The sequence below is a fragment of the Macrotis lagotis genome, chromosome 4 (assembly GCF_037893015.1).
Source record: "Macrotis lagotis isolate mMagLag1 chromosome 4, bilby.v1.9.chrom.fasta, whole genome shotgun sequence".
Lineage (NCBI taxonomy): Eukaryota > Metazoa > Chordata > Mammalia > Peramelemorphia > Peramelidae > Macrotis > Macrotis lagotis.
In genome coordinates, this window is record NC_133661.1 from 264,448,613 (window position 1) to 265,025,328 (window position 576,716).

At 35.6% G+C, this 576,716-nt stretch overlaps 3 protein-coding genes, 1 long non-coding RNA gene and 3 pseudogenes across 5 annotated transcripts in view; 5 read left to right on the top strand and 2 right to left on the bottom strand.

The window, feature by feature from the left end:
• Positions 1-13,956, top strand: part of LOC141522480 (uncharacterized) — a 114,221-nt gene extending 100,265 nt beyond the window's left edge. For both annotated transcript variants that reach the window (XR_012478220.1, XR_012478221.1), the window contains one exon: positions 13,857-13,956. This is a non-coding gene — a long non-coding RNA (uncharacterized LOC141522480). The remainder of the gene's footprint in view (positions 1-13,856) is intronic.
• LOC141522477 (E3 ubiquitin-protein ligase RNF34 pseudogene) lies at positions 3,495-4,701 on the bottom strand (annotated as a pseudogene).
• A 13,742-nt stretch (positions 13,957-27,698) lies between the features above and the next one.
• PRKCH (protein kinase C eta) lies at positions 27,699-304,938 on the top strand. The gene is made up of 14 exons (XM_074235954.1): positions 27,699-28,073; positions 102,272-102,335; positions 171,855-172,005; positions 178,220-178,254; positions 180,895-180,980; positions 182,786-182,915; positions 186,224-186,351; positions 192,303-192,446; positions 192,747-192,920; positions 222,205-222,359; positions 267,259-267,397; positions 270,707-270,895; positions 302,031-302,174; positions 303,731-304,938. The coding sequence occupies exons 1-14, from the start codon at positions 27,714-27,716 to the stop codon at positions 303,875-303,877; spliced, it is 2,046 nt and encodes a 681-aa protein (XP_074092055.1). The 5' UTR covers positions 27,699-27,713; the 3' UTR covers positions 303,878-304,938.
• Positions 304,939-388,484: 83,546 nt separating this feature from the next.
• On the top strand, positions 388,485-407,195 carry LOC141522903 (nucleoporin Nup43 pseudogene; annotated as a pseudogene).
• An 84,721-nt stretch (positions 407,196-491,916) lies between these two features.
• On the top strand, positions 491,917-539,171 carry HIF1A (hypoxia inducible factor 1 subunit alpha). Its single transcript, XM_074235956.1, has 15 exons — positions 491,917-492,256; positions 515,013-515,203; positions 516,531-516,676; positions 516,767-516,851; positions 519,480-519,592; positions 521,542-521,744; positions 525,289-525,395; positions 526,241-526,388; positions 528,836-529,056; positions 529,613-529,890; positions 531,783-531,905; positions 532,170-532,570; positions 535,846-535,954; positions 536,403-536,529; positions 537,092-539,171. The coding sequence occupies exons 1-15, from the start codon at positions 492,222-492,224 to the stop codon at positions 537,241-537,243; spliced, it is 2,439 nt and encodes an 812-aa protein (XP_074092057.1). The 5' UTR covers positions 491,917-492,221; the 3' UTR covers positions 537,244-539,171.
• A 12,256-nt stretch (positions 539,172-551,427) lies between these two features.
• Positions 551,428-557,837, bottom strand: LOC141522483 (WD repeat-containing protein 5 pseudogene; annotated as a pseudogene).
• A 5,807-nt stretch (positions 557,838-563,644) lies between these two features.
• The window catches only part of SNAPC1 (small nuclear RNA activating complex polypeptide 1), a 13,749-nt gene continuing 677 nt past the window's right edge, over positions 563,645-576,716 (top strand). The window contains 7 exon segments of the mRNA XM_074236279.1: positions 563,645-563,899; positions 571,357-571,423; positions 571,425-571,517; positions 571,683-571,823; positions 575,404-575,508; positions 576,475-576,601; positions 576,604-576,632. Coding sequence (XP_074092380.1) covers positions 563,772-563,899; positions 571,357-571,423; positions 571,425-571,517; positions 571,683-571,823; positions 575,404-575,508; positions 576,475-576,601; positions 576,604-576,632 — 690 coding nt within the window. The 5' untranslated portion in view covers positions 563,645-563,771.

Sequence of the window (576,716 nt, forward strand, 5' to 3'; positions counted from 1 at the left end):
TCATTGATTGAAAGGAAAACCTGACTAGACTTCATTTTGTCAGTTTTGTGGTGGATGACTGAATGGGGAGGGCCTTTGGAAAAACTCAAGGAAATGGGTAATAAGGGTCAGAAGTAGGGCAGTTACTGTATTGTGCAGATAATTTATAATTACATAAACATACAAGCTAGGTGCTAGACTTTTTAAAAAAACAATAGAGTAGGGGGAGGCTAGGTGGTGGCTAGGTGGCTAATGGATAAAGCACGGCCTTGGAGTCAGGAGTACCTGGGTTCAAATCTGGTCTCAGACACTTAATAATTACCTAGCTGTGTGGCTCTGGGCAAGCCACTTAACCCCGTTTGCCTTGCAAAAACCTAAAAAAAAACCTAATACAGTATGTGTTCAAAAATTTGGACCATTATTTAATTATATTATGTGACATTTATATAATGTGAATTGTTTTGAAATCCCTCAATCATTGAACACATAATTTGTTTCCAGTCTTTTTTCAGTATAATATTGTTTTGAATATTTTCATTCATTTGCTTAATATTCCTGTCACCAGTCACTTTGGAGTATAAATCTGATAGTGACACGGCTAGAGCTAAGGGTTTTAGCTTTTAAATAATTTTCTTCTATGGTTTTGTTCAAGGGAGTTTCTTAACCAGTTTGAACTTACTTATAAAGCTTTAATATCTTTTCACCCTATAGAGGGTGGAAAGATGCCCACTGTTACTTTGTTGAGGGGATTTTATGAAGTCTTGGTGTTTAGGAACATCTTCCAAGTTTGGTGACAACCCTTGGTAATTCCTAGAGGATGAGTTTTACTGATAGGAGCTATCCCCAAGAGAAATTATTGTCTTGGACAATTAGGACAGACTCTTGTGAGTGGATCCACCACAACTGCTACAATACAAACCAGAATCAAGGCTTTGGATTTTAATTTTTTTAATAATGTTTTTTAAAATAATTCTTTTCCCTTTTCCTTTTTTTCTGGATTGCTCCTGAGAGGGCAGTAATTGAGTATGAGTTCCTTCTGCCAAAGAGCCATTGGCATAGGCAGACATTTGTTCATAGAGCCCAAGAAAACTGGTGAGTGTCATTCTTAAATCTTAATCAACTAGTTGGAGAAGGAAGTTTTTCCTAGGCAGTGCTAGCTTTGGAGATTGTCTTATGGGTAATCCTAAATTTGAGAGTTTGGAAGTCTAACTTCTTATCATTTAGGATATTAGCTGGAAGGCATGATAGGCTCTAGTTAATTTTTAAAAAATAAGTATCAATGGAATTTCTTAACCAATTCAATGTTTTGCAAGAGAAGAGGATCACCATTTGCAACTAGGAAGTGTAATGTCAAACTATAAAACAGAAGATCAAGGGTCTTGAACATTCTGCTGTTATTATGTTGAGTTATACAAACATTGAAGATCCAGTGGGAATGAGGTCACTTGATCCCCAACCTCAAATACATTAACCTTGCAGCAACCCTTAGAGGATTTCGTGTCTGTGTGTGTGTGTGTGTGTGTGTGTGTGTGTGTGTGTGTGTGTGTGTGTATGTATGTAGGTGGGAGAGAATAAAAGACCTTACCAGTATTTTGATAATATATTCTATCTAGCAGTCCCAAATGTGCTTCCCTTTTGGTAGGGTACCACAGAGTGGTACCATCTACTATGCAGGTGAGGGTGAAAACTTTATTGGAATATTGAGGTTAGGAGGGTGTCCTGCTGGCAACTTCAAGATCAGCTTTCTGCCAAGCATATTCCAAACTGAAGGATGAATGCCTTGAGGACAGTAAAATTGTACTGTCTCCAAGAGAAGGAAGGAAATTGTGTTGATTGGGAATACTTTATGTACTCATGGATTTCTGTTAATCCTCTGAAACTTCAGCCTTATCTTTGAAGGTGAAATTTATACTGTTCGGTACTTGATAAAAGGGTCTATTACCATGAATGCATATAAAGAAACTTGATTCCTTTTACCTATGTCTTTACTTACATAAACTTAGATACTATATTGAGAGTTTTTATTAGAATAAACTCTGTATAGAGATAAAATGAGTTATAATTATTTTGGGGGTAGTAATAAGGTAATTTCCAGTATGCAAAATATAAAATATAAAATATAAAATATAAATCTAATTCATATAAGTCTGGGGAGTCTTGAACCTTGAGTTACATTCAAGTAATTAATTATTTTCTGGAACAATGGGACCAAGCCATTTGGCTATCGAAGCAGTAGCTCAGAAATCCAATTTTCATTTTTAGATAGTTTGGCTAGTAATCTGTTCACTTCTCAAATCTGCTTGCACCTTCTGAATCTCCTCTCTTCCACTGATAGAAGTGATGAAAACACCCCAAATTTTCAATAATTTCTTGGTCAAGACTTCGTGGTCTTTAGCAATGATTTTTAGGTTCCTTTTGGAGGGCAAACTTAAACCCTTGTGAATCACAAGGAGTTAGGACTGATCATCAGGTTTAACAAGTTTTGGGAGCTGTACTACATGTCCTGGATAAACTCAGTAGAAGAAATCAAATCTCTCTATTGTTTATTTCACACTGACAAATAGCTACCGTGGCAGCCCTCATTGAGGACAGTCACCATTATTCATCTCCTGATGCTCTTTCACCAAATGGAATCTGGGATGGATTTGCTTTGTCTTTTGATGGTTCAAGTCCCTCTTCTATAGGAAGATCTTCATAATTATTTAGTGCCAAATTTTCAGGTGCCTGTCTTTTTTTTTCTTTGTATCACATTCTTCTATCCATCAATCCTAATGGGAATTCACCTCTGAATTTTCATATCCTTTTTTCTCCGTTTCCTCTTTGAAAGACATTTCTACCCTTTTACTTCTCCCCTCCCCCAATTCTTTTTTGTTGTTGTTGTTTAAAATTTGTAAATTTATTCCTAAACTTGAAATGAGTTAGCAGGAAAGCACTGAGAGCAAAACAAAAACATCTTCACTATACAAAGAATGTAAAATGATGTTACAGGCTTTAAAAAAAAAGAAAAAGAAAAATGTCCTTAGCACACAAACTTCTGTAATGACTTCTTGATGCAGCCATTGGTAAGAAATGCTTAATCAACATAAATTGACATATTTATTCTAAGGCGCTGGCAGTTTTCTACGGAGACTCTCCGATTATATTGAATTTAAACACTAGAAGAGCAACAATGTGGAAACTTCAGTTAGCGTTTTCAACTCACTTGACTAAAAGGGTAAATAATCTGCCTGACCACTGTGTGCTCTACTTGCTGCCCCCTTTAAAAATTATGTTGAGGCAATGAAGGGGGAGGAGGGGCAGTATTCTTAAGAGAGCAACAGGCAAGCTCCTTTTAACGGTTTGAGAACAAAACTTGTCAATGGGAAGGGTCCTGGGAACCTTCTACCACCCCTAAACTTCCTCCCAGATTGCCAAAGGAAATGTCAGAAAGTGTTTCCACATCAAACTGAGCAAAATGAACTCTTCTTTCCACTATTCAAAATGAAAAAAAAAAAAAGTCCAGTCTCTGAACAATAATGGTTTCAAATTCTGTCTGCTTATTGAAATGCTTTTCAAATAAAATTCTGGGGTTGAGACTTTCTATGATTTAAAGACATGCACAGCTCGAACCACGTACTGCCAGCAAATGGGACATTCGCTCATAAGTTTGCCACATTTGGTGCAAGTGACCATGTGGCCACACTCCAGAAGAACACAATCAATGACTGCGTCCATGCAGATCCGGCAGAGGTTGTCGCCTATATCATCATTGAGCTGCATCTTATCTCCATATGACTTTTGATTTTCCTCATTTTCTTTTTATAGTCTGTTCACTCTTTCTACCAGCTCCCACTTTTCACAACAGCCAGAATAGTTGACAAAATTCCGAGCATGGATTTCCTTCAATTGTCTGACACTCATCCCTTCAACATCTTCAAGACTTGACAGATCAGATAATGAAGCTCTCATCCACTTTCTGGAGAGTCCAGGGATCTCTCCGGCATTTTCTTCATCATCTTCTGTGTTTGTTGAGGGTGTTTCACCTTGTCCCTGTGAAAGTGCAGGGCCCGAGAATCCTCTTTGACTTGTGAGGTCTCCCTGCAATGAAGACGCTGTTGAAGAAGGGACTAGATATGTCGAAAAAAATGGATGTGTAAAAAAGCTGGAAGTCTGTGACCTCGAAGAATTCAGGCTGTGTGTGTCCATGTCTTCCTCAGAGCCCAATCCATGATGGCACAGTACAAGATCAACCAAGTCTGCTTTCTCTCGGCAAGTGTCTATCGGTATATTTCGAAGAATGAGATACTGCCTCAGATCTTTGACTTTAAGTCGCATTAACTGAGGGCGCTGAAAGGCAGTTTCTTGTAACAAGTGACAAGTACATCTTCTGAAATTTTCTTGTATGACTGAACAGACAGAACAAAAATCCTTCTTGCAGTCACAACATACATGCTTTTTCCTAAAAACTGAAAATGAAAGTCCACAGGCTTTGCAAACTATATTAGCTCCTCCTGTAGCTGCTGGTGGGTATGTGGAGAAATCTGTGTTTGGTGCAAGTCTGAATGGGCCAGTACCTCCCCCAAATCCAGATTGTTGACCTCTTACCGCTCCAGTCCCCATGACTTCATTCAGCAACCCACAGCATGAAGCCCACATAGATGTGGCACCCGCCTTCATGGCCGCAGCCACCTCTCCGGGGTCGGCTCTCCCGGAGCGCTCAGCACCATAGCAGCCCCGGGCCGGTCACCGCCGTCCCGGCCTCCCGGGACCGCCGAGGCGCCTCCGGACCGCGAGCCCCCCGGGCGCCTATCCCCTCCCCCAATTCTTTCAAGAAACTCTTTATTCTCCCTTAGGATCTGCAAAGTAGAGATTGTTCCATTTGTGCTTTTTTTTAATGTTCTCTTTTAAGGAGTAATTTATTTTGTTCTTTATACATGACCAAGTTTTAATGAGTATTACAGAAACACAAATATAACACATTTTCTTCTGATCAGTCAATAAGCATTTATTAATCACCTACTCTGAGGCAGACAGTGTTATTCACTGTGAATCTAAAAAAGGTAAAAGTCAGATCCTGACTTCAAGGAGCTTACATTCTAATGGGGAAGGCAATATTCAAAACAATTAAGTACAAACAACAGAATAAATAAGAAATAATTCATAGAGGAAAGACACTAGAATTTAAGTGGGGTTGGCATCCACTTCTTGAGGAAGTTAGAATTTTAGCTGGGACTAGAAGAAAACCTACTGAGCAGAGAGCCAGGTCTGGAGTCAGGAAGATTTGAGTTTAAATTCAGTTTCAGACACATATTCTCTGTGTGATCCTATTTTCCTCAGTTTCTTCATCTGTAAACTGAGCTGGAGAAGAAGAAATAGAAAACCACTCCAGTATTTTTGTTAAGACAACTTCAAAATGGGGCCACAGAGTCAGACACAATTGGAACCACCAAATAAAACAACAAAAAGGAAAAGGAAGGAAGTCAAGTATCCGAGATGACGAGATGACGAGATGGCCTGAAGCTTTTGCCCTTTTCTTTTTTTAGGAGCTCTCTTGGCTGAACCTTGTGTCCGTGTGTTTTTCTATATTGTTCATGGACTCTTATAAGTTCACTCTATCTTCTACATTACTTTTTCTGGTAGAATAAGACTCTCTCGATTGTCAACTTGGATGCCTATTTCCTACACCTGTTCCTTATTCTGAAAAAGTCAGTTTTTGGAGAAAATCCACAATAGAAGTGTGAACAAAGCACTTTGTGAAACTTGAGGTGGGGAAAAGACTTTTTCTTAAAGGATGGATCAGGGCAAAGACTCCCTTTAGGTGGTGATCTTTGAGCTCAACTTTAAAGGGTGGATAGAAACTTAACAGGAGTTGTAGCATAGTACAGAAAACTATGAACAAAGACACAGAAAGATAGCAATATGCTAAGGGTGTATGAGGGAAAGCAAGTGATCTGGAGCATAGAAACGAATCATGTGAAACCAGGTTGAAGGAATAAGTAGGATAGTGTCAGATTGTAGAAGACCTTGAACATTAGACTTTACTTAGTAGGAAATAAGGAGCAGAAAGGGACAATTATACAATTTTGGTGAGCTCTAACCTTAAAGAATCAATAAGAAAATAAAAACTTATGAAGTAGACTGAGTAAAGAAGATTTGGTGTAGTAAGAGATAAATCAGGAAAAGGTGCAATAATGAGAAATTAAAGAAAGAAAATTAAAGTAACACTCAGAAGGAGGCTATGTTCCACCAGAATTTGAGTTCCTTGAAGGTCAGGAAGGGACTAGTCTTTCTCTGGGGTTCTATTTTCAGCTTCCAGCAGAGTGCTTTATGTATAGTAGGTGTTTAGTGAATACCTAAGAGCAGTCGAGTTCACATCTGGTCCCAAACACTTACTAGTTGTGTGATCCTGGGCAAACCACCTAACCCAGTTTGCCTCACTTTCCTCATCTATAAAATGAGCCCAAGCAGGAAATGCTAAACCACTACATTGAACATTCATTGTCCTGTTCGGTAGTTCCAGTTTTCTCCAACTCTTTGGGACCACTTTTGGGTCATGAAGGTGAGGGAAAGTAACCAAACCGTTATTTCAAATAATTGTAAAGAGACCAATGAACATGAAGACTAACAAACATTTATTATTTAAAAAGAAATTTTGACCTTAGCAAACATTTTCATTCATATTTTTAGAGGTTCAGGTTGAAGAAAGAGTAGGTGGTAAAGTGGAGATATCAGTTATAGATTCTGTTCTGCCTCACCCCTTCAAAATATCAAGAGTGAAAAGTAAGATAGAGATGGAGCCATAGTCGGATGATGCATAAGGACTAAGGGGAAGTTTTTTTCCAGAGTAAAGATCTTAATATATCTGTAGGCAAATGGGAAGGGATTAAGAGAGAGGACTAGATGATACATGACAAGAAGGACATGGCCATTGTCCAAGGTCCTGGAAGGATGAGGAAGGGACACAGCTGGAAAAAAAATAGGCTAGGATTATTTCTTCCTTTGAGATACTAGTACTTGTCAAGATATTTGGCTTGGTGGGGTGGGGAAAGGAATGTATGGAAACTTTCAGGAGAAGAGTTGTTGAGAAGCTCAAGTCAGATAACCTCAATCTAAATGAAGTAGGTAAGAAGGATTTGCTATGACAGTACGGAAGGGGGTCTGACTGAGGAAAGCAATACAATAGTTACTAAGGAGAGTGAACTAGGTAAATCAATAGAACTCGAACAGGATTGCCAAGCCCTGGGGAGCAGTCAGGTGACTTTATTGAAATGGGTTTGTTTTTATGAGTTTCCCTCAGTCCATTTTTGAGTCAAGGAACAGGATAAAAGGACCTGAGGTTTAAGAATGAACAGTTTGGAAGAGTGATTTGGAAGAGTGAAGGGATTACAAGATTATGAATCATTCCTGTGGCAGAACATGAGGTAAAGTTTAGGAATGAGGATGAGGCCAACAAGAAGGAGACTGACTGCAGATAAAAGAAGGGATTGAAACTAGAAGTCATAATGAAGATGATGAATACATTCAGCAAGAAGGATGGAGAGGAAGCAGAAGAATAATAGCTAGTGTTTCTGATGTGCTTTAAGATTCACAAATGGCTTTTTAAATACGATCTCATTTTATCCTCAGACAAAGCCTGAAAAAACTGTTCCCATTTCATAACTGAGTCACATATCTAGTGACTTAAGTTCAGCTTTGATATCAGGTGCTTACTGTATGACCTGGCTTAGACCTTTCTCAAAGCAAGTCTGCTGAGCTACCTCATTTAATTGCCCTCATCTGACTTTTCAGGGAAACTGCTTAATTATGTCAACAAGCAGACCTTTTCGAACCATTTATTCATTCATTTCTTAAATATGTACAATGTATAGTCCTAGGTAAAATAAGACTTCATGTCTCTTTTGCTGAATTCAGAAAATCCTAGATTTAGAACTGGAAAGAACATCAGAGGACTTCTAGTTTAACTACCTTATTTTTACACATGACATAATATTGTCCCAGAAAGATCAAGGATATGATTGGGACCTAGAACCCAAGTCCTTAGCTTCTGAATCTTATGCTCATTTCACAGTAATTTTTTCCTCCCAAAGGTGACATTTTTTTCTCCATAAGCATTTCAATTCTTTACTTTTCACTCTCATTATTAATAAACCTCTTGTCTCATCCAGTTTAGACTTAGTGCCCTGTTTTCTTTTTTGAATTATAAAGATTTTATTTATTTTGAGTTTTACAATATTTTCTCCTAATCTTACTTCCTTCCCCTCACCCCCCACAGAAGGCAATTTGCCAGTCTTTACATTGTGTCCATGATATACATTGATCCAAATTGAATGTGATGAAAGAGAAATCATATCCTTAAGGAAGAAACATAAAGTATAAGAGATAGCAAGATCAGACAATAAGATACCACGTTTTCCCCCCTAAATTAAAGGTAATAGTCCTTGGTTTTTGTTCAAATTCCACAGTTCTTTCTCTGGATACAGATGGTATTTTCCATTGCAGACAGCCCCAAATTGTCCCTGATTGTTGCACTGATGGAATGAGCAAATCCATCAAGGATGATCATCACCCCCATGTTGCTGTTTGGGTGTACAATGTTTTTCTGGTTCTGCACTCAGCATTAGTTCATGCAAATCCCTCCAGGCTTCCCTGAATTCCCATCCTTCCTGGTTTCTAATAGAAAAATAGTGTTCCATGACATACATATACCACAGTTTGCTAAGCCATTCCCCAATTGAAGGACATTTACTTAATTTCCAATTCTTTCTCACCACAAACAGGGCTGCTATGAATATTTTTGTACAAGTGATGTTTTTACCCTGTTTCATCCCTTCAGAGCATAGACCCAGTAGTGGTACTGCTGGATCAGAGGTTATGTACATTTTTGTTGCCCTTTGGGAGTAATTCCAAATTGCTCTCCAGAAATGTTTGAGTTCACAGCCCCACCAACAATGTATTACCCAGATTTCCCCACAACCTTTCCAACAATGATCATTGTCCTTTCTGGTCATATTGGCCAGTCTGAGAGGTGTGAGGTGGTACCTCAGAGAAGTTTTAATTTGCATTATTCTAATAGGTAATGATTTAGAGCAATTTTTCATATGACTATGGATTGCTTTGATCTCCTCATCTGTAAATTGCCTTTTGCATAGCCTTTGATCATTTGTCAATTGGGGAATGGCTTTTTAAAAAAAAAATTTGATTCAGTTCTCTGTATATTTTAGAAGAGTCTTTTGTCAGAAACATTAGTTGCAAAGATTGTTTCCCAATTTACTACATTTCTTTTGATCTTGGTTACAGTGGTTTTGTCTGTGCAAAAGCTTTTTAATTTAATGTAATCAAAATCATCTAGTTCATTTTTAGTGATGTTTTTCATCTCTTCCTTAGTCATAAACTGCTTCCCTTTCCATAGATCTGACAGGTAAACTACTCCTTGATCTTCTAGTTTGCTTATAATATTGTTTTTTTTAGTCTAAATCCTGTATCCATTTTGATTTTATCTTGATATAGGGTGTGAGGTGTTGATCTAATCTAAGTTTCTTCCATTCTAACTTCCAATTTTCCCAGCAGTTTTTATCGAAGAGAGAGTTTTTATCCCAATAGCTGGACTCTTTGGGTTTATCAAACTATAATTATTTACTATATTATTACTATATTATATTATTATATTATATTATATATATTACTATAACTATATTATATTATATTACTATAATCATTTCCTGCTATTGCACCTAGTCTATTCCACTGGGCCACCACTCTATTTCTTAGCCAATATCAGACAGTTTTGATGACTGATGCTTTATAATGTCATTTTAGATCAGGTATGGCTAAGCCACCTTCTTTTGCACTTTGTAAAATTGAATCCCTGGAAATTCTTGATTTTTTTTATTTTTCCATATGAATTTACTTGCAACTTTTTCTAACTCATTAAAGTAATTTTTTTGGAATTTTGATTGGTAGAGCACTAAATAGGTAGTTTAATTTTGGTAGAATTGCCATTTTTATTATATTAGCTTGACTTATCTACAAGCAGTTGGTGTTTGCCTAGTTATTTAAATCTGATTTTATTTGTGTGAGAAGTGTTTTGTAATTTTTTTCAAAAAGTTTCTGAGTCTGCCTTGGCAAATAGACTCCTAGGTATTTTATATTTTCTAAGGTTACTTTGAATAGGATTTCTCTTTCTAATTCTTCCTGCTGTATCTTGCTAGTCATATAAAGAAAAGTTGAGCATTTATGAGGATTTATTTTATATCCTGCAACTTTGCTAAAATTGCTCATTGTTTCCAGTAGTTTTTTGGACTATTTCCTGGGATTCTCTAGGCATACCATCATGTCATTTGCAAAGAGTGAGAATTTTGTCTCTTCCTTCCCAATTCTACTTCCTTGAATTTCTTTTTCTTCTCTTATTGATGAAGCTAACATTTCTAATACAATATTGAATAGTAGTGGTGATAATAGACATCCTTGTTTCACCCCTGATCTTATTGGGAATGCTTCTAGCCTCTCCCCATTGAATATAATGTTTGTTGATGGTTTCAGAAAGATACTGCTTATTATTCCAAGGAACAGTCCATCTATTCCTATATTCTCTAGTGTTTTTAGTAGGAATGGGTGCTGTATTTTGTCAAAAGCTTTTTCAGCATTTATTGATATAATCATATAATTTCTGATATGTTTGGTGTTGATATAATTAATTATACTAACAATTTTCCTAATATTGAACCAACCCTGAATTCCTGGGATAAATCCTACTTGGTCATAACATATTAGCCTAGTGATAACTTGTAATTGTTTTGCTAAGATTTTATTTAAGATTTTTGCATCTATATTCATCAGGGAGATAGATCTACAATTTTCTTTCTCTGTTTTAACTCTTCCTGGTTTAGGTATCAGCACCATATTGGTGTCATAGAAAGAGTTAGACAGAGTTCCATCTTCACCTATTTTTCCAAAGAGTTTATCTAGGATTAGAACCAATTGTTCCTTAAATGTTTGATAGAATTTATTTGTGAATCCATCAGGCCCTGGAGATTTTTTTCTAAGTGAGTTCAACAATGGCTTGTTGAATTTCTTTTTCTGAGATAGGGTAGCTTAGGTATTTAATATCCTCTTCATTTTACCTGGGCAATTTATTTTTGTAAGTATTCATCCATTTCACTTAGATTGTCAAATTTATTGGCATAGAATTGGGCAAAATAATTCCAAATTATTACTTTAATTTTCACCTCATTGGTAGTGAGTCACCTTTTTCATTTATGATACTAGCAATTTGGTTTTCTTTCTTTTTTTAATCAAATTGACCAGAGGTTTATCAATTTTATTGTTTTTCTCATAAAACCAACTCTTGGATTTATTTATTAATTAAATAGGTTTTTTGCTTTTACTTTTATTAATTTCTTCTTTAATTTTTAGAATTTCTAATTTGGTATTTAATTGGGGGTTTTTAATCTGTTTTTTCTCTAATTTTTTTAGTTGCATATTTAGTTCATTAATTTCCTCTTTCTCTAATTTATTCATATAAGCATTTAAAGATATATATTCCCTGACAGCTGCTTTGAGTGAATCCCATAGGTTTTGGTATGTTGTTTCATTATTGTCATTATCTAGGATAAAATAATTAATTCTTTCTATAATTTGTTGTTTAATCCACTCATTCTTTAAAATTAAGTTATTCAGTTTCCAATTAGTTCTGGGTCTATATCTCCCTGGCTCAATATTTCATATGATTTTTATTGCATTATGATCTGAGAAAGATATATTCACTACTTCTGCCTTTCTGCAATTTATTATTAGTTTTTATGCCCTATTACATGGTCAATTTTTGTATAACTGCCATATATTGCAGAGAAAATGGTATATATTCCTTTCTATCCCCATTCAGTTTCCTCCATAAGTCTATCATATCTAGGTTTTGTAAAAATCTATTTACCTCCTTAACTTCTTTCTTGTTTATTTTATGATTTGATTTATCTAAATCTGAGAGCAGGAGGTTGAGGTCTCCCACTAGTAGAGTTTTGCTGTCTATATTTTCCTGTAGTTTTTTCAGCTTCTCTAAGAATTTGGATGCTATCCCATACATGGGTATCAATCAGCACCATATTGGTGTCATAGAAAGAGTTAGGCAGAATTCCATCTTCATCTATTTTTCCAAAGTCCTCCTGACTCCCAGGCTGGTGAACCACCCCAGAAATCTTCGTCTAATGGGATGATTTTAGTACCAATTTGCTGAGTCAAAAATGGCTTCACAGTTTTGACTTTGGTGGGAGAATAATGTTGTTGTACTATATGAAGTTCTAAGAAAACTGGACACTGGACTTCCAGCTAAGATGGCATACATATTCAGTATTGAAATCAATTTATTGTCTATGGTACCATTTAGGAGGATATAGTTCCCTTCCTTATCTCTTTTTGCAGCTGCTTTGTCTGAGATAAGGATTGCTACCCCTGCTTTTTTTTCCACTTCAGCTGAAGCAAAATATATTAATCTCCAATCTTTTTTACCTTTACTCTATATGTATCTCTTTGCTTCAAATGAGTTTCTTGTAAGCAGCATATTGTAGGATTCTGGTTTTTAATCCACTCTGCTATTCACTTACATTTTAAGGGAAAGTTCATCCCATTCATATTCAAAGTTATAATTACTAATTCTTTATTGCCCTCCATGCTATCTTTCCTCGTTTTGTATTTTTTCCCTTTTTCCCCTTCATCCATATTCTCCAATATTTTGTTTCTGAATACCACCCCCTTTAGTGTTTGCCCTCCTATATCCACCCCCTCCCCTTTCTTTCCCCTTTCCCTTTTTCCCCTTTTCCCTTCCTTTCCCTCTGTTGGTTATCTTTTTTCTCCCACTCCCTGTCTCTGTCCCCCCCTCCCCTTTTCCCCTTTTAATACTTGAAAGGTAAGATTTTTTTAAGTTAACTGAGTGTATGTGTAAGTTAACTTTAAGCCAACTCTGATGAGAAGAAGATTCAGGTGTTTCTCATCTCCTCCCTTCTTCCCCTCTATTACCATAGGTCTTTTGTACCTCTTAATGTAATGAGATTTCTGTTAAGATGTTTGTTTCATATATAGGGGAAGATCAGGAGATTTTAGAACTGTTCCTGTCTTCTCTCTGCCATCTTGACTGGAAATCCAGTGCCCAGTTTTCTTAGAACATCATATAGTACAGCAACATCATTCTTCTGCCAAAGTCAAACCTGTGAGGCCATTTTTGACTTGGCAAATTGGTACTAAAATCATCCCATTAGAAGAAGACTTCTGGGGTGGTTTATCAGCCTAGGAGTCAGGAGGACCTGAGTTCAAATCTGAACTCAGGCTTAATAGTTACTAGCTGTATGACCTTGGGCAAGTCATTTTCCTCAAAAACAAAAACAAAAAAAGGAAGAGGATCTTTGATCTATAATGTATATAATTAGAAGTTCCATTTGCCAAGTTAAAGATTGCAGCTCATATATAAATTTCAATCTTAAAATTCATTCTGGGCACTGAGAACTTAAATTAATGAATCAAGATCACACAAAAAGAATGTGTTAGAGTCAGCATGTGAAGCCAAGTCTTCTTTATTCAAAGTTCAGCAATATGTCTTTTATACCAGAGGAGTCAAAATCTTCATTCATGGAGTGCATCCTGAATTAAATTAAATATATATATATTTCAGCAATGTATAACAAAATAAAAAAATGAAAAACAACAAAAAAATTAAATTATCTCTTTCAGCTGTCTTTTCCTATTTTTGTAATCACAGATTTAGTCTCACTCTTGCCTCTGTTACAATCCTTTCCTCTCTGGACTTTGTCCAATATTATTTGATATTAATCCATTGATTTTTAAAGGTGTTGCTTGAACTGATTTTTTTCTTTAAACAAAAAATTTGTATTGATGTCTTTTATTTCTGCCAGCCATTTCTTTAATATATTACTCCTGGTCCAAGAAAAGAGTTTACACAAAACAAACTGACCCAGAAGCCTGTTACTCTAGATTACATTTGGCATCAATTGTCCTCTCTTCTCAGTGGAAAGGTAGGTTTCATTTTCTGTATTTTGACACCACTATTGATCATTTCATATAATTGTTTTTCTTGCTCTATTTAGGGTTTAATAATTATATAAATTTAAGAATAAATAACAAATAAACATTCATTTTGTCCCATGAATTTTAAATTGGCTTTTATTATAAAATTTTTAACCATTATCAAAACAAAATAATTGAACACATGAAATAAGGAGGCAGCTAGGTGTTTGTTATTTTTTCCTTTTTAAAAAGTATTCAACTTGTATACATTTTAACATTTTATATAAGCTATTCCATATTTCCTTTTATGTTTCATATTATAGTTTCATGATATCCATTCATATTGTAGTTTCATGATATCCATTTGTATTAGTACTATAATTTATTCAGTCCTTCAATTAAACTATTAATCTTTTTGCTTTTGTGACTGTAAAGAATGGTAGCTTTTAAAGACAAGCTTTTTATTCCTTTTCATGATATTTTTAGTATGAAATCTCAACATTGGATGTAAAGGTATGATCAGTTTTGTGACACTAATAGTATCTTGATATATTGTTCTCCAAAATTTTCAGAACAGTCTACAATTGCTAGAATATTTATTTTCACTAGTGCCCTGCCAATATTAGCAAATATACATACATACATACACACATACACACATATACACACACATATGTTTACATACTGGTAGACATTGTTCTGATTTGCATATCTTACTAGGTAATTTGAGGCTCTTGTGATTTTTAACAATTTGTGTTTACTCAGAAAAATGTTTGTGTTGTTTTAAACTTCTTAATATATAACTAGTGCTTATTTACATGCTTGTAAGATTAAGTTGAAGTGTATATTTTTAGATTACTATGTCAATTTTTAATAGATTCTTGATCTTGCTCTGAATATTCTATCTTTCTATAATAAGCCCACTTATTTAACTTCAATATATTTTAAAACTGGATTCTTATTGATATCTTCTGCTTTTATTTATTTATTTTTATTTATTTATTTTTAGGTTTTTGCAAGGCAAACAGGGTTAAGTGGCTTGCCCAAGGCCACACAGCTGGTAATTATTAAAGTGCCTGAGACTGGATTTGAACCCAGGTACTCCTGACTCCAGGGCCAGTGCTTTATCCACTACGCCACCTAGCCGCCCCTATCTTCTGCTTTTAAATCACCTTCCTTTTCTCTGACTTATTTCTTTCTTTTGGTTTCATGCAAACTTGTACTCTGGGCTTTTACCATAATTACTTAATTTAGATATTTATAATAATCAAAATGGTTTAGTCACTCAAAGTTGCTCTTAACACATTGTTTTAAGAACTACTCCTGGGGTGGCTAGGTGGCACAGTGGACAGAGAACCGGCCCTGGAGTCAGGAGTACCTGAATTCAAATCTGACCTCAGACACTTAATTACCTAGCTGTGTGACCTTGGGCAAGCCACTTAACCCCATTGCCTTGCAAAAAAAAAAAAAAGAACCACTCCCACTTTTTATGTCTCAGCCTGCACCCTCTTCTGGAATGCTCTCCTCAACCAATTTACCTAATTCCCCTTTGTCATTAACAAGCTTCCTGTGGTCTCATTTTCTCTGACAATTTTTAGTGGTAGTGAGGGATTCAATCGATCAGCAAATCAATCAAACATTAACTGTTCCTCTCACATAGAGAAATACTAAGTTGTCATACTTCTTTAGAGTTTCTCATTTGAGACAGAAAGTGGTAGCCTGAAGACTTATAAGGAAAGTTTAGTGCATCTGCATATTAGTATGTATACTATTACTTGCACCTTATGTATATGTGTATACACACACACACACACACACACACACACACACACATATGTTAAAGATTAATGTTTGTTGTTGTTTGTCCTTCATCCTTGAAACTCTTCAGGGAGGTGATGCCATAACAACAAGTGAACTGGATTTGAGTGAGGGGATGCTGTGCAAAGTAATCAGCCTCATTTTCTCTTCTTGAACCATCTGGGTCCAGTGGCCAAGACATGGATCAGGACAATTGGAAATGGCCCTGGAAACAGTGAGAAACCTTGACCTTTTTAAGCTAAGGTCTTTAATAGGTCTCAGACAAAGAAAAGGCCTGTTCAATGACTAGGCTAGGTAAGAAAGAAAGAAGCAAAAAATGACCTTTTTTTGCCAAGTCAAAAAAAATCAATATGGGAAGGGAAGACCCTCAGGGTTTCTGGCCCAAACAGAAATAATTGCTATTTATGTTCATTCTGAACCAATGAGGGCACAAACAATAGCCAAGTGGGGCCTAGGTCAATTGTTGGCCAAAGATAGAAAGATAGACTGAGCTATTTGTGTTTTAGTTTCCTTGATGACATGATCCTCTTCAAGAAGGGAGAACAGAACAAGTTTTCCAAGTAATATGAGCTGCTGCTATTTCCTCCCTCCCTCCCTTCCTTTCCTCCCTCCCTTCCTTTCCTCCCTCCCTTCCTTTCCTTCCTCCCTTCCTCCCTCCTTCCTTTCCTTCCTCCCTTCCTTTCCCTTCCTCTTTCCTCCCTCCCTTCCTTCTTTTTCCTCCCTCCCTTCCTTCTTTTTCCTTCCTCCCTCCTTTGTCCTTTTTCCTTTCCTTCATTTTCCTTCCCCCTTCCTTCCTTCCTTCCAGGTCATACATTCAGCCAGGGTTTCATAACTTTTTTTGATGTTATAAGCCTAAACGTTTGTTGGTAAATATACTTAATAATTGTCTAATGTATGTGTGTGTGTGGGGGGGATTATCCCATTTGTGACACACCTTTAAATTTAATATGTATTATTAATATTTTCTTCATTATTTTCTTAAATCTATATAATTAATAAAACAATAAATCAAGTCTTGATCTGTAGTGTTTGCCAGTTTCTGAAGCATAACTGCTCACTCTGACCATTTAATTGGAATAAGCTAATTGCACCTGGCATCAGCATATTTCTGCCCTTATTCTCTGTTTTAGCCAAACTACTTTACTTGCTAGTCCAAGTCCAAACTGGCTCCAGCACCTCCTTATACAGACCTTTTTGGTGGAAAATTATAGACCCTTTTGCAAAATAATGTTTTGAAATGATTGAAGAAAATGCTAAATTTTACTTAGAGGTTAGCGAAAATGTAAATATAAATGTAAAAAGTTCCCCCTGTAAGTTTATGGATTCTAGGTTGAGAACCCCTGAACTAGGCAAAAAGAAAGGATGCCTTTAGAGAACTTGCTCGTTGATTGGTCAACAATAGGTCCTAGGCTCACTCCATTTTAGTCATTGTTTGGACCCTGATTGACCCAAACAATTTTTTTCTGTTTTGGTCAGAAACTCTGAAGGTCTTCCCTTCTCCTATTATTATTATATTTTTTGACTAGGCAAAAGAGGTCATTCTTTGTTTCTTTTTTTTTCTTACCTAGCCTAATCACTGAATGGGCCTTGCCTGGTCTAACTGAGACCTTAGCTTAAAAAGGCCAAGCTCTCTCATTGCTTCCAGTCCCATCTCCAGTCATTCTAATCTATATTTGGCCACTGGGACTCAGATAGATGACTCAGGAGCCATAGCCCTCCTTCATTTAAATCCAATTCACTTGCATGTCATGACTTCAACTCCTTGATGTTATGGTCCTCTTTGAGAAGCAAGAACAAACAACAAAAATCCAGAAAGGTTCTGCACTTTCCCTCAATTTCCCTCTCTACTAACCCCCAGAGTCCCTTCACTTTCATTTCCAATCAAACCATATCTGTATCACAACCCACTGTTCTAGGAGATAGCCACATGTAAGACAATAACTATAGAAGACATTGGAAAGAGTACCCAAGAGTACCCAAACCCCAAGTTTCAGTCACAGTTCAAACTAATGCCAATTGTGGTTTTTGCCTTAATTTCTTCAAGTTTAAAATGAGAAGTTTAGATGATTCCTCTAAGTTCCCTATGCTGTCCTATAATAATTTACTTGGTACTAAAGTTTTAATATAATATATTCTACCCAGGATATATATGTACACACACACACACACACACACACACACACACACACACACACGGATGGATGTATAATTTATCCTCCCCAGGTAACCCTTATTTTTTTTAAATTTTATTTATTTAAGGCAATGGGTTAAGTAACTTGCCCAACGTCCCACAGCTAAGCAATTATTAGGTATCTGAGGTCAAATTTGAACCTAGGTCCTCCTGACTCCAAGATCGGTGCTCTAAGCACTGCATCACCTAGCTGCCCTAGAACTTTTGTTTTACCAGAATTTATGACTTAACAACTTCATCTAAATCTAAATGTCTAATTCCAATATTCAATTTCAGAAATTATGGAAGGATCATGGACTGGATAATTTGAAGTATGTAGACCCAACAATGTTCTTGCTGTTTCCTAATGGTGCTGCCCAAATCCTTTCATGGTACCTTTTCCTGTAATTTTTCCTTATGGCCAGAAATATGTAGACAACCTAATTACCAACATCAGATCTTCCAGGAACATGGTACCCTTTCCTCTTAGGATATAAAAGCCAGAAAGGAGTAGCTAATGGTTACTTACTGCTCACCCATATTCCCTTATGGGTCCTTATGTGCCCTTTTAAGACAGCTTACTCCACATATAGGAATTGATTTTAATTCAACATTTATTGAGCACTTTATGTGCAAGTCCCATTGCTAAGGATTGGGTGAAGTTTTGGATCATAACTACATAGTCAATCAAATATTATTTCTCCCTTTTTTTACAGATAAGGAAACTGAGGTACAGATAAGTTAAGTGGTTTTCCAGGATATGATATAGTCAGATCTTTGTTTTAGGAATACCTATATAACTTTGAAACTGCCCTCACTGATATTACCTATGCGTTTAAAATTTTTTTTTATTTTTAATTTATGGAATAAAAAATTATTTTTATAAAGTACAATAAAAAAGACAATTGTATAAATTGCAAATCTATTATGCACAACTTCTTATTCCTTTCAAAAATACAACAAAATTATCATATAATATCAAAATTTTTTTCTTTCCTCCCCCTCCTTTCCCTACCTTAGACATGGTTACCCTTAGATAAAAATAGTGCATATATTCTATACAATTTATCTTTCTCTAGTGGCAAATGGCATTTTTTCATATATCCTTTATAATTTAATTTGGTTATTTCTTTTTTTTTTAAAGATTTTATTTGAGTTTTACAATTTTTCCTCAAAACTTACTTCCCTCCCCCACCCCACCCCCCACAGAAACCAATTTGTCAGTCTTTGCTTTGTTTTCATGTTGTACATTGATCCATAATTTGGTTATTTATAAGAGACAAATCACTCAAAGTTATTCTTAAAACAATATTGTTGTTTGCTGTATACATTGTTCTCTTGGCTCTGCTCATTTTGTTCATGCAAGTCTTTCCATGTTTTTCTCATGATCTTTTTATAAAAAAATATTTATTATTTGTTTTGAAAATTCTTTTAAAATTTTGACTTCTACATTCTCTTCCTTCTTTCCACTCCTCCCTCACCCACTGGGAAGGCAAACAATATGATCTCAATTATACATGTAAAATAATGTAAAACATATTTCCATATTAGTCATATCATCAAAAAACAAAAAATAAACTGAGACAATTATACTTCAGTTTATACTGAAGTTTATCAGTTTTCTTTCTGGAGATGGAGAACTCTTTTTTTCATCATGAGTTCTTTTTCTTGGATTACTGTATTGATCAGAATATCCAAGTTTTTCACACAATCATCATTACCACATAGCTGTTACTAACTATACTTAATGATATTCTGGTTCTTCTCTTCATTTTACATCAGTTCATTTAGGTCTTGCCATGTTTCTTCTGAATCCACTCCTCCAGTTATTTCTTCTAGCATAAGATATATACTAATCATACTTTACAATTTGTTCAGTTTTTCCTCAATTCATAAGTAGTTCCCCAGTTTCCAAATCTTTGACACCACAAAAGAAATGCTATAAATATTTTTATATATAGATCATTTTTCTTCACTCTCTTTGAAGTGACTGATTAGTGCTATTGCTAGATCAAAGTTATTATACAGATTTTTAACCCTTTGGATATAGTTCTAGATGGGTCTCCAGAATGGTTCCAGCATATGTCCCTTCTGATAGGAGTGAAGTGGTGCCTCAGAATTGTTTTAATTTCCCTTTCTCTAATCAACAGTGATTTAGAACATATGACTATAAATAGGTTTGATTTCTTCATCTGAAAACTCATATCCTTTTATATTTTTTGATTATCTCTTTCAGGTAAGACTAATTTTGTCTTTGCTTTGTATGAGTTTTTGGTTGCCACTCCTCAACTTCAATTGAAATATAATAGACTCTGCTGCAGTTCTTCACTTCAGCTATGCTTTTCTGTCCCACATGGGTCCCTTGTATGCACCATATTGGTTGCTAATCCATTCTGCTATCCATTTCTCTTCTATAGGTTGGCTCATCCCATTCACATTCACAATTATGATTGGTAACTTCTCAAAAGTCTAACTTCGGATGCTTGTAACTGCCTCTTCCAACTCATTTTCCTGATTTTCTTTCCCCCTCTTTCCATTTCCCCCCCTTCTCCTCCTATCTCCCTTACTAAGTAAGATATATTTCACTATCTGTATGTATGTGTATGAGTGTGTGTGTGTGTTGAACCAATTCTGATGACAGTGAGATTCAAGCATTGTCCATTATGCTCCCCATTTCCCCCCTTCACTATAAAAGTTCTTTCCTATATATAAGAAAATTTGGTTTATTTTACTTCTGCCCTACTCCTTCCTATACATCCTTCTTTCTCACCCTATATTGTTTTGAGATCATTCTAAAACTGCCCCTATAATGGTAAAGTTCTTAGGAGTTACAAGTATCATCTTCTTATATTGGAATATAAAAGTTTAACTCCATTGAGTTCCTAATGATTATTCTTTCAAGTTTATTGTTTTATACTTCTCTTGTTTTCTTATTGAATGTCAAATTTTCTTTTCAGCTCTGATCTTCTCATTAGAAATGTTTGAAAGTCCTCTAGTCCATAAAATATCTATTATTATTATTTTTTACTCTGAAGGATTATACTCAGTTTTGCTTGGTAGTTTATTCTTGGTTGCAATCCTAACTTCTTTGCCCTCCAGAATAGATTTCCCAAGTCCTCTATTTCTCTAATATGGAAGCTGCTCAGTCTTGTGTGATCCTGACTATGGCTCCAGGATATGTGAATTATTTCTTTCTGTCTGCTTGCAATATTCTCTACTTAATCTAAGAGCTCTGCAATTTGAATATACTCCTGCGAGGTCTCATTTTGTTATCTCTTTCAGGAGGTGATTGGTACATTCTTTCAATTTCTACTTTACCTTTTTGGATCTAAGAAAGTGAGGCAGTTTTCCTTGATAAACCTTTCCTATATATTCCTAGTTTCCTATATACTCTTAGGCTGGAAAATGTCTCCCTCTGACCTTTTTTTGGTTCTGTTGTTCCAAAATTTAATTTGAGATGCTATTTTAAAGCTATTTGGAGGGGAATGTTGGTAGAGTTCAGTTATTCTCTGCCATTTTGGCTCCTCCTTACCCATGATATCTTAATGGCAAGCATAATAGCCTTTTCTAGTCCTCATTCTTCTTAAACTTTTCTACAACACTGTTGTAGACACTGTTGACCATCCTTTCCTTTCAGATATTCTCTTTACTCATTTTTCATGACATGACTTTCTCCTACCTACCTGTTCACTTCTTTTGGGTTTCCTTTGCTGGATTTTTATTCATGTCCCAGCCCCTTTTGGGGGGGGGGGAATCTCCATTCTGTGTTACTTTTTACTTTACCCTCCCTCAGTGATTTCATAAGTTTCTATGTGTTCAGCTATCATTTCCACACTGAAAACACTCCCAGATGTATATATCCAACTCCAATCTCTCTCATAAACTCCAGTCACATGTTTCCAAATGCCTACTAGACACTGGTTGCTCCATATCACACTTAACATATCCAACACAGAATGTCTTCCCCCCAAATATTACCTCCTTAATTTTCTTAATTCTCCTTTCTTAATTTTCCTGTTTTGGTGGAAGCCACTACCATTCATCTATTCTAATTATTCATGTTTGTAACTTCAGTTATTCTCAATGCTTTTTTCTTTCCTTCATTCTTCATATTGAATCAATTGCCACATCTTGCCAAATTATCTCCACAATATATTTTGTATCGATCTACTTTTCCTTACTTCTTGTTGTTCAGTTGTTTCAGTTATGTCTGACTCTTTATGATCCCATTTGGGGTTTGTCATTTCCTTCTCCAGGTCATTTTATAGATGAGTAACCTGAGGTAAACAGGGTTATGTGAATTTCACAGCTAGTATCTGAGGACAGATTTGAACTCAGGTCTTTCTGACTCTATCCATTGTGCTACCTTTCCTTCCTCTACAGCCACTAATATTGAGTAAACTCTAGACTATTTCATTATGCTACTAGTTAGTTTCTCTACCTCTATTGCTCCCCTTTCTAACCCATATATTGTTTGTTAATTTTAAAAACACTTAAGTACTTTTGTATATGCTGAGTTTGAGATGCCTGTGAGATAACCAGGTGGAGATGTCAATTAGGCAGTTGGAAAAGAAGGCCTGGATTTCAGGAGACAGAAGCTAAAAATGTAGATATGGGAGTTGTATGAATAAAGAATATATTTGAGTGCATGAGAACTGATGAGTTCACCAAGAAAATAAAGAGAGAGAAGGCCCAGGGCAAAGTCCCTAGGTACATCTATGCATGAGTGAGGGGTAATAGTCTTATAAAGGAGATCAAGAAAGATGAGACTAACAGTAAGGAAAAGAAATATAACAGAGGAATGTCACAAAAACCCGGGGAGGGGGGGAGTTTCCAGAAGAGGAGGTTTATTACAACATGACTAATATGGAAATATGTTTAACATGATTGTGCATGTATAACCTATATCAGACTGCTTGATGTCTTGGGGAGGGAAGGGAGAGAGAATATTTTACAAAAATGAATGTTAGGGTGGCTAGGTGGCGTAGTGGATAAAGCACCGGCCTTGGAGTCAGGAGTACCTGGGTTCAATCCGGTCTCAGACACTTAATAACAATTACCTAGCTGTGTGGCCTTGGGCAAGCCACTTAACCCCATTTGCCTTGCAAAAAAAAAAAAACCTTAAAAAAATGAATGTTGAAAACTATTTTTATGTATAAATGGGAGAAAAATTAAAAATAACCTAAAATAAAACAAAAAAGAAGGGGTTTGTTTAACAGTATCAGACTCTATGGATAGGGCAAGAAGGATTAGAATTGAGAAGAAGCTATTGAATTTGTCAGTAAGAGATCATGGATGATTTTGGAGAGGGAAATTTCAGCCAGTGATGGGTATAGAAATCAAATGGCAAGGAACTGAGAAAAACAACAAGTCTTATTTGCTGTGATAAAATAATGAAGGTATCATATAGGAAAGTATCACTAATTAAGGATACCTTTATATGATTCCTTCATTATTAAAGTAAGGTACTGCCTATTAAGGAATGGGGGAAGCTAAGTGGAGCAGTAGATAGTGCACTGGCCTTAGAGTCAGGAGGATAGGAGTTCAAATCCAGTCTCAGATACTTAACTCTTGCTAGCTGTATGACCTTGGGTAAGTCACTCAACCCTACTTGCCTCACATCCAGGACTATCCAGTTGTCCTGATTCATTTCTGGCCATTGGATTCAGATGGCCCTGGAGGTGAAAGTGAGGCTTATGACCTAGAATAGCACTCACTCACTCAAATCCAATTCATGTGCTTGTCATGGCATCACATCCATGATGTGGTCTTCTTTCAAAATGAAGGACAAATATTATTACCTATTAGGGAATATTACTTACACTTTTGGTAGTGAGACAAGTGATACATTATTGGAGTTTATGAGGGAGAGGAAGGCTTGAAACTTGAAGGTAATAGGGTGCCACTGGAGTTTACTGAGTATATTGGGATTAGGGAACATGGATAAACCTATACTTTATGTTGTGGAGAAAGAAATGAGAAAATCTGGCAACCAATTGGATATATGGGATGAGTAAGTGAATTGATAATTATATCAAGGTTTGAAACTGGATGCCTGAAAGGACAACAGTGCTTGCTCCTTGGAGCATGTGTGGGGCTACCCAATGAAGAATGAGTGCATAATATCCAATGGAGAATTCAATCCTCTGCTCTGGGCATTTCTAGCAAGACACATACATTGTTTCCTTGTACAACCAGAGGTTGTACCAGTGACTGGGTCACTCTATACTGTCTACATCTGAGATGCTACATCTAAGGAATATTTATTGGCCACTGAACAGAAAGAGCTGATCACCACTTGACTTATTGGTGTCCATAGAGGAGTGACAATTTCTGCTCATCTTCAATTCTGAACATGTGGAATTCTGACTGATCTTCCTTCACCTTCCCATGAGTGGGGGTGTCTTGCCTCCCTCACTGGTAGCTATGGTGACTACTCTGTAGCAGTGGGTACATATTCTTATCTAGAGGTATCTGGGCCTAAATCTTAAGTGTGTGGTTGCTTCTTTCTCTCAACACAAATGACAGATGTTCCTGAGATGAATGTTCTTAATATTTTGGACTCATTATATTTTCTCCCAAAACTTCTCCTCCTTTTAACATCACTATCACTGTTTGGCATCATTATCATCCTCCCAGTTATCCAGGTTCAAAATCTTGCAACTCCTCACCCACTCATCCCATATATTTAACTGGTTGCCAAATCTTATTTCTTTCTTCACAACATAAAGTGTAGGTTTGCCTATATCCACACCCCTCTCCCCACCACACTCATTAAACTTTACTGGCTCCCTGTTTCCTTCAGAATCTAACAATAAGGTTCTGCACAGCTTAACCCTCTTCCTACTTACGTAGTCTTCTTATATATTATACCCACTCCACACTCTCTTATGGTTCAATATTGGCTATTCTAATGTTTCTGACATGTGATGCCCCATTTTCTCTCTCCATTACTTTGTACTGGATATTCTACATAGTTTAAATATTTTTCTTCCTCACCTTTGCCTGGCATGTTGATACTAAATGCTTGATGAAAGATCAATTGTTTGGTGGGAACAACATGAAGTCAAGAGGTTGAGAGGTTTTGAGTCTGGGTGCTTATTGCCTGGCTGGAAATAATATTTGAAGCAACTTCTCAGAGAAGACCACTTTCTAGAAAGGGCAGTTGTTCAGAGAGTGCTCAGCTGAAGAGAAACTCAAACACTACATCAGGAATTCCATAATGTTTTATGTCTTAATGTTTATTGTCAGTCTCTGGGTTACTGTTTGTGTTTTAAGTTTTTGTCAATGAGGGCTTATGTATCTCTTGTGCTTTAAGCATTTCTTTTGAGGTGGAGGAAATGCTATCCTTTGCTTGATTTCTACTTTGTACATCAGTTACATTTTTGGGAATTCCCCAAAACATTTTCTCTAGACATGAGTCAAATCTAAGCTTTGAAAGATTTTTCCTAGGGTTACAAGATGAAAAGGGTAAAGAGCCAGAGTCATGCCATCCTCCTCCTCCCAGGATTGAACAAAGTAGAACACAGAACTAGGATCCTCTGTGGGAGAGTCACCTCTGCCCCAGTGTGTGTCTGCTTAATGACAAAAGGAACAGACAAGTTGAGATAAAGATATAGGGCTAAAACTGAGGTCATAGATTTAGAGATAGAAGGGACATCAGATGCCATTTAGCACAAACCCCTTATTTTACTTATACAAAATGAAGTCTAGAGAGGTGAACTGATTTGCCCAATGTCATATTGGCACTAAATAGCAGAACCAGTCTTTAAACCTATGCCTTCTGATTACAAATCTAATGTTCTTTTGCCTGTATCAGGGTCTTCTTGGGTAGAAGGAGGGTAGCAGGTGTCAAGGAATAGCGGGTGGATATTAAACTAGTATGGAACAATGGTCACACTTGGACCTAGCTCATTGGGCACAGAAAAGGTGACAAGAGTTCTGGGTGGAAGGCTAATTAAAAAAATCAACAGGACCAAGTGATCACCTGTTATGACTCTAGAGTGAGAAGGAAAATAGGGACTGATCATTGTCTGTGCTTCAAGTCTTCATGACATTGTAGTTGGGCTTGTTCCACTTCTGCTTGATGCCTAACTGTCTAACCTACACCTGATCCATATTGAAGATCACATGGGGCGGGGCAGAGATCGTCTTCTAGGGTCCAAAAGCAGAGGTTCAGTGTCAGAAGCCCGAATTTTGAAGTCAGAGGACCCAAGTTTGAATCTTTATTCTTTTACTACTTTGACCCTGGGTGAGTTATTGAGTTTCTCTGGACCTCAGTTTTCTCATCTGTAAAATGTGGCTGGACTGTATGATTTCAAAAGTCTCACCTAGTTCTAAATTTACAGTTCCAGTATTCTCTTATCTATTGTGTCTGTAGGTTAGACCAAGACAGGAAGGAAGGGTGTATTCTCAAGAAGAGCTGTTTGCAGTGGATGGGTGTATCATGTACCACCAGGCAGAGAAAAAGGTCTATTAAGTCATTGCCTTGTCTCCAGAAGAACCAACCTTTCCTGCTTTTCATAGATCCAAAAAAAAAAAAAAAACCGCACTGGAGAGAACACACCTCTTTGAGGAAATGGCCAGACACTGTTCCTATCCTTACAACAACCCTATTTAAGAAAGTCAGATGTAATTACCTGCTGCAGGAAATACACACAAACAGGATGTGCCAGGGCTGAACCAGAGGATGATACATCCCTATAATGATTAGGAAAAAAAAAAACCTCTTCGCCAACCCCGCTGCCAGCATGACTGACTGGAGGCTAGTGGCTCCGGGGTGAGAAGAGAGATGTGCCAGCAGTCCCAAGGAAGGGGGCGTTCCCCGGCGCACTGCAAAGCCTGGCAGTGCAGCTTCCAAGCCGGCTCGCTCCTCCTCCCTCTTTCCCCTTTGCTCTCCTCCTCCCCTACGTTCCCTGGGCCTGTGTCACATCAGCCTCAGGTGTCTTGGAGACCGTAGGCAATTTGGATTCTCCCCCCGCAGCTGGAGCCGCATCTGCCAGGAGAGGCGAGGCGAGGCGCCCCGGAGAGAGCGCTCTGCTCCCCACCCGACCCCTCCCCAGCCCGGCAGCCCGGGCTCGAGCCGCAGGGCTCAGCGGCGCCGCAGCCCCCCGCGCCCCCGCGCCCCCGCGGCTCCGGGGAGCCCCCAAGGCCGCGAAGGGTCGCCCCGAGAGCGGCGGTGGTGGGAGTCCCAGGCCAAGGGCTGCGGCTGCTTCCTGGTTTGAAGAGCGAAGAGGAGGAGGAGAAGGAGGAGGAGGAGGAGGGAGGGCGCCAGACGGAGGAGGCGGGGGCAGGGGGGGCAGAGGGAGGAAGAAATGCATCGTGCCGGAGCCTGAACCGGACGGGCAGCTCCGGCTCTAGGGCTCTCGGGGTTCCACGGGAGCAGCGTTTCCCCAGCCGGGGAGAGGAGAGGGGCCCGGGGCCGGCGGGGGAGCTGCGAGGCAGCTCCGCCGCCCTCTCCGGGGACCCGTCTCCGCTGCCCGGGCGGGACGCCCTCGCGGCTCTAGCTGGCGGAGGGGCTCCGCCGCCTCGGCTCCCCTCCTTTCCATCCTGGGAGGGAGGGGAGGGGAGGGGACGCGTCCCGGGGCAGGGGAAGCATGAGCGGGCGCGGGCCCCCGGGCCCCCAGCGAGGCTCCTCTCCGGAACCGCGGCTGCCTCGGCCCCTGCCGCTCCCGGCGGTCTGAGCCCAGGCGCGCCCTCTCCGCGGCTCTCCCCGACTCCGGGGCCCGCGCGGGGCCCCCGGGGCTGCGGCGGCGGCATGTCCGCCACCATGAAGTTCAACGGCTACGTGAGGGTGCGGATCGGCGAGGCTGTGGGGCTGCAGCCCACCCGCTGGTCCTTGCGGCACTCCCTCTTCAAGAAGGGCTACCAGCTGCTGGACCCTTACCTGACCGTGAGCGTGGACCAGGTGCGCGTCGGCCAAACCAGCACCAAGCAGAAGACCAACAAGCCCACCTACAACGAGGAGTTCTGTACTAATGTCACGGACGGCGGCCACATGGAGCTGGCCGTCTTCCACGAGACCCCCCTGGGCTATGACCACTTCGTGGCCAATTGTACTTTGCATTTCCAAGAACTGCTGCGCACTGCGGGCGCCTCCGACACCTTTGAGGGCTGGGTAAGTAAGGACCCCTCACCTACCCTACGGACCCCCGCGGCCAGTCCCTCACCCAACTCTCTCCTCCTAGGCTCCTTGTCTTTGAGTCTGCGGAAACTCGATCCAAACTTGGATTCCCCGCCTCAGGTGACCGTGGCACCGGTGACACAAGCTGGTGGGTTTGTGCCAGTGCAGGTCTGTTGATGTGTGAAGTTTGCTCGGGCATCCACATACTAGGTAGGCTAGCGGAAAGTAGCTCCGGGGAAGCTTGGAGGCTAGCTTCAGAAGGTGGACAAAGGGCCTCATTTCCTCCTTAAGGGCAGAGTAGTATCCTGGACAGAGGAGAATAAATGATCCTTTCCAACAATTTCTTTGAACTCGTGGTACGGCACTCCATAAGGCATTGTTCCTCGGCTTTATGAATACACGTTGGCGCACCTGTACAGACATGCACGTGCATTACATATAATGGCCACACACAGTACACTAGGTTCAAGATAGCATCTTGCCTGTATATGCACGAACCCTCAAGTCTGCACCCTTGCAAAGTGTTCTTATTGAGCCGTTTTCTAAGGAGATGGAATTTACAAGTGTTTTCTTGTAGTTTCAAGTTCGTCCTCATCAGAACTGCAGGGAGATTTAAGGTGTTGTATCTTTTGCTACTGGGCATGAGGATTCATTGAAAGCCCAAAAGCAGTCTATGCTGTCCAAAACAAATCCGTATTAATGATATTTGTGGAATTGACAGCTTTCCGATTGTGTTTTTCTAATGAGTTACCTTCTCTGTTGCTATTTATCAGAGTAATACAAAGAGGTTAGGAAAAGAACAATCAGCTGTATAAAGAAATTAAATGATTTAAATTATGTAGTGGAAAAAAATCTTTAAAACCAGAGATCTAAACAGTTTTGAAGTCACATCCTTAGATCAGACTGACATTAAGGAAGTCCAGTTGCTAGAATGGAAATTTGGAATTTGAGAGTCAGAAGACTTGAATTGGTTGTTCATACATGATCTTATATGGCTATAAACATAACACTTAAGCTTCTTTTTAAAAAAAAAAGTAAATTGGGGTGGCTAGGTGGGGTAGTGGATAGAGCACCGGTCCTGGAGTCAGGAGTACCTGAGTTCAAATCCCTCAGACACTTAATGATTACCTAGTTGTGTGGCCTTGGGCAAGCCACTTAACTCCATTTGCCTTGCAAAAAAAAAAACAACTAAAAAATAAAATTATTTATTTTTCAAACTACATGCAAAGATAGTAGTTTTCATCATTAATTTTTTTAAGGTTTTGAGTTCCACATTTTTCTCCTTCCTTCACTTCCCACTCCTCTCCCCTTGACAGTAAGTAATCTAATAAAGGTCATACATGTATAACTCTGTTAAACACATTTCCATGTTAATCATGTTGTGAAAAAATAATTAGAATAAAAGGGGGGAAAACCCTAGGAAAGGGGGAAAAATTAAACATGAAACAAATTTTAAAAATTGAAAAAGTATATTTTGGTATGTATTCAGACTCCATAGTTCCTTCTCTGGATGTGGATGATATTTCCCATCACAAGTCCTTTAGAATTGTCTTTGATCATTGTACTACTGAGAAGAGCTAAGTCTATTGTGGTTGATCATCACACAATGCTGCCCTTGATGTGTACAGTATCTTTCTGGTTCTGTTCACTTCACTTAGCATCAGTTAATGCAAGTTAATGCAAATCACTTAAGTTTCTGAGCCTCAGTTTCCTCATTTATAAAATTGGGATAATAATGGCCCTATTACCTCTCTGAGAGTAATGAGCCAACAAAATAAAATATTTTTATTAATGTCAGTGGGAACTTAGTGTTTACATGTAGAAACTACCTCACCAAAATCACTGATGGTTGATGAACCTATTACTCTATTTAAAAAGCAAAATTGCCGTTTTTTTTATCATGAATTTTATCTGTTCTAGTACAATACCTGGCACATGGTAGGCATTTAAGAAATACTTATTGAAGGGAATCATCATTAGTTAATGATCAGTGATTTGGGTCTATAGGTATTGTGACATTGGATACATTTTTTGTTGGTGAAAGGTCCAAATAAATGAAGTAGTGTAAGATTTACAGGCTGATGGTATCAAGATGAAAAGGAAGAATAGAATGGAAAACTGCAAGTGTAAGAAAGCTAGGATAAACAAAGAGAGGCATCAAAGACCATGGGTTGTCTGTACTAGAATTAAAAACAGAAATGTAAAAGTGTCTGGAAATTTTAAAATGTGGAAAAAATTTAAAGGAAAAAATTATTTCCCAAAATAGGCAGTAAATTCTAGGAAGATTTGAAATATTCAAGGGAACTTTAAAAAATTCATTCTTTTTTATTAGATTAGGAAAATATTGTCCAAAATTCGATTATTTCATGAAATGAATATATTTAAATTATTCACAAGATGTATGATATATAGCACATAGTATTATATATTAGTTATGTATATTATATAGTTTATATATAAGATTAGTTTATTCATCACAGCAATTATAGATTTACTAGCTGACCTTATTTAAAATATTTTCTATTGTTTCAAAAATGGAGCTACAAGGTTGAACTTTCATCAATTTGTCATCTTGTTTTTTTGCCAGGTTACATAAAGAAAACAAAAGTTAAGAATAGAAGAAATGATCAATTGCAATAAAACAAAGGTTGTTATAGTTTTCTGGGGCTAGTGTACTCTGTAGTGTGATCAGTGACTGGAAAAGTATTCTTTTACAGAAGATTAAAAAATCAAACCAATTGAATACAATTTATGACACAATCTCATTTTCTTAATTGTGCTCAGAAGTTTCTCCTTCTGCAACTGGTAAACTTCTGAAAACTGAAGTTTTGCCCAGTAAAGACAAGCTTTCTTTGTTTTTTATTGTTTTGTTTTATTTTTAATTTCTTGTTAGTGGTTTCAAAGATTAACCATTTTCTTTCCCAAGTTGCAGGCAACAGAGGGAATCAGAGTTTATGCCTTATAAAAGATTGCCGCCATGTTGTAGGGATGTACATGTGCCTCCTTGTGATTTCTGGTCCTCAACCCAAGTGCCTTTATAAAAATCAAATCCTAAGAGCCAGTACTGTGACTTCCTTTATAACCCAGTCAAATGTGGGAGCCGGGTTATCATCACTCATATTTCTGTTGCCTTTGAATCTTGAATTCATGAAATGAACCCATAACATAAATTACCTGATGATAAAATTCTTCCTTTTTAAAAAAACTTTTAAATTATTTTTACATTCTTATATGTGGAAATACAGATTAAGTCTCACAGAAAAATGTACTCTCAGATGTCAGTAAGCTTTGAATACTCACGTATGACTTCTTTTAGTGGACAAAACTAGTAATGTTCTCTGATATTGTAGATAATTTTCCATAATGATTTTCAAAATACATGATTTTAAGAAAGCATTTTGACAGTACAATCAAATAAATTTAAAATAAGAATTTTTCTTAACCATTTTAATCATTGTACAGAAAAAAATTAAAAATGACTATGGGAGGACTGACTAGAATTATGTTGCTTATTGTTATTTGGTTTATCAGTATTTGGTAAAAAGGCAGACATAATTCATTTTAATACTCTTTAAGAGACAGAATGATAAAATGGAATTGGCATTGGATTCCATCAAGTTATTTCTCACAGAAGGTATCAATTGAAATCAGTTTTTGTAGCTGGATTTTAAATCTTACCTTCCTCTATACTTGCTATGTGACCTCAGGCATGTCACTTGACTTATGTAACCTCAGTTTCTTCTTTTGTAAAAGGAGGTGGAGACAAGCAAAATAATCTATAACATTCCTTCTAACTCAAGTTCACTACAAACATGGTGTTGAGACTGAGAGGTTTGAATATAGAAAATTCCTTGTTCGGATGTGGAAAAAAATTATAGTCACACAAGGCTCTAATGTTTAAAACAAATAATATATTTGTTGTTCAATCATGTACAATTCATTGTGACCACTTTTTGGTTTTTCTTGGAAACCTCCCAGAGTAATTTGCTATATCCATCTCCAGTTCATTTTACATATGAGGAACAGAGGCACAAAGGTTAAGTGACTTACCCAAGGTCAGAAAACTAGCAAGTTTCTGAAGCTGGATTTGAATTGAGGTCTTCCTGACTCCAGACCCCAGGTTCTTTCCACTTCACCACCCAGCTGCTCAATATGGAGTAGCAGATGAGCAGCAGAAGTAACTAAGAAGGAGAACTGGGAACCTAGGAAACCTTACTTAAAATCTGGAGGACAATGGAGACTACTCAGTAAAAACTGGAACTGGTTTTATTCTTTAACATTTTATTCTAATGTGAAAGACAAATTTAATAGTAATTAGTAGAAATGTTTAAAGGAAAATCTAGCCTACCATGGTGGTATGTAATTACTTGGAAGAGAATTATGATTTCCCTTCTAATTCTATAAAAATTTGACTCAAAATGCCAAGGGCAGAGATATATTTTGTTCTTGTTTGCAACACAGTGATGAAGTATAGATGAAGCCAATTTCATACAAGCAAAGAGCAGTGAATTTGAATTCAGATAATCTATGGTCAAGTACTGGCTATAAGATTGATTAGCCTCTTTCTTCCTTGTCTGTAAAATGGGGATAACTAATGTTGCATTATTGTGGTGATCAATGGAGATAATGTATAGAAAAATACATTGTAATCTTAAACTATTAGATAACTATAAGCTAAGCTGTTGCTGGCTTGATCTTTTTTCATATAGTTAAATCCTCTTAAAAAGTGAGTATAGAGGTGGCTAGGTGGTGCAGTGGATAGAGCACCCACCCTGGAGTCAGGAGTATCTGAGTTCAAATCCGACCTCAGACACTTAACAATTACCTAGCTGTGTGGCCTTGGGCAAGCCACTTAATGCCATTGGCTTGCCAAAAAAAAACTAAAAAAAAAAAGTGAGTATGGTAATTCTATGAAGAGGGAAAAACACTGATACTGAGTTAATAAAAGGAGTTGAGTCTCAACCTTGTGATTTAACATCTTTGTAACTTTGGGCAAGACATAATATTTTAGCCTCAGTCTCTTCTCATGTGAAATGAGGATGATGATACCTGGGCTACTATTTACTTCACCAGCAGGGTGGTTATGAGGAAAATTTATCTCACTTAAAGTGAAATATTACTTGGATAATTCACTGTTACTCAGAAAAGAGGCCAGGGTAAGTGTGTGTGCAATGCATTGATGTAAATCTATCTCTTCTCTTGTATCATACCTTCAGAGTGAATTGGTCCTATGAAAATTTCAAAGCCTTTCAGAAATGTGGAAAGCCTTAGTTTTAAAGTACTTATATGAATCTGGCATAGTGGTTACATCTCATGTGGCTTGATAGAATCCATTTCTGATCAGAAGGAGAAAATAGAATTCTGAAAAGTTTCTCTATATGGCCATCAGAGTTAAAATCTTTTGATCATTTGTATAGTATTCATGATCAATCTGAATTTAAATTAAACAAATTCTAAATATGTTCAGGAGGATTTAAGAAAGTCATTAAATACTATAATGAAGTACTTTCTTCATTTGGAAAGGAAAGAGGAAAACTTCAGCCCAGTCTAGGATGATAGAATAGATTCGTAGATAAGGAGGGAATATTAGCAGTCTTTTTGGGAAAGGAGACCGAAAATCAGAGAAATGAATAACTTGTCCTGATAACAAAATGAATCAGTTGCAGAGGTAGACTTTTAATAATAAACCAAAATCTTTTGTACCAGAATTTCTAGCAAAGACAATTTTCTAAAAATTCAAATGCTTAATTTTTTTGGAAAATTATTTTATTAACCAGTCAGTTTTATCTCTTTGGATTTTAAGAAACAACTTTAAGCATTCATTATAATGAAGAAGACGGAGTCCTTTTGGAGCTACCTCTTAAGTCCAGATCTATTCTAGGCAATTTATACATTTGGCCTTTGGAATTGTTTTTTTTTAGTTTTGAAAAAAAGTGAAAAAGGATGATTTCTTAACAAGGGTCATGACCCCAAATCTCATGGGGATGAATTAACTCATTTGTGATTTGTACAACTTTCATATTAAACCTTCTTTCTTTAATATATTCTTAGTGTGAGGCAGGCCACACACAGCCCTGTGCATTTTTTTAGGTTTCTTTTTCAAGGCAAACAGGGTTAAGTGGCTTGCCCAAGGCCACACAGCTAGGTAATTATTAAGTGTCTGAGCCTGGATTTGAACCCAGGTACTCCTGACTCCAGGGCCGGGGCTTTATCCACTACGCCACCTAGCCGCCCCTGTGCATTTCTTAACATGAATGTTCAACAGTTTGTAAGTTATGTCCCTATTAGCTGTATCATAAGGAGGAACTGGATATTGCACTGCTTGTTTGCTTATTTATACCAGGGGACCATTCCCTCTGGCATAGTAATTAATGTCAGAGTTCTGATGTGTCTGTAGTTACCAATCTACATCCACCCTAGGTGATGATCGAATAATGACAAGATTCTATAAATTACTTATAGGTCAGACATTTTAATTAAATGGATGATTGATTTCAGCAGTCCAGGATATGTTAATGTTTATTTATTTTAATGCTATAATGAAGGATTTTGTGAGACTAGACATTTCTGGTGAGACATAATACTGTCAGAAGGGAAATTTATCAATAATGCTATGGTATTGTGTTTCTGTGTGTACTATAAATTTCAGCAGTAATTGCCAAGATACACAGAATTCCTAGATTAGAAATGCCACTAACTTATGAATACACTAGTAGGTTTTTTTAAAATATAATCAACTTTTTCAACCAGAATTTCTCTTTAGCTTTACTGATTTTACTTTATTTTAATTAATTAATTAATTTTACTTTAGCTTTACTGGGCTTGAATCTTTACTTTGTCACTTTCTATCTGTGGAACTTTAGGCAAGTCACTTAACTTCTCTAGACCTTGTTTTCCTCATCAGTTAAATAAGCATTTGTTCATTTCCAGGTTTCCAACTATGATTCTATGATTCTTAGGTCATATCTGGCCTGACTTCACTCCTTTGGAGAAAAGATAGGCAGTGGCATAAACATCCCAAAACTGCTAGCAAAAAAGACCCCACTGTTCCCTTTGTAAAGAGTAACGTCACTGTTGATAGAGTGGTTTCCTTCTCACCCTAATAAAATATAATTTACTGAGTATCAGAATGTACAGGATTCTCTGATAGAAACCATAAAAGGATTAATTGCAATCATTGCTCTTGCCCTCTAGACTTGGTACTCTGCCCACATAAAATAAAAACCTCTCTATTGTTTCCATTTTCACAAAATAGAAAATTTGGTTCCAATTGGCTCATTCTCCCTGGAGTTGAAGCTAGTTGCTCCAAGAGATTGGTAGTTAATCCCCCATAGAACATTCAGTTCTTGTGGGATACTGGTACTAAGTTCAGGGGGCCCAGAGGCAAGGCCATACAAAACAGGGAAGGATTTCAGTTATGGACATATAGAGAAAAAGGGAAAGAGACATGACAGTTTCTCAAACAACTGTGTAGTCACCACACAGAACAGAGAGAATAAATTTTAGGACTATATGAAGGTCAAAGAAAACCAGTTACTAGGCAGATCAATGGAACAGTTTAGGAGAGAGCTGGCACAATTTGTCATGCTCATTGAGCTGAGCAGGGTTGTGTACTTTTAAGTGAGGATCTGTGGGGGCAACAACAGAATACTAACTATTGGACTGGTTTAAAGCAGACTGCAACACATTTTTGATGTTGTACATTTTCATTTAGTGATTTATATCTTTTATTTTTTAACTTAGAAATTTGCAAGCAGCCTCTAGATTAATTGGAATGATGGAGTGAGTTTAGTAAGATCAGGTATATGTTGTAGTCAGAGCTAAGTGTTCTTGTTGTTTATCCACATCAGAAATGGATATGGTTTTATCAGTGGAAATGATAATAAAGATGATACATGATGCATTATCTTCCTTGCAAACCCCCCTTGGCGTTTCCATCTGCCTTTCATTTGATTCCTTCTATCTATGTTGTTTCCCACTATTTGAATGTGGTCCTTGCAAATGGGGACTATATCAACTTTCTATATGTTTCCCCAGAATTTTGTACATAAAAAGAACCAAATAAATACTTTTTCGATCATCTAACAATTCAAGTTTCCATCTTCTATCCGTCCATCAAACCATCTACACTATTTGTTTTGGAATTTTTATGAACTTATTTGTTTAGTTCTTGTGCCAGAGACATTGATGTAAGTATTTAGACTTGGTTAAAAGGTCACTTTTTTTATAAACATAGCTATTATATGAAGCATATAGATTTTTTTTATTGTAAGTTAGGTACCCATAAAATACTTCCTTAGTGCTGAGATATTAGAATTGGATTTTTTCAACAGCATGAAGATGAACCTTCAAGGTCTAACAGGCCTTGGATCTTGCCACTGTGCAAAAACCTTATGAAGATATATAGCTGTTGTTTTTTTTTCTCTTGACATAAGTATGAGGAAGGTTTTTGCACATGTCCTTTTTCTAGATTAGCTACCATGGTTTGAAATCTGTGGTTATAAAAATCCCCTTCTTGTGATAAAATTCATATATTCTTTTACAAAATGTGTGTATGTGGGGGGGGAGACAGAGAGAAAAAGAGAACTACAGAGAGAGAGCTACAGAGAGAGAGAGAGAGAGAGGGAGAGAGAGAGAGAGAGAGAGAGAGAGAGAGAGAGAGAGAGAGAGAGAGAGAGAGAGAGGGAGGAGAGGAATTTTTGAAAGACTGATATTGGAAAATGGTTTTTGTATGTAATAGGACAACATAGCTGTTACCTGGATTGGGAGAAATCAGCCAACATGAGTTTGCCAGGAATCACACCACAACCCACACTGAAATACTCAGAAGAGAGGATGCCACAGCAGAGCAGGAAGCAGTGTGGCCCTTGGCCACAGATGGCTACTGGCCTTGGTTCCCATGGGGGGAACCCCTTGAAATCCCATGGAGTGGATGGGCCAATGAACAACTGAGAAGGAAAACTTCAGGAAGAAAGAGACCATAAATGGCTGCTTTTCTCGCCACCCCCCCCCCCCCATAACTCCCTCAGGCTGCCCTTCAGAAAAGAGACTCCTGGTAGAAGAGGTCTAACTGAGCACTGGAATGCTAACAATTCCCCTTGTTCTAGTGACTTTAAGTTGCTTTAACAAAGGATGCTAGGGAAAGCATTCATTTTATAATTCTGTGAGTGCTTTAACCTGTATCTTCAGGGAAGAGAAGAGACCAAAGACTGCAGAGGACATTTTTACTTGCTTAAACTAAGAATGAATAGTTTGGGGGGACATGAATGTGGTACTAATCAAAAGAAAAGTGTTGGGACAGATTTATGGGCTCATTCTATAGCTTACTGGTTTTAAGGTAATAAACTGTTCTGGTACATTATCTCATTTGATTCACAAGAAGCTAACTCATGAAAATATCCATTTGACTGATGAGAAGGTCAAACATCTAAGTAAGTTCCTTGAAATCTGGATTCCAGTTTTCTCTATTCTAAATCCAGTATTTCCTCCACTAAGTCACATTCTTGTTGCTGTTTTCCAAGTGTTAAAAAAAAGCAAAAAAACTTTAAAAATAGCTCTGAGGTTTACAATAAATCGTAAGATTTTGTTAGCAGTTAATTAAGACATTTAGTATAGTCCTTATGCCTCAGTTAGGAGAGTTAGGTTCAAATTATAATCTCTAGTTGAGTCATCATAAGCACGTCATTTAAGCTTTTGAGCATCAATTTCCTCATCCATAAAATGGTAATAATAATGCTTGTAGCTACCTTACAAGATGTTTGTGAGACTCAAATGAGATCAGGTATGTAAGTTGCTTTGAAGGCCTTTAAAGCATATAAAAATGTCAGCTGTAAGAGAGGTCATCTTATTTCAGTTTTAGGCTTTTGGGACACCCTATATTGTCCTTTATACAGGTTGTCCCCTATCTCTGGAATGATCTTTATTCTCACTTCTATCTCTTAGAATACCTAGTACTTCAAAACTCAGCTCAAACCACTTCCAAATGAAGCCTTTCTGGTGTCGCTCCCCTTCAGCTTTTATTACCTTCTACTTCCCTCCAAATTATCTTGTACTTATCTTGTATTATTTATTTATGTATATATGATCAGAATCATAGGTCTAGACCTGAATAAAACTCCAGACATAGTCTTATCCCTCCATTTTACAAATGAGGAAATTAAGACTCGAGAGATGTATTGATTTTTCTGGGGTCACCTAGATAGTGAATGTTAGGCAACACTGTCTCATTTAATTTAGAGTCAGAGGACCAGGGTTCAGGTCCTAGGGTCTACTATTGACTACTTATTTGACTTTGGACAAGTCAGTTAACTTCTCTATGTCTCTTCTTTTTCCTTAACCTTTACCTTCAATGGAGCATAAGTTCCTTGAGGGCAGGGACTATGTAATCAGTCTATGCAACAGTTCTAAGGGCATAAGAAATGCCTAATATTTTTTTGATTTTTTTTTCCTGGGCCAGTATCCCTCTCAAGGAATAAACACTTCCCACTGAGGTAGGTGTTAATGACTGATATAGCTTATTAATTTGCATTTTAGCAGGGGGCTTCTTAAAATAATATTATATATGTTAGACATCTTATCAGATCTTTCTAGAAGATGTTTTTAGCCTGGGGACAGTAGATTTCAGATTCATATTGGGAGCATGTTCTCTGTTCTCTTTGATACAGTGTTTTAAAACCTAGGGGATTTTTCAAGAAGTATTCTAAGTTTTAGGACTTCGGAATTACACTTAAAAATATCTTTAGACTCACAATGACTTAATGAAAAAAATTAATTTTGTCAAGAAGATAACATTCAGATTCATCTTTTACTGATCAGATTTTTGCCTATCCTTTGAAAATAATATTTATGTTAAGATAAAATCATTGAAAGAGCAAAAAAGCTTTTGTAAAATTGAAATAAAAGTGACAAAATACAAGAATGGATTGTGGCAACTCGGAGGTGGATATAGCACCAGTCTTGGAGTCAGAAGAATCTGAGTTCATGCTAAGCACTTACTAGTTGTGTAACCCTGGGCAAGTCACTTAACCCCAGTTGCCTTAGGGGAAAAAAAGAAAAGAAAAAGGAATGAATAATTAGAATTCCAATACAGCAAAAATAAAAAGGAAATAAAATGCCTCAACTTTTGGGAAAATAAAAAACAAAAGTACAAAAGCACAGTTATATATTATGTATGCTCTTCCTTTTTTATGGCTTTCCTCTGGTATTTTAAAACCTAGTTTGGCTTTTCCTTGTCATAGAGCATGATTTTGAACCCTCTCCACAAGAGAGAGCTCTTGTGTTCTCCAAGAAGGCATGCTCCTTAATATAAGCATATTATTATAAAATTGTATGCAAACATACCCTGCTTTGAGGCTATTCAGTGAGTGTATGTGAAAACAAAGTTTTATTGCATAGGTGGTACAGTAGATAGACTCCATGAAGACCTGAGTTTGAATCTTCTTTCAGATATTTGCTAACTGTGTGACCCTGGGCAAGTCATTTGACTTCTGCTTGCTTCAGTTTCTTCTTTATCTGTAAAATAAAGATAATAGCAACCACCTACCATAAGGATAAAATGCAATAATATTTATAAAATTCTTTGTAAACTTAATGTACTATATAAATGCTAGTCATTATTTATTGTTATCATCATATAATTTTTTTAGTGGAGAAGGAAATGGCAAGGAAATGACAATTCAGTATTTCTGCCAAGAAAACCTTAAATGGGATCACGGCTGAAAATGACTAAACAACAAATAACAGTTTTTTAAATTTACAAAAGGATTTATTCACTCCTTTCAAATGAAAAATTCTTTCCTCAGGACTATTTAAAATATAAATAAATTTTAAAACATTGATTTACTTGAGTCACATGAAAATAATTTGAGAGGATCTTGTATTGTGAATCACCTAGTTGCATTATTTCTCCCTTCCATAATTTTGGATAATTCAGAATTTGACACATTCTTGAATATTCTGTTCTAGTTTTGAGTGACCTTTACTTAATTACTTTAGAATTTAAAATGTGTGTCCAGTTTGTCTCAGCAATGCTAATATAGCATTAGGAGTTATAAGCAAGGACTTTCTGAAGTTAGATTGTAAGATACAGAGACACTCCTTTCTTGTTTTAGTTCTTCCTTTTTCTTCCAGTTTAGTGGGTTGTTTGTATATAAATTAATAGACATATTCAGTAATGGTTATTGTTGTAAGTGAGAATTATTTTCTCCCTGAGGGCAGGTGGAATTTAAGCTAGAAAGTTACCTTCTCCACCAAGTCTGGGCAGTTGTTTTTAGGTGTTAATCACAGGGTAGGAAAAGAGAATGAGAGAATTATCACAGAAATAGGAAAGATATAAGATAATATAAGGGGATGATCATTTTCAGAGGTTGAAATTCCAGCTCTAAAAAACTATTCAGACTATATATATATATATATATATATATATATATATATATATATATATATATATATATATATATATATAATATCTGGTGGTAGTGAGTGGTGCAAAGACAAATCAGGAAAGATTTTAGCTGCATAATTTAATGGTTAGCTGATAGTATTATGATTTATTGGATGCTTTGAAAAATTGAAATGAGTGCTGTTGAGGAAATTACAGTATCAAAAGATGGAACTGATGGAACCTAGTGATTATCTTGTCCAACCCTTGTATTTTAAAGGTAAGGAAAGAGACATAGAGAAGTTAACTGACTTGTCCAAAGTCAAATAAATAGTCAATAGTAGACCCTAGAACCTGAACCCTGGTCCTCTGACTCTAAATTAAATGTCCTTTTTAATTTCACCACTTATTGAAATAATTTAGTATTTAAAAAAACTGGTATAAAGAATTCTATTCCCTGTCAAGAGAATTCTGTCTTTATAAGAGAATGGAGATAATCCATTCTCCCTACATTTGAGGAGAAAATGAATATTGGATTAAAAAATGATTAAACCCAAAGAGTTTAATTAATGGTTCAATGTCAGTTTGGGAGAAAATCCCTAATTAGTTTCTCAGAGATCTGTCCTTACATCTGTACCGTACATGCTTATATTTTTTTCATCAGTGATATGGTTGAAGCCACAAATGGCATACTTATCAAGTTTGCTGATGAAAACCTCTGAGTAGGATAGTTAATATGAAGGATGTCAGTCCTGATCCCAGAAGATCGCTACTGAATGGATGATTGATCTGAATTTAATATGAATAAATTGAATAAGAATAAATGTAAAGGTGTGCATTGAAGGAGAGGGACATAATGTAACTAATTTTAAGAGTGCAAGATGTTAAGAGGCAAGGCTACAGCACTTCCTGTGAAAAAATCAGGGGGTTTTTGTGCATGCTGAAGGCTCACTATGATTCAAGAGTATGATAAGGTTGCTCTTTAAAAAAAAAAGAAAGAAAGAAACCTTGTGATGTTTGGTTGTGTTGATAAGTTAGGGAAATGACAATTCTGTCATATTCTGACTTGGTCAGATTCCATCTGGCTAAGTGGTGCAGTAGGTAAGCATGCCAGACCTAGAATCAGAAAAACTAATCTATGCAAGTTCAAATCTAGCCTCAGACACAACTATGTGACCCTGGGCAAGCCTTTTGACCCTTTTGTCTCAGTTTCCTCATATGTAAGAAGAGCTGGAGAAGGAAATGGCAAATTCCTCCAGTATCTTTGCCAAGAAGACCCCAAATGGAGTCATGAAGAGTCAGACATGACTGAAATGACTGATACTAAATTTAAGAAAGTTATAGTTTAAATTTAAGAATATCCAAAAATGGGCAACAAAAGAGGGGAAGAAGCTTAATACCTGTTGAAGAAATTTAAAGGAACTTTGAGAAGAAGACATTGGTAGGACATTTATCTTTAAGTGTTTAAGGGACTGTTTAGTGGAAAAAGGATGAGATGTTATGACTGCTCTCCAGAAAACTGAACTAGATAGAACTATTACAGAGAAAAAGTTAGCTTCAATTCAAAGTAATTGTTAAAAATGAGTGTTATCTAAACATGAAATGTTGTTGGTAGGTGGTGGTATGAACCTCCTTCCTTGAAGTCAGCTCAATGACTATTTGTTGGGATTTTGTAAACAGCATTACTTTGGACTAAATTAGTAATCTCCAGGGTCTCTTCCATCTCTCGGATTTTGTGAGTATCTCCAGTGCTTCACTTTTGATTCTCTCTTGTCAGCAGTTGGGTGGGTTTGACATTATTCCCTCCATTCCCCTAATCCTATTCTATTCCAAGCCCTGTTGTTTACAAACAAGGAGAGACAAGTGAAAAAGACACACATTGGTCATGTCTGAAAACATAGGGCTCATTCTGATTCTGTAGTTCAGCACTTTCTTAAGGGTTGGGAAGTATGTTTGGAATTGTGTTTGGCTATTTCATTGCTCAGAGCTCTTAAGTCTTTCAAGTTGTTTTGCTTTACAATGTTGCAGTCATTGTAGAAAATGTTTTCAAGTGTGTTCACTTGACTCTACATCAATTCATAAAATTCATTCAGGTGTTTTTTATGACACAATATTATTCCATTATGGCACAATATTATTTCATATGTCATATTATGGTCAACTTTTCCCCAATTGATGATACTTCTAAAATTTCCAGTTCTTTGTTACAATAAAAGGTGCCATTATGAATATTTTTGCATATGCATTTATTTGCTCTTTTATGTATATTCCTAACATAGTTGTGATATTTAGATTATTTCTAAATTGCATTGCTACCTTCACCAATAGCAAAGGAGTAAATTATTGTCTGTTGTTTTCCTTATTTTGTCATCTTTGCTAATCTGATGTATATAAGATGAAACTTCAGTATTTTTAAAATTTAAATTTCTTGTTTATTTATCTTTTCCAGTCATGGCTCTTTTTCTTATTAATTTTAATCAATCAGAAAACATTTATTAAGGTGTTAAACACTGGATACAAGTACAAAGAAGTAGAAAATCCCTACTTTCAATGAGTTTGTATTCTTATGGAGGAGTTAAATACATACAAAACTATACACAGCATAAATATAATGTGATTAAATACAAATATATACATTATATAAATTATATATATATACAAATATGTACTTTATGTATATTTATATTGTTATTTATATTTTATTACACACACACACACATATACATTACTTTCTTTGCATCCTCAGAGTTAGCTTGGCCCCTAAAGAGTAAACTCTTTATGAATGCTTATTGATTGATTGCCTAATGAGGTAGTTCGAGTGGGGGGAGTTTGCACTAGCAATGTGATCCAGAAAAGTTTCATGCAGAAGATATGCTTGAGCTGAATCTTAAATTAGAAAGGAAGGAATTCTATGAAGTAGAGGTAGAGAGAAAGTGTATTCCAGAAATGGGGGGGGGGATTATGACCAGTGCAAAGGTATGGCAGGAGATACATTGTGATGTATAAGGAATAGAGAGAGGACCAGTTTAACTCAGTGAGGAAGAGGGAATAATGTCCAATGAAGTTGGAAAGAGAGGCTTGGGGTCATGTTGTTTAGGGCTTTAAAATTTGAGTCAGTCCCATTCATATTTTGTATGAACCATAGTCAGAGAAAATTGCTACAAAATTATTTCCTGGTAAACTACCTTGCCTTGATTCTGGTTGTACTTTTTCATTTATAAATTCAAAATTGTTTATTTTTTTTTCTTCTCCACCCCCTTGTGTGGTCAAGACCTTTTCTATCCATAGTGGTCAATGATATCTCTTTTCCTGTTCCTCTGATTTGTTTATTATGTAGCCTGTGATGTGGTATATTGTGTAAGATATTGGTCTAAACTTTATTTCTGCCAAGATCACTTTTCCGTTTTCCCAGGAGATTTTGTCAAATACTGAGTCCTCACCCCAGAAATTAAAGTTTTGAGGTTCATTAAACACTGTGTTCATTTGTTTCTGGATCTTGTGTACTTAATCTATACCTCTTATCAGGGTTTTTGATTTTTTTAACTTAGTACCAAATAACTTTCTTGATGTCTGCTTTGCAGTTTTGTTTGAGATTTGGTAAAACTATACCCCCTGCCTTCATACTTTTTTCATTATTTCCTTTGTGATTTTTAATCTTTTGTTCATTCAGATGAATTTTATTGATTTTAACATCTATAAAACAACCCTTTGGCAGTTTGATATGGCACTATAAATTTATTTTATTATAATTTCCTTATTATTGATGTGCAATCATTTATTATTGATGAGCAAGTATTAAAGATGAACAATTAATATCTCTCTAATTAGACAGACCTGTTTTCATTTACATAAAGAATATTTTGTATTTGTATTTCTAAAATTAATGTTTCATTTTATGTTATGATTTTTTATTGCTTATTATTTGAACAGAATTATGTTTTGTTACAAATATACAGAAAGACTGATTTTTTTGTAATTTATTGATTTTATTGCTATTTGCTGAAGTTATTTCTTTCTTTCAGTTTCTCATGTTTGAAGTTTTGGTGCTGTCCTTGATTTCTCTACTTTTCTTTTCATTTCTTATATATAATCAGTTAACAGATATTGGAATTGAGTTATTTTTTGTTTATTTGTTTTTTGGCATTCATTTTTTGAGGGGGGAAAGGGTCAAATCTTTTTAATTTTACCTCTGCAACATCTCTGTCCCCTCTTATTTATATCCACTGCCACTTCCCATCAATTTAAGACAGATCATCATTGCCACTTGCCTGCACTATTGCTGTAGTCTTTTAAAAGGACTTTGCAACTTTTGCCTTTAGTCCCTCCATCCCTAACATAGTTTTCAGACTGATTTTTCTAATGCAAAGATCTGATTACAGAATCAAACAATCTCAGAGTTGGATGGGACGTAAGAAGTCATCTTTTCTGACCATAACTCTCTATAACATCACTGAGGATTAGTCATTGGCTAGATAGCATACCACCAGCTGAAACTGTCCTTTCTATTTGTGGAAATTTCATTGTTTCATATTTCTATTTTCTAGGGTAAATAGAACTTCTTCATATTTAATATGCCTTTAATATCTTTAACTGCCTTTCAAATATTTGAAAACTATTTTTATGTTTCTATGACTCTTTAAATCATTTTCTTAATTGGTTCTCTAGTCATTTTACTATCTTGGACACTGTCTAAGTGGTAAGTGCCTTGCCTGAAATGGGAGTCCAGAAAATTCACACAATTATTAATATTATGTGCAGATGTGGTTCACCATGTTGGAACATGGCTCAATTATTATTTCTGTCATTATGTAACCAAATATAGTCTTGGCTACAGTAACTTTGGAAAAAATGATAAATTTTGTTTTACAACCCCTTTATTTCTGAATATATCCCTCTCCCCCTTCCTTACCCAATAAGATACCCCTGTAAGAAAGAATAGAATATAAAGGAAGGCAAAAGGAGAAGTCTAACAAAAGTAATCAACACATTAATTGAATCTGACTATATATAGAGAGAGAGCATTCAACAATAAAACCCCACCAGCTTTGTAAAGAAGAGAGGAAGTATCTTTTTTTCCCAAATCTTCTCCAGGACCGAATATCTTGTTCTTTATAATTATACAATGTTCAGTTTTGTCTTCTTGGGTGTTTTCCCAATTCCATTGAGATCATTGTATTCTTTTCCTGGTTCTCATATTTTCCTCTGCATCAGGTCAAATAGTTCTTATCATCATTCTCTGTCAGCTTATTTTTCTATAACATATCATACCATTGACTCCTTGAGTTTCTAATCCATATCTCTTTCAAAGGAACTATTATCCAGCTATGCCTCTTCCATCTTCTGCTTTTGAAAGTTTGTAAATGCTATTAAGTTTCATCTTCTTTAATTTAGGTTATTATCTCAGATTGCAGAAATATTTTTAATAAATTTATTCATTTATTTATTTTCCCAGCTACATGTAAAGATAATTTTCAAAAGTCATTTTTTGGGTAAATCTTCTAACTCCTTTCCTTCCTTCCTTCCTCCCCCTGACAGTGAACAATCTAATATAGGTTATACATGAATAAACTTTGCTAAACATATTTCCATATTAATCATGTCATGAAAGAAGAATCAGAACAAAAAGGAAAAAACCACAAGTGAGAAAAAACACAAAACATAAAACATTTTAAAAATTGAAAATAGTAAACTCTGGTCTACAATCAGACCTCATAGCTCCTTCTCTAAATATGAATGGTATTTCCCATCACAAGTACTTTAGTATTGTCTTTGATTATTGTACTACTGAGAAGAGTAAGTCCATCATAATTGATCTTCTCACAATGTTGCTGTTAATATGTATAATTTTCTTCTGATTCTGCTCATTTCACTCAGCACCAGCAAGTCTTTCCAGGCTTTTTTGAAGTCTTACTGCTCATGATTTTTTACAGAACAACAATATTCCATCACATTTATATACTACAATTTGTTCAACCCTTGCCTAATTGATGATCATCCCATCAATTTCCAATTCTTTTCCACTACAAAAGTAGCTGCTTTAAATATTCTTGTACATGTGAATTTTCCCCCCTGGATCAAAGGTGTAGTTGCTGAAATATTTTTTGTCCAGTATCCTGTCTTGGCCATCTGAACTGTTAAGTATCCCTACTGACTTAGTGTCATCTGCAAATTTGATGTCAAATTTCTTATTATGGTTTCATCAAAATAGCTGATAATTTTTTTTAAATGACCATGTTATTTCTCTCCCTATTTAGCAAAGTAGAAACTCTTCAGCTTGGCATTTAATGCCATCCACAATCTGCTACCACCCAACATTTCTACCTTTAAATTCATACTATTACTATCAATACTCTTGAAATTCTAATCAATCTAAACTACTTAATTTTTCCAGTTCATATCTTCCTTTACCTTCCTCGATCCATGAGTGTTCAAATTCTCCCTGATGCCTGGAATTTTCTCTCTTCTTCCTGCCACATCCAGCCTATGGAATTCCAAAGAATCTTTTAAAGTTTAACTCAAAAGCCACCTGCTGGAAGTCTTTCCTGATTCATTTCCTTCCCACTCTCCCCAAGTAGAATCACTGATGGCTTTAGTCCCTTACTTAACCTAACACTTACATTTATTTGAGCTTATCATGAAGTGTTTTATGTTATAGCTATTGGTATTTTATGTTATATTTTAAGCTATTTTATGTTATAGCTATTGTCTCCAATATTGTCTCCCCCACCAAAAAAAGCAGAATTAATCCCCCCCCCCAATTTAAAAAGCACTTTCTGGAGATCCTATCTAAACTTTGTCACCCATACATAACACACAATTCGACATATATTAGATGCTTAATTGAATAGAATAGTTTCACTTCTTTAAAAATGAACTTGTTAGAGATTTGAATATTTAGAACATAGAAGATAGAGCACTGGGCCTGGAATCACCAAGATCTGAATTTAAATCCAACCTCAGATATTAGCTATGTGACCTGGACAAGTCATTTAACCTCTATTTTCCAGTTTCTTCAACTATAATTTGGGGATTGTAATAGTAGCTACCTCTCAAGATGATAATCTATTACTGTGGCACATAAAAACATATATGTGTGTGTGTGTGTAGCTATGTACATATATACTAGGAGCTTATATATTCATACATCTATGCATATATGTGTACAAATATACATATATATATATATATATAAAAACTTCTGTTCCCTTCCTAGTTTTCAAATTGTATAGAATAAATTTTTTCCTTTATCTGGTGTACATTGTATTTGTATTATAGTGATATTGATTTTCCTGAAATCTCTATGTAAAAAAGGACCTGGGTCCAATGTTTCTGGCCTCCATTGTTTCCAGGTGTGAAATCTGATCCAAGATTCCAAGAACAAGCCCTCTTAGCTGTAATTAAGAGCTATTGTAATTATACATGAATGACTCATTGCTCAGCAACTACTAATCCCAGGCCATGCCTTTAGAAACAATCTCAGGAGAGAACTGCATCTGTTCAAGCAGTTTTTTTCTTCAGTTTTTTGTCTTTTAAGAAGAGCTTAGTTCTGAAGTCATCTAAAGAAACAAAATAATTATTTGTTTAAAAGAGATTTTAAAACTGCAAATGCTTATAAGCATGAAATATTTCTGTCACATAAAATGCCAAGAGTATAGGGATGCATTATCTTCAGCCTTCTCTTGGCCAGGAGAAAAGTTATGATCTTGACACCTTAAATTCAACATTTATAAATCAATGCAGAGTATTGTCTAGGAGGTTCGTCTGTGAACTGCAAAGTTAGATATTTTTTCTTCTTTGCTACTTCTTATCTCTTAAAAACAATTTCACTAGTATTTTCTTGCAACATAAATTAGCCACTCCAGAATTGGTTATAAAAATACAAAATGTTGCAATTACATTTTTTTTCAAATTTTGTTTTTTTATTTATGGTACTGTGATTCAGTAATAGCAAAAGTACTTTTACATAGAATACTTGTGAAAAATAAGCATGATGCTTCTGGAAAGTCATATTCACTATGACATTGAATATTTTCTCACTAATATATTTGAAATCAAGACTATTGGTTCCTTTTCTTTCCTAGCTCAGTTTTTGTTTTAAAAGGCCTAAGGAATAGGTTCCTTTTCAGATGGCATGAAAGATGGAAAAGTAGAGTGGGGGAAAAAAGAATTGGAACCATTGAGTAGGAAGAAATTGTAGAGATCATTATTCTAGGGGTTCTTAACCTGGAGACTGTGACCTTGTTTAAAAATTTTTTATAATTATATTCAATATATAATTTCATATATATATTCAGTTTCAATATTCTTTGTTTCTTTTGTAATCTTGTGTAAATATGTTATGCAGTTTAAAAAAACCTTATTTTGATAAGGGGGTTAATAGGCTTCATCAGATTGTCAGTGGCCTCAAAATAAGGCTTAAAACTCTTGAATTAATCCAGCCCTTTCATTTGACAGAATAGGAAGTCAAGGCCCAGAGAGTTCACATACATGTGTATATATACATGTATGTATTGTGTATATGTGTGGGTTGTTTTCCCATAGATTGGAAGTTCTTCAAAAGCAAGAATTGTGTCCAGTGTTGGGTTTTTTTTTTTACCTTTTCCCCAGGTGCCTGCCACTTAAAGGTTCCTTGTATTGATTGATTGTACAAGGTTACACAGCTGCTTAGTATGTCACCAGATCTCTTGATTTTTTTATATTATGTTCATTCTTGCACACCAAACTAATTCTTAATTAAGTAGGGTATATTTCTTAACAGGGAAAATAGTTCAATGTCATCCCTTTCTTTAATTCTGTTCTCTTTCCTAAGGAGCCAATCACACATAAATTTTGAGAGACTCTTGTCCTAGACAATTGGTTTTCTGAAAAATATAATAGCCTGTTTGGCAGCCTGACTTCTCTATAGATGAAAAAGTGCTTTTAGAGAGAAAGATTCTTGGCAGACAGTTGTCCAATTTTACTTTATGAATTTGTCAGGTTTATTGTCAAATGAGAGATTTCCCCCCCCATCTACTGGTATTTGAAGAAGGTGGGACAGCACTATTCCTTCTTTAGAACATAATAAACCTAATTTATTTAACTTCAAGAACTAACCGAAATTTATTTTTTGTATGTAAATATATAGCCTATTGAAGAACTTTTCATAGTCCCAAAATATCAAGAGTTACATGTTCTAAGAAATCTAAAAGATTAAATCTGAAAATCATGATAGCATAAAATATGGAAAGAGACTATGTGTATATATTATAGTATGAAATTAGAGCATTTAAAAATCACTCTGTGTGTGTGTATGTGAGCTGTGTTCTCATAATTTTTTAACCAGAAGCATCAGTGTTTCCACAGGAACTGTGCTCTCAAACAATTGACGTTATTGTGTCAGTTTTGCCAAACCCACAGTGTCCTGACATACCTAGGGGGTGTAAGGGTGTATAATAATCTTTGTTGAATGTGCAACAAATCTTTCCATTTTTTAATTGTGAATTTTTAAGGCCATTTAGTGTGCTTTCCAACCAAAGTTAATGATACTGCATAAAAAGAAACTATAAGCTCTTTGAGGGCAAGGACTGTCTCTGCCTCTCTGTATCATCAGTGCTTAGCTTAGTGCCTAAAACATAGTGAACCTTTTTAAAAAAAGCTGATTGATGGACTAGGTAATTATCATCTCTCTAAGTTGCAGAACGGTTGCCCATCTGTACTGGTAGAGTCTGTTTTTTTTTTTAATTTTATTTTTAATTTGAGTTTTCTTCTCTAACTGGTTTACTCATGGACCAGATCCTACTACTGATTGACCTGGGAGCCTTGATCTGTTTCATTTCCAATCTGTGCCATATGCCTCTTCTCGATAGCCTTGCTTCTGGGTCCCTATCCTCTTTATTTCAGACTTAGTACAGCCCAAATGATAAACTAACTGTAGCCTTCTAGAGCCTTCTCAGGCCAGCAGACAGAATTGATCATGACTGAACCAGGTCTTGAAAACAAAAATCATTCACTGAATAACCTGGTCATTAGAGACTTTTCATAAATGTTCATTAACATATGAGAGGTAGGTGATTTTTTACTAAGATTATAATTTTTTTTGTTTGGAGGCAAAATAGTAAGATAATAGTAAGATGACCAATTTAGAGGAGACTAGAAGATAGAAGACAGAAGACTTGATTTGGTTTTGTTTTTTCTTTCTTTTTTTTTGGAGTTAATCATGGTCAAGTGACTTGCCCAGGGACATACAGCTAGTAAGTGGAATTTGAAATCAAGTTCTCCTGATTTCAAGGATAGTGTTCTATCCATTGTACCCCCTAGTTCCCAAAACTTTGGTTTTAATCTTGCTCTGTGAAATCTTTAGTGAAATCTTTAAAAGAAGAATAGGTACTCATCCTTCTGAAAAGGTCGTATATTTTTGCCTAAAGGCAGGGTGATGGACTAGATAAACTTTGCCATGCCCTTCTATTCCTAGTAATTTTGATGTCATTGGAATCTGATATAAGTCTTACCATTTCATGAAACTGAATGGTAGAAAAAACAGGAAATGCAGGAGCACTTGGTCAATTGAAACTACAATAATGCTGCTAGCAAAGGAAAATATTTTTAACAATCCCTCCCAGCACATTCACAGTCACAGCTATTGAAGGTATTTGCATCATAGACAACTTTAGTAGCATTGTATATCAGATATTTTTCATTACAATACTGATTCAATACTTGTGATGGACTTAGAAAAAAGTATCTAAGTATGTATTCTACTCTGAATTCTCTTCTGATCTGTATTAATCTATTGTCATATATTTTAGCATGTTATACATGCCTATCTTCTTTTTTATCTTCCTTCCTTTCTTTTTTTCTTTCATTGTATTCCTTCCTTTGTTCCTTCATTTCTTTCTATGTTCCTTTTTCTCTTTCCCCTCTCTTTCTTTCTCTCTTTTTCACTTTCTCCTTTTTTCTTCTTTCATTGAGAGACAGCCTGGCATATTATCATTGGACTTGGAGTTTAGGAAGACCTGGGTTTAAATTCTCAAGAGTCACTTACTATCTCTGTGATCTTAGACAATTCACTTTATTTCTGGGAATGTCAGGATTTTCATATCCCAAAGTTTACATCTCTCAGAGTTATTTATTTTAAAGATTAATCATTGTGCTGTATATAGTATTTTATAATTCTTAACTCTTATATCATTGCAAGCCTTTTTTATTATTCTCTTGAGTATCACCCTTCACTTACTGATGACTGCATATACTTTGTTCATAGGATGATCTTCCTCCTCAACTTTAATGATCCTTGAATGTTGTCAATAATACTAAAGGCCACTAAATACTATTAAATAATACTGAAGCTCACTAAAGCTAGGGGCTTCAGTTTTGGCTATGACTATACATAGGATGCTAGTGCCTGAGTCCACATCTAGCAAGACTTGTTCTTGGAGACTTGCTGGTATTGGCTAAAAACAAAGTTTTAGTAGGTGAATATCCTAATCTCCTTTTCCATGGACTGAAAAATGACTATAATAGTCTTGGGTGCCATGTTTTTGGGCTTATTATTCTCAAATTAGCTCTTCAGTGATGAACAGTTTGTTCTCAGTCAGTACTATCATCTTCTTCCATCATTCCCTTTGTCTTCTCTTTTCAAAAGATTGCAAGATTCTGTTGAACTATTTATACACTAATTATTTGGTTTAGAATAACTTACCCAAATTTTTAGAGAGGAAATGAGGTCCTTGTCAAGAATCAAACATTGAATTCAGTAAGTCATGAATTTGAATCTCTCTGTTGCCACCTTCTAGTATCTGGCTATTACATCCCTCTAGTTTCCTTATCAATAAAATGGGTATAGTAATTATGAGGATTAAATGAAATAAAATTAAAACTTTAAAATACTCTATAAATGTAAATTTTGGCAAGGTTTTCAAATTTCATTTTCAGTAATCTCATCAAATATGTTAAAATTATTCGTTTTCTGCTCCTATGGTATCTATAGCCTGCCAAATTTTCCTCTTAGTTTCTTTTTCCTAGTAAATCATATTTCTTCCTACCTGTTATTTCAGGGATATATACTTTATCAAAAGATCTGAAATATTTTCCTAGAACTCAATTTTACAATCTTTTCTCTGAGCACTGGTAAGTAGCATTTTTTTGGAGGACTAACAAACTACAGGATTTGGCGGTCTTTTCCTAATGTTCCTCTAAACCTGGAATGAGAAAGATGATTCTTAGTGTACTAATTAAAAGGACTTGATTTCTTTTGCATTACCTTTGACATTAATCTCAAATATTATTTGAAACATAAAGTAAAAATATATATTCTGTATATAGCCTATGAAGATACAAAAACATAGAATTTACTTGCCACTCCTTCCAGTGACAAACTTTCATTTTTCAAGAATTCTAGGGGTGGCTAGGTGGCTCAGTGGATAAAGCACCAGCCCTGGAGTCAGGAGTACTTGGGTTCATATCCAGCCTCAGACACTTAATAATTACTTAGCTGTGTGGCCTTGGATGAGCCACTTAACCCCATTGCCTATCAAAAACATTAAAAAAAGAATCCTAATGAACTTTTTTTTTCAAGAAAGGCTATGAAAAAGTTTTAGGGTATCATGAAGGAATAAAAAACATTTATGTTTAATGTTGGTGATATAAATGGAAAGCTCTCAAGGAGCATATTCTAAGAGAAGAAGATGGAGTATGGTGGTAGTGCAGATGACAAGGTCCAGCAATACTTTGGGAGTAGTTACAAGGCAAATAATGTTATAAATATTTTTGTACATATAGTTTCTTTGATATCTTTGGGTATAGATCTAATAGTGCTATTGCTAGTTCAAAGGTTATCAAAGGTTGGTAATATTTTTTAGCATAATTCCAAATTGTTCTCCATTTGGTCACATTTCCAGAAGGCTTGCTCCATTGGATGATGACTGCTAGATTGAGCTGGAAGTAGGGTCAGTAGCCTAGGAGATATTATAATTCCCTGTGCTCAGTCTTGTGCTACTTTCACTGGTTTCTAAGAAGTGGTGATAGAGCTTTGGAACATCTTTCTTTCCCTAGAGAGGCCTTATTGATTCATCTAGGCTGGCTTACTTATCCTTTACAGTACTTGGTCTGTGATTGGCATTGGTGATGGCAGGGATGGTAGGCTCATCTCCATTTGTATCTCTTGCCTATGGTGTTCAGATCAGCAGAGTTCCAGTCATTTGGAAAATGGCAGGAATAGAAAAAGATAGTGAGATAAGATGTCAGACTCCTCTATGGCCTATGTCCTCTTTTTTTTTTTGTAAGTCAATGGGGTGAAGTGACTTGCCCAGGTCACATGGCTAAGTATTAAGTATCTGAAGCCAGATTTGAACAAAGGTCCTTCTGACCCCAGGACTGGTGCTCTATTCACTGCACCATCTACCTGCCCTCCTATGTCTTCTTGTATTCATTTATTCTATTCTTTAAGCTATGCTGACATTAAAAGTTAAAAGGAAGAATTTGGAGCAATAGAGTTCTGAGGACTGTGAGGACCAAAGTAAGAAACACTGTCAATCATTTGCTTTTTAAAGTTGTCAGCTAATTCTCGTGGGATATCCAAGAGAAGTCATCTATTTACCAGTATAATGCACATTATTAGTTTAAAGGTTCTGTGGCTGAGTATTGTAATTTACAACTCCTCTTTTAACTATACCTCAGTGGAAGGCTTTCATACTTTAAAATTTCAGTCAATAGAGTCTAGAACCTAAGGACTTCACATTCTCTGAGTTGGTCATAAAGAAACATCATGGAAACAGCAATGATTTCCCCCATCTTTTAAATCTAAATCAAATGCTCACATTAAACATTTACACCCACAAATATGTTGTAAATTCTGTACTTTTTGGTTTGATGACATCCTAGGGGATTTACCAAGAATGTACTTACCTGTTATTAATATAACTTCTCCACCCTCACTCTACCACCCTCAGATTTGGTCTTTCTCTTTTTTTTTTTTTTTGTCAAAAAAAAAAAAAAAGAACACGGGCTTAAGAATGATTCACTTCATCTTATATAAAAAGTTGAGTTCACAGAATGCTAGATGAGGTGACAGATGTCCTGTGTTTGCTAATAGTTACTAACTATTCCTAGGTTTCTTTCTTATATGTCTTTAAAAAAAAGACTACCAGAAGTTCTAGTTTGTTCTCGTGTCTCTCTGTCTCTCCCTCTGACTCTGTCTTTCTCTGTCTGTTACCCACACACACACACACATAAGTAATCATTAATTTTCTAACAGATCCTTTTTAGAATGATAAAGATTTTTAGATTTCATTGATTTAAAGTGTATTGTAAAGCAAATTCCAGGAATTTCACTTGTGGAAACATGAATAAAGAGATTTTCACTTTGTTTTATTGAATAACCTCTGTCAGGTGGGCAATTTGTTTTTGAATTTGCTGATTGTTCTCCCCCCCTCCATGGCATATTAACCCTGTTCCATAAACCTAATTGATTATTACTGGGATTGGTATATTTGTGACAGCTGCTCTTTGATCTTCAGGGTATCTAGTGAGGTTGTTCAGGTATGTTCAAGTGTGCCTTGACCTGAAATTTTCCCTAGACATTGGTCACTAAATATTTTCCATAGTCAAGGGGACTATTATGAAAGAGGAAAACTTGGTAGATAAAATAAGGCTAGATTTGGAGTCAGAAAACTTGGATTCAGATTTGCTATCTGACCATATGACGATGGGCAAGTCATTTAAACTCTTCAAGTCTCAGAATTCTTAAATATAAAGTCAAATATTAGTTACCTGCCTCACAAAATTGTTGTAAAAATTAAATGAGATTATACAAAGTGTTTTGGAGACTATATTCATGTCAGTTATTATTCATACTGAATTATCTAATACTTCCTTAGATTTGTCTAATGTTCATTTCTGAGGCATTTTATTTTTTTCCTTTTAAAAAATATTTCATTGGTACTTTTGTTCTTGTTTCAATCTTATTTATAGTGCCTGCTCCCAAATTTGAACCCTCCTTTGTAATGAAGAAAAAGCAGTTAAAGAAACACAACTAATACAGTGACTATACATGACAATGTAGGCAATATTTTTCCTTTGTTCTCCCTTGCCTCTCAGCTGAGAGGAGAAATATATATTTCGTTATCTGTTCATTGGGATCAATGTTGATTTTACATTTACTTAAAAGTTTGACTTTCTTTTAACAATCTTTTCATTTATGTTGTTTTCATCAGTGTGTATATTGTTTTTCTGTCTCTGCTTATTTCATGCTGAATCAGTTCATGTAAAGTCTTTCCATACTATTTTGACCTCCTAATTTGTCATTTCTTTCTATAAATATCATTCCATTTTAGTCACATACTTCAATTTGTTTAACTGTTCTCCACTGTGTTTTCAGGTTTTTTTAATTACCTTAAAAGAACTGAAATAAAAATTTGGCATAAATTGGGCCTTTCTGTTCTTGAATTCTTTGTGGAATATGCTCAGTCGTGTGATGTCTTGCTCAAATCATTTTCTTACATAATTTCAAGTTATTTTGCAGAATAGTTTCTGGGAACAATGTATAGCTTTACAGTCATTAGATTGTGAGCTGCTTGAGGGTAGGGCCTGTCTTTTAACTTTTTTGTATCCCTAGAATTTAATACAATGCCTAATAAGTGCTTGGTTGTTTAGTGACTGAGTTTTTGTGACCCCTTTTGAGGTTTTCTTAGTAAAAGATACTGGTATAGTTTGCCATTTATTTATCTAGCAAACAATGTTAAGTGTCTTACCCAAGTTCACACAACTAGCAAGTGTCCAAGGTCAGATTTGAACTAAAGTTTTCCTGACTCCATTGCATCACCAAGCTGCCTAACACTAAACATTTAATAATGCTTATTGACTGTATCAAAAGGATATGTGTGCCTGTCTTCACTCAGCCCCCGCCCCAAAAGTCTACATTTTTTTTACCTTTTTTGACAATTTGTTGAATGTAGAAGTTGACACATTTCAGATTTTAAAATATTCAAGCTGTTTTAGTTTTTTTTTTTTTCTGGTACCTTCCTTTTTCGCTGTAACATTGTCATTTCTGGGGATGACAGTGCCTTATCCAACACAAAGGGATAAAAGAATTGAAGCAAGATTTTCATGAAGAGGGGTTTAAATAGCATGTTATCGTTCTAGGAAGGAAGCTAATAGGCACTATTGTATTTGGTAAATTGTGCACTGTCTTCTATAATTTCAAGCTACTCCCTGAATCTGTCATATATTATCAGTTTAATACATACTTTGTATTTGAATTTTTTTTAACACTATTCTCCTAAAGTAAGTCAAAGTTTGAGTCCTTAAGAGACTCAAAATTGCGGGTGCCCCAAAGAGCAATGGGAAAATGTAGTCATTGTAAACTGATTTGAGAAGAAGAAGATAGATGGTTTTCCTTGCTAGGGATATCCCTTGTTCCCATTGCTTCACCTTACTTCTTTTGACCTGGTTCTGCTGATCATCCTTCTCTTTCAAGGCCAGCTTCCATCTCAGCTCTTCAACTAAATCAGCTTTTCCCTAAGGTCATTAATGACTCTTGTCCCCATATTCTTGTCCTTTATTTTTTCTTCTATTTTTAATATTTCTTGACTTCTGTGCCATATTTTATACTGTGTGTGTGTGTGTGTGTGTGTGTGTGTGTGTGTGTGTGTGTGTGTGTGATTCCTTCCTTCTGGATACTTTCTCCTCCACTGACTTCCATGACATCACAATTTTTCCAATTTTCTGAACTCTCCTTTCTTCTTTGTCATGCTTTTCTTCCTCCATCCCCCAAGGTTCTGTTCAATGACCCTTTTTACTCTATACTCTTTCCCTTGATTTTATGTATTATGAAATTAATTATTACCTCTTTACAGATGTATAAATTTATTATTTATACTAAATTTATTATTAAATATCCCCCTCCAACTCTTTGCAGAGAACCAGGGCCACATTTCCAATTACTATCACTTCTCACACATCAAATTCATCATCCTTAAAGCAACTCATCATTGCTCCTTTCCCCTAATGTCTTTGTTTCTGTTAATAACTGGACCAAATCCTTTCTGTCCCCCAAGCTTGTAAACTTGCAATGAAATCATTTTGACATACACCTTTTCTTTGTACTGATATTTCTGCCTCCTTGATATTTCTTAAAATTAACCCATACCTTCCATTCCCAAAATCTACTCCTTCTCTAATCCATTCTTCATTCTGCTGCCTAAGTAATATGTCTTATAAATTGTAATGATTAGGAGGAAGTTGGGCCAACTGATTTTTAAGGTCCCTTCCAGATTTAAATCTTTTAGTGACTCCCCATTGCCTACTAAAAATAGTTTAAACTCCTGAACTTAACATTCTAGACTTCCCATAGTCTTACTCTAATCTTCCTGTTCATTTTGTCAATGGAGTTAGCAACACCTAAATTTAAATCCTGACTCAGACATTTACTGTGTGAATTTGGATAACCTCTGCCTCAGTTTCCTCATTAGTAAAAATTCTGAGGATCAAATGAGATAATGTTTATAAAGCACTTAGCACGATACCTAGAACAATGTGCTAACTTAATAAATGCTTATTTTTTCTTTCCTTTTTTCTTTTTTTCCTCTCCCCTTTTTCTTCTTTTTCTCCCTCCCTTCCTTATCTTCTCTTACTATTCTAATTTTTATAATGTGTGCTCTAGCAAAAATAAATTGTTCCTGCTTTTACTGTTGTTTTACTCCTTTCTCTCTAAAAATGAACTTTTCTTCAAAATTATTGTAGTATTTTTTTCTGATCCCTTTTGCCCTGATAGAACTTACTTTGTGTATCTAGCACAGTGTAGTAGACACCTGACAAGCATTTATTTGAATCTAATATTTACTTGGGTTCAAGAAGTATAAAATTATAATAAAGGAAATGTATGACCTGGCCAGTGTAAAGTGTATATATATAAAGTGTATATATATATATATATATATATATATATATATATATATATATATGTATATATCCAGAATAAATAGGTGGACAGCCTGAGTTCTGTAGTGATATTCCTAGTAATATAATTGAGGGGAAGGTCCTCTGCCTACTATGAAGATTTATGGAAGGACATGAAAAAGAGTTGCAAAGCATAAGATGGCAGTAGAGAACTGGGTTTTTCAATAGTGAGAAGAGTAATTATCCAGATATCTGCTGAAATCCTCTCTTTGTCAAAAGCACAGTATCTAATAAGTTATTGACTAGATTTAATGATTATTTCTTCCTTCCAAAGATTTAAGAACCAGCGAAGAGAAATTCTATTCTGGATCTGATTCTCATTAATAGGGAAAGACTGAGATAGAAATGGGGAAATGATCACTACCTCCTAGTGTTTTTGATGGACAAAGAAAAGAAATTTGAGCTGAAGCTGGTGCTTTCTAAATTTTGAGAGAGTAGAATTTAGAGGAAGGATGAGAGATGCTTAAGAATTAGACAAAAGGGGGAGGCTAGGTGGTGCAGTGGATAGAGCACTGGCCCTGAAGTCAGTAGTACCTGAGTTCAAATCCAGCTTCAGACACTTAATAATTACCTAGCTGTGTGGCCTTGAGCAAGCCACTTAACCTCATTGCTTTGCAAAAACAAAAAGAATCAGACAAAAGGAAAAGAAACTCTAGGGAAGAGGAAAGATGAGATTTGTCTGAACAGATCAATGTGGATAGACATGCAATTTACCAATCAACTTAGGAAAAGATGTGGGTATTTTAGTTCAGTATGAGGCTATAGGGCTGCTCAAACCCTTGTTTCAACTTTTTTCATAAGATATTGATGGAGAGTCCTTTCTCATAGGGGTGGTAACAAATAGTAACTGACCTTCCTTCTATATTTAAATGTCTTTGATTTTGGGATTCTTTGATACACACTCCAGTGAAATCATATCATGGTGCCATGCAGGAAGGAAATCAGTTGCATTGAACTGATTCACTATGGACAACCAGTTAGTCACAAATTCTCCAGTTCATTTGCCTCCCTTTTTCTACAGTGGTTTTTGCTTGTCAATAAAATTATTGTTCAGCTGTATATAGATTACTTGCTTTAGATTCCACCCTGTCTTTAGCTCCTACAATACTCTGATAGACCATGGTTTTGGTTTTGATTTGTGGGTATTTTTAAGTTGTATTTGCAACAAGAAAGGGAATTTAGTGCAGGAGATTGGTTGTCAGGCTTTGGAGTCTATCATCCTATTTCAAGAAGAAACTTGAAGGAAATTGAGATCAGTAGAGGGAGTAGATTTGGAGCCTAGATGGAAAGAACTATTTAGAAAATCTGGAGGATGGAAGGAGAAATAAAGATTTGATAAATTAGATGAAATAAAATTAGCCATGGAGAATAGTAAAAACCATCTACTTGTTCACCTTCTGAGTTACATCCATCTATAAGCACAGTGATGCTGCTGGAATATGGGTCTGGTTGCTTTTATGTTGGGTTTTGATTTAGGGAAATTTCTCTTGAGTTCAATAAAAGATCAGGTCATTTATTATTTTTATTTTTAATTTGAAGGGTTTAGAGACCCCATCTTGTCATGCAGTTGACATTTTTCTCTTTCTCCTGGGCTGTCATAGATAGCATGTATCACTTTTTGCAATTCCCAGGTGACCTCTGGAATTCTCCTACTGAAATTGTGATTGAGATTAAATATTGTCAGTCTGAGAGATGTGCTGACAAGATATATACCAACTGGGGCCAAATTTTTTTTAGGTTTTTTTTTTTGCAAGGCAAACGGGGTTAAGTGGCTTGCTCAAGGCCACACAGCTCGGTAATTATTAAGTGTCTGAGACCGGATTTGAACTCAGGTACTCCTGACTCCAGGGCTAGTGCTTTATCCACTATGCCACCTAGCCGCCCCTGGGGCCAAATTAAAAAAAAATTATGATTTTTTTAAGAAAATTTTATATCAACCAAATTTCTCTCTGTATGTTAGATAGACCATTACATTAGTAATTAAATAGAAAATAACAATCAGCAAAACCAATCAATACACAGAAAAATATATGAAAACATATACAGTTTACATTTGCAAGGATTTTCTCTTCCTACCTCTTCAAAGTAGGGGTAGGTATCTTCTCATTTCTCTTCCTTAGAACTTTGCTTGTTTTTTGTTTCTTTGCTTTTATTTTTAACATTTTTCCAAAAGATTTTAAATTTTCATTTTTATTTAAGGCAATAGGGTTAAGTAACTTGCCCAAGGTCACACAGCTGGGCAATTATTAAGTGTCTGAGGTCAGATATGAACTCAGGTCCTCCTGACTCCAGGGCCGGTGCTCTATCCACTGTGCCACCTAGCTGCCCCCCAACTTTTGATTATTTTGGGGTAAACTAGAGCTAAATTGATGAAACCTGGTTGGATCTAAAACAAAAAGGAGCTTTGATAATTGTTTTATATCCAAAGCAATAATCCAAAATTCAGATATTATAAAAATGTTCAGATTGGTTGATATTGTATATAACTATACCTTAATAACAAGTGGATGAATTCTTGGGTTTATACAAGAATAGCCACTATGGGCAAGGATGAGGTCAGTTAAAGTAACTGCAGAAGAATGGTGGTGAACCAAGTTAGGAATCTTGTTTGAAAAGGAAACATGTCTTGTCATACTGGGGCAGTATGGATGATCCATGTTTTAGTATTTCTGTAGAATTTAAAGGAATCTGAGTTAGGGAAGATTAATAGAGAATCTTACAGGAGAAACATTTGGATTTGTACAGAAATTGAAGGCTAATAAGCCTGGACCAATGTGATGGATAAGTCAGTTTGCAAAGAAGAAAAAGGTAATATGGTGGAGGTTAAACACTTCAGCAATTAATACCACATTCACAAAATTTACATGGCTTCAGAGAGGGTCCTTGGCTTCCCATAGAAGTTTCCTTGAAGTGTCAACAAGGCTGTCAAGATTGAATTGTTCCAGATTACAATTTTCCCAGTCTTCTTACCTTCTATCCTTGCTTTATTTAAAAAGATGTGTGTGTACACACATACACACACACACACGAAAAAGTAAGAGTCATGTTGCTCCTAAAAGTCCTTCTTAGTACATAGATATAAAGCAATTCATAAGAATTTGTACATTTTGGGATTTTTTTACATAAATAAGAGAAGTATAGAGACATGTAATGAAAAAAAATAATTTGGCGTTAGAGTGCTCAGGACTCTAGATCCATTATTCTTTGTCTGAATCATGCTACCTTCTAAAGCTTAAACTAGAAGATCACAGAAGTCCCTTCCTACTCTGAAATTCTATGATTCTCTTGTATTTTTAGTCAATTATTTTCCTGTGACCTGATCTTTCTTTCAAAGCTTCTATTTTGTACAATTTACTTCTTTATGTACTGAGGAAAATTGCTTTGATTCTCACACCAATTTCTGAAATGCAAACTAGAAACAACAGTCATCCTCTTGATTCTTTATTTCCTCACAGGTGATAGTTAAAAGATTCCACAGCTCTTTGAAGATAGAAAAGGATGACCCCACTGTTCAGTGAGAGGATAATAATAATACCTTGTGTTTGTTTATACAGAGGAACTCAAAGCACTTTATAGTGTGATCTCATTATTCCTCACAGCATTCCAGCGAGGTAGGGAAGGAGTTTTGATATATATGGATGGTAAAATTTAGACACATAAATGATATCAGAAGTTTCAAAAATCTTATTAGTTTTTAAAAAATATTAACATTCATTTCTGTCAGACAAATAATCAAAACAAAAGAGCCTGAAACTAGGAAAGTAGAACTGTTCATAATAACTATTTGATTTGATTAGTTTTAGATTTGTATTGCAATTGGTATAGTGACTTGTAGTTTTCAAAAGTCTTTTCTGATACATTCATTTTTTCCTGTATATTATTTCATTTAATTCTGGCAGCTAATATCACTTAATTGTGACAGCTCAGTGGTCCAGTGGATAGTGTGTTGGACCTGCAGTCAGGTAAACCTGAGTTCAAATCTGGTCCCAGGTATATATTGAGGGAGTGACCCTGGACAAATCATTTAACATGCTTGCCTCAGTTTCCTCAATTGTAAAATGGGGATAATTACAACCCTAATAACTATTTCCTTCCTTTACCCCCACTTCTCACAGCAGCCATGTAACATAGGCAAGATAAATGATCTTTGATTTATTATAAACTCATATCATTGCTTTTGAAGCTATAAAATTCCTTGGGCATCATCTAATCTTACACTTCATTTTACAGATGAGGAAACAGCCCAGGGTGAAGTTATGCTATTATGCCCAATTCAACAAATATTTTATGTCTTCACTATGTGCATGTATAATAATGTTGTCCTTCATTTTTGAAGAAGACCATGACATCAGGGAAGTGATATCATGACAAGTATGTGAATTGGATTTGAGTGAGAGGGTGCTATGCTAAGTCATCAGCCTCACTTTCTCCTCCAAAGCCATCTGGGTCCAGTGACCAGATATGAATTAGGATGACTGAACATGGTTTGGATACAAGGTAATTAGGTTTAAGTGACTTGCCCAAGGTCATAGAGTTAATAAAAGTCAAGTGTCTTAGGTCAGATTTGAACTCCTGTCCTCCCTACTCCAAGAACAGTGCTCTATCTGCCCTATGTACATGTATGAAGAAACACAATTGGTCCTTTCTACTTCCACATTTACAATCCAGGAGGACTAAGTGCTAAAATTTCTTTATCATTAGAAGGGACTTTTAAGATTATATGGTCTAACCCTTTATTTCAAGGATGAGACAGTGAGACCCAAGGAGGTAGAGTGATTTGTGTTATGTAAGTAATAAACATCAGAAGTGTGATTTGAACTCAGATCTTCTGATCTCAGAATAAGTGTTTTCTGTTATACCCTGCTTCTTCCATATTTAACATATTAGGAAATAGATACCCAGAGAAATTGAGAGGTATCCTAAATCCCAAATAATTAGGATATGTGAATCCCTAATTCATATGGCCTAGCATAGCAGAAACAAAGCTAGAACCTAAGTTTTCTGCCTTTATGCCCATTTGTCTTAGCAAATGACTGACAATGTTTTACTTTTTAAAGGAGAATTCTGACATTTTTTTTATCAAGTCTGTTTATGGGACCCAAGAAGATAATGATAATGTAGTTCACACCTTTTTGGTTGAACATATATTCATTTGAGCTTTGAATGTGTATTTTGTAATTTTAAAATAATGATCTTTTCTGTTTTTTTCAGTGATAAAGTCTTTGCCAATAGTTGATCATTTTATGAGAATTATCTTTAAGTTTTAAACTGAAAGCACAACAATTTTTAATATTATATGCAAAGGATATATATATATATATACATATATATGCTTTTGGAATTTGATTAACAGGTCAAATTACTGTTTACTCAATTTTAAATGTTCTGTGGGATTTTGTGAGTTTGGCATATGCTGTAGTGGAAGGAACTCTGGACTTGGAGTTAGAGGATATGTGTTCTGCCCTTACCACTTGATAGCTGTAGGATGGTGAACACCCTTAAATTCTCTGAGCCTCAGTTTCCTCATCTGTCAGATAGACATAATAATACTATGCATGCATCAGATGATTCTTAAGAGGAAAACATTCTGTAAGCACTATAATTGTGAGTTCCTCATGTGTAAAGGGGAGCTAATATTATTACCTACTGTCTGACATTGTGAGAATAATGAGAAGATATTTGAAAAGCACTTTAAAAACCTTGAAGTGCTAAATAAATGTGAATTATTATCATTATTATTATTATTCCCATATTCTGTACTATTTTCTTTCATGTTTATTTGTGCCACATAAACAATGTGGTTTAAAAATAATAACAGTAGTAGTAATAATTGATAATAATAGCCATCAATACTTATATTGTTAATGCAAGGTTTGACAAAATTCTTTGTAAATATCATTTGATTCTCACACTTACCCTGAGAGCAGGTGCTATTATTTTCCCCATTTTCCCATTTATCCAATAGTATAGAGGAAAGACAAAACATTGTTTTTTATTTTAAGACAAAACATTTGGTCTTAATTTGGATGTATCACTTATATTGCCAGGACTTGGTGTATCATAGGCCATGTTAGGGCTTTATTTTTCTCAACCTTAAAATAAAGGGGGGGAAGAAGGAACCTACATGATCTCTTAGTCCCTTTTGGATCTCTATGTACTAACCTACTAGATTGTAAATTTCACAGCACAGGAGCCTTATCCTATTTAATATTTCTGTTTCTGTTTTTGTCAAGTAGGGGCTTGTTAAACATCTGTTGAACTGCTGATACAACTATTTTAATAAAAGCATAATTATCAACAAATTTGTCTACTGTACCTATTGTGTTTAGAAAGGTCAATTTTCTTTCATCTTTGGGAGAAGAACATTGTGTAAATCTTTACCCTCCTAGATAGCTGTCACATTTAAGATTTTGCAGAGTGGAATTCTGTCACTCCTCCTGAGCAAGAAAATGCTGACTTAAAAAGGGATGAAGATGGCTATGCATAGACAGACAATATCTGTTCTTACATTGTTCTCCTCAATATGTCAGTAATCTCATTATTATCCAGCTGAGAGTCTTGAGGTTCTCAGCTTTCCTGCCATCAGAGCTTAAAAATCAGGTCAATATGAATAATTTGAAATATGACTTGCACAAAAGTGATTCTTCTGTAGGGAAATATATTGCTTGATGGGGGAAGCTTCAAGGTGGAGGAATAAGGCATAGACCATCCACATTTGGTGCCAAAACAAGGACACAAAGCAAAGATAAATGTCTACCCTTTGTAACTTTGTCAGGTAAAGAACCATTCTCGATTCATGTAGCCAGAAATTAGTGAAGTTGTGACTTAGTTCTCCTTTCTAAGAGCAGAAAATTCAACATGTTATTTATGAAAATAAATTTAGGACAAGTTGTAATTTGTCATATTGTGGCTAATATCTTTTAGCTCCAGAGCAAATATGAAGTCTTCTGTGTGATTTAAGATTCCTCAATAGCTAACTCTTTCCTACTTTTCTAGTCTTTTTCCACTTTATTTTACTCCATTTATTCTATGAACTGGCAATTCTCCAACCCCATCTTCATGGCTTTGCACTAACTCTTCCCCATGCCTGAGAAATACACACTCCTCATCTCCACTATTTGGCATTCCTTTCAAGATAGTTCAGATGCCACCTTCTGCAATAGTTCATTTAAGTCCTCCTAGCCACTTGAACTTTCCCCTCTGAGAATACCTTTCTTCTATTCTGTATACATCTTGTAAGTACCAATTTATTTACATATTGTATCTCTCTTTAATTGTATCTCTTTTATTTAATATTGTATCCCTTCTTTTTTAGGGAAGTTTTGTGTCTTTGTCTCTGTAGCCCTTGGTGTTTGGTACATAATACATATGTGCTTAATTATACGTATACATTTAGAAAAAGGCTTCTAATTTCTCTCCACTTCTTCAAGATTATAAAATTGTCTGTGATGACATTTGGATGCCTTTGTTGTGGAGCAGAATATCAACCATGCACATTTGATTCTAATTACATTTACACTGAGGAATTAGTTTTGAATTTGCAACAAGTCCCAAACAAGCTGATTCATGCTGTTCTTTTCCAGGTAACACAAATACTGTCCTACCCAGTTAATGTCAAACCTCGGACAGAAAGAGATGTAGTGGAAAAAGTACTTGACTGCAGTCAAGTTTTAGTTCCAGCTTTGATATTTCTCTGCTGATTGTGAGCAGTTTTTATTATGAAGGGGAATAGAACAAAATTTTTTTTTCAGAAGAAAAGGCTCCAAAGATCCTATCCATTGGAGTTTTACAACAGAGAGTTTATCATTCATGAGAAATCAAGAACTGGTATGGACATAATGGTCTCTAGTCCCCTTGTTCTTATTCTCCAGTTCCTGCCAGATTGAAGACCTAATGACCTATTTCAATTTTTCCTGGACCCAAGACCTCATAGTCTATTTCATTGTAAAACTGAGACTTTTTTGCAAACTATTGCATGCCTTTACCATTGATAATCTTTGTTACCTCATTCCTCTGCTTCCTATTTTGGGACACTTTCCATCAGTTCATTTGTAAACTTAAATTTGTCTCTTTTAGTCCAGTTCCTTAATCTTTCTAAGAAGTTATAGTTTCATTCTGTCTTCATGTGATAAAATATTTAAATTTTGAAGCATTCAGTTCCTTTTGCCTCCAAAGCCTTCTCCAAAAATATTGTGTAATACACATTAAATTCTATCTTTCATCTGTTTTACAACTCCCCCCCTTTAATGACAAAGCAACTGGAGTGGGCCATATTCTTGATCCCATAATGATCAACTTTTTACATTCCAGTATTTTTTTATGTTGGCTTCAGCTCCAACTATTCATTAGAAATGGTTTCAGGAAATCATTGATAGGATTATAAATTTAGGAGAAAAATAAACTTTTGTAGCAACTTATCTTTTTACCAAATCCAATCATATACTCTATGAGGTAAACCTGCTGATATCTTCTTCACCAACAGTTGTCATGTTCTCCTAAATTCACTTTGGTCCTAGAGTATCCTAGTTCTTATCTTGCCTTTGTGACTAGACCACTACTTTTTATATAGGATCTCCAGTTCCTCAAATCTATTACATGCCTTTTTGGTCAAATGAAAAGTTTCTTGAGAGTAGGGAAAGTATAAGCATTTCATTGTGAACATATACAGACAATATCAAGCAGAAAGTGAGTATTAATAAACATTTGTTGATAATGGTAGGATATAGTAATTTGAAGGATCATTCTACTTATATCAAATGTGTTTGTTATTATGTTTAACTGAAGACAATTCAGTACCCTGTTAATAGTTCTTCCACTAGCTTGTCTACTAACTACATGTATTCATAACTAATATTAATAAATATTAACAGGAATTGTGACTGATTACTGTTATTCTGGTTTATTGATTATTTCTTTCATGGTTCCAATTCACCAAACATTTCTATAACTTCTTTTAAATGTTTACAATTAAAATCAATCTCCTTGAATCAAAGATCACACATTATAGATTAGGATTTTACTTTTTTAATAGTTCCCAAGCTAGCAGAATTGTAATGTAGAAAACTTTTACATAATCATATTGGTTATCCATTCTAGTTGAGAAGCATCTTTTAGAAGAGAGACCAGTTCAGAGAGACTGAAATGGAGGCTTCTTTAATCACAGATCTTCATATACATAATAGAAACTGGTTGCATGTGACTCACCAGAGGCAGGAGTCTGAAAAACAACCTCCCAAGGAGGGTAATCTTTATGGTAATACATCACCACCCTCATGAAGCATCCAGTGAACTTGAAGAGCAGGAAATGCCAGTCAGACAGACTAAGAGTTTGGCATTCTTTCATGGAAAGTCTAGTCATCCAGAATAAAAGAGGAAGAGGAAGGGCAGCTGGGAAGAGAGGAACATATGAAAGGAAGGGGAACCTGAAATTTTAATTGTTTTGAGGTCTATCAGTGTTTAGATACAAATGTCCTATAGAAACCTAGGCATTCTGACTGCAATCAAAGATGTCATGTGAAGTCATTGTATGGGTTTAAACCTTAAAGGGACTTTAAACGTCTTCTGCTTCAACCTTATTATTTTATAGATGAGGAAAATGGTGAAGAGATTTGTCCAAGGTCACACAGACAGGAAGCACCTGCACTGGGGCACAAACTCAGGTCTTCTACTCCAAATCCAAAATGTTTGACACTATACCCTACTGTCTCCCATACAATGCTATGCATCAATATTCACTTATATCAGAACACCATTTAATTTGAGTTGGCATTCTGATTTTATTCTAGTGGCTGCTGAATGCTCCAGTTTTTCTCCATTATTCCTTTTTTAGCCTATCTCTGAGGATTATGGTATGATTTCATGAATGAATATCTTCCCTTGCTGTCCTGGATATTGCAACTCCGGGGGAGTGGTAGAAACCACATACAGTTGGCACATTTCTTCTTGCCACTGATACTCTCCAGTGAAGATATAGTACTATCACATCCTATATGTAATTAACCATTTGTACTCAAATTCAACTAAATGTCCTCTAGAGGAGTTATGTTCCCTTGCCCAATCATTGGTGAGTCCTCATCTTCCTCATCCCACTGCTGAGTCCAGGCTAGCTAGCTTATATTGTGAATTTCTCTCCTGGAACCTTGCCTATCCATGAAAGTTTCCTGACCTCTGGTCTCATAATCTTTGTTTTTCTTATATTCTTCACTTCTCTGGGTATGCTTGCACTACACTCCCAGAGAGAAACACCACAAGATGGGGACAAGAACATAGTGATTGTAGGGGTGGCAAGGTGGTTCAGTGGATAGAGCAGTGGTCCTGGAGTCAGAAGGACCTGAGTTCAAATACAGCCTCATACATTTAATACCTAGGTGACCTTGGGCAAGTCATTTAAGCCATTGCCTTGCAAAAAACAAACAAACAAAAAGAACAAGGTAGTTATCTCCTGACTGAAGCCCTGGGTTGGAATTTTTGTAATAGTAAAGGAATGCCCAAAGCCTCTGCTGGTGAAGCAGGCACCCCCACTAGCTCCTCCACTTTGGAAATAAACTTATTCTCCAGGTTAACCTTTTGGTCAGTTCTTTAGCCTTTGAAGTTTGACTGTTGTGAGTCAGGTACCATTTGAATAAGAAAATCAGGATATTTTAATTTAAAATATTGAAGGCATTAGTGAAGTCTGAAAAGGCATTAAAAGTATGACTGGAAGATGTGAATGTAAACATGTGTTAATCAATAAGTGTTTATTAATTTAAGTGCTGGGGTTACAACTACAAAGAAATAATTCTTACTTGTGATGAGCTGACATTATAATAGGGGAGACAAGTTTGTATCAAATTTTATACAAAACAAATAGAAAATTAATATAATTACATGCAAAGTTAAATACAAAATAGTTTAGGTGGGCATTGATGATCTGAGGAGGAGTATCAGAAAAGGTTTCATGAAAAAGCTGACACCTAAACTTCATCTTAAAAGAAAAGGAATCTGCAATCCAAGCATGGGGAGAAAGATAACTAGTGCAAAGAAACAGATAATAGAGATGTGAAATGGAATGTCATGAGGGAAGGACAATGAAAAGGCAGTACAGGAGGAAGTCCTTTCAGTTTCTAGTTAGCTGGAAGCATAAATTGAAACTATGTTTTATAGAGTTTTAAAAGCTAAAAAAAAATAGATTTTTTTTTTAAATGAAGAGGCAAAGTTCTGATCTGTGCTGCTTAAAGAAAATTACTTTTGCATCAGTATGAACTGGAGTGGTGAGAGACTTGAAATAGGGAAGCTAAATAGGAAAATTTTTGCAATAATCTGAGGACAGGTGATTAGAACCTGAACTAAGAAGACAAGCTGTGTGAATGGGTAGAGCTGTCTTGAGTGTTGGGTAGGTAGAGATTTGAGAACGCCTTGGATATGTGAGGTGAGGGAGAGTGAGGAATGACTAGATTATGAACCTGAGACACTCAGAGGAGAGTGGTATCTTTAAGAGAAATAAGCATGTTTGAAAGAGAGGAGGATTTAGGGGGAAAGATGAATTCATTTTGAACTGTCCAATTGCCAATTGTTAATCTAGAATTGAAAAGGTACTTAACTTTGACAGGCTTCTCAAACTTTCCTCAGGAGAGGATCAGACTTTTTATAAGAGAGAATTAAAGATCAGTCAATATGAGATTTTCAAAAGTAATTTTGATTACATATAATTTTTGCTTATTGTAGTAATACTTTCAAGTACAAAATTATGATACAATAAATTATTTTCCACAGTGGGAAATTTATTCCCCTGGTGGAGTGTGAGTCTTTGGGAGATTATTCTCTATTAATATATGGAGTAAGGGGAAGGGCAAGAATGATTCCTGTTCTGTTTTTTCCCTTGATATTTTCAATTAAATTTTGGTATCTAAAAAAAATTAATGCAACTTTACCTCTTCTTATTCTTCTGAAGGGAATTCAAGCCAAATGGGTGGACTCTGATGCTTTATTTCTGGCCTCCCACTGATCTACTTTATGACTGTAATGATTTTGCCTGTATGAACTTAGTAGAAATATTGATAACTTGTCTACAATAAAGAGAAGAGTAATTAAAATAAAAAGTCTTGAGGAGGTCTTCTTAAAGAAGTAAAGGTGCCTTAATTGATAATTGATCTGTACTGAATATAGCAGCCTCTCATAATATGAGATTGAAGGATTAAGTGAGGTATAGATAGGAGAGAGGAAAAATTAAAGGCAGAGGGAGACAGAGGAGATTGTCTTTTGTGTAGATAAGAAGTTTAGAGTTAGTAAATTTCTAGAAGTGTAAGACCATGGTCTGGTTCATCATACTTAAAGTGTTACATATCTGCACTCAAATTCCTGGCTTAAATTTTAGGATTAAATCCAGGATTAAATCTTAGTCTGGATTTCAGAAAGACGTCTTCAATTTATAATTTTCTGAGTGAAAACTGGATGTGGTGGTTAGATGTAAGTCTATATGAAGAACAAAGTTTAACATTACCAATTAGCAACTTCTTAGAATTTAAAAACCATGAAAAATGTATGCACTTCAGGCACAGTATTTTATACATTTAAGGTTAAAATTTTTAAAACCTAGTTTTTCTGCCACTGAGGTACTTTAAACTCTTCCTTTGTAGACATAATTATGTAACCATTAAGGATCACTTGTATAATATGAAAATATTACCTAATGGGCAGCCTAATTTTTAATTTATCCTGTTTATATCTGTACATAGTTACTGACCTATTGCCTTTTCACTTAGGCTGTGAGTTCATGGAGAGCAAGGACTATCTTTTGCCTTTCTTTGCATTCCTGCGCTTAACCCAACTTTGTACATACATGGGCTTAATATATATATATTTATTGACTGACAACGTAAAGCAATTAATTACTGTATTGCATTTAGCTGGTTTATTTGCAGCTACAGTTTCCATTTTTAATGTTGATGACTGGACATTGGAAAGTTTATAATATTTTAGAACAATGGAAGAGGTGAGATATAGAACATTACATGGTTTCATATGATACGTCCTCATTCTCATGATAGAAAGACTTTTATGCAGCGTGGAAACTATAGTTCTTATCACAGGACACTAATTATATGAGTATAATCACCTGGTTGAGTGAGTGCAACTTCCTGTATTCTGTGGGTATCACATTCAGATGGTAGAGTTTTGCATTACCTTGGGGAATGTGTTGGGTTTTTTTTTTTTTAACAATTCAAATAGAGAAAAAGAATTCAGATAAGTAAATGGAGTATGTTTCTTGATTTTATTTTCCATTTTACTTTCATGCTATATGTAGATCCTAGAACAACATCTTCCTGAATTTTAAAAAGAAAGATGTCTGTGTTTTCTTTGGTTATTTGGGGAGGAAAAATTACCTTTTTTGAGAAGGCTGTTTTATATTCTAAAATTTTAAAAATATTTAAATGGTAATAATCTCTCTTTCCCTCTGCTTATCTTTCTGTCTCTTTCTTCTACCTGCTCTGTCTCTTTGTCAGTCTCTCTCTGTTTGGCTGTCTCTGTCTTATACATACATACATACACACACACATACACACATACACAGAAGTGAACAGAATTTACTTTTTCAGCATACAATCTCATTTCTTGCTACTATATCCACACCTCCCTGTAAATACAATGGGTTGGAGTGCCCTGAGGGAATAAGGAATAATTCCTGTGTGTATACATATATGTGCATATATATGTGTTTAATATAAATATAAAAATATATATAAATATATATCTTTGTCTTCACTCATATTATTCCTGGAAACCACTCAATCTAGAGTGGAGAAAAATTAAAATATTATGGTTCAAAAAATGTTTATCAAGTGGCTCTAATATTCAAAGCATTGTGTGTGAGGTCCATGAGAGATACAAATGCGTGCAGCGGCCTTCAAGGAACCCTAGTGAAATAAATCTACAATGTTCTACAGAACATTCACTTTTGATGAATGGTACTTGTGACACATAGTTAATCAAGTTGTCAAGAAACAACAACCAGAAAAACCCTGTATATTCATCAATCTAATACAAAAGAAATAATTGCTCAGTTTTTATCTACTATTGCCATACAAAAGAGAATGATGTTGGTTGCTTTTCTAAGGCCCTATAATCTTATCTCCAAATTTTCATTGTTAGGAGACTTGAACCGCCTGAAGACCATGGATGAGTATGGACCCTGAACCCTAAGTCAGAGAAGGAAGCTACTAAGATAGAATAAAAGACAAAATACCCTTGTCCTAGGAAAAAACACATTAATTATTGTGGGAAGATATTTTTTTCTAGATTCCTGACTTGTGATCCATCCTATAACTTTTAATTTAAGGGAAGATTAAGAATGACTTTTATCACAAGAGACTCCTTTTGAAAACACATGGAATTTTAGAAAGCTTTCAAAAAATATTTTATTCTTTCTCATTAAAAAGAAAATTAGAGCTGTTATTTCCCCAATTGACTACCACCCTTTCCCAAAGAAACTTGCTTTTTTTTAAAAAGAAGTAAACAAACCATATGAGTATATTGGCCATGTCTGATCATACACACACACACACACACACACACACCAAAAAGATCTGTTATGACATCCCACCTTTGACATATTATGGTTGTGTGATCATTGGCAAATCATTTAACTTCTAAGTTGCTCTGGGTGACCCTCTGAAGACTAGGTTGCAGAAAAACTTTTCCCTAATATTTGACACTTTGCAGCTTCTACCTATTACCTCTAGTCCTGACTTCTAGAGTTAAGCACAAGTCCTTCTACTCTTCATTGTTTTTATACATATCTTCCCTCTCTTGTGCTTGTAAAGTTTATTTTTTAATTTTTGAAATAAAAAATTGAATATATTTTATATTTTTAACTTTATGCATATAATTTATTTATACCTTTTTAAATTTCATTTTATTAAATATAGAACAGAACTCTAACTCTTCAAGGTTTTTTTGAACACCAAAGTCAACTGATCTATGAGGTATAGTTTTGAATCACCTACAAATCTGATAACTGTGCTATCTATCTAATCTTTTATCCAAGTTAATGATAAACATGTTAGATAATGGAGGGCCCAGCACAGATCCTTGTAGTACTCAATTGGAGATCTTCCAAACTGATATTAATAACCAAATCTGAATGTTTGTAACTGTACTTATCAATTTTGTACACTCCTCTTCATCTTTTCCACATGAATAGGATGAAACCTTTTGTCAAATGTTTTGCTAAAAATGGAAGTATCTTTTATCTTGGTAGTTTTGTAGCAGTGTTCTGTACAAAATAGGTGCTTAGTACATATTAAATATTGTAACAATGATCAATCTTGAAAGACTTACTTTGATTAATACAGATAGTTCCATGATAAAAAATGATATCCATCTCCAGAGAGAGAACTGATTAGCTCTGAATACAAGTAGGAGTGTACTTTTTTCACTTTATGGTTCTTGCTTTTGCTTATTTTTTTCTTTTTGAAGTATGGCTAACATGGAAATATGTTTTTCATGAATTCATATATATTAAAACTGAAAGTTATAGATTAAGAAATTTAAAAAGATAGAGAGAATATAGACAATTTGAGGACTCTTTCTCATTCTATCTTCTATCTCCTAACCTAAGTTCTTGCATTGTCAGCACATTTGTTAAATATATTTAAATTGTGAAATAAACACATTCAAATCAATGACCTATGCAGCACTGAGTACATGTACATGTACAAATCACTTTATGTTTCATTTCCCTCAGAAAACTTTCTAAGATTATAAATTACACAGAAATCCCTGATCTGCAGTGTTGGAAGAAATTTCTACATCAAGTTTTTTCCCATAGGATAAAATCATAGGATGGTTTCAACATATCTTCCCCTTCTTGTTGTTAGTATCATAATACCCACTAGAGTGTGAATTCACCAAGGGCTTACCTAAGCCTAGCAGACTATTCTGCAAATATTATGTGACTTAATATGTTTGTTAAACTGAAATGTGTGTTAGGATTTTTTGATTTGAAAAATATATGGTCAAAGTTAAGGTCTAGGATCAATGGTAGTATGAGTGTGGTAGGCTGAGGTAATAGCTCCCTTTCTTGATTAGTGGGTAAAACAGGCTGAGGAAGGTCTGTGGGGAGTTCTATTGTTTGTGTGATACTTTTTTTAAACAAGGTAATGAGGTTAAGAGACTTGCCCAAAGTCACATAACTAGGTATTATTAAGTTTCTGAGGTCGGATTTGAACTTGGGTTCTCCTGACTCCAGGGCCAGTACTCAATCCATTGTGCCACCTAAGCTATCCCTGTTTGTGTGATTCTTTTAACATGTATTTTAAGTTACAAGGAAGGTCTGAGTCTATAAATCTCATTTTAAAAAAGGAAAATGTTAATAATAGTGTTTTATATTTGTATACTTTAAAACTTTTAATTTACCTTTAGTTTTATAAATTCTTGTTTAATTCATTTTATTGTCTTGATTTAATCATATTTTTTATCACATTTCAAGCTACCCCTTTCCCCTCCCATTTCCTCATCTTAAAAAATTGGATCTTGTCCTTAATTATTGAAGAAGACCAAAATGACATTACTATGTTTGAGACAAATGACAGTGTGCCCTACGGTGGCTGCTCAGACCTATATAATCTTGGCATGCTGTACACAAGTTGGGCAAAAATAGCCCACGTGAACAGCTGGGGCAGGTTCTCTAAATTTACAGATGCCATTTTTCCTATGAGCTGCTTCAATTCTGCCTTCCTCATAGAATGCAGCACCCTGACTGTTGAGGGCACACCATGCTGGACAGTCCTGTGCCAGCATCTCCCATGTCATACAGTCAGTTCTAAAGTTCTTCAATGAGACCTTCAGAGTGACTCAGTACTGCTTCTTCTGACCCTTGTGAGTGCTTGCCTTGTGTGAGTTCTCCATAAAATGGGTTTTTGGCAAGTATATATCTGGCATTCTAATAACATGTCTAGCCCATCCTAGTTGCACTGTCTACAGTAATGGTGGAATGCTAGACAGTTTAGCTTGAGAAGGACCTCAGTATCTGGTATCTTTTCCTGACAGGTGATCTTCAGAATCTTCTTGATACAATTTAAATGGAAGCTATTCAGTTTCCTGACATGGTGCTGATAGAATGTCCAGGTTTCACATATAGCAATAAGGTCAGCACAATGGCTCTGTAGACCTTCAGTTTGGTAGTCACTTTAATACCTCTTCTCTCCCATACTTTCTTTTGGGACCTCCCTAATACTGAGCTAGCTCTGGCAACATGAGTGCCAACCTCATTGTCAATGTGTACCTCCTTGAAAAGGACACTATCAAGGAGAGTGAACTTGTCCAGAGTACTCAAAACTTCTCCTTTTGCTGTAATCAATGGTTTCACATATGGATGGTGTGGTGCTGGTGGTTGGAACACCTGTGTTTTCTTGGTGTTAATTTAGACCAAAATGCACAAATATCAGAGAATTGATCCATACTCTGTTGCATCTCAGCTTCAGAGGCTACATTCAATGCACAATCATCTGCAAACAGAAGATCATGCACCAGCACTCTTTCCATTTTGGTCTTGGCTTGTAGACTTTTTAAGTTGAAGAATTTGCCATCAGTGTGGTAGCTGACCTTGAGGCCATGTTCATCCTCTTTGAAGGCATTTGATAACTTGGCTGAAAACATCATCCTAAAAAAGTATGGGAACAAGGACACATCCTTGTTTTACTCCATTGGTGAATGAGAAATCTCAAGAGCATCATCCACTAATCAGAACTTAGGCATGCACGCCATCATAAAATTGACATAAAATACTGATGAACTTCTCCAGGCAACCAAGTTTTGACACTTTCCATAAACCCTTACAAATGATGGTATCAAAGGTCCTAGTCATAGCAAACATTGGGATCTATTAGACTTTGTGATTGTAAGGAGAAGAGACAGAGAGGATGTGAGAGTGACAAAGGCAATGTGTGGTGCAGAGTGCTGGACTGATTACAAACTCATCCTCTCTAAGCTACATATTCATATACAACCAAAGTGGATGCCCCAAGGCAAAATGAATACTAGAAGAATTATGTCAAGGGATTAAAGTGTTTTTCTGAGCAGGAACAATTTGTCACTAACTTGGAGGGAAAACTGAGCCAACACACAATTGGCAACAGTGGAACAGAAAAGAAGTGGGCAGCTTTCAGAGATCCTGTGTATAGTACTGCATTTGCTCATCTGGGCCAGAACACTAGCAAACACCAAGACAGGTTTTATGAAAATGAAGGGGAAATACAGAAGCTGCTAAATGAAAAACAAGAACTTCACTGGGTTTACCAAGCAGGATAGTCCATCAGTTTCTAAGAAGGCAGCATTTAATTCCATCAAAAGCAAAGTCCAAGTGAAACTTAGAGCTCAGTAAGAAGGCAGATGAAATTCAATTTTATGTAGACAGTAACAAAATGAAATGTTTTTATGATGCCCTGAAGGCTACTTATGGGCCAAAGACATATGGTACATCTTAACTACTCAGTGCTGATGGATCCACATTGATAGGCACATAATCCTAGAGAGATGGGCTGAATACTTCCATAGTGTTCTTAACAGACCATCATCAATCAATGCAGAAATCATTGACTATGTATCTCAAGTTAAAGTCGATCAGTCCCTAGCTGAAGTTTCAATTGAAGAAGAGTTTGGAATGTTTGGAATGTCATTAGACTCCTTTCAAATGGCAAATCACCTGATGCTGATTCTATTCCAGCTGAAATCTGGGGGGGGGGGGGGGTCCAGCCAAAAACTGGCTGAAATTTTCCAGGTTATATGGCATGAAGAGGTTATCCCCCAAGAATTCAAAGATGCCTCCATCATCTACATCATCTATCTCTGTAAAGTTAAAGGGAATAGGTTGTCCTATGACAATCACAGGGTTATTTCTCTTTTAGTAATTGCTGATAAGGTTCTTGCCAGAGTCCTTCTCAATTGGTTGATCCTTCACCTGGAAGTTGGTCACCTCTCTGAGAGCCAGGGTGACTTCAAAAAGGGTAGAGAAAAGTTGATATTGTGTTTGCTGCCTGACAATTCCAGGGAAAATGCCAGGAACAGAACAGAGGTCTGCATATAACACATTAAAAAGTAAAGGAAAAACAAAAATATTATACCATTTTCAGCAGAAAGCAAAGAAAAATTCCTGAATTGGCCATTTCTACCTGAATCTGTCACTTCTCTATCAGGAGATGGGTAGCATGTTTCATTAGTCTTATGGAATTATGGTTGATTATTGCATTGTTAGAATTTCTTTCAAAGTTATTTGTCTTTGGGTATTGTTATTTTATAAAGTGTACTCCTGATTCTCTTAATTTCATTAAGCAATAGTTCATACAGGTCTCCCAGGAATCTTATTTCTTACCCTGAAATACTATTCCATTATATACACACATACACACACACACACATACATATATAAAATGTGTATGTATGTATGTATGTATGTATGTACAGTTCATTCATTTACTCTTCAACTGATTACTATCCCCTAGTATTCAGTTCTTTACCACCACAAAAAGAGCTCCTAAAAATATTTTTGTTTATTAAGGTCTTTTTTCCTTCTTCCATCTATTTGGCCTAATAGTGTTATCACTACAGGGTCAAAATTTTGAAACTTTTTAAGCACTGTTCCAATCTGATTTTCAGAATGGCTGGACCAATTCATAGTTCCACCAACAGAACACTAATATATCTGTTTTCCCATAGCAACCTGGATATATTTGTAAAAGGCCATGCTCCTTGTCAAGAATGAATACTAATGTATAGCAGAGAAAGCTCATTCCTTTTTTCTTTTATTCATTTAGTAAGAGGATGGACTTAATAATATACTTAAACCAATATGATGAATGAACTGTCTTGCTTTGTTGTGTGGGAATGTGAGTTAGAAAGTACAGGTCATGACTTGCCCATGGTTACAGAGAAAATGTCAGAAGGTTTTCTGATTCCCAATCTAATGCCTAAAATGTTGTACTATATAGAATAACTATCAATGAAGTACAGTTACCAAAAGTTGACAGTTAGACATAGATGTGATAGGGATTATGAGCCAACCAAATGAAATCAATGAATATATATAAGGTATAGGAGGAAGCTTGTTATAGTAGATAGTCTTGGAGTCAGGAGACGGGTTCAAATTCATCTCAGATATTTATGCTATCATGTTTAAGTTACAGATCTCAGAGCCTGTTTCCTCATATATATAAGGTGCTGGGAGGATTGGAGATAAAATTAAAGCATGATATATGATCCATGCCCCCAAAGAGTTCATGACTTAGTTGAGAAGACAAGGTACAAATACTTTTAAAGCTAGGTAAAAGTTTAAGTAATATTTTAAGATAGCAATGGATCAGATGTCAGAAGACAGTCTGTGGTTAGTTGAAAAATTAATCAGGAGTCTATAGACTGTAGAAATTCAGAGGAAGAAAAGAATATTGAAGGGAAAAGAGAGGGGAATTGGGGAGAGAAAGAGAGAGAATCATTTCCATAGACAAAGTAGATCCAAAAGAGAAGGATATGTGGAATTTCTGTTATTTTCTTTTTATTAAAGATTGCATTAAACACTTTTCTGAAAAAAAGCTGTCCTACTTCTGTTCCTTCTGTACATTTTAAAAGATACTTCCATGACCCTTTTATATTTTTGCAGGAGATGTAGAGCAGGGCAAGAGGATAACTCCCTTATCACCTCAATGTTCTCTCCAATAAAATAATTCTTTAATTCACAAGCCATTTGTTCATCCATACATTAATTGCTGACCACCTTGTTTCCAGATCTTTGTTATTTAAAAAGGAGTAGCTATAAAAATCTGTGTACATATGAATGTTTTCCTTCTTTCTCTGATTTCTTTGCACAGAGTATGTACAATTTAATGACTTTTGGTTTCAGTTTCACATTTCTTTACCTAATAATTGGACTGGAATTCTTAATTCCCAATAATTGGACTGGAATTCATAAGTCACCTTATTTTCTTGTCATCTTTGCTAATTTGATAGTTGTGAGGTGGACCTCAGGATTATTTGACTGAATTTCTCTAATTATTAATGATTTGGAGCATTTGTTCTTTCTTTGAGAACTCCCTGTTCAAATATATTGGGGATTGATATTAAAGTTTTATTTTTTTAAAGAGAAAAAGGAAAGGATAGTGTAAAGGGGCTAAGACTGAGATTTAAATGTGATTTTGCTCTGAAATTTTCATTTAACCTCTGACTCAGTTTCTCAATGGATAAAAGGGAGATGAAAAGTATGACTCAGTTATCTCTTGTGGCTGTTGAAAGATTAACTGATTACAAAATTTTTTTGTCAACTTATGTAAATAAGTAGATAATACTGACAAAAGGGATCTTCATTTCAATTTATTAATTTTTAGTTAATAAAGACAATTTTTAATTGAATAATTTGAGAGGAAGCTTGTTATAGTAGACAGTCTTGGAGTCAGGAGACAGGTTCAAATTCATCTCGGATATTTATATGATCATGTTTAAGTTGTAGTATCTCAGAGCCTGTTTCCTCATCTGTAAAACAAGAGATAATAATATCTATCTAGCTTGCTTCACATATTTGTTGGGAGGAAAATACTTTATAAACCTAAAACATTGTATAAGTGGTAGTTATTAGGAAGCCAGTGTTCTATATCTGCATATAAATATAAGAGGCAGCCATACTTTTTTGCCTTAAAGGTAGAAGTGTGGTTGTTCAGTTCTCAGTCTTATCTGACTCTTTGTGACCCTGTTTGGGGCTTTCTTGACAAAAATACTAGAACTGTTTGTCATTTCCTTTCTCCAACTCATTTTACAGATGAGGATTAAGTGATTTTCCCAGGGTCTAGTACTTACAGCTAATAAGTGTCTGAGGTTAGATTTGAACTCAGGAAGATGAGTCTTCCTGATTCCAGGCCTGGCATGCTATCTACTATATCAAGGTGCTAGAGAAACACTAAAAAAAAGATATGCAGGTTAGTACTTTGGGAAATTTATATAAAAGGCAAATTTGGTATTTTTTGCTTTCTTTAGGATTGGCATTAGATCTAAATTTGAATCTTCTGTTAATGTATGGATTGTGTGACACAGCTAAGTAATTTAAATTCCATGGCACTAGTTTCTTCATCTGTAAAAGGGGGGATACTGCTCTGTGTTTTTTATATCGCTGGGATGTTATGTAAACTATGACATGTAATTTAGTTGTGAATTGTTATTATTACTTATGAAGTCCTAAGGTAATAATTAATAAACCTGATAAGTAGTGAGAAGAAACAAAACAGGAGAGGAGTAACAAAAAAAAAGTGTATTTGTAAAAAAATTATAAAATGGGGGGGCGGAGCCAAGATGGCGACAAGAGAGCAACATCTCTTAGAAGCTCTCTCATAAAACTTCGAAACTAAGGACTTTAACTAAACTTTCGAGAGACAGAACCCACAGAAGGACCCAGGGAGGCAGTTCTCCTACTCAAGGTAACCTAGAAAAGAGCAGAAAGGCTCAGCTCCCTGGGGTTGGAGGGGGGGCCTGCCAGAGGGGTAGCCCACCAGAGTGAGGAGCTTCAGCTTCCTGGAAGCAGCCCCAGGGCGCTGGGAGGCGTGGAGCCATGGGGGAGTTTCCTGACCTATGCCCCAAGGAACACCTGGCACAAAGTGGGGGAACAGCAGGGGGCCTCTACCAAAGCAAGCACGTGGAGCCCAGCCCTCAGGGTACACAGCGAGCAATGTGGTCTTTCGGCAGCCCAGATCCAGAAAACAGAAGCAGGCCCAGCAGGTAAGGAGGATCCCCCAGGGCATGAGAGCATTGAACCTAGGGAGGGGAGTGAAGAGAGAGAGACTGCTGAGCTCTACCCCTGGAACAGGACTCTGGGGCTCTGAACACATTCAGATCCTTATCTCAGTCTGGGCCCCCCCACAGAACAGCAGGCCCCCCCATCTCAGCCCCGTGGAAGAGGGGGATGCTTATGGTCATTCACAGACCAGGAGGGAGGACAGAGCCTCACACACTGAGATCCTTGTGGGAGTGCCCCAAAAACTCAGGAACCACCCCAAAAGCAGGCTCAGGCTGGGAAAATGAGCAAGCAGAGAAACAAGAGGAAGACCATTGAGAAATATTTTGCATATGAACCCAAGAAGGATCAAAATACTCAGTCTGAAGATGAGGAAGCACAAACTCCTGCATCTAAAGACTCCAAGAAAAAAAAGAAATTGGGCTTAGGCTATGACAGAGCTCAAAAAAGACTTTGAAAATAAATGAGGGAGTTAGAAGAAAAACTGGGAAAAGAAAGGAGAGAGATACAGGAAAAACATGAAAGTGAAGTCAGCAGCCTAGTCAAAGAAATCCAAAAAATGCTGAAGAAAATAGCATGCTAAAAACCAGCTTAGGTCAAATGGATAAAAGAGTTCAAAAAGTTATTGAGGAGAAGAATGCTTTAAAAAGCAAAATTGGCCAGATATAAAAAGAGATAAGAAAACTCTCTGAGGAAAAAAATACTTCAGACAAAGAATGGAACTCAGGGAGATTGATGAATTTACAAGAAACCAGGATTCATTACTTCAAAACCAAAAAAACGAAAAATTAGAAGAAAATGTGAAACATCTCATTGAAAAAAACAACTGATATGGAAAGCAGACTTAGGAAAGATAATTTAAAAATTATTGGAATACATGAAAGTCATGATCCAGAAAAGAGCTTTGACATTATTTTCAAAGAATTACTACAGGAAAATTGCCCTGATATTCTAGAAGCAGAGGGCAAAATAGAAAGGGAGAGAATCCACTGATCCCCCAGAGAAAGAGATCCCAAAAAACCAGCCCCTAGGAATATTATAGCCAAGTTCCAGAACTCCCAAGTCAAAGAGGAAATATTACAAGCAGCCAGAAGGATACAGTTCAAATATCGTGGAGCTGCAGTCAGGATCATACAGGACTTAGCAGCAACTACATTAAAAGCTCGTAGGGCTTGGAATGTAATGTACCAGAAGGCAAAAGAGCTTAGAATGCAGCCAAGAATCAACTACCCAGTAAGGCTGAATGTCCTCTTACAGGGAAAAAAGATGGACTTTCAATGAACCAGGGCAATTTCAAATGTTCCTGTTGGAATGGCCAGAGCTGAACAGAAGGTTTGATCTTCAGATACAGGACTCAGGTGAAGCATGGAGATTGAAGGGGGGGGGGGGATATGAGGGACTTAATGATGATGAACTGCATGTATTCCTGCATAGAAAAATGACACTGATAATACTCATATGAACCTTCTCAGTTAATAGAGCAGATAGAGGGAGCTTTTATAGTTGAAGCACAGGAGAAAGCTGAATTTGAAGATAAAATATGGTGTAAAAATGGAGTCAATATGAAAAAAAAGGGAAATGTGATGGGAGAAAGAATAAGGAGAGGGGGAATAGGCCAAGATATCTCATATAATAAGTTTTTTCTTTATTACAATGAGTTATTGCAATGATATGGAAGGGGGGAAGGCAAGGGGGAATGAAGGAATCTTTGCTCTCATCAGAGGTGGCTAGGAGAGGAAACAGCATATGTACTCAATAGGGTATAGACATTCAGAGTAAGAAGAAAAGGGGGGACAGGGGGAAGGGGGGGATGTGAGTGATGGACCATGGGGGGAGAGTGGTCAGATATAACACATTTTCCTTTTTACTTCTTGCAAGGGGCTGGGATTGGATGACCTGTCTGGGACCATAGGGCCAGGTGGATGCTGGGCCTAAGGGGCGGTAGGGGGACTTGGGGCCTCTTGGCCCCAGGACCAGGGATCTGTCTGCTGTGCCATTCAGCGACCCTACAGTAGAGTCAGAGTGAAAGGAGAGAGAAAATATAGTACATGGTAGTGGAGAAATAAGAAAGGAGGTAGTTGCGATCAGCAATGGCAATGGTGGGAAAAATATGGAAGTAACTTTTGTGATGGACTTATCATAAAGAATGTGATCCACCCGCAACAGAGTTGTTGGTGTTGGAACAAAGACTGAAGCACATTTATTATTATTATTATTATTATTATTATTATTTGGGGGGGGGGGTACAGGGCAAATGGGGCTGGGTGACCTGCCTGGAGCCACATAGCAGGGTGATCTTTGGGTATCTAAGGCCAGATTTGGACCTGGGTGCTCCTGGCTCAAGAGCCAATGCTCTGTCTGCCACCCAGCCACCCCTGCTATTATTACTATTTTATTTTATTTTGGGTCTTTTTTTCTTTTTTTTTTTTTTGGCTTTTGCAGGGCAGTGGGATTGGGGTGGCTTGCATGTCACATGACTGGGTGATTGTTGGGTGTATGGGGCTAGATATGGGCTCAGGTGCTCCTGGCTCCAGGGCTGGGGCTCCATACATTGTACCACCTGACCATACCTACAATTATTACTATTATTTTTTTTAATTTTAATTTTTTTCTTTCCCCTTTATCACTCAAGTGAGTGTATATTTTATGGGGGGAGGGGGTATTCTGTTTACTTTTAAACAAGAATAGTTTATTAATGTATAAAAATATATTTGTACAAAAAATTATAAAATAATTTTTACTTTGCTGTCTGACTTTTGATCTCATCAATCAAAAGAAACTACTTTGTCCAAAGTTACCAACTATAGTAAACTGAACCCAATCCAAAGCAATCCTCCAGTAGTTTGCTATTAGAATGAGACATTTATAGGTCATCCAATAGTTAACAAAAGAAGGTTCACTAATGCTTATATAGGAAAGATATTCAATAAGGATATAGCATTCAGATTGAGTGGGATAGAGGGAATATCTCTTCCATTGGGAAACTGGTCAGTCAGGCAGGGGGTGGTCTGGGGACAGCCTGAATTACCTAAATTCTACTTGGGTCACCTTATAGTGACCAAAAAGTTATGTCACCCATCCTGAGACCAACTTCCTCAATAGTTAAGTAGATTAACTCTCTGGGCTAATCAATTATTCCTTTTAGGAAAAACACCAACCTAATCTATATGGGAAAGGGAATCTTGAATATTATTCATTTCACACTATCTCTTAATTGCTATATCAGATGACTTCTTAACCTTCACACTCTGGACTCTGCAGCATTGAATTCTATCAGTCAGTTTCTTTTTTTTTTTTTAGGTTTTTTTTTTTGCAAGGCAAATGGGGTTAAGTGGACTGCCCAAGGCCACACAGCTAGATAATTATTAAGTGTCTGAGATTGGATTTGAACCCAGGTACTCCTGACTCCAGGGCCGGTGCTTTATCCACTACACCACCTAGCTGCCCCTATCAGTCAGTTTCACTTGGGATTTCTTATCACTACTCCTTCTTGGTTCATCACCTACATAGCAGACCATTCCTTCTTCATTTCTGTCCCGATGACCACTTAGTCTTTCCTTTTAGGATTGGCTTCATCTCTATAGAACTGACTTGTAGATTTAGATATTCAGCCCAAAACTATCTTCTTCTGAGTTCCAGACCTGGATATTTTGAACTAGATGTTCTATAGGTATTTCAAATTCTGAAGGTCCCAAACAGAATTTTAATTTTTTCCCTTCAAATCTCCCTTAAGTCTTTGGAAGTCACCATCATCTATGTTCTGTGTTAGCAACTTCAAAGTCATCCTTGAGTTCTCATTATCCTTCACGTAAGTAATTATTTTCATAATACTTCTCACAGCTGTATCCTCTCTACTCACATGGTCTTTATAGTTCAAGTCCTGATTATTGTTCAAATGGTTATTTGCAACATCACCTCTTTTTTAAAATTTAATTTATTTATTTATTTTGAATTTTACAAATTTTCCCTAATCTCACTTTCCCCCACTCCCCACAGAAGGCAATTTGCCATTCTATACATTGTTTCCATGGCATACCTTGATCTAAGTTTAATGAGTTTAATGTCATGAGAAATCACATCCTTAAGGAAAAAAATAAAGCACTATCACCTCTTAATTATTCTTCCTTCCTTAAGTCTCTCCCTTCTCCAGTCTGCCAAAATAATTATTCCTGAGGCACAGATGTGAACTTGTCACTACTCAACTTAATAAACTCCAGTGGCTACAAATTAGTCCTAGGATTAATTATATGGAAACCTTTTTAAATGAAATGTTTCTTGATCTTTTAGCTACTAGTATCTACCCTCACCAAAATAATCTTACATTTATTTTATTTTGTATGTTCTTATATGTTGACTCATTCAAAGAATTTAAACTTCTTGAAGAAGGCAGGGACTTACATTTTGTTTTTGTATACTTGACTCTTAACAAGTGTCTGTCCATTTTATGTAATTAAATTCTTGTTAGTTGATTTGTAATAGAAAAGAAATTCCTCCGTGTTATATAACTTTGCTTCTTTGGAGAAGGCCAGTTAGATTTGTGAGGTAGTTAAGCATCATCTTTGATGATTTCAACTGGTTTTCCAATACTACTGGGAGATGAATTTTTCAGTTAAAGATTTCAGATATGATATGGCAGATGTCAGTTGTTTGTACCTTATGTTGCTCCCATATCAAATGTACCTAGTTAGCTTGTCCAGTTGTATTGAAATATGAGAATTTAAATGGTCAATAATATTTAAGATTACACAGTTGGCAGTTCCTAGGTATGCAATCTAAGATTCTTCTTTGATTTTTGTATTAGAAATTGCATTAGGTTATGACAGGCATATAGTAGTCATGATTGGTCAACTACTAAGATTATTTTTTTTTAAAAAGAAAAAATCTAGCAAGTCTAGCTTTTTAATTTTTTGGTGGAAGGGAAGAGATTATTCCAGTCTATATAGTGAAGTTTTTATTCTTTTCTTCCTGGAAGGTCTGATACCTTATAGGTAACCTTTAACCTTAAACCATTTTGTGTTTTGAACCCTTTTGGCAAGCTGATAAAACCTATGAGACCCATCTTAGAATAATGATTTTTATATGGAAAAATAAAGTAAAATACATACTACCACAATGGAACTCACTTATATTAGAATATAGTTGTTAAGATATTTTTAAATGACATTCATGGACCCTGGGTTAAGAACCTTTACTCTAGGGTGGCAGTATTATGTCTAAATTTCCACTGGAAAAATCCATATTTCTTCAATTGGGTGGGGGTAATATAGGAAGAAGGAAGGAAGGAAGGAAGGAAGGAAGGAAGGAAGGAAGGAAGGAAGGAAGGAAGGAAGGAAGGATGGACAGACATTTTTATAATGTATGCTATTTGTCAGACATTGTCTTAAGCACTTTACAAATATTACCCTTTTTAATCTTACATTAACCCTGTGATATAGGTGCTGTTATTATCCCTGTTTTATAGTTGGTTTTTGAGGGGTTTTTTAAATGACTTCTGCAAGGCCACATAGCAAGTAAATGTCCATGATTGGATTTGAACTTCAAGTCTTCCTGATTCCAGATCCAACCTTCTAGCCACTCGATCACCAAGCTGAAATATGAAGTTTTTTCTTGAGTAACTTGTGTTCTAGACCTGGGATTGGCATCTTTTTTTGGCCCTAAATGTCACAAACAGAATCAGGCAAAGTTCATTGGTACCACTGGCTAGCATAGGTCCTAGAAATGGAAATGGGGAGATATGGAAAAATAAAAAACTAAAAGGTAAATATAAGAGAAGCAAAGAGGAAAGGAAAATAAAATGAAGTATAAAAGAGATTAGAATGGGAATGAAATAATTTGAATAATAGTTGCCACTCAGTGACATCATTGCCATGAGATGCCTGCTTCTTCTTGAAACTAAATCTTGAAAATCTTTAATGGAAAGGTGCTTCTACAACCTCATAGTAAAGTAGTAAGCTACTCAAGTTCACCTGTTCCATTTTCCTATACACTACTTTTCAAGTTATGGTTGAACTTTGACACTGAACAGTCAATGAGTTGATTATTATTGAATTTTATCACCTCGGCAGGTACATACGGCATTATCCACACAACTCCTGGCCATCTGTAGAGGTCTGGTGGTAAGAAATTTATCCCTAAAGAATGAAAATATTATTGGATTTGCCACAATTTTAATTATTTTAGAACATAGTTAATCTGTTGATTTAGGGAAGGATGAAGCAAGTCAATTCTTGGAATTTGATTACTTGGTGACTTACAATATTATGCTCTCCCATGTTTCTGTAACTTATGAATAATTCTTGACTTATATGAGTCATTTACAAATGTCCAGTGTAATTTTCAGGAGTGGTTTATAGCCACAGAAAATCTTAATTTATTTTGTTGAATTGCTTCAGATTTTCTAGATGATCTAGTTTAGAGTCTACAATGGCAAGACTGACTATTAAGTGAGGGAAGGAATGGAACAAAGGAGCAGAAACACTGTAGCTTTCTCTCTCTTTTATCCACTGCCATTGATGGCTCCTTCAGAGCCAATTGCTGGTCCCAATAATAGTTTCTCCAGTCACTATCACGTCTCCTCTTGTTCCCAACTAGACACTTGAACCTAATTCTTCATCTCAAAAACCATTAAGCCACTACTTATTTGGAAATGGCTATGATAGCCATAGCCTGATTTTTCTTTGAATTGGGTCTTAATTAAGTACTTTATGTACAAAGATCCACTATTAGCACCCAATATGAAATATTGTCTTTCTATATAGGACTTAAATGAAAAAGAAAAAGAGGGCATATGTGAAACTTTGTTTTATTTTTAATTTTTTTTACTGATCTTTCATTTTCATATTATATCCATTTCCCAATATGTCCTTCCTCCTCCCAGAGGGCCATTCCTTATAATTAAGAATAAAGTCAGATTGGAAAAAAAGGAAGCCATCAAAAATCAACCAATATGTCAACTATAAATACCTATGTATTGTTTTATAGTGCATTAGGTAGTCTCACAGAAAGCCCAGGATTGGAATCAGACTAGTAATAGCATTGTAGCCAAGGGGAAGTTAGTTAACCTTTGTGAGCCTCAGTTTCTTTATTGAGACAATAATAGTATCTATCTCAAAGTTTTTATGAAGATCAAATGATTTAACATACTTTTCATATTTTATATTGCTAAGTTCAAATCCCCTATCATGGTCATATTATATTTGAATTCACACTATTCAAAGTTATAGTTATATAATATACTTTTGGTTCCAGTTCAGTGGAAATATGCAGTGTGAATTTAAATAATGTAACCACTCTAGAACATTCATTATTCATGTAAATCTGGACCTAGTATAAATGCTAGTCACTTTTTTATTCTTTTAGGTTTTTGCAAGGCAAATGGGGTTAAATGGCTTGCCCAAGGCCACACAGCTAGGTAATTATTAAGTGTCTGAGACCAGATTTGAACCCAGGTACTCCTCACTGCAGGGCCAGTGCTTTATCCACTGCGCCACCTAGCCGCCCCAACTAGTCACTGTTTTAAACCTATTGTAGAGCCTGTCTTCTTCAAAGGATAGAGATACAGATCTCTTCTTTGAGTCCAAACTTGCTCATAACAATTACATAATATTGTATTTTGTTTATATTGTTTTCCCATTTACATCATTGTCTTTATTGTGTATATTGTTTATCTAATTCTATTAACTTTGTATCATTTCATATAATAGACCTTCTAGTTCTGCAGGGAGACTTTTAACATTCTATTTTCCATCTCTTGTAATAGCAAAAGTCCTCCAAAAAATGAAAACAAAACTCCTAAAACATTATGTGCTTACATCAGAGATAGGAGATAAAACTTATGAAACTTCCTTCTGTTCTTAAATATACAGGAAAGGAGAGGGAAATCCTGGTCAGAGGTTATAGATAATAGCAGTAGAAAAGTAGGTGGGTCAATCCTCTGACACATGGCAGGAAAAGGGGTGAAACTGGAAGCTGGTTGGGATGTAAAAATTCCTTTGGGATGTATATTTATAGCAAGATGGTCTTTCCCTACAACTCCTTACCACTCAACATAAAGTTACATTATTTTATTTATCAACATCTGTACCACTGCTCTTTACAATCCCTTCTTCAGATGAATTGGTAGAATATTGTATCTAGAATGAGGGAGGTTATAGTTCCACTATATTTCCCCTTGGTTAGACTCTGTAGAGTATATTTTATCCAATTCTGGGAACCATATCTTAGAAGAAATATTCACATAATGAAGTAGCTAGGCTGATGAGGGAACTTCAAGTTTTCTTATGAGTATTTGGCTGTAGGGTTTGGTTGAAGAGACATATAATGAAATAGGTAAGGAAGTCCCTGAAGATGTTGACTTGAAAGGGTCAACATTTTTAGAAGGTCATTAAATGGAGGTGGGATAAGTGCTTATCTGGGATGTTATAGAGGGTATTCATGATAATTTATTTGAACTGTCTACTGAGTCCTACAACTTACCTATATTAAGTAGACTTTGATTAAAAGCCCCTTTGAGATTACTTCAGTTTCTAAAATTCTATGGATTATATAGGATTGTTTGTATAAGGAGTGTCAGATTGTGGACAGAAAATGATGTAGCTTAAGACTATTATTTATTATTATTTGCCTAGGGGAAAAGTCACTTCAAGTTCCAAACAACTCACTTAAAAATGCTTTTCTGCAAAATAATTTTATGTTAATGAAACATTTTATTAATAGTCTTTTAAAATATAATATAAAATCATAACATTTTCATTTTATTCTATAATGTACAGCCCTTAAATGATTAATAAAACAATATAAAAAGATGATAACTAAAAGCACACATGAACTCATATTTTTATCCATTAATTTAAAAAATGGTGCTTAATAAGTTGGTACTACTATTGAACATCTGAATTTTATTGTTAAGATTGTTTTAATTTAGATAATTGTAGTAATTGTATGTGTGTGTGGAGAGAGAGAAATGAGTAGCATGTGATGTTTGGTTTTATTCACTTACACAACTATTCCCATGATTCTTTGATTGTATTATAGTGATTTTTTTGTTATGTAACAACTTTCAGTTATGTTTATATACTACAATTGTCACAGTCATTCTCCAAATCATTTAACAGTCTGTTTTCAATATTTTGCTATTAAAGATAGTGCTACTATGAATATTTTTGTACAGATAGATATTAATCAATAATTTCTGAGGGTCTAATAACATAATCACGATATGAAATAATATGAATTTTTTGAAATTTTCCTTGGATAAATTAAAATATTTAATGCATTGTATTATTAAAAACTATTAAGTTGATAATTACCAATAATAATGTGGTTTTTGATTCATCTTACTTTAGATTCCTTTTATTCTCAACTCCTTTTCTAATGTCCTTAGTATTACCCCTCCTTTCCAGCTTAAAAAGAGGACTAGTTCCTAATATTGATCTACCTTCATTCCATTGCAGTCTGATCAAATGGATACAAATATCTTTCTCCTTGAACCTTCCCTGATATTTCAGCTGATATTGCTAGTAGTCCAGCTCTTCCTTTACATTTTTGAGGTCACATATATTTTTCTCTCTTGATTTTGCTTATTTTACTTTTTTTACAAAATCTTATGAAATATGTGTAGATCATGTAACTTCTATATAGATTTGTCCCATTTTGAAAAAGGAATATATTTTCAAATTCAAAATTCTCCCATTTATATCTTTTCTAGTTTTGTCATGGCAAAGATTATATTACTCCTTGAATCAAGCTATAATGAACTTTATAACTTTTCCTAACTCAAGGAACTAAAGTTTAAAATCCTAGCTTGGTTTAAATATTTTAACTTTAGTTAATTTAAATATTGTATATATAAGTAAGTGAATATCATTCCCTTGCCAAATCTTATTTCTTTCTGTTTCCTTTCTCCACATCTCTCAAATAGATTTCCTTCTTTCCACATACTATCACTACCCTAGAGCTTTATTATTTCCCACCTTTATCACTGTTTCCCATCTCTGCACAGTTTCTATATTCTAAGTTCCAGCTCTGGCCTATTCACCATTGCTCACACACATTGTTCCACAATCTTCTTTCTCTGTACCTTTGTACTGGATGTCACCCATACCTTCTAGATATTTCTCATCTTCTCAGATTCTTTGGCTTCCTTAAAGATTCAACTTAAATACAACTTTTCTGTAGGAAGTCTTAGTCCAATTGATTATTGCCCTTCCCTCTAAAGTTACTACTATCTATCTGCTCTATATCTATGTTTTTAATGTTATTTTATTTCATCAATCACATGCAGAGATAGTTTTCAACACTCATTTCTGTAAACTTCTGAGTTCTACAGTTTTCCACCTCTCTCCCCCTTGCCCATGACAGTGAATAGTTTGATATAATTATACATTTATATCCATGTTTTTACCCCCTTTAGAATGTAAATTTCTTGAGGCCATAGATAGTTTTTGTTTTTTCATCATTTGGGACATAATGAGCTGCTGTTTACTTACTTCACTTTGCATTGGTATCCATAAGCTTTTCCATATTTCTTTAATATTCTTCATTTCTTTCAATGCAATGATATTCCATCAGATTGATATACCATAATTTGTTAATTTATTCTATAACCCGTGAGCATCTATTGTGTTTCTAACTCTTTGTTACCAAAAAAAATCACAACTATGAATAATTTGGTGTTTATTGGAACCTTTCTTTCTATCTAAATTTGTGCCTGGCATTGGTATATCTAGGTAAAAAAAACTATGGGCATTTTAGATATATTTTTGAACCATAATTCTAAATTGGTTTCCAGACTGGTTGAATATTAACTCTTTTAATATTGATTATTCTCATCTTTGCTAATTTGCTGGGGTGTTTGGTTTGTATTTCTTTTAATGATTTGGAACAATATTTTCTTTGGTTGTTAATAGCTTGTAATTCTTTTGAGCAATATTTGCTCATATCTTTTGACTTGTCATTGGGGGTAATGACTCAAGGTTTTGTATATTTGTATTAATTTCCTGTATATGTTAAATAGCAATGATGCAAGAATTTCTCTCCATTATGATTTCTCTTTTTCTAGTTTAATTGTTTTTTAAGTTTTTCTATTTCATACAATCAAAATTATATATTATATTTTACTTCCCTTGTTTGGTTTGATTTATCACCTCTTTTACTAGTCCCAAATGTAAAAAGTATCTGATCTGTTTCTTTCTTAATTTTTTTTGTGGTATGACTTTTAATATAGATGTCATATGTATATTTTAAATTTATTTTGTTAGATGGTGTGAAATGATACAGTCTAAAGTTAATTTTTAACAAAAACCTTTCTAATTTTCCAAGCAATTTTTTGTTAGTTAAGGAGTTCTTTAAGAAATTTATATTGTTTTATCTTATTTTGATATTGAGTTCATTTATTTCTCATTCTTTCTTATCTCATTCATCTTCTTTCTTATTGTTAACTAAAACCAAATAAGCTTGCTGATTATTGCCTTATAATATAATTAAAAATTTGGATGAACTACTTATCCTTCTTTTTTCATTGCTTTCCTTAAAATTCTAGACCTCTAATTCTTCTAAATAAATTTTATTATTTTTTCTATTCCTATAATGTATCACAGGGATATTTGATAGTTAAATGCTGCACTAAATCCTTAAATTAGTTAGTCTGTTATCATTTTTATTATATTGATAGAATCCTACCAAGAGCACTATCCTTTGATTATTTAGATTCATAGTTTTATTTTGGTTTTGTTTCTATTTTTTATGTGTGCTTTGGAAGACTGACTCTCAAATATTTTATGCTATTTGCAGTTATTTTAAACACTTTTTTATTATATTCTCCTGAATGTATTTAATAACTGTATAAAAAGTGATTGGTAATGCTTTGAATGAAATAAAAAATTCAGAATCCAAAAATGACCTTGCTAGTATAATCTATGAGTGTAATCTAATAAATTAAAATTTAATGACTAGTATAAAGTGGGTAATCTGGAGGGCAATAAGAAGATACACTGTTGATAGAAGTAGTCTGTAGCATATTTACAGAGATATTCGATGTACAATAAATTATACTTAGACTTTAGTTTTAGAGTAGTAATTCTTTTTATTTATTTATTTGTTCTTATTTTGTACAAATAATGTTTTTTATACATTAATAAAATATTCTTGTTTAAGAGTAAACATAATACCCCCTCCCCAAAAAATATATAGACCCACATGAGCAATAAAGTAAAGGGGAGAGAAAAAAATTAAATTTAAATTTAAAAAATAATAGGAATAATTGTAGGTATGGCCAGGCAGTGCAGTGGACAGAGCACCGGCCCTGGAGCCAGGAGCACCCAAGCCCAAATCCGGCCCCATACACCCAACAATCACCCAGATGTGTGACCCCATGCAAGCTACCCCAACCCCATTGCCCTGCAAAAAAAAAAAAGAACCAAAATAAAATAAAATTGTAATAATAATAGTAGGGGCAGCCAGGTGGCGAAAAGAGCACTGGCCCTTGAGCCAGGAGCACCTGGGTCCAAATCCAGCCTCAGACACCCAACAATTACCCAGCTATGCAGCCCCAGGCAGGCCACCCAGCCCCATTTGCCCTGCAACCTCCCCCCAAAAAATTATAATAATAAAAAATGTGCTTCAGTCTGTGTTCCAATACCACCAGCTCTGTCATGGGTGGAAAAAATTCTTTATGATAAGTCCATCACAAAAGTTACTTCCATATTTTTCCACTATTGCCATTGCTGATCACAACTCCCTCCATTTGTACTTCTCCACTACCATGTACTATATTTTCTCTCTCCTTTCACTCTGTCTCTGCTGTAGAGTAGCTGAGTGGTGCAGCAGACAGATCCCTGGCCCTGGGGCCAAGAGGCTCTGAGTCCCCATACCACCCCTTAGCCCCAGCATCCAGCTGGCCCTATGGTCCCGGAAAGGCCATCCAATCCCAGCCCCTGGCAAGAAGTAAAAAAGAAAATGTGTTATATCTGACCACTCTCCCACCATGGTCCATCCTCTCCTCCATCACTCCCATACCCCCCTTCAGCCTGTCCCCCCCCCTTACTCCAGATGCCTATACCCCATTCAGTATATATGCTGTTTCCTCTCCTAGCCACCTCTGATGAGAGCGAAGATTCCCTCATTCCCTCTTGCCTTCCCCCCTTCCATATCATTGCAATAGCTCATTGTAATAAAGAAAAATCTTATTGTATGAAATATCTTAGCCTATTCCTCCTCTCCTTTTTCTTTCTCCCATCACATTTCCCTTTTATCTATTGACTCCATTTTTATACCACATTATATCTTCAAATTCAGCTTTCTCCTGTGCTTCATCTATAAAAGCTCCTTCTACCTGCACTATTAAATGAGAAGGTTCATGTGAGTATTATCAGTGTCATTTTTCTATGCAGGAATACATGTAGTTCATCATCATTAAGTCCCTCATATTTTCCCCTTCTCCTCCACTCTCTATTATTCTCCTGAGTCCTGTATTTGAAGGTCAAACCTTCTATTCAGCTCTGGCCATTCCAACAGGAACATTTGAAATTCCCCTGGTTCATCAAAAGTCCATCTTTTTCCCTGGAAGAGGACATTCAGTTTTGCTGGGTAGTTGATTCTCAGTTGCATTCTAAGCTCTTTTGCCTTCTGGAATATTATATTCCAAGCCCTACAAGCTTTTAATGTAGTTGCTGCTAAGTCCTGTGTGATCCTGACTACAGCTCCACTATATCTGAATTGTGTCCTTCTGGCTGCTTGTAATATTTTCTCTTTGACTTGGGAGTTCTGAAACTTGGCTATAATATTCCTGGGGGTTGTTTTTTTTTTGGATCTCTTGGAGAGATTGGTAGATTCTCTCCATTTCTATTTTGCCCCCCGCCCCTGCTTCTAGGATATCAGGGCAATTTTTCCTGCAGGAATTCTTTGAAAATGATATCAAGGCTCCTTTCCTGATCTTGACTTTCAGGTATTCCAATAATTTTCAAATTATCTTTCCTAAATCTGTTTTCCATATCAGTTGTTTTTTCAATGAGATGTTTCACATTTTCTTCTAATTTTTCATTCTTTTGGTTTTGAAGTATTGTGTCCTGATTTCTCATACAATCAGCAACCTCCCTCAGTTCCATTCTTTGTCTGAAGGATTTGTTTTCCTCAGAGAGCTTTCTTATCTCTTTTTCCATCTGTCCAGTTCTGCTTTTTAAAGCATTCTTCTCCTCAATAACTTTTTGAACTGTTTTACCCATTTGACCTAGTCTAGTTTTTAACATGTTATTTTCTTCAGCATTTTTGTGGATCTCCTTGACTAAGCTGCTGACTGCATCTCTCTCATTTCTTTTCCCAATTTTTCTTCTATCCCCCTCACTTTATTTTCAAAGTCTTTTTTGAGCTCTGTCATAGCCTGAGCCTAATTTCTGTTTTTCTTGGAGTCTTTAGATGCAGGAGCTTGTACTTCCTCATCTTCATATTGAGTGTTTTGATCCTTCTTGGAATTACAGGCAAAGTATCTCTCAATGGTGTTCCTCTTTTTCTCTGCTTACTCATTTCCCCAGCCTGAGCCTGGTTTGGGGGTGCTTCCTGAGCTTTTGAGTATTATTGGGACACACCCCCCACAAGGATCTCCATGTGTGAGGCTCTATCTTCCCTTGGTCTGTGAATGACCATAAGCATACCCCTCTGCCACAGGGCTGAGGTGAAGGGGGGGCTCTGCTGTTCTATGGGGGTGGGCCTAGACCGGGATCAGGATTTGAATGTGGTCAGAACCCCAGAGTCCTGTTCCAAGGACAGAAGACTGACCTCAGCAGTCTCTCTCCACTCCCCTCCCTGGGCTCAGCACTCATGCCCTGGGGGCTCATGCTTACTGGCTTCTGTTTACAGTTTCTGGATCTGGATCTAGGCTGCCTTGGCCACACGGCTAGCTATGTGCCCTGAGGACTGGGCTTCACATGCTCGCTCTGTCAGAGATGCCCCCACTGATCCCCCAAGTTGTGCCCGATGCTCCCCAGGTTGTAGGTCCGGAAACTGCCCCTGCTGCCATGAGCCATGGCTCCCAGAGCCCTGGGGCTGCCTCTGGGAAGCTGAAGTTCCTTTGCTCTGGCTGGCCGCCCCTCCAGTCCTGTGGAGCGTAGCCTTTCCACTCTTTTCCAGGTTACCTTGGGTTGGAGAACTGCCTCACTGGATCCCTCTGTGGGTTCTGTCTCTCAAAAATGTAGTTAGAGTCCTCAGTTTATAAGTTTTAAGAGAGAGCACCTAAGAGATAATCCTTTCTTGTGCCCATCTTGGCTCTGCCCCCTCCTAGAATAGTAATTCTAAAGCATTGTGGGATAACTTTAAGGTTTGCAAAGCACTTTACAAATATTCTCATTTATCCTCACATGAATTTTGAGAGGTTGGTTCTACTATTATTCCCATTTTACAAGTGAAAAACTGAGGCAGACAGAGGTTAAGAGACTTGCCTGATGTCACATAGCTAGTTTGTACCTGAGACTAGATTTAAACTTATTTTTCTGATTCTAAGTCTAACTTGTTATCTACTGAGCCATCCAGCTAGTTGTAAAAATAATACAGTAAAAGTCACACTAATTCACCAGCTAAGTATAGCCCCAGTACATAATAGATGCTTAATAAATCTTTGTTGATGTGACTTTACTCTGAGTGCTATATACATTTATATATATATATATATATATATATATATATATATATATATACATATATATATGCCTGGAATACTATTATTAAAATTATAATTTAAAATAACTGTAATAATAGTAATAATGATAGTCTGCGACTTCTAGGGATCCTATTTGTTTGCTTTTATCCCAAGCCTGTGTTTTCCTTTATCCTTCAAATTGCTTTGACTCTAGAGGAAACAAAACATTCATGGCATTTCATTCCTTTATTTCAGTGAGCAATTTTGTCTGTTTTAGCCAGAAACCCTGAGGGCCCTCCCCTCCAGATTGATTTTTTTTTTGACTGGGTAAAAGAGGCCATTTTTTGCCTCATTTCTTACCTATTCTTTATTGGTACAGGGAACCTTTTTTTCTGCCAAGGGTCATTTGGATATTTATAATATCATTTGTGGGTCATACAAAATTGTCATCTTAAAATTCTAACCCTATAAAGCTCTTGGATTTATTGAATTTTGAGTCCCACCTGCAGTTACCTTGATAGCACCAGAACAAATGATTCTGTGGACCTTATGTGACCCACAGACTAGAGGTTCTCTGTCCCTGCTGCAAATAAACTGATCTTAACTTAAGATCTTAACTTAAAAAGACCAAGGCCTACCCATTACATCCAGGGTCATCTCCAATCATCCCGATCCATATCTTGCCACTGGATCCAGATAGCTCCCAAGGAAAGAGTGAAATTGCACAGACCTATTTCACTTAAATCCTATTCACTTGCAAGTCAAGACATTACTTTCCTGATGTCATTAGTCCTCTTAAAAAAACAAAGGACCAGGGGGTGACTAAGTGGTGCAGTGTATAGAGCACCAACCCTGGAATCAGGAGTACCTGAGTTCAATTCTGGCCTCAGACACTTAATTACCTAGCTATGTGGCCTTGGGCAAGCTACTGAACCCCATTGCCTTGCAAAAACCCAAAAAACAAAACAAACAAAAACAAAGGACAAGCAACAACAATCTTAGGTAATATGTTGTGCTCATTTTGAATTTTTTTTTAGTTTGTTTTTTTTTTGCAAGGCAATGGGGTTCAGTGGCTTGCCCAAGTGTCTGAGGCCAGATTTGAACTCAGGTACTCCTGACTCCAGGATGGATGCTCTAGCCACTGCACCATCTAGCCACCCCCTCATTTGAACTCGTAAGTGCTTCCAAGCTAGATATCAATTAGTTAATGTCAAATCACTAAAATGTAGTAATGAAATGCCATGCTTGTTCTTGTTCCTAGAGTCAAAGCAGTTGGAAAAACAATAACTTTCTTCCAAGGGTGTGAGGTTTAATATAACCTTTATAAAATGTATAAATGATAGCTGTTATTAGTCTAGAAGCAATAAGGGGTCAATGAAGATACCTATGTAAGGGAGTGACATGATCATATGGGAACTTTAAGAAGATAATATTGGCAGCAGGTTGGAGGGTGGGTTAGAGAGGGCAAAGAATGGGCATGCCAGTTAGTAGACTTCTATAATACTTCAGGTAAGAGATGCTAAGGGGCAGTTAGGTTGCTCAGTGGATAGACCACTGGTCTTGGATTCAGAAGGATGGGAGTTTGAATCTGGCCTCAGACACTTGCCACTTACAATCTGTGTGACTTGGGCGAGTCAGTTAACTCTGGTTGCCCTGCATCCAGGGCCATTTCCAGTTGTCCTGATTCACATCTGGCCTCTGGATCCAGATAACTCTGGAGGAGAAAGTGAGGTTGGTGACTTAGCACAGCCTCCCCCTCAGTCAAATCCAATTCATGTGTTTGTCATGACAACACCTCCTTGATGTGATGATCTTCAAAAATGAAGGACAATCATTTAGAGATGCTAGGAGTCTGACTTTGGCTAGTAACTAGAGGAATAGAGAGAATGAAACAAATCCGAGATATCTTACAAGTAGAAAGATAGAGGGAGAGAGTCCCCCCAGATTGGGGTGACCTGAAATCACCTACCATTCGAGTTGTCTCTTAAGAGCAACATTTGCCTAGCTGAGGGGTAGCTAGGTAGTGCAGTGGCTACAGCACTGGTCCTGGAGTCAGGAGGACCTGAATTCAAATCTAGCCTCAACACTTAGTGCTTACTTAACTGTGTAACCTTGGGCAAGTCACTTAATCCCATTGTCTTGACAAAAAAAAATTTGCCTAAGTTAGAGGTGAGGAGAAAGAAGTTCAGGTTCAATTAATATTTACCAAGGTCCCATAATGTGTAAAAGATACCAAAAAAAATTGGATATTATCTCTTAATGAATAGAACCTATTATCTCATTAGGGTGTAAAAACATACACATATCAACAGTTAAACCTCCCAGAGCACTGAACAATCATTCCGCTCTCTGAGAAGGATTAGGTTAGACATCTGTATTTGTTTATTCTTTCCCTTTTTTTCTTCCCTCTTTCTCCCTTCTGTACATCTCCTTGCAGGTCTGGACAACCCACATTGGTATTGGTACTTGTCTCGACAGGAACAAATAAAATGCTCTGAGGTGAAAAGTTGGCTTATTCTCAAGATTCTATCTGCTATTAGTAACCTATTCTGAGGTCAAGACCCTTTGCTTGGGTTTTTGTTCCCTCTGTTGTCTACATAGTAAGTTTGAATTCTAGACTTATCATATACTTGATTAGACTTTCAAGATTTGCTTATGGTCTGGATTCTTATCCTACTCCCTGGCTTTAATTTTTGTTACCTGTACATATTATTTTTCCAGATTAATCCATAGTTATCAGAACCTATTTTTATTCTTTGATCCCTGGTGACCACTGACTTTAGAGTGCCTCTTTGGAATGGACCAGTTCCTGCAGCTATGTCTTCTGCTATATCTTCGGTTGTCTTTGCCTTGGCTCTCTCATGTGAGACTATGACTCTCCTGATTAAAATGTTCTCCTCCAGAGCCAACTGGATCCACTAGTCAGATATGAATCAGGATGACTGGAGATGACCCTGGATGAGAGGAAAGCTAGGTGAAATGACTTACCCAAGGTCACACAGCTAGTAAATGTCTGAGACTGAATTCAATCTCTCATCCTCCTGACTCCAAGGCCAATGCTTTATAGAGCCATCTATAGAGCCTGAACCATACCTTGTAACAAAAGATGGGGGAGAGAGAGATTTCCAGAAAAACTGGAAATACAGATTTTGAAATAATAGTTGAATATATTAGAATTGATGGCTTCTCTGAGCATAAATACAGAATTAGTAGAGAGGTCAAGGTCTGAGACTTGCAGAATGGGAAATGGGAAAAGAAAGAAGAATCTGCTTCATTTTGTGGATCATCCAAGTTTTACATTTACTTATTCAGTGGAGGAGTACTATAATTTTCATGCAGGCATATGAATTATTTTAGGAACATTAATTTCTGAGTTGCTGCAAGAGACTAGATATTTCCTAGTCCATATTGTTGGTCAAAATGGACAAATAGACTATAGATAGGAAGAACATCTTTCTAAAGATGTTGATCAAAGACATAATCCAATTCAATCCAATAGGCATTTGTTGAACAAGGCACTGTAAGCCTGAGCTGCAAAAACAAAATGTAAAATAGTTCTTGCCCTAAAGAATTTGTACTCTACTAGACTATAACTAAATTAGGTATGAAGATGACTTCCTGAACCAGCTGCTCCACTGAAGTACAGTAGATGGAGGGATGGGTTAAGGTTATAGAGTGAAGAAAGAAACTTCAGCCAGCCCATTTCCTTTCCCAGCATACTAAGGAATAAATGACAGGGATCTCATAGACCCTTCTTCCTCATAAATGAAAGTCTGGCCATATTAGATCTATTGTGTTTTTAAAACTACCTCCCCTCCCTTACCAAGAAAATCTTGGAACACCTCTGTTGTGGAATCATGTTCTCTGTTGACCTGCAGGGCTATTATTATAGTTCCCTTTTCAAGGACTAGTGTTTGGATGATTGCCCATATGGTACTTAATGTCAGTCTGTCCTGAGGCAGCATGGAGTTCTCTGCCTGCCAACAGCAGTTTATGTTGTGATTCTCAGTCTTCTCTGCCAGGTATTTATATTGAAGAGAAGGGAGTGGCTTGTAAAAATAACATATTTTTGACGAGACAAGTTAAGGCAGGAGTGGAGACAATTAAAAACTGACCTCCAGTTTAGTCATCTCCCCAGAGAACTCTATTTTGAGAGCTTCTGTTATGTAAAGATTATCAGTTCACAAGTGGTTTCAAGATTGTTTGGAGGGAATTATTAAATTAGCCATAGGCCTCAGGTGACCAACCAGTTTGAATATCAGGAGAATTTATAATGCAATGACTGGTGAGGTAATGAGCTGTATGGTGGGGGTGGAAGAAGAACATTTATGAGAACAGTTTGCAATACAAAATAAATAGCTATAAAAGAGGCAATTCTGATTTCAACAAAAAAAAAGAAGGATGTGGACTCTCTTAAAATACTTAGTGGATATATTTTGATCCTGACTGTTTTTTTGGGTCTTATAATGTATGTATGATCAAGGCATCAATAATTTGGTATATTGAAAATGTATATGGCATAGTTAGAGTGTTGCTCCTATATACCCTGAAAGATGAAATATAAAATCCTCTGTTGCTCTTAAAACTCCTTTTAACCTCTCCCCTTCCCACCTTTCTAGTCTTATTATGCTTTACAAATACTCCATTGATAGTGATTTCCTTATTGCTCTTCATGCACAACACTCCATTTCCCAAATCTGAGGATTTCCACTGATTGTCCCCAAGACGTGGACCTGTCTCCCTCTGCACTTCTGCCTCTGGGCTTTCCTGGTTTCCTTCAAGTCTTAACTAAAGTGCCACTTTTTTTAAAGTCATCTTTTTATTATTAAGATTATTAATTTTCCCTAGCTGTTTCCCCATACTTGAAATTCTCTCTGATCCCTGCCTTCCTTGTCTTTTGTTAAGCCTTAGTTAATCCCAACCTTCAACAAGAAGCCTGTTTTCATCCTCCTTCATGTCAATGCCTTAACTCTGAGATTATCTCCATTTTATTCTATGTATATATTATTTATACATAGCTGTTCATATATTGTCCTCCCTCATTATATTGCTATTGGCAAATTGTTTCTGTCAATCCTAGTCTCCTTTTCTCATCTGTGAAATGATTGATAAAACTTGCACTATTACTCCAATGCTTAGTGTATTGATGATAGTATTTTGTAAAGCTTAAAACATTAACTATAGAAGTCTGATTCACATAACATGCCACATTTTAAAATCAATGAATATGTGAATTATGCTGTTAACTAACCTTATTTAAGTGCAGAATATTATCTTTTAGTTTTGATTCTCAGCAACCCCACCTGTCAGTTACAGCTTCACTTGTTCCCTTAACTCTCTGTAATTTACATGCCAGGTTGGGTTCACAGGGGAAATGGTTCCAAAATTATGGGAGTAATCTACCCCTTTAGACATCAGATAACACAGCTGTAATGTATTATGTGGCTCACTTTTGAAAACCTTGGAATCAAAAACTACTTGTAAAATAAAAGGGTTTTTTTTCTTTTCTTTTTCAGGTGGATCTGGAGCCAGAGGGGAAAGTTTTTGTGGTTATAACTCTTACAGGAAGTTTTACTGAAGGTAAGGGCAACATTTTAGCAGGTTTTCAGTAGACCATCAAATTTTTGTCACAGTTTAAACTGCATCTTAGAAAATACATCTGTGCAATACATTCTATAAAATGTTAACTTTTCTCTTTAGATGCACTTGGCTAAGATTTGGATACCTAATAACCTATAGGTGTTCTAGTTAAGAAATTAGCTGAATTCTAATTTTGTATTATTTTGTATATTTGTATTGTCTTAGCTCAGTGATATAGCTAGCTAGTTTGTGCCTTGCCTTGTTCATTGCTTTCCTGTTTTCTTTGTCTTCATAGCTTTTAGTTTTCACCCAAACATATCTTTTAAAAAATAGTTCCTGAGATTTTGAAGTCAAAACCCCAGGAATTTGCCCTATAGTTTTATCTTGGTGCTTCTACTAAAATCCTACCCAGAATTACTGCACAGATTAGGTACTAGTCATTAGATTATGTCTTTTATTACCTTTTGCTTTGGGATCTTGAGCTATCACCTAGAATAGTGAGTACAATCCAGTAGAATACAGTAAAATATAGTCTACTTTTAAAAATGCATTATTGCTAGAACCCTCTTATGGTTACTCCAGAACATACTCATTTAGCCATGACCTGGTATGAATTCTAAAATTAAAAAGGACATTGGGATTATGGAACCTTGATGTCAGGAGTAAAAAAAAAGTATCGAAAGACCATTTCACATAAAATTGAGAAGGGGAAGATTAAATGAGGATTGCATGTTAGAATTTGCTTGGTATTATATATTATAACGAATGAAGTGATTTCTTTTTTCCTCTTATGGCTACTTACAAGTTAACAAACTATTTCACTATTTATCTTCCCTAGTACTGTCCAGGAATGACTGTCTTAACCATTCATTCAACAAATATTGTTGAATTTCTACTCTACAAAAAGAGTAAAACATAGTGTTCTTGTCTAGTTGTTTTTTAACCATATCTGAATTTTCATGATCACATTTGGGGTTTTCTTGGCTAAGATACTGGAGTGGTTTGCCATTTCCTTCTTCACTTCATTTTACAAATGAGGAAATTGAGGTAAACAAAGCCAAGTAACTTGCCTAGAGTTCCATAGCTAGTAAGTGTTTGAAGTCAGATTTGAAGTCAGATGAACTTAGAAAGAGTTCATATTGGAACTTCTACTAAAATCCTACCCAGAATCACTGTAGAGATTAGGTACTGAACAGACATAACCAATCTCTAAGATTATGTCTTTTATTACATTTTGCTTTGGGATCTTGAGCTGTTCATCACCTAGAAATAGTGTGTACAATCTTCAGTAGAAAATAATTCTGACCTCAGGTTGGGTACTCTATCTGGTGTGTCACCTAGCTGCCACTTAAAACATGCCCTCAAAGAGGACAAAGCGTGGAGGTAAAATGAATTGGTAGATTGAGAGCCAGTCCCAGAATCAGGAAGACTAGAATTTAATGCACAGTCTGTATTACCCTGGTCACTTGACCTCTCAGGATTTTGGACAAATAATTTGTAGAACAATTGGCTGTCTGCATTTGTAGAAGACATTTCCTCATCCAGAATTCATTATATGAGTGAAATCATAGATATGAACCAAAGTAAGTATGTGTGTGTGTGTGTGTGTGTGTGTGTGTGTGTGTGTGTATGTGTGTGTGTGTGGTGCTATGGAGAAACGCATGGGAAAATTATACAGCCTCTACTCCTCAATTATAAAATAGTAGAAAACAAAATTACTATACATGTGTGTAATAACCACATTTAAAGTTTGCACAGTGCTTTACACAGAAAATTTCATTAGATCCACAGAACAACCCTGCCAAGTAGGTGCTACTATTATTCCCATTTTATCTATTAAGGAAATTGAGATTTAGAGAAGTTAAGTGACTTTCCCAAGTCACACAGTTAATGTCTGAGGCATAATTTGAATTTAGGTCTTCCTGACTCCGAGTTTAGTACTGTATCCATTGTGCTACCTAGCTGTTCCCTTAAAAATAAGTATAATGCTTATTAACTAATATAAATAAGTAAAATAAATTGTTACATATTCCTGGGCAAAGGAAAATATATACAAGAAATATGAGAAAAGAGTGAGACTTTCTGCTTGAGGTAATAGTTTTCTAAAAGTAGTAGTACGTTGAAGTTTTCTTTAGGTTCTGTTCTTTAAAAGACATAGTGTTAGGTACTACAGTTGCAGAGACAAAAAGAAAAGGAGACCTTTGCTGTCAAGAATCTTGTAAACTGAGAAGTGGGGCGTAGCCAAGATGGCGACAAGAAGGGATCTAGTCTTAGGAGCTCTCTGATAAAATTCATCAGCTAAGGACTCTAACTAAACTTTTGAGAGACAGAACCCACAAAGGGACCCACTGAGGCAGTTCTCCTATTCAAGGTAACCTGGAAAAGAGCAGAAAGGCTCTGCTTCCCGGGATTGGAGGGGTGGCCCGCCAGAGGGGTGGCCCGCCAGAGGCAGCCCCAGGGTGCTGGGAGTCTCAGCTCACAACAGCGGGGAAGTCTCCTGAGCTGCACCCCGGGGAGCACCGGGCACAAAGTGGGGGAACAGCAGGGGACATCTGCCAGAGGGAGCACGTGGAGCCCAGCCCTTAGGGCACACAGCAAGCAGCTTGGTCTTTCCCCAGCCCTGATCCAGGAAACAGAAGCAGGTGGAGCCAGTAAGCAGGAGCCCCCAGGGCATGAGCCCATTGAGCTGAGGGAGGGGAGTGAAGAGAGACTGTGAGCTTGGTCCTCTGCCCCTGGAACAGGACTCTGGGGCTCTGACCACATTCAGATCCTGATCGAAGTCTAGGCCCCCCCCAATAGAACAGCAAGGCCCCCCCCACCTCAGCCCCATGGCAGAGGGAGGTGCTTTTGGTCATTCACAGATCAGGAGGGAGGACAGAGCCTTACACACTGAGACCCTTGTGGGAGTGTCCCAAAAGCTCAGGAAGCACCCCCAAACAAGGCCCAGGCTGGGAAAATGAGCAAGCAAAGAAACAAAAGGAAGACTATTGAGAAATATTTTGCAAATGAGCCCAAGAAGGATCAAAATACTCAGTCTGAAGATGAGGAAGCACAAGCTCCTGCATCTAAAGACTCCAAGAAAAACAGAAATTGGGCTCAGGCTATGACAGAGCTCAAAAAAGACTTTGAAAATCAAATGAGGGAGTTAGAAGAAAAACTGGGAAAAGAAAGGAGAGAGATAAAGGAAAAACATGAAAGTGAAGTCAGCAGCTTAGTCAAGGAAATCCAAAAAAAATGCTGAAGAAAATAGCATGCTAAAAACCAGCTTAGGTCAAATGGATAAAACAGTTCAAAAAAGTTATTGAGGAGAAGAATGCTTTAAAAAGCAAAATTGGCCAGATGGAAAAAGAGATAAGAAAACTCTCTGAGGAGAACAAATCCTTCAGACAAAGAATAGAATTCAGGGAGATTGATGAATTTAACAGAAATCAAGAATCAATACTTCAAAACAAAAAAAAATGAAAAATTAGAAGAAAATGTGAAATATCTCATTGAAAAAAACAACTGATATGGAAAACAGACTTAGGAAAGATAATTTAAAAATTATTGGAATACCTGAAAGTCATAATCAGGAAAAAGAGCCTTGACATCATTTTCAAAGAATTACTACAGGAAAATTGCCCTGATATTCTAGAAGCAGAGGGCAAAATAGAAAGGGAGAGAATCCACTGATCCCCCAGAGAAAGAGATCCCAAAAAACCAACCCCTAGGAATATTATAGCCAAGTTCCAGAACTCCCAAGTCAAGGAGAAAATATTACAAACAGCCAGAAGGACACAGTTCAAATATCGTGGAGCTGCCGTCAGGATCACACAGGACTTAGCAGCAGCTACATTGGAAGCTCATAGGGCTTGGAATATAATATACCGGAAGGCAAGAGCTTAGAATGCAGCCAAGAATGAACTACCCAGCAAGGCTGAATGTCCTCTTCCAGGGAAAAAGATGGACTTTCAATGAACCGGGGGGGATTTCAAATGTTCCTTTTGGAATGGCCAGAGCTGAACAGAAGGTTTGATCCTCATATACAGGACTCAGGTGAAGCATGGAGATTGGAGGAGAGGGGGGAAATATGAGGGACTTAATGAGGATGAACTGCATGTATTCCTGCATAGAAAAATGACACTGATAATACTCATATGAACCTTCTCAGTTAATAGAGCAGGTAGAGAGAGCCTTTATAGCTGAAGCACAGGAGAAAGCTGAATTTGAAGATAAAATATGGTGTAAAAATTGAGTCAATAGAAAAAAGGGAAATGTAATGGGAGAAAGAAAAAGGAGAGGGGGAATATTCCAAGATATTTCACATAAGATTTTTTTTATTACAATGAGCTATTGCAATGATATGGAAGTGGGGAGGCAAGGGGGAATGAGGGAACCTTTGCTCTCATCAGAAATGGCTAGGAGAGGAAACAGCATATATACTTAATGGGGTATAGACATCTGGAGTAAGAAGGAGCAGGGAGCAGGGGGAAGGGGTGGGGATGTGAATAAAGGAGGAGAGGATGGACCATGGGGGGAGAGTGGCCAGATATAACACATTTTCTTTCTTACTTCTTGCAAGGGGCTGGGATTGGAAGGCCTGCCCAGGACCACAGGGCCAGGTGGATTCTGGGCCTAAGGGGTGGTATGGGGGCTCAGGGCTTCTTGGCCCCAGGACCAGGGATCTGTCTGCTGCACCACTCAGAGACCCTACAGCAGAGTCAGAGTGAAAGGAGAGAGAAAATATAGTACATGGTAGTGGAGAAATAAGAAAGGAGGGAGTTGCGATCAGCAATGGCAACGATGGAAAAATATGGAAATAACTTTTGTGATGGACTTATCATAAAGAATGAGATCCACCCATGACAGAGTTGTTGGTGTTGGAACAAAGACTCAAGCACATTTTTTGTTATTATTATTTGGGGGAGGGTGCAGGGCAAGTGGGGCTGGATGGCCTACCTGGGGCCACATAACGGGGTGATCTTTGGGTGTCTGGGGCCAGATTTGGACCCAGGTGCTCCTGGCTCAAGGGCCAATGCTCTGTCTGCCACCCAGCCACCCCTACTATTATTACTATTTTATTTTATTTTGAGTCTTTTTTTTCTTTCTTTTTTTTTTGGTTTTTGCAGGGCAGTGGGGATTGGGTGGCTTGCATGTCACATGGCTGGGTGATTGTTGGGTTTACAAGGCTGGATATGGACTCGGGTGCTCGTGGCTCCAGGGCTGGTGCTTCGTCCATTGCGCCACCTGGCCATACCTACAATTATTACTATTATTTTTTTATTTTAATTTTTTTCTCTTCCCTTTACTTTTTTTGCCCAAGCAAGTCTATCTATATTCATGGGGGAGGAGGGGTATTTTGTTTACTTGTAAACAAGAATATTTTATTAATGTAAAAAAACATTTGTACAAAATGAAAATAAAAAATAAATTTAAAAAAATGATGAGAAGTAAAAAAAAAAAAAAGGAATCTTGTAAACTCCTGAGAGGGTATAGCATTTAAACAGATAAAATGAATACAGTATAGCTTGAGGTGGGTGGGAGAGAATATTACCTATTAGGAGAATCAGAAAAGGAAATTTTTAGAATGGCATCTGAGTCTCCTGATAAAGAAGTTAGGAATCCTAAAATTCAGAGGCATGAAAGGAAGTCCTTTTAGGCATGAGGACCAGTCTGTGAAAGGTAAAAGTATAAGAAAGATGATGAGAGGTGCATAAAAAAAGATAAAAAATCTTAGAAGATTCAGGGAGGAAGTTGACAGTTTTTCTACATCCTTTCCCTGGTCCTTATTGCTAGTATGGAATAAAATAGAGTCAAAAATCAATTAAGCAAGAAGCTTTCATCAACTCTTGAGCCAACTAATTTCAGAGTTGCATGAGAATTCAGTACTGGACATATATCTCTATAGGATCCTCATCAAGTTGTCCTCTATTACTCCTGAAGCAGCTCATTGATTTGAGGGCAGCACTAATTGTGAGAAAAGTCTAAATCTGCCTCCATGAAGTTATCACTCATTGTTAATCTGTACTGAGTGTGTGAGAGGGGAGAAATCAAGCAGGACAAATTTAATATCTCTTTATTCCCTAATCTCATCAGATACTTGGAGACTGTTAACACATTCTCACTAATTCTTTTTCAGGCTAAACATTTTTAATTTGTTTGGCTTTTAATCTGTCCTTTATGTTTCCAGTCCCCTCAATATTCTGATTGTCCTTATCTGGTCATGCTCTAGTTTTTCAATGTCTTTCATAAATGGTGACTTTCAGAACTGAATAGATGGGGTCTGACCAGGCTATAATTCTGCTATAGCAATACTATAACTGAGATTGTGATCATTTGTGTGTTCATATGAATATGTGTGTATGAGTGTTTTGAGGCTGCCATGTGGTCCAATTAAATTATTCAAATTGTTTTTTTCCAATTTTTTTTAAAATCTCATGTATAGAACTTCATATTATCCCCATTCAAGTTTATCTTGTTAGATTGGGTTCATCTCTAATTTGTTAAATTCTTTTTGGATTCTCATTGTCTCTTACTAAGTTAGCAGCAACTACCAGTTTTGTCTCATATGCAAATTTGATATGTATATCATACATATATTCATCTAATTAAGTAAACAAATAACTTGGTCACTATACTATAGATCTTCTTTCCAAGTGACATCAATCCATTAACAATAACTGCAGTACAATTAACTCTCTTCCAGAATTTGTTTTTGCTGTGAATTAGACAAAGTGCATCTTTGGCAATTCCATCATCCTATTTCTCTCTCTCTTCTCTACCTATATAATGTCAGAATCTCACTATAGAAGAAACCTTTGACAAAGAAGAATGACTGATATGGTAAACTCATTCTCAACAAGGTTTTAGTGACAAGTGATGAGTTTAAAAGTATTTCTTAGGAATAGTCAGTTAAAAAAAAAAAAAAGAATGCTCAGAGGGCAGTGATCAGCCTGAAGTAATGATAAAATTTCAGTCTCTTTGGCACCCGGATGAAGCAAGTACCTGGGCTAATATTGTACCTCTTAAATCCAGCAATTAAATATCCATGAAACTGATACTGTTGCCTCTCCTTAATTTATATATATAAAAATTGTTGTGCCAAACTTGTTCAGTGCCAGTGTGTGGCTACAGATAATTCCTAAGGCTTTGGTTCCTTCATTAAATGTAAGGACTAGGGGCAGCTAGGTAGCATAGTGGATAAAGCACCGGCCCTGGAGTCAGGAGTACCTGGGTTCAAATCCGGTCTCAGACACTTAATAATTACCTAGCTGTGTGGCCTTGGGCAAGCCACTTAACCCCGTTTGCCTTGCAAAAACCTAAAAAAAGACCAAAAAAAATATAAGGACTAGAATGAGTTCAGTAAACACACCCCTAGAGCTGCTCATGGAAATAGTCATTTGATGGCAACTGCCAACTCTGGAAGAAAACTTGGAAAGGTTTGCATTGTTACTGGTGGCACTTTCAAAGTGATCTCAACTGATTTGTTATCTTTTGTAGCATCACTCTATAGCCCCCTTTTGAACTATGCAGATCCTAAAGGCATACTGGTTTCCTTTTGCATTTTAGTGGTATGACTTTGGCACACCTTTATATATATGTTACAATTCCCCCCATTTCTTTTATTTTTTAGGGGGTTTTTTGTAAGGCAAACGAAGTTAAGTGGCTTGCCAAAGGCCACACAGCTAGGTAATTATTAAGTGTCTGAGGCCGGATTTGAACTCAGGTACTCCTGACTCCAGGGCCGGTGCTCTATCCATTGTGCCACCTAGCCTCCCCTAATTCCCCCATTTCTTAACAAAAGGAAGGAAGCATATTTTTTTATCTCTCTTCCATAGCTATTTGGTCAGGATAAATAGCCAGCTTTGTATTTCACTTTATTGTTCATTTCATGTATATTTTTAATCTTTATGTTTAATGTTTTCCTGAGTCTGTTTATATCATACTTAAGTAGTTCATGTGTCATATTGCTCTCATATTCACAGTTCTGTTCCATTACATTTGTATGGCATAATTAATTTAGCTAATCAATGGGGAGCCCATTTTGTTTAACATAAAAGATACAACAAAAATGAATATTAATATTATGTGTATGTATGTATATATATATATATATATATATATGTAATATATGATCTTTCTGTCTTTGACCTCCTTGGGGTCAAAGGCATTACTCTTCATTCTTCAAGGTCACATCCCTTTCTCTTGACAGTGAATAGAGTGTGATTCAGAACACATTGAGTTCTGAGCTGCCATCAGAAACCATTAATTCCTTTTGCTTTCTTTTGTCCAATTTTCTGCTGTTAACAGGTGATGATACTGAGTTAGATCATAAAAATGTAAGAAATAACTTTAAAAATAACTTTAGAGCAAGTTGGAAAAAATTAAAATGCCAAAAAACCCATATAAATGCTAAATTCGTTCAGGAAAATGCCAATTAGGTGGGCATGAGTAGGAAGAGTTCTTTCATTTTAGCCACAGAGTTCCCATTAATAGTAAATGACAGATCAATCACATCTTGTTACCAAAATTTATTTTAAAAGTGATAGCAAGATAAAGTAATTCTTTTCCAAAAATTTCTCCAACCTAAAATTTTAATATAGGAAACATACCAGAGATGCTGAAGCAAAACCCTTTTATACTATCATCATTTATTCTTTATCCCATTCTCCATCTAGGATGTTTAAATCTTGTCTTTCTTTGAGCCTCTTTTGATACCCCTCCCTTTACTCTCTTAACTGTGGACCTCATCTCATTCTTAATTGAAAAAGTTCAATTACCTGCCTCAAAGTTACCAGTGATTTTCCTTCTCCTTTTCTCCTATCTTTTTGAATTTCACACTATCTCTTTCTTTTGTAACCTTTCTCCTTGCCATACAATCTTTATCACACCCCCTCTCATCTTCTCTAGCAGATTAATCCCTCTCATTTCCACATTCTAACTTTAAGTCTCTCCTTATTTATTGACTACTTTTTTGCTACCTATGAACATACCCATGCTTCCCCTTCCTCAAAACATCTTCACTTCATCCTACCCAACTTTATTATATATCATTCTTCTCTGCTAAACTTCAGGGAAAAAAACTTGTCTATACTTGCTTCCTCCATTTCTCTTTTCATTCTCTTTGAAATACTGAAATCTGATTATTTTTCCTAAGTTAAGAAAGATCTTTTGATTGTCAAATCTTATAACCTTTTCTCACTCCTCTCCCCTATTGACCTCTGTCACATTTGTTACTACTTATCTTCTCCAGATTTCCATTATACTACTCTCATTGTATGACCATTGCTTTTCAATTTCCTATGCTGCATCTTAATCTTTCTCATGCTCATACTATTTGTATATTAAGGGTCCCACTTCACTGTGAATTATTGTACTTACTGGAACTCTATCCCTTTCCCAGAGAGGGGCATCTTGGTGATGGGCAGCTAGGTCATGCATGGAAAGAGCACTGGCTTTGGAGTCAGGAGCATAGGTGTTTGAATCCAGCCTCAGACATTTGACATGTCTCAGTACCACTATGAGGTAGGCATTCCTATCACCAGTCTCTGCTCCCTCACCAGCTGTCATTATCTCTGGGATGGGTCCATACTTTCTACTAATATTTTGCTTTCCCAAGTGTACTCCAGTATGTCTGGGTTTTCTGGTGAAAGAAAACTGCCACCACTCTGTCACCTGTGAGAAATAATGGACTGATCCAAGTGAATGGTTGACCATACTAGTTAATTGAATATCATTCCTTATTGTACAAACCTCTGGAGCTTGTCCTTTTACAAGGCAAGGATTGTTTTGGTGATATGGAAATCAGAGTAAATGTGAAGGAGGAGACCATGTGACCTTGATTTATACTATCTATCAGTCCATCACCTGTGTCCTCATGACTTATTATCAGAAATGGCTGAAGGTGACTTTCAAGGAGAAACTACCTATCCTAATTAATATGACTGAATTTTACTGTAGCTTACTTCCAGTGCTGTGATTCAAATAAGGCGAACAATACTTATTGCATGTTCTTTTTACCTTATTTCTGATTGAAAAGGCAGTTGGAAGACATGTAGGTGTTTTTGCAATAAATTGAAAATTGAATTTTGAAAATTTCAGGAAAACATATATTGTTGAAGTTGTGGATTGGGTTCAGCCATTCTGTATTTTAGAAATATGCTAAAAAGTGTCTAAAGTGTCCATAATCCTTTATTTAGAGATTCCACTATTAAACATTTGCCCTAGGAAGGGAAAGGAAAGAAAGGCCCAGAAAATGCCAGAATATACATAGCAGCACCTTTTGTGATATCAGAGAACCAAAAACAAAGTTGGCAGTGGCATTGATAGAACATAGATGCCCTAGAATATTTTGTGAATGTAATAGAATATTTTGATAAAGGCATGAGATGGAGAACCTGGAAAACAATATTCACTATGACTACAGAAATGTAAATGGAAAGAAAACAAAACTGAATGTTGTACAATAGTAATAACCAAGCTTAGAGCTCAATAAAAATTGAGAACTTGCACTTTCCTCCTTTATTTGCAGAGATGGGAGTTGAGGGTAGGGTAGAACTGTGAGTATATGTACAGTAAGATGGGGTTGATTTCCTGAACTTTATTTTTTCTCTTCTTCAACTTCTTAAGGTAAAGAAGGGAGGACAGCAATCAGAAATAAATATTATATAAAGGCAAATGGCATAAAAAAGGAATTTCTGAGTCAAAGAAATTAAAAAACTTTAAAGAACTATATGTTTCCATTTATGTGTATATTTACATAGATACACAAACATGCAAATTAGAAAAACTCAATTTGTTTCCTTGAATTCTAAAAGTAAACTTTTAGAAACTTTGCAGCATCCTTTGTAGAGATAAAACAACTTTTAAAAAATGTATATACTAGGACTAAAAAGTCTTGACTGAATAAAAACATAAATATATACATGTAAGAAATATTGAAGTTTGTCTAAATGAAAGCTGCTTTGGTTTTTTTGTTAGAATATCTTGTTCTTTAGATCCTCCTAGTAACTTTGAAAATGAATTATACATTGCATGTATTTGTGTGTATACATATATCTGTAACTACTGAATTTAGAAGGAAAACTACATTTAAATTCTGATACCTGCTTAGACTCTGAGAAAAAGAAACAAAGGTTTATACAGAAGCAAGATTTTAATCTTTCTCTTGTTGAACATTATCTCAAATGAGAACTCTTCAGCTTTCAGCTTAAATTTCCTGTGTCAACCCACCAATTTACAAATAATTAGGCTCTCTGCTAAAAGGTCAACCACATCCACTAAATAGAGACAAATACAGCCTAGAGTGTGCTGCTTTAAACCTGCAATTATAGTTACTTTCTATATATAATAGGGACATCATTTTTTTAAATAAAAAAATTTTCTTATAAAAAAGTGACATTCATTTCTTTCTCATATAAAAAATAATAAATATTTTCCCTTTTCATTATCCAACTCAGGCCAAGAAATATTTGTGGCTATCGTTGGGAATTGGAGAGAATTGAAAGAAAGAAATGGAAAGAGAATAAAACAGGATGTGTGTGTGTGTGTGTGTGTGTGTGTGTGTGTGAGAGAGAGAGAGAGAGAGAGAGAGAGAGAGAGAGACAGAGAGAGAGAGAGACAGAGACAGAGACAGAGAAAGACAGAGACAAAGAGACACAGAGAGAAACTAAAATAATCAAAGAGAAAAGAAAGATACATGTAGGAGACAGTAACAGAGAAATTGAACTTTTTTTTACTTCGCTCAAGAGACCATAACTCAGAACAGTAATGGGGTACAGAAAAATGATTGCTTCTTGGAGGTAGAAGGTTCAAATATTCCATTCTTCTCATGTGACTTCATTTGACATGCTACTTTTCTGCAAAGTTTCCTTTGAATTCCTTCTTACTTTCCCAAAGCCACTGTTCTAAAAGAAGTTTTGCCTTTCCATCCCTGGAGATCTTGAACAGTTGACAGAGATGTGTTAAATTTGGACTGTGCCAGTTATTAATGCTGCTGCCCCTTCTTGCCCCAGAGAGATTTTTCAGTGTGAATCAGAATCTAAAATTTAAGGAACAAAAAAGACCCATGGCCCAAGTCTCACGTATGATGATTGTTTGGTTTGATTGGATATAGTCAGATTACATCTAATTATAATTTTGTCTAATATTTATTTTAAAATTTTCTTTCCCAAATTCTATCTTTTTAAAGATTCCTACAAGGAAAAGGAACTGACATGTATTTGCATGGATGTCATTTTTGAGGATTGACATTAAGGTGGTGGGGTGGGAGGTATGGGGGTGCAGGCAGCATTCATAAGAAGAATGATTCAGTGATTTTTTTTTCCCTTTTGGTAAGAATATTTTTTCAACCAGTTTACCTATTAGTGACATGAACCATACATTATCATAATTTCTTAATCTTTTGTTATAAGATTATTTTAAAAATCAAGCATTTGCTTTAGTTACCTCTAGCTTTTAAATTATTTGTTGTGCTCTTGGACAAAGATATTATTTTGTAAGGGTGTCCCCTAGCTTCCTACATTTTCTTCTATTTTATTCATTTCCTTTTACTCTGTCTTCTGGTTATGCTGGACAACTTGCTAGCTCTGTGTCTTTGCATTGTCTATCTCTCATGCTTGTAAAGTACCTCCTACTCACTAATAACTCTTGTTATCCCTGCTTTCCTTGCAAGATGAGCCTCAAGTGTTATCTTTTCATAAAGTCTTTCTTGGTCCTTCTGGTTACTTATAGAATCCCTTTCCCCAACCTCATTTTTTATTCTTTTTATATATTTTCTCTAATGTGTTCATCTTATTTTAGAATGTAAACTTCTAGAGGGAAGGAACAGTTACACTTTTGTACTTTGCCTAATGGCCATGTCACTATGCTGATGTCACTAGGAGGAAAGAGGAGGAAATCTAGGCATGTTTTATATGTAGAATTAACAGGCATTGGTGTCATTGATGAAAAAAAATAATGATAAGGAGCAAATTTAGAATAAAAATACAAAATTGTGTTTTGGATATATTGAGTTTTAGCTTTTGGTGGACCGTCTAGGAAAGATAACGGGAAAGGAATAATTGTGTGTGTGTGTGTGTGTGTGTGTGTGTGTGTGTGTAACCTCCATTATGCATTAGGTATTGTGCTAAGTGCTTTTTAAAGTATTATCTCATTTCATCCTCATAGCAGCCTTATGAAAGTTGTTGCTATTATTATTCCCATTTTATAGTTGAGAAAATGAAGTAAACAGAGGTTAATTGATTTGTCCAAAGTCTTATTGCTTGTAAGTGTTAGGGGGTTGGATTTGAACTCAGATCTTCCAGATTCCAGGCCCAGTACTGTATCCACTGTATCACCTAGCTATCTATAAGCAGATAGAGATATAAACTGGAGCTGAGAAAATAGGTCAACATGAGCAATCAGGGAACCACCTATCTAAAGCTGATAGTTGAAGCTGAATGAATTAGATTGCAAAGAAAGGAATATAAAGAAAAGGATACAATTTAGGGCAGATAGTCTTAATCTTTTGTGTATGTGTCATGGATAATGGTATATTGGTAAATGTTTAACACATGGCTCTCCAAAAAATGGAGAACATAATTTTCAGTTAATTTGCAGTGCTTCTATCACTTTCTTAAGTCTAGACAATACACAGAACAATAAATCAAGCCCTACTTTGTAATGTTTGCCTGATTCTGCAGGGTAGATACTCACACTGAAAATTTAATAGTCAGTTTTCATAGGCAGCAGGAGTTGACTCTCATAGACCTAAAGAATGTCCTTTGACAGTCTGCTGTAAGCCATAGAATCTCTTCTATGAATATTTTTTTAAAAAAAGAAAAAATAGAGATACAAAGAAAAACTAATAATAATGAAATACAATAATTAAAGTATTTTTAAATAGTTTATGGAATTTGAACTTGAGAATATTAACATTAACAGAACTGGAAGAATAACAGTCAACTAGAACAGGAGGAGTTTGAAGTGTAGCAGAAAATGGGGAAAGATAACCTATCTAGATGGAATGGGGAGTCAGCAGTGTTAGATGCTACATGAAGATCATGGAGGATAAGGTCTATAAAAAAGCCACTGGATTTGGCCATCAGGAGGTCTTTGGAAACCTCTGATAGTCTACAATACTACATTTATTTAGTACCTATGATGTGTCAGTCATTCTACTAGTCTTTGGGAATACTAAGAGGCAAAAGAAAGTCCTTGCATCCTTGCATCCAAGAGCTCAAGTCTAATAGGAGAGACAAGCAAACAAATAATTACAAACATGTCACATATAAGATAATTAGTAAATAATTAACAGAATGAAGGAACTAGAATAAAGAAAGAATTAAGAAAGATTGAGAAAGGCTTCCTATATAAGATGGGATTTTAGTTGAGACTTAAAGGAAACCAGTAGGCAGAAAGGAGGAGAGAGTGCATTCCAGGCATGGGAGACAGCCAGAAAAATACTGAGGCCTGAAAGATGGAACACCATGGAGGCCAGTGTCTTATACTGCCTCACATCCTACCACATAATGTTGTAGGATGTAAGGTATAAAAGAGGACAGCTTGGTGGCACCATAATGGCATACTATTGGGCCTGGAGTCAGGAAAACTCATCTTCATGAGTTCAAATCTAGCCTCTGACACTTACAAGCTAGCTGTAAAACTCTGAGTACTTAACACTGCCTGATTGTTTTTTCATTTGTAAAATGAGTTGGATAAGGAAATGGCAAACCACTCTAATAATCTCTTTGCTAAGAAAACCCCAAATGGAGTCATGAGGAGCTGGACATTAATGAAACTAGAAAAGTAGAAGGTAGCTAAGTTATGAAAGACTTTGAATGCAAATAGACCATTTTGTATTTGATACTGCAGGCATTTGGGAGCCACTGGAATTTATTTAGTGAAGATTTATAGGAATGGAGAAAGACTTAAAGAAGGCATATCTACAGCAGGTGATGAATACCCACACTAGAAAATAGTAGCACTGTTAAAATTAAGAAGATGTTCATCAAGAGATGTACAAAAGTTGAAACTGGCAACATTGGCCATTGATTGGATATGGAGGTTATGAGAGATAGGGAGGAATCAAGTATGGCACCTCGGTTGTGAGCCTGAGGGACTAGGAGGATGATAGTGTCCTCTAACTATAATTGGGAAGTTTGGCAGGGCGGGGTGCAGTTTGAGTGAAATGTTCAATAAGTTTTATTATGGACATATTGAGTTTAAAATATTTAAAATGGACATCCATTTTAAGACATTTGGAAGGTACTTGGAGTTATGAAACTGGAGGTCATCAGAGAGGTTGGAGCAGGGCAAGTAAATTTGAGAATCATCATATAAAAAGATATTCATATTCTTAGAAAATGATGACATCACCAAGTCAAATAATATAGAAGAAGAGAAGAAGGCCCCGGATAGGTCACACCTATGGTTAAAAAGTGTGCTCTAGAAGAGAATTCAGTTTAGGAGACTAAGAAGAAGTGATCAGATAGATAGGAGGAAACTGAGGTTCAAGTTGGTTACCCAAAAACCTAAGAAAAAGATAATATCAAGGAGGAGAGTGATCAACAGTGTCAAAGGATGTAGAGAGGTCAAAGAAAATGAAAACTGAGAAAATGTCATTGGATCTGGTAAATACAAGACTAATGGTAACTTTGAAAAGGCAAGTTAGGCTTGGAATAATAGTTTTGGAAGCTGGCTTGTAAGGGGTTAAGAAGAGAATGAGAGGGGCGGGTAGGTGGCGTAGTGGATAAAGCATCGGCCTTGGAGTCAGGAGTACCTGGGTTCAAGTCCGGACTCAAACACTTAATAATTACCTAGCTGTGTGGCCTTGGGTGAACCACTTAACCCCATTTGCCTTGCAAAAAAAAAAAAGAAGAAGACAATGAGAGGAGAATAAGTAGAGGCACCTATCATAGATAGCTTTTTCAAGGACAAAAGGCAGAAGAGATATAGGGTGTTAGGGAATGGTAGGATTGTGGGATTGTTGGGTTTTTTTTTCAGAACAGGGGAGACATGCGCATGTTTGAAGGCAGTGTAGAAAGATGTTTTCAGTATGGAAAGATGAAGACAGAAGCCAGATGGCATAGAGTTGAAAAGTGAGTAGCATGTAATTAGTTGCATTGATTATAAACTATTGTAGGGTTCAAGGTTTTTTTGGTTTTGTTTCTTTAAAAAAAAATTAGCATAACTGTCATTCCCTAATATAAACACTCCCAACCAATAGAGCTCTCTTTTCAAAGAAGTATGTTAATAAATATAATTGTATTTATTTAGCACTTTGTAAAACATTTTACATATGTTAACACTTTTGATCTTCATAACAGCCCTATGAGTTAGATGATTTTATTATCCCCATTTTTATAGATAAGGAAGCTGAGGCTGGGAGATATTAAGTGACTTGCCTAGGATCATACAGCTAATAAAGTTTCTGAGGAAGGATTTGAACTTTCTGATCTACTCAATGGGCCATCTAACTGCCTCACTGTATCAAGTGAAGTGATAGCTGACTATAGCTGACAGCAAAGATTTCATTCCATACTTAGTCTTCTATCTCACTATTGAAAGTAGAGAAATATGCTTTATCACCAGTCCTCTTGTCCATTGATCAAAATTTTGATGTCTTTTAATGTTGTTTTCCTTTGAGGTAATTCATTTTGCTGACTTATTGTGTAGACTTCCTTTTAACATTAGAAAGTCCAGGTACATCAATGGATGCAAAAATTACTTTAGGCACTTGATACTGAAAGTCATTATCTATTCACTCATCTATCTATGAGTGAATTATCTTGTTTTAGCCAAACTAGCACATTTTCCCCCCATTTGGAATATGACTGTTTTCAGAAAGATATCTTTTCTCAAATACTTTAAAAAGACTTGACAAGGATTTTAATGGGAAATCTTGTTGGGTTGTTCACAAAAAAAAAATATCAGATATGCCTTGATAATGAATATAGTAGAGATTAATGGAACATGTTAGTACATTCTGAATGTGCCAGATTTTCTATTTCTGCTCATGTTTAAAAAAATATTCAAAATCACAATGTTAAAGATTATCATAGCTAGAAAGGATTCAGAGACCATTTAGTCCATTCCCTACTTGAACATGAATTCCATTTTCAATATATCAAATAAGTAAGGATCAATGCCTGTCAAAGAAAGGGATAAACAAGATTATTTTTTATTATTCAGAGCTTTAAGTGTTTGTGATATAAACACAAGCAAGACAGTCCTTGGTATTAAGGAACTTACATATTAATGGGGAAAGACAACCTATAAAACAGAGCTAGGATTGGAAAGTATGTACATAATATCATAGTTTAGGACCTAGCATAGATCAGGACTTTGATTTCAGACAAGATAAGATGAAAAATACCTATCAGAGCCCAGAATCAAATGAGAGAAGGAAGAGGAGGTTGTGGATGATGAGACATTTATTTAGCATATTTTATTGCATGAATAACGACTATATGTGGGGTATATAAAGAAGTTGTATACATTGACTCATTGTGAACAATATTTTAGATTAGAGTAATGATAATGTCAACATAATACAATAATAGTTGACATTTGCATAGTACTTTAAGATTTATGAAACATGGGCAGCTAGGTGACACAGTGACTAGAGCACTGACCCGGAAGTCAGGAGGGCCTGAGTTCAAATATGGCCTCAGACCCTTAATACTTACTTAGCTGTGTGACCTTGAGCAAGTCACTTAACCCCATTGCCTTGCAAAAACCAAAAGAAAAAAATTCTAAAATCTGTTATATTGCAAATATAATTGTAGATTATTTAATCTTAAATGTAATATTGAATACTCTTATACAATATTAATGACTGCTTTATGAGAAGATCATAAAACTTAGAAGTGAGAAGGACCTATGAAGTCATCTAGACCAGCCACATTATTTTTCAGGATGAAGAGATAGGGAAGTGAACTGCCTAAGGTCACTTAAGTTGTGAGCAGCAGAGCCAGGATTTTAAATTAGGCTTTTTTAAATTAGCACTTTAAATTAGTGCTCCTTCCACCATACCACACCACACCATCTCCCATGAAATCACTTAATGTGTTCCTTTGTTAGAAATATCATAGCCATATGTACATGCCTGTCCTCATAGAAGACATAGAACTCCCCTTTAGTCCAGTATGTCCAAAAAAAGGTTTACAATATTAAAAAATAATATCAGAAAACAAACTATTCATCAAGAAATCTTGGGGGGGGAGGGGAGAAGTGAAGGCAGTCGTTAGATTAAGAGTCACAGGGGAGGAACATATGATCCAATTCAAATTCCCTATTTTGTAGATCAGAAAAAAGACCCAGGGAGATTCTAATTTTGTCATTTTGTGATGTGATTTTCTAGTCCCAAACCAAAGAAGATCCCTGATAAACATCTATACTCCCTCTAAAAAGGAACTATTAAATCAGTTTTCCTTTAGCACAGGTCCAGTAGGCTTTGTATAATTCTAAGAACCCCTTGATTCCCCTTCTTCACATTCTCATGTAGCCTGCACACTGGCCATCCTCATTTTTTCCTGCCAAAATGTTGGACTCTGTCCCTGGAAAGCAGAACTTTGATAGATGAACTTTTACCTTTTCTTTTTCCAATCCATACCTCCACACATTATAGCTTCAGAGTGTATATCCTTATCCCCATTCCAACTCCCTTTTATTCCCTTTATGCTCTTCTATCATTTTATTATCCCTTTTATTTTTTTTCCTACCATTAGAATATAAGCTCCATAAGATCAGGAATGGTCTTGCTTTCTTCTATTAGCACAGTGCCTGGCAAAGATTTAACATTTACTAAATCCATCTCTCCGTCCATCCATCCATCCATTTATCTATCTATCCCTCTAACTTCTCCAACAACTTCTGTAACTACTTGGCAATGCCTAAAATTCATTTTAAGAAAGAGAAAAAGAGGTTTTTTTTTCCCATTCTTTGCTTAGAAATGAAAGATTTGAAATTCAAATGTTAACATTTAGGTATTGTAACTTCATTGTGAATGAGTCATTCTGTCATAGTATAGATGATTATTTAACACATCCTCAACTGTTTTATTAGTGGGAGGGGTAAAGAAGGCAGGAAGGCTTTAAAACCTGGTATACAAAGGGCTCCACACTGAGGTGGGAGAAGAAAGAAAAAAGAAGATTATAATGAGGAAGAACATATAAAGAAGGTTCTGTTCTTGGACCATAAAATCCAGGACTCAAAAGGACTAAAGAGATGAACTGCTTGTCCCTTTCTCAGATGAAGAAACTGAGGTTAAATTATTTTTTATTTATTTTTTTATTAATTTTATTTTTAATTTATGAAAGAAAACTAGCATTTCATTAACATAGGAAAATATGTAACTGCAAATCTATTGTGTATAATTTGCCATTCATTTTAATTATATAATAAAGTTATGTTAATTTTCCCCTTTTTTTTCCCTCCCCTTCCTCCTTCCACCTTAGAGATGGCTACCATTAGACACAAATACACAAATAAGTATATGTAAAAATCATTCTATATATATGCTTCTACTTAGCAATTCTTTCTCTGGATACAGATAGCATCTTCCTTCATAGGTCCTTTGTAGTTAATTAGGGTATTTATAATAATCAAAATGACTTAGTCACTCAAAATTATTCCTAAAACAATATTACTGTTTCTGTATACATCCTAGCTCTGTTCATTTTGCTCTTCATTATTTTGTGCTTGTCATAGCTGGTGTGGGTAAAGAGTCAGATGTAGTTCCTAGGTCTCCTGATATCAGTGCTCTTTTCTCTTGTGCTTAGCTCTTTGCCTTAGAATTTGTTTAGTTGAATATGACTAATATAAGTAATTTTAAACAGCATTTTCTTAAAGGTGCAAAAGTTTCTTGAGATGTATGAAAAGACATAAGTACATACATGTGTATGTATGTATGTTATATATAGGTGAATTATTTTTTAACATGTTTGATTTAAGATAGAGGAGAATACTGGTATCACTGTGTTTGACTGAGTACCAAAGAATAGCATTCAACTGATTACTACTTTCCTACATGTTTGACTTTGTATAAGTCATTTAAATTTTTGGAACCTCAGGTTTTTCATCTGCAAAATAAGGAGTCCAAACTAGATGTTTTTAATGCACTTTTCTTTTAAGTCTTAAGTCCAACATCCTATGATGTTAAATTGTAGAAGAAATGCTGCAGGAAGTTGCCAAACTGAGAATTCTCCGTGCTCATGAAATCACAAGTACTCCTCTCCCCACCACCTATGTATGTTTATGTACATATTTATTTCCGGAGAACAGAGAGAGCTATGAATGCCTCATAATATTACTCTCTGTGAAGGCATTATTACTAATTTACTGATGAATCATAAAACCAAAGAGCTAGAGCTTAAAGATGAACCTAGTTTTGGAAAGGCTTGATTGTGATCAACATGATAGCAAATTAATAGCAGAATTAAGAACAGATCCCAGTGCTCTTGATAGCTAATACAGGTCTTTCAGAGCATCAATGAATGTGAATTAAAGAACAGCTAAGTGATAGACATTGTGCTACCACAAAATAAGTAAATAAACAAATAAATAGAATTTAATTCTGGTCCTTTGCTTTGTAAGAAGTTATTGTAAGATTTTGTTAAATAACATGGTGGGGTGGCTAGGTGGTATAGTGGGTAGAGCACCAGCCCTGGAGTCAGCAGTACCTGGGTTCAAATCCGGTCTCAGACACTTAATAATTACCTAGCTGTGTGGCCTTGGGCAAGCCACTTAACCCCATTGCCTAGCAAAAAAAAAAAAATGAAAAAAACGAAAAATAATAAATAAATAACATGGTATAAATACTTTATCAAATTCACAAAGATTCACTTTAATAAAACTTTTCAGGTCTAAACTCATAATATAGCTCATTTATGGAGTTCTTAGCTTTGCAAATCACTTTCTGTATAACAACCCTATGAAGTAGACATTCATTTTAAAATAATTTTTATTTTTTTTGTTATCCTTTATTAGTAAACATATTTCTCAAGAGACATTTCTTTGATAAAACATTTCCATATACAAAGAACAGAAAAAGTTTGTATATAAAACTGTGGATTTCTTTTTTGAATATAAATATTTTGTTTTCCAATTATATACAATAGTAGTTTCTATCTATCATTCTTTGAAATATTTTGAATTTTATAATTTTTCCCCAATCTCCCTTCCCTCCCCCACCCTCCCCACAGAAGGCAGTCTGATAATTTTTACATTGTTTCCATGCTATACTTTGATCAGAATTGAATGTGTTGAGAGAAAAATCACAGCCTTGAGGAAAAAATAAAATATAAGAGATAGCAAAAATACATAGTACATAAGACAACTTTTTTTAAAAATTGAAGATAATAGTCTTTGATCTTTGTTTAAATTCCACAATTCTTTCTTTGGACACAGATGGTATTCTCCATTGCAGACACCCTAAAATAATCAATTGCACTGATGAAATGAGCAAGTCCATCAAGGTTGATTATCACCCCCATGTTGCTGTTAAGGTGTACAATGTTCTTCTGATTCTGCTCATCTTGCTCAGCATCACTCATTGAATGATTCTTTTTTAAATTTTATTTATTTATTTATTTTGAATTTTACAATTTTTCCCCTAATCTCACTTCCCTCCCCTCCCACTCCCCACAGAAAGCAGTCTGTTAGTCTTTACATTGTTTTTGTGGTATACATTGATCTAGGTTGAATGTAATAAGAGAGAAATCATAGAAATTATTAAGGAAAAAATAAAGTATAAGAGATAGCAAAATTGCATAATAAGGTAACAGGGTGTTTTTTTAATTAAATGTTATAGTCTTTGGCCTTTGTTCAAACTCCACAATTCTTTCTCTGGATTCAGATGATATTTTCTATTGCAAATACCTCATAATTGTGCCTGATTGTTGCACTGCTAGAATGAGCAAGTCCATTAAAGTTGATTATCACCCCCATATTGCTGTTAGGATGTACAATGGTTCTGCTCATCTCTCCCAGCATCAGTTCCTTCTGGTTTCTAATAGAACAGTAGTGTGCCATAATGTACATATACCACAATGTATTCAGCCATTCCCCAATTGATGGACATTCACTCAATTTCCAATTCTTTGCCACCACAAACAGGGCTGCTATGAATATTTTTGTACAAGTGGTGATTTTACCCTTTTTTATGATCTCTTCAGAGTATAGACCCAGTAGTGGTATTGCTGGATCAAAGGGTATACACATTTTTATTGCCCTTTGGGCATACTTCCAAATTGCTCACCAGAAAGGTTGGATCAGTTCACAGCTCCACCCACAATGTATTACTGTCCAAAATTTCCTACATCCCTTCCAACATTGATCATTGTTCTGTTGGTCATATTGGCCAGTCTGAGAGGTGTTAGTGGTATCTCAGAGATGCTTTAATTTGCATTTCTTTAATAAGTAGTGATTTAGAGCAATTTTTCATATGACTATGGATTGCTTTGATTTCCTCATCTGTAAATTGCCTTTGCATATCATTTAACTATTGTCAGTTGGGGAATGGCTTGTTGTTTTAAAATTTTGACTAGTTCTCTGTACATGTTAGAAATGAATCCTTTGTCAGAAATACTAGTTGTAAAAATTGTTTCCCAATTTACTACATCTCTTTTGATCTTGGTTACAGTGGTTTTTACTGTGCAAAAGTTTTTTAATTTAATGTGACTGAAGTTACATAGTTAGTTTTTAATGATGTTCTCCATCTCTTCCTTGGTCATAAACTGTTTCCCTTTCCATAGATATGACAGGTAAACTATTCCTTGATCTCCTAGTTTGCCTATAATATTTTTTGTCTAAATACTATATCCCTTTTGATCTTATCTTGGTATAGGGTATGAGGTGTTGGTCTAATCCTAGTTTCTTCCAAACTAACTTCCAATTTTCCAAAAAGTTTTTATTGAAGAAAGAGTTTTTATCCCAAAAGCTGGACTCTTGGGTTTATCAAACAGCAGATTACTATAATCATTTCCTGCTATTGCACCTAGTCTATTCCACTGATCCACCACTCTATTTCTTAACCAATACCAGATAGTTTTGATAACTGATGCTTTATAATATAATTTTAGATCTGGTAGGGCTAAACCACCCTCTTTTGTCCTTTTTTCCATTAAATTCCTAGAAATTCTTGACTTTTTATTTCTCTGTATTAATATACTTACAATTTTTTCTAACTCATTAAAGTAATTTTTTGGAAGTTTGATTGGTAGGGCCCTAAATAAGTAGTTTAATTTAGGTAGACTGTCATTTTTATTATATTAGCTCAGCTTACCCATGAGCAGTTGATATTTGCCCAGTTATTTAAATCTGATTTTATTTATGTGAGAAGTGTTTTGTAATTGTTTGCAAAAAGTTTCTGAGTCTGAGGCAGACTCCCCCAAAACTGTGAATTTCTGTTACAGTTTGCTTTTTAAACATAGCTAGGTGGAGCAATGGATAGGGCACCAGCCCTGGAGTCAGGAGTACCTGAGTTCAAATCCAGCCTCAGACACTTAATAATTACTTAGCTGTGTGGCCTTGGGCAAGCCACTTAACCTTATTTGCCTTGAGAAAAAAACTTAAAGTATATCATAAACTTAGTATTTTAGTTTTATAGTTGTCCAACTTCCCTTTTTTTCCCTGTGAAACTTTGTTCTCCTTATTTATAATTCTCCTTTTTGGAGAATTCTCCTTTTTTATAATTTTATATGGCTGGTATTCTATCTACTGTACCATCCAGTTGCCCCTCCTTTATGTGTTTTTTTTTGAAAAAAAATTGATTGACCTTTTTTCTTTGGGGGGGCTTATTACTTATTAACTGTCACTAATCCCTGTCACCCCCAAATCTCCAACTCTCCTCTAACTGTTTAAAAGTTCCCTTTATGAAAAATAAGCATATTCAAGTAAAATATATCTGTATATGACCAGCTCCAAAAAATGAATATCTCTTTCTGTATCTGGACTCCATCACCTATCTGTCAGGATGTGGGTAGCCTACTTCATCATCAGTTCTCAAGAGTTGTGACTGCTTACTGAACTGAGCAAAGTTTTTAAATTTTATATATACATATATGTGTGTGTGTGTGTGTATACACACATATATATATGTATATACTAAGAGTATCAGCAATCAGGAACTGGACTTATGTACTGAAGATAGTATATGAACAAACATATCCTGACTGTTGGCCCAGAGTTCTTTCCATTACACTGTACTGTCTCTTTTTTGATTTTATAGTTGTCCCCAAATTTACTTTGTTTATTTTGAATAGATAATGGAATCAAAACTCATATCAGGATTGATATGGAAGCTACTTATCTTCTAAGTCACAGAATTTTTCCATTCAATTTATTATTGTTTTTGAAATCAATTTGGTATTCTGTATATGTTAATAAAACAAATTTAATTTGTGACTTGGAGAATTTTCACTTATCTTTGTGCTTATTAGATTATTTAGTAGTAATTCAAATATTGGTCATATTATATTTATTATTATATATTATATTAGAAAATCAATAAACTACATAGGTAGCAGGGAAGAATAGGTCAACTTAAGTAAATACAGGCTTAGCTGCTACATATGGTTTCTTAGCTTCTGTTTAAATCAGATAGTGTGATGTATTGGAAGGAGTTCTGAGCTATCTAAACCAGTTTAAGTTCAGAGACTCATGATGATGGTGGACACAGAAAGATGGACTTTTTATTCTATTTTATTTTTTGTTTTTTGTTTTTGCAAGGCAGTGGGGTTAAGTGACTTGTCAAGGTCACATAGCTAGGTAATTTTTTTTAAGTGTCTGAGGTCACATTTGAACTCAGGTCCTCCTGATTCCAGAGCCAGGTTCTATTCACTGTGTCACCTAGCTGCCCAAAATGGACTTTTTAGCCACCACTACATGATACAAAAGGAATTTGAAAAGCTATGATATTTAGAAGAATACAATAAGATGATATTCAACAAAAAAATAAATCCAATGTTTTGTACTTGGATACAAACACCTACACTTTGAAGGATAAGATGGAGGTACTGTTAGACAGCAGTTTCCCTAGAAGATCTCACGGGTTTAGGGAATTATAAATTCAATAAGAATTGGCATTAAAAGCTGGAAGCCAAAAAGCATTAATGCAGCAGGCTGAATCGAGAGGTATAACTTCCAGGAACAAGGTAATTGACCCACTGTACTTTACCTTAGTAAGATCCCATCTGGAAGATTGTATTGAAATTTTTGGCCACTATTTTCTTCAAGGATTGCAACTAACTTATGGAGAGGCATGAATCACACCAATGAAATCAGATGAATCCGAAATACTAGAGCAATAATCACAAAAAAATATCTTTTCCTCAGTAATATGGAACTAGTACACTGTTATTGGGATGCCCAGAAATTTATGGCCAACTTTGTGATAAGCCTATTTGAACCATAGATAGTAAATATGTGGTCTCCATGAACCTTTCATCTTAATAGAAGCTTACTAGAATCTATGTTCTTCTCGCATAGTTTTTGAAGTTCTAGTATCATTATTATATCATTATGAAGGTATTGGGGAAGGTATCATTAATTCACATAAAAATATGCATTATCAGGACTATTTATTGGAAAATGAGATAAAAGAGCCATTCTTTTTTTCATTCAGCAAACATTTGTTGAGCAATTTTTGTTCAGTATTGTAGTATGCATGAGGGGATCACAAAGATGAACCCTAGTCTTTGATATGGAGAACTCCCAGATTAAGAACCTCCCTCTAGAAGAATGTATATATACATTCTCAATTGAATATAGAAATCTATCTTGTCCATCAAGGAAATAGAGGAAGGGCATAAGAAAAGTAGTGGGCCAGATTAAGGGAGACAGTAGTCAGATGTAAAACAGACTTTTTGAACAGCAACAGGGTTAAAGGAGAGAAGAAACACAAGAAAATAGGATGAAGGGAAATGCAAAGTTGTTGTTTTCAGCTGTGACTAATTTGTTATGAACCCAGTTAGGGTTTTATTGGCAAAGATACTGGAGTGGTTTGCTCTTTCCTCTAACCAGCTCATTTTACAGGTAATGAATTGAGGAAAAGAGGGTTAAAGTGACTTGTCCAGGGTTATACAGCTAGTAAGTGTGTGAGGCCGGATTTGAACACAGGAAGATGAGTCTTTCTGACTCTTAAGTCTATGCACTGTACTACTTAGTTGGCTATCAATACACAGTATCATAACACATAAAACAAAATCTGAGAGCAGCAAGGATTAGAAACCTTAATCCAAAAATATATTGCTTACAAGAAACATACTTGAAACTGAAAGTTATACAAGAGATAAAATAAGGCACTGGAACAGAAGATATTCTTCAGCTGAGGTTAAAATAAAATGGTAGGAGTAGCAATTATTTCAGACAAAAAGACCTAATTAAAAAAGATTATCAGGGAAAATGACATTTTGCTAAAAGATATAGACAATGAAGTGATATAAATGCAAAACAAATATACATCAAAAATCAGCATCCAAATTCTTAAAGGAAAAATTAAATGAATTACAGAATGAAAGAAATAATAAGCTATACTAGTGGGAGAGCTCAGTTTTCCCCTTTCAGAACTAGCTCTCTAACCATAAAACAAGAAATAAGTTAAGGATTTAGAATTTTAGAAAAGTTCGCTAGACCTTGAGAAAATTGAATGGAAATTGAAAGGAGTATAACTTTCTTAATTCTACATTGCATCTTTACAAAAACTGATCATGAATTGGGTAAAAACCTCAAAAACAAATGCAGAAAAATAGAAATATTAAATGCATCTTTTTAAGACCAAAATGCAATAAAAATTATATTCAATGAAGGACATTGGAAACAGATTAAAAATCATTTGGAAAATAGTCTAATGCTAAAGGATGAGTCAAAAACAAATCAAACAATCAATAATTTCTATTAAAATAATTACAATAATGAAACAATGTATCAGCATTTGTGAGATGTAGTCAAAGTAGTACTTAGGAGAAAATTTTTAATCTCTCACATCAATTTAAAAAAAAGAGAGAAAAAGCAGACAACTGTCAAACCAGCAAGAGGATAATATTGATACCCAATTAACTACAAAAATAGAAAAACCTAAAAATCAAAGGAGGGACATATAATTCAATATAAAAACAAACAAAAAATTGTAGTAATAAATAAAACTAGGACCTACTTTTATGAAAAAATATATAAATTATCAACTAATTTGATCTTAAAAAAATAAAACTGAATTACTAGTATAAAAATGAAAAGGCCGAATGCACCTCCAATGAAGAAATTATAACACTTAATAGAAGTTATTTTGTCCAATTATATGCCAGTAAAATGACAATCTCAGTTAAATTGATGTATATTTACAAAAATATATACTGCCCAGATTAACAGAAAGAGGAAATAAAATACTTAAATTACTCTTTTAGAAAAGCAAATTGAACAAGCTACAATTGTACTCCCTAAGAAAAAATTTCCAGGACCAGATGGGTTTACAAGTGAATTATCCCAAACATTTAAGGAACAATTAATCACCATATTTTGTAGACAGTTTGAAAAATAGGCAACGAATCCTACCAGATTTCTTTTCTGACACAAATATAATTTTGACCTAAATCATGGAGAGGCAAAAACATAGAGAAAATTTTAGACCAGCTTCCTTACTGAATACCGATGCAAAAAAATCTTAAACAATATATAAGCAAGGAAATATACAGCAGTATTTCACAAAGATTGTATGTACACTATAACTAAATTTAGATTTATACCAGGAATGCAGAGATAGTTAAATATTAGGAAAACTATCAACATAATTGATCATATCAATAGCAGAAACATATGATTATATCAGTAGATGTAGAAAAAGCCTTTGAGAAAATACAGTACCCATTTCTATTTAAAAAATATGAGAACACATAGAAATCAATGAAGCCTTTTTTTTAAAAATCATAAATAGTTTCTATCTAAAGCCAAGAGCAAACATCTACAATAAGGATATACTAAAAACCTTCCAATATGACCTCAATGAAAACAAGGATTTCAATTATCTCCACGATTCTTCAATGTTATACTAAAAATGCTAACTATAGCAGTAAAGACATTGAAGCAAAAAAGAAATTGAAGGAAAAAGAAGACAGTGAAGAACCAAAACTATCAATCTTTGCAGATGAGAATCAACTAAAAAACTATTGAAACAATTAACAAATTTAGCAAAGTTGCAATACAGAAGATAAACCCACACAAATCATTAGCATTACTATATATTAGCATCAAAATCCAGTAGGAAGAGATAAATAAATTCTATTTAAAATAACTGATGATATTAGAAAACACTTGAGAGTCTACTGACAAGGTAAGCCCAGGGACTATACAAACAAAAATTATAAAACACTTTTCATATAAATAAAGACAAATGTAGATAATTGGAGAAGTACTAATTGCTCATGGGGAGACTGGGTCAAAATAATAATTCTATTTAATTCTTTTTAAATTACCTTATTCTAACTAAATAACTAAATTATTTTGTAGAGCTAGAAAAAATAATAGTAAAATTTATTTGGAAGGCAAAAGTTCAAGAATATAAGGAAAATCAGTCAAAATAAATTTGAAGGAAGGCAGTCTAGCAGTACTACCAGATTTCAAAGTATATTGCAGTAATCATCAAAACTACTTAGTACAGGCTAAGAAATAGCGTAGTAGGAGTGGCTAGGTGGCGTAGTGGATAAAGCACTGGCCTTGGAGTCAGGAGTACCTGGGTTCAAATCTGGTCTCAGACATCTAATAATTACCTAGCTGTGTGGCCTTGGGCAAGCCACTTAACCCCGTTTGCCTTGCAAAAAAAAAAAAAAACCTAAAAAAAAGAAATAGAGTGGTGGATCAGTGGAATAGATTAGATCACAATTGTAAATGATCATATTTAGTATTTGGTAAGCACAAAGATCCAAGCTTTTGGGACAAGAACTCACTATTTGCCAAGAAACTGGAAAGCACTTTGGCACAAAGTTGGTCTAGATCAACATTTCACCCTGCATACTAAGATGAGGTCAAAATGGATAAATGATTTAGATAGAAATGTTGACATAATCAAATTAAGAGAGTATGGAAATTTTATCTGTCAGATCTATGTATGAGGGAAGAGCTTATGACTAAACAAGAGATAGAAAGGATCAAGGAAAGTAAAATAGATATTTTGAGTACGTGATTTTTTTTTTTGAAATTTGCACAACAAAACCAATTAAGTCAAAATTAGAAGAAAAGCAAGAAACTGGGAAATAGTTTTAGTAGCAATTTTCTCTGATGAAGGCCTAATTTCTCAAATATAAAGGGATCTCAGTTTTATAAACATAAGTCACTTCTTGGTTGATAAATGATCAAAATATATGAATAGGCAGTTTTCAGAAGAAGAAATCAAAGGGCTCTGTGGTCATGGGAAAAATATGTTCTAAATCAGTACTGATTAGAAAAATGTAAATTAAAACAACTCTGAACTACCCACTTACACCCATCATATTGACTAACATAACAAAAGGAAAAATGAGAAATGCTGAATTGGACATGAGAAAATATGGACCCTAGTGCAGCTAGTAGAGTACTGAACTAATCCAATCATTCTGGAGAACATTTTGAAACTACAACGAAAGGACTATAAAACTATGCATGTCCTTTGATCCAGCAATACCACTCCTATATCTGTATCACAATGAGATCAAAGAAAAAGGAAAAGGACCAACATTACAAAAATACTTATAGAAGCTCTTTTTCTGATACAAAGAATTGAAAATCGAAGGTATGTCCATTGGAATGGCCAAAAATGTTGTAGTATATGCTTGTGATGGAATGCTATAATGCTTTAAGAAATGATGAGCCATATGATTTCAGAAATGCAAAGTGAATGAGCAGAGAACCAGGAAATCATTGAACATAGTAATAGCAATATTATAATGGTGGTCAATTATGAAATATTTATTTATTCTGATCAATACAGTGATCCAAGGTACTTTCACCTCTAGAGGGAGAACTGCTGAACTATGAGTACAAATTGAAGTATAATTTTTAAACCTTATTTTTTTTGGTTTTTTGCAGTGTGTCTAATATGGCAATAATTTTTTCATAGTTCCACAAGTACGATTGATATCATATTGCTTGTCTTTTCAATGAGTGGGTAAAAGAGGGAAGGAACAGGAGGGTAAAGAATTAGGAATGCAAAATTTTAAAAATAGTTTTAAAAAATCAAAAATAAATTTAAAAAATTAAAATGGAAACTATCTTTACAAAAGCAAGTTGGAACCTTCTCTATAACATGTAGTCTTTAAACTTGAGATCAAATGACTTGCCCAGGTGCTACTTAGCCAGTGTGCTTGAACCCACATCTTTCTGACTCCAAGGATAGTTCTCTAAGTTACTATGTTACATTATCTTTTGGGTTTGGGAAACAGGAAAAAATAAGAAAGTTGAAATATACCCCCAAAGAACTAATAGCCCAGTGAATTGTGAGAGATGTGTTGTTTTGAAGAATGTTCAGAGGTGGATGAAATCAGTTCCAGGTGAATGCTTCAAGGAGGTTTCATGGAGGAGATGACATATGAAAAATAGTTTACATTTCCATAGACTGACTTGATTGAAAACTATTTCTATTTTAAAAATAGGGGGAAATATATGTTAATTATTTTTAAAATTGATTAAAAATATGTGTACCTCTACAGTAATCTGACCAAACCTTGCAATTTGTCTTTGATAGTAATAAAAATATTCTTTTATATAACACTTTAATAGAAAGAAATTTAAGAATATTTTGAAGGATCATCTGTGCCAATTGATGCAGTGTATTTTTTAACCATAGATAGTAGAATGAAAATTTTTATTTCATAGTAAAATTGTATATGTATTTGTACTCATTTGCATTTAAAGTATGTTTTCACAAATAGGAGAAATTATGGTAAATTATGACAAAATTGCTTTAAAATTTCTGAATCAGTTTATGCACATGGTCCTTCTTATCTTAAGTTGTACACAGTCTTTTCCTCAAAGCAAAGCTTATAAAATAGGTAATATGAAGATTTTATTTCCCAGGAGTAATTACTAATGGCAGGGCTTGAATTCACTCTGTTTGAATCTAAATCCAGGATTGTTTCTAATAGAGCTCTTTTTTAAAGAACCTGATACATATTTTGTAGAGAAGCAAGATTTGCTTTTTATGAAGTAGCCCATTCATTAGCATTTTGATTAGTTCAGGAGCTTGCCAGAGGGAGTGTAAAAAAGAATATCTTTGGTTCTTTCAAAGCTCTCATTTACTCTTTCCACATTTAAAATACATATATAGATATATAACCTATATTTATATGTGTGGATATATATCTGTATTTCATATCATATGTTTTATGTATACATATATGTATAGTCTCCATTGTTAGTAGTATCAGAGTTAAAAGTATGTAGAATAAAGCCAAAAAGGGGGGGAAGGATATTCCATAGACTTGATTAATGCTGACATCACATCTATGAACTGTTTTTGTGATTTTTATCACCAGTGCCAAAGAAAACAGGAGAGAGACTGACATTATAGAGAACTGGAGGTAGGAGGAAGGGGAAAAGGAGGCCTTTTCTTTGTTTAGAGTTAAAAGACACAAGTTCAAATTTAATCTCTGCCACTTTCTATCTGTGTGACCTTGGGCAAGTCACTTAATTTCTCTTGAGTTTCAATTTTCTCTTCTATAAAAAAGAGGGAATTCGACTAGATGATCTCTAAGACCCCTTCTAAATTTGTAATCCTGTGATGAAAAGCAAGCCAACATAGGTATTGAATTTCCTGGCACCTTCTTGGCAACTTTTAACCTAATTTGAGTTAAATCTCTCCTGTCCATTTCATTGGCAGAGCATTTGCTCCTCCCTTCCCATAAATTTGAGACTGCTAGGTAATCCCTACCTCTTAGATCTGTATTCTCTTTTGAAATCTTATCTTGTGAGATCATTTGCCTCTCGGCAGCATTCTTTCTAGATTTACTTCCAGGTACCTTTTTTCTTCTTTCCCTAGTGCTAAGGTAAAGATGAGTTGGTAAAGTTTTCTGTGTATTCAAGTCCTAAAAGTTATTTTAAAATATATTAGAACATCTATCTACTCTTGGCATCTTAAATGCGTCTGGCAAGAATTAGAGTATAATTGAAGTTGGGGGTGGGAAGGAAAGAGATGCCATTCAGCAGCATGAGGGGGCCTTTCAATGCATGCTAAAACAGCAACAATAAGGTACTAGATAGCTATAGCTACCTCCATCCTCCTCTCCCTGTGCCCCTTCTCCATCCCCTCCCCAAAATATAAACTATCTTTCCTTTTCCCTTTACTTATCTTTAAAGACTAACTTTTAGAGAAAGCACTGGGGTAAGGTAGAGAAGGACCTTGAATAAGAAATAGTGGCAATCATTCCATTGCTTTGTGCCTTTAAATAGCTGTGGATTCTGAGTATCTGACCCTTTAAATTAGGTACTCTGACCCCTTTCTTGGGTCTCTTTGAATAGCCCTGATCCAGATGGATTGAATTACCATCAGGTCCATTAACCTTTAAATTTACACCTCTAGTCTTAGTCTCCCCCTTGAGCTCCAATTTTGTGTCATCAAATGCATATTAGACATTTTGAAATGGATGTCAAATTCATTAAGTATAAAACAAAAGTCATTATCTTCTCTGTAATTCCAACCCTATCCTGTCTGGACTTACCCTATTTCTGATCAGGGTACTTTCCAGTCACTCCTCACTTTCCCTCATCCTGCTTTTACAGTTAGTAGCCAAGTTTTGTTGATTCTACCTGAACAACATATCTCACTTCCACCCCCATTTCTCTTCTTGCACAACTACCACTTTAGTTCCCTAGTGATGTTTTCCTTGCCTGGGTTATTGTAATAGCTTTCTAATTGGTCCCAGCTGCCTCAAGAGGAACCTCTCTCCAATCCATCCAATGATTTTCCTAAAGCAGAGGTGTCACAACCCTCTTTAAAAAAACAAACAGAACCATAAAAACAACCAACCAAAAAACAGCACCCATTTCCTCAAAAAATAAGTACAAATATTTCTCTTTGGCACTTCGGATTTCTGACTCCTGAGTACCTTTCGAGACTTTTTAATCTTTCCTTCACACACTGTATGGAACAACCCAACTGGCTTACTGATCCTTACAGAAAATCTCTCCGATGTATCTCAGATCTTGTACATTCCTAGAATACTTTCCCTTCTCACAGTGGCTTTGCCTCTTTTGATCTTCCTAGGTATTTACCTTTTATTTGTTTTATTTCTACTAATATATTATTTAGTCATTTTTCAGTCTCATTTGACTTTTTGTGACCCCATTTGGGGTTTTCTTGGCAAAGATATTGAAGTGCTTTGCCATTTCCTTCTCTAGTTCATTTTGCAGATGAGGAAACTGATGCATGCAGAGTAAAGTGACTTGCCCAGGATCACACTGCTAGTAAGTATCTGAAGCCAGATTTGTACTGAGGAAAATGAATCTTCCTGACTTAGGCCTAGCCCTCTACCTACAGTGCTACCTCTTTTCTCTATATACATATGTGCTGTTAATTCTGATCAAATGTGAGCTTACTGAAGACAGGGAATGTTTCATTTTTGTTTTTAGGATCCCTGGTCCCTAGCATAGTGCTTTTAAATGAATAATTGGTTTAGCAACTGATTTGGCTGACTTTTGAATCCTATAAGTTCCCTGATACAGCATAGCTATGAGTAATGGAATGTTTACATAGCATTTTCAGATCTTCCAAAGAAAGACATATTATAAATATAGAATGTATAATACTAGTTTCCTTTATAACATTGATTTTAAGAAACCATGTGCTGACTTTTCCATGGTTAGACAGTATTTTCTTGTTTTAAATAACCAGGGCTATTGGTTGTAAAGAAGACTTACTCAATTGATTCCTTTGATACAAAGAAAGAATACTTTCTCCAGTCAAGAGACCTGGTTTCAAATCCCATCTTGGTACTTTTGTGGACTTGGGGCCTTAGTTTCCTTATCTATTTGACTTCTGAGAGCAATCTATGATCCATAGGATTTAAGGACCAACATGGTTATGATGTAACCAAATGTTGAGAATCTCACTGGAAAAATCATGTTATTTACTTGAGTAATAATGAATTTCATTTAAAGTTCCTAGTGCCCTTTCTTTAACATTTTCCTTAAGTTGCTAAATTAATTCCTCATGCTTAAATTGTGAACTAATTCCAGCATTAAATAGACTTTTGTAGTTTATTGAATAACTGATAATGTGGCTTCTGATATATGAGTAAGTGAATAGAATTTATATTTAGGATGCCTTCTTGAATTACAAATGCTAAAAATGTTAAAGTTAAAATTTCCTATCAATTAACACAGTTATTAATCTTCCTGTATATTTTTAGGCTATAATTGTTATATTAATTGAGAGAAGGAAAAAGAATAAGCATTTATTGACAGAAAATGTGTTAAATACTTTACACGTATCTCATTTTTTCTTCAATACAACTCTAGAAGGTAGATGTATTATGATCCCCATTTTACAGTTGAGAAAACTGAGGTAGACAGAAGTAAATTGACTTTCATGGGTAATGTAGCTCCAAAATGCTTCAGGTCTTCCTGACTCCAGACAAACTCCACTCTCAAGGAACTTAGAATTTAATGAAATTCTGTGATTTCATTGGTGTGGTGGATTCCCAAAGAGGAAACTCCCTCCACTGATACAGATAGTAACTTCTATAAAATAAAGATATCTACTTAGAAATTTTAACTTCAGTCAGAGAATGGTTGTGATGCATGAATATAGTAAAATGTTACTCAAATTCAATAAATAATGAATATGAATAATTCAGAAAACAAGATAGAAGTAAGAATCAGAAGAAAACCCTACACAGATTATAAGTTTTGAAAAGGAAATAAAAGGGACGGCTAAGTTGCGCAGTGGATAGAGCACCAGCCCTGGAATCAGGAGTACCTGAGTTCAAATCATGCCTCAGACACTTATTAATTACCTAGCTGTGTGGCCCTGGGCAAGCCACTTAATAACCCCATTTGCCTTGCAAAAAAAAAACCTAAAAAAAGGGAAAAAAAGGAAAATGAAATCAAAGAAACTGAATTTTATATAACAATAATTACCAGACTTCTCCCCAGAGAGAAATTCACCTCTCTCTCTTTGCAAAGGTTTTCTAGGCTCAGCCAATCTATTTGTTAGTTTTGATGAATTATTGTTTTCTCTCCTTTTTTTCCATAAGGGGAATATGGATATTCCTTGCCTCTCAATGCTACTTGCAGATTCTTCCCACTGTGATTCCATAACCTCTCCTCCTTGGAGATTTCACTCCATTCTAATTTATCATGAAATCCCAATGGCTATATCTGTCAATCTCTGGAATTCTTTTTCCTTTTTCAGTTTATATCCAGTTCCCCAACTCCCTCTTCACCCTATCTTTGCCCTGCTTCTATAGTTCTTCTTTAGGACTTCTCAAGGGAGGAGAGTGATCACAGAACTGGGAGTGGCAGATCAAGGTAAACAATTCCCATCCTCTACTCTGCTCCTTCTCTGTTATATAAAGGAATCATCATATCCCTGACCTTGCTATCTATCACCCGTGATAAAGAACTCTGAAATTTCTTTATCCCATCATAATCTATCAGTCTTTCTTTCTCAATGCCTTATTTTTCTCAGATATAGTCTTCATCCTTACTCCAATTCTCAAATTCTCCTCCCTTCAGTATTTTCTCAGTTCTGGAATCATTCTCTTCCTTTCACATCAATTTCCTATCAATATAATTCACTGCTAAATTATCCTTTATTCTTAAATCTGTTGCTCTTATGCCCTTTTACCAGTTGTTCCTCACTAAACACTCACCCTGAATTATTCCTACCATCCACCTCCTATACATGTGCCAGTGAATGAGCTGACATTCATTAAAAACTTATGTTACCCAATTTCAACTGGGTGCTCACTGAAGCAGGGCAATTCTACCACTCTTTCCTAATTGATTCTTTTTTTAAAAAAATGTATTCTTGATTTGTGAAATAAACCAGGCATTTTCATAACATAAAAGAATAAAAAAGATTGTGTACAAAACTGCAAATCTATTATGTACAGCTTACTATTCCTTTTAAATATATAATAAAGTTATGTAAATTTTTCTTCTTTTTTTCTTCCCTCTCTTCCCTCTGCCATTAAAACACACATACACACACACACACACACACACACACACACACACACACACATGCACACAGGTATATGCAAAATCATTTTACATCTACTCCTATTTATCAGTTCTTTCCCTGGATGCAGATAGTGTCTTCCTTCATATGTCCTTTGTAGTTAATTTTGGTGTGTGTGTGATAGATAAGATGACTTAGTCATTCAAAGTTGTCCTCAAAACAATATTGCTGCTATTGGATTCTTTCTCACAGTGGAAAAGTGACAGTTCCTTTCTCTAGTCTCTAGTGGCAGCTTTATCCTCTCCATGGAGTATCTCATAATCCATTCATGAGACCTTTCACCAAGAATCCCTTTCTTGCCTTCCTCTCTATTTCCCAACCTCTCCTCCTCATATTTCAATCCATTAATATAATTCTCTATAATTCTCAGTTCAATCTACATGCAAACCACATTGTTTTCATTTAGGCATCCTTTGAATTCTTTTATGTACCAGGACATTACAATTGGAAATTACCTCATAGGGTCTTCTAATTTCTGAATTACCTCTTTCTTGTTTTGAAAGTGGTTTAGAAACAAATGTCTAGTTCATATCACCTACTATTACTATATGAGGAATTTTATACTGATCAGCCTAGTTGCTGGAACTCCAATATATATATATTGCCTCTCTGAATAGAATGTGAACTCCCTGAAAAAAAAGGAAATCATATTTTTCTGATTGTGTTGCTTAGCATAGTGTTTTGCATACATTAAAGGCTCAATAATTGCATCTTTGCAGAGATGACCCTTGCTTCAAAAATGCTGATCTTTGATCCCATTCACTCCTATTTTCTCTAGGAAATTGTCCCAACTTATGACCTACTCTTTAATTTTATAGTTGAGGATACTTAGGCCCAGAGAAGTTAAGAGACTGATAGATACCAAGTTGCACAAGTGGCAGAGTTAGTATTAATATATTCCAAATCCAAAATTCTTTTTACTATATCTCGTTGGTATTGTCCTGTTTTTCCTCTCCTCTTAGGTAGCACAGTGGATTAGAATGTTGGGCCTTGAAGTTAGTTCAGGTCCAGCCTCTTAGATACTTAATAGCATTGTGATCCCCAGCAAGTCACTTAACCTTGGTCTGTATCAATTGTAAAATGGAAACCATAATGCCACCTACTTTTCAGGGTTATTATGTCTATATAGTAACATAATATTTATAAACTTCTTAGCTTTGGTACATAGTAGATACTCAATAAATGATTATTCCCTTCTCCTTAAAGAGGAGAAATTTGGGTTAAAAGCAACAGATACACAAAGAGAAGCAGACCATCTCCAGTGCTTAGTAAATGGGCATTTATAAAAAAGGGAGATCTCTGCATTTGATATTTCAGCTAATAGACTTTTCCATGGAGTAAGGCCATCTTAAATATGGCTTTTCTGAAACTGAATAGACCTACGGATTCATTTACCCTATAGTGTCCCTAGATAGTTTTCTCTTTTAGTCGATCTTTTTTCTATCATATCAACTAAAAAAAATCCTTTCCTTGTAGCTTATAAATATTACACAGAAAAAATTCATATTTTTATGAAATATAGATATCTGAACAAGCTTAAAAATTCATTCATGACATTTCCTTCTCTAAGTCACCTATAAAATAATTAACCCAAATATCATTAGGCCTGATGATAATAAAAGCTTCTAATTTGAAAATTTGTTCCCATTTGAAGTTCATTTATTTGTTTCATTCTTAGTGTGAAACTTTCTTTTTTGTTTTGTTTTCTTTTGTTTTTAAGGGCTACCAAGGAAGTCACACTATAGGCATTGCCTCCTCTGTAAGGGTTGATGAAAGGTCATATGATGTTAGTTATACTTAAAGGGGGGGATGGGGATTATGCCTTTGGCTGCCTTATAGCCCAGCTGGTTCTTGAATTTCTCCACCCTTGCAATTGTATTGCATATGGAATTGTTTTTGGAGAAATATCTTAACATCTGTACAGTTCCATCCTGTTCTTCTCATATGTTTACAAGATTAAGTTCTACTCTTAAGTTTTGCCCAAAGAGAGCCTTGTATAACTGAAATTGACTTGTTAATGCAGAATTTTTGAATGAGATTAATTGAAAGTATTTTTGTATATAAGACAGATACAAATCAGAGGAAAATAAACTTTTTTATTAAATGGAGACTCTTGAGTTTTCAAGATTCATACAAGGATGGTAAAAAAGGTCTGTTAGGCTGACAGTTCCCTCAGGAAAACCCCAGTATAGCAGGGAATGTGGTTGCTCCACTTTGTTTATTTCCTTGGTTGACACCCCCTCCCCAATTCTTCTTCCGCACTCTTCCTACTCCTGGCACTAGAGTTTGCTACACAGTTCCTGGTATTTCTCTTTGGAATGGGAAGCTGAAGAGAGGTCATCCACCTGTGGTTACTGAAGTTCTTGGGGTCCTTTCCACCAAAGGAAGAATACTAACTCTGATGCCTGGGCCAAATTTCATCTCTGGGAATTAATGCCCCTCCCTACCCAGATTCCCATTGTTCATTTTCCTTCCTAAAAGAAGTAATATATTTAACTTTTGGATCTTTGCCTAGATGAAGGAGGTCTGATCTTAAAGCCAACACCCATTGCTTCCCATCAGGACAAATATCAGTTTTCCTCCTGCTTTTGAACTTAGTCAGGTTTGAAGAGCACTCAGTGGGAGTCACGTCAGTCATTCTATTCAGTCTGGTGTCTAAAATGCTGTTGGCTCTAAGTTTTGCTTAACAGTGCATGGACATTCTTGGATCCTTACATATTTCTGCAAAAATACCAGTCACACTAGGAATTTAAAAGCAAATAACTGATGTTAAAATCCAACATCTCTTATAGTTTTGAGATTTTTGATCCTTGATCTTTCAGTTTGAAAGTTTCATTTCTGTCAAATAACCTTAGATGGAAAATATCTTACCTATGGCATTCTACATAGAGAGCTAACTTTGGAGTTAGGAGTTGGCCATCTTACCCCAAGTAAGCCTTTCAAACTTCTGATTTCCTTACTATACCATGAAATCAAAGATTGGAACCCAAATTTAAAAAAAAAATTAGGTGGGGTAGAAGCAGACCCTTATCTTGGCAACCTGAAAATTAATTCACAATTCTCTTCCACCCCCCCCCAAAAGAGCTAAAATCAACCAAAATTTTAGATAAGGATAAGTTAGAGATTGCAAAAAGGACAGGCAAAGATCACTACTCTACTCATTCTACACTTATTTCCACCTATCCCAGAATCACAGAATTTTAGAGAGAAAAAGAAACTTGGAAATTTTAATCTAACCTATACTTACCAGCTTCCCTAAGAAATGGTCACTCAATCTCTGCTTTAAAACTTCCTGTGAAGCCCTTCTCAAGAACCCAGACCATTTTTAGACAATTCTTTATTGTTAGGAAGTTTTCCCTTATATTTGTTTCTCTCCAACTCTCCAACTCTCCCATTGGTTCTAGCTCCATCTAGAAGCAACTAGATGAAATGGCAGATAATAATAATAACAATAACAATAATAATAAGTAATAATAATGATGATGATGATGATGATGGTACAAGCTAACTTTATATGATGCTTACTATGGGAGAGGCACATTATCTCATTCTCATTTTATTCTCACAACAAACTTGAAGGTAGTACTATTATTATCCACATTTTACAGAAAAGGAAACTGAGGTAAGCAGATGTTAAGAGATTTCCCCAGGATCACACAGCTAGTGTCTGAGATCACATTTGAACTCAGATCTTCCTAACTCCCACAACTAGGAGGCAAAGTGGATAGAGTACCATGGTTGGAGTCAGGAAGATTCATCTTCCTGAGTCAAATATGGCTTCAGATACTAGCTATGTGATCCTGGGCAAGTCACTTTACCCTGTTTGCCTCAGTTTGCTCATCTGTAAAATGAGATAGAGAAGAAAATGGCAAATTATTCTAGTATCTTTGCCAAGAAAACCCCAAATGAGATCACAAAGAGTCTTACATGACTGAAATGACTGGATAGCAGCAATTGCCTGTCTCCAGCACTCTAGACCTTTAACTAACCTGTCTGCTTCAATTTGCTCAACTCTAAAGATCATAACATTTTATAAGGATGTTATGAATCTCAAATGAATTATTTGTATAGTAATTAACATAAAACCTGGTATATAATAAGCACTTAATGCTTTCCTCTGTCCATACTCTCTTCTTTCATATGATTTATCTTAAAATATTTGAAGGCAGATATCATGTTCCTTCTAAATCTTCTTTCTTCCCGACAAAAGGTCTTCAACCCTTTCAGCTTAATCTTGTATAGTTTATAGTCTCTAAGACCTTCTATTCATCCTCCTCTGAATGCATTCTCTTCTTGCCTAACATGTGATATTACAAATTGTACAATATTCTGAAGATGAGGTCTGACCAAGGCACCAAACCTCTCTATGTAGCTTGATAGAATTAGAATTTTTTTTTACTTCCTTGTTACATTGTCAAGTCATACTGAACTTGCAGACCCTTTTCACAGGATTGACTGACTCTATCTTCAAAACTGATTTTTTTAACCCAAACCTGTAACTTTAAATGTATTCCTTTTGAATTTAATTTTATTTGTTTTGAACTGTCATTGTAACCTAATTGATATAGTTTGGGTTTTAGACTTCCAAAACATTCTTGACTATCTGTCCAAGCTTCATGCCACCTGAAAATTTGACAAACATGACACCTATGCCTTCATTCAATCACTGTTGTAGACATTAAATGGCATAGGGCTAAGGGCAGATCCCTGGGGAACTCTATTAGGTATATCCTTCCACATTGACATTAATGACTGGTCTTTGGATCTTGTCATTCAACCCATATATCTGATTCAAAGAATAATATGAGTGAGTTTGTAAAGTTCTTTGCTGAAATCTAAGTATACAATGTCTATAGCAATTCCCTGATGTTCCGGTCTAGTAACTCTGACCAAAAAAAAATATGACGTTAGTCTGGTCTGACCTGTTTTAGGTGAAGTCTTGTGAGACTTTACTAATCTACTTGGTTCCATCTCTTAGTGCTTACAGAATCTCTCTTTTGTAATGTGGGCTCAGGAATAAAAAAAAAAATGAAGCTCATTTGTCTATAGTTTTCAGAATATCTTCTTTTTTTTTTTAAATTGGGGCAACATTTACCTTTTTCTTCAATCTAGAACTTCTTGATCACCCTCAGCAGCTTTGCAATGAAATGAACGATTTCTTTCAGATCCTGGTGACTTAAACTATTTATTAAGCAGCCTCTATGTACAAGACATATTATTAGGTTCTGGAGATGCAAAAACAAAATGAAACAGCCCCAATATTAGGGATAGAGGTAAGGAAATACCATATATATTTAAGTATGGAAAGAACACTAACATTTAGGTAGGTAAGAGAAGACTCTATAATAGGTGACACTTGGAGCTTGAAACAGAATTCTGAGGAGTGGCAATTAGGAGGAAATTTATTTCAGTCCTGTGGTATGGCCTATGCAAGGTAGTGGAGGTTAGAGATGGGAGACTGGGTTTGAAGAACAGCAAATTGACCTATTTGCCTAAAAATTTACATGCCTGAAAGAAAATAAAGCAAAATTATTCATGAGTTTATGTTACCTTCTCAACATTTTTCTTCTCTCCTTTCCAATTCAAAAGTCACTCTCTTTAGAAGAGAAAGGATAGGAATGGAGACTGTACCTGTGTATTTATTGATATAGAAATTCCCAGATGAGAGTATCAATCAGTGCAGGTTGGCACCTTACTTGATGCTTTTAGTCTTAGAGCACTGTGTTTTAAGTGAATTACCCAAGGTTATACAACCTGATGGCATAGAGCTAATGTTTGTCAGATAGATGCTTAACTCTGCCTTCCTGACTCTCTATCCAGTAAGATTTGAAGAGAAAGCAGAAGCATAGGAAATGTTTAGAAGTTCAGCTTTTCATTGTCATTCATGCTTTCAATCCTTCTTTAATGTTCCTCTTGCCCTTATCATAGCTAGGGGGATGGGGGGGGGGGAGCCCTTTTGTTGTTCTTAGCTTCTTCTGTACAGCCTGACTGGGTAAAGTGGGAGAGACCAGAAGCTGACTTCACTCCCTGAACCTCATCCCTCACTGTCATACTTCCCCTCTAATCAAGGCCCCAGACCTCATCACATCAAAACTCAGTGAAGGGTATATAACTTGACTATCTTTCTTCCTCAGATTTGCCTAGCCCTCCAGGGAGGGTGACCCCTCCATCCCACAGAAGCTTTTGCTATTCTTTCCACTCCCATTCACTAAAACTTGGGTATTTATGTTGCCTTTGCCTCACAGCAGCAAAAATGCCTCTAAGTCCCTGGGAGCAGGGGTTATTTTATTGGTTTTTGTCAGTATAGTGGATAGAATTCTGGACTTAAGAGACAAGAATGAATGAATTCAAATTTTATCTCATATGTGACCCTGAGAAAGTCACTTCGCTTTTTTCTGCCTCATGTTCCTCATCTGTAAAATGAGAATAATAACCCTACCTCGCATGGTTAATTGAGAGAATAAAATTATATATATATATATATATATATATATATATATATATATATATATATATATAATTTTTTAGTTTTTGCAAGGCAATGGGGTTAAGTGGCTTGTCCAAGGCCACACAACTAGGTCATTATTAAGTGTCTGAAGCTGGATTTGAACTCAAGTACTCCTGACTCCAGGGCTGGTGCTCTATCTACTGCACCACCTAGCTGCCCAGAGAATAAAATGATACAATATTTGCAAAATGCTTTGTGAATTTGTGAAGTATTATTGTTGTTGTTATTTTTTCTTACTTTTCATTGTTGTTTTATTAATCTCCAGAACCTAGCACGGTTAATGCAATATAGTAGGTGTTTAATGAATGAATGTTGATTGATTGTCTTTCTGTTTATACATTTTTACATATGTATTATTCTTAGCATTGACTATGGATCAGTTAATGAGAAATAATCATTATCAAGTTAATGGTTCCTGAAGTGATACTTTTTTCCCAAAATTAATGATTTATTTAATGAAAATCACTAGTATATGCTGTTCAAATGCTTCACAGATATTCATTCTTCTTAGCTCTATGACATCAGAATATCCTCTATACACACTCTCCCTTTGCAGATCATAACTCCCTCAAGACTTGGGGGCAGATAGATGGCACAGTGAATAGAGCACCGGCCCTGGAGTCAGGAGGACCTGAGTTCAAATCATGTCTCAGACACTTAATTACCTAGCTATGTGACCTTGGGCAAGTCACTTAACCCATTGTCTTGCAAAATAAAAAAAAAAAAGACTTGAATAGATTATTTCCCTTACTGCAGGGGAGCCAAAACAAAGATTATCATCTTATAAAAGGGACCTTTCTGCCCTTATGTCTTTGTTCTTAGTTAAGCTGAACCTTAGAATTTTATTTTATTTTATTTCATTTTTTACTATTAATGAAACAATTAAAACCACTCCAGTTGGCTTTAGTAACAAATAGTTAAATAGCACTTTGCCTAACCCAAAAGTCTGACTTACTTAGAGCTCCTAATGCTCTCAGCAGGGTATATAACCTTTTGATTTACAATTGGCTGACAGCCAGTCATGGTGAAATGTGTATATAATGGGTTTAGTTAGAAGACAGAGTATAATGTTCAACAATCTGCAAGCCACCAAATAGATTACTCCCCGCTGTCTGATTCTCTACTTTTACCATTATGTCCCTGACAAAGGACTGTTGTATTTCTCTTGCTGAGACTTGCATACAAGCACCTGATAATTGGTATTACTGGGATGAGGTGGTAGATATGATTAGTATCCTTACCAAATAGAAAAACTTATCACTTAGTTCCTAGGGAAAAAATGGAATAATTTTTATTACCCAATTTCATAGATAGGCTTGATTTATTCCTGGGAGACTGATGGCCTTGGCCAGGAACCACACAGAATCTTAGAAATAGTGAGTGGTAGTAGTAGAGGAATCTAACTGATGGAGGAGAATATCCTCTCTTATAGCAGCAGCTAGGTGATACTGTATCAGGAAAGTCTGGTTTCAGAGCCATTCTCAGATACTTGGAGGATTTTACTGATATAAAAGGCAGCCTGTACAAAGTTTGGGGATGGGAGATAGGATCTGGTATATGGAACATGGTGGTCAGGCCAGTTTGACCAGAATGTAGAGTGTGTGAAGGACAGTAATGTATGATAAGGTTAGAAAGTCAGCCTGGAGTTTGACTGTACAGGGCACTGAACAAAGGAGTTTGTATATGAACCTGTAGAAGTTTCTATATGATCCTAGAGAGCCCTGGAACTTCTTAAGTAGACTGGTGACCTGATCATGTCTATGCATTCTGAATATCATTTTGCCATCTAGATAGCACAGTGATTAAAGGGTCAGATCAGGGGTCAAGAAAACTCATCTTTATTAGTTAAAATATAGCCTCAAACACTTAAACTGGCTTTGTGATCTTGGGGTAGTCACTTAACTCTGTTTGCCTAGTTTCCTCATCTACAAAATGAGCAAAAGGGGAACCACTCCAGTATCTTTTCCAAGAAAACCCAAAATGATTTTGTCAGACACTACCCAAAAAGAACAAGTTATGTGGAGGATAAATTTGAGATGTGGATGCAGGTAGACTAGTTAGGCTTTTTCAGTAGTCTAGGTGAATAGAAATAAAGAAGAAGAGTTCACAAAGCTGAGATATGTTATGGTGGTAGACTTGGCAACTGATTGGATATAGATGGTTAAAAAAGAGAAAGGGGAGAATTGAGTCATGTTGACCATGCTGAGAATTAGTCATGCTGACCTAGGGAAGCTTATTGTACTCTCAGTAGATATAGGGAAGTTACAAAAAAAAGAGGGTTGGAAGAGGGGGGAAAATTAATTATGTTGTAGATGTGTTTAGTTTGTGATGTTTGTGGGATTGTAGCTCAAGAAAAAGACTAGCATCGGATATGTAGCTCTGGACACTATGTCGATGACGACAGAGGTGGTCAAGAAAAAGAGTATACAGAGAGAGTACAGAAATCTTTTAAAGTATGACAATTTGGCATTTTTTTAACATATAGAATACTGTTTGTAATATCACTTTGATTTAACTCAAACATAATTTTTTTGTTAAGCAAAAGACCTGGGTTTGAATGTCGGCTTTTTCAGATAATATCTATGAGTTTAGGTAAGTCTGGGAATCCTCATCTGTCTGTGAGGGAGCTGTCCCTTTCAGATTTAGACAGTTTTATTTGGAGACAGGAGCAAAAAGACAATTTAGAAAAAAAAGTAATTCTTTGTTAAAAAAAAAAAAGTATTTGGTCAAAAACCTACAGGTTTGAGAGAAAGCAACCCTCAGGAAAAAAGTACCTACTGAAGACAAAGATGACTAATGTGTCCTGTCAAATAAAGGAGTAGGAGTAGGTGATCTCCTAAGGTATGTTCTACCTATAACTCGATAATCTTTAATTATCCTAAGAATTTTGTTTCAGTTTCAGTTTCATCTGGCATTTTCTTGATTTTGGAATGTTTACTAAATCTTGCTAAATCCAAAGTCCTATATATTCAAGTCCATTCTAACCCTTCACAGTTCTGAGGGGAGAAAAGTACCAAAGTCATTGTTGTGGTTTGAAATTCCTACTCTTTTAAATCATGGGTTTAGTCCATTTAGTACAGTAATTTATAAGGTAGTTATTTGTTTTTTAAATCATAGCTTGAATTTCCTTAGTCATTAAAAAAAATAAAACCCAATGCCAAAGGCATCATGAAGAGGTGCTAAAGGATCTGGGCAGTTTACTTTGACCTTCTGAAACATTTTCCTTTTTACATGAGCCATTACAGCTGTCCTTGTTAAGTATTTTTTTTTAATCAAAGGTTCCATAGTCTTTCAGCACTGTGATCTAGGATTGTTTTTCCTTCTCCTTTTTTTCAAAAATAGGCTTGGTTGGGGATTTTTCCTTTTGAAAACAAAAAGGTCTTTTGTGAACCCTCATATTGCATTCTTAAGGTTGGAAAAAATCATAAAGAAAAATATTAGTTTGTAACTTTTAGAAATAATAAAGTCTTTAATAAATTATGTCAGATAAAAATTAAGTACACAAAACTTAAAATGAAAGAAAAAAGCACTATCTTTGTGTTCTCAGGAAATTTTCTCATGTAATGACTAGAAAACGTGGGAAGTTTTGTCTGAGGAAATTTGACTCTTTCATCTTTCATGATTTAAACCATCAGGAATGCAATTTACCAAAGTGGAGTTTGTACTAGGAAATGTATTACTAACCAAATGACAACTACCTTTCTTACTTCATTTTAAAGTCCATGCTCTTTTGTTACCATTCCACATTCAAAAGTATTTGAACCTACTTATTTTGCCTGGTTTTGGGGTGTCAGGCAAAGCTCATATCAAGAAAGAATTTGCCTGCCTTATGTCTAACCATGCCTAGAGAATAGAAATGAAGATCAGTGATTTGATCTTCATGACCATACAAAGTAAATGTATGGATCATGTTTTGAAGCCTCTCTGCTTCTGTCTCTGTCTCTGTACCACTGCCACTTTCCATTCTCTCATTTTGCCTCTAACTCTCTCTTTTCTCTCTCTCCCCCCTTCTCTTTTCTTTCTTTGTACACACACACACACACACACACACACAAACACACACACAGAAAATGTCCTGTCTTTACTACTAATTTGTAAATTTCTAAGCCCAGGTACAATGTCTGATGTCTCTTTTCATTTCTCTCTGCCCAATAATGGAAATGTTCAATAATTGATTAACTCTCTTTCTCAGTATTAACAGAGTTTAAGCCTGTTACTTTTAGTTAAAAGTCAAGGATGCTTCTGGTGACATTAATACAGCCCTTGTGTCTGTGGGAGGATGGATAATAGGAATTTTCTGTGTATAACAGTACCAAAGAGGATAAGAATTTATTCTCTGATTCAGTCCTAGTTAGTAAAAAGTAAATTGAAAAAACTTTTCTTAATTTTTTCTTGCCAAACCTACATTAAAAGTAGCTTCCACTTTTTTTTACTTAAGTGAATTAAGCATTTCAAGTGTCTTAATTCATGTTCTACAGCTATCAAATATTTCATACAATAAGGTTTAAAATAAAACTAAATTGTTAAAGAAAGTAAAAGGGAATCACATATCCTAGTTGTAATTAGTCAGGTAACAAGTAAGTACTGTTTTCTAAGCATTGTGCTAAGTGTGCCAGATACAAAGAAAGGCACGCAAAACAAAACAGTCCCTGTTCTTAAAGAGTTCACAAGCCTAAAGGAGGAGACTATAAATTAACAATTATTGTACAAACAATATATGGATTGAGTCAGTCGAAGTTAATCTTAGAGGGACAGTAGTAACATTAAGGGGTACTGGAAAAGGTTTTGTAAACTAGGTAGGACTTTGTCATTTCAGTCCTATCCAACTCTTTGTGACCTTATTTGGGGTTTTCATGGAAAGGATACTGGACTGGTTTGCCATTTCTTTCTCTAGCTCATTTTACAGATGAGAAAACTGGGGCAAACAGGATTCAGTGACTTGGCCAGGGTCACACAGCTAGTTAGTGTTTGAGGTTAGATTTGAACTCAGGAAGATGTGTTTGAAGGAACAGGGAATCCAGGAGGTGGAATTAGGAGGGAGAGAGTTCCAAGTATGGAAGACATTCAGTGAGAAAGGTTTGGAGTAATGGTAGAGGTGGAGTGGTGTGTGTAAGGAACAGCAAGAGTTCATCCACTGGATGTGAATAGAAGCAGTTTCTAATACAAGGGAAATTATAGTTTAGTTGTAATCTGCCCATGTCAAATATCCACAATATTGTGTTCAGTTCTTAGATACTGTATTTGGGACTTCAACTAGATTTGTGAGCAAAACCAAGACTATGTATATAAGGACTGATAGAAGGAAAGGGAGAGTTTTGATCCAGAGAAGGAAAAAAACATGTAGAGAACATTCACAGCTTTATATGAATTTCTAGGAGATACAATGAATAGAAGAAGGGAAAAAAAATTGAAAAACTTCATTCTTGACAAATCAGGTGAAACTGGCATTTAACTTCTGCTTGTTTGATACAACCACAAAACTGAAAAAATATAAGACTATAGATAGGCCAAAATATAGACTTTATGAAATGTCTTTTGTCAGTATCAGATTTTTGCATATCAAGCATTTTAGCACTTAGATATTTTATTTATGTGTACTTTATACTAAAGAAAGAAACATTTTGTTCTGTATTCTCCCTAGAATGCAGGATCAAATCCCATTGTGACCAAAGAGGATGAATTTTAAGGTACTTTCTTTGATTTTGTTTTTAAAGGAGAAAAATGAAGTATGCTTGTTACCAAATAGCATGAGCTATCAGTCACACCCATTGTTGCTTTCAGAGCAGATGAGGGAAATTAAAATATGTGTAGCAATGGACTATAGCATTAACTGTGTAGTGTTTGACTAGTTCCAAGGGCAATTAGCAAAACTGATTTACTCCAGATAAGGAGGAACTTGCCAACTGGGTAAACAAAGTATACTCTAAGAAGTCTGGGAGCAAGTTGGCTTATGTTTTAATAAGTTTAAAATGAAGAGGAGGTGGCAACAATTTCATGAGAAAGAATTATCTTAGAGTTTCTCATTCAGCTATATCTGGTAGAACCAACTTGGAATAAGAGTGATTCATTCTTTCTACCAAGTGGATAATATTGTTCTGCTGTGTACATGGAACTCAAGAAGAAACTGAAGAAACAGTAAAGCATCATCCCTAACTGTTCCAAAATCTGCTTAGTCACCTGAGTTGAAAACAAACTATGGACAGAGTGTTCTCAATCCATCTTTAAAAGCAACTTTGAAACAAAATGGGTGGTGATTGTTCTATAAATATTAATTTGTTCTGTTTTCCCTTTGATTCTCAGACTGTAACTATTGGTTGTTGTTCAGTCATTTCAATTATGTTCAATTCTTTGGGATCCTGTTTGAGGTTTTCTTGACTAAGTGGAATTAATGATGGGGGAATGAGTGCAATCATATCTTTTGGACAAGATAAAGATATATGGGATAGTTGCAGGACAGTTAGGTGGATTTAGGACTAATTTTACAACCAGCCCCAAGGAGTACTGGTTAATGTGTGAATGTTTTCACTTGGAGAGATGACTAAAGTAGTCTTCTACAGAGCTCTGTCCTTGGCTTAATTATTTTCATTTTTTTAAAATCAAAGACTTAGATGAAAGGATAGACAATATGTTTAAAATTTGCAGATGTCATGAAACTTATAAGGATAGCACCACTGAAAGAAGGAATGAGATTCAAAAAGATCTTATCCAGTTGGAACAGAAGACTGGATCTCATAAACAGATAGGAATAAAATGTGAAGTGCTAAGTTTTACATTCCCCCCAATGTAAAAAAAAAAATCTATGGATTTTACTTCAGGCTCTATATGTCAATAATCATATCACATCCACCACTACCTCCCCACACAGAAAGCTAATGTGATCTTTATTGCATTATGAGAAAAGGTTTGTATAATAAGGAAAATCATCATTTAGTTGTACCCTATCCATGTAGACAACCATATTATTTTAATTGATAGTGTTTGCCACATTTTTGGAAAGACAAGTCAAACTGGACTATGATCATTGATTGTGGACAAAGCTCCAGTCTATTCATGTAAGGAATGAGATGGAATGCATTGGTAATTACACACACACACACACACACACACACACACACACACACACACACAAACATAGACGAGTTTTAATAAGCTGCTTTTGTGCCCTGGATCACTTTGGCAGATTGGTGAAATCTATAGACACCCTTCTCAGACTTATGTTTTTACATATACAGAATAAAACATATAGGAATGTGAAGGAAAAAGGTAGGGAATAAATGATAGTTGTCATTATATTCAAAGGATTATCAGTCATGAGGAAGCAGGATTAGGTTTTTCTTTGTTTTCTGTAAAGGACAGAAAAAGAGACCATGAGTAGAAGTTATAGAAAGGCAAATAATAACTTCCTATAAGTTAGAAATGTGCAAAAAAAATAGAATGAGTGACCCAGGTAGGTAATGAGTTACTCCTTATCTATGGAAGTTTTTAAGTAGAAACTGAACAACCATTTGTTAGAAATGAATATCCCCATGAACTTTTCCCTATAGAAACAAAGAAAAAAATGATTCTGTGACTCTCTTTCATGAAGATTTTTTTAGGTATATATTAAATTTAGTATGATGGTTCCATCCTTATCATGTATTCGTATATCATCTTCTAAATTTATTTTACCCCTTTCTGTGGATTATTTAAAACTTTTTAATTAACATCTATTTTCATTATTCATATTTAGATAATTCCTACTTTCCCTCATATTTCCACACTCACCCTCAAATAAAAGTTCCCTTTGTAAAAAGCCACACAAAACCAATTCACACATTGGCCTTTCCTGAAAATGTATGTCTCATTTTGGGCTTCTAGTCAATCATCTCTCTGTTAAGGAGATAAAACATGATTTATTATTTTCTAGACTCAGAAACTGAGCATAGTTCTTAATTCATAGTTATTTTCTTTTAAAATTTAGTTACCATATAACTTGTTCTCATAATTCTACTCACTTCACTCTGCATAGTCATAAGTCTTTCCTAGTTTCTCTAAATCCAACCCTTTTGTCATTTCCTAGAATATAATAATTTTCTATTATATTCATTTACCATAATTTGTTAAGACGTTTAGCAATTAATGACTACCTCCTTTGTTTGCTAAAACAAACATAATGCTATACCTATTTGGGGGCAGCTAGGTGGTGCAGTGGATAGACACAAGTCACTTCGATCTGTTGACTTCAGTTTTCTCATTTGTAAAATGAGCTAGAGTTGGAAATGTCAAACCACTCCAGTACCTTTACCAAGTAATCTCCAAATGGTAACATAGTGTTGGCATGACTGAAATGTCTAAACAACATACCTAAATTTGTGCATATGGGTTCTTCCTCCCTTTCTTTGATTTCTTTGGATTGTGGTATTGTTGGGTCAATAGTTCTAGCAACTTTGGGAGTGTAATTAAAAATTACTTTGCAGAATAGATGAACCACATTTCACAAATTCTACCAGTATACTCAGCATCCTTTTCTTCACTCACATAAGTCCCCTTTAACAACTGTATTTTTCTGAGGATGTTGTTTTCTTTACCAATCTAATGAATATGAGGTAGAATATCACTGTTGTTTTAATTGACATTATATTATTAAGTACTTGAAACCTTTTTTCACATAGTTATTGATGACTTGCTTTTTTCCTTTGAGAGTTATTTGTTGAAAATGACTCTTGTTTTCTTATTTGCATAAATTCTTGGATCAGACATTTTTAAAAGAAGCGCAATATAAATATTTTCCCCCAGCAACTGTTTCTTTGTTAACTGAATGGATGTTGTTTGTACAAAAACTTTTTAAAGTATTATGTAATTTCATCTCTTTTTTGATCAGGAACTCTTCCCCTACTTATAGTTGTGAAAGCATTTGTTCTATTATTTACCACAGAGTAATTGCTTAATGAATTCTAGTCAGTTGACTGACTGAAAGATCTTGCCTTCCCTGCTTCTCTAATTTGTTTATGATAAGATCCTTTTTATCTAGATCATATATCCATTTGAATCTTATTGTGGTATTTTGTAGGAGATATTGGTCTAAACCTAATTTCCTCCAGATTGAGTTCCAAAAATATGTTTTTACCTCAGTGATTGGAGTCCTTTGGTTTATTCAATACTATTATCAGCTTTGTTCATTTGCTTTTGTATCTTATGTATCTAATCTATTTCATTGATCAGCTCTATTTTTTAACCAAAATAAAATAGTTAAGATGATTACTACTTTATCGGATATTCTGAAATTTTATGCCACTAAGCCCATTTACTTGCTTGCTTTTTAAAAGTTACTTTCCTTGAGATTCTTTTGTCAGTTTTTTAAAGTTTCCTAGTTTTTTGGTAGCTTCAATTGGTCATTCTATTATGTTGGTAGTATCTAATTTATTGTACTTATGTCATTTTATTATTTTTATTATATTGATACAGCCCAACCAGAAGAAATTAGTATCTCTCTAATTATTTAAGACTTGCAGAGCTCTGTAAAGATTATTTTGTAATCATAATGATATAATTCCTCTGTGTGTCTTGAATTTCCAAATCTATTATAAATGCTGAGGTTATTTTAAAATTTCTCTCTCTTCCGGTTAGGTTCTGTTGGAAATAAATAGAAAGGCCAATGATTTTTAATGGGCTCATTTTATATCTCACTACTTTGCTGAGGTTATTGTTTTTCTATTTTTTTTTGCTTCAGTCTTTCAGGTGCTTTAAATGAACCATCAAACTGTCAGCAAAAAAGCAATTATCTTGTCTATGCTGATTCCTCAATTTATTTTTGTTTTGTTATAACTAACTTTTCTAGATTATTTTAAAATAATAATGCTGACACAGAGCATTGTGTCTTTACCCCTGATCTTATTGGAAAGTCCTCTACTGGTCTTTTAATTTCAGATAGATTATATTTACTTTGCTTAGGAGTAGTCTATCAATATATTTAAAAAGTTTTATTTTACATAAATGAATTTCATTTTATCAAAAACATACTTTACATTGATATAATCATGTAGATTTTATTGTTTTGCTGTTAATATGGTTTGTGATGTTGATAATTTTTCTAATCTTGAACCAAATCATAGTGTATAAACTTTTAAATTTTATTAATTTAATGGTCTCTCTACTAATATTTTATCTGAAATTTTTCCATCAACATTCATGAGACATATTGACTTACACTGTTTTTTCCTCTGTCTTTTATTTCTTTGGTTTAGAAACCAAGACTATACAAACAAAGTAGAATTCATTCTTTTCACAAATAATTTATGTTAAATGAGAATAAGGTGTTCCTGAACAGTTTGAAGAACTTCATTGTAAATATATGTGTTGTTTGGTTTTTTCTAACTTCTTTTAGGAATTTTTTAATTGCTTGTTCAGTATCTATTCTTGAGATTAGGTTTTTAAAAATTTCCATTTCTTGTCACTGTTATTCTAGGTAACTTAAAATACTTTAGTATTTCATGCTTATATAAACATTCATCCATTTTATTTATCAGGGTGTTGGATTATAATTGGATATTATGGTTTTTAATAATTTCCTTTGCTTAGATAAATCACTTACTTCGTGTCAAATATTTTGCTAAGTTCTGGAATATCAAGACAAGTAAACAAGACAATCTTCATTCTCAAAGAACTTTTAGTTCTTTTAGTTGATATTTTATTTTCTTTTTCCAGTTACTTGATATGGTAGATATTCAGCATTCATCCATTTGAAAATTTATAAGTTCCACATCTCTCTACTTCCCTCTTTCCCTCAGTGGCAAAAAGTTTGGTAAAAGTTGTACATGTACATTTGTGTTGAACATGTTTACATATTAGTCATGCTGTAAAAGAGGAATTAATTCAGACAAAGGGAAAAGAAAAAAACATGAACATGATATAGGAAGGAAAAACATAAAAGAAGTTTTTAAAAACTGAACACATTATGCATTCAGATTCTTTGGGGTTTGGGGAGTAGTTTGGTTTTTTTTGGGGGGGGTTATTTTGTTTTTCCCTCTAGATGTGGATGGCATTGTTTATAACAGGTCTCCCAGGATTGAGATGAACCACATTCATCATAGTCAACTCATAATGTTGTTGTTAATGTGTACAATGTTCTCTTGGTTCTACTCCCTTCCAGAACTTATATTTCTAATGAAGGAAAACAATTATGCTGATGTACATCCCTAGAAGTAGCAAGGTGGATTAGGCTCAATAAGATAAGACCAAAGCTGATCCATCTGAGCCTAGAGACCTAGGAGCAGAATCCAACTTGCTGGTGGGAAGAAGATGGAAGTCATGGTCCAAGTAAAAATGGAAGTGGCACCTGGATCCTAGAAGCAGTATAAATATCATAGATCCTTGTGAGACAAGGTAAAAGATGACCTTTGAGAGCCCAGGAACCGAGATATGGAGTCAACATAATTGGTGGGGACCTATCACCTTAACTCAGGCTCTCATTGCCTCTCACCCAAACTTGCAGCAGTCTTCTCATTTCCTCCCTCAAACCTTTCACCTTTCTAATCCATTCTAAAAACTGCTGCCATGCAGTTTTTCTACTCAGTTTCAATGAACTATTATTGCTTCTCGGATAAAATAGAAACTCCTGTCTGGCTTCTAAAGTCCTTCGCAGCTTGTGCCCAATCTATCTTTCCAGCCATCATTGAACATTTCTCCCTCCCACCTCTGTAAGCCATTTAAGCTCTCTTTTTTTTCCTTGTTCCTCACATGGTGCTCCATTTCTGTACTTTTTATTTGTCTACTCTATGCCCAGAATAAATATGTTCTTCCTTTAAAATGAAGCATAAGCACTGTCTTTCACAGGAAATCTTTCTTACTGTTCCCCTGTTGCTAATGAGTGATCTCCCTTCCAAAACACTTTGAATTTAATTGCTTAGAGACAGGCAGTAACAGACTGGATTAAGAACTGGGTCTTAAATCTGGAAGACCTGAATTCAAATTTAGCTTCAGGTGTTTGCTACTGTGTGAACCCAGACAAGGCACAACCTCTGTTTGGCTCAATTTTTTCAACTATAAAATGAAGATAATGATTACACATACTTCACAAGATTGTTGTGAGAATCAAATGACATAATAGCTGTTAAAAGTGCCTAGTATGGGGCAGCTAGGTGGCGCAGTGGATAAAGCACCGGCCCTGGAGTCAGGAGTACCTGGGTTCAAATCCAGGCTCAGACACTTAATAATTACCTAGCTGTGTGGCCTCAGACAAGCCACTTAACCCTATTTGCCTTGCAAAAATCTTAAAAAAAATATGTAGTAGGCACTATATAAATGTTTATTCCCTTCCTTCTTTTGAATATTAATATTTATTAACTTTTTATTTATGCTAAATTTTTTCATATTCTCAAAGTTTATCCTAGTAGAATACAAGATTTTTGCAGTCTTTGTACTTGTATCTTGTGTCTACAACAGTGTCTGACACTTAACCTGCAGAATATTTGATATTTCAGTTGTGTTCTTTTCAATAACATATTATTGAATTCTACTTTCCTAATCCATTCTGTGATCCTTTTTTGTTTTATGGTTAAGTTTATCTCACTCAGGGTCACAGTTGTGATTGTCAATTGTTGTGATCAATATCTTCTAATACCTTTGCCTCTGTTTTCTTTCTGCATTTCTCATTGCAAAACAGAAATAACTGGAAAAATAGAAGAAATGTAAACACTGATATTTTTCATTGAAATGTTCCACTTTCAATATACTGCAGTTCAAATTCAAATTTTAAAAGCTGTCTTAGGTTTATGTTGTTTTTCTCTCTATTTTTCTGTTTTGATTTGATTTGATTCTTCTTTCACAACATGATTAATATGAATCTATGTTTAGCATGGTTATATATGTATAGCCTATATTAGCTTACTTTCTGTCAGGGGAGAAGGGAGGGAGAAAATTGTAAAACTCAAAACCTAGGGAAAAAAAATGATTGGGGGCGGCTAGGTGGCACAGTGGATAGAGCACCGGCCTTGGAGCCAGGGGTACCTGGGTTCAAATCCAACCTCAGATACTTAATAATTACCTAGCCATGTGGCCTTGGGAAAGCCACTTGACCCCCTTTGCCTTGCAAAATCTAAAAAAAAAAATGATTGTTGGAAACTACTGTTCCATGTAGCTGGAAAAATAAATAAATATATAAATAAATAAAAATGCTAAAAAAAAAAAGAAAAGAAAGAAAGAACTGGTCTGCTTTTACACTCTCTGTTCTTCCTTTCTTCAGGCCCAGATGTTGATTTTTGATTCTTATCCATTCTTTCTACAATCTACCTTCTAAAACTACAGTTTTTGCTTGTTTTTTGTTTGTTTTTTTATATTCCCTTCCCCAACTCTGCCCTACCTCTTAAACTCTACTCTTGCCTCTCTCTGTCACCTTCTTTCTCTGTTGAGTTTAATATATTTCTGCTCAAAACTCATTGTAGCATTGTGTGGGTGGATGTAGATGCACATATGAACATTGCCATTCTATATCTGGTTCAATTAGGCACAAGTTTCAGAAGATACCTGTTTCCCATCCCTTTCTCCTCTATATTTGGTCTACTTCCAATACATTTACCACTTTATTACTTCAAAGACTGAGAACAAGGTAATGTAAAGAATTCAACCAAGGAAAATAAAATTCCTAGCAATAGAACTAAGGGTAATAGAAGTTTGAACAGGATTCAGATGCTTTGGAAGTTATTCCTTCTTGTTGTTCATTTTTTGGTTGTGTCTAACTATTTGTGACCCCATTTGAGGTTTTCTTGTGGTCTTCCCTAATAGTTTGCCATTTCCTTCTCCAGTTCATTTTGCAGAAGAGAAAAATTTAAGCAAACAGCTTTAAGTGACTTGCTAGTAAGTGTCTGAGACCACATTTGAAATCATGGAGATGAGTCATCCTGACTCCAGGACCAATATTCTAGCCACTTAGTTATCTATCTGCCCCAAAGTTATTCCTACTAGATGCCAAAATGAGTTAAACTGAGGGCCCTGACATATAAAAGAAAATTGAAGTAGAGGGTAGAAAAGAAGAGTTAATAGGATAGACAACCTCAAAGGTTCCTGACAACAGCAGTGGGAGAATGAAAGCAGAGAGGGAATACCTAAAATAGTCTTTTGAATTTTAAACCTGTGCTTATCTCACCTTGAGATCGTAATAATGAGCTACTTTATCTGTTGGCTCACACTGTCCTCATTTACTTGTATCTCAGAAGCTACTGTTCATGGTGGACTAAGGTGGAAGGATACAAAGAAGGGATACCAAAGAGAAAACAGAGAAGACTTTTTCCATCAGCTACCCTGATTTTGGACTTTCTTGGATCCCTCCAATCATTTCTTCCTTCCCTAGAAAACTCATCATCAAACTGCAAGACTGAACATATCTTATCAATAGCCTCTGCCATCTTCTAGTCCAGGGTCTTTATGTACAGAGGGAAGTTAGTAAAGTTTTTCTCCTAATTTTCCACCAATTTCACTGATTTTTGGATTTCTTTGGTTGAATTCAGTGGCCTCTAAAGTTACTTTCATTTCTAAATCTATGATCCTATGATTTTGGTCAACTTGGTAACACCATAGGATCTAGAGCATTGGGCATGGTCAGGAAGATTCCTCTTTCTGAATTCTTTGTATTCCCACAAGACTTGGCAAATAGTAGTTGCTTAATAAATGTTTGTCCACTGACAGACTAACTTTCAAAGGTTATGGTTTTTAGATTAAGAGATGTTTTATTTCATTGTCTTTGGATGGTAGAAGTTTAGCACTAAAAATCAGATAGTAGTAAATGGTGATAAGATATTCCATTCTACCTAGGGCTGAAGAATATTATTAATAATATTTGTATACATTTATATAGTACTTTAAGGTTTCTAGTGTCACACAGCTAGTAAGTATCTCAAACTGAATTTTGAGGTCAGGTTTTCTTGATTCCAGGTCAAGCACTCTGATTGCTATCATTGTTATTTTAACACATAATAATTTATAATTTAATTTTAAAAAATCTAATTTCTATTTTTATTATTAATATTACTTATTTTATATAATAGTAATACACTGATATCTATACATATACATCATATAAATGTATATAGACATATACATACATATACAGACCTATACGAATATATATATATTTATAAATATATAAATTTTTAGAGTTCACAAAGCTCCTGAACTGGACTGTATTAATTTACTTTGTCACAAATTCTCTCTTATTCTGGGTATAATTTCATTCTTTATGAGAAATACTCATGGAATTTGAATTCTCCATCAATTGTCATGCATCTGGTTCAGAGTATTCCTACCATTGTCTCAGACAATAGATTTACAGTTCTGAAGTTTACAGTTCATTAATACTCTGCATAATATTCTAAACAAAATAGGTAATAATCTTAAAGATCTAGTAGGATCAATATACTTTAGGTATTAGCTCTTATTTAGTTTCTGGAAACATAACATTGAAGGTTGCAAAATTAAGTTCTTGCAGATAATATCAATGTTAATGCATTTGATTAAAAAGTTAAAAATCTTCCACTTAAGGTAAAGTGCTTCCAGTTTAGAAGTTGAGCTTGTGGTCTTTAGGGACTATTCTTTTTTACAAAGACTATAATTATTTCACTTGGAAATACTAAACTAATTACCTCCTACATATCATTTCATTTTATCATTTGCCTTTTAGTTGAACACATTTAAGCTTTGCTATGTGATGACTTAAATGAACAGTAAAAAGTAATATTCTGGATATTTTGGTGAGCTGATGATAAACATTTTAGGTGATGGACTGAATGTTCTGTTTTTCATTGAGATCTATGGCATAGGCTTACTAGAGACAAGAAACTGTAAATCAAGAACCCAAACAGGATTATTCACATTCATAGGAAAGGGACAAAATGAATAATCATTTTAACCAAGCAGTTTCAACTTCTTCCCTGCCAAACCTTTCACTAGAGTTACTGACAGAGTAATAAAGTTATTTATTTGATTTTTCTCATCTTTTATCAGCTATGTCAAACATTAAAAGGGAAAAAGAGAAGTAGCATAGCAAAGGATGCATGTTGGATTTATCCTTTGAATAAAAAGCAGTGATTTTATAATGCAGATGAAATTCACTAAAAGGAAACTTTTAGTCTCCTTTAGTTCATTTTACTGATTTTCCCCCTAGTACAGAAATAATTGGCTAATTGGCTAGAGGCCAAAACACCATTAGTTTTACAGGAAATCTGGTTGTACAGCAAAGTAATTTTTTCACCAGTAAGGGAATTTTCAATCCGATTTTGAATTTATACATAAATATGCAATCATATAATAGCTCTGAAAGTAGCTTATACTAAGATCAAATGAGCATCTCAAACAAACACCATTGCTTACATTTAAATCCTGATGCTGTTTGTAGTAGAAGTGAATGTTTATACAACATAGAACCTTTTTGCCTAGTAGGCCTGAATTTTTCTAATAACAGGAAAAAACAAGATAATTTAAATAAACAAACTAGAGGAGGTAGAGTTCTTTGAGATTTTAAGCAGGAAACGTGTCTTGAAAAAGATGTCAGTTGTACAAGGTTGTTTGTGTAGGGATATTATTAAGGAGGAAGGTGAACTTGAGACTGGAAGTAAAACCCTGGTGTTTAGTGAAACTTGGGGCTCTGAGAATAGGCTATTTTCTTCTAAAACAAAAAAGGGTGCACTCCCATTGTGAGAAAACTGATTTCTCAAAACTGTTTTACCTTCCTTCTAAGTGACTACTGATGTACATTTGTTCCAAAAAATATTTTAAGTGCCTATTATATAATGTGAAGAGCTCTGTGAGCAGAGGTAGCCACTGGGAGACACAGAAATAATTAAGACCTGTCTTCATATAACTATTCATTTCATTTATTTTAATATTATTTTCAATATTATTAATCAACCTCTCTCTCTCTTTAAGCTTTGCACAAAACTCCTATTAGTCCATTTGATCCTTACAACAAACTGGTGGGGTAGGTACCAGAGGTATTATTATTTCCATTTTATAGATGAGGAAGCCAAGAGCTCAAAGAGGATAACATTTATAAACATAAAACTAGTAATTGTCAGGGGCAGAATCTGAATGCACATCTCTACTCCATGTCCATTTCTTCTCTTTTTTTCCCTTTTCTGAAATCATTATTAATGTTTTTTTGGTGTGGACAGATCATATTAATATCTATCATGACCAAACACAATTTAATAACACTAATATCTGCTAAATATGGGCTTAGAAAATCATGCCTTATTGTCTGGTTTTGTTATCTCTTATACTTTTTGTTTCTTCCTTAAGGATACAATTTCTCTCTCATCACACTCAATTTGGATCAATGTACAACATGGAAACAAAGTAAAGACTGACAAATTGCTTTCTGTATGGGGGGTGGGGGAAGAAAGTAAGATTGGGGGAAAATTGTAAAACTCAAAATAAATAAAATCTTTAATAAAAAAACAAAAGAAAAGCATGCCAGAATTCTAGGTCTGTTCTTTGTGGTAAATAGAAGTACAAAAAATTATCCTAAGGAAAAGATAAACTAAATGAAGAGTTCTCTCTTCACTAATATATATTATAAAGTATGTTGTAAGCAAGAAGTTTATATGTGTTCTTTTTAAAATCAAGTCACTTTCTTGCCAATAAAGAAACTTCTTTAATAAATTATGTTATAATATTTAGAGTGCTCATGTTTATTCAATTAGTCAACAAGCATGGATTAAGCCTTTACCTATGCCAGGCATGACCCTTTTGTAAATTTTCAGATAACTTCTTGGGTTTGGGGGATATCACACTGAAATGTAATCAGAATAGGAGGAGGGGGAGTATTCTGAAAAGATGGAGACTTAAGGTTATAGTTTCTTTTTTGTTCCATTAGAAGAGAAAGTTAATGTTTCTTAACTGAAAAAAATTTTTTTAAAGAATTGTGTCCTTAAATGAGGAAATTAAAATTTGCTTATAAAGCTGAGCCCTATTACCCATTTCTTATGAAACGTGGTGATACAGATTCACTGATGCCCATCTAAATGAGGTTAAAATCAATTAGCCTCTAAGGTCCCTTCCATCTCTAAATCTATGATTCTATGATTTTTATATGGTCAATGAGGTAGTGCTAAAGTGCACAAAGTGCTAGGTCTGGAGTCAGGAAGACTCCTCTTCCTGAGTTCAAATCTGACCTCAGATAGTTACTAGCTGTGTGAGCCAGGCCAATTCATTTAACCCATTTGTCTTAGTTTCCTCATCTGTAAAATGAGCTGGAGAGAAGCAAATGGCAAACCATTTCAGTATGTTAGCTAAGGAAAAAAAACCTAAATAGGTTCGTAAAGCATCAGACATGACTGAAACAACGGAATAATAACAACAAACTGACTAGCCAGGTTCAGGCTGCTTGACCTGAGCAGTTATCATATGTAAAAAATTCTTAGGTTCAAAAAATCCTATCTTTCTGTAATTCTCTGTCTTCTACATAAGTTTACCTGGATTTTAGCAAAGTTAAATTCAAGCTTCTGTTGATGTAGACATAGATGTTGAAGTGACATAGACCAATGTGTAAATCAAATTAGGTGATTTCAGAACTGGGAGTATGATTAGACAGAATAGTTGTTTTGAGATTTTTAACAAATTATTATTCTGAACTTCAGCATCCCCCCCCCCAAAGGACATTTCTATACCCCCAGAACACATACAGAAAAAGCATTCTATGTGAAAAAGAATTGGGGTCACAAATGGAAAGTATCTTGAAATTTTCCCTTCTCATCTTGTTCCACTTTTGGCCAAGACGAACAATGACAAACAATTCACTGTCTGTGGGTATTTCTCTTAATATTGTATGAATACAAGTGGAACATACTGGGCATGGCTAACCTCTCTTCTCTATTCCTACACCTCTCTGATGATACATTTATGTCATCATTTGTCAATTATATATTACAACCTATTTACACTCAAAATCCCCTCTGTTGTCCTTTTGGCCACTTTACATAATTTAGAAATACAGGTTTTCTGTGGTGCATAGCCATTGGTTTTTCTTATCTTTCATTTTCAAAGAAGACCAAAATGACATCCCTATGATAGAGATGCCATAGTGTTGTCCATCTGTGACTGATCAGACCAATACGAGCTCAGAATGCACTATGACAGGTGGGGCACAAATTGTCCATGTGACCACCTCTTATCTTGTACATCTCAGGTTTCCTTTGAGCTGCTTCACTTCTGCCTTGTGTTCAAAGAATGCAGCACCCTCTCTGATGAGGACATGCCATGCTAGTCCTGTGCCAGTGTCTCCCATACTGCACAATAAGTTCCAAAATTCTTTAAAAAGACCTTCAAGGTAGCCCTGTATCATTTTTCTACCTGTGAGCACTTGCCCTGTGTGAGTATAACCATACATTATTATAGAAAGAATACTAGTATTAAAAAGATGGACCTTATTCAAAGGAGAAATTTGACTTCATCAAAAACACAGAGCAGGTTGTCAATGCAATTCTGCCCACTCTCCTCTTCTTGTATATCTCTGAGCTCATCTAATCATCAATCTACAGTGTCTTCAAGGCCAAAGTTACCTTACTTCTACTTAGTGTGTGTTTGTAATATACAAACTGTTCTCTACTTTTGCAGGAATTACATTCCTAGAAAACGGTGTGAAAGTCAAAAAAGGTGAATGCTAATTCATTGAACCTATAGAAATAGAGAATTAAGTTCCATGGCTATCAAAAATTGTAATCTTGAAATTGCCAAAAATGCATTTTTGTCCATGCAAATCTTTATAATAAAACATTAATTGTGATAATGTGCTCTTTTCCCTAACACACTAACCACGAAATAACCCATAAAATTGGTAACATGCAAAATATTTTTTCTAGCTAGTACTACTCTGTGAATTTTTGTACTAATACCTCAATAAAAAAACATTGATTTCAGACAATATTCACTTTTCATAATACTTGAAATCTACAATATCATAAATACTACACAGCAAATGAAATTCTTAAATATACAACATTTTTTTAACCTGAATCTCACCTTCTACCATGTCAGATGGCAGTATGAGAGAATTACTATGTATTATACTGCTGTAAACCTCTCTACCTTGGCCACCTTCTGAAAACCAAGGAAAAGTTTGCTGGGACTTTAGTCATTGCAGGTGGAAGATGCTAAAACTGGCAAGAGGTCTCAACATCACCCTAGACCCCAGAGGACTTGGTCTATACTTTGGGAGTATAATTGCAATGTAGAACTTGAGTTTTAAAGGCAAAAAAAATGGAAATATGCATTGAATGCTCAGGAAGTTCTTTAGCCTACAGTGGTAGACCAAGTAACCAACAAAACCAGTGAAATGCTTGGTTAGGATACCAGCTGCTTCATAGGATTGCAAGCATCATGCCTCTCATTTTTTTCTCTACTGTGTATTAACGTGCAGTTGCCAACACCAAAGTGAAAATGAGGTTACAAATAAAATTACACAAATGTTTGAGACCGTGAAAATTAAACCCATGAATATTGAGAATTGATTGTACATTCACATGTGTATTCACATATAATACATACACATACTATATAAATACACATATATATGTATATGTGTTGTTTTTCCTATTAGAATAAGTTCCTTGAAAGCAGGGACTGTTTCATTTTTTATCATTGTATTCCTAGACCCTACTAGCATAGTGTGTGGCCCACATTAGGTCCTGGTTGATTAAATGATTATTGATTGATTGTTGGCTAATGGCAAAATATCAGAGGACTATTTAAAAATAAAATCTAATGAATGTGGTACTCTGAATTTGAATAGATTTCTGCAAGATATATCCAGAGTATTGAGAACTCAGACTTTTTTTTGCTTGATTTTTAAGAAGAGGAGATTTAAGCTAGTCTACAAAGACCTGAAATAATCTGAAGGATGTTTTGAGTTTAAGATTATATTGTTGCTACAGAAACTTTCCTTGGATATTTTCTATGGCCATTGCTATTATTTTATGAAGATCTTGGGAAGTATCCGTTCAAAATCATGTTTCTCAAAATACAGTTCCAAATTTGATTTCAAAATTATCAGTGCCTTTTTTAATGTAGCACTCACTACAATTGCTCTACCCCAGATAGAAGGCCTGTAATAGCCAACTCCTAGTAAGTGGGCCAGAAGTAACCAGCAGATACAGTATCTTAAGATTGCAATGTGACCTCATATAAACTCTTCGTACAAATTAATTTTCCTGTTTACCTATTGTTCTAAGTACACTTTGGGTACAAAAGTTGAAATACCAATTTTGGCTGCAAAATATGTCAGATTCTGATGTCATATGGTTGAGAGAAATGTGATCTGCCCAATTTTTCATGTCCTATTTGGTTTGACACAATAGAGTTAAATATTTAGTTCTCTTAACTCTGCCCTAAATAAATAATGTAAACAGTGAGGATGCTGCCCTCTGTGAACCACAGAATGGAAGAATCAGTGCCAGGGACCAGAATGTACTTCTAGACCTAATTTTTTTTCTGTTCTGTTCACACTTTTTAAACATAATCTTCCTTTCACTTGAAAAATTTAAGGTACATTTGAGATGTTTCCAAGTTGTTTGCTTTTTTAAATGAAAGACAATCATGTAAAGTATTACAAAAAAAGAATGTCTTTTTATACAAAATTCCAAAGATCCTTCTCTAAACATCTACTTCATTGTTTTATCATGGCATGATAAAGATGACTTAGTTTTCATTGTTCTAGGACAGAAATTCTTAATAATAGATGGTATTTGCATAACACTCTAAAGTTTCCAGAATATTTTACAAATGTTATTTCATTTGATCCTCACAACAACCCCTTGAAGTAGGTGTTATTCCTATTATGTCAATTTTACATATGAGGAAATTGAGGTTGAGAGATGTTTGCCATAAAGCTGGAAAGTGTCTAAGGCTGGATCTGAACTCGAGCTTTCCAATATTCTCTCGAACTAGGCTACCAGCCTAGTTTCTTTCCTAACTCCCATTCTCCATAGTCAAGCTATTGCCAAGTTCTGTCAGTTTTACCAGTTTTACCTTATATTCCCTTTTTCTCTCCTCTGACTCTACCGCCACCTTGATGCAGGTCCTTATCACTTCACAACTGAATTACTGCAATAGCCTACTAGTGGGTCAACCTGAGTCTCTTTGCACTCTTCCCACTCCCCAGCCTCTAAAGTGATTTTCCTAAAGCACAGATTTGTCATCTGCCTATTCAGTAACCTCTGATAGCTCTGTGATCAAATATAAAATGCTCTATTTGGCATTTTGTACCCCTCATAAACTTTTCATAAACTAGACTTTTATTACACCTTATTCCCCAAAAGGTGCTCTTTAATCCACTGACACTGGCCTCCTTGCTGTCCACAGAGAAGCTTGACTTCAAGCAGTCTCTGTCTGTCCTCACACCTGAAATGCTCTGTCTCCTCTGATATACCTATTCCTCTTCCTTTGAGTCTCAATTAAAATTGCACCTTCTACAGAAAGCCTTTCCCAACCCCTTTTGATTCCAGTGCCTTCCCTCTCTTAATTTTTTTATCTTAAATGTAGCTTGCTTTTTATATATAATATATGTATATATTTTTTTGTATGTTGTCTCCCCCATTTGCTTGTAATCCTTGAAGATAGGGACTGTCTTTTGCCTCTTTTTATGTCCCTAGTACGACTGAGCAAGGATCTGACCCTAGTAAGGTACTTAATAAATGTTGATTCATTGATTGATTGATTTTAGTGCAGTCACCCTCCTGTCAGTATAGGAACCAAGAATAACACTTTGGGAAGTATCTATCCTGTGATAGGCAACTGGTGTGAGATACCTTCTCAGACATCCTTTCTGATTTTTCTCACAGAAAATCCATGTGGGAAGGGATAACAGGAAAAAAAAAATTTTAAGTTCACTAGAAGATGATACAAGATTCAGCATCTGTTTTGCATACAACAGCAGGAGTAGCTTTCCCCTTGCAAAATAAGGGTTGTCTTATGCAACAGAGAAGACAAAAGCAAGAACAGCCCACAGACTAATTTTGTAGGCTGCATTGCTAGTCAGCCTCTGCTAGCACTCAATGTCTGGCAAAGGACAGGGCTGACGGATAGTCAGTGTGGCAGCTGCCACCACTTTGACTAAATTGCTCCAGGGACCAGAAAGCCAGCTCTGTGTGTCCATGTGCCCCATCCTTCAGTTTATTGCTGTAACAGGATTCAAAGGATTAGACAGGCATTGTGGGGAGGGGGTTGTGCTGATTCTGCTTACACAACTCAATAAGTGGACATGGATGCAGCTGGGGATTGGGACTATTTTGCTTCCATCTTGCCCTTTCTTGATGCTCTGAATGTTTGAACTGTAGACATGTTACTTAAGTACTTTATGGGATGGATGAGAAAGAGGATTGAACTGAATCCCTGTAGGTTTATCATAGATTCTAGACCATTGGACCTAGAATACCTCAATGTCTCTGCTTTTGTCATTGGTCAAGTGGTGTAGTGACTAGAGTCTGGTGGGGAGACATGAACAATTGCAGTTGAATACCACCCACTACATTTATTAGGTGTGTTACTGGGCAAAGCAATGAAGCTTCCTAAGCTTAATAAAATTCTTTATCTGTAAAATGGGAATAATAATAGCACTTTTCTACAGCTTTATTTTGAAGGTTAAAGCAGATAATGTTTGTAAGGAGTTTTGCAGATTTTAAAGTGCAATATAAAAACTAGCTGTTATTTTTGTTGCTATCATCATCATCATCATCATCATCATCGCCCCATTCTCTTCTTTTCTGATGGCGTTCAGATAGAAATAGTTCTAAGACAAGTTATTGTGCTCTAATTGTCTTTTATATTTTTATATTCTGATGTTTCACAAGTGGATAAAATAATTCTTTTTGTAGCTAAATAAAAGTTTTAGGATACAAACTCATCCTTGATAGTCTTATTATATGAATCTTTGGTATAACTAATAATATACAAGATTAACAGGGAAGACTTGCTGCTTATTCTGTTTCCACATGATTTTGATCTCCTTTGTTAATTGTCTGTATTTTAAAATTTTTCTTTCCATTGTAGCTGGAAGATTGTGAGTAATTGTGATGGCAAAATGTTAAAATATTTACTCTTCTTGAAGAAGTTGAATGGGAGAAAATCTTGGTATCCACTTTCTCTGATATGAGGTTGGGATCTAAGACATATAAATGATTAGTAGATATGTAGATTGATGAATATCTATATTTCTATAGATATATAGTTATAAGACACAATAGAGAAGTGATTGAACAATACAAACATTTCTCAAAATAATTGTAAACTCTTAACACTATATGAAACAATGCTCCAAATCACTATGAATAACAGAAATGCAGAACAAAACTAGTCTGAGGTATTCCTTACACAAAAGATAAGATTTGGAAAGTACACTGTTGATCGAGCTATTAGGATAACCATTTTGGAAAGCAATTTGGAGTTATGCACATATATTGACTAATACATCCAAACCCTTTGACTCAGAGACTCCATTATTAGGCTTATATCATAAAAAAAACTATAAATAAGAAAAGAGTCACTATACATATATATATATACATATATACATATATTTATATATACACCCAGATATTTATAGCAGAACTTTTGGCAATAGCAGAGAACTGGAAACTAAGTAGATGTTCATCAACTGGGAAATGGCTTAACAAATATATGAAAAATATTGCTTATGTTTTTAATGAATCAATATTCTGTCTAGGAAAATTTATAATAATGAGCAGTTTCTATTAACATTTATTGAATGATTTGGCTGGGGTATTTTGAGGTCTGTAATATTACAGTATTGGAATTAGTTGACTGTCATTCCATAAAAAGATACATGGAAATATGTATTTTAGTAGATGCCAAATTTGTTAAAGCCTGAAGCACTGTATTAAATAGTTTCTATCACTTCTATCAAACCAAATCTTCTATGCCTAATCTACATTGATCACTAAGCTCAGGATCCTTAGCATATAGATAACTATCTTCTATAGTTTCTGATATCAATAATGGTCCTAAATTGCCATCATGATTCTTTTCATTTTCATAAACAGATCACATAGCAGCTACATGTTCGCACCTCTTTGTAGAGATATTATTGAGTTAAGCCAGATACTACTCCATTGAATTCTCGCATTTGATAGGCATTTCATGGACATTCATAATAATTCCAAAATCCATTTGTCTTTACCTTTTATCATTCTTTGGTTTCATTTGGGAAGTACCCTCTGCTTATTCAAAATGTATTTCTATGACTTTTTTGTGGTTCCAAAATGTCTTTCTATATCTCTAACTCTTCCTGAAGTGTTCATCTTTCTATGGCATATGTATATGTATATGTGTGTGTGTATATATATATGTATATATATGTATAGGTATAGGTATGTGTATGTGTATATGTATGTGTACATATATATGTGGGGGTCATGTGTGTGTGCTATAACTATAGGGTATTAGATCCTATAGTTTATTAATATTTTATGTTTTTGTTAGAATATTTTTGAAATCTGTTGGAGGCTATTTTACTAATCTCAAAGTCTGCATCAAGAGTGGTATTGAGTCAGTGTTAATTACTTTAGTGTGTTCTTTCTTTTCAGCTTTGATTTCTCTGAATATATTCAGTCACAACTTCCATTTGATATCTTTATGTTCTATATATCTTATCTAGAGCATGAGTTCAGTGTGACCTCTCAAATCATGTTCGAGACCTTCAATCTCTCTCTTTCCTTGATGTACATTAAAAATTTAGCAAGTCCAAATGACTTTTGATATCTTTGGAGAATGAGTCCATGAGATGACATTAATGGATATTTTTAGTGTATTTTTTCCAGTGGAACTGTAAAACTTGATATTACTATTTAAATCAATTGATTCAACTCCTTTAATTTAAAAGCCATTAGTAGTTCTATTTAGGAGAGATGATGATGGATTTAAGATTAGGTACAATTATAATGGGCTTAAATTTTTTCTTTGAAAAATATATTTTATATGAATTGTTCTTTGAAGTGTTGTTAGTGTCATATTTTAGTAGAAAATAACTTCCCATGTGGATGTCTAGTATACTACCAGTCTCACTATATGTGAGTATTACATGTTTGTCATTCATAAAGAAGTCATAGTACAGAATTAAATTATAAACATTGGAATAATCAATGAAGGCAGTATAAAATGTACAGTGTTTTAGGGCAGCTTGTTCTATAATTTCCAAGTAGGCAGTGATTCTTTATACAAATGGAACTTTTGAACAGTTTTTTAAATTAATATTTTTTTGTTGGAAGAGTTTATTTTTTTATGATTCAGGCTCTGAATGTCAGTCAGTTAATAAACTTAGTATAAATTATATAAACATGTAGTTAGCCAATATTCGAAGAAATCATCCTCTGGTAATAGATATGTTCTATTAAGAAATAAGAGCTCAGGCTTACAGCTGAGAGGAAGCTGGTAAGGTGCCTTGTTAATAATTAATGTACCACTGTGAGGCATTTGAGGCAATAATAATGGATCTTACTGGACTGACCACTTTTTAGATTTGTAGAGTAGCTAGAATTTCAGTCACCTTCTTTGGCATAACTAATCTGTTGTTATTTTTTTGTGCTGCTCTCATTTATTAGCATGGTTCATATCTTGTTTTAAAGATCAACAACAAATTTTATTAAATTGTGACTGTCACAAATGATTAGTGGCATTGTGGAAATATAGCTACAGAGCCATAAATACAAATCTTTACAGTACCATAACAAAGGAGGCACTCTTTTTTTAATCTTAAAGAATGACAAATTCATTTTCATATATTTGAAATAGTTCATATGCAGTTTTGCAAATCCATTTCAGAAGTACTCATTACTTATTTCTTTTCCCCATTCATCTTCCCAATGTACAGGAACTCTCCAAAGAGACAGAATCTTCAAACATTTTACTCGGAAACGTCAGAGAGCTATGCGAAGACGAGTTCATCAAATTAATGGGCATAAGTTTATGGCAACATATCTGAGACAACCTACCTATTGTTCACATTGCAAGGAGTTCATATGGTATGATTCTTCCATATCTCCTCTGTACCTTTTTCTTTATTAGTAATGATTTTATAGAACCAACTCTTTATTCTGCTGAATTGTGTGATATAGGGATAGAATGATTAATTAAATTAATTAATTAAAAAGGATTTTTGGAGACCTGGGAATTTCATTTTGGTCAATAGTGTCAAATTGTTGTACTCAAACCTCTCACCAGAGCTGCAAACAAGAATCAAAACTTTCTCCTTTCCTCTCTCCCTCTCTCCTTCCTTCTTTCCTTCCTCCCTCTCTCTCTCCCTCCTTCCTTCCCTCTCTTTCTCTCCCTTTCTCTCCTCCCTTCCTCCCTTTCTTCCTTCCCTCTTTCCTTCCCTCCCTCCCTCCCTCCCTTCCTTCCTTCTTCCCTCTCACCCTTCCCTCCTTCCTTCCTTTCTCTTTCTTTCCTAGGTCTCCCTGTCTTGCACTGACTGAAAATACATCCTGTATTAATTGTGGTTTTTCCAACCTGCATTTATTGACCCTTTCTTGCACAGCTTTGTCACCCTAGGCTTCCAAGGTCTCCTCAAATTGGTGCTAGACCTACTGTGGATGCCTGTTTGGCATTAGCCCAATGATAAAGTAGAGCTAGCTTGACCTGGATCCTGAGAGCCAATTGTTAAATTTTCAATGTGAAAGCAGAAATCTATAAATACCACATATATCTTGGTTTATTATTTTGTTGATTGTTTAAAAAAATTTAAAATAATGGCAAAAATGTTAAAGAAAAGGTGTTCCTACTTTTTTCTTTTGGAGAGACAGTTGTTCTTATAGCAGCTCAGAACTCCTTAACTCAAGTCATTCCAACCTCATCCTACCCAAGCAACAGGGATTATGGGGGGGGGGCAGAGTTTCATGAATTCTTATTTCTTTTATCTTTTCCTGCAGAAGATGCTATTATACCATAAAATGAATAGGAAACAAGTGATCAAAAGTTAGAGAGAAGGAAAGGAGCAAAGGGTCTGGATTATCTGCAAGTTGAATAAGATCTTGAATAATTATAGAGTTGACAGTTTCTTAATATAGATTTTTATGAATTCTATCAGCAATTTTTCATTGATATTGTAGGTTTAAAAAATTATGTCTGTTTTTTTTCTTTTTTTGATACTTTCTATTATGATATAGAATACCTGGACCTGAGTCTCATTTCTGACACATATAATTCTAGCTTTGTGACCCTGAGAACATTACTTAACCTCTTAGTGCAATTTTAAGACAATTAAATTGTAGAGGTTGCTTCCTCCCCAAGACTCTCTTAAACCAATGAAACCAAGGGACCAGATTAAAAAAAATTATCTACATGAATTCACCTCCATCAGCAATCATACTCTAATCTCTAGCAAATGGTTTGGTATCTGTGTTAAGTGGTAAAAAGATTTTAAATTATCTCTGGGAAGCCATCTCCACTCATCACAGCTCAAGGGTGTTTGTAAAGCAAGTCTGCCTTGTAAATCATCTGAGCTCACAGAATATTCTTTAGTGAGCTACAGCATTATAAGCAAGCCATAGAAAGTGTAACCAGAGAGAATGAAAGAATGGATACATAGATCTCCATCTCTTTCTACTCATATATATGGTACAGGAAAAGAGCATTTAGGTCATTACCTACTAAAATAAGAAGAAACAGTTAGGAACTTATCAGAGTCCTATTTAAATGATTCTTTCCAAATCTAATGATTTTATAATAATAATAACAATAATAATAATAATAGCTAATATTTATATAGCATCTTAAGATTTGTGAAGCACTTTACATTTATTTGAGGAAGCTAGGTGGTGGCAGTGGATAGAGCATCAAGTCAATTGTAATGAAGACCTGAGTTCAAATTTAGCCTCCGACACTTCCAGCTGTGTGATCCTGGACAAAACACTTAATCCTGTTTGCCTCAGTTTCATCATCTGTAAAATGAGCTGGAGAAGGAAAGATACTAGTAAACAAGTATCTTTGGCAAAAGAATAGCAAATGGGTATTCTCAAACACAAAGAATATTAATTCTCAAACACAAAGAGACAGAAACAACTGAAACAATTGAATAACAACAATTACACAACAATGTGAGAGAGTAGATGCTATTATTCTTCATATTTTATATATGAGAAAACAAAGGCTCACAGGGGTTAACTGACTTGTCTGTGATCACACAGCTATTAAAAATTTGATATGATTTGAAATAAGATCTAACTCCTCTCTGCTCCCTAGCTGCCACATTTTTAAGTGCTCCATCACCCAGTCATTAATGCCAATGAAAACCTGTAAATATTTTTACAGGTATGCTTGACTTAAAACTTTGGGGGATACTGATTGGTTAGGTCAAATTAGCATTTTTGCCCATTAATAGTAATAGTGAGTATAGTCCAGTATAGAATCTGAATGAGAGTTGTTGTTCAATCATTCAGGTCTTCTGATTCTTTGTGACCCTATGGACCATACTGTCCTTGGGTTTTCTTGTAAAAAACACTTTTCCATCTTCTTCTCCAGGGTAATTGATTAAGGCAAACAGAGGTTGTGACTTGCCCAAGGTCACACAGATGTAAATGTCTGGGGCTGGTTTTGAACTCAGTTTTTCTGTGTCCAGACCTAGCACTCTATTCACTGAGCCATCTATTGCCCCGTGCGTGAGAGTATCAAGATAAATGAATGACACTATGAGTTTTGGGTTCAGATTCCAATTCTGACCAGCTTTTTGAACAAGCCAGTTCTTCTCAACCTTCAGTTTCCTCATCTGTAAAATGATGTTAGTGATACCTACCCACACTGTTGAGAGGATCAAGCAAGCTATGAAGTATCAAGGGGATGTTTGTAAAGGGCTTTACTGTTCACAAAATCCTTTACAATCAATATCTTGTTTCATCCCTATAAGTCTTTTTTTAGAAATATTTTATTTATTGTGAATTTTATAATTTTTCCCTTAATCTTGTGTTCCTCCCCCCACCCCCTACAGAATGCAGTCTGTTAGTCTTTACATTATTTCTTTGGTATTGATCTAACATTGATCTAAGTTGAATGTTATGAGAGAGAAATCATATCCTTAAGGAAGAAACAGCAAAATTACATAATAAGAGAATGGCTTTTTTTTTAAATTAAAGTTCTTTTGGTCTTTGTTCAAACTCCTCAATTTTTCCTCTGGATACAAATGGTATTTATTCTCCATCTTGAAAACCCTAAACTTGTGCCTGATTGTTGCACTGATGGAATGAACAAGTCCATTAAGGTTGACCATCACTTCCATGTTGCTGTGAGGGTGTACAATGTGCTTCTGGTTCTGCTCACCTTGTTCAACATCAGTTCATGCAAATCCTTCCAGGCTTTCCTGAATTCCCATCCCTCCTGGTTTCTAATGGAACAATAGTATTCCATCACATACACATACCACAGTTTGTTAAGCCATTCCACTGAAGGACATTCACTTAATTTCCAATTCTTTGCCACCACAAACAGGGCTGCTATGAATATTTTTGTATGACTGATATTTTTACCCTTTTTCATCATCTCTTCAGGGTATAGACCTAGTAGTGGTATTATTGGATCAAAGGGCATGCATATTTTTGTTGCCCTTTGGGTATAATTCCAAGTTGCTCTCCAGAAAGGTTGGATGAGTTCACAACTCCACCAGCAATGTATTAGTGAACCAGATTTCCCACATCCTTTCTAACATTGATCTAATTAACATAATATCTTACAGAACTATATACAGATAGTAGATAATATAAATAATTTAGCTTGCTATTTAGTCATTTTTACCAATATTGATTTATCTGAGACACATGGCAGTACTTTTCCTTATGCCCCAACTCTTTCAATATTAATTCCTCTTGAACTCAAACAACTATTTTTTTATTTTTTTAAATTTATTTTTATTAAAGATATTATTTGAGTTTTACAATTTTTCCCCCAGTCTTGCTTCCCTCCCCCTACCCACCCCCCATGGAAAGCACTCTGTCAGTCTTTACTTTGTTTCCATGTTGTACCTTGATCCAAATTTGGTGTTCATCCCTATAAGTCTTAATCGCTCCATTTTAAAGATGAAGAATGAAATAAGATGTTCAGCAAGATTAAATGATTTGGGCAAGGTCACATACCTTGAAAGTGACAGAGCCAGGATGTAGCCAAGGTGGTCTGCTCTCTGCCCTTATCATCACACTCTGGTACCTCTTTATTTAAATAAATATCATTCTTGACATTGCAACACTACTAAATTTACTTTTTTTTTTCCTCCAGAGGAACATTATCCATTAATCAGATTTTAGTCTTTTTTCAATTCAACAAACATTTGTAAATATCATATTGCAGTGGACAGAACATTGCATCTGGAGGCAAAAGGTCAGGAATCCTGACTACTTCTTAACTTTCTCTGTGATTTGGGGGAAGCACCTCCAAGGGTTTATGTTCTACTGGGAGAATGCTCCACATGGCGAAAGTCTTGAGTACTAACTAGTCTCAACCTCACATGTTCAAGTTAAATACCTGCCACTTACTAGCTCCATGACTTAGGATCAATCACTTGACCACTCAGAAACACAGGTGGTATCTCTTCCACTTACCTTATAAACCTGTTCTGAGGAAAGCTCTTAGTAAATTATAAGGCATTATATCAATATGGGCTGTTATGCATTAATCTTTGCATGTGCACATATGCATATGCAAGTTCACTTGTCTATATGAACATACAGGGTCCCAAAAGTCTTAGTGCAGTTTTAAACTTTAGCTCTAGCTAATGAAAGGAGATAAGTTTTCTCACCTTTTTATTTTTTTCCTAGGACAAAACTTGGTCCTTACTACATTCCGTTTAGTGTCATTTTGTTGCAATTTTTTTCCATTTAGTTCTGCTTACTTTACTATGCATTCATTTAATGTCTCACATTTCTCTGAATTCTTCATATTCATCATTTAGTACAGTACAGTCGTATATTGCTACATTTGTCTACCACAATTTTAATTTTAAACTGCACTAAAACTTTTGAGATATTGCATGTGTGTATATATACATATACATAAATTAGTAAAATATATAAATGGAAAATAACTACCAAATTATGTAAATCTTTTCTTAGTTCTAAAAAGAAAACACTTGTATTCCCTTAGCTTCACTCCATCTTGCTTACTTTCTTATTCATAGACTCACTTCTTACTTCTAGGTAGGCATCTAAATGGGAGAGTCAACAAGCCAACAAATCCTAATCATTTCTCAGCAACTTGTATAAAAATTCACATTTAACTTCATATTTGTTGTTGTATTCTCCATCACAAATTAGCTCAGGTCCTTAGGATAGAGTGCTAATGAGGTCAGTTATGGACTTCATCCCTATGAAGTCTGAAGGTCTCACTTCAGAGCTTCAGACTATGCCCTTAAACATGGGTAGCAGCTGTCTTGTGAATCTAGGTTAGTGGTCACATTCCCCCCTGGGGGAAGTTGAATATAAGTGGGTCAGCTTGAATATATTGACACCACAAGAAAAACAATGAAGCTTCACTTGTGATAATTATACATAGGTAGTAAATATTTCAAATTTGGAGAAAATAAAAAGAATGATCACTTACTAATAGAAAATAAAAGGTTTTCTTTAAGTTTCTCTGACTAAACACAAATATTGGCAGATAGTCAGATAGATAATGTATAAATGTGTGTATATATATATATATATGTGTATATATATATATATATATATATATATATATATATGTGTGTGTGTGTGTGTGTGTGTGTGTGTGTGTGTCTCATAGCCAAAGAAATAAGAGTTGAAGTTGTAGATGGCTAAGTTCTGCTTTTCCCTTTGAAGGTCCTGAGACTATAGTGCCATGAGAGAAAGAGGCTACCTCTATTTACTCACTATATGGGAAACCAAGAAAGAGCATATGAAAGAACAACTGCATGCATGCATAGGTGGTACTCTATTTTTGTGAGAATTGTAGTTTTGGGATTTATAGAGATATATTTATATCTATATAGATATATTTCTAGAGATATATATTAATTGCAAAAAATTCATTATAATAGATTATCTTCTCCATTAGCTCCTAACCTCTTTGTAAAAGGGTTTCAAACACTAACTCAGGAATCATGTAGTTGTGATTGTTGATATAGAATTATGAAACTTTGTAAATAATCAGAAAATAGAATTGAGGTTTGCTCTTAACTCTTTTAGTTACATAATGATGACTGTTGACATTTTTGATTGATCATTATTTTCTTTTGAACAGGGGATTATTTGGGAAACAAGGCTATCAGTGCCAAGGTAAGGGAACATTATAAAATATTCTTATCTTATAAAACAGTTCCAAGAGAAAAATAATATATTTAAATATCTCCAATTTCAGTGGTGAATAATATTTCTCAAAATAGAATCTAAATATTTTGTCCTGAAATTTGTTTAGCTCTTCCTCTTTTTAACCTCTTTAATCTTTAATTTACTCATCTGGAAAAATAAATGTATTAGAACAGATGGTCTTTTGAATCTTTGGTAGTTCTAAAAACCAATAATTTAGGCTTCTGTTAAAGGACAGCAAATATTCTTAGATTCTACTTTACTCATTTCATTTTTATGTTTTTTAAAAGCAGTTGAAGTATTTTGGTTTTTCTTTTTTTTTCTGAATTTAATGGTGTGGGAGAGAGAGAGAGAGAGAGAGAGAGAGAGAGAGAGAGAGAGAGGAGAGAGTGAGAATAGGGAGAAAGAGGAGAGAGAATACAAAGTAGAACTGGAAGTAGAAAGAAACTCACAAATCATAATTTATTAGGTATAGCTTACTTTAAAAAACTCTATGATAAACTGTAAATTCAGAATGTTACTTCTTTTCTTAAAAATAATTTATTGTTCCAATCACATGTAAAGATAGCTTTCAACATTCATTTTTGTAAGGTTTTGAGTCCTCTCTCCCTTCTTTCTTCCTTTCCCTTGATAATGAGTAATCTGATATACGTTATAAATATATAACTGTATTAAATATATTCCTATATTAGTCATGTTGCGAAAGAAGAATCAGAATAAAAGGGGAAAAAACCATTGAAAGGGCAAGAAACAAACAAACCATAAACCATAAAACAATTTTTATATTGAAAAATAGTATACTTTGTCAGAATGTTACTTTCAGCACTGTTCTATTACTTCTGGTCTCACCAAACTTATTACTTTCTCTTCTATGAATTTTTAAAAGGTGCTTCAATAACCTACTTTTGTTTCTTTATTATGTCTCTGTTTCTCTGACTCTCTCTCAACATTATTCAACTGATTGCATGATAGATATCAGGGTTCTTTTTTTAACTTAATTTTTTAAGAGCTACCACAAACCACTGTAAATATAATATACTTCTATCTCATAGATAAATTTTGGCTTTTAGTGTCTTTGTTGTCAGTGATGATACTAATATAAGGACTATAGGTGTATGTAGTGGCATACTATGTAGAGGGAAAAATGGCCTCTAGAAGTGGTTAGAGTACCAGGCCTAGAGTCAGGAGGGCTCATCTTCTAGAGTTCAAATCTGGCCTTAGATACTTACTAACTGTGTGACCCTGTATTATCATAGCCAAATTCCAGAATTCTCAACTGAAGGAGAAAAATACTGCAAGCAAAGAGAAGATTTAAATACAAAGAATTCTGGACAAGTCACTTAACCCTATTTGCCTCAGTTTTCTCTTCTGTAAAATGTGCTGAAGAAGGAAATGGCAAACCACTCCAGTGTCTTTGCCAAGAAAACTTACAGATCAGGTCCTGAAGGGTCAGACATGACTAAACAACAGCAGTGTCAAAAACAGAATAAAGGGACAAAATGAAAAGGTGGCATGAATGGCAGGAGGCCCTATACTTAGTTTTGTTGTATCATTCTGAGTTGGCTACAACTACAATTGAGTAAAATTTTTCTAACAGTATAAAAAGATAGATTGGAATAGGGAAACATGAAAGCAAGGAGATTAGGTGTGGGAGTTAGAGTCCAGGGGAAGGGGTAAGAAGCCTCTGAGAAAATAACTAGTGTGATAGCAATGGGAATAAAAAGGAAACACTGCTGGGCATGATCTTATAGGCAAAACCTCTAGATGAATTTCTTTAATTTGGGGGGGGATTTATTGATATTTTATATCACCTTTATCTCCAACTTAATTCCTTTCACATCCCCCACCTCTTTTAACAAAGAATAAAAAAGAAAGAAAGCAATTGAGCAAAACTAGTCATCATTTAACCAAGTCTGATAGTATATATAATTTATCTTAATTTTATTTCCTTACTATTCAAAAAAAGGGGAAAACATTTTCTTATCTTTTTCTAGGATCAAAATTGGTCATTATAATGGCAAATTTAATATTTTGTTATTTTTTCCATTTGATTCTGTTTAGTTTGTTATGCATCAGTTCATATAATTCTTCCTGTATTTCTCTAAATTCTTCAGTAATTTCTTATAGCACAATCATATATACTATTGCATCTGTCTACCACAACTTATCCAGCCATTTCCCAGTCTAATGGCAGCTACTTTTTTATTCATATTTTAGCTATCATAAAAAGTCTCTTTCGGGGGAGGGGTAGAGAGAAGAGGGGATTTTCAGGGATGTACCAGCTCAAGAGATCTGATTTTAAATTTTCAGTGGGACCATTTATTGGAAATCAGCAAAGACTACAAATCAGGGTTTGATATATTATAACTTTGATTTCTAGTCTTAAGAAAGTAGTGGGGGAAATATTACTGCATTTTAAACTTATACATACATTTTTCAGAGAATTCTCATTGTTAGACATTTATCAGCATCATACTGTAGAGGAGGAGCTAATAATTGATTTTTCATTCTGTTGTCTTAAACAATAGTTTGACATAGTATTTACTTACTTAGTTACCACTATATTTTAATTTTATAATGCATAATTTGTTTTGCTTTTTAATTTTGTAGTCTGTACCTGTGTTGTTCATAAGCGCTGCCATCATCTGATTGTTACTGCTTGTACTTGCCAAAATATAAATAAAGTGGATGCAAAGGTAAGAAGAAAATTCTCTTGAATATTGATTTTCCTTATTTATTATCACACAATTATTTTTCAATATTAGTACTTCCTTGACTCTGCTGAAGATATCATAAAATCTTTACTTTGTTCGGTTCACCAAATTTTACCAGTAATAGTTAACACTCTGATGAAAATTACAAAGTCATTGTGAACTAGTAGAAGAAATGCTAAATTTGAAGCCAGAAAAACTTTATAAAGAATCTTGATCTTTCATTATTTGAATAAACCTTGGGAAAATCCACTTAATACCCCTGGGCCTCAGTTTCCTCATTTGGAAAATTATTTTATGATACAGATCATTTTGGTCACATTATTACAGAACTTGGAATAAATTTGAGTGGAAGATACAGCTGAAGTAAAGACAATCCACAGAATGTAGACAAATTGTTATTCAGTGCTTTCAGTTCTATATATATACTGGAATAGTTTGGCATTTCCTTCTCCAGATAATTTTACAGATGAGGAAACTGAGGCAGATAGGATTTGAATTCAGGATTTTCTGACACCAGGTCCCAATACTCTATCTACTGTACTACCCAGTTGTGCAAGAGAAACAAATAATGAATTTAATTATCTTCAGCAGAGTCAAGTAAGTACTAAAATGAAGGAATTAAACCCAATTCCAGTTCTAATATTTTATGATTCACTCATTTTTTCCTTTTGACTTTTGTTTAGCTAGGACAAGCATAATTTCTTAAATCTAGAAGAGGTGAACAGATAGAGAGTTACTGATATTTGACAATTAACATGATTTTCTTGGGAAGTATAAATCTGTATGATTCTTGTGTTATACACAGATAAGAACTGAATACTATAATTAGGCATATGAACCAGAGCTTAAAGGAAGAAACTTAAAAGTTCAAGGGTAATATACACAATTAAGTTTAAATTTTACCATCTCTGAACATGTTATTATTACCCCCAAATCATATCAAAATACTTATTTTTAGTTTCATTTTACCCTAGGGACAGTTTTTTTTGGACCGTGCCAGCTGAGGTTTTCTTCTCAGTTTGCTAAAACTCTGAATGTTAAGCAAAAACTCAAGCAAAGAAACAAACTAAGATGGAAATATTAATACAAATTTAGGATAATTCATTCTATGACACTTAAAAAAAAGCTTTATCTTCTGTTTTACTGCTGCATTCCAACATCTAAGGAACCTTTCCATCTGACTTGCTGCTGAAACATTCCATATGTGTTGTCTCCACCATTAGGATACCTCCTTGAGAACAGCGGTTGCCATTTTTCTATTTACTTCCCCTATTTGTTGCACACAGTAAATACTTAATATATGCTTCCCACTTTTACTGCTATGATATTGTTTATTAATGAAAATTTGTGACAGTAAGCCCCATTCCTATCTGTGAAGTCCTGGAAGAGTCATTTCTACCCTTTGAGACTCAATTACCTAATTTGGAAAATTAGAGATGGGGTGTTGTACTGCACAATCTCTAATGTCCCTTGGAATTCTATTAAATACTTTTCCTGGAGAAGACTATAGGATTCATTCTGAAATGAAATATTCAGAGGTTGGGGAGATGAGAAGAAAAGGGACTGGTTGTACCTGGAAAAATAAAAAACATATAAAATCACTTGACAATTAAATCAGTAAGTAGATGAGATATAGAGAGCAATACTATGAAAACCACAAGGATCTGTCAAGTCCAGGTGGTATTGTCATAATTGATATTTTGGGAGGGAATAGCCTTTTTTGAACAAATGTTCACTTTAATGTTTAGCAAAACCATATTTCCCATTGTGTCTTTTATTTCTTGCAGAATTCTGAACAGAGATTTGGAATCAACATTCCCCACAAATTCAGTGTTCACAACTATAAAGTGCCCACTTTCTGCGATCACTGTGGCTCCCTGCTTTGGGGAATAATGAGACAAGGACTGCAATGTAAAAGTGAGAGATGTTATTTATGCTTTTTTATCTTTCATAAACTATGGGCTCTTGAAATTCAAAAGAAATCAAAGTTGGTCTCTGATGATTGGGTTTAGATTTTGCAAAATTTTAAGAACTTCTCAGTGGTTTTGCATTCATATATATTGGTATCAATTATGGTGTAACCTGCATATTTAATATGCCTTAAAAGCTGCTAGTAAACACAAAATTGCTTTTTAGAAAAATTTTAAAATAATTAGTCAAATGTTGGAAAATATTTTAATTAATTTTTGGAGAAGGATAATAGTGGAAGTTGGAAGTAAAAGGACATGAATGAAAGGGAAAGAAACTTGGGTATTGTGTGGAGAATGTAGGTTAATAACTAGATGCTATTTCCAGGGATAGACAGGAATGAATCTGAAGAAAAATTAGGTCAGTGTTTTTCAATGTGTTGTTTTTCTTGTTTTTTTTATTTTTAGTACAAATCTTGTTTTTTGAAGACGGGGTCCCCCTATCTCCCCCATCCTGGAAGTACAGTGGTCCCTTATAGGTGATTCACCATTGACCTTAGGAGTTTAAAATTGTTCAGTTTCTGAATTGAGCTTCTGATGAAAGGGGCAAGCAGATCCCTCTGGGGAGCTAGGTAACCCGGGGGGTTTCCCCTTTCCTGCCAGTGTGCTTACTAACCTGGTCTATTTTGTTCTCTGCCTCCCTCCCTCCTTCCCTCTGTCTGTCTGTCTGTCTGTCTGTGTCTCTCCATCTCTGTCTCTGTCTCTGTCTCTCTCTCTCTGTCTGTCTCTGTCTCTCTGTCTCTGTCTCTTTCTGTCTCTCTGTCTCCTCTCTTTCTGTCTGTCTGTCTGTCTCTCTCTCTGTGTCTCACTCTGTCTCTGTCTCTCTCTCTGTCTCTCATTCTCTCTGTCTCTCTGTGTGTCTCTGTCTCTCTCTCTATCTCTCTCTGTGTCTCTCTCTGTTTTTGTGTGTGTCTCTCTCTTTCTCCTTCTCTCTCTGTCTCTCTTCTCTCTCTCTCTGTCTCTCTGTCTCTGTCTCTGTCTCTCTCTCTCTCTCTCTCTCTCTCTCTCTCTCTCTCTCTCTCTCTGTCTCCATCAAGTATCTTATTTGATGTAGCTCTGCTTAGTTCCCATTTTTGGAATAATACAGAAATTTGGTCATGCCCTTCCTCAGCTATATATTTGTAAGAGAGACTGATCTGAGGCAGTCCTAACCCTCTAGGGGGAAATTGGGAGAGTTCCTGTTGTAGGTCAAGAAAATTTGAGAGCCTTTTCTGTAAAAAAGGATTTTCATAAGGTAGGAGCAGAGCCATCATGTTCGGTCAAAAGGGTGTTACAGCTTTTCCATAGCCAATAATTTAAGGGTTGTTTGTCTTGAGTAATCAGTCATTAAGAGTTGCCTTCTCAATTTGACAGACATGGAATGTACCCACCTATCTTACACTTCTTAAGGATAAGGCTAAATAACAAAAACAACAACAACAATAATAATAACACATTTATATAGCACCTACATTGTACAGACATTATGCTAAAGTATTTTACAAACCTTATTTTTTTTTTACAACTCTCAGAAGTAGGTGCTATTATTAGCTTCATTTTACAGTTCAAGACACTTAGGCAGAGAAGTTAAGTTATGCACCCAAGTGCATACAGCTAGTTGTGTCAGAATTAAGATCTGAACTCAGGTCTTCCTAACTCCATCATTCTATCTGCTGAGCCACCTGGCAGCCTAGGAATTCATGAATAGGAGGCAAGGGGAAGAAGGCAGAAAATGGTTGTTGTTTTTTTAATTAGGGCTGCCTAGGTGGCGCCCTGGATTCAGGAGGACCTGAGTTCAAAGTTGTCTCAGACACTTAATAATTGCCTAGCTGTGTGACCTTGGGCAACCCCATTGCCTTATAAAAACAAAACAAAACAACATTTAACTAGGGATAATTAAATTACCTAGATTTTTTTTCAATGAGGAAAAGGTTACAAAAAAAAAAAAACCTCCTTTCTTAGAAAGACCTCAGAGATCATCTAGTCTACTCAGTGGCTCATTTATATATTGAACTTTTGAAGCTGCCATGACACCTTTTAATAATTCCTTCCTATAGTATACAATATGGCAACCCTAGCTACTCTACAAAGTTTTTAAAGCTTTGTATCTGTAGTCCGACAGCTTAAAATGAGAAGCAAAATACTTTTGTTGGAAACATTTGCAACTAATATTGCCTTACTATCTTTTTGACTCTTATATTGTTTTAAATTTGCATGAAACTAGAACGAAGCAGTGATGACCTTAAAAAGAAAAGATGTTTAGTGGCTGGGGGGAAAAAACCCTTGATTATTTCTGTGAAGCAGTATGGAACCACAGCCTGAGAACCACAACCCCACAGGATGCTCTGACTATTGTGCAGCATGTCTTTCTAGCCTCTACAATACCCAGAAACAGCAGGTGTCATTATTCAGAGGTTTGCCACCAGAGAGAATGTTTCAACTGTGTCCGTTTAGCATGATATTGGTCCTTTGTTTCACTGATGAAAGAAACATAGTTGACCTGTTCCTGCTTCTTTATGTTTATTCAAATTAAAATTAACCATACTGTGAACTTTTTATTTTAAAGTCACAGAGAGGCTGACACAGAATGTGGTAGTAATAATAACAACAATAATAGCTTATATTTAAATAGTTTCTACTATGCACCAAGGCTCTGAGTGCTTTATGATCATTTCATTTAATGGATAGAGGATCATCTTTGAAGTCAGGAAGATGTGGTTTCAAGTTTTGCTTCTCACACACACTAGCTGGGGGACCACAGACAAGAAAACTAGCTAACCTCTCAGTGTCCCATGCAACTGTATAAGATTCTAAGCTGAAGATGAGTTCCTGATCTGCATTGGTAGAGGGAGTTTTCACTTGAGAGTTATCCGTATTAACTAAATCATAGTTCTTCATGCCCCCAATTTTTTTCTGAGCCAACAGGATTATTGTGCTGTGCATAATTATATATATATAGATAGATAGATAGATAGATAGATAGATAGATAGATAGATAGATAGATAGTTTGGGTGAATATATGACATCATTATCACAGAGAAAATAAATGTGTTAAATGTGTTATTATGCAATATTCTCAGTGTTCTGTCTCTGTCCAGCACACCAAAGTGGCATTATGGTGACTCTAAAACCAGTTGTAGCTTTTTGTCAGAAGATATGTCAGCTATAGGATGTGTGACCCCTACTCAGTCCATTAAACCATGTATGGCTTTTCGACCATACAAAACCCCTCCCCTTTTTTTCTTTAATAAATTTGGCTTCTGTCCTTCTTTCCCCAGTCTGTAAAATGAATGTACATAAAAGATGCCAAGCCAATGTGGCACCCAACTGTGGGGTGAACGCAGTGGAATTAGCAAAGACCTTGGCAGGAATGGGCCTTCAACCCGGAAATATTTCTCCAGCTTCGGTGAGATTCTGCTTTCTTTCATGTGTTACCTTTATGGGCTGTAGACATGTGGGAAATTTGACTTGGAGTCCTCAACTCTAAAAACCTTAATCTTCTGGTTCAAAGCTGACCTGGGCAGATGCAGTGGATTTTTATTGCTTTCTTTTAAGAGCATTTTATTCTGTAAATGAACGTCTTACCATTAGTCAGGGATTGTCCTGTCTGCCTAGTTGTATTCACTTGTAGTTAAAATATGTAATAGTGCCTTATAGATCTAGAAAGAAAGAGAAGGACCAAAAAATAACACAGGGTAGAGTTGACAGAGCATCAGACTTGGCAGTGGGGGAGGCTATCCTTGACTTGCCGTGCGACCTTGATAAAGGCTTTGACTTTTCTGGGCCTCAGTTTCATTCTATATGCATGATGGCTTTAGATGATCTCTGAGGTCTGTGCTGACATTAAAGTTCTTGGATTCTGTAATTCGTTCCATTGACTTTTTAATTTTTTTCTTTATTTTTTGTTTAAATGGGGGCGGGATTAGGTTTAAGTGTCTTACCCAGGGTCACACAGCAAGTATGGAGCATTTTTCAGTATGTCAGTAAGGACTTCCTATGGAGGGAAGGAGGGTCTCACTGGGGAAAGCAATAAGCATTTATTAGCTGTGTTAATAACAACTCTGGAAAGTAGGTGAGATTATGGTTCCCATTTTACAGATGAGGAAACTGAGGCAAACAGCAGTTAAGTGGCTTTGTCCAAGCGCACACTGCCTAAGCATCTGAATCCAAATTTAAATTCAGATTTTTCTGACTCCAGGCCCAGAGCTCTATCTACTGCGCCATCTAGCGGCCTCTGAAGAAAAGCCAGAGTCCATCTTTTACTATTTACTCCGTGCATGATTTTGGATATCGGTCACAACAACAGCTAGCTTTTGTATAGCTTTTGTATAACCCCCATAAAATTTTTATGGGTTTATTTACCTATATTTTCTGATATGTCGTATGAGAATATATAAATTCATATAAATATAAAATATCCTCTGATATGCTATCCTCATAACTTTTCTGTAAGTACTATTACTATTATATTATACTATAGATACTGTTATTGTATATAATATATACTATTATATTATTTATACTATATATACAATTACATACTATGCATATTTATACTATATGTTATATATACTATATTACTGTATTACATAGTCTATATATCATATTATCCTTTATAGATAAGTAAATTGAGATTCACAGAGGGTTAAGTGATTTGCCCATGGTTGTCTGGCATGTGTCTGAGGTAGGATTTGAACTCAGGATACAGCACCATCCAGAGGCACTGAGTAAAAACGCTTCTCTGGGTTTGAGTAAAATAGAGACATTAGACTCGAATAAGCCACCCCCCGCCAAACTTCCTCATACATCTCAGTCCTGCGGTCCCTTGTAAGTTGAGTTGTTTTGCCACTTTCCTAGTTCATGATTGCAAGGGTCGGGGAATAGCAGTTGATACATCTGGGCATCACAGAACAGTGATGTCCTCTGCCTGTATTGTTGTAGGTTTCTAAGAAGAAAGAATGCATTCCCTCTTAAGGGACAGCCAGCACTTAATTTGGAGAGAAGAGATGAAGTCTTGGGGGGGGGGGGGGATGGAGCAGAATGATGAGTGCGAGCACTGAGGAGAATGATGAGTAATAAGAGGATGCAAGGTTGTAAATAGTTTTAAATGCCAAACAAAGATGATTATATTTGATCCTAGAAATAATAAAGAGGAAGCCAGCGGAGTTTATTGGATGGAAGGATGATATAATCAGACCTACACTTTAGGAAAATCACTTTGGCTGCTCTGTTGAATTCAGACTAGAATGGAGAGTGACTTGTAGTTGAAAGACCAATTAGAATCAATACAAAGGATAACATAAGTTTTGGAAGCATGCTCAAGACAATAAAAGATTCCATCCACTCCCTTCTCGCACACCCACTGCTTATGGGAGTTTTAAGGCAGAGTACGCCACTGGTTACCTGAAAGAGTTGAAATAAGAGACTCTGAAACTGCTGTTTCTTTTCATTGATGTGGCAGCCTGCCCTCATGACAAGAAGAGAACAAAGGGACTACTCAGGTTTGCCACATCATGCCGAGATGCCAAGATCCTTCAGTATAGGGTTCCCACTTGGCCAGAAGTAGCCAGGGAGATTGTCACCTTTGATGGTCCCAAATACATACAGTCTGGCACAAGCAGCCAGAGGCTGACTTGAAGGCCAAGATAAAAGGGATGATAGGGAGAGATTTCCTAGTCACTTTTAAATTCTATTTTCTAGAAAAATTAAATCAAGGATATTGAAATCTTTGCTCTCCTCTTCCTCCTAATATATTTATATGATGTTATATCAAAGAATTTTGCTTTCATAATCCATTTGATCCTCATAATAACTCTGTGAGGTTGACAGGTCAAGTACTATTGTTACTGTTTTACAACTGTTGAAACCAAGGCTTAGAAGAAGTTAACTCAGAAGAAGACCACAGAACTAGGATGGCAGAGCCTTGTGTGGCTTCACTACTATTCTACAGATGTGTTAATGGAGCCCCTGTCATCAGTCTTTGGAAAATCAGGGACAAATACTAGGAGACAGGCAACAACCGCATTTTTCAAGAATGGAGTAACAGTAGTTGATGAAGCTAGAGTCAGTAGGAATTCTCAAAGGATAAGTAATGTCAAACTAACTTCATTTTTTTAAAACATAATCAGGGGTGTGCTGCAAATATGGTACATCTAGATCTCAGCAAAATATGTTGCAATACCTCTTGATATCTTTGTGAACAAGATGGAAAAAAATGTGTGCTCAATGACACTACAGTTAAATGAATTGATATCTAGTTGAACTATGCTATGATCAATTTGTTTTTTATCAGTACTAGCCTGAAATTGATTTCCTTTGGATGCAAAGTGAATTTATCCTGGGTTTTATCCTATTCAGCATTTTTATTAACATCTTGGATGAAAGTATAAAAAGTATGGTTATAAATTCTCTAGATGATTCAAAACAAGTAAGCATAATGGACAGCAGAATCAGTCAAAAAAAAAAGATTTTTATTGACTAGAGAATTAGAAACCAAGCTCAATAAGATGAAATTAAACCAGGATAAAGTAGAAACTCATGCTTTGGATTCCAAAAAATTGTACATTTCTTCTACTTCTGAAAAATTATGACAGAAAGATATTGAAGAGATTAACACTTATAAATTAAGGGGTCAAAATATAGCTATATCTAAAAAATTTCAATACCTCAACCAAAATTTATTTTTATTTTTTTACAAAGCAATGGGGTTAAGTGATTTGCCCAAGATCACACAGATAGGTAATTATTAAGTGTCTGAGGCCGAATTTGAACTCAGGTCTTCCTGACTCCAGGGCCAGTGCTCTATCCACTACGCCACCTAGCTGCCCCTTCAACCAAAAATTTTTTTAAAAGATAGCAAATAAGATAAATACCCTAAAACATTTTTACTAAAAATAAACATCAAAAATGTTTAAAACCTAATTTATATCCCCAAAAATCACATGAAATATTTGGGAATTGATATGCCTAGGGTATCTGATAAAGTCTTTCATGAAGCTCTTAAGAAAAATACAGAAATGGGATTCCTTAATAGATCTTTCTACCTTATCCTCATCCTCATCCTCAGTACTTCTCTCTCCTTCACCTTGCCCCTCTCTCTTCCAACAGTTTCCAAATTTGTTGATCTTGTACTCCCTTTGGACTCAGTCTCCCAACTTGCCTGCGACAGTCATAATAGGTTCTAGAGGAAGAGAATATAATACTTCTCTCCTCAGGAGTCTAGGCAGAAGTCTGCAGGTAAATGTAAGAAAGCATATTTTGCAGAATGATGAGTTTAAAAAAGCATACAAATGTATTATATATACTTATAATATTTTATATATTTATAACATGTATCAAAACATGCACATGTTATAAACCTATAATATAAGCATAAATAAATATATGATTTATATTTGTTATAATAATATAATACATATATAATAAAGCATACATTTTTCAAATATATCCAATGTGTTGATTTGTTTAATTGTATTTTATTACATGGAACATATTCCATGGTACAGTGGAGCCATTAGGAAATGATAGTGATTTTTTTAAAGAAGAATCATTAAAATATTTATCTTTTAAAACAAAATAAAAAAAATTTAAAAAAGCCTGACCAAGTAGAGGAACAGAGAAAATGCTATTAGAAACTTAAGAATACTATGAAATTTTAAGTTCTGCTCTTGTATCCACATCTCTTTCTCCATCAACTCTTTCCCTGATCTGGAAATGAAATAGGAGTTAATATTTTTAATACACGCGCACTCAAAATTTCTAGTCAAAGTTTTGTTGGGAGAGAATCGTTGAATGTACTTTTTGATTGAGTTGAGGGTTGCATGATGCCTGAATTTTTAATCCAATAACCAGAGAGTAAATTGCTAAGATTTCATTGTCTAAAAGGGTAAAAAACTATAGACATTTTAAATTTTCCAGGTGGTAGATTTACTATTATAAATATGAGAAACCTGAAAAATCACAAATCACTTTGCCTTCCAAGAAACTTCTTATCATGGTGGGGGAGGGGTAAAAAGGGGAGGGCAATAACTGTGACTATGTCATAAGAAAAAAGTGTGAATTTGGTGGGCACAGCCAGGTTTGGTTGAACATATTCTCTATTTAGCCAAGGCCACAAGTTTTCAGATCTTGAAATCCTGAGTGCAAGTGTTGAAGGTGGCTCCCCTAGGGAAACGACCAGCAGGTGGCTCTCTTGAAATACAAGGTCTGATTTTTAAAGTGAGACCATACAGTTTCCAAGAAATCATAGAAATCTAGAGCCAGAAGGGATCTCAGAGATCATCTACTTCAACATCCCATCTGGTCCAACATCCTAACAGTGCAGAAATCCCTTATACAATATCTTTGACATATAAACATCTAAACTCTGCCAAAATATTTTGTAGGATAGGGATTTCCCTTTTTTTAAAAAAAAATGTCATTCATATCTTTCATCTACACTTCCCAATGTATCCCTCCCACCCTGTGTGTAATCCTTTAAAACAAAAAGTTTAAAATTGAATGATTAAAATTGAATTTAAAATGAATAATAATCCCCAGAGATGGAAAAAGATGACTTTTATTTCTCTTCTTTGGGGTCATTAGCACTTTAATTTCAATTATTTTGCTGCTGATTTTTTCACATTATTATTTCTGTTGCTTCCTTAGTTCTATTTTCTTGTCTTTATGCTGGTTTATGACCTCCCATGCTTTTCTGTAGTTATTTTTATGGTACAGTAATATTCCCATTAAATTCATGCACCACAACTCATTTAGCCATTTTCAGTCACTAGACATCTATTTCATTTTCAATTCTTTGATACTTCTCAAATCACAAATATTATTAAGTGCTCCTATCGTTTCTGTAGTGCCTTGGAAAATAAAATTTTGATAGGTCAAAATTCCTGCATTTAGAAGCATACTAAGGCCAGGAAAGACTTAACAGTCAGAATTAGGCAAGAATTCAAGTCTTCTGAAGCTTGTCATGGCACACTATTCCCTTCTTTATATTTAACTTTAAGTATAAACTATATTTAACTTTAAGTACAAACCAAACTAAATACAAAGGGTTACATACTTAAAAATGATTCCCCAGAAATAATGGTAAAGCACCACAAATCAGGAGTTTTGAAGTTGTTGATGGAGTGCTGATGAAATTTTGTTTCCATGTTTCCATGGGAAAATGTGACTATATACATATACATATATATATATATGTATATATATAGTGACTAAATATATATGTGTTTTATCAATACTTTATATTCTTGACAATTAAAGAAGGTGAGCTATCTGGGACTATCCATCCCTTTTGAGGTCAAAATATCATGGACTTCCTTTGAGATTTCTGAGTAACCGTCTTGCTCTTTCCTCCTCCAGAAACTAACTTCTAGGTCACCCTTGAAACGACAAGGAAAGGAAAGTATAAAAGAAGGAAATGGCATTGGTGTATCCTCATCTAACCGACTTGGTATTGAAGATTTTGAGTTCATCCGAATGTTGGGAAAGGGCAGTTTTGGGAAGGTTAGTTTTGTCTTAAATTAATAAAATGGTTGTTGATTTTATTTTGAATGATCATGGAACAATAGATTTAGAGCTCAAAGGGTTCTTAGAAGTCATTTTTTTCTACCCCTCATTTTGTGAAACTTGTGAAACTGAGACCCAGAATGAGATAATTGTCTTTCCCCAAGACCAGGTAATTAGTGGCAGAGCCAAGATTCAGATATAAATCCAAGTAAAAATCCAGTACCATGTCGACCTTTTTTTTCCAGGTACACCCACAATGTATGTTCCCTAACATTCCTGATTTCTGTTTTATAAAAGGTGATGCTTGCCAGAATAAAAGAGACTGGCAATCTTTATGCTGTGAAAGTACTGAAGAAGGATGTGATCCTCCAGGATGACGATGTAGAGTGCACAATGACAGAGAAAAGAATCCTGGCTCTGGCACGAAATCACCCCTTTCTTACCCAATTATTCTGCTGCTTTCAGACCCCTGTAAGTATGATTTGGTCTTCAGATTAAATTAGCATACTTTTACTTTAAAAGTTGAATGTAATTGGATATAGAAAATATAAAAGAACATATTATTAGAATTTTCTTTAACCTAGGTCTGTCTTGAAGGCAGGACCATAGTAACACAACAGTGGGTTCCCAGCTAAGTATTAACTAGCAGACCCATTCTTGCCTACCTGCCTGTGATTTTATAACATTGGGTAGAAGGTATTTTCCATTCAGTTACTAATGCAAATTTACTGGTAGATGAGTTAGAAACCATTTTAAAACTTTCTTATAATAAATGTAATGATTGTACAAACATTTAAAATCAAAAGTCCTTGTGCATTTTGGTAACAACTGTTCCAAGTTCTCTGACTAATTCTGGGTTAGATTCAAGAATACCCATCCAGGATACAGAATCAATGCAGAAAATCCAATCTGATCTAGAGGTATATTTGCCAAAACTTTTCTAATGTATGGAACCTATTCTAACTTTAAAAATTCAAGTATTTCTTTATGATTAGTCATACTAAGACCAAAGTGGAGAAGGGTTCCATGTTGAAACATTAGTTGATTGATCATGAGGGATAGGCAAGCTCCATTCCTAAAGGACAGGTGATGGTCTCTTCTGTTGCCTTCAACCAATCAAAAGGGAGTTGGGTTCAGATCTCTGAATCCAGAGAGGGGGAGACAGGCTGTGAGGTGTTCAGTATGGTCCCGCAGAGAAGCTATCTGAAACCCCAGGGAAAGTTCTCTTTTCTTTGTGAAGGCAGGGCCACTCTGGAATGGGGGGGGGGGGGGGCTGCACCTTGGAAGGGTCTCAGTTCCGGCAGCATCTGATGAGAACGAGATTCAGGAGTGTACTGACCACAGAGCAACATAGCCCCATGAATGGTATTGTCCTAGTCTCAAAGCTGTTGCCAGTTGTATTATACTGATGAGCGGCTCCCTATGCAAAAATGGAAAGTTTGAGAGGAAAGACTGTACTGATGATTTGCCCCCTTGAGATACATCACAGAGTGCAAACTAGGGTTTGCCCAGCATGGAGGATGTGTTGTGGGGTTTCACTGATATGGGAAGAATTAAAACCATTTTAGGCCAAGAGACTCCCCAGCAGCCAGACTATCTCCAATAGAAATCAGGCCCTGGGATGGAGCAATTCTGCTAAAGCATACCCCTCACTATAATAACATTACTGTGCAACTCATGCCTCCAATGGTGTGGTCCGCTTTGATGCTGAAAGACTAGTATTGGTAGTAGTAGTAGAGTAATTATTTATACTAATAGTTGTACCATATTGGTAATATCTGTTCATTGGGGAAAATATATATATATATAATGACAAAATGTAGTTGTGCTTTAAAATGAATGTGTATTTTATTAAACACAATTGCATCTAAGTGCATTTGAAAAATATGTATAATATATATGGATGTGGATATAGATGTACTAATATACATATGTCAAAGTGGTTTTCTTCAATCAATTAGACAATCAATAAATATTTATTAAATACCTATCACATATCATAAACTAGGCTAGACACTTGGGGAAACAAACTCAAAAATAAACCTTGCTCTGAAGGTGATTACATTCTTTCAAACAAATATCTTTCTATTAGGAGTATGTTCACTTTTTATTCTGAGCCACTTAATCAGAGAGATCTCTTATCACTCTGTGGCCATAAAAGTTGGAAACCACAGACCTGGAATCTTCCCAAAGAATCAGTGGGATTCCAGATCTGATTCCGGGATTCAAGATTACTCTGAAAATGAGTACAAGGATCCAATTTACTTGAAAGCCTATCCAAGTAAATGAGCCCTGCCGTGTTCTTCTCTAAATGGGCCTACACCCTTGAAAGCTTTATGTATTGTGGGGCCTAGTGGCTATGACAATGCTTTGTAAATAATAGCTCTTAGCAAATGATTGCCAAATGAACGAATACATGAAAGAACTCTCCTCCATTCCTTCTTTGTCCATACTTCTTTGATTCCACTTCTCCGTGCTTAAATGTACTGTTCTCTTTGGTATGAATTATGATATGTTCTGTATTCCATTTTATCTGAATCTATGCTTTAAAATAAGAGGAAAAATATTTAGACCAAAGGTTTAGTAAATCTTGGTCAGAATTACCTGCTTACAACATTGATTCCATGAAGCCTTCCTTCACCTCATTCCCTCATCTTAAATCAAAATTTTTTTCAATGCCTATTTATTAAACACCAAGCATTATGCACACTGGAAATCTAGAGATTAAAAAAATGAAGCAGTCTGTGCCTTCAGTAAACTTTCATTTTATTGAGGGAAGTCAATATGCATAAATATATATATACTCTCTCTTGCTTGGGTAGCATGAAATGAAACTTCAGGTTTATTTCCCAGTGCCTGTATTCATAGATGTGGTTTATTTAAAGTCTAGGTATAAAAACAACAATACTTTACTAATCCATTATTCATCAGTCTGTGAACTCTCACTAATTCATATTGAACTCCCTATCTTCTGTCATAGAAACTGTTAACATCAGGGTCGGTAAATACCAAAGTTAAAATTTAGAAAGACTGATCCTTGAATTGCAATTTGATTGATAATCTGTTGCCGGCCTACCTGCTAACTCACTCAAGTGGCACAGTGGGTAGAATACTGGCCTTGAAGCCAGAGTTCGAATGTGGCCTCAGACAATTGACATAACTGGCTGTATGACCCTGACTGCCTCGCATCCAGAATCATCTCCAGTTGTCCTGATTCATATCTGGACACTGGACCCAGATGGATCTGGAGGAGAAAGTGAGGCTGATGGCTTAGCACAGCCTCCCTCACTCAAATCCAATTCATGTGCTTGTCATGGTATCACCTCCCTGATGTTGTGGTCTCCTTTGCAAATAAAGGTCAAAAACATTATAATATACTTGAAGTTTTTCCGAGCTTGGTAAGACCAAGTGTCATCTCAATGCCATGAAGAAACATCTAAGTCACAACAACAGGCTTCATTTCTATAGCCCTTTATTTATTAAATTTATTATAAATAATATATAACATTAATATAATATAATACAAAAATAAATAAATAATCATTAAATTTATTAGCAATTCCTTGTGGTATGGAAATGTTGGTCTTAGGATTCAAGAAAATCCTAGATTTGATTCTGACTTTTGATTCTTATTAGCTGTTTGACTATGGGACAAGTTATGTAACTTTAGAAGACAAAATAGGGATATGCTAAGCCAGCTGAAACTGACCTTGGAGAACCTATTGTTAAATTTTCAGTGTGTTTATACACTGGAAAATGCCACAAATCAGGGTTGAATTTATTGTTTTTTTTTATTGGATAGACTTTTTAAAAGTTTAATAATACAGGTTGAACTTAAAAGTATGGCCTTCAAACATTTTTAGGGAAACATTTTCCAATACACCTTTGCCTATAGTTTCATGATTTATAATATGGAGATAAAGATTATATGAGAAAATGTGTTTAAAGCATTTTTATTCATTTTTACATATTACAAAATTTCAATTATTATTATTATTATTATTATTACAAAGCACTGTAAGGTTTGCAAAGTAATTTCCACTTAATAGTAGAGAGCTTTACAAACATTATCTCATTTTATCCCCACAACAACCCTGAGAGGCAGATGCTTCCATTATTGTCCTCATATTAGCAATAAGGAAAATGATTTTATTTGTAAAGAGGTGAAATGTCCACTGTCTAATGTCACGTAGCTAGCAAACAGAAAGGAAGAAATCTAGCCTGCCTCCTTAACTCTAGCAACCTAAATAGCCTCTAATTAACTGGAAATATTTAAACCTAGATAATAAATGCTTCTTTGGCTGATATTTGTCTAATGGGTGAAATAATTTTTTTTTAAATTACAGTTCCAGGGGCAGCTAGGTGGCGTAGTGGATAAAGCACCAGCCCTGGAGTCAGGAGTACCTGGGTTCAAATCCTGTCTCAGACACTTAATAATAACCTAGCTGTGTGACCTTGGGCAAGCCACTTAATCTCGTTTGCCTTGCAAAAAAAAAAACTAAAAAAAAGTTACAGTTCCTGCCTCCTAGGGAACATAGCATCTGTGTAAAAACTCTGCTTCTGAAACTTCAGATGATACTCCAGTAAAGTAAGGGAAATATTAGGAAAGGAATTAACTCTTTTGGGAAAGGTCAGAGCTGTATGAATGCAGTGATATACACTAGAAGTTTTCGGGAAGCATTCCAGATTATCCAGTATACCAGAGTATAGATATTTGTGAAATTATCCAAATGACAAACATTTTCTTCAGTTTAATTGCTGTACTTTTCCTAGTAGTTACTTCATTAAGTCACTAGGTGGCAGTCATTGCCACAAATTCATTTTGATAGTTGCATTATTAAAGCTTAAAATTTATACTAAGACTATTGGGCCATTGTATTTCTATATATGAATCTGTTGAACAGTTGGGTGATGCAGAGTATAGAGCACCAGGCCTGTAGTCAAGAAGATTCCTCTTCCTGAGTTCAAATTTGACCTTTGTGTGACATTTACTAACTGTATGAACCTGGACAAGTCACTTACCTCTGTGTGCTTCAGTTCCTGATCCATAAAATGAAAGAGAAAAGAAAATGCTAAACCATTCCAGAATCTCTACCAAGAAAATTCCAACCTAAAAAAAAATTCCAAGTGGGATCATAAAGAGTTGAATATAACTAAACAGCAACAAAAAAAACCTTCTACCTGTGAGATTAATTGAAGTGGCTTTAGTTTTAAAAAGAAATACAAAGAAATAATAGTAGCAGATGCCTCTAAACTAAAGAGCAGGTTTTTGTTTTTTTCATTCTCTGGGATTTAAAATATGACCTCTTTCCTCTTCTCTCTTTCTCTACACACACATATATTCACAATTCAAATTTTTGTGATAATTTATACCTTGTTTCCAAAGTCCTCCAATTGAATTTATATATATTGATATTAATCTTTATATATTCAGTCAAATGCTAACCTTTCCAGGTCACTTTGGATACTAATAAGTTATCTATCCCAGGTATATAGATATTTGAGCTCATGGATTTTGCCAGCAATTCCTTTCTTAGACTTTGGTCTCCTATGAGATTTTCCAAGAATCATAAGATCATAAACTTAAAAGAGACCTATCTAGGGTTATCTAGTCTAACTTCCCATTTTACAGATGAGGAAACTGAGGATCACATATATAAAGACACTTATCCTCAGTCCTAAAGATGGTTATCATTGAAGGTAGCATTTAAATGTTCATCCTCTGGGTCCATATTCTGTGCTCTTGATATAAGCTGCCTATATGAATTGCTATTTTTCTTCCTTCATTAGAGATATTCTTCTGGTATCTAACTTAGGGAAATATAGGTAGTTTTCTTCTTCCCCTGCCATCCTTTTTAGCTTAAATCCCTTTTGATTAGATTATCAAGAATTTGGCAAATATATTCATAGCAGCCATTTATATTTATGTATACTATATCTCTGGCCAGGAATTTACTTCCCAGTATTTCCTGCCATGAAGCAGAAATCTAAATCCCATTCCCAAGCACTATGGTCTTTTTTTAAATGAAATTTTCTTTTCTTTTCTAATTGCATGCTATGGTTTTTCAACACATCCATTTGCAGATTTTTGAGATGCACATTTTTCTCCCACCATCCTTCTCTCCCCCCCTCCCCATGGTGGCAAACAGTCTGGTAAAAGTTGTACATGTATATTTCTACTGAACATATTTACATATTAGTCATCTTTTATAATAGGAATGAGAACAAAGGGAAAAGAAAGAAAATCATGAGATAGGAATGCAAAACGTTAAGTGAAGTTTTAAAAAAAGTGATCATAGTATACATCCAGATTCCATGTTTTTTTCCCCTATGGATGCAAACACTTCTTGGTACTTCACAAAGCACCTTTTCTCTTTGCAATAGCTTGCCTTCAATAGGTAGTAGTAAGGAAAAATCAATGCCCCCTTTGCCTTTATTTTCTTATCCAAGATTTTAAAAATTTTCAGCCTTAAAGGAAACCTTAAGATGCAGTGTGAGGAAGGCATTCTTGTTGTTGATCATCCCTCATTCTTGAAAAGGATAAGCTAAGGTAATATCTTGACTTGTGAGTAAATTGGATTTAAGTCAGGAAGAGCTGCACAAAATCATTAGCCTCATTCTCTCCTTGAAGAGTCCAGTAGCAAGATAAGAGTTAAGATGGTTGACAATGGCCCAGGATGTAGCAAGTGACCTTTATAAATTTAGGTCTTTTCCAGGTCTCAGAATCAAGACAGAAGTCAACCTAGTTTACCATGCCAAAAGTCTCAATCTGGAAGAAGAAGGAAAAATAACTTGTTAATATCTTCAGTATTCAGAATATTGTGAAAAGCTTTGGGAAGGGAGATATATTGGAAAGCATTCATTACAATCTGGTGAACAGACTGTATAAAAGCACAGAGATAGAAGAAGAAACATTAAATACAGTATACAGCTAATAGACCCAGTTTGACTGGGATGTATAGTTCATGAAAGCTAATAATCCTACCTTCTATCAAATAGAGAGGGAGAGTAGAATGTGAAAACAAGAAAGTGTGGATAGACTGAAGATCACAGGACAAAATTGTTTTAAGTAAAATGAGAAGTCCTCTTGTATCTACAAAAAAGAATTTCGTTATATTGAAGAATCAGGACCATTTTTTTCTTTTTAACCCCTTTAAAATCAGGAGCCCAGGGTTGGGAAATAAGGGTCATGGGGTAAATACAAAATTTTTTTTGATCCTGATGAGAGAGTGTGTGTGAGATCTAAAAGGACCTGAGTACAGTTTAAGGGACCCAAAGAGATGCATGGTTTGGAGTAAATTGCAAAGAATTAATCACTCAATTCAATCAGCATTTTTATTGCTATATTCTAATTTTATATCACCTTCATCTTTAATTTCCTCTCTCCCCTCTAATCCCTCTAGAGAGAGAGAGAGATTATAACAAAGAATAAGAAAAGAAAAAAATAGATTAGCAAGATTAACCAGCACCTCAGTTAAGTGTGATATTTCATGAATTATACCCTACTTATAATTTTCCATCTCTTCAATGAAGGAAGGAGGTAGATTCTTTTCTTTTTTTTTTTTTTTTTTTTTTTTAGTTTTTGCAAGGCAATGGGGTTAAGTGGCTTGCCCAAGGCCACACAGCTAAGTAATTATTAAGTGTCTGAAGTCAGATTTGAACTCAGGTGCTCCTGACTCCAGGGCCGGTGCTCAATCCACTGCGCCACCTAGCTGCTCCAAGGAAGTACAATTCTCCTTTAGAGCTAACCAGTCATATAAATTTTATAATACTCCTTTTAAAATTTTTATTGTTGTTATTTTCACTTTATTGTTATCATTGTGCATATTGTTTTTTGGGTTCTGCTTACTTCACAATATCAGTTCACATAACTTCCATGCTTCTATTTTTTCATCATATTCATTATTTCTTTGAGTACTAGGAACAGTGAGTAGACTAATATGACTGTAATGTAGACTATATGCTAGTGAGTAATGTACAGTTGACCCAGAAGGAGAGGTTGGAGCAAGATAATAAAGGACTTCAAATGCCAAAACAATTTGGATTTTATTCTAGAGGCATTGAAGTGAGGGGAGTGATGTGGTCAACCTTATGCTTTCAGGAATATCAATTCAGCAGCTCTGTGGAAGATGGAATAGAGGGAGAAGTTGAATTCAGGGAGACATCTAGAGTTCTACAATAGTCTAGGGAAAGGAACTTAATGTCTGAATTAGAGTGGTAGCAGTGTGAATGGAGAGAAAGGGATTGATATAAGGTATGGAGCTAGAGTTGGCATATCTTTATGTCTCATCATATATGAAAGAAGAGAAGGGGAATAATAGAGAATAAAAAGTCCCAGGCTTTGAACCAAGGTGGTCAAAACTGACTTAGCATGAAAGAAGTAGCAAACAGTGCAAAAGGAATTAGGCTGGCCATTTAACAAAATTTAAAAATAGTAAATGAATCATCTGTATGCTATAAGGTACCCAAGAAAAATTAGAAGAAGATAAAGGAATTTCTAGATAAGAATTTCCAAGAATGCAAGGATATTGATGGTTTGCAATGAAAATATTGAGCATGAGAACTGGAAATTGAAGGGATGCCCATCAAATGGGGAAATGATTGAACAAGCTGTGGTATATGATTGTAATAGAATACTGTTGGACTGTAAGAAATGATGGAAAGACTTATATGAACTGATTCAAAGGGAAGTGAGCATGATTTGACTTTTATGAATAATATAATGATCCAAGGTAATTCCAACAATCTTATAATGAAAAATCCTTATCCATCTCTGGTGAAAGAACTGATAGAATATGAATGTGGATTGAAGCATATTTTTTACTTCATTTTTATTGTAGTTTTTGTCTATTTTCTTTCACAATATGACTAATATGAGAGAAAAAGAAAACAGTGTGTATAATATCTTTTTATTAGCTCACTCAAGGGGGAAATTTCAGCTGAGGAGACTGGAGAAGGCTTCAAAGCAGAGGTTTCATTATCCTGATTGTGGCTGAAAAGACCAATCTCATAATACTCCCCATTTATCTCAGTGTCTAAGGTTTTTATATTCTCTTCCCCAAAGCTAGTCAGCAAAAAAAGGAGAAAGACTCTTTAGAGGCAGGAGAAAGGTAGAGTAAATACTAGTCAGGTGGGTCACTGGACACAAGCTAAATCATTTCATTCTTAGTTAGGAAATGTTTTTGAAAAGCTGACAGTAAGGGAATGGAGAGCAGCAAACATAAGACAACATTTGTACTGGGTGCCACAGAGCCTGCTTTTATTATGTGCTTCAAAACCATACTTTATTGGCAAGCTTCAGTGGATTGGAACACGTCTTTAGTGAGATGAATTGATGTAATTCATCAAATTTTCTTAATATTTTGATTTAAATCTGGTGTTTCTTTGTGGAAGGTTTGTCCAGATCCCTGCCCACATTTCATCTATGCCACCGGAAGTACAGATTCTCCCTTAAAAGGGACAAAGGGCCAGTGTTCTTACTCCCTGCTAATATCCTTGGCCCCCTGGCTATCAGTTCCTTTCGGGGGGAAGGTCCCAATTACTACGCCAGACTCTGTCCAGGTCAGTGGAATTTGCAAATCTCAGCTCCTATTCATTTATCTCCTTTGTCCCACTACAGTTTGAATGAGTCCTTGCCAAAGAAGCAAAACTTGAGTTGTTGGCAGAGGCTCATCGCTTTCACTAATAAACTGCCTTCTCAGATGTTCTCAGACAAAGCCCCATTGTGCATTAGGAGTATAGTCTGACACCACCTCTGAACCTCACCAGTGTCATTTTACTCAGAGGAGATAGGTTTCAGAATGCTTACATTGTACTTATTATACACTGTGAAAAAACACCTCCTACTCGTGGAGTCAGGACAAATGCCTCATTTGTCTATACTGTTTTTCAGTTCTTTATTATATCACATGGGATTTAAACAAGGTTGGATCCACCCCCATTACCCCTTTGAACGAAGCATTAAGGTCTTTGTATAGTTAAGTAGAGGACATCATGCAGTTTTTCCCATAGAGGCAGCCAGGTGATGTGGTGGAGACAGTCCTGGGTCTGAGGTCAGGACTATCTGAGTCCACATCCAATCTCAGACACTTACTTGCTGAATGACCACGGGCAAGTCAACTGGGAGATGAAGATAATAACAGGACTTGACTCCTTGGCTTGTTGCAAGGATAAAATGAGATAATATTTGTAAAGTGCTTATTAGCATAGTGTTTGACCCATGGGAGGTACCTAATAAAGACCTGTTTCTTTCCTTCCCATTGCTTCATCAGTCATCTTTATGTAGTTGACATTTATGTCATTCTCTAGTCCCTAATTTTTCCTGAATTACATAAATGAATAACCAACTGGTTTCCCAATGTCCTGCCAACTCCCCAAATTTAGTATTTTCAAAGTTAATTTTTTTCCCCAAACACTGCCTTTCCTCTTGACCTCTTTATTCCTGTGATTGGTGACATTAAACTCTCAGTCATCTCTCCTGAAATATCTAATTAATTATATTTTAAAATATCTCTTGCCCTTTGCCTCTTCTTTTCATTCCTTTTGACATCACCCTGTTATTGCTAAGTTGGCTCACTTGTGTCCAAGTCTTTATGACCCTCATGTAGGGTTTTCTTGGCAAAGATTCTGGAATGTTTATCATTTCCTTCTCCACTCATTTTTACAGATGAGGAAATTGAGGCCAACAGGGTTAAGTGACTCACCCCAGGGTCCCACAGCTGATAAGTCTCTGAGGCTGGATTTGAACTCAGGAAGATAGGTCTTCCTAACTCCAGACCCAATGTCCTATTCATTGTACCACAGAGCTGCCCTACCCTAGCTCAGACCTTTCACCTAGGTCCTGGACCATGTAAATAGCATTCTAATTAGTCTAAAACTCTCTGGTCTGTCTCTCTTTCAATCAGTTTTTAAATGCTTCTATCCCCCTCCACACTCCCACCCTTTGTCTTCCTAATGTACCACTCCTTTCACATCACTTCCCTGCCCGGAAACTTTCAGTAGATTTCCATTACCTAACAAAATAAATCTCATTCCCTTGGCTTTCCAGGCCTCCTAATTCTGATTCCATTGTTATACCACATTTTTTTCCATCTCGATCCCTAAGCCCCAGACTCATGGAGCTATTTCCATACCTGAAGAGCACCTCTACTTTTCCTGCTTTTATTGTTGTCATTTTTATTCCTGGAGGGTGGTATTTACTATCCCCTTCTGCATCCCAATCTGTCTGGCTCTCTACCAGTTGAAAATTTCCTCCTATTTTTTAAGTCCCAGCTCAAATGCTTCTTTCTTTGTGAAGCCTTCTCTTCCCACCCCAATCAGAAGTAAGGGCCTCCTTTGGACTGCATTTTTAGTTTTTGGATGAACTTTTCAATTTACTTAAGATGGAGGTAGAATGGGAGAGTGGAAGACCACCCAGCAAAAGAGAGTGTGAAGAGAGAAGACTGATGATAGAACTTCTAAATACTACTTGGGACAAAGAAAAAAGAGGGACTAAGTGGAAATAAGAAAAGCTTGATGAATAGAGCTTGGGCCTGGACTCATCTTCCTGAGTTCAAAACTGACTTCAGATACTAACTCATTGACTCTGCACAAGTCACTTAGCCCTATTTATCTCAGTTTCCTCATCTGTGAAATGAGCTGCTCACTCTAGCATCTTTGACAGGACAACCTAAAAAATGGGTCACAACTGAAAAATAATTCAACAGTGAGCTACTGTTAGAAATGGAGTAGTAAGAGAGATAAGAGGAAGGGTACTCAAAAAGGTCAAAGATTTGTCTCAGAAACAAAGATGAGAAAGTGGATAAGAAAAGCATTAGAGAGTTTTTGGATTGTTTATGTTATTGTTGTTGGCAAGGTGATAAGCAGATTTTTCTCAGTAATTTATTTCAACCAACATCTTTGTACAGAGTATTTACATTGGGGCAGCTAGGTGGTGCAGTGGATAGAGCACTGGCCTTAGAGTCAGGAGTACCTGAGTTCAAATCCAGCCTCAGACACTTAATAATTACCTAGCTGTATGGCCATGGGCAAGTCACTTAACCCCATTGCCTTGAAAAATCTAAAACAAACAAACAAACAAACAAAAGAGTATTTACATTATCTATGTGTCTACATTATGTGAGAGGCATTGAAGGATTGAAGGGAGGGAGGGAGGGAGGGAGGGAGAGAGAGAGAGAGAGAGAGAGAGAGAGAGAGAGAGAGAGAGAGAGAGAGAGAATAGAAAGGGAGAGTTTTGAAGTTGCCAGAGAGAGAGAGAGAATGAAAAACCTCAGAGGAGGCAGGTGGAGAGATTATCCTTGGGCAGGTAGACTGCCTCTTCTGAAATAAGAGTGAAGGGACACAAAGGCATTAAAGTTCTTAAGAGGTTTTGAGACATAATGAGAAGGCAGTTGAGGGAGTTCACCTCTGTTATCCTCAATCTTCTTAGTAAAATAGATGAGACCATCAGCATAAAAACAAGAGATAGCTGTTAAGGGTTTAAGGAGATTGTAAAACTTCTGAACTTCTCTCCTATGGAATGTAATGAAGATCTGATAAGGGTAGAATGAAAGACTTGCTGAGCAGCACCTAGTAGTCAGCTTACACTGCACTAGGGGATCCCAGTAGCAATATGTTGAGGCATTTTCCATTTATCCTGAATAGATAAGATGTTGAGAAATTAGACAATGAAGGTTAGCTAGGATTAAATTCAGATAAGATGGATATGATTTGAAAATCAGAGCAGGTGAAGTATTCCAGGACCCAAATAAAAGCATAATAGAACATAAGCTTTTAGAGAACAGGAACTGTTACTTTTTCATCTTTGTTGAGCCAGTGTCTTGACTCTATAGGTCAAGCTTCATCAAATAATGGTGCATTTGCACATAGTAGAGGTAGTAGGATGAAAATTTTAATTTTTAAAGTAAAAATTATAATATTGGGTGGCTAGGTGGCATAGTAGATAAAGCACCGGCCTTGGAGTCAGGAGTACCTGGGTTCAAATCTGGTCTCAGACACTTAATAATTACTTAGCTGTGTGGCCTTGGGCAAGCCACTTAACCCCGTTTGCCTTGCAAAAAAAAAACCTAAAAAAATTATAATATCTGCTTATAATTATAATAATTCAGAGGATAAAATGTTGGACTGGAATCTGGAGGACTTGGGTTCAAATGTAACCTTAAACAGCTATTAGTTGTATAACCTTGAGCATATCACTTAACACTTCTGCCTCAGTTTCCTCAGCTGTAAAATTAGGCTAATAATGGCACCTACCTCTTAGGGTTGTTGTCAAGATCAAATGAGATAAAATTTGCAAAGCATTCAACACAGTATCTGGAAAATAGTAGGGACTATATAAATGCTAGTAATTTATAATTTAGTATTTATAATTTGTCTTTAATTTAGATTTGCCCAGATAGAAGAAATTATGGTAAAATTATAAAAATTATTTTTTAAAATTTAAGTCATTTGACACCATTGGTATTTGCTGAACTCATTGATATATTTCAGGATAAGAAAACATCATTTTTCATCAGCGTGTAAAAATGGAAGTAACTCTTGAAAGGTATTTCCAGAAATTGTATTGGGGTATTATGAGTAATTTTGAAAAATCCTCAGTTTCAGCTCTATGAATTCTTACTCCAACTTCACCACTCTTAAGCTTGGGGAAAATCATTTACTTCCCCTAATTTTTACAACTTATAAACTAAAGTTAAAGCTCATATTCACTTTTTTCAAAGCATACTTGAGAGGACTATCTCTGAAAAGTAAGATTTGCAAATGTGAAAGTGCTTTATAAATCCTTTGGTGTAACAACATTAAATTTCTCCAAGTTCTTTCTTTAGCGATAGAGTTTGTCCAAGGTAGTATCCAGTTCTGACTGCATTTCAGTCAACACCTTCAGTGTTGTTTTCCTTTCCATGCATGCTTATTTAACAACTGGCAGAAGCAGGAAGGCCAGGCCAGTCATTGAGCTTCTGCCAACTCTGGAGGTTAGGAAGGAAATGGCAAACTTGGCTGTTGGAGGGAAATCTTTGTGTCTTGCTTTGAATTACTGTGGCATCCTGCATTTGTGGAAGAAGCTTTGTGATACTGGGTTAGGTGAGGATAGTGACAAGTGAAACTGGAAAACCCCACTTTGATTTTTGAAAGGGGTGCTGAGCATAAACCTTTCTAAGGATTAAATTTGTCAAGGCCTCAGACTGTGGTCTACTTTGAGTCTAAAATACTCCATAAACATGATTATTGGGGGACAGAAATCCTTTACCCCACAAGTTACATAGTTTAATTCATGGTTTTGATCTCTGATACAAGAATTCAAAAAATCAAGAATAAAAATGTATTATATTGTTTTACTGGTTCTCAAAAATGTATCTGAAGAAGCCCCTTTCATCTATTCCATTTTCTGAGCAGTGATTACTTCAAATGTTGATGAATTACTTGCAGTTCATTTGTTGCAGTTTGCTGTTGACTTAAATTAAAGTAGTCAACAAACATGAACATTATATTCCCTTCTAATGCTTAGTAATTTTCTGAAGTAATTATTTTTTATTTTTCTTTCATTGTATTAGTGATTTAAAAAGGGAGGGGGTATAATATAATCCAGGATTTCTAATGGTCTAACTGAATAACTTTACTTCCCATTCTGCTACTTAGCAACAGAATGATCATCCACTTATTTGCCCGTTCTCTTAAGTCTAGGTTTTCTTTTTGAAAAATGGTAATAATACAGTTGTCAGGGTACATTATCTAGTGAATTAATTTGGTATCATTGTTTTTCCTTTTTGCAATTGCCTGGATTTTAGTCATTTCATTATACAACGTAACTCTAGAATGTGGATGAGAAATTGGTAGGACCAAAATTCAAGGTAGTCATTTTGACTTTTCTTGGCTTTTCTTTTTCATCCAATTGTTATTTTGATCTCTTTAAAAATATTTTTATACTTATATGACATTTTCCTATATTTTTCTTACTTTCTCCTTCCCAAAAAAGTGACCTCAATTAAAATGAAGAAAAATACAGTCAATTCAGCTGCATCCTACATGCACAAACCCCTAACTGTCTTCAAAGAATGGAAAAAAAGGTACATTTACAATGTGAGGTCTTTGGGGTCAAACAATGATTTCACATTCAGTTTTCGATTGTGGTTCTTTCCTTTTTTATTGCTGCAGACAATGTGTATTTTGTTATCCTCACTCTGCTTTCCTTTAAATCATTTCATGAATTTCCCCAAGCTTCCCTATTTTCTTCATACTCATTGTTTTTTACAGAACAAAAACATATTATATTCATGTACCACAACTTGCTTAGCCAGCCTTCAGTTGATGGGAATTGATTTTGCATCCAATTCTTTGCTGCTCCAGTAAGTACTGCTGTTCTCTCTGACAGCATATGCCTGCAATGGATTTCTGTGTAGACAATTTAGTCACCTTATTCTTATGATTTCAAACAACTGTCCAGAATAGTTGGATCGATTTTCATTTAGCACTGGTAACTTAGACTGTTTATCTTTGTGTGATGCTTCAGTATTGATCATTTTATTTCTAGTGTACTGCCTTCATTTTAAAAAAATCATCATACATGAGATTTTAAACTTCTTTCATTCAGTTCTTAATGGACAAACTGAGAGATGTTAAAGACCCTAGCTTAAAAAGACCAAGATCTTCCACTGTATCCAGGGATGTCTCCAATGTCTTCATCCATATCTGACCACAATCTGACCATATGACTCTGGAGGAGAAAGTGAGGCTGGTAACTTTGCACATAGTCTTCACTCACTTGCACCAATGTCCTGGCCTTCTTCAAGAATGAAGGACAAACAGAAATGTCACCAACAAATTTACCATGAGAATAATGAAACAATCCTGCTTATTTAAGTCTCCTTCTAAGTTTAATTCTCTACTCTCTTTTGTGTTATTTTTTAATACATTTATTCTTTGTCCAAATATTGAATAACTTATAGTTAATCATCCTTGCCAGTTGTTTGAGTGGAAGATGAAAGAAACTTCAAATGTTTTGATTTGCATTTCTCTTATTATTAGTGATTTGAAGCAACCATAGATAGTTGTTATTAGTTTTTTCCCCTTCTGTTAAAAAATTATTTGTTCATATAATTTAACCACTTATTGAATGGAGAATAGCTTTTTGTGTTATATACTCATAGTCTTATCAGACCCTCATCAGATACCCTTGATTCAAATATATTTTCTTAATCAACTGTTTCCTTCTTTAAGTTAATTTTGTTTCTATAAAAGCTTTTCCATTTCATTTAATTGAAAGTAAGAAATTTATCTTTTTAAAATAATCTCTATCTCTATTATTTGCTTAAGAATTCATTACTAGCCATTCTTGACATTTTCTGTAAAAAGTTAAGTGAGGGAAGAAATTAAAAGTATTGACTTAAATTTATATTTTTATTATTTATAAAATTTTGATTATTCCATATTCTGATAATTAGAGCTAGAAGGGAATTCACGAGTATATTCAACAACATTTAATAAATACCTACTATGCACAAAACATAGTATATGTTTATATACATGGTATACATATATATGTGCGCATGTGCACACACACACACACACACAAGTCTCTAAGCATTCAAAAGCAAAAATAGTCTCTAGCCCTATAAGGAAGGAAGAGGAGAGGACAAGAGAGAAAAGGGAGAAAAAGAAGGAGTGAAAGAAAACTAATGGGGGGAGGTGGAAAGCAGGAAAATCCTTTTCAGGAATTGACTCCTGAGCTGATCCTCAAATGAAAGTCAGAATTCTAAGAGGCATAGAAGTGAGAGAGTGAATTGTAGGTATGGAGACAAGGTCGGTTCTAGGAACAGCTAATCAGTCAGTTCAGGTACCGATGTGTCACATTAGGAGACACTTGATGATGCAGCATGTAAGAGTAGAACCAGAAAGAGAATATGTCATGAAAATCAATGAAATAGAGTATCCTGGATAGTGACTCAAAATAGCAAAAGCTACAGTGAAGTGAGGTAGGATGAGGACTAAATGGGGTAGTTAAATCCTTGGAGAGAGCAGGTTCAGTATCAGAATGGGTTACTAGCTTAAAGGAATTAAGAAGTGATTGATAGGTAAGGAAGTGGATGTAACAAATACAAATGACTTTTTCTAAGAATTTATTAATGAAAAGATGAAATAGATGATAAAAGTGTGAGGGGGTGACAGAGACAAGTAAAGATTTTGGGGGGGGGGTTAGAACATCTGTGGAGAAAAGGAAACTTACAATGGATAGTTTCTATGTTCTCTATAAAATACAAAATGAGGTCTGCTGCTGAGAAAGAAGGATGAGAGTTCATTTTTAAAAATAAGGAAAATAGGTCATAAGAGTGATTTATCCAAACTTATATAAAGCCAGGACTAAAATTCAGGTTGTCTGACTAAAGGTCCAGTGCTCTTCTACTATATCACATTGCCATAGTGGGGTGAATGGAGATGAGTAGTGATAGTCTCTATACTTTTCCTTCACCTAGTAATCATGAAGGTATGAAGATGAATTTAATGTGAGGGTATAGAATATAATGAGATTTTGACTCTTTTTCAAAATCAGGATTGTGAGGGATTGATAACATATGAGGGTTACTTAAGAAGAGCTATAGATAAACATTATCAGTCTTCAAATACTTGTAGTTTATAATGTAGTAGATTAAACTTATTCTTACCCCTAGAGGGCAGACTAGAATGAAAGTTTGAAAGTTCAAGGGAAATCGATTTCAGCTTAGTTTAAAGAAAGACTCCCTAACAATTAGATCTGTTCACAAATTGAGTGGACTGATTGAGAGGTCACCAATTCCCAGTTATTGGAGATCTTTAATGATCCGATAAAGCTAGATGCCTTGTTCCAGAGGGATTTCATGTCAATTAGGAGTTGCTCTAGATGACCTCTTTGACTTTTAAGATTCTATGACTTTTAAAGTCTAGGGTTAATCAGATTAGAATTTTTTTTCTCAGTCTTAGTATAAACCCTTACTGGAGCTTGCTAACAATTGACAGATTGTGGCCTCTAAGAGTAAATAACAGACTTGAATTGCCAAGGTCACTCAAAAGACATATGTTAGAAATTTCAAATGAAGTGGATCCAAAATGATCAAATATTTCAATACAAATCAATCATCATATATTGAGTGGTCAGTCCTCTTCTAGATACCGTAGGGGTACAAAAGAAATAAAAGACATGATTCAATACTCTCAAGTCAAGTTGGCTATAAGTTGTGTGAAGCAAATATAAACAATACATAATAATATAAAATTGGCTTTGAAGAATAAATGTTGGACTTGAGGATAAAACTCCTAATCAATCCTAATCAATCAAAAAAATATTCAGTTAAGATATTATGCTTCTATTTTGCCAAGCAGATGGGTCCCAAAGCTTTAGAGTACAGTTATGATTGGATGTGATGCCCATCAGGGTCCTTATACTTGGAGAGAGAAGTAATTATGGCACCTTGGCAAGGGTACCTGTGCTACATATTTGAGTGCCTAGTATATTTTCATCCCTTCCCAAATGTATGTTTAGTTCTTGACTTTGAAGTAGAATTCAACAAATTTATATCTGAGAAAATAATAGGAGCCAAGAGAGGGAGTATCTTGTTCAGGGAACAGCAAGGAAGCCAGTATCCCTAGACTGAAGAATATGTATCTGGGAGAAAGGTGCTAGAAGACTGGACTGGCAAGAAAGGGATAGGTTTTGAAAGGCTTTGAATGCCAACAGAGCATTTTGTATTTAATCCTAGAGATGATAAGGAGCACTGGAGCTTATTGAAGAGGTTAGTGACATGGTCAGATCTGTACTTTAAGAAAATGACTTTGGAGGCTGAAAGAAGGATGGATTGGAGCAGAAAGAGACTTGAGGCAGACAAATCTATCAGCAGACTTTTGCATTATTCCAGGTATGAGGTGATAAGGGATTGCACCAGGTTGTAGTAGTATCGGGGCAAAGGAGGGCATATGAGAGATGCTGCAAAGGGGACACTGACAAATCTTGACCATAGAATGTCCACAGGGCTTCAGACATGATAAGGTATCCAGGATCACTCTTAGGTTTTGGGGCCAAGGGATAGGAACACTAATAGGAAAGGTAGAGTGGGATAATTCAGGGGGAAAGATAAAGATAATGATAATTTCTCTTTCTCCATCTCCCAGCTACCTCCATTGAACCCTTAAGAAGGAAGGTCTTTGCGATACATGGTACAGGTTTCAGAATTATTATTAGAATAATATAACCTCCCGAGTAGAAAGTAACTCTGAAGACTTACCAATGAGTCGACAGAGGGACAATAGGGAGGAGTAGGGGATTGAGGTAGGCCATATATATAATCTTGCTTGCTTGTCAAGTCAGAGTAGCTCCTTGATCTTCACTACCTTTGTGAGACTTGGAGTGTGCCCTTCTCTTGAAAAGCAAAAAAAAAGACTGTCTTTTTCACTATGATGACCCACAACTTCTGGCTCAGGTTTTCACTGTACTTCTGCTCTGAAACTGTCCCCTATAGATCACTAAATAGGGAAAGCATTTTCCTATCTGCTCCTACTTTCAACATTTCTTCAATGTGCATTCATATCTCAATTATCTTTTTCATGCTTTCTAAAGGGAAAAGTATCTCTTGAAAAGTATTCCCAACCTATGTCTTGTCTGAATTTCTTTTCATTGGACAACTTAAAAATAGGTATGGCCTTTGGAGACAGTATATTTTATTTCATATTGCTCTAAGCTACTATCAAAACTCAGCTTTGAACAATTTTGCCCTGATGGGAGTTGCCATGTTTACTGGAAGTTTTCCATATTAGATCAATTCTCTCAGTTAGAAGTCAACTCTTTTATTTCTTCCTGCTTTTCCATTTAGAGCCATCTTTGACGTCTCTGATTGCTCTTGGAATTCTAGCCTGGCTCATTTGCAAAGGTAGCTTGGAACTCTTCCCAAAATCCTTTTGTTGTTATTACACACACACACACACACACACACACACACACACACACACTCCATGTTAGTACTATGAAACACAAAGTTACCAAAAATATCTTATGGTAAGGTCCCCGCAAATCTTCTAACTTTATGTACCTATGCCTTAGTTTATCTCCCCTTCTACAGAACTACCTTTTCCCCAGGACTGCCAGTGTAGAAGGGAGTTTTGGCCCATTTTGAAGTCTTCTTGATAGTGGGATAATAATAATAGAATCTTAGCATTGTTACAGAAGATAAAAATATGAAATTTTAAAACTTTTGAATAAACAAAATTAAGACAAGTAAAATAAGAAGGAAATGGCTGATTAGAAGAAAAAGACTTTGTATTAAATGTCTAATAAAGTTCTAATTTCTAACATGTAGGGAACTAACATAAATATATAACAACAAAATAATTTTAACCTGCTCTCCCCTTCCCTTTTAATTCTGAACTCAGTTTACTGTCCACCACAATGGTTGACAAATTGTATACTTTGTAATTCCAACTGTATATCATACTCTGGACACTAGACATTTATTATCCACTTGTTCTGTGCTTGGTGACTGAGCAGACCAAATCTCTTGACTAGTACAAATGCCTTCTAGGAGTTTCTGAGATGTTCTGGGTCTTGCAAGCACCAACATCATGTCACGTGCTAACAAGAGCATCTAAAGAATTTCACCATCCACAGGGAGTTCCTCTTCAACAAAATATCTGCTTTTGACCACCCTAATACAATGAAAACATTTTGGCAGGCTTACATCTCTCTATTTCATTCCACAACTGATAACTTGTGATCAAGTCATTGAACAAGACTATTCTGTTGTTATTTCTTTCAAGGAATCTTGAATGATTTTGATATAGATTTGCAGACTTTTTTAAAAAAAAAAAGAGCCTTTAATAGTGTTTTGCCCTAGTAAATAAATACTTTTTCATAATTGAGTGTAATAAGAATACACTAAACAAAATCTTCAGGGCCTGATCTGAGTAAAAGAATGTCTTTTTATTTGCTTTTCTCAAGAGAAGGGCACACACCAAGTCTCACAAAGGTAGTGAAGATCAAGGAGCTGCTCTGAATTGACAAGCAAGCAAGATTATATGGCCTAACTCGATCCCCTCTTCCCTATTGTCCCTCTCTGTGGACTCATTGGTTAGTCTTCAGTTACATTCTACTCAGGAAAATCTATCCTGGCAACAAGGAAAAGAATGAAAGTTTTTCATAAAATATTATGTCACCATCCAGATGGTGAGAATAACCTTCAGGATTATAACTATCTTATTGAAGTAATGTAACTTGTCTTGGAACACAAGGTCTAGGAACAGTCTACTATCCTCCTAGTTAGTAAAAATACCCTTATTGGGGAAACAGGTGGTGTTACAAATCTCGTTTGGAATGCAAGGCCTTTCTTCTAAGAATATGGTTTGGTTTTCTTAATATTTCTTAACCCTGAGAGGACTTCACTAGGAATATTAACCTTAAGAAGGTTTTATTGGGAATATTCTATTCATAATTGACAAACAGTAAGCATAATGGCATTTTGTATTCTCTAGATCTTTTAGTCAATTGCGTTAAAATAAGGATTTAGTGCATTATAGACTACCATTACATGAAAAACCCCATGTTGCCAACCAATGCCTTTGAACATCTCCTGAATAAACATGTTGATGAGTCTCAAAGATTTTGTTTGTGTATGAGTGGGAAAATAGGCATATTGACTGATAGTTGTTGACATTCTTCTGGTTGCTTTTTTTTTTTGGTACTATGAAGATCTAAGACTTTTTTTCCTTACCTTGAGTATCTTTTCTTCTTATGAAATATGAGTATCTTTTATCTTATGAACAAATCCTTTAACACCCACATATTTTTATCCCTTCTAGCATATCTCTATTTTATGTAACTACATTTTATCTAGCCTTGCTGCTTCCTTCATTTTTGTTCTCTTTATACATCTGGAAATATAATATTAAAGTCCAACTTTGGTGTTTCTATAATTTGTTATAAAAACTTTTTCAGTTCTTTTCTAGTTTTCTAATGTTTTGTTGCCATCTTTCCAGTTTTTATTCTTATATGTTCTTGGGATGGTATTGTATAGTTGAATCCCTAACCAATCTTTCTTTAAACTGGTATTACTCTCCATTGTTTCTCTCTGCTTTATGAACTGGTGCCGCCCACCATTATTTCTCTCTACTTTATGAGGCAAAATTACTCATAGTCATCCTTCTTCACAAGATTTTACAAACAAGTTTGTATTCCAAACTGGTGTTGCCTTTGGCCATCATTTCCCCTTATTTAGTAAATAAGTCAGGTGCATGCTGACTAAAGTGATTTTCATACTCTTTTTTCCTCTTTATTATGAAAATTATATTAAACTGTCTAAAATTATAATCAGTGTCATTTCTTCACATAATAAATGTTTTACTATATTAATTATTTACTTAGATAATTCTGGATTGAATTGTTTGGTTGTTTTCTATAGCTATGTATAGTCAGATCACTGACTTGTTAGAGAACAAAATAAAAAATTGTTTAAAAAATCCAGAAGATTATAGGATATGATAGTGAGAAAAAGAACCCTGGAGTACCATGATCCTTTTCTCATTATCATGATCTTATTGTCTTCTCAGTATTCTCATATTTCTCTCATTCTCATTGCATTATTCTATATTATTGAGTTTTCTTCAAGTATGTAATTTTTAGTTTGTTTTTTTTTTTACTAATTCTGGTCTTTGCTCTAACACGTTAGTCTGACTGTATACAACTGATTCAGCAATGACACCCACATCAACAAGTCTTTTCCTGTCTTTTAAAAATAAGTCAATTTCATTTTTAAATGTTTTTCAGGGCATGCCATGTCCAGCCCCTAATAACTTTTTTTTTTCTCAAAGGAGTATTCACTGGATTATAAAGTCATAAGGGTTCTCTCTGTAGTCAACAAATTTTTACCCTAACCCATTCCTTCATCCTGAACCATGTTTTCTGAGATAGACTCATCACCCTCACCTATTAGGACCTATGCAGTGAAGTCTCCTAGTATCAAAGTGTACCATAGAATCTCCCTATTTCTTCATTCTCTGCAACTAGTGTTGATGCATAAACTGTAATTATTTTCATGGTGGTCTTTTTTGCACATACTTATTATCACTGCAATACAAAAGGACTAAATATTCCATGAAGTAATACTTTATACTGCCTTTTGGCATATGATAAAATTAACTCTGTCAATTCCTTTCTTTGCCACATCCAAGGAGAACTCAGGGGCAATCCTTCCATTTAGCTGAAATATTCTCATTTTTCATTTCAAATATTGTAACAGTAATAGCAATGGTAGTAGTAGTAAGTATCAACAGAAATGAAAGCTAATGCATATATACATATATATATATATATACACATATATCACTCTAAACTATATAAAACAATTTTCAAACATAATCTCATTTGACCTGTACAAAAATTGTGAGAGGTAGGTTCATTATTATCATACCCATTTTACAGATGAGAAAACTGAGACAGAGGTTAAACTTGCTCGAGGTGACACAGCTAGTAAGTGACTAAGGCAGAATTTGAACTTGAGTCTTCCTTACTGTGGCACCTAGTTGCTTTTTATAGCCAACTAGTGTGAGGCATGAGGTGGAGTAATTACAACAGATATTATAAAGTCTTTAGAAATTCATTCCCCGCCCCCCAGAATTTCATAGGCTCTCAGAATTTGAGTTACATTCTAAGAGGTCCAGCCATCCCATGGCATGTCCCTAATATGATTCCCCCCCACATCATAAGATGCATGTTATGTTGATGAACCCCTATTGTCACAGAGATGAGTGGGATAATATTCAATTACCTAATTGCGCTAACTCAGATGCATTAGGTCAAGATCTCTAGGTCACTCTGGACCAGTTAAGGACAGATTCTTCTACTTAGGTTTGTCATCTTTGGAATGGGATTAGGAGAACTCTCCCAGTTTTGTGATTGACTGGGATCATTCCCCCTTTGTAATGGATTTCAAAGGGGTCCCCCTCCACACCCTGTGAAGACCAACACCCTAGTTCCTCACAAGATATAAACATTTATTTAATAAGAACCTCTAATTAAAACACCAAAAATCAAATTAATCGTTGATAGTCTAAAAAAACTGTATAATTTAGTACCTTTTTCCTGCTCTTTCCACCCTGTCCCTCTGAATCTAAATCTAGTGATGGTTCTTTTTTCCTCCACTCTTGCTACCTTTTTTACCCTAATTATCAGGAAGGTTGGATAATGGTCTTGTTTTGTTCATTTTAAAAGCATCAAATTAGGGGCAGCTAGGTAGCACAGTGAATAGAGCCTGGAGTCAGGAAGACCTGAGTTCAAATACAGCCTCAGACACTTAATACTTACCTAGTTGTGTGACCTTGGGCAAGTCACTTAACTACACATTGCTCTGCCAAAAAAAAAGTCAATAAAAGTATCAAGTTGTGAGTCTACCAAATAACTAAATTTAAGTAAAACAGCACACATCGTCCCTGATTCAAGGATAAGCTCACTCAAAACATGAAACATTTGCAAGACTAAAGGGCATTAGATGATCAGAATAGGGGCCCACAGACCTGGAGAAAGCTTCATGAAAATGTATGTCTGAAATGGAGCAAAGCTTTGACAAAGAATATGCAGATCAGTTTGATATATGAGGGTTTATTATTTGATATTAGTATATATTTTTATAATTCAGTTCTTTGACTTCTTATTTTCCTCATTTTCTTTGTATCTTCTCCTTCCATAAATGTAAATAAGACAATATAATTAAATGAAATATAATGAATTTCCTTTTTGACCTCATATGATCAATTTATCAGGTTTTCTTTAAAATATTTTGAGATTCTAATTAATTGGCAAATTTCTGCTACCTTCAATTTATAGATGTGTCTCTTGTTTTTGAAATTTGAACTGTTACATTGGCAAACTTCAAATCAAACCAATGTATACTTTGAAATATGTGGAAAGTGTGGTTCAGAAATAAGAAGTGAAAGGTCAAGAAGTTTATATAGAAACTTCATGTTTCACATCATTGACAATGTCTTTAAAAAAAAAGAATTGGAGGGTAGCAGAGTACCTGAGTTCAAATCCGACCTCAGATACTTAATAATTACCTAGCTGTGTGGCCTTGGGCAAGCCACTAAACCCCATTTCCTTGCAAAAAAACCTAAAAAACAGAATTGATAAGCACTAGTCATGAAAATTATCAAATTACATCAAGAAGAATTAAATTATATTTTTTAAAAAAGCAACACAAGAAAAGACTTGTTATTGATCTGCGGCTAATCCTTGAGTCAGCTATCTGTACATTAGCTCAACCCATCAGAGCTAAGATCAGAAATAGTTTTGTTTTTTTAAAAACCTAAAGAGTAACAATAAGAAAAAGATGTACAATTGAAAGACCTTAACTCTGAATTATTAAAATAAGCAATTGTAAATTTTAAAAGTGATATTTACTGTAATAATTTTATCCAAAAGTGTGAGCTCTGTATTCTCTCCAGGATCAACTTCTAGGTGTTTAAAACCCTTCATATTCTGACTCTTTTCTACCTTTCTGGTCTTATTTTATTTTACTCTCCACCCATGTGCTCTTCATATTCTTTAATTCAGTCTCCTCACATACACCATTCCATGACCCAACTTTGGAGTATTTTTCCTCATCAGTCCCTCTGCCTAGACTTCTCTTCCTCCTGCTTCCTCCAAGACTCTCTTGAGATAAAATCCCACCTTCTATATGGGAAGTCTTTCTCAAACCTCCCTAAGACTAGTGACTTGATTCTTTCCAATTTATCCTTATCTGTATCTTATTTGTAAATAGTACATTACTTCAAACATCTGACTTGCTTGCCAAATGGAGACAGTTGCCAAAAAACAACACCAGGTTAAAATTTATGCTCATTTGTAAAATCTTACAAAGAAGGATGATTAGGGAATCAAGAACAATGTCACCTCATATAGCAGAAAAACAGTGGAAGATAAACTATATTAATAAAAGTAAGGAAAGATAGCCAATTTAGCAATGCCATCCTAATGGTGAAAATGGAAGAGTTGCAAACAGAAGAAAAAAGGAAAAGGCATTTTGACAAAAATGATATTTCTTTCCTCAACCATGGTGAAACCACTGTACTTGGACCCTATTTGAGCCTATAGAGGATATAGAAATGGTACATACAAAGAAGGAAAAAAGAACAAAGATGGGAAAGCACATAGACTTGACCAATAAATTAATAAATGAATGAATGAATATTTATTAACCACTTAACTGTGCAAAGCATTGTACTTAGTATTGGAGATACAAATAAAAAAGAATAATAGAGACAAAACAAACACCCTATCCCCTGTGCCATCTTGCTACCAAAATTGATGAAATGAGAGATCCATTAAAGTACCCTTGAGAATCACTTCACCCACCTTATTAGATTTCCCTAAAAGACAAAGTGCCTATCGACCTGTTGACAAGGATTAAGTAAAAGTTAGTTATTTAGTTTTTAAAATGCAGTTCTTTTGGCCTTTTTCACTATCATTTCCTTTGGGGAAAAAACTTAAGCACAAAGGAACATTCTACTGTGTAGTGAGATTTATCAGGTTTCCAGTTTATATGTTTCACAAACAGATTTCCTCATCTGAGTGGTTTGCCTCAGGACCTCTTCTGCGTCAGTCACCACTTCCTGTTGAGTCGAATGCTTCATTTCTCCAAATGTAGATAGCCAGAGAAAGATGATTGCCTCTTCCCAGATAACTGCATTAGATAGGCTATAGTTCAGGATTTATTATGAAACTTGAAATAAACCTAAGTCTTTCTCAGAACTTCATGAGAAAGGTAGAATGCTACCTCTGTGACAATTTGAACAAAACAATTGAATTTGTTACAGCTTCAAAATGCTATTTCTGAATTATTTTTAAAAAGAAAATCTTCCACTCCCTCCCCAGGATGTTTTCTCTCTCATTTTCTTCCTTTCCCAAAAAGTGTTTAAAAGTAAGGTTGCTTTCATGCAGTAGCCCCCAACTTGATTCTATTTTCAAAGGGGATGGGAGGACAGAAATATTTTATTTTTAAAAAATATTTTCTTTTTTTTTCCAATTTACATGTAAAAACAATTTTTACATGTAATTTTTTTTCAGTTCTGAGTTTAAAATCCTCATCCTTCCTCTCCAATTCCCTCCCCAAAATGTCAAGCAGTCTGATATAGGTTATACATTAATTTTTTTTTAATTCTGAGTTCCAAATTCTCTTCCTCCCTTTTTCCCCTCTCCCCTCATTGAGACAAAAAACAGACTATATGATCTCTTTGGTTCCTTCCAGCTCTAAAAATTCAATTTTATAACTCTGGTTTATCAGTTTATATTTGGAAACTGATAGATGAAAAGGTATTATTTTTCTATAGATAATAAAACTATGCACATAATAGGTCATGTGTGTACTTGAATGCATATAGGCAAATATTAAATGTTTATGGCATATAATAAAATTTTCATATGTGGCAAAAGAGAAGTTGTATTACATTCCTGGTAATGTCTTCATTATAACCACAAGTTAAGCAAATGGACTGTTATTTGGCAATATATGAAACTGCAAATAAAATAATCTTTTCATTTTTTTGATAAAATACTAAGTTCCCAAAAAAGGAGGGAGAGGAATTTCCAAGTTATAAAATCATTCAGATTGTGTTAAGATTAATAAACTATTCTGGAGGTTATAGAATTAGAGACTTTTTAAAGAAAGACAGGAAGTTTGGTTCCATTGAAAAGGTCCAGACACAAGCAATGTACACCACCTGTGGCCTTCCCATCTCCACAAAGGAATGAATTGGGATTATCCTCTCACTTCTGTTCTTTCAAGTCATGCTGCTTATTCTTTCTGGTTTTTATCATTTACTTTTGATATTGTGTGTGTGTTTATGGTCATTCTTTCCATTTACATTATTGTAATCATTATGGAAAACTGTTTGAGTGTTTTATATTGACAAAAACCTTGCAAGTTTTCTTTATGAAAAATTAATCTACTTAAATACATATGCATGTTAAACTCTAGAATGAATTTTTTGCATATAAAGTAATAGAAAGCACAGGAAAGTTTAGTAAAAAAGCTAACCCTTCATATAGTTAAAAAAAAAGATTAAAAAAACAAAAACAAGATTGTTGGGAACCCTTGAATTAGAGTCAGTAAACCTGTTTTTGTTTCCAAGCTTTACTACTTTCCAAACTGTGGTCATGGCACATAATTTCTCTGAGACTCTTTAGGACAAAGAGAACAAAACTTGCCTCTAAGGGTGATTTCCAGAAAAAGCCTTCATAACATCCTAAGAAAAGATAAGCTATAACAAATCTACCAAATCTCCAAGTGTAAGCTTCTGAGACAATCAAATTTAATCAATCCTTATTATTCAAATGAAAAAATTGAGACCCAAAAAAGTCAAGTCACTTGCTCAAAGTCATTCCAAGAACAAGAGAGACAGGATTAAACTTCAGACCTCTGCCTGTAAATGTAGCAGTCTTTCCAATTTACTATGTTGCATTATGATTATTAAATCAATAAGGCAGCACTATTAATTATAATCATTATCAAGTCACCTTATGTGATGAGGGTAATACCAGGAAACCAGATGATCAGTCACTCCCCTATGGGCTTCTCTTCTACCCACTGTGCTCCATCTCAAATCTACTTCTTTACTGCAAGATTTCAACCAATTTATCCTCAAGTTAAACATATAGATTATAAGTAAGTATATTATATAAGTAAGTATATTATAAGTAAACATATAAGTAAGAAAGGGTCCTTTTGGTTATTCCTATGATTTCTCTTAGATTGTCCTTTTTTTGGGGGGGGGGGGAGGTTGCAAGGCAATAGGGTTAAGTGATTTGCCCAAGGTCACATAGTTAAGTGTCTGAGGCCAGACTTGAACTCAGGTCCTCTTGACTCCAGGGCTAGTGCTCTATCCACTCCATCACCTAGCTGCCCCTTCCTTTTTTTTTAAGGAACTTATTGAAATTGGCAAAACATCTGATAAGATGAAAACATAATTGAGAACTGTTTGACAAAATAAATGAAAATATAACATAGATAATGTTAACTTGTGGTTTTCTAAGCCAATACACAGCCCACAGAGATCCATTTCTATTTAACTTTGACACCATTATTGCATACTATGCTTATTCATGTATATGTACCTTTTTCTTTTCTTATTAGTTATGATGCCCTTGTTCCTTTCATTTGTCTGTCTGAATCCTACTAAAATTTCAAAGTTTAGTTCAGGTCCCCTCTTACTTTTCTAGCCTAAACTGACTTTACCCTTTTTTAATCTTCTTCAGCTCATACAGACTGTACCAATGGGCATTAAGTTGCTCTAATTGTTTCATACATTTAAATTTGATCAGAGCAACAAAGAGTAGAGAGTACTTGCCATGTTATATTCCACTTTTATTTCCTCTGCAATGCCTTACATAAAATAGAATTTACATTAGAGATCATACAATCTAATTCTTAACCAAAATATGAAATTTCCCTATTGTAATATCTTTAATAAATGGTCATCCAATTCTTACTTGCACAGGCTGCTTCAGTGGAGGGTAAAATCAGGATAGTCCCAAAGATATTACTTCCCTATTGTTTAAATAATCTCATGACAGTCTTACATCAGCTAATCAATTTCTAATAGAATTTATCGTGATCTTATCTGATAATCTTATATGTTCCTAGTATAATGCCTGATGAAGGATTTCTCTCTACTACTACCATATGATGACTGTGCTCTCTTTGTTAAGATAAACTTGCAATATTTAATCCTTTCCCATTCTTATATTTGTTCCTAGGATCGCCTATTTTTTGTGATGGAATTTGTGAATGGAGGGGACCTAATGTTCCACATCCAGAAATCCCGTCGTTTTGATGAAGCACGAGCCCGCTTCTATGCAGCAGAAATAATTTCTGCCCTTATGTTTCTTCATGAGAAAGGAATCATTTATAGGTGAGTTCTGAATTGCCATACCTTCCCCACATGATCAACCCTTTATTTTTCCATCAATAGCTCCATCAATTCACTGTATACTATGGGTTTCCCTTTTGTTGAATAAATAAATGAATATAAGCTCAAGAGCAAGGGCAGTTTTGTTTTTGCCATTGAATTCCTAAGGTCTTAGACATTAAATAGCTGTTCTTTGAATTAAATGTAATCTATAAATACATGGTTGTGGGTATTTAAGTTTCTCAAACTGTGAAAATCTTTATATGTTCTTCTATTTAAGTTTCTGAAAATGCTATCATCTAAACCTCCAGATCTATATCCAGCAAGATTCTCTTTTTTCATGGTATCAATATTTAACATGAATTGATTCCTCATAGATAATTATGTTCTAGGAATAAATATTGTTGGTTTTATCACCTCTGGTGCTGTTATAAAGGTTAAATGATTATCATTGTACTCTTGAATAGGTAGGTCTCCTATGATGAATAATAACCCTTCCTGGAAATATTTTTCTTTTATAAAAATAAATATTGATTCCCAGTGTGGAAATCATTATCCTTAGACTCTATAAATGCTAGTGCATTAATGTTAATAAATAAGAATGCACATTTTCTTTCCATGGAGATCAAACTGTTACCTCCTTTTGATTTTCATGGGAAATACAGAAATCAAGGTTTCTCTGGGCAAAACAATGGTTTTAAAAACAACATTCTCATAAACCTTAGAAGTTTTAATAGGGGAGAAAGAATGACTTATAAGCAAAATGCAACAGATGAGTAATAAAAAGGGAAACAAATATAATAATAGTTCATAGATATTATATATATATATATATATATATAAATATATAATCTGTGTGTATACATACACATATATATGGCACAAAATTTCCATTTTATGAAGTTCTGTGCTCACAGTCTTATAAAGTAGGTAGCACAAGTATCATTGCCCACATTTAAAAATAGTCATCTGTGGGTCCAGCTCTTGAAGCTAAATAATCTATGCTTTTTTTCCCTCCCAAATCAGACTGCTTCCTTAAGTTTAAAGGAAAGAAGCAATAAAGACAATAAATCTCAATAAATATAAAAATCTCACAAAAAATAGTAGGCACACAGAATAGTTTAAATCTTTCTAACTATCTCTTAATTATTTATCCCAATGGAAGGAAACTTTGACATCTAGGTGTTTCTTCACTAAGCCCATGACAATATTACCGTAATTCTCAAATGGCTCCTAAGACCACATGTGACTGAAAATTAAGTTTGAAAATCTGCTTACAAATACTGGTTTTGACAATGACTACCTGAGTAAACTTGGGCAGATCACTTAAGGCTGTTGCCATTATTGTCTCTATTGTCTCTTCCAGCTCTTGATTATATACTGCTTCTGGCTCTTTTCCCTCCTTTCAGAATGCCATCAAGCTGACTAGGGACTAAGAAACTAGGCAAGTGTAATGACATTGCCATTGACTGAGATTTAGGATTAGTGAATCCTTGCCCTTTTCTTCATCCTACCATTAATCTAATGTTCTCAATTTACATTTTTTAAAAAGACCTTCATATCTATTTTTAAAATTTGAATGAATCATCAACAGTTATTTGATAATTGCCTTCTAAGTACAAAGTACTATGTTAGGCGTTGACTGATTTGCCTAATGGGGGAAGTCCCCATGTAGCCTAACCAAATAGAGATTTGTGTTGTAAAAGATACTTAGAGTAAGTACACCATTAGAAGACTAGGAACTTAGTCTCATTTTAATGATAGGACAACTGTAAAATGGCAAGCAAACCAACTTGCATAGCCAGAATGAACTTCTTCTGCTCCCTATTACTTAATGCACTCTAACTTCTTCTCCTATCATTTGTGTATATATTACCTATTGGATTTTAAGCCCTTTGAGGGAGTATACTTGACTTAAGGGCAGCTAGGTGCTGCCTAGAGTGTTGGGCTTAAGAGTCAGCAAAATTCATCTTTCTGAACTCAAATTTGGCCTCCGACACTTACTAGCTGTGTGATCCTGGGAAAGTCACTTAACCTTCAGTTTCCTTATCTATAGAATGAGTTGGAGAAGGAAATGGAAAACTATTCTTGGATCTTTGCCAAGAAAACCCCAAAATGGAGTCATGGAGCATCAGATACCACTAAAAAAATGATAACAAAAATACTAGTTTGGAATATAGAGAAGACATACTTTCTAACTTGTGCCAGAATTATACTTCTTTATATTTTTTTTAGGTTTTTTGCAAGGCAAATGGGGTTAAGTGGCTTGCCCAAAGCTACACAGCTAGGTCATTATTAAGTGTCTGAGACCGGATTTGAACCCAGGTACTCCTGACTCCAGGGCTGGTGCTTTATCCACGGCACCACCTAGCCACCCCCATACTTCTGATGAAAGGTTGTTAACCCAAGACTTCTGAAGTCTTGTTTTAATTTTCATATATTTTTGTTCTTTTTTGAAAAGTTACTATAATTTCACTTGAGTCCTTACATAATCAAAACTGGAAGTAGTGATTTAGAAGATTTTGCCTTATTCCCCTGAAATAATAATTATATTTATCATTTACATAGTAATTTATGGTTTACAAAACATTTTATAAATATTATTCTCATAAGAACCCTTAGTGGTAGGTATTATTATTATCCCTATTTTACAGCTAGGAAAATTGAGGCTAAGAGAGATTAAATGGCTTTCCTACTGTCATATAACTAGTAAATATCTAGAGCAAAATTTAAATTTATGTCTTTCTGACACCAAATGCATCACTCACTGTTTCAATTTATCACCTAAACTGCTTAGAGAGATAGTGAAGTTAAACTTTCATTAAGGGAAGAAGAGAAGCTCCCTGCAGTTAAGATCTTAGAAAACCAATTGGAATTGATCACTTCAGTGGCTTACATTCAAAATGCTTTCTTAGAAAAGAAGTATTTACCTTAAGGAGTTCAACTAGAAATTTGAATGCCACCAAGAACCTGACAGCCTTATTGGGTATTAATTATTTATCAGAAGTATATTTAATATTTTTATACTTTATTTTATTTTGGTTTTTCAGTTATGCAAAGGTATTTTTAACATTCATCCATTTGCAAGTTTATGAATTCCACATTTTTCTACCCCCCCCTTTCCCCTTCCCATGGCAGCAAACAAACTGGTATAACTTGTTCATAAAGTACATTTAATATTACGAAATATACCTCTGGCCAACTCAAAGTTTGGATTAGGTGATTTTCCCCCCTTCTAACAAGGTCTTAAAGTAGAAACCACTGAAAATTTTGCCTGTCATTTTTTTTCAGTTGTGTCCAAATTTTCATGACTTATCTGAGATTTTCTTGGCAAAGATACTAGAGTGGTTTGCCATGACCTGCTCCAATTCCTTTTCCAGAGGAGGAACTAAGGCAAACAGGGTTAAGTGACTTACCCAGGGTCACAGTTAATAAGTGACTAAGATCAAATGAATCAGACTCAGGAAGATGAGTATAGTAGCATTCTATCCACTGTGCTTCCTAGTTGTCCTAGGTAAAAATTACTGAAAATTACCATAAACCAATAAAGAAAACTGACTATTCCTTTAGGTGGGAATATTTTTGACTTCCTGTGATACTGATTCATTCTTTACTTGATGATCACATGTTTGAGAAGATCATGAGTTTTAGCTTCCCCTAGAATCTGTGTTTTGTGGAAGAGAGATAGATTGTATGCTATTGTGACTTGCCCCGGGTCACACAGAGTCAATTCTCAAACTGGGATTCTGGGACTCAAAATCCAGTAATCTTTCTTTTGCCTGCATTGCCTACACTATAAATAGCCTCCTGGATGAACTGGATGTGTGACCATAATCAGAAAACACAAATTAGAAGCAAACAACCAGTGTGGTATTATCTCTTAAAAGGGGAAAGATTGCTGTTTGGTTGGAAACTTAAATGTCAACACAAGAAAGATTTCCATGTAATACATTCTTTTTTTCACATGAGAATATTAGGAAAACAAGGTAGTATTATCACATGACTTGTTAACAACCAAGGGTTCTTGAATGCATTACTATTTGTATTTAAAATATTTAAGACCCACTTATGTGTTCTATTACATTAATAGGCTAATTAAGTTGACAGTAAATTCCTTGAGGACAGAAATTATTTTATTTTTGTCTTTGTATTCCCAGCATCTAGCACAGTGTCAGTTTATAGAATGAACTTAGAAAAAAATGTTTATTGGTTGATTTATACAGTTTTATTTCAATCAGAGGATTCTTTGGATCAAAGTATGATTTTCTGTATTTATTCTAACACAGAATGCAGAGCTGAGACAAATGCTTTAGACAAGGTGTAAGAAGTCTTGCTCCTCCCTTTCTCTTTATTTTCCTTCATTTCTCTTTCCCTTCTTTCTCACCACTTTCCCTTTCTTTTTTTCTTCCTCCCTGCTTCTACCTCCTTCCTTCTTCCTCCTTAATCTCTAATCTCTTTGTCTTTTTATGTCCTTAGTGTCTCTCAAAGACTGCTTTTCATTATAAACAGAAGTACTTTAAAATTTTTCCCGGGTGTTTATCTACCTCCAGTTTCATATCTGATCATATTTCTACATTTAAAAGGATCAAATGTGGAGTAAAGGAATTGTTTACATTTGTTCATTTTGTTCAATCTTAACCTTAACACTCTTACACATTCATATCCATCATAGCATCCTTTCTGTGAGTATAGCATGCTTCAGTCATCCCATAATTTTGATCCCTTCATGCTTTATGCTATGTTCAATTTGTTAGCTTTTTTTTTTTTTAGTTTTTGCTAGGCAATGGGGTTAAGTGGCTTGCCCAAGGCCACACAGCTAAGTAATTATTTAGTGTCTGAGGCCACATTTGAACTCAGGTGCTCCTGACTTCAGGGCTGGTGCTCTATCCACTGTGCCACCTAGCCGCCCCCATTAGCTATTTCTTGCAGCCTTTTGTCAACAAGCAAGATGATGGGAAATGTAGATTTCCCAACTGGAAGGAGGAGGTGAAAGCTCTTGGGAGGTGGAAGCCCTTCAGGCAGTGGAGCTCAAAAGGTTTATAAGGACCAAATAGCTTCCAGCTTCAGATGATACACCAAAAAAAAAAAAAAAAAAAAAATGGAAATGAGAGTGTTGTGAAAAAAATTAAGTTTAGAATTCATGGTACATTTGTCCTGTAATTATTTACTAATTATATTTACTTTTCTAAAGAAAAGTTTCTGTTTATCCTTTACACCTCTAATGTAAATAGTAAAGATTATATTAATCAATTTAAAGGAAAGAACTAGATTGATTTCTTGAAAAGAGAAATATTCAGGAAATAATTTTAAAAGTACACTTAAAAAGTCATAACTAGAAGGATTTAGCTGAAATTTACCAATATGATATTTATTTACTAATGTGAGAACATCCAAATTCTGGTTAAAAAAATCACTTTTTTGTATTGTTTCATGTTGTCAGTTAATGTGTGTTAGTTCCCACAGAGTCTACATGTAGCAGATATTTTCTTCTGTCTTTTTCTAGAGAATTAGCACTGTTTCTTAGAACTTGAGATTGTATCTTTGACTTAAATTCTTTTCACTTATTTACTGTTTTTGGATTAATGACTTTTTTCATCAATGATTCAGTAATCATTTAACAGTTGTGAAGTATTTATGTATATTGTACTAAGACTAGAGAAAATAAAAAGAAAAATAAAGGACAAAGGCCCCAACTTTAAAGAGTTTAATAGTTTAATAAAGAACTATGAGCATTCTTCTGCTGGAAAGTTACATTGGAGAAATACAGAGTATTAAAAGGTCAAATTTTTAGCTGGAATGATTATGGAGGAGATCATTTTGTTAGTGCATAAAGAAGGCTAGGGTTGCAACAGGATATTCCAAGAAAAGGTGAAGAGATGGGAAAATTTCAGCTATTTGTGGTGGGATTGGGGGCAGCTAATGTGTTGCAGTGGATCAGAGCACTAGCCCTGGAGTCAGGAAGACATGAGTCTTGGATTTTATATTAATAGTTGTTAGGACAAGTTTTGTTTTTATATCTTGTTTTATATAGGTTCCTAGAAGGTTATATGAAAATTGGATTTTGACTTTAATCTTATATCATTACTATTTAAAGTTATCATTTTATTTTTTTCCAGTTATATGCAAAGGTAATTTTCAACAGTCATCTTTTTTGCAAGCTTTTGAGTTCTACATTTTTCTAACACCCTCCTTTCCCTCCCTCCTCCCCATAGAACCAGGCAATCTGATATAGGTTGTATTAAGTTATCTTTTCATAAGCTAGAATATTTTTATAATGCAAAAATTATAGTCACCCCCTAAATTATGCTTTACAAGTCTGAAATTTTGTATATATGGGATTTTTGTATTTCTTACAGAGACTATACCTAAAGGCAAAACCTTCTAAAGTTGAAGAGGTGAAAGGAATATCATGTTTTATATAGTTTTATAGATGAATCATCTAATGATGAGATTTTAGTCCAATTCTTTTATTTTATAAGTGAGGAAGAGAATGATACATAAAGCATGAACATTCAACTAATTCATTGAAATCTGATTTCCAGACTCCTCAGCAGGTTTTTATCTCATAAAATCTTTCATACTATATTATAATTTGACAAACTAGAGTCATTTGAAATAGGATAAACAAATTGGGAGACCAGAAGCCATATCACTGAGGGTTCTAGGAATTGAAGATACTGGAATATTGATCCTGTAAAAAAGAGGACTTGTAGAAGAAATGATAGTTGTTTTCAAACATTTGAAGATTTGCAATGTGCCTCTAGAGTTCATAGAAGCTGACATTCTACAAAGGGAAAACAACATTCAAGTATCTGTAGACTGTTTCCTTCTAATATAATATCAATTTTATCAATTTCTTAGAGGGCAAAGACTATTCATTTCAAAATTTGTGTCTCCAGAACCTCTCACAATGATTTAAATATAGTTGATATTTTGTGTAATCCTGTGGAATGAATGAATTTTGTAAGAAGTTTGGTGGTGACATGGAGGATAGTAGCTATAAAGGAAGAGATTGTTTGAGAAAACAATTTAAGATGGAGAAGAATTTGAAGACAGGAATGTGTTAGTAGATATTTAGTATCTGTCTCTCTAGGGAAAAAATATATATGATACTCCTTTAAATTTAATATACATTATTAACATTTGTTCTACCACTTTCTTAAGTCTAGACAATCAACAAATTTCCAAGTAAATGCTCACAGTGATAATTTAACAATTGACTCTTCTGCTCTGTCCTACCTGTATTTGTTGGTAAATGGGAATGAACTAGTAAAGAGGAAGAGAATGAAGATACATTTTGAGAGTAGGGGAATAATGGGGCAGCTAGGTGGCACAGTGGATAGAGCACCGACCCTGGAGTCAGTCCCTGAGTTCTAATCCAGTCTAAGATACTTAATAATTACCTAGCTGTGTGGTCTTGGGCAAGCCACTTAACCCCATTGCCTTGAAAAACCCGAGAGAGAGAGTGAGTGAGTGTAGGGGAATAATGGAAAGTGAAGGTCCTAATATGGAAGGAGAGAATAGGATTGTGGACATGAATTAAAGGTTTAACTCAGGAAAAGAGTAGGTAAATTCTTTCCTTGAGACTGGAGAGGGAATAAAGGAATGAATGGTTAATAACCAAGAAATTTTGAAGAGGCAAGACAGCATTGATTTTCTCAGTGAAGCAAAAGTTAGCTCATCTGTTATAAATATTGGGACTAAGCTCAGGATGTACTTAAAGAGAGGGGAAAGTTTGAAACAGAATTTTTGAAGAATTGGAGAATAAAAATTGGCAACTATAGGAAGGAAGGATTATTACCAAGTATTATCACTCTATCACTTAAACATATATGATTTTATACACATGCTATAAATTTATGCTAAAACAAAAACTGTCTTCAATTAATCTATTCTATAGTATTGAGAATGGAGATTGTGCTTATAAAAACCACCTCTAATTTCCTCATTTCTATGGACTTCAGGTTTTCATCTCTTTTAATCAAATTTTCCATTCTATTCTAGCACAGTCTTGAGATAAGAGATGTTAAATATGTCTGTAACAACTTGCTGCTTAGACATTAAGCAATTTAAGACTTATGAAATAATTCTGTTAGACAACCAGTTAGCTGCTCCATTAAGAATAGCAAACAATTGAAGTCAGTCTAAATGTCCAACAATTCGTAAATGATTGAATAAATTATGGCATAGATTTGCTAAAATCTAGGACTACTGTTTGCTCAATTTTCTTGATTTACCAGTCTGGTAAATCCTTTGAAAACCTGAGATTAGTCCAGCATGACCTGCTGTTGATGAAACTATGATGACTCAGTGATTTTCATTTACTTTCAAGATGCACAATAAATCAATCATCCTTTTAATAACATTTTAGAATTTTTGCCAGAAATCAAAATTCCACTCTAATTTCTGCCCAACTTTCAGAGCCTTATGAGATCTTGCATTTTATCCCTGTTCTCTTTTCTTCTTATTATTCATCTCATACACTCCTACCAAAGTAACCCTCCTAAAGTTCAGCTTGGACTTTCTTCAAAAGTCACCATTGTCTCCTTGCCATCAAACCAGTTCATCACATAGGTAATTAACCTCCTCACCTCTGCAACACACATTGCATTTGCTTTTTTCATATCTATTCATTTTGTTGTTTTTGAAACATTTTTCTGCCATGTCTGACTCTTTGTGTCCCCATTAGAGTTTACTTGGCAGAGATAGCAGAGTGGTTTGCCATCTTCTTCTCATTTTACAGATGAGGAAACTGAGATAGACAGGGTTAAGTGACTAGCCCAGGGTCACACAAGTAGAAAGGTCTGAGGCTGAATTTGAGTTCAGAAAGATGAGTCTTTCTGGCTCAGGTCCAGCACTCTATCCATTGTTTCATCTAGCTGCCCCATTTCTCCTCACATCTTCCTGAATAAAATGTTGCTTCCTTTCCCATTTTTGCCTCTCAAAATCCTTCTCGTTCTTCAAAGTTCATCACCCTGGTGGCACTTGTCAATAAATATTTGCGTATTACCCTGAAGTAATATTTTCCTCCTCTGAACTCCTTTTTATATATATTAATTCTTTATATTTTGTGCAAATGATGTTTTTATACATTACTAAATATTCTTGTTTAAGAGTAAACATAATACCCTTACCCCAAAAAATATAGACCCTCATGAGCAATAAGGAGAAAAAAATAAAAATAAAAATAAATTTTAATGTACTTCAGTCTATGTTCCAACACCACTAGCTCTGTCATGGGTGGATCATATTCTTTATGCTAAATCCATCACAAAAGCTACTTCCATATTTTTCCACTGTTGCCATTGCTGATTGCAAGTCCCTCCATTCATACCTCCCCACTACCATACACTATATTTTCTCTCTCTCCTTTCACTCTGTCCCTTTTCTTAAATGTGCTGTAGGGTAGCTGAGTGGTGCAGCAGACTGATCACTGACCCTGGGGCCAAGAGGCCCTGAGCCCACATACTACCACCTTACCCTGTGCTCCTGGACAGGCCATCCAATCCCAGCCTCTTGCAAGAAGTAAAAAAGAAAATGTGTTTTATCTGACTACTCCCTTCCATGGTCCACCCTCTCCTCCATCACTCATACCCCACCTTCCCCCGTCCCCCTTCTTTCCTTTTTACTCTAGATGTCTTTGAGTGTGTGTATATATATATATATATATATATATATATATATATATATGTATATATATATATATATATATATATATATATATATATATATATATATATATACTGTTTCCTTTCCAAGTCACCTCTGATGAGAGTGAAGGTTCCCTTATTCTCCCTCACTTTCCCCCTTCCATATCATTGCAATAGTTCATTGCAATAAAAAAATCTTATCATATGAATTATCTTAGCCTATTCCATCTCTCCTTTCTCTTACTCCCATTACATTTCCCTTTTAGCCATTTTTACACTATATTACATCTTCAAATTCAGCTCTCTCCTGTGCTTCATCTATAAAAGCTCCTTCCACCTGCTCTATTAAATGAGAAGGTTCATATGAGTATTATCAGTATCATTTTTCTTTGCAGTAATACATGCAGTTCATCTTCATTAAGTCCCTCATATTTTACCCTTCTCCTCCACTCTTTATGCTTCACCTCAGTCCTGTATTTGAAGATCAAACTTTCTATTCAGCTCTGGTTGTTTCAACAGGAACAATTGAAATTCCCCTGGTTCACTGAAAGTCTATCTTTTCCCCTGGAAGAGGATGTTCAGTTTTGCCAGGTAGTTGATTCTTGGTTGCATTCTGAGCTCTTTTGCCTTCTGGAATATTATATTCCAAGCCCTACGAGCTTCCAAAGTAGTTGCTGCTAAGTCCTGTGTGATCCTGACTGCAGATCCATGATATTTGAATTGTGTCCTTCTGGCTGCTTGTAATATTTTCTCTTTGACTTGGGAGTTCTGAAACTTGCCTATAATATTCCTGGGGGTTGTTTTTTTTTTTTTTGAATCACTTTCCGGGGAGATCGGTGGATTCTCTCAATTTCTATTTTACCCTCTGCTTCAAGGATATCTGGGCAATTTTTCCTGTAGGAATTCTTTAAAAATGAGGTCAAAGTTCTTTTCTTGATCATGACTTTCAGATATCCCAATAATTTTTAAATTATCTTTTCTGAATCTGTTTTCCAGATTAGTTGTTTTGTCAATGAGATGTTTCGCATTTTCTTCTAATTTTTCATTCTTTTGGTGTTGAAGTATTGTGTCTTGACTTCTCGTAAAGTCAGCAGCTTCCCTCATTTTACATCTGAAGGATTTGTTTTCCTCAGAGAGCTTTCTCATTTCTTTTTCCATCTGGCCAATTCTGCTTTTTAAAGCATTCTTCTCCTCAATAACTTTTTGAACTATTTTATCCATTTGACTTATGCTGGTTTTTAACATGTTATTTTCTTCAGCATTTTTTTGGATCTCCTTGACTAAGCTGCTGACTTCTTTTTCATGTTTTTCCTGTCTCTATTATTTCTTTTCCAAGTTTTTCTTCTATCTCCCTTACTTGATTTTCAAAAATCTTTTTTGAACCCAATTTGTATTTTTCTTGGAGTCTTTAGATGCAGGAGCTTGGACTTCCTCATCTTCAAATTGAGTATTTTAATCCTTCTTGGGATCATAGACAATGTATTTCTCAATGGTGTTCCTCTTTTTTCCTGTTTACTCATTTCCCCAGCCTGTGCCTGATTTTGGGTGCTTCCTGAGCTTTTGAGTATTATTGGGGACCCCCCCCCAAGGATCTCAATGTGTGAAGTTCTGTCTTCCCCTCTGGTCTGTGAATGAACACAAGCACACCCCTCTCCCATAGGGCTGAGGGGGTGGGGCTAGACTGTGATCAGGATCTGAATATGGTCAGAGCCCCAGAGTCCTGTTCCGGGTACAGAGGACAGACCTCTGAAGTCTCTCTCCACTCCCCTACCTTTGGTAGGGTAAGCACTCCAGGCTCACTTGCCTGGGGGCTTCTGCTTACTGGCTCCACCTGCTTCCATTTCCTGGATCTAGGCTGCCCACCACTGCTTGCTGAGTGCCCTGAGGGCTGAGCTTCATGGGCTCACTCTGGCAGATGTCCTCCCACTGATCTTCCAAGTTGTGTCCAGTGCTCACTTGGGTGAGGCTGCCATGAGGTGAGGTTCCCAGGCACTCTGGTGCTGCCTCTGGGAGGCTGAAGTTCTTTCATTTTGGCAGGCCGCCCCTCTAACCCAGAGGGACCAGAGCTTTTCCACTATTTTCCAGGTTACCTTCATCTGGAGAATTGCCTCACTGGATCCCTCAGTGCGTTCTGTCACTTGAAAATTTAATCGTAATTTTATGATTTTCAAAATATTACCCAGGAGAGGCTCTTTTTCTGTTGCCATCTTGGCTCCACCCTCCTCCTGTGAACTCTTAAAGATTTGGTTCTATTATGATACTTATTGCATTCTGCAAGTTTTTTTGGTTATTTCGTTACACCTCTTACTAGATTACAAGCATTTTGAAGGGATAGATAGGTGGTGTAGTGGATAGAGTTTTGGCCCTGGAATCAGGAGGACCTGAGTTCAAATCCAACATCAGACAACTACCTAGCTGTACACACCTTGGACAAATCACTTAACCATTGCAAAAACAAACTGAAAAAAAAAAAAGCGTTTTGAACTTAGGAACAATGTCTTCTCCAATTCTATTTTTCTAATAGCCTAGAAGATTGTGTTACATATAGAAGATGATGTTCAAGTAAGAGTTTTGAATAAATGAGCAGGGTAGTATGTATGAAAGAACATAAAAATATATCTGGAAATTATTAGAAGCATGAGGAATAACCATTAATTAAAGCATTTTCGAGGGAATATAAAAGTTTTGATACTTATACAGTTGTTTTCCTTTCTCCAATTTTGTGTTCAATTTTATTGAAAAAATGGAAGAGGTGGGTAAACTTTTTAGAAAAATGTAAACCAGTTACAGAGATCCACAGAATCCCTAAGACCTAACAGACATTTGAGTAAGAAACTCCAGTTCTAGAATATATTCCTATTTGATGACTAAAAAAAAGATTACTTAGTCCATTAGTAAACATTTATCAATAACCCACTTTGGGAATACAGGAGCAAAAAATACATAGCCCCTCCCCTCAGGGAGCATTCTATTGGAGAACAGAATATACAGAGACAACTAGGTGACTCAGTGGATAAAGTGTTGAACCTAGAGTCAGAAAGGTCTGAATTCAAATTTGACCTCAGACACTTACTCTATGACCCTGGGTAAGTGACTTAACCCTCTTTGCCTCAGTTTTCTCATCTGTAACATGAACTGGAGAAGGAAATGGCAAATCAACTGAGTATCTTTGTTAAGAAAATTCCAAATTGGGTCATGAAGTGTTGGACATAATTGAAACAACTAAAAAATAACAAAAAATTTTAATTGAGACACTTTAATTTTATAAGTCACTTGGGCCCAATTCTTTCACATTGCATTTCAAAAATGTAAACATATTACACTGAAGAAGTAATGATTTAGATCTTAAATCATCTCTCACTCTAGCAGTTTCTATTAGTATTATACATTGGAAGCAAAGAAACAAAAAGCTGTACATTAGTCTCAGAAGTCATCATCCATTTGAATTACTTTGTTCTTGTCTTGGGACTCTTATTTTTTCAGTTGTGTTTTATAATAAAATCTGGTCCTTTAATCACATGATACAAATAAGTGACGGGGGAAACAGGATGTAGACTATCATTATAATTGTCCTTTTGATATGTAGTATGAACTTAAAGCATTTTTTCCATATATATGCATATAAATAAGTGTATACACACACACACATATATATATATACATTTTTATATTTAATTTGTTCTACTAACAAGAAACATGAGGTCTTGTCACTATAGAACTTGCTAATTTAAATGCTAAACAAAATAATTGTTTTCTGGTTTCACGACATACTAAGAATTAAGCAAGATTGGAAAAGTGAATTATTTCATTTTAGAAGTTCATTCATCCCTTTGGCAAGGCGCCATGGCAGCAGAAAGACGTAAATGTGATTCATAACTGGCATTGAGTGTCTCACCCACTTCCCTTAGACCCGGATACTGTTTTTCCTGTAACCAGCAAGTGAGGGGAGGGGCACTGCAGATATTCAGCCCAGGCCCCAGGCACTGTTACATTGTCACAGCTGATACTCTTCTGATAACTTCCTCCTTTCCCCTTATCAAATGAGATCCTATTTAAAATACCTAGCTGGTGCCCAACTCCTAGTGGTATGAATACCTGCTCTTCTCTTTGCTTCTCCTTTTCCCCTTACACTCTGAGGCCTCACTTTTCCTGACTCATCAAAATTTACTCTGTACTATTAGGGCAGGGGCTCTTAACCATTTTTTTTTGTCACGTACCTTTTCGGCATTCTGAATTCTATTGACCCATTATTCAGAGTCATGTTTTTAAATGTATGAAATTAAATGCATAGGATTAAAAAGGAAACCAAAGATATATAAAAATAAAGATATAATTTTTCCCCAGCTAGGTTCATAGGTCCCCTGAAATCTATTTAGGAATTCATAGACCCAGGTTAAGAGAGTCCCCTTCTTAGGGTTAGCATAAATAAGTATATTAATATATTAATATAATGATGTCAATTAAAGTAGCAAACACTTCTTATAGTTTCAACTAAGCATTACCTTCTTTGGATTACATTTATATCCTATTAGCAATCTTAATGCTTGATAAAGGGATTTCAGACATCCTTAGCCTGGGTGCCTTTCTCAGACATTCTCAGATCTCACCACAAAAACATTTTTAAATAAGTTCCAATGATAGATGAAGATAGTCCTGATTCTGGAGGTACATGTGAGGTTGAGCAGAGAAAGATTCAACAAAATCAGTGAATAGTGTGCTACTTTGTAAAATTTTTGAAGATCTCATTTTACTAAAGGGCTTTCAAGTTCAATTCCCTCCAAAACTCATGGATCCTAGAATTGGAATTACCTTAGAGATCTTCTAATACATATCTCCCACTTTACAGATGAGGAAACTGAGGCCATAAAGCTAGTAGTGGCAGTCAGATTTAAAACCCAATTCTTCTGATTTCCATTTCAATAGTATTTCTTTATCTTGATTTATCATTTAAACACACACGCATACACACACACACACAAATACATAGTCTTTTTTTTAAAATATATAAGACAAACATGTGACTAAAGTTGAGTTTGATTTTTTTATTCTGGACTTAAAGTATACTCACAATGAATAATTGGGTGTGTAGGAATGAGATGGCATGTTCTATTCAGTCACTATTAACCAAAATGAAAACCACCCTCTTCTTTCAAGGTTAGGTAGTTTATTTAATCAAAATACAATTGTTAAATATTTAAGATACTGTGCTAGGAATTGAGGAGAAGGAGATATTGGAAAACAGCATCAGATTTATTCAAAAAAAGAGTTTTGTATAGCATTTCTATTTAGCACCAAGTGTTTCACAATCTTGGATCTCTTGATACCTGTTCTAATGATTCTCATCATTGCCTTCTTGGAAATCTTCACAGTGATGGACAGAGGAGGATAGGAAAGGATAGGAATAGTATGTGCCAGTACTATGCTAAGCACTATATAGATATTACCTTTATTATCTTATAATCATCCTGGGAATGAAACTGAAATAAGCAAAAGTTAAGTGATTTACTGAGGGTCACAGCTGACAAGTGTCTAAGGCAGTATTTAAACTCAGGTCTTTCAGATTCCAGATTCCAACATACTATCCACTGGGCCACCTAGCTAACAAGTTCATTAAGGATTCAATAAACATCAAGGAAATGAATATTCTCACATTAAAAACTGGGAATGTGTACATCTCATGGCAAAGTTGACTTACTGACATGTCTGATATATCAGCAGCTATTCTCTTTTGTTCACAGATAGAAAAAAATGCAAGGTAACAGAATTAGAATTAGTGGCATATATGGTGCTTAAAATAAAAAAAACCTTCCAATCTAATGACTCTGAAATGCCCCTTTAAAAATGTGTTTTCAGGGATGTAAGGGGACTAATGTTTCCAGATCAATGAAGGGAAGTTTTGTCTTCTGATCTAAATTTAGACAGGTTCAGTCAGATCAAATTCAGTGGTTGAGTTGACATACATTTTGCATTTGTGCTCTGTGGTTTCATTATCCATTCTTCCCACACCTCCCAAGAATTTAGTTAAGCAATTCAAAATTTTTGTTTTTTAAATTAACGTGAGAAATGTTAACTGAGGTTTGCCTCATATTCTAGGAAGCTAAATAGAGACTAAAAGAGTCTGAGCAATCTTTGTTGGTTTCAGCCCATGTAAATATTCAGACACACTAAGCAGAGCGTGAATGCTATATCTGTTCAACTGTCATTTAATAAAAGGGACACTGTCTGTTGCAAGGTCTCCTTGGGAATTCACAATGTGAAACATGAAGTGTATATAATGACAGGCCTAGTTCCTGGCCTTTGATGGCATCTCAGCCTCGGTGTCAGCAGGAATGGTGAGAAATTCTGAAGGATCCCTGTGTAAAAGAATAAAATCTAATTTTTATTAATTCCTCTCTCCCCTTGGATATATTAATGAGTACTTTACCTCAAAGTTCTGTAGAATATCTTAAAAATCTTTTTTTTCCAGTGGAAAAACAAACTATTTAGAATAGTTAAAATAGACTAACAATTTAGAATAATTGGCATTTATCTCTATCTCTGTTTTATTTAGATGCTATTTTAATTAAGTTGCAAGATATATGCCATTAGTAGCTTAGATTCTACATCTGCCTATAAACTTTATATATGAGTTTCTCATTTGTGTTATTATTATTATAGTACCCATAAACCTGTAAAACCCTCTGTCTCCTTTTCCACCTTGTCCTTCCACCCTGCATAAAAGCAATTCCAAACTGAAGTATTTTATAGGTCAACATCCACTCAGAACTGAATCACAAACTCATTCTTATAGTAATCAATAAGTTGAAAACCCATTGGTGAGTTGGGGGGATATCTGCTCCGAGTATGTGATGACTTCCCTGATGAGAACAGTTTGTTCCAGGGGCCATAAAGGCATTTGAAGCAGAGCTATGAAATGATTAGAGCTTGTTAATGCATGGAAGACACCAAGGTTATCCACTATATTCTGGGTCAATTACAGTCATTTTGACTTTTATCTTCCCACTAGACTTTGATGACTGAAAGAGTGAAGCTGACAACTTTGTGCAACCTTGCCTCACATCCAGTTTACTCACCAGTCAAAATTTCATCTATCACATTGTGATGTCATTGGCCCTCTTTAAAAACAAAGGATGAATAACAATGTTTACTTCTATCAGCCACCTAGAGGGCACAGTGCAAACAAGATTCAGGGTCTATACCCCCTAAAAAAGACTCTGTGGGAGTCTAAGTCACCAAAACAGACCATGCTTGCAAGATCCTATGCAAATAAAAATGGGGCAAAACAAAAGGAAGATGAGAGAGGCAGGTTCCAGGGTCTGCATCGTGGATGTCATCAAGCCTCTCCTTCCCTCACATTCTTATTGATCTCGTTATTTTTTTTTTGCTAATTCTCCATGCTCTATTCCATAAAAACATAGAGAAGAAAGTCCTGCTCACCCTTCCTGAATTTTGTAGTTCTTGAGCAACAGGTGCCAGATCCTAGTCTAAACTTGCATTTAAATGTTTGCCACCCATTACTTCCCATTCTCTAGGGGCAACTAAGAAAAGTATTTATAGTGCTTTTGTGGACAGCCATGACTATTTCCACCATATATAAAAAAAAGTATCATCAAGCTTTCTTCATCTAGTAGGGAATTTGTGCTGTAGAAAACCTACAAATTTACAAATCTGATTTTTTTAAAAAAATAGTTTTTCAAAACATTTCCATATTAGTCATTTTGTATTTGAAGATTCAAATAAAAGAAAAAATGAGAGAAAGTAAAAAAATAACATGCTTCAGTCTGTATTCAGTCAAAATCATTTCTTTCTTTGGAAAATGCTAGTATGCTTCATCATTAGTCCTTTGAGATTGTCTTGGAATTGTATTGCTGGGAATAACTAAGTCATTCACAGTTAATCATCAAACAATATTGCTATTATTATGTACAATGTTCTGTTTACTTCATTTTGCATCAGTTCATGTAAGTCTTTCTAGGTTTTTTAAAAATCATCCCACTTGTCATTTCTTACAACACAATGATATCCCATTAAAATCATATACCATAGCTTGTTTAGCCATTCCCAAACTGATAGGCATCCCTTTGATTTCCAATCTTTGTCAACACAAAAAGAGCTATTACAGATATTTTATACAAATAGATCCTTTTCCCTTTTTTTAGATGGCTTTGGAATATAGATCTAAGAGTGTTGTTGCTGGACCAAAGGTTATGCATAGTTTTATAGCCCTTTGGATATAGTTCCATATTGCTCTCCAGAATAGTTGAACCATTTCACAACTCCATCAATAATGTATTAATTTTCCAGTTTACCCATATTCCCTTTATCATACAACATTTTCCACTCAGGCATGAGGTGGTCCCTCAGAGTTGTTTTAATTTGCATTTCTCTGATCAATAGTTATTTTGAGCATTTTTTCATATATCTACAGATAGCTTTGATTTCTTTGTCTGAAAACTGACTGTTCATTGCCCTTGACCATTTATCAGTTGGAAAATGACTTATATTTTTATGAATTTGACTCAGTTCTATGCATATTTGAGAAGTGAGGCCTTTTTCAGAGATATTTGTTGAAAAAAATTTCCTGTTTTCTGCTTTCTTTATAATTTTGGCTACATTGGTTTTGTTCATGCAAAAACTTTTTAAATTAGTATAATTAAAATGATTTGCTCTATCTTCTTTGGTTCTAAATTCTTCCCTTGTCCAAAAATCTGACAGAAAAAGTGTTCAGTGCTCTCAATTTATTTATGGTATTACCCTTTATATGTAAAATATGTACCCACTTTGACCTTATCTTGGTATACCGTGTAAGATGTTGGTCTATATCTATTGTCTGTTATACTGGTTTCCAGTTTTCTTAGCAATTTCTGTGAAATAATGAGTTTTTATTCCAAAAACTCTTTGAATTTATTATGTACACTAAATTACTATAGTCATTTACTAGAATATACATAATCTATGTGCCACTGATCTACCATTCTGTATCTTAGTCAATACCAGATTATTTTGATAATTACAACTTTATAATACAGTGTAAGATCTGGCAGAGCTAGACCACCTTCTTTCACATTTTCTTTCACTGATTGTCTTAATATCTTTGAGCTTTTATTCTTCCAATGAATTTTATGTTTTCTAACTCTGTAATTTTTTGATACTTTGGTATGACACTGAATAGATTCATTTAGGTAGAATTGTCATTTTTATTAATTTTTTCCAATTATTGAGATCTGACTTTATTTGTATGATGAATACAATGGTGTCTGTCTTGATAGACTACCAAGTAGTTTATATTGTCTAGTTATTTTAAATGGAATTTCTCTTTCTATCTCCTGCTACTGGATTTCATTGGTAATATATAGCAATGTTTATTTTGTATACTGCAAATTAAAAATTGTTAATAATTTCAAGTAGTTTTTTAGTTGATTCTCTAGGATTTTTGAAGTAAAAAATGTCATCTGCCAAGAATGATAGTTTTGTTTCCTTATTCCCTATTCTAATTCCTTGAATTTCTTTTTCTTCTCTTAATGCTATAGTTAGCTAATATTTAGCAAAATATTAAATGATAGTGGTAATGGGAATCCTTCTTTACTCTTCCATCTTGGCTCTAGAAGTCCAGCTCTGAATACTTTAAAGAAATATGAGAAGAAATTGCTTTTTTCATAGAACTCCTTAGGTTAATTGCTGAGGCACTAGCATGTGAGTCAGCAGAACAAGTTTTTCCTTGCTATGACTGCAGACCTCAAAGAGAGTTTTTGGCATATTCTCCAAGGACACAGTATGCATGATGTCAGTCTTCTCTCCTTCCAACACCAAAATTTTGCTTTACTAAACATGTATTATATTGACTAACTAGAACAGAGTTTGAACATGTTAAACTGTGACGTAGGAAATCTCTGGGTTGTATACATTTGTATGTGTTTGTTCATAAATGTGTGTATACTTGTATTTGTATATGTATGAATCTGTTCTTTCATAAAAGATGATTTTAAAATATAGCATTGAAGAAAGCATTCTGTTTATCTTAAAATACCATAGAAATACAAATTAATTGACCCCGTTCCTAGTGTCCTTTCTTAGACCTCAAACTAAAAAAGGGTAAGAGTAATTCTTCTTAAAAGTCATATTCCCAAGAAATGAAGTTTGGCAATAAATTCCTTAGAATAACGATCTCTTTTGAGTGGAATTTTTTCATGTTCATATTGTCATGAAAGAAGCACTGGAACTGAAGTTTGATGACCTGAGTTCAGATCCCAGTTCTGTTGCCACTTGCCTGAGAGACCTTAGGCAAGACATTTCCTTTTGGTGGGCCTCACATTTCCTTCTCTGCAAAATGAGAAGTTTGGACTATATATGGCCTTTGAAATCCCTCCCTCTATGATTCTATTATCACTTCTATTTGAGATAGCCTATGATGTGACATGGGTCCAGGAGGTTAATGGGTAACTGAAACATATAGATAAGCCCACAACTTAACTTTAATCAAGAGTCTATACTTCCTCTCACACCCCAAAAGCTTTTTACAGACTGGTAACAAAATTAATAGATTTGAATTTCCATTCCTGTTTATAGGCTGATAAAGCAAGGATATGACCAGAATATAATAATAATGCCTGTCCTTCATTTTTTGAAGAAGACCACAGCATCATGGAAATGATGCCATGACAAGCACATGAATTGGATTTGAGTGAGGGGGTGCTGTGCTAAGTCACCTGCCTCACTTTCTGGGTCCAGAGCCATCTGGGTCCAGTGGACAGATATGGATCAGGACCACTGGAGATGACCCTGGATGTGAAGCAATCAGGATTATGTGATTTGCCCAAGGTCACACAGCTAGTAAGAGTCAATTGTCTAAGATCAGAGTTGAACCCTTGTCCTCCTGACTCCAAGACCAGTATTCCATCCACTGCACCACCGAGCTACCCATGACCAGAACATGGGTGGTAGAGGAAGTACAGAGGCTAGATTACTGGGGACATCCCTGAATCAACCCAAGCATAATAGGTGTGGTGATCTCTATAGCATTCTTGTAAACCCAATGGTGTGAGAATGAAGAACAAACAAAAACAAAAAGTGTTCTTTGGCAATATTGTTCAAGAAACAGCTATATTTTTCCATATTGCTTATGAAAAAAATATTCAAACTTATTCTCCTTTAGAATTAGTTGAGAAGGCAACTAACTGTACAACTACCTGAAACTTGAACTCATCGGAAAGAGGGAAGGAAACAAGCATTTATTAAGTATCTATCCTGGAACAGTTTCTGAGTTAAATTTACAAATATCTCATAGGGAGGAAGGTGCTGTTATTATTCCCATTTTATAGTTGAGGAAACTGAAGCAAACAGAAGTTAAGTGCTTGACCCAGGATCACATAACTAGTAAATATGTGAGGTTGGATTTCAACTCAGCTGCCTAATGTAAAGGTGGAAAAAAGGAATAATGAGTTTATACAGGTGTGAGTAGGGCAATCTAACTGGAATATAGAGTTAGTGAGTAATGTAGATTAAACCAGGAAAAGTAAGCTCTGTTGTTTTTCCCTCATGTCTGACTCTTCATGACCCCATTTAGGGTTTATTTGGCAAAAATATTGGAAATTTGCCATTTCCTTCTCCACTTCATTACACAGATGGGGAACCAGGGGTAAGTGATTTGGTCACAAGGCTATATGAGTCTGGGAACAGATTTGAACTCGGGTCTTCCTGACTCTAGGTCTAGAGTCTAACCTCTTTGCCACCTAGCTGTCCTGTGAAAGTAATCTAGGGCCCATTAAGTACCAGGCTCATCCTATAAGCAGTCAGAAATTTGGGGGAATTCTTCAGGAGGAAGCATGGTATGGCAGGACCTCTGACGTCCTATCTAACTCCAAGGTTTCATGATTCAGAGATCCCATTGTAAGTTTTGGTTCCTCTACAGCCATCTCCACAGCAGGATCAGGTATATGAATTTTTACTTTGGAGAAGCTACTGGAATCCATAAAAGCCTAGAACAGAGAAAAGGTTCCTGGACTCAGTGGCATGATGGAAATCACTGAATCCATACTCCTGACAAAGCCCTAAGCTTGTGTGAAGCTTTTAATAAGCTTGTGTTATATTTAGTTGAGCTTGCTAAACACAATTTATGTATATTTGTATTACTTTTAGATTTTTCAGTCATCTCCTGCTATTGATACCCATCATTTCTGACATGGGTGAGGCAAGAGTAAAGGGCAACTTGTCACCATTAGAACAGGATGAACCTTTTTGGTTTCTCTTGATCTGACCTATCTTCCAGGGTAAAGACAGTGTTATGCAAAATTTATGCATTTTAAACACATATGATATGCCCAAACCTACTTAGCACTTTTAAGGTAGTGTGGGGACCTCCATTCTTCCAAGGATAAGACAGTGTTAACATAGGAATGTTTCCCATTAAAGAAAATGACACGTGCTCAGTTCCCAACAGACCATACTTTCCCCATGCATGCACATCACTGCTACCTCATGAAATCATTTCATAAATGGAAAGTTACAGGAAGAGAGATTACAACACATTTCCCATGCCAAGAATGTATCATAGATCTAGATCTGAGAGTGAAGTTCATTAAAATATCATGAGTATTTGAGCTATAAAGGCAAATAAAAGCTATTGTGAAATGTAATACTAATAAGGCTAAGTGGAACTGTACTCGTCATAATCAACAGAAAGTTTCAATTTAAAAGATTACTTTGAAAATAAAATATAAATAGAAAATTTATAAATTATTAGAACATTAAAAGTTAATTTTTTAAAAAAATTAATTCTTCTCTTCTAAACCGAATGAGTCAAGACTTCCTTTATCAAATTGAATAAAATTTGCTTTTATGTCCTTGAAATGGATCTGTTCCTATCTCAACTGCAATGAAAGGTTTCCATAGATTTTGAAAGAAAAAACATCTCTTAGGGAACTGGATGAGGTCTGGGTTGGACTTTGTTTTATTAAACATACCATTGTTAAATTGGTATGTGACAAATATTACTCCCCACTTTTCAGGTAGAAAAAGGTAAGACTACCATTTGCATAAGTTGGGAATAGATCCCCAAGATACCCCTTCTAAAAAATAAAATGTACTGATTGTGTTTGTATCATCTAAATCAGATTGCTGGCTTGGGAAGAGAGAGGGAAAGAAAAGAAGGAGAAAAATTTACAAAAATGAATGTTAAGATGCAGCTAGGTGGAACAGTGGTTAGACGACCAACCCTGGAAACAGGAGGACCTGAGTTCAAATTTGACCTCAGACAATACTTACTTGTGTGACCTTGGGCAAGTCACTTAAGCCCATTGCCTTGGGAAAAAAAATTTAAAAATGAATGTTGAAAACTATACATGTAATTAGAAAAAATAAAATACTATTAAGATTTTAAAAAAACAGCAAAATGTACTATCCTGCATTTACACTGGCCTCTTTTCCAATATTCACTCAAGACCAAAGCATCCCTAGTGAGTGTATGAATACCAGATGTATATGTGTATAGTGGGTGTGTAATAAGTAGAGTTACAAATGTATTCTTAATGCTAAAAAAATTTTACTAATGCAAAAAAGGAGCAAACCCAAATGTTTGATTTTAATCTAGTTTTGTAAAGATAGAATTTCTCTCTATTGTTTGCCCTAAGAGACTCTTTCCCATGCAATTAAAATCTACTTTTTTTTTTAGGTTTTTGCAAGGCAAACGGAGTTAAGTGGCTTGCCCAAGGCCACACAGCTAGGTAATTATTAAGTGTCTGAGACTGGATTTGAACCCGGGTACTCCTGACTCCAGGGCCACCTAGCTGCCCCTCCCCATGCAATTAAAATCAAAGAAGTTTTGGTACATATTGGCATATTAATTCTCTTTTCTCTTAAAATGAATCAGCAGCATTTTCTTTGGAAAATGATTATTTGTATCACCAAACATGAGTTTGGGAGAGTTTTGCATTTCTCATTAGGTTGATGAGAATTTTAGTTTGGCTCATTACTCCTTTTATTCTTATGCTTGACCTTTTAAAATTATCCATGATGAGCAGGGATGATTTCTTTTGTCTGGCTAACATTTGCACACTTAATAGTGAATGATGATCTTGAATTCACAGATAGCTGTACCTTCAAGACCAAGTTCTTCTTACAAACGATAGGAGAACTAGGCTAAATGGTACAAGTATAGCAGTTGAGTTTTATTGTTGGCACAAAATAATCTCCACCAGATCTAGGAATCATTTCCCATCTGTGTATAGAATACTTATGTATGGAATATTTCATGAGGAAATGTAAGGAGATCTTTCTGTAAAGAAATCTCAAAGAAATAGAAAAAAGAGGGGCGGCTAGGTGGTGCAGTGAATAGAGCACCAGCCTTGGAGTCAGGAGTACCCAGGTTCAAATCCAGCCTCAGACACTTAATAATTACTTAGCTGTGTGGCCTTGGGCAAGCCACTTAACCCCATTGCCTTGAAAAATCTAAAAAAAAATTGAGATAGAAAAAAGACCCCTTGCTTCAGAGCAGGACTTCTAAAATTTATTTGAGTAGTATGAAGTCTCTGGGCTGCTTCTCAGAATATGTTCTTGCCTACCCTTGTAATTTAAAGGAATGCTCAAACTCATTTGGAGATTATTAAAAATAAATATTTTTCCCATCCAAGCTCATGAACTTGCCTAAAATCCATCCATGGATTGTTTTATCCAGATCAAGAACTTCTGCTTTAGAGGATTTTTGCTCAGTTGCTTTTCAGTTGTGTCTAACTCTTTGATCCTGTTTGGGGTTTTCTTTGCAAAGATATTAGAACTGTTTGCCTTTTCCTTCTCTAGCTCATTCTACAGTTGAGGAAACTGAAGCAAACAGGGTCAAGTGACTTGACCAGGGTCACACAGCTAAGTGTCTGAGACTAAATTTGAACTCAAGTCTTCCTGACTCCAGTTTCAGTCCCTGTATCCACTGTACCATCTAGCTGTCCTCTTTAGAGAATATTAACCAAGAAATCAATAAGGACAACAAAGGCAAGCAAGATTAAATGATTTGCCTGAATTTGAATAGTTGAATCAGGGACTATATGAGAATTAGTGCTACTGATCTGAAGTATGTACTCCCTTAATTTCTCTCCTCTATGCCTTTGTTTATGCTATTTTCCATCTTCCCTCACAAACCCCCTTCATTATCTGCTAACTATTGAATTCCTAACATCCTTGAAAAACAGTCTCTAGCCATTTTCTCTAGGAAACCTTCCCTTATTCCCCCATCCATCTTCCCATTCAGATCTCACACAGTACCTTTAATGAAAATATTGTGAGGTCTGGATTTTTTTCATTATGTCAGAGACTCCTAGTGTAGTAACTACCTCTGTTAATGCATCTTGCAAATTTACTTGTAACCTATAGTCATTGAGAGTTACCTGAGGCACTACTTTGCCCTCCTAGACAGCTAGTATTGTCAAAATGCCAGACTCCCTTGACATTCTCCATGCTACCTCTCATCTCCTGACAAGTCAATGTGTTGAACCAGAGCAGTAACTATATCTCAGAGACCTTCCACAATATCCTACACAGAGTAGGTTCTTAGGAAGTGTCGAACTATATTGAAATTGAGAAAATCTACTCATTCAATATTGCAGCTAGGTAGCAAAGTGAATAGAGTGCCAGACCTAAGTCAGGAAGAACTCTTCCTGAGTTCAAATCCATCTCAGACACCTAGTAACCATGTGACCTTGGGCAAGTCACTTAACCCTGTTTGTCTCAATTCCTCATCTGTAAAAGAACTGGAGATAGAAACCACTTCAGTATCTTCACTAAGTGAGGTCATAATGAGTTGTAAGCAACTAAATATCAACAACAGCTCGTTCAATATAAGCAAAAGCACATGTATTTGTTATCAGGGAGCAAATCCTCATCAGATGTGCAAAACATACTCTGCCCTCTTATTCTTGATGTGGCAAAACTTCTAGGTCCAACTCAGAATCTCCAGATTTTCTTATCATATACTGTCAGATATGTTATTGTTTGTGTAAGTTTGTTTATCATCTTGACAGAAGAGGCTTATATGTGCTGATCCAGTTTTTGGTTCCTCCTTGAAGAATGAATAAGTGAAATATAAAACTCAGATTTCATATACTACTCTGATTGGCATGAGAAATTCCAAAAACTGATTCTTATTTTTTCACACAGTCTTCTGTGGTCAAAAAGCAGGCTTTCTAATTGTGGCAAAATATTCACATTCTGTTGTCTCCTTACCTTTGTATTTATATCTTTTCTTTTTTACATCACCTTAATTTCTAAATGAATCTCTCTCCCTTTCCCTAGCTAAGGAGGGAGACATCCTTTGTAATTTATTTTTATTTTTTAAATTAAATTTTTTCAATTAATATTTTCTTCCTCACTTCCCTTAGGGGAAGGAAAAATTCTTTTAACAAACATGCATAGTCAAACAAAATGAATAGTATATTGTCCATATCCAAAAAATGTGTGTACCATGCTACATATTTAAATCATCACCTTTTGAACATATGTTGATTTGCATCTTTGTCACTTATCCTTAAGAATCAAAATTGTTCATTACAGATAAAAAAAATAATTTTTTTCAAAGGGGTGTAGGAAAAGAGACTTAAATAAACCTAACATATTACCTGAGCTTGACAATATATTCAAAGTTCCACACACATAATTCCCTACCTTGCAAAGGAGAAAGAGAGGTGCACGCTCTTATCCCTTCTTCAGGGTTACAATAAATCATAAATATAGAGTGTTTAATGTGGGTAATTTTGTGCTGTACACTCAGTGATGGGAGATTTAACAAGATGGACACTTAGTAGGTCTTGTGAATCTATTGATGCATGGCTAATTCTCACTAAATGCTGTTTGTGATGTTAATATAGCATCTTTGGGCTTATACCAAGAGAGATAAGGATCATTAGCATGCATAAAACCACTAATGCCACTTTCACGATGGATATCTGGTGCAAAGATAATAAGACAGTAGCACTTTTTATTGCCCTCAAGACCTGGAAACAAAATAGATGCCCATCAACCGAAGAGGACTACAGTGCTTAGATGTCACCTAAACTAACCCCTCGACTTTACATTAAGGAAATGGAGACCCAGAAAGACTTTGATTTGCTCAATTCAAAAAGCTTATTAGTAGCAGAGTTGGGATTTGAACCTAGGTCTTCATTTAACCCTGTTTGCCTCAGTTTCCTTATCTACATAATGAACTGGAGAAGGAAATGGCAAACAACTTCAGGATCTTTGTCAAGAAAACCCCAAATGAGATTGATTACAAAGAGTCAGATATGACTGAAACAACTGAATAACCACAAGAAGGGATATTTACTTCCAGTAATCAGTGCTATTTCTATCAGCATGTGTAAGACAGCCATAAGTGAGATTCCTGCTGCCATAAAGGATCATTCAGGTTGTAGGCTGTTTGATTTCTCTACTAACACTTCCAGAGGTATAGATGACTCCAGAATCCTTTCTGGTCTCAGGTTTTAGATAGGAAGTTGAGGGAAGGGTAACTATCTATCTGGCTGGCTAATGGTTTAATCATATCTGGACCTCTTTATACATAGCCTTCCATTCTTCTTCTCTGTCTTATTTGGTCAGTGCATTTGTGGGCTGAAAACTTCCAGGTATCTAATGAGAAGTATTTTGGCAAGCAGTCTTGATCAGGAAGATTTTTTTGGCAAGCATAGAATGGAAGTACTGTGAGAAGCTACTAGGTAAATTGTGCTGTCTCTGCCAGGGAATTTCAGCCCTCCTGTTCAGGGGAATTGAAAAATTATTATAAGGCTAGGCTGTCAGCACGATGGCTCATTTATTTGATCATCCTGAGGGGATGTGAGCAGTCTACATACCAAGGACTTTAATGAACCCCTTTTTTTCTCCTGGGTCTGCCAGCATCATTTGTTATATCTGCTTCCCCCTCTCCCAAGCTCCTTCCACTCAGAAATACTACCCAGCAAGAAGAAATCTCTAGTTCCATTTGTCCAAGTTGCACACCAGAAGAGGTACCCATAGCCCTGCATACATAGAGAGCATGCCAATGGCCTCACGGACATAGAGCCACAGTGAAAGGAAGCAGCACCTGACCTACAGTGTTCTTAATTTGGCTTCTTTTTTTAAATGACTTGCACTATCCTAGCACGTACACAGTTTTCTGTTTGTTTGTTTTGTTCATTCCTCTGTTTCTGCACCTCCTTTGAGGGAACTTGGAAGGAGCTGTGAACAGGCAAAAGGAAACTTCACATAAGTTACCTGAGTTTTCTACATTGACTCCCCACAATGGGAAAAGTCAATTAGAAAATAAATCATCTGCAGTTCAACTAGATAGTAATAAACACCCATCTCTTACTTGGTTTTTATTCTCAAATGCATGTTACCTGATAGATCCTTCATTTTAAATATTCAAATGATGCTTAAAATTGATTTGGACAGCTATATATGTGTTTCAATATGCTGTCACATTCAGCACAATCCTCATTTTTCTAGTTACTACTGGAGACTCTACAGTTTAAGTGTTTAATCTTTTTTGTGCTATGGATCCCTTTGACAGTCTGATCAAACATATGTACATTTACAAAAACATAAATTTCCCAGAATAACAAAAAGATATTTAATGAATCACAAATGCTCCCTAAGGGGATCAAAAAAAAAAACCAGGATGAAATGGATTTGCAAGTAATTCTACCAAACATTTAAAGAACAATTAATTACAATTCTATATGAACTGAATGAAAAAATAGGTAAAGATGGAATCCTATCAATTCCATCTATGAATATGATTTCAATACTTAAACTAGGGAAAGCAAAAATAGAGAAGGAAAATTTGAGAGAAGCTGTAGGCTAGTGAATCAATGAAAAAATTTTAAATGAAATATCAGCAAGGAGATTAATTACAGTGATATATTACAAAGATTATATACTATGACTAGTTTAGACCAGAAATGAAGGGACTAGTTCAATATTACCCATATCAAAAACAAATATAAAAACATAAAACTGTATTGGTTGAAATAGAGCAAGGTTTTTTTTCAAAAAAAAAAGAAGACCCATTCCTCTTAAAAATACTAGAAAACAGGAATAAATTGAGCTTTTCTTCAAGTGATAAGTAGTATTTATCAAAAAACAAGAAAAAATATTATTTGTATTAAGAATACTTTTCCAATGAGATCAGGATTTAAGCAAAGTTATTGATTATCAATATTATTATCACTTTTTTTGCAGTTTATATGATGATTTACTTAGAAAGCCCTAGAAAATCAACTAAATTATTTGCAAAGTTACAATTTAAAATAAACCCACATAGATCATCAGCATTTCTATTTTTATCAGCAAAACCTAGTACGGGGGCAGCTAGGTGGCACAATGGATAGAGCATCTGCCCTGGAGTCAGGAGGACCCGAGTCCAAATCTGACCTCAGGCACTTAATAATTTACCTAGCTGTGTGACTTTGTGCAAGTCACTCAAAAAACCCCATTGCCTTAAATAAATTTTAAAAAAAATACTAAAAAAAAATCAGTAGAAAGAAATAAGAGAAAATCCATTTAAAATAACTGCAGATGGTATTAAAAACTTGGGAGTCAGCTTGCCAAGACCCACACAGGATCTATATGAACACAATCACAAAACATAAATAAAACATAAACATTTGGAAAAATATTAATTGCTTGTGGCTGGGTCAAACCAATATAATAAAAATACTACCTAAATTAATTTACTTATTCAGTGCCATACCAATTAAACTACTAAAGAATTTATTTTATAGAACTAGAAAATATAATGCCAAATTCATCTGGAGGGCTAAAAGTCAAGATTATCAAAGGAATTAATAAAAAAAAGAGAGAGAGTAAAGGAAGGCTAACAATACCAGGTCTCAAAATATACCACAAAGTGGTAATTATCAAAGAATTTGATACTAGATAAACAAAAGAATGGCCATATAATTAGCCATATAATATAAAGAATAAATGACCATAGTGACCTAATGTCTGATTAACCCAGAAGATCTCAGATATTATATCAAAAATTCACTAACTGGCAAGAATTGCTGAAAAAATTGAAAAGTAGTCTGACAGAAAGTAGGTATAGACCAATTTATCATACCCTATACTAGCATAAAGTCAAAATGAATACATGATTTCGACATAAGTAAATTTGGGTAGCATAGGAAAAAAAACCTTACAAATCTATGGATAAGGAAAGAGTTAATGACCAAGCAAAAGATAGAGAATATCACCGAAGGTAAAATGGATAATTTTGATTACATTAAATTTAAAAAGGGGGGGTTATACAAACAAAAGTAATACAGCCAAAATAAAATGAAAGCAGGAAACTGGAGGGAAATTTTTACAACAAATTTCTCTGATAAAGATTTAATTTCTCGAATATATAAAAAATTTGAACCAAATTTATTTTAAAATACAGCCATATCTCAGATGGATAAATGGGGTTCATATAGGTAATTTTCAGAAGAATCAAACTATTTATAGTCATATTTTAAAATGCTCTAAATAAGAAATAGAAATGTGCAAACTAAAACATCTCTGATATAACACCTCATATCCATCAGATTGGCTAACATGACAGAAAAGGAAAATGAAAAAGACGAAGGGAATGTAGAAAAATAAGTACTTTTGGTGGTTCTGAAAACTGGTCCAAAACTGATTCTAGAGACCACTTTCTGGTCTATATCCCAGAGAGATCAAGAACCTGTATACACAAAAATATTTATAGCAGCTTTTTTTGTGCAAAGATAATTTAACTGGGAAAGACTTAGGTACTGTGATCAGTACAATGATCCAAGACACTTCCAAAAGACATGATGAAAAATGCTATCTACTTCCAGTGAGAGAACTGAGGGTCTCTGAATGTTATTGAAGCATATTCTTTATTTATTTTTCTTGATTTTTTTCTGCAATGTGACTAATGTGGAAATGTTTTATCTAACTTCATATATATGAGTAGCATTTATGTATATAAAATGTGTATCATATTTATCACTTCAATGGGTCAGGGAGAGCTAGAGAGAGGAGAGCATTTTGAACTGAAAATAAGAAAGGAAAACAAAAAAAATTCTGTTGAGGTAAGCCATTGTATCCTGAACAACATCAGATAAAGTAAAACTTTCCACAGATTTCTTGGCCCTAGAGTTGTGCCAGCAGGTTATTTTAGATATAGAAATGCCTAAACAAGCAAAGTTTAGTATTCTGAATCCATTCTTGTGCAAATTACTAACAGAATACAGATGGTTATTCCCTATTATGTTGGTTTTCTTGAGATTTAATTTAAACTAAGGTTTCTAAAACTCTAATTTCTATTCTTAGTATTGAGTGATCTTCCCTATAAACTTCCTTAGAAATCCAAGCATTATTAAGTCCCCAAGTTAATAATATTAAAAACAATACACAAAACCAAAACAAGCCTAAATCTTATAGCCTCATCAGGCTACTTGTACTCAGTAAGAGTGTCACCATTATGTGGAGGTAAAAAAATTACTTTTGAGCCCACTGGATAGATTTCAGATTTCCTGATCAGAGTTTGCCTTAGTTGTCTTATGGAAAGAAAAGTTGCAGGCTTAAAAGTCACAGGTGTGGACTCAAATACTGACTATCATTACTAGTTGTATATTATTGGACAAATTACTAACCTCAGTTTCCCCATCTATAAAATGAGAGGATTGGAGGACCTCTAATGACCCTGCCAGTTTTAAATCCATGATCCTATGATCACTTCACCTGCCCTTTCTTTGATTCATTTGAAGCTTGACAAAAATAATACACTGGCTTCTGAGGTTAGGTCTGGTAACTGACAGTGAGACAGAAAAACTGTATTCCTGAATCTGTCCAACTCCCTAAATAATACTTCATATGTAATGAAATTGACTTTAAAGCCATTGTATAGTGCTTTAGGGACAAATAGATCTAACAAGTCTCACTATAAAGAATCCATACCCAGCTCATCTCTTCTGTTATGGTGACTAATGATTGTGTCCTAACTGTTGAAAACCACACCTGAGGTCTATGAGTAAGCTTCTGGTATTTCAATGACTTTTCATCAGTTTTAACATCATTAATTTGACTTTAAATTTCATCCTTGATCCAGACAGTAAAACCACAAATTGAACAGAACTGACCTCATTTCACAATTAAGTTCATAATTTTTTCTCCCTAAAATTTCCCCTTTTCACAAATGTCAGCTTCTCACATTTGACCTGTACCAGTTCCCTTCTTTACTGTATTTTGAAATTCTGTTAAGAGGGGCAGTCATTTAGTCTTTCATCTCTTTCTCTTTCACAGTGAGATTTGTTGCCTTTCACTTTCTTCAAAGACTGTACAAAACCAGATTATTCCCTTCTCACAAAATCCAGAGCAAAAATGTCTCACAGGATAAAACTATTAATAGGATTCTGCATTGCCATAGTATTTTAGTAAGTTCATATCAGGGGGATGACTTTTATTACTTCTTTTATTTAACTAACTTCAAGTAAATGGTGGTCAAACTTGATTTTACAGAAGGCCCAAGAAAATGTGGCAGGCAACCATTTTGTTGGTTTGTCTTGGTTTAACTAATTTTGTTATTGTTTTAAGAGAAGGTTGAATGAGATAGGCGAAGAGGAAAAAGTATTTGGAAATGACATCAAAAACAAAAGACTTTAAGACAGTTTTTCAAAATTTACAACTTTAAAAATATTAAAAGGGAATTTTGATCCTAACTATGGATCTTCCTATTGCCACATGATTCTATGAGTAGAAATCCATGGGTACAGGACTTTAGTAATTGTCTCTTAATTTTTAGCTGCCCCAGAGACTCTCAGCAAGAAATGATACCTTATGCATGCGCACGCGCGTGCGCACACACACACACACACACACACACACACACACACACACATTCTGAAAGTAAAAACATTTACACCTTCTACAACCTCTTCCATAAGTTACCTGGAAAACTGACCTTGATTGAAGCATATGCTGCTGACTAGTGAAAAAGAACATAGCATCACAGATATAGAGGACAGCCTTAGATTCAGAAAGATCAAAAATCAAGTCTTTGTGACCATGGGCAAGGTATTTAATCTTTTTCTATATCAGGAATCGACTATCTCAGCCATTAGGTTACAGATAATTGATCTGCTGATTACTGATGATTTGCATTGATGTTAGAGGAGATACTACTGTATTTACAATGCCCTACAGATGATAGAATCAAAGGATGATAAATGTAGAAGGGACAAAATAAGATTATCTTTTTCTAACTCTCTTCTTTTAAAGATGAGGAAACTAAGGTGGTAAATTGACTACTCAGATCTTCTGATTCTAAGTCCAGTCCTTTTTCCATGCTGTTATACCATTCTAGACTAGACTAGTATCTGCTCTCATCAAATTTTTTTTCCATAAAGCTCTTGAGAACCATGATTAAAGATCTTTAGCAATTAAAACCTTCAACAACCACCATCATATGATATTAAATAAGAATTTCCCATTAATAAAAAATTTGATGCCATAACTTTTTAAAGATACATTGACCACAAATAAATTAAAGTGAAGATATACATTATCTAACATTTAATATTTAACTTAATTTTAATATTATTATATATTAGTACATGTACATTTTAATTAAATATGAATTAAATTTATATTAATCATATAAATAATGTTAAATTATATTTTATATGATCCCATATTTAGCAAAATCATATAATTAATTTTGTTTATTTTTTATTTTTATAATTTATTAAAAATAATATTATATATTAAATATATTGCCATGGAAATGGATATCTCCATGAAAATATAATAATTGTTATCTACGATTTGAAAAGCACTTTATATATGTGAGACCTCATTTAATCCTCACACTAAACCTGTGAAGATAAGTGTCATTATTACTCCCATTTAATAGACTTGCTCTGGATCATATAGCTAAATAAATGTCTGATGCCGGATTTGAACACAAGACTTCCTAAATCCAAATCTAATACTCTATCCTTGATCTATGATATAATACCTTATGATGATATAACTTGTCAGTGGATTCAAATGGGGCACAGAAGTAATTAGTAATTTAGTTTCACAGAAGTAATCTCATAAATGGGCAATCATTCAAACAATATTGCAGCAAAATTTAATCATTTTCCTTTAGGGTTGAAAAGTATGCAGATAATAATGTTGCTATAAAATTTGTTCAGTGGTTTTCTAGTTGTATCTAAAGCTTCTTGACCCCATTTGGGGTTTTCTTGGCAAAGGTACTAGAATGGTTTGCCATTTCCTTCTCCAACTCATTTTACAAATGACTAAAGTGAGGCAAACAGGGTAAAGTGACTTGAGAGGTCAGACATCTGGTAAATATCTGAGGCCAGATTTGACCTCAGAAGAGTCTTCCTGACTTCAGGCATCACTTTATCACCAGGTGCTATAAAACTAGATGTAACCTTATGCACAACGTGCCTGTACTCATTGTAAATATTCATTCTTTCCCAAGACAGTGTTCTACCTTTTTTATTTTTTCCTGTGACCATATTAAGTGGTTCTTAGGCATTAAATAACTAGACATAGTATTTGTCTTTACATAATAAACTAAAGATCTTGTGCAGCTCTCAGAATATTTCATAGAAAATACAAACCAAATTCAAATACTGAAATTTCTCTGTCCTAGAGTATACTTAGGCACCTCAGACCCATTTATTAGCTATTTTAATAGCTCAGGTTACAGGACAAGAACAATGTACTGATCAAACAACTAAGCCGTGCCCTTCTACACTCCCATATATGGCAGCTTAAATCTATGCAAGTTTAGAATGCATGTCAAAAGTTGCAGCTATACCGCCTGGTGTTAGTGAGCTAATGAACTGTAAGCCCTTAACCTTTCATATACTTTATTTGGTATTTCATGAGCTAAGACTGCCCTGTATGAACTTGTACTTTTCATTGTTTGGTGCTTGTTAAAGTTAGTGGCTTCCAAATTACATGTTAGTGTAGGAGGCTAAGTAGCTACAAAGCCAAGATTTTTATTTAAATATTTTCAAGTTAAGTTCTGGAATCAAGGGGTATTTTTTTTTAATTTAACCTTTGGACCCTTGCTAACACCATGTCCTCTAATGATTTTGTAGCCACTAATTTTGTGTAGCTAATCGAGTTAGCATTTCATTCCCACTGTACGGGTACATGCCATGCAAAGGCAAAAGGATTCCACTGAGAGCTAAAACTTTCCTTTGAGTTTTCTTCCTTCAGATTCACTAGAGCTGAGAAGTGCTTTATTTCATAGGATCCTAATTGTCTCTTCAGAATAAATTTAGTATAAGGAATATATGGAAGTGACTCTGTGCCATTCAGAATATCAGTGACCATGGAAAGAAAATACTCTCCAAGTATTTTGCATCTTACACAGTGTTCATATGTGTCGGATTAGTTTGGTTTGAGTTTGATTCTAATAAGCTGATCCTGTGTAGGTTTCATACCCAACAGTTAACTGTACTATAGTCTATATAGTCTATATAGTCTCCAACAGCATCTAATTTTAACCATCATTCTCACATTTGTGAGAACCTGTGCCATTATTGATCCTGAAGAGGACTTAGTAAGAGAGTGTGCATAGATGAGAAAAACTCTAATACCACTGTTTTCAACTTAAAGAGAGTGCCCTTCAGTCAATGGCATTACACTTTTATCAAAGGACAGTGTGCTTTTCTCCATACACCAGAAGTATGCTGAAATATTTTAAAACTAGAAAAGAAAAAGAAGTAAGGAAGGATGGAAACAATAAATGAAGGGAGGAAGGGAGGGAGCAGGAAAGGAAGGAAGGAGGGAGGAGGGTAGGAAGGGAGAAAGGGAGGAAGGAATGAAAGAAAGAAGATACATGTCAGTTTAATTTGCATTATTAATATTTCTCCATCAACATATCAATAGATCAAGTCTGGGTTCATAGTATTTGCTGTATAAATACACTGAAAATTTAACAATCAGCACTTTTTTTCAAAAGAACAAAATAGTATTTTTATTATAGTATGTAAGTACACTTTCTGATTCTTTCTCCTTTTTAAAAAAAGTTTATATAGTATTTTATTTTTACCCAGTTCAAAATAAAAATAATCTTTAACATTCATTTTTAAAACTTTTAAGTTCCAAATTCTTGTCCTTCCTCCCTCCCCACCCCACCTCCATTAAGAAAGCAAGCAATTTGATATAAATTATACATATGAAATCATACAAAACATTTCCATAATAGTCATGCTGTAAAATAAAATATAGACTCTCTTGAAAATAAAGAGAGTAAAAAGTATACTCCAATATATATTCAGACATCATCATTTTTTCCTCTGGGGATGGAACATATTTTTCATCATTCTGAATTTCTTTGAATCATTGTATTGCTGAGAAAAGTCACTCACAGCTGATCAACTTGCAATACTGTTGTTATTTTTTTACTCAGTACATTTCACTTTGCTTCCATTCCTATAAGCCTTTCCTGATTTTTCTGAGAGCATTCTGCACAATAGTATTCCAGCATAATCACATACCAAAATTTGTTCAGACATTCCTGAATTGATGGTCATCCCCCTCAATTTCCCATTTTTGCCACCAGATAAGAATTGCTATAAATATTTTTGTATATAGGTCATTTTCTTTATTGTTTTTCATCTCTTTTAAAACACAGTCCTAGTAGTGTATAGATGTTGTAGTTCTTTGGGGATAGTTTCAAATTGCTCTATAGAATGGTTGAATTAGTTCACAACTTCACCAGCAATGCATTCATGTCTTAGTTTCCCCACATCCCCTCCAACATTTGCTTTTCTATCCTATCAACCAATCTAATAGGTATGAGCTTTGGAATTTGTCTATAATAACTCCACATTTTGGAATCTCTTTTAGAAGGTGACTGGTAGATTCTTTCAATTTGTGTTGTACCCTCAGGTTCTAGAATATCAGGGGAGTTGCACTGATAATTTCTTGAATGTTGATATCTAGACTCTTTTTTTTTTAAATGACTTTCAGGTTATCCAGAATTTTAAAGTTAGCTCTACTGGATCTATTTTCCAGGTCAACTATTTTTCCAATGAGATAATTCACATTTTTTCCTATTTTTTCATTCTTTTGATTTTGTTTTATTCTATTTGCTCAACTCTATTTTTTAAGAAATTATTTCCTTCAGGGAGCTTTGGGACCTCCTTTTCCATTTTTGCCAATTTAAGGCTTCTTTCTCCTAATTGGCTTTTTGTACATCTTTTAACTTTTGACCTAGTCTGTTTTTAATTAGGTATGATTTTCTTCAGCAATTTTTATGTCTCCTTTACCAAGCCATTAATTTGTTTTACATGAATTCTCTTGCATCCCTCTCATTTCTCTTCCCAGTTTTTCCTCTTAACTTCTCCAACTTGATTTTCAAAATCCTTTTTGAGTTCTTCCACTGCTCAAGACCAATTCATATATTTTTCTTGGAGACTTTGGGTATAGAAGCTTTGACTTTATTAACTTCTGAGTATATGTTTTGATCTTCCTTGTCACCATAGTAACTTCTAGGGTCAGTTTTTTTTTCCCAATGCTGCTCATTTTTCCAGCCTATTAACTTAATTTTAAGTCTGTTAAAGTAGGGATCTACTTCCAGGGTAAAAGGAGCACAGTCCCAAGCTTCAGGGGTCTAGTGCATCTGTTTCTAGAGATACTTCGAGGGACCTGTAAGTCTTTAGTTCTTCCAAGGTTTTATGATCAAAGGAGAGGTGTTTCCTACTCTCCTGACCTGTGCTCTGGTCTGTTGGACAACAAGGATTCTTTTCTGTTCTGGAACCATGAGGAGGGTCCCTGCTTTCCTGTGGATACAAGCTCCCATATGTTTGTTCTCCTCTGAGTATGGGGAAGGCAGCAGAGTCCTACCACAGTGTAGCAGAGAGATCTTTGTAACCTCCATTTAACCAGCTGTTGGATCCCCTCACCATCTGTGGGTTGGGACCTCCAGAAGCAACCTGTCTCTGTTGCCTCAGTGCCTCCCAAGGTTGGCTTTAGGTTTTCCAGTAAAGCCTGCACTGAATTGTTCTCCACTCTCACCCAGGTGTGACAGATCTTGCAGCTACCTTCCAAGTCTCTGGCATCTGCAGGCTAAGGGATCTGGAAGCTGCACCTAATTCACTTGGCCCAGGGCCTGGGCTGGCATGGCCCAGGCTGCTCCTCTCACCCTCTAGTACTGCAGACTTTTCCTGTTGACCTTCCAGATGGGCTGGAAAATTGCTTCACTCCATCTTTGTGTGGGTTCTGCCACTTTGGAATTTGTTTAGAGTCATTATTTAAAGGTATTCGGCAGGGTTTATTGAGAGAGTTTGGATAAGTCCCGGCCTTTACTATTCATCATGGCTCTGCCTCAATAATTAACTCTTGAACCCTAAACTGATTCTAGCATCCTATATCTCTACCATTACCACCCCCTTTCCCCATGGCTATTTGAAATAATTTCATGTATGGTTAAGTGTATCATTCATAGATTAGTGAAAAATAAAGAATGTGAAAATTTCTACATATCCTGAAGTCAAAATCCCCCCCATCATCTAGAGAAAAAGCCAGCACATAGACAACTAATTTTGATTTAAAGGTAGTAGAGAACTGAGTTGTTTAATCAAGTATGCAGGTGCTTACCTCATCTTGGGGGTTACCCACAAATACTTGTTTTCCAAACCTCAGATCTCATCCCTGCAATATGAAATGGAAGAAAAAGATTTTAATATGTTCTCCTTGATCTGTGCCAAGAATAAACTGTTGCTCAAACTGTGGTAACTCATCTTTTTACCTGAATTTGTCACCTTGATGCCAGCAACCACAAACTATATTACCTCTAGTGTAGACAATGGCCTACTTACCAGAGCTTAATCTGCTGGCATGGCAGCCTCTCATTACCTGCCTCCAGTCAGCACACACTGCCTTGTGGTTGTTGTTTTGTGCCTCATCCTCAAAGAGGACCATGACACCCTGTTATACTGGATCCAACAAGAACCATTTCTTCTTTCAACAAGGAAGCCAGTACATCCTTTATTTTTCAAGTCAGGCAAGGTCAGTCCTAGGCAAGTGGTGATATATTTAAGTTTATTGCTCTCTGTCTCCCATTTCTGTACTCCTTTTAGCCTCTCCCCTCACTGCCTTCATACTTTACTTCCATTCTTCTCTTCTTTATCAAATCCCTGCCAATCAAAACAAGAATTTCAGGAAAGGGGAGCAGATATTATTCTTTATATCTTAGTATAAATAGGACCATATGTCACTTCTCTAAGATACTTATGTTTTAAATCACCTTTCTCCTTTCTTTGCAGACCTGGGAGAACTATGGGTTTGGAATATTCTACATACTGTCATATTTTATTGTTATGTTGATTGGATCTGCCAAATTGCTTTCTCCCCCTACTTTAATTGTTTTTTTTTTAATAAGAGATGTCTTGGGGCGGGTAGGTAGCACAGTGGATAAAGCACGGGCCCTGGAGTCAGGAGTACCTGGGTTCAAATCCAGTCTCAGACACTTAATAATTACCTAGCCATGTGGCCTTGGGCAAGCCACTTAATCCCATTTGCCTTGCAAAAACCATAAAAAAAAGAGATGTCTTGCTGGGTAACAGAAGAAGGAAAGATATATTTGCAAATGAAGATATATTAAAATATAATCCAAAGAAAATTTTTAAATAACACTAAAGTTGAGTCACTGTCAGATAAGGTTTTCAGCAGGGTTTGCTGATATAGGTATTATATAAGATAGTTTCTAATATTATTTCCATTTTAGAGATGAGGAAACTGAGGCTAGTCAAGTGACTTGTCTCCTATCATACCCCAAGTAAATGTCTGAGACCAGATTTATTCCCAAATTTTCCTATGAGTTCAATCCCCTAACCAAAATATCACACTGCCTTTGGATAAAGTGCTTGAATTGAAATTAGGAAGATCTATGTTTGAATTCTGCCTCAGATACATACTAATGTGTGACCCTGAAATGGTTTTGAAAATCAGATAAGATAATATGTAAAATATGTTGCAAATTTTGAAGTGCCATATAAATATCATTTTTGATGTATTGTGATCTGTCCAAGTCTACATGGCTAATAAGTGTCAAAGGCAAGATTTGAATCCAGGTTCAAATTCCCGACTATGAGTCTAAAACCCTATACACTGTACCACACTGCCTTTCAAGGTCCAAGCACATGTTGTCCTAAGGAAACTAAATGTTTTGAGGACAGCTGTAGACCTAGCCATTCTCTTGCCTAGAGCCAATGATTGGTCACTCCATTTCCATGGAAACAGAAGATTTTCTTTGTATTTTGCAACTCCTCTGGTACTCCTCTGATAAAGCCAGGTTTGGGTAATATCACTAAGCACAGCAGATCCTTATGAGCTGACCTTTAAGACAAAGAACTAGTATATCACTCAACAGTCCAGAGTTTGTTCCCACAGCTTGTGAAGTGCATAGAGTCGAGCACAATTATAATGAGTAACATTATTACAACACCTTACTATTATCCCCCCTTCCTTCTCTCTCTCTCTCTCTCTCTCTCTCTCTCTCTCTCTCTCTCTCTCTCTCTCTCTCTTCCCTCCATTCTCTTTCCCTTTCCTCCCTTTATTTCTTTCTCTCTCTCTCTGTCCCCCACCCCACCCCCTCTCTCTCCTCTTTTTTCTCCTTTTCTCTCTCTCTCTTCTAATTTCTTTCTCCACTTTTGGTCACCATATAGATTTGTGTAGCAATGTAGGAAGGGGTGGGGAGGGATCTGTTATCAAAAGCTTTTTATGTGCAGATTGCAATATTGCTCCCTAGCCACCCTGCCATCTGCAGGGAGGAGATGAGTGACTGCTAGAGCTCTGGGAAGGTCAGTTTACTGATTAGTTATCTTATGCTATTTGTTTCCCTTAGGCTGAAGTAAACTGGCCATGTTGGAAAGTATCCTTGTTCTGGAATCAATGCTATCCAGTGATAGCTCCCTTTGAATTTAGGGTCATGTCAGTAAGAGAATGAAGACATCAGATGTTAAAAAGGAGGCTCAAATTTAAACTTAAGAAAAACAAGTTAACTTTAAATTAGGTAGGGCGGAGTGAACAAATGGGACAGGTTTACTGTGAAAGGAATCCCTCAGTCTTTCCCTGATCTTTGCCAGATGAGAAAAACCTATCATGAAATTATTCCCTCTCTCCACCTCTTCTGCTGCCACCATTCAAATCATTAAGGTGTTGCACCAGAAAAACAAATAAAAAAAGATATCAATAGCTGCCCAAGTTTTGCCTTTCCCCAGTTAGCCCAGGAAGCAGTGATAATTGGGAAATAGAATGCTTTGTAAGAAGTTACAAGTGACAGTCATCATGTATTGAGTTCTGACAAACTCCCCTGGCCTATACCATTCCACAGCACAAAAATGAGGTCTAATATTTATCAAGATGAGTGGGTGTGATCAGTCCCTTCCCACCTCTTAATTCTATGCCTTTATTTTTTATTTGTATATTAATAATAGTCAAAATGATTTAGTCACTCAAAGTTGATCTTAAAACAATTTTGCTTTTATTGTATACAATGTTCTCTTGGTTTTACTCACCTCATTCTACATTAATTTCATGCAAGTCTTTCCATACCTTTCTAAGATAATTGAGTTTATGATTTCTTTTCAGCAAATATTAACAAGGCCTTTGTTTACTTTAATTCAACAACACATCAAGATAACATACTTGTAGTGTGACCAGTTTTGAAATTCGGTGATTACCAACCTTCTAGTATGGATTTATTTACAATCTCTCCTAGGAACCCAATTGTCTGTGCTATGTCATTCAAAGCACAAAATATGAAGTACCCATGGGCAAAGCAACTCACATGATAGCTTGATGTTTGTGGCTTTATCTTTCTGGGAACCTGCTTTTGGGGTCATCCTTTCTTCCTTAATTCAAGATTTTCCCCTTGGGACAATTAGCAGGGGTATAGTTGGAAATGTTTAGCAGCTGGTTTTCTGAAAAATGTAAGCAAAACACACTTTTAAGTTTAATCTGCATTAATATTTTCTCCATCCTTTCTTGAGTCTAGGCAATCAACAGAACCATAAATTAAACCTTGGTTTATAGAATTTGTAGCAATTCTCAAAGTGTAAATGCTCACACTGAAAATTAAACAATTATTCTCACAAGAGCCCATCTGAGCTGGTTCTTGTAGGCTCTTAGATTAGTCACTTCTATTTGGTTGAGAAGGAATCCAAATTTTGTGGTCTATGCTTCATAGTCTTTGGAAAAATATATTGGGTTCATATGGCTAAAGGGGGAGCCATCTCAGTCCATAGTACACTGGGCACTATGTATGTGGATACAAAAGAGAAAAATACATATATAAGTATATGTATATGTGCTGTTGAAACATATAACTGGCAAGCAAAAATATCTTATAGATATAGCTTGATGTAGTATAGAAAGAGCTAACTTTGGAGTCAGATCTGGGTTCCAGTGCTACCATTTCTATACTGACTATGTGATTGAACAAGTCATTTAACCCTTGCTTATTTAGGTTACTCTCTTAAGACTAAGTTTCAGAGCAGCTACTAATCTATACAGGTAGGAGAACTCACCAAGAGTTCCCTACACTACTAAAATCACATCAGATCCACAAAATTACCAAAACAAAACAAAAATGCTGTTATAAATAGTTATGTGTGCTTGAAATCCCTTATGTAAGCATATGTTCTTATATTCATATTAATCACACAAAGTAAGTCATTTGAACTATAATTGATGTATGTTTAGCATCTCAATTGATGTGATATTTACAGATGACTTGTGGTTCAGCCGTTTCAGTTGTGTCTGACTCTTTGTAACCCTATTTAGGGTTTTCTTGGCAAAAATACAGGATTCTTTCTCCAGGTCACTTTACAGATAAGGATACTGAGGAAAACAGGGTGAATTGACTTTCCCAGGGTCACACAGCTATTATTTATCTAAGGCTAAAATTTGAACTCAGAAAAATTAATTCTGACTCCAGTCCAAACACTCTAGTCACTGTACCACCTAGCTGCTCTCTGCAAATGACTCTCTACCCTTAATTTCTGAAGTCTAAGTTACCTACTAAAAAGACATATGACAAATTAGCATCATGGATTGTAAGGGATCTCAAAGGTCATCTAGTTTAACCCTCTCATTTTGCATTTGAGGAAACTGGGGCCCTTAGAGCTTGTGACTTGCCCAAATTGGCCAATTTATGGCACTAAAGGCAAGCAACAGAGGAAATTAATCATAGTGAAGAAAATCACCAAATTTGAAGTCAAAAGACTTGGGTCAAGTCCCAGATTTACATTTGTCAGCTGTATAACCTTGAATAAATCACCTAACCTCTATAAACTTTAATGTCCTCAACCACAAGATGGAGGGGGGGGGAGATGTTTGTTACCATCTATTCAGATGGTAAGTAAAGTATTTCGTAATTTATAAAACAATATTTAAATGTGAGCTATTTTATCATAGTATCATTTCAAAAATTATCTAAGAATAATTTAGTTTTTTGTTTTGTTTTGTTTTTGCTAGGCAATGGGGTTAAGTGGCATGCCCAAAGCCACACAGCTAGGTAATTATTAAGTGTTTGAGGTTGAATTTGAACTCAGGTCTATCCACTTCATCACCTAGCCACCCCCATAATTTAGTTTTAAAATAACTTGGTAAAATTAGATATTTATCTCTACCTTCATTCACTAAACTCAAATTGGTTTAATCTAAATATATTTCTTTAAAAATAAGAAATTGGGAGAAAGGGGTATTTTGTATTTGTCATAATTGTGAGGACGATGAAGAGGTGATGATATTAAAAACTGGATCAGCTGAAGGTAAAGAACTGCCATTCAAATTTTTGCAGTCCATATTTATCACTAATGAAGAAATAATAATATTAACATTTATATTGTATTCTGTATAAATTATATTAAGTTACCTAGTCAGAGGAAATGCACATCTGCTAGAAACCACTTTTTATCTTCTAAATTGAACCCCCAAAAATGTTAAAAAAAAAAATCAATCATATTGAAGCAATAGGGGAAGAAGTGCTTGTTAAAATTGTTAGTGAGATAATAAATCATGAAAAAAATTAGAACTGGCAAGTTAAGATCGAAAAACTGATCATACTCTTTGATTCTACACTGTCATTGTTTGCCCTTTAATCTGAAGATATCATTAAAAGGAAAAACTGACTTATCTATTTAAAAAAATTCATTGACTTTATTTGGAATAAAAACTAGAAGTTACCTCTATGTCCAAAAATGGCAGAATATAGCTAACTAAAGTAAGACAAATTAATTTAGTATCTATGAGTCAAGATGCCATAGTGCACAGAGAGGTAGCTTTGTATTTAGGAAGACATGGGTTCAAATCTTGCCTTGACATATACTAGCTGTTTGACTCTGGGAAAATCACTTATCCTTTGTCTTTTTTCAGTTTCCTCAACTGTAAAATGGAAATAATAATAGTACCTACTTCTCAGGGTTGTTATGAGGATCAAGTGAGATAATTCTTTGCCTAGGGTCTAGCATATAGTTAAATGCTAAAATATATATATATATATATATATATATAATTGCTATAATTATTACAATTATTTATCCTATGAAAGAGATAAAAAGTGAAACTGACAATTTAAGAATTGTAAATACCTTTAGATTTTATTTAAAACAAAGAAAGTAGCACTTCATGGGTATAATCTGTATTTTTTTGAAATTTGACATTTAATAAAGGGGACACAGGACAATGCATGGGGGTTTTTGTTTCATTTTATTTTTTTGATAAATTGTTAAAATGTTTTGTTTTTCTGTTTTGTCAAAAATTTAAATAATCCATACATGGAAGTTATGCTTGGAATATTTTAAACTATATTTAGTTATTATTTTTATTAGTCATTTCTATGAATATTATTTTTTGATTATGATTCTTTTAAATATATACCTTCTAGTAGTCCAGTATCATGGTCTCTACCAAAGAGTCTTTGTGCAGGTTTCTAGTCAAAAGTATTTTTTTTTTAGGTTTTTGCAAGGCAAATGGGGTTAAGTGGCTTGCCCAAGGTCACACAGCTAAGTAATTAATAAGTGTCTGAGACCGGATTTGAACCCAGGTACTCCTGACTCCAAGGCCGGTACTTTATCCATTACGCCACCTAGCCGCCCCTAGTCAAAAGTGTTCTTGATCCAAATGGAGAAATTTTCACACCATGGTACGAGTCATGGCCATTGACATGACTCTTTTCATGTACCATTTCTTTTCAACTGCTATACCAATATACTCAGGAACTTTCGTGACCAATTGTTCTTTGTTTACTTCAGAGATCTGAAACTGGATAATGTATTGTTGGACCACGAGGGTCATTGTAAATTGGCCGACTTTGGAATGTGCAAGGAAGGGATCTGTGATGGCATCACCACTGCAACATTCTGTGGCACACCTGACTACATTGCACCAGAGGTAAGCCAGTCTCATGGGTTACAGTTTCAAGAAGTCAAATTCAAGGAAAACTACAATTCTATTGTTAGAAGTCACAGGCCTCGGACTAATATGGGTTGAAGGCACTGTGGGCCATTGAGGGCTGAACCAATGATACTCTATAAGGCAAGTTCATTGATTCAAACTAGGAATAAAAGATCATTGTACAAGCTACAAGATGTGATGTTAAGTGATGTTTTCAGGCATTGTGTTAGTTGCTTGGGTTACAAATACAAAAACTGAAATAATTCCTACTCCCAAGAAGTTTGCACTCTTTTTTATTTAAAATTTTTGTCTCCAGTTACAAATTCTCTCCCTCTCTCTAACCTCTCCTCAACTCATCTGGGAGGCAAGAAATATAATAATAACTCTTATTAAAGTCATGTAAAACATTTCCTTATTAGTCATGAAAAAAGAAAAGAATAAAAGGAGGAAGGAAGGGATGGAGGGAGGAAGGATGGAAGGGAGGGAGGGAGGGAAAAATCAAGAAAGAAATAATGCTTCAATCTGTACTCAGAGTTTATCAGTTCTCTCTTTGGAGGTAGATAGCAATTTTTATCATGGGTCATTTGGAATTATCATAGATCATTGAATTGATCATAGTAGCCAAGTCTTTCACAGTTTTGATCATCATTAAAACATTGTTGTGATTTTATACAATGTTCTCCCAGTTCTGCTCACTTTAATTTGCATCAATTCATATGTCTTCCCAGGTTTTTCTAAAATCATCCACCTTGTCATTTTTTACAGCAGAATAACCACAATTTGTTCTCCCATTCCCCAAGTAATGGGAGGAATTTACATTCTAATAGGGAAAGACAACAAAGATATACATATATTCATGAATATACATATATACATATATACATATATATGGATAGGAACTGAAGCTATGATTTCACTGTTATAGGGAACTCCATGGTGAGGAAATTCCCTCTACCAATAAAAGTCAATAGCTTACCTGTAACTTACTGTCTTAAAGAGTTATCTTGAGCAAAGGCACCAAATTTCCAAGAGATCTGAAAAATAACCAAGTGCAGTAGAGATCTCTTTCAATTCTTAACACAACTGGCCTAGAACACTAAAACTATTGTGGGTTATGGTGAGATCTAGGGTGTGTCCATCCAAGTATATGCCTGAGGTCAAGTGAGGTGTAAATAATATAATTTAAGGAGACTAAGGAATTGAGAGGTTAGGGAGTTTGAGGAATCGTCCATATACATGTTGAAGTTCTCTCATATAAAGATGGGAGAGTTTGATTGCACAGTGGATAAAACACTAGAACTAGAGTCAAGAAGACTTGAGTTCAAATCCAGCCTCAGACACTTACTAGCTATGTGACCCTGGGTAAGTCACTTAATCCTCTGTCTCAGTTTCCTTTTCTGTAAAATAAGCTGGAGAAGGAAATATCAAGCCACTCCAGTATCTATAGCCAAGAAAACTCTAAGAGTTGGTTATGACTAAACAATAATTACAAAAGTATTAAGGCAGGACAGGAGTTGAAGAATAACCTAGGGGTTGTTAAATAAGAGCAAAACCATTATCTGAAATGAGTAGGAAATTCGGGGTATAGCTAGTGAGTATCTAAGCCAATACTTGTATACTTCCAGATTTTCCCTTTATGGTCATGACTTTGTAGCCTTTCCTCCTTTGAAGCTCATTCAATTAAAATTTCTCACCCAATTCGGATCATGGTAGTTATTATATAACAGCCCCTAAGTAGGCTTCCCTCCCAAGGATCCACTGTCATTATTTGGAAGCTAAGACTCTATGAGGGTATGATGACTTCAATAGCCTTCCCCTCCCATTGAACGAAGAAGCCCCAAGGAAGTTTAAGTCCCCTAAGACACCCTGTCAAAGTATGGCCAGCAGTAATAGCTAAAAACCTCTTTCCTGCTGTCATGATCTCTGAATACTAGTAGTTTTTCTTTTTGAACTCTCCCTCTCTTTCCCCAGCTCTCATCCCTAGCTTCAATTAGCACATGTTCTCAAGTCCATGCTCCTTGCTCCTTCCCACCAATGCTTATTCCTCTGCTCAAGCAAGATAAGAACCCTATAAAAATCCCCACCAGAATTGTCTAGTTTGGGAGTAGAGGACCTGATTACACTCAGAGTTCCAGTGAAACCAGCCTGTTTCCATTATCATTCCTGACTGCCTCTTATATTGTAATTATGTTCCCTGAATAAAAATATCTTTTATGTTATCTTTTATGTTCTGTGTTTCCCTATCCTGGACTATTGGTAGTCCAAACCTTTAAAAAAATAGTTGAGACAAAGGTCGAGTAGCCAGAAAGAATGTGAGAGAAAGGTCTGGTCCTTCAAGGTAAGCTTGTTCACTATATAATGATGAGACAGAAGGCCACTGGGTAGTGACTCAGTATGAATCATCACCTGTCTGCTCTTTGTAATGAGATTTTTGAAAAGTCTTTTGTGCTTATATCTGGTGGCCTTTATGTTATTTAGCTAGCTTGAACCTATAAATATTTTATTAGGATTGCTATGAGCAGTTTCTTCTGAGACACCCACAGGGAAATATTTAAAATGGAAACATATAAGAGTGGAAACATTTAAGAAACTAATTTTAATGTGAGGTTTATTAATTGATTCTAAGTCTAACTTAATTCTAAGTCAGATAATCAGGAGGACTGGGATCCATTTTCAGTGTTCCACTAGCTGGATAAGTTACCTTCAGTAGTCTCAGGACCTCAGTTTTCTTCTTTACAAATAGAGAGAGGTGGATTGGATGGTTGGGTAGATGAATGGATGGATGAATGAATGAATAAATGAAAAAAGCAATTGTGTCATACTGTGGTAGGCACCAATGATGCAAATAGGAAAAATAAGATAGTCCTTCATACCACAAAACTGTATTCTAATGAGGGAGACAGTACATATAGGAGTACTTTCTAGGGTCTGGGAAGTCATGAGGATGTAAATATATCCATAGGGTAATCAATTGCCATGAACCAGATAAAAAAGGGGATACAGGGGAGAGATTTGAATGCATCAGGAAGGTAGATGTTAAGATACCCAGGATGACTATATATGGTGAGTTTTTATTCACTTGCTGTGTAGGACATCTCAGCCTCAGGGTTAAATGCTAAGTGAGTCAATTGGGAGACTTAGAGAGGTGATGATGATCATCTCTGGAGACCTGGGGAAGATGCCACTTCCAATGGGGGGGGGGGGGGGAATGCAGTGAATTGATGATCTCTTCAATATTTAAGATTTTATTCATTAATTAAAAATTAAAAACCCATCTTAATCACATCATTTCATTTTGGTTCACAGATTCTCCAGGAAATGCTCTATGGTCCTGCTGTGGATTGGTGGGCAATGGGAGTGCTGCTATATGAGATGCTGTGTGGCCATGCTCCTTTTGAAGCTGAAAATGAAGATGATCTTTTTGAAGCCATATTGAATGATGAAGTTGTTTACCCAACATGGCTTCATGAGGATGCCACAGGAATCTTAAAAGCTGTAAGTTTGGTATTTGACTAGCTTAATCAATCCTTCACATATAGTTTTCCTCCATTTCTCAATAGTAAATTGAGAATTTTTTTTGGAAGATGCATATTTGGCCTAAAGGAATTGAAAGATCACCAAAGGATTATAGATAAAAGTTATTTTTCTTTCTCTAAAATATCTTTTCCTTGGCCAAACAAAGTAGCAGCGTTTGGCTCAGGTTTGCTTACATGTTTCCAATGACTCAAAGTGTTTCTGCTGCCTGTGCCTTTTGTTTCTTTTTGTTCTTTGTGTGGAGGTGTCTTGGTTCTGAACAGGTCAATATTTTCTTACTATCGCACTCTTTCTACTGGATTTGTAGGGCTGCAGATTAGTTTCTTACTTTGACTTGTTTTCTGGATGTATTTAAGATACCATACTATATGCCTAAGAATTGTAAGTTAACATTAAAGGGATGGTATTGTCCCACATTTATCAAGAACACACTCCTAAACCTTTTCTCTCTTATGGAGCCCTTTAGCAACTTCACAATACTGTTTTTAATTGTATAAAATAAAATATATCACAAAGGAAATCAGTTATAGTAAAATACAGTTAGCAAAACATTTTTAAATTAATAAAGCTCATTAAATTAATGAAATCCAACTATATGCTGAAATGATTTATAATGAAACAACTATAAGGACATCTGTGTTTAAAGATCTCTTCATTATTTGCATCAAGAGAAGCCTAGAATAGAGGAGTTCATCAGTGTCATGGAAGATAATTATTTGTAGAGTGGAAATGGAAGGTAAATTAGTTCTAATTTTAGATAATTTACCTCAAATTTAACTCAAAGCTATGATACTATAGGTTTATTTTTAAGGAAATCTTAGTACTCTCATCCATGAAACCCTACTGGGATGCTTCAGATTATTAATCCATCAGCAAGGTACCATTAGCATTTATTAAGCAGATTTACCAGGATGTTTATCAAGAAAAGTTGGTACAGGGGCAGCTGGGTGGTACAGTGGATAGAGCATCAGTCCTGGAGTCAGGAGTACCTGAGTTCAAATCTGACCTCAGATACTTAATAATTGCCCAGCTGTGTGACCTTGGGCAAGTCACTTAACCTCATTGCCATAGATAGATAGATAGATAGATAGAATTTTAAGTTGATACAAAAACATTTCTCCCAAGACAAGGGTACACTTTCCTCTTGTATGTACAGGTCTTTCTCAAGAATAGATTCAAAGTTCAATGAAAGTGAGGCATAATTAAAAAAATAAGTATGGCCAAAGGGGTATCTCTCCTACCCCTCTGGCCTGAAAGTCTTATTCTCCCTTTGTGGAATCCCCATTAAGTTTCCTGTGGTTATGTTCTTCTAGATGGATCATCTGCTGCTGAGAGAAGCCACTCTACTTCTCCTGGCTCTCTCTCTTCCCTTCCTCTTTTATGGGAATAGAAATATGCTAACTGAAGCCCTGTTGCTATAGTTAGCACATTTCTATTCCCATAAAAGAGGAAGGACTCATTACCAAGATCAGCTATTGCTGGGGTGGGACACTCTTTTGCAGTATCTCTGGACCTTGAAGTTTCCATAATGTCACTGCCTGGGCACTTTTATCTCAAAGTTGCTGCCCTGTCAATCACTTGCTGATTCCTCTGGTTGATGCTACTTCTAATATACTCAGTTTTTTCATTGGGATCTCCAAGGGGACTTTGGGATCTCCCATGGAACGTCTGGATCTCCTGCATTCCTAATATTGCTCTCAGTACCCATCAACTGTAGAATATTTATGGGCCTATTATCAGGAAAGAATAATCACAAAGAGTCAGAAGTGGCCCTGTGCTTGAAGCTACCCTTGGCCCCCATGGAGTGCCAGTAGGTGTGGGATGTGGGGGGAACTGAACCTGTTCTTGCCCTCACCTGATTTTCAGTTATCTCAAAGTCATCCTGTCTCTTGTAGCCATAAAGAAAAGAGTGGGGGGGAAAAGTGATTCTATCATGTATATACCCATTCTGTTCTGCTTCATCAGTTCTGAGTCCTCAGTCTCCTTTTCTCTGTTCATCTCCTCCACAGCCTCCTATCCAACACGTCATACTCATACCACATTGCATACTCTAAAGGAACTTCTTCCCTTGGGTCCTACTCTTCTGAATAGTGACTGCTTCTATCAGATCACTAATTCACAATTACTACCTAACTTAAAAGTTCTCCCTTTTCAACATCAGTATTCTCTCCATTATATGGTTGTACTCTGATTACCAAAACTGCAGGAGACATAAAGGACAATGAAGGGAAACATAGTAAATTTAAATCCCCATGATGGCTTGCATGCAATAGATTTGTTGCCACATTTTGATGCATTATTTGATTTCATCTTGCCTCATAAACTGACATACTAAGATCTGAAATGTTATCCAAAAGTTACCATGGTCCACCCAGAACTCTCCTCAGATTAAATATCTCTCATGTTTTCAACCATACCTTATACGGCATAATATGGGATCAGAGCCAAGTGATAAGAGAGCTAAATTTGAGGAAAACGTATTTGTGCAACATCCTTGGTCTGGGCACTTTTGAAGCAGGTGGGGCTCTGCTAAGTGAGTCATTCTGAAAATTAATCATAAAACCTACGAAGTTTCTTGTTGTCCCTTAGAGAAATTTACTGATGCAGCTTGTGTGTAGTTAACCTTGGTCACCAAATCTGAGATAAAATATTGTGATGATGCTGTTAGCTCTGGAACAAACAGAACTCTTGATTATCTCTTTCTGAGTAAAATGACCCAGAATCTGGCTTTTTGTAATTACTAGGGCACCATGACCTCCTTTCCCTATCTCTCTGCAATATTATTATTCATAATAATAGTAATTGCAGTGTTACTCATTCACAGTGCCATTTTTAAACATTAAAAACACATAGTCCAAGTGAATGAATGTAACAAATTTAATGAAAAATTATTATACTGGAATTTAACTTTATAGATTAGAATGCTAATTTATTCAGTCAACAAATATTTATTAAATTACCATATGTGTGTTCCTGTTTAGGTTCTATAAGGAACACAAAAGTATTAAGTATATTACCTGCCCTCCAAAAAGAGTATAATTAGCTATTTCCTTATCACACATGGATCTTTAGGGCTAGAAAAGACTTCTAAGAGATTATCCAGTATAAAAGTGTCAAATTTTAGGGTCCTTGGTCTGCAAAACTCTAGAGTAGCACCAAAACCATAATAAAATATAATCGAGAAATGTTTAACAAAATAAAAAAAAAAACATAGATAATGTTAATGTTTGGTTTTCTAAGTCAATATGTGAATCCCAGTAATCTGTTTCTATTTCATTTTGATAACATTGATCTAGTCTATGTGAGTTAGGTTTAAGAGAATGTTTAAAAAAAATTGACATTAAGTTAATCAAACTATTGAATTAAGGATGCACAGTGTATGCATTCTCTACATCATCGACATTCCTGCTTCTCCTGTGCCTTTGCCCTTGTTTAAGGAGATGAAGACATACATAAAGCTATCTAAATTCCAGATCACCTGACTGGTTCCAGATGATCCACAAATGGATAATGAAGAGAGACATGATGAATTTAAATACCCAAGTCTCCATGCATCTGGATAGGATAGCATCCAGATTACCTACATTTTTTTTTCAGTGAAATTTTTAGATAGGACTTCTCATATGTCAGCTAATTCCAGCATCTCATAATTATTAAATTGAGACAGTTCTTCTAGATATCTTATTTGTAAGTCATAGAGTCTTTTTGCTTTAAAGTAAACCCACTTCCTTTGGGCCAACTTTTGGTGAAAGGGGAAAATAGGCCCCCAGAATTACTGATGTAACCATCCTTTAAATAGAAAGGCATCCCCTTTTCTTGACTCAATGCCAGTTTTCATAATCCTTATCTTTGAATATAGATATTAAATTTGATGTGTTTAATGTTGTAATAGTCTTATTAAGGAATACCTATGGACTATCCATTATTCCAGAAACAGTCACTCTAGTTCTTGTGTTAAGCTTAATTGGAGTCTCATGAATTATCTTTAAGAAATCTATGAGATGAACACACTTCCCTTTGGTGGTGGCACCAGGGGAGTAGCAGAAAGATTGTCCTTTATATGGCATTTCCTTTCCAAAATATTAGTGAAGCATTCAGTGTAGTTCTGTTTTATCAAGGACTCTAGCAAAAACTGAGACATCTTATACTTTGGGCTTTCAAGAAAACACATAGGTGATTTTCAGGAAAATTCATCTGACTGAAGAGTTTTCTAAAAGGAATTGGTACATTTTTAATTGCATGCCTAGAGAAAATGTATTTTTCTTTAAAATCATAAGTTTAAATGCCATAGATAAAGAAATCCAGTTGTTTTTAGAGAACTGGTATATTGAAAAAAGTAGCAAATTATCAAGCGGAAGAAATTTTTTAAAATTCTGAAATTAGGAGTGTGTTGAATTTAATACAACAGTGAAACATGGTGTGAGTCACTACTGGGCACTTGAAGCATAAAGTTATATTTAGATCATTTGGCCCAATTCTTTAACAGCTGTCAGTTCTTATTCAGCTGCTACCTTAGAAACAAGGTCTTATTGAAAGTTTGTGATATTAAATCAAACTTCATGAACTAAAGGGGAGAGTCATAATTAATAATGATGATAATAAATAATAAATGCATAAAGCAAAAGCTTCCCAAATAATATTACATACATTAACTTGCTTGAGCCTCATAACAATCCAATGAGCTAGGTATTTCAAGGGCAGCTTATCATTTGGAAGAATAGAGCACCAAAAAATAATGTACTGGTGTTAGATGTAAAGGTATTAATTCTGGATTTATTTGTACATTATATCTTGATTACAAACAGTCTTTTTTCTCTTTGTACTTTTTTGAGCACTTTGCATAGTAGGAAAAACTTATTAAATTTTGTTAATTGAATTTGAATACAATCCATTAGTTTCATTTTTGTGGATAAGAAAAATTACCATGAATTTATCTAGAAAGTTATTGGCAGGGCAAGAGAGATAAAATCAGTTTCTCTGAAGGCAGCAAGTAGAGTCCAACAATCTCTTCTCCAGGCTAATTTCTACTTCTTTCAATAGATCCTCATGTGGCTTGAACTTAAAACCTTCCATAAGTCATTCAGTTAATATGTTAATTAACTGATTTCCACCATCCTGCTTACTTTCAGTTGTTATCCAGCTCATTTCTCTTTCTTAAACTATGGTGTCTAAAACTGAACAGTATTTTGGATATGTTTTGACCAAAATACTCTGTGCTCCTCAAAACTGTGTCTCATGTAATGTGGTTTATTTAGCTGTCTCATCATGTTGATTAATACTGAGCTTGCACCCCAACGAGAATTTCTAGATGTTTTCCAAATTGATGTCTAAAAACGCATCTCTGATCTTGAACTAAGGAAGCTGATTTTTTTTTGAACCCAAATACAAGACCTTTCATTTATCCCTTATCTTGTTAGATTTATATCAGTGCTTTAGCTTATCATTATTTCTCTGGATTTCAATCCTTTGTCTTCCATTGTCCCTTCTAGCTTTGTGCCATCCATCTACAAATTTGATCTTTGTCCAAGTCCTTCCCAAAAATATTAATCAACACAGTGTCAAGCCCTGACTCTTTATTTGAGATTCCCTGCCAAGTGGATACTGAACTTTCATTTTCTAATCTTTGAATAGGATCTTAATCCACCTAAATATATTATTGTCTAGTCCACATCTCTTCATCTTTTCCAAATGATCCCAAAGTATGAGATACTTTAACAAATGCTTCACTAAAATATAGGTAAATTCTGCCTGTAGTATTGCCTGATGTTAAGTATTCCTTTCAAAAAGAAAACAAAATTAGACTTGAAGTCAGTCTGACTTCACTGGTTTAGAGCTAGAAGAGACCTTAGAGAGCGTCCAATTCCATTTTTTTTTCAGATAAGGAAATTGAGACACAAAGAGGTTATAAGTTAACCAAGGTCACTCAGTAAATTGCAAAAATCATCAAATCCAAATCCAAAACTCTTCCCCACTGTACCACTCTGTATCCGGTAGTGAAAACTACTTTTTTTTCTACACTAACCATCTCTTTAATGATACATGCCAGAATTTATCTGGGAATTGAAGTCAAGTTCACTAGCCTGAAGTTGGCAGACTGTTCCATTTCATTTATTTGTTTGTTTGTTTTTTAAATCAGGAGAATATTGGCCAGTCACCTATCCTGTGGCCATTTTTGTTCTGTTCATAATGAAAAGGTCATTTCCCCCTAGAGAAGAGAGAGGCAAAATAAGAATTCACTGTCACTTTTTTCCATTGTCCAGGCCACCCACGAAGTAGTTCTAGCTTTCCTCATAACCTTCTCTCTTCCAAATTGGAGCTAAAAACAAAACCTTTTTATTGTTCTTAGATTTCCTCTTCATTTTCAGCTCCCTCTGACTTTTAGCATTCTTGAAATCTTTATAAACTCAAATATTAAGATCTCCATACCTTTCCCTGCTTTCATTTTCTGTAAATATCTCAATCAATAGCTAAATATACATGTATATAATACATATACATATATATATATATGCATATAATTAATTGTAGTCCATGGAATTAACTTATCTTTCCTCTGAACTCTTTCTACCTGATTTCCCAGAATTTAGGATACAAGTTAGACTAAGCCCAAATTTTCTTCTCTATCCCAAATTATAAAAGAAAGAGTTGCTTCCCTTAAGGCTCCCATCATTCCCACTTCAGTAAAAAAATTACTTTATATTAGCAAGAATCACATACACAGAATAGATTTTCCTTGTTGGTTTCTTTACCTTTTGAATGATGAAATTAACTGTTAAGGTGAATCAAAAAGCTACTAACTACTAACTTCTCTTTTTTTTTTTTTGACAGAGATTAGCTCTCTGGTAGATGACTAGATATTTGCAGTCTTCCATCAGAAGGATATTTCATGAAAACCCAAATGCTGATTAATATCAAAAGAAATATTTAACTTATTTCTATATATTTATTTGCTTGTTGTCTTCCCCATTACATTGCAAATTCCTTGAGGTCAGGGACTGTCTTTTCCTTCTTTTTGTATCCCAGTAGGTCTTTTCTGAGTTCTATTTACTCTTTCTATCCAGGGAGTAAGTAATATGTTTTCTGAACAAAATGACTTCTGTTTCTTCCTCTACAGATCTGCATCCAATAACTCTACCATGTTCTTCTTTCCCCACCATTAAATAGATTGTCTTCTTTTTTTTTAATTTATTTAAAGCAATGCAGTTAAGAGTGACTTGCCCAAGTCAGGAGAATATTGGCCAGTCACCTATCCTGTGGCTAGGCAATTATTGTCTGAGGTCAAATTTGAACTCAGATCCTCCTGACCCCAGGGCTGGTGCTCTATCCACTGCACCACCTAGTTGTCCCCAATTGGCCTCTTAATATACAATGTCATTCGACTTTCCTCCCCTTTTACCCAACCTGTTTTTTACATAGTCTTAAGTTTCACCCAACTAAGTCTCATAATATATTTTAGATCAAATTTTCATTCTTACATTAGGACCTTCTTGCTTGTTGCCTAAACTTTGAGAATTTATGTATAGACAATTGAAGCCTGGGTATTTACTACTGGATTTTATATCCTGTGAACCTCTAAGTATTTCAACTACTTCCCTTAGTGTAGCCGATCTCTGTGGTACCTGTGTGTACTCTGCCTTGATTTGTTGTTCTCTGTCCTTGCCTTTGTCATCTAAATGCTGACTCTTCTTTCTTAGGGGAATGAGTTTAGTTGTTTTCCTTTCTCACAGATTTCCTAATGGAAGTTCCCAGAATTTTCTTGGAGACAGGGTCAATGTTCCTGAAATATGTATCTACTTGATCTTTTCCTTTTTAAAATGGCAAACTTTTCCCCATTTCCTCCTTCCTCCCCCAGATTCAAGGAATGATTGGTTATTTCCTTAAGAGCCATTGCCGTGTATTGTAAATTACTTCCTGCATTCTCACATTATTTTTTGAGAAAATAAAAATTATTCCATGTAAAGCTTGATGATGATGTTTTCCAGCTTTCACGGACACTCAACCTTCTCAGTTAATGTCCTAAAATCTTCGTTAAATCTGTTATACCTTATAAGGTCTTTGCCAGCAGACTTTTGTAAGATCTGGTGCAAATAATAAGGCAACAATGAGAAAGGTGAGAAATTAGAAGTCCAGAAAGCAAGGAAACTGTATCTGAAATTCTTAAGGATTTTGATTTGCATTCTTTGTCTCCTCACATAACTGGGTAATTGGAATAACACTTGCTGTCTAACTCCATGAAATTATTTTCAGAATTAACAAACTGTTTTGAGGACAATTAGGACTCCTTGGAAGGACTTACTTAAAGGATTGGTGATTTAAAGAGTTCCTCTTCATTATCAATCAAGACAGAGATGCAAGTCCTTCCAAAGATCCAATAAATTGCCCTCAGATCCAAGAGTGTACCCCCCTCTACTTTGATAGTGCACCCAGGTAGATGATGACTTGGGTGTTCTCTTTCCTCTGTTTTCCCAGATCCCCTGAAAATGCCCTAAAGATATCAAGATCAATAGGTAATTAGCACACATTGTAAGTAAGAATTAAGGGAAGGGATTTCTCAAGTACCTACTATACAACAGACTATAAGCATTTGATAAATATGATATCATTTGATCCTCACAACAACCTGCTAGGTAGGTGCTCTAGTGATTCCCCATTCTACAATTTAGGAAACTGAAACAAACAAAAGTTAGGTATCTTGCCCAAGGTGACAGAGCTAATAAATAGCTGAAACTGGTTTTGAATTTAGATCTTCTGGACTCTATCCTCTAGCAGTTATATTGTTCAAAACTACATGTAAGAAAAACTGTTTATCAGATATGAAAAACAGATGCATACAAAGAAAAATAGTTTCCCATGGTTTGATGTTTTTAGACACCATCTGAACAAAATGGAGGATAGTTCTACATAGTTTAATTAATCCAGTCAATAAGTATTCAGTAAAAAACAGATAGTAGTCATAACAGATTGCCTCTCTGGAAGATTTGTTTAAATTATATTCTTTATATAAGATTAGAAAACTGAGTGGATAGTGAACATCTATCACTGTGGATCCCTATGTTATTGTTCATTCAATCAGACTCTAATGCTGTTTTAAGTGCTATGAGAATAGATTTTTTTTTAAATCTCTTTAAACTGGAAGGAATCTATAATGGGTATGGTTTTAAGCAGATAATTCTGTCCTGGCAGATAATGCATTTGTTTGCAAGGAACTTCCAGAATAGAGCAGGGTTGTGTTGACATTCCTAACTGCTAACAATGAATAAGAAAAGGCCATATAGAGCTAGGTTGGGATTTGACATACTTTAAGAATAAATGCCAGTTTTCTAAGTCATGTCCTGTAAAAATAACTTAGCTCAGTCACTACAAAATTCTCTTGAATCAACATCTTTCTTTGGACTCTCACAGGTGGCTGGCTTAAATAAGGATAATGAAAGAGGAGTTTGGTGTACTTTCCTGGTAGATATTTCTGGTTTCTATTCTTGGATCACCTTTCATTAGCCCTACAGCCCATTATAAACTTGGCAGTAAAGGAAAATTTTAAGTGCTTTTAATATTTAACCATGCAGAAAATAGAAAATTCTGTTGTATCAAAAATAAATATCATTCAAAGTTTGGTGGAAAGTTACATCTATGCCATTATTTACAAAAATCTTGCTGGGTGGAAGATTTGTCTAGTAAACGATGGGAATCAAATTTAACATGGAAAAAATAAAATCCAGAAAGAGTGCCCAAGTTGTCTCTAGCCACCAGCTTCAAATATCTCCCCTTAAAGGGGAGATAGCTATTCAGAAAACATTGACTGCTTACTGATTGCCTTCTTTCTTTTCCATTTTAAAGGAGAAAAATGGGGGAGGAGGTTAGAGAAGGATATAATTCGCAAATTACATAATCTCTGCATAATTGAGAATTGATGGATTTGAGACCTTATTATAATGTAAAATGAAGAAATAAAAGGGAAAATGATCTGAAAAGTCCTAGTAAAGTGCACTTATTAATATGCAAACACTGTAAGAAGGACAGACTGGTGTTCTGCTTATAGGGAAATCATATTAGTACAAATATGTAATACTGTAACTCTGAAAGGAGTTAAGACTCCATTTAAAATTATGGTAATTACTCATAAATCATGTCAGAACTTTACATATTCATTGCTTTATGGAATATTAGATGTCTACCCCATGGCCAAAATCCAACTTAGAGTATAAATTTGTTTTGCCATTTTTATCATGCACCTAATAGGGACACAGTAATTGGGTGTTTATACAATAGATCCAAATATAAAATAAGACCATAGACTCCTTGAGGAGGATAACAACTAATTGTGGGGGATAAGACATAGACATGAGGAATTAACATAAAAGGCATGATCATTGCAAGGAGAAATCCAAACAAAGTTCTATGTCACTTCCCTTTGGAGGAGGGGTTGACATGGAGACAAGAATCTATAAGACTTCATAGTGCCTAGGAGATGGAGTTGGAGGTGGGGGGGTTGACATTAATAAAGACAGAGACAGGAGAGGATAGCCAGAGTATTCTAGTTGAAACTCAGATGAGAGTACTCTATAAGGCTGCATAACTATTTTGAACCAGATTAGAGAGGGCTTTGAATTATAGGATAAGGAATTTATACTTTTTTTTCAGGTTTTTTTTTTTTTGCAAGGCAGTGGGATTAAGTGGCTTGCCCAAGGCCACACAGCTAGGTAATTATTAAGTGTCTGAGGCCGGATTTGAACTCAGGTACTCCTGACTCCAGGGCCGGTGCTCTATCCCCTGTACCACCTAGCCACCCCCTATACTTCATTCTTGAATTAATGATGTATCAGGGAAAGTATGGTTCAATGATCTGATACTGGTCTACCCTAGAAAATAAAAACGGGTTCTGAAGATGTTATGAATGACTTGTACCACCTCCCAAATTTTTCTGTGTGATTCGTTTAATAACAACAAAAATGTACATTTATTGCACACCTACTATAAATAAGGCATTATAATAGTATAGATGTGGTTCACCCTCCTATTTCCTTTCCCCAGCCTTAACTCAACTGATATTAGTCACAGGATATAATCACAAATAATGAGGTCTTAATATGTTTAAAAGGTGTTGACACCCTATTAGACTTTTAATAGTATGAATATCTCTCTCTCTCTTTCTGATTGTGTAAACTATAATGAACCATGACCCCAGGTGACTCTTGAAAATTGCAGTTCAATCCATTTGAATCTGGGTAGTCATGTTAGTATTTCTCTCCTTTTCCCCACCTTGAGAGACCACCAGTAGACACCATTAACTCTTGGCAAAATCATTAAGTTGGCATAGGAAGAACATTAGTTACAAAACATTTCTCCCCCTTAAAGCTGGGTTATACATTCTCACAGATACATAGTTTTTGTAGAAATAATGGCCACATGGGGTGGCTAGGTGGTGCAGGGGATAGAGCACCGGCCCTGGAGTCAGGAGTAACTGGGTTCAAATCCAGTCTCAGACATTTAATAATTACCTAGTTGTGTGGCCTGGGCAAGTCACTTAACTCCATTTGCCTTGCAAAAACCTTAAAAAAAAAAAAAAAAAAAAAAAAGAAATAATAGCCACAAACCTAAGAGAAGCAAGGTAGAGAACCTGGTAGGAAACCCAGGAGGTCAAAGTTACCCCCCCCTTCTATTGATGCTCAAGTCTAGAAGGACTTTATCTCCTTTTACAATCCTTCATGTAACCCAGTCTTGATTGACAGACTAACTCTCCCTGGAGCCCATAGCTAGCTCTCTTTTTTTTGCCAAAGAAGTTATGCTCCTAGTCTTAAGTGATTGATTCTCAGTGTCAGTGTATGTCTGGAGAATGTGTCTCCCTCGCTTGTGTCTTGCACTCTCAAATTACCTCCTAGCTAACTGGCCGGGAGGGTCTCCTTCTGAGTAATTCTGCTATAAAGCACTTATGGCTACTTCCTTTTTCCTCCCCAATCTGATCTCCTTGGGTTCTTGAACTCCTGAATCCTGTACCTGTATTGATAATAATTAGATTGCAGTCCTCCAAGAATCATGAGCCATCATTGTTTGTCTTATAAAAGTTCTGATTTAAAGAAGGGTATTTGTGCTTTGTAAAGGGATAACAATATATTAGCACCTCGCTAGCATTAACACAGCATCATCTGTAATTAAATCTTGTGGCTTCATAACTGAACTGGAGGGAACAAGAAAAAAAACAACACCATACATACATATTGTGAATAATACAAAGATGTAAAAGAAACACAACCCTTCCTTATATGAAATAAGAGTATTGCCTTTTCACAAGCATAGGAGCAGCAGATAGAGCAAACCATTCTAGCTAGAACATTATTATAAAGCTTGTTTGTACCTAGTTATTTGCTTGTTGTCTCTCTCATTAGATTGTGAACTCCCCCAGAACAGGTATTGCTTTATCTTCCTTTGCTTTAAACTTCCTTTGGATCCCTGGGCTTAGCACAATTTCTGACTCATAATGGATACTTAATAAACTTTATTGACTGATTGTTTCTTAATAAATATTTATTGATTGATTGATTTGGTGGGCATTGAATAGATGCTTGTTGCATTGAATCAGAAGGAGTCTATATTTACCAAGGGGCAGTATGTGAATAAATACATGCTAACTTGAAATAAGAGAAAACAGAAAAACTAGAAGGTTCAGAAAAAGTTTCCTTTGGAATGGATTCTCAGAGGCCAACAATGGCAAGAAAATGTGTTCCAGGAATAGAACAGTGTACTTGCTTTGCAAAAACATGGAGACAGGAGATGGGATGCCAAGGTTGAAAAAGAGCAGGTAAGCCAGTCTGGTTGGAGCATTGTTCTCCAAGCCAAGACCAGAAAACACAAAATTTCCCTACGGTCAGCTATAACACAGGAAAATGCCAAGATGATACAAGTCACCTAGGACAATAGACTCTACCCCAAGGGGAAATCCTACACTGCTCAGCCACAAAGAAATCTCACAAGCTTCTCTCTCCTCTTCCTTCTAAGACACTTCTGCAACTGCAGAGTGGTAAACCAGCCTAAAGCCCCAACCTGGGGATTTTGGCTCTCATTGTTTTTAACCATAAGCCCCACCCTATAGCTCAGCTTCCCTATCCTTACTATAGTAGTAATAACAGTAATAGGACTTTAGAAAGATTTACATGGGCATCAGGTAAATGATGGTGATGTGAGAAAAAAATAGGCAAGAAGGCAAGAAAGGAGGTGATTAGAATAGTCCTAGCTAGAGGTAATAAGGGTTTAAATTAGGGTGGTAACAATGCCAGTGGCAGGGGAAGATTGATTGCTAGAGATATTGTGTATGGTAGGTAAAATCTGAAGGAACCAGGGAAGCAAAATTTCTAAGCATATTGATTTATTTGGCAAAGCAGACTATTTGCTTATGAAATTGAGACCAGGCATCCTCAGCTTGGCACTGAACCCTCAAATACAGGGAGAGACAGAATTTTGTGCATTAAGAGAAAATAATTAATAGGAAATAAAGCAGGATATAAGATTAGATCATTTGATTTCTAATTGGAGGAAAGATTAGAGGATTTCTGAATTGAGAGGAAGAGAGTAAATAGATACTATCCAGAAAAAGAGGTCCCCTACTCCCACAAGTGTCTCATTCAATCAGAGAAAGAGGAAAAAATAACTGATTAATCAGTACAGGGACATTGTCAAGTAAGATATAAAGGTTTCTTGAGATCTATAATCATGAGAAAACTTGGATCAATCTTCATATATGAATAGGTTTCTGGTCAGCATAATCAAAATCCTTAGTTACAGGTCTCTAAGCAACATGTATAAATGGTTCAGTTTCCCAACCATGCTGAGGCAGGCTCAATAAATGCAACAAAGTTTTCTCACAATTTCCATAACTGAATAAAGTTTTCTCACAAGACAGAAATTAGCCTCAACCCATAACTGAATAGAAAGGGAACTGAGGCAGTTGCAGAATTCAGTTATATGATGGAGTCAGTGTGGTTCGCTGAATTATCTCATGTGGAAAGTAGAATTTAGAATGTCTGATTAGATATGAGGAACTGAAGGTGAAGAAGAAATAGCCTCTTGTTCCTCTGAGGTTTAAGCCTAGGTACTGACACATTGAGAGAAAAAAGAGAAGGTAGGGAACAAGTAATTTGGGGGAAGAATACTGAATTTATTTTGGACATGTTAAGTTTGAGGTTGAGTTGGACATAACAACCCAGAAATATGGTGCTAGAGCCCTGGGATGAGATTATGACTAAAACTAAAGATATGTGATATTTCCACAGAGACAATAAAGAAAGTCATGGAAACAATGAGATCTATTATGAAAATAGTAGAGTGAGAGAAGAGAAGGCAAGGATGGAGTCTTGAAGGATGCCATCTTAGGGAATCTAGAAGGAAGAGGAAGAGCCAGTAGAAAAAATAAATATAGGGCCAGAGAATTAGGAGGAGAACAATACAAATGAAGCCTCATAAAGGCAGAGATGGTAGGAAGGATAACATGAAGAATAATAAAGCTGGGTAGTATCTCACTTTTGATACTAACTACATGGATGACTTTTTTATAGTTTTAAGGAGGTTGAAAACATTTCACCTGATGGCAAGTTTGACTAAAAAAGTCACACAAAAGTAGGAGGAATTTTCTATTACAATAGTAAGGAAGATTTGCAATGCTGTATTTTCCAATTCCTCTTATGTGTTCTTCCTGGCTTGTCTCTCCCTACTCCCACCTCAATGTCATTTTTCCAACAATTTTCATTAGCCAGATTGAGTTTAAAAATCTAAAGCATTACTAGGAGGATCATATCATTTCTAGCAAAGAGAAGGTTGATTGGGAATAACATCCTTCTTCAGAACTTGCCTACTCAACTTTTCTTTAGGATCCCAGGCAACTTAAGCAAAGGGTGACATTTCCTGAAGCTTAGATAAATGATGGAGCAAAGAAAAGGCAGAAACACCTATCATTGTGGATTGTGTCACTTCCTTACTAAGTAAACTTCAGTGACCTCCCAGTTGCCCTTAGGATCAAATTAAAACTGCTTTGTTTTAACTTGTAAAACCTTTTACAACCTAGCCTTAACCCATCTTTCCAGTTTCATTGTTCATTACTTTTCCTCCCCACACTGTGCAGTCCAACCAAACTGGCTTGCTCTCTGTTCCTCCCCTATGGCCCTCCATCTATCATCTCTGTGTCTCTGCACCAACTGCCCCCCTTGTCTGGAGTTCCTCCTAGACTTTCTCAAGAAAAAATAACTCAAACTGCACCTTCTCAGTGAAGACTTTCCTGTTCTCCTACCACCCTCTCCCCTAATTGCTAATGTCCTTCCTCCCTAAATATATGGCACTTGTTTTCATTTCTTCTCTATTAGTTCTATATATGCTTATATATGTACTTGACTCTCCTGTTGGAATGCAATCTTCTTGAAAGGAGGGATTGTGTATTCTTTGGCACAAACACTTATAAAGGGCTACTTGGAGGATCGTATCATTTCTATCAAAGAAGAGGAGGTTTATTGGGAATGGAATCCTTCCTGGCACTTAGCATACCCTTAATAAACAAGTGCTTATTGATTGATTGGTAGATTTTAGTTCCAGTTTCTCTATAAAGGTTTATCATGATGTCTCTAAAAGTTACAATAGCATGGCCCATAGTGTTCCTCAAAGGCCTTTCTATCTCTAGCCTTTGCCTTTAAGTCAAAAGTCATGGAATGAACTGACTTAATATGACCCAAATAATGATAACAAGAAGGGCAACTGGGTGGTATCTTGAACAGAACACCAGGCCTGCAGTCTGGAAGACTCACCTTAGACATTTGCTAGCTGGGTACCCCTGGACAAGTCACTTAAGACTGTTTGCCTCAGTTTCTTCATCTATAAAATGACCCAAAGAAGGAAATGGCAAACCACTCCAGTATTTCTGCCCAGAAAACCCCAAATGGGGTCACAGACTCAGAATCAGACACAACTGAAAATGATTCAACAACAAAATGATAAGAAGATGTCAGCTGCCAGGTGGCTAGAATAATGACCATGCACATGACTCACGTCTGAGAGCCCCAGAGCATTTAGTCTGAAAAGTGGCTGCTATGATCTGGAAGGACAATGGGGAATAATAATGGAGCCTAAAATAAAGCACTCAGAACTGGACAATATGCCATTTGAAAAGACTGCTACATACTGACCGCATACATCATCTGAGATTTACTGCAGAAAATTCCCTCTCCTCCTCCCCCCCACTAGCTTTCAGTACAAGCACAGCTGCCTCAGAGACAGTAAACAGGATGCTACCCAGGATTACATCAGGATGAAATGAAATACACAGTACAGTGAAGTTCCAGAAATACATCATTACCGACTGCAATCTCAGTCCGATAGAATCAAAACACAGACAGACCAGCTAATTAGTGCTCACAAGACAAAACCAACCACAGCCCTAAGTGAGGAGTGCGCCACCAAAAATCAATTGGAGCTTGCTTTGTGCTCTTAACAAAGATAAATTTGCTTTCAGACCAAGTCCAGTGTGGCTTGTAATCAGTTGGTCAGTCAATAAGTATTTACTTTGTTCCAGATACTATGCTAAGAATTGGGGTAAGCAAAAAAATAAATAAATAAGCTCTTGGGGCATATATATGTGTGTGTGTGTGTGTGTATATATATATACACACACACACACACACATATATATTAGGTTTCTTTTGCAAGGCAATGGGGTTAAATGACTTGCCCAAGGCCACACAGCTAGGTAATTATTAATTGTCTGAGGTCAGATTTGAACTCAGGTCATCCTCACTCCAGGGCTGGTGCAATATCCACTGTGCCACCTAGCTGCCCCACTGTGCAGTCCAACCAAACTGGCTTGCTCTCTGTTCCTCCCCTATGGCCCTCCATCTATCATCTCTGTGTCTCTGCACCAACTGTCCCCCTTGTCTGGAGTTCCTCCTAGACTTTCTCTTTTTCAAGAAAAAGGAGTTTAATATGTAAAGGAGATAATATATAAAAATAATATGTAATAAATAATATGTAATAATATGTAAAAAGTTGTATATGTAAGCCCCATATAGTATAGACAGAAGGTAATCTCAGAGGGAAGGCAATAAAATTAAGAACTAAGGCTTCTAGAAGAAGGTGGGACCCTAACTGAGACCTGAAGCAAGCCAAAGGGTAAAGATGATGAAGTGGCTTCCAGGCCAGTGAAGATATTCAGAGTTGGAAGAAGTCATGTTTAAAGGAATGATAAGGAGACCAGGGTCACTAGAACTCAGACAGGACTAAAATGTAAGATTAGAAAGTTAGGAAAGGATCGGGTATAAATAGCTTTAAAAATCAAGCCAATGATTTTTTTATTTGCTCAAATAGTAAGTGGGGAGCCCCTGGAGTTTATTGAACAGGGTGGGGGGGGGGGGTGAAGTGTCATCATAATGACTTGTGCTTTAGGAAACATTTATTTCTGTCTAAGTTTCATCATCAATCAGTAAAAAAGCATCTGATAAGTCCCCACTACCTACTAGGCACTGTACTAAGCCCGGGGTTATAAAGAAAGGCAAAAAAAGCTCCCACCAGGAGCTCATATTTTAATGGGGAAGACATTACATAAATGGATTTGTGGGTATACATTCACACAGAGACAGCCACGTGTATATGCTATATGTAATATATATATATATGTGTGTGTTCACATATAATAGCTATATAATACTAATATCTATACATACATAGTGCACATACATACACGCATATATAGTGAGTATACATATATACACAGTAGCTGGAAAGGTAATTTCAGAGGGGAAGGCACTAGAAAGCCATAATGTATAATATAATCATAATTTTAAAAAAGTAAATTCCCACATTGGTACCTAAGGCAGAACCAGAACCAACAGGCATTGTAGAGCAAAAAGGCAAATTAAGACTTAATGTCCGGGAAAAACACCCTAAGAATTCAAACTGTCCAAAAGTGAACAGGTCTGCCTTCCAGTGGTAATTGGTTTTGTTTCTCTATAAAGATATCCAGGCAAAGACTGAGGGGCACTTCCCAGGTGTGCTATTATAGTGGTGACTCTTTGGGGGTTATGGGTTTAATTAGTTGATTGCTGAGATTCTTTTAACTCCAAAATTGTGTTATTCTGAGTCTTTTTTCAAAAACTCAGAAATAAATAAAAAGACTTCGAAAAATACAATAGAACCTTAGGGATGTTGAGATTATTTAGTAGTACAACCTCCCCGCAGGAATCAGCAATCCGGAATATAGTTACAAACTTAAGTAGTGGGAATCCCATTCTATTTTGGGAGGCTGAGATTATTCAGAAATTCTACCTCATACTGAGCAGAATCATAACTCTTGTTGTAGGCTCTTCAATCACAGATGCAACTACTGGACATGGGGGGGGGGGAGCCATTCCCCTTTACCACCAAGGAAAGTTGCAGAAATTACCAGTTCTGATTCTGCCTAGTCATTTCCATCTCAGTCTCTTTTACCAAGGTAGACTGCCTTCCATTCTATTAGCACATCATTCTACCATTCTGTACAATAACCTGCCTATTTATAGGAATTCTCGTTTCTTTTGCCATTTCTTTTTTTAAAAATCATTTTATTTCTCCTTTTAATGGATTTGTCTAAGTCAGTTCTGAATCAGATCCATGTTTTGACCTACAATATTGATTCAGTTCTTCAGAATTAGGGCTGATTCCCTATTTGTGGTGGCAAAGAATTGGAAATCAAGTAAATGTCCTTCAATTGGGGAATGGCTTAGCAAACTGTGATATATGTATGTCATGGAACACTATTGTTCTATTAGAGACCAGGAGGGATGGGATATCAGGGAAACCTGGAGGGATTTGCATGAACTGATGCTGAGTGAGATGAGCAGAACAGAAAAACACTGTACACCCTAACAGCAACATGGGGGTGATGTTCGACCTTGAAGGACTTGCTCATTCCATCAGTGCAACAATTGGGAACAATTTTGGGCTGTCTGCAAAGGAGAGTGCCATCTGTATCCAGATAAGGAGCTGTGGAGTTTGAACAAAGTGCAAGGACTATCCCCTTTAATTCAGAAAAAAAAAACAGATAGCTTATTGTCTGATCTTGTTATCTCTTAGACTTTTTGTCTCTTCCTCAAGGATATGATTTCTCTCTCATCACACCCAATTTGGATCAAGGTACAACATGGAAACAAAGTAAAGACTGACAGAGTGCTTTCCATGGGGGGGGGGGGGGGGAAGCAAGATTGGGGGGAAAATTGTAAAACTCAAATAATATCTTTAATAAAAAATAAATTTAAAAAAGAATTAGGACTGATTTTCACTCTAAGTAGATCTCTTTTTCTCCACCCCCCCCCCCAGTAATTCACATGCCTGACCACACCACTCCATTACAATATATAGTGCAGCTGGGGAGTAGTGATGGCAAAGATAGTCAGCTCATACCTCCTCCCCTAACCAACCCCAGTTAACCACAGGTGACAGGAAGTGTAAAGGTGGAAAGTGGGCAGAAACTAAGATGCCAGTAAGTTAGATGGGTCATAGATAACAGCATATTATGGTAGACTAAACACTAGGCTTGGGATTGTAGGATACGTGAACTGGAGTCCCATCTCTGACACTATGTGACTTTTGGAAAATTCTTCATTCAAATTATACACATATTTGCACTGCCCGCCTCACCATCTTTGTGAGCACAAATTGATTTATGAAATGTTATGTATTGCATATATAAATGTGAGCTAATGAGCATGACTTAAATGTAAATATTGGAAGTCAAATTGCTCAATTCTTTGTACAAAGAAATGAATATAAAATTCTCTCCTAACCATTTAAAAGAAGGTCTTCTAGGAGGCTTAATAAATGGAGCATTTGCCTTCTAATCAGGCTTTCCATAAAAGTCATCTCTCTTCTCTTTGGTTGAAGTCTGAAATCTAATGAAGTTATAAGGTCATTTTATACTTTATAATAGCCAAATCCTACTACTGATAGAAAATTCAATGTTCTCTGGCTTCTAAAGGGAAACCTTGTTAGCCTAATTGCTTTATATAACTATTTTTCTTTGAGATCAAATAGAACTGTCAGAATGGGAAGCAGTCTTTGTGCCCAGTGTCTTTATTTTAATGAATTTAAAAGGACAGTAAAACCCCCTTTAACACAAAGCTCATTATTACAAAGATTCAGATTGCCAAAGATGAAAATATATCCCACAAAAGCTCTCACTAAAGATGATAGAAGCCCTATAGTGAATAATGTAATTAGTCTCTAAAGCAGGTGTTAGCCACGTATCCCAATATCAACTTTATAAAGGGATTGTGCTATATAACTCTCTCATTCCATTTATCTAGTCTGTGAACACCTTGACAGCAGCTGCTGGCTTATTTTTCCATTTTTATCCCCAGCCTTTAGCACAACATTTTGCACATAGTTAACATTTATTAAAGGTTTCATCTGTTGGAGTATGTTCTGTACTATAAGCTGTATCTCTCATATCCCTTTCTTTCTATACATGTCTTATGAAAGATTTGCTATCAGAAAACAATACATTTTTAAAATGCATTTTTTTGTTCCATGAACTACTTGTGTCTGGAAATTGAAAATTGTTTTTTGTTCTTGGTAGTCCTTGTAATAGGTGGGATATCTTCTTAGGAAGAGTTGGGTAAGGCTTTAAGCTTTTTTTTCAGAGCTTCATTACATTTTGGTTTTAGTCAACAAATTTATTTCCTTTCTCTCCCACCTATCCTAGTTTAAAAGAAAAAGAAAATCCTTGCAATAAATATATATGTACATATACATATATATGCATACACTCACATACACAAATATATGTGTATATGTGTGTGTGTGTGTGTATATATATATATATATATATTATAAATATAGTCAGGTAAAATAAATCCCCATATTGTGCATGTCCAGAAATCTTTCTTTTATTCTGCATTGTGAAAATATCACCTCTCAGTCAGGCTCTGCATCTTAACAGACATTAGGGAATTTTCAGATTCTAAACTGTCAAAGAGCATTTAATCTGTATGTTTCTTTTTTCTCTAGGTAAAACAACACACTGGAAATTTATTTAATTTTTAAAAGCATCTGCAGAAGATTGTCACACCCTTCCTCTATAGGCAGTCAGATTCCTAATTCTAGTATTGAAACTCATTATTAGGATCTTCTTGATCAAATCAGACCCCAATTTTTTTTGTTTCTGTTTAAGTGTATTTCCTCTTATAACCATACAGTGACATAATTTAGAGCTACAAGGGACTTCTCAGATATCTGTTCTAAACACCTCACTTTAGAGATGAGGAAACTCAGACTTACAGAGGTTATATCTGATATGGAGATGGAAAATAGCTAAGCACCTTCCTCTGATAGTGTAAAAAAAAATATAACTCCCTCCCTAAAAGTCCTTAAAAAGATCTATAAAATCTTCCATCCTCCCACCTACTCCAGAATTCCACCTGTAGCTCTCTTAAGGAGTACTCTAATTAGCAATTGCAAAGGTGCTGGAGGTTTGAAAGGGAGAATAGCTCCAAAATGGAATAGGATAGTTAATATAGTGAAATAGCTTTATAAAAATAGTGTGGGGACATAGGGTCTAGTATCTGTCTTCTCTTTTGGGGGAAAGAGAACCAGAATCAGTGATCTCATGGACATAGGGAACTTCCAGGGAGGAAATTCTCCTTGTCAATGTTAATTGATTTTTTAACTCAGCACCTTAGTCTTAGAAATTTGCCTAGAATAGCAAAAGGTTAAGAGACTTGCCCAAGATCACACATCCAAAGTCAGAGTTGGAACTTGAACCCAGGTATTCTTGACTCTGAGACCTGCCTTATATCTACCATACCACCATGCCTCATAGTTAATTATTTTTTATCTTCTTCCAGACTTTTGAGTGATATAATTTCATTGGAGGTATGACTGGATCCCTGTAGTAATTAATCTTGTTAGGATAAGACTTTCTTGAACAGTCCCAGCTACTTCAAGAGACAGCCTTTCTCAGGGTGGAGTAAGATTATTTTTTTACATTGGCAAGCACCATCACTTTGCCAGTCTGTAAAGCCATTTTATTGACGCTTGAAAACACTATGATTGCTCTGTGCAAATATGTACAGTCTTCCATGAAGTCAGTGTTTTTCTCTGTCTTCAACAGACTCTGCTGCTATGGACCACATGCCCTAGAGAGAAGGTTAGCTGAGGTCCTGTTCTTGAGACTCAGCTTGGAAACTAATGAAATTGAATACATCGAATTTGATTTATAAACTCCTGACCTGCTGCTCTTTCACAAATCCTTTATTTCTCTTTCCCTTCAGCTTTTTTCTCCTCTCTTCCACTGCCCTTCCCTCTCAACTTAACTATTCAGTATTTGGAATAAATAACTTAGCCTGTTTTTTAAAAATTCCTTGGATATTTGGGTACCAATTTTGAATAATAACAGAAATAAGGAGGAATTCTCCTATAAGAAAACAATATTAATATGCCTAAAATAATATTAATATACCATAAATCTGACTGTGTCACTCCTCAGTTTGAAAATCTTCAATGGCTCCCTATTGTTTCTAGGTTAAAATACAAACTTGTCATCAAAGCATTTAAAGCTCTGCACAATCTGCTCTCACCTGCCTTTCCAGACTCATTCATATAGGTATTACTTCCTTTCATTGCACTCTTCATCCTACCCTACCTGGCCAGTTAGCTATTTCCTGAGCTTAACAGTATGACTCCTGCTTCTATATAAGTCATGAACCTAGAATACACACCATCCTCACCTCTGCCTCTCAAAAATTTTTCTTCCTTGGCTTGGCTCAGTTGCTACCACCTCTACCACCTCTACTTGATAGATCTTCAAACTCAGTGATTTGGATATTCTCTCCAACAATGAAGATCACAGTCCATCCATGCTTGCCAATTATGTGTAATTCTTAACCATGCTGTTCCATAAGATCATCATGGGGATCTGCCCAACATACCTGATATTGTGAAGGCACAGTGGAGTGTTCAAGCTGTCCACCTGACTCTTTTCACATAAGTAGGAATGTTCTCCTTATGATAACCTCAACTGTTACTATCTCCCTTTCCTGATATTACTTTAAAGTAGATAAGCTCCTTCCTTGATGGCCACAATTGTTTTGATTTTGTAGTCGCTTTCAATGCATTCCATTGCTTTGATTTGAGACTGAATTGAACTCTAATGAATTCAAATCAAGTATACCTGCTTGGAAAATCAACAAGCATTAACTGCCTCAAACATTTATTATGTATCTACCATGTGTCAGACACTCTTGCTAAGTTCTAGGAATACAAAAGAGAGGTTAAAAAAAAGTTCCTCCACATGCTCCCAGTCTAAAGGATTATGGAAAAGCAAACTACAAACAGAATTGAAAGCAACCTCAGCAGCCAGCTATTCCAAACTATACACAAATAAATCACCATAGTAATGTATCTGATGAGGAGTCACCCAGTCTCTTTTTTGTATGTTATTATATACTTGGGGGAAAGGAGATGAGACATCCTAGTCTTAAGTACTCCTCATTTTCCCCCTATCCCTCAAGCCTCTGCTTTGAATTATCTTCCTTACCCTTCCTCCTGCTCATGACCATCCATTTCAGAAGTGTTCAACTGGCACTCTACATCCCTTTATTCTTAACTTTCCACCTTACTTGCCTTGTCTTTCTCCAATTCTCCCCATTGACACCAAATAGAAGTATTCCTGGAGAAAGTGATATGATGCTGCTTATTTTTTCTACCACAAATTCATTTTATCTGAACTCACCTAGATCTAGCAACCTGTTCTATAATTCATCTAGTTAATGTTTCAGATTTTCTACTCTCTTCAGATCTCCAATTCTAAGCATGCCTGCCTTAATCTCAGCAGATAACCTTATCATTCTTTCAACTTCCCTCATCTGAGTAAATGCCTAAGAAACTGCTCCCTAATGCTCATCTCCTCTCCACCCCTCCCCCCAGCAATGGTTTGGGTCTTTATCTCTCCTGACTGCTGTGTTTATGCATTTAGTATTGGTTTGCATCTCCCTTACAACATAGTCTACCATTTTAGTTGTGTACTTCTCTTATTCTCTTCTCAGTCCTTCCCCATGCATCTGCCATACATATTCTTAGAATATAAATTCCTTGAGAGTAAGAACTGTGCTTTACTCATCTTTCTATTGCCTACATCGTATTATACAGAGTAGATGCTACATAGAGTATTTCTCTCCTTCCACAACGTTAATAATCTCTCTGCCTCTGTTCTTGACTTTCTCCTCTAGGGGCAGCTAGTTGGTATAGTGGATAGAGCACCGGCCTTGGAATCAGGAGGGGAGTTCGAATCCAGCCTCAGCACTTGACACTTACTAGCTGTGCGATCTTGGGCAAGTCACTTAAACCTGATTGCCTGGCATCCATGGCAATCTCCAGTCATTCTTATTCATATCTGGCCACTGGACCCAGATAGCTTTGGAGAAGAAAATGAGGCTGGTGATTTAGCCCAGCATCCCCCTCACTCAAATCCAATTCAAGTGCTTGTCATGGCATCACCTCCCTGATGTCATGGTGTTCTTTGAGAATGAAGGACAAACATCATTATAGTACTTTACTGCATCTATTATTTTTTGCTCTCTAGAATTATCAATATCTCCTTCTCTACTGGCTGCTCCCCCCCCCATTTAGAAACTTTCTGAAGTCTCCCTTAACCTAAAAACAAAGATCAAAAAAATCTCATTTCTTGACTGGTATCTCTTCAAACCACCAACTATTATGTCTTTCCTTTTCTTAGTAGTAAGTAGGTACAGCTATATCTGCCACATCCTCTTCCTTAACACCCACCTACCTTGCAACCAAGTTTGTCCCCATTCTACTGAAACATTGCTCTTAGAAGTAACCGTCTCCTAGTCAACAATTCTAAAGATATTATGTAAGTCCCCATTCCTGAAGAATATGGCACTGCTAACTATCCCTGCTCCTAGACATTCTTTCCTTAACCTTTTTTCTCTTTTAGTTTTTACAAGGCAATGGTGTTAAGTAACTTGGCCAAGGTCACAGCTAAGTAAGTATTAAGTGTCTGAACTTGGATTTGAACTCAGGTCCTCCTGACTCCAGGGCTGGTGCCCTATTCACTGTGCCACCTAGCTGCCCCTCCTTTGCCTTCTTTGACACTATACTGTCCTGGATTGACTCCTACCCTGACTTCTCAATTTCTAACTGCTTTCACATCCATCTTAATCTCCCTTACCATTATCTGTGTGATTTTAGGCAAGTCAGCTCAATATCAATTTGTTCATCTTTAGATTGATGAGCTTAGACTTACATGACCTCTGAAGACTCTTCAGCTCTTGATTTGATTTCTCTCTTGCCCCTAAATATATATTACCAAGGTTCTATTTTAGCCTTCTTTTGGCACTTTGATCACTCCCAGAACTTTATCATCTCCATTCAGGTATCTCCTAAATGTATATCTCTAATTCTAGCATCTCTCTTAACCTTTACAGTTATACCCACCAACTGTTCTTTCACACCTTTTATGTCTTCAATATTTCAAATTCAACATGTCCTCAATCCAAACTCATCATCTTCTCAAACCCATTATTTGTTTTTATATACAATGTTTTTGTTAATGAAGCCATCATTCTAACCAGAATGAAATTATAAATTCATCTTCTGCTCTTTTTATTGCCAGTTGACAGGTCAATAATATCTCTCACACTTACCCCCTCTTTTACATTTCTTCTACTAATAGTGACAATATTCGTCTAGTAATTTAAGGTTTGCAAAAGGCTTTCTGTTACTCATATGAGTTTCACAACCCTTTAAGGCAGGGTATTATTATCTGCATTTTATAATCAAAGTGTCTGAACTCAAAAAGGTTAAGTGACTTTCCTATGATCATACATAGCTCTAATGGGTTAAAAACAGGTTCCAACCTCAGTCTTTCTGATTCTAAGTCCAGGATCCTACCTACTCTATAGCATTCTTGTAATAGCCTCCTTGTTTCCATTCTCTTTCCCTGTCTGAGACATCATATGGATTGATACTACTGCTACTGATAGCCAGCATTCATACAGTACTTTAAAGTTTCAAAGAACTTTACACATATTATCTCTTTTTAGTCTCAGAACAACCCTGAGAGGTAGATGCTGTTATTATCCCTATTTTTTGAATGAGAAAACTGAAATAATGATTTCTATGACTTGCTCAAGGTCATAGAACTACTGAGAATCTAAGACTTGATTTGAACTCAGATCTTTCTGATTCCAGGACCAGTATATTAGCCATTGTTCTATCCATGTTAATCTTAGAGGAATAATAGAAATTTAAGGTTGGAAAGGATAGTGTATATTATAATACATTGGATCTGGAATCAAAGGACATGGGTTCAGATTTCTGCTCTGCTTATTATCTATGTGACCTTGATCAAAATACTTTCTCTTCCTCTTGCCCTCTCCTCCCCTCCATTTGGAGGTTGTTTCTTTTATCTCTGAAAAAAAGGAGTTTGAACCCAGTGATTTCTACAGTCTCTTCCAACTCTCAAGCTGATGATGCCTCATTTTACACAAAAGTAAAAGAGTTCAGAGAAAGTAACTTACTTATGTGAATTAATGGAAGAGCTGGAACTAGAACTCAGGTTCTTGGGAATCTGGTGTTTTTCCAGTTTAAAATGCTTTGTCTCCATAAAACATTACTCAAATTGTGTCATCATCCCACTGAAAAACCTTCAGGAGTTCCATACTACCAATCAAATAAAACTAGAGTCCTTCCTATGACATTCAATGTCTATCTGACCCCAGTCAACCTTTCCTGATTTGGCATAGTAGATACAGCACCAGCCTTGGAGTCAGGAATACCTAGAATCTGACCTCAGACACTTAATAATTACCTAGCCATGTGGCCTTGGGCAAGCCCTTAACCCCATTGCCTTGAAAAAAATCTAAAAAATAAAAATCCTAAGCATCATTTGGACCCAGTTCAAATGATAGCATTACTTTCTTTTTTTTTTTTTTGGTAAGGCAGTAAGGTTAAGTGACTTGCCCAAGGTCACACAGCTAGGTAATTATTAAGTGTCTGAGGTCCGATTTGAACTCAGGTCCTCTTGACTCCGGGCCAGTGCTCTTTCCACAATGTCATCTAGATGCCCCATAAATGCTAGCATTTCTAAGGAAACCTGAGCCCATTGATTTTCATGAATGATTTTCCTAAAATTCTATAGCTATCCCTTTCTCACAGATCTTGTTCTGCAAAAATTGTATCAAAATTATTTATTTCAGTGTGTTGAAAAAAATCCCCCTTACTAAATTGTGAGCTTATAGGGAGGACTGACATTTTTGTATCACCCCCAAAACTTCTAGGTAGTTTACTTGCTATCTAACATGACCTTAGGCAATTCCCTATACTTCACTAGGTCTGTTTTCTTTTTTGTTTTGTTTTCATTTATGAAATGAAGAAATTAGGGCAGTGAGGTGGTTCAATGGATAGAACAACACTGGCCCTGAAGTCAGGAGGACTTAAGTTCAAATTCAGCCTCAGATACTAACTGTGTGACCCTGGGAAAGTCACCCAGTTCACACACACACACACACATACACACACACAGAGAGACAGACAGACATTAATAGATTGGCCTAAATGTTCCAAAAAGTTCCTTCCAGGTAGAAATCATGGTCTCCCTCACTTTCCAGATAAAGAAATTGAAACCCAGAGCCCTGCCCCCAAATCCTGATTGACTTTTAAAACCCTTCATAAATAGGTCCCATTTCACCTTTCCAGTCTTCTTACTGTATCCCCCCCCAATATATTTTACAATTCAATCATACTGACCTCCTATGTTTTCTTCCCACAAGACAATCGATTACTCTGAATTTTTACTGGTTATCTCCCATGTCTGAAATTCTGTTTCCTCCCTCTACCTCCCAACTTTCCCAGTTTCCTTCAGATTTCAGCTTAAATCTACCTTCTTCAAAAAGTCTTTCCTGATCTCCCTTAATGCTAATGCCTTCTATTGATTTTTTTCTAATTTATCTTGTATGCATCTTGTTTGTAGGTAGTTGCTTACACCTTATCTCCCCCTCATTAGACTTGAACTCCCTAAGGATGGCAATGCCCCACACTTAGCCCAGGGCCTGTCCCACAAGGCTTGTTAGCCCCATAAATCACACAAATCACAAGCAGACCTTGAATCTGCTTGTCTGATGCCAAATCAAATATCTTTGCCACCATGCCATGTACCTACATGGCATCAGTACATATTTGAATTCAGAGACCATGTTTTATGAACTTTCCCCCAGAACTTAGCAAAATATTCTGCATATGGTATATATTTAATAAGTATTTTAAATTGAAATTTGTTTAATGGATGAATTTTGAGAGGATGATGGTTGGAGTTGACTTGAACTACAGAAATACATTTATTGTGAATTTTTTTTTAAAAAATGAAAAAAGTTATGTAATTTTGCTATTTCTTATACTTTAATTTTCTTCCTTAAGGATATAATTTCTCTCTCATCACATTCAACTTAGGTCAATGTATACTATGGAAACATTATAAAGACTAATAGATTACCTTCTGTGGAGGGTGCGGGGAGGAAAGCAAGAATGGGGGAAAATTGTAAAACTCAAAATAAATAAAATCTTTCTTAAAAAAAGTAGTCATGGTAATAGTCAAAAAAATATTAAATGTCTATTATGTACCAGACAAAAGTATTAAGCATTGCATATATAAAGAAAAGAAAAAAGACATCCCTTGCTCTCAAGATTATATCTAAAACGAATCTCTGAATTTGCAAAACTGTGTGTGTGTTTGTTCGTGTGTATGTGTTGGTCATCCAGAAGAACTTCGAACACTAAGGAAAAGTATGAATCTAGTGAAATATCAGTTCTGTCTCTGAGACACAAGCCATAGATGATCTATGTTTTCCCATAATATCCTATCCAAAGCTGCTCCCCCAAAAGCAGAGGGTACATTTTTTTTGCTACCTCTATAGCTAAACTACCTGTAATTCTCAATCTTTCTGGGGAGGAAACAGTAGATGTAGCCAACCACTCCTAGCATTTCTATCTGGTGACACCCTTCCCCCCAAAAAAAGACAAATATCATGATCGCAATGGACAGGGAAGGACAGGAAGAGAAATAGCCTTTCAAAACTGGGAGTTTCTGGTCACTCTAGTATACATAGTGGAATAATATTTTTACATGCATCCTAGTGAAAAGAACAAGTGGCACCCTCTTCTTGCATAATTACCAGCCCTAATTTTCTGGTTCAAATAAGCCATTTGGGGGGGGGGTTCCTTTCCCATATGCTGAGTCTTTGGATTATTCTTTGTTAGTGAGCTTCAGAAATGAAAGCTATTATCATGGGAATTTTATCTAGATGTGCTTTCTGAGAAAAGAAAAGATCTACTGGATTTTTCCCATATTTTTTGTTTCCCTTTTCTATCTTCTAAGAATTATCTCCCTCTCCTCTCAGATAAGGCAAGCATGAGCTTGCTTTCATAAAAATCAAACCAGTATGCATGCAGAGCTCTTGCTAGACTGAATTTGACTCTAAGAGATTTATTTCCTTAATCTATGTTTAATTAGAGTTTAATTGCTTGATGAGTTTCTGAATGGCCCAGTCAGAATATCCTGTGATTCATGGTCTTGGCATTTTATGTTTCATCCCATCTTTAATGTACCTCCACCTATGATTTGTTTTCTTGCCCCTGGGAGGGAGAAGCCATTAAACCCAATCAATAACTTTATTAGCTCCTCTTTGAAGGTTTCCAATATTCTGTCCTAGGTTCTTCCTTTCAGATTTGTTTAGAGGTTTCTGAAGACTCTCCTACTCCCCCCCATTCCCTATATTATTATTTTCCAATGGAAAGAAAACAAGAGTTTTAACACTATTATTGGCATTCTCCAAATTTGATATCTCTTCATCATAGCACAGTACTTACCTCATAGAAGGAATTTAATAAATATTTCATGATCTATTGAACTGACCTTAAAGAAGTTTTCTGGTTAAGTTCAATCAGGGATCATTTCTTTACCCAGGAAATAAAATTCTGTTTTACTATTTTAAATTAAATAGGGAAATATTAATTTTGTCCTGGTTTAAGGAACATTTCTTTAGTTTTCTTTTTTAAGAGTAATTTATCTGAAAGGATTTTCTTCTTACTTGAAAAGGAAAAACAATTATAAAGTCTTGGTTTAATCAGTTTATATTTGGAAAGTCATATTCCATACATGAAAAGTCAACCAGTCAGGAAATAAGCAAATGTCTTTTGGCAAGTTGTGGAATAGAATTTAATTCATGTATCTTAGTAGAAATTCTGCACTAGGGAAGGATGCCCAAGATTTATATGTGACTATAATTATAAAGGCTTGCATGTAGGATATCCAACTTGCAAAGGCAAAACCACTTAGTGCTTGAAATATGTAGGAATGTTCCCTTTGCTTCTTTAGTCTATATAATAACTACAGAATCCCAAATGGAAAATATCTTGTAAGATATATTTCACTTAAAGATGGATAAGATAGTTTTCTACCTAAAACCATAGAATCTTTTTTTTTAAGGGACAGAGGGTCAATTTGGTTCTCCTGACAGTCAGAATGCTCTATTTTTTTCAAGTTTTTCACAATCAACTTGTTCTACACAAAACTAAGACCTGTTTCTTTCTGTAGTTATATCACAGTGGGAAAAAGAAAAGTAAGTATTTCACTTTTCTCAGAAGGGTAGGCAACAATTCCAAAACAGAGTTCCAGTCCCATCTGGAGCTATGATACTAGAGAAAGACGGTCTTTATAGTTTCTCTTCTTAGAAAGGAAAAAAAATAATATTTACAGAATGAGAACTAGACGCTCCAACATTTTTTTAGTTTTATGGTGACTCAGATCACCTGAAATGGAAGTGATGAGTGCTATGGTTATAGATATATTTCCACTTGACTTGTGTTGAGTGTTCTGCCCCAGTATAATAAGATGGAAAATGTAGTCAGCTCATTAAGAATCACCAGAAAGATTCTCATAGATCTTTCTGCCATTGCCAACATATTTCTGTCTTATAAAATACCAAATGTATATATATGTGTGTGTGTATATATATATATATATATATATATATATATATATATATATATTGATCTCTTCTCTTCCCTTCTCTCTCTCTCTCAGTTCATGACCAAGAACCCCAACATGCGATTGGGAAGTGTGACTCAAGGTGGTGAGCATACCATTTTGAGACATCCATTCTTTAAAGAAATTGACTGGATCCAGCTGAACCAGCGCCAACTAGAACCACCTTTCAGACCCAGAATCGTAAGTATCTAAGAGTAATAGGAGAAAAGTATCTTTGTCTATTAATAAAACCTGGAAACATTCTCAAGAAGTCACACAGATAGGATGCTCCAGTCTAGCTCACACTTTATATTGTAGTCTTCACAGTAGTAGGTCACAGTTCTCTTCTTTAGTGGTTTGTTCACTCCAAATGTCCAAGTCAGTGAATAGTTATTGCTTTTACATCCTTTTTATTTTTGCCTTTTCATATTCTTCATGCTTTTCAAACTCAAGTTGAAATCTCGCTGATTTCTACTTGTCCAGAGACTCTCCCAGAACTAAGACCCACATATCTCCCAAGGGGTTCTTTGGTTTGGTTAATGACTAGTTTAGTCTTGGTTCAAGAATTTCCTTATGTTTCCTGACAACTGAAGGCTCTGTAGCTTTCCAAAGTCTTTGTGGAAAAATAGAAAAAATTATTCAATTCTGTTCTCTTAATCTGAACTTTGACTTAGAGAGCATATTTTGAACTGGAGAACTCAGGAATTAGTGTCCAGGAAAGTGCCCTGTATGGACAACTCTGGTGATACCACCCTGGTGACCCATGCACAGCTATCTACAGTAAAGTTCTCAGGGAGGCAGCTGCCAATGTATTACAGGGCAGGAGTCAGTCAAAGAAAAGCTAAATGTCTTTGTCTTCCATTTATTATGAAAAGTGCATCCCTGTCAGGAAGCTTGGGGACATAGCAGCATGACACAGTGAGTAGAGAGCCAGCCAAATCATAAAACTGTAGGTAATTAATTTCCTATCCTTAGCCTAAAATGAATGTTTTCAAAAATAAGGATCCATTTCCTAATATGTGTCTTCACTATCCTAAAATTAGGAGAGTTGCACAGTTTAAATACAATGTAACTCTTCTCATGCTAATACAGTGTTAATTATTGGGGTTTTTTTTTAAGAGATTATTCAGAGGGGCAGCTAGGTGGCACAGAGGATAGAGCACCAGCCCTGGAGTCAGGAGTAGTAACTGAGTTCAAATCCTGCCTCAGACACTTAATAATTACCTAGCTGTGTGGTCATGGGCAAGCCACTTAACCCCACTACCTTGCAAAAAAAAAAAAAAAAAAAGATTATTCACAGCATGAAGAACAAAGCAAAGGCTTGACAGATTGATCTTTTTGACTATGCTAAAGTTCCCTAATTTCACTAATATTGGCCCTACTTAGTAATATTTTCTTGGGTTTAAAAATTAATGGGAGGAGCGGCTAGGTGGCGTAGTGGATAAAGCACCAGCCTTGGAGTCAGGAGTACCTGGGTTCAAATCCGGTCTCAGACATTTAATAATTACCTAGCTGTGTGGCCTTGGGCAAGCCACTTAACCCCATTGCCTTGCAAAAAAAAAAAAAATCTAAAAAAAATTAATGGATTAAAGGACTGAAAACACAAAGTTTTGTAACACTGCTGAAAAGCATTTTGATTATTACTCATAATTAAGCATTAGTGTAATAATAAAATTGTCAAATGAGAGCTCTAATGTATGGAACAATTCACATCTCAAGTTCAGAAAATCTCATCTTTGTGTCTTTTTGTTTCACAGAAATCCCGGGAAGATGTCAGTAATTTTGATCCTGACTTCATAAGAGAAGAGCCAGTTTTAACTCCAATTGATGAGGGACATCTTCCTATGATTAACCAGGAAGAATTTAGAAACTTTTCCTATGTATCTCCAGAATTGCAATCATAGCCTTAAGAGAAAAAATATAAAAGATGACAGATTTTTTTCCAGGAATTTCCTTCTTAAGACATATTTAGCCATAGCCTTATTTTATAACAACATTACCTTAATGTGAAGAACTTACAGAAAAAGAAGACACCATGGAATGTGTGAGACACTGTCTTGGAAGTCAAATCTGAAATAACCTTGGTACTCTCAACAGTTGATTTGGAAATCAGACTAAGTGTTGAAGTATTGGACTCAGGAGTAGTGTACCCAAGGGTAATTTGGATTTGGAGAAAATTAGCAATAGCAAAAAAAAAAAGGAAGGAGTAAGACCTACGGAGAACATGAACTGAGTATCTTAGCATTTCTGAGCCAAACAGACATTTTACATTGATAAGGCAGTGGCAAACAATCTAATACTGTCTATTTCAGGCTAGCACCAGGTGGCCACTTGGGAAAATTCAGGGAAAAGTAGTTTTAAAAAAGGCTCTTAGCTGCTGATGAAGAATTTGATTGCTCTTCTCTTCCAAGGGACTCAGTGGCTTTCTTCCTGACTATGGAACTTCCATGTAAAATATTTTACTGTGCCAACATATTACAAATAAAAGCAAACCTAACAAAGCAACAATGAAGCAATCAACACCACCTTTACCACTGTACATGTATTTCTAAAATGATAAGCAAGCGAAGGTTCCCCTCTGTTTGTGAAATATGAGATTATTGTTTGCATTCTATGAAATGCCTTTAAACTTAAACCTTCTTTGTTTGCATGCCCACTATTTCCCCCTGGAAGGATAGAGCTCTCTTTTTAAAAATAGGACTAGGAATAGGTAAAGGAGCTCAACATCAGCGGGTGCATGCAAACAAAGAAATTGGGCCTTAGGCTCCCAATTACTTTCTTGTCTAGGATTTAAAACTGCTTTTGTGTCTGTAAGGGAGGAATCTGTGTGCAATGACTCAACCTCTACTATTAGCTCTACCTGTACTTTTGTTGTTTATTTAAATTATGGTTTAAGTGGCGATCTTATCATGTGTTTGCTGATTAAATACTCCATCATGGTTTAAATAAAGATATGCCCAAAGTATTTGTGAAGATATTCTCTGATTCTAAATTTGGATCTTTTCTCACTATTCTGATAAAAGCCCTTGGTAATTGCCCTTCCAAACTTAGTGAATTCTCCACTGGGAAATGAGTTTCCCGGCAGAGTAGATAATAATTATGCCTTTTATAAAGATAGTGTTTAGACAGTTTAAAATTTATGTTACATAATTATTCCCATTATTTCATTTTATTCCCACAACTATCCTATTAGTTAAGCAAGACAAATGTTCCTTCACCAAATATTTATGGATTCCTAAGATGTTGCACTTTATCTTCATTTTATATATAAGGAAACAAGTCCATTTATTCAACAACCACTTTATTAGAACATATTTGTATTCAATGGACCTGTGTTCAAATTCCAGTACTACTGCCTAGGATTTGTGTGATCTTGGACAAGTCACTTAATTTCTTTGACTTCAGTTTCCTCATTTGTAAAGTTGAGGAGGGAAAGAAGGGCAGTTTACTAAATTGTCTTCTGAGGTGCCTTTCACTTCTAAATCTTTTAAAAACTAAGTTCCTTTTCACTTGAAAGGAACTGAAATAGGCCATGTAAGAGATACAAAGAAGGTGACTTGGTCCCTGCCATTATGAGAAGCAAGAAGCATAGTAAGTTAGAAGATAAAAATGTCAACCTTAATGCCTGGGCTCAAGCCCTGTTCTGAAATGTATTGGAAGTGGAATCCTAAGCAAGACCCTGAGGACTCTGCTTCACACTGAGTCCTTAACCTCTATATTCTAGGAAGCTCTCTAATACCAAGAAAGTTTCTAAGAACCTAAACTAAACTTCTAAAAGAAACCTAAGAGGCCCCTGCAACTGTAAGAAGCTGTAGAGAATGTGCCAACTGGAATTAAGAGGGAATTTCCTCATTTGGAAGCTCCCTATGCCAGTGAAAGTTCCAGTTCTGCCATCTTAGAGCTTTATCCTCTAGTCTCAACCACTTACCACCATAATATCACAGAGCAGTAAGAGGATGAGAAATTAAAAAAAAAAAAAAAGAATTTGTATTTAGTTCTCCAGAAGAGGCTTCATTTCTACTTTTGTCAGCAATTTAAATTGTTTTTAAAGTATAGATTTGGGGTGGGGGTGGGGGAATAAAAGCCCATAATAGTTTAAATAAAGACATGCTTTTTAACTATAGAGGAGTCTTACGAGTCACATGGCTAGTAAATGGTAGGAGATGAATAAGAATTGGAGTATTCCAAGTCCCATTAAAACACTTTTTCCATTACATTGTACTATCTTGGGTTTCTTTCAGTGCTCCACTGTCATAGGATTTTGTTGATGTGTCTGTAATGTCCCCACTAATGCAGACTGCATTTTCTCCATGCCTTAATGGATGGTTTCTTGTATTGTGGTTGAAAAAAAATTAATCATCTAAAGGGCAAGTATTTATAAGCCTTTCTATGCTCAGCTTGGTTGTGCTTCAAAGTATGGGTATTGCCAGGCTCATATCCAAAGACTTTGTAGATTGGTGAAAAGGACCATCTCTTGAAATCTGCTGGCAAAACCTTCAAGAACCTATTATCATTTTCATGCCACTTCTCCCCCACCCCATGAGGCATCAGATTGGAGCTTGGCCAGGATGAAATGGAAAAGAAGCAGTCTTTTGGGCTCCTGAATCTAATACTTTGATTTGCTTTTTTAAAGAAGTTCAAAGCAGAGTCCCTGCCCTCTGTGCAGGTAATGAAGTTGAAGATACATGGAACCATAAGGAATTAATAATATTTTCTCTTTGTTTTTGTGGTAATAACAGCTGCCATTCATATGAAACTTTAAAGTTTACAAAATACTTTACAGATATCTCATTTGAACCTCACAACTGACATCAAGCAATCCCAACTTCATGAAATTTATATAAAAACTAAGTTTATTACAAGAATGACAATGCACGTGGAACCCTAAGAGTTCATGTCCAATTTGAAATTTGCATATTCATAACAGTACAATAAAGGAAGGAAGAAGAAATATAAATCTTCACCTAAAGGGAACATGGAAGAGGAAAAGGTGTAGTAAAAGTGGGAAAAGGATAGAACCACTCTTGAGGGAGTGGAGCAAGACAATGGCAAAAGTGATAATTTTTTCCCTTGGAACTAATAAATGGTCTGCTTATTTATAAGAGTCTCAGCTTCACAAACAATTTCACAGCTAGTGCTAAATGGATGGTGTCTACCCTATGAACACATAACTGGTCCAGTTTGGAATGCAAACAAGCAAATTATGTCAGCTGTAGGAGGAGACAAGATGAGGCTTCAGGTCCTCCTGAATACTCTGGGTCCAATATTTCTGGAAAATGGGCAACTCAAAAAAAAAAATCCACCCTTAATGTTCCTTAATACAACTAACAACCCTGGAAGGTAGGTGTTGTAATTTAATCTCATTTTAAAGATGAAGAAACTGAAACAGAGATTAAATGTCTTTCCCAGATTCCCACAACTAGCAAGTGTCTGAGAAGGATATGGATTCAGGTCTTCCTGACTGAAGGTCCATTGCTGCTCTACCACATAGCTTCATTTGATTTTAAAGACATATATATATACACACACACACACACACACATATAGATAGATAGGTGGATAGATGGAGAGAGAGAGAGAGAGAGAGAGAGAGAACTCTTCAAACTTTATGAGTTTTATAGATGGACATATTCATCCATAGAATTGAAAGAGTCAAAGTAGGTGACTTTTAAGGTATTTGCCAAACCTAGGACCAACCTCCAATCATACTGGTAAAGTAAGGTCTTCTAGATCACGCCAATGACTGAGTTAATAAGAGAACAGTCACTTATTTTGTTTTGTTTTGTTTTGTATTAACAATATTGGCCATAATTTCTTTTCCATGCTCTTAGAGAAAGCATCTTTCATCTGTGGAATAAGAAGAAAAACTGTTGATTCCCCTATTCCTTGAAAAGGTTACTCTCTCATAATCACTTATCCAGAATCTTGTTTCACAATTTAGAAAGATCAGACTAAGCCTATCCAGCAGTAACAGCCCAGGACTGGATTAGGAGATGTTTTAAATATGACCCAGCCAGTCAAGAGATGCTGAGTCAGCTCTACCTGGCCAGATTCCCTGACCTTAGTTAACAGAGCTTTCATGATGAAATTGCAGCGATTACTCACTCTAGGCCATTTCAACTATCCAATCTAAATGAGGAATCTTACAACACCCTGCATAATCTTTCCCCATTTCCCCATTCCACCCCCCTATTTTCTAATTCATTTCACTACTATCTAATTAGCCTACACATTATAGAAGAATTTTTAGAATAACTGCTATACCTGGACTTGTATGTTCAGAATGATAAATTATAAGATCTGTTAAAATGTTTTACAAAGGGTAGTGGTCCTCTTAACCACTGGGAAAACTAGGGGAAAAATAATAGTAAGAAAAGCTTAATTTGTCAACCCTAGTTTTTAAATATTAAATAATATATGTATATGAAATATTATATTACATATAAAGATTCTGGAATTTGTAGCATCAGAAGAAATTGAATCTAGCAGAGGATGATGCAATCAAAGCATAAACCTCTGAAACAAGAGGAAGTAAAGGGACTCAAGAAGAACTTAGAAAATTCAGAGTTTTAATGTTTCAGGTCCTTCTCTTGCCTCAGATGGAGAGGACTCAAAAGAGTTGTTCCCTAATTTTAGAGGAAAGATCACCAGAAGTAGAATCAGAAACCCCGGATTCAATTCTTGACTTAGTGACCAGGCAAATCACTTAAGCTCCCTGAATCTGTTTTTTTCATCTATAGAATGGTAATAATATTACAGCAATTATTGCTGAGTCATTGCCAGCAAAGCACTTTGTAAAAGTTAAAGCACTCTACAAATAAAAGTGGTAGTGATTATCATTATGTTGAGCCACTACCATCACCCTAATCAGGCTTACTCCCTACCTTTTGAAAAATGAAGACCAGCAAGAATAAACATGTAGCCTGCTTTGTAAGCTGCATTTTATAGCAATAGTGATAATTTAATAATGATCATTTTTGAACTTAATTAATGCAAGCTACTTTGAATATATTCCAACCAAAGGCTTGGCTTTGCCTGTTCCCTGTAAAAAAAAAAAAAAAAAAAAAAGCTTTGTGTCATATTTATTTCCAGCCTTTGCTTCACACCCAATTGTTTAATGTGGTAATACTGATTTAAACAGAATATACAATAATTCTCATCTCTTCTAGCTCTGCTTCAAATGGGTCCTTACAATTCTACAAGTTTCTAGGATAAAGATGAGATAAGCCCACAGACTTTACCAATAGAAAAAAGTTCCCTGCTTATGTGACCCTCCTCACCCACTATTGAACTGAAGGTTGACAGGGTAGATGTCAACTTTAACTGTATCATTTCATACAAGATCTCTGACTTCCTTGTTTCAAAACTAGCAGAATAGTAGTTTGAAGGAGCCTTAAAAATATTTTTGTCACATGTAAGGGCCAAACGAAGCCAAGGGTTCTGACTCTTCTCTCAACTGATAATCCAATTAAGGCAGTAAGACAACTTCCTTCATTTTCCTGCTGACTTTGATCAGCATCCCAACTAACATATGATTCCAGGGCCAAATAAATGAAGGGGCACTGGGTTTCAAAGGCCAATAAGAGGGGCACAGATGACAGAACTTTGGACAGATTCTTCAGCCTTGACCCTTTCCTCATATGCCTGGTGATTCCCCCAGGCTACTGATCAGGTGGGACCCATTCTGTTTTGTTCTTATAACTGAATTAAAAGGTTGTTCTAGGGTTATATTCTTAAATAGAAAGAACAGAAACAGCAGTGAGTAGCTTACCAGGTCCAAGAGGCAAATCAAGGCCACATTAGTAATGTTGTGTCTGATGCCTCATACATTTGAATTCTCAGGAATGTAGAGTTTGGGTAATTTTCAGACTTGATTTACAGGAAAAATTGGGATACAAAAGTATCATTGTAATAGCTTTGGCTCAGCTTTGGGAAAAGAGCATTCATCTACACACCCAGGGCATTTTGGTTCCAAAAACAGACATGTGATTAGTCAGATGCCAGCCCTTTCCCTACTAGTTCCTCAAAAATACCTTTCTGTTTTCTTTCCTTCAGTTTCTAAAGAAGAAACCTTCTGCCTTCCCACTTTCTGATGTCTTGGTGATTAAGAGCATAAAATTGAGAGACCACAATTTAGACTTAAAGAAAAATTTGAAGGTGTAGTTGGTCCAGGCACTTGCCCTCAGCCAGATTTGCTCTGAATTTCTTGATGTTCTTGGAGTGAAGTGAAGTGGAAAGTGGTCAAGAAAAACATTGAGTTTCCAGTGCTGTACCGTTTGGGAAGGAAGTCATGTCTGTAGAATTTTCATTCTTCTAATTCAGAGGACCACTAGTTACTTTTGCTGACCTTGTTAAGATATTAAAGACAAAAAATACAAGGGGTATAAGAGGTAGAACTCTCACAGAAACTTGAAAATCACTGCTAAATAATGAAGCACTTTAGGAACTATTATATTTGGAATTTGTCTCTTCAGTTGACTGTCTTAGAACTACAAGAGAGTTTCACAACCTCTACTACCACAGAGATGCCACTACTTAGATCCCCCAAAAAAGGTTATTGATTGCAAAAATATATATATACCCACATACTTAAAATAAGCACCAATATTTGGGCTAATGAAAAAGCTGGATATAAAAATATATGTTCAATGATCAGGGAAATAACTGAATGAATTATAACATTGTTTAATTAATGTTTAAAGGACAGATAAATATCACCATGATTCCCTAGATTATTGCCTACTGTTAAGAAATTAACAATAATATCTAAATATAGCACTTTGAAGTTTGCAAAGCACTTTATATATGTTATCTCATTTTATTCTCACAAAACCATGGGAAGAAGGTATTATTATCCCCATTTTAGAGAAAAGGAATTGAGGCTGGGCAGAGGTTAAGTCATTTGTTCAGGGTCTTGTACAGCTAATAAGTATATCAGGCAAGATTTGAACTCAAGTCTTCTTCATTCTAAGTCCAGCATTCTACTCCATTGTATCACCTAGAGAAACACTGGGTTGCTTATGTGAATTCAAATATAGTAAAGAATGCAAAATTCACAATGATAGCAATTATGCAAAGTCAATATAGAAAGTTATTGAAACTCTAACCAGATGCAAAGATCATAGTTAGTATCTGGATGTCAAAGTCACCTAATTCCTCATTTCATGAAACAAATATTAGGGGGATGGGGGGGAGTTGAAGGTGACTATTTGGTCATTTATTGGGCAGTGACTCCAAAATACATCAATATATTTTGTAAAACTCCTACAAGTTTGCAGATATCTATCATACTATAAGCAACTCAGTTATTATAGTAAATAGATGGTTATCTTGATTTAAGCTCTACCCTCTATTTAGATCCAGTGCTCTATTTCCATCATGCAAGCTAACAGCATGAAAAAAGATTTAGAGGGAAAAGTTAGAGTGAGTTAGCACTCTTTTTCACCTAAATATCTTCCACACCTACTTTTTTTCTTTGAATGTTTTTAGTAAGTTGAATAGGACATGAATTTCCCCCTCCACAAATACTAGTTCATTCCTAAATTTGAGTTTTTCATGGAGCTACTGAGTTGCACGGGTAAATCAATTAGCCTCTCAATTTTCTTGATATAAAATAAATATGATAAATCAGGGCATGATGGTAATAAATGAAATAATTTAGTATATATATTGAATACTGATGCAGGAGAAAATGTGGCTGGATAAAGGTTCTGCCAAAACATGAAAGAATTCATGCAAAAGGCAAACTCTGGCCCAGAAGGAATTTTAGGGACAAAAAAATGTATTTACTATTGCTAAAGGGAAAGAGAGATTAACATGAGCAGGAAACCATTGATCCCTAAGCAGAGAAGGAAGCTAAAGGAAAGAATAACTTAGATCTAAACTGCCATGAGAGGCTGAACAGTAAGGAAAGGCATAGGAGTCAGAGAATTTGAGGGATCATGCATGCCAGGACAGGTTGTCCTCCAAAGAAAGGCAAACAGTTCAACTGAGGAGTGAGTGAGCTTTTTAAGAACTAGGGACACAGAGTTGGGGGAAGGTAGCTCAGAGAGCAGAGATGAGTTAATTAAGGATATGTGAATGAGGGGTTGTAGTTCAAAAACTTAATATTTTCAGACTAGGGCAAAGTGGAATTTCATGGAAGGGCAAGGTACTTTACTAAAAACTCATTGACCGGGGCAGGGGCATCTAGGTGGCGTAGTGGATAAAGCACGGGCCTTGGAGTCAGGAGTGCCTGGGTTCAAATATGGTTTCATACACTTAGTAATTACCTAGCTGTATGGCCTTGGGCAAGCTACTTAACCCTATTTGCCTTGGAAAAAACCTAAAAAAAAAAAAAAAAAAGAAGTACAAAAAAAAAAACCTTATTGACCTTATCTCAATAATTTGAACAATGGGATGCTAGGTGGCACGGTGGATAGAATACTGGTCTTGGTGTCAAGAGGAGAAGAGTTTGAATCCAGCCTCAGATACTTGACTAGCTGTGTGACCTTTGGCAAGTCACTTAACCCTGACTATCTCTCTTCTAGGGCCACCTCCAGTTGTCATGATTCATATCTGGCCACTGAACCCAGGTGATTCTGGAGGAGAAAGTGAGGATGGTGACTCAGCACAGGCCCCCCCCCCAATTGCATTCATGGCATTACCTCCCTGATGTCATAGTCTTCTTCAAGAATGAAGGACAAACATCAAACTTGAAAGCAGAAACGCTGAATTCAAACCTGGACTCTGATACTTAGTAGCTTTATGACCATGAATCAGTGATATCTTCCTTAAGATTCAGTTTCCTCACCTGTAAAACTGGAATAATATTATTAGTTTAGGGGTTCTTCACCTAGGTTCCACAGTCCATTCATTTAAAGGGATCTTTGAACTTGAATGAGAGAAAAAAATGTATTTTTATTTCCACTAGACTTTAACTGAAATTTAGCACTTCCATGATGACTAAAAAAAAACAAACAAAAAAAAAACGAACAAACCTTCATTGTTCTGAAAAGGGAATCCACAAGTTTCACATAATGACAAAAGGGGAAAATGACAGAAAAAAGGTCAAAATAATGGATTTTATTATGTACCTAATTGTAAGTCAGATCTAAAGCATAGCCAAGACTATGCATAGCTGAGGAAAAATGAAGAAATGTTTGAATGTAAGGAGAATGAGGAATTGTTAGGTTAGTAAGTTTGAGAAATTTTTATGTGAATAGTAAAGTCCCTCAGTATAAGAATTTAAAGAGTGGAGAAGAAGACCATGAGTCAGGTGAGTCCTTGAAAAAGGAGAGAGTGTGGTCTATGAGTATGTATTCTATAGCAGCCATGATTTAAATAGGGTAGAAAACTTTGAAGGAGTGAATCACAAAGGAGGAAATGATGGAAATAAAAGGAAGGTCTAGAGCAGGGGTGGGGAAACTTTTTTCTACCACAGACCATTTAGATATTTATAACATCATTTATGAGCCATACAAAATTACCAATTTAAAAATTAGCCTGCTATATTTGGTTAAACATGAAACTAATTCACCCCTAAAAAATTCCTAAACTATTGAATTTCAAGTCCCACCTGAAGTTGCTGGGTCTTATACAACTTCTAAGTTCCCCACCCCTGTCTAGAAGATGTGTATGAGGGAAAGGAGGATATTCCATAAAGGGAGAATTCAACTAATGCTGGATGGACTAGCTGGAGATTCAATATTACCAGGTCTCAGTGAGGACCAGTAGATAGAAGTATGAGAGAAAGAGGTCTACAAAAAAAAAAAAAGTGGATTTTGTTCACTATAGTGGTCAGAGTTGGAGTGAGATATAGGTATAATGAGAGAATTGGAAGTGGAAATTTAGGATAGTTTGATTCTACTGAATAGCAATTGATTAACAAAGGAGCAACAATAGGAGGAGGAGGAGGAGTGGGTGACAGAAGAGTGCTAAAGTTCAGTGTCCAAGTGATATTGTACTAAGCTTCATCTGCCCCAGCTGCTTCAAGGTGTCTGGGAGAGGGTTGGTAGTAGGGTTGGGTGACAATATGCAGATAATATCTGGAATGCTTATTGCTTTAACAGGATTATTGTGAGGTTTAAATCATCTCAACCTGGTCCCTGCCATTGCAACTATATTATACTTTATTCCCCTTCACATTCTCCAAGACCAGTCAACTGGTCTTACATACAACGTAACATCTCCTATTTCTGTATCTTTTCACTTACTGGCTAAAAAGTATAGAATGCACTCCTTCCTAACTTCTACCAATCAGGGCCCCTAATTTACTTTAAATCTCAACTTAAAACACCACTCTATATGAGATCTTTCTGATGCCCCTTCCAGCTGAAAGTATTCCTCCAATAGCCTTTATATTATTATATGTTTACAAGTTGTCTCCTCCAATAAAACACAAGTCCCTTGAGGGCAGGAATGTTTTCTTTTTATTCTCAGCGCCTAAGATATCACTTAGAACAGTGCAGAGATGAACTAATGCTTATTTGGCTAATTGAGATAAAGTTTGTAATGTATTTTGCCAAAGACTTACATAATGTCTATCATTCTTGTTGACAAGTAATCATTTAAACATTATTGTTGATCATTTTGTTTTCTTCTTTTAGAGAAAATTCATTCAAATATGTTAGATATTTTCTGTCTCTCTCTTTCATATGACCAATAGTTTGGATACCACAAGCCTATTTTTAATCTCAGTCAGTGGAGAATATACACTTTCACAGAGAGCTGTCTAGGATTAGAACCCAAAAAGGGAGCAGCAACTAGAATTGAGTCCAATGAGATAAGTGTGAACCATGGGACTTTTTATTCATCCAACAACCCTTTGATAATTTATGTACATGTCAACTTAACATGCTCTGAGTTTAATAGTTTCTTTTCTTTTCAAGACCAGGGGCTCTAAAGTTTCCTCAGTAGACACATTCATGTTGTTTCTTTTCATCCTAAAGTTCTTGGAAAACATGGATCTTCATGTCATTCACATAGGTAAATAAACAAACATTCTGCAATTTCCTAGGAAAAAGGAAAGCAGAGGTTTTAAGGAGTTCTTAACCTGAAGTTCACAGACTACTCCTTCCCCACTGGGGGTCCATGGATAAATTTCAAAAGGGTCATGAATTTGGATGGAAAAACAAGTTCTTTTTATTACAGTATAATTTGATTCCATTGTAATCCTTTGTGTTTTGATTTTGTGCATTTAAAGGCATTATTATAAGAAGAGGATCATAGGTTTTGACTAAGTGCCAAAGGGGTTGCCATGATGCAAGAACTGCTGAGTTAAGAACCTCTGGTTTAAGGGGTTTGCTTGAGATTGCACAAAGCCTTTATAGGCTTATTCTGTCATCACTTATAAATACTATGAAACAGAGCTAGTCTCATAATTGGTGAAAAGCACAAAAATAGGATTCATTGGTTAGTTTAAATGCATGATGGGAAAGCTAATTTTGGACAGTTCTTAGTTAACCAAAATGCTTTGGAGTCAGAATAAAGAAGAGATTGGAAGAGCATGAATTTAGGCAGGTCAGTCCAGTATTACAATATCCTGAAAGAACTAGTCACGTTAGCCCTACTTCCTTCTTTTTTCCCATTCTTCCCATGTTCCATGAGATAGAATGTGTTCAATAAATATAGGCCATTATTTCCTTTCATTAATCTCAATCTGTAGAGCAAGGCTCTTAACCCTTTTAGTGTCATGGATCCCTTTGGTAGTGTGGTAAAGACTATTAATCTTTTGCAGGATAATGTTTTTAAAGGTGATCAAAATATTTTCTTAAAAACTAAGTTCATGAATCACAGGTTAAGAAGTTTAGACAACAGAGCAAGCTTCTCCACTGTCAATGACAGATAATACTATCAACAAGATCCATTGACTCCCTAATTCTATACAGTCCTGCACCTAGAAATGAAATTGACTTTTACTTCCTCTGAAAAGCACCATAGGTTCACAAAGTTTGAGCTGGAAGTTATTTTGGAGGTAATTTGGCTAACCCATCATTTTATGGATTGAGAAACTTTACTGAAGCCTCCCAAAAGCGAAATCACTTGCTTGAGGTCATCTTTTATTTTTCTTTTCTTCTCATCTCCCCACCAGCACTGATTCAGCTCTCCTGAAGTGTTATATAAAAACTTGCACTCTGGGTTTTATCCTTAGTAGCTGGTGACTTAGAATGTCACATCTCTTATGTATCTGATTTTTAATCAATTCTATGAGAATAAAAATATCTGTACTATATAACTCTCAGAAAAAGCATAAAAGAAATATTAGTATGGAAACATATTGACTCCTTAAATCCTAACCCAATTCTAAACTTTTAACACCAATGTGGTAGCTACTATATAGTTTCTGTTCAACAGTTTCTTCAATATCTGGGGTCCTATAAAAGGAGCTATCCTTCTCCCTCCACCCCCTATTAATGGTAAGGCAATTTCTGAGAGTGGTAGACCGGGGCCAGAATTTTAGCTTTATCCACAACTGGGGCAGATATTTTTGGCAGATACTTACGTAGTGATGTGCACCATGCTTGAGAATCATTTTTATTAGTTATTCCTCACAACTAGCCTTTGAAACTTAGAGTTATTAAACCTCTTTTATAGGTAAGGTAAATAAGGCAAGGACAGCTAGGTGACACAGTGAATAGAGTGTCAGAACTGGAGTCAGGAAGACCTGAGTTCAAATTTGACTCAGAAGCTTACTGATGTATGGCACTGGGCAAGAAACTTAATCCTGTTTGCCTTAATTTTCTTTTATGTAAAATTAGCTGAAGAAGGAAATGGCAAACTATTTTAGTATCCCTGCCAAGAAAATCAGATCATAAAGAGTCTGACACAACTGAACAATAACAACAAAACAAACACTAAGGCACACCGAATACAATTGAGGGTATCTCACCAGTTTGTCAACTACTTAAGCCAGAGGCAGTTTATATCTCTGCGGTCTAGAAAAAAGGACTCAAGTCCATTGTCACACTAAGCAGGTACTACCCACTATTCTCCCATCTTCATGGCTGATGCCCTTCTTTGGCTTGTTGTGGTGGTAAGGCGGGGGGAGCTTTTTCCTGCCTTGAAGTAGACCTCTTCCCAGGTCTCTTTCAAAGCCCACAGATAATGAAAGTAAACAAATATGAGAACTGGATTTGGGACCAAAGCATGTGTGTTCAATACTCAGCTCTGCCATTTACGTATTAACTGAGATCTTGGGTAATTCACTTTACTTTTTTAGGCCTCACTTACTTCATAGAAAAAAAAAAATGACAGTTGTACTACATCAGTGATGTCAACCTCAAATAGAAGTGAGGGTCACTCATAGATATAGTATCTATATCTATAGATATAGATGAGTGGCCCTCACTTCTATTTGAGGTTAACATCACTGATGTAGACCTATATAGATCTATATAGATATGTAGATATAGATATAGATATATAGGGGGCCCACTGATCTGTATATTGTTGCTGTACAATCATTTTTCAGTTGTGCCCAACTCCTCATGACCCCATTTGGGATCTTCTTGGCAAAGACTGGAGTGGTTTGCCTTTTCTTTCTCCTCACTTTATAGATGAGGAAACTGAGATAAACAGGATTAAGTGACTTACTCAGGATCATTCACCTAGTAAATGTATGAGGTGAATTTGAACTCAGGTCTTCTTGATTCCAGGTCCAGAGTTTTATCCACTGTACCTCCTAACTACCTCTAGTCTGTACATAAAGGGGTCAGGGCTGCAATGTTATTTATGCTTTATTGTGCTTTTATTTATTTTCATTAACACTTCTCAATTACATTTAAATCTAGTTCATGCCCCTCTGGATAAGTGATCCCTAAGTAGTATGTATTATGCTCAATGTAAGAGGTAACTTTAGAAAGGTAGGGTTGGAAGTCACCTTAACTAGGCAGCATGACTAAAGGTAAACATGGTCATTTAAAGGAATAGAAATGTTGAATTAAAGGGACCTCAGGATAATCACACCCAGTCAACCCCCCTTTTTTTTAGATTTTTTTTTTCAAGTCAATGGGGTTAAGTGGCTTGCCCAAGGCCACACGGCTAGGTAATTATTAAGTGTCTGAGACTGGATTTGAACCCAAGTACTCCTGACAAGGCCGGTGCTCTATTCACTGTGCCGCCTAGCCGCCCCTAAGCCCCTTTTTTTGAAGCTGAGGTGTAACAGGGGAAATGATTTGCCTGAAGCTCTAGTCTAAGAAAGTAATGGATCAGGGGTCTGTCTGAGTTCCTCCAACCAAACCCAGGGCTCTTTCAATCAGTCAAGCCTTGCTGAGGGTCTGCTATGTTCCAGGAACTCTGTGGAGCTGGGGATACAAAGTGAAAAATGAAACACACCAAGTCTGAAAGGATCTTGTATTCTATCAGGGGAAATAAGTGTGTGTGTGTGTGTGTGTGTGTGTGTGTGAATTTTTGCTTTTGTGTTTGTATTTGTGTATGTGTGTGCATATATGTATGTATTCATACACACACTATACATAAAATAAGGACATAGTAATTTCAGAGAATAAGACACTAACAGCTGGAGAGATAAGAAGAGGCTTCAGTGTAGAAGGTGATATTTGAATAATTTTGAAGGAAACCAAGATTTTTAAGAGACAGAAGTTAGGAGACCATGCATTTCGGGTATGGAGGTGGGTGGGTGGCCAATACAAAGATCCAAAAAAGAGAAGATGGCTCGTGGTGGTGAAGAATGGTATCCAGCTTGACTGGACCATAAAGGTGAAAGAGAATAATATATACTAAATTTAATGTTTATTACTACATATTATGTTAATAATTAAGTATATAGTATATAATAATTAAGCATATATAATTAAGTATATAATATATAATTATATATAATGATTAAATTTATAAGTAATAATATTGTTTATGTAATACCAATAAAGTTAAAACTACATATTGTTAGTTACTATGTACTAAGATAATAAAGAGAACACATGTATATATTACATAGAATAGGATATACATTTATATGACATTTATACATAGCAATACAAGAACCTTCTCTGAAGAACTTTGGATTTGATTATGAGATATGGGGGACACTGACATAGGACTGTTCAGCATGGTGTGCCAACAACAAAGAGGGAGCAGTACTCCATGAGCAAAGCAATAGCTCAAAGAAAGACAAAAAATAAAAACCACTAGATACACAAATTTAGAGATATTTTCAGTCCAAATATTCATGGAGCCAACTAGTGCTTGACTATAGTAAAGCATTCTGAATTCATATTGATCTGATGACTGGATCCCCTGTACATTGACTCCAACATAGTGATATCATTTTGTTCCTCTCTGAGAGGAAAGGACAGCAATCGTATATAGTATGTGTGTGTTGTGTATACACACATATATGCATATATATGACATTTGAAGCACATATAAATATGAATGTATATTTATATGCATTTAATAGAACTATTAATTATCATACATATTAAAGTACATATATACTAATGTCCTTTAGGATGTATATACTATATATATATCATATATATATGATAGAAATAATACTATGGTACTATTAGTATATATAGTAAATATGTATTCATATCTATAAATTGATTTAAATGTCAAATATACACTACATATAGATATTCATATAAGTGTACAAATCATATTCTGTTATATGCTATCTTTATATATATGAATATGTACATATGTCTATCAATGTATATATGTATATGTATATATATATATATACTAAAGACAGAGTGTGGCCAGATGTAATTGAATGTATTATAATTACAATTAAATGTCAAATACATACTATATATATGTTGTATTATAAATGTATATATTATATTCTATATAATAGAAATATATACTCTTTATGTGTACATGTACATGTATGTATAGAAGTATGTATACACACTAAAGATAGTTTGGAACCAGATTTCATATTGATATAATATAAATATCCATATCCTGTTCTACATTATATATTATATAGATATATTACATATAATTACTGTAATAATCTATGCTTTATATATCTATAAGGATAGGTTGGCACCAGTTTGTAAAAGGCTTTAAATAGCAAGTAAAGGAGTTTCTATTTGATCCTAGAAATAATAGGAAACTACTAGATTCTATCAAGTGGGAGAAAGACAACATCAGACTTATACTTTTGTAAATCACTTTGACAGCTGAGTGAAGGATGGATTGGGAGGAGAGAGACCAATTAGGAAGCAATTTTCATAGTCTATGAAAGGTAAACAGGCCTTGAACTAGGATGGTGGCTGTTTGAGGAGTGAAGAGGACAAATTCAAGAGATATTGTGGAAGGAGAAAAGATAAGATATGGCAATTCATTGGGTATGTAGGGTGAGTGAGAGGAAGAAGCTGAGGAAGACAACAAACTTGTGAACCTGGGTGATTGACAAATGGTGGTGTGTATAACAAAGAGGGAAGTTAAGAAGACACATGACTCTATGGAGAAAGATAATGTTCTGTTTTAGAAACAACCAATGGAAAATGTCTAATAAGCAGCTATATAAAGATGTTAAATGAATGGAATTGTCAGAACTATTATGAGATATGAGTTACTGACATAGCACTGTTCAGCATGGTGTGCCTACAACAAAGAGGGAGCTATCTTCTACCAATTGCTAAATTTTTGGTGTGAACATTTGCAACTCAGAAATCAGCAAAAACTACAAATAAGAACTTGATTTATTGTTTTACTGATTATCTATATTTAAAAATATTATGGAAAATATGTTAGCATTGCAAATTAAACATAAAAGTTCATTGTACAAATTTTTGGGTTATTTGGTGATCTAATTTGTAAACATTTAACATCACACCTTTGATCCCAATGGAGTCACCAAGTGAGCTAGTATAGAATGGGAAAAAAAAGACAGAGCTCTGAATCACATCCAATGTTACAGAGTGTATATGGTTTATGATCCAGAAAAGATTGAAAAGCAGCAAACAGTTAAGAAGGGAACCAAAAGAGAATAGTGTTATGAAAACCCAAGGAAAAGAATGTATTGAGTATAGAGTGGACAATAGCATCCAATGATATAGAAAAGTCAAGAATGAGGATTGAGAAATTTTCTGCTTCTAGATCCATCTAAGATTTGGTCTAATACCTCATGACAGTCAGGCCTGAAAGCTAATGATTATTTTTATTTTCCCTATTTGAGTGACCAAAGATGCAGCAAAGCAATATGTAATTCTATCTGTCTAGTTGATAAGAAAGAAGAAAACAGGGAAGGATCACAGTCTCAGGATTAGAAGGGATCAATTTTTTTTTGCCATAAGAAATGATAAAAAGGGACAGTTTCAGTGAAACCTGAGATTTGTATGCAATGATGCTTGCATACAAATGTAAAGGAGAACTAGGGAAATAATTTATACAATAATGACATTATAAAACAAGCAACTTTGAAAGATTTAAGAGCACCAGTCATGGAGGACTGATGAAGTACAGGACAGGCTGACTGTCTCCTGACAGGACATGGACTCAGGTTGCAGGACAAGACAAATTTGGAGGGTTTGAACAAGGCAGAAATTTATTTTGCTTGACCATGAATATTTGTTTATGGGTTTGTTTTGCTTTCCTTTTTCCAGTGGTGGCATAAAGTGAGGTTGGGAGGGAAAGAAAATCAAATTTCTTCATTGAAAAAAAAATTTAGGCTATCTAGTCCAAAGATTTCCACTACATACCAGAGAAGGGAACTCCCACCCTGCTGAAAGCACTTATTGTTTAGCTCTAATTGCTTGTTTATTGTTTTCTACTATTTCAAACCAGCCTCGGTCTTTGCATCCTTCACTCCTGGCTCCACCCTAAGAGGCCAAACAACCCTAGTCTAATCCCCTCCTCCAGACAGTCCTTTAAATACTCAAATAGACTCCATTCCCAAGCCCACCCCCAAGAAACCTGAGGAAGCCCAAAAAACAGCAGCAATTCCCCAACCCTAGCTGGCCTAGGAGGCCAGTGGAGGAAGCAGGAAGTGAGTAAGGCTGCCCTGTCCAAACAGCTGAGAAAAAAATCCTGCTTCCCCACCTGGGTGGGGGCAGGGGGCAGGAAGGGTTAGATGGAAATATCACCCTGCCTTCCCGTGGTCTGGCTGGCTGCTGGGCTCCCCGGGGAGAAAGCTGAGTCCATCTCACAACCGGCTGGTCACCATAGATGAACAATTTTATGATCTTAATATCTATTTCTGGAGCAAAGGTATAGTAAGATAATGGACACTCAGGTTGCAAAGGTAGCCTAGGAGAAGCCCTCCTGGCCTCATGCAATTTTGTTTAATGACCAAAATGTGCAGGGGAGGGGACCAGGCTGCTTCCAGCCTTGGCGGCTGCTAGAGACCAACACTGCTTTGATGAACCAAGAGGTTGATGTGTTCTGACAAGCTGCCACTGCAACTGTGGCTGTGAGAGAGGCCCCAGTAATGACATTCAAAATCCTCAAAATTGCCAGCAGGGCGCCTGATGAAATGGTCAGACAGCTCTAGGCTTTACCAGATGACTACTGAAAAGCAAGCATTTTACCCTAATCTAGTGCTCTAGGGCCAGACTGATCAGGTCTAGCTCTTCAGGACCAGGGGTTGGAGTTTTCTGCATGTCATTTTTATTTTATTTTAGTTTGTATTTGGAGACAACCAGACGGTCTCTCTGCCCTTCCATGTAGAGACTTGGAGACAGTCCATCCTACTCTTTCCCCTCCCTTCCCCACTGTCTGATGTTATATCAGTTGTCCAGAAGGGAAAAGATCCTGCTAAATTTAAAGTTTAAAAATTAATAATATTAATATGATACAAGTAAAGAAATTATTTTTTCAATTTTTTAAAATATTTTTATTTAAAGTTTTGAGTTCTAAATTTTATCCCCTCCTTCTGTTCCTTGAGATGGTAAGCAATCAGATGGAGTTATACATGTACAATTATGTAAAACATTTCCCTATTAGTCATTTCATACAAGACTCAAAGAAAAAAAAGTGAAAGAAAATGAAAAATAGCATGCTTCAATCTGTATTGAATATCAGTTCTTTCTCTGATAGCAGTATATTTTATTATTAGTTCTTTGGGATTATCTTGCTTCATTGTTTTGCTGAGAATAGATAAGCCATTCACAGTTCTTCATCAAACAATATTACTGTTGTTCTCTTGGTTCTGTTCACTTCACTATGCATTAGTTCATTTAATTCTTTCCAGGTTTTTCCTGAAATCTGACTGCTCATTTCTTATAGCACAATAATATTCCATTACAATCATATATCAAAGCTTGTTTAGCCAATCCACAATTGATGGGCAGTCTTTTGATTTCCAATTCTTAGACACCAAAAAAAAGAGCTGATAGAAATATTATTTATGCAAATAAATCCTTTCTCCTTTTGGGGGATATAGACCTAGCAGTAGTATTGACCAAAGAGCTTGCAGAGTTTTATAACCCTTTAGCATAATCCCAAATTGCTCTCCAGAATGATTAGGTCACCACCAACAGTGCATTGGTATCCCAGTTTTCCCACATCTGATATTTTCCTTTTTTGTCATATTAATCACTCTGATAGGTGTGAGGTGGTATTCAGAATTGTTTTAATTTGCATTTCTCTGATAAATAGTGATTTAGAGAATTTTTTTGTATGATTATAGGTAGTTTTGATTTCTTTTTCTGAAAACTGCCTATTCATAGCTATTTGAGAAATGAGACCTTTAATCAGGGATATACTTTTTGTAATTTTTCCAGTTTTTATGAAATTTTGGGTGCATTGGTTTTGTTTCACAAAAACTTTTAAATTTTATACAATCAAAATTATCTATTTTACATTTTGTAATGTTCTATGTATCTTCTTTGGTTCTAAATTCTTCCCTGAACAAAAAATTTGACAGAGTATTTCTCTAGAGTATTTGCTTATGCTATCACCCTTTATGTGTAAATCATGTACCCATTTTGACCTCATCTTGGTATATGATATACTGGTCTATACTAGTTTCTACCATAATGCTTTCTACTTTTCCCAGCAGTTTTTGTTTAAAAGTATGGGGGTTTTTTAAAGGTTTTTGCAAGGTAAATGGGGTTAAGTGGCTTGCCCAAGGCCACACAGTCTGAGGCCAGATTTGAATTCAGGTACTCCTGACTCCAGGGCCAGTGCTCTAGCCACTGGACCCCCTAGCCACCCCAAAAAGTGTGTTTTTGATCCAAAATCTTGGATCTTTATGTTTATCATATACTAGATTATTATGGTAATTTACTACACTATAATTTGTACCTAATCTATTCCACTGATTTCACCATGCTATTTCTTAGCCACTACCAGATTGCTTTGATACAGCTTTTTAACAAAGTGTGGGATTTGGTATGGCTAGGCCACCTTCTTTTACATTTTTTCATTGATTCCCTTGTTATCCTTGAGTTTTTGTTCTTTCAGATGAATTTTGCTGTTTTCCTAGCTCTATAAAATAATTTTTGATACTTTGTATGGCACCAAATAGATAATTTAGGTATAATTTTCATTTTTATTATATTGAATAAGCACATCAATGGACAATTAATATCTTGCCCTGTAGTTCTAATAAATCATGACAGTTTTCTTTGATAATTTCTTGAAAACTTTTGCCCAGACTGTTTTACTCATGGCTTTCAGGAAGTCTAATAATTCTTCTATTATCTCTTCTGGATCTATTTTCTAGGTCAAGTTTTACAATGAGAAATTTTATATTTTCTTCTATTATTTTTTAACTTTTTAAATTTTGTTTTATCATATCTTGATATCTCATAGATTTGTTATTTTCCATTTTTTCAAATTTTGTTGCAGACCCTCTGCTGTAATCTAGTTTTCTTCAGTGAGTTTTTGAACTTCCTTTTCTATTTGACTAATTCTAATTTTTAGGGAGTTATTTTCCTCAGTAAATTTTTATATATCTATCCCATTCCATTGACATTTCTCATGATTTTCTTGCATTACTCTCATTTCTTTTCCCAGTTTTTCTGCTATTTTGATTTGCTTTTTTAAATCCTTTATAAGCTCTTTTAGAAATTCTTTTGGGCCTTGAGACCAAAACATATTTTCCTTTGAGGTTTGATATATACCCATTTTTGCACTATTGACCTCACCTGAGTTTCTGCCTTGATACTCCCTGTTGCCATAGTAACTTTCTATAAGTTCTTTTTCTGGTTTTGTTCCTCCCTTTTTTTTGATGACTTCTTTCTATATGAGAGTTGGGCTCTGGTCCTGCACTGTCCTTTCCTGTTTTGTGCTGGACCTCTGGGTCTTCCTGCTGGTTTTCACTAGACTTCAGAGCTTAGTTGCTTGTTTTCTTTGGTGGGTAGACTTCCCTTCTGGCTTGTCCTGGGGAATGGGGCCTCCCCATTGGCTTCCCCTGGTTGTGGGGGTTTAGCTGCTGGCCTACTCCATGGGTTGGAGTCCTTGCTGCTGGGTTGCTATGGTAACAGGGGCTTTCTAGTGGCTGACCCTGGAAAAGAGATCCTGTTGTCTATCTGCTCCAAGGGGTTGGTCCTTACTTCTGGGTTGTTATGGATATAGGGTCTCTCTGCTGGTAGATGGGAGTCTTACTCTTGGCCAGCCCCAGGTCAGAGTTTAACTAATTGTCAGCCATAGGGTCAAGGACTCACTCTCTCACTGGAGTGAGGTCTCTTGGGTGGGTCCTTGCTGTGCTCCACAGATTGCTCATTTTCCTAAGGAGCAGCTGGCTTGCAGGGCAGGGTCTTGCTGGTGGATTGCCCCAGCTTGGCCCTTGCTGCAGGCCCTCTGCTATAAGGCTGGCTGCTGTTCCAGCTGCTGCTTTTGGACCTTATTCCCCTCCCATCCAATGAGACAGACCTTTCCTGCCAGGCTGATAAGCTGTTTCCCCCTGCTCCTAGGTCAAGTCTAAGGTGGTTTTCTACTTTTTGCAGAGGAATTCGCAAGGGTTTCAGAGGGTTCCTTCTTCACTCTGCCATCTAGGCACCAGAAGTTCCCAAGTAAAGAAATCAATAGACAAAATTCCCAGCCTGCAAAACTGAAACTCACCCTCATCTCTTCTTAGTTACAAACCCTGATCAAATGGTCTATTGGGGGGGGGGGGGGAGTCCATGGGGAGATAGAGTGAATGAGAAATGAGAATAATGCTAGAAAATGCTGAAAAATGAGTCTGGAGCTTGGTTAATGAAACAAAAAATATTCTGAAGCAAATAATAACTTAAAAAAACAGACTAGACAAAATGGTAAAAGAGGTACAAAAATTCACTGAAGAAAAAAAAATCCATAGTGACTCACCAAAAATCAATCTCCACAAAATCTTTTCCAGAAACTGAAGAAAAGATTGCTTGGGATTCACTGCTTCTCATTTGATCCTGTACTCATTTCCTGAGTACGCTTTCCTGTCAAAACCAGACTCCTTACCCACCAAGGGAACTATAGTGAATTTTCTGGCAGGTCTAAAGGAGGGGACTTCTCTCTCTCACTGTCTCTGTCTGTGTGTGTGTATATATGGATTTAATAAGATTATAAGGAATATCCATAATAGAAGATTCAAGATATGTGATTGCCTTGCCCAGCAAACAAATTATTGGACACCTTCAAATATCTTGAGGGTAAGAGAGGAAAACAGTCCTGTACATGCTGCACCAGCACAGCACAGCCCCAGCAAACCAGAAACAGGCCTTGAAAGTCATTCAATCAGCAGCAGCAGCAGCTGTTTTTGGAGCTCTCAGCCCACAAACAGTAAAGGGGTTGAAATGGCAGAAGAGATTACAGGATTCTCTTTGCTGGCATGGAGGCAGGACTCTGTAACTTTGCCTACACTTGAGTCCGTGTCACACTCCTGGGCAGCATTCCCAGAGCAATGAGGAGCCATGGCACACACTCATACTGTGACGATGTTCCTGAAGTAGAGTGGGAACCCTCCCTGCCTCCAGATCTGGGGCAGAAAAGAGTACTTGTGGCCACACACAACCAGAACTCGGGCCCAGAGAGTAGTAAACACTTCTCCTTAGATCATATCACCTTGGAAGAACTGAAAACTTACAGGTCCCCAGAAGTACCTCTAAAACTGCACAAAAACCCTTTAAGCCTAGGACTGTGCACCTCCACTCTAGAAGCAGAGCCCTACTTTAACTGATCTAAGAGTCAAGTTATTAATTGATTTTCCCAGCCTATTGGCTTGTAAAGGAAGATCAAAACACACACTTAGAGGTTAACAAAGTCAAAACTCCTATATCCAGAGTCTCCAAGAAAAATGGGACAAAGAAAAATGAGAGTAATGCTAGAAAATGTTGGAAAATGAGCCTAAAGCTTGGTAAAGCAAACACAAATTCTGAAGAAAATAATACCTTAAAAAACAGACTAGACCAAATGGTAAACGAGGCTCAAAAATTCACTGAAAGAAAAAAGATTCTTAAAAACTAGAATTGGTAAAATGACAAAAAAGAAAGTTTACTGAAGAAAATAATACCTTGAAAATTAGAATTGTGCAAATGGAAGTTAATGGCTTAATGAAAAATAAGAAACAAAAAACAAAACAAAAAATGAAAAAATAGAAAACAAGGTAAAATATTTGCTTAGAAAAAAACAACTGATTGGGCAGCTGGGTGGCACAGTGGATAGAGCACTGGCCCTGGAGTCAGGAGGACCTGAGTTCAAATGTGACCTCAGACATTTAATAATTACCTAGCTGTGTTGCCTTGGGCAAGCCACTTAACCCCATTGCATTGCAAAACCCTAAAAAAATAAACCCAACTGACCTGGAAAACAGATACAGGAGAGATAATTTAAAATATATTGTACTACCTGAAAGCCAGGGTCAAAAAAAAAGAGCCTAAACATCATTATCCAAGAAATTATTAAGGAAAATTGCACAGTTATTTTAGAACCAGAGAGAAAAACATAAATTGAAAGAATCCACTGATTCTCCTGAAAATGATAACAAAATGAAAATTTCCAGGAATATCATAGCCAAATTCTAGACCTCCCAGGTTAAGTGGAAAATATTGCAAGCAACCAGAAAGAAACAATTTAAATATCATGGAGTCACAGTCAGAACAAAACAAGATTTAGCAATTTCTACATTAAAGGATTGGAGGGCTAGGAATATGATTCTGAAGGGGAAAGGAGCTAGGATTATAACCAAGAATCACTAACCCATAAAAACTGACTATAATCCTTCAGGAAAAATGGTTATTCAAGCAAAGAGAGTACTTCCAAGCATTTTTTTTTTGCCAAGGCAATGGAGTTAAGTGATTTACCCAAGATCACACAGCTAGGTAATTATTAAGTGTCTGAGACCAGATTTGAACTCAGGTCTTCCTGACTCCAGGGCTGGTGGTTCTATCCACTGCACCACTTAGCTGTCCCCCATTTCCAGGCATTCTTGATGAAAAGACCAATACTGAATAGAATATAGATACAATATTCAACAGAAGCATAAGGTAGAGAATTGGAGATGAAAAGACCTTGGAACCATCAAAGGTCCAAAAACTCAAAAAAAAAAAAAATCTAAGCCAGAGTTTGACAGCAGTTGAAGCTGGTGTACTAGTCTAGCCACAGAGTATCATGGATTGATCCTGTACCAAAATGCTATGTTCTGCAATGAGAGAGTGACTCATTCAGCAGCCTTACCAAATTTGGAGGTGAACTTGAAGGAGCTTGGCAGTAACCATTTCAAGTTTGAGCCTGCTTTCCACAGAATCAAAGTGGAAGAAAGGAGAGTATGAAATAGTTTATAGCAATATTTTTATACTTTGTTTCTTGCTATATCTTTTCAGTAACTATTCTTTTTTTCAAAGCTATTTAATGCTGATTAGCTACATTGTTAGTGGGGGAGTATTAATCATTTGACAAAGAGGTCAGTTGTTTGCCAGTTAAGGCACTTTTTGGGGTGCTTTTAATTTCCTTAAGATTTGCAAAGCATTTATCAAACATCTCATTTTATCCTGACAACAGCCCTGCAGTTGTTTTTAATATATTTTAATATCTATTTTACAAGAGTAGAAATTATGATAGACAAAGGTTAAATGACTTGTTCAGGTTCACATAGCTAGGGGCATGTCTGTGGCTAGATTTGAACCTAGGTTATTTCTGGCTCCAAGTCCAACATTCTAACCAGCACAGCCCCTAGCTGTTTCAGTTAAACTTGAATAGAAAGTAGTGATCGTTAAAGTCAATATGTCTTCTTTATTCTATTTTTCATTTTTCATAATCAATGGTTCTTTTGAATAGGTCAGGTTGAAGTTGCTATTACTATATAAAGTGTTCTCATCCTTATGATTTTTTTTCCCCAAATTTGATGTTGATTTTAACATTTTTATAAATTTTGGATAACTTGATTATACACAAATGACTGGTTCATTTTTCTGACACATCTCAGAATAAATATTTATGATAAATATAAGAATCCTGACCAAATTAAAAATCTTGGTCTTCTTTTGTTTATTAAACACAAGAAATAGTTTCTACACACACATACATACACACACACACACACATTTAAATATCCTTGTTGGGGTAAGAATGAATAATAAATAGAAACTTCACCTAACTATGTGACCTTGGGCAATTTATTTCCCTTTTCTAGGCCTCAAGTTTATTTAAGCATCAAGAGATAGAGTTGGACACTACAATCCCTAAAGTGACTTCAAGCATTATATCCAATGATCCCATAAGAGTAAAGCCTGCCAAAAAAAAAAAACTGTGCAAGCCAAAATGAAGATGATCTAATTCAGCCACCTAAGAAAACAAAAGTAGGTTAAAAAAAACAGTCTCTTTAATTTAAGAACTATTAATTGGGGGCAGTTAGATGTCATAGTGGATAGAGCACTGGCCCTGGAGTCAGGAGTACCTGAGTTCATATGCGGCCTCAGACACTTAATAATTACCTAGCTGTGTGGCCTTGGGCAAGCCACTTAACCCCATTGCCTTGCAAAAAAAAAAAACCTATTAATTGAAGATTTGTAAAGGTCTTATTCTAGGTTTCTTACCTGTTGCCAATGAATAATCAATACACTATACATGGGTTGTCAAATTTATGAATTTTTTAAAAAAAATTATTAAGTACTTACTATGTGCTAACCACTATGTCAAGTACTAGGGCTACAAATATATGAGCAAAGACAGTTCCTACTTTTGAGGCATTTACATTCTTAAAGGGGAAACAACAAGGAAGAATACTTTGGTTTGGAAAGCTATTGTAGGTATAGTCATGGAATCATGAGAAAACAGATCAATAAGGGGTGGCTAGGTGGCGTAGTGGATAAAGCACTGGCCCTGGAGTCAGGAGTACCTGGGTTCAAATCTGGTCTCAGACACTTAATAATTACCTAGCTGTGTGGCCTTGGGCAAGCCACTTAGTCCCATTTGCCTTGCAAAAAAAAATAGATCTAGATCTAGATCTATCTATCTAATAGAAAATTAGAATTAGAATTTATTTGCCTCACAAAAACTTCTCAGTGAACTATCTAGCCTCTCCTATCATGGTTAATAATTAAAAATCATTTTCATTTCATCTTACCCTAAAATTGTGAAGTACGCTTTTGCCATGACAATATCAAATTAGAAGTATGTAATATTCTAAGAAACATCATAGGATCATAAATCTAAAGTCAGAAGGGACCCCAGAGAATATCTAACCTAAGTCCCTTATGTTACAGCTGAAATAACTGAAAACCCAGGGGAATTAAATGACTTACACAAGATTGTACATATGTGGGAGAGTGAATTTGAACCCAGAATCAGCAAACCATTGCCTTAGGAAGTTTTTCTTTTATACACCTGAAATTTGCCTCCCATCAATTGAAATTCAGTACTGAGTTCTTTCTCTTTCCCTATCCCTACTAGCAAATCTCATCTTGTCCAACCTGAGGAATAGGAAGCACTGGAGGACCTGAGTTCAATTGTGACCTCAGTCACTTGCCAGTTGTGTGGCTCTGGGCTGATCATAAAGTAGAGAGCACTTTCTTTGATGTAGGCATGCTATGTTGAATATTCCTGTGTTAATATCTCCCATGTTACAGAATTGATTCCTCTTCAGAGAGATCTTGGAAGCATCTTTTTATCACTTCTTCTGATCATCCTGTGAGTGCCTGCCTTATGTGAGTTTTTCATAAAAGTCTTTCAGGCCCATTGGAGTTGTGCTTTCTGCAGTGCAAATGGAATGCCTAGAAGTACAGTGTAAGAGAGGATATCATGTCCAGTATCTTGTCTTGCCTAATGATTGCCAGAATCTTCCTAAGACAATTCAAATTCAAATAATTCAACTTCCTAGATGACACTGGTAGACTGTTCAGGTTTCACAGGCAGGCGGTATACACGGGGGGGGGGGGGGGGGGGGTCAGCATAATGGCACTATATGAGACCTTTAGTTTGGGAGGCCTTCATTCATTATTAAAGGAAATGCTAAATTTCAGATATAGCTTAATAAAAATAAGGGTTCATGGACTCCCTGAAATCTATTCACAGATCCCAGGTTAAGAAATCCTGCCTTAAAGAACTACCTAAATATGGGGAAGTTATATTTATCTGTGATAACTAGTAGTAAATGAGTAAATTCTGTTATATTGTCCAATGCCATTTTTAGTTTTTCATCCTACCATGAAGAGGCAATATAAAATAGTGGAAAGAGTATTAGATAATAGGAAGACTGGATTCAAATCTTACCCCTTATGCTCACTGGCTGGATATCTAGGGGCAAGTCACCTAATCTCTCTCCAGTCTCCATTTCCTCATCTGTAAAATGAGAAAGTTGGATAGAGCAGCCTACACACACACACACACACACACACACACACACACAGTGAAGATTAACTATTTAAAGTTCATTGGGACTTAGCTGTGTTTCCACATAGAATGATTCAGAAGGCATGGAAGAAGTAGCACAGGAGTATAGAAGATGAAGAGAGACATACTGAAGATTTCCAGTTATAGTTTTCCTCAAAATCCAGTCATTCATAAAAATATATTAAACATTATATACCCCTGAATAATTCAATTTACTGAGCATTTATTAGACAGCAGGAGCTCTGGATAGAGCATTAAGACTGGAGTCAGGAGGACCTGATTTCCAAGCTGGCTACACTGGTGGTGTGATGCTAGGCAAGTCACTTAGCATCCACCTCAGTTTCCTCATCTGTAAAATGAGATTAATAATGTATCTACCTCCCAGTCTTGTAGAGATCACATGAGATAACATTTGTAAAGTACAAGGAAACAGGGAAGGATACAAGATCAAAACCTAAGTAGAACCACCAAGAGACTGAACCAAAAGCAGTAATTCCCACAGAATTTGGGGCTTTCACTTAGCTACTATATTCAAGCATCTATTCACATAATCCAAGATTTTACAAGGAGGAAAGTATGAGCCAGACACAAAGCTCTAATTCAGAAACTAAAGGTTATAGTACAATAAATAGAGGAAAATACTAAATATAGAAAAAAAATCTGTCCAACAACAACAGCTAGAGAGGAAATCAAAGAGAATTAATAAATTAGGACAGTGGTAAGCCTTAGTTGAAAATGTCTGAGGACCATTGGTCCTAGGAAATCTGGAGTTCGCTGATCTAGCTCCCCTCAGGCTAGAGAAGAAAACAGAGGCAATATGCAAGAAAAATGATGACATACATGAGTATTTCTGAATATGGGAGGTTTGACCTCTCTTGCCCTGAAAGACACATTAAAAGTTATCACCTCAGCATATTTCTTAACCCATCTGTTTAAGCACAGTCATGCCTGGAATTTCCCCAAACATGCTTCCTGAGTAAGCCCTATGAATCTAACAAAAACACAAGAACAAATAAATAAAATTATCCACAAAAAACTAAAGAATGAAATAAATTCTTTCATATTTATAAGTTGTTTCTGAAAGAAGAAAGGGGGGAAGGGGAAAAGAAAGAAGAAAGGGGGGAAGGGGAAAAGAAAGAAGGAAGGGAGGGAGGAAGGAAATTAAAAGCACCACAAAGGGAAAAATGATAATTAAGGGACAAAAAGAATCTCAGAGACAAAAGATTTGAGGAGAACTTAGAAGAAAGGAAGAAAAAACTCTGTATTAATACTCTGTGAACTAAAATTCCATGGTAAGTGAATTACTATCTTTTGTGGGAGGAGAAGCAATGGAAATTTTCACAGAAGGGGAAAGAGAAGATAAGACAAAGTAACCATATTAATGCAATCCCATCTAGGACATAGATAAATAGAGGAAGGGTTAGTAATTTCTTTAATCACATCAAGAGTGAAATTTGTGGGGGCAGCTAGGTGGCACAGTGTATTGGCCCTGGAGTCAGGAGTACCTGAGTTCAAATCTGGCCTCAGACACTTAATAATTACCTGTGTGCCTTGGGCAAGCCACTTAACCCCATTTGCCTTGCAAAAAAAAAAAAAAAGAGTGAAATATGTGGAAGAATAATATAATTACAACGGAGGAGAGAGACTGGGATAGATGGGGAGAAGAGAAGGTAGGACTCCTTCCTGAACAGGAAAGGAAAGGAAAGGATGCTGTGGGAAGGTTTGCTGGGGAAGTTCAGACATAGAGAGAGATCTAAATCTTTGAATAGATTTAAAGATTTATAAATCTTTATATCTTAGCAGTGTCTAGATATAAAGAGCTATATCCCTTTATAGATATATAGTTTATAAAGATTTATATGGATAGCTATAGAGAACTATGATAAAAGACAGAGGCCTATCCAACAGCAAGATAGAAAGATAAAGATAAATTCCATTTTAAGTAACTGTACACATCTACTTCCCAAGACAACTCAGAAACTATATGAATGCAATTATAAAACACTTTTGACACAAATAAAGTCAGATCAGAACAAATGGAAAAATGTTAATTGTTCACGGTAGGGCAAGTTAATATAATAAAAATAATAATTCTACCTAAATTACTTATTCAGTGCCATACCAATAAGACTACCAAAAAAATTTTTACAGAGCCAGAAAAATTAGTAACAAAATTCATTTGGATTAACCGAAGATCAAGAATACTGAGGGAATTAATGAAAAAAAAACATAGAAAGGTGACCTTAGATCTGTACCAGATCTGAAACTATTTGAGAAAACAGCAGTCATTAAAAATGCCTGGTAATGATTAAGAAATGGAGAATGAATAGATTAGAGTCAAAAAGAGATAGTACAGGGGCAGCTAGGTGGCTCAGTTGGATAGAGCACTGGCCCTGGAGTCAGGAATACTTGAGTTCAAATCTGGCCTCAGACATTTAATAATTACCTAGCTGTGTGGCCTTGGGCAAGTCACTTAACCCCATTGCCTTGCAAAAGAGAGAGACAGACAGACAGACAGATAGACAGAGACAAAGAACTAAATAATTAAAGCAATCTACTGTTTGATAAACCCAAAGACTCTAAATTGTGGGATAAAAACTCACTATTTGACAAAAACTGCTGAGAAAACTAGAAAATAGTATGGCAAAAACTATAGGTATAGACTCACATCTCACACCTTATACCAAAATAAAGTTGAAATGGGTACAGAGATACCATAGGCCAATTAACAGAACAAGAAATAGTCTGTCAGCTCTATGGAGAGAAGAGAAGTTTATGGTCAAACAAGAGAGAACATTATAAATTGCAAAGTAGATGATTTTAATTACATTAAATTAAAAATTTTTTGTACAAACAAAACCAATAAAACCAAGATAAGAGGGAATACAGAAAGTAGGGAAACAATTTTCATAACTAGTGTTTCTGATAAAGGACTCATTTCTACAATATACAGATACTTGAGTCAAATTTATAAGAATTCAAATATATAAGAATTATAATTATATAGAATTATAATTATAAGAATTCAAAGAATATGAACAGGCAGATGAAGAGATTAAAGGTATCTATTAAAAAAATCTATGAAAAAGTGTTCCAAATCACTATTGATTAGAGTAATACAAATTAAAACACCTCTAGGTATCACTTCACACCTATTAGTGTGACTAAAATGACAAAAAAGGAAAATGATCATTGTTGGAGGGAAAATTGGGACACAAACACACTGTTGGTGAAGTTGTGAACTGATCCAACCATTCTGGACAGCAATATGGAACTATACCCAAAGGGCAATAAAACTGGGCATATTCTTTAATCCAGCAATACCAGTGTTAGATCTATATCCCAAATGGATCACATAAAAGGGAAAAGACCCACAAAAAAGTAATCATAGCATGATGGACTTGCTCATCTCAGCAGTGCAATAGTCAAAGACAATTCTAAAGGACTTGTGATGGAAAATAGCAACCCCATCCAAAGAGGGAAACTTGGAGTCAGAATGTACCAAATCTTACTATTTTCAATTTTTAAAGTTTATTTTATATATTATGATTTTTTTTCCTTTTTGATTTGATTCTTCTTCCACAAAATGATTACTATGGATATATGTTTGACATAGTTTTACATGTATAACCTATATTAGATTGTTTTCTGTCAGGGGAAGAGGGGAGGGAAGGGAGGGAAGGAGAAAAATGCAAAACTCAGAACCTTACCAAAAAAAAAGATTGTTGAATACTCTCTTTGCATATAGTTGGAAAAATAAATAAAATATATTTTAAAAATATCTATGGGATATTTTGGCAAAGAAGTGGAAATTGAGGGATAACCAACAATAAGACTGACCAAGTTACAGGATATAAATGTTATGGAGTACTATTGTTCTGTAAGAAATCATGAGTAGCTGAACTTTAGAAAAGCCTGGAAAGACTTACATGAACTGATGCTGAGTGAGAAGCAGGAGAATATTGTACACATTAATGGCAATATTGTGAGATGGATTGACTATGATGGACAGAAGAACTCTTCTCAACAGTTCATTGATCAAAGACAACCCTGAGAAGCCTGTTATATAAAATGACAACATCAGGGGGAAAAAATCACTATGGAGTCTGAAGAATAAAGCATACCATGTTCACTTTAAACATTTTTTTCAGTTTTTTCTTTCTTTCTCATGTTTTTTTCCCTTTAGTTCTAATTTCTCTTTCACAACATGTCTAATATGGAAATATGTTAAATACAATTGTACATGTATAGCTTTTACCAGATTGTCACCATGGGGAAGAGAGAGGGAAGGGAGGATAGTAGAAAAATTGTGCAACTCATAAATTTGCAAATGGATTAATGTTGAAGACTACCTTTGAATATAATTGAAAAAAATTTAAATAAAAAGACAGAGGCCTTATAATGAATTTTATAAGAAAGGTTGTTATACATTAAGGAGACCATTTTTTCAGAGAAAGTATTTTTCTGTTACAGGACCTAACCCCAGGTTAAGGGATGAATAGATCCCAAGGAAAGCCAGCATTCAAAGCACCAAATGAACCTATTCTGTACCAAAAGAGGTTGGAGGTGTGATCACAGGAGTGATAAGTGAACTTAGTATAGCTACCTGGAATTCAACATGCATACTAGTTTATTTCTATGGAACACATGCTCTGGACTCTTGATAAAAGGACATATGCAACCCATAAACTAAAAGTTTCTTTTGTCATCCTTTGGCACTGTGACTAGGGGTGGGAAAGTTGTATTGAAGATATTTGATTTAGGAAATGTTTCTTCCCACATTTACTTTACAAAAATTTTGCCCTTCTCTCTTCATCTCTTTTTGGAGCTCTGCTTGTTCTCCTTAGATCTATTTTTTTCAATTTTTTGGTTTTGTTTAACAGATTCTTGTTGTCTCATGAAGTCATTAGTTTTCACAGACTCCATTCTTTTTTTTAAGAGAAGAATTTTCTTCATTTCCCTTTTATAATTCCTTTTCCAATTAGTCAATTCTATTTTTGAAGGAGTTTTTCATTTGTTCAATTGAGGTTTTTTGCATTTGTCCAATTGTATTTTCCAAGGATTTGTTTTCTTGTTGTGAGATGTTAATTTTCTCTTGAGTTTCTTTTTCCCAATTTTTCCAATTGATTTTTAAATTCATTCCTGATTTCTTCTAGGAAATCTTTCTGGGATAGAGACCAATTCCTATTCTCCTCAGAAGTTCTAGATCTCTCTGGGTTAGGATGTGTGTCTTCAAAGTAGTTTTCAATAGATCTCCCTTTCTGCTGGCCTTTCTTCATATTCCTAGGCTCTCATGTTGGGGGAAAGGCTGGCTCACAGATCTTTGGTGCAGAGATCACTAGAGACTTTGCTCACAAACCTTGTTGGGAGATGTTTTCTTCCTAGCTTCTTTATCTGTGTTTTGTGGATCAAATTTCTGTGAAGAAGTTTCTTTCATATTATTTCTGAGGGAAAGCCAGGAAACCTTAGCCTAGTACCTGGTTTCTCTCCATCATTTTAGCCGGAAGTTCCTCCCCAGGTCTTTCAATAAGGCAGTGAGGAGGGATGGGATTTCTCTCCCTCCTTCTCCCAGAGGCAATGGGAGGCTAGAGGTTCTAGGAAACAAGAACATATACTTTCCTGGGAGGGCCTGAGACTGAATCACAATCCTTGACTGTCTCTGGTTTTTTGTTTCTCTCCCTGAATTCCAGTCCCTGAATATCAGTACTGAGAAATGGACATTTTCAGCCTCCAGAGTCGTGAGTTCTTAAGTCTGTCAATGACCGGAGAGAGGAGTTTTCTGTTGCTAGGCTAGTTCTCAAAGGAGATGATGACCATTTAAAGGAACTGAAGGCACTAAAGATCAAATGCCAGGCTGACCAGGGCAGCTGAATCTTATGAGTCACTCAGACAGTGCAAGCCTTGAGATGAAAGGAAAGCATCTGATCACCAACCTCACCAAGTGTATTTCTTTTATGGTGAATAAATGCCTGGTATCTATTTTTGGAGTATTTCTTCTAGAAGGGATTCTGTTCATCTCATTTGAGATTACTAGACATGAGCTATAGTCAAATTTGTGCTAGAGATTTTGCCTGAGTTCTCCTCTGAAAGGAGCTTAATGAGACAAAGCATTCAAGAAAAACCTGATTCCCATCTCTCTGGGGTGGATCAGTTCTCTGTGAGTCCAGAGCATAATGGCTTTGGGGAAAGGGGTTCCCTTGAGACACAAGCAGTAAAGGCAGGAGGTAGAATAAGGCCTCATATTTTGGTGACAAAATTTCCTATCATATAATATTTTTTCATTCTACATTGCTGCTTTTATTGGATTGATATGTCTAAGAATGAAAAAATATAAAACATTTTTTAAAGAGGCTGAGGCAAAGAAGGCCCCAGAACTTTACAAATATTATCTCATTTGATCTTCATACTTTGGGATATAGTAGTATGCAGGAGGGTACTACTATGGGAGAAGGGTACTATTATTAGGTTTATTCTATAGTTGAGGAAACTAAGGTAGCCAGAAGTTAAATGATTTACTTAGGATCATACAGTCTAGAATCTAAAACTCAGATCTTCTAGATTCTAGCCTTTGGCACTATTCACTGTGCTATCTAGCTTATTTATCACATATGCTTCAAATGTAATAGCATAGAAAGAGAATATAGAGGGTAATTCAAATTTGGTACTACCCAAAGTTCTATCCCCGTGAAAGACACGGTAATAATTATATAGAAGTAAAGAGAAATAAAGAGGGAAAATTAAATGAAAACTTCCTGGAAAGGGATTACTTGCTTGAGAAAAAAATATTTTTTTAAATTTTATTTTTAATTTATGGAATACAAAAATCAGTTCCATAATATAGTATAATAAAAAATTGATCATTCTGAAACTATAAATGTGTTGTGCACAATTTGCTATTCCTTTCAAATTAGAACAAAATTATATTGTTAATTTCTTTTTTTCTTTCTTCTCTTTCTCCACAGATGGCTACCATTAAACAGAGCATAAGTATGTCTATAAGTGTGTGTGTGTACATATATATATACATACACATATATACACATATTTGTAAATCTATATATATGCACATATATAAATATATACTATACATCTGTTTATCAGTTCTTTCTTTAAAAGCAGATAGCAGTTTTTTTATATATCCTTTATTATTAATGTGGGTATTTATAATAGACAAAATAACATTCACTTATTCTTAAATAAATTTTTAAAACAATATTGCTGTTACTTTATATCAGGGCTTTCCAACCTTGAGGTTATCTTAGGGTCTCCTTAAAATAAAATAATTATTCAAGGGCTGCACCCAGAATAAAAAATAGAGTTCACTAATATAATAGTGAATTTGTAGTCTCACCTTAGGTTCATGGTACTTTTAACTTCTTTGAAAATAGGGTAACTTAATGATTTATAATCTTGTAAATTTTATAATGTTCTTTATAAATTTCAGATAAAGATATATTTTAGCTAAATTTTATCTGATAAACTGCCTATAAATTTTCCCCCCAATTTTCTGCTTTTCTTCTGATCTTGGTTATTAAAAATACTTTTGCTTAAACTAAGAGATCAGAAAGTAGAAAGGGAAGATTGGGACTCTATGTTTAGAATTAAGAAGGAAAAAACAAAAATATTTGCTGTAGTCTGTAAAGAATGTATTTAGTATTTCTGCTTTTATTTACATTTTTAAAATTTTCTGCATGTCTTAGTACATGATCTACATTCTGTAAAAGTGCTAAAACTATAAGCACTGAGAAATTAAATGAACTGTTTTTACTTTATTTCCCAGTACTTAACCCAATGACTAGCAAATAGTATTATTTAATAAATGTTTTTGATTGTTTTGCCAGAAGTTATAACCCGAATATACTAAAGATGGGACTTGAATCCAGGTCTTCCTGATTTCAAGACTAATTCTCTATACACTGTGACATGTTGCCATGTTAGATACATACAGAATGAAAATAAGAGATCAGAATAAAATTTACAATATCTCAGATTATTACAAAGAAGTAGAAACTTCAATCATGTATCATACAAAAGTAAAACTTCATAACAGGAGAAATAAACAGAAAAATTATATTTTGCTTTCACTATCAAAGCTATATACGCCAAATGACATAACATTTAAATTCATATTGGTTAACTGAATTGCAAAAATATAAAGATAGGAATGCAATGTTTTTAGGAAAACAAAACTGAACAAACTTTTTAGAGAAAGTCAGTCTAAATGTTTTATAATAGCTTCTGAATTGAAATGTATATTAAATTAAAATTTAATATTTATATAAGAGAATATTCATATTTCTCAGCACTACTTTTACAGAATGTAGACCATGTATTAAGACATGCAGAAATTTTTTAAAATGTAAATGAGGGGGCAGCTAGTTGGCGCAGTGGATAGAGCACCAGCCCTGGAGTCAGGAGTACCTGAGGTCAGATCTGGCCTTAGACACTTAATAATGACCTAGCTGTGTAGCCTTGGGCAAGCCACCTAACCCCATTGCCTTGCAAAAAAGCCTTAAAAAAGGGTAAATGAAAGAAGCAGCTAGATGGCACAGTACATAGAGCACTGGCCCTGCAATCAGGGGGACCTGAGTTCAAATCTGGCCTCAGACACTTAATAATTACCTAACTTTGTGAGCTTGGGCAAGTCACTTAACCCCAGTACCTTGCAAAAACAAAAGAAAAATTTAAATGAAAAGCATTAATACTAAATACATTCTTTACAGCCTACAACAAAAATAATATTACTGGAAGCAAAAGATATCTCTAAGAAACACAATAATGATTATAGCAAGATTTTCAAAAAACAAAGCATAGAAAAAATAACTATATGAAAGAATGATGATAATGAGATAACAGAACAAAATATCTGTGATGAAGCTAAAGCAGTTCTCTTGAAACAGAAAAAAACTTATATGTCTGAAAATTGAGATTTTTCTATGTTAAGTTGCTTCTACTAATTAAATCCTTAGTTACAAACTGTTTTTCTGATAGATGACCCATAGGGTATGACTAAGTTTTCTTCCCATAAAACCACTATCCTGACCATTAAACTATTTAGAAATAGGTTTGGATACACTCTGTTGTTGCCAAATTGCCGCGAGGAAATCATATACTGGCATTTTGCCCAGCATTGCTGGAGCAATGGAGCCTCCATGGAACCTCACTGATACAAGAGTATATGGAAATATATGCATAAGGCCAAGGATTCCTGCAGCAACCTGACATCATTAGGAGTTCTGTTTCCTATCATTCAGGCCAAATGGTGAAATTATTCTGAAAAAGGCAGTAAGAAGGATGTCTTTGCATAACACTCCCCTCACCATAATAGACAAAATGTGCAAGTCATGTCATCATGTATATACATGAGCCTCCTTGAACATGAAGGAATTATTATATTTTCTTAACCAGTCTGAAAATACTTCCTATGCAATGTGATTATTACAATCTATCCAATAACTTTCAAAAATATCTAAATTTAGATTGGATTTTTTTCCACATTTAGTCTAAAGTCTGTGATTGGTATCAGGATATAGTATCTTGTTACTTTAAATGGGATGAGAAAATTTGATTACTTGACTCAATCAACTTCCATTCTTAAGGACTATAATATCCATACTCTTTAATCTAGGGATCCCACATCTAGAAGCATATCCCAAAGAAGTATAAGACTAAAAGAAAAAATTCAAATATATAAAAATAACCATAGTAATATTTTGTGGTACCAAAAAAAAGAAATAAAGCAGATATCCATTAGTTGAGAAATAGTTAAACAAATTGATACTTTAATATAATGGAATATTATTGTTGAAAATGAAGAATTCAAAAAAAAGAAAATGAAGAATTCAGAAAAAATGGGAAGACATATGAGCTCATAAATTAAATGAAGTAATTTAACTAAAGTATGAAAAACCAAGAAAACGATATATACAATGATGACAATAATATAAAAAGAAGGAACAAAATGACCAGGCTTGACCCAGGGGAAGATTTGAAAAAAATGTAAATCCTTCCATTCTTTGCACAAGTTGAAGACTAGAAGGGCAAAAGATTGTATGTGCTTTCATAACAATGTGCTAGTTGGTTTGGGTGAATAGTTTTTAAATTTTTGCTATAATTTAAGTGGAGATGATACCCTGATCCTCATGAGAAGATGTAAATATGCTTTGGGAACTCTCTAGGAACCTTCCCCTAATAGAGGAAGATTTACTTTCTTTCCTTTTTCTTTATTATTTTTGGGGTAGGAAAAGCCTTTGCAAGTGTCAATATAGGCATTAACATTAATATATGAGCATTTTGTAAAAAGATGTCTGCTTATTTGGAATTATGCCCAAAGGACTACAAAACTCTGCATATTCTTTGAATCAGCAATACTATTACTAGGTCTACATCCCAAAGTCATTTAAGTAAAGGATAAAGGTCCTATTTGTATAAAAAATATTCATAGCAGCTCTTTCTGTAGTGTCCAAGATGCCCATAAATTGAGGAATGGCGAAACAAGCTATGGTATTTGATTGTTTACAATATTATTGTACTTTTAGAAATGACAAGCAGGATGATTTCATAAAAAACCTGGAATGATTTACATGATGCATAGTGAAGTGAACAGAAATAACAGAACATTGTACACAGAGACTGCAATATTGTTTGATGAAGAATTGTGAATGGCTTAGCTATTCTCAGCAATACAGTGATCCAAGACAATTTCAAAGAACTAACGATGAGTTATACTATCTACCTCCCAAGAAAGAATTGATATTGTTTAAATACAAGTTGAAGGATTCTATTTTTCACTTCCTTATTTTCTTTTATTCAAATCTTCTTGTACAAAATGCCTAATATGGATATGTTTTACATAATTGCACATGTATAAACCTACAGCTGATTCCTTACCATTTCAGGGAGGGAGGAAGAGAGGGATAGAATTTGGACCTCAAAACTTTATGTAAAAATGTTTTAAAAAATAGACAAAAAGATGTAGTTTGTTAGAACTGGATAATCATGATTCTGAAAATGAATATAATCCCCAGTAGCATCAAGTTGTATCCTTGTGGAAGAATTTTAATTTTCAGATAGTTTGCTGAAAATCAGTTTTACTAAAATGAACTCCAGTTGATTAGCTGAAGATAACAAATGTTTACTTGGGTAAAGAGAATAGGATTAGATTTTGATCATCCACTATCTCAGAGAAAGCTCCATGATATAGTTATTTATTTTTTTAGGTTTTGCAAAGCAAATGGAGTTAAGTGGCTTGCCCAAGGCCACACAGCTAGGTGCATGATATAAAGTGTTAAACTAACCATATTAGGTAGGGACAGCAAATGTTTACTTGGGTGGAAAGAGTAGAAGAATTGTTCTTTGATCAGTCACCATTCCATAATGCTTCATAATACACTTATGTGATGTTAAACTAACTATAAAAATTCAGCAAAGTCTGGTGATACCTTTATATAGTACAAACAGCTCTTCGATTGACAACCCCTCCCAAAAAAGAATTGATAGAGGAAACAAATTAGCCTGTCCTCCTACCCCCCCACCTTGGGGATTATTCACAGCTAAACCATGGACTAATGAAAACTAGAGCTCTCCAAACACCGAGTTGTTATGAAGGGAGTGGAAATGGAAAGTTTTTCTCTAATTCAGGGATATACTGGGAAATGTTAAACCATCAGCTCTCTGGAAGGAAAAAAAATTATCTTGATATACTTTTTAAGCTTAATCTGCATTATTAACTTTTTCTCCCATTATTATTTTAGGTCTAGATCAAAGGATAGAAAACTACCACCAGAGTTCAGATTATTTTCCTTTTTAAAATAACAATTATTGTATTTTAAAATATAAAAAACACGTTCTTGGCTAATGGACTACACAAAAACAGGGTGCTAACTGGATTTGACCCTCAGGCAATAGTTTGCTGACTCCCGTGGTATATACAAAAAACAAAACATAAAACAAGCTTCAATTTATAACCATTTCAGATTTTTTAAGGTGATTATATCAAAACAAAAATCTTATCAATTGACCCTAGGCTCTTTCCTCACCCCCACACCAAGCAATTAACCATGATGCCTAGGAACATCTACTCAACCCCATTCAGCAATCGGGAAGTCAGTTTGAGGGAATTTGAAACTCCCAGTTGAGGAGCAGAGACATAACACTCTGGACAGACATGAATATAAAGAGACAGTCGTTGGAGCAAAGGTCCATAGATTTAGAACTGGAAGGAATCTTCAAGACCAGCAGGTCCAATTCCCTTACTCTACAGATGAGGAATCTGAGACAGAAGTAAAGGCCAATATCACAGAACTAACTAGAAAAATATCTCCAGGGATGGTCTTTTGCCTCTCTTTGTATCCTCAATGCTTAGCATATTAATTAATAAATGCTAATATATTGACTGACTTCCCAAGGGTCCAGGGTTCTATCCATGATGTGGCCAGTCTCCTGAGGAAGAAAACAGTCTCAAGGAACTTGATCCTTGGTGGAAGAAAGGGAAGTTAGCTATGGACTCAAGGAGAGAGCCCTGGCATTGAGATTTAGACAGTGGTAAAATCGACACGAGGAAGGAAAGGCTTTCTAATCCTGCAGTTCCAAAATTGTGAGTTGTTTTGACCATGGGTAGGTCTACTATCATGGTACTCTGTGCCTAGTCTTCAGAGCAATTCTGTATGTATTTGTGGGTAAGTGAGCCTCATGATTATGGAGGTGGGCAGGAATCTTTTGTATTTGCTATTCTTACTATGCAGTCTTAACTGTGTCCACCAGATGACTATTAATGGGAATTACATCTATAGGAGCTCATGAACCACAGCCTTAGGAATGCGATTTCACAAGATTAACACTAGAATCCAAAGTAGCAAACACCCTGTGGAGGTTCAATTTATGAGTAGAAGTTTGGGGAGTAACCCAGTGAGTGCTATAAAAAGAAAAGCTCAAAGGTAAGGGAGCAGCATAAAGGAATATATATTTGGATACGAAAAGGCATTTTTACAAGAATATTTTAACACAATAAAACAAATAGCCACAAATATTAATATCTTATATGTATCTCATATTCCATTTATGTATGTAAAGTACTTTTTTCAGGTCCAAAAAATTATCGCGAGTGGTAGGTAGAATAAGTATTAATATTCCCATTTTACATCCAAGATAAATGTCATTCTAAGAGATTATATGAGTTGCCATGGTTGCATATGTAAGCAAATATCCTATGAAGATTTTGAACTTCTAAATTACTATAAGTTTGTCTTTTTAAAGTCTACTGATTTTAGGGGGCAGCTAGATGTTGCAGTGGATAGAGTACCAGCCCTGAGGTCAGGAGGACCTGAGTTCAAATGTGGCCTCAGACACTTAATAATTACCTAGCTGCATGATCCTGGCAAGTCACTTAGCCCCATTGCCTTGCAAAAACAAACAAAAAGTCTACTGATTTTGAAATTTAAAAAATTTTCATAACTGTTTTGGGGTAGTTGTTGAAAAGTTACTTTAATTACTTTCATAACAATTTTAGGAAATGTATTTGAAACCAAAGGAAAGGAAATCTTGGGTGCATTCCTGTTTTGCTTGGAATTCCCCTGATTGCTGGCCACTTTGTCATTACTATAGAAGTCTCAAAAGTCTTAAAGTGATCTTAAGTTTGAATAACTTCCAAAATTTAGGTGTTTAAAAATCACCAAAAAAAAATTCTTTGAAAATTTAATTATTTCATTTCTTTTAGTTCTAATTTTGAGAATCTTTAAATTTTTTAATGAGAGTAAAACTTGTTATAATTCACATGGGATGATAATAATGTTTGTCCTTCATTTTCAAAGAAGATCACAACATCAGGGAGGGTGATGTCTTGAAAAGCAGATGAATTGGATTTGAGTGGGGGGGGGGGGGAGTTGTGCTAAGTTACCAGCCTCACTTTCTCCTCCAGAGCCATCTGAGTCTAGTGATCAGATATGAATCAGGATGACTGGAGATGGCTCTGGATGTAAGGCAATCAGAGTTAAGTGACCTGCCCAAGGTCACACAGTAAGTGGCAAGTGTCTGAGAAGGGGTTTGAACTCCTGTCTTCCTGAATTCAAGGCCAGTGCTCTATCCACTGCACCACCTAGCTGTCCCTACACATGGGATAGATTCTAAATGATGCTTTGTCTGACAGGTGATTTGGGAGAAGAGAGCCTTCTGCTTAGCAGTCTCAGCACCCTGCTGTCTCCATTAAACTTTTCCTTGCGGGGTCAAAAATATCATATGCATCAAAACTTCATCCTCTGGATAGCTAAGCTGAGTGAGCAATAAGAATGTATTAGAATTTTAATTAGAAAGTATAAATATTTTATAATTTTAAATAATCAACCTTTCAAATTTCTTTTGAAACACCTTGTATTTCCTGAGGTTGCTGTTACAAGTTGAAATGAGCAGGAATGCAAACCTTCTATTCCTTGGGGACAATTTAATCCCAGACTGCTTTGATCAGAATAATAATAACTTGTTCTCTTAAATTGCTTTATAAATTTTACTTTTGTCAGAAGGTGTGTCTGGCTTTAATCCTGTCCCTTTTCCTATTCCCCTCCCCCAACACCAGAGGAAACAAAGCCCAGGCTGGTCTGAGTAAGGGGGTTATACATTTCTTGCACTAAAAGAAGGGGGGGGGGGGGGACTTCATAGAAGTGCTCAAACAAGTCCAATCAAAAAACCTTGCTTCAGCATATTTGAGCTTGAACGTTTCAGCACTCAGAAACTCACCAGAAGGGTGGCAAAGGTAGGACTCTGATCTCATGATATATGATATGGGGTGTGAAGTTCCTTCAGGGAGTTTCAAGGCACAAGGTTAGAGTTGGAAAATTAGAACTACTTAGCTGGGCTGATATCTCTTGAGCATTGCTAAATAATTCTCTGTTCTCTTTTTCTTTTTATGTTTTTGCAAGGCAAACGGGGTTAAGTGGCTTGCCTAAGGTCACACAGCTAGGTAATTATTAAGTGTCTGAGACGGGATTTGAACCCAGGTACTCCTGACTCCAAGGCAGGTACTTTATCCACTACGCCACCTAGCTGCCCCATAATTCTCTGTTCTTAGAGCATATGTCAGAGTTGTTACTATAATATTCCTTAAAAATCCACTTTTTCATCAAAAAATTTTTTTCCATGGCCATCCAGGAACCAAAATACACTCAAATAAAAAGTCTCAAGAGCAAGTTGTATTCATATTAGAGGGGATTTCAACCTGGAAAATTTTCCTTTTAAAAAAATTGCTATTTTTTTGCTTTTTCTTTTGTTAATCCTTTTTTGAATATATATATATATATATATATACATATATATATATATATATATATCCCTCTTTCTCCCCTGCCCAATAAGCTTTCATAAACAAAGATTACAATAGAAAAATAATCAAACAAAAAAAAGTGATTTAGTCTTAACAACCAACCCATGAAATGCCTCTTACAGTACATGCAAAACTTCACACTCATAGTTTCCCAATTCTGTAATAAAAGGAAGGAGGCCAAATTTGGCCATCATAATTACACAATATTCAGTTTTGGTTCTTGGCTCTTTCCATTTATATTGTTGCTGTCCTTATATATGTTATTTTCTCAGTTTTTCTTTATTCACTCTCTCCATAATTTTCTGAATTCATCTTAGTTATTTTTATGATCTAGTAATATTTCATTATGGTCTTTTATCACAATTGGCTTGGTCAATTCCCATTTGATAGACACCTGTTTTGTTTCTAGTTATTTGCTATCACAAATGTGCTATTGTAAATATTTTGGTTTCTATGAAATTTGTATATCTTGAATCTTTTGGGGTTACATGTTTAATTAAATGGTATTGATACTTTAGTACATTTTAGCAATCTAGATTCTAGACAATCAACAACAGAAACAAAGTAAATCATCTTAATTTGTAGTTTGCCAATTTCTGAAATGTAAATTCTGACTTTGAAGACCATTTAGAGCTGGTTACAACATATTCTTGCTATACTCAATGCCTTTCCTGGTTGGTAGGGTCTACCAGAGCTTTCAATCCAATTGTATAACCTTTGAGAAGTCAGGGAAACCTCCAGTCATTGATAAGGCACTTGGAAGAGTAAAACTCTAATGGAAATCCCAAAAGATGTATGACAAGAACATATCATGTATGTGTCTCTATATGTATAGTACTTTAATGATTACTAAGTAACAGGGGGTTTTGGGGGGGGGGACTAGGGAGATGTTGTTTTGCCACAACAACACTGAGTTAATTATTATTAAAGAAATCATGAATTTGCACTTAACATATACAGATTTAACTATAACCTACTTAACAGTCTTTCATATGATTTTGTGGGAGAAAGGGCAAGATCAGATTTAAAAATGTTTGTATACATTTTTTCTAATGTGCCTTAAGACTCTGAGCTTAAATGACTATTCATATAAACCAATTAGTATGACCTGAGACAGACTATGAGAAGTACAAACTGAAGATGTGGATAAAGTACCATTATTTGAGGAGGGAGAGGTCAATTTCAGTTGGGGAGATCAGGAAAGTTCTATTGAGGGGTTGGCACCCTAAGCCAGACCCCAAAGGAAGAGAAGACATTTAAGAGGGGAAGATGGTGAAGGAGTGGATTTAGAACTTGAAGGTTAACCTACACAAATGCACAGAGGTGGAATAATGGAATATATAATCTAGAACATTAACAGAACAATTTGATTAGAAAAATAGAATTTGAGAAGAGCATATGGCTGAAAAGATAAGTTGGAGTCAGATTATGAAAGTTCATGAATGCTGAACTACAGAGCTTATACTTTATCATATAATCAAAAGGGAGTCACTAAAGGCCTTTGGGTTTTTGAGCAAAGGAATGACATGACAATCAAATCTTTACATTTTGAAGATTTTATGAGTTGAGTGAAATGTTTATTGAAGTGAGAAAATAGAGGCAATGATACTAGCTAAGAGACTAAAGAGCAATCAGTAAGCAATCAGAAAGAATTATGCAGGTAATGCCATTGTTTTCCCATGAAAGTGAGGACATTAGCTTCCATTTGATAATATAGTACGCTTGTACCTCTGCATATGGAATTGAAGAATGTAAGCTCTACAAGGGTAAGGGTTGGTCTGAGTATTCCATACAGGCATTAAAGAAATGACTGGGGAAAAAAAGTAGGATCTTCCTTCATACTGTTGAGGTGATCAGGTTTGGAATTAAGCAATGACCATGATCCATGGCTCCATGCTGCAGACCAAAGCTTTTCATGCTGGTTGGAGTACTGGGAAAGTGAAGAATTTTGATGTAAGCTGTGAGGCAAGGATGGGGGCATAATTTTAGTGCTAGCAAATAGAATTCTTGAAACTGATGGGTTCCTGTGATAGTGATATTGAAAGCAGATGCTATGGTTAGTGGCCAGAATTTGATTGAGGAGTTGAGAGGGCCAAGAAGCAGCAGTCAATCAAAGAAGTCAATCAAGTCCTGGAGGGTTAGTGAAAGACAAGACTGGGTTCCAAGTGAACAATAGAATTGCAGACCTAAGGAGAATTCTGATTTATTAGAATCCCTGTTCTGCAAATTATATACATTATTTTGACTAGCCTGTGTGTTTGAGCTCCACCCTCCAACCCCTGTCTTCCCTTCAGCTGGAAGGCTCCTGCTACCATTGTTGCCCTTATTGAGTTTCATAGCAACTAGGGACTCTACATGATATCAAAGGGTTAAAAATGATTATGAACTTAAATTTATTTTTTTTAAGTATGACTCACTGAACCAATTTAAACCTTGCTTAAGGTTGTGACTGCTTAGAAGAGCATCAGGTGATTGTTAAGGTATTACCAAGTAAGGTGAAATCAGGGGTGTAATTAAAAGTAGATTGGGATGTATGTTGCCTTACTCTTACCTCACTGTTGAGGATGGGGAGGAGACTAAAATAAAGTGGTTATATATAATCTAATGATGACAGCTCCTTAAACTCTTTCACCCCTAGTTGGGACATGACTAGACAACCTGAAGCTCAGAGCTGGGTAAAGCAAAAGAAAAGATCCAAGATCTTAGATAGTCACTATTTATTTGACTCCAGAAAGGCCTGTTATTGCTATTCAATCAAAAATCTATAAGGAAGAGAGGATCAAGAACAGAATGTGGAAATAGTGAAGAATTCAAGGTGAAGGAGTTTAGATGAAGGAGCCCTTGTCTAGAAAGGCCCCATGTGAGAAATGGTATGTGAATTTAAGACCCATGGAGAGAGAGAAAGGGGAAGGAGGGATGAGGATAGGAAAGAAAGAAAGTTAAGAACCTCTGAGTTAAAAGTAGGACATGAAAGAGGAACGTATGGAGGAGCAGGATTAACCAGAAAAACCTACATAAGTATATTTCATAATTTCCCTTTGATTATATATTCACTATATGTAGAAAGAGACCCATTAAAATACCTAAAACAAGGATTCTAGTATTCACTGGTGAAAGAATGTAATGAGGGAATACAGTAGGCCGGTGGAAGCACAGAAGGGCAAGAACCTCAAGTGCTCATTTCTCAAAGTATAGGCTGTAGCAATGAAAAGAAAGACAAGGTTGGAGCTCCTACAATGCCTATCACACATTTCAGAGAGAATTACAAAGAAATGACAGCTCACTAATTCTAATTATTCTTAACTACTCCTATCCCCAATCCAGTCAAATTTCTCCCTCACAGCTTTCCAGGCTTCTAAGAATAAGGTGAGAATCCTCTAAGTGTTGAAAAATACTTGATATTCCATTTTGGTAAGGCAGGGGAAAATGCAGCAAGTTATTAGATTTTTTTAACCCATTTTTGGAGTGACTCCAAAATTTTTTTATATCTTTGTGCATATACGTGCATAAGGGCATGTGAATGTGTATACACATGCCTCTCACACTTTTTGATAGTATTCCTGCTAAGATCTTAATAGTGCCTGGCTACCTAATGCTTGTGGTCTGGAAGCAATCAGGTCTTGGAGGGCTGACACTTCATCACTTTTCCTAAGCTAGGAGGCAAATCACTTAAGGAACATTTAAAACAAAATTTGATCCCTATGTTTTGAATTATGGTGTATAGAGAGAGGATAACGACAATTCACTGTAAAAAGTAAAAAGCTTGGAAAATTACCAGAGTCAAAAGTTTCTTAAAATTCTTCTGTGACTCAACTGGAATGTGACTCAGGTTGCCTTTTTCGAAGTGTTTAAAACAATTGTGCGATTTCATTGTTTAGCCATTGTCACCATATAAATTTCTAGTTAATGGTGAGAAAAGCTGTAAGATGTACTTATAAAAAAAAACAGGAACCTTCAGCTTCCTAAATTAACAGAATGCCCAGTTTTTTCCAAACAGTAGATGTTCACATACCCTAGACTGTAAACTGTAGAAATTGTATAGAGAAAGGAATTCTGATAAATTATCCTCACTTTTAAATGACAATAATAAATTTTCTTCCTATTAAAACTTAATAAATGTATCCAGCATTAAATGAATGAAAATGACTAGTGTTATCTAAAATAGTAGCAAAATTGAAAATGAAAAATGGAATTGAGATTATTTAGTCTTAAGGAAAGATAAAGTCAAAGGTCACAATCACATGACAAAGACAAGGATCATTAATCTTTGGAGAATGAACACTAATGGAAAATCAACATCAATTAATAAGTATTTTTAAACACCTTATATTTGCTTGGCACTGTACTAAATTATGGAAATTCAAAAGACAAAAATGAAATAATTCACTTGTGACTGTTAGATAAGGTAAAGATGACAATATTTGATTCTAGAATCAATTTGAAGGCAATGGAGGCTATTAAAGAATGATAAGGTCAGACTTAGACTTTAGGGAAATGACTTTGGCAGCTATATAGAGAATGGATTGGAGAAGGAAGAACTTGGATTACAGGGAATTAGAGAGGGGAGAGAATGGAGATAAGGATTCCAATGAAAAAGCTATTACAATAGTGCAAAAAGTGATGAGATTAAATTTGTGTGATTAATATATGAGAAAAGATTGCAGAGGATGTAAAAATATTAACAACCATTTAGATATACAGGGTGAGGGAAAGTAAGGAGTCAGGAATAATAACAAAGTTGTGCACAAGGGGTATTGGAAAGATGGCAATGCCTTCCACAGAAATAAAGAAGTTCAGAAGATGGGTGAGTTTGGAGAAATAATAATGAATCCTATTTTAGATGTGTTGAGTTTGAGATGCTTATGGGACAGGCAAATAAAAATATCCAACATTCATGATGTTGACCAGGAGCTCAAGGAAAATATTAGGGCTGCGTATGTGGTTCTATGAGTCATCCACAGAATTGATAATTAGACCCTTGGGAGTTGAGGAAACCTCCAAGTTACAGTAAAGGAAGAAGGTGGCTATGGATGGAGGTAGGCAGATTATGAGGAACATTCACAATGAGAGGGCTTGATATAGATGATGATCCAGCAAAGAAGACTGAGTAGGAGTGGTCAAGCAAGAGGGAGAAAAACCAAGTGAGAGCAGCATCAGGAAAACTCGGAAAGAAAAGGGTAAATATTCAGGACAAGATTATTAAAATGTCTTTATTAAAAATGTCTGTGGAGAAGTCAAGATGGAGAACTGAGAAAAGATCATCCAGTTTTACAATTAGAGATCACTGGTAGCTGATGTAAAATATAGGGAGGAAGTTAAAAACCTGAGGAACTCAAATAGCTGAGCCTTCCTGTTTCATGTAAGTATGTCTTACAGTTTTTATTATCATCAGCTAGGAATTTCCATTGGTGTTCATTGTTTAAAGTGAGGTAATTAAGTGATAAATACTAAGCCTATAGTGAGTAGGATTTGAACTCAAATTCTGGACAAATCACTTAACCTCTATCTCTCTTAGTCTCCTCAAATACCTGGATCAAATGAGATAATATTTGTAGAGTATTAGTCCAATGCCTTGCACATAACAGGTGTTTAATAAATGTTCATTTTGTTCCTTCCAAATATTAATACCGCAGTCATTTCTGATTGAAAACCACTAGTCTAGAAAAAAGAAAAATCAAAGTGTGATCCTCCCCAAGATTATTTCATGGGGTACAAAAAGTTAAAATTATTTTTAAAATACTATTAAATATTGTTTAAAATACAATATAACTTGGGCGGGTAGGTGGCGTAGTGGATAAAGCATTGGCCTTGGAGTCAGGAGTACCTGGGTTCAAATCCACAGTCTCAGACATTTAATAATTACCTAGCTGTGTGGCCTTGGGCAAGCTACTTAACCCCATTTGCCTTGCAAAAAAAAATGAAAAAAAAATACAATATAACTTAAAGAAAAGTTCTTTAGGGTACTCAATATTTTTTGAAGTGTAAAAGGATCCTGAAATGGGGAAAAAAGTTGTGAGCTGCCATTCTGGACAAAACAATCTCAATTACTTTTTTCCCCCTTTTCAAACTTCACTACTATTTTATACAGTACCAGTAACTTCAATAAATTTGGCTTTGGCTAAAATTATTCAGCTATAAGCAAGGAAAGTTTATTGTTAATGCTTCAGAGTGAGATAATTTAATCAGGCTTCATTTTCCTACAGAAATTCTCTGATTTACACTGTATCTTCCTTTTACTTACTGTAAAGTTATAGCTGAGAGCTGTTTCTGATAAACATATCTTATGTATTTCATCAATATGAACTAGGCCATTTATTTGGAACCTGGAAAATGGTGATACCTTCAATGGAAAAAGTTAAAATTATTTTTAAAAATACTATTTAAAATACAATACCGCCTACATAAAGAAAAGTCCTTTAGGGTACTCAATATTCTAGCAGTAGCATGAGTTTTGGGAAAATGAATACTCTTCCATACTTTGCTGTATGGAAGTATGAAAAATATATGGACAAGAAGAGACTGTTTCCCAGAAGAACAGAGATATAATCAAGATCCTCCTGTTGTATCAGTGAAGGGACAAGGGTGGAGGGTTGTGAATAGGGTACAGTATATAGAGAGACTAGGAGAATGAACAGAGAATAGTGCTGGCACTGTTTCTATGAGTGCCTCAGTGGATTGATTATAGATGCCCTGAAGGGCACAAGAATAGTGTAACTATGATGGGATAATGGTGGGAAGCCATAGAGCCCAAAAGGTAGTGTGTAGCGGGTAGTGTTGTAGTGCTGGAGACAAGCCCAGGCTTGGTGCAGGTGGGAGGGAGGGTGACAGAGGAGGGTGAACTTCCAGCATTCCAATTGGTTGATCACATATCCATTGAGCTCAAATCTTTCCCTCCCACCTCCAGGGAAGTGGGGAAAGGGTTTATCTCCTCTTTGGAGACCACCAAACTAGATGATGCAGGTGTAATCCCTGGTAGCAGCAAGTTGCAACAGGATTAAAGTTTCCTAGTGAGACCTGTGAGTAACTGGGCTATAACGGTGCTTTTATTGAGGAGGGGATTCCACTTAGTGTAGATAATACAACAAGAACATTGAGTTAGGATTAAAGATAACCAATCCAAAAACAATGAGAAGTTGACCCTGGGAGAAGTAGGAAGTATATATTAGATTATGGTCATGCATATATTTATCAGTGACAGCAAAAATAAAGAGGAGATGGACTTGTTCTTTCCATTTCCCTTCCTCCTTCTCCCCCACCCCCTTACTGGAGAATGTTTAAGAATAGGCCCTCTATGGGGCAATCTAGGTGGAGCAATGGATACAGCAAATCCAATTTAATAATCCAACTTGAATATATTGCATCATCTTAATTGAGATCTGGGCAATAGACATTTTTCATTCACTTGGTTTTCCTGTGTGGATGGTTAAACTAAATTCCTTTTGAGTATTTCCATATTTCTTCCAAGAGACTTTTCTGCATTTAAGGTCTTGATACAATTCAAACAATATCATTTGAAAATAGGAGCATATATTTGATAAATATATGAAGCCATATTCAGAATGAATAATTGCCTAGCTGTGTGACCTTGAGTAGGTCGCCATTATCTTATAAAAATCAAAAAAAAGGACTCTTGTTACACCTTTAAGTTTAATCTGCATTAACATTTTCTCCATTTTTTTAAGTCTAGATATTTAACAAAAGAAAAAATCAAGTCTTGATTTGTAGCTTTTGTCAGTTTCTGAGATGTAAATATTTATACTGAAAATTTAGCAATCAGTTCACAGGAGCTGGCTCCAGCACACACCTATTTGATTCTTTCTTTTTTTTAATCATATTATATATACACATATATAAACAATTTTTAACACTTGTTTAAATTTAAATTTGAGTTTCATATTTTCTCCCTCTCCTCACTCCCTAAAATGGTAAACAATTTGATATAGGTTATATATATATTATATATTTCCATATTAGCTGTTGTATGAACAAAGAAACAGATCAAAAGGGGGAAAAAAACAAAAAAATACAGAAAATGAAAATAACATACTTCAATGATATGCTTCAGACTCCATCAGTTCTTTCTTTGGATGTGGATACCATTTTCCATCATGATTCCTTTAGAACTGTCTTGGATAATTGTATCACTGAGAAAAGTTAAATTCATCATAGTTGATCCTCCCACAATGATGCTATTAATGTGTACAGTGTTCTTCTGGTTCTGCTCACTTTACATCAGTTCACGTAAGTCTTTCCAGTTTTTTTTTTTTTGAAATAATTCTGCTCATCATTTCTTATAGCACAATATGAACAACAAGCAAATAGTATTCCATTGAATTCATATACCATGATTGTTCAGCCATTCCCCAGCAGATGGGCATTGCCTCAGTTTCCAATTCTTTGCCAACACAAAAAGGGTATCTTATTTTTGTTCATGTAGGTCCTCTTCCCTTTTTAAAGATTTTTGAGATACAGACCTCATAGTGGTATTGCTGGATCAAGAGTTTGCTAGTTCTCTCTGGCATTATTGGTACTGCTTAGGCCTTCATTCAGTATTCAACAAACACTGAGCACCAACTAAGTGTAGAGTTCTATGAAAGATGCAAAGATGCCCAGTCTGAAGGATGGATAGAAGTCAACAGGCACAAATGAGAAACAAGAGAAAGGATATTCTAATCATAGGGAGAGGTAGATCCTGGGGGGCATGTTCTGGGAATAGTGAATAATCTAACTTGGGTCTGAAGATAGGATATGTAAGGAGGAATAGGAGATAAATTTGGAAAAGGCAGTATAGAGAGACTGTGAAGGACTTTTCTTACTGGATTAAAGAGCTGGAACTTATTCATTCACTAGGCAATGGGGAAACCACTGAAAGCTTTACCATAAGCCAGCAGCACCCTATTTTATGAGTCAGTAGTGGGGGAAAGGTAAAAGAGAAAGCAACCACATTCCTACTTTCTTTTTCCCTTTTTGTTTATTTCTTTCGTTCTTTTTTTTCCCTTCTCTTTTTTTCATTCTTTGTTTCTTACTTTCTTGGCTAGGATCCTGATTCATGTAAGAAATCAGTTATATTGGTTCTTTAACATGACTCTGCAGGGTTTGGCAACTATTGTGCTGGCTAAGGGCTCGTGGTAAGTATTGACTGCTTGTTCATAGGACAGTTATTCTCCTTGGAAACAGGCAAAATTCTACTTTAGGCAAAATGAAACTAGTACAAGTAAGTCTGGGCAGGTATATCAGACAGCTTAAAGTGCAACTTTTTTCTGAAGCTGAGGAACTTGTAGTGAATGGTAAAGATGATTCAATTTACTCAAATCTACTTTTTTTTATCTCTCCTGGGAAAATATAAGTGCCATATTCAAGATTAAACTAGGGTCAAAAAGGGTGCAACAGTACAACTAGATTTATTCATTCATTCATTTATTTCTATTGACAGACTAACATATGCAAACCCGCAAAAAAGTATATCTAGACATCAAAACAGTGTTCTTTTCCAGATTACAGATTTTTTAGAAGATAGTGTTTTTAGTTTAATACAGTGGTACTAATCATGAAGTGGCCCATTATGCCTACTCTAAGTTTTCTTATCTTATGATATACTCTTAATTTACATAGTTGTATTTAATGTATATAATGTTCTTCTGGATCAACTTTCTTCATTTCTGAATATGACTTCATTTATTTGTCAAATACATGCTTCTGATTTAAATGATATTGTTTGAGTTGTATCAAGACCTTAAATGTGGAAAAGTCTCTTGGAAGAAATACTCAAAAGGAATTTAGTTTAACCACACAGGAAAACCAAGTGGGTGAAGAATGTTTATTGCCCAGATCTCAACATGCATTTGTATAGACACCCTCTGGAGCTTGTTGGCATGGATATAGGAAATAGTATATAAGGACAAGATGAGCCCAGAGTTAAACAGGAGGAGAGCAAGCTGAATTCTTTGGGAAATTTCAAAGCTCCTATAATAATCCCATTTTATAATATCAACATTTGGTGGTGAGACATGAAATACATTGAATCAATAGCAAGTATCATATAGACAAAAATCAAGGAAGTATATAATGGGGGGGGGGAAGATAAACTGGTCATGAGGAAAGAATGAGGGGTTGAAGGAAGAAAAGCCAGTGTTCCCTGGCACCCTAGTAAAATCAGGTGGAAGGAAGGAAGGTCTCTGGCATTTTGGGTAACCTTTGAGTTGAACTTCTAGGAGAAAACTGGCTGAGTTACACCAGAAAGTCAGGCATGGATAGGTTGTAATCTATATACTAAAATTAATGAGATCATAGATCCATATGAGAATATGAATAAAAGCTTTTAATATGAATTTGAATTGTTCATATTTTTTATTCCTTATGGAATAATATTCCATTGAATTCATAGAAGACAATTTATTTAACCCATTCCCTAATCATCCAAATGTTATTTCAAACTGTTTTTATTTCTTTTAATAATCTCCTTGGGGGAAACCTGAAGAAGCAGTGAGATGGCAGGAGAGAGAGAGAGAGAGAGAGAGAATGAAAATTATATATAGATAGATATAAATATATGTCATATATACTCATTCCTCTTACAAATACTTTATCTGAAATATGCCAGGCTTATAAAAGAAAACAAGGGGGGTTAAGAGGGAATGTTGTATAACTACTGTTCCTACCATGCTATTTTAAGAAATATTTTTACTTTAGGGAAAAAACTGTACCTTTGCATATGTTAGCTACCTGTGTGGTCACAAAAAAGTCATAGCCTCTCTAGCACCCATTTGTTCCCTCCATTATAAAGGTTAGACTAGATAACTTCTAATTTACCTTCCCATTCTTGTGATCCTAATTTCATATTACTTTACAGCACATCAACAGTGAATATTGCATTTTCTCATAGTTTTGTCAATATTTTTTCCACTGTTATATATTTACTAATTTAATGACTATAAAGTGATACTTCAGAGTTGTTGCTAATGTTTCCTTAATTATTAGTGATTTTAAATACATTTTAATATGGTTGCTGAATCAGTCAAAGATAGTACACCCTAAGTTGGGGGGAGGAGCAGGGAAGTAGCAGTCAGGGGAGTATGGAAAATTATTCCAAATCATGAGGGCAGACAAGAATGCTATTGAGATATCAGTTCAGAACATTAGGAATTAGGAAGTAGATATTGGGGGAACAAGATAACTGGTGGATGGACAAGGTACCTTCTTTTTTAAAAAAAATATTTAAGGCAATGGGGTTAAATGACTTGCCCAAGGTCCCATGGCTAGACAATTATTAAGTGTTTGAAGCTGAACTTGAACTCAGGTCTTCCTGACTCCAAGGCCAATGCTCTATCCACGGTGCCACCTAGCTGCCCCAAGAGAAGGTACCTTCTTAATCAAGCACAAGATAAAAATTAGAATATGGTATAGGGAACAATTGCCTGAAAATCAGGATGCATTGGTTCTAGCTCTGGCACTGCTATCAACTAGCAATATGCCTTATTAAGTCATAACCTCTCTGTGCCCCAGTTTCCTTATTTGTTAAATCATTGCTAGAAGGAATCATGTAGATCAGTTAGTTCAACCTCTTCATTTTTTAGAAGAGAAACTAAGACCCAGAGTAAGATTGATGAGGAATGTCTCTTCATCATTCCTAAGATCACACCAGTAGGAAGTAATGGAGCTGAAATTAGAACCCAGCTCCTTTGATTCAAAATTCATTTCTCTTTCCACTAAACCATAATGATATGATGATGATGATATAATAATGCCATGTGATGGTACATTAAGTTTTCTCCCAAGTTTTTTAATGTTGTGATAGACAGTAAAAATAACAGACTATAGAGAGAGGTACAAATGGCTTTTGGTGAATTGTATACTGATAGAGTTCTTTATGGAGTCTTTTGACCAGCAGGGTGGTGTCAAGCCTGTCATTTTCCTGTAGGACCTTAAAAGGATCCAAACTCACCTATCAGTTGTAATGGGATCTGCTCCTCTGGCAGGTAATAATGGAGAATAAAAAAAAATAATCAGGAAAAGTAATTTTCAACCGTTTTGTCTAATCCTTCTAGCTCTGCTACCTTTCCTGAAAGTCTAGGAAACACCACTATACTTTGTTTTAAACAAAACTGATATATACAAATCTAGATTTATGCAAAAACTTTGAACTACCACTTCTGGGCCAGAGGAGCTGAGCTACTATACCTCTCCATTTTCGACTTAGGAAATCTAGGTATGTGATTTGGACTGAGTTCAGGGCAGCCCTAGGATTGAACTGAGGGAAGCCAACCCAGCAGTGGATCAAGACAGTAGTCAACAGTTGTGGAACTACTGGGGAGCAACCTATCTATAGATCATACTTCAGTTGGAAGGAACTTTGCTAGGTGAATGCATGAGGCAGAGTTCATAAAGACTGGGCTCTTATTGGCCAATCTAATATTATATAAACATTGAATTTACACACAATCTTTTAGGACATAATTCTTATATAAAGCAAAGCCCAACCATAGAGTGGAACGTATACCATTTACAGAGTCAATTGGCTACAAGCCAAGGAAATCATTAAAATGAAATCCATAGGTTCGTGTGTTCTAAAAAGGAGTTGGTCAAGACTCTTCATTTTATAGTTTTAAACTTCTTCTCTAACTTCCTCTCTGTCACTTCTGTCATCTGTCAACTTCTCTAATAGACACAAAAAACATTCCAGAGCTACAAGATGTGTCTTAAGAAACAGGGAGAAGCAGCACACGTTTTTATGGAATTTAAATTTTCATCTGGCTCTGGTTTCATTTAAAAAAGCAGGCAGTAAAAGAAAAGCTTTGAGGCCCCTGCTTCCTTTCTTGTTCCCAGCTGCTGCATCTTGAACAGTTCAAAAGCTATTGTTCCACTTGAGTGTACCCCACTCAATGGCTAACATTTAGTTTCAGAGGAAATTCTGAAAATATAACTTAGCCTTTTTATATCCAAAGTTTTATAGGCTTCTCATGCTTTTTTCTTTCTTTTGTTTTTGATTATTTCACATCCATTCTCTGGCCATATATAGAAGGTGGCTCATTAGTCCTTGCTGGGGGCAGCAACTGGGACAGCTTGCTCAGGAACATCCAGGATCAATCTCTGAATGACCAACATTCAGAACACTCTCTTCCCTTTCTTAACTGGCCTACAAAAATTGGCTGGTGCAGAGGTGTTCCTCGGAGCCAGTGAAGGTTTCAAAATGCCAGTAAAGAAAATTTCTTGTAGTTCAGTAGTGAGATCAAAGTTAAAGAAAGTTTGGGCACTTTTCTCATGTAATTCAAAATTTCAAATAGGACTTCTAACAGCTCCCTAGGTTACCAAATTCTCAGAACTGTAGGACAAGTGTATATCATACTTTACTCAGATGTAATACTGAAAACTTTTGTGTAAATCAAGTTTTCAAAATGAATCACTTTAAATGCCTTAGGGGAGTTCACTTTATAGAAAAGGTCTCTGATGAATAATTTTGCCAAGTGAAGTTATCCTAAATTTATCTATTTATCAGTGTCTATTAGGTTAGGCTTATTAGGTTTAAAGAAACTAAGGCCCATCCATGCTGAAATTAAATAAATTGATAATAATAATGATGATAATAACTTCTGTTTATATAATATGTTGTAGAATTACAAAATTCTTTTCATATTTAAGAAGGGTACATTGGACTACAATCTAAGTCTACTTACAACTCCCATAATGCTTGAAACCCAGGGAGTATCTTTCCCTGAGAGAAATTCTCAAAACTGTGTTTCCCAGGAGACTTAAAAAATCAAGGATTGATTGATGGGGAGTATGCTGGGAGTTGGAACTGTGTTTTGCCTTTCTTTCTATGCTCAGCACTTAGTGCAGTTTATGGCATAGGACAAGGATTTAATTCTTGGGAAATCAGTCTCCAGTTTTCTCCCTTGAAGCTTCAGCATCTCGATCTCCATTTGCTGAACTTGAGGGACTTCTACCAATTTCCAAGAGGCAGATGGCATTGAATCCTAAGCTTTTTATTACTAGTTGTGTGAGCATCAGGAGTAATTGCAAACCTCCCTCAATATAAAAGAGGATTAGATTATAATTTCTTGGGATCCTATAAGGAGTTATTCACATTTGTGTTATGGGAGTTAAGAATTTTTTCTTATTTACCTTATTCTTCTGTCTAATTAAATGCTTTACTATTGGATTCCTGCCTGATCTGTAAATAAAATCTTATTTTCATAATTATGATTAATCAAGGCATAGAATCCAAGATTAGGAGAGACTCCAAAGTCTCACACTCCATGAGGCATTATTACTATTATTTTAAAGATTGGGAAACAAGATCAAAGAAGCTTAATAATTTACTGAGTGTCATGCAGTGAGTTAGTGGCAGAGTCAATTGTCAAATCCAGGTCTTCCAAATCCAAGTCTAGTGATCTTTCTGACATCTATCAGGCTCCTCCCACCTCTAATTTCAAGAAAACCATGAGCAGTGACACACAAAACACATGAGAGAGGGAAAAACTCGGGAAGCACTTTCAAGAATGAAGCTATGACTAATAAATGACGCAAAATCATTGTCCAAGTATTTCTTTTTTCCCAAGACCTTAGACATCTTACAGCCTGACCCAGAACACAGTGGTTTTCTCTGCCAAGGGGAATTACTTTTTGAATGGAAATGACAGAACAAAAATAATTAACAGAGAATTGATATCCCAGAAAAGTAAGGAAATAGTATAAAACACTTTGAAGAATTCAAGTTACCTCACCCAGTTGACTTACACCCTCAGATACTGAAGGAATTGGCAGATATAACTGTTGAGCCTCAGTAAGACTTGTAGAAAACAGAAGTTCCACAACATTGAACAAAAGCAAATCATTCCCTTAAAAAAAAAAGAAGAAGGAAAAAGTCTAAACTTTAAACCAGTGAACTTGGTTTTGATTCCTAAACTATAGTTTGGAAATTTCATTACTCAGATGTACTCTTTTACTATCTCCTCATTTATCCCAAGTAACAACTCCCGGTTAGTCATTTCACCATTAAAAAATGGTGAATGACTGGAAAAAGAAGCTGTAATCACAGTCAACAAGGTTCCATTAAAACAGGTCAAATCAGATTTCTTTTCCTTTTTTGTATAACATATATTTAAAAGGAATAGCAAGTTGTCCATGATAGATTTGCAGTTTCATGTGCAATCATCTTTTTTTATTATACTATGTTATAGAAATGTTTGCTTTATTTCATAAATTAAAAATTAAACCATTTTTTAAAAAGATTATTAAACTAGGTAGATAAAAGGAATTCTGTAGATATCATTAACCTAGATTTTAGCAAAAATTTAATAAACTTTCTCACATGCTTCTTGTGGAAAGATAGTAAGATGGGAACTAGATTATAATTTCTTATTGTTATTCAATCATTTCAGTCATGCCCAACTCTTCATGTCCCTATTTGGAGTTTTCTTGGCAAAGATAATTTGAGTGGTTTATCATTTCCTTTTCCAGTTCATTTTACAGATGAGAAATTAAGACCAAACAGGGATAAGTGATGTGCCCAGGGTCATACACCTAGTAAATGTATGAGATCAGATTTGAACTTAGGAAAATGAATCTTCCTGACTCCAGGTCTAGCACTCTATCCACCCCACCATCTATCTGTCCTAGATGATAATAGAATCAGATGAATTCAGAATTGATGAAATGAACTCACTCAAAGAGAAGTCAATGCAATAAGAGATCTTCAGTGGAGTACCCTGGGAATCTCTTTTTGGCTCATACTGATTAACTTTTCTATCAAAGACAGAATAAAGCCAACATGGTTCATCACACTTGTAAATTAAACAAAGCTAAGAGGGATAAGTAGTTAATGAACTGAATGTTAGAGTCAGGAGTCAAAAGGAACTTGGACAGGTTCCAGCATTGGACTGAATCTAAAAAGATGAAATCCATTAGGGATAAATATGCAATCCGATGAGTGCAAAACAAAAATCAACTTCACAAATTCATGATTTAGGAAGACATGGTTAGACAGCAATTTTTTTCTGTAAAAGATCTGGGAATTTTGGTGAATCACATACCTAGTATATAAGGCATGTTTGTTCTGGTTTGCATTAAAAGAAGCATCATCATTAACTTGTAGGCAAGTAGGCAGGCAAGAAGGAAATAAGAGCTCCATAAGATGGTGAAAAACACTGCAGAAGACCCTTTCTTCCAAGATGAAGTAGAAGGCAAAGAAGGAAGCAATTGTCATCTTCCCCAGACCATTCAAAAGCCATGACCAAAGTCTCGAAGACCAAGAAGATGGTGTTGCAGAGTGTCCATAATCACAAAAAGAAGATCCAAACCTCCTGCACATTCCGCAAACCCAAGACACTAAGACTTTGAAGGCAGCCAAAATACCCTTGGAAAAGTGCCCCTCAGAAACAAGTTTGATAGCTATACCATCATTAAGTATTGCTTGATCACTGAGTCTGCTATTAAAAAAGGGGTGAGTATAACAAAGCTGTATGACATCAGCTTGGCCATGGTCAACACTCTGATCCAACCTGATGCAGAGAAGGCAGCCTACATCCAGCTTACTCTGGACTATGATGTTTTAGATGACACCAATAAGATTGGAATTTTCTAAACTGAATTCAGCTGAGCTGCTTTACCTACAATAAAAAAATTTTCCAGTTTTTTAAAAAAATAAGCATTTATTTCTATTCATCCTTTCTATACTATGTGCCAATTAGATGGCATGTGACTTCAGGCATCAGGAAGACTTGAGTTCAAATCTGACCTCAGACAATTATTGTTTTTCCTAGAGCAAGTCATTTAATCCTGTTTGACTTAGTTCCTCACCTCTAAAATGAGTTGGAGATCAAAATGGCAAACACACTCCAGTCTCTGCCAAGAAAACTGCAAATAAGGTCTTGAAAAACTCTGTGCTGGGTATGGTGTTCTTCAGATATCTCATTTGATCCTGGGAGGAAGATGCTCATTTATTTGTAATTATATTTATTTAATCCTCATTTTACCAGTGAGGAAACTGAGTCAATTTAGATGTTAAATAAATTACCCAAGTTTTCATAGTCAAATCTAAACTCAGGTCTTCCTGACTCCAGGTCAAGTGCTTTACCTACCATACAACATCATTTAAAAAAATAGGAAAATAATCCCATTACACTCTACCCTTAGCAGACCTCATTTAGAGTATCGTTCAGTTCTGGGCACCACAGTTTAGGAAGGACATTAGTAGGCTGGAGAGAATTCAGAGAAGGTCAGCTAGGATAGAGAAAGGTGAGTCCACATCTCCCAAAAAGTAGGTGAAAGAATTAGGGAGAATGATTAATTTGTCTTTAAGTATTTTATGTCCTGTCATGTCTAGAGGATTGATTAGTCTTGCTCTATTTGGTCCCAGAGGGCAGAACCAAGAGTAAACAATCAATTCAGAGCAATCGATCAATAAGCATTTATTTAGTCCTTGATTTTCCAGGCAATGTGCTAACTAGTAGGAAGTACAATGAAAGGTAAAAGATAGACTGTGCTTTCAAGGTTGCAGAATTGTACACATTTCCTAACATTTAAAAGTGCCCCAAGCCAAAATGGGCCATTTCAAAATGAGGACATACCACCCCTCCCGGGAGGTCTTTCAGTAAAGAGTAAAGGATTATTCATTTGCTTTTTGTTGTTGTTTCAGTTATGACCCCATTTGGAGTTTTCTTAGCATTTCTTTCTCCAACTTATTTTATAGATGAGACACTGAGACAAAAGTGACTTGACTCAGGGCTAGTAGATATCTGAGGCCAGATTTGAACACAAGATGGGTCTTCCTGATTCCAATTCCAGAGTCCTCTCCACTGCACCACCAACTGCCCCAAACAACCATTTTTCAGGCATACAAATATGAAGATTTTTTTCCTATATGGGTTGGACCAAATGGCCAATTACTCCTCTACCTCTCAGCTTCTATGTCTCTACAAAGGTCACACAACTTCCTCTAAGATACCCCTATATGAGAAAACCCCTCATGGATACACATGGGTTGCTATCCAGGAACACTTGATCAGCTCTGCCCTGATGAGATCAGGTCCTTCTCCCAAGAACATTCAGCTCTATAACCAGTTTAATGAGTCCATCCTGCTTGAGATTCTTTTTCTATCTGCTACTGCTTAGATTTCGAACCTGACTCAGAATGAGAGAGGCCTGGGTAACCCTCAATTGTTTTTGTCTGCCTCTACATCAGCAGACCCTCCCCCCATCAGCTTCCTCTTTTAGGTGCTTATTTAGGAACTATGAACTGATTAATTGTTCATTACCTTGTGCCATGCTTGATTTGCTTCCTTCTCTTGGACCAAGTATTAAATGGTCCCACATCTAATTCTGGATTGATGTGCCTGGTTAGGCAGTGTTATGTTCAGAAGAGTGTGATGGTAAGAGATTTTAATGCTCTGATAGTAAAGGAAAGGAAGTAGCTGAATTCAAAGTCTCAAATTTAACTTGATAAAGCAAGCTCCATTTAGAGAAATATTAAAATACATTGAATTTCTGTAATAAACTGTTCAATTGTTTTCAGTAGTGTCTAATTTTTCATGATGCCAGTTAGGGTTTTCCTGGCAAACAGAGTACAGTGGTTTGACATTTCCTTCTCCAGTTCTTTTGCACATGAATAAATGGGGTAAATAGGGTAAAATGACTTGCCCAGGGTCATACAACTAGGAAATGTCTTGAGGTCACATTTGAACTCAGGTCCTTCAGACATCAGACTCAGAGCTCTATCCATTGTGCCATCTAGCTACCCCTTTACAATAAGGAAGTATCATAAAATCTTAGGTTTAGAGCTAGAAAGTCTTAGAAGTTACTTAGTTTAATAGATGAAAAAGAGGCTCAGAGAGTTTAAATGACTTACCCAAGATGACATAAGTAGTGAACCAGAGACCTAGGATTTTTGAATCTAAGACTTTTGAGTTCAGATGTAGCATTCTTCACTCCACTACACTGCCTTTTTCCTGTAGAAGGCACGGGGAAAGGAACACAAATATTTAAAAAAATTTTTAGTCAACTTTTAAATGAGCATGAAATTTAAAGGTGATAGGGATTAGATCTGTGATTTCTGTAGTCTAGGGAAATTCCTGGGTGAGGAAACTCCCTTCACCAAAGCAAGTCAGCACCTTCTCTGCAATCTGTAGTCTTAGAATTGTCTGAATTAATAGCATCAAACTCAAAGAGAAACAAGAAAATTAATCATAAAGAATCCTTTGGCCGTCATAGGGACTTAGTTTTAAAATGTACTGTTATTTATTATATTTTTATTTTTATTTCTCAATTAGTTTATTTTTAGATTTTTGCAAGGCAAATGGGGTTAAGTGGCTTGCCCAAGGCCACACAGCTAGGTAATTATTAAATGTCTGAGACAAGATTTGAACCCAGGTACTCCTGACTCCAAGGCTGGTGCTTTATCCACTACGCCACCTAGCTGCCCCTCAATTACTTTTTAATCTGGATCTGACTACCCTCTGGTGTGCTTTGTGTTTGATTGACCTTCTGTTCTGGAGCCAGGATCACAAAGTCATTATGTATCAGATCTAGAACTAGACTCTCCCTCCTGACTCTGAAGTCAGTGCTCTATCCACTAGACCCCACTGCCTCTTATTAAAATTCTATAGACTCGGGGCAGCTAGGTGGCACAGTGGACAGAGCACCAGCCCTGCAGTCAGGAGTACCTGAGTTCAAATCTGACCTCAGAAACTTAATAATTACCTAGCTGTGTGGCCTTGGGCAAGCCACTTAACCCCATTGCCTTGCAAAAATAAAACAGAACAAAAACAAATTCTATAAACTCTAAGGCTTCCTAAATAAATGAAAGATAAAATTCCAAACTCCCTTTAAATTAAATGGCAACATCAGAATATTCTGTTAGTAAGTATGATATTCTGTGAGAATGGCTCACTATTGTCTTGAATCTGAACTTTAGAATAGTGTAGCTGACTGGAAAAAATATAGGAAGCATTGTTTTGATTGACTACCTGTTGTGAAACTAAGACAAATGTAAGCAACCTGGGCCTTCCTGGTAGCTCTTGTACCTTTAGAGTGACTGAAATAATTCTTTCTCTTGTCATCTGCTTTAGAGCTTCAGGGTGTTGACATTGGACTGAGAGGCATCTAGGGAAAAAAAATGTATTCTAAAACAGAAAAAAAAATCCAGTCTCCTAATTGACCTTTCATGGAACACATGATCTGGACTAGTCAACAACTGAATGCTCATCTGACAAAGAACACTATTTTAGGTTCGATGGGGGGAAGGGAGTTAAATATAAGGAAAACCAAGATTTCTGCCACTGGGGATCTCCAAAGTTAGGGGGGAAAAAACAAATGTACACAAAAAACACAAAGAACTTTTTGCTGCTCCGTGTTCCCCAAGTAGACAGAAATTTAGTCATTGCAAAAACCAAAAGATATAGATAAATATGTATTTGCATTTTTAAAATAAAAACTGCATTGCTGGTCAGGAATGACTCCAGTGAATAATTCACAGCTCCAGAAGCTGCATTTTCCCATTTGAATGTAGTTATGCCACAGTTTCATTGTTAATGACACTTTGTTTTTATATTCTCAGCTGACCAGTCTGATGGAAGCTTCTTTTTTCACAGTTCCTTGCTTCTCTGGTATGGCAAAAAGCTCAACTTGCTCTCTATGGGAATAATCAGTAAAACTCCATGAGAGAGAGGCTTAGGTCCAAAGGTCAAGTCATCAGCAGAGAGACAAGAGTCTGTCCTAAATTAAATAAGGGTTTCACAATTACCCTCTGCTGCCTCAAGATGGAAGAAAAAAGTGCAAGTGGAACAGGAAAAAGCAGGTGAGGAAATTCCATTAGTACCTCCAGTTATCCTTATAAATACAAATATACATAGCAAGCATTTAATAAACACATTAAGTATGTAGAATACTGTGCTAGAACCTAGAGCTAAATAAGACACAAAAATAAGACCTGGTGCCTACTCTCAAGGTGAGTAGGGAAATTAGATGACAATACAGATAATTATAATGTGTAATGTTTTATAATAAATGCATTTGGGCATATAAACCAACATTTTATGAGATATAAGAGGAGAAATGTGTGACTAGTTATGGTAAGGATAATATCTATGAGGTCCTTAAAAAAAAACTGGGAAGCTACTCCTGAGCTTTTATTGATCACAGGACCTAAAGTTCTAATGAAAGCTTCCCCATCTCTTAGGACTGCCAGGAATGTGTCTTCTCATATTTTTTTGGGGGGGGCCATGTTCATTCTTTGTAATTTTACATTATACATTTTCCATTTTTTTTTTTTTTTTGCTTTATTGTTGTTGTTACTCTTTTCTAACCATTGTAGTCTAAAGGTGTCCAATCCTTGCTTAGGCTTTTTGGAGACTTCTGTCTTCTTGTTCATTTTCACTGGCTACTCCACTCAACTGAGGAATCTATGATAAGCTCCTATAATTTGTCAATTCAATGTCCTTCAGATTTGGCAGATGTCCAAATACTCTCAGAGTCAGAGTAGCCTTCTGACCAGACACATATGGCTACAATCTATCTGAATTAGTACTATATTCTTATTGAGTATCCTTTCCATGATATTGTTAAGTAAAATTTTTATTAAATGTTTATTGATAGACAAGTGATTTGTTTCATTCTAATCCTGAACCTGAACCAGACAAGACAAATGAGGGGATTTCTCATTTACATGAGATACTGTCCTTGCCTTTAAGGAACCTACAGGAGAGAAGGAGGATATGAAACACATACCTTGGATAAGGGGGCAAGGTGGCAGAGTAGCAGAAAGCAATTTAGCAGAGTTCCCATCCATAAAACTTTTCCAGACCTAGAAAATGTACCAGATCAAATTCTATAGAGAAATCCAGGAAAAATCAAGTGAGTCCTTTGTATGGCCTAGGCCCTACAGTCAGAGAAAGGCTGTGCAGAAGGAGTTTCAAGATTCAAATTGGCATACTGTGTTAAGGATAGATACAAGCTGACAATGTTTTTCACCAACTAACTCATCTAGAACCACAGATCCAGGGAAAATCAATAAGAGGAACTAGGCATGAGGTGGGAAGAGTTCTCAGGTAGGGAGGCCTTGGATGGTATATGGAGAAAGGAGGAAGTTCAGAAATAAACAGTAGTGATTAGATCCCAGGAGCAGATCAGGATTTCATTTTTAATATCTAGCCCAGGATGCAGAGGAATAACCAGGGCAGAAATGCCATGCCAAAGGGGAACCTACAAGGCCATCACTCTGATGGATAATTGGGAATTGAGCCCAGAAGCATTCTATTGTTGCTCTCACCCAAACCATAGTCAAAACTTGCACAGCAGGGGCAGCTAGGTGGTGCAGTGGATAGAGCACCAGCCCTGGATTCAGGAAGACCCTGAGTTCAAATCTGATCTCAGACACTTAATAATTACCTAGCTGTGTGGCCTTGGGCAAGTCACTTAACCCCATTGCCTTGCACAAAAAAAAAAGAACTTGCACAGCTCTGACAAAAGCAAAAAGCTCCCTGGAAATTAGAATGGATCAAAAAGAGGGCAATGACATCATGAGAACAAGAAATATTAAAAACAAATCCACAGGTTAAAAAATAGAAGAAAATATAAATCAACTCACTGCCAAAATAAATGAGTGACCTGGTAAACAATTTGAATAGAAAGGGAAAAAAAAGAATTATTGGACTATCTGTATTCCATTAACAGATAAAAAGCTTAGACATCAAATTTCAAGAAATCTTAAGAAAACTGCCCAGAACTCTTAGAACCAGAGGGCAAAGTTGAAATAGAAAGCATCTACCAGTTACCTCCTAAAAAAATCTTAAAATAAAAATTCCCAAGAACATTATAGCCAAAATCCAGAGCTCTCAGGTCAACAACAACAAAAAATGCTGCCAGAAGGAAATGCAAATGCTTCCCTGAATTCCCATCCCTCCTAGTTTCTAATATGACATACATATACCACACTTTGCTAAGCCATTCCCCAGCTGAAGGACATTTACTTAATTTCCAATTCTTTGCCACCACAAACAGGGTTGCTATGAATATTTTTGTACAAGTTACGTTTTTACCCCTTTTCATGATCTCTTCAGGATACAAACCCAGTAGTGGTACTGCTGGATCAAAGGGTATGCACATTTTTGTTACCCTTTGGGTATAATTCCAAATTGTTTTCCTGAAAGGTTGGATGAGTTCACAGCTCCACCAACAATGAATTAGTGTCCCAGATTTCCCACATCCCTTCCAATATTGATCATTGTCCTTTCTGATCATATTGGGGAAAACGTGTATAATTTTTAAAAAGTAAATAGGAAGAGAAGAAATGAGGTAACATATAATACCTTGAGAGGTAGCTAACAAAAGGAGAATGAAACTTGAAGACAAGATAGAAAAAGAGTTCTAATAAAAGAGACTACATTAAGGAAGGAAGGAAGAAAAGAACAAAGAAACAAAGAAAGAAATAAAGCCTTCTCTTCTATCCTGGCCTACCACAAATAAAACTTCTTCCATGAAGCTTCTCCTAATACATCCATCCATCTGAAAGTGATATTTCTGTAGATTGTCCTAAGACTACTTTATCTGCATTTTTCCCTGTTCTCAATACACTCAGTCCAGAAAGGATTTCAGATACTAGTACTGAGAGCAATCATATCTAATTTATGACAAATACATTAAAGAATTATCAAAAATAAGTTTTGTTTGATTCCTGAAAGACCTTAAGAGACTTTTGTAGCTACCTGAAGGCAGTAATGAAAAAACACTTTAAAATACCTCTGAGTCTGTCCCATAGTTATATGGCCCAGTCATGCATTGGCACTGTACATGGGGTGGGGCCAGGGAAACAATTCACTCATTGATTCATTCCACAAATATTTATTCTCTACCCCCATGGGGGGCGAGATCAGTCCAGGTGGGAAGGAGCAATGTCCACAGCTGGTTCCAATTCTATCCTTATGTTCCATCTCACTGCTCCAACTCTTTCCAAATTCCACTACTCTTGACCTGGGCAAATTGCTGTCACACCTGCACCTGGTCTCCAAGGGAAGCACAACCTCCACTGTTTTAATGATCTAGGTGTGGAAGCATCTTATTCTTACTGGGAGGAGCCCATAAGCAGCTCAAGGAGCAACTTTATTAAAAGAAAAAAAAAGCTAAGGTGATTAAACAAAAAGGGCTTCATGTAGGATGTATAGAGTTTCATTGAAAGAATTGAGTCCAGGGTCTGGATTCTAGATTGTCCAATTTTCAATCAGCAGGTTTGGATTGACACTCTTGAAAAATCACTCTCAGAATCTATTTTCTTAATTTCACCCAATTATCTACATTTTCCTCAGTCCATACTGTCCTGTTCTACTGCTGCTTTTGGGGGTCTATGGTTCTAAGTTCCAGTTTAGTTTCTCAAGTAGCTATGTGGCCTTAACAGAAGATGTTTTGCTTCCCTGGAGGTTTTTTCCTGCATCTATCTTGGTCCCCCAGAAGGAAAGTAATTTTCTATTTGACCTCCAAAGATTCCTCTCCTGGAAAAACTCTTTCCTAGAAATTTCTAAACTGAGAGAAATTCTCTCATTCACTTCTTTCTGACTGGTTCCAGGTACCAGAAACATTCCTCCTGGTTGTTTTGTTAAAGCTGGTTCTACTTCTTGCTGAATCTCAGCTCTTCACATACCTATTGCTCTAAGGCAGTAGCATCTCATTTTATGACTTTGATGGCAAATGGTGGATACTATTTTTCCCTTGGATATTTATGCATCATATCCATTCCCTGTCAAAATCAAAAATAGATTTTTCATCTTCTTGTTTCAGAACATGCTTTCCCTTTTTGATGTCCACTAAGTACCCATTTATTTTGGGGCCCCTTCAACCTTCACTTCATTTGCAGGTCAAAACTAACCTGTGGTCCTGATTTCAATGAATGAGTAATATTTTTCAATTCAAAATCAGCCCTACCCACATCTCTAGTTCTTCCTGATGATTCATCGCTCTAATACCCCCAAGGAAGTCATTTTCCAGAATTATGTCATAATTCTATAATATTAAAATATTTTAAATATACATTGAGTTACAGCCTTCACCCTAGTCCTTCTCCAATGCCTCATTGAAATGGCCCAAGGTTTCTGCAGTTGATGCCAACAGAATGCAAGTTCTGGCAAATTCAACCAAACTGGAAGGATTTCAGATATAAGCATTATAGTATCTTTTAGGTTCTCAAATCCAATTCTTTCAGCTAAAGATGAAGAAACTGAGCTCAAAAGAGATTAAGTGACTTACCTAGCAGCACAAAGTCATTTAAGATTCAAATAGAGACCCAAGTCTGGCTTTCTGTCCATTGCTCAGTATATCATCTGAAACCTCTTTAAAATCCAGTGAGAATCACTGGTCACCAAGTGACAAATTTTTTAGACAATAGCAACCCAAAGATCATCTATCAATTTGAAATGGGTCCAAAGAATAGTCTGAAACTACTGTACAAGGAGTGTCTACATAGATAATATAGTATTTGAAGTTCAGATTAAAGACACAATTTCCCCCCACTCAAAAAAAAGGAACATTTCATTATACCATGTAAATAGATTGCAGATACTTAAGGCATTATTAAACATACTCCAACACCTAGAAAGATTGACTCTAAAATAGAATCTATCAATCACAATTTGTTAAATGCCTTCTGGACCAGGCACCGTACTAAGAGCTGGATACATATAAGTGCAAAGAATGAAACAATGTAAGGAGCATGGATTCTAATGTGGATAAATGTAGTAGGAAATCTAATGTTGTATATCACTCACAATTTTCAAAGTATCTTCATATATATTTTCTCATTTTCTTCTCATAATATTAATGCAAGGAAGGTAAAGAAGATGTCACTATGTCCAATGATATATTTTTGTTTTGTTTTTTACGTTTTTTTCCAAGGCAATGGGGTTAAGTAGCTTGCCCAAGGCCACACAGCTAGGTAATTAATGTGTCTGAGGACAAATTTGAACTCAGGTACTCCTGACTCCAGGGCCAGTATTCTATCCACTGCACCACCTAGCCGCCCCTTGTCCAATTATATATTAAAGAACAAAGGAAACTGAGGCCCTGTTTGATTAAGGAGTTTTGGTTTCAATTCACTCCTACAAAATGATATGTTCACACCAACAAAACTAAAAAGTATGTTTAAGAAAGTGATTATAAAACAGGTAGAAATAAATCAGTTTTACAGCAAATGTAACCAATAAGTCCTAATTAAAATAAAAAGAAGAGCAAAGACTACATAAACATAAATATTAAGAGGAAACATCACCAGATTGGGGGAGCTTCAACATCTGAATCAACAGCGACTGGAGTGTCCCTGGATACAGCCTCCAGAGTCCTGATTGGGAAGGTCCCAGGCAGAGCATCCTCTCAATGGGTGAGACTCCAATTAGGCTAAGGTCTAATTAGATCTTATATAGCTTGAGAACAAAGAAGGTTTCTTGCCAATTTTTTCGTGGAATAAAACCAAATTTTCCAGGGTGTCCAAGGAAGGAACCACCCCTCCCCAAACTCCAAGAATTATGGTGTGTACATTCAGGAATGGCTAGTTCCTGAAGAGATAGGCAATGTTAATCAAGTCCTGCCTTCAGAGTCTGACCAGGACCAGTCAAGGACATTCAGCAGTTCTTTTGAATACTCAAGCTGTTTTAAATATATGCATAAAATCAATCCTGCTAATCTCCCCTCCCAGTATATCAGGGTTGAATTAGGGATCAGTAATTCTTTGTACACCTGAGGTAAATTGAGGGTCAGTAATTCTCTGTAGCTAAACTATAAGGCCTTATCATGGAAAATCTTATCTTTTGTATTAACCATACAGGCCCAAAGAAGTTACATAGTAACTTAAAAACTGTCTCAAATATGCTAAATTCATAAAGCAGATATTGAGCTTCTATACTTATAAAGAATTGTATGAGGTAGAAACTACTATTGTATATAGTTGGAAAACAAAATACTTAAATATAAAAAAATAATTATATGATGACTTGGTTAATTGTAATTTTTTTTAAAAAGTAGAATTAACCCCTGCCTTCAAGGAACTTACTTTCTTCTGGTGAGTGGGTAATGCAATATGCAAAACAGATAAATAGATATAATAGGTCGAAAGCCTTCACTGACTGAAAACACAGAAGGAATGGGTAATTTAAGGGGAGTAAGCTAAACTGAAGTATTGTGCTCATTTAAGGGAGTCTATGAATTCCTCTAGTGCTGGAATAAAAAAGACACAATGCAATTTATATCTTGTAGAAGAAAATCCTGCACAGAAACACACATGTATAAAATATAAAATCAATTAATCTAGTATCTATTATTTGCTAGGAATTGTGCTAAGTGGAGATAACAATAATCAGAAGAAAATATCCCTACTTTCAAGGAGGTGACAATCAAATGAAAAGGACAAAGCTACAAATACAATGAATATACTTGGAAAAGGCTAGAGATTGAGAAGCAGAAATGGTGGCTATTGGTAGATTTCAGCACCAAATATATACTGTTTTCCAAGCCCATACTAAATTGGGAGAATAGCCCTTTGAGTTCCAACCCTTCCCATCTAAGGACAAAGATATGAGCAAGGAGAAGAGAGAGTAATTCTTGAGCATAATTTATTCATTGTTAATATTCTGCTAGGTGAAGCCAATATGGCAGCATGAAGGCAGGATTTCCCTGAAACTCCTTCCCCAAAAAAACTCCCAAAACCGTCAAATTATGACTCTAGACAAAATTTAGAGGGGCAGAATCCACAGAAAGACTGAGTGATACAATTTCTCAGTCCAAGACAATTTAGAAGTTCTGTGGGAAAGGTGTGGTTCATCAGAGTGAGGGCTGGAAAAAAGGCCACTATCACAGCACAGCCCAGGGATCACTAGAACAGCTTGAAGGGGTCGTAAGAGAACTCTGCTGCACCAGAGTGTGGGAGCACCAGCCTCAGAACAGCCCTGCATTGAGAACCTGCAGCAGGAAACAGGGAAGACAACCTGCACCTCCAGAGCACAACCCACAAAAGGTAAGAGGGTAAGGGAAGATTACAGAAATCTCTCTGCTCTCCCCAGGGAAGGAATCTGCTGTTTGCCCACACTCAGATCCAGGTTGCAGTTTGGGCTTCCATACTAAGATAGCTGAGCAGGGACCCTCCTCACAGCTCCAGGGCAGAGGGAGTGCCTGTGGTCATCTACATATCAAAGCACATGCAAGAGAGCATAAGACCTTGAAGGAATAAAGGTCCCAATGTGGTGTCCCAAAATCCCCCCCCCCCAAAGCTTTGAAAGTGTGGTAAATTAGTGTTAGACTGAGGAAATGAACAAACAAAAGAAAAAGAAGAATCTGATGATAGAAAATCACTTTGGTCCCATGGAAGATTCAGAAGAAGATGACAAACTCAAAGCTTCTGTATCCAAAAACCTCCAAGAGAAATAGAAAGTGGGCTCAGGCTATTGATGAACTCAAAAAAACCTGTGAAAAGCAATTAAGGGAGGTGGAGGAGAAATGAGAGCAATTTAAGTAAATCATGAAAACCAAATCAGCAGTTTAGTGAAAGAAATACAAAAAAATACTGAAGAAAATAATATGTTAGAAACCAGTTTAGGCCAAATGGAAAAAGCAAAACAAAAGGTAAATGAGGAGAAGAAGGCCTTAAAAAGCAGAAATTGGTCACCTGGAAAAGGAGATAAAAAAGCTCTCTGAAGAAAATAACTCCTTCAATTGCTAAAGGAACTAAGGGAAGCTGATGACTTTGCAAGAAATCAGGAAGAAATAAACCTCTTCCAAAAAAGGCAAAAATTAGAAGAAAATGTGAAATATTTCACTGGAAAACTAACCAATCTCAAAAACAGATCCAGGAGAAATAATTTAAAAATTATGGAGCTACCTGAAAGCCGCCACCAGGAAAATAGCCTAGACTTCATTTTACAATAAATAAAACAGCAAAATTGCCCTGAGATCCTAGAAGTAGAGGGTAAAATAGATATTGAGGGAATTCACCAATCACCTCCTGAAAGAAAGACTTCCAGGAATATTATAGCCAAATTCCCAAACTCCCAAGTCAAAGAGAAAATATTAAAAACTGCCAGAAACAAGCAATTCAACTACTGTGGTTCTATAGTCAAGATTACACAGGATCTGGCAGCATCTACTTTAAGGGTTCGTGGAGATTAGAATATGATATTCTGGAAACAAAAGATCATGGTTTACAACCAAGAATCAACTACCCAGCAAAACTGAATGTCATCTTTCAGGGGAAAAGATGGATTTTCAATAAAACAGGGGACTTTCAAACTTTCCTATTGAAACAACCAGAACTTAACAGAATGTTTGATCTCCAAGTACAGGACTCAGGTGAACCATAGAGGGAGTGGAAGAGAAGGACTAACTGTGAGGAACTTAATGATAATGAACTGTTTGTATTCCTGCATGGGAAAAAGATATTAATAACTCATGTGAACTTTCTCATTTATAAGAGCTGTTAGAAGGAGCATAATAAAGACAGGACACAAGAAGGAGCTGAATATAATGGTATAATACAATAAAAAGATGGAGTCAATGGGTGATAAAAGAAAGTACTGGGAAGAAGAGAAAGGGGAGGAAGAAGGGGCTAAGATATTTCACAGAAGAGTCAAGAAAAAGCTTTTTCACTGGAGTGGAATGGAGGAAGGCAAGGGGGAATGAATGAGCTTTCATTCTCATCAGAAATGTCTCAGAGAGAAAATAACATACACACTCAATAGGGTATAGAAATCTATCTTACCCTAGAGAAAAATGAGAAGAAAGGGATGGGATAAGGGGTAATGGGGGGATGGAAGGTAGGAATAGGTGATAGAAGATAGAAGAAAGGGAAGATTGTGGGAGAGGATACTCAGTTACAACATACTTTTGGACAGAGACAGGATGAAAGAAGAGAGAGAATAAAATAAATGAGAGTGGGGAGGAATAGAGTGGAGGGAAATACAGCTTGTAATAGCAACTATGAGAGAAATATTGAAGTAACTTTTCTGGTAGACTTATAATAAAGAAGGCAACTCATCTCAGAGACAGAAACATTGGAATCTGAACTCAGACTGAAGTACATTGTTTTCTCTCTCACTAGTCTTAAGATTTCTCATCTTCTTGGGTGTGGGGAGGGGAGATTATGTTTACTCTTATAACAAGATTATTGTAATAATATAAAATGAAAAAACTAAAATATTCTGTTGAAATTTTCATATAATATGTCCTTGAGTTAGTAGTGAATCAACAATGCATACCATTAATGATATACAATAAAGAGAAGGAGTTTTCCTGGTGCAATGAAAGTTAAGCCAAGACTTCACTTCATTGTCTTTAGCTTTACCTCGGTGGGCATCTGATTTATGAGAGGTCAAGCTGAAGGAGATAGATCTTGGGATTTTTTTTTCTCCTCTCTGAGACCATCTGGTTCCATGAAATAGGTCTCCATCTTTGACCTGTTTTCAGTTCTAGTTGAAAGGAATGTAAGGGACCAATAAGCATGAAAGACAAACAAGAGCACTCAGGCACCCCAGTATTCCAGAAGCTGATTTCTACAGCCAGCATAGCACTGATGTCCTGTGTAGCAAAGATTGACTTTTGGGACTCCAGATTGACTTATAAGGTCATCATGCTACATCTAGACACAAACTTGGTAGGACCAATGCTACATAGGCATTGATCTAAGTTGTTACTCTTTTCCAGAAGTGGTGGATAGGACAATATGTTCAGGGACAAATCCTAGTTGCAATCTTTCCTAAGCAAGTCAGGCTCTCACAGTCGAGTGAATATAGTCACCATTGTTGCTGGATCAGGGAGGGGAGAAAACTTACTCTCCTCATCCCCCAATGTTTTGTCAAAAAATCCAAGGGAGAACTAGCACTCTCTGCTCCAACAAAGAAACTGTCTTTAAAAAGAATCTGAAAGCGACCTTTCCTCATTCCTTATAACCCATATAATGTGCATAGTCTTCAATATTATTAGCCAGCCATTTTTAGACATACAGGCCAGGATATGTTGGAGTTGACTCTCACTGTGGTGAGAGGGGAATAAAAGGCAGCTGAAGCTGTATGAGGAAATGATCAGAACCTAGGGATACATGAGGACCATCCAGGAGCCACTGGCCACAGATAATCTTTTTTTTTAGGGTTTTTTTTTTTTTTTGCAAGGCAAATGAGGTTAAGTGGCTTGCCCAAGGCCACACAGCTAGGTAATTATTAAGTGTCTGAGGCGGGATTTGAACTCAGGTACTCCTGACTCCAGGGCCGGTGCTTTATCCACTACGCCACCTAGCTGCCCCCACAGATAATCTTTAGGAAGGAGCATGTCCAGCTCCACAGGGAAAACCCTGGTCCAACATGGATAAAGGAATTGGTGGTCATGGTGTGGATGAAAAGTAGGGTCTGGTAAAAGAAGGCAGAAGGGATTAGTGGAAAACCAGTAGATTATGGTCAGGTTAAAAGATTTCCAAATTCTTGAACATGGTGTATATTTGTAAATGAAGCAAAATCAAGGATAGAATCATTTTTGTGTGTAGTTGAGGTAAAATGGAAGATTAGGACATAGACGGGGAGTTAGGTGGTGCAGTGAATAGAGCACCAGTCCTGAAGTCAGAAGACTTATGTTCAAATCTGACCTTAGACACTTTAGCTGTGTGACCTTGGGCAAGACATTTAACCCTATTGTCTTGAAAAAATAAAAAAAAAGGACACATAAAGCAAGTTTGAAGAACTGAGTGACTTGAGTGTTTGAGGGTAAGACATCAAATAGGAAGGCAGGTTTGGAAGTAAAGAAAAACTATGAGCCACATACTGAACTTCCTGGAGGTCTATAGATAGCAGCTACCAAGATTGTGATTGGTAGATGTGAATGACATGAACTTCAGTGAAGGAGAGATTACTGAGTGATGGAGCAGGAGAACCTAGAAGGTCAAATTCTAACTCTGCCAAGTGTAATACCATGGGAAAGTCACTTCTCTGAACCTCAGTTTCCTCATCTGTAAAATGAGAAGATTCAACTAAAGTCACTTCAGTGACACAATGTGTAGTGCTGGGCCTGAAATCAAAGTTGAGTCTGGTTTCAAACATTAAATGCTTTTGAGAAACCATTTAACCTTGACTTGCCTCAATTTCTTCAATGGTAAAATGAGAATAAAATAACACCTACCTCACAAAGTTGTTGCTTTAGATTGATTAGTGATAACTACAGTAATTATTATCATTATTATTATTATTATTATTATTATATAGGAGCTAATTGGTACAAAGAATAGAGTACCAGTTCTGGAGTCAATAAGACCTAAGTTCAATTTTAGCATCAGTCACTTGGTTGCTTTGTAACCCTGGACAAGTCAATCTACCCTATTTGCCTCAGTTTCCTCATCTGTAAAATGAACTGGAAAAGAAAATGCCAAAACACTCCAATTATCTTTGCCAAGAAAACCCCAACTGGAGTCAAACACCACTGAAATGACCGAACAACAGCAACATTATTATTAGATGGCCTTTAAGACTTCTCTGATCCTAATCCTGTTTCTGATCATTTCCTCATACAGCTTCATCTGCCTTTATTCCCCTCTCACCCCAGTAAGAGCCAACTCCAACATATCCTGGCCTACATGTCTAAAAATAGCTGGCTAAGAAAGGAGCTCAGAGCCAAGGACAGAGATTAGATATAATTCTCTGGCAAAAACATCATCTGGATATGGATGATGTTTGGAGGGAGAGGAAGATGCAAACATAGCACAATTATTAATATGACTTATGTTTCCTTACTAAGATCCCTTCCTGCTGCCAACATTAGAGGGATGATGTGCAAGGGTAAACGGACTGGAAGATGATAGGTATAAATGATTGATCAGATATACCCACAGAGTAGCCTTTGCCTGAAGGAATGGAATGAACTCTAAGGGGGCAAATCAAAGGACTGGCCTTTTCAGTAAGATAGCAGGCTTGTCTTTGGGTCACAGAGCCCCTCTCAGATGTCACACTAGACCCGTCATCAACCCAGCACCTGCTCTGCCCTGCTCTCCCTTGATCTTTTCTTTTAGCTTCAGATACCCTTCAAAAGCTGTCTCATTTGGTGGACATGTAGCATTCTGTACATTTTAACTAGTGACTCTCATGACTAAGGGCAGATGCTACTTTCCCCTGATTTAGCCTTTAGGAATCTTTGTTTAGCAGGATGCCCAAGAGCATACTTTGCAGTACAAATTTATCCTTGTTCCTAGGGCACAACCATTTCAGGAGCTCAATAGGAGGACTTGACTTTTAACAAGAAACTGCACTCCAGGCAGGCAAAGACCGCACCATAAATTAGGACTCATGCTTTTCCTAATATGAAGAATGACCTGGTTTTCTAAGGACAAGGAAGGAACTTCAGATTTATGTAAACAGACCAAGCATATTTGTGGGTATCCAGGTAACAAACAGTCTGAGGGTTGTTTTTTTTTTGATGGCATAACGGCATTCAGAGAAATAGACAGAAATACTAATGTGAATACAGATATTCCAAGAAATTTAGCTACTGGAGAAAAGACTAAAGCATTGATTATCCCTCAAATAAATTCTCTATAGTAATCACCTAATTTACACAAACATAAAAAGTTCTATTTTTAAAGTCCAAATTATGGAAACTTCAAAATGTGAACATTTTAGACTCCTCAACAACAAATAGAATTTTCAATTCTCCTTATAAAATAAGTCACCTAGTGGCATGTATATACATGAGAAAGGATGTAAATGATACTTTATTTCAGAGATAATTGATTTAATTTTAAATGGATATTTGATATCGATTTCCAAGGACAGTGAAACAGACATGCCTCTTCCCAGCATTGACATGGTATTATCTATGTGCAGAATTAGGTATAGTTATCAGGTCAAATATAGGGTTGTTGGTTTTTTTAAAATTTTATGGATGCATATTGTTTTTATGTTATAAGCATTAACAAATTACTCCATTCTGTGAGCTATGTCCTGAAACAAAATAAAACAATTTTGCAAGACTAATAGTGCACTGACCTAATATGGAAGTCACAATCTCTTTATTTTTAGTGTTTTTTAATGAACAAATCTATTTTCCTTCCCTCTTCTAACCACTGGAAAAGAAATAGATAAGCAAAGCAAATTTCTTATAGCAAAGATGTATAGTTAGGCAAAACTAATTCTTTCATTGCTATACTAAATACACACACACACACACACACACACACACGTGTACTTATATCTTATTCTGACTCTAAATCCAGTACCTATCTATCAGGAGGGGAGCCAACATGCTTCATCAATCCTCTGGAATCATGGATAGTCATTGATTTCATTGATTGTAGTTCATATAACTTTCAAAATTGTCTGCAATTTTAATCTATAGTTATATTTCTATATATTATCTACATCTATTAAAATTATTTATCTTTAGTCAGTATTACTGTCTAAATTGTTTTTCTGGTTCTGATCTCATTCATCATTTTATAAAATCCTTCAAAATTGTTTATTTTTATAACATTGATATTTTAATATAAATAATTATCCTGGATTGACAACTGAATTTGAATTCTGCCTCTGTCACTTATTAATTATGTGGCTGGGCAAGTCATTTAACTTCTATTTGCCTAAGTTTCCCCAACTATAAAGTAGAAATAATATCGTTAGTCTTGCAGGGTTGTTGTGAGGATCAGATAAGATAACGTTTGTGAAGTACTTTGGCACATAGTAGACACTTTATATATAAATGCTTATTTCTTTCCCTTTCCCTTCTACTTAGTTCTACATTGGTTCATAAAAGTATCTTCATGTCTCTTTGAAATCACCTATTTCCTCATTTAGCATAATACAATGATATTTATCGCATCCCTATACCAAAATTTATTTGTTCTTTGCTCATTTGATGGTCATCATTTGCTTTTTCAATTTTTGTCATCACAAAAAGAGTTGCAATAAATAATTTTTACATAAAATTATAAACAAATAGTCTTTGAACTTTTTCCTATTTCCTTCATCTCTTAGGTATAGGCCTAACAGTGGGATAACTGGGTCACTATTTGGTAAGTTTTATAAAAAATTCCAAATTGCTTTCCAAATTTCCATTCCATTACAAATTCATTCATAGATCCACTGATAGCACATCAGTGTGCCTCTTTTCCCATAGTTCTCCAACATTTGTAATTTTCTATTTTTTTCCATTGTCTTTGCAAAGCTGAAGAGCTCAAGATGGAATCTCACAATTTCTCCAATTAGTAGTGATTAAAAGGACTGTTTCCATATGGTGATTGATAACCTTGGGTCCTTCCCTTGAGACCTGCCTGTTTCTATCCTTAGCCTATTTTATCAACTGACAAAAAGCTACTATTTTAATAAATTTGAATAACTTCTTCATATATCTTGGAAATGAGATATTTATCAGAGAAACTTGCTGCAGAGATTCTTCCCAATTAATTGTTTCCCTTTCAAAATTAGTTTTATTGGATTTATTTGTAGAAAAACTTTTTAAATTTTATGTATTCAATTTGCTTGTTAATTATATGTTATTACAAAGGAGAGTTTGGGGGTGGGGAGTGTGGTTGATGGAAAATGACTGATATAAAATTATCTATAAAACAATTATTGAATTTTTTTAAAAAATGAGTATTTATCTGACTCTGACTTAATGAGACACAACATAACTGCAGCTAGATCCCCTTCCTCAGTTACTAATCTATAAAATGAGTTAAAGAAAGAATTGGCAAACCACTTCAGGATTTTTGCCAAGAAAACCCTGAATGGGGTCACAAAGAGTCAGATACAACTGAACAAAAACACCCTGTAGCAACTGCAGAGAGAGTGTTGACTTATTAACCTTGCAGAGTCAGTGATCTTTCTAAGGAGTGTTACATATGCAATGAACATTACTGTCAGAAATACTTTCATGTAAAGGATCCCCCTAAAGGGTGAAGGAGATATTGCCTGTAATTTCTTTTTTTTTTGTTTTGTTTTATGGGAAAAGTATTAGCACAAATTTAGCATCTTGTATTTATAAATTATCCCATGCCCTGTTTGAATTATCATTTAATTGGTCTAAAAATGATGGTGGTTCAAGAGAAAGAGAAATCATGACACAATCACCTGTAATCTAAGATTGAGTGCTATTGAAACTGGCAAAAAGCCATGTGATTTGATAAAGGAGGTAAGCTGACCTCTACAATGTCATACAGAGCTGGGGTCCTCTTCCTTCCATTGCCTTTGAGAGACAGACTTCCACTCACTCTAGCAGGACCTGGAGCAGCTACCCTTGCAGTCAAAATTGCCATTGGTCACACAGGCAGAATATATAGATGCATGCTATGATCAGACTCAAGCAGCTTCTGTTCTTGAATTTGAATTGTCTGACTTCCAATAGGAAGAAAGATAAGAGTGACTGAAACCCTTGACTTTCAGACTGGAGTACTAGGAGTCGCAAGATTCCCAATACTAAGAGCTAGCAAGCAAGGTGGAAAAAATTGCTTTTGCCCCTCCATTTCCCCAGATTTCTCATCTTAAAATCCAGAAGCAGGGCTGGCATCCCAGCTTCTCTACTCCCCTTACCCCTTTTCTGAAAACTGTAACTTTAGAGATTTTTCTTTCTATCCCCCAAATCTCAGAGGGCAAGTGTGAGGATATGTGGGAGAACCATATAGAAGAACCATTTTTTTATATCCAATAGACAATGGTACCACAATGCATCGACTACTTTCATCAAGTGAATGTTGGGTTGAGTGAGTGGGGGATAGGGAGGAGAAGAATGAAACTCATGACTGGAGAAAGAAAAGCTCAAATATGGGGTTGGAACTCTAGATCCATGGATTTCACAATTTTTATATCCTGAACAATATTTCATATCATCCTCATTTCTCAATTTAGTCAATGTGGGTTTAAATTGCTTAGTACCACTGTTTTAAGTCATACACCATGGCAACAGGGACACATCTTAGAAATCTGCAGACTGGGTACTTTTGTTGACACTGAAATGTTTTTGGAAGGTTCTCTCATGCATGACAAGAGTGTTACTGAGGTTGCCACTAGGTTTATATTTTTATTTAGGGAAAGAGTCAATACAGATATTTTACTCTTGCTGGACAAATTAATACAGTAACATGTCATTTTATAGGCTTAAGGTAACCTTCCACCTCATTTGAACTATCGCTACTATAGCTTGTCAATGGATTCATATATTTATCTAGTAAAGGTTATAATAAAGAATAAGAATATAATTACTAATAATAGAATCTCAGTGTTTTCCAGATTGAATACAATAGCCCCTGGGTGGTTGTATCTCTTGCCATCTTCAGAGCTCTCATCTGAAGTTAGAGCTGCCTTGCATCATTCCTTTTCAAAACTCGTTTGCTTTGATCAGTTCTGCCAAGGATTGCTTTGTAGGGAACTACTGCTATTCTGCCTTGATTCATTCCTTATGGCAAAATTCTAGATTTAAAAACCTCAGATAGATTATTTTCCTGTTTTGAGAAGGGGTAGGAGATTAACAGACTTGCCAAATCTCAATTTAAAACAATTTTCCAAGATGCAAATCAAATGTCTTGTATCATTCCCTAGAATGAGCAGTCTGAGGACAGTGTCAATTAATTTCTCTGATTCTCAATTTCTTTTCTGTAAAATGGGTATAAAACCACAAGGTAATTAGGAAGAAGGTTCTTTGTAAGCCTAACAGTGCAATATAAATATGTCATTGTTATCATTTAAAGGTATACTAGGTCCTGAATTTGGAGTCGAGAAGACTCAGGTTCCAATCTTGATTCAGATAATTGTGATTTTAGACAAGTCATGTAACTCCTCAGCTTTGGTTCCTTCATCGCCTCTCCCCTCAAAGATTAGAGTACTTCTTCACAGGACTGCTGTAGAGGAACAACTGAGAAAATGCATGTAAAAAACTTTGCAAACCTCAAATTGTTATGTTAATGTGTGGTATTCTCTACCAAGTGAAATTAAGACCCCAAAAGAACCAAGGACTTTAAATATATTTTACTATCCTCATCTTTTAGATGCATATAACCTCTAATTTCTTGGTTTATGATTCATGCATGAGTCAGAACTCCTATTCTAACCCAGAGTTCTAAATCAAATTTAGATATTATAATGGTAAGAGTGAGGGGGAAAGTAAAGGAGAGTAGGTGAGAATAGCTCAATTACTTGGAAGATGAAATTCTGAGCTTGTCTCCCCTCACAGTTTAAACAGCATACTCCCTAACTTGTACAAGTTCTTAGAAGACCTATGTTGAAGAATGTTACTTTTGAACTCCATAGAAAGAAAAAAAAGCCACGAAAGTAAAATAAGTAAATTATGGGAAATGTTCCCAGATAGCACATCTTACTATATTTAGATAGATCATAGTGGAATATGGGTAGCAAAGGCCAAGAGACTCCTAGACTAGTGAGTCTTCTGAATAGTTTGTTTTGCACAAAAAAAAAAATTTAAAAACAAAACAATAGTTTAAATACATTCAGAAAAACTAGGACTGAGATAGAAATGAAAATAGGGCAAGAAGAGGCAATTTTTCTTATTATGCAATTAAAACACTTTTCCTGTGTATAGGTTTTTTTTTCCCAAAATTAAACAATTTAAAAAGAAATCTGTCCATCCATTTTTAAAAATTTTATTTAAGGCAATGGGGTTAAGTGACTTGCCCAAGGTTACACAGTTAGTCAATTAAGTGTCTGAGCCCAATTTGAACTAAGATCCTCCTAACTCCAAGACTAGTGCTCTATCCACTGTGCCACCTAGATGCCCCTCTCCATCCAATTTTCCTGATAATAAGAGCTAATAAGTAAAGACAGGCTATCATGGATTCAGGTCCCTAAAATTGGATCTGAAGAGATCCAAGGATCAGTTGTTGAGTTAGAAAGAGTTGGATGAAAATGTATTGATTTTTTTCATGTATTTTCTTTCAAGAAATTTGTAATTTCTTTCAAGAAATTAAGAATGGGGGCGGCTAGGTGGCATAGTGGATAAAGCACCGGCCTTGGAGTCAGGAGTACCTGGGTTCAAATCCAGTCTCAGACACTTAATAATTACCTAGCTGTGTGGCCTTGGGCAAGCCACTTAACCCCGTTTGTCTTGCAAAAAACCTAAAAAAACAATTAAGAATGAACAATTATATGCCTAGAATTCACTTTTTTTAAAAAACATATTAAAGATTTACTATGTGTGAAACCTCTGGAGATAAAAAAAAATGAAGGATACCCAGGAACTGGTCTGGTTCTGGTCTATGGTATCCAGGGGAGTTGTTTCTGGTCCATGGTATCCTGAGTTTGCTATGCTACCCACACCCCCCTCCAAAGAGAAAGGATTCAATAGCTCTTGCACCAATAGAACTGATAGGCTAAAAATTATATAACACATTTTTTGGATATTATGTGGATTTTCAATAAAAGGACAGGGAAAGTACTTAAAAGTTCAAAGAAATGAAAGATTACTCCTATCTATAGGTATCAGTAACTACAGTATTAGTGATCATAACATTGTATTTTAAGATTTGCAAAGTAAACACATACTATTTCCTTTGATCTTTGTGTAGAGGTGTTATATGTAGCATGATCAACTGCCCTACCTCCTCAACAGTCAGAACTAATGAAAACTCAAAAACGGAAGTTCTTTCTACCCAAATGCTTTGAGCTTTTGAGTGATTCTTCATCAGAAAGAGATGTGATTTTATCAATGGAAATGGCACTAAAGAAGATGCATCACCATCCTTTTTGTCATTATAGCATAAGGACTAGGGGAGTTTCTATCTAATTTGCAATTGATAACCCCTATATGTATTATCTCCCCCATTAGAACAGGAGATTCTTGAGAGCATGGACTTTTGGGATTTCTCTTCATATCCTTAGAATTGAGGACTCACAAAGAGTCAGACACAACTGAAAATGACTGTACAACAAGAGAGGCACTTGCAATTAATTCATTCATGAAGCAGAAAAGCAATAAGAACCTGAAGTACTTGGGTAATAATAAATACTCAATAAATGTGCTTTCCTTTATCTATTCTTTCCATTATGCAGGAATTAGATGGGCAGAACTGAAGAACAGTATTTCAGTTAGATGGAAAAATGTAAAGAAAGATCCTAAGGAAGGAAAGTTTCTGTCTTGGGTAGAAGTATTCATTAGCACTTAAATGCTAGATCAAACAATTCTGTTTAGCTTCAGTTCAGTAGGATAATTGAAAGGTAAGTGCTGGACTAAATCATTAAAGGTCTTGAATGCCAAACTAAGAATCTTGAATTTTTGTAATCAGGTGATTCCTAAAGACTACTGGTAAAAGGGTGAGTGAGATTATGATTTGTCCATAGTCACACAACGTGTCAGAGGTGGTATTCAAGCCCAAGTCTCTCCTTGCAAACTCAGCTCTTTTTGTTCTGCAAGAGGTTTCCCCTGACTTCAAGCCCAGAACACTGTCCATTGAATCAGTTAGTTGGAAAGAAACTTGGATTAGAATTACAACTCGGCTAATTTACTTTCTGTGTTAACCTCTCTTGGTTTCAGTTTTCTCCTCTGTTAAATAATGGTGTTATATTAGTTGTCTTCTGAGGTTCATTTCAACTCTGTATCTATGATCCTATGTACTTGGAAGAGGTTGAACTGAGATTTAGGCAATGGGAAGAGGAATGATATTGCAAGTCTCTAGCAATACCTGAAATCTCAAAGGTGGTCTCCCCCTCCCCCCTGGGAGGGTATTCTACCCAACTCTCCCGACTCACAAAATTTCAGTTCAACCTCTTCCAAGTTCATAGGATCATAGATTTAGAGTTGAAATGAACCTCAGAAGACAGCCAATATAACACCATTATTTAACAGAGGAGAAAACTGAAGCCAAGAGAGGTTAACACAGAAAGTAAATTAGCCGAGTTGTAATTCTAATCCAAGTTTCTTTCCAACTAATTGGTTCAATGAACGATGTTCTGGGTTTGAAGTCAGGGAAACCTCTTGCAGAACAAAAAGAGCTGAGTTTGCAAGGAGAGATTTGGGCTTAAAATCCCAACTCTGACACGTTGCGTGACTATGGACAAATCATGTTAATCTTTCTAAAACTCAGTTTCTTCACCTGTAAAATTGGGATAACAAGATGTGTCAACCTCAAGGGGTTTATATGAGGTTAAAACAAGACAATATCAATCTTTTTTTTTTAGGTTTTTGCAAGGCAAATAGGGATAAGTGGCTTGCCCAAGGCCACACAACTAAGTAATTATTAAGTGTCTGAGGCTGGATTTGAACTCAGGTACTCCTGACTCCAAGGCCGGTGCTCTATCCACTGCGCCACCTAGTCGCCCCTGATAATATCAATCTTAAAAGTGCTATAGAAAATAGTATTTTGTAGTTGAGAATTCTTGCCTTATATTATTTAATTTGCTCCTCACAATAACCAGGTGAAATAATCAGAATAAATTTTATTATCTAACAAGATAATAGCTCTGAGAAAATGAGTGATCTACCCAAGGTCACAGCATGACCCAAATTTTCAAAAACTAGCTACAATATTCTTTCCATTCAATTAACATTTATTAAGCACCTACTAAGTGCTAGGAATGCGAAAAGAAGTAAAAGTCAGTCCCTGTCCTCAAGAAGCTCACAATCCCATGGAAGAGACAAAGCACAAACATATACAAACAAGCTATATACAAGGTAAATAGGAAATAATTAAGAGAGGGAAAGCAGTAGAATTAAAAAGGGGTTGAGGAAGGCTCCCTGTACAAGGTGAGATTTTAATTGGGACTTAAAAGTTAGTGGGAAGAGATGAGAAAACATTCCAGGCATTAGAGACAGAGAAAATGCATGGAAGCAAGGGATGGAGAGTCTTGTTCATGGGAACAGTCAGAAAACTAGTGTCACTGAATCAAAGAGCACATGGCAGGAAGTATAAAGTATAAGAAAAAAAGTATGAGGAGCTGTTTTGAAGGGATTCAAACTCTAAACATAGGATGTTATCTTGAATCCTATATGATGTTGACTAAAGGGAGGGGAAATGGGTAAAGACCTGTGCTTTAGGAAAATTAATTTGGTAGTTAAATGAAGGATGGATTTGCAGTGGGGAAAGGCTTGAGGCAGACAGATGCACCTGCAGATTCTTGAAATAGTGCCGACATGCACCCATAAGGACTTCTTTCAATGTGGCAGAAAGAAGGGAAACTATTAGCAAGACATTTCAAAGGTGAAACCAATAGACTTTGGCAACAAATTGAATATTGGTGGGGTGGTAAGACATAGTGAGGAATTGAGGAAGACTCCTAGTTTTTGAACCCAGGGGATTAGGAAAATGGTGATTCTTTCTATAGTTATGGAGAGGAGTTAGAACAAAAGATAATCCCAACTGACAAATGGTCAAAGGATATGCAAAGGCAATTTACAGATGAGAAGACCAAAGCAATCTATAGCCATATGAAAAATTGCTCTAAATCATTAATTATTAGAGAAATGCAAATTAGAGCTTCTCTGAGGTACCACCTCACATCTCTCAGACTGGCCAATCTGACCAGAAAGGATAATGATCATTGTTGGAAGGGTTGTGGGAAATCTGGGACACTATTACACTGTTGGTGGAGCTGTGAACTCATCCAACCTTTATGGAGAGAAATTTAGAACAACGCCCAAAGGGCAACAAAAATGAGCATACTCTTTGACCCAGCAATACCACTACTGGGTCTATACCCTGAAGAGATGATGAAAAAGGGTAAAAATATCACTTGTACAAAAATATTTATAGCAGCCCTGTTTGTGGTGGCAAAGAATTGGAAATCAAGTAAATGTCCTTCAATTGGGGAATGGGCTTAGCAAACTGTGGTATATGTATGTTGTGGAACACTATCGTTCTATTAGAAACCAGGAGGGATGGGAATTCAGGGAAGCCTGGAGGTATTTGCATGAACTGATGCTGAGTAAGATGAGCAGAACCAGAAAAACACTGTATACCCTAACAGCAACATGGGAGTGATGTTCAACCTTGAAGGACTCCCTCATTCCATCAGTGCAACAATCAGGAACAATTCTGGGCTGTCTGCAAAGGAGTATGCCATCTCTATCCAGATAAAGAGCCATGGGTTTGAACAAAATTCAAGGACTATTCCCTTTAATTTAGAAAAAAACCAGATATCATATTGTCTGATCTTGTCACCTCTTAGACTTCTTGTCTCTTCCTTAAGGATATAATTTCTGTCTCATCACACTCAATTTGGATCAATGTACAACATGGAAACAAAGTAAAGACTGACAGATTGCTTTCCGTGGGGGTGGGGGGAGGGAAGTAAGATTGGGGGGGAAATTGTAAAACTCAAATAATATCTTTAATAAAAAAAGAACAAAAGATAATGAGTTCCATTTTGAATGTGTTGAGTTAAGATGTTTATTAGATATCTTGTTCAATATGCCTGAAAGGCAGTTGAAGATGAGAGTCTGGAGGACAACTGAGAGAGGTTGGGTAGTTAGGTAGATTTCAGAATTGTCAGCATAGAGATAGCAATTAAATCCATGACAGTTGATAATATCCCATGATGAATGACATAGTATACAAGGAAAAAAGAAGAGGGTCTTGTGGAACCCTTTCAATAAGAGGGCATGACATAGATGAGATCAGATAGGTAGGAGGACAATCAGGAAACAGTCCTGAAAATCTAGAGAGAACAGTATCAATTAGGCTACCAAAAGGTCAGGGAGAATGAAGACTAAGAAAAAAGGTCATTGAATTTAGTCACTAATAGATCATTGGTAAATTTGAAGAGAGTAGTTTCAGTTGGAATGATTGAGATCCTGAGAAGAGGAGAAAGAGTGAAAGCACCAGTTGCAGACAGTTTTACAAGGAACTTAGTCACAAATGATAGAAGGGCTGATGTCTCTTATGACCTGACTACCTTCTCTTCAACTTATTCTATGTCCCAAAAGCCATAGTGCATTTTAAACTTTAATCCCTCTAGAAGTACAAATGAATAAAAAAAAAAGCTTGAAAGGTGGATATTTAAATTGTAAAAATATTGATATATTTCTTTATAAAGATATAACCACTATCTCATGCTATGCTGAATTGTGGTTGATTTTCAAACTGTAAAAATATTCAGCTGCTGCTTAATGACTGTAAAAGAATTGCATTTGTAACCCTAGTTTTAAAATCAAAGAACAACATTTTTATTTTTTTATTTTTTTTTAGATTTTTTTTTTGCAAGGCAATGGGGTTAAGTGGCTTGCCCAAGGCCACACAGCTAGGTGATTATTAATTGTCTGAGGCCAGATTTGAACTCAGCTACTCCTGACTTCAGGGCAGGTGCTCTATTCACTGCACCACCTAGCAGCCCCTCAAAGGACAAAATTTTGATGGCTTCACAATAGTTTTCAGATGACTTACAATAAGTCTAATGTGGGCTCAAATTCACCTGACCAGGGAATGCAGTTAATTATTTCTTCAAAATTCTCCATCTTCAATTAGGGGGATTGAAATAAAAAAATAAAATTTAAAAGTGCTATAAAAATAAACATTTAAAAATATTTCCAAATTATATTTTTTGTAAATTTGTAACATATATATACTTCCAAAATTATTAAAAACTAAAAACTGCACCAAAACTTCTGGGACACCTTGTCTGTGTGCTGTGGTCTGATGCTTCATCTTTTTTGTGGGATTGTCTCCCAAATCATCTCTCTGTGGCTCATTTTGCCCCACCCACATTTCCATGGTAATCCCAGAATATAGGTCATATCTAAGCCTCCACAGATGTGGGTAAAAGGGCCAAATCTCATGTGTAAGCACTCAAATTAACAATATTAGGTACAGAACAATCTATTTGATCCTGAAAAATAAAAAAAAAGAATTTTCAGTATCCATAAATAGTTGATATGATTCTTAGTCAAATCCCGACATTCCACTATGTTTTTGTTTTGTTTTGTTTTGTTTTTACACTAGGGATCTACACAGCCTTCTAGCATTACAGTACAAACCTAAGCATTTAGACTCCTCTTACAGAGGAAATAAATATGGGGTTGCTAAGAGACAATCCCTTTATCCTCCAATGAATTTCAGAGAGAACTGATTTCACCTTCTGCCATTTGCAGTTCTCTTGAAAGAGAACTCCAGATAATTGGTACTTATCTCTATCTTATGATCAATAATTTTCTCTTCTATCACTCTGAATTCTGATTATGAACCATCCCCAGCTGACTAATAAAACTACTGTCCTCCTCTCTGATCATTCCCATTCTTTCATCTCCATCAACTCTTCTCCTGAATCTCAATCCAATCCAGATTTTTCCCTCTTTGTGTCCTGTAAAAACTCATTTATTTTTATGTAATTGATTTATCTTTCCAACTACATGCAAAGATAGCTTTCAATAATCATTTTTGTAAGGTTTTGAGTTTCACACTCTTCTCCCTCCCTCCCTATCCCCCCCCCCGATAGAGAGTAATCTAATATAGGTTATACTTGTATACTTGTTAAACATATATCCATATTAATCATATTGTGAAAGAAGCATCAGAACAAAAAAAAAAAACTATGAGAGGGAAAAAAACCCATAAAGCATAAAACAAATTTTAAGCACTGAAATAGTAAGCTTTGGTCTACATTCAAACTCCCTAATTCCTTCTTTTGATGTGAATGCTATTTTCTATCACAAGTCCTTTAGAATTGTCTTTGACCATCATCATCACTATTATTCAATATTGTATTATGTTAGTATCAGAAATAAGAAAAAGAAATTGAAGAAATTAGAATTGGAAAGAAAACTCATTTTTTGCAGATGACATGGTGGTATACCTAGAAAACCCTAAAAATCAGTTTAAAAAATTACTAGACACAAGGGCAGCTAGATGGTGCAGGGGGATAGAGCACCAGCCCTGAAGTCAGGAGTACCTGAGTTCAAATCCGGCCTCAGACACTTAATAATTACCTAGCTGTGTGGCCTTGGGCAAGCCACTTAGTCCCATTGCCTTGCAAAAAAACAAAAAAAAAAAATTACTGGATACAAATTAGCAACTTTAGCAAAGTTGCAGAATATAAAATAAACCTACATAAATCCTCAGCCTTTCTATATATTATTATCAATATATAGAAGCAAGACCTAGAAAGAGAAATCCCAATTAAAGTAACTTCAGACAATATAAAATACTTGGTAGTCTACCTGCCAAGGCAGACTCAGAAATTCTATGAAAACAACTATAAAACACTTTTCACACAAATCAAATCAGATTTAAATAACTGGACAAATATCAACTGCCCATGGATAAGGTGAGCAAACATAATAAAAATGACAATTCTACCTGAATTAAACTACTTATTTAGTGCCTTACCAATCAAACTTCCAAAAAATTACTTTAATGAGCTAGAAAAAATTGTAACTAAATTCATATGGAGAAACAAAAGGCCAAGAATATCATGGGATTTAATGGGGAAAAAAGCAAAACAGAAGATGGCTTAGCCTTGCTAGATCTAAAAATTATATTACAAAGCATCAGTCATCAAAACTGTCTGGTACTGGCTAAGAAATAGAGTTGTAGATCAATGAATTCAGACTAGGTGCAAAAGAGACAGCAGGAAATGATTATAGTAATCTGCTGTTTGTTAAACCCGAAGAGTCCAGCTTCTGAGATAACTCTTTCTTTGATAAAAACTGTTGGGAAAATTGAAAGTTAGTATAGCAGAAACTTGAATTAAACCAAAATCTTACACCCTATACCAAGATAAGATCAAAATGGGTGCAGGATTTAGACATAATATTACAAGCAAATTAGGAGAACAAAGAATAATTTACCTGTCAGATCTACAGAAAGAGAAGCAGTTTATGACCAAGGAAGAGATGGAAAACATTAAAAACAAATTGGATAATTTTGATTACATTAAATTAAAAAGCTTTTGCACAAACAAATCTACTATAACCAAGAACAAAAGAAATGTAATAAATTGTAGAAAAAAAATTACAACTAGTGTTTCTGACAAAGGACTCATTTCTAAATTATATATAGAAAGAAATAAGTCAAATTTATATAAAAAACAAGCCATTCCCCAATTGACAAATGGTTAAAGGATATGTAAAGGCAATTTGCAGACAAGGAACTCAAAGCTATCCATAGGTCAGATGAAAAATTGCTCTGTCATTACTGATTAGAGGAATTCAAATTAAAGCAGCTCTGAGGTGCCATCTCCCACCTATCAGATTGGTCAATATGACTAGAAAGGACAATGTTCAATGTTGGAAGGGATGCAGGAAATCTGGGACACTAATGCATTGTTGGTGAAGTTGTGAACTGGATCCAGCCTTCCTGGAAAGCAATTTGGAATTGTGACCAAAGGGAGATCATGAAAAAGGGTAAAAACATCACTTGTTCAAAAATATTCATAACAGCTCTGTTTGTGGTAGCAAAGAATTGGAAATCAAAGGGATATTCATCTATTGGAGAATGACTGGACAAATCAAAACCAGGAGGGATGGGATTTCAAAGAAGTCTGGAAAGACTTGCAGGAACTGATGTTGAGGGAGATGAGCAGAACCAGAAGAACATTGTATACCCTAACAGCAACATGGGGGTGATGATCAACCTTAATGAACTTGCTCATTCCATCAGTACAATAACCATGGACAATTTTAGGGTATCTGTAAGGGAGAATACCATCTATATCCAGAGAAAGAGCTGTGGAGTTTAAACAAAGACCAAAGACTATTGCCTTCAATTTTTTAAGAAAAAGGTCATCTTATGTACTACATAATTTTGTTATCTCTAATATTTTATTTTTTCCACAAGGATATTTTTTTTCAACACATTCAATTTTGATCAATGCATAGCATGGAAACAATGTGAAGATTATCAGATTGCCTTCTGGGGGGGTGGGGAGTGTCAAATTCAAAATCTTACCAAAAACTGATAGGTAGAAACTACTATTGTATATAATTAGAAAACAAAAAGTTAAATAATAATAAAGAAAAAAGAATTGTCTTTGATTAGTATACTGCTGAGATGAGCAAGTTCATCATAATGGATCATCACACAGTGTTACTGTTAATGTGTACAATGTTCTTCTGATTTTGCTCATTTCGCTTAGTATCAGTTCATACGAGTCTTTTCAGTCATTTCTGAATTCCCATCCCTCATGATTTCTTACAGAACAACAGTACTCCATCCCATTTATATATCACAATTTGTTCAGCCATTCCCCCATTGATGGCCATTCCCTCAATTTCCAATTCTTTGCCACTACAAAAAGAGCTACTATAAATATTTTTGTAAATATGGTGTTTTTTAACCCTTTCTTTTGATCTCTTTAGATCTACTAATGGTATTGCTGGATCAAACTGTATGTACAGTGTAAATCCCATTTATAATGTTAACAGACTTCCCCTCATCTTTTTCTCTCATGCTCCTTCCATTTCTGAAAACTACCCTCTCCAAGATAAAAGGGGTAAGGGATACATATAGACCTATATCTATCTAGATCTATATAGATCTAGATAGATATAGCTATACTCTCTCATCTCCCAAAACACTGGTTCCAAGAGGAAAAGGCATATTCCTTGCTCCCTGCTGCCATTTCTAGACCTACCCTCCACTTGGAACTCTATGAAAACCTCTCCTCCTTGGAGGCTTACACTAATTTGATTTATTACTTTTTTTCCTTGTCTTAAAGACAATTAACTACTGGACCCCAAATCATTCTCCCTTATATCTTAGGGAATTCAGTTGTCAACTCATCTTCTTTCCATGCCAACTCCCTTCCTTTACACTATTAATTATAAATATTGACAGACACCTTAGCATCTTAGATTATTGACTCCTTCAAATTCACATGACCTTCATCCTGCTTCTTCAAAAAATAAAGATTGTCACATTCTTAGTTTTTACTGTCACACATAAATGCTCTACTTCTATGACTAAGAGCTCTGAAATTCTCCTACTTGACCATAGCTTCCTATCATTCTACCTTATCAGCCCCTATACCTTTGCAATCAATCTCTTGAGATTTTTTAGATTTCATCACTACTAGACAGCATCTTCAAGCACTGTCCTTAGACTATAATAAAAGTCTCAAATAATGGTCCCAAATTTTTACTGTCTTCAGATTGCCAGGATTTGCTGATAAGCCCTTTGCTCATATCCCAAAACAATGAATGCTAGGAAAGGATTGAGGTGAAGGAGAGAGGCAGAGCTTCCAAAAAGTTAGTAAGTTTTGTATGCTTTGAGAAGAAAAACACCTACATTTCTTTGAACAAATGTCACAAATATGTTAAATATTTTCTTCAAACTATATCCTTTTGCATTATTTATGCAGTTCTCTTTTATTCCCTTCAGGTAAAACATAATTGTAAATAGTAATAGAAAGAACAAGGAAATGTTTCCTTCAAATTATATCTTACTGGTTATCTTTCTAAAATTACTGGAAATTCAAGAGGCCCAAACTCCCACACCCTGTTGACAACAATTTTCTAGATCATTAATAGAGCAAGTAAGATTAGAAAGAGAGCAATTGCACAGAAATCCTGTTTGTGGGTGGGTAAGTGGGTGCAGGAAGAAGTGCACAGGAAGATATATTAGGACATGGTCCACAGCAGAGATGTTTCTTAGTTAACAGAAAGTCTCCAGAATGAGGGTTTGTTGAACTATTTCAGAGGGTTTTTGGATCTGTTTCCTATGGACAACTCATTCTTGCTTATCCCAATTTTTCTCACTTTGTAAGAGAAAAAAAAAGACTGTGTGTGCATGTGTGCATGTGTTTAATTTAGCAAAATATCACATTCAGTTAATAAGGTTGTTTCTCCTTCAAAGTAGAATTTTTTTAAATTTAATTTTAATTTCTGTCTTAACATATTGTATGTTTGCTAACCCCTTTCCTTTCTCCTTTCCCATTTTTAACAGTCAATAACAAAAAAATCCTCCTCCTAAACCTGAGATCTCTTCAAGAAAATTTAATTTATGCATAGGAAACATATCCTTTATAGGTTTTTTCTGACACTTCTTGGCATATATTTCCTGTCACACCATAGTTAGACATGAGTCATTCATCTTTAGTGAATCATATTCTTTGCTAATATATGAATGTAATATACCTAAATCTGAAGAGATAATCCAGACATAATAAAATTTGCTAATGCTAAAGAGGTCAAGTTATTCTCCTGAACCACTCTAAGACCTTTCTCCACCCTGCCCCACCCCCTACCCTCAGAACCTTTTGTGATCGATTCAATTGTTTAGAAATAGAGTTTCATGGTTTTCTGTAGTTCATCACCATCATAGAGAAAACAAAACTTCAAAATCATTGACCAGTGAACAAAACTACATTTTCCAACTCAAATTTCTAAAAATTTTGTTAATGTGTAGTATTTACTTAATGATTATTTCCCAACATATCCCCTACCCTTCACCCAAGTAGTCATCTCTTATTTAAAAAAAAGACTAATTTCTAAAACAGTTCAGCAAAATAAACTGACAAAGCAAGCAAATCTGATACTATTTTCTGTGTTGCACCTCCATAATCCCTTACATCTTCAAAAAAGGGAGAGAAGATGCTTTCTCATATCCCTTTATCAAAACCAAGTTTGGTCATTATGATGATATAGCATTCAGTTGCTTTCTTCCTTTCTTTCTTCTTCCCCTTTCAGAAGAGATTGGGGTTAAGTGACTTGTCCAGGGTTACAAAGCTACTAAGTGTTTAAGGTCACATTTGAAGTCAGGACCCTCCTGACTCCAAGGTCAGTGTTCTGTCCACTAAACCATCTGGTTAACCCTGTATTAAGTTCAGTGACTTATATGGTCCTGCATAGTTTACAAGAACAATTCTATATACATATACATACATACATACATACACACACACACACATCATGAAGCTAGAAGTTAGACAGAACTTTTGAAATATATACATAGGAGAAAAAAATTTGAAAGTTAAATGCATTTGGAATATGCAAAAATTTGAAAAAGAACCAGTGATGATAAAGTACTTAACTTAATGTAACAAGGGGGAAAAAAAGTCAATTTCTCTTTAGAATTCCACTCTCCTCATTTCACAGAGGATGTAAAGTAAGAAGAACATAGAGGGTGATTTTGTTTCATATAAGTTTTAAGAGAGGAAAGAAGGAAGGAAAATACTAGCAAAGAAATAAAGAAGAAAAGTTGGAGGAAGTTTTAAAAAACATGATCAGGGTGATCAAGAAGAAAATACAACATAAACCTCTTGTACCTCTTATCTGAACTATGCAAAAGAGGGCTGTCCCCACAAACAAAAAGAGTTGATATAGAAATAAAGCAAATTCAACAGGGAAACAAACAGGAACAAAGAAATAGGAGATCTGGGTTTAAGAGGAATGGTAGAGTCAGGAAGAATGGCCAAAGCAAAATAGCATTAATTTCAAAGAGTTGATCATAAAGGAAGTTCAAAAGGAGAAAAAGTATAAGAACACATGATCATAATCTGAACTAGATTAAGGGGAAGGACAGAGAAGTGGGATCAGATCACTTCAATTATAGATTTCTACTGTTAAAATCACATTACTTTTCTTTCACCATCTATGTAAAGAAAGAGAGAAAAGGTTTTTTTAAAAAATATGAATATATGAGATGGGAGAATTATAACTAATAATCATAAGTACAAATATGAATAGGATGAACTCACCTATAAAATGGAAGAGAGTAGCAGAATGGATTAGAAAGCAGAATCCAATAAAAAGTTTCATACAAAGTTAAAATAAAAGGTTGGAGCAGAATTTAATATGCTTTAGTAGAATTAAAAAAAGTATTAGTAACAAGCATGCTCTCAAACAACAGTAAATGAAGACATAGTTAAAAGATATGAGGAGCAAGATAACTACATTATGCCTGAAGGAACCCTAAATATTAAAATAATATCCATCTTTAATATGTATGCACCAGTCCAAGTATATGTAAGTAATTAAAGGCAAAGCTAATTAAATTACAGAGAGAAATAGAAAATAAAACTATAATAGTTAGGGAGTCCAATTTGCTGCTTTTAGAATCAGATAAATCTAATTTAAAAAGTCAAGAAAGAGGTTAAGAAATTGATAGAATTCTAGAAGAATTAGATGTGATAAGTTTCTGGTGACTACTGAAAGGTAAAATAAAGAAATATATTTATTTCTCATCATTTCTTAGTACCTTTACAAAAATTCCCCACATGATAGCTAGAGCATAAAAACTTCATAAAATAGAGAAAAGCAGAAACATTAAATATGTCATTCTTTATGACTAAAATGTGATAAAATTATAATCAATAAAGGTCATTTATGTTCCCATTTTTGTTTTTGGTTTTTTTTAGGGGGGGTTTTTGCCAGGCAGTGGGGTTAAGTGACTTGCCCAAGGCCACACAGCTAAGTAATCATTAAGTATCTGAGGCCAGATTTGAACTCAGGTATTCCTGGCTCCAGGGCTAGTGCTCTATCCACTGAGCCACCTAGTCACCCCAATAAAGGTCATTTATTTTTTTGCTTTTTGTTTTTTGTTTTTTTTAGGTTTTTGCAAGGCAAATGGGGTTAAGTGGCTTGCCCAAGGCCACACAGCTAGGTAATTATTAAGTGTCTGAGACCGGATTTGAACCCAGGTACTCCTGACTCCAGGGCCGGTGCTTTATCCACTGCCACCTAGCCACCCAAATAAAGGTCATTTAAAGAAGATTCAAATTAAATTGGAAACTGGAAAATTGATGGAAGAAGGAATCATCAAAATAATAGATAATTTCAATGAAGAAGATGACAATAATGAAACAATATCAAAACTTTTGGAGGGTAGCCAAAGCAGTCCTTGGGGGTAAAATATACATATCCCTAGACACAATCAACAATAAAAGACAGAAAGTGTAAGGTAAATGCAACTGAAACACAAAGACACACACACACACACACTCAGAGAGAGATTGGAAAAATAACAAATCTCAAAAACAAAACTAAGCCTTTTAAAATTAAAATCTGAAAAATCAAAAAAGATAAACAAAACTGAGCACAAAAATCAAACTGATAAAAAAAAAAACTTTAAAAATGGAGAAACCATTACTAATTTTGTTCAAAAGAGAGATAAACAAGTTAACAATAAGTGAAGAAGGGGCAGCTAGGTGGTGTAGTGGATAAAGCACCGGCCCTGGAGTCAGGAGTACCTGGGTTCAAATCCGGTCTCAGACACTTAATAATTACCTAGCTGTGTGGCCTTGGGCAAGCCACTTAACCCCATTTGCCTTGCAAAAAAAAAAACCCAATAAATGAAGAAGAATAATTAGAAATAATTTTTGTTTACCATACCAACAAAAATTATGACAAGTGTAATGGGTGAATAGTTATAAAAACATTAAATACTATGATTATTAGACAAAAATATAGGGAAATTAAATAGTTCTTACTCAGAATAATGAATTGAACAAACTAAAAGTAAATTTCCAAGAGGAGAAAAAAAACCAGGAATAATTTACAACTGAATTCTAATATTCAAAAAACAATTAACTTGATTTTTTGTTAAAATTATTTGTAAAAATAAGGAGAGAAAATATCTTATCAAATTCTTTCATAAGATAAATATGGTCCTGATACATAGACCCAAGAGAGATAAGTCAGACAAATAAATTTATCATAGACTAATATCTTATATTTACAAAGTTATTGACTAAAATATCAGTAAAGAGGACAAATAAAAAATTATACACTTTGAAAAATTTGGTTTTAAACCAGGAATTCAGGGTTAATTCATTATAATAAAACCATAAATGTTATAATTCCTAGTATTAATTATACTAATAACAAAAAGGGAAAATCACGTGTTTTAAAAACTTTTATAAAGTACAAGACTTTTAAATACTAAAATGCTAGAAAGAATATTAACAAACAGATCTTTCACTAATATGGTAAACAGTACCCATCTAAAACCAATTACAAAACGCCCTTTACAACCAAAAATTACTAGAGTCTGTGATGAAGAAACACTTGAATCATTTTCAATAAGATCAGGAATTGAATGAGAATGTTCATCGTCATCAATACTATTTGAGATCATTCTAAATATATTAACCATTATAATTACGTTCTTTAAAAAAAACTTGGAATAGTGAAAAAAGAAACATGCAATAGACATTATAAATTATGTATAATTATTATGTTCTTAATTTTTTAAGAGGCAATGTAATAGTTCACTTAGAAAACCTTAGAAATTAAAAATAGTAACAATTAGGAATGTCATTACAGTGGTAAGATATAAAATAAAGTTATAAGAATCATTGAAGTTTTGATTCCTATTCATGAATATGCTATTCATGTCTGTTCATTAAACTGAATATTCTACTCATTCATCATGCTAAAAATTAATTTCTATCCACAATTATTGCAGAATATATAAAATATCTAGCAGTTTATTTACCAAGACATGCACAGTTATTATTTGAATACAACTACAAAACTTTTACATAAAGGGAAACAAATAATTGGAGAGGAATTAAGTGTTCTAGTATAGTTAGGTTATTTTAATATATTATGTAGATTACATTTCATATTTATTGTCATACCAATCAAATTGCTAAAGAATTACTATATAGAACTAGACAAAATTCATCAATTGGATTAAAAAAGGCCAAGAATTTCAAGGGAAAAAATTTTTAAGCAGGATGGAATGGAGTCTAAAAATAATAAGTCGCAAACTATAATCACCAAATAGTGATTATAGTAATCACCAAAATAATTTGGTTAGCCTCAAAAAATAGAAAAGTTGGTCAATGAAACAGATTAGGTACATATGAACCAGAAGTAATTGAATTTATCATGGGACCTAATAAAATTAAGGACTCAATTATTGGGGTAAGTAATCAATATTCAAAAACTGCTAGGAAAATTTAGAAAGCAATCTGGCAGAAATTAAACTTAGAGCAACATCTCATACTACATTCCACAATAAATTCTAGATGGATATATGAGCTGGTTATAAAAGTTTGAATCATAGACTATGTAGAGGAGAATGGAAGTAGATACTTTCCCCCAACTATATATGGTCAAAAACTTACTGACCATATAAAGGACTGGGAGGATCCCAGGAGATAAAATGAAAAATATTTTATTATATAAAATTAAAAATGTTTTAAACAAATAAAATCATTACAGTTAGAATTAGAAGGGAAACATTTAATTGGGAAAATATTTTTAGTAAATTTCTCCAGTGAAGATCATATATACAAGATATAGAGAAAATTGATACAAATAAATAAGAATAATAATCATTTTTATAGATAAATGATCAAACTATATGACTAGGCAGTTTTCAAGGGAACAATTTCAAACTTTCCATAACCATTTAGAGAATAATGACAAGAGAAATTAAAATTAAATTAGCTCCGAAGTTCCACCTCACATCCATCAGAATGACAAAGATGGCAAAAAAATGATAATGGAAATTGTTGAAGAAGCTATGGAAGGATGAACTCGCCAATGGTGGAGCTAAAAATTAGTCCAATCATTCTAGAAAACAATTTTACACTATACTTAAAAAAGTCATTAAATTCTGCATAACCATAAAGAGATCAAAACCAGATGGAAAGGACTCGTATGTACAAAAAATATTTATAGCACCCTTTGGTAGTAGTTTTTGTTGTAGAATCAAAGGGGATGAATATCAGTTAGGGAATGGTGAATATATAATAGGACATTTTTGTGCAGAAATAAATTATAAAAGTAATATAGTCATTGAAATCTGAGAAGATTTGAAACAAAGTAAAGTGAGAACCAAGGGGGATTAGGTATACAATGACCATAACATTATAAAGGAAAACCACTTTGAAAGATTTAAAAATTCTGATCCATTCAATGACCAGTCGTGATGTTGATGAAGCATATTTCTCATTCTTGGTAAAGAAGTGGCAGACTATAGGTACAGAATCAGACATGCATTTTCAGACATAAAATATTTTGTTTTACTCAAGTATACTTACCTGTTACAAAATAGGACTTTTATGGGGAGAGATGTAAGGAGAGGGGAGAGGTGATGATAATAATATCAAGAAGAAAAGATAGAGGGGCAGCTAGGTGGCGCAGTGGATAAAGCACTGGCCCTGGAGTCAGGAGTACCTGGGTTCAAATCCGGTCTCAGACACTTAATAATTACCTAGCTGTGTGGCCTTGGGCAAGCCACTTAACCCCATTTGCCTTACAAAAACCTAAAAAAAAAAAAAAAAAAAAGATAGAAAAGGATAGCAAAGAAACATTTCAGAAATATACAAATAGGAGTATAATAAAGTTCATTAAGGGACAATGTTATTACTACCATGCTAAATTAAATTTTCCCCTGTTATATTTAATAGAGCCATCATTTTATGACATACTATTTTCTGATCCTCATGAATACAGAAAGATATTTGTTGATGTTTTTCTAGTTCTTGATAAAAAAAAATATTTTAAGGGAAAGAAGAACATATTAAACTAGATGGCCCCAAAGATAATATCTATGAGTTAAATTCAACCTATAATCTATACAGAACAGTGTTTTATTTTTAGTCTAGAATCAATAAAAGAAATAAAGCCATTTTTAAAAAATAAAGCTTAAGTTCCTGAATCTGCCTCTTTCCCATCCTCATCCTCATGTATTTGCTTTTCTTAGTCAGAGGATACAATAAATTCACAGATAAGACATTTAATAAAATTGCCTAGTAAGAAAAGTAGCAATAGAACTTTTAAAAACAAAAAAAACTTTAAGGGGAGGCTAGGTAGTGCAGTGGATAGAACACCAGCCCTGGAGTCAGGAGTACCTGAGTTCAAATCTGGCCTCAGACATTTAATAATTACTTAGCTGTGTGGCCTTGGGCAAGCTACTTAACATTGCCTTGAAAAATCTATTAAAAAAAAAAACTTTACAATATCTTCATTCTCAGATGCTAGTTGTACCCGCAATGGGAGAAACAGACAACCTAAAGATGTTTCATGAGGAAACACGAGTATGAAAGATGTGGAGGCACAACTCATGCAACAACACATTGTCTGGTGCTGCCAATTTCAATGGTTGCTCCTTGTTACCAATATCTTGGTTTTATTTCTTCATAATCACTAATGGGTCACCTCAGCTTCAATAAGGTAGGATAAATTAAAAAGATCTCATCCCTGTTAAGGACAGGTTTTTTTAGCTGAGATTTGGAAATCAATATCTAAGAGCCATCATATTCAGACAAGACGACTCAAGTAAGAGTGACCCCAAAACTTTTTTTATCCTCCTATCTGGGGCTGAATTGAAACTCTTTGTATCCAGAAAAATTAACATCAGAGATTCCTAAGATATTCTCTGTGTAAATATATTTGAGCCAAAATAAAAATTAAATGAAGGGGAACCAGGTTTTTGTTCTTTACTCACTTGACTCAAATTTTTTCATCTTAGCTTTGATGCTCCATTTGGCTCTTTGAAAAACTTCAATATCTCCCTACCTTCTCACCATAGTAAAAAATTTCTAGCCCCATAAAATTATGAGAGCTATATATATTGAACATCTAGGACCTCCTCCATTGGAGCAATATAAATCAACAATTAGCCTAATCACAGATAATTATGTCAGGTATTTGGTACGATGTTCACATGGGGAACTAATGGATGCCATTCAAATAAAAGCTGCTTGCAGCTGGCATTATTGCATGTAACCCATATAACATATGGCACAATTAATAGAACACAGAGCAACACAACATGTAGTAAATCAATGAAACAAAACATAATATCCTATTACATATAGTAATCTAACAATATCACCTGCAGAAATATATTGCAAAAATATATGCAAATATTATATATTTAAAGATGTAGCAAGAAAGATTGCAACATTAATAAAAGTATATTGTTTAGTGCTTGCAACTAGAAATTGACTCACATTAGTTATCTGATAATTTAGGGATGATAAAGGAAAGAAAGGTCATGCAACAGTTAATAAAAGGAGATTTACTTATCCATTTTTCACAAGAGGATATTCAATGAAGAGGTGAATTGAGGAGATTCATGGCTGTTTTATACTCAGGTGACTAAGAAATTAGGCCATTAGCCTGAACATTATTTCCCTGAGCCAATCAGGTCTCAAGGGTTTTAAAATCTTTTAGAGGGTGGCTTGGTGGCCCAGTGGATAGAGCACTGGCCTTGGAGTCAGGAGTACCTGAATTCAAATCCAGCCTCAGACACTTAATAATTACCTAGGCGTGTGGCCTTGGGCAAGCCACTTAGCCCCATTGCCCTGAAAAAAAAAAAAAAAAAAAAAAAAAAATCTTTTAGGGAAAAACTACCACAAGGGTTGGAGGGACATGTTGGCTTTCACAATTTCTAGATTCTATGGTTGCCCTTTGCTCTAAGTGTCTCCATAATTGGGTCATGATTTCAACTCTGGTCCTTCTACCTGATCTGAAAAGACACACCAGGTGTAGGTTCCAGGACCTTAATCAATGTATTTTCTTTCTTTCTTTTTTTTTTTAGATTTTATTTTGAGTTTTACAATTTTTCCCCGATAATCTTACTTCCCTTCCCCCCCACCCCCCACAGAAGGCAATTTGCCAGTCTTTACATAATCAATGTATTTTCTAGGCCTTTGTCAGGTAGCAATACTGAATTTCTTCCTTATATGAGTCATCATTCTGGGCTCTTTTATTCACTTTGATAGAACTTCTACAAGTGGTAAACTTCCTGAGAGTCAGTTTGTTGGCTTTTTTGTTGTAGTGAGTTACACAAGAGTTCTTTCCTCTCCACTATGGAGATCAATGCCAGAAAGTTAGCAAAACCTTCTGGTAGCCATGCTCCCTAGAGTCTACAGCCCATAGAGACACTTTTTAAGTCTTTTTTTTAAGCCATTGCTGATTATTTTTATTTCCATTACATTTTTTAGGTTGGTTTATTTTTTTTTTTGCAAGGCAGTGGGGTTAAGTGGCTTGCCCAAGGCCACACAGCTAGGTAATTATTAAATGTCTGAGGCTGGATTTGAAGTCAAGTACTCCTTCCCATTACATATTGAAATACCATTTCATAATCCTCCTTTTCCTCCCAAAGACAACAAGCAATCTGTGCATAAATAACCTACATCAATCATGTTAAACATATTTTCATATTAGTCATGCTGTGAAAGAAAAATCAAAAAAGAAAGAAAAATAAATAAATAAAAAGTGAAAAGAGTATGTTTTGACTTACATTCTGACTTTATAGTTCTTTCTTGGAATAAGGACACTATTTTCCATCGCAAGTCCTTTAGAATCCACAGATACCTTTGCTATAGGATTATGAAATGGTATTTCAATATGATATAATAGAAATTTTGGTAATTTGAGCTTTTATATAGGGTTTAGTTAGTTAACCCTTTAGTTAAACTATTAGTTAAAAGGTGACATCCAAAACCAGGGTGACTTGCAAATTTTTGATCAAGAAAGAATTGTATCTGTTTCATCTTCATAAGTGATTTTAAACTCAAATAGAAACAAAGACCACTAAATTGTACATAAGAATCCCTAGGATCACATATAGACTTAGAAAACTACATACTAATAAGACCTGTGCTTTATTGCATTTCTGTTTGTTTTGTTAAATATTTCTCAATTATATTTTAATACAGTTAGGTAGCACTTGGGAGTGTTATGGGCCACAGGTCTTAAATTTGATACTTTTCTTCATCATCAAAATAATCAGACCCTTTCAGAGAAGCAGAAATTGATTAAGAAACATTTACTACTGGGCAGTCTTTCCTATAGAAATGCATGATGTACTAATTTTGTGTGTCCATAAATTGTGACTTTTGAAGAGGATGGCAGAAAAAGTCTCTTCAGAACTGATTCCAAAGAAACTGTATGGACTACAGATAAAACAAGCAACAATATATTCCCTTCAAGCTCCTGAGATTTTCAAAGTATACTCTGTTGGACAGCTAAAGATAGGGCATTTCAAACAGCAAGGAAATGAACTCTCTCAGATAATGTCACTGACTGGAGACAGAGTTCCACTCCACTGTGTTGATAGACATTCCAATCAGCAACACCTTGTTTGTGGTCAAGATGGAATGTGGAGTGTTTGTGATGTTAGACAAGGGAGCATGCCAGTGTCTCTCCTGAAGGCTCATAAAGCTAAAAGTTGATTTCCCATTTACCCATGAAATTTAGGTCATGTGTTCCCTTATTTTGAAAATGAATCCCTTTGTCCTTGGGGTGCCTCCATAAATCTTCCTGGAAAATCCTCACCTTTTCACCAATGTTGAAGTAGTGCATCATTATTTAATATTAAAATTAATCATCTTAATTTTATCCAATTCCTGACCCCAGCACTGATTTTGCAAAAGATCACTAGGTTACTATGAAATATGAAATTTGTATGTGAATTATTTTGACATTTTAGGATCTTGACAACTTTTCTCATGAAAATATTATGAATGTAAAATCTCATTTCAGAGTTTGATTTGTCAATATGTTAACAGTATTGGCCTTTTGAATAAAAAGTTCTAAGTAGACTTTTTATTTAAAACCTTCATTTTAAGTGTGGAATCATCTAAAGTGAGAAGAAAATTTTACATTTTGATAGTTGGGCAGACCTGTTACTTAATTTTAAGAAAGTGTCTGATCATAGAAAAAACTGAAAATTCTAGACTGCTAAAGACATCTTTGAGTTAAGTGTGGAATCATCTAAAGTGAAAAGAAAATTTTACATTTTGATAGTTGGGCAGGCCTGTTACTTAATTTTAAGAACGTGTCTGATCATAGAAAAAACTGAAAATTCTAGACTGCTAAAGACATCTTTGAGTTGCTATTATAAACTTTAAGAATCTTAAACTTAGTCATATTCATCCCTGCATTTCATCCTACTAATGCTTAAGATGCAATGATGAAAATAGATAAGTTGATTTTCTAAAGCTTCCGTATGTGAAGATTTTGAATTGTAAGATAATAATTGTAACACAGGGCAAAAAGGTTATCCTTTGTGCTATCTTCACCCTTATCAGTTCAAAAGACTCTTCATTGTTGGTGAGTTTGAAACATTCAACAAATATTCATTGAAGGCTTAGTGTAGCAAAGGCACTAAGCTAAGCCCTGAGACTAACAAACCAACTCTGACAACTGTCTGTTTCATTTTCTCTTAGTAGTCACTGAAAGGAATCTCTTAATCAACTATTGTTTATCCTTAATCATTATTTCTTTTTATCCAAATTCTTTTGCCCTAAATCAACTGTGCCATATTTGCTTTCTAAAAAAGAAAAAAAAATGTTAATTGGAATTAAAGGAATAAGTATTATCTTCAAAGATTAGAATGTAAAATGTCAATATTTTTGAAAATGAGAAAATATTCTAATTTCCTTAATGATGCTTCTAAACTAAATATTTTCTTATACCTAGATAAAAATTTTATTTTTATTTGAAAATTTAAAATTTTCTGTTATGAAGATGTTTTGAAATTTTTTAAATTTCCAAAATTTAATTACAAATATTTCTCTAATACTATTAATTTAAATTTCATTTAAAAGCTTTCTGATTCCTACATATATATATATACATATATATATATATATGTATATATATATATATGGTAAAATAATAATTGAAAAGCAAGGTCCCAGAATATTAAGGGGCCTCAGAGGTAATCTGATCCAATCCCTACCTGAAAGGAATCCTTACTATAAAATACCTGATAAGACATCCAATTTCTTCTAGAAAACCTCTAATAAGAGGGAAATGACCATTTCTCAAAAGCAACCAGTATCATTTTTAAATAGCTCTAAGTTTTAGAAAATTTGGATTATTGGTTTTTGTCTTTACTTTGTGTCTCAACTTGCCATTTCTCTTTACTGTTCTTGTTCCTGCTCACTGAGATCAAAGAGAATGCATCTGATTTCTCTTCTAGTTGACAACCCTTCCAATATTTGAAAACAGTTGCCAAGTTCTCTATGAGTCTTTTCTTCTCTTGGTTAAACATCTCTAGTTCCTTCAAGTGATTCTCATATAGACTCAAGACCCTTCAACATCCTCTTTACCTTACTCTGGATGCTCTCCAGTTTATTAATGTTCTTCATGGCACTGAAAATGAAACATAATACTCCATATATAGTCTCCATATATAAAGTACAAAGGGACTATCAACCCAGTGTTCCAGGAAGATGTGGCTCTCTTAATGTAATCCAAACTTGTATTAACTATGATGATGTTCATATAATACTGTTGATTCTTACTAAACTTACAATCCACTAAGACACTCAAGATATTTCTCCTGTACTCCTCCATCTTATATTTGTAAAACTGATTTTTTGAGACCACTGTCACACTTTACAGTGATCCCTTTTGCATTTCATTTTATAAGTAGATGACCATATAACAATGCCGATTCACATTAAGTTTACAATCTACTAAGTTGACTGGGTTCTTTCTCCTGTACTAGTCCATATTATATTTTTTAAAGTTGCTTTTTTGAGGCCAAGAGTAAATAATACTTTACATGTATCCCTTTTGCATTTTATTTTATTAGTTTCAGCCAGGTTCTGATAGTCACAATATTTTTTGATCCTGAACATCATTCAGTGTTAACTCTCCCTTCTACCTTTGGTTCATTTATAAGTAAAATAATTGTTCCCCTCTTACTTGACCCAAGCTTCTAGATGGTATCATGGTTAGAGGATTCTGCCAGTATTTGGGAAGACTCAACTTCAAATTTGATCTTGAGGGGCAGCTAGATGGTAGAGTGGATAGAACACCAGTCCTGGAGTCAGGAGGACCTGAGTTTAGATGTGGCCTCAGACATCTAATAATTACCTAACTGTGTGACCTTGGGCAAATCACTTAGCCCCATTATCCTAAATAAATAAAATAAAAAATAAAAAAATTTGATCTCAGAAACTTTAGCTGTTTGACTTTGGACAAATCAATTATCCTCTGTTTCACTCAGTTTCTTCAACTGTATAATGAGGATATTAATAGCACCTATTTCATAGTTTTTATGAGATGAAATAGATAATTATAAAATGCTTTAAAAATGCTTATTCCTTTCTTCCCTCCATATTTCTAGGTTTATCATATGCATATATTTATACATGTATATATGTGTATATGTACATGCATATGTAGATATAATTAACTATACTCAGCCCTCTAACTTGGGTATGGTTTGGCCAATGAGAAAAACTCCCTTCCCTGCCTTAGACAAGTTCTTTCCTTGTGTGCAAATTACAAGAAGCAATAATTTTGATATGATTCAATTGTGATATCAGTGGTCACACACATATGCTTTTTTTTTGTTTTTTTTTTTCAAGGCAAATGGGGCTAAGTGGCTTGCCCAAGGCCACACGGCTAGGTAATTATTAAGTGTCTGCGGCCGGATTTGAACCCAGGTACTCCTGACTCCAGGGCCGGTGCTCTATCCACTGCGCCACCTAGCTACCCTACACATATGCTTTTACTGACATCTGTTTGATTTGTGACATCTGAACTTGACCATATCAAACCAAATTGAGTCGATTTCCTTATCTTTAGTTGACAGCTGGTTAGTTTTGTGCTATATGATGAGGTTTCACTCCTGTTTTTTGCTTTTAATTCTTTTAAGAAAGGATGTTCCTTCAAAAACGGGGGCAGCTAGGTGGCGCAGTGGATAGAGCACTGGCCCTGGAGTCAGGAGTACCTGGGTTCAAATCCGACCGCAGACACTTAATAATTACCTAGCCGTGTGGCCTTGGGCAAGCCACTTAGCCCCATTTGCCTTGTAAAAACCTAAAAAAAAAAGTGAAAATTATAATAATAAATAATTCAATGACTGTTAGAAATGTAGTAATTGTTGCTGACAAAAGTCAAGCATTTGGGGAGGCTACGTGGCTTCAGTGTATAAGCACTGGCCTTGGAGTCAGGAGTACCTGAGTTCAAATTCGGCCTCAGACACTCAATAATTACCTGTGTGACCTTGGCAAGTCACTTAACCCCACTGCCTTGCAAAAAAAAAAAAAAGTTAAGCATTTCAAAAATCAGTCAAATTCATAAAAAAAAAAGTATTCCTCTTCATGTAAAACAGATACCCATAAATGTCTTAAGGATTTTTATTTTTATCCATAAATGTCTTAAGTATTTTTGTTTTTTTCCTTTCAATGGAATGATAAACTCTGAAAAATATATTGACATATTGAGGAACAGAATTATTCTCTTCCTTCCAAATGGAGATGAAATATCTTAGTCTAATCTTGCACCATCTCACATAGGATTAAGAAATATATCCAAGAATTGGAGAAAACTACCTTCAATGGTCTGAATGGAAACTATCCTGATTTATCTCATTGAAAACCTATAATCTATATAATAAAAGCTAGACCTAGAATAATGGATTGATCATTAAAGCATGCTTTTTTATACTTAATATCCAATATGATTCATGCCAATAAGCATCTGTTTATCACCTACTATGTGCAACTAGGTGGACAGTAGATAAAATGCCAGATCTTGAGTCAGGAAGACTCATCTTCATGAATTCAAAGTTAGCCCTAGACACTTACCATCTTTGGGACTCTGGGCAAATCACTTAATCTTGTTAGTCCATTCCCTCATCTATAAAATGGACTTGAGAAAGAAATGGCAAACCATTCCAGTATCTTTGCCAAGAAAACACCAAATGGGGTCACAAAGAGTCAGATAAGACTAAAAATTAATAACAACAACAATGTGCAAGTCACTGTGATAGGTACCAGAAACTTCCATGTTAAAGAATGTCAAAATTTTGTGAATTCAAAATCAATTTGTATAAAAACAGCTTCAACCAAAACAGATGTTGTCTATTTTTTAAAATGTAAATATAATTAAGTCTTAAAGCTTATTTTATATTAATTAATGTCATTATTTACTTTATTCCTTTATTTTTGCATACTACTGAAGAAAGTAACTAAGTCTTCTGTGATATTTTAAGAACAGAAGAGACTTATCCAGCATCTCAGGTTTTCAAGGGTTGTCATGTCTTCTTAATTAAATGTGTGACTCTTGAGAGAGGTTAATGGGAATGAAATAGTGGAAAAGACAAGTACTCAACTTGAGTCAAGAAACCTAAATGTTTATCCTGGCTCTTCTCTGAACTAGTCATGTGACCTCAAATAAGTCACCCCACTTCTCTGACACTAGATCATCTCTAATCCTTCCCAAATTCTTTTATTCTGATTATTTGAGCATAAAAAGTTCTTGCTTTATATGACTGCTATACCCACAGACAGCAGATCTGCTACCAACCTTTATTATCCTGCATTTATGATTCTCTTACTAAAAAAAAAAAATTACTGGTTGACCAGGGAAAGATGCAATCATCTGACTCCATGTTACTATATTTCTGTCCTTGATAAGATAATTTGAAGACCACTGTCTCCTTCCTCTTATTTTACTATGTCCTTTCATATAAAAGTCAATCCCTAATGTGCCAGCTGTAAAGAGTTTTCTGATAATTTGTGTGAGATTTCCTTCAATCAAAAAGATGGAATCATTCCTCCAAAAAAAGCATTCAAGATAACAATGAATATCAGACAGTAGTCCAGGCTTTATTTCACCTCATAAAAAAATATGAAGCAATACAAAGTACTCACAGTAACCCATAAAGAGTTGATGTAATTCTCTCCTAGTCAGTAAGTCAAATATTCCTCCTGGTTTCTAAACAGGCCTACAGACTTATGGTCCTAAGGGTCTGAAATACACGTTAAAAAGAAATTTACTAATAAAAAGGTAGCACTCCAATGAATAATATCTTAACTCCAGAAACCTAAACAAAGCCTCCAGTACTGCCTCATAGGTTTATATAGAACTACCTTATAGACTTGGATTGCCCCTAAAGCCTGAAAGAAAAGGAACTCAGGGTTACTAGATTAGTAATACCTTTTTTCCACTGAATCTGTATCATCTGGATCTGGTATCAAACACTCCTCACCTCTCAACATGCAACCTCTGAGATTCCTGTGTGGTGTCCAAGTCAGTTTAAAAGTGCTGTGTATTACTTGAAAAGAAATATATAAACAATTGTGGTTTTCTAAGTCAAAAAACAGCCAACAGAGATCCTTATGCATGGTTTGGTAGCTCTCTTTCTATTTGAGTTTGACTTCACAGGTCTAGATAGCTCAAGGTATTGGTGGGCAAACTTCAAGATTCTGTTTTTCACTCATTTTGGGCTCATACCCTTTTGAGGGTTCTCAACAGTTCCTCTATCTCTGGAGCCAAATATTTAATCCTTTCCTTCTCAGGAAACTGATGGTGCCCCCTCTAAAACTCTCCAGGAACTTCATTTATCCAGGAATCATTCCTTCTCTAAGAGATTGTGTTTGAGGATTGAGTTCTTTCCTGGTTGAGGGGCTTTGACATCACCTCTCACTGTTGCCTCTTGGACCTCATGGATGGAAGTATATGCAGACCTCCTTAAGGTTGCCATTAGCAATTAGCAAAGAGAAAAGCTGTGCAGATACACAGGGGTTTCCCCTATTCGCCTTCAGGTACCAGATCCACTTTTAGTCTGCTGCATCTCTTTCTCCAACTTCCCCATAATCTCTACCAAAGATTCCCTATTCCTTATTAGGTGCCCAGTAGACAGGAATCACTCAAATCACAATAAGTTTAGCCTATAAAATCATTCCTAGATACTGAGAATTGTAATCAACATCCTCAATGAAGAATGGTTTCCAGATCCAGGAGATATTGCTCTCAACCTTCCAAATGGGACCTTAATGGGCACATCTACCCCTTTCAAAGAGACAGGTGAGCAAAGTTCTAAATACAGGTTCATTTCCCTATATTCCCATGGAGGTGATCCAGGCTCTTCTAATCAACCCTCTTTACACTAAGGCCTCTATACTCTAAGGTTTCTCTTCTCTGATTCATAAAAATCTTGAAATCGCAGATTTAGTACAGACTAAGTCCAACCTAGAAATCAGTTAAATCAATCATACATGGATTAGATGAAAAGTTTGGAGAAATGCATTCCCTTAATGAAATTCAGGTTCTAAGTCAAGTGCCGATGTAAGGTGCTGCCTATTTTGTTATGTGGATATTTTGATCTCTCAAAAAAAAGGCAGAAAAAGAATATTTATGTAAGAAAAACTGATCAAATCATCTTGGAAAATACAATCTCTCAGATTTAAAAATAGGAGGTGGGCTTTGAGGAGAGATAAAAACTATTTTGAGGAACTGAGAAACTGCCCCTCAGATAAATGTATTGAAGTAATTTATTTGAAGACAACACTGAATGAAGTAAAGATGGCTATAGCACAGCTCATTTACTTTTATTGGGGACTATACCTCTGAGGCATCATCTAACAGAAAAGAAAAATTTTTGAGTTTCATATCATAGGTTAGAAATAGGTCACTTATTATGAAGATGGAACTCAGGAACTACAAAGGAGAGTGGTGGTAGAAGTGTATATTCACCCCACCAGGGTTACCAGTGGACCTGAAGGAAGTTCTAGTAGTAGCCACATAGCAGCTTTCAATCCTTCAGCCTCCCAATTCTGGGAAACTCCCCAGAACTGACATTTTTAGTGCATGTTGGAGTAAGTGAGTCAGTCAGATCAGGAAAAGAAAAAAAGGAGGATGTTGTGCCAAACTTGCTTTACTTATGAAGTAACCAAAATTTTCTATTTTCCCCTTTCTTGCATCCTCTCTTTCCCCGCCCTTCCTGGAGGAAACCAGCTCCTTGTGGTACTCATTATTTCAAAAGCATCTAATAAATTCCCTTAAAGAATAAATGATTAAAAAGATTTCACAATTCAATCCATGAATCAAATCAATCCTACATTCATCTCCAAACTCCAGTTCTGATTCCCTGGACTGTCTTTACCATGCCACAAAAACCTCCTCACCTTGGAAGTTTATGCCATCCTTTAACTTCTCATAGTGGAAGTGTCCTTTGCTCCTGAGGCCCCTTCCCTTTATTAGCTGGTTCCTCCCAGAACCTTCATTTTCAAAATAATATCATATTCTCTTCTTCCCCCCATCAATTACATGTAAAACATTTTTAACATGTTTTGGTTTTTAGGTTTTTGGGGGTTTTTTGCAAGGTAAATAGGGTTAAGTGGCTTGCCCAAGGCCACACAGCTAGGTAATTATTAAGTGTCTGAGACCAGATTTGAACTCAGGTACTCCTGACTCCTGGGCTTGTGCTTTATCCACTGTGCCACCTAGCCACCCCCCATTTTTTGGTTTTTAAAAAAATTTGAGTTCCAAATTCTGTCCCTCCTTCCCTTCCCCTGAGACTGTAAGCAATCTGATATAGGTTATACATGTACAATCATATAAATATTTCCATATTAGTCATTTTGTACAAAAAGAAAAAGGGAAGGAAGGAATAAAGAGAAAGAAGAGAGAGAGAGGAAAAAAGAGAAACAAATAAAGAGATAAAAAAGAAAGAAAAAGAGGAAAGAAGGAAGGAGGGAAAATAGAATGCCACAGTCTGTATTCAGACATCAGTTCTTTCTCTGAAGGAGGACAGCCATAGTTCATCATAAGTCTTTCGGGTGGGACTAAACTAGCATAGAATGGAGATAGATTTAGAACTGTTGAAAAAAATCTTTAAAAATGGAAGATTTATTGTATGTTAATAAATTTGATTATTAAAAAAAGATGCTCATACTCCCCATGATGAAGTGATAGAATTATGTATTTAAATCTCACTTTTAACACTAACTTAGAATTACTAAAAGTAAGTTTCTAACTTCTCTGCATCTCATTTGGAAAAGTGAAATAATAATATCCCTAAAACCTATCTCAAGGAGTTGTAAAGCTCAAATAATTCATTTAATATCTTGCATTCTTTCAAGAGCCACATAAATATCAATTTATAATGATGCTGACATGCCAACCCTCACGTCCCCACTCCCACACAGAATGATTGATGGAAGAAACAACTAGACAATCTAGAAAAGGGGGCTGTGTGCATTTCAAGGGAGGAAAAGAACGGATATTTAGTAAACTTCTATGTATTAGACACTCTGGAAAGTACTTTCGTAAATATTTTCTCAGTTGATCCTCACAACAATCCTAAAAGGAAGGTGTTATAATTATTTCCATTTTACAGTTGAGAAAACTGAGGCAGAAAAATTAAGTGACTTGCCCAGGGTCATAAAACTAATAAACACCTAAAGTCAAATTTAAACTCTTCTTGACTCCAGGTTCAGCACTGTCTAGCTGCTTCTAAAACTTCATTTGATGCATGGGGTTCCATCTGGGGGGGAGCACATCAGACCTTCTTTATTGCAACCATAAGAACCTAGAACACCTTCAGAATGTTTTGCAATTGTAACAGACCCACTGGACATTATTTTCCAGAAAGTTCCATTTTGCAGTCATCTATATTCCCAGGCATCACAATCAACCAGTAAATATGGGGATATTAATATCTTATTCTGGTCTCCTGACAAATTCATCACTCTAACAGTCCCTTCTACAGACTACAAACTTTGCAGTCAATAAATCTCAAGCAAAACTGGTAGAACCACAAGCAACAGGATCAGGTTGCATATATATATATATATATATATATATATATATATATATATATATATATATATATATATATATGCAGCCAGCTGTCTGGCATGATGCCTATGACTAATGAAAAGTCAATAGACTATTTTACTTCTGCTTGCATGTTTTCCTTGAAAAACTAAAAAAGAGAGCAGTGAACAGTTTCTGCTGCAAAGGTCCTTCAGGGAACTACATAGTCATCTCTAATTTGGCAGTTGTAATTATAATGACAATAGTCAGTCATATGAAGTTTGTGCTTTGGTCTAGGAGTCAGTGAGATGGCAAATGGGTTTTCTACATCTCCAGCCCCAGATGCTGGCAAAATTATAACAGATTTTCTCAGATTCCAGGATTCCACTTACAGCTTGATTGTTATGGGTACTGACTGAGGTGACTTTGGTTCTCCTACCCCTGAATATTCATGAAAAATATTTTTGGCTCCATAGTTTTTCTCTTCCGATTCAGGACCTCAGTTTGCCATCCTCCTAGACTCTTTAGTTGTATCCTTTTGGATGAAGACTCACCTTTTCAAGACATTTCACCTAGTATCTCTTAGATACTCTACTGCCCATTGGAAAATTTTGTTAGAATATAAAGACTGACAAATTGCCTTCCGTGGGGGGTGGGGGGTGGGAAGTAAGATTAGGGAAAAAATTATAAAACTCAAAATAAATAAAATCTTTAATGGAAAAAAAAGAAACATTTTGTTAGAATAACTCATCTATTAATTCACCCAGAGCATACCCTTCTATATGAACTCTGGTTTATACTACATTTTTTTTCCTATTCTCATCTAAACAACTTCAATTTCTAAGGTCAATGACTACACAGGGAAGTTAAAAGTTACTCATGATTTGCAGAAGACTAATTTAATGTACAAAGTATCAAACCCTGACTTCCAGTTTATCAGTCAACTACACAGCTCTTTCTAAAGAAATCAGTGATCTCTTCCTTTCTACATCCTGGGTTTTTTGCAACATCCCTCTCTCCTGTTTCTTTTCCTTCCATCTGTTTGGCACTCCTTTTCAGTCTCCTTTCCAGGATCATCATCCTGGTCTTGCCTCTTAAGTGTGGTATATATCAAGGTGCTTTGTCCTTGGTTCCTTACTTTCTTGCCTCACTCTTTTGGTGAATTTTATCAATTATCAATAGGTTCAACTAAGAGTTTTGTGAATGACTCCCTTATTTCTATTTTTTTAGCTCTATTCTCTATCAGGAGTTCTAGATTTGACTGCTCCAACAGAATGTCCCAAAAGCCTTTCAAACTCAACATAATTAAAACAAAATTCACTCTTTTCCCTCAGATTTTTTCCCTCTCCCTAACTTCTCTATTTGTGCTCAGGGCACCACCATCCTTCTAGTGTCCCAGGTTTGTAACTTTTGATTCATCTTCTATACTTCCATTCACTGCCAAGTTTTGTTAATTATATATTCACAATCTAAGTCTCAGACATTCTTTTCTCTACATTTACAGAACCTAGTTCAGGTCCATTATGATTTCTCTCTGACAATTTCAACTATCTCATTGATTGATCTCCCAGATTCCAGGTTCTCCCCTTCCCCCATTGCTAAAACAATGCTTAGCACAAAGAAAATGGTTAATATTTGGTTTGTTTTTTCTTTTCTTCAATGATCTTCCAAAAAAACTGCCAAATTAATAGTTCTACCCACTGATCTCAACAGTCAGTCCTCTAAAGAAGCACCAATGGCCCTCCCCCACAAGGTGTATAACCTACAAGCTCCTCTGTTTAGCTTTCATACACTTTACATTTTGTTACAAGTCCCTCTTTCAGATTTAATGCATGTTACTCTCCCTCAAGTAGTCCTCCCTTGTCAAAGTGTACTATTTGCATTTCATCTCCCATCTCTGTGTTTTTGCCTAAACTGTCCTACAAGCCTGGAATCAATTTCCTCCTTAAGCCCACCTTATAGAATCCCATTTCCTTCAAAATGCCAGGGGCAGCCAGGAGACACAGTGGATAGAGTACCAGACCTCCAGTCAGGAAGATTCATCTTCCCGTGTTCAAATCTGGTCTCAGATAACTTACTAGTTGTGTGACCCTGGGCAAGGGCCACCTCCTCCAAGAAACTTTCCCTGATCTTCTTAGTTACAAGTACCTTCCTCCTAGAATTTACATTATATATCTAGAAAATATCCAAATATCCTCTTGGCCTGTCTCAGAAGGAGGTCTATTACATCTACCCTGGAGGTCAGGCATGAAGGAGGACTTCTCTACTACCCTCTCCTTAAATACAAATTATGTGATTCCTCTTCCTTACCCCCACTTTTAAGGGTCCCAAGACTTAACTACTTAATATCAATTAGCTTTTACAAGAGAATATTTACTTCAAATGTGTAAAAGGAATACAAATACCAAAAAAGAGTCCCAACACCCCAGGGACTCTTGTTTCTAGAGAGCAGCTTCATGCTTAGCTCAGTTCTTACAAGGTACTGACTGAGAGAGTCCAAGTGTAGCATTACTACTGGATGAGTCCTTGTCTCAGTTGCCATTGGACTGAATCCCAAAGGTTACACCTGAAGATCTTGCCTTGCTCTTCAAACATTAATGATGAATGACCTATCTTCAGAACCAAGATACTGGGATACCAGGACACTGATATCCCCTCACCTGAAATCAAGTAAGGTAAAGAACCAAAGGACCACATGATGACCTTGGAGAAGGGGGATCATAAAGACCTCATCTTGCCTTATGGCATTGTCTGTGGATGGATGAACATTGTCAGGGAAGGAACCCAAAAGATCCTCCAAGAGTGAAGCCAAAGAACCCAGGTCCAGACTCAGTACTTTTTGACACTGTCTTTCCCCAGTCCCTTCCTAATTCTGGCTATGCTGCTAATTAAAAAAAAAAAAGTTTTCCATTCACCTTGTGCTTAGCCAACCAAACCAGTTATAGAATATCTTTATATGTTCCACCATCTCTCTAAGGCATTTTCATTACACATGATGACATGTCTCCCAGAAGCAGGCTCCCCAGCATTTCTACACTGCATATGAATTATGTGTGTGTGTGTGTGTGTGTGTGTGTGTGCCTTTGTATGTGTATAATTTCCTATGTATTTCTTTCCTCCAATAAGATGTAAACACCTTGGGCCAAGGGCTGTTTTATTTTGTATTTACAGTACCTGAGTATACAGGTACTTGTTTTTATTTACAATGCTTCTCTATCGGGCAAACAGTAGGTGCTTAATAAATGCCTGTTTAATTACTATTTGTTGAAACAAAAAAACTTAACAAGGAAATAAGAGGCTGGCTATTTTTCAACTTCCATGCCAAAAGATCTTTCCTGAAAGTGGCAGAAAAGTCAACATCACTTTTCCACAAAACCATTTGTTAATCCTGGGGTCACCAGCTGGGATAACGTTTTTCATTAAGTAATCACCTGTGTTTCTTGAGTTTTGTTATGATGGGCCAACTCTGTCAGTCAATCTAGAAACATTTATTATGTTCCTACAAGTCCAGGCATTATGCTAAGTGACAGGGATACAAAAAAAGGGGGGGGGGTAGAAAACAGTCCCTGCCTCAAGGAGCTCATAATCTAATTGGGAGAACAACAAGAATCCAAATATGTGTAGACAAGCTATATTCAGGATAAAATATACAGGAAATAACAGCAGGAATGCACTAGAATTAAGAAAGATTGTAAAAAGCTTGAGATTTTGGTTGTGACTTGAAAGAATCCAGGAAAGTCAACAGGTAGAGAGGAGGGAGAACATTCTAGGCATGGAGGGACAGCTAGAAAAAACTTCTAGAGCCAAAAGATAGAATGTCTTATTCATAGAACAACCAAGAGGCCTCTATCACTGGATCAAAAATTAGGTAGCCGAGAGTAAGGTATAAGAAGAGAGAAAAGATGGGTTGAGGAGGCTTGGTAATGAAAAGCTTTGAATGCCAAATAGAAGATTTTATATCCTTTCTGGGATGTCATAGGGAGCCATTGGAGTCTTTTGAGTAGGGGATGACATGTTTAGGATAAAAAGTTTCATTTTTGATATGCTGTTTAAGATGGCTGAAAGGCAGTTGTCATAAATTTGAGGCCGGTAGAGATATTAGTGCAGGATAAGTGATTTGAAAATCATCAGCATATAGATATGCTGATAAGATCACCAAGTGATAGGGGGAGGCTAGGTAGCAAAGTGGATAGAGCACAGACCCTGGAGTCAGGAGTACCTGAGTTTAAAACTGGCCTCATACACTTAATAAATAACCTAGCTGTGTGGCCTTGGACGAGTCACTTAACCCCATTGCCTTGCAAAAACCTAAAAAAAAAAAATCACCAAGTGATGAAGTTTAGAGGGAGAAGAGGGTGCATTACAGAATCCCATGGGACACCTACAATTAGAAGGCAAGAGATGGATGCAGATCCAGCAAATTAGACTAAGAAGGAGCAATCTGATAGGAGAATATGGAAAACTAGAGAGAAAAAGTATCAAGAAGAGTACTATCAAAAGCTTCAGAAGTCAAGATGAATTAGGACTGAGAAAATGTCATGAGATTTGGCAATTAAGATATAATTAGTAACTTTGGAGAGAACAGTTTCAGAGGAATGATGAGGATGGAAGTTGGATCATAAGAATGTTAAGAAGGGGGGCAACTAGGTGGCATAGTAGATAAATCACTGGCCTTGGAGTCAGGAGTACCTGGGTTCAAATCCGTCTTAGACACTTAATTACCTAGCTGTGTGGCCTTGGGCAAGCCACTTAACCCCATTTGCCTTGCAAAAAAAAAAAAAAAAAAAACCTAAAAAAAATAAAAATTAAAAAAAAAGAATGTTAAGAAGAGAGTAGGAAGAAATAAAGCGATGGCCATTTCAAGGAGTTTATGCCTAAAGGGCAGAAGAAATATCAAGTGATTGTTAGATATAGATAGTAAGAACTTGACCTGAACTCTCTTTAGTCCTAGTCCACCAGTTATGGATGAAAAGACACAAGGTATCCTAGCTCCTTGATAGTTGGAGTGATGAGTTTTCCTTACTGGACTGGCAGGGGTGCTGACCTAAAGGATTAGGGGAGTCAGAACACAACACACATATCCTCGAATTGGTTGAGGTCTTTTGTCAATGCTCTCCCATCAGTTCATGGTCTCAAGGTTCTGAGAGAAGAGGGACGGCATATATTCTGGACAAGGGTGGTTAAATCAGATTGAGGCATGACAAGCATAGGCCTTGACCACCCTGGTGCATCAGTAAAGTATGGGAGTACAGAATGCTAACATTCACTATAGAAAGATTGATTGATAGAGAAAAACATTTGATTCCACCTGTCTTCAACCTTCCTCTAGTTTCACCTTCAGGTTCTCCCCACCCCCACCCCCATGAATCTCTTTTCTGGAAATCCCAGTCGTCCATTCCAGCCTTTGCTCTATTAAGACTTCTTTGTAACCAGAATATAACCTGGATTAATTAATTTCCCATGTTCACTTCTAGTCAAAATCATCTTTTTTATTCCTAGGAAGAAATTTCTCTTCCCTGCATGAATGAGTTTAATCATCCACATGATGTGCTACCTGGTGTTGACCCAAATTCTGGTGGAATATGATAGCAAAGCATTAAGTTAAAGGAAAAAATTGCAATAGTCCAAGTATAATGCATTGAGGGTGATGGCAGTGTCAGGGGAGAGAAATGGAAAAATTCAAAAGATGTTGCCAAAGTGAAACCAGTGACAACTTTAAGGTGTCAGTCTGCCAGTAGGGAAGGTAATTTTGTGGTAAAATGGTCCTAAAAAATCACATATTTCTATTGGGTCTTTTAAAACTGTAGATTGCTTGGAACTAAATAGCAAAGAGCCGGGTACATATGAGTAGCAGTATTTTTTGACTATCTGATAAGACTTGGTAAATGAGCACCACATTTTTTTACTGGCAAATATTTCACTGAGAAATTTGTATTAAATGTATAATTTTGTTTAAAATAAGATTTTCCTTGGAATAATATGCAAACTGTATAGGAAAGAGTTGACTTTAAAAAATTATTCCTCAAGGTCTAAGATCTGCTTCCAGGTAATTGACTACCCATAATTCAATCTGACTTGATGTATGTATTGTTTCCTAGTAAAACCGTTTACAAGAGTCACACAAGTTTTAGCATGATGATTATTTTGGGATTGGTTTGTTCTTTTTGTTTTTGGGGGGGAGGATTTTTGCAAAGAAGTGAAGTTAAGTGACTTGCCCAGGGTAGCACAGCTAGGTGATTAGTGTCTGAGGTTTGATTTGAACTCAGGTCCTCCTGACTCCAGGGTAGCATGATGATTATTAACATGCTTCAGTAATAACTTATGCACTTGAAAGTGCCTCAAAGATATATATATATTCAATATATATATATATATGTATATATATATATATATATATATATACATATATATATATATAAAACTTTTCATTTACCTTTTTTTTTAGGTTTTTTGCAAGGCAAATAGGGTTAAATGGCTTGCCCAAGGCCACACAGCTAGATTTGAACCCAGGTACTCCTGACTCCAGGTCTGGTGCTTTTTCCACTATGCCACCTAACCACCCCTTCATTTACCTTTTAAGGCAAAATGTTCTAGATCAGTTAAGAATATTGAAGAAAGAAGAGGCAGGAACATGGGCATTGAAGAGAGAATCTGTAATGAACCTATAGAATTCTGCCTGCATTTTAGAGGAAAATAGAGTTTGCTTCTCTATTTCTGACCCCTATATGGGTTCATGAAGTAAACATAGAATTATGAGTTAATTAAAAATTCTTTCTTCAATATCATTCTCTCTGTTTAATATTCTTGATTATCTAGAATAGTTTATTCCTAAAGTATAAGTGAAAAGGAGTCTAAATAAATCTTTTTTTTCCTGTTCCTCTTTCTACCCTGTTGTCATGGTACCAAAACTTGCTCTAGAAAAAAAATTAAGAAGGTGATTTCTTTTTAACATCTCATTACCTTCTCCTGCTTGGTATCTGCCAAGCACATCCCACTTCATGGCCCTTTTCTAAGGTGATCCTCTCTGGATAACATCTCATGCTCTGGACCCTTCTCAATTTCAGTGAACCCAATATGAATCACCAGTGGAGCCTGACAGTCCAAAAGACTAAAGTTGTTATAGGTTGTGCTAAGGTCAGCCATAAAGAGATAGATGGTACACTATACTCTGCTCTCAAATCATAATGGGAGCAATGAGTGCCACAAATCAGGAAGGGAGTTAGAACATGTTCAAGGGAAGGTGATTAACATGGTAGAAGATTAGGAGGCATGCATATGCTAAACATTTGAAGAAAATGAGAGCATTTAGTCTTAAGACAATCACACTACAGACATTTACTAGGGTGACCTTGGACAAATCATCTAATCTGTCTTCCTCAGTTTCTTCATTTATAAAAAGGAGCAAAATAATAGCACCTACTTCCCAGGGCTATTGTGAGGATCAAATGAGATAATATTTGTAAAGCACTTTACAAACCTTAAAATATTATGTAAGTGCTAGCTGTTATTATTACTAGGTAGGCTTGACCCCAGGAGTCAAAACAAGGAGCTATGGGCTGAAGTAAATAGAGAATTTTAGTTTCTTATAAGAAAAACTTCTTACCAATCAAAACTGCCAAACAGGATTGAGCTGCATCAGGAAAAGAGTAGTTTCCCCCATGATGGAGGTCTTCCAGAAGTTGTGGTCTCTGAGACTCTATTAACTCATAGAACCTGTGACTATTTTTCCCTACAGTATCTGCTTAGCAAAACTTAATTTGAAGTCAGGAGGAGGCGTGGGCACAGTTACTGCAAGAATCAGACTTGATTTTTATTGAAGAACAGCTGTTATCACCTAAAGCTAGTTTAATCTTTTTTAACTCAGACTTCTTTCCTACCAGTCAAGAGGAAATATACTACTTCATAAAAAGACAAAATTTTAGAGCAAGAAGAAATCTTAGAGATCATCTAGTCAAATCCTCTCCTTTTATAATTGAGAAACCTGAGGCTCAATGACGTGACTAAACCAAGGTCACACAATTAGCTAGTGGCCCATCTAAGACTAAAACCCAAATCTCCTCTTTCCTGGTTCAATGCTTTTCTGGCTTTCCTCAGCAACATGGTATAGGAACAAACATGTTCATTTATAGAGATGAGATTTTGAAATGCTGAAAAAAAATTTTGGCCCAAAATCTATTAGGGCAAGTTTGTTCTTATTCTGAAAAACCTAGAAGTTAGCAGATTTCCAAAAAAGTCAGCATTTCTACCCAAATATGCATTAATTTGGCAAGGGAATAAGAGTTTATTCCAATGTAATCTCTAGAATTTATAGGCAAACAGAAAGTAGTGATTTGGTTCTTTTGTTGTTAACAATGACCTGTGTTTAAAATCTCCTTGATTTTACATATCAACCTTATAAATAAAGCTGCACAAACTTGTCTCCATGTTACCACCCTGCCCCAACATGTGGTGTAACTTTAAGCTAATGAGATTAATTTGTCAACAAATAGACCAGACCTTAGACATTGACCCCTACTGCATTCTAAGAACCCTTCTAATTCTGAAATTCTAAAATTCTGTGATACATTCATCAAACGACCTACTTTATTTGATTATGAAAATTACTTGCCTATTATAATAGATATGAGTTTTTTGGTCTATCATTTCTGGACCCTCATGGAGTCAGGTTCAAACTATAGGGACTTTAAAGTGTTTTGCTTAACTTAGCTTACTTACTTTAAAAACTGGAAACTTCTGAAGTTATTTCAAGCCTAGAATTCAGCTGCTCCCCAAACTAACAATTCTAGAAAAACAATATCATTGAAACATTAAATTTCATTCGGATAAAAATAAACAGTAAGGCAATGAAAACAATTTTGGCATATGCTATTAAATATGTATAGTATCCCTCCATCCCCCCCCACACACACACACACAATAGGGAAATGGTCTCTTTCATGGGGTTCACAGCTCAGATGGAGCAAGGTTTCTCTGTAGCTGGAGTAAGGGGCTGAGAGGACAGTGAAGACAGCTTTGGCATCACTGCTTGGAAAGTGCTCTTGCCAAGAGCAGTTGGCTGCTACCTAGATTCCTTGCCTGGTTTACTCCTCATCTCCACAGCAGCTCTCCACTTGCCCTTGCTTCCTACAGTACTCATAGTTACTGGTTGTGGTCATCTCCATGATACTGTCCAGGCTTGTTTCTCTCATCGAATTAGGTAGCCTCACAGAGACTTCCTTTAAATTTCCCTTTGTATAGAGGGGGATAAATTTGTCCCAACTATTTCATTGAAAAAGAGATTAAGAGAACTTTTTCCAGCTTTGGCAAAAAAAAAGTTTCTCTGCCTCCCACATACATAAGGCAAGGAGAATAGAGTTGCATAAAGATTTCACCCACCCTATAGTGACCAGTGAAAAATGGGGAAGAAACAAGAGACAGAGAAAAGGTGAAAGAGCAGGAGAAAGAGGCTAGGTAGGGGGGGAGGGACCAAGGAGGGGAGGAGAAACATATGGCCTCTGACACTTACTGGCAAGTCATTTGTCATTGCCTCAGATAATTCATAAAGACAATAAGAGGATAAGTGCTAATCTGCTTTGATGAGGAGTTTCCTCACTGAGGAATATTAGTGAGGCTCCAATATTAGGAGATCAGAAGTCTAATAGGAAAAAAATAGATATATGTCTGTAGGGACTGAACATTTGATTTCATTGCTATTTCTACTATTAGAGGTCCTAATTTTCTTCTTTGTAAGCTGGAGCCTTAGACAGTCACCTGAGGACATTGAGAATTTTTAGGTGGACCTAAATACTAGCAGTAACTGCTGCAGCTACTTATTATCATTATCATTATTTTTGTTTTTAGTCAGAAGGATTCAAACCTAAATTATCCTGGTTTAGGGGTCAGTTCTCTAGACACTACACAATAATGAGTCTTATAAGCATATTTGTGTTTAAAATATGCAAATATATATGTAAATCATTTGTCATTTATAAAGTATATGAAGTGTCATATTATGGGTATGATATAAATATAACTACATATATTCCTCAGTCAACTTGTTCTTTTTGGCCAACAATTCAAGTGCTAAAGAGTCTTTTCAAAATCAACTATCTCCATTTTACTAAAATTCTGAGCCACATTTCATTTATATCTATTAGAAAACTTCTGACAACAGACTGCTGACTTTACTCCAGATCTACCAAAGGGGAAAGATGAGCTGAAATACATTTGATACATCCTATCCAGAGGCAGGTAAATGGGCTTGGTGAGCTATGGATCATTATTGCTTAAGTCAACTGGAGAGTATACTCCATCAATTTCCTGTGGGTCAGTTCTGAAGGATCAGGGCAAAAAAAATTGAAAGCAGTTATAAGAAGTAGAAGTGATGCATGGACACATAAGGAGTGTCATATTATGGGCATGATATAAATATAACTACATATATTCCACAGTCAACTTGTTCTTTTTTGGCCAACACAATATGAACAGAAATGTGAAGTTTTGTTTTGCTTTGTTTTTTTCCATCAAGCTTTCTTTCAAATAGATCAAAAGACTGGCAAAAGTTCTGTTATTTTTTTCTCTGCACATCCACTCCTATGGCACTCCTCCCAGACACCAGGAAAATAACACCACTTTTATCTGTATTTAAATATGTAAGCAGTCACTTGCATAGGAGTTACTAAGGCCAGAGTAGTAGAATCCAAGGGTCAATTGATGGACAACTCAGTGGATAGAACATTGAAACTGGAGTTGGGAAGACCTGAGTTTAAATCTGGACAAAGACACTAACATACCCTGGGCTAGTCACTCAACCTAGATCTGCTTTAATCCACTGAAGAAGGCAATGGCAAATTATTCCAGTTCCTCTGCCAAGAAAATCCTCATGGTCTATTGTGTCAAGGTAACTGTACAACAAAGGCCGAAATACATCACCTTGATGAGATGGGGAGGGGAAGAGAATTCATATCTCACCCCCTAACAACTCTTCTAGTGTTTCTGTTGAGGAGGAGGGGAAAAAATGTCCATTTTTTGCCATTTTATTCACTAGGTCTTCAGTCCCCACAGGCAATGTTTATTGATTGTATGAGTCCTGACTGTGACTTGCTGCCAAACACATGAGTGCCAGAGGAATAAATTCACTTTCCCTTTCCATGCTTCTCCCCACCTCTCAAAAATCATGGAAAAACCCACTGATTGTTGTTTATCTTCTTTTGATCCCTGAGGAAATAGATAAATCAGCCTGGTGAATCTGTCGAAATGGTAACTGAAGATAGGAGTGCCTAGAGCCAATGGTCTATATTTAAGCAAAAGAGTCATTCTCTTCCATGGCCATTAATCTTGACTTTTGACCATGCCCTTTGAGCATTGTTCTGTCTCTATTTTGCCAAGCAAGGGACATAGATTTCTTGCTGTTTCCCTTCCAATACAAGGGTGAGGGTAGCAGCAGTTGAAGTCTGTTTCTTTTTCCACAGTAAAAACAGAATTTATTATTGGGTGTTTCTTTAAAGCAAGGAAATGTTTCAAAGGCAAAGCAAAGGAAGACCCAAGAGCCCTACAAGCCTGTTTTGTGTTAGGAGTCAGCATATACTGGAAATCTGCAAAGATTACTGATGGTCACAGATTTTCAGGGTTTCATGTTACATAACTCAATCATCACAGCACACCAGACTCTAAATGCCCAATCTGCCAGTATGCTCTTTGCTTCACTGAAAATTCTCTGCAATTTATTTGATCTCTTATGGAAATTACTAAAGACCAAAATTTTTTTTTTTAAATAAATGAAGGCACTTGAAGTAAAATCCTACACCTTTGCCATTTGAATTTATTTGTATTTTTGACTCTTTTTTCCCCTTTCTTTTTAAAAATTTATTTATTTACATATAGCATTCTTTTTTTGTTTGTTTTCAGTTCCAAATTCTCTCCCTTCCTCTAGCCCTTTTCCCCACCCACTGAATAAGGTTATCTGCATTTCTTATAGATGAAAATGTAAGAAAGCAAAATGTGCCTTGCCTACAGCAATTTGGCTTTGAATCAAAAGCTTTCTCATTGAAATGAAATAGTGCATTTTATAAAACCATTAGCTGGAGATCCCAGGTTACCAAATATCTACTTATGATACAAAATGAAAGAAAGAATAATGGACAAACATTGCCTGTTGAAGGTGAAAGGGAAAAGGGTCTATTAAACGGTTTAACTATCCCTACTCTGGTAACCATGTCTGCTTCCAATTTTGTGACATGCATTTCCATTGTACAGAACTGAAAATCAATACCATTTCCCAGTCCTTAATAACAATTGTGTTACTGAAGAAAATGTTTCACAAAAGACTCAAACAGACTAGTAATGCATTATGGTCTTTAGTATAGGGAGCCAGGATAGTTGAAGTAGTTAGGTGGCATAGTGGATAGTCCTGGAGTCAGGAGGGACATGAGAAATCCAGCCTCAGACACAATAACAAAATTTGAAGTCAGAGGAGGACCAGGGTTCAAAACAGTGGTTCTACCATGCTTATTTCCCAGGTGTCCTTGAGCAAATCACCTCCTATAGAACCACATCCATAAAATGAGTGGAAGATGTTGACTAGATGACCTTTGGGGTCCCTTCCAGCTTTAACTCTGTGATTCTAACAAAGGGAGCTCAAATTCTAAGACAAAATAAGCTAGTCTTCAGGATTTGGAAGGAGAAGGAAGGCTGCCCTAGAACTCTGCTTCAGAAAGGTCCTTGTCTCTTTCCAATGACCGTACAGGAGGTCCAAGTAATAGCCCTTTTAATTCCATAACATCTTAATGAAGCTTCAAAAATTACCCTTACTAGAGAAGGGTCAGATTCTCCTCTAGATCTAACCAAACCAAATGGAGATCAAATATTTACCAACTAAGATCTGTGATTTCATGGTTTGGGAGCTTCTTTGAATAGCATCCAGGGTCTCCCAAAAGTCTTAGATATAGTTTTAAGTTTTAGTAATTTAATACATCCAGAGCCTAATAATTAAATACTAGTTGTTGGGTCGGCTAGGTGGTGTAGTGGACAGAGCACCGGCCCTGGAGTCAGGAGTACCTGAGTTCAAATCCAACCTCAGACACTTAATAATTGCCTAGCTGTGTGGCCTTGAGCAAGCTGAATAACCCCATTTGCCTTGCAAAAACCTTAAAAAAAAATACTTGTTGTCTAAGACTCTGAGAAGGACTCATAACTTAGCCAGATGGTAAAGAGGATAGAGAGGAAGATCTGAATTCAAATGCCACCTTAGTAACTTACTAGCCATGTGATCCTGGGCAAGATACTTTGTTTGACTCAATTTCCTCAACTGTACAATGGGGATTTAGTACAGTGCCTGAACCTAAGTAGGAACTTAATAAATATTTGTTCCCTTCTTTCCCCATTCCATCCATGGTCGTGTAGCATGGTGTCCACGTCTCTGGCAAGATTTTTTTCCTTTTTTTTCTTTATTTAAGGCAATGGGGTTAAGTGACTTGCCCAAGGTCACACAACTAGGCATTTATTAAGTATCTGAGGCTGAATTTGAGCTCAGGTCCTCCTGACTCCAGGGCCGATGCTCTGTCCACTACACCACCTAGCTGCCCCACTCTGGCAATATTTTAACCCAAGTCTTTCTAATTCCAAATTCAGCCAACCCTCTACTTAAACCATGTAAGATTTGTATATCCTTGATAATAATTCCTTTTTAACTTTACCTTCAACAAATGTTTCTTAGATGCCTATTCTGTATACATAGAAGAAATACTAAGATAATCCTCCATGGGGATAAAACAGATCATATTTGTCAAACATGAATATATATCACAAAGTAAATGATGTTCTATGCCCATCTTTAAAAACTGGAATTCCCCAAGAGGGGCAACAATAGAATACCCTGACAACCTATTTTGGTTTTTTTGTGCTTTTTTTCAGACTCTAAAAGATTAGTGATAATAATGGGCTTCTCATGCAGGAATGTACTGGTAAATGTTTAACAATTAGCTGTCCAAAATGTATCTATGACATAGTTTTATTTTTTGAAGTTTTTATTTATATTTTCTGTTTTTACATCACCCTAGTTATCTAAAGTACATAAATCACTTTTAATCTCTATCATTAACAATTTTTTTCATTACTTCTTAAGTCTAGACAAACAAGACAATAAATCAAGTCCTGACTTCCAAGATATCACCCACACTGCTCACACTGCTCACACTGAAGTGTAAGCTCACACTAAAAATTTAACAGTTGACTCTCTCCCCAATGAGCAGTTTCAGTTTAGCCCTGAGAGGATGTTATAAAGCCCAATCACTCAATCACTATAAGAAAGGCAGTGTGATGCATTGCAAAACTTCAGGTCAAGAGACCTGTGTGTAAATTCTGGCTCTGATATTTGCTAATTCTGACTATTATATCACATTAAGACACTAAAGTTACTCTGCCAATCCCCTTTCCACTGAAAGGCTGGGTTTCCAAAACAAGGGTGGCACATTTCACATCAAGGTTCTATGTGTAGCCCTGAGACGTTGAGGGTGGCTTTTTTGTCTTTTTTTAAAATTAAATTAAATTTTTTTGAAGCTGTTTCTCTCCCCTGCCAAGCCCATACTGGAGAAAGTCAATATTTAACAGATACACACACACACACACACACACACACACACACACACACACACACACACAGGTATATGTATGAAATTATACAATACCTTTGTAGTTGATTTGAGTATTCATATAACTCAGAAGAGCTTAGTCATTCACATTTACACTTCAAACAATTTTCTATGTGTTTTCTATGTGTTCTATGTGTTTTCTTTGTTCTGTTAGTTTTACTTTTCATGCAAATTTTTTCACGTTTTCCTGAAATCAATCTTCTCATCATTTCTCACAGCACAGTAGTATTCTGTCATATCCATATACCACAATTTGCTTTGTTATTCCTCAAATGCTGGGCATCCCCTCAATTTCCAGATCCTTGCCACTACAAAGAGAACTGCTATAAATATGCTAGAACACACATAAATCCTTTTCCTTTTTCCTTGAACACTTTAGGAATATACATATAAAATAGTATTGTTGGGTCAAAGTGTATATACAGTTTTATAAATCTTTGGACATAATTCCAGAATGGTTTCCAGAGTGGTTGGATAAGTTCACAGTTCCATCAACAAGTGTATGTGTCCCAATTTTTCCACATTTCCTGCAACATTTTTCATTTTCCCCTTTTATCTTTCAGCCAATCTGATAGGTATGAGTTGATAGCTCAGAATTGTTTTAATATCTTTCCAATACTATCAACTCACAAGCCCCTTCTGATGTATTTTTTCCTGTGGCTATCAATTGATATACATTAGGATAGATTTAATTAGTTTTTAGAAATGGGAATATACTACAATTATATAATTGGTCCAAAATATACTTTCAAAATAGTCTGTTACACACTTTCCCAAACTAGAGAACATATATGACAAAGATGTAATTTTAAGGCTCTGGAAGTGTTTTTTACTGGAGTCCTAAAAACTAGACAAGTGTGGATAAGAGCCTGAACTAAAGTTGCAACTGATGCAATAATGGGATTCAAATAAATGAACAACCAGTTTGCAGAACTCAATATAAAATTAGGTATCAGTTCTACTGAACCAGTGTGAACCAGCTGAATCCCACCACTGGCTCCGAACCCTGATTACAAGTGCCATTTTAACAACCAGTTCCAGAATTCAATGTACAATTAGGTATTGCTTCTGCCAAATGGGTGCAAACAAGTTGAATTCCACCGCTAAGCTAGTGACTAGAGATCTGGTAAGGAAAGAAGCAGCAATTGGTAACTGACTGTATGAATGAGAGTCAGTGAGATCTGAATGAGAGTGAGAGTTCAAGGATAAATCCAACGTTACAAACCTGGGAGACTAAAAGGATGATGGGGCCTTCAAAGGATATAGAGAAGTTTGGGGAAGAGGTGGGTTTTTAGGGGAAAGATAATGAATTCTGTTTTGGGTATACTGAGATTTTGAGATATCTTTGGGACTGAGTTTGAAATATCTAAGAGATAGTTTATGATTTGCTACTAAAGCTGAAAAGAGAAATTGAGATTGAATATAGCTGATTATATAGACCTGGGAGTTATCTGCATTGAGATAATTAAATCTATGGGAACTGATAGTGATAGAGTGTGTGTGTGTGTGTGTGTGTGTGTGTGTGTGTGTGTGTGTGTGTGTGTCTGTGTGTCTGTGTGTGTCTGTGTGTGTCTGTGTCTGTGTGTGTCTGTGTGTGTGTGTGTGTTGGGAACAACACCCACAGCTAAGGTTAGCCAGCAAAGCAAAGAAGTGGTTAGAAAGGAGAATAAATGGAGAATGGTGTTATAACAGAAAATAGAAAGAGAGGGTGATCAACAGTGTCAAATGCAGTAGATAAATCAATAAAGCATAATGACAGAAGAAAGACATTCTTTTTGGCAATTCAGAGGTTTTTGATATCTTTGGAGACAACAGTTTCAGTTTGACTGATGACATCAGGAACCAGAATTCAAAAGGCTGAGAAGTGAGAAAAGAGGAACTGTTATTCTCAACACTTTTTTTTCCTAACTGTTTGACTGAGAAAGGGGGAAAGAGATGGATGATAACTTGAAAAGATGGTAGAGTCTACTGAAAGATTTTTAAGAGATTGGATAATATGAATTTATTATGTGCCTGGTCAGCACAGTCCTGTGACTGCCTTCAGTTTCATTCAGCAGCAAATGAGTAGGAGTGGAGGAGGTATATGGTAGGAGAAGAGTTTATATGACAAAGGGATGAGGGATCCAAGAGTAGATGACATCATAACATCAACGAGTTAAATTGGCAGACTTTAGAGTCAGGATGGGAAAGAGTAAAGTCAGCTGAAGCAAAAAGGAGAATGGAGGCTATGATTAGAATGAATAGGTTTCTTTGGGGAACAACACTGGGATAAATGGAAAGATAACAGGCTTTGATCAGACAAAAGGTTTGATTATGGTTCCAAATCTAAAGAGTGGAGGACACCTAAGGCATCTAAGTAGTGATAAGATTGTCAAGAAGATAGTAGGAAAGGAAGAAGCTCAGTGATGCCTGGCTAGGGCCTGATTGAAATATAGACCAGGTAAGGGAAAAAGGAAGCCCTAGGGCAAAAGTGATATGATATGAGCTTTGGCAAAAGAAGTAGGGAATGAATGTTTCAAAAAAGGAATGAGATGCTTTGGAAGATAATGGGTTTTCTCTCTTTTTTTAGGTCCTCAAACAAAGGCTAGGAATATAATTACTGGGAATTTTGTAAAATGGCCAGGTATAGATTAAATTAGATCTGAAGTCCTTTTACTCACTTAGATTCTGTGATTGATATTATCCATAATCTCCCATAAAACTTTTTAGCAAATCTGGAAGGAGAATCATCTTGACAGATAGTAAAATTTCTTGCCTCTCATTTTAATCCTTATATGTCTTCTTGTATCTGCTGACATTTAGGAATGGGAGCCATGGGAAAGGCTAAGTATAGAAAACTTTAGTAATTCACTCTAAATGTAACTCTTTTTCTTTCTGCTATTTTATCAACTTGACCCTGAAATGGCAAAAACCCTTGATGAGTTTCATAGACCCTGAAGTGTGGATAGGATTTCAATAGGCAAGATGAAGTGAATATTCCTGGGAGTATTGTGAATAAACATGAGCCTAAGTAAGTCAGGAAGAAAAAAGAGCAGGGAACATGTTCAAGAGACATCAAGTAATTCATTTATCTGGAAGGTAGAATACATGATGAAAAGTAATAGAAAATAATGCTGACAAAGAAGGCTGAAACTAAATAGTAATATCCTTGAATGCTATATCAAAAAGGTTGTACTTTGATAAGCAATGGGGAGCCCTTTGGAGTTTATGATAATAAAGTGATCTGAAAAGACCTGCATAGTACATTAGGAAAATTAATATGGCAATAGTTTATAGAAGGAATTGGAAGAGGAGATAAACTGGAAGAAAGGAGACAAATAAAGAAGCTTTTACAAATGTACAGTGGAACCAGAATTGAAACAATTTGGTAACTGATTAGAAGGATTGGTTTGAGAATTAGGAGTAAAAATAGAAGAGTCTGGTTGTCCTAGAAACCAAAAGAGCAGAGTGTTGCAAAGAAAGAGTAGCCAATAATGAGACCTGCTAGAGAGTCAAGGTAGATAAGGACTGAGAAAAGGTCTTCATATAAAGGCAATTAAGGAGTTGTTGGTTATGTAGACAGTAAATAGAGAATACTCTACAATGGGGGTAGAAAAAAAAAGAGGAAAGTAGTAAAGTCAGTGAAAGGAAAATAAATAATAATAAGGGAAGATATAAGAGGTGATTAAAGATGAAAAAGAGCATGGAAGATTGATGGATCCAGTAGGATATGAGAAGAAAAATGATCAAAGGCACAAGTGTAAGAATTAGCATTGGCCAGGAAAATGGTTCTTCTTCCTCAGGAAAGAAGGACAGGAGAGAGAGAGTCCTAGCTAATAGCCATTCAGTTTGTTTTAAAAAAAAAAGGAACAACTGGAGAAATGGGGGGGGGGGGTAACTGGTAAATCTACTTTGGCTTTTTAACACTATTAAATCTTCTATTTCCAAGGAAATTGGTTTGGAAATATTAACATCCAGCTCTCTTACCAAATATTAATGACTAACATTTTTTTCACTTAAAAATGCTACTGACTTATGTCAATAAAGTATTATATACATTTGAGGCCATTGAGAGTTTGAAGGATAGATTCATTTCTATGAGTTAATTTTGTTGAGTATCAGTCAAATAGAAATGTCCCAAGTAAAGATAAGCAAAAGATAAGCAAATTCATCATCTAGAGTCTAGCACTTGGGCTAGGAATCAAATTTGGATTTTCATCCTTGTTCTACCATCAACTTATTCTGTGAGTGAACTTAAACAAGTGACTGCATCCCCTTCTGCCTAGTTTCTTCATCTATAAAATGACAGAATAAGATAAGATCTTTTTAAGACCCTTCCAGCTCTACTATTCTATGCTTCTATGGTCAAGGCTAATCATTCATAAGACTTTTTAAATCTAGAAGAAGGTTCAACTGTCATTTCATCTTTTCATATAAGCAAACTAATACCTTATAATGGTCTGGAAATGACCTTGATTTTTCAAAGGCTGTTGTATTAGAATCAGGTTCTATCAGATCTTATCAGACTGGAGAGATTTTGAATAGGAGCCCAGAAATAGATACTGAATATTTTTTGTTCAGGGGGGTGTATGGGGTGTTCAGGAATGACTAGCATCTGTGTTATAAGAGCTTGCTGAACTCTTTTTCAGGGCTTTTCATCATTTCAACTTTGGTATCCATCTTTCACCCAATTCTCACCTTGGCTCCAAGAAGCTGTAGCATGTTCAACAGCCATACCCTAGTAAAACTATTTGACAAATGAATTAAATCAAGTTTAAGATAATCAACAAGACAACCAACAAGCTGTCCATAAGTCAGAAGTGTGTCTACCATGTAAAAACTTTCCCAGCAAAATAGGCAGATAAGAACAATTTGAACTAAAAGCCATGAAGGTGATTAAAGCAGGTGCTATGGAGTGTTTGGAGTATGTATGGTCAGGCATTGAAATGCCAAGGTCATAATGACCTTCCCAGGTCATTACCAGTCATCCTGACTTTTGTTTTGTCTCTACACTTTGATGACTCTGAAAGAGAGAATAAGGCTGATAATTGTGCAACTCTGCCTCATTTTAGTCCAATTCACACACAAGTCAAGACATCACCCTATGATGTAATCATTTCTTTTCAAAAGGAAGAATAACCAACCTTAGTTGTCTGCAGTTCATGTAACAAATAAAGAATTGTTTATACTAATAAGTGATTATCTTTCACTACGTGGTGATAACCTAAATAATGTGTTTTGTAAATTGTAGAACATGCTATCAGTTTTTTTAATATTAAGCTTCTACAAACATTTTCATAGTTATCATCATTCATGAGTATTGAACCAATCCTTACCGAAGACAGATTAAGTTGCTGAATTAGGTATTCTGTATTCTAGCATTTCATATTCTAAAAACTAAGCTAAGATTAAAATGGTGGCATAGTGGTAAGTGTTAACCATGGAGTCAGGAAACCTCATCTTCCTGAGTTCAAATCTGGCTTCAAATGCTTACTAGCTGTGTGACCCTGAGCAAAATGTTTATTTCTGTTTTCCTCAGTTTCCTATCTGTAAAATGACCTGGAAAAGAAAATGGCAAATTACTCCAGTGTCTTTTCCAAGAAAACTCCAAATGGAGTCATGACGAATCAGACAAGATTGAACAACAGGTTCAATATGTTGAAGTAACAATGGATATATGCATGGGAACTTCTGGGTGGGGGGGGTCCCATTTGAGTTTTTTTCTAATACAAAATTAAACTCTGCCCAATCAGTCCCTAGAGTTTTTTAGACCTTCCCTATTTACATGAGCAATTTAATGACCATCTAAATATCAGCTTTCAGATCAGAGATCTTTGATTGTCCTAAAATAACAGCCTTCTTAAAATGTCTTCAGTGATTGTCAGTGAAGCTGAGTGCCTGCCAAACTACTAGGGAATGATTAAGCTGCTTAGATCTACTCCCGAAGTTGTGTAATACAGTTGAGATTATAAGAGCAAGTAAAAGCTACCATAGAGGCAAAATGGCACAGGAAGAAAGAACTAAAAACCGGGCAAGCATTGTCTCCTAGAAATGTGTATTTCTCATATATATATATATATATATATATATATATATATATATACAAATTTCTTAAATACATTGTACATAAGAGAATTGCCCAAATGTGTTTCAGACTGGAAAATAAAACTATTTAAGTCATAAATCACTAAACATTTTCCACCCAATTCTTTAAGAAATAGGAACCAACATTTCTGCTGATTTTTCACTCTCCCATTAAAAGATTAGGAAAGACTGAAGCTGTCTTTCTACAAGGGCTCCTAGATCAATTATTTTGATTGAATTGTCTGATGAGTTAAATCAAATAATTGATTCAAATGGTCCCTTTTCATTCCCCTCTAAATGTACCAAATTCATGAGTTGTTTTAGTGTGGGCAAAGTTGGGGGGAAATTTACAAAATAGTGTGATTTAATAGAGAATTCATAGATCTGAGCTCTTGGTCAAGCTCTGTAATTTGCTCTGTTATCTTGACTAAATCACCTAACTTCGAGCTTCCAAACCTGGCACAGACTTAGAGAAAAAAGGGAAAACTTGCTAGGAAGTTTCAGAAATGCAGCATTCAGCTGAATCTGAAAATACTTACCTTACCCTTAGGTAAATGTATTACTGTAGTTTTCTAGCTGACATTAGTGAAATATTTACTAGACTATAACTCTGGAAGCATATGCCTATTGAAAACAAACCAAACAGTTTAAAAGAACAAGAATAGCATCATGTATTAAGCATTTATGTGCATGTGAGATAATTTAGGACTCAGAGTGAAGGAGCATAATGGAGAGAGAGAGAGAGAGAGAGAGAACATTTGGGTGAATGAATATTAAAGGAAGAAGAAAAAAGAAGAAATATTATCAATGGAATATATTAAAGACTACTCTATACAGAAAGAAGAAAAAGATTAATATTTTAGGAAATAGATTATATGCCAGGCATAGGGATGATATAGTTGTGATGGATAACTTAAATTATCCACATACTTGCTATAGCTCACTCAGTGCCAAAAATTGATGATTAATAATTTCTTGATTTAATTTAATATCCCTCAAAATTAACATTCCTTAAAAATAGAAAGGAATCAACAAAAGGAAATCCTATTTCCCCTGATTTCTAGGAGAAAAATGATGGGAACCTTGGGAGGAAATGATCACCCTATTTTAGGATTTGTAATTAAAGGAAACCTAATTTAAAGTCAACTCTAGTCAAAAATGCATCTAGATTTGGGGGAAGTAAATTTCATAGGGTTTAACAAAACAAGAGTTAGGATGGACTAACATTCTGCAAGAGATCAGCTCAGGAAGATGGAAAATTTTTCAAGAAAAAAATTCTAAAGTCACAAAGAGAAAGAATGTAAAGAAATAGGACATAGATGTAGTACTCTTTGTGATTCTCCAACCCCACTAATGCTACTGAGATTTTCTACATTGGAGTGTGTCTAAAACTTCTTTGTGTTAAGATTAGTGTCCTGAACACCTTGGGAATAGAGGAGCAGAATGACCCTATAACTTTGCTGCCTGACTAAGAGGGAAGTACTATTTATATTCTTATGTGCTTGTATAGGATATGTTTTATATTCAAAATGTTCCCCCTAGTAGCTTGCAGTTCAGTTACTTGGATAATCCAAGGTCTGAGGCTAAATGAGCTAAATTCATATTATGTGTGAGACCCTCTTGGTGAGTGTAAATTCAAAGCTATATTAATAGTAATAGAGAAAATTCCCCCAAAATTGAAATCAAGTCATGTAAATAAACCAAGAAATTCAGTTTGAGGCTCAGATTTTATGTGTTAAGATAAATTATTTTGGCCAAACTATGACACCAAAACAATCAAATTTTGCAGCTGACAGATATGCATAATGACAAGAATGTCAACTAGGTGGATAACTTTGTCTCTTTAGTTTGATGTTTGTTCTGAATCAGAGCCACTCTTAGGAGTGACCAAGAGTACTCTAATTTTAAATAGTCATCTGTTACAGAGGGCTTTGCCCTCTGCCCATACATACAGTTCTAAATGAAAAACCAATTCACAGTCTCTGGGCACTCTTCTTGGCTCAATCTCCTTTGCCGAATCTCCATTCAATTCATGACTTCTATCCCTAGGTACCCCCCAAGACCTTTTCCCAGGACTCTTTTCTCCTTCCATATCATTTCTTTTGATGATCTCATCAGCTCCTGTGGTTTCAATGATCATTTCTATGCAGATGAATTTGAGATCTATTCTATATCCCTAACCTCTCTCCTGACCTTCAATCTCACATTTCCAGTTACTCATTGAACAGCTCAACATTGGTAAAATTTAATTCATTATTTTTCTCTTAAGACTCTCTCTCCTTTTCCTAACTTCCACCATCCTTCCAAGCTCCCAGGATTATAATCTAGGAATCATTCTCAACTCTTTATTCATATTCACTTCTCATATCTAATCAGTTTACATGTTCTATCTTTTCCCCATTTTAAAATTTTTTTCATACCTCTTTTACCCTCTGACACTATCACCCTGGTGCAGCCTTTCATCACCTGGACTTTTTCAATAACCTTCTGACTAGTCTCCCTGCTTCAGATTCTCCCCACTCCAGTATATATTCTACTGAGCAGTCCAAATGATCTTTCTGAAGGACAAATCTGACAATGTCAATGATCCAATGTCCTTCAATAACTTCAGTGTGTCTCTGTTATTTCCAAGAGCAAATACTTTACTCCCTTCCACATATTATGAGATCTAGTGACACAAGCCTCCTTACCATTCTCACACAAGACTCTTCATCTCTCAACTCCAGGCATTTTCCCTAACTACCTCCCATTCTTGGAACTTTTCCCCCCTCTTCATCTCTGTCTTCCGGATTCCCTAGCTTCCTTCAAATCTCAGATAAAAATTCTACCTTCTGCAAGAAGTCCTTCTGCCAAGTCTTCTTTAATCTTAGTCCCCTCCATCTAAGATTATCTCCAGTTGATTCTGGAGGCATCATGGGGCAAAAAGAGGATCAAAGGACTACTCAGTTTTCCAAATGTTTCTAAATCAATTTCTAAAATGTCAAATCTGGGGAAAGGTGATGGGTGAAAGTATTAAAGGAGCATGCCTTCATTTAAAATACCCTTTACCCCTCCTTCTGTAAACAGAAACTTTTTCTTGTTTCTACTGAGGATGATGGTGATTGGAAGCAGAAGAGTGACTGAGAATTGATGGCAGCTGAGAATGGGACTAGTGGGAACAGTAAATGATGTTAAGTTTTACTTTAAAAAATGGGTCTATTCCTTCACAGCAGAAGCTAACAGCGTGGATAGAGAGAAAGGCCTTTGAGAGACAGCATACAAACTAAACATCATTCTCTAGACTACTCAATGAAGTCATTAAAGTCATATGTTGTTTTATATTACCTTAGACCAGTAAATATGATCACACTTTTCACAAGAGCTAAGAGCTCTTATATCATTTCTTATGGGATAGTAACATATGTAGTGATGAAAATATAGTTCAACTCCCCTCTGCCCTAGTTGATATAACCTAGAAAATAAGGGGAAAATAACAGAGTTTATAGATAATAATGTGTTAGTGAAATACAAAGGTATCGACACTAAGTCCTATTATTCCTTTATGAATGTGAACTAGTTCTCTTATTAAATTGAAGGGCAGCTGGCCATTGGTTTGGTGACGATTGACCACATGTTTGGATGCTGTTAAAAAATAAATGACCTGCCAAGTCCTAAAGACAGTTTGAGAGTTCAAAAGTTTGAGGCATTCAAGGAAGGGAACAGCTTTGTGTGATATGACCCTTTCACCTCTACCAGAGGGCAGCAGGTCGAGGCGATTTTTTTATGTCCACTCTCCCTAACTCCCCCAACATATACATATATTAGCCAGAAACACAAAGATGGGTAGCTTACAGGAAGGAAGCAGCTTCAATGACATCTGGAAGGAGAGAAAAGTTTCAGCTATGAATTCAATAAAGAGCAAGCATTTGTAATTGAAAGCAGAAAGAAAACTCTCAGGGGGCTCAGTTGACTGACCAGGCCAACAGAGACATTACACTCAGCAAGACATAACCTGAGGACAGTCACCACAAGAACTACAGGACCCCTACAATACTGGAGGCATGAGTTACCTTGGTCAAATATATTTCCTGTATGTGTGTTCTAAGTTCATGCCTTCCAGTGGATACCTTGTGTCTCTGTGCCCCAGGTTTATGGGAAGAATATTTTGTAGATACTGTTCTTAACATATTTTGCTTTGAACTAATTATATTTATTGGTTATCAAATTTCAGTTCACCAATAGGCTCATAATCTATCTATAATGTTATTAGCACTTGCCCACAGGGTACCTGGAAAACTCTCTGTATTTGCTCTATCCCAAGACCCAATCTAGCAAATTGTCAGGATTGAGTTGAGGAGAAGGTACCATCGATCTGCCAAATACAGAATTCTCTCAAAAGTCTTAGAGTAGTTTTTTCATTCAATCTTCTATAAAGTACTTTGCAAACCTTAAAGTAAAATCCTGTTAGTGCCTTCCATCTGAGACTGCATTCCACTTGTTCTACATACATTTTGTATAAACAAGCAGCTATGTGATACAGTGGAAGAGTCAGGAAAATCTGAATTCAAATCCAGCTTCAAATACTTAGTAGCTGTAGAATTCTGGACAAGTAACTTAAGCTCTGTCTGTTTCATTTCTTCAACTTTAAAAATGGGATAACTATCATCTACATCAAAGGGTTCTCATGAGTATCAAATGAGGTCATATTAGTAAAACACTTAGTAAGTATTTAATTAATACTGTTTCCTTTCCCCTTTCTCTTATGTGTACGCAGTTTTTTTAAATGTTGCCTCCCTCACTACAATGTGAAGTCCTTGAGAAAAGGGACTATGTTTTTGACTGTATTTATCTCCATGCTTAGTATAGTATCTGGCATCTAATAAGTGCCTCTAAAATGTTTTTTGCTTAATTTAGAACTGTCAGTTGTTTTATCACCATCATCATCAATAATAATATTATTACATGAAATGTCAGAAGAACTGGCTGTCCCACAGCTATAAATGGAACACTGAGCTTGAAGTTAACATTAAGCCAATGACAAACATACAGTCTAGTATGATTTGAGAATTGCCATGCCTGAGAGCAAAGATGTAAAGTTGATGTCAATTCAAAGGTCCACATCCCTTGGATTTTTATGAAGTAATCACCATACTTGCAATGAACTGCTTAGGAAAGGCAGCAGGCAGCCTATAACCACATAACATGACTGGGGCCTTACTGGCCTCATTTAGCCTTTTGTGGAAATTTCCAGAGTATAAGGGGGAACAAAAGCAATTAGAACTCAGACCTTCTTATAATACTTCACTCATATTCACTTCAGACAAACTTGTGAGAACATGGCCCTGAAAAAACCATTTTGTTTCCCAAGTGGAGTTTATTTGCTTTTTATTATTTAGATAAGTTTACTAGTTGGTTCCTTCAGAACTACTTGTCCCTCTTTCAGGACCCTGAAAAATTTTTTAGGATAGAATGAGTCTTGAGTCAGTCTACAGAATTAAGCTGTCCACTATTAAAAACTGGTCATTTGATTTTGCCATTGACTTGCACCCAGCTAACTGTGCTCATCTAGTTTTCCGGGTGAAAGCCTGAAAACCTGTTTTCTCTCCAATGTGAATGAGTAGTTAAAGGATTGTAACCTATTTAGCCCTTATATATCCAAAAACCGTGCAAGTCCCATCTGTTAGACTTATGTAACTTCAGAGCAGAAACAGTTTTCAATGCAGGATATGCTGCATAAATAGAACAATTTCCAGTAAGGAGATTAAGGTTTCTTTGCTAGGAAAAGGAAAAGTTACTGGAAATTCTGACATTTCAATGAGCACAAATAGACCTTGTTCCTTAAATACATAACCTATGATGAAAGATTCATTTCACTGACACCTTTTTATGGGATCTGTTTCTGTGATTTCCTTAGGGTAGAAACTTCTTCTACTGATGCAGGTTCAGTAACTATCTTCAATTTATAGTAAGAAAGGAAATGGGCATTTATCAGGTGCCTACTATTTGCCAGGTACTATACTTAGGTGGTAGAGTGAAAAAAACTCTGGGCTTGAACTCAGGAAGACTCCTCTTCCTAAGTTCAAATCTGGCTTTAGATAGTACTCCCATAACCTTGGATGAGTCACTTATTCCTGTTTGTCTCAGTTTCCTCATCTGTAAAATGAGCTAGAGAAGGAAATGACAAACCACTCCAATATTTTTGCCAAGAAAATCCCAATTGGGATCAAAAAGAATAGGATATGACTGAAATGAATCATCAACAAAAATGCTAAGTGTTTTACAAATGTTATCTCATTTTATCCTTTTAATGACTCTATGAGACAGATTTTATTATTCCCCATTTTACAGTTGAATAAATTGATATTTAAGTGACTTGCCCAATGTCCCATAGCTAGTAAGTATTTGAGTATCCCACTTTGGATTCAGACTTTTCTGACTCCAGGCTAGCACTCTTTTACCTGAATCATTGAACTGCTCATAGATTTGCCTTTAGAGGTTGTCAGTCAACAAGCATTTTAGTGCTCACTATATGGCAGATTCTGACATAAGCATATAATCACTATTCAATGGAGATGAAATTTGAATATAGAGGAAAATGACTATAGATTATAGCAGAAATGGGAATGGAAAGGTAAGGAGTGAGGATGGCACATAGATTGCAACCCTGGATAATTGGAAAGATGGTGATACCCTAAAGAGTAATAGGTAAGTTGGGAAAAGGAGAGAATTTTGGGGGTAAGATAATTAATTCAATTAAAGAACATGTTGTATTAAGATATCTATAAGACATAAATTTTGAAATGTTTGAAAGGAAGTAAAAGATGAAGGTTAGGAGCGGCTAGGTGGCACAGCCCTGGAGTCAGGAGTACTTGAGTTCAGATCTGATCTCAGACACTTAATAATTACCTAGCTGTGTGGCCTTGGACAAGCCACTTAACCCCATTGTCTTGCAAAAAAAAAAAAACCTTAAAAAAAAAAGAAGATGGAGGTTAGAAAGGTTAGGGCTAGACAAGTAAATCTGAGATTCTCATCTCAGATGAGTCAGGAAGACTCCTCTTCCTGAATTTAAATCTGACCTCAGACATTTACTAGCTGTGTGTTGCTGGGCATGTCATTTAACTCTGTTACCCTCAGTTTCCTCATGTATAAAAAAAATTGGAGAAGGAAATTATAGCTCACTCATATTTTTGCCAAGAAATTCATAATTTATAATTAAATTCAAGAGATTATTCAGAAATTATAATTAAAACCATGAGAGATACTAACATCATTAAATGATCTTAGGGAGAAAAGAGCTCAGTACAAAGCCTTGGGGGCCACTCATTGTTAGTGATCATTACCTAGTGAAGATCTGACAAAAGAGACTGAGAAAGAAATGTCTGATAGGTAGGAAGAGAACCAGAAAGAAGAGAGTATCAAGGAAAAGATAGTGAAACTGGGGCAGCTAGGTGGTACAGTGGATAGAGCACCGGCCCTGAAGTCAGGAGTACCTGAGTTCAAATCTGACCTCAGACACATAATAATTACCTAGCTGTGTGGCCTTGGGCAAGCCACTTAACCCCATTTGCCTTGCAAAAAACTAAAAAAAAAAAAAGATAGTGAAACCAATCAAAGGCTATATACAGTGGTAGGAGGACAGAGGACAGTATTAATAAAGTCATTAGAATAGTCAATGAGATCAATGTTAACTTTAGAGCATGCAGTTTTGGTTGAATAATGAAGTTGAAAGCCAGATTACAAAGAATTAGGAAGAGAAAAATTAACATTTAAGAAGAAAGGGAGTGAGGATAACTATTGTGGACTGCCTTTTCAAGTTTAGTCACTGAAAAGGAGGAGAGATATAACTAATAAGGATAGATAAATCAAGTGAGGTTTTCTTGAAGATGGGATGAATCCTGGGCATGCTTGCAGACAATAGGAAAGAAGTCAGTAGACAGGGAGAAATTAAAGATGGGGGAGAAGAGGGATGATAGAAAGGGTAATCTGAAGAAGACAGCGTGTAATGGATTTGATTACTCATGCATGTAGAAGGATTTACCTTTGCAAGGAAGACAACCTCTTTATGTGAAACAGAAGGCAATGGTAGAAGAGGTAGTGGAAAGGAACAATTTTCCCCAAAAAATTGCTATTAATCACCTTATGAAATAATGTTTCTTATCACTACTAACAAGAAGGGATAAAAATCAAAATAATTCTGGGGTTTTACTTCACTCATAGAAAACTGGCAAGGACAGAATATAGAAATGATAGATATCCAAAGAACTGTGGAAAGTAGGCACACTAATGGTCAGTAGCAAAGTTAAAAATTGGAGCAATCCTGTTGGAAAGGTAAATGTTTTTTGGACATGGCCAATGTAGAAATTTATTTAGACTATACATGTTTACAATGGTTTCTCAAGTGGAGTTGGAGATGAGAGGTTGAGGAGATGAATTTTTGCTGATTAAAATAAATAAAAGAATCATTCAAAACTATATTAAAAACAGAATCAGTTAACACCACAGCATATAAGAAACTTCAAGGGCAAAAATATCATAGAAGTGACAAACTATTCCTGTGAAATATCCTAAGTAATCCTTCTTTTGGTTTATCCTTCATTCTCGTTCTGAAAAGTGATGTCTTGACTTTAGCATGAAGTGAATTTAAGTGAGGCAAAGCTGTGCAGTCTATCAGTCTCACTCTCTCCTCTAGTCATCAGAGTCCAATGGCAAGACAAAAGTCAAACCAACTAGTGATGGCCCAGAATTAATCTTTAGTAAACAGTAAAGATCTTTAGAAGAATCTGACAAATACAGGGCACTGCTTTTCAAATCTACAATGTTCAGCGATGTAATGTATGTTCTTTGAAGATGAAAGGACAGCAAGACCGAGTTTTTCAAATATAGACATAAAATAATTTTTTTCATGAGCAAAATAGTATTAAGACAGGAGTACTGAAGAATGATAACTTTTTTCTGATGAAATTCACTTTTTCATTCAAGTCCATACAAAAGCTATCATCAGAAGTTTAAGTAAGCCTGTAAGATCTGGACATCATCAGACTGTAAAATATCCACAAACACAAAAGTACTTAGAGGATATTTTTAATTCCAGTGGAAGTCTCATTCCCATTGCAAGAATGATCAATTTTAAAAAGTATTTTTTTAACATCCAAAATGGAAGTGTTACAAGATTATAGAAATTCTCAAATGGAGATACAATCCTGAAACATAACTTTACATATCATAAAAGGGTTAGAAACTTTCCAAGAGATGGCAATGATATGTGCCCAACTCCATTGAAAAATTGTGAACTATAACTAAGACTAGACTTAGGAAAAGGTACTATTCATCAAATGTAAGAAAAGAGAGAATCACAATAGCATTTTAAAGGAACAAAGAAAACAGAATAAGGCTTAGAACAAAGAAATAGAAAATCAGGACAGTTTTGAAACTGATATATCAAATAATTATATATTTTTCCTATTCCTTTTTAATTATAAGCTTCACATAACAGTTATTCATGTACTTTCCCCCCTCTATTCTTTGTACATGGAAATGTATTTACTTATTTTTGTTATATTCAGGAAAAAAAACAAAGAAAATTAAAATTCAAAATTTCAAAAAGGTATTTTTGAAATCTTTACTTCATTCTTCTTCTCCAATTTCCTATGCAATGTCCCAAAGGTCTTAGTATACTTTTAAGTTATTAAAGCTTAAATATACATATGTGTATTAATATTTACATGATCAAAGACTTTTGGTACATCCTATATTTGTTTTCTTTTTACTGTACCTTTTTCTAAGTAGTTTTTCTTTGCTTTGTGTTCTTTCTTAATTCTCTTCCTTTCCTGTCTATTCTAAAAAGGTACTTTTATTTTATTTAAACACAGAATTCTGATTCTATTATTCAATTCATGAGAGTAGTACAAGATAGAAAACTGTGTGGTTGAATTTTCCTTCCAATGTCTATGTTATTTTTATCCCTTGCCTCCTCTATACCCTTCTGGGTGCCAGCTATTCCCAAAAAATTCACATGTATCTTGCTTTTGTCAGAATGTTGACTATAGAATCACAATACTCCCAAAGTGGCCTACCCAATACAGAAACTGCCCCTAGATTACATTTATCTTGAAGATCTCCCATCACAATCACACCTTTATTTACTCAATGGAGTTCTCTACTGGGGCCCCATTCTTCCAATTGTATTGAGACTCTTATCAGTCTCAGACTCAACTACTCCTCACGCTACATTTTCCATTCTACTGCAATTTTCCTTCTTAACCAAAAAGATTATGGAAATTATCATTCCTTTACTGTTCACCTCAGTAAGAGAATGTCATCCATTTTCCTCTCTCTTCCACCTCTTCTCTCATCATTTATGTTCCCTCCACTCTGAAATTGGTCTTACAAGTTCTGTTCTGTTCTTCCATTTTTGCTTTTTATTTCCTTTAAAGTTTGTTTAGTCTTTATCTTTTTTATTTTTTTTAATCTTTTCACTATCCCCCTCCTTTTATTTTACCCTGTAATAATCTTTCTTTCTCTCATTCCCATTCTTTCTTTTACTCTCAAATCTAAACTTAAAAATAATTGTGTTAATTTACCTTTCTTTTGTTTCTGTTCCTTGGGTAACTTTCCAGTGGTATATTGTGTATTGTTCCTTTATTAAATGCCCAACTTTAAAACCTGACGATTAAATTCAATTTTTCTTCTTCTTCCCCATCTTCACTGATTTTTCATATTCAAAGATTTAAAATTTTTATATTATTAAAATTTCTTTTTTTCTCTTATTATCTTCTCTATACTGTTTTTGGTTAAAAATTCTTCCCCCCCACGCAAGGTGATGAAAGGTACCTTTTCATGTTTGCTTCATTTTCTCCATTTATCCCTAAATAAAACATGACATGGTTTTTTAATATTCAAGTTATATGTATTCAATTTGAGTTTACTGTGATATATGGTATTAAGATGATGATTTAAATCTACTTTCTGCCAGAATGCTTTCTATTCTTACCATCTGTTCTTATTTATTTATTTGTTTGTTTGTTTGTTTGTTTGTTTTTTAGGTTTTTGCAAGACAAATGGGGTTAAGTGGCTTGCCCAAAGCCACACAGCTAGGTAATTATTAAGTGTCTGAGACCTGATTTGAACTCAAGTACTCCTGACTCCAGGGCCAGTGCTCTATCCACTGCACCACCTAGATGCCCCCTCATCTATCTATCTATCTATCTATCTATCTATCTATCTATCTATCTATCTATCTATCTTTTTGTTTATTTATTTAGTTTTTAGTTTTTGCAAGGCAATGGATGGGGTTAAGTGGCTTGCCCAAGGCCACACAGCTAGGTCATTATTAAGTGTCTGAGACCGGATTTGAACCCAGGTACTCCTGACTCCAGCCCCCTTATTTATTTTTAAAGGAAGTCTTTTCCCCCATAATTTATGTCCATACATGTCAAACAGTGGGCTACTGAATTTTATTGCTTCTGTTACTTTCTTATATAGTCTATTGCACTGATCAATTTTTTCTTTTTTTTTAACCAATACCAAATACCTTTGAGGACAACTGCTTCATAATACAATTTCAGGTCTTGTAATGGTGTGTACTCGTTTCATATATTTTTTTCTCCTATATCTCTTGAGATGTTATTTTTTTATATTGATATGCCATTTTGATTCTGTTGACACAACCCAAACACAAGCAGTGGCAATCTCTACAATAATTTCCTCTTCCTTTATTTCTTTAAGGTATTGTTTATAGTTATATTTATATTTATATATTTTATGAATATTAGTATTCAGATAGTTTATTCATTTCTGTTATTTTAAATTAAACTTCTCTTACAGTTTCTTCCTAATTTTTATTAATATTATATGAGGTAGTACAGGCTCTGGGACTATTTAGTTTACATTAAAATGTTGGATTAGCTCCCACATAAGGTCTTTCCTAACTCCATTTATTAACACTCTCTCCTCATGTATATATTTATCATATTTTTAATTACCTTTATATATATATATATATATATATATATATATATATATATATATATAGTATCTTCCCTTTCCCCATTTTTTCTTTGAATTTGTACCTATTGATTTGTATACAAGAGCAACAATACATTTTGATAGGAGCAATGATGAAAACCCTATCTTTTTTCCAAGACAGGTTTCTTTCCCAGAACTTTTTTAAAAATGCTTTCTAAATTGTTTCTGAGCTGCTTATGACTCCATCTTGAGATGGACTCAGTCACTCATTTCTTGACCTGGAAATAACAGTAGAAATTGTTTGTTGTTTCTCTGTCTCACTACTTGTCAAACTTGATGACCACTACCCATTCCTAGTGACTTACAAGGATAATGTGATCAAAACAAAATATGTATTCAGTTCCACAAAAGTCAAGGCTATAATAGAAGAAAAGGTTAACCCTAAGAAAATCCAGGGTTTTGGCATTCAATTTCCCATAGTTGACAAAGGAAACACAAAAACTTATTGGATTGTTTAGATTATGGAGAACCCATAATCCCAACCTAGCTATACTAATGGTGCCCATATACAAACTCACCCATAAGTTTACCTCTTATGAAGCCCAAGAATACACCATAGCTCTAAAAGACAAAGTAGACTATCCTATAGTCTTTCCCCCTTGGCCCTTATGATCCTGTGGGGTCTATATTTTTGTAGGCCTCTTTCCAGGATGAACATTCTAAATGGAACCATTGGGTGCCACCTATGGGTGGCAAGACCAAATGACCCTATGACTTTGGGAGTTATTAGTTCCCCAAAGCAGCCATTTTCTTTACCAGTTTTGAAAAGCATTTGTTCTCCTGTCTCCTTGGTCCTAGTTGTTACTACACAAATGAAACAGGGACAAATGACCACCCTTAATCCAGAATGACCAATATGTCATACTTTGCTGACTATAGGGAACTACATACCCCAAATTCTGAATTTTCCTAGGGTTGGCCTTCTCTTCCTTAAACTTTGATTTCAATAGGACTGAACATATTCATTTGCCTTTAACCAGGTCCTATTATTCATCAGCATTATCCTTGCAAGCCACCTGAAATGGGCAGTGGCCATCAATTTTGATTTAGATGATGAAAAATCATCACTTTTAATAAAATGGAAGAGGATACAATTTTTAATCTACAATTAAATGGAAATGACATATTCAAGATTGTGCCCTCTCAGGTCTCTCAGTTATTATTGACCATCATGACTAACAGTAGTCTAAGCCTCAATTTCTTGCTTTTTCCAATAACCCAATGAGTCCCTATACAATAAGACTTGGTTCCTCAGCGATGCTGTTTTGCCTTCAGGGCATCATTGATGATGTGTTTCCTGGCTGTTAGCACTGCTGTCAGCCACAATAATAACATTTGTATAGTACCTACTACTATGTACTAGACCTTAAGCTAAGTACTTCACCAATATTATCCAGGTACATTCTATAATTGAAAAGTCAATGTCTAGAACAGCAAAGAAGATAGAGTATCATGTGTGGAAAAACAAAGAGAAGTCAAATTGAGCTGGATCATGGGGAATGAGAAAGTTAGCGATAGGGTGAGTAATGTGCAGAAATGTGAAAAGTAATGTGTTAAGATCATCTTCTACATTGGTGAATTATTGTCCTTGACTATTAATCTAGAGTGATCTGAGATCTAGAAAGAAAAGGACTGAATATTCAAAAGCTGTTCCTTTGGGAATAGAACCAATGGAAGAAATTATCAATGCCTACTATCCCATATAGGTATTTGTGGGATATATTAGCAACTACTAGAGATGCAATAGATTTGGGGTTACCCATCCAATTAGGCTCTCAGAAGAAAGAATAGCCTGGCTGATGGTCAGGAGATCACTAAGGAAATGGCGGTAGAGAGTCTCACCATCAACTCTAGAACAAGAAAAGAGTCTGTGGAAATGAATAATGATCTCTGGGCTATTTCACTATAGATATCATGATGGGAATCAGTGCTTGTCAAAAATTTTATCATTTGTGTTGTGATCTTAATGTGTCTGTACTGGGCTCAACATCAATGTTTTACATCCACAGATCACCCATCACATATAACCAAATCACTAAAAGCAAAAGCTCAGTCATTCCAAAGAGAGGAAACAAAGCCTGAGGTTTCTTGTTTATTTCTCTGTCATATTTGATTATTGTTTTAGTGAATTGGAGGGGGTGGGGAATTCTTTTTGTTTTATTTTTTTCTCTCTGGATTAGAGGGGTTTTTTTTCTTCCAATGCTGCTTATGGGAGGGTTCTTATGTCTCTGAGGTAAAGATTATTCAGGAATGACCCTAAAACCATTTCAGGATTGGAGGATCCTGTAGAAAATGTTTGGTATCTTTCTGCCAACAGGTTGAGTGTAATAAAAGAATAGAGTAGAACTTTTTCTGTAAATCAAAGAAGGTATCCCCAAAACTTGATTGGCACAGGTTGCTAATATTTGTCATGTTGCCTTTGATGCAAGTTTCCTGATTGCAAAAGAGTAAAAAAAAGTGGACAATACACATGGAGTCAGCATCCAAAAGACTTAACTAATAAGCCAAGGTTGTGCAAGTCACTGCATCATGCCCTGATGACCCTTCCCATTCTGTATGAATATAAAAGAGCTCATGTCTAAAGTCAGCTACTATATTCATTTTGATTACCTTCATATGCCACATACTAAGTACATTTCCTTTTGTTGATTACTAAATGTTAAGTCTAACCTGTGACAACTTCAATGCGTGGATATAATATGTTCTCAAAAATTTTAGAGAATTGTGAGTATAGTATATAATTTATAGATACTGGTTTCCTTTTTGTTGCTTTTTTTAAAAAAGGCATATCATTTTTAATCTTTTCTAATTTTTTGAAATCTTCCCTTTTTGAATATCTATTCCTGAACACCAATTAAAATATATGTCTTTAGCATGGATTTCTTTTGTACTTAGGCCACTGATTCTTCCAAGTTTCATCTTTTTAAGTATCATTGATGCTTCTTCACATACATAGTATACTCAATGTGGTAGAGTTTCATTGCCATTACTGAAAGAGAATGTATGACATGAAATATCAGAGATCTTTTCCATTTCAATCTAATTTGTTTTTCTGATGCCAGTTCCCTCTACAAATCTCATTTCACATCTAAAATAAGCTAAAAGATCTCAAGCAAAACTTAATACTCTTGTTTCTCAGTTGTTCACTGAGGTAATTTTTTTTATAACCTTTTGTATTCTCCTATAATATTTTTTTTTTTAGTTTTTTGCAAGGCAAATTGGGTTAAGTGGCTTGCCCACACAGCTAGGTAATTATTAAGTGTCTGAGGCCACATGTGAACTCAGGTACTCCTGACTCCAGGGCCAGTGCTCTATCCACTGTGCCATCTAGCTGCCCCTTCTCCTATAATATCTTATGAGTCTGTAATATAAATTGATGCTAACTTTGTCTACTACATCTTTTGACTTCATAGGGAGATTTTCTGTATGAGGCAGTTTCTGGACTTTTTTAGTCTCCTTATTTTGATGACTATTTTGCAATGGTTAAACTTTTCAGGAAACATTTATCATCAAAGCCAGTATCTTTGTCCAATTCTCATTTTGAAGGGTCGGTAGCTTATTGACAGATCAGGTTGTAATTATCATAAATCAAAGCAGTGTCTTCTCATTTTATTTTATTTTTCTAATTTGATATTGAATTTAATTTTCACTTTAATCAGTGAGTTACAGATACTCTAATTGAAATTACTACTATATTGATAACCAATCATTTCCATTCTGTTAAATTATAGTCAAATATAAGCTGATCAAGGACAGGGACTATGTTTCATTTTGACTTTGTATCTTCAGTGCCTTGCACATAGATTCTAAAATTCTTGTTGAATTGAAAAATATTTTATTTTTGAGATGTTGCATCAAAGCATGTTTTTGTGAAAGGAAATATGCTGCTGAAAAGAGACATTTATGGACAAGAAGATTATTCTCAAAGCAATGTGGGAGCTAGTTTGGCAACTCAGGGACCGGAGATAAAGAAACTATTCAGGAGTCTGTTGCTGTAGTACAGGTAAGTAATAAGGAAATATAATACTGGGGATGACAGTGAAAACAAAAAAGAAACAGATGAATTTAAGAGATATTGTGCCTCTAAAATCAACAAGAAGAAAATAATGAAATCAGGAAGTCTGTCTTATAATCTGATAAACTAAGCAGCATTAATATGTTAATTGCTAGTAAACATATAATTTCTTCCATAAGTTTTATATTCATATTTTAATAGGAGTCTCCTAAAGAGACAAACTAATCTGTTAACATTATTAAGTATTTCCTCTGTATCACTTTAAAATTTATTAAGTGCCTACTATGTGCCAACTACTATGTTAGGTGCTAAGACTACAAACAGAATGAAAGAAACAATCCTTACAAAGGTCTCACAATTTAAGGGAGACAAAAATGACAAATGTATAATATCAATATAAAGAGGATAAATATAAAGTAGTTAAATACAAGATAGTTTGAGAGGGAGGGCACTCTCTAGTTGAGGGTGTCAAGAAAAGATTCATGTAGAAAGTGGTGTTGGAGGTGCAGCTAGGTGGCACAGTGGATAGAGCACCGGCCCTGGAGTCAGGAGTACCTGAGTTCAAATCTGACTTCAGACACTTAATAATTACCTAGCTGTGTGGCCTTGGGCAAGTCACTTAACCCCACTGCCTTGCAAAAACTTAAAAAAAAAAAGGGTGTTGGAACTGTGTCTTGAAGGAAAGAAGGGATTCAAAGCAGAGATGAGAAGGGAGTAATAATAATAATAATAACAATAACAATAATATTTGTATAGTGCCTACTATGTGGTTGCTATTTGTCCTCTGTTTTCAAAAAAAAACCAATAATAGCTTAATATTGTGGTTGAGGTATGTGTGATTGATCAGTACAATTTGGTTCAGAAGGCACTACCTCAGATTGGATACAAGTGATCCATTTGTATATTTGGGGTGGAGGTGACTGGATTTACCTTGTGCTTCTATGATTCTGTTTTTCTCATAGAGTACAGTCCCTTCTTTGATTGAGCATACCTTGCTGAGTGGTCCTATGCTAGTGTTTCCCACTTCTCACATCCAATATTAACATTCTTCAGAGATACCTTGAGAGTACCTTTATGTTGTTTCTTCTGACCATCATGTGAACACTTACCTTATGCAAATTCTCCATAAAATAGTCTTTAGGTAATTGTTCATTTGGCATTCAAACTGTGTGGCCAACCCATTGGAGCTGTGCTTTCTACAATAGAATCTGAATGTTTAGTAGTTCAGCTGTAGAGAGGACCTCAGTGTCTGTTACCTTATTTTGCTAGATAATCTCAAGTGCAAGAGTTCAGTTTTCTACTATAGTACTGATAGATTTATCAGGTTTCATAGGCATACAAGGATATAGTCAGCACAGCAGTTTTAAGTCTAATACCCCTTCTCTATCCTATTGCTTTCTTCCTTTTTTTCCTTTCTGAAATCACACTGACTTTCAGGCAGGTGACCTCTCCCAGAGAATCAGCCAATTAAGGAAGACTATGCAAAGGATCTTTCCAGCAATGACTAGGAGAGAGATTCCCCCTGTAATTGTCACTGAACAGCCTGTTTTCTTTTCCTTTTCCTTTATAGAGATAGATGATGGAGACATCCCTAAATTCCTGGGGGATAACTTCCTCTTGACATATAAGCCAGAAGATTTCAGTCAACTTCTGTATAAACAGTGAACCCCCAGATCCTGGGACCCTCTCTAGAACTCAACTTCCAAGCATTGCAGAGAGTACGACTCCAATTAGATGGTCACATAGAGTGAATGCCAAATGTACAAATATCTAAAAGACTATTTTATGGAGAACTCATGATGATTGGAAGAGATAGTGACTGGATCTCTGATAGGATAGAATCAGCACCAGACCTTTTACCACTTGAGAGTAACTTATTGGCATTTCAGTACCTCTTTCTCAATGAAGGTTCAGCTAGAGAGGCATATAATCAATGACTTCAGCATCTCTTCAGGATCAGATCCTTTGTTACTCATCAGTATGACTCCATCAGTCCTAAGTAGGTAAGAGGCCCCAGAGCTCTTTGACCCATAAATAATCTTCAGGGCATTATCGATGGTGTGGTACTGACTGTTAGCACTGCTCTCAGCCACAATAATAACATTTATGTCGTACCTACTACTATGTAGTAGATATTAAGCTAAGCACATCACCAATATCATCCAGGTGCATTCTATAATTGGGAAGTCAATGTCTAGAACAGCAAAGAAGATAGAGTATCAAGTGAGGAAAAACAAAGAGAAGTCAAATTGAGCTGGATTTGGGGGAATGAGAAAGTTAATGATAGAGTGAATAATGTGCAGTGATGCTGGAGAGATAAGAAGGAGGTATGTTGTAAAGGAATTTAAAAATCAAACAGAAAAGTTTACATTTGATTCTAGTTGTAAGAAGAAGCCACTAGAGTTGATTTAATAGGAGGGTGAAATGATCAAATCTGTCCTGAAAAAAAAATTACTTTGATAACTGTGTGGAGGATCTATTGAAATAGGAAGAGACTTGGGTTAAGGGAGTCATTTAGGAAGTTATTGAAGCGGTATAAATGAGATCAAATGAAGGCCTGTATTGTGTAAGTGGAGAGATATTATGAGAATAGAAATATAATTGACAACTGATGTAAATGAAGATTGAGTAAGATTGAGGAGATGATGACATCAAGATTGCAAAACTGTGGTTCCCTCTATGCTAACAGGGAAGTTTGAAAGAGGGGTAAATTTTGAGGACAGAGATAATTCTATTTTGACCATCATGAATTTGAGACGTCTAAGCAGTTTGAAATGTCCAATAGAAAATTGGCAATATAGAGCTAGAGCTCAGAAGAGAGACGAAACCTAGAAATATAGATGTGGAAATCATTTATATAGAGATGACAATCGAAGCCATGAGAATTGATGAGTTAGCCAAATAAGAAAAAAAGAGAAGAGAGCCCAGGACAGAGTGGGATGTGAAGTAGATAAAGATCTGGCAAAGGAGACTAAAAAGGAGGCATCATAGAGGACAGTTTCATGAAAACTGAGAGAGAAGAAAGCATACAGGAGGAGAAAGTGGTCAGCACTGTCACAAGAGACAGAGAAGCAAATAAGGAAGAGGAAAGGAAAAGGATCTATAGACTTGGTGATTAAGAGATCATTAGTAATTTTGAAGAAAGTTATTTCAGTTTCATCATGAGATCAGAAGTCAGATCAGAGTGTTTAGAAAAAGAAATCCTTTTTTGTTGTCATTTTTTCAATTGTGTCTGACTCTTCATGACTTCATTTAGGATTTTCATGGCAAAGATATTTTGCCATTTCCTTCTCCAGATCATTTTACAGATGAAGCAAACAGGGTCAATTGACTTGCTCAAGACTACACAGCTATTAAGTGTGTGAAGCCACATTTGAACTCAGGATGATGAGTTTTCCTGACTCCAGGTCCAGACTCTCTCCACTGTACCACCTAACTGCCTCTAATGGAGGTATTAGGCATAGACTAATTTTTCTTTAGCTAAAATGAAAGATGGGGATTGTAGAATCCAGTAAGAGGCATTTTAAAGGATAATGGAAAACTCAAATATGATTATAGAGAAGAGGAAGTATATAAGAAAAGACAATTTATTAGAGAGGTTATTATAATGGGGCCATTATGCTAGAGAAGACAGAAGGAAATGGAATCAATGATATAGAAAAAAGAATTAGCCTTCACAAGGATAAGGACTTATGCAGAACAGTCTGTGAGAAATTACGAGAGGGATATACATTGAGGAAAAGAAGAGAAGAGGGAGCTCTTGGAGATATCTTGATTTATTTTTTAACATGAGGCAAGGTTTTCAGCTAAGAGGATCATGGAAGGAGGAGATTTGGGAGATGAGGAAAGAAAAAAAGTTTTTAAAAAACCATTGGAGAGAGTAGAATAGAAAATTGATAATGGAATGAAATTATTTCTTTGTTGCTCTGTGAATCCATTCGAAATTAGATAACACTTATAATGAGTCCAAGTCCTTAATTTAAAAGAGTGATTGTGATGATGAGACTGTAAAGGTATGGTAATATTTTAGAGTAGCTAGACCTACCTTATCTATATGTAGAACAAATCCTATACTTCAGAGTTTATTTTACCTAAATTTTTGCAGAGCACTTGATAAAGCATTTCATACTATTCTTTTGTAAATGCTAGAGAACTATTAATTATATATTAGAATTATATGTATTCAGATTGGCTGAATAGTGGATTCAAAAAATCAATCTCATAAGATAATGAGAGAATCATAGATTGTTTAAAAAAAGATCTGGGAATTTTAATGATTTGATAGTCAAAAATGCTAATGTAATTTTGGGCTGTCTTGAGAGAGATTCTAGGAACAAGGAGATGAGGGTCCATTTATATTCCATCCTGGTCAAACCACATACAGATTACTGTTCCATTTAGAGGTACCACTTTTAGGAAGGTCATTGATAAATAAGCATATATTAAGGTAACTTGAGTGACAAAGGCCCTTGAGTCTCTGTCATATGAGGTTCAGTGGAAGAGGGAATAGACTTGTTAGTTTGGTCCCAGAGGAAAGAACCAGGAGCACTAGCTGAACTGACATTTAGGATTGATATCAGTATAGTAGTTATAATAATTTTTAAATTTATTGTCCCTAAGGTTCATCTAGTTCTCTTCTCTTTGACTTTAGTTAATTACTTTCAAATAAAAAGTTTTGTGTTTATTCATAATCACTCTGAGCCCTCAGTTAGGAAAATTTCTAACACCTTGGCAGAGGTTGAGCTCTCTACCTCACTTTATATTTATATTATCTCTAGTTTACTTCTGGCTTCTTTGTGGTTGAGGCAAAATTCAGCATAACTGAAATAATTTTTGTAGCAAAACAACAGATTTCATTATAGTATCTGTGTATAGACAGTCCAGGAAGTGGAAATTGGGGAAAGTGCTGATCTTTTCTTGAAATGTCCCTCCACTTCAGAGAGATTTCTCATCTCTGAGAAGTCTGTCAAGTCAATGACTCTCCTTCATTACCTCAGCTCATTTATCCCTTTATTCCAAATCTCTTTTGGATCAGAATCTCTTTTGCCCTCATTTCTGAGATATTTTCTCCTTTTTGTACAAATTACTTAGGGCCTGAACTGATTTCTCACGTAAAGACATTGATTGATTGAAGATGTTGTATATGCCTTGTTCATTCTAAGTTCTGATTGTTTGATTCAAATGCATTGGTTTCAATGCACTCTTAAATGGGGGGGGGGGAACTTCCTAAGATTGGGCTGTCTCAGGAGATAATAGTTTCCCCCTAAATGGAGTTCTTCAAGTAGAAGATGGATGATTACTTTGCTTTCTTGTAGCAAGGATTCCATTTAAGGCATGAGTCAGCCTAGATATTCAACTCTTAAAATCCTGTAATTTTATGAACTCTGACAATGTATACTATTTGTATTATTTAGAGGGATATTTAGGATCATAGATTTCAAGCTTAGGATGACCTTGGAGATCAGTTCCCTCTAAGAGAGTCATCTTGGTGTAGCAGGAAAAAAAAAAAGATGGATCTTGATCCAAAGACCTGTGTTCATCCCCTGGCTTTACCATGTTTGAATTCGCTTTTCTCCAACAAAGAAATAAGGGAATTGAAATACACCTCTAAGACCTCTCTAAGACCTGTTTTACTGTGATCCCTCATTTTACAGTTAATGAACTATTTGGTTTGTTTGTTCTTCCATGAGATCTCCAAACAATAGAAAGAGGTTTGGGAACTAGCTGACCTAGAAGGATAAAAATTTTCTGATAAGTAAAGTTACTGATAATATTTGAATTCATGGAAATGGTTGAGTCATAATGTGGCTGCAGTAGATAGAGGGATTCATATAGATGTGAGTTCAAATCTGGTCTCAGAAAATTACCAGCTGTGTGACTTGGGTAAGTCACTTAATCTATCTCAGTTTCCTCATTTGTAAAATGGGATAATAATAGTGTCTACTCAAATTGTTGCTGAGAGAATAAAAATGAGATAAAACTTTAAAACAGGTGGGGGCAGCTAAGGTAGCACAGTGGATCGGATACCAGCCCTGGAGTCAGAAGGACCCTGAGTTCAAATCCAGCCTCAGACACTTAATAAGTATTTATCTGTGTGACCTTGGGCAAGTCACTTAACCCCATTGCCTTAAATATTTTTTTAAAAACAAAGCACTATATAAATGGTAATTATTATATATTTCTTGAGATAAATTAATTAAAGTATTGAAAGAATGGAGGCCGCTAGGTGTTATAGTATATAGAATGCTGAGCATGAAATTAGAAAGATCTGAGTTCAAATTCAACCTCAGAAACTTCCTAGCTATGTGATCTTGGGCAAGTCATTTAACCTCTGTTTGCCACTAGAAAAGGAAATGAAAAGCAACTCTAGTATTTTTGCCAAGAAAACCCCCCAGGCAGAATTCTATAGGGTCAGAAAGAGGCAGATATGACTGAAATTACTGAACAACAACAGGATTTTAAGAGTTGAATATCTAGGCTGACTCATGCCTTAAATGGAATCCTTGCTACAAGAAAGCAAAGTAATCATCCATCTTCTACTTGAAGAACTCCATTTAGGAGGAACCTATTATTTCCTGAGGCAGCCCAATCTTATGAAGGAGCAATCCTTTGGTGTCCATATGCCCTTATAAAATACATTTCTCATTTCTATAGAAATTGATATAAAAATCTAAAACATCTTATATGCCCCAATTCAAAAACTAAGTTTATTAGTGGATACAACTATCTAACAGGATAATACTTTAAATATCACATTTCTAAAGATTACTGTAAGTTGTAGGATAGATCTTATCTCTATTAGTATATTCCTTACTGAGAATTCCCTACAGCAATGAAATCACCCATCTCAACAAAAAAGAAAAAAGACATATGATTAAAAAGTGCTTCTCTCACTGCAAAAATAAAAACAAAATTCAAACATTTATGAATTCATTTAAAGTTCCAGCTGACCAATTGCAAAATTAGACTAGGAAGAGTAGCCAGAGGAGGTCAGATGAGAACTATCCTTACCTTCTTAGAAGAATTTTGATAATCCCTATGGAAAATAACAGTGAAAGAACTAATCATTATGGAGCTTTCAGTTTGAGAGTTAAATTTCCCCAAATTATCTTTGTTCTCTTAGGAATAATGAAGAAAACACTCATCAAAATAATATACTTTACTATTTTATATACCTTAAAGAGAAAAACAAGGATGCTGAAGGCAAAACTATAAACACTTTCAAAATGACTAATAATCATAGTTACATTCAAATAAGGTTTGCAAAATGTTTACAAATTTATCTCATTTCATATGTACAAGAACCCTGGAAGACAGATGCCATTTTTGCTATTGTTATTCACTCCTGTTTGACTCTTTATGGTCCAATGGACTATAGCACGCTGATACTGTCCAGGGGGTTTTCTCGCCAAAGATATTGCAGGGAAACAGGGGTTAAGTGACATGCCCATGGTCACAAAGCTAGATAAATATTTAAGGCCAGATTTGAACTCAGGTTTTCATGATTCCAGGCTCAGTTCTCTATCCACTGAGGCAGCCAGTTGGCCATTATTATCCCCATTTTATAGATAAGGAAAATGAAGATAGACCAATTAAAAGACTTAGCCAGAATCATACAACTAGTAAATATTTCTGAGTCATACTTGAATTCAGATTTTCCTGGCTCTAGGTTTAACACTTTATCCAAAATGCTACCAAGGTAACCAAATCCTGTATGTAGTATTTATACTTTGGGAAAAAAAGAGTGGAGCTAGAAAGTCCTAAATTACATTTGAAGGTTTAAAAGCAAGTAAAGAATCTGGAAGATGAAAATAAATCACAGCAAGAGAAAACAGGATAAGAATTAGAACTGGAAGGAACCTCAATTCACATGAGAAAGCATAGACCTAGAGAGTCAAATGATTTGCTAAATAGTCATAAAAGTAGTGATGACCAGAGCAAGTATATGAATCCATAACCTCTGACTCCAGTGCCATAGAAATGACAGATATAGGAAACAAAACTTGGGGTGGGGGGAATGCAGATTTCCTTTCAGTTTATAGGATCAGAGAAGAAAATTAAAATAGTTCAGATGAAAACATATATCCTTTCCTCTTTGAAAGGAGGCAGTCTCTCTGAATCACTATGATATCAAGGCAGTTTCCAAAGTTTTAAAGAAAACTAAAATGTCAGGCAATTCACCCAGCCATGGACAAAAGTAAAATTGTTAGAAAGGGAAGTTATGCACTCTCTTTAAATAACCTCTTTTTTTGAAGGGTAAAAACATTACTTGTACAAAAATATTTATAGCAGCCCTCTTTGTGGTGGCAAAGAATTGGAAATCAAGTAAATGTCCTTCAATTGGGGAATGGCTTAGCAAACTATGGTGTATATATATATGTCATGGAACACTATTGTTTTATTAGAAACCAGGAGGGACGGGATTTCAGGGAAGCCTGGAGGGATTTGCATGGACTGATGCTGAGGGAGATGAGCAGAACCAGAAAAACACTGTACACCCTAACAGCAACATGGGGGTGATGTTCAACCTTGGAGGACTCGCTCATTCCATCAGTGCAACAATCGGGAGCAATTTGGCGCTGTCTGCAAAGGAGAGTGCCATCTATATTCAGTTAATGAGCTGTGGAGTTTGAACAAAGTTCCCTTTAATTTAGAAAAAAACAGATATCTTCTTGTCTGATCTTGTTACCTCTTAGAATTCTTGTCTTTTCTCTAAGGATATGATTTCTCTCTCATCACACCCAATTTGGATCAAGGTACAACATGGAAACAAAGTAAAGACTGACAGATTGCTTTCCGTGGAGGGGTGAGGGGAGAGAAGTAAGATTGGGGGGAAAATTGTAAAACAAATAATATCTTTAATAAAAATTTTTTTAAAATAACCTCTTTTTTAGAGATGGCAGAAGTTGACTAGGAAAATCCCAAGAAAAGTCTTATGATTTTTCTAAAAGTCAATTTAGGAAATAATTAAGATGGTTATATATATATATATATATTTGCAGTAATTAGTATATTGTTTTAACACTAATAATAAATGAATGAAAAAAAGCATTTATTAAGTACATACTATTGACCAAGCACTGTGCTAAGCTATTGTTTTTTTGTCCTTCATTCTGAAAGAGGCCCATGATATTGAGAGATGATGTCATGACATGCAAATGAATTGAATTTAAGTTAGGGAGGGCAGTACAGTCTCCAGTCTCATTTTCTCCTTTGGAGCTATCTGGGTCCAGTGGCAGGATATGGATCCAGGATGACTGCAGTGGACCTTGGATATATGGGGAGACCATATCTTTTTTAAGCTATGGTCTTTAACAAATCTCAGTTATTCAGTAAAAAGGCTAGGTAAGGGGAAAATGAGGCAAAGAATGGCCTGTTTAACCTAAAAAAAAATCAGTATGAGAAGGGAAGACCATCAGGTTTTCTGGGCAAAACAGAAACAATTGCTATTTATGTTCACGCTGAGGCAAACAGAACCCTAACAATGGCTTGGGACCCATTGTTGGTCAATTCCTGAGAGACAGAGCAGGGGAGATGGGAGGGGAGGGGAGAGACAGACAAACAGACACAGACATGGAAACAGACACAGAGTCAGAGAGGAAAGGAGCTGTGTTGCTCAACTGGTCAGCAATGGGGCAGCTCCTATTATTCACACAGGCTGTTGTTTGTCCTTCATTCTCAAAAGAAGATCATGACGTCAGGAATATAATACCATGACTGTGCTAAGCACTAAAGAAACAAAAACAAAAAAAAGAGCCTTCACCTTCAAAAAGCAACATTGTAACAGGGATGGTAAGTGGGACAATAGGAGAACAGACTGGCACATCCCATCCAGGTTTAGTGGCAGAATTGATCTGATCACAGCTCATGGTTCCAGAACTGGGGTGGGGGGGGGAGGGTACAAAGGAACATAGGTGCTTGAAGCTAGGTTAGTATAAAATAAAGTAAGAAGTGAAATGGGGCGTTATGACTGTAGCTTTCCTAAAACAATGGCCTAAAAGAGAGAGCCACAGAATAGGTCATAAAGGTAGAAGTTTGAGGGATATGAGGTAGTTGAAGAGTAAGGAGCAGCTAACAGACGATGTGATCTAATGTCACTCAAATTTCAAATTAATTTATTGTTTGCTCAAACAAGATGGAGAATCAGACATTTCCTCTGATTCCTACAACTTTTCAAATTTCTTGAAAATAGAAATTATGAGTAAAAAAAAGTAACTTCAGTTGCTATCTGCATGATCTAGAATACTTAGAATCCAAAAGAAGGTATAGAGAGTAAATTCCATGTATGGCAAAGCCTTCATGTGGTAAGAATTGACTTTGTGTGACTTGAAGGAGAACAGAATAGAAACTTTCCAAGCTTCTCCCCACAACCTTCAATAAGTAAGACTAATTCCTACCACCAGGGAAAGTAAGAGATTAGGGTCAGAAGTTTGACCTCAAAGAGAATGGATATTGATCTAGATGCTTTATCTATTTATTCTATTAAATATTTTTACTCTACAGGACAGGATAGGGTTCAAGCTAACTTCTGATCACTTTATCATTATTGGGGAAAAGGAGGCACCAAGTTCTATATTCACGGTTTGACTTCTTTTCCCTCCAGATACCAGCTCCAGAGGGAACACATAAAATGAATAACAAAGAAACTCATTTATCTAAATTGGGATGGGGAAACTTTTTTTTTTCTGTCAAGGGCCATTTGGATATTTATAACATCATTCATGGGCTATAATGATCAAATATTTAATTAATTCATCCCTAAAAAGCTCTTAGATTTATTGAATTTCGAGTCTCCCCTCCAATAACACTGCCCACAGGCCAGAGGTTCCCCCACTCCTGATCTAAACCATAGCCAAACAGAAATCAGAAAAAAGTTACAGAGCAGAATAAATACAATAAATACTAGGCTATACAGGGTAAAGGGGAGCAAGGTTGGGAGCAAGATAACTCAGCTCAATCAGGAAAGAGTTCTAAGATCTCACCCAAAGGGAAACTTTGATCAAAGTCTCTAGAATAGTAAAATGAGGACAGCGAAATGATGGAGCCTACCAACTCTTCTCTTGTCTTTCTTCAGCAACCTGGAGAGGAATTGGCATCTTCTATCTTCTCTCTCAAAACTGGAACACAGAAGTGACTCAATACTTGAAGAAGGTCCCTTGACTAAAGAAAGTTGGAGTTCTTCCACTCTTACCAACTCTATCCCTCCTTTCACATAGGGCAGAGTATTCTTCCTCTACCAATAAAGAGAAAGTCTGTACCAATGGGCTTTGGAATAGGAGTTACAAAGGTTAAAAACTGACCCTATGACTCCCCAGAATTTCTTCCCCTACCACATATCATGCCACCTGCAATGAGAATGCAAAAGTTGACCCAAGGCTTACAACAAAACTCAGCCCTATATCCAGATCTCCCTCCTTCTGAATGGTGCCATGGAGATCCCAACAAAAGGATTCAGAAACTGCCTAAGATCTTGTGCTGGCAATGTTCCATGCTTCAAAAGACTTCTACAAGAAAACTGAGAAACTGAGGAAAGGGACAGGACACTTATTTGACCTTGACATAGAATTCAACCCCATGCCCTAAATACATTATTCCTTCCAGAGCCTCAGAGATGGAAACTCCAAATGACACGAATGGTTGTAGTAGCTATAGTAGCACCATTGTGGCAACCCTCTGGACTTGCCAGACCAGAGAACTAAGGGACAGAAGCAATGAGTGTGTGGGAAGAAGTGAGTAACATTCCATTCTCATTCATTCACCTGGAATTGATTGTGTATCCCTAAATATCATTTGAGGTCAAAAATTCACAATTTGTTGATAAACCACAAATTGTCTAGCATGGAGGAAACTGAAAGGTTTTAAAATCTGATCCTTAGGGAAACCACCATCAGAGAAGAGGAAGTCAGAAAGTTAGCAATAGAGAAAAATAAGGATGGAAGGTGGGGAAAGAAGGGAGATTGAAATTGACAAAGATCTTAAGAAAAAGATAAAGACAAAAACATTAAATATAAACTGATAAATCAGTGGGGAAAAATCTTAATAGCTAAAAGAAATATGACCTCCAGAGCTAGTAAATTTTTCAGGCATCTATGAAAAAACTACTACAAAACAAAGGAAAGCAATCTAATTCTTGATGAAGCAGAGGACCCTGTGGAATTTGAATACAGCTTGGAACCACAATATTCTGTTCTTGATTATTTTAAAAGACAAATGAGAATTATGAGAGCAAGATTCATGGCCTATACAGCAAAAATAACTGGCAGAATAAAAAAAATGGAATCTGCAATGGTATGTCTACCAAAGAAACAAAAGAGATAATAATTGATTAGGAATGCACATACATAGAAATAAAAGACAACTTATAAGAAAAGAAGCAAAGAAAAATAACATTCAAAGAAAACATGCTTACTCTGCAAGCAAAATGTATTGATCTTGAAGTGAGGATGTTACAGAGATAAAGGTCTTCTAAGAATCATAGGTCTTCTAGAAAAATATGAACTCTTAGCTTTCTAGTGCAGGAAATAATACAACACAACTGCCCAGAACTTCTGAACACAGAAAATAAAATACTAACTGAAAGAAATCATAGATTGTCTTCAGAAATAAATTGTTTTTGCTTCCTCAGAGTTGTCAATCAAACTTCAATTTAATAAACAATCATTTGCTAGAGTTTCCTATACACAAAGAAGAAAACATAAGGATGGTGTCTTGGCACAGCATCCCCTCACTCAAATCAAATTCATGTGCTTAGAATGGCATGACCTCCCTCATGTCATGGTCTTCATCAAGATCAGAGGGCAAGCATCAATATCATATATATACATATATATATATGTATGCGTATATATATATACATACATATATAGAGACAAACTAAACCAAATCAGTATCCCTCAAACTCTACTTGAATGATATTTCCTTAACTGTATTTTTTCCAATTTCATATAAAAAATAGTTTTGACATTTGTTTTTGTAAGAGTTTGAATTCCAAATTTTTCTCCATCCTTCTCTTTCCCCTCCCCAAGACAGTAAGCAATCTGATCTAAGTTATACATGTACAATCATGTTAAATAATTGAATAACATTTCCTAATTGCTCTTGCCATTTTCTCTTATTTTTTCTCTTTCTTGGTTTCTCTCTCTTTTTTTTTTTCAGAGAAGTTGGATCACTGACAATCTATAGGATCAAAAGATGCTCTGAAAAGGCTTTTACTAAGGCTTTGGTGAAACAAGAGGTTATATTTATTCAGTTTTTGGATGCATCATGAATATATTTTGTTTTAAGCATAATACCACAGACATCTCTTCCTAAGGTGACTAAGGAAATAAAATTAACAACTCTGCGTGGGGTTGAAATTCAAGAATTCTCAGAAAGCAAATTTTTAAACTACATCTTAGTTCATGCCTGTGTATAAATGCTTTATCTCAGTAGTGGTTCCCATAAACTTCTATTTGTAATGTCTCTGGACATAATATATATCTCACCTTAAGGTTTGCAATGCACTTTATATATTTTAGGTCATTTTATTCTCACAACAATTCTGAGGGTAGTTGCTACTATTATCCACATTTTACAAATGAAGAAACTGAGGCAAACAGCAGTGATGCAATTTCCCCAGGGTCCCACAGTTTCTGGGTTTAGATTTCTTCTTGAGTCTTCTGACTCTAGGCATAACACTTTATTCATTGTTCCACTAAGTTCTCTCTGGCTGTAAGACTATAAAATTAACATGTAACTGGCAACAAAATACTTCAGTAGAAGCATTCACTTACTGCCATAAATTAGGTGATTTCATCCTTGCTGAAAATAGTGTGGATTGAACACTACATTTTACTGTAACTTTTACCTGGCAAATATAACTAGTAAGTACACAATTCATTTTGCCCTTCCTTTCTGTACTTGTCACATGATTTTATATTATATTTGTATATTCAACTAACAATGAAGCAAACATTTGTTACATGCCTGCTAACTGTAGATCACTGCCTAGCAGGGAAAAAAATACAGTTGTTGCCTTTAAGACAGTCTAATATAGAAGAATGTAACATATATACATAAATGTGTTAGAATGTTATAGGAACGAAAGATTCTTAGAACAAACTTGCACATAGCTTCATTAAAGATTTATTGGACTAGAGAAGGGAGAATGTAGATAAAACCCTCTAGGAGAGAGAGAAAGCATTTTAGTTTGAAATTAGGGGTGCAGGAGGGGCAGAGATCATGAAAAGACTTTGTGAAAGAAGTAGGACTTAAACCAGACTTTTAATTGTATTTTTACAAGCATTTACTATCACTTTCTCCTACTACCCCTTCAATGAATATTTTTAATGAAAAAACTCATAATAAATATGCATAATTCAGAGAAACAAATGACTACATTAGTTATGTCCAAAAAAAAGTATCTCCTTCTGGAATTTAAGTCTATCACCTCTCTAGCAGGAGATAATTGCACTGTTTTATCTTCAGGCCCCTGCACTTATACTGATCAGAGTTCTAAAGTATTTCAAAGTTATTTTTCCTCTAGATATTGTCAGTATATAAAAAGTTCTCCTAGTTCTGCTCATTTTATTCTGAATCAGTTCAAAGATGACTTTATAGTTTCTTCTGAAGTTGTACAATTCATTATTTCTTGTGGTACAATAATCTCCATTAGCTATAATTTGTTTAGCCATTCACCAATAAGTGGATTCCCTTTTACTTCCATTTGAAGGCTACTAGGAAAGGAGTATTTTTGTGTTCATTGGTATTTTTATTCTTTCTTTGATTTTTGTGGCAAAAGCCTAGCAGTGGCATAACTAGAATAAAGGTTTGTATAATCTGGTGATTTTAGGGGGCATTAGTTACAAACTACTTTACAGTATGGTTGGATCAATTCACAGATCCACCAACAGTGTACTAATGTGCCTATTTTCTCATAATTTCTCCAACATCTGTCCCTTTCTTCTTCTATCATCTTTGTCTGATGGGTGTTAAGTGGAATCTCAAAATTGCTTTAATTTGTTATTCTCTGATTATTAGTGATCTGAAGCATTTTTTTAATTTAGTTTTTTTAAAATTAGGAAAGAAAAAGAATATCAAAAGTTTGGATATGAGATTGTGTTTTATACCACTGTTAAACTACAAGCATCTAATAAACAGAGATGGTCTAAAAAATCCTAGTCTTCTTCCTTTGGGAGAAGAAATCATCCATCAACCCAAAAGAGATCTAAGATTTGAGACAATCCCTCTTTATTAAGTCTCCCTCAGATTGTTCTGTAATTTCATTATAAAGAATCCATGAGTTCTCAGTTGGGGAAGAAAGGAAAACTATTCCTCAACATCCAATTCTCAGTGTCTGCAAATGTAGCTTATTGAATTATAGAGAAAAGAATAGGGAAGTCACCCCAGATATTGGGTACCTCAGCTGATCCTTGCCCATCCTATTTCCTCATTTGTAATGGGGAAGAAGGATAATGGTTGCTCATTTCAGTTTCCAGCATCTTTCACTCTGAAGCCTCCAAAAACAGAGTTTCAGAAATGAATGAATGAATTTTTCGATCACAACAATATTAAAAAACGATAGACTACTGGTTGGGGTTGTGGGGAAAGCTGGATTAGAAAGTGCTATTACTTTCAAATCTTTGAAGCACTGAAACTTAGGTAGGAAAGCTGATGAAAAGTTAAGTGATTTCTTTAGGGTTATACCATTGCTTAAACTGAAGAAGGAGGAGGTGCTGGAAAAAAGTCCAGAGATCTTAGGGGCATGGATTAAATCTTAGTACCAACTATTTATATGTAAGATTAATAGGAAATAACAGAGAAAAGATGCTAGATTTAAGAGCAATTGGGAAAGGCTTTCTGTGGAAGGTAGGATGTAAACTGGAATATAACCTCCTCCCATCATAGTTATAACTTCATCTATAAAATGAAGAAATTAAACCAGATGATCTCCAATGTCCCTTTCCAGTTCATATTCTCCATGAATTTGTGATTTTACTTATCTGAAAAATTGATGTTTTAAAAGTTTGAATGAAAAAACAGGAGAAGCCGTTGAAGAACTGGCATTTGAGCCAGAAAGACCTGAGTTTAAGACCAACCCCAACACAGACTGGCAAGGGATCACAGATTGTTTGTTTGTTTGATTTTTAATATTTTTTCACTTTATTTTCCCCCAGTTACATGTAAAAACAACTTTTAACATTCATTTGTAAAATTTTTGGCTTCCAAATTCTCTCCCTTCTTCCCATCCCATTGAGAAAGCAAGTTATTTGATATATGTTAAAAATGTGTAGTCGTGCAAAACATTACCATAGTAGTCATGGTGTAAAAGTAAACATAGTCCTCCCCCTCCATAGAAAGAGAAACATCAAGGAAAATAAATTTTTAAAAAAGTATGCTTCAATATATATTCAAACACCATCAGCTCTGTCTTTGAGGATGAATAATATTCTTTATCATAAATTCTTCAGTTACCATGAGTCACAACATTGCAGAGAAAAGGAGAGATTATAGTTTTAAGTGACCCTAGACAAATAAGTTTCCACTTATTGTGTGAGTCTGACCAACTCTCTCACATATTGGCTCTTATCATTTTTTGATAGTTTGGACTAACCTTATTACTTAATAGAATAATGTTTTTGAATACCTAAAATATATTACAAAATGATAATAAAAGAAATTAATTCTAATGAAATATAGTATCAGATTTGTTTAAAATTCATAGACAATAGGTCTTTGATCTAAAATTTTAAGTTGCAAAGAAGATACTATCCTAATTTGATAGGGTTTCCTTAAGTAGGAGTTTCCTATAGCTATAAAATAACAGATCCAGTCCTGATCTCCTTTAACAAATAAAATTATACATGGTAAAAACAAGGAGTGAAGATTAGGCTGTTTGGAATTCAGTCTTACCACTACCACTAACAAATCACTTTATCTCACTAGACACTGATGTTATTCAATCTTTTTCAACTCTTCATTTTCTTGGGAAAAAATATTAAAGTAAGTCTACCTTTTCCTTTTCCAACTCATTTTACAAATGAAGTAACTGAGGCAAATTCCCTGGGGTCACATACCCCCTAAGTGTCTGAATCTGGATTTGAAATCATGAAGATGAGTTTTCCTGATTCCAAACTCAGCACTCTATCCATTGTACCACTTAAAACCACAAATCTGTAAAATTAGGGAGTTGAATTAGAGGATCTCTGAGATTCCTTTAAACTAATTCTATGACTACTTACTAAGTGTCACAAATAATGACATAATATATAAATATTTATGTAATAGAGATTTCCACCACCACCACCCTTCCCCCAGCCTTCTATAAGTGTTTGCTTTAAGTCATTCATGTGACTTAAGAAGAACTAGTTTGTTTATTTTTAATAAAATAATTTGAAAAAAAGGAAGTTTATTTTTGTTGTTAAAGGAGAAGTCAGTATTGTTCCCCTTTCACTTTCTCCAGAATTACTTATGCAAAATAATCACTCAGAATAAATCAGAAATATAGAAAATGTAGAATATAATTTGGGTCAAAGGTTAGAGGAATAGAGTTATTTCCTAAGCAGCTCTTATGACACTTGTGCTACAAATATAATAGCACTGCCCTTTGACCAGTATTTTGGCCCACAAAGGTGAAATAAATAATATGTTTTGCCTATTTGGACTACTCCTTAATAAAAATCCAGGTGGCCATATCGAGATCCTTTATGGCCTTTAAAATTTACACATGTAGCACTTAAGTCACCCCTCCTCACACTTGGGACAGGTTCAAGGTATTCTGAATCCATAGCTACTCATAACTCTACCACAAGAACCCCCACTAATGCATTTATATTTATTAGCAATTCAGATACAAATATTTTAAGGCATTTAATGAAACAACATAAGGAATATAGCAATAGAAAGAGAAATCACATGTAGGAAACACACATAGAGGGATAGATGTATAGGGAATATGTGTGACATGGACACACACATGAATTAATCACTCATACCTCCAAAAGCTAACAGTGCTGATCAATGATGACAATATCAATGCTCTCCCTTCTGCCAGTCCTTTTTTGCCTGGCCTGTCTCTATTGGGAATGTGGATATGATATACAATGTTTGCCCAAACTCTGCTGTTGTCATATTCATCATAAGGTATCATTCTCCTGGGCACATAGAAAGCATTTTCTAATTTTTTATTTTCTGGTTTCACCTAGGATCCTTAGCTAGAATCCTTAGCTTTGCTCCATAAGAAAAGGAATGGGTTCTGCCATTTCTCTTTTAATTTAGAATCCCAAAGGCTTATGCTTCAACTATTCTAATGATGGAGTAAGACCTTTCTATACCCAAGATCAGATTGGGGAAAGTTCTCAAGTTGTTTTATTCCTTGAAAGGGTTCTATCAGTTCACAAAACCTTAGCTATGTGGAACATCTCTCACTAAAAAAGATTCTGTCTCCAGAAGTCAAGCAGTCAAACAGAATAGTCTATCAGCTAGGGAAAGCCTTTAAGAAAGTCTTTCTCATTCCTTTCAGGTGTTCAGTGCTTGCTTTCTCTCCTCCAACTGCCATCTATTTACTTACCTATATGCATGTCCTATCCCCCCAGTAGAATACAAGCTACTCAAGGACTATTATGTTTTTACCTTTAGATGTACAACACAGCATAAAAAACTTATACATAATAGGCACTTAATAAAATATATTGAATGGAATTAAACTTTTGCATATTTTACTAAGTTTGAATAACCTCTCCTTCCCTCCTATTTGGAGTTAGTGTGTTCAAATCTCAGCTCAGCTTTATGCTAACTGTAATCTTTAGACAAACCATTTAAATTCTCTAGGCTTTCATTTCCTCATCTACAAAATGAAAGATCAGCAGTTTTCAAACATTTGGGTTTCAGGACCCCTTTACATTCTTAAAAATTATTAAGGACCCTCTTCTAATATATTTGGATTATGTGATTTATATCTATTAATATTAACTTATTAGAAATGAAAACAACTTAGTATCCCTAATCTTAGGATTTTCTAACTAAATTTGATCTCAAGAACTCCCCTAAAAGGGTCATAGGAACTCCCAGTTGTCCCTGGACCACAGTAAGTGAATCACTGGAGTAAATGCTTTCTCAAGCCTCTTCTAGCTTGAACCATGGCAATTCATGTTTCTTTCTTTTTCTTTTTCTTTTTCTTTTTTTTTTTGGTTTTCAAGGCAATAGTGTTAAGTGACTTTCCGAAGGTCACCCAGCTAGGTAATTATTAAGTGTCTGAGGCTGGATTTGAACTCAGGTCCTCTAGTGCTCTATCCACTGCTCCACCTAGCTGTCCCTAATTCATGTTTCAATAATATTAATCAATTAATAAAACACTATTTTTTATCCCCCCCATATCACATAACAGATATTTGAAAAAAGAACTTAAAAGTTAGTTGCTGACATGTTAGGCAATAATGCTTAGCTTTCATAAAGTTTGAAATATCCCCCATACACACACTCATACACCACCCTACTTTTATAGGCATTTTGCATCATGCCTAGTTTGTTATAAATCAGATACTATTAGATCTAATCCAACTCTCTAATTTTTTGGATGTGAAAACTAAGGATCACAGAGGTAAAGTTTCATGTCATGCTTCTCCCATTATTTACCCAAGGTAACACAGTTAATTTATGCAAGAAATAAGATCAGAATCTATGTTTTTCTGACTCCAAATCTATGTTCTTTCTGTTTCTTCTCCTTTCATATATATATATATATATATACATATATATGTATATATATATATATGGATCTTATCTACTAGATTTTTGTACTGGTAAAAGATAGAGATGGCAAATATTAATAATGCAGACCTATTCCTATCTCCCAATCAGTCCCATCAATGTCAAACTAAAAATAGACTCCTGAGCAGAGAGTGGAGTAGATGACGGAAACAGAAATGTTAATAAAAGTTGGAGTCAAATGGACTAATGTATCTGTCTTTTCCCTAATATCAACACCAACAACTACTTTTGCAAAACCCTATAAAAACTCACTAATTTCTACTCTACTAAGTTGTAACTGGCAATATTTATCAGAGCCAAATTACAGGGAGGTAAGGGACAATCTCTTCATTAGGAAACAGCAGCTAATCTGACTTAAAATAACTACCACCACCACCAGAAAAGGACTGATGAATCCTAGTTGAGTAAAACCTTTGAGATTTATGAGGGTAATCAAATGTGGAAGTATTATGGCTGAGGCAGCTTTGAAATGTGTGGACAACAACTAAGACAGCTCTGAAGGGAGAGCAGTCATGCTTATGATGATTCATCAATACTGAGTTTGGAATATGGCCAAGCGTAGAGAATACTACGTCAAAAAGCAGATCACGAGAAAAATCAGTTAACTAAATCTAAGTTAATGTGCTATAGAAAAAGAGGCACATAGAAGAAGATGTTTAGCTAAAATTAAGAAGAAAAACAGAGTACACAGGAGACAGGGTCAAAATCAGGATGGTCTTAGACACATGATATTCAAGGCTAGTCGATGAAGCAAATAGAGAGCCAGGCTTGGAGTCAGGAAGATTTGAGTTCAAATATGACCTCAGACACGTAATAGCTGTGTGACCTGGGCAAGTCACTTATTGCAACTTGCCTCAGTTTCCTCATCTATAAAAATAAACTGAACAAAGAAATGGCAAATCACTTCAGTATCATTGTCAAGAAGAGAGTCAGACATGATTGAAAATTATTAACCAACAATAACTGTCAAGATTGCTGGCAGTCATTGAAATAGGAAACCTCCAGTAGGCTAGAAACTTAGGGTTCCATCAGCAGCAGAGTAAATGATGGGAGAAGCATGACATGAAACTCTAATAAGTATTAGCTGTTCCAGATATGTCAGATATGGATTTCTCTATCACACAATGTCCTCTCTAAATCTTGATAATATTAACCAAATCTAAAGTTCCCTGAGGGGCAAGAAACTGAACTTCCTCTTAAGGAGAACTAACTCTTTTCATACTATTTAACAATATTATCTGTATTTATGCACAATATAAATGTATCAATTCAACCAAAAGCATAGAATCATTTTTCTTTTTCTACATTAATAAGAGTAATTGTTAAATTATTTTATGATTACATCATTGCAAACTTGTGCTGATAGTACATGTTTTTATTTTTTTATCATTTTAATTTTCCAAATTAGTTAATTATTATCAACTGTTCTATTTGCATAATGTATAACAGGTGTTCAAACTTTAATATTAATGGACTTTTTTTAAAAAAAAAACAATCCTGAAGTACAACTTAGCTTAAACCACATCTTTAGTAACTCAAAAGAAGACCATATCTACAAGTGAACTCATTTGTGTACCTAACAACCCAGGATATTTGGGCATTTGACATTCAAAGATTATTCCCACTATAAAATGTGCCGTAATAGTCTTTATTCAAGATTGTTACACAATACCACAATAAAATGTCTTACAGTAATTGAAAAGCAAGATTTTAATCAAAGAACTGCAATTGGGCTGTTTATTTTTTTGAAAAATTAGGAACTCTAAGTTGGAAATGCCCACAATTGTTTTCATTTAGTGAATTTAAATCAGCACTTTCCTTTGGATAGATTGACTAGTTAACAAATAGGATTTTGCAAGCCAAGGGTAATTTTTTTCCAAAATACTCCACAAGATAAAGTCATACGAGACTCTTAATTAAACATTTCCTATTTAATGAATTAATGATTCTAGAATGACCTTTAAAAAATCTTTCAGGCTATTGAGATGAAGATGGCTACATTTTTTTAAAAGTGTTGAAATTAAACAACTCAATTAACCAACAACTTCAGAGCCAAGTCTCTCCTATTTAAAGTAATATGTTGCTTTTGAGGGATCAAAATTATCATTGAAATGCTTCATTTGATTACCTTAAGCATGTGTAGTTCACCGTACAAAGACAGTTATGCATTTTTAATGCAAAAGCATTTATTCTCCCAACTGTTTGTTAGTTCCCAAAATTTCAAGCTTTTATGAAGGGACATTGCTCATATGACACCAGTATTTACATCTTATTTTATATTAAGTACCATATAATGATGGAATACATAATTAAGTATGGAATAATGATTTTAATGTAACTTTCTCTGAGGTGCTCAAGAAAATTTACTTCATGGATGAATGAAAACTTTGTTTTCCTCTTTTACAAAAGATTATTTCAATAACTCTGTGATCTTTATATTGACTTTCTCATCTTATGATTTTCTTATTGATAGTCTTCTTCAGATACCACTCAAAGGATTCACCTCTAAATTTCTCTCCATTTCATGGGCACTTGCTATTGCAACAAGTGATGGATCACTTCTTTTTTGTGATGAAACATTTTTGCAATAAGATCTACTTCCTATGGGTAGGTTATGGCTGGAAAAAATGTTGATGCCTTTCTGAATTTCTCCATTAAGTTTGAGTTTTTGGAGAGTATGTTTTTTCCATATTAGCCACCATATAGCAATATAGGAAGAACACTTATTTTGAAATGACAGTTGTATGTGATATGTGTATTGGGAAGTGTACAATTTCTTACATGCAATTCAGTCATCTGTCTTCCTTATGGAGCAGTATAGTAGAGTGAAAAGTACATTGGTTTTCATTAGGAGACCCAGTTTTAAATTTTGCTTATGATGTATGGCTGCCCACAAACATGTTTAGATCTCCTTTATCCTTAAATAAAACTTTCAGTAGGTTATGCAATTCCATTAGCCATCTTCTAATAGTTGTTTTTCATGCAAAATCCTTGAAGAGACAGTCCACAATTTTTGTTTCATTCTCTTCTAAACCTTCTATAATGTAGCTTCCAATCTTATCACTCAAGTGAAATTGCCCTCTCCAAAGTTATCAGTGATCTCTTAAATCAAACACTTTATTTGATATTTTCTATGTACCAGGCATCTAGATATTATTTTTATTGGGAATTTTATTAGGCATTTTCTATATGCATTTCCTATGTGTATTTCTTATATCCTAGGGATTTAAAGTAAATCGAACATACTCTTTGCCCTTTAAGTTACACTTTAATATAGGAGACAACATAAAAGCAACAATGTATATTCAAGATATATACAGGGTAAACTGGAGATAATTTTAGAGGGAAAACACTAGCTCAGGGAAAATATGTGGGATACCAAGAAAGGCCCTTTGATAAGAGACTTCCTCTTTATCGATGAAGAGGGATACCCTGTCCTGCAAGAGGGACTGGAGAAGTGAGAAAACTTTTGTTCTCATTCTGTCCCTTTTGAAACTCTTCAGGATTCCTGTATCAAGCACCAAGTCACTTCTTGTGTTTTTGGCTTCCAGCTTCAAGAGAGAAGATAGAAGACAAATACATTTCAGGTTGCTGAAGGAAAAAAACTCTGAGAAAATAGGAGAGGCACTGGCAGTCACCATCATGTCCCTTTTATGCAATTTAAGATTTCAGGGAGCATCCCCTTGAATGAGACTGAAACTCTCTCAGCTGAGCTGAGTTGTTTTTCAGTCCAACTCTCTATGATCCTTTTTGTTTTTTCCTTGGCAAAGATACTGGAGTGGTTTAAAATTTTCTAATCCAACTCATTTTCTAGATTAGGAGCGGGGTCACATAGCTAGGAAGTGTCTGAAGTCATATTTGACCTCAAGAAAAAAAGTCTTCCTAACTTTAGGTCCTATATTTTATCTACTGTATCACTTAGCTGCCTTGAGCTGAGTTTTCTCTCCTTTATTGCTAAGAGCTCCTTGACTCTGTTTTATTCTTATTTATACCTTCTCTAAATTGTTTTTCTATAATTTGGACAAATGGGCTTCTTTGTTATTCTATACATGTGTACATTGTGGAAGTGATATTAGGTGGGAAGGGGTTCAAGTCATGAATATAGAGCTTGGAATCCCCCTTAACCTCTGGAATGACAAAGAGATTAGAAGTTAGATGGAATCTTATCATATCCCCTAGACTAATAATATTTAAGGGACCAAATAGATATAATTCTAATCCAATATCCCCTCTCTCTGAGGAGAGCAAAGTGGTCTCTGACCTCAATTTACTACTTTCCATCTGTCAGAAATTAAAGTCTCCCTTGGACGAGGGTGGCAGGAGTAGAGGGCTAAAAAACGACTTCCCTTAGAGCCATACTATAACAACTCTCACCTCACAAGGATCTTTTCTCTACCTTTGAATCTTGAAGGAAGTTAGAGAAACCAGGAGGCAAAGTTGAAAAGGGGAACTATTCCAGGCATAGGAGACAACCAATGAAAAAGAATGGAATTGGGAGATTTGAGTGCCCTTTATGAGAAACAGCAAGAAGACTAGTGTTGCTGTGAAGGAGAATAAAATATAACAAAAGTTAAAAGTTAAAAAGGGGCCATGATGGTGTAATGGATAGAGCACTGACCCTGGAGTCAGGAGGACCTGAGTTCAAATCCAGATTCAGATACTTAATTACCTGTGGGATCTTAGGCAAATCACTTAACCCCATTATCTTGCAAAAAAAGGGGGGGGGGGGGGACCAGGTTATAAAAAGCTTTAAAAGTGAAACAGATTTTATATTTGATAGTGGGATAATAGGGAAACACTGGAATTATTAAGTAGAGATGTGCTATACATGGTCAGCCCTGTGCTTTAGGAAGATTACTTTGCCAACTAAGTAAGGTTGCTGGTTGACATAATGAGGAGTGACTTATGGCAGAGTAGTCAACCAGAAAACTATTGCAATAATTCAAATGATAAGAGCCCATAAGGGCAATTACAGTGTCAGAGGAGAAAAAGGGATGTACATGAAATAGGTTGAAAAAGGTAAAAGTATCAGGAATTTGTAACAGATTGGATATTTGTGGTGAATGTCAATAAAAGCAGAAGATGACACCCAACTTGTGAACCTGGGTCACTGATAGGATGGTGGTGTCCTTGAAGGTGACAGAGAAGTTTGGAAGAGAGGAAGGTTTTAGAGGAAAGATAAGGAGTTATGAAACTGCTGAATTTTAAGATACTTGTGGGGCATCAAACTGGAGATGTTTATTAGACAGTTAGAGATATTGGACTAGAGACCAGGAAAGAGGCTAACCTTTAAATTGCTAAAATGAATAGGCTTGTCACATTACTCATTTTTCTTGACTTCTCTTCAGTTTTGACACTCCTCCAGATTATCTAATTGCTATTCAAGTCTCCTATGTTTGATCATTATCCATGATACACCCAATGGTTGTATCCTAAATCTTTTTAAGTTTTGAAGAAAACCAATGACATCGCTGATTATGCCTTGATTTATATGTAAATTGGATTTAAATGAGGCAGGGTAACACAAAGTCATCAGCCTCTTCTTCTACTCCAAAGTCATCAAAGTCCATTGGCAGGACAAAAATCAAGATGACTTGATGATGACCAGAGATGCAGAGGATGATCTTGGCATCTTCAACATCTGATCAAATTCTAATCTCTCCACCTTCATTGATTGTTGGAAAAAAATTGTTCTCATCTACCAGTCTAGCTAGAGGAAGTCTTCACAAGCTTTGGGTAGACATTCTTAGAACTACCTGATGGGTTTCAGATCTGTTAGTTACCCTTAATCTGGATTAGCCCCTCTGCTGTGCATGCTACAGCTTTTTGGAGCTATAGGTAAGAATTTGGTGACAGGTGGACATCAAAGGTGTAGGGCTTGACATGTCCTCACACCAGAGGTGCTAGTCCTTCCTGAATACTTCATATGCTCCCTATCTGTTATTTGTAAACTATCTGTAAAATGGGAATAATAATAATACCTATTCTTAGGGTTGATGTAGGGATAAAATGAAATAATATTTGAAAAGTGCTTTATAAATCCTAGCTATCATCATTATTATTGTTGATATTGTTGTTTTATTATGACAAAGTTCATATTGCCTATTTGTGTTGCCTGTGGTAGACATTATGGGTTCCTATTGGTCTGATCAACCACAGTCATATACATTGTAACATGTGTCTAACATAATAATGCCATTTTGGGGGCACCAAGGTGGCGCAGTAGATAAAGCACCAGCCTGGAGTCAGGAGTACCTGGGTTCAAATCTGGTCTCAGACACTTAATAATTACCTAGCTGTGTGGCCTTGGGCAAGCCACTTAACCCCATTTGCCTTGCAAAAAAAAAAACAAAACATAATGATGCCATTTTGGTCTTCTTTAAGAATGAAGGACAACAATCAATCAACCATTTTATTTCAAGAATGGACAAATAACATATTGTATATGAAAGCACTTTATAACTAAAGTTCCATATATGATCATATTATTGTCATCAATCTCAATTCTGACTACCTCTGCAACCTTAGGCAATTCACTTGCCCTATTTATGATTCAGTTTCCTTTTATGTCAAATAGGGATAATATCTAATTGGTGCTTCTCAATGCAATTGTAAGGACTTGAAATACAGAATTTAAAAACTTCTAAAAAGTTAACATCACTATAAATCTAGGGTATTCTTGTTTAAAAGTTAACTGAGGGCAGCTAGGTGGCGTAGTGGATAAAGCACCAGCCTTGGAGTCAGGAGTACCTGGGTTCAAATCTGGTCTCGGATACTTAATAATTACCTAGCTGTGTGGCCTTGGGCAAGCCACTTAACCCCATTTGCCTTGCAAAAACCTAAAAAAACCTAAAAAAAAAGTTAACTGAAAGACCTATCTCACTAAGTAGTATAATTCCCATCTCACTGTTCTCAGAAGTAATTTCACTTGGGTAATAAGCTGCTTAGAACAATTTCTTTATTCATGTAATTGAGAGAGCAGTGATCAGAAAGATCAAGGACTTCTCAATTCCCTGAGATAGCTTAAATACCTACTTACTATGCAGGCATGGTGTTCAGTACTGAGGATACAAAGAAAGGTAAAAGATAGTTCCTATCCTCCAGTAGGATAGCTGGATGATGCAGTAGATAGAGCGTAGGACCTGGAGTCCAGAAGGCTTGAGTTCAAATTTGACCTTGGACACTTTCTGTGTGATCTTGGGCAAGTAGCTTAGCCCTGTTAGCTTCAGTTTTTTTTTTTTCCTGTAAACTGAGTTGGAAAAGGAAATGGCAAACTATTCCAGTATCTTTGCCAAGAAAACTCCAAATGCAGCCATGAAGTAATGACTGAACAACTGAAATGACTGAATAACAATAATATTCTCCAGAAGTTCATAATAGGAGAAAAAATGCACAAATCAACTACATACAAAATTAGAAATATTCAACAGAGGGCAGGCATTGGACTCAAGATATTCATCTTGAGGAAAGTCTTCCTGGAAAGGGTGAGATGTTAGCTGGAACTTGAAGGAAGGAGTCAGGGAAGTAAGGAGACAGAGATTAGGAGGGAAAGCATTCCAGGTATATGGGATAGTCAGTGAAAAATGTCCAGTCAGAGATGGAGTGTCTTGAGAATTAACTGAGAGACCAGTGACACTGGATCAGAGAGGGTCAATGGAAAATGGGTTGTAATGAAGTTAATCACTTTTATTAGGTTTGAATGTGACAACACAGAGCTTGTGATGAAGTATTTAGTTATACTATTTATTTTGAAGAGGTAGCATAGTATAAAGTACAGTAGTATCAAACTCAGAACAAATAAGGGAGGGCATTAAATAGAAATTATGAGCCCTGAAGACAAGCAGCATATTGTCTTAGAAAACCACATAGTAATATTATCTCTCTTTTTATTGATTTTATTAAATATTTTCCAATTTCATTTTAATCTGGTTCATCTGCTATGAGAGAGTTGTAGGTCATGTATTTAACATCTCTGGTATAGTAAATAGAGAGCTGGACTCAGGGGCAGAAATATCTAGTTCCACGTCCTTCCCTTGACATATAATGACAGTGTGATCCTGAACAAATCACTTATTCTCTGTACTTTAGGTCAGAAGGGTAGTGAGATGAACCAGTTTAAAATGTAACTGGGAAATATTTAACAAAATAAATACACAATAGAAGAGAGATAATGTTAATAGATGATTTTCTAAGTTAATATGTGGTTAGAGGGATCCTTTAATTACTCCCATTTCCAAATGGTCTAGGCAACTAAGACTATAACTGGTGTTTGTCAGCCTTCACTGGTGGAATAAATTCTTCACCAGGAGAGATTTCCCAATAGCAATGAAATTACTTATATGTTCATATATAATCAGTCCTTATATATTCAGAGTTTTACCTCATCTTCATTTCAAGTCCCTTTTTCTGTCAACATAATTAGCATGAAGGGATAATTAATCTCTTTTGGTCAAGGAGGATGTCCATTGAATACTCTCCCTGAATCAAAGGAAATACTATAGTCTACTCAGTTCCTAAGCCAGATCTCACTCTCATTTCTGCCCTCATAACACTTTGAGTACTGGATTAGTATCTGAGGTTTAGTTTTATGGAAAAAATATTCCCCAATTCATGCACAATTCTTCACTCTGTGTTTATATATGTAATATCCTCTCAAAATGGAATGCCTAGAATTTCCTTTTAACTACTCCTTCCGAAATTTCCCCTAGTTCTTATCTGTTTGATCATTGTCCATTTTTCAGGGCCCAAATCATGGCACCTCCTCTAAATCTTCCCATTCAGAAGTATTTTCTCCTTCTGAACTCTATATCTCTAGCTATCACATCTTTTCTACCAGACATGACTTTTCAGGAGCTTATTGATTACATCTTAATCATTATGTTTCTCATAGCACTTACCTGATTTCCTTGCAATATTTGCTGTTAGGAGTTTCTCAAAAACTTTTTTGAGAATGTTTACCTTTGGTTGTCCAAATTAAATATAACATGAACAATATCTCTTTCTTAGGCACATATTGCTAACTTAACTTACCCATATATTTTGCTTATTGATGTTGACTCTAACATTTTTAATTTATAGATGAGGTCCAGAAAGATTGTGACTTGTTTAAGGTTACATAGGTAGCAAATTACAGAACTAGAATTCAGGCCCACTGATTCCAAATGCAGTGCTTAAAAATAATTCCAAGAACTTCAATTTGCATGGGAATCTTGTGTAATTTACATTAATCTATTCAGAGTAAAAAAAAAACTCTTTGAATAAATGTTCCTGATTAAAGCAATTGTTAATCAAAAACAATTGTTTCTAACCTATCATTGCAACTTCAAGTATAATATTAACCAACCCTTTTTGAATGCCTATGATTTGTACCATGCTGCCTTCTCATACTTGAGGTTTATTAAAGCTCTTGTGGGGCAGGGAACGGAAGGCTAGAAGAGAAGGGAGAATCAAGGGGATAAGCTCTTAGTTATTTTGTTAGGCAAATTCAATGCCACTGTGCCATTTGGAAATAACTGGAAATTACTTTGGGTGTGGCCAGCCATTCAACCATTTACCAATCTGACATTATAGCATTCTTCTTTGGTAAACCAATAGATAAGCTGGCCAGAGAACAGATTGTTAGTCAAGTGGTCAGTCACTAAATACTAATCCTTATTTTTCACTGACAATCTAGTTAGATTCTACCACTTCCCTGCTTCTACCTGCAAATTCTAGGTTACTCAAACTCTGCCCTAAAAGGAATGAGATAAAAAAGTACTGGAACCAAGAAGACTTCGATTTTGTCGCAAACACATTTATTTGGTACTTGAAAGCTTGGAAAGAATTTTTTTTACAGTCTTGTAAATGAGGTGGTACATATATTAATATCATAATTTTACAGATAAAGGAAACTAGGGTTCTAGGAACTTAAATGATAGGTTTATATTGCAATTCTTAGTAAATGTTGCAGACAGGATTCAAACAGTTTTTTTCTGGATTACTGACTACTAAGAGCTTATTGCATACCACAATGCCTCTCAACTAGGGTCAGAGCTATCCCAAATTCTTTATGAAGATCTTAACAAAATTGAGAGATTAGATGGTTGGTCATTTAGAAGTCCTGAGAGGGTTCTAAATACTTGGATTATATGATGTGTTTTGTCTATTATGATCAATTGATCTCTTTTTTCAAATCTAGAGAAACCAAAATGGTAGACTGGAAACAGAGTATAGAAGAGTGATAAAGATTTGAAGGGGTGACTGAACAATTGCTATGGTTTTGAAATTAATTGATTTAAAGAGAAAAAAGATACTAAGCAAGATTAGTTGTATTGATGTTATATTTTTAAAATCGTTTTAAAAAGACTAGTAGAGTGATAATGAAGACTATGGTGGTGATAAGTCACTCTGGTCCTCTTTATTCCAATTCTGAACACAAAATATATCTCTCTAAAATGATGATCCTTAATGATAAAAATAATTCTAAGAACTTGAGCCTGATTGATAATCTTTTATAATTTATGGTATTTTCAGTCTTTCTTATGACAAATTTTTTTTCTTATTTAAAGTGAAGTAAAGCAATTGTTTCTAACCTGTCTTTGCACGTTTAGATTTAATATTAATCAACCTCTTCTGAATGCCTATGATCCCCAGAGGCAAGTTCTAACAAACTTAGTTTTAGAAACTTACATAGTGTTTCCGATATTAGAGCCAAAAGAGCTAATGTTTCTGCATCACCCAGAGAAAATCAAAGGGAAAAAAATTTTCCACCAAAAATATTTAGACAACATGAATTATTCACTGTTTTAGTATAAAAGTAAAGCCCAATGGAAAGGGGAAAAAAGTATAATTATTCAATATTACATCATCTCTCTTTCATCTGTGCACTAATTATCCTAATTCAGGTTTTACAATGAATTTAAAAAGAATTGTTTTCAAATTTCTTTATTGAAAAGCAAATTTGTAGAGTGAATGATCTTTTTTAAAGGAAACCTTTTCAATTTTTTTTCTATGTCATTTGTCATACTTGGGAAGATAGATGATAGTGGTTTTTCCCTAAGTGAAACCAGTTCTTTTTGGATAGAAAGGTTATTTCTTTCCCTAACTGAAAACAAAAACTCAATATGAGTACCTTAGTCCTAAAGTTTGTCTTGTACTTCCTCTAATGTGCCTGCCAGCAACTGATTACTAGTTTTGTTACATTTAAAAATATATATCCTAAAAGCAATTATCCTATTATGGGGAAAGCTGGATAGAGATGCAAACAAATTCTTCTGGGAGCTGCCTTGTAATTAGAATACAATATGGCACAAGCTTATGCTCTGGATAGAACTTTAGTAGATCAGAATGGAGAGTGTGGGTTTTGGTTGGTCTTACCTTAAAAGATAAATAAATCATCCAACATAGGATGCAAGGGAGTTTTGATTGGGCTGTTTTGGGGGTGTATCATAAGAATATTCCCTGCTCCTACTATCAAAGTCAGCTCAAAAAGATTGTAGGTCAAAGAACTGTCTAAATATCTCTGGCACAGCATCCCTCTTGAATATAGAATAGTCATAAGTAGTGTGGCATAGGGGAAACAGAGCATCTTTAAGTCAAGAAAAACCTCAATTCAATACTTTTCTCTGATACACAGTGGCAGTTAGCTAGGCATACTGCTTAATCCACTTGTGCTATGGGGAGGGTTATGCGTGTGCTGGAACCAGCTCCAACCAGCTTGACAATTATTAAATTTTCAGTATGAACATTTACACTTTCAAAATCAGCAAACTACAAATCAGGGCTTCATTTAGTTTTGTTGATTGTCTAGACTTAATAAAGCTATAGAGAAAATAGTAATACAGATTAAATTTAGTGTGTTGGATGTACAGAACATTTTTTCCAGGAGAGCTGGTTGTTAAACATTTTCTAGCATACTTCTGGTTTTAACCAGAAGTTCAGAAGTTGCTGAGGTGCCACCTACGTTGTAGAGTGAGTTTACTCATCTGTGTTTCCTCTACACAAGAAGCCACAGGCAGTAGCCTAATATTTGTTAATTTTTTATCTTTGTCATAAAAATAAAACAAAAACAAAACTGGTTGAACTGGATTTCAAGTTTTTTAGAAGATTATAAGGTAGATATTTAAATTCTCCATGGCTAAAGGACTTCCCAAAAAGATAAGGAGACAGACATGCCTGGATTTGCTCAAATTGAAGAGAGAATTTAGAGAACTAATTTTGTATGTCTAGTAATGGTGTATAGGTAAGGGGAGGGGTGAGATTAGTTATGAGACTAGTTATTCCCTCTTGGCTTGCCCCTACCCTAGTAGAGATAGCAATATTCTTTCTTGGACCTTCCCTTCAGGGGATACTTTTTCTCCAGTCACTTCCCTTATTTCCTGTACTTTAGATAAGACTTAATATTTTATTGAAGCCCTCTCCTCAAAAAGGGAAAGAGACGATGGAAAGATATGCTCAATGAAGCCACTTCAAAAATGAGTGAGCTCTCAATTCACTCACAAACCTCACCAAACCTAAAACTTCTAGAATCGTTTTGTATATATGATAGTAATACATGTTCACATTTGACCCCTGATTTGGGAAGTTATAAAAATATGAATCAATAAAATCTTCTTCTTACTAGCTCTTAGCCCCTTTTATACTAAGAAAGAGTCCAGAAATTAGGTTTCTTTTTTTTTTTTAATCTCTTGGCACAAAAATATACTCAAAGTTCAGCATTTCAATGGCTCATCAGTCATGTTATCTTAGAAGATTGGTGTAACAGAAAACAAAACAAACTCTTAAGATACAGGGATCAGAAAATAATTTTATGTCTCTCCTGACTGGGAGAGAAATAAAGGACAGGAGGGTTTGAATTTATTAGTTCTGTTCTCTGCAGTGTGTTCATACTATTTGAAAATTGCCACTAGCTTTGTCTTAATACCTGAACTTTTGTTTCCATTTTTTCCACTGCAATGGCAACAGGGGTAGCTATGGCATGAGAGCAACTTGCCCCATTCTGCTTGCCCAACTCACATAGTCACCCCATTGGATGTTAATAATCTTCATCCTTGCTTCTCTTTGGAGCTCCTCTTGTAAGACTTCTTCCTGTATGATAAATTGAGCCTTGTCTTTCGATCATGGTTTTAATGACTCTTAAAGCTCTCCAAGGGCTCAAGAAGGTTAGAATTTCTGTCCTCCAGAAAAGAGATGTTACTTATGTAGACTCATAATATTCTTGGATGCCATATTAGATTAAAATTTAGTTCTTATCTGATTTTAATGTGTTGACATAGTAATAAAAAATATATATTTCTTTTTTTTCTAAATTTATATGTGGCCATCAGGGATCCTTATATGCTGTTTAGTGGCCCCTATTTCTAATTTGAGTTTGACAACACTGGTCCAGAGATCATGTCTCTGTCAATATTCTATGACATGTTCACTTTTTTGTCTATTCTTGTTTATAAATATTGGTATTATATTGAATCAGGCTAAAGAATGATCAACAGAATTTTTTTTTTTTAGGTTTTTGCAAGGCAAAGTGTCTGAAATCTGATTTGAACCCAGGTACTCCTGACTCCAGGGCTGGTGCTTTATCCACTGCGCCACCTAGCCACCCCCAGAAATTCTTTTTTTTATATAAAGATTTTATTTTGAGTTTTACAATTGCCACAGAAGGCAATTTGTCAGTCTTTACATCAGAAATTTTTAAATAAGGAAAATAATTCATTTTTGACAATATAGTCAAAATTTGAATTTGAACTAATTGAAGAAGGGGGAAAAATAATTGTTTTCTCAAGAAAGGTCCAAATAGGAGGAAAAATTATTGATTAAGGAAATTTGTCAGACATTCAAAGGACCCTTACAAGAGAACAAACGAGTGAATTCCACATAAAATCTCTTTTCAGTTATACAAAGATGAATATTTCTAGTTTTATGTCTTGGAGATTTTTTCCTTTAACATTTTCAGTTGATGTCAGGGGCATTTTACTTCCCAAGATAAAGTGAGCAGGAATGAGGGAATTATTTATATTTTTATTACTATTAGTGCTATGCACTGATAAATGGTTGCCCAAAAGTGAATAAATGGTAAAATTTAATTTATACTGCTGATATTTGTTATCATGTATAGGAAAGTATCTGATTCAGTTAGATTGCAATAAAATTGCAATGTTTAATATTTATAATTTCTACAATATAATATTTAAACTAGAGTTTTACTGGTGCTGTCAGCTATAATTCTTATACTTTTATAATTCTCATACCTTATCCTAATTTCTGGGTCAAGAAAAGACTGAATCAATATCTTGTTCAATAATTTTTCAGTCATGTCTGACTCTTTATGATCCCATTTGAGGTTTTCTTGACAAACTGAAATGGTTTGCAATTCCCTCTCCAGTTCATTTTACAGATGTGGAAACTGAGGCAAACAGTGTTTAGGATCTTGACTGACCTAGGCTCACACTGCCATAAATACCTGAGACGTAGGAAGATGCATCTTCCTGACATCATGTCCAATACTTATTCATTGCACCACCTATTTGATATCTTTATCTACATCTGGTCATTTGCTGGATAATTTGTTGCATGAGAATTAGTCTGGGCCATAAATTTGATTATTAAAATCTAAATTAAAAAGATATTAGTAGTATTTGAATCTCCTATTAAGCTAAGTCTTAGTGCCTTTATAAAATAGAATCTAGATTCTTTGAACACTTTAGGTCCCTCTCAGCTGTGTTGCGATTCTAATCTTTTTTTTTTTTTTTTTTGTAAAACTACAGACAAGAAGTCTAAAGAAGGACAGGACACCTCTTCTAGTAGAACTAGAGTTAATAAGATGTCCCATATATCTAGTTATATCTTACATATACCTTTGTCTTGCTAACAAGTCCAATACTCAAAACCCCAAAATGGATAGAGTGGATCATGGGCAGATATAAAGGGAAGCTGGCATAACAGAGAGGCCGATAACCCTTGCAACCCTGCCTCTGTTCCTCAGAGGAACAAGAATCAAGGTGGATTCTAGTCCTTGCTTTCTCACTAGCAAGTCAGATAATCTTCTGCAAGATACAAAGCTGCTCTGACAAGTTATATAACATGACAATTTGTATCAGTAAAAAGTCTAAATTTTGGATGCTTTTTCCTGTTGTCTAGATAAAATAGCCCTAATAAGACTTTACAAATACCTATTCTTTCCCACTTTCATGCTTTCCTTCCCATGAATTTGCTCCATGACTTCATGACAATTGACACTAGTTGACCAGCACATAGAACATGGATACCTTATTAATGTTTAATAACATAATAACGGCAAACTCATCCTATAAATATATAATGCTCTTAAAGTTAGGACTAAAAGTCAGCAAGGGGAATGTTAAAAAAAAATTTCAGCTTTGATATCCTTTAAAATATGTCATCCATTCCATATTGCTAACATTTCATCTCTTGACTAAGTAATATTGCCAAGCCCCACCCTTCGAACTCAGTCTCCAATCAAAACCTCTTAGAATCCTTAACTTCTTTCAAGGCTGAGTTCAGATATCACTTTGCTCCACTTGAAGCCTTTCCTGATAATGCTAGCTAACATGCTCTTTGATTTTTAAATCATCTTTATGTGCATACTGTATCCCTTAGCTGAATATTAAGCCCACTGAAGCTTGAGGAGATATTTTTGATTGTCTTTGTATTCCCCAAGTTTTTGCACAGTGTACATGGTGGGCATTTAACAAATACTTTTTGAAGCTAAATTGAATTATCTATAATGGGCAGAGATTTATAGCTGAATGGCACTTTTAAAAATATACTATATTATATAGTATACTGTATTGATATGTCAGACTCATTTTCAGTTCTAATCCTAGTGATTTGATCATTTTAAAATTAATTTTAAAAGAGAAAATATAGTCAGATATTAATATTTAGTTATGATAAATATGACATTTATTATACTTAGATCATGAAAGGAAATAAGCATCAGTGTTAAATATTTTGGAGGGTTTTTCCTCTTATTTCCCATACTTTCCTGCCCCCTACCTAGAAATGATGTGATAAAGCCTTATAATATCTCCTTTCCTTTCAGTTTTTCCAACTGGAAGGTATTAGAAGAAATTTTTTATTAAAGTCCATTATTTCAGTACATTGCATATAGTGGGTATTCATTAAATGCTCTGTTGAATATGGATTGAATTATTTAAGTTAGTGGAAATCTGAGATATGCTAAGGAAGAAAACCACAGTACAAAATTAAAGCTTTGTTCTGTTACAAAATGGTGACAATTTCTGTTGAAGGAATATAAGCTATTTCCCTAATGAATATCATTCAGAATTCAGAAAAGTGCTGCTCTATCCCACTCATATCCCACAACTTGACAAATATATTTATTTCCTGTTTAGATCTTTTAACTTTCATTCCTTCCTTCACACTTTACGTTTAAATTCTATGCTTCTTTATTATAGTCATTTTTGTTGAGAAAATAAAACCTGGAAGTATTATTATTATACCAGTTATTATTAACCATGGTAGCTTTTTTAACTACTATAACTTAATATAATTACTATAACTTAATAACTATTAACACTTATTAGATAAATTTTATGAGGTTCATTTTTTAAAGAAGTTAGATGCTTCTTATTTTCTGATGACAATATAGACTTTAGGTTTCACCTTGTATGCTTCTGAGTCATTGCCTAAACTTTCTTACTAATTACTATAAAAGATATGAGCTAAATAGTCATTTTTAAGTAATCCCAGAGATTACTCAGGAGGTATTGCTGATATGAGTTGGAATGAATCTTGGATACTTACAAAAGGTAGAAAAAGTGATTAGATGAGACCCAAGTTTCTGAATTTGTGATCCAATTTAATAGAATTATAAGTGATGGAAGAAAAATAATTCGATATTTCATCCCAAGAAATTTTCTTCTTGGTTGATTTTAAACACCTTTTGGATGTCTCTTCCAATGAAAAAAAATGAATTTTGGAGCACTTTTAGGTCTATCAAAGTTTTGTCTCCTGTTGATTGAATTGCTAGAAGGTTTGTGAATCAGTTTTAGATAAAAATGTATCAGGCCACTGTTGATAATTTTTAAGAATGACACATGGATTTGCTATTTGATTCTGAAATGGTTTGATCACATATAAATACAGACTCTGTATAGTCTCAGAGGATGAATGGTATATGTAGTTGTACTAAACATGGAATGGACCAGGGATCCCTCTACCCAAAAACATCAGTTTAAGAACAGTAAGTATCCAAAAGCAACTATATGATTCTTCTAGATTACTAAATTGGCTAGTTTTATCAGAAATCTAGCTACTGTTAGCTAATGAATAAACAACTGCTTTAAATAAATTAAAAGGAATGTACAGTAGTATGTAGAATTACTTATATTGTCCTTTACCATTTTGCAAGACATGCACTATTCCTGTTCAAAAACAAGAAATTGTAGTTTTGCAATTGAAGTTTGTTGATATGGGACAAAAAAAAATCCAGTTTTACAGATTAATTTTCAACCTCTACTTTCTCCAATTAAATTATCAGAGCAGACATTTCCTATACATATATGGGTTACCTGCTCACAACTGTATGTTTTCTCCTTTAGATGCTTATTTTTATGTATTCCAGTTCAAGACCCTTTAACTTCCATATATGTAAATTCCACCCTTTTTGTTGTAATAATATGCATATATTGAAAGATGACAAACAAAAACTTTGCATTAAATTAAGGATGCACATTCAGTTTACTAATCTACAGGAAAAAAACTGTACCTGTCATGGAAGAAAAATAACAGGACTGAAACATTATTTCAAAGCAAAAAGAGGTCACAAAATATCTGAATGGAAAGGGGCCTCACAGAATTCTGTTTTCCAACAAGTTGCTAATAAGGAAACTGAGGCTGAAATAGAGGTGATCTGACTGCTAATCTAGGAATGGAACACAGTTCTTCCAGTCCAATTTTCTTTCCACTACACCACTGACTGGGTATGTTTTCTACTTTTTTTTAACCATTAAAGCACGTGATAATATGAATATTCAAAATAATCTTAGCAAATAAGAATTAGTGAATGAGACAGTGTTGATTTTTGATTCAGTGGAACTGTTTTTCCTATGGAGGGTCACATACAAAGTTCTTAAGAAATGCTTTGTGGTGAATGATTAGAGTAGATTTTATAGCTTTCCGATTTCTATGTGACTCAAATTATAAGCAATTAAGCCTGAAACCGGTAGGAAGAGGGTCTTATAATCTCGTAACTCAACTAAAATATTCCCTTTATGGAGGTAAGAAACAAAAAATATTTTTGGTGTACCAATTAATCTTAGTTAATTCTTTTCTCCAACACTGAAGTACTTTTTCATTTTTCCCAAGTTAAAAATAGAAAGCTTACATAAAACAATTTTTACATGCATAAAAAGTAAGACTATCTTATCCATTCTTTGTGCAACTTTGTTTTCCTCTGCGATTTTGCCAAAGGGATTTTTTTATTTGGGGGGGGGGGGTTTGCCTTTACATAGTAACAAATCACTTGCTCCAAACATATGGGGTTAAGGCAATCCCATTGTCTTCTCTGCCAAGTATAGGGTGAAGATGTCGCCTATTTCGGCCTACGGCTGGGGGAAACCGTGAAAAATGCATTAAAAAAAAAAAAACGAGTGGGGAAACCGGAGTCTTAGGCACAAGACATTACGGCGAGGCTTTTACACAAGGGTGCGGGAAGAAAGGGCCGACGGACACATGATACAGGATGAAGAACGTTGCAACAGGAAATGCGACGACGGCCCAGCGCCCAGGGCCCGAGCTCGCGAAATCCCGCCCCCAGTTGCTAGGGAGAAGAAAAGGAAAGGAAAAAACGGCCGCAGCCGCCCGGGCTCTTCCTCTTCTCTGCCCGGAGCCAGGCTGCAGAGCGCCGGCGGATCACCTCAGCTGTGCCCCCAGCTGACCACCGGGAGACTGGCCTGGGAGCCGGAGGGCTGGGGCGGGGACTGGCCGGCTCGGGAGCTTCCCATTGGTGCTTGGGCAACCGGCCTCCCCCTCAGGTGAGGCGAGTGTGCGCCTGCGCCTTCCTCGGCTTCCCCCTCCTTCCCCCCCCCCGGCCAGCGCGCGCGCGCGTTCGCGGCCCAGCTCCCTGCCCACTCTCCCCCGCCCAGCCCTCCCCCCACTCTCCTTCCAGCCTCCGGTCCTCCCTCAGCCTCCGCCTCCCGCACCCTCAGAGCTGCCTCAGTGGGAAGAGGAGGGAAGCCGAGCATCGGCGCTGGTGCGCGCCGGGCCGGGCCGGGCCGCGCCGAGAGGAAGGCAGGCCGACAGAGCCGGACCCGAGCCCCGGGGCCCCCGCCCGCCCCCGGAACCTTGGGGCGCTCTTCTGGAGGAGGGAGGTGGCGGCGGCGGAGCCGCGGACCGCGTGCGCCCTTCCCCGCTCCTAACTGCCGCCTCGGGGCGCGCATCCCCGGCTCGCCAGCCCCCTTCTCTCGCTCCGGGCCCGGCCGAGGGGGCGCTCAGCCATGGAGGGCGCCGAAGGTGCGAACGACAAGAAAAAGTAAGTGAAGGGGCACCGCCGGGGAGGGGGCCGCGGCGCTTCCTTCTTTCTCTCTGCCCCCCCACCGTCCACGTCGCCATCTTGGCGTGGGGGGTGGGAGCACCCTCGGCGGTGGGAGCCCGGGCCGCCCCGGCCCCCGGCCCCCTCCCCGGCAGCCACCGCGCCGGCGCTCGCGCGCCGCCTCCCGCCCCTCCTGGCGACCCCAGCCTGGAGGGGCAGCGCCGGGGGCCGCGCTCTGCCCCCGCCGCCCCCCCCCCCTCGGCTCCGCGGAAGAGCCCCTTGGGGATGGGGGCGGGGGCCTGGCCGAGCCGCCCTGCCCCGTGGCGCGGCTCGCCGCCAGGACCCCCGGCTTGGGAGTGCGCCTTCTCAGATGCATTTTTCCTGCCGGATTGGGGGGCCCAGTTGGCATCGACTGAGCCCACGGCGCCTGGCTAAGAGTGAGGCGTCCGCAGCCTTCCCGAGCCGGGCCGGAGAGGTTGGAGGAAATGCGATGGACACTGGCCTGTCCGAAGGGGCCGGAGTGCCGACCCAAGTCCCACTTGGCTTGATTGGGCCGGAGTCGTGTTAGAGCTTATATTGAAATCCTTAATGAAATGTCAGAAGGAAATAGCTGTTTTCATGGAACTTATTGACAGAGTAGCAAGTAAGATCCAAAGTGTTTTTAAAGACCTATGTTTAAGGATTTGGAATAACTTTGAAGTCAGCACGTTAGCTCCAAAATATTTTCTAGGTAAAGAAATTTTATCTGGGTAGATGTGTAGATTCTAGAAGGAAACTTTGTAAAGCACTGAAATTATATTTTCTGTTGTGGTAAACTGGAAACGATGCTTGTTTTATATTATTTTTTTGGAGATATTATTTTGGTCCATTTGGAGTAGAAACTTTCATGGAAAGTGTTTAAATCGTAGATAAAATTATTTAATGTTTTTAAAATTAAAATTAAATTTAAAATTATTTAACTTTTTTTTTTTACAATGTAAAAAACAGTTAATTCAAAAAGTGAGTTTCCTTCTCTGTAAAAGGAGGGCACTGGACTAAGTCCCTTCTAAGGTTCCCTTCCAACTCTAGTTCTTTGAGCCTATGAGAAACCGACACAGGCTGTTAGAGAAGTTGGCAGAAATGAAATGAATAGAAATAATTATAAAGCTTTTACCTGAAGTGAATTGTACAACTCAGGTTAGAAAATAACTCGATATTCTAATTGCAATTTGCATTAAGTAAAGGATGCATTAAGCAAAGTTATAGACTTAGTTCCCCTTTGCAAATAATAGTGTACTCCATTTTATTTTTGTTCCAACAGCCAATAGTAATATTTCAGCATTATTGTTAATGAATTGGGTGGGAGGGAGTCCACTCACTTGAGCAGAAATTGTTGCGACTGTTCATGACTTTTTGCCTTTGTGTCCTCTGGGCCTTAGTAAAAGTGCCTTTCACATGCGAGGGACGGACTAAAAAAATTGTTGAATGTAGAATTACTTTCTGAAAACTAGTAATTTTTGCATGTTGAAATACTTGAGCAGGATTCATTCAGTATTTACATTGGGAGTAAAATAAAGAATTCAGTTTTATGAACTATAACAACACAGTAGACTTTATTGCTACTCCCTCAATTCTAGTTTTTGTGCTACTATTTTAACATAATTATTTGCAAAGCATAGAAGGAGTCTAGTAGACTTGTGGATAGAAAGTTCATAATGTCCTTCTAGATCAAGTTTTCTTATTTTAGACTCGCCTTGGGTCTGTGAATACATTTTCAGTGGCTCTGCAAACTTGCATAAGGAAAAAATCCTATTTACTTTCACACTAACCATTGGTTTCCTTAGTAAAGCATTTTATTTTATGAATTTAAAAACATTTTGAGAAATGATTTATAAATTTCATCAACTGCTAAAGGGATCCATGACACTCTTATTACTTCTTATAGGATATTTAACATGTCTTAAAATAAAATACTTTATTGCTTCAGTTTTAAACCCCTATCTTCTTGTCCTTCATCAGAAATGGAAGGTTTTACTATACCTCTGTATACTTATTTGCTGTCATCCCTGTTCTTGCTATAGCTTCAACTTCTTTAAGAGGTTCCTATGCGTGCTTTCTCTGAATTTTTTCTAACATCATCATCTGAAAAATTAAAAATTCAAAAACTAAACCCAGAACCCTAAGAACTGACAAATGTGTAATGTAACAGACTATCCTTTTTATATTTCTTTTTAATGCCTTCTTAAATGATTAGTTTTTTAATAGAAGTGTGGTATATACCAATATTTCACTTGACTAGTATTTATTTTGTGCTTCTCTGAGACTGAATCTTTTTCTTCAATAATTGGGGTTTTTTGGTCCATCAACAGCACAGTTATTTAAGCTTAACCATGCTCTAGCTATTATGCTAAGCTCTGGGGATACAAAGACAAAAGTGAAATATCCCGTCCTTGAAGAGTTTACATTTTAATAAAGGAGATAACATAATACATATTTAAAATGCATACAAAGTAGTTTGGGGAGAAAATTCACTAGTCAGTAGCAAAATACCTGACATTGGCTCTATAATAATTAAAAAATGTCATAAACTTGAATTTAAATCCCAGGCTTGGGCAAGTCACTGAACATTTAAAACAGTTTAATTTTACTAAAGTTATAAAATAGGTGAAATATAAAACGATCTTTGCTTAAATGTGGTCATTTCTCCATACACAGAATGGTATGCTTAATAACTGAGTCGCATTAAAGTGTCTCATTCAATAACAATAAACCTCACAATTTTTACATCTAAAAAATTCGTAATAATTACAACATATGCTTTTTCTTCTGTCATTTATTTGTTTTACAGGATTTGGCATTGAAATTACAATGATTTTGATACATAGTCTTTAATTCTCCATCATGAAAGCACCACACACCAGATTTTAAGCATATCTTTGACAAAGATTATAGCTTACAGTTTTTCATTGATATTTAAATTAGGCAAGTTTCAAAGTTACTAAAATATAATTCTTTCCATCTCTTGGATAAATTTCTTAATCTTTGGTGACATAGTGCATCAATTTTTGAAAATTTTCTATAATTCAGTCTAACAATATATTAATCAAGAGTTCGTCATTCTCATCCCATTGGAAGTAAAAACCTCCATAGCATTTTTTGAGTAGATGTTTTATAGTCTGATGAAGATGCCCAGTTCATACAGGTTCATCTGGATTTCTTTTGAATACAGTCTTAGGACAGACTTAAATGAAGATGTATTTTGTCAGTAAAAATAATTTTTCCAGCAAAAAATATTTTTCCCAATCTTCAGTACTCTTGTCTTTATATTGTTTTGCCTATGACAATTCCTTTATAGCAATGGTTAGCAGCTGATTTTTACTAGTCTTTTACTATTCTTCTAACTTTCAGAAGTCTAGACAGCATTTAAGAGCCCAACCCCTTCAGTTGCCAGGTCCTTCTGAGCATGTTTTGAAAGGATTAATGAGACTTTTACAGCAGTGACAGCTAACAGTCTTTAAGTCTGCTCTTTAATAGCAATGACTTTTGTACATTTCCTGGAGAAATATCTATTCTTAAAGATCAAAAAATGTAAAATAACAAAAGAGAGCAATGAAACATGTATATTTGGCAAGAAATTCAGCACTGAACTCACTAAAGATGGGAAAACCAGCTTGGTCTGGTTTTATCTGGTTAAAGTCAGGATTTGTGAGTCAGATTATTCTCATTAGAAAGACACAGGTCTAACTATTGCTCAAATAACATTGATATTAAAGCTATTTTTTCTTTGATGTTTGAAGTCTTTCATAACCAGACCCATTTATTACTTTTCTGCTCTAAACTTTCTCAAACATACTTTTTTGCTTTTTCACAGTTCCCATCATACCTTGTGCCTGGAGTACAATTCTTTTTCATACTCACTTTTCAGAATCACTTCTCCCTTGCACAAGAATCAGGCATTTATTGAATATGGTGGGTATTATATTAAGCATTAGGGATATAAAGAAAGACAAAAGATGCTCCCTGCTTTTGAGAAGCTAATAATCTAGTGAAAGAGACAATATACAAACCAGAGTGGACAGTTAAGGCATAGTTATCACCTTATATTTTAAAAGTGGAATGGTAAAATTTCTTTCAGTTTTGGAGATGCTGACTAGAGAATTTTGGAGTGGTACCATCTGAAAGAAATGACTTAAATCTTCATTATTGAGCTCAATGCAGAAAAATACTGCTTCATAGATAACTCAGTTCTTTCTCTTCTGTTTACAGTATTATATTGCTTCTAACAGAATTAAACTGTCCTTCAAATACATCTTAATATCCGGAGCATGTTGATTCTTATTCAGTTTATTTTAAAGATAACTGTCATTTTGAATGAAGGTCATTTAATTTCCCCTACTGTGAGCACCAAGAGTTGACATTAAAGGTCTTTTGAAATAAAAGTGTTTGAAGGACTGCACCATGGATATCCTTATTTTATGCGAAATATGATCTATGATAAATAAATCTGGTATTCGAATGTGACTTAGGAAAAACTCAGAAACACTGTTGATCACTGAATGTAAGTTCCTTGAGAATAGGAATTTTTAAAAAAGGGTTTTTTTTTTTCATTTCCCTAGCTCTTTCACATTCCTTGATTAAGTGCCTACTGTATTCTGGTACTATGCTAAAACACAAGGGTTACAAAGAAAGACAAAAAAACAGGGTCCACTTTTGAGGAGCTAAGGGTGTAGTGGGAGAAACAATATGCAAACAAGATATGGACTAGATAAATTGAAGAAAATCAATGAAGGGGAAGGCACTAGTATTTAGGAAGTCGGGAGTTGCTTCTCAGACTTTAATTGAGACTTGATATAAAGGCAGGAAACATAAGAAGCAGAAATTCTAAGCTTGTAAGACAGCAAGTGAAAATGAAAATGCTCAGAGTCATTGGATGATATGGTTTTTTTGTTGTTTTTGCAAGGCATTGGGGTGTTAAGTGATTTGCCCAAGGTCACACAGGTAATTAGGATGATATGTTTTAATGTAGGGAACAAGGAGACCAGTGTCTGAGGTCAGTTGAAGTAAATAAGATTGGAAAGATAGGAAGGGATTAGGTTTTAGAGGGTTTTAAAAGCTAACAAAACATTTTATATTTAATCCTGGGCAATAGGGAACTACTGGAATTAGCTGAATGAGGGTAGTGGGGAAGTATGACATGGTCAGAGGCAAGCTTTTTGAATATTGATTTGGCAACTGGCTAAACTGACCTGGGGAGAGAGACTTGAGGCAAAAAAGAATAACTAACAGACTACAGTAGTCCAGATAGGAGATGAGGGTCTGCACTATTGTGGTTACAGCTTCAGAGGAGAGAAGGGATTGTTTATGAGAAATATTAGAAAAATAGAAAAGGGAGGACTTGGCAACTGATTGTTTATGGGAGTTGAGAAAGATTGAAGAGTCAGGATAATTCTTGTGTGCAGGCTTGAATGATTAGGAATGTGTTGATACCCTCCAGAGTTTTAGGGAAGTTGGAAGAATGGAAGTTTGGAGTAAGGGGGGGCAGCTAGGTGGCGCAGTGGATAGAGCACCAGTCAGGAGTGCCTGAGTTCACATTTGGCCTCAGACACTTATTACCTAGCTGTGTGGTCTTGGGCAAGCCACTTAACCCCACTGCCTTGCAAAAACCTAAACAAAAAAAAAAGGTTAAAACTTATTTTGCTCATTTGCTAGAGATTATGTTAGTGGTTCCTTGATCTCCTTGATAAAGGTATTCCCTTTATCAATAGAGATTGTGACTTGTACTACATACATGTTTTCTTATCCTGCTTTGGGATTGAGTTGTGGTGGGTTTTTTTTTAGTTTTTTTTCTTATTCTGCTCAGAGGATCCACCTAGTACTGGGATGCTAGGGGTTCTCTAGGTCTTTTCCTTTACAGGGTTAATGTAAATTGTCAATTTGGATTATATGTAATCTTATTCTTGCTTACATGAGTGACTGACTCACTTCTTAAGAAGTCAATAATCATTTTCTAGATTTTAAGATACAAGAATGTAAGGCAGGGATGCTATAAAGAGGGTACCTTTTCAGGGATGAATTGAATTGAATTAAGACATGGCCTTCTAATTATTGAGATTCTGTCATTTACCTCAATCTTGTGATTTTGATTATAATGCCTATCTTGTGGCTTTCCATTGCCTCCAGGATTCTTAAATTTGACTCTTCAGATGTTATAACAGCCTAAGAATTACAGTGAATATATGGAGAACATTTCTACTAAAATATTTTTTTCTGTTGGGGAACACTTAGAATTGTGAAAAGCACTGTATAATTTTCTATTGGCAATCTCTTTTGAGAATCTTGGCTTTTGTCTTTCTCCCCCCCCCCCCCCCCATTTTGAAAGTTGAGCATTGCTTGTGGGACAGAGGGGGTGAGGAGCTAGGGTTTTTGTTCTGGGACTGGGGGTCTAGTTCCTGGCTTTTTGCTTTGGCATCTCAAGTTCTTATCGTTGCTACCTGTGTTAGACTAGCCCTACCCAGTCCTGCCTGTTGTACCAGCATTCTTGGGTCAAACTTTGCCTTCCTAGCTGGGCTTGGGACCCTCACTGTTGGCCTATTGAGCCAAGACCTGATACCCTGTGCTAAGAGCTTCCTGTTGACCTCCCAGTCCTACCACCTACACTGGACTGTACTTCCCTTTTACCCACATGAGACAGATTTTTCCTGAAGTTCCTCCAAGATATCTTGAACTGAAGGATATGCAGAGACAATTTACAGATGAGGAAATCAAAAGCAATCCATGGTCATATGAAAAATTGCTCAAAATCATTACTGATCAGAGAAATACAAATTAAAGCATCTCTGAGGTACCACCTCATACCTCTTAGACCCAGACCCACCAATATGACCAGAAAGGACAGTGATCAGTGTTGGAAGGGACGTGGGAAATCCAGGACACTAATACATTGTTGGTGGAGCCATGAACTGATCTGATTTTTCTGAAGAGCAATTTGAAATTATGCCCAAAGGGCAATTAAATGTGCATACCCTTTGATCCAGCAATACCATTACTGGGTCTATACTCTGAAGAGATAATGAAAAAAGTAAAAAAAAAATCACTTGTACATTCATAGTGGCTCTGTTTGTGGTGGTAAAGAATTGGAAACTGAGTGAATGTCCAACAATTGGGGAATGGCTGAACAAATTGTGGTATAGGTTCTTTAAGGAACACTACTGTTCTGTTAGAAACCAGTAGGGATGGGAATTCAAAGAAGCCTAGAAGGATTTGCATGAGCGAGATGAGCAGAACCAGAAGAACATTGTACACCCTAACATCAACATGGGGGGGACGATTAACCTTAATGGACTTGCTCATTGAATCAGTGCAATAATCAGGGACAATTTTAGGGTATTTGCAATGAAGAATACCATAGAATACCAAAGAAAGAATTGTGGAATTTTAAACAAAGACCAAAGACCTTTAATTTTAAAAAAAAGAACATTATCTTATGTAATTTTGCTATCTCATATTTTATTTTTTCCTTAAGGACATGATTTCTCAATACATTCAATTTAGATCAATATATAGAATTGAAACAATATTAAGACTATCAGACTGCCTTCAGGGGGTATGGGGGAGGGGAAATGGTAAAATTCAAAAAACAAAGAAAAGGGCGGCTAGGTGGCAGGGCGGCTAGGTGGTGCAGTGGATAGAGCACCTGCCTTGGAGTCAGGAGTACCTGGGTTCAAATATGACTTCAGACACTTAATAATTACCTGGCCGTGTGGCCTTGGGCAAGCCACTTAACCCCATTGCCTTGAAAAATCTGGGGGAAAAAATAGAAGGGACCTTGGAACAAAAAACAATGAAAAAAGATATCTTGAACTGGAAAAAAAAGAATCTTGGCCTTTTTCACCCTTTGTAATTCAAATCCTTATTTGCATTGCCTTTAGGCCAAGTCCCTTAACCTTGGTGGTATACCATTTTCTCACTTGCAAAGTATGGAATTTTTACTTGAAAACCTTTGGTCTAAGATATCTCTAATATCTGGGTATCTTGCTTTATGACTCTGTTTTATTAATCAGAATGTCAAACAACCAACAACTTACCCGGACCACCATCAATTATTTGAATACACTCAAGTCTCCATATTTCCCCTCCTTCCAACCTTCTGTATTGCTGATAGAATAATATTTCATTTGCATCAGTGATTCTTCTTTGTCTACCAAGTAAAATTCTTGGCATTTAAATCTTTTCACAGACTGGTATGATCCTATCCTTCTAGACTTATCTCATGTTATTGATATGCATAAATGCTTTGCCTCTGCCAAACTGCACTAATTTCTGACTCCAGAATATACTTCTCCCTCTTCTCTACATTGCTATGATGAAATGTTTTACCTTCCCTTTCACCCTGTTGAATTGTTCCTGAAATTTAAAAGTCAAATTCAGTTGTTATCTCTTTCACTGAATCATCCCAGATATGCCCAGTCAATAGGAATATTTTTGTGCCTTTTAAAATGTATTTATCATGTAGTTTTGTGAATTAACAAGCACATGACTTTATTGTGTAAGTTTTATCCTTTTAGTGAATTGTAAAGGGATGTAAGACTTAGATCCTTGTTTGAAGAGAGTCTTTTAAGGTTCCCTTTGGCTCAAAAGAGTAAGTTTTTTTGATATTTTTTAACAACCCCTGAACAATGAAAATGTGGTCTACTTTAGAGAATCCTATGTGAAAGATTACTTTTGTTCTTTTCTTTCTTTTTTTTTGTCAAATATACCTTCACCACATGTTGATCATTCTCATAAAGATAATATGATAAGGCGCCGCTAGGTGGCGCAGTGGATAGAGCGCCGACCCTGGAGTCAGGAGTACCTGAGTTCAAATCCAACCTCAGACACTTACTAATTACCTAGCTGTGTGGCTTTGGGCAAGCCACTTAACCCCATTTGCCTTGCAAAATCCTAAAAAAGAAATAAGTAGATTTAGGGTTTAGTACAGCTCGCTCTCTCTCTCTCTCTCTCTCTCTCTCTCTCTCCCCCTCCCTCCCTCCCTCCCTTTTTAGGATTTTGCAAGGCAATGGGGTTAAGTGGCTTACCCAAGGCCACACAGTAGGTATTAAGTGTCTGAGGCCGGATTTGAACTCAGGTATTCCTGACTCCAGGGCCGGCGCTCTATCCACTGCGCCACCTAGCCAGCCCTAGTTCAGCTCTCTTGATAGAATGTCCATGATTTTTTCCTATCCATCTGTTGTTTTCCCTGCCTTCATATCTTTTCCTTAGAGTTTTCAAGATATGTATGTCACCTCCATCACAGATTTCCTGAATGAGTACTTGGACTCATCCAGTCAGTCACTTATCATTTATTAAGTGCTTTTTTAATAAGTGGTTCACAAAGTTGTCTTGTACCATTTCCTGTACTATGCTTAAATGGTTTCTTTTGAAAATTATTTGCTTCCTTTAAAATGTAGTTTTGCAGTTTAGTTTATCACTGGTGTGTGTATTCCCTCTAATTATGGTAATATATCAATATCAACTCTTCCATACTTTCTCATTTTGTGTGATTTTTGTCCATCTTTCTATAAATTTTATTTATGTAGTCAATCCAAAGTGCTTCTTCTAGATTTCTTGACATTGTGCAGATCACTTAGAATGAGTTGATCATTGAGTCTTACTACCTGACTGGCCCATTTTCTTTATTTGATTATATATTTCTTTGATGACATCTCTTATTGGCACTTTATTCTCTCCTGCAGTTTTTCATTAGTAATAATGGCATTCTAAAAAATCTTGGCAGCAAGTTCTCATTTCTATGATATATTGAGAACTGATTACAATTTATAAGAATAAGAGTCATTCCCCATTTGACAAGTAGTTAAAGAATATGAGAAGGTAGACTTAAGAAAAAATATTGTAAATCATTAATAATTAGACAAATACAAACTAAAGTACTTTGAGATACCTCACACTCATCAGACTGTAAAACTGACAAAAAAGGAAAATGACATGTTAAAGTTTTCTCTGTGGGAAAACAGGAACAGTAATGCACTGTTGGTGGAGCTATTCACTTGTCCTAACATTCAGGAAAGCATGATAGAACAAAAAAGTTGTTCATCTTTGATCCTATGATAACCACTACTTATACTCCAAAGAGATCAAAAGGAGAGGAAAAGGACTTATGGACAAAAATATGTTATAGCAGTCTTTTCGTGTTGGCAGAGAATTATAAAATGAAATTCATCATTGGTGGGGGTATGGGTATGTGTATGAGATGAAATAATTGTGCTGTAAGAAATTATGAAAGGTATCAGAGAAATATGATCATATTTATGTTAACTGATGGCAGTGAAATGAGCAGATCCAAGAGAAAATTAAATAATAACAATATTAAAGACAAGCACCTTTCAAAGACTAAGGATCTCATGAAAATTCAAAATGGAACATGCTTTCTACCTCTAGATAGAGAAGTGTGATAGACTCAGTGCAGATTGAAGCATCCTTTCCCCTTTTTTGGACATGCTAATGCAAGAATTTGTTTAGTTTGATTCTACTAAGCCCATTGCAGCTTTTGATTTTTTGCATAAATTTAGCTTCCATACATTATGGTCATTTAGCAACACCAAAAGAATAATTGTTAAAAGATGGGTATTTACTTTAAGGAAGAGCTTGAAGTTGTTAAAAATCACTGCATGATTTCCCAAATGTACTCCTTTCCAATTCTGGGCACATTCCCTCTGTCCATCAGTAGTGTTTTAACTTAGTGAACTGACCTTCCAACTTTGCATGTTACCACTTGGACTGTAGGTATTCTTCATCCACATTTTTTTTATGTGGTAGTTAGATCAAACTCCTGATTTGGGAGGCCTTTTCATGGGCAATGTGCAGATAGCATCTATAAGACCTTATCATCTGTCAAAATATATTTGCACAAACCCCATCCTATCTGTGGATAATTTGTTTTGAGTTTTCCATTAAAACGTGATTATAAATTTTCATTGTCAAAATTCATTTCTGTGCCTGCTTCATAAATAACATACATCAGTGTGTTTCTCTATATGCTTTAATATGCAAAATTTTTGTTTTAGTTGTGCAAAATAGTGATTTTTTTTGACATGCAAAAAAGACACATTTTTTTCCTGATTGTTCAGACTCCTGAAGGGGTAGTGTAATTAGAATAATTACTTACTTTATTTTAAGCAGTTGTTGACAGTTTTGCTCTCTGAACCTGACTTGAAATAAACTTGAGTCTTCTAGGCTAAGCCATATTCTTGAACAAAATTCTTTTTCATATACCTGGCAAATCGTTACCTATCTTATTTTGCTTGAAAAACACTAATAAGGAGAAGACTCTGTAAGAAAGTAAGCCCATTCTCCTTTTGGAGTCCTAACCTTTAGGCATTTTTCTTTACATTAACTGCTCTAAAACTAGAGTAGAAGTCTAATCCCTGCTATTTTACATAACAGTCCTTTAAATACTTAAAACAATTATGTCTGTACTATGGCTTCCACTCTACTGGCTAAATGCCTGAATTCTTATAATAGTACCAGAATAGCATAATTGTAATGCTTTTTTACTGTCTTGTTCACTTTTCTTTTGGGGTTTTTGTTTTTTTGGTTTTTTGCAAGGCAATGGGGTTAGGTGGCTTGTCCAAGGCAACACAGCTAAGTACTTGTTGAGTGTCTGAGACTGGATTTGAACTCAGGTACTCCTGACTCCAGGGCCTGTGCTCTATCCACCACACCACCTAGCCACCCCAGTCCTGTTCACTTTCAATAGAAAATGTACTCTCCAGCAATCAGAATTCTTTTTAAAGTGTGGTTACCTGGAACCAAACATAGTATTCTGGATACAGAATGACCAAGACACAGATTATGTTGGGACAGTCACTTCCTGTACAGTCTAATATACTTTGTATTTTATTGCCTACAAGCATACTTGCTTTCTAGGTTGTTAATCACACTACTGATTCTAGTCCACTAAACTGTAGGTCATTTTCAAACTACTATTCTATTTTATTTTCTATCTTATACTTGTGAAGATAATTTTTTTGAACTCTTAAGTATAAAACTTGACATTTATCCTTCTTAAACATTAGATGCAGTCCAATGCTTTAGCCTATCATGAGCATTTTAGGAGTTCTTTGTACAGTCTTTTTTTTATTTTTTTTTTTAGGTTTTTTGCAAGGCAAACGGGGTTAAGTGGCTTGTCCAAAGCCACACAGCTAGGTAATTATTAAGTGTCTGAGACCGGATTTGAACCCAGGTACTCCTGACTCCAGGGCCAGTGCTTTATCCACTACACCACCTAGCCACCCCTTTTGTACAGTCTTTCATTTAAAGTTATGATGACCTCTCTATATACCAGCCATGTTATCAGTAAACAGAAAGAATTTCAGACTTATTTAGAGTTATGGCATTATTTACAGCCACATGTAGGCATTTTGGAAATAAAGTTTCATTTCAAAACACACACTAAGGGTTTTATTCAGCCTTTAATAGAAAAAAATTCAATGACGTATCAAAAAACTCTTCTGCTAAAATGTAATACAAAAAATATGAAAACCTGAGGCTGAAATTCCCTATGCGTGTGCACAAGACATACATGCACCTACCTAGTCATTCACATGCTACAGAGGAATCTTAAAATGAATCCAAATCTCTGTAACCAAGAAACATTGAAAGGTATTATCTTCCACCCTTTGCAGATTAGAAGCAATTCCACATATTTTGTGATTAAAAAAATAACATCTACCTCCAACAGAGATCCTACTCCAAATGAGCTAGCATAAATAAATCCTAGGAGCAAATTGGACTCTGTACTTAAATTTAGGACAGTCATTAATAGTCATATTCCAATATAAGGAACAAATCTTCTTATCTTCTTGTTCATGCCACTATAGCTTGCTTTTTTTTTTTTTTTTTTTTTTTTTTTTTTTTTTTTTTTTTTGCAATCCAGTATAAGAACTCTGGTCCTCCTGATTCCAGGGCCGGTGCTTTATCCACTGGTGCCCCCTACACCCCCACAATATCTTTCTTAGGCCAAGTTGCCCTTTCTGAACATATCCATTTATCTTGCCTTTCATGAATTTTGAAGACTCAGTGAAAAATTGAAATTTGTCTTCTTATAGATAACAATTTTTCCTCATCTTATATCTGAGATAGCAGTTTGTGAAAAGCAGATTTCACTGCTTTCACTTGTTTATACTGCCATTATCCCTTTCAGATCACTAAAACTGCAGCTGCATATTGTCCCAAGAATTTCAGATAGCATGATATTTTTAATCTATCATTACCAATTTGTTTCATCTGCAGAAATTTTTTTTAGTTTTTTACAAGGCAATGGGGTTAAGTGGCTTGCCCAAGGCCACACAGGTAATTAGTAAGTGTCTGAGGTTGGATTTGAACTCAGGTACTCCTGACTCCAGAGCTGATGCTCTATCCACTGTGCCACCTAGCTGCCCCTCTGCAGATTTTCTTGAAAAAAATCGTACCTTATTTTTTTGTTTTTCAATTTATTACATGGCCAAAGATAATTTATAGAGTCGGTTTTTGGTTTTGCTTTTTTACATTTTGGTTTTTTATTTCTTCTTCTTGAAAAAGAATAATTCAGTTTAGATGAAGCATTATTTATTGTGGTATAATGGTAAGAGTGCTGATTTTGAAGTTAATTGATCTGAGTTTGAATTCTGAACTCTGATGGATGATTTTTTCATCTATTTGGGCTAGTTGGAAAGGTACCTCCAGCTATAAATGATTGATCAAAATTGCTGAGGAATTCTTGCAAAGTTGAAGAAAAATCAGAAATTATGGTGATCATTTCTAAAATTTTATTCAAGTTATATCCCATTGAGGAAAAAATTAAGTATAAACTTGACTTTACCAAAAGGCATTTATAAACCATCTACTATGTATTAGGAACTGTGAGATAAAATGAAAGTCCTTCCTCTAAAAGGGAAGTGTATCTTCTATCACAAGGGAGATTATATATATATATATTATATATATATACAGATAAATATATAAAATATACAAAATAAGTAAAAGATAACAGAGAGGAAACCTTGTAGAACAAGGTACTCAAATTGAACTTTGATAAACAATAGTTATACTAATAGGGCCAAGGTGAAGGGAATTAATTCTTCCAGACTTGGGGAAGACCGCCTGTGTAAAGGCATAGAGATGGAGCTTGAAATGTTGTATGTGAGAACCAGTGAGAAGTTAATTTAAGTAGACAATGTTATATTTGAAGGAAATTAATGTTTATTAAGATTGAAAGAGATAAGTTGTAAAAGAGCTTTAAACTCAAGGAAATCTGTGTTCAATCTTAAGAGGTAATAAAAAGATACTGGGGGGTTACTAAGCTAGGAATGACATATTAAATCTTAGGAATACTTTGGCAGCTCTGATGGGGGGGAAGGGTTTTGCAGGGGAAGGGATTTAATGTAGGCTGACCAATTAGGAGACTTTTGCAGTAGTCTAGGGGGAGTGTATGTTGTGGGGCAGGGGCCGGTGCACTATGGATAGATGATCGATAGAGAGGGAGAGAGAGAGAGAAAGAAAGAAAGAAAGAAGAATATTTTCAGTTTCCAGTATTCAATGTTATTAATTTGGGGTTTGTAAAAAAAGTTTAACTTGGGAGAACTTGTGACAACCCTAGGAGTAATAATAGGATAGTAACAGTTGCTATGAGTCTGAATGGGCCAAGTTCATCCCTGAATTGTTGTCATGCATAGCTAGCCCTCAAGACTTGACAAGATATCTCATCTTATATGACCAAACACCCTTAGGACTGTTTGATATAAAGTCTTAGGTTCAAGTTTACTGTGCATCTCCACCCCAAAGAATTTGAACAACTTGTTAATGTATTAGAGAATAGATAGATGATAGTGTAAACTTATTCAGATATAAGCAATTCGATATGTATATTGCCAAGACTCTGCCATAGGAAATCTTTCATAAAACCTAGCAAATCATTCACATCCTAGAAATTTGAGGATATCATCTTTAATTTTAAAACTACCTAATTAAGTATAGACACAGCTGACTACAGATCCAGGAAGATGACTTTTGTTGAAGTCCCAACTTCTGACTAACACAGACTATGGGACCTTGGGACCAAGACACTTAGTTACTTAATGTTCTTGGCTAGAGGTGTTGAACTTGAGGCCAAACAAGATTAAAATGTAATTGGGATGTGTTTAACAAAATTATTTATGCAGTACAACATAGATGATACTTTGTGGTTTTCTAGTCAATGGACTTAGATTGATCCTATCTCTATATGTCTTATAAGCTTGTCCAATAGACCAAAAACACTGTAATAATACAATATTTTCTTTAATCCATTCTGATCTGGGAGTCACTAGCATAAAGACAGTTAAACCTATTGGTTTAAACTAGTTACCAAGAAGTAGTAAGAAGAAAATAGAGAAGATATGATAGAAGCTTGAGGTATACCCACAGTTAAGGAGTGTTGCTTTATATAATGAACAGGCTAGAGAAATAGAGATAAAATGTTCAGATAGGTAGGAAGCAAACCAGTAAAGAATAGAGTCAGTATAATCTAGGGAGAAGAGAGTATTACTAGAGTAGGGAATGATCAACAGTGTCACATGCAGCAGAATGGTCAAAAAATGATGAGAAATGAGAAAATATCCTCTTTCATAATTAAGAGATCATTGAGAGCAATTTCAGTTGAGTGATGGTAGATTGGAAACAGATTAGGCTAGTTTGAAGAAGTTCATATTTTGAATTCCCAGGCATGGATCGGGGAAAGGAGAATATACATGTTTATGTATATATGTGTGTATGTCCTATCATTTTGACTGTTTTCTCTGTCATCTTCAAAAATTAGCCATGATCATTGGCTAATGCCTTCAATTCTATCTCAGAGCTCTGCTTCCATTATTTTAAGGCAGGAATTCTATCATATATGTCCTCTCAGAATAATGTAATTAATTAACAAGGAAAACAATTATATTAAAATACTTGTTTGGGGTGGATAGAGCATCAACCCTGGAATCGGGAGGACCTGAGTTCAAATTTGACCTCAGACACTTAATAATTACCTAACTGTGTGACCTTGTCCAAGCCACTTAACCCCATTGCCTTGAAAAACCTAAAAAAAAAATACTTAAAATATTTTTTAAAACCAAGTTCACAAATCCCAGGTTAAGGCCCATTGTCCTATAAAACTTTTTCTACACAGCTGGTAGTCTCTGAGCCTTTTCTTGTTGCACCATATCATATCTTTCTTAAACTTGATATAATATTAATATTTAAAATATGGAGTTATTTATTCACAGTCTTGCTCTATTGCAAGAATTTGCTAAAGGGTAAATATCTCCTCTGGTTAGAACCAAAATGTCATCACTTTGTTAAGAGTCAAGTTACAGTGTGTCCAACTATTATTGATCAGACCAAAATGAGCTCAGAGTGCTCTACCACAAGTTGGGTACAAATAGGCCATCTGAACATTTGGGGTGGATTCTCTAAATTTGCTCCTCTACTAACTAACATTTGAAAGAATTTGGTAAACAACTTTTGATGTACTTGTTAATTTAGCAAAGTTTGAAAAAGCTTATCTGCATCTGGTGATGAATTTTATTGACCACAGTTGACTGAGGCATGGAGGTCTTGTGTACTCTACATAGATAGAAAATTGACACCAACAAAAATGCCAATGACGTTTGCTCTTTCTAAATGTTTTACAAACTCTTTGAACTAAATTCTAGAAGAGAATTTTGGAATTTTGCCAGCAAATAAGGTCGTGCTTATTGTCCTCAACTTTAAAAATTCTACCTTTCTCCTTTGAAGGAGTTAAATTGAATCCCCCACCCACCCAATTAACCCATGAAGTAATGGAAAGATTGCACAAGATCTTGCAGATTGGCTTTAGATAATTTGAGTATGCTAAAGTAGTAGCAGCTTATTTCTAGGTACATCTTGAAAGAAGAGGTTCTACCTTTTAATTTGTGCTGTAACATTTGTCATTAGGGTAGTTTGTTTTGAGTCTCTTCCCTTTTTGTTGTCTGAGTTTCCAGTATCCTTATGTCTATTGGCACCTAGTTTATTTATACAGAACTCTGTAATCCAATCCTGGTCATTGTTTCAAAAAACCAAGACTTGTGCAATTCAAAACCCTTAGTAGAAACTATAACTTATATATGGTTATATATCATTTAAACCAATAATTCTACCCCAAAGAGATCAGAAAGGGAAAAGAATTCACATGTACCCCCCCCAAAAAAAAAAGCCTAGCACTTTTTATTGTAGTGAATTAGAAATTGAAGAGGTGCTATCAATTGGGGAAATAATATAAAAGAAGAAATGACAGAATGAGTAGCATTCATAAAGTGCTTTTTATGTGCAGGAGAAAAAGAATCACACTGGGCTTCCCTTGCTGCATTTGAAATTTTAAAAAATAATTAAGTTGTGATTCTTTTTTTTTTTTTAAGGTTTTTGCAAGGCAAATGGAGTTTAAGTGGCTTGTCCAAGGCCACACAGCTAGGTAATTAGTGTCTGAGACCGGATTTGAACCCAGGTGCTCCTGACTCCAAGGCCGGTGCTTTATCCACTACGCCACCTAGCCGCCCCTTACGTTGTGATTCTTAATGGCTGCTTATGTACTTTTTAAAAGTACAGGTTGTTCAAATAAGGGGGAAAAAATTAAACTATTATTTTTAACCCTTTCTTCTCTCCAGGTTAAACTAAATGGCATAGTTTTCTCAATAGCTCCTTTTATGGCATAATTTTCAGAGCCTCTTATCTCAAATTCCACTTGCTATAGGATCCTTTTCCTGATTTTCTCAACTTCTAGTAATTTCTTTTTCCCAAAATTATCTTTTACAACACCCATACAGATTGTAAGCTCAAGGACAGAAGTGTTCCCTTTGGTCTTTTCTTTACATGGCATGGTTTATGGCACAAAGTATGCCCTTAATAAATGCTTGTATACTGATTTAGTCACCTTTGTTCTCTACACTTTGTTTTGTCAGTGTTCTATTGTGTCACTGAATTGCTCTTGTGGGGCTGGTAACTTACTCTTTACCTCCCTTGCTCTGGATATTAATACAGCCTTAGATCACATCTTATTGGAACATTAGTGAGCTTGTGGACCACTAAAATTCCTAGACCTTCATATAAACTTCTTTCTATACTTTTTTCCTTGTGCAGTGGGATCCACAGGAACTCTCAAACTGCCCTTTGCTATGTGACTTGCCCAAGGTCACATAGCTAGGCAATTCTTAAGTGTCTGAGGTCAAATTTGAACTCAGGTCCTCCTGACTCCAGGACTGGTGCTCTATCCACTGTGCCACCTAGATGCCCCACGTTTGCTGTTCTCTAAGACACAAAATTCACACATCTGGTCTCAGTGACTGGCATAGTTGATAGTATGCCTCATCAAGGACGAATCCTCTTGAAAGAGACCAAGCTCATCCTTGAGTCCCCAAAGCCCAGAGTTTGAGTACTTTTATAATGCATATGAAGTAGCTTGGTGTACTGCCTTAAATTTAGAGTTCTGTCTGAAATTGCATTCAGAGGATAGGAGCTCACATCCCAGAACTGTTATTTACCCTCTCTAGGTCTCAGTTTTTCATCTGTAAAATGTTGGATTTCAATACTAGTCTCTAAATAAAATAACTTTAAATTAATTACAGAGGTGACAAATTGATATTCCTAAAGTAAAGGTCTAATCTCTAATTTTTTTTCCTCTTTTTTAAAAAATGTATTATATACTTTTATTTTTTTAATTTTGAATTCCACATTCTCACCTTCCCCATCCATTGAGAATGCAAGCAATATCCAGTTATATATGTGAAATCATATAAAACCTATTTCTATGTTAGGTAAGACAAAAAGTTTTAAAAATATATACTTGAGTTTGTATTCAAAATTCATCAGTTTGTTTTCTGGATGTAGGTGGCATTTTTTCATTTTGAGTCCTTTAGAATTGTCTTGTATCTGGGACGGCTAGGTAGCAAAGTAGATAGAGCACCGGCCCTGGAGTCAGGAGTACCTGAGTTCAAATCCAGCCTCAGACACTTAATAATTACCTAGCTGTGTGGCCTTGGGCAAGCCACTTAAACCCATAGCCTTGCAAAAAAAAAAGAATTGTCTTGGATCATTGTATTGATCAGAGCAGCTAAGTCCCTTTCCTCTTGCTAGCTCCTCTCTACCTCTATGCCTCTAGAATAAAATAGATTATCTCATTCAATTAGGGTACCTGACCAAAATTTACATAAATGAACTGAATCACTTCCTCACCATGAAACAGATTTGGGTTGGGAAAAAGAGCATTGTTTTTACATTATTTTGAGGGAGAGAGCACATAAAAGAACAGATGGAAAAAACTACAAGGTCATTACAGAAGTCATTACCCCTCTACTTTTGTCTGACATTACAAGTAAGGAAGATCTTTGCTAGGTTCTACTAGATCACTTATTTCTAAAGTACTTTTTTTACCTGAAATTGAATGTATTGTAAGACTGGTTAGTAGAGAGGAAGACAAACTATTATCTTTCAAGACCTAATTCAGGTATTTTTCCATTAAACTTCTAGGACTACCGTCTAATAAAATGCTATCTCCTTAAATCTTTCAGATTGTTATCCTAATATATTTTTATGTGTGTGTATAAATATATATACAACTCCAGCCCCTATCAAACTATAAATTTTTTTGAATATAGTAATTTTCATCTCTATATTCCCTAGCACTGAGGATAGTGCTTTGCAGGTGGCAGACCAAATATTTTGTTTGGCTATATAGCCTTAAGAAGATGAGTATTTTTCTGATTCCAAGCCTAGTGCCCTATCCACTGCACCTTCTACCAGCACTTTACTAGCTGTGTGACCCTGGGTAGTTTGCTTAAACCTATAAGTCTCAGCTTCCTTATCTATAAAATAAAATGAAGAAAGAAATGACAGATCCAGCCAATATTTCTGCCAGGAAAACCCCCAAATGGGGTCATGAAGAACTGAATATAACTAAACAGTAACAACAATCTCCTCTAAACTTGATTTCTGGATGGTAATTTAATGTGGACAGTGTATTAATCTGAGGTAGATTGTGATAATTTATTGAATATAGCTTTCTTGTATGTGTGGCATAAACATGAATTCCAGAGAAAGGCACTTGTACTTATAGTCATCTTCCTTGTGTGGTATGATAATGAAAAGTACATTGAATTTCACTTTGGAATTTTGCTACTTAAGCTTTTGTGATCTTTGAGCAAGGACTTGTAACTTTTCCAAAGCGAGGGTTGGAATTGATAATCTCTAGGGTGTGTGATTTGAGAGAGAATTCCCTGCCTATTAGATTGCTACAAAGCTTGAAATTCAGTTCATTAAATAACCCCTTTCTATCAAGGCCCTTCAAAATCCCCAAACAAATAAAAATAGTTTATATTTGTTATCCATTTTGCTATTCAATAGGATTATTAAATAAACAGAACCTTTTTATTAAAGACAAACTAGAAATGAGAGAATAGCAACTGACTGATTAGAAGTGAAGCAAATAATCTATAGTGTACCAAGTTTGTTATGAATGCTTCTAATAACAAGTTTATTAAGGCAATGGGGTTAAGTGACTTGCCCAAAGTCACAAAACTAGGCAATTCTTAAGTGTTTGAGGCAAATTTGAAATCAGGTCCTCCTTACTCCAGGAATTTTTTTGATGGAAATGTGTGTTTGCCAAAGAATAAAGAAAGTTTTCTTTTTCTGATGGGGTGGGAACATTTATTAAAGATTATTTTTCCCTAAGAGGCAGAGGCAGAGATATAAGCTAAAATAAATCAAATCAAATAATTCAAACTAAAGTATATGAAAAATTTTAAGGGAATGCTGGATAGATACTGGAGCTGGAATTTTACTTAAAAGGAACTCCTAGATGAGGGATGCAAGTTAACACCTTCTTTGCAACTTAAAATCTTAGAGAACAGTGAGTGAGGCGATATGGGGACCTAAGATCAGTCTGTCAACATGAATCAGAAGAAGAACTTGAGCTCAATTCTTGTAGCCAAAAAGAATTGAGCTCAAGTTCTTCTAAGACTAGGACCCTACTATATCAGAATACTGACAATTAGTCCATGGACAGACAGGTTAGATGTGCCAGGTTGTAAGATATTATTATCGCATTGTACAGACTGGTGCTTGCCTGGCATTGTTGATGTGTAAGTTGCCTCTGCTATAGGAGTAAACTATTTAAGGCCAAGAGACTCCCACAGTAGCCAGACCATCTTCAAGAGGCCTGTTTCCTAAAAATCAGACCCTAGAATGGAACAATTCTAGTAAAGGCAAATGAGAGGAATACCTTGCTTGAAATAGCATATCTGTCATTATAATCAACATAATTGTGCGATTCATGCCTCTAATCCTTTGGTTGATTGGTATGATCATCTTCAATACAAAGGACTAAAAGGGAATAGTATTGAGTATGGAGGAATGAGAGAAACCAGAGATTCCTAATCTTCTTTGTGTTACAGACCCCTTTTCAGAATAAAGTTTTTTAAATTCCTAAAATATCTAACATTATATGAAACCAAAAGTTAATGAAAATAAAGGTATATTTTCCCTCAAATTTATAGACTCTATACTTTGTGATTTCAGAGGAGACACCCAGGTTAGAATTTTTCTTAAAGAGATGCTATAAGAATTTGCTTCATCAATGACCTAGGGTAAAAAAAAATAATTCATTAATTGACTAATACTCATATTTTTTTCTGGATAGGATTATAAGAGTAGTAGAGCGTGACAATATGATAAATTAAGATAAAATGAAAAAGGCAGAAATGTCAGTTTCAACTCATTTAAAACTGATTAGGTCCAAAGTGCAACAGTTAGGGGCTCAAAATGAGTTAGTCATTTTTCATTGGGAATCAATTTATTGATTTTGAATCAGAATTTACAACCATCTTGGACAAGTTATTTTACTCTAGAGCTTGATTCTCTCATCTATAAAACAAAGGGTTGAACTTGATGACTAGATCCCTTCCAGCTCAAAATCTGGGATTTGTGAGTGAAGCGAGATGTTGGGGTATTGCAGGACTCCATCTTTGGTTGGTCCCATGCTATATTTTTATCATCATCTCAGATAAAATTATAGAAAGTTACTTAGATTTGTGGATGATAAGAAGCTGGGGATTTTGCTAATAGATTAACATTGTCCCTTGATTTTCATGGACTTTAGAATCTTATGGGAAAGATGATATTGTTATGCACAGGTAAAACAATGTAATGTGAAGTGCAATAGAAATGGTACAAAATGCTGTGCATTTCAGAGAAGAGATAAAAATACTTTTAGGTCAAAGATTTGTGGAGACATGACATTTTGAACAATGGATTGAAATTAGACAAGCAAAACTAAAAGAAATAGCTCTCCTTATGTTTTAATAAGAATATATTGTCCTTGTCAAGACATGCTACTTTTATGGTTCAGATGCCAAATAGGGAGCAACCTTTTCATTCTACAGGGTAGTATAGTTTAACTCAGACTTCTTATGGAAGTTCCACACATTTCTGGCTGACCTGTCTACCTGTACTTACTGTGTGCTGTGGCTGAGAATTGTATTTCTTCCATCTCTAGGGTTGATTGATGATGCCTAACAAGTTTTTCAATTTATAATCTTAGGAGTGGGTGCTGAGATACTTGTCCAGAACTTTTGTTTGTCACAGGCAGGATTTTGTCCAGTTATACATCTGCCTCTTTTATATTGAATAGAAGAGTATGAGATTGATGTCATTAAATTCACAATGGTATACTGTTTATTTTAAAATATATAAATTCTGATTAAATGTTTTGTAGAATTAGCTCTGAAAGGAGAAAGGAAAAGTCTCGAGATGCAGCCAGATGTCGTAGAAGCAAGGAATCTGAAGTTTTCTATGAACTTGCTCACCAGTTGCCTCTTCCTCATAATGTGAGCTCACATCTTGATAAGGCTTCTGTCATGAGACTTACTATCAGTTATTTAAGAATGAGAAAACTTCTAGATGCTGGTAAGAAAGTAATCCTACTATGGTTTTATATGATTGAAGACTAGAAATAGTCTTTTTTTTGGTCAAAATTTTAAAGGTGTTCTATTTTATTAAAGGGGTCCAGTTAACTTTCCCACTTGGAATTCATCTTTCTTTCATCAGAATTGTTTTGTTTTTATTTTAGCTTTTGAAATTATTTTCAGTACTTTAACTTATTTTGCACTACTTTTCACACTTCAAGCCAAGAACTCTTGAGTTAAATTTTTGTTTTGTTAAAAAAAAAAAAGGACCCATTATTTTCCTTTTTAATTGTCCTGATTCCCTTGCATTACTATCAGCATTCACAAAGAGTAATTGGCAGGTCTTATTGTAGATATTTCAGCTTCCAGGTTTGTATTCTGTCCTTAAATGGGTGCTACTGAAAGAATTTGTGGGAATTGTAAGGGAAAATAAACCTTAGAAATACTGAACACTAAAAGAAAGGCTAAATGTATTTAATACTGTTGGGTTAAAATAAAAATACTTGGTATGCCCACTCTCTATGATGTAGGAATAATTGGGGTAAAGTTACCTATTATTGCTTAGAAATTTATCTTGTCTTTGAAACCTGAAGAAGAATATTTCAACTATTTTTATACCATTTATGAATATATTTGTCTCTATACCACCTAGTTCATGTTAAAGCCAAAAAAAATTTTTTTAATGATCTAATTCTTTCTTAGATTAGTACTATATGTTAGAAAAGGATTGGATTGTATTTAGTTATTAAACTGACCAAGAGGTGGGTTCTTCAAGCTTAAAAAAGTTTTCTTAAGCTTAAAATTTCACTAAGACATTATTTCTCCACAGCTACATACAAGAACTCCTTGCTTTTAATAAAGAGTTATATAGTTTTATTTATATTTATTCTGCTTGGGTCCTATAATAATGAATCCTATGAAGTAGTCACATAATACAAATTCATTCTGCATATTTCTATTGGGCCATTTTTTATCCAGTTATAACTTCGAATAGTACAAATTCAGATACATACAACCAATTCAAAGGATTCATTAATTAGAGACCCTATCTGTATATAGGATATCACACCAGAGAACACTGGTTATCTAACATATAGAAACAGATCCCTGTGGATTTGTATAAACTAAGAAAACCACAAATGAACATTGTCTATTTTGTATTGTATTTTTATACCTCTTTTGCTAATTATTTCCCAATGGTTTTTTAAACATTTTTTAGACTTTTAAAAATAGCCTTTGATATTTTAAAATAATGACTTGATAGCAAGGTAGCAAGAAAAGTGATACATTGTAGTTCAAGTAATTTTATTTTTAAAAAATTTTTGTAGGTGATCTGGAAGCTGAAGCTGAAATGGAAGCACAACTAAATTGCTTTTATTTGAAAGCTCTAGATGGCTTTGTTATGGTTCTCACAGAGGACGGTGACATGATTTATATGTCCGAAAATGTGAACAAATGTATGGGACTAACTCAGGTAAAAATATTATAATATTAAAGAGGTGTTCAGTCATCATTATGCCCTTATTTCAAGAACTAGAACTTATTTTTCCCCTTATGTTTACAGTTTGAACTAACAGGACACAGTGTATTTGATTTTACACATCCATGTGACCATGAGGAACTGAGAGAAATGCTTATACACAGAAATGGTAAGAAAAAACAAATTGCTTGATTTAATATGATGGAATGGTTTTTATGAGCCTTGTATAAACAATTCTAATATATTAAGCATATTTTAATAAATTATTGTGATATTTACAATTGAAAGATTTCATTTGTTAATTTCTGAATAATCATTTTAAAGCCAATTAATAAATGAATATTTTAGTAAATAAATTTGCTCACATGATGTCCTATATTTTTTTTTATTTGAGACTGTTTAAATTTCATATCCAAGAAAATACAATAACAATTGTGGCTTTCTCCTTGGGCAAAATGTTATTTGAATTGTCAAAGATTTTCACTTAATTAATGGCTTATTGTTTTAAATATCCAAGGTTACTTTGGTTCTTCAAAGATTGGTAACTTTGTTGTTACAAAGAGAATGCAGATCACAACCCTATTATAATTTAGTAAATGATCTTCAAAAGGAGTTGTCATGGCTGAAAAATTATTTATCTTCAGTCAGACTGGTTGATGACCACCTCCAAACTTAGTCTGGTCCTTGAACACAAATCCATTACTCCAGGGTCTCTACTTAAAGCCATCTCAACTTGTTTGAAGAACTGTTTATCTTCATGATATGTCTAGGATTTCTGTGCACTTTTCATGAAGATTTTTCTGCTGTTACTTCTTGCTACGTTTAGTATACTGTCCTGAAGCATCTCCTCTCACCCCATTGACTATTTTGGGAGCATAGAAATTACACAATCAAACTTAATGATTTATCAGGATAAATAAGAGTACTTACCTAAAAATAAAGCTCTTTGGGCAAAGTACATGAACTTTTTTCTTGTTCTTGGCAATATTTTAGGTAAGTAAAGGTAGTAGGTATAATTGGAAAACTGGAAAATAGTAGTAAAAATAAGAAGCTTCATTCATGCTGAATCTAAAATTGAGAGGGAAGGTTTTTTTTGTCTGCTTACCATATGTTGATTGATTTTATAAACTTAAATTGATTTCTTCCTGAAATAGAAGGCTAGCATAATTTGAGTTACAAAGAGTAAAATGAAGCTATTTTTAAACAGTTTTTATTAAGATTTACCATGAACCTGAATTTTTATATCCTCTTCAATTGGAAAAAGTCCAGATTTTAATAATTCTCCTTAAAAAGATTACAATTCCTTGATGAGAAAGTCAAAATTAATGGTAGCATATTCCTGCTATTGTTTGCATTTATGAGGCATTTTCCTTTTGATTCCTGGAAAAAAAAGGAAAAAATTCAGTATCTTAATTTCTGCTTGGTTAATTAAGTAAATGTATTTCTCTAAATCAAGTTTCATATGTTTATTGGTTTTGGAACTTAGATTATTTGTAATATACAAATAATCTAAGTTCCAAAACCAATAATTTTCCCTGCACATGTATTTATACAGATTCAGAAATTAGTGCCAATACAACATTTACTGATTCTAAATTTATGCAGAATTAAATTGTTTGGTCTTAAAACATGGCTTATTCACATTTAATAGAAACATCTACCTATTACAGAATTTTTTGTTTTGAGACTTTTTTATGTACCATCTATATGTGGAGTGTATTTTCAGGAATATGATCCTGAATTTAATCGGGTAATGAAATATGGTTCATAATTTTAATGTTTGGTGTTTTAATGAGTAATCTTGATACAAACATTCAAAATCAGTTCTTATAAAAATACCATACCAAACTATCATTCTAATTTACTGAATGGAGAAACCAAACATGCTGAATGAACAAAAATCAGTCTGATTTCATTTTGTATCAACACTTGAAAGTGATTTTCAACTATGAAAATAAGTGTAGTTTGAAGATATGAAGGATATTCACAAGTGGTTCAGATGATTGTGATGCTAGATCCCAATTTTGGGGGTCTTGAGGATCATTCTAGCTGTGTTACTATTCTTGAATTGATTATACTCAAATATTTGAGTGAGACAGAACTTCTCTGTCCCTATTGTCTTCTGAAGTAGTAGCATAGTAGAATTAAAATCTTTCTAATAATAAGGAAGCAAGTTGATGATTTGTGTAGAAATCCTTGTAGATACTGTTTTCCACTGTAGCCCAGTAGCATTGGAAAAGTGGACTAGTTCATGTTTTGCTACTGTTTAGTATATAACTTTGAGGAGACCTGTTGCTGTATATCTTCTTGCTACTTCCTTTTTACTTAACAGAGAAATAAGGAAAAATCATGTGCATTTAAAAAGAAAGTTACAAAAAAACTTTAAACTGAAAGTTTTCATCAAACTTCTTGCAAATTTCATGAAAGAAAAGAAATTTTATTCTTATAATATATACACTTATATTCCATACTTCCTATTGTGATTTTGTTATAGCATTTCTGGCTTATACAGTTTTGATTCCTTTATCACTCAAACCAGGAATACTAATAATAGTATTGAGGAAATATAACCTATTGCATTCTTTGAACCGATCAATATAACAAATTAACTTTATGATTTTAGACAAAAGTAATTATATGGTAGCGTGAGGTAATATATCAATAAAATAATATGAATATATTGTGAATTCAAATAAATTGTATTGAATTCAAATTGAATTCAAATAAAATTGTATCGTAAGAGGTCTATTTGAAATTTTTTAACTTATTAAAATTCTCTTTCATTGTTTCACATTAGGTCCTGTGAAAAAAGGCAAGGAGCAAAACACAGAACGCAGCTTTTTCCTCAGAATGAAGTGTACTCTAACTAGTCGTGGACGAACCATGAACATAAAATCTGCCACATGGAAGGTATTGAGTGTGATTTTTGCATGTGATTGGCGTTTGACCTAACAATAGGTTCTGCTTGGTGTGATGTGTTCCACTAGGTATCATTATAGAATGGTAAAGGAAAAAAACTATTCTTTTTGTTGAATATGTATTAGTTTAATTCCTAATTTAGATTAAAAGCCATCTCATTTTTGAAGTTTTATTTTGCAGATAAAATTGAATTCCCTTAATTACATTTTTTTCCTCTTTGAACTTTGCTTCCTGTGGTTCACTTTGTTTGCATTAGATGTTACAGATTTTTTTTTAATTTCCCTCAATTTAACCCTGGAAGAACAGACAGTGGGGTTAGTAATGTAGAGAGGTTAGGTTTGGTTGAACTTAGCTTTCATTAATTTTTTTGTTTGTTCATTTTCTTATTTACTATGCAAAACAGCTATAATTTATGGAATATTATGGCTTTATCCTATTTTTATTCTTATTACCCTTTGAATAACAGTAATCTAAGCTATCCTGATTATGTGATTTTATATATATGTATATATAATTTTTTAATTTCCTCAATCTAGCTTGGTAAATATGTGCCTTTATCAGTCATCTACTATGTTCAAGGCACTGAAAATACAAAAACAAAATAAGGTATCATCCCTGCCTTCTATGAAATTAGAGATGAATAGCAGGGGGGATGAGATATGTATAAAAAGAACTATTCTTTATTATTCTTTAAGGCAGATTGTGATGAGTACAAAGGAAAGTTCCAGACAAAGTGCTGTGAGAAATTTAAGGAATCCAGCTAGGTTATCAGGGAAGCCTTCATGTAGGTACCTGAATTGGACCTTGAAGGAAGGGAAGAATTTCATCAAGCTGAGATGGGGAACAAAGAAAAAGTCCATTCTAGGCAAAGGGAAACATGTGAGAAAAGGCAAGGAGAATGGGAAAAGGTAGGTAATTGAGCACCAGTCCAGTTTAGTTAAATTAGTTTAAATTAAGAATGAAATAGAACTGGAAAGATACTTAGAGCTGGATTAGATGATTTTTTTTTACTTAGTAGTTAATAGGAAGCTGTCAATGGTTTTTGAGCTCACCTATGAATAATATAATCAGCAATACGCTGGAAAATTTCAAAGCAGCAGCAGTATACAGGATGGATTGGAGAAGCTAGACAGTAGAGGTGAAAGTCCATTTAAGAGGCTTTGTTGTAATTGAAGTGAGAAGTACTGGAAACTGAAACAAGATGATTTTGATGAGAAGAAAAAGTGAAGAACTAGAAATGGTGAAGGTTGAATTAACAGAACTTGACTAAAAAAAACCTGTTTTTAACTGGTATTACTCATCTCCCTTCCTCAAATCTCTTCCTTCTCTGATCCATCCTCCACATTTTCCCAAGTGCTGTTCCTAAAGCATAAATCTGATCTTTAACATCCTAACTCAAGATAAAGGATAAACTACAAAAAAGCTAACCCCAGTCTAGCTTTCTTGATACATATTCTTTGATGGATTCAATTTATTGTTCCACATATGCAAAAACTTATCTCCAGACTCTGCTTTTATACAGGCTGTCCTTTCTACCAGAAATATACTTTTTATATCTGTAGTACCATGTAGAATAACTGGCATTTAAGTACTTGATTGCTGTTGGAGGAAAAACATGATTTAATTTAGGGAAAAAATGTTTACGTGATTCTTTGTCCTACCTATAGATAAAACACTAAAAGATTAGACTAAGAAATGCTTTCAAACAGTATATGTTATTCTCTTATTCTGTTGTCTAAAGAGTAGGCCACAGGGAATTTGTGTAATATGTAGAGATTCCAAGCAGGTAAAAAAAATAAGCTATTTGTTAAAAGGTTCACACATAATTCTGTCTTAAGCCATACATTTCTTGAGGGTTTTTTTCTGCATTGTTTATAATTTTTTTTAGCTCTTAATTTAGAATGGATAATAACTGATAATATTTTCATATATCCACCTAGGTACTTCATTGTACAGGTCACATTCGTGTGTATGATACCTGCAATAACCAATCTCAGTGTGGGTATAAGAAACCACCTATGACTTGCTTGGTATTGATTTGTGAACCCATTCCTCATCCATCAAATATTGAAGTTCCTTTGGATAGCAAAACTTTTCTCAGTCGCCACAGCTTGGATATGAAATTTTCATATTGTGATGAAAGGTAAATTAAGCCCTGAAACTTAAAATTATTCCAAAAAAATTTTGACTTCATAAAATCACAGATTTAGAAATGGAAGAGACCTCAGAAGTTATCTAATCCAATTGCCACATTTTACAGATGAAGAAACAGTACAAGGAGGTAACGTGTTTTTTATCCAAGTAGCAAAGTTAAGGCAGGCACAGGTTTTCTGAATCAAAATCCTATCCCTTTTTCCTCTGGACCACTCAAGTAATTCATAAGCAATAAATCATAAGAGTTCAATCCACTGACTTTTTATGTGGTACTTTAATAACCTTGCAAATTGTTAGACTAAATTTGTACACTTGGAGGAAAAATACACCACCATCTAGAATAGGTGAGATCAATGGAGACTGTTGACTTAACATTAATCCCCACTTATTTTTCAAACTGAGGAGAGGAGGGGAAATAGAGGGGAAATCCATGAGAAGCAGTGTCAAAAAGAGGGCAGCTTTGGCTCTTGAAATTTCAATTGTGTTTTTCTAGTTTTAGAGGGGTTTTTTTTAGTTTTCTCAACAATATGACTTAGGGAGTCCCCTAGTTCTTTCTAGCTCTAAAATTGAAATTTTATAGCTGTTTTCTTTTTTCCATTATATTACTGTGATATCCACCCAACGACCCTTGGATACTGTAAAAATTACATGATTTTTAAAAATTACATATTCCTTTGACTTTTTGATCCCTTAAATCCTATAAACTGTAATTTATATTCAATTTACTTTTCAGAAGCATATATTATAAAATTTTAGAGTTTAATTGTACCAACATTTTATATAGATTTACAAAATTTCATTTTATTTAAACATTATTTGCCTGAGTTTAGATGACAATGCTTAGAAACTAATTAAAAGTTTGTGCTGAGATCTTGGTGACAGTTTTTCTAGAAAAAAATTCTTTAAATACCACCAAAAAAGGAAAGCTATTAAAAATAAATGTTATGTCTGAAACATCTTTATATTTGTTTTGTTCTATCAGTTATCGATTTATTTTGGTTTCTGTAAGGCAGATGGGGTTATGTGACTTGCCCAAGGATACACAGCTAGATAATTTTATTAAATATCTGAGGCCATATTTAAACTCAGGTCTTCCTGACTGCAGGGCCCATGCTCTAGCAACTGTGCCACCTAGCTGCACTGGTATCTGTTTTCAATTTTTCTTTTTTTTTTTTTTTTCTTTTCTTTTTTGATTTTGCAAGGCAGTGGGATTAAGTGGCTTGCCCAAGGCCACACAGCTAGGTAATTATTAAGTGTCTGAGACTGGATTTGAACCCAGGTACTCCTGACTCCAAGGCCAGTGCTCTATTCACTGTGCCACCTAGCCACCCCTGCTTTCAATTTTTGGAAATAAATGTACTAACTAGTTTTTCTGATATTCATTTCCTGTGTAATAGTGCCATCTGCTGGTCATGAAATACTCTAAACTATTTTCATTATTCAACAATAAACTATCATAGCTTTTAATTTCTAGTCTGATGGTACCAATAGTATTCTTCAGTATTTGCTTTTGGGGGGAAAAGACTTCTTTCCCGTGACCATATTCTATTTAGTTTTTTTGCTTGGTGACTATCCCATGCTTTCTTTTTACTTTCTTTACAAACTCAAAAGCTTAAATCTAAATATTTAACCTGATGAGAACAGAATATTAGCAATTTTAGCATAAAGTAGGTTGTATGGAAATAGGATGAGGGAAATTAAGTAGTATCTTAATTACTAAGTTTAATGAAAAATATGGAAGTTTATTTTATTTCAAATAGATTTTTAAATTATTATATGAACCTCATTCAGGATTGAACAGATCAAATGTATGTATGTAAAGTGCTTTTTGTAGATCTTAATATCTAACATTTCTGTAACTATCATTCAAATTAAATTCAAATAGTTCTGAGCTAAATTTAAACATCCCATATTTTTTATTTTGATTTCTTTGCTTTAATGAAATTAAATAAATTAAATATAATTTGTGTATTGAATATTACTTCAGACAGCCTTAGCTCACAGAAGTTATACCCCGCCAAAAACCTAGCTAGCTATACATTATATATCGGTCCTGAGTTTTATTGGTATTTAAAATCATGTTGATGACTCACTGTATTTCAACCAATATTTGTTAACTAAGCATTTACCCAGTATCTTTGCTAAGCATTCCAAAAATTCAAAAGAAATTAATTATATATCTGCGATTTTACTAACTTCTTGTCAAAGTGGTAAGCAACTCAGGAAGACTCAATTCTTCTAAGTTTAAATGTATCCCTAAGACTTAGTTATGTGACCCTAGGTAAGCCACTTAACCCTGTTAACACTGTTTGCCTCGATTTCCTCATCTCTTAAAAATGTGCTAGAGAAGGAAATGTCAATTTCTTTGTATGTAAACTGGAAAGACCATGAAGAGAGTCAGGTATGACTGAACAATAAAAATAGATAATTACCACCTTGATCCAAAAGAGGTTGTACTCATAAAATGGGTTTTGAAATTTTTATAAAAAAAAAACTATATTAATACAATGAAAATGTATTATGTGACATTATACCAAAAAATGACTGTCTTAAAAAGTATTTTTGCCATATACAAATGTGAAGCATTACAGTCAAATAATATAACTTTTTTTATGACCAAAAATGAAAACTAAATAGTTGAGTCATTGACTTGTCCTTTTGTCTTTGTGTCTTCTTCCCCAGTGACATAAAGTAAATCAAAATGGGGGCCTCTATCCATAAGGGCCACATGTTGAATTAGTTTTAAAATATAATGCTCTTTTATTTATTTATTTTGTTAATTATTTCCCAATTACATTTTAATCTGTTCAGCAAGAACTTGGGAGTGTTTTGGTTAATGTGCTATGTGCTTGACACTTCTGTCCTAACTACTTTTTTTAGGGTAGCCACTTTGATAACCCCTCCTCTGCTCTGTAGGTGTATTCCTTGCCTCCTTTACCCATGTATTTTTTAACTCTATAATACTGAACCCCATAAAACCCTTTCTGCAGCTTTTGAATAGTAATCCAGAAGTATAGAATATACAAGTGGGACATAGGACCCCCAATGTGGAGCAAAGATATAAATTATGACACTGATGACTATTTACTGCTGTGTACTCCCAGTGATGTTTTCTAGCCCCAGTAATTCATGGGTGTGGGGAGGGGCAGGTAGATCAGGGAGATAAATGTTGGGAGACTTATTAATTCTAAGAGGGCTTTCTTACTTCAGACAGAAACTTCTCATGTGCATACAGGCTATAAGGGGAACTTCTGGTACTTTTTCTTGATAGACTTGAAGGTTAAGCTGCCAGATTGGGAGAGGGAAGGAAGTAATGACCTGTATTCAAACCCATACCATAAGTGACAGCTTTCAAACTGAACTTAGAAATCTTGCTCACTGATTAGATAGAATATTTGCAGTTAAATATTTGCTGAAATAAACAGGAAAAAGCTCAGAGTATCTCTTAATTCTAAATATACTTTGGGGAGGGGGAAGAAGGAAGAATTAAATACTTTTTATTTAAATTTTTTTTCCTGTGCTTTATTTAAAAGAATTACAGAGCTAATGGGATATGAACCAGAGGAACTTTTAGGTCGCTCAATTTACGAATACTACCATGCTTTAGACTCAGATCATCTGACCAAAACTCATCATGATAGTAAGTAAGATTGAACAACTGAAGAATCCTCCAAATAGTTTTCTTATTGGAAACTCATTAGGTGGTAAAATATTATGGGTTGGATTTAGGAAACAAATACCAGCTCAGTGTAATTCAATAAGAAACAAAATTTATTTCGTTTCAAATTATAACTCATTGGATCCTTATGAAATCATTAACCTATGTGGATTCAAATTTAATATAGGTGATGTATATAATGTATTTTTGGTAATGAAATTTCCCACAAATGAGATCCAGCATTCATATATGCATAATTCAACATTATTTCTCATAGGAGGGCCGGGCCACATTGTTCTTAACACCCAGATAAGTTGGTATTTTATGGTAGAGAATAAAAGGCTTAATGGGTTGTTTCTATTGATAGGGAATGTAAGCTGCTTTGGTCTATACAGAAGGTCCAAATCTGTGGTTAGTCTTAGTCTTAGAAGTTTCATCATGCAAAGCTATCTAAATGTTAAATTTAAATGTTCTGGTATTTATGGTGGCAATGCCAGTTGCCTTAAATATCATCCTCTATAGTGTCACAGATAATCATCTTGACCTTTCATCTTTTCTACCCTCATCTTCTACATCAGTTATTGAGGGATTGGAATTGTTATTATTTTAATTTTGAGTTGAAAATTGAGGTATGATGACTTGAAGGAAGTGATTTCATTTCAGTAAGTTTTATTTTTCTTCCCGTAATGTTATTTTAAAGTAAAATAGCTTAAGGGAAGACATTAAATGAAACTAAGAGGAAAATAAAATTTCTCCCCTTTTTTATGGTTATGTTTTATCTTTTGGAAAATAAACTTTGCATAAATTTATTTTTTTCCCATTCCTAGTGTTTACTAAAGGACAAGTCACTACTGGACAATATAGAATGCTTGCCAAACGGGGTGGATATGTTTGGGTTGAAACTCAAGCGACTGTGATTTACAATACTAAAAACTCCCAACCACAATGTATAGTGTGTGTAAATTATGTTGTAAGGTAAGTTTAAGTTTAATGTATAAACTCATTTGGTTTTGGGGAACACAGGACAAATAAATGTAGTACTTTCTATAATATCATTTCTTATGAAATTGTTTTGCTTTTTCTTATAGAAGAGAAGAAAAATAATTTGGCATTATATTAAGTATTATATGAATTTAATTTCACAGGCCTTTCTATTCTCTTTGACATAACAGTCATTTAATAGTGTCATGCTCTCCAAGTTTCTATGAAAATGATGCACAGTTCTACCCATTTCTCAATACAAATATGTGTTATGTCCTTTCCATGTGCAAGGAAGTACTCGGGGCACAAAGAAAAACAAAACAGCCCCTGTCCTTTTAAGAGTTTGGGGTTTACCATGATATGTTCTTTAATTGCCTCAGTCAAATTTCACTTAATACTCTTAGGTGGCAATCACTGGCTTTGGAGTCAGGTGGACAGGAGTTCAAATTCCCTCAGACAATCCACATTTACCAACTGTGTGAGTCAGGTCACTTAACTCTTATTGCCTCACATCCACAGCCCTCTCCAGTTTTCCTGATTCATTTCTGAGCATTGGACCTAGATGGCTCTGAAGGAGAATTCCAATCACCTCCCTGATGTCTTGGGTCTTCTTGGAGAATGAAGGACAAAACATCATTAATACTCCTATCTAGATGACAGTTTTGACTTAGCTTATCTCAAGCCAAAAATGGGTTTATTTCCCCTCCCCCCCAATAACCTTACTCTATTATTTTTATCTTGAGCTCCTTTCTTCCTCTATACAATTTCATTTGGTGATCTCATCAGCTCCAATTATCTCTATGCTTCTGGTTCTCACATCTTGTTATCCAGCCCTAGACTTTCTATTGGCCTCCAGGCTCTTGTCTCCAATTCCCTATTAGATACTTAGAACTGGATGTCTTGTAGACAACTTGTTTGAAATTGAACTCATCTTTCCCTTTTTCCAAATTTCCCTCTTAGTGTCATCTTTAATTTCTCACTATCTCTTAAGCTCCATATCCAATCTGTTGCCAAGGTCTATAGATTTCACCTTTGCAACATCTCTCAAATAGTCCCCCTTCTCTGCTCTGACACTGTCACCACTCATAGTGCAGGATGTCATCACCTCATGCTTGGACTACTCTAATAGCCTGCTCTGGGTTTCAGCTTTGGTGCTCACATCTCCTCAGTAAGCCTCTGCAGCCTCTGCCCTTCAGATTGGAGTGCTAAAGAAGCTGTAACTTTTCCAGAAGTCCAATAAAGAAGGCCCAAAATCTCTTCAAACTCTTCATTTCCTCAAAATTTCAAAGATTTCACTCCATCATACACACACACACACACACACACCCCTTTCTCTTTACACTCACAGAAATTGATGGGTCTGTGCTCTCAAAAACCTTATATTCTAAGTAGGGAAAATAGACCATATGTGTAAGTGAATACATAAAACTACAATTTAAGTAAATTCATATAAAGAAATGAAACCTAGGACTCATACTGAAGATTTTCTAAAGAAAGTTAAAGTTATATGATTTGGGTGAGGAACAGTGAGAGGTACTAGGTAAAATATTGTGTGAAGCCATAGAGGTGAAATTGAGCTCATGTGTTATCTTTTTCTAAGCAGATTGGTTGGTAGAGAGTATAGCTAAATTTAAATTTGTCTTCATATGACATAACATATAAAAAGATTCCTAAAATCCAACTTTCCTATTAAGTTTTAACTAATTACTTTTTAAAAATATCATTTATTTCCTAAAACTGAAACAGGGGGCAGCTCAGTGGTGCAGTGGATAGAGCACCAACTCTGGAGTCAGGAGGACCTGAGCTCAAATCCGGCCTCAGACATTTGCAAGCCACTTAACCCCATTGCCTTGCAGAAAACAAACTTGGATCTTTATTCTGGATGTAAACATATAGTTAATTCTTATATTTCTAAATATTCTTAATCTTATCTTCTAATTATCATTATGCAGAAGGAAAGAACTATATAAAGTATATTCAGCAAATTATTGTAATGATAGTATACGTATGGAAAGATTATGTTAAACTTAATAATGATAATTCTCTGATCTATTTATCCAGCCCTAATCTCTCTCTGAAATTTTAGACTTCATTCTCCAGCTCCATACATATTGAATATTTCAAACTGGATGTCCTATAAATGTCTTGTATTCAACATGTTCAAAACTGAAATCATTTTTTTTTTTTTGCTTGCCCAAGGCCATACAGCTAGGTAATTAAGTGTCTGAGGCCACATTTGAACTCAGGCACTCCTGACTTCAGGGCTGGTGCTCTATCCACAGCGCCACCTAGCTGCCCCTTGATACGGTTTTGAAATTTTTTTTATTTACTATATAGATTAAGCTGTGAAAGTAAAACTGAATGACTTAATTCTTTTTTCAATTCTTATAGCATCAAGTGCTCATTTAGAGCTTACTAATATCTCTTTACTTTTATTATAGTGGTATTGTTCAGCACGACTTGATTTTCTCCCTTGGACAAACAGAATGTATGCTAAAACCAGTGGAAGCAGTTGATATGAAAATAACTCAGTTATTGACAAAGGTTGAAACAGAAGATACTAGCAGCCTTTTTGATAAACTTAAGAAGGAACCAGATGCTTTAACTTTATTAGCCCCAGCTGCTGGAGATACTATCATATCTTTGGACTTTGACAATAATGGTGGGTACATATTTAGTGATGTATTTAATATCTAAAGTAATCCATGTTGATTAAACAGTGGGTTATGTTTAGTTTTATTTATCACCCCTTATTGAACCAGGTGCTTAGAGACAATTGCTAATTTTATATACAAAAATGTATACACGTGAATTTGAAATGTATTATTTTCCTGATAAGACCATTATAGTAAAGAGCTAACTCAGCAAAATTTCATGCTGGTGTAATCATTTGCAGTCTTTTTCATTTTACTGTTTTATATTGTGGGTCTTCATAAATTTGTTCCTCTCTTATGCAGTCTTCAGTGTGCTCTTACTTATAAAATGTTTGATATGCTTTACTTTGGTTATCCTGTTTTCATTTAAATTTTGAACTTGGGACAGTTGAGTTGCATCACAAGTATTGTTTCAAACTTTTCTCTCTAAAAATGTTTAATAGTATATAGTTTTGTTATTTAAGCAAATTATTTGGATATTCCGTCCATAGGGACAAATGCTTTTGAATTTAATGAGGTTATAAAGATATCCTACAGATTCACTTTTCCTTACCACTATACCAGAACCAGATGAACAACAACTTGAAGTTCCATTATACAATGATGTCATGCTCCCTTCATCTAGTGAGAAATTACAGAATATAAATTTGGCAATGTCTCCCCTACCCACCTCCGAAACCACAAAACCGCTCCGTAGCAATGCTGACCCTGCACTCAATCAAGAAGTTGCACTGAAATTGGAGCCAAATCCAGAGCCATTGGAACTTTCTTTTACCATGCCTCAAATACAGGATCGTCCAGCTAGTCCTTCTGATGCAAGCACTAGACAAAGTTCACCTGAGGTGGGTATCTTAAACTAGATTGAAAACAAAAATATTCCAAAGGGTTTTTTTTCCTATGTAAAATTGAAATCTAGAAATTAATTTTAAATGTTGTATTCAACTCAAGCACTTAAACGTTTAGACGTGGAATACTTATATTCCAAAGAAGATAGATATTCAGACATAAATAAAACAGCAAAGTAATTTTAAGAAGGAGAGCACCAACTGGAATGATCAGGAATCTAAGAATTCTGAGATATAGAAGTGAGAGAGTATAATTTAGATATTGGTGGAAGCAGGTGATCTGCATTGGTTCAAATGTACAGTTCACCTAGCCACCCCCAGCAATATTAATTTGATAGCTTTGTGGAAAGAATTGTAAAAAGGGTGGAATTGAAAGGGAAATTATTAGGAGGTTATTAAAACTATGCAGAGGAAAGATGCTTAAGGCTTGAACCTGGGGTGTTAGTAGTTTAAATGGTAAGCAGGATAAGTGACAAGACACATGGAAATTGAAGGAACAAAACTTAATAAATTGGATATGGGAGATGAGTGAAAGGAAAATCAAGAGTAATTATAATAATAATAAATAACTAGTGGTGCTGAAGAGGTGAGGTTTTCTTTTTCTGAGTTTTACAATATTTCCCTTATTCTTGCTCTTCCCCCCCCCCCCAATAGAAAGTGGGAGAAGGTAAGAGAACTAAAAGTAGTTTTATGGATGTCAGCAGGAAAAAAGTATCCAGGAGAAGGGATGTGGTCAATCATTTTAAGAGCTTAATCAGGTTGAAGAAGAGGCTTCAGTGGGGAAATGAGTTCTCTTTTGTGGTGTGTTAAATTGGAAAGACCATTGGATTTAGTGGTTAAGATCACTGATAATCTTTGGAGTAGAGTAGTAGAGCTATTATTATCTGACTTCTGAACCTCCTACTCTTCCAAAGAGTTGAAAAACAATGAAGTGGGGGGTGATTTTTTTGCTCCCTAGGTATTTGAATACAAAAAGGAAAATGGATAAGATTGGTCACTTAAGTTGGTAAACTTCAGAAGAGTGGTAGGGTCCAAAGTCAGATAACAAGGGGCTGAAAAAGGAGAGGACTTGTAACTAGAAAGGACAATAATCAGTGATAATAATGATTCTGGTTTTCCCTCTTTTTTTAAGTGCCCAACATTTACAGTGCACTTAGATGCAAAGTTGAAATGAAAGAAATAGTGAAATCAAAAATTGTTTAAAGCACATCCAAAAATCTCACTAGTATTTTATTTTCAAGGACAATTAGCCAATCAAGAATAGGAAATAGAATTGGTTGTGATACCAGAGGTTAAAATTAAGACAATCTGTATATGGTTTGAACAGCATTACAAATCTTTAATTTAGACAAACAGAACGCTTCTTTGGTCTTCAGTTTATTGGTTAATCTAGCTCTGGAGTTAGGAGGACAGGAGTTCAAATTTGACCTCAGACACTTGCCCAGATTCACATAGCTAGTAAGGGTCAAGTCACTTAACCCTGATTGCTTTGCATCCAGGGTCATCTCCATTTGTCCTGATTCATAACTGGCCACTGGACTCAGATGACTCTCAAGAAGAAAGTGAGGCTGGTGACTTAGCACAGCATCACTTCCCCTAATGCCATTGTCCTCTTTAGGAATAAATGACAAACATCATCATTATTTCATCATCATGTTAAAAGTCTTCTGGCTTGGCTAAAAGAAAGGCAATTCAGTAGTTGTTCTACTATCTCCAAAGCTGTAATGATAAGCTAGCTCACCATCTGAACTTAATAACTTTTTTTTGTCTATCAGTGAAGGCCTCACCAAAGAAAAATGGATATTTGTATATATATATGTTTTTAAAAATCTAACAAAATGTGAAGGTATTAGAATAAAAATAAATAAATTTATAATTTGTTTTTACAGCCTAGCAGTTCCAGTGAGTATTGTTTTGATGTGGATAATGATATGGCCAATGAATTCAAGCTGGAATTAGTGGAGAAACTTTTTGCAGAAGACACAGAAGCAAAGAACCCTTTTTCTACTCAGGTATGTAATGTAATAATTTTTTGCTTGAGTCTTAGGATAAATTATTTATATTTTACAAATTATATTTTCCAAAATATCTTTCTATATATTAGGTATGCATTAAATCAAAGTCCATTCTCATTTGCTGCATTGACTAGTTTCCCTTTTCATATGATTTGAGTGACTAGATAGGGTTTATTTTTGGTAATGCTTTAAAAGCAATTTGTTAGTTTTAAACAATTGAAAACTTTGTTCTCATGGCAAAATATCTTGTGTTTTTTTAAGGACACTGATTTAGACTTGGAAATGTTAGCTCCTTATATCCCAATGGATGATGACTTTCAGTTGCGTTCTTTTGATCAACTTTCACCATTAGAGAATACTTCTACAAGTTCTCAAAGTGTGAGCACCCTTAACATTTTTCAGCAATCTCAAACCCAAGAACCTACTACCAGTGATGAAGTTAAAACAGTGAAAACAGAAGGTACAGATGACAATAAAATATTGATTGCTTCTCCATATTCTGTTTACGTAATTAATGAAACTGCCAGTGCCCCAGCATCACCATATGATGAAAATCGAAGTCGGACGGTCTCTCCTGACAAAGCAGGAGAAGAAGTACTAGGACAAATGGAGAAATCTCATCCAAGGAGTCCTAATCTGTTGTCTGTCGCTTTGAGTCAAAGGTATTAATACTCTTTATATTAAAAAGATTTAATTTTATTGAGGAAATCAGATTTTTATTGTTGAAATTTAAAAGCAAGTACATCTAAAACTGCTTTCCTAAAAGTTTTCCTTTATTTCTTTTTAATTTGTCATTGTCTTTGAAATAAATAATTGGGTAGAATTCCTTACTGTCTAATCCCTTGATTTTAATAGGGTCTCTATTATTTTCAGAGCTCTTGTGTAATAGCTACACCAAGAATTTGTTCTTAATCTGCACTTCCTACTCCCATGTAATCACCCTAGCTGATATATCCTAAACCCTAGGGGTCTTTCTTAGTTGACTAGAAAAGTGTTTTACTCGAATTCCCCTGCTTTTACAACCACAATCCCGACCTGTCCTTGCTATTCTGTCTTCATTATCTTATATCAATAGTCCTTTCCCCTCTGTTCTCCTTCATTATGTATTCATCTGTTTTTAATGTTCCTAATCTACTCAAAACTTAATCTATTAATGTTCATTTCCTTAATAATGCTTCCTTTGTTTATTTTTCTTTGAATTTGGTAACAAGAAGAAATGTGACCACAATCACATATTTTCCTTTAAAATTTATGAACTATTAACTAAAATGTTAATGTGTGGTTTTCATCTTGTTGATGTTTTAGTTTCCTTTTCCTGCTTACTTATGACTTAGAAAAGATATTTCTCCTTTTCAATGCAAGTTTAGTATTTCTGCAACACTGTGCCTTAAAAAGAGATTTTTTGAGAATAAACTAAGTATCTAAATTCTATTCATAATATTTTTTTTATTCTAAACTGACTTAAACATCTGGAGCATAACATTTATAAGTTAGAAACTTTCCATCTTAGAAATTTTTTAATTCATTGGGATCAAAGTTTTAATTGAGGACTCTTTAAGTTACATCCAAAGTGACTATTTTCAACCAACTTTGAGATAGCAGGTGGAAGCTATTGCCCTATTTAACAGTTTTACCCCATTTTCCTTTCAACTCTTGGGTTTCTTTGATACTACATTTTCCTGTATCTCTTCATTTTCATTCAGCAATATTTAAATGTGCCTTACATCAGGTTCTGTTCTGGGTGTTAGGAATACATGTACATGAATGAACCAACCTCTACTAGGAAGGAGGTTAACATGTTACACATACACACACAAACAAAATCATTTTGAGGACATTAGTAGTTCGGATATCAGGAAAATCATTATGTAGGAGAAATAGTCAAGCTGTGTCTTGAAGAAGAAGGAATTCTGAGGCAGAAGTGAGGAGAGTGCATTCTAAGTGAGGGAGAGTGGCTTATGCAAAAGTATTGTTGCAAAGATGGAGTTGTTGTGTCATATGTAAAAAGCAGAGCAAGCCAGTTTAGCTGGATTGCCAGGTACAAGAGGAGGATTAATGTATATTAATGCTGATAAGATTAACTGAGGCAAAGTTATAAAGGAGAAATTCTATTGAATCCTAGAGGAAACAGGAAGCACTAAAGGTGATGGAGTAGGGGAGTTAGTGTAGTTGACATGGTTAGATCATGTTTAAGGAAAATCTTGTGGGCAGAAATGTGGAGGATGAAATGAAAAAGGGAGAAAAACCTCTCCTCCCCAGGTCCCTGATTATTTTTTAGTTTTTGCAAGGCAAATAGGGGTTAAGTTTCTTGTCCAAGGCCATACAACTAGGTAATTAATGTCCCAGGTCAGATTTGAAGGTACTTCTGACTCCAGGGCCGGTGCTCTATCCACTGGGCCAAAGTGTCTAGCTGCCCCTAGATCCCTGATTTAAAAAAAAGAAAAAAGAAAAAGGAAAAAAAATCCTTGTTACAAATATATCTAATTGGTCAAAATAGATTCTCATGTTGGGTGTATCCAAAAATGGAGGTCTCATTATGTACCTTGTATCTATCACCCCTCTGTCTAAATTCATTACCTTTCTTCCAAAACCTCATTAAATACTATGCCTCTATTAAAGATGAGGCCTGGGTTTCTAGTCACCCAGGTCTCAACAATTTAATAAACACTGGAAGATGCTGGAATATTTTGATTTTATGTTTTATTCTTACTTCTCTTAGGCCACCTCCTTCTTACCTTTGTAATATGTCTCAAATTCATCCTCTTTTTCTGTACCACTTTGTTTCACACTAATTTATTCTCTCATCACCACTGAGACTACTATTATGACTTCTTGACTATTCTCTTTGCCACCAGAATTTCTATTTCATACTTAATAATTTCCTGCATACTGTCTATCTAATGCATGTCTAATGCATTCTTTGCCTTATTTTTTTTTAAATTCAGCTTTGTCAGCTGAAGAAACAGATTTATCTTTCCAGGTATTTGAGACTCATGACGATTTAGTTTTATAATTTACTTATCTTAGTATTTTCTCGAATCATCCACCATTGCATTCTTATTCATTCTTCTATTACTATGCCTTTGTTATAGCCCTTATAGCTATAGAGGTGAACAAGAATTCAAAAATTTAATTTCTCAATTAAGTTTGAGTTTCCTTTCTTTCAAGGAACAACTTATATGATACTCCTCAACTATCCTTAGAATATAGAAAAGGGGCATCAGAACCCAAGCTGTTGTCAAGCCTTGAAATTATTGTACTTTATCAACCATCATGTCTTCAAACTTATTTATATAATATTTCAAAAGTAATGTATATGACTTAATTTTGGCTGTAGCTACATGACAGACAGTCCAGGATCTCTCCAAACAACTTTCTACGTATTAGGCATCTTTAAAAGTCCATTCTCATGTGGAATGTCTGCTGCATGTACAAAACATATAATTAAAGCAACACAGGGCAAAAAAAACCCAAACCATTTGTTGTTCTAGGAGCTTGTTGATTCATCCAGAATTTAATTTTTAACTCTTGGTAGATGTTTACATTTATAAACACAAGAACATAATTTTGAATCTTTGAATTTTTTTCTTAAATTTGACAGATTTTAAGCTGTAGCTTTATTTAAAGACAAAGACTAAGAAAAGTATGATTTTTTTTTTTTTTTGGCTTACAGATGTGACGAGATAGTATTGCCTTGCCTGTCTTTATCCTGAAATTTGAATTTTCTTGAATGTTAACTCAAAACGAAGAAATAAATGCCAATATAACAAAGGCACTCCTTTGAAAACTCTCCATTCAAAATAGTTCCTAAAAAAAAGTTTTGGTACTTCAATATAAGACACCCTGACGTGCCAGATAAATGCCAGATAAATGAGGCTTGCTAATTTAAAGTTTTTTACAGCCTATTCAAATTAGAATGATTTTATTTTCTCTTCAGAACTACTGCTATAGATGAGGAGCTTAATCCAAAGATATTAGCTTTGCAGAATTCTCAGAGAAAAAGGAAAATGGAACATGAAGGTTCACTTTTTCAAGCAGTAGGAATTGTAAGTGCTGGTTTGTGTATATATACTTCTCTACCTGACAGATTTTCAGAACTATGGGCATAGGTGTTTCTTAGTTCCTTTATCCAAAGTTGAAAAGATAATTATTTTGGTCTTCTGTTTTCTAAGTCCTTTCCCTTGATAATAAGGAACAGAAGTACTAGTTCAATAATACAATGAATATAGCTCTTGTTTAAATGTCTCTTAGTAAATTTTGTTTCAAGTCATTTCCACAAATTGATTTTTGCAATGTTAGCAGTTAGCTCTTTTGTTAAAAAAAAAAATAACTTTATCTCTTCAATACAGTGGCATATTGTTAAAAAGAATGGGTAAGGATTTAGCATAGTCTAGCAAATGGTATCCTGATAATATTGTTGATTTCAAAGTGATTTCAAAGCTTTCTATGTAAAGATTTCATTGATTAGAATTTCAATTATCTTCCTGGTTTTAGGGATCATTACATCAGCAACCAGATGATCCTGGAACTACTATATCTCTTTCTTGGAAACGTGTAAAAGGATGCAAATCTAGTGAACAGAATGGAGTAGAACAAAAGACTGTCATCTTAATACCCTCTGGTTAGCTTTTTCTCTTTTTCCTCTTAGCATTAAATAAAACAATTAACTAAAACAAGTTTCAGAAAAAACAAGGCATGATTAATTTACTTGCATTAATGGAAGTGAATGAAGCAAAATATATTTATCTTTAACATGGAATTACGGAGCCACATTGTGAAGACTTAAGCTTAACCCAGGGAAAAATTTGGAAACGAGAGAGAGAGAGAGAGAGAGAGAGAGAGAGAGAGAGAGAGAGAGAGATCTATTATTCTTTCAAATGACAACCCTGAGCCAATATTTTGTGTTACTTGATTCCTTCCTGCCCAAGGCAGTGAAATAATACCTAGGTGCTTAAACATTGCCATTTTTTCCCCTTCTCAGTATATTAGGAATCAAAGGTTGCCTCATATCTACTTTGAGTATCTAGGGCTTTCCCAGTGGTCATCAGGTGATGATAGTCTATACTAATAAATGATAGAATAAAGAGAATATGTATTTTAGGTGGCTAGAGAAGGTTCTATTAATTTGTTGTTCAACTTTGTAACCTTTCTGCTTTTTCTAAGTGATGTTTCTTTTTCTTTAGATTTAGTAAGTAGACTCCTGGGCCCATCATTGGAAGAAAGTGGACTACCACAGCTCACCAGTTATGATTGTGAAGTTAATGTTCCTATACAAGGAAATAGAAACCTGCTGCAAGGTGAAGAATTACAGAGAGCTTTGGATCAACTTAACTGAGCTTTTCACAATAGTCATTCCTTTTGGACACTGGTGAATCATCACCTAAAGCAGTCTATTTATATTTTCTATATCTGATTTTAGAAGCCTGGCTACAATACTGCACAAATTCAGTTAGTTCAGTTTTGGTCCCCTTTCTACTTCATTTACTTTAATGGTCTTTTTTAGTATGTTCTTTAATGGATCAGAAACAGTGCATTTTTATAATTCTTTGGTATTTAAACCATATAGTACACTATCGTAGCAATGTTAAAATATGCACCTTTTTATTTATTTATTTTTGGCTAGGGAATTTGTCCCTTGTTGAATTCTTATTAATGAAATGCCAGTATAGTTAAACTGGTAGTAACTTTCATCATGATCATAGGCAGTTGAAAAATTTTTACAGTTTTACTCAATTTTTTCATAAACAATAATGCTTTTACCAGCAGTTCATCGTAGCCACAATCGCACAATATATTTTCTTAAAAAAAAAAACCAGCAGTTCCTCATGCAATATATTCTGCATTTATAAGACTAGTTTTTAAGAAAACTTTTTGTTTGCCTATGAAGTTGTTAAATCTGGACTATGTCATTGTTGGTTATATAATAATGGTTCTTAAATGCTGTATGGTTTATGATTAAAATGAGTGAGGCTATTTACATGGTATAGAAAAATAGGGGTTTTATCTGGAAGATCTAGCAGCATTTATTTGGATAAATTCTCTTAGAGAGATTTAACATTTCTGTAGTCACTGCCAGTTCGAAAGACAACAAAACCCTACCTGTAGTTGTGCAAGTTTATGCTAATATTGTGTAACAAATATTAAATCTAAATGTTCTGCTTACCCTGTGTGGTATAGGTGATATTTTGAGCAGATTGTATAAATAATAATAAATCATGCGTTGTCAGCAAAGTTGCTCAATATTTGATGTTTTGGTTTTATGCACTTTGTCGCTATTAACATCTTCATGTTTTTATATAGATTTCAATAACAATATATTTTTAGAAACCTTATTTTAGGAATATATATAGTTGTCACATTAAACATCTTGTTTTTCTATGGGTATTGTACAAATTTTTCATTTCCTTATTCTTTTTGTTTTTTTGTGGTTGGATCTAACACTAACTGTATTGTTTTGTTACATCAATAAACATTTTATGTGGACCAGGCCCTCTTAATGAACTGTTTCATCGACAAATGGAATTTGAATCTTAATGTAGCCACAACTTTTAAAATTGTTCACTTGCCTTTAAGTATTTTGCAAAAAATCAAATTTGTCTTGACTATTTCTACTGTTAAAGTTAAATATTCCTTATTGTACTATAATCTGTGAAATTCTTTAGTGTTATGTTGAGTAATATTAAGCCCTATAATCCTACCACAAGGATGTGTTTTAGGGAATATTTTTGTTATTTTAAAAATTATAAAACTTAAAATGATGCAATGTCAGTACTTTGGCTGGGGTGAGTCAACAAGAAATAATGGATATTGTATATATTAATAAACTCAGAACTTAAAGGGACATTTGTGATTATATAATCCACGGATTCTTAACCTCTGAGCCTTAGTAACTCTTCAATATGATTTCTTTTGTATTGAAAACAAGGTGTCAACTGTCTTCCAAGGGGGGAGGTCCATTCATGACAAAAAAAAAAAGGTTGAGAGTTCCTCTTCTTAACGAAGCATTACATACTTGCCAAGATCATCTAGTGACTATATAACTGTACCATATAGCATGGCCTGGACTAGAAACTAGATCTTCTGACATGAAATCTATTAGTCTAATAATAGTGTACCCTATGGGAAAATAAGGTATTCAGTGACAAAGGTATCAAGTCCCTTATTTTGTATTATTAAACCTATGAACTGGATTACAAATCAAAATGATGTCAAAATAATTGTTTGACCCATACTCTTAAGATGAAAATAAAATGTAAATATAAATCAGATGTTTTAGGCTAAAATTTCCATATAATAGTTTTTGATAGTCTACTTTGAAGAGTAGTACTATTTTAAACTGATTACATATAATTTTTTTATAAATTTCAATTCAAATTATTCAATTGAATAATAGTTTTGATAAGCAAAATACAATCAAAGCTGTCTTGTGGGTATTGGCTGATGTGAATTGTCAACCCTTCCTTGCAGACTTAATTGCTATAGCCCAAAATTTTAAAAAAATTCAATCATCTTGTAGCTAAGCTTTGGGTGATGAGCCTTTCTGAAATTAAGCTAGTCTTCAGATGATATAACCAGCCCTGTTTTCAATCCTTTCCATCTTAGTGACACCTGAAAAGCTTGTACCTTAGAGAATCCAATAACAAATTTCACTCAATTTAGGAATAAGATTTACTGGATCTAATAATTAGACTGTCAAAAGGATTAATTGGAAGCAAAATCTTATTTAGCATTTTCAGTTCCTTTTGAGAAATTATTTGAGAAATAAGACCTGTTTGATGAAGAATTATATAACTAAAAACGCTGAGAGGTATGTTTTAGACTTGGAAGCCCTGACTTCAAATGTGACCTCAGACACTTAATAGCTGTGTGACCAATGGTAAACAGAGTGGTTATACCATTGGGGGAAAATTGGTTAAACTGTCTAAATCCAACTTTAAGTGTTTAATTAAAGGTTGTCCACAACCAGAATAACACTTGACCACAATAACTGGGAATACCAAAAATGCTTACAAGTTAATTCTAATTCCCCCAGGTCTCAGATTAACCAATGAATGCATTCCTGCTTTCAATTACAACATGTAACAATTCCAGGAGTCCACTCCAAGCTTGTTTTGGCTTATAACTATATATAACTAATATCTATGTCAGTCTACTTTTTTTTTCAGATTGCCCTTTTAGCAATATTACTTAATTGTATTTGTGGGTTATGTGGGTTCCTGTGTAGGAAAATTATGTCAAAATTATATATAATCTAGGTAGATAGGGAAAGATAGGCCACTACCTTTCCAGTTCATTCTCCTCTGCCAAACGACCTAATAAATATTTTTCAAACTATTTCAGATTTTCTGATCTGTTGATCTGTTCTCATGAGCTACAGACCCTAGGACAGTCATAACTTTTCTGCTTTAATTTTCTGGACTGTAAATGGATTTCACAGGGTGATGAGGATTAAATAATATAGCTTAATGAGATAAAAGTGCTTTCCAAACCTTAAAAGAGCTAATATTTTAAAACAGCTAAGATAAAAATAAAAGCCTCAAATATACTATTACTTTAAAAAGCTAGCCAATATTATAGAAAGTATAAAGTTATGTTTTATGAAATTTTATATGGGCCACTTTTAAAATCACCCTCTGGGCTTTTCTTGCATCTGAACCCTACTACAAGGTGATCTCAGTTTTCCCTTTGTAACTCCAGTGTTTACTTAGTTTAGTATTTTGCCCATAGTAAGTGCTTTCTAAATGTTTTCATAATTTTCATATGAAAAACATTTGGTTGCAATTTAGTATTAAATAGTAAATTTATATGTTTGGAAAAGACTACAAGAATGGAAGAGCAAGGAATTGTTCCAAGGAGCAGAAAAATTAAAACAAGATAATGGATAACTGGAAGGGAAATAGCTACCCAAAGTCCACTTGTTGAAATAGGAAATACTAGGTTTCCTGGGCTAATTAAAATTTGATTCGTTAAAAATAGGCAGAAATTGTAATATTAGAGTCTAGTTCTAGTTTTTCTCCCCATTATCCGAGTTACATCTGGGAATCTTGTTTTGCTTGTGCAGTCTCTGCTTTAACGACACTAAAATTTCATTTATTTTGGTTTTACTTTAAATTTACCACCACCACCACCACTATCATTCCAAATTTTAAAAAAAGTTTTACAGAAAAAAAAAGCAGACATAAAACCTTAAAAGTCAGAGACGTGACTCGGAGAGGCGTTAGTTCACTTGAAAACTGCTACTTTTTCCTGGATTTTGTCGCGACACCTTTGCTAGGCAGGTCCGGCCGTGGTGCAATGAATACAGAACACAACGAAGTGCCCTGCCCCACTGGCCCCAGCTGGCCCCACTCGCAAGCGCTTCCAGGAGCCACGAACGCCTTTTGCGCCTCTTCCCAACAAGGCTGGCGGTTTAGTCCGGGTGAAGCCGCCTGAGCGGCGGCGGTTGCCGGGTCCGTTACGGGGGCGGGTCCGCACGCCCTCGGCACGCTCTCCCGGGAGCCTCGCGGCCGTCACGTACCGGAGGGGCCGGGCTCGATGCCCGCTGCACATGAGGACGCGGGAGGTGGCCCGGGGCCGGGAGTGCTGGGCTCGGCCCGACCCCTCCGGGCGGTGCACGCGAGCTTTAGCCTTACCTGTGGCTCCTGACCAACCTCCTCTCCGCGGCCGCGCGGCCATTAGCCGTCCTCCGCACCTTGGTGACGCCCGGACCTGCCTTGGCAAAGCGATCCCGGCCCCCGTCGGGGAGAAACGCGAGACAAGGGCGAACGTGGCTGAGCCTGTGCCCGCCTGTGCCCGCCTGTGCCCGGCTGCGGCGGCGGCGGCCCGGGCGCGGGACGAGGATGCTCCCGGCTCGGCAGGCGCCCGGGGCTCCCGGCGCTGGCTCCGCCCCGCCCGGCCCGGCCCGGCCCCGCCCCCGTACGTGCCGCGCCGCAGCCGCCCCGGCCCGGCCCCTGCCCCCTGCCCCTCGGGCCCAGGCCCCTCGCTCCGCCGGCCTACGCGTCTCCGTGGGTCAGCCCCGACGTCCCCGGCCGGCTACGTGTGACTGGGCATGTTGGCGGGGGCGCCGCAGCCCGCAGCCCTCGGCCCGGGAGGAGGGCGGCGCGGGCCCGGGACCGCCTTGAGCCGGCCGCCCGGCCCCAGAGCCCCCGGACAACAACAGATGGGGCAGGTCCTGGCGGTGACTGGTGTGCCTGCTGCCCTGCCCAGAAAGCCTAACGAGTTGGACCTAGGCTACTTGCTCGTGTTCGGAATCCGTTTGTTCTAGAAAACAGAAAGCTGGGCTTATTCTCCAACTTCAGAGCCTGCTTTTATAGAAATTGCCCGTTTGGATCGCCAAGCCAGATTACTGAGCCAAAATGTCTTGCCATTTCACGTGTTCCATGGAATGACTGAGCCACTTTTTTTTTTAAACAATATCTTGTTTTTGTTTGTTTTTGCAAGGCAAAGGGGTTATATGACTTGCTCAGGGTCACAGAGCTAGACAATTATGAATTGTCTGAAGTCGAATTTGAACTCAGGTCCTCCTGACTCCAGGGCAGTGCTCTATCCACTGCACCCCTAGCCACCCTGTAGCCCGCCCTTTTGACAATGTCTTACGAGTATTTCTGTGATAAGTTTGACAAAATGAAAACCAGCCAAGCCAGCAGGATAATTCAAAGAAGAAGGTAGAGTACTAATAAGTAAAATTATCAAGAAAGGGCATCTTTTAGGACCCATGAGCTGGATCTTGAAGGATCAAAATTTCAATTTTTCCTAACTTTTTCTCTCTTTTTTTTTTGGCAAAAAAAAACCCACCACTAAGTTCAAGTGTTCAGGGATCCAGTTTAATATCAACCTGAACACTACTTATTAGAAAAAAAGATGATACTTTTTATTTTTTAGTATCTTTTGACTTCAAGTATCTATAACAACAATAATAGCTCACATTTCTATAGCCCATGGCTCTCAGCAACCTTAAGAAGTAGGTAACACAAGTATTTTTATCCCCATTTTACAGATGGAGAAGTTTCCATCAGTAAACATTTATTAAGTACCTGCCATGTACCTGGACATTGTGTAAGCTTAAAGAGATATAAAAGTAAAACTGTCCCTTAAGGAACTCAAAATTAAGTGACATAATTATCCAAGGTCCCAGGCTTACTACATAGTCACTAGAAAGTCCACTATAAGTAAGATATTCTTGATGAAAAAGAGAAACATTACAATTATAGAAAGGATAATAATATTCATATACTCTGACACATGGTTTTAACTTTCTGATTCCTGTAATTAGTGCTATAATTGTACAATTTATATTACAGTAAAAGTCAAGGTATTTATGAAGTACTTTGTACATAGTAGAACTTTAATCATTAAATATTTATTGAGCATCTACCTGTGCCAGGTACTGCTAAGTGCTAGGGATACAAAAAGAGGCCAAAAGCAATTCCAAAGAGCTTACAATCTAGAAGAGAAAGTAAAATACAAAAAATTATATGTTTATTATATGTTTAAGCAGGAAATATGTAATGAAAGGAAAAACTAGGATTAAGAGGGATCAGAAAGACTTCCTGTCCAAGGTATGGGACTTAGAGGATTTGAGAGGAAGATTGAGAGAGTGTCTTATTTATGGAGCAACCAGGAGGCCAGTGTCACTGGATAGAAGAGTATGTGTCAGACAGTAAGGTATAAAAAGACTAGAAAAATATAAGGGGGCTAAGTCACGAAGGACTTTGAATGCCAAACAGAGCATTAATAGAATAAAAATGAATATCTTCATCAAAGATTTCTCTTCTACATTTTTCTCCCAGAGAAATCCTGAGAGTAAAACCATTGTATGAATGGGGGGTGGGGGGGGTGAAGTTTGGGTGGATTTGAAGAAACACATGGCAGAGGTTAAAATGTGTTCAACCATGTGACTCAAATGCTTCTTTAGTACCCCCAAGTTTGAGAGTAATCCTGGAATTAATTCTTCTAGTCCTAGAAGGAGAAATTCTTAGGCAGCATAACAGATTATGAGCTTTAGGATAGATAAAGAAAAATTTTCTGGGTACATGGTCTCAGGGATTTTTTTTCCTTTTTTTCCTTTGTAAATAAATTAAGTTCAAGACTTCAAGTTTTCCATTATTCTATCAAGAAAAATAGAATTACCTGAACACTGCCCATTTGAAAGAAAAGAGGATGATATTTTTGGCTCAGTGCTGGGAGAATACTAAAGCAAGGAACCAAGTCATTATATAAAGGAACAAGGGATCTTTACTTGGCAATCTGCCATTATAGTAAGTTTTTCAGATGGTTTGTTTCTGAAGGAAAGGATGTTTGAATAACATTCATAAATTTGAAGTCCTTCCTATCTATATCTGAATATCTATATGCATTTTTGTAAGATAAAGGAGTCCCTGGAATGTGGATGACCTAGAGGGGATTTTTCTGAGTAAGTGCTTCAACTTGCCTTCCCTTCTGGGGAGTTCCAGTCCTCTTAGTAACATACCTCTACAATAATTAGCTTTCTTTAGCCCTAGCCAGATAAGATAATGACCCCTAAAATTCACTTGTTTCTTTCCTCTTCAGTTTCAGGGCATTTATTTTTAGATGAAAAATTATGAGTTCAATCACAGGCACTCCATGTTACCAATCAGAGGCAACTGGTGGCTGGCTAGAGTGAAGGTCATGGAGCCAAGAAGACCTGAGCTCAAATTTTACTCCAGACACTAGCTATATGGGCAGGTATATATATATATGGATACAGCACCAGTCCTGGAGTCAGGAAGACTTCTCTTCATGAGTTCAGATCTGGCCTCAGATGTTTACTAGCTATATGACCCTGGTCTGGTCATTTAACACTATTTGCCTTAGTTTCCTCATCTGGTAAAATGAGCCAGAGAAGGAAATGGCAAAACACTCTGGTACCTTTGCTAAGAAAACCCCCAAATGAGGTCACAATTCTTTACACATAGTAGGTAATATTACTATGTAAGGAATGGTGCTAAAAATCATTTCAGTTGTTCCTCACAACCCTGAGAGGCAGGCCCTGTTATTATCCCTATTTTACAGTTGAAGAAATTGAAACAAACAGCAATTAAGAGAAATAGCTTGTCAGGGTCACATGGCTAGTTACAATTGTTGAGTAATTTTCAACTCTTTGGGGCCCATTTAGGGCTTTTCCTTCCCCATTAAGAAAATTACCGACACTTTAGTAGAGAGTAGACTTTTGGCCTAAATTTATATTTGGTTCTGTCTCTAGTTAGTTCCTGGCTTCTTTATGTTTGAGGCAAAAGTTGGTTTATGAAAAGAGCAGATATTATGGTGTCTATGGGATAGACAGTCATTAAGAGGGGAAGGTTGGGAAAGAACTGCCTCCCCCAACCTCTACTCTGAAGGTGACTATAGAGCCAGTGACCCTCCTTGATATCTCTCTTCTCTGCCATTTAGTCTTCTCTTTTGTCTTTAAAAGTGTGTTGGAAATGCCACACTTACTTCAATAGCTTAGAATCTAGACTTAGTTCCTTCCATTTCTGAGTTTGTGTCTTCATTTTATTTCCATTGCTTAGGACAGTGGCCCAGCTGCCTTTCACAATGGCCATGGCTGATTCAAAGAGATGGACTGATTCCATTCACCCTCAGTTCAGATTGCTTGGTTCTCATCAAGTCAAGACACCAGAACCAAAAGTGATGGTTCCAACCCTACCCTTAAGGGTACTGTAATGTCTACATGGACTTGAAACTCCCTAGAATATTTATTTGGGTTTTACCTATCTAGGAGTCCCAAGTTCAATTTCCTTTTAATCAGAGTCCATTCATGTTATGAGTCTTGAGATTTTAGGACCTGTAGAAGAATAGAGGCAGACAATCAATCAGCTAGTATTTATTACATTATCTGCTATATGCTAGGAATTGTGCTAAGAGCTAGGAGCTAGGCAATCCTTTTCTCAAGGAGCTTACTGTCAGTTGGAATACAAACACCTACATACTAACAAGATTCCCTCCATCTCTCTCTTTCTCTGTCTTTTTATCTTTTTTTCTCTTTCTCTTTCTCTCTTTATCTCTGTCTCTCCCCCCCCACCACTCTCTCTCTCTTCAGTTTTACCTCCAACCTTGCCTTGCAGTTTGCAGAACTCACAATAAGGAGAGACAGACAGACACACAGATCAACAGATAGAATCTTGTCTTTACATATTTGTACAACTGGTGGGTCCTAGACATGTAACAGACAAACATTCTAGGGAATCCCTCTTTAATCTTAGAAATGTCCATGTAGATGTCTAGCCTTATAATACTGTAAGGATAGGGTTTGGAACCATCACTTTAGGGCCCCACAGAATTGAGGATGGAGCAAAGCAAGGTATGAAAAGACTAGAAAGATAGGAAGAAGCCAACTTATGAAAATAAAACAAATGTAGCCAAGATCAGAAGGAAAGCACAAAATGGGGGGGGGGGAGACTTATAGACAGTTTCTCAGATAAAGATCTCATACCTAAAATATATAAAGAACTCTGGAAAATCTCTAAAATTCTAAGTCATTCCTCAACTGATAAATTTTCTTTTTTTTTAATTTTTAAAGATTTTATTTATTTCGAGTTTTACAATTTTCACCCAATCTTCCTTTCCCCCACCCACCACAGGAGGCAATTTGCCAGTCTTTACATTTGTTTCCATGCTGTACACTGATCCAAATTGAGTGTCATGAGAGAGAAATCACATCCTTAAGGAAGAAACAAAAAGTATAAGAGATAACAAGATCAGACAATAAGAAATCTGGGGATTTTTTCCCCCTAAATTAAAGGGAGAATAGTACTTGAAATTTGTTCAAACTCCATGGCTCTTTATCTGGATACAGATGGTATTCTCCACTGCAGACAGCCCCAAATTGTCCCTGATTGTTGCATTGATGGAACAAGCAAGTCCATCAAGGTTGATAATCACCCCCATGTTGCTGTTAGGGTGTACAGTGTTTTTCTGGTTTTGCTCATCTCACTCAGCATCAGTTCATGCAAATCCCTCCAGGCTTCCCTGAATTCCCATCCCTCCTTGTTTCTAATAGAACAATAGTGTTCCATGACATACATATATCACAGTTTGCTAAGCCATTCCCCAATTGAAGGACATTTACTTGATTTCCAATTCTTTGCCACCACAAACAGGGCTGCTATGAATATTTTTGTACAAGTGATGTTTTTACCCTTTTTCTCAACTGATAAATTTTCAAAGGAAATGAACAGCAGTTTTCTGCTGAAGAAATTAAAACAATTAAAGTCATATAAAATTTATAAAATCACTACAATCTTGACATACTTTATACCTTTCAAATTGGCTAAAATAATTGAAGGGGTAATCAACAAATGTTAGAAGGGATATGACAGATTCATTGCTGGTAGAATTATGAACTGCTCCAACAATTATAGAGAGCAATCTGGAATTATGCCCCAAAAGTTGTGTTACCCATGGGCAAATATAATTACTGTCCTATTTCCAAAGATGATTAAGGAAAAAAGAAAAAGATCCTATATGTTCTATAATATTTATAGCAGCTGTCTTTGTGGTGGCAAATAACTGGAAATTTCAAGAATGCCTGCCAATTATGGAAAGACTTAGTTGTGGTATATGACTGTAATGGATTACTACTGTACTCTAAAAAATGATGAAGTTAGTGAACTTTAGAAAAATGTGAAAAGACTTATACAAAATAATGAGTGAAATGAGCAGAGCCAAGAAAATGTTGTATACAATGACAGCAGTTATTATTTTGAGAGCATTAAATGAATGTCATTTTAACTATTATAAATACCCCCAAATTAAATCACAAAGTATATATGAAGATACTATCTGCATCCTGATAAAGAATTGATAAATAGACATAGTGATTTTATATCTATACATATTTGTGTCTAATAGTAGCAATCTTTAGGGTAAAGGGAAGGGGTTGGAGAAAAAAGAAACTGACATCACTTTATTATATATTTAAAAGGAATAGCAAATTGTATATAATAGATTTGCACTTTCATGTGCAATAATTTTTTTAATACACTAAATTATAGAGTGTTTAATTACATAAAATCAAATTGCATAGGGTAACAGAGGTACCCCAGGGCTGGTACTCTATCCATTGCCCTACCAAACTGCCCCATATTACTCTTTTTACTTGGATATGCTACAAAATCACTAGGAACAGACAAAGCCTTAGCTCTCATGGAGTTTAAAATCTAAGTCACAAACATTTAGAGGATGTGTGTTAATTTTAAACACTGAAAGTATAAATTACTTACCATTTAAAGTAAAAGCTATCCTTTTCAGTATCTACATAAACCAATTCCTGAAGGAGGCAAGGTTAGTCTGTCAACAAACTTTGAGTGCTAGGTATGTACTCCACATACCTCAATGTGAAAAAATAAAAATTAAAAGTCAATGGAAAAGATATATAGCGAGCTATATAACATGCTACCAAAGATGATTTGCATAATGGTGGTTGTTGTTCAGTCATGTCTGATTCTTTTGACCCTTTCTGGGGTTTTCTTGGCCAAGATATTGGAGTGGTTTGCTGTTTTCTTCTCCAGCTCATTTTACAGATGAGAAAACTGAGGCAAACAAGATTAAGTAACTTATCCAGTCATATAAGTTAACTCAGGCCAGACTTGAACTCGGTATTCCTTAGTGCAGGTCCTGTACTCTCTACTACACCATCTACCTATTGTAACTTACAGATAATAACTAACTTACAAACATTATGGAAGATATGTATAGCTGTGGTATTAAACAAATAGAATGGGGGGGAGAGGATGCATTAATACACAAGAATTCTCATGGGATGCATATTTTTAAAATGTGATGTTATTGTATTTTTTTTATTTTGTTAAATATTTCCTAATTACATTTTAATCTGGTTCAGGTAGTACTCAGGAGGATGTATCTATGTTTGATACCTCCAATATACGTAGCTTAACTTAAAAAAAGATAAGTTAGTACTGTGTCTAGACCGAAAGACAACAAGTTGCAAAGGACATCATTGTTAGCAGACAGAAAAGGTCTCCAACGTATAAGATGGATGCTATGTGAATGAATGAAGCATTTATTAAACACTTCCTATATGCAAAGCAGATATACAAATTGAGGAAAGATACTACTAGAATCATGAGGGATATGATCTGAAGAAATTGTCATTTTTAATATGAAGAGAATTTTCTTAGATGACATTATGGATGCATCAAAGTATCAAAAGTTTATGTTATGGCTGACAATAATATATTGTTTTTCCAATGAAATTTGTTTTGATATCAATTCATTTAAAAATTAAGATTCTCCTTTTAGTAATTGCTCCTCACATCCACAGATACCACCACTTCCACTGGCAGTAAGTAGATGGTCATGAGAATGCACTATGCAAGTTCAAAAGTCATAAAATTATGGAATTTTTTAACTGGAAGATAATCTTAAAAGAGACTCTTCCTTTTTCTTTTTATTAAAAACTAGGTGGCACAGTAGATAGAGCACCAACCCTGGAGTCAGTAGGACCTGAGTTCAAATTGACCTCAGACACTAAATAATTACCTAGCTGTGTGGCCTTGGGCAAGCCACTTAACCCCAATACCTTGCAAAAACTAATAAAAACAAAAGCAATAAAATTTTTCAAAACTATTCCCTGTTATTAAAACAGGATAATGAATTAAAATTATAATTTTTAAGTATGATACACCTTATAGAAAATAACTAATAAAATATAGATCCTAATATAGTTATGATATTAATAGTGACCAATCTTAATGGTTCCAAATATAATTATCTCAAACATTTTCTTGTTATCAGGTCTGCAGAAAAGATTAATCTCAACTTGTCTAAATCTAATTTGGTCTTTCCTCCTCCTCCTCTCTCTTCTCATCATCTTCATTCAAACCATCTCACCTCTTCTTTCTCTCCTTCCCTCTCTTGCTCCCACCTACCCTCACTGCATTCACATACTAGCTATGGCAGTTTTATTTCTCAGAAACTGAATTAGTTCCTAAAGTGTCTAAATTAGTCAAGATGGATGAATCTGCCACTTCTTTTGCTTTCTTTTCTTTATCTTGTATCTACCTTTGTTTCAGTATGCTGAAACTCAAGTTTCAGGCTTTTTGACCTTTTGTGGAAATATGAATCCTTATATCTCACTTTTCCAAGACAAAGCTCATGGGTTCCCCATCTCTCTCTTTAATATCTCCTGGAGAGAATGATTTTTACTTAACTGTTTTCTTTAAAATATAATTGACATAATCAAACCACTTATTTAAGGACTTTGAATTTTTCATACTTGGTAATAGTAGAGGAAAACTTAATTGAGAGTCAAAAGTCCTGTGTAGGGAGCCTGGCTCTGATAGAGAACAGCTATATGACTTCAAGAAATTTACTTCTCTGGGGCTAGACTTTTAATTAGTAAAAATGAAGGAGGAAAAAGAAATTTGCACTACCAGCCTTATGTAGTTGATACAAGGAATGTAAATTTTTTGCATGTCTTTTTTTTTTGATTAAGGATTTTATTTTGAGTTTTACAATTTTCCCCCAATCTTACTTCCCTCCCCCCACCACACCCCCACAGAAGGCAATTTGCCAGTCTTTACATTTGTTTCCATGCTATACACTGATCCAAATTGAATGTGATGAGAGAGAAATCATATCCTTAAGGAAGAAACATAAAGTATAAGAGATAGCAAGATCAGATAATAAGATAATCAATTTTTTTTTTCTAACTTAAAGGTAACAGTCCTTGGTTTTTGTTCAAACTCCACGGTTCTTTATCTGGATACAGATGGTATTCTCCATTGCAGACAGCCCCAAATTGTCCCTTGATTGTTGCACTGATGGAATGAGTCCATCAAGGTTGATCATCGAAGGAACGTAAATCTTAAAGGGATCCACAATATGTTATTAGTCAAGTTTTAAAATTTCAGAACATTAGATGTATTGTCACATGTAAAATACATATGTCTGCATAGGTTGCTATAAGAGCCATTTCCTCATACATGTCTTTCTGTCTCTCCACATGTCTCTCCCTAAGAATCTCTGGAAGTATACATACCTCTTTCCTAAGAAGCTCTTACCCTAACTCGGCTCCTTGCTCAGAAATTAAACATTCTATTTCTCTCTATAAACTCAGAGATATACAAAACAATCCAGGCTTAGATGGCAGTCAGGTATAATCATCTATAGAATCTGACTCCTCTTCAAGGAATACTGTAGTTTCCTGTTTCTGGACAACACTGGATAACAATGAAAGGATTGTTGTGTTCTTGCTCTTTTTTTAACCTTCCTTCCAAGAGAGGCATCAGTTAAGATTAATATCTTTCTGCTCTTTTCCCACCAGAGCTGATCTAGGGATACAATAGCTTCAGAACAAAAACAATTTTTCTGATCCTCTTTTTTTATAGGTTTTTTTTTTTGCAAGGCAATGGAGTTAAGTGGCTTGCCCAAGGCCACACAGCTACTTAATTATTAAGTGTCTGAGGCCAGATTTGAACTCAGGTACTCCTGACTCCAGGGCCGGTGCTCTATCCACTGTGCCACCTAGCTACCCCTATGCCACCTAGCTGCCCCTCTGATCCTCTTAAGGGGGTGGTCTTAGTTTATATTTGACAACTTAAATCTTTCTCATCACCACCATATAGTTTATCCTGTAAAACTACTTATCTTATCCACCATATATTAGAGAACTTATGCAGATTAGAATATATCAGAAATTACACAAGTATAAATAAACTAGATGGAAGAGAAGTTCCCAGTCCAAACCAAAAGAGAGAGCCTGATTTTACTCAGTTTTCTCTCTATGACGTCTCTAGGAAGACCAACTGGAAAGTTAGGGACGTGTTGAAGAGCCAGTTCCTCATGTATGTCTTTCTGTCTCTCCACATATCTCTCCCTAAGAATCTCTGGAACCATACATACATACCCTCTTTCCTATGAAGCTATCACCCTAACTCAGCTCCTTGCTCACAAATTAAGTATTCTATCTCCCTCTCTAAACTCAGAGATACACAAAACAATCCAGGCTTAGAAGCCTGATCAGACTTAAAGTAGAAAATTGAAGAGAAATTAAGTTTCATAAAATTGAAGAATTTGAGAATTGGTAGAAATCTCAGTGGCAATGTAGTGCAAAAAATTCACAAAAAGAATTTCCACTATTACATACCCAACATGTGGCAATCATCAAAACTGCCTGGTGCTGGTTAAGAAATAGAGTAATGGATCAGTGGATTAGGATAGGTTCAAAAGAAACTGCATTAAATGATCACAGCAATCTACTCTTTGACAAACCCAAAGACATCAGCCTCTGGGATAAGAACTCAATATTTCACAAAAATTGTTAGGAAAATTGGAAAATAGTATGGCAAAAACTAAGCATAGATCCACATGTCATACCCTATAATACCAAAATAAGGTCAAAATGGGTACAGGATTTAGACATAAAGAGCGATACCATAGATAAATTAACAGGGGTGGCTAGGTGGCACAGTGGATAGAGCACCGGCCCTGGAGTCAGGAGTACCTGAGTTCAAATCTGACCTCAGACTCAGACAATAATTACCTAGCTGTGTGGCCTTGGACAAGCCACTTAACCCCATTTGCCTTGCAAAACCTAAAAAAACCCCAAACCCCCCCCCCCAAAAAGCAGATAAATTAACAGACCAAAAAGTATTCTACCTGTTCTTTGGAAAAGGGGTAACTATATGACCAAACAAGAATTAGAACACATTATAATCTGCAAAATGATTTTGACTATATTAAATTAAAAAGTTTTTGCACTGATAAAAATCAGTGCTACCAAAGTTAGAAGAAAAGCAGAAATCTGGGAAACAATCTTCACAACCAGGTATTCTGATAAGGGTCTCATTTCTAAAATATATCGAGGGGCGGCTACGTGGCGTAGTGGATAAAGCACCGGCCCTGGAGTCAGGAGTACCTGGGTTCAAATCCGAACTCAGACACTTAATAATTACCTAGCTGTGTGGCCTTGGGCAAGCCACTTAACCCTATTTGCCTCGCAAAAAAATAAATATAAAATAAAATTATATAGAGAATTGCATAAAATTTATAAGATCACGAGTCATTCCCCAATTGATAAATGGTCAAAGGATATGAACAGAAAGTTTTCAAATGAGGAAATTAAAGCTATATATAAAATCATATGAAAAAATGCTCTAAATCACTATTGATTAGAGAAATGCAAGTTAAAATAACAATGAATAGAACCTATCAGATTCACAACCTATCAGATTGGTCAAGATGAGAAAAAGGGAAGATGATCAATGTTGGAAAGGTTGTGGGAGGATTGGGACATTGATGCATTGCTGGTGGGGTTGTGAACAGATTCAACCTTTCTGGAGAGCAATATGGAAAGAGCAATAACACTGTTCTCATACCCTTTGACCCAGCAATTCCAATTATAGGACTATAGCCAGAAGAAATTATAAAAAATAGGAAAAATCCTACATGTTCCAAAATATTCACAGAAGCTATTTGTAGTGGCAAAGAATTGGAAATTGAGGGGATGCATCAATTGGGGAATGGCTAAACAAGTTATGGTACATGAATACTATGGAATATTATTGTTGTATAAGAAACCATAAAGAGAGGCATGGAATGACTTGCGGGATTTGATGCTGAGCCAAGGGAGTAGAACCAAGAGAACAATGTACACATCAACAATATTATGAGATGAACAACTCTGAAGGAAGTTAATTCTTCTCTACAGTCCAGAGAGCTGGGACAACTGTATTTGACTGATTATGGACTATTTTATCCCCAACCAGAGAAAGAAAAACAAAACAAAACACAAAACAAAAAGCAATCCTTCCAAATCTGGTGAACACTTTATAAAAACTATCTTATATGATCTCTTTCCCTTAATCCTAATTCTTCATGCCAAAAAATTACTAATTTGTAAATATGTTTAACAAAATATGTATGTAAAATGCTAACCTGACTTAGGGTGGAGAGAAATTTTGTAACTTGGAAATATGCATATACAAATGGAATAAAAAATAATCTGAGGACCTGAAAAAAAAAAAAAGGTTATCATCTTTGCATGAACTGATGCTGAGTGAGATGGGGCAGAACCAGAACATTGTACACCCTAACAGCAACATGGGGGTGATGACCAACCAAAATGCACTTTCTCATTTCATCAGTGCAATAATCAGGGACGATTTTAGGGTATCTGTGATGGAGAATACCATCTGTATCCAAATAATTGTGGAGTTTAATAAACAAAGATCAAACTTTTAATTAAAAAAAGATATCATGTATTATGTAATTTTACTGTCTCTTTTATTTTTTTCCTTAAGGATGTGATTTTTCTCTCAACACATTCAATTTTGATCAATGTGTATAGCATGGAAACAAGACTATCAGACTGCCTTCTGTGGAGGGGTGGGGGGAGGAAAGGGAATCAAGATTGGGGAAAAAAATTGTAAAATTTTAAAAAATTAAATAAAATTTAAAAAAAAGATAATCATCTTCATGTCTTAATATAGGGGATGAAAGTCTCAGGCTGTAGACATCACATTCTGGTTGTGCTGAGCATGGTCTGTTGCTTGGTTGGCTGACCAAGAAGGTTGTTTGCCAGCTCAAAGAAACTGAATGAACTCTTGATGTCCTCTTTTACCCTGGTTAAATATCCTTTACTGACTGTGACTGAATATGTTTCTTCTTTTGTTAACTGTTGAATGATTTCTAATCTCATTTTGTTCCAGTATCAAACAAATGACTGAGGGACTAGACTGGATCCAGCACAGCCCAGAAAAATCTGCATTGTCTGGCAAATGACATAATAAAGGTTTATTGATGTTTGTTTACTACCTTGAGTTCCTTCTGTCTTCTGAAATAAAGCCTATCCTGTACATGACAAATGCATTTTTCTAACCTTAGGTGCCTCTGTAACCACAGTGGCATGGTGAAAATCATAAATAATTCCTTTTTGCCCATTGCCCTACTCTTTAGTCTTATACAGACAAGTTTTACAAAGCAAATATTCCTTTACTTCTTTTAAAAATAGTATCAAAAGAACTGTAAGTCCTTTATCCTATCATTGACCCCCTAGCCCCTAGCCAGGGACAAAGCTTCTAACAAAAAGCACCTTTGTGTTAGATTGATCTTTATCTCTTTGAATTCTGGATTGACACTTCCCAACTGAATTTACAAGCTGGCTATTTAAAATAAATTCAGGGCAACTATGTAAAACAAAAGGGTAAGCAGACTTTTCTGTGCTGAGAGGTTTAAAACTTCCAAGAAGGAATCCAAGGAAAGAAAGATAAGATTACCACCTTGGGGTCTGTAATTGAGAGCTTCAACCATATAACATTCATTGGTCCTTACATTACTTATGACAGATTGACCCAAGGACTCTCACACCTAGAAACCAGGTTCCTTTCTCTGTTTGGGTTTCCACAGAACTTTTTTTAAAAACACAAAATCCCACCTTTAGAAAATTAATTTTAGATCTTATGGTTTACTGTGTTAAAATGTTGAGACTGAAATGTACAGTGATATACTTAAAAGTTCTATATTATGAATTTTTACAATAAAAAGTGGTTACACTGAAAAATTTTACAATGTTCTGAGTTCCTTCCTCGGAAAGACATCAAATTACTATAAGAAGGAATTAACTAGTGGTTGGGGGGGAAGTGGATAACTTACAACATGATAGCATTTATTTTATATACATGTATCTGCATATATATGTATAAAACATTTTTATAATATGTTATATATGTGTGTTTTATATATATAAAACAAGGAGTAATCAACTTTCCTGGTGATCCTGATCAATGTCTGGTCACTTGGACCCAGAGGGGTCTGGAAAGGGAAATGAGGCTGGTGACTTGGCATTTAACCCTCCCTCACTTAAATCCAATTCACTTGCAAGTCATAGAATCACATTCTTGATGTCAAGATCCTCTTTGAGAACAAGAGAAAAACAGCAAACAACTATATAAAAATTTTAAAAATCACCACAAGGTCTGAAATTTGAAGATGGAAACTTGAATCTCATTTGTCATATAATTAGAACTGTTTCCTGTAAATGGCATTTTGCAAGATGCAGAAGGTTTTGTTAAAGTTCATGATGAAATTTTCCCGTATTAAAAATTTAAAATCTAAGTTTTATTGACTTGATTTATACTCAAAATAAATTGAAACTTTTTCCTTTGAAAGCAACAAGAGAGTTGGAAAGAACTATTACTAAAGCTTTATGTAAAAATAAAAACCACATTTTACCCCTAGCTAGGCGTCATAGCAGATAGGGCACTGGAGTCAGCCAGACTCAAAATGCTGCCCCAGACACTTACTTAGGTGTGTATTCCTGCACAAGTTTTTGAGCTGTTGAGTTTTCTCAACTGTTGAATGAATATAATAACAGCAGGGGGCTAGGTGGATAGGGCCCTGGCCCTGGAGTCAGGAGTACCTGGTTTAAATCCGGCCTCAGACACTTGATAATTACCTAGCTGTGTGGCCTTGGGCAAGCCATTTAACCTCACTGCCTTGCACACACACACACACACACACACACACACACACACACACACACACACACACACACACACACAAATAACAGCACCTGCCAGGTGGATGTAAGGTATTTGAGATATTTGCAAAGCACCTAGCGCGATTATTAAATAAATGCCTATTTCCTTCCTTTAAAAAAATTTAGAAAAAAAAACTACCAAATCAAGCATATGCCTCCCATTTTGGTGTAGTATAAAAGAGAAATTTAGTCTGGTCCAAGAAATCCCCTTCTCAAAAATTTGTTTTTGCCCAATAGGATCTACTTCCTGATAGTTTCTAACCTAATATTGCAAAGGTTCAACAGTCACTCTTCCAGAGTTTGATCGTTCTGTCGTTCCCTAATGCGGCCGAGGCAATGACGTTCTCCGTGGGGTGGCAAGCCGTGGCGATCACCACATCTGTATGGCCCTGTAACTTTTGCACAATCTCTTTGGTCTGAAGGTCCCATATGTAAATAAGGTTATCTTCCGACCCAGACACGATCCACTTTCCACCGGTGACTAAAAAGTTAGCAAAAATGCAATATTTCTCATTCTTGTGACCAGTGTACGTCTTGAGGCATCTCCCCCGGCTGTAGTCCCAGACCTTAAGGGCGTTATTCAGAGTCGCGGCCAGAATGTATTTCCCGTTCGGGGAGAATTTCACGAAAGACACGAGAGGATTTCCATCGCCCACGAGAGTCTTCAAACACTGCCCCGAAGCAGCATCCCAGACGCGGCAGAGGCCGTCGTAACTGCCGGACGCAATCAGCGACCCGTCCCCGTTGAAGTGCACGGCCGTGACCGGGTCCGAGTGGCCCGGTAAGGTCTTGAGGCACTTCCCGGTTTTCACTTCCCAGATTTTGACGCTTTCGTCAAAGGAGCCAGAAACGACGAGGTTGGACGGGGGGTTGAAGCTGCAGCAGAAGACGTAATTGCTGTGGCCCCTCAGCGTTTTTAGACATCTTCCCGAACTCACGTCCCAGATCTTGAGAGTCTTGTCATCTGAGGCGGACACCAGAAGCTTGGAATCCGAGGACCAGGACACATCCGAGACTTCCAGTCTGTGTCCGGATATGGTTTTCTGACATTTCCCATCACCTACTCCCCAGATTTTAATGAGTTTATCGGCGGAAGAACTTGCCAACCACTCTCCATCGGGACTAAACTTGACTGAGGACACAGCTTTAGTGTGGCCCGTCAGAGTGAGCTGTAACGTGTAGTTCGGGTTTAAAGGGGCGGGCTTGCTCTGATTGGTCGGCCACAGAGCTGTGGGTTGAGCTCTCGGGGCTTCCGGCTCCGGTGGCTCTTCCGTAGCCATCGCTTCCGGTGCTTCGCAGCGGCGGGCCCAATGTAGGCCCGGTTTCCTGGAGGCCTCCGCCGCGGACGGAAAGCTTACATCTGGGCAGTTCAATGTCACGTCGGCAGGCTGGCGCACGGATCGGGGCTGCGCCTCCGCGGCCTCCGCGGCTCCGGGCGGCTCCGGGGCGGGCGGGAGCAGCCGCCTCCCGGCTCCCGTTCCCCGGCCCTCGCTGCTGGCCTGGCTCCCCGCTCGGCCACGCCTGCCTCTTACTCAGCGAACTGACTTTTAAAGGGCCCGCTATGCCTCGCGCTGTGGCGGTCCTCCTCCGCTACACCAGCCCACCTTTTTGATGTCTTTTAACCTCATCTTCTGTAAGAAGGTTCCCCCAACCTCACATAATGTAGCGCCTATGTTCTGGGCACTGTGATCTACAGTTATTATCTCATTTTAAGCTCATAAAACTCTGAGGTAGATATTAATATTATCCCCATTTTACAAATGAAACAGGCAAAAAAGGTAGAGAAGAATTCATTCTCTCAAAGTTCTCTCTTCGTTCTGTTCAGAGCTTGTTTGTATATTATTGCTTTCGTGCTTCTTTCTCATTAAATTGTAAGATCCCTCCGGGCAGAAAATGTCTTTCTGTATTCCAATGGGAAGAGTTTAATAAACTTTTATAATTGATTGATTGCTTTCTTTTTGAATTATTTCGGAGATGTATTCAAGTCTCACAAAAGGATCATTTTGCTTTGTATCTTTAGCAGTTAATTTAGCACTTTATTGTTGGGTTCTTTTACCATTAGGTCCTGAGCTTTCTAGAACCATCTCACATCAATAAGCATAGATTTGAACTTCAATTTGGAGGTATCCTGGAGTAAAGTCTAGGAGTGTGATGTGAAACAGAGAAAGTATTTTGGGAGTTGCTTGCTAGATGGGACCAGATGAGTATAGTCTCTCTGGGTCTGAGCCATAAATAATAATGATCAATAATATGATATGAAATAATGATAATGAAATAATAAGATCATTATTGTGATTGAAGTTTTTTTAATTTAGGTTTCACTGGATTAAATTTGGAATATTGGGATAACTTTATCATCCAGTTACATTTCAGTCTTGGTACCTCATCTCATCACTACCCTCTGTCTCTCTGATTGTAGAATAGAGCCATGAACTTTAAACCTATTTAAGAAGGAAAACTCAGCTCTGACATTGCCTTATTTCTCACCTGGTTGCATTACTTTAGGACTTTTCTGTGTGACTTCTCCATTCTCCTGCCTCTGGAACCTTCTCCCTACTCTATATTCAGTTTCCTTTGATATGCTGTTTCCTCCATTACATTGTAAGCTCCTTGAGGCAAAGAACTTTCTTTTTCTTTTTTTGTCTTTGTATCTTCTTAGTGTCTGGCACATGGTAGGCATATAATAAATGTTTATTGACTGTGACTAAATGACATCTGAGGTACCTTCTAACTTGGAGAATATAGTTTTCTTTTTTTTTTTCTTTTTCTTTTTTTTTTGCAAGGCAAATGGGGTTAAGTGGCTTGCCCAAGGACACACAGCTAGGTAATTATTAAGTGTCTGAGGCTGGATTTAACGTCATTCACACTTTTTTTTTAATATTTTGTGTTCCATATTCTCTTCCTCCAACTCCTCCCCCACCATTAATAAAGAAAGCACTTTCATATCAATTATACAGATGAAGTCATGCAAATCAATATCCATATTAGCTGTGTTGCAAAAAAAAAAGCAAGAAAAATAAAATGGAAAAAAGTGTGCTTTGGTCTACACTCAGAGTTCATCAGTTCTCTTTGGAAGTGAATAATATTTTTCATGGGTCCTTTTCTTGTATCATTGCTTTGATCAGAGTAGCCAAGTCATTCTCAGTTAATTATCATTATGATCTTGCTGCTAACTCTGTACAAAGATCTCCTGGTTCTCTATCACCCACCATAGCTCTGGTGTGGGTCTGGACATGAATTTCCGAGAGTCCAGTCGAGTAGACAAACATATCCAAACAGGAAAGGTTGGGAAGTGAAAATCTACCAACTTTATTTTTGGAAACTCAGACTTTTTATAGCAAAAATTTATCTCAGGAATGTCTGGTTAAAGGAGACCCAGTTTTACAAGTTCCTGGGTAAATTTACAATATTTGTTCTTAGAAAAATGCATGTTTCTCTATCAAAGAAACCTTTTACAACCATTCTGGAGCCACAGATTATCCTAGGTCAGGGTTCACTGGTGAGCCAATGGATACATACAATGAGCAATAATCCATACATACCTTTGATGAAGAAGATCACCAATGATATGTGAATATCACTCCCTGGAGCTGGCCCTCTACAATTTTCCTCACTTCACTTTGCATTATTTCATTTAAGTCTTCCCAGGTTTTTTCCTGAATTCACCCCTTTCATCATTTCTTATGGCACAATAGTATTATTCTATTTCAACTATTTACCATAACTTGTTTGGCCATTCTCCAATTAATGAGTATCCTCTCAATTTCCAAATTTTTGCCATTAAGAAAAGAGCTATTATAAATATTTTTGTACATATAGGTCCCTCCCCCTCCCACACCTTTAAAAAAATCTCTTTGGAAAACAGATATTGATATTTTTCGGTCAAAGGGTACACATAAACTCCATATATCTATTCCTTTCTCCTGCTCTGTGCCTTGATAAACAACTGGCACCCCCACTGGAAATTTGATCCATCTTTTGGCCTAATTTGTAGAATTCCTAGTTTCTTTCCAGGTATACTAAGATGCCACCTTGTGTATGGGACTTCCCTGATTCCTCACTTGCTGGAGCTCTCTCCCTGAAATCACTTTGTATTTATCCACTTATATACGTGTCCCTATTTCCCTCAGTAAAAATGTAGCTTCTTTGAGGGAAGGAAGTGTTTTGTTTTAACTTAGAATATCAGATGTGAGCAGCATGCTCAGGTGATGAAAACCTCCATGTGAAAAAGTCTGGAGAGCCTGCTTCTGGAGAGTCATCATAATGTATAATTGAAGTGCTTTGGAGAGATTTGGATTGTAACTTGTTTAAGTTTGCTAGCTAAATGATGAAGAAGAATCTTTTTGAGAAGACAAGATTAACATTCATGAAACAATTAGATAACATTAGGACATATTTACTTAAATCATCTATTGTGATGAGAGGCATGCTAAATAAACAATGTTGAGATAGTGTGTAAGCATTGTAGAAACTGAGAGAAGGAAGAGAATGAGGCCTATTCCTTTATAAATCCTTAGACTATTCTTTTCCAACCTTGAGGGAATGAATTCTTCTTTTTAACTTTTTTTGCCTTAGTTTCTTCATTTGTAAAATGGGGATAATAATATTAATATCTGCCTCTCAGGGTTTTGTGAGCTTGAAATGAGATAATAATTGTAAATCACAGTGACCAGAACATATAGGTGTTATATAAATATTAGCAGTTACTATTAATTGATGGGGCATTTTATTAGACTGGATCAAGTAGAAAGAGAAGGATATTATTGTGGAAAGATATTCTCCCCCCCACCCCAATGATTTCCTTGAGGGCAGGGATTGCCTTTTCTTTTTGTGTCCCCAGTACTTAGCACATTATCTGGCACAAAAAAGATGCTTAAGAAATATTTATTGACTGACCTTGGCTGCTTTAGGCTCCAATTGCTGACTAGACCTTTTTGAGAGTTTTGATGGGTTTTGCCAGTCTTACCAGTCAAGTGGTGCCCTCCCCACTCCCTCCTACATCCCCACAGCATATCTGATTGCCTAATCAGAAAAGGATAAAAGGGGATAAGTAGTAGTTTCCCCCAATGCACTCAAACAATTCTCTTTCAGAGCTAGGAGAACAAACTATTGTCTGCTTGAACCTTCTGAGCACCTCTACATCCATCTTCCAGATCCTCAGCCAAACAGAAGACTTTTTATTATCATATAGTATTAACCCTGAATCATCATGGCAGAAAACTAAATTCCATAAATTGGATTGGCAGAAGATCAAAACTATTTTGCATTTTCAGTAATCTCTATTGGGAATGGCAAATCTCAGCAGGCTCCAGGGATTAGGGCCCCATGATAAGTGTTACATAAGTGTTGTTGTTGTTTGCTTTTTTTTTTTTGCAAGGCAATGGGGTTAAAGTGACTTGTCCAAAGTCACACAGCTAGGCAATTAATATCTGAGGTGGAATTTGAACTTGAGTCCTCTTGGCTTCAAGGTCAGTGCTCTATTCACTGCACCATCTAGCTGCCCCTTTATTTTTGGTTTTATTTTTATTTAAATTTTTTAATATATATATATATATGTACATATATATATATATATATATATATATATATATATATATATATACACATATATGGATTTGACAGAAAGATCTAAGCCTTGCCAGCATGTGGCCATTTTAGAAGATAAAGGAAAAGTGACCAAAATGTAGTGGAACATTAGAGTCAGAAGAGCAATTTATATTCATTTATTGAGTCTAAAACTTGTAGTCTTTGGCAAGTTACTGAATCGTTTTGGATTCTATTTTCCTAATTTGTAAAATGGAAATAGAGGATAGAGGGCTGGACTGAGTCAGCAAGCTTGATTTCAAATCCCACTTCTGACACTAGCTTTATGATTCTGGGTCAATGACTTAATGTCCCTAAGCCTAAATTTTCTCATCTTTAAAATGGGCATAATACCTATTTAGCTCATGAGATAACAGTCAAAGCAGTAAGAAAATTTTAAAGCAGTTTATGTCATTATTGATATTATTATTGATCCTTCCATTAATTGCCTCAGTGTTATTCTGGGGAAAGTGCTTTGTAAACTGCAGGGTGCTATTGGAAATCTAAATTATTAATAGCCAATGATAATGGCTAGTATTTAACAGCACTTTTTTTTTAGGTTTTTGCAAGGCAAATGGGGTTAGGTGGCTTGCCCAAGGCCACACAGCTAAGTAATTATTATTCGTCTGAGACTGGATTTGAACCCAGGTACTCCTGACTTCCAGGGCCAGTGCTTTATTCACTTCGCCACCTAGGGGCCCCTCCTATTTAATAGCACACGTTTGAGAAGTACCTTAGATGTGCTATCTCATTTCCTTCTTAGTGGTAGAAATAATGCTACCTAGATTTTAGCTTAAAATAAGACAAACAGAACAATATTCCCTTGTTTAATTTTCACTAGACCTGCAAGCATCTGGAGGATCATTTTTTATTTTACCAATATTGCCAGAAGGTGGAATTTTTTCTAATTGAGATTTTCTAGTACTTGTCCATCAAGGAATTCCTATCTATGTTTGGAGTCAAGTCCACCGATGAGTCATCAATAATTTCATTTATTTCAGAAAGGGCTCCTCCTTGGGTTTAGTTATGTTAAAAGGTTTTTTTGGTGTGTTTGTGTGTGTGTGTGTGTGTTTACTAACATGTCTTATTGATTAAAGCCTGGGGAGGGGTGGAGGTGGGTAGACTTTATGCGATGGAATTTAGGGACTCAACTGCACATCGATTTAGCTACCAGGATTCTGTGGATGAACAATAACTATTTTGTCCACCTTGTCTGTACAGAAAAGAGTTAAATAAATACATTTTTATAGGGGCACCATTCATTGTTCACAGTGGCTTTCTGTTACAGTCCTAAAATTAAAAACACAATTTTTTTCCCAGTAAAAAACCTTTTATTTTGACTCACTCCCTCCTCCTCCTCCTTTTGGAGTGATGATGAAAAAAGACAAAATAAAAGCAAACTAACATGTATAATTAAGCAAAAAACCTTTTTTTTTTTTACATCGGGTCTATCCAAAGTTCTTTCCCTGCTCTCCTCCACCCCGGGCCTTGCTTAACGGGCTCTTTAAGAAAATAAGAGCCGAGCGGAGAGAAGAGGAAGCGGAAGTCCGGCAGAATTTGTTCCGGGGTTTTTGGGTTAGAGTGGCTCGGAGGTGGGAGCAGGCTCCAGCGCTCCGGCGCCTTATGCACGACGAACGAGCTGCGTCATGACGTATATTTAGAGCGACGTGCCGCGGCCGCGGGCCGCATCGGCGTTTCCTCGGAGACCGTGACCTGTAGCAGCTTCTGGAGCGGAGCGTCGGTGCAGGGGTGGCTGCGGCATGGGCGCCCCCGGCGTCCTGCACTCGGACTTGGAGACGCTTCTCTCGCGTTTCCAGGAGACGGACAGCGTCCGATTCGAGGACTTCTCCGCGCTGTGGAGGGAGCTGAAGTTCCACACTATCTTCTAGTGAGTGCTTCTCCCCCCCGCGCCGCGGCCCCTTTCCAGGCCCGCCTTCCCTCCTCCACAGCTTCGCATCCTCCGGGGCCAGGACCCTCTGCCCCTGCGCCCCCCTCGCCCCGTCCTTCCTCTCTACACCCCCATCTCCTCCCTCCACCCCGGGCTCCTTCACGTTCATCTTCCTCCCACTCTGTGTGCCGGCACGTTCTAGAAGCGGGAGCTTTGGAAGCAGGCCCTGGAGGGCTTCTAGAAGGATCCCAGAGGTTAGCAAGGAAGAACCTGAGCCCCCGCCGGGTTGAAGCGGCTTAGCCTAGGTGGCCCAGGCAGCTCATGGCAGAGACAGGCTCCGAATTCGGTTTCTCTCAGGATTGAACTCAGTTATTCTGACTCTCCACAGCGGCCTTTAATGCTGGGATTGGATCGAACAAAGGATCTTGACCAGGAGGGAGCCGGCCCCGGCCCCGGCCCCGGCCCCGGCCCCGGCCCGCAGTGTCTAAGTCGGCTGCCCCGCTAGGTACTGTGGAGCCGCCTCCCTTCCCCGGGCCTCACTCCTACAGCAGTGCATCTTTCTGCAGGGATCGGGGCTGATGATCTTGCATACTCCCCTTGGATTCCTTCTTTTCCAGTTTGCATCATAAACCTTCCTTCTTCAAATGCTAGTTGGCTTTAGGAGTTCCCCTTCCTGAGGTGTAGGATAAGGGGTCTTGTGCCAAATTCTCCAGACACACCCAGCACAAGATCCTCATCTCCTTTCACGGAATGTCTCTTCACCCTTAGGAACATTCATTGGTAGAATTCCCCCCCCCTTCGGTCTTTCTTCCCTTCTCACTACACTGCCCCTTCTATTCTCTTCCTGAGAGACCCCTAAGGGTCACCATCTCCTCAATGCTGTCCACAGTTTCACTTGGGCCCATTACACGTTTCTTTTTTTTTTTTTAAAGGTTTTTTGCAAGGCAAATGTGGTTAAGTGGCTTGCCCAAGGCCACACAGCTAGGTAATTATTAAGTGTCTGCGGTGGAATTTGATCCCAGGTACTCCTGACTCCAGGGCTGGTGCTTTATCCACTGCGCCACCTAGCCGCCCCTAAACGTTTCTTTCTTAAAAACCTCTGTTTCTCTCCCGTCTTTCATGCAACCTCCCATTTTGTAGTCCCACAAAAGCATGGATCCAACTGCTATCAGGCTGTTGCAGGGTTCTTTTTACATTGCTCCAGTTCTGCCTTTCTGCTGTTACCTCCGCCGGGACTTCCACCTCTTTGTGTACCTTTAGAAAGAAAGCTCTTACTAGGCTCTCTACTGTCCTCATTTTTCATTTACCCCTGCTGCATTTCTGTCCGAGTTTTTTCCCCTTAGAATATTTCAGATGCCTTTTTATTATTTATTATTTTATTATTTATTGTGTACCTTTTCTATTTGTGGTTAAGGCCAGCTTCACAGAATAGGCCATCTTGCACTTGATTATTTGGAGACAGCTGCCTGTCAACAAATGTTCATTTATTGCCAGGATTCTTAATCTTTTGTGTTACGGACTGTTTTAGCAGTATAGCGAAACCTTCAAGACACTTAATTTTTAAATATATAGGATTATAGATAGTTAAACAGTTCTTGACCAATAGAGGGATAGAGGAGGCAGCAGTGGAAAGAGCACTAGCCCTGGAGTCAGGAGGACCTGAGTTCAAATCCAGTTTCAGACATTTAATAATTAACTAGCTGTGAGACCTTGGGCAAGTCAATTAACTCCATTGCTTTGCAAAAACAAAACAAAGGAATAGAGAAACTCACTGAAGATAAAATTTTGATTGAATAAACTATTTTGACCAGATAAACCAATGTAGCCAAAATTAGAATGAGAGCCATTGTCCAATTGAGAAAATGCTCAAATGATGTGAAAAGGTAGTTTTCTAAGTGATACTTTAAGCTATCAATATCCATATGAAAAATAGTTCAAATTATTGATAGTTGGAGAGATGAAAATTAAAGCAACTCTGAGGTAGTATTTTATAGTAGTTGGATTGGCTAAATTGACAAGAAAGAAAAATGACAAATATTGGAAGGATTGTGGAAACAGTCACATTAATACATTTTTGTAGAGTACAAAAGTTATTCAACTAAATACCTTGTTAACAATAATATTACTACTAGGCTTATCACCCCAAAAAGTTTAAAAGAAAGAAAAGATCCCATCTATAAAAAAAATCATAGTAGCTCTTTTGTTGTACCAAAGAATTGGAGCTAAAGGCAGGGAATGTTCATCACTTGGGGCACAGTATATGAATATAGTGAAATAAGATTTTCCCATAAAAATGGTGATGGATATGGTTTCAGAAAAACTTGAGAACATAATTTTCAACTGATGCAAAGTAAAGTAAAAACAAGCAAAATAATTTAAATAGTAATACTGTAAGAAACAGAATTTTGAAAATTGTAAGAATTCTGATAAATTCAGTGACTGACCATGATTTCAAAGGAATGTTGTTGATAAATATTTAATGAGACTTTTTTTGACAAGGTCACTGTGAGAATTAGTTTTGCTTACCTATGCAAATTTATTACAATTGGTTCCCCCTTAATGAATGGTAATAGATTTTTAATTAAAAAAATTAAAGAAATAGAATATGTAATATTACAAAGAAGACCAAAGGTTAGTAAAATAAAGGTGTAAATTTTTTTCCCATCCAAGTACATGGAGTCCCTGAAATCCAAAAATGGACAGATTTTTAAAATCCTGATTTAATGCCAAGTTAATATACAGACAAAAATGAAATAATCTCTGCCTTTGGGAGGTTGGGGGGGGTTGCTTTCTTTGAGGATAAATGACATCTTTTTTAATAGATCCATAAAGAATAAGATAAAGTGACTTTTGGGCACTGGTAGCTGTGTTACACTTTGTAGAAAACAAGGGATTCCAGAAAGCCAAAAGTGGAGAGGGGACAGATTCTATGACAAGAGGGCAGAAGATGGAATGTTTATGTGAAGAACACCAGAAGGGCAAGTTGTATGGATTGTGAAACAGGGCAAGAGGACTAAAGCCAGACAGTAAATAAGTAGTCTTGGAAATAGTATAGTAACAAGACATAGAATTCAACAGTTTCTGAAGAAGTAAAAAATAGATTATTAGAAAGTGGCATTGGAGACTGTGGTAGGTGTTAGCAGACTGCGGTGAGAAACTTTGAAAAACAGGAGTACAATAATGTCAACAAAGAGAAGCATTATATGTAGAGAAAAGAGGGACTAGTCACATGCCAAGAACAGAGGATGATAGGTTGATAGCTAAAGGTTGACTGCTGCATTTGTATTTTTTCAGTGTCATGAGAAATGGAGGAACTACTCCCAACATGTTGGGTGGTGATCTTAAAGCAGAAGGCAAATAGGAATCACATTCTTAGAGTAGGCATGGATGGGCTTTGATTTACATTGCAGGAGGACGTTTTCCAAATCAAAGAGGTCACAGACCCAGTTGTGTGTCTGAAAAGTTTTACTCTATTAAATCTTAGTAATAAATGTGCAGTGAAATGTGTCTTGTATTAGGATCTAATCTTCTTTGTTTCTTTTTTATAAGAAATTTGAGGTGATGGCTTTAATTAGATTTTGTTTCTTAAAAATTATGAGACTTCTATAATTTTTCATCCTAGATTTATCATTTTTTTACATGAAAGTTTTTTCCCCTATCCCACCCAATTTTTAGTTTAAACTCCTTTTGATTAGTTTATAAGACTCTGGGCAAATACATTTTTTATTTGTAAATTTTTTTTTAATTTAAGGCAATTGGGATTAAGTGACTTGCCCAAGGTCACACAGCTAGGCAATTCTTAAGTGTCTGAGGGTGGATTTGAACTCAGGTCCTCCAGACTCCAGGGTTGGTGCTTTATCCGCTGCACCACTTAGCTGCTCCTCAAAAATACATTTTTTAACATATCTTGTTAGGTACACTATATTCCTGTGTATTTAACTAGAAATCAAAATTCCATTCTTGGACACTTTTCCCCCCTAGAAATTTATTTATTTATTTGTTTTTTAAATTTAATTTTTTTATTCTCATTTTGTACAAATGTTTTTTTTACATTAATAAAATATACTTGTTTACAAGTAAACAAAATACCCCTCCCCCCATGAATATAGATAGACTTGCTTGGGCGAAAAAAGTAAAGGGGAGAGAAAAAAATTAAAATAAAAAAATAATAGCAATAATTGTAGGTATGGACAGGTGGCACAATGGACAAGGCACCAGCCCTACAGCCACAAGCACCCAAGTCCATATCCAGCCTCGTAAACCCAATAATCACCCAGCCATGTGACATGCAAGCCACCCGATCCCCACTGCCCTGCAAAAACCAAAAAGAAGAAAAAAAAAGACCCAAAATAAAATAAAATAGTAATAATAGTAGGGGTGGCTGGGTGGCAGACAGAGCATTGACCCTTGAGCCAGGAGCACCTGGGTCTGAATCCGGCCCCAGACACTCAAAGATCACCCTGCTATGTGGCCCCAGGCAGGCCACCCAGCCCCACTTGGCCTGCACCCTCCTCCAAATAATAATAACAAAAAATGTGCTTCAGTCTTTGTTCCAACACCATCAACTCTGTCCTGGGTGGATCACATTCTTTTTGATAAGTCCATCACAAAAGTTACTTCCATATTTTTCCAACGTTGCCATTACTGATCGCAACTCCCTCCTTTCTTATTTCTCCACTACCATGTACTCTATTTTCTCTCTCCTTTCCCTCTGACTGCTATAGGGTCGCTGAGTGGCACAGCAGACAGATCCCTGGTCCTGGGGCCAAGAAGCCCTGAGCCCCCATACCACCCCTTAGGCCCAGCATCCACCTGGCCCTGTGGTCCTGGGCAGGCCATCCAATCCCAGCCCCTTGCAAGAAGTAAGAAAGAAAATGTGTTATATCTGACCACTGTCCCGCCCCCCCCCCCCATGGTCCATCCTCTCCTCGTTTATTCACATCCTCACCCCTTCCCCCTGCTCCCCCCCTCCTTCTTACTCCAGTTGTCTATACCCCATTGAGTATATTTGCTGTTTCCTCTCCTAGCCATCTCTGATGAGAACAAAGGTTCCCTCATTCCCCCTTGCCTCCCCCCTTCCATATCATTGCAATAGCTCATTGTAATAAAAAAATCTTATTATGTGAAATAGCTTGGACTATTCCCCTTCTCCTTTTTCTTTCTCCCATTCCATTTCCCTTTTTTTCCTATTGACTCCATTTTTACACCATATTTTATCTTCGAATTCAGCTTTCTCCTGTGCTTCAACTATAAAAGCTCCCTCTACCTGCTCTATTAACTGAGATGGTTCATATGAATATTATCAGTATCATTTTTTTATACATGCAGTTCATCCTCATTAAGTCCCTCATATTCCCCCCCTCTCCTCCAATCTCCATGCTTCACCTGAGTCCTGTATCTGAAGATCAAACCTTCTGTTCAGCTCTGGCCATTCCAAAAGGAACCTTTGAAATTCCCCTGGTTCATTGAAAGTCCATCTTTTTCCCTGGAAGAGGACATTCAACCTTGCTGGGTAGTTCATTCTTGGCTGCATTCTAAGCTCTTGCCTTCCGGTATATTATATTCCAAGCCCTATGAGCTTCCAATGTAGCTGCTGCTAAGTCCTGTGTGATCCTGACTGCCGCTCCACGATAGTTGAACTGTGCCCTTCTGGCTGCTTGTAATATTTTCTCTTTGACTTGGGAGTTCTGTAACTTGGCTATAATATTCCTGGGGGTTGGTTTTTTGGGATCTCTTTCTCGGGGGGATAGGTGGATTCTCTCCATTTCTATTTTGCCCTCTGCTTCTAGAATATCAGGGCAATTTTCCTGTAGTAATTCTTTGAAAATGATGTCAAGGCTCTTTTCCTGATCATGACTTTCAGGTATTCCAGTAATTTTCAAATTATCTTTCCTAAGTCTGTTTTCCATATCAGTTGTTTTTTCAATGAGATATTTCACATTTTCTTCTAATTTTTCATTTTTTTGGTTTTGAAGTATTGATTCCTGATTCTGGTAAATTCATCAATCTCCCTGAATTCTATTCTTTGTCTGAAGGATTTATTCTCCTCAGAGAGTTTTCTTATCTCTTTTTTCCATCTGGCCAATTTTGCTTTTTAAAGCATTCTTCTCCTCAATAACTTTTTGAACTGTTTTATCCATTTGACCTATGCTGTTTTTTAGCATGCTATTTTCTTAAGCATTTTTTTGGATTTCCTTGACTAAGCTGCTGACTTCATTTTCATGTTTTTCCTGCATCTCTCCCCTTTCTTTTCCCAGTTTTTCTTCCAACTCCCTCATTTGGTTTTCAAAGTCTTTTTTGAGCTCTGTCATAGCCTGAGCCCAATTTCTGTTTTTCTTGGAGTCTTTAGATGCAGGAGCTTGTGCTTCCTCATCTTCAGACTGAGTATTTTGATCCTTCTTGGGCTCATTTGCAAAATATTTCTCAATGGTCTTCCTCTTGTTTCTTTGCTTGTTCATTTTCCCAGCCTAAGCCTGTTTTTTGGGGTGCTTCCTGAGCTTTTGGGACACTCCCACAAGGGTCTCAGTGTGTGAGGCTCTGTCCTCTCTCCTGGTCTGTGAATGACCATAAGTACCCTCCTCTGCCATGGGGCCGAGGTGGGGGGCCCCTGTTGTTCTATGGGGGGGCCTAGACTGGGATCAGGATCTGAATGTGGTCAGAGCCCCAGAGTCCTGTTCCAGAGGCAGAGGACAGAGCTCTGCAGTCTCTCTCTTCACTCCCCTCCTTCAGCTCAATGGGCTCATGCCCTGGGGCTCATGCTTACCTGCCCCGCCTGCATCTGATTCCAGGTCTAGGCTGCTGAGCTCTCTGTGTGCCCTGAGGGCTGGGCTCCAGGTGCTCCCTCTGGCAGAGGTCCCTAGCTGTTCCCCCACTTTGTGCCCAGTGCTCCCCGGGGTGCAGCTCAGGAGACTCCCCCGCTGCTGTGAGCTGAGACTCCCAGCACCCTGGGGCTACCTCCGGGAGGCTGAAGTTCTTTGGCTCTGGGGGCCACCCCTCTGGTGGGCTGCCCCTCCGACCCCGGGGAGCAGAGCCTTTCTGCTCTTTTCCAGGTTACCTTGAGTAGGAGAACTGCCTCACTGGGTCCCTTTTTGGGTTCTGCCTGTGGAAAGTTTAGTTAGAGTCTTTATGAGTTTTTATCAGAGAGCTAAGACTAGATCCCTTCATGTCGCCATCTTGGCTCCACCCTCTCTTGGACACTTTCTAAATCTGCCTTTCTTCCCTGAGGCCTTCATCCTTGATCAGCAACAGTGAAAAAAATACCACATTTCCCCTTAATGTCTTTAATCTTTTGCTAAAGACTTCATAATCCTTAGCTGTTTTCTTAATGTCCTTTTGGCTGATCATTTGTCCTCATATGAATCAACGAAAACATTCTTTTTTACCTTTATTTTGAAAAGATAGCTGTTCGATGTGTTATTTTTAAAAATAGCTTTCTTATATGTTTTCTTATTTTCTAGTGGCAGAATGAGACCTATGGAAAAGAACAAGTTTACAAAGGAAGCTCTAGCTCTGGCTTGGAAATATTTTCCTACCTCCTTATACCTTTCAGATCAGGGTTGGTGCTTTGTATCTTATGTATGGATTGTATAATACACAACTCTGTCAACCAAAGCAAAAGGTAATATTTTGTCAAGTTCTCATAGAGTAATCTGAAAACAGGAACAGTTTATAAAATATATAAAAAGCAAAATATTTCAGTTAGAAAGGCCCGTGTTTTTAATTGTATGTATATAATGTATATTGAAATTTATATTTAATAAGATTTTTCTTTTCTTGCTTTTAGATTAGAGCATGCCTTAAGGATTGGGATGAAGTTACGAAATTCCAGCAAGATCTGACAAATGCACAACATTTTGATGCTTCTTATATTCTTAGGAAACTTCGACTAGACAAAGCCTTCCATTTTACAGCAATGCCCAAACCTGTATGTTAACTAGTATAATTTAGTTCAAAAACAGTGGTTAACCCTCTGCTATGTGAACAACATTGTCCTAATCAGACCTTTTGGGGGTAATAAAAAGTTTAGATAATACATAGTCCTTGTTCTTGTAGGTCTTAAGATGTAGTAGAGAAGCGGAAGGTATAGAAAGGAATAAGCATTTGTAGAGTGCCTTCTATGTGCCTGCTCTGTGCTAAGGACTTTGAAAATATGTCATTTGATCCAACTCTGGGATGTCAGTGCTGTTATTATCTCCATGTTAAAGATGAAGAAAGTGAGACAGATAGGTTTAATGACTTGTCTGAGGTCACAACACATTAATAGGTGTCTGAACTTGGATCTATTTGATTCCAGACCCAACTCCATCTGCTTTGCCACTTAGCTACCTGAACTATTAGGGATTTAAGACAACAATACAGATAACTATGGTTCACAGTATTACATAAATGCGTTAGAATTATCCACTATCATTTATAAGAGAGATTCTTTTTTGAAATCTTTGAGAGAGGTGGTTTGTTTTTTTTCTCCTTTTGATTCTTTTTTAAGCTTATCAATCATCTTGAAGCTTCTTGCAGTTGTTCCTTTTTCATTTTTATTTAAGGATACTTGAAAAGAGTTCCTTTTTTTCTTAAAATTCCTTTTGTAGTTCTTTTACCTCAGTGTTTCTTTATTTTTATCATGATTATTATAATTTGTTCAGTTTCTTTGCTATTTTTGGTTAGTGTCTTTCCATAATGAGGGTTTCTTTTACTTTATTAATTGGTTTTACTTAGTATCTTGTTTTGAATTTATATAGGGGCACTGGACTTAAGAATAATGATTTATTTAGTCATCCTACTGGAATAGTATTGACAGTATTATAAAGCAAATTGTTTTTTGAAGTCTCAGGTCTGAAGTGGAGGTCTGGAGGTGTCTTGGAGGATGTGGCATTTGAAGGATGGATAGAAATAACATAGTTGAAAAGGAGGCGAGAAGACATTCCAGGATAGGATAAATAGCCTGGGCAAAGGCTTAGAGGAATGAGAATGCAGTATTTGTTCAGGGGGCTGGAGAGTTATCAAATTAGGTAAGAGTGTAGAGTTCTAGAAGAGGAATAATAGAAAATAAGTCTATCAGAGGTTGTAAAGAGCTTGGAATGTCAGTTTGATCTTTACAGCAAGACAATAAGATGCTACTGAAGATTTTTGAGTAAGACAGTCATATGCTACTGAAGATCTTTGAGTATAACCTGTCTTGAATTCCTAGATTATCTTCACAGAAGTTTGAAGTATGAATTGGAAGGGGAAGAGATTGGATGGGAAAAGCTATGAAAAACTTTGGTAATACTGAAGATTAATAGTAAGGAAATCTGTACTAGAGTGATTATAGGAAGAGCAGAGAAAGGGGCACAATGTTGAGAGATGTTTCAAAGATGAGAGATGAACTTTATAGGACTTAGTAATTAATTAGATAATAATGAGAAAGAAATAAGAAGGATAAAAGAATAAACTCAGTTTGCAGGCAAGCAAGACTTATATTTGTGTTTGGGACTTTTTTCCTGGCAAGTGGAAATGATGCATTCAGAAGGAAGAGTAGATTTGTAGGAAGATAATGAACTCTGTTTTAGACTTGAGTTTGAGTTGCTGGGTGGCATCTTTGTTTCTTAAATCTATGAACCTTTAAAAAAAATTTATTTAGTAATTATTTCAACTTAACTGGTTTCTTTTCTAATCTGATGTACTTAGTCTTATGCCCTTTAAAGCATTATTATAAAGGATATTCCCATTTCATCAGACCACCAAATGGATTTATGGACACAAAAGAGACATAGAACCTCTGATAAAGATGGTGGAGCTATTATTACATCTTGAGCTTAGAAGGAAGGTCAGGATTAGAAAAATTTGGGGGAAATCATCTGTCCTTGAAGGGGTAATTGGAGCTGTGGGAATGAATGATTGCCCACAGGCCAAGAAAAAGACCTTGGGGGAATTCCTACATTAAAGGATTGGGAAGAGCAAGGGAGATAGTGATTAGGGAGAAAGAAAAAAATAGCAGTAGAAATGGTATCTCTGATGGGTGTCAAGCTACAGTGAGATAAAAAACAGTGAGGATGGAAAAAGACTTTTGGACCTGACCAGGTCATTTGTTATGTGATAAAGCAGCATACCAGTAGGATGGAGGTGATAGAAGTGTTGTGAGGATTTGAGAGTCTCCTGAGGAAGTAGAGGCAACAGGTTTCCACAGCTTTTTGAAGAAGTATAATATTGAAAAAGAGATCAATGGGATGGTGGTTGGATGGGTTGGAATGGTCAAGGTAAATCTTCTAAACATGGGGGTGATCCTGTTTGTAGGAGATGGGAAGGAGGTAGCTTTGATGGAATACTTGAAGATGGCCTTAGAGGAGTTGACTGCTAGTGGATAGGAGGAAATCCTACCAAAGTGATTTATAGAAGGGTTAACTTCACTGAGGTGTAGGGATAATGCTTTTGTGACCTTAGGGAAATAGGAGAGAAAAGGTACTGGGTGCTGGGAAAGTTTGAGGAGTGAAGGTTGGAAACTGAGGAAGTTCATTTCAGGTAACTTTAGTTTTCTTAATAATGTAGGACTAGTGTATCTTTTTTTTTTTTGGGGGGGGGGGGGGTTTGCAAGGCAAATGGGGTTAAGTGGCTTGCCCAAGGCCACACAGCTAGGTAATTATTAAGAGTCTGAGACCGGATTTGAACCCAGGTACTCCTGACTCCAAGGCTGGTGCTTTATCCACTACGCCACCTAGCCGCACTAGGACTAGTGTATCTTTTGTAAGAGTGGTGAGGAAAGAGTTTGGAACAGTTGCCATGGAGAAAGAGCAATAAGTATCCATCTGATTTTATGTTTCATGAAATTTGATTTATGGAATAATAAGTTAATTTATTTTTTCTAATAAGAAAACATTTTTGGTTTCTTACTAAGCATCACTAGATTCTTATAATATTTAAGAAAACAAATTATCAGTACCATTAGATAACCCTTAAAAGTATGACTTGAAAAGCTTTCCGATTAAAACCTAATTTTTGTCTTTAAAATGAGGATACACATAGACTTTTTTGGAATGTATTTCTAAAGACTTTATGTAAAAACAGCTATACCAATAGGGTACCATCCTAATGATGTACAGTTTTTACTCTGAATCTTTGAGCATAGCTGTGTAGTAGAAATCATGAAGTAAGTTGTTATGACTGACAATGGAAAGGTCTTTTTAAGGTAATGATAGCAGAATAGAAAATATGACTATTTGAAATTGATTAATCTATATAACCATTTTGTCTTTGGTGTCTTGATCAAAGTAATTACATTTTGATGATGTATTGGGGTTTCTAGTGAGGCTTCAATGTAGGCATCTTTTGGAATTTCTAAATTTGACTGTTTGCTTAAGAGAATCACAGGCATTAGGTGAAGACTAGGATTCATTGAATAATAAATCTTCTAAAATAGGGCTATTTTTCTTTTCCATTATAGTGTTTTATTGCTACCCTTATATCAGTACTCTAAATATTCACCTGTTTTTCCTAAATAGCAAATTACATTACATTATTACCATTTTATGTAGCTTTCATACAGAATGAAGAAGAATATTCCACAAACTGAAGTAACAGAGGAATTTAAGGAACCAAATGACCGAGTAATGAAGCTTATCACTGCTGACACATTAGAGGTAATTTTATTTTTATTCTCTAAGTGATTATCAGAGAATTTTACTAGGTGTTGCTGATTTCTCTGTTTTACTGAAAATTTTGAAATTGATGAAGTTTAATGATAGGTCCTCAGTTAAATTAGAAAAGCCCAGATTAATGTAATGGGAGTCAGTATCTCCCAGCATCTAGTTTAAAAATACTTGTGACTCCCAATAATAGAGATTTTTCAAAGACACTGCCTAGTCTACTATAACTACTGTTAGCTTGTTGGTCATAGGCTGTCTAAACATGCTCTGTTCCATGGGTGGAATTGTCTCAAGAACCTGGTATTTCTCCCATGTTATGTGGAAAACAGAAGCATATGATTGGTGACTCCAACAGAATTATTAGATTGGGCCTTCTGGAGTTGCTTCCTTAACCTTTGTAACATGCCCAGTCCTCCATACAGAGTGACAGGAACTAAGGGCCTCCATGGTGATTCTGGCATTACTGTTACTTTTTGCTCTTCACCAGTTTATTTTCAAGGCAAAATTGAAAAGAGCTCAGAAACCTTGATTTGGTTAGATTTTATAAGACTGAATCTTGATTTTACTGTTTTTTCGTTAATTACGCTTTTTTGATATGACCTAAAAAAAAAATTGAGATAGAGAGGATCTAAGAGTTCAGGTAATAAACAAGGATAGGATTGATTCCCATTTTATTAGGATACATGAAAGATGAATACAGCCTATACTAGATGAAGATTGTTAATAATAGAGTAGGATTCAAGATAAAAAAATGTGGAATGTTCTATTGGTATTTTTATCAGTTTCAAAACCCCATTTTTACATTTTATTTTTTCTATCTTGACTTCTCCAAAGTCTCTGATCTATCCAGAGATTTAAGGGATAGAATTTTACTCCTTGAAGTTTTTAGTATTTTGTAGAAAAAAGAAATATCATTCCCATATTTTAAAAGTATTTTGGCATTTATTTTTTTGTTTTCAGGAAATTATGAATATCCATGATCATTACCAGGAAATGAAGCAAATAATTTCAGCTGATAAATCCCAGCCTGACAAAGCCCTCAGCTTGATAAAGATGAGTTTTTTAGTTAATATTAAGAACCTGGTTTTAGACATAAACAATGGCACGAAGACAAAAAGGTATGTGGTTTGCCTCTTTATAGCTCAATAAAAGCATGTAGGAAGGTAGTAACTAAAGCAATTTTTCATTAAATATTAAATACC

Coding starts and splice junctions, on each gene's coding strand:
- PRKCH (XM_074235954.1), top strand. CDS start 27,714: ATGTCCGCCACCATGAAGTTCAACGGCTACGTGAGGGTGCGGATCGGC. Junction 180,981..182,785: donor TAAATAAAGTGGATGCAAAG/GTAAGAAGAAAA, acceptor TATTTCTTGCAG/AATTCTGAACAGAGATTTGG. Junction 222,360..267,258: donor GAGAAAGGAATCATTTATAG/GTGAGTTCTGAA, acceptor TGTTTACTTCAG/AGATCTGAAACTGGATAATG.
- HIF1A (XM_074235956.1), top strand. CDS start 492,222: ATGGAGGGCGCCGAAGGTGCGAACGACAAGAAAAA. Junction 525,396..526,240: donor GACCAAAACTCATCATGATA/GTAAGTAAGATT, acceptor TCCCATTCCTAG/TGTTTACTAAAGGACAAGTC. Junction 531,906..532,169: donor AGAACCCTTTTTCTACTCAG/GTATGTAATGTA, acceptor TGTTTTTTTAAG/GACACTGATTTAGACTTGGA.